The 546025-nt window shown below is 49.7% G+C and overlaps 13 protein-coding genes, 5 long non-coding RNA genes, 1 other non-coding gene and 2 pseudogenes across 42 annotated transcripts; 11 read left to right on the top strand and 10 right to left on the bottom strand.

Annotated features, from left to right (window-relative positions):
* Positions 1 to 7456: 7456 nt before the first annotated feature.
* Positions 7457 to 7807, bottom strand: LOC100688180 (annotated as a pseudogene).
* Positions 7808 to 37197: 29390 nt separating this feature from the next.
* LOC119876398 (uncharacterized protein PF11_0213-like) lies at positions 37198 to 46333 on the top strand. The gene is made up of 9 exons (XM_038541709.1): positions 37198 to 37245; positions 37329 to 37751; positions 37896 to 38825; positions 38922 to 39481; positions 39638 to 39907; positions 40037 to 42185; positions 45093 to 45282; positions 45777 to 45908; positions 46273 to 46333. Exons 1-8 carry the CDS (start codon positions 37198 to 37200, stop codon positions 45833 to 45835), a joined length of 4629 nt encoding a protein of 1542 aa, XP_038397637.1. The 3' UTR covers positions 45836 to 45908; positions 46273 to 46333.
* Positions 46334 to 54740: 8407 nt separating this feature from the next.
* On the top strand, positions 54741 to 57212 carry LOC119876348. The gene is made up of 2 exons (XR_005360563.1): positions 54741 to 55351; positions 56622 to 57212. It is a non-coding gene; the product is annotated as an uncharacterized LOC119876348 (long non-coding RNA).
* Positions 57213 to 94366: 37154 nt separating this feature from the next.
* LOC106558874 lies at positions 94367 to 97626 on the bottom strand. 2 transcript variants are annotated; one of them, XR_005360562.1, is made up of 4 exons: positions 96839 to 97626; positions 95351 to 96100; positions 94995 to 95167; positions 94367 to 94773 (listed from the first exon to the last, which is right to left on the bottom strand). It is a non-coding gene; the product is annotated as an uncharacterized LOC106558874 (long non-coding RNA). The 2 variants fall into 2 exon arrangements; XR_005360561.1 differs by having other exon boundaries at positions 97002 to 97624.
* Positions 96770 to 104892, top strand: TRIM56 (tripartite motif containing 56). Of its 4 annotated transcripts, none has more exons than XM_038539217.1 (4): positions 96770 to 96891; positions 97031 to 97093; positions 97879 to 98011; positions 98105 to 104892. In XM_038539217.1, the coding sequence occupies exon 4, from the start codon at positions 98106 to 98108 to the stop codon at positions 100419 to 100421; it is 2316 nt and encodes a 771-aa protein (XP_038395145.1). In that variant the 5' UTR covers positions 96770 to 96891; positions 97031 to 97093; positions 97879 to 98011; position 98105; the 3' UTR covers positions 100422 to 104892. The 4 variants fall into 4 exon arrangements, with proteins under 4 accessions (XP_038395145.1, XP_038395142.1, XP_038395143.1 ...); XM_038539214.1 differs by having other exon boundaries at positions 97031 to 97108; XM_038539215.1 differs by lacking the exon at positions 96770 to 96891 and adding an exon at positions 96911 to 96929 and having other exon boundaries at positions 97031 to 97108.
* An 18815-nt stretch (positions 104893 to 123707) lies between these two features.
* Positions 123708 to 129060, top strand: SERPINE1 (serpin family E member 1). The gene is given in 8 exon segments (NM_001197095.1): positions 123708 to 123978; positions 124629 to 124862; positions 125418 to 125612; positions 126207 to 126405; positions 127367 to 127467; positions 127585 to 127671; positions 128205 to 128288; positions 128627 to 129060. Coding segments are annotated over 8 exon segments (1209 nt in total). The 3' UTR covers positions 128665 to 129060.
* A 9330-nt stretch (positions 129061 to 138390) lies between these two features.
* AP1S1 (adaptor related protein complex 1 subunit sigma 1) lies at positions 138391 to 144388 on the top strand. The gene is made up of 5 exons (XM_038539213.1): positions 138391 to 138549; positions 140286 to 140464; positions 141116 to 141224; positions 142237 to 142374; positions 143622 to 144388. Exons 1-5 carry the CDS (start codon positions 138547 to 138549, stop codon positions 143667 to 143669), a joined length of 477 nt encoding a protein of 158 aa, XP_038395141.1. The 5' UTR covers positions 138391 to 138546; the 3' UTR covers positions 143670 to 144388.
* Positions 144389 to 145291: 903 nt separating this feature from the next.
* VGF (VGF nerve growth factor inducible) lies at positions 145292 to 148377 on the bottom strand. 2 transcript variants are annotated; one of them, XM_038539211.1, is made up of 2 exons: positions 148185 to 148377; positions 145292 to 147679 (listed from the first exon to the last, which is right to left on the bottom strand). In XM_038539211.1, exon 2 carries the CDS (start codon positions 147657 to 147659, stop codon positions 145806 to 145808), a length of 1854 nt encoding a protein of 617 aa, XP_038395139.1. In that variant the 5' UTR covers positions 147660 to 147679; positions 148185 to 148377; the 3' UTR covers positions 145292 to 145805. The 2 variants fall into 2 exon arrangements, with proteins under 2 accessions (XP_038395139.1, XP_038395140.1); XM_038539212.1 differs by lacking the exon at positions 148185 to 148377 and adding an exon at positions 147806 to 147957.
* A 5124-nt stretch (positions 148378 to 153501) lies between these two features.
* On the bottom strand, positions 153502 to 161031 carry LOC119876330 (annotated as a pseudogene).
* A 9305-nt stretch (positions 161032 to 170336) lies between these two features.
* On the bottom strand, positions 170337 to 174063 carry MOGAT3 (monoacylglycerol O-acyltransferase 3). Of its 2 annotated transcripts, none has more exons than XM_038538853.1 (7): positions 173774 to 174063; positions 173395 to 173502; positions 173238 to 173308; positions 172757 to 172961; positions 172280 to 172340; positions 170689 to 170891; positions 170337 to 170596 (listed from the first exon to the last, which is right to left on the bottom strand). In XM_038538853.1, exons 1-7 carry the CDS (start codon positions 173844 to 173846, stop codon positions 170442 to 170444), a joined length of 876 nt encoding a protein of 291 aa, XP_038394781.1. In that variant the 5' UTR covers positions 173847 to 174063; the 3' UTR covers positions 170337 to 170441. The 2 variants fall into 2 exon arrangements, with proteins under 2 accessions (XP_038394781.1, XP_038394780.1); XM_038538852.1 differs by having other exon boundaries at positions 172280 to 172454; positions 173774 to 174044.
* Positions 174064 to 177860: 3797 nt separating this feature from the next.
* PLOD3 (procollagen-lysine,2-oxoglutarate 5-dioxygenase 3) lies at positions 177861 to 185308 on the bottom strand. Its single transcript, XM_038539208.1, has 19 exons — positions 184965 to 185308; positions 184503 to 184594; positions 184235 to 184371; positions 183959 to 184122; positions 183688 to 183800; positions 183483 to 183546; positions 183073 to 183170; positions 182756 to 182857; positions 182444 to 182569; positions 182133 to 182254; positions 181730 to 181834; positions 181508 to 181633; positions 181052 to 181193; positions 180856 to 180969; positions 180578 to 180646; positions 179704 to 179808; positions 179036 to 179182; positions 178632 to 178757; positions 177861 to 178299 (listed from the first exon to the last, which is right to left on the bottom strand). The coding sequence occupies exons 1-19, from the start codon at positions 185077 to 185079 to the stop codon at positions 178144 to 178146; spliced, it is 2223 nt and encodes a 740-aa protein (XP_038395136.1). The 5' UTR covers positions 185080 to 185308; the 3' UTR covers positions 177861 to 178143.
* A 671-nt stretch (positions 185309 to 185979) lies between these two features.
* ZNHIT1 (zinc finger HIT-type containing 1) lies at positions 185980 to 191200 on the top strand. Its single transcript, XM_038539210.1, has 5 exons — positions 185980 to 186127; positions 189285 to 189455; positions 190460 to 190539; positions 190672 to 190841; positions 190945 to 191200. The coding sequence occupies exons 1-5, from the start codon at positions 186106 to 186108 to the stop codon at positions 190964 to 190966; spliced, it is 465 nt and encodes a 154-aa protein (XP_038395138.1). The 5' UTR covers positions 185980 to 186105; the 3' UTR covers positions 190967 to 191200.
* Positions 191201 to 196363: 5163 nt separating this feature from the next.
* On the bottom strand, positions 196364 to 203448 carry CLDN15 (claudin 15). 4 transcript variants are annotated; one of them, XM_038539203.1, is made up of 7 exons: positions 202035 to 203448; positions 201231 to 201685; positions 199100 to 199205; positions 198393 to 198557; positions 197355 to 197436; positions 197146 to 197262; positions 196364 to 196958 (listed from the first exon to the last, which is right to left on the bottom strand). In XM_038539203.1, the coding sequence occupies exons 2-7, from the start codon at positions 201445 to 201447 to the stop codon at positions 196914 to 196916; spliced, it is 732 nt and encodes a 243-aa protein (XP_038395131.1). In that variant the 5' UTR covers positions 201448 to 201685; positions 202035 to 203448; the 3' UTR covers positions 196364 to 196913. The 4 variants fall into 4 exon arrangements, with proteins under 4 accessions (XP_038395131.1, XP_038395133.1, XP_038395134.1 ...); XM_038539205.1 differs by lacking the exon at positions 202035 to 203448 and having other exon boundaries at positions 198393 to 198488; positions 201231 to 202028; XM_038539206.1 differs by lacking the exons at positions 199100 to 199205; positions 202035 to 203448 and having other exon boundaries at positions 198393 to 198488; positions 201231 to 202026.
* LOC119872142 lies at positions 197109 to 198186 on the top strand. Its single transcript, XR_005360560.1, has 2 exons — positions 197109 to 197237; positions 197638 to 198186. It is a non-coding gene; the product is annotated as an uncharacterized LOC119872142 (long non-coding RNA).
* Positions 203449 to 203603: 155 nt separating the features above from the next.
* Positions 203604 to 207387, bottom strand: FIS1 (fission, mitochondrial 1). The gene is made up of 5 exons (XM_038539207.1): positions 207227 to 207387; positions 206210 to 206342; positions 204761 to 204837; positions 204212 to 204317; positions 203604 to 203909 (listed from the first exon to the last, which is right to left on the bottom strand). The coding sequence occupies exons 1-5, from the start codon at positions 207269 to 207271 to the stop codon at positions 203812 to 203814; spliced, it is 459 nt and encodes a 152-aa protein (XP_038395135.1). The 5' UTR covers positions 207272 to 207387; the 3' UTR covers positions 203604 to 203811.
* A 24467-nt stretch (positions 207388 to 231854) lies between these two features.
* Positions 231855 to 254110, top strand: LOC111096204. Of its 4 annotated transcripts, none has more exons than XR_005360559.1 (5): positions 231855 to 231959; positions 232522 to 232635; positions 235288 to 235384; positions 243120 to 243291; positions 250706 to 254110. It is a non-coding gene; the product is annotated as an uncharacterized LOC111096204 (long non-coding RNA). The 4 variants fall into 4 exon arrangements; XR_005360558.1 differs by having other exon boundaries at positions 231861 to 231978; XR_005360557.1 differs by having other exon boundaries at positions 231868 to 231978; positions 232502 to 232635.
* A 1462-nt stretch (positions 254111 to 255572) lies between these two features.
* On the bottom strand, positions 255573 to 270787 carry IFT22 (intraflagellar transport 22). Of its 4 annotated transcripts, XM_038539202.1 has the most exons (6): positions 270642 to 270787; positions 266185 to 266261; positions 265770 to 265859; positions 265306 to 265508; positions 264362 to 264425; positions 255573 to 255794 (listed from the first exon to the last, which is right to left on the bottom strand). In XM_038539202.1, the coding sequence occupies exons 1-6, from the start codon at positions 270678 to 270680 to the stop codon at positions 255752 to 255754; spliced, it is 516 nt and encodes a 171-aa protein (XP_038395130.1). In that variant the 5' UTR covers positions 270681 to 270787; the 3' UTR covers positions 255573 to 255751. The 4 variants fall into 4 exon arrangements, with proteins under 4 accessions (XP_038395130.1, XP_038395127.1, XP_038395129.1 ...); XM_038539199.1 differs by lacking the exon at positions 255573 to 255794 and having other exon boundaries at positions 263807 to 264425; XM_038539201.1 differs by lacking the exon at positions 255573 to 255794 and having other exon boundaries at positions 263807 to 264425; positions 265809 to 265859.
* Positions 270788 to 305419: 34632 nt separating this feature from the next.
* COL26A1 (collagen type XXVI alpha 1 chain) lies at positions 305420 to 500372 on the top strand. Of its 5 annotated transcripts, none has more exons than XM_038539194.1 (13): positions 305426 to 305842; positions 352434 to 352556; positions 378862 to 378965; positions 447159 to 447220; positions 453808 to 453964; positions 455756 to 455854; positions 456467 to 456619; positions 458332 to 458415; positions 459687 to 459739; positions 463054 to 463089; positions 464574 to 464621; positions 466622 to 466706; positions 467476 to 468953. In XM_038539194.1, exons 1-13 carry the CDS (start codon positions 305685 to 305687, stop codon positions 467634 to 467636), a joined length of 1323 nt encoding a protein of 440 aa, XP_038395122.1. In that variant the 5' UTR covers positions 305426 to 305684; the 3' UTR covers positions 467637 to 468953. The 5 variants fall into 5 exon arrangements, with proteins under 5 accessions (XP_038395126.1, XP_038395122.1, XP_038395123.1 ...); XM_038539195.1 differs by having other exon boundaries at positions 305427 to 305842; positions 378868 to 378965; XM_038539196.1 differs by lacking the exon at positions 305426 to 305842 and adding an exon at positions 346879 to 347370.
* A 261-nt stretch (positions 500373 to 500633) lies between these two features.
* LOC119872141 lies at positions 500634 to 503024 on the top strand. 2 transcript variants are annotated; one of them, XR_005360327.1, is made up of 3 exons: positions 500634 to 500919; positions 501408 to 501531; positions 502092 to 503024. It is a non-coding gene; the product is annotated as an uncharacterized LOC119872141 (transcript). The 2 variants fall into 2 exon arrangements; XR_005360326.1 differs by lacking the exon at positions 500634 to 500919 and having other exon boundaries at positions 500928 to 501531.
* A 12184-nt stretch (positions 503025 to 515208) lies between these two features.
* Positions 515209 to 534832, bottom strand: MYL10 (myosin light chain 10). 4 transcript variants are annotated; one of them, XM_038538848.1, is made up of 8 exons: positions 527437 to 527570; positions 525911 to 526044; positions 523583 to 523675; positions 523002 to 523077; positions 521979 to 522083; positions 518443 to 518521; positions 515744 to 515792; positions 515209 to 515465 (listed from the first exon to the last, which is right to left on the bottom strand). In XM_038538848.1, exons 2-8 carry the CDS (start codon positions 525911 to 525913, stop codon positions 515367 to 515369), a joined length of 504 nt encoding a protein of 167 aa, XP_038394776.1. In that variant the 5' UTR covers positions 525914 to 526044; positions 527437 to 527570; the 3' UTR covers positions 515209 to 515366. The 4 variants fall into 4 exon arrangements, with proteins under 4 accessions (XP_038394776.1, XP_038394779.1, XP_038394777.1 ...); XM_038538851.1 differs by lacking the exon at positions 525911 to 526044 and adding an exon at positions 534726 to 534832 and having other exon boundaries at positions 515216 to 515465; positions 527437 to 527599; XM_038538849.1 differs by lacking the exons at positions 525911 to 526044; positions 527437 to 527570 and adding an exon at positions 534726 to 534831 and having other exon boundaries at positions 515216 to 515465.
* Positions 534833 to 536008: 1176 nt separating this feature from the next.
* LOC111096487 lies at positions 536009 to 544281 on the top strand. Its single transcript, XR_005360325.1, has 3 exons — positions 536009 to 536180; positions 543091 to 543184; positions 543503 to 544281. It is a non-coding gene; the product is annotated as an uncharacterized LOC111096487 (long non-coding RNA).
* Positions 544282 to 546025: the final 1744 nt, after the last annotated feature.

The raw sequence follows: 546025 nt of genomic DNA, 5'->3' as shown, positions 1-546025 counted from the left end.
TGGACACCAATAAAAAATAAATTTATTAAAAAAAAAAAAAGTACAAGGCTTGAACCCTCTAAGGGTTCCATGGCCATGGGGACTGGGGTCAAGTTGGCAGAGGTTGACAAGGGGTTCTGGTCAGACCCTTCAGGACTTTCCTCTGCCACTCCCCTGTCCTTAGAGAAAGAAGGAGGGGAAAAGGCAGAAACCAAACTACAGGCCTCAGGTTCTCACTCTCTTGAGACGCCATCCTGGGATGGCCGGGGTGGGGTTAGCAGTGGACTTGGAGGCAAAAGTAGGGGGCTCATGCTGCGCCCTGTAGATGCCACTCAAACTGCCATGTCTTAGGCTTTGCCTACCCTAAGCTCACTATACCAGGAGCAGAAGGGGCTCCCAGTCACCTGGCCCCAGACCTTGGGCAACTCTTCTCCAAAGAAGGAATGGGGTGAGGGCAGGGAGCCAGTGGCCTCCTTGGCTCAAACCCACTCACAGGAGGCAGGGCTTTCTCTGGAGACCAGCCTGAGGGCTCTTGGGGCAAAAGAAGAGGTATGGGAGGAGGACGGGGGGCAGCAGCCTAGGGCAGGGTGGGGCAGTGAGTGGCTTGGTTTAAAGGGCTGGTTCACTGACCTGAACCCTGCCATCACTTGGCACAGACTCCCAATGTGATGGCACCTGGAGCTGTCACCTTGTTAGTAATAAGAATGACACCCTCTTCCTAGGCACTGACTATGCTGTCCAGATTCTTAGTGCCTTATCTCTAATAAATGCCATTTTAGGCACTGTGATGGCCCTTATTTCGGGAAGATGTTTCCAGCTCTCTCGTTCCTCCACCACCCTGCCCTCCTCTTTTGCTTTCTGTTTCATCTTTCTGGCCCATCTTTCCCCTCCTTCTTCCTCCCCTTTCCTCCTTCTCCCCTCTCTTTGGCCTCTTCCACATTCTGCATGCTGTGGCTCATTGCACTTCTAACCTCGGTCTTCCCCTTGGTAAAATGGAGCCTTACAGATTCTCTGCTCCTGTTCTCTGGTCCCCTTTGTGAGCCTGGCATCAGCTGGTCTGTAGAGCCATGGCCAGCTTTGAGTGGCATCTGAATCTCTTGTGTGCCCTTCCTGGGGACGCAGAGCCACATCCCTTCTCAGGTTACTGGGCTGGGGATGTCTGAGTGGGGCGTGGGCCTCACAGAAGAGCCTAGTGGCCTTCTCCTGGCTCCTCCAGGTAGGCACACCTTCTCATGACCACCTGGCCCTTCCTTCCAGCACACCCTGGTTAAATTGCTTGTCAATGAAACACAACATCTTGGGTCCAGTTTGTCTCTGTCCAGCCGTGGCAAGTCCCTCTCACCTCTCACACCCAGCACAAACAGGTCCGAGGCATGGGTGCTCAGTCATCTCCCTCTGCCCTCTCCTCTCCTCCCCATCCTGAGTGCCTTCACCCACATCCTCACCACCACCCTACTGTCATCCTCCCGAGGGAGTGTAAGAAATATGCACTCCAGTGGTTACCCTCCCCCTCCCCATCAACAAGGTCTATGTCCTCCTCTGAGCCTTCCTGGGGGTCACGACTGACTTCTCTCCCCTGGAACCCACTGCTGTGACCACAGGTGCCTAGAAAGATTCTCTCCCCCTGGACTACCATAACAAATTAGCACAACCTGAGTGGCTTAGAACAACAGAAAAAAATCTTGTCTCATGATTCTGGGGGTCAGAAGTCCAAAATCAAGAAGTCAGCAAGGCCATGATCCATGTGTGATGACTCTAGGAGGGAGATCTTTCCTCCTGTTTTCTATCTTCTGGGCTTGCTGGCCATCCTTGGGGTTCTGTGGCTTGAATATGCATCCCCTAAGCCCCCTGGCCATCTTCGCCCTATGTGTCTTCACGTTGTCTTTCCTGTCTGTGTATGTCTGTTTCTGGGCTCCAAATTTCTGCCGATTTTGTTTTGTTTTGTTTAACCTATTCTATCCATCCCCTCACCCGTTTCTCCTCTGGTAACCATCAGTGTATTCTCTGCAGTTAGAGTCTGTTTCTTACTTTGTCCCTCTCTCTCTGTTTTTCCCTTTATTTGTTTTGTTTTTTAGATTCTACATATGAATGAAATCATATGGTATTTGTCTTTCTCTGGCTTATTTCAAGTTAGCATTACACTCTTTAGCTCCATTCGTGTTTTGCAAATGGCAAGATTTAATTCTTTTTTATGGCTGAATATTTTCTGTCATATATATCCCATCTTCCTTATCCATTCATCTGTCAATAAGATACTTGAGCCGATTCCATCGTTTGGTATTGTAAATAATGCTGCAATAAACACAGGGGGCATGTATCCCTTTGAATTAGTGTTTTTGTAATTTTGGGGTAAGAACCCAACAGTGTGATTGCTGGATCATAGGGTAGCTCTATTTTTAACCTTTAAGATTTTTATTTATTTATTTTATTTTATTTATTCATAGAGACAGAGAGAGAGAGAGACAGACACACAGGCACCATACAGAGAGCCCGACGTAGGACTCGATCCCGGGTCTCCAGGATCACGTCCTGGGCTGCAGGCGGCGCTAAACCGCTGCACCACTGGGGCTGCCCTTATTTTTAACCTTTGAGGAACCTCCATACCGTCTTCCACAGTGGCTGCACCAATTTGCATTCCCACCAACCATGCATAAGGGTTCTTTTTTTCCTCCACATCCTCAACAACACCTGCTGTTTCTTCTGGTTTTGGTTTTAGACATTCTGACAGGTGTGGGGTGGTACCTTATTGTAGTTTTGATTTGCTTTTCCCTGATGATAAATGATATTGAGCATCTTTTCATGTACTGTTGGCCATTTATGTGTCTTCTTTGAAAAATGTCTATTCATATCTTCTGCTCATTTTTAAACTGGATTATTTGTTTTTTGGGTATTGAGTTTATATCAATCCTTATATATTTTAGATACTAACTCTTTATAGGAGATGTTGTTTGCAAACAACTTCTCCCATTCCATAGGTTGTCTTTTAGTTTTGTTGATTATTTTCCTTCACTGTGCAGAAACTTTTTTATTTTGATGTAGTCTCTGAATTTCTCCTCTTTATAAGGACACCAGTCATAATGGATAGGCCCCCCCCCCAATAACCTCATTTTAACTTGATTACCTCTATAAAGGCCTATCTCCCAATGAGGTCACATCCTGAGGTCCTGTGGGTTAGGAATTTAATATAATTTTTAAAAAATATTTTGTTTATTTATTCATGAGAGACACACAGAGAGAGGGAGAGAAAGGCAGAGACACAGGCTGAGGGGGAAGCAGGCTCCATGCAGGGAGCCCAACGTGGGACTCGATCCCGGGACTCCAGGATTATGCCCTGGGCCAAAGGCAGACGCTAAACTGCTGAGCTACCTGGGATCCCTCAAAAGAATTTTTTAAGAGGAGCCAGGGGGAATGCAATTCAACCCATAGCAATTGCCAAGAATCAAAAGGCTAGATAGCCATACTGGTTGTCGAGAGTGTGGAAAACAGGCACTGCCACAGATTGGTACAATTCAATAGAAAGTCTTTGAGAAAGAAATAACACAATATCAAAGATGCATGCTCTTTCACCCAGCAATTTATATTTGTAGGAATTTACCCTATGGATATACTCACATACCCATACAAGTACAAGGATATCCACATTCACCCTAGCAAGTGACAAGACCTGCCTCTGTTGGTCTTCTCTAAGTCCCTTCTGCTCTTGCCCCCTGATTTTAAGGGCTCCTGTGATAGTGTTGGACCTGCCCTGAAAATCCAGGACAATCTTCCTCTTTGACCTGATTAGTCAACTGATTGGTAACATTATACCTACCAAGTTCCTCTTGCCACGTAATGTAAGATAGTCTTGGATTAGCATCAGAGGGCATAGATCATGAGGACCAAACTTCCACCCACAACACATTTAATGATTTAATGATTTAATTAGCACCAGAGGGGATAGCTCATGGGGAACAAACTTCCACTCACCACACATTTAATTATTTCATTATTTATTTATTTAATTAAATAAATTATAGTATATCCATACTATAGAGCTCTGTGTAGTTATTCCAAAGAAGGAGACAGCTTAATATGTGCTGCTATGGGTGTTCAAGATAATAAATGAAAAAAGCAAGACACAGAGCCATGTGTATGGTGTGCAACCATACATTTTTTAATAAAGGTTTTATTTATTTATTCATGAAAGACACACAGAAAGAGAGGCAGAGACATAGGCAGAAGGAGAAGCAGGTTCCCTGTGAGGGGCCCAATGCTGGACTTGATTCCTGGATCCCGGAATCACAACCTTTTTTTTTTTTTTTTTAAGAGTTTATTTATTTATTCATGAGAGACAGAGAGAGAGAGAGAGAGAGAGAGGCACAGACACAGGCAGAGAGTGAAGCAGGCTCCATGCAGGGAGCCCGATGTGGGACTCGATCCTGGGACTCCAGGATCACGCCCTGGCTCGAAGGCAGGCAATAAACCACTGAGCCACCCAGGTGTCCCAACTATACATTTTTTAAGTGCTTGTAGATGTATATAATATCTGAAAGCCTTCACAAGAAACTAGTAATAGTAGCTGATTTAGAGAAGGATAATTTGGATGTAAGGTAGGAGAAAGTCTTATTTTCTAAGTTTTGTATTATGTGCATACATTGATTATTCCAAAACCAAACCCCATCTTCTCCTCCTTTTCCTCTTGCTATTTTTTCTTTTTCTTTCTTCTTCTTTCTTCTTTCTTTCTTTCTTTCTTTCTTTCTTTCTTTCTTCCTTCCTTCCTTCCTTCCTTCCTTCCTTCCTTCCTTTCTTCTTTCTTTCTTTCTTTCTTTCTTTCTTTCTTTCTTCTTTCTTTCTCAGCATAGGAAGATAATCTTTACTATATTTTAAATAAAAATGGAGCAGGGGCACCTGGGTGGCTCAGTTGGTTAAACGTCCAACTCTTGATTTTGGCTCAGGTTATGATTTAACGGTTGTGAGACTGAACCCTGCTTCAGGCTCTGTACTGGGCATGGAGTCAGCTTGAGATTCTCTCTATCCCTCTCTTTCTATCCCTCCTCTTATTTTTCTCTCCGTCTCCCTCTCTAAAAAAAAATTTTTTTTAATTAAAAAGTAAAAGCACAGATAGCAAGTTTCTGAGCCATTTTTTATTATTATTCTTTTAAAATCAACCTTCAATAACAATAATCAAAAGCAAGCATTAACTACACAGATTATTTTGATCACTATGGTAATTGTCAAGGGCACAGAAGCCAGCAGCATGAAGTAAAATATGGGTAATGGCTGTGAGAATTTTAGACATGCCCAAAATGTAGATCACTGCATGAAATTCTATCCTTGTATTTTCTCAATATTCCTCTTAAATATGGAACAATTGTTGTATCTTTTTTTTAAAAAAAGATTTTATTTATTTATTAATGAGAGACACACAGAGAAAGACAGAGACAGGCAGAGAGAGAGGTAGTCCTCCCTGCAGGAAGGCCTGATGTGGATATTGATCCTGGGACCCCAGGATTACACTTTGAGCCAAAGGCATACGCTCAACCACTGAACCATCCAGAAATGCCTACAATTATTGTTTCTTTGCCAAATGTCGAACATGCACATAGCATTCTGACAAGAATATTATGCTAATATTGTCAGTACTAATACTAAGCCCTTCTTTCCCCCCAAAATGCAATGAATCATGGTTCCACTCCCTGTATGTTGTTAGTATTAGTGATAATACATAAAATTAATTTTGTTTTCCAGGTCAAATAAGCAGATTGACTTCATATTTTGTGACCAGCTGTGTACTCTAATTTTTTATCTTTTATTATCTTAATAAATCTAACTATATTTCACAAGCCCTGAGATGTTTGTTAACCTGCTAATGATTGTATATTTTTATTTTATTTACTTATTTATTTTTAAGTAGGCTCCATGCCCAGCATGGAGCTGAATGTGGGTCTTGAACTCATGACCCTGACATCAAGGCCTGAGCTGAGATCAAGAGTCAGATGCTCGGGGGAATCCCTGGGTGGCTCAGTGGTTTAGTGCCTGCCTTCGGCCCAGGGCCTGATCCTGGAGACCTGGGATCAAGTCCCACATCAGGCTCCCTACATGGAGCCTGCTTCTCTCACTGCCGGTGTCTCTGCCTCTCTCTCTCTCTGTCTCTCATGAATAAATAAAATCTTTAAAAAAAAAAAAAAGAGTTAGATGCTCAACTAACTGCGCCACCCAGACCCCCCTGGTTGCATACTTCTAACTTATACTCTACTTATTCTACTCAATTTGAACTTCATGTAATAACTGTTTAAATTATTTACAGATGAGGAGTGCCTGGTAGCTCAGTCGGTTAAGCATCTGACTCTTGATCTTGGCTTAGGTCATGATCTCTGGTTGTGAGATTGGGCTCGAGTCTGGCTCCATACTCAGCAGGGAGTCCGCTTGGGATTCTCTCTCTCCCTCTCCCTCTACCCCTCACCCCTTAAAATAATAAATTAATATTTAAAAATTATTTACAGATGGCTGTAATTAAAACAATGACAAAATTTACTACTTCCTTGGCTAGACTGCTATTAATGCCTTTAATTAAGAGTTACATATTTTATGCATTTTTTTTACTTGCTAGCAGTAACTTTTAAAATGACATCTATAATTCTCTGTGAGCAATAGTGATTTTCATTTTGCTTACTTCTACACAGATACTCAGATTCACTTTTTTCTTACTGTAAGGCAACTCTTCCCCAAACATGTTAGCTGTCCAGCTAAACAAGTGCTAAAAGATACTCAGAATTTGAGCAGTACACTGGTAACTATAGTGCTAAGAGAGAAATATGGTCATAATAGGAACTCAAGAAATGAACTCTACATGAAATGAGTGAATTGTAAGGCAATTATTAGAGCCATGTACTTTTAATCACATAATTTTGTTTAACTAGGGAATTCAGGTTCTCAGATTTATTATTTTTAAAAGACTTTATTATTTATTCATGAGAGATACACAGAGAGAGGCAGACACAGGTAGGAGAAGCAGGCTCCTCAAGAGGAGTCCGATGTGGGACTTGATCCCAACCTGGAATCATGCCCTGAGTCAAAAGCAGATGCTCAACCACTGAGCCACCCAGGTGCCCCAGGTTCCTGGATTTAATTTGCCCTCAAGTGTAAATTCAAGAATTTGAAATTTTAAAAATCTCTAGCTGAAAGGGAATTTTATCATTTGAATGGATTTCCCCATCTCCATAGGTACACGTTAGCAAAAAGCTGGTGAAAATATGACATTGTATTTTTATGCTGTGCCACATTTCTGTATTCATTTTTGACCAACATAAAATTTTTCTTTTTAAAATGATGTCACATAGAATATGAGATAATCTGCCATTTTGCTATGAGATTATTGATAACATTGAAGCGTCTTGCATGTTTGTCATCTAGCACATTAAGTAACCATTATCCTTTTTAGAAAGGATACAGTGACAAATTTTTAAGTTAATGGCTTTGGCTGAACACTGTTAGTCTGTCACAGGACAATAGCAGTGGCGAAAACATTGACTATACAGTTCATGGCTGGGTTCTCCCATTTTACAGTACAGATTCCATCAGATGCGCATGATCAAAACATGAGCTGGCTGTGTGAAAGCCATATGCACTCCTCTGAGCCACTGCACAATGGTCACGATATATTTATAGGCTTTTCCCAACTTAACCAAATGTGTTTAGGATTGCTCCATTATGCCTGCAGTCCATTGGTTGATCTTGTTTTGGTTAGTATCTTCACCACCCAAGACCCTGTCTATATACTCTTCAACGATATAGTTGGCTTTGTCAGCTTTGAAGCCAACCTGTCACAGTGGCAGTGGCACTCCTCCATGTGTGGAGCAGAGCTTTCTCTCTCTCTCTCTCTTTTTAAAGAATTTATGTGGAGGATCCCTGGATGGCTCAGTGGTTTGGTGCCTGCCTTCAGCCCAGGGCGTGGTCCTGGAGCCTGGGATCGAGTCCCGCATCGGGCTCCCTGCATGGAGCCTGCTTCTGCTTCTCTCTCTCTCTCTATCATGAAAAAATAAATAACATCTTTTTTAAAAAATAAAGATTTTATGTATTTAATTGTGATAGAGCACACAAGCACAAGCACCAGCAAAGGGAGAGAGAAGGGGAGAAGCAGATTCTCTGTTGAGCAGGGAGTCTGACATGGGGCTCCATCCCAGGACCCCAGGATCATGATCTGAGCTGAAGGCAGATGCTTAACCAACTGAGCCACTCAGGCGTCCCTTCTCTTTTTTTTTTTTTTTTTTTTTTTTTGAGATTTTATCCATTTATTCATGAGAGACACACAGTGAGAGAGAGAGAGAGAGAGATAGAGAGAGAGGCAGAGACACAGGCAGAGGGAGAAGCAGGCTCCACGCAGGAAGCCCGACCTGGGACTCGATTCCGGGTCTCCAGGATCACGCCCCAGGTGGAAGGCGGCGCCAAACCGCTAAGCCACAGGGGCGGCCGGTTTTTGTTTTTTTAAAGGATAATTCCTTCTGCGAGTTCTAAGATATCTCAGTGTAGAGCTGTATTTCCTAGGACTGAAGCAGGATCTTTCTCCTGAGTTCTCTGTCCCATTCCCTGAGAATTACAAGTTTTCCAATTTGGCTGGTGGGAACAGCATTGTTTCCATCCCTATGTGAGAGCCAGGTCTCATTCCTTCTAATCTTTCCCAGTGGGACTACCTGGATCTTGGGTAGTTGCTTCATAAGCACATTCTGATCAGTACAGCTCTTGATGGATATCCAGGGGCCCCTTTGTGTAAGTCTGCCTCCCCAGTAATCTGTCCTGTGAACTCCAGCTGCCTTAGTCTCTCAAGATGCTGATTGGCATCCCCTCAACCCAATAGAGCTGCTGGGCTCCAGCTGCGTTCTCCCTCCGGGCAATCTGCCTGGAAGTCTTCACAAGTCCATAAGATAGGGCCATCACAGGGCTCACTTTGTTTGTTTCCTTGTTTATCTCTCAGGAACCACTGTCCTTTGTTGTCTGATTTCCAGTGTATTGATGATCATCATTTCATATCTTTGTATGGTGATATGGTTATCGAGGGGCTGGATATTGTTTCAGGTAGGAGGGTGAGTCTGATCTCTGATATTCCATCTTGGCCAGAAGCATAGGTACAATGGTTTGATAAGGGTCTTTGATTAGTGTTTAATCTATTTTATATACTTGGCCAATTAAATCACTTTAAACATTTTAAGTTACATTTATAAAATTAATACACTTCCTATTGAAAGACTTCAGTTATTTGATTAATAAATAAAATCTTTCCAAGGACTAAAGAAATTCCATAAATCTAATACATTAAATGTAGATTTTTTAAAACTTCCCCCAATTTTTAAGTCTAATACATTATAAATACCTATGTGGTGGATCTTAAGTTCTCGTAAGTGTTCTCATACTGTTTACAATCCTAGCATGATTTTATTTTTTTTAAGATTATTTATTTACTTATTTGAGAGAAAGCAAGAGAGAGTGAGAGAGCACAAGCAGGGGGGAGAGGCAGACTCCTCTCCATCCCATGGGGCTCGATCCCAGTACCTTGGGCTCATGACCTGCGCTGAAGGCAGATGCCTAACTGACTGAGCCACCCAGATGGTCCTCAATTATATATTTTAAATTGAAACTACAAAGTTGGCACATTAGGCCAAATTCTCTTGAACATTACAAATATCTTAAATCCCAAGTGCTAAGAGATTATTTGATACAAAGGGTTTAAATTTCTTAAAGATGATTAGAGTAAGTATATCTATTCCTAGCCTTAAATGAAACTCTTTCCCATATTAGTTAGGATATTTTTGTATCTGCTATAACAAGTCTGTTCCAAGGGTATAATTGCTCAACCACAAAAAGTTTTTTTGTTTTTTTTTGTTTTTGGCTCATATAATATTACCAGGCAGACATTCCTGGTAGGCAAGTAGCTTTCCTTCATATGGTTATTTGGGGACCTAGCTTCCTTCTTCCTGAGACTTCTCTATTCATTCTCTTGTTCCTCCTTGTCATCTGCCTCCAGCTGGCAGAACAATGAGGACCACCAGGGGGAGTTTCTGGCCTGGCCTGGAAGAGGCATGTTCAGTTGTGCTCAGGTTCCATTGGAAGGGACTTAGTCTTATGTAAATACTTTCTTGATATCTGACTCCTGACTGGGCAGGAGCTTCCTTTCCTACCTGCACAAATCAACCTCTCAAAATCTTCAAGATTTATCCCTGAAGCCCCGGCTTTCTGCAATCACCTTTGTGTGAACTAGGTCCTGACACTTGATTTCTAAATCCTGAAACAAGCAAGGTGGCCCTTTCCAGAGGAGGTGGGGCTGAGGGTGAGGGGAATCACAGGGGTTTTGAGAGAATGAAGGAGTCCCAAAATGGGAAGAAAAGTTATAGCTCCAGGGGACTACCTTCACTTTATCTCTTTCAGATCTCCGAGAGGACAGGGCTGTATGGGATGGAGGAGGGTGTGTGTCCCAGGAGAACCTGCAGGACCCTCAGTGCCAACAGATACAAGTCTTCTATGATACAGGTGAGGCACAGCAGCTCTGGAGATCTGGGAGGGGCACATTTCTGCTAAAGGAATGGAACAGCCCTCAAAGGCCCAAAAATTCCCTAGATTTTACAGTCTATGACCATATGGCTTCTAGGGCCTTATAAAGATTCTTAAGGGTAGATGGGAAGCAGCCAGAGTCTACGGAAAGGGGATAAAGTATGGCCCAACTCAAACACTCTAGAGGAGAGGAAAAGTGAACAGAATGTATGTAACAGCAACAAATATTTTAAGTTCATTTAAACAATTGATTTTGACACAGAATTTCTCTGAAAAAAGAGGAAAAAAAGGGCCTATTTAAAGGCAAAGACCCACCTGGACACCTAAGGGACTAGAATATTTTCACAATCACTGACTAAGGTGAAAAAATGTGACAACTTTTACAGGACCTGGAGAGAAAGAATCATATTCTACTGAAAGTAAAAAAGCTGTGGCGATCGTTGAAAATACAGGGGAATCTGTAGGAATATTAAATCAAAACATGGCAGTGTGGATGCCTAGAAGACCTGAAAGGACTCAAAAATTTGGGAGACCTCAAACATACCATGTCTCAGGTCACTTGGTGCCTCACTCTATATTAAAAAGAAACAACGAAGATACTACTTACAATGACACACCATCTGAGACAAAGGGAAACAATTGGCAAGAAACGTCCACTGGCTCCATGTCAAACGAAAGAAATACTTCACACAAGAGTACATCAAAAGTGTCTCAAGCAGGAACCACATCAGAGACTTCTCCAGTTGTGACCACATCAACATCATTTCCAGATGGGAACAAATCAACAGAATTTCTAGACACCAGCACATCAACAGGGTCTCTAGACATGAGCACATCAATAGCTTCACCAGACATGAGGACATCACCAGCTTCTCCAGATGTGAGCACATCAACAACATCTCTAGACACGACCACATCAACAGCTATTCCAGACAGCACGACATCCACAGCTTCTCCAGATGCTACCACATCAACAATTTCTCCAGACACAAGCACATCAGCAACTTCTCCAGACTTGACCACATCAATGACCTCTCCAGACACCAGCACTCTAACAGCATCTCCAGATACGACCACATCCACAGCTTCTCCAGATGCCACCACATCGACACCTTTTGCAGTCGTGAGCACATCAATGACGTCTCCATTCATGAGCACAACAGCTTCTCCAGACAGCACGACATCCACAACTTCTCCAGATGCCACCACATCAACAGTTTCTCCAGTCGCGAGCACATCAACAACTTCTCCAGACTTGACCACATCAACAGCCTGGCCGGATGCGAGCACACCAACAGCTTCCTCAGTCCTGACTACATCAACAGGGTCTCCAGACACAGGCAAATCAACAGTTTCTCCAGTCATCACCACATCCATAACTTCTGTAGACATGAGCACATCAGCAACATCTGCAGATGCGACCACATCAGCATCTCCAGACATGACCACATCAACAGCCTGGCCAGATGCGAGCACATCAACAGCTTCACCAGTCATGACCACATCAACTGCATCTCCAGACACGATCTCATCAACAGTTTCTCCAGACAGCACCACATCCACTGCTTCTCCAGATGCCACCACATCAACAGTTTCTCCAGTCGCGAGCACATCAACAACTTCTCCAGACTTGACTACATCAACAGCCTGGCCGGATGCGAGCACACCAACAGCTTCCCCAGTCCTGACCACATCAACAGGGTCTCCAGACACAGGCACATCAACAGTTTCTCCAGTCATCACCACATCCATAACTTCTGTAGACATGCGCACATCAGCTACATCTCCAGATGCCACCACATCAGCATCTCCAGACATGACCACATCAACAGCCTGGCCAGATGCTAGCACATCAACAGCTTCCCCAGTCCTGACCACATCAACAGGGTCTCCAGACACAGGCACATCAACAGTTTCTCCAGTCATCACCACGTCAATCACTTCTGTAGACATGAGCACATCAGCAACATCTACAGATGCGACCACATCAGCATCTCCAGACATGACCACATCAACAGCCTGGCCAGATGCTAGCACATCAACAGTTTCCCCAGTCATGACCACATCAACTGCATCTCCAGACACGAGCTCATCAACAGTTTTTACAGACAGCACCACATCCACTGCTTCTCCAGATGCCACCACATCAACAATTTCTCCAGTCGCGAGCACATCAACAACTTCTCCAGACACAAGCACATCAACAACTTCTCCAGACTTGACCACATCAATGACCTCTCCAGACACCAGCACCCTAACAGCATCTCCAGATACGAGCATATCCACAGCTTCTCCAGATGCCACCACATCGACACCTTTTGCAGTCCTGAGCACATCAATGACGTCTCCATTCACGAGCACAACAGCTTCTCCAGACAGCACGACATCCACAACTTCTCCAGATGCCACCACATCAACAGTTTCTCCAGTCGCAAGCACATCAACAACTTCTCCAGACTTGACTACATCAACAGCCTGGCCGGATGCGAGCACACCAATAGCTTCCCCAGTCCTGACCACATCAACAGGGTCTCCAGACACAGGCACATCAACAGTTTCTCCAGTCATCACCACATCCATAACTTCTGTAGACATGAGCACATCAGCAACATCTCCAGATGCGACCACATCAGCATCTCCAGACATGACCACATCAACAGCCTGGCCAGATGCGAGCACACCAACAGCTTCCCCAGTCCTGACCACATCAACAGGGATTCCAGACACAGGCACATCAACAGTTTCTACAGTCATCACCACATCCATAACTTCTGTAGACATGCGCACATCAGCTACATCTCCAGATGCGACCACATCAGCATCTCCAGACATGACCACATCAACAGCCCGGCCAGATGCGAGCACATCAACAGCTTCCCCAGTCCTGACCACATCAACAGGGTCTCCAGACACAGGCACATCAACAGTTTCTCCAGGCATCACCACGTCAATAACTTCTGTAGACATGAGCACATCAGCAACATCTACAGATGGGACCACATCAGCATCTCCAGACATGACCACATCAACAGCCTGGCCAGATGCTAGCACACCAACAGTTTCCCCAGTCATGACCACATCAACTGCATCTCCAGACACGAGCTCATCAACAGTTTTTACAGACAGCACCATAACCACTGCTTCTCCAGATGCCACCACATCAACAATTTCTCCAGTCGCGAGCACATCAACAACTTCTCCAGACACAAGCACATCAACAACTTCTCCAGACTTGACCACATCAATGACCTCTCCAGACACCAGCAACATAACAGCATCTCCAGATACGAGCACATCCACAGCTTCTCCAGATGCCACCACATCGACATCTTTTGCAGTCGTGAGCACATCAATGACGTCTCCATTCACGAGCACAACAGCTTCTCCAGACAGCACGACATCCACAACTTCTCCAGATGCCACCACATCAACAGTTTCTCCAGTCGCAAGCACATCAACAACTGCTCCAGACTTGACTACATCAAAAGCCTGGCCGGATGCGAGCACACCAACAGCTTCCCCAGTCCTGAACACATCAACAGGGTCTCCAGACACAGGCACATCAACAGTTTCTCCAGTCATCACCACATCCATAACTTCTGTAGACATGCGCACATCAGCTACATCTCCAGATGCGACCACATCAGCATCTCCAGACATGACCACATCAACAGCCCGGCCAGATGCGAGCACATCAACAACTTCCCCAGTCATGACCACATCAACTGCATCTCCAGACACGAGCTTATCAACAGTTTCTCCAGACAGCACCACATCCACTGCTTCTCCAGATGCCACCACATCAACAGTTTCTCCAGTCGCGAGCACATCAACAACTTCTCCAGACACAAGCACATCAACAACTTCTCCAGACTTGACCACATCAATGACCTCTCCAGACACCAGCACTCTAACAGCATCTCCAGATACGAGCACATCCACAGCTTCTCCAGATGCCAACACATCGACACCTTTTGCAGTCCTGAGCACATCAATGACGTCTCCATTCATGAGCACAACAGCTTCTCCAGACAGCACGACATCCACAAATTCTCTAGATGCCACCACATCAACAGTTTCTCCAGTCGCAAGCACATCAACAACTTCTCCAGATATGACTACATCAACAGCCTGGCCGGATGTGAGCACACCAACAGCTTCCCCAGGCCTGACCACATCAAGAGGGTCTCCAGACACAGGCACATCAACAGTTTCTCCAGTCATCACCACATCCATAACTTCTGTAGACATGAGCACATCAGCTACATCTCCAGATGCGACCACATCAGCATCTCCAGACATGACCACATCAACAGCCTGGCCAGATGCGAGCACATCAACAGCTTCACCAGTCATGACCACATCAACTGCATCTCCATACACGAGCTCATCAACAGTTTCTCCAGACAGCACCACATCCACTGCTTCACCAGATGCCACCACATCAACAATTTCTCCAGACGCGAGCACATCAACAACTTCTCCAGACACAAGCACATCAACAACTTCTCCAGACTTGACCACATCAATGACTTCTCCAGACACCAGCACTCTAACAGCATCTCCAGATACGAGCACATCCACAGCTTCTCCAGATGCCACCACATCGACACCTTTTGCAGTCGTGAGCACATCAATGACGTCTCCATTCACGAGCACAACAGCTTCTCCAGACAGCACGACATCCACAACTTCTCCAGATGCCACCACATCAACAGTTTCTCCAGTCGCAAGCACATCAACAACTTCTCCAGACTTGACTACATCAACAGCCTGGCCGGATGCGACCACACCAACAGCTTCCCCAGTCTTGACCACATCAACAGGGTCTCCAGACACAGGCACATCAACAGTTTCTCCAGTCATCACCACATCCATAACTTCTGTAGACATGAGCACATCAGCTACATCTCCAGATGCGACCATATCAGCATCTCCAGACATGACCACATCAACAGCCTGGCCAGAGGCGAGCACATCAACATCTTCCCCAGTCATGACCACATCAACTGCATCTCCAGACAAGAGCTCATCAACAGTTTCCCCAGACAGCCCCACATCCACTGCTTCTCCAGATTCCACCACATCAACAGTTTCTCTAGTCGCGAGCACATCAACAACTTCTCCAGACTTGACTACATCAACAGCCTGGCCGGATGCGAGCACACCAACAGCTTTCCCAGTCCTGCCCACATCAACACGGTCTCCAGACACAGGCACATCAACAGTTTCTCCAGTCATCACCACATCCATAACTTCTGTAGACATGAGCACATCAGCAACATCTCCAGATGCAACCACATCAGCGTCTCCAGACATGACCACATCAACAGCCTGGCCAGATGCGAGCACATCAACAGCTTCACCAGTCATGACCACATCAACTGCATCTCCACACACGAGCTCATCAACAGTTTCTCCAGACAGCACCACATCCACTGCTTCTCCAGATGCAACCACATCAACAATTTCTCCAGTCGCAAGCACATCAACAACTTCTCCAGACACAAGCACATCAACAACTTCTCCAGACTTGACCACATCAATGACTTCTCCAGACACCAGCACACTAACAGCATCTCCAGATACGAGCACATCCACAGCTTCTCCAGATGCCACCACATCGACACCTTTTGCAGTCCTCAGCACATCAATGACGTCTCCATTCACGAGCACAACAGCTTCTCTAGACAGCACCACATCCACAACTTCTCCAGATGCTACCACATCAACAGTTTCTCCAGTGGCAAGCACATCAACAACTTCTCCAGACTTGACTACATCAAGAGCCTGGCCGGATGCGAGCACACCAACAGCTTCCCCAGTCCTGACCACATCAACAGGGTCTCCAGACACAGGCACATCAACAGTTTCTCCAGTCATCACCACATCCATAACTTCTGTAGACATGCGCACATCAGCTACATCTCCAGATGCGACCACATCAGCATCTCCAGACATGACCACATCAACAGCCCGGCCAGATGCGAGCACATCAACAGCTTCCCCAGTCATGACCACATCAACTGCATCTCCAGACACGAGCTCATCAACAGTTTCTCCAGACAGCACCACATCCACTGCTTCTCCAGATGCCACCACATCAACAGTTTCTCCAGTCGCGAGCACATCAACAACTTCTCCAGACTTGACTACATCAACAGCCTGGCCGGATGTGAGCACACCAACAGCTTCCCCAGTCCTGACCACATCAACAGGGTCTCCAGACACAGGCACATCAACTGTTTCTCCAGTCATCAAAACATCAATAACTTCTGTAGACATGAGCACATCAGCAACATCTCCAGATGCGACCACATCAGCATCTCCAGACATGACCACATCGACAGCCTGGCCAGAATGGAGCACATCAACAGCTTCCCCAGTCATGACCACATCAACTGCATCTCCAGACACGAGCTCATCAACAGTTTCTCCAGACAGCACCACATCCACTGCTTCTCCAGACGCCACCACATCAACAGTTTCTCCAGTCGCGAGCACATCAACAACTTCTCCAGACTTGACTACATCAACAGCCTGGCCGGATGCGAGCACACCAACAGCTTCCCCAGTCCTGACCACATCAACAGGGTCTCCAGACACAGGCACATCAACAGTTTCTCCAGTCATCACCACATCCATAACTTCTGTAGACATGAGCACATCAGCAACATCTCCAGATGCGACCACATCAGCATCTCCAGACATGACCACATCGACAGCCTGGCCAGAATGGAGCACATCAACAGCTTCCCCAGTCATGACCACATCAACTGCATCTCCAGAAACGAGCTCATCAACAGTTTCTCCAGACAGCACCACATCCACTGCTTCTCCAGTTGCCACCACATCAACAGTTTCTCCAGTCGCGAGCACATCAATAACTTCTCCAGACTTGACTACATCAACAGCCTGGCCGGATGCGAGCACACCAACAGCTTCCCCAGTCCTGACCACATCAACGGGGTCTCCAGACACAGGCACATCAACAGTTTCTCCAGTCATCACCACATCCATAACTTCTGTAGACATGAGCACATCAGCTACATCTCCAGATGCGACCACATCAGCATCTCCAGACATGACCACATCAACAGCCCGGCCAGATGCGAGCACATCAACAGCTTCCCCAGTCATGACCACATCAACTGCATCTCTAGACACGAGCTCATCAACAGTTTCTCCAGACAGCACCACATCCACTGCTTCTCCAGTTGCCACCACATCAACAGTTTCTCCAGTCGCGAGCACATCAACAACTTCTCCAGACTTGACTACATCAACAGCCTGGCCGGATGCGAGCACACCAACAGCTTCCCCAGTCCTGACCACATCAACAGGGTCTCCAGACACAGGCACATCAACAGTTTCTCCAGTCATCACCACATCCATAACTTCTGTAGACATGAGCACATCAGCTACATCTCCAGATGCGACCATATCAGCATCTCCAGACATGACCACATCAACAGCCTGGCCAGATGCGAGCACATCAACATCTTCCCCAGTCATGACCACATCAACTGCATCTCCAGACAAGAGCTCATCAACAGTTTCCCCAGACAGCCCCACATCCACTGCTTCTCCAGATTCCACCACATCAACAGTTTCTCCAGTCGCGAGCACATCAACAACTTCTCCAGACTTGACTACATCAACAGCCTGGCCGGATGCGAGCACACCAACAGCTTTCCCAGTCCTGCCCACATCAACAGGGTCTCCAGACACAGGCACATCAACAGTTTCTCCAGTCATCACCACATCAATAACTTCTGTAGACATGAGCACATCAGCAACATCTCCAGATGCGACCACATCAGCGTCTCCAGACATGACCACATCAACAGCCTGGCCAGATGCGAGCACATCAACAGCTTCACCAGTCATGACCACATCAACTGCATCTCCACACACGAGCTCATCAACAGTTTCTCCAGACAGCACCACATCCACTGCTTCAGCAGATGCCACCACATCAACAATTTCTCCAGTCGCGAGCACATCAACAACTTCTCCAGACACAAGCACATCAACAACTTCTCCAGACTTGACCACATCAATGACTTCTCCAGACACCAGCACTCTAACAGCATCTCCAGATACGAGCACATCCACAGCTTCTCCAGATGCCACCACATCGACACCTTTTGCAGTCCTGAGCACATCAATGACGTCTCCATTCATGAGGACAACAGCTTCTCCAGACAGCACGACATCCACAACTTCTCCAGATGCCACCACATCAACAGTTTCTCCAGTCGCAAGCACATCAACAACTTCTCCAGACTTGACTACATCAAGAGCCTGGCCGGATGCGAGCACACCAACAGCTTCCCCAGTCCTGACCACATCAACAGGGTCTCCAGACACAGGCACATCAACAGTTTCTCCAGTCATCACCACATCCATAACTTCTGTAGACATGCGCACATCAGCTACATCTCCAGATGCGACCACATCAGCATCTCCAGACATGACCACATCAACAGCCCGGCCAGATGCGAGCACATCAACAGCTTCCCCAGTCATGACCACATCAACTGCATCTCCAGACACGAGCTCATCAACAGTTTCTCCAGACAGCACCACATCCACTGCTTCTCCAGATGCCACCACATCAACAGTTTCTCCAGTCGCGAGCACATCAACAACTTCTCCAGACTTGACTACATCAACAGCCTGGCCGGATGCGAGCACACCAACAGCTTCCCCAGTCCTGACCACATCAACAGGGTCTCCAGACACAGGCACATCAACAGTTTCTCCAGTCATCACCACATCCATAACTTCTGTAGACATGAGCACATCAGCAACTTCTCCAGATGCGACCACATCAGCATCTCCAGACATGACCACATCAACAGCCTGGCCAGATGCGAGCACATCAACAGCTTCCCCAGTCATGACCACATCAACTGCATCTCCAGAAACGAGCTCATCAACAGTTTCTCCAGACAGCACCACATCCACTGCTTCTCCAGATGCCACCACATCAACAGTTTCTCCAGTCACGAGCACATCAACAGTTTCTCCAGACACAAGCACATCAACAACTTCTCCAGACTTGACCACATCAATGACCTCTCCAGACACCAGCACTCTAACAGCATCTCCAGATAGGAGCACATCCACAGCTTCTCCAGATGCCACCACATCGACACCTTTTGCAGTCCTGAGCACATCAATGACGTCTCCATTCATGAGCACAACAGCTTCTCCAGACAGCATGACATCCACAACTTCTCCAGATGCCACCACATCAACAGTTTCTCCAGTCGCAAGCACATCAACAACTTCTCCAGACTTGACTACATCAACAGCCTGGCCGGATGCGAGCACACCAACAGCTTCCCCAGTCCTGACCACATCAACAGGGTCTCCAGACACAGGCACATCAACAGTTTCTCCAGTCATCACCACATCCATAACTTCTGTAGACATGAGCACATCAGCAACTTCTCCAGATGCGACCACATCAGCATCTCCAGACATGACCACATCAACAGCCTGGCCAGATGCGAGCACATCAACAGCTTCCCCAGTCATGACCACATCAACTGCATCTCTAGACACGAGCTCATCAACAGTTTCTCCAGACAGCACCACATCCACTGCTTCTCCAGATGCCACCACATCAACAATTTCTCCAGTCGCGAGCACATCAACAACTTCTCCAGACTTGACTACATCAACAGCCTGGCCGGATGTGAGCACACCAACAGCTTCCCCAGTCCTGACCACATCAACAGGGTCTCCAGACACAGGCACATCAACAGTTTCTCCAGTCATCAAAACATCAATAACTTCTGTAGACATGAGCACATCAGCAACATCTCCAGATGCGACCACATCAGCATCTCCAGACATGACCACATCGACAGGCTGGCCAGAATGGAGCACATCAACAGCTTCCCCAGTCATGACCACATCAACTGCATCTCCAGACACGAGCTCATCAACAGTTTCTCCAGACAGCACCACATCCACTGCTTCTCCAGACGCCACCACATCAACAGTTTCTCCAGTCGCGAGCACATCAACAACTTCTCCAGACTTGAATACATCAACAGCCTGGCCGGATGCGAGCACACCAACAGCTTCCCCAGTCCTGACCACATCAACAGGGTCTCCAGACACAGGCACATCAACAGTTTCTCCAGTCATCACCACATCCATAACTTCTGTAGACATGAGCACATCAGCAACATCTCCAGATGCGACCACATCAGCATCTCCAGACATGACCACATCGACAGCCTGGCCAGAATGGAGCACATCAACAGCTTCCCCAGTCATGACCACATCAACTGCATCTCCAGAAACGAGCTCATCAACAGTTTCTCCAGACAGCACCACATCCACTGCTTCTCCAGTTGCCACCACATCAACAGTTTCTCCAGTCGCGAGCACATCAATAACTTCTCCAGACTTGACTACATCAACAGCCTGGCCGGATGCGAGCACACCAACAGCTTCCCCAGTCCTGACCACATCAACGGGGTCTCCAGACACAGGCACATCAACAGTTTCTCCAGTCATCACCACATCCATAACTTCTGTAGACATGAGCACATCAGCTACATCTCCAGATGCGACCACATCAGCATCTCCAGACATGACCACATCAACAGCCCGGCCAGATGCGAGCACATCAACAGCTTCCCCAGTCATGACCACATCAACTGCATCTCTAGACACGAGCTCATCAACAGTTTCTCCAGACAGCACCACATCCACTGCTTCTCCAGTTGCCACCACATCAACAGTTTCTCCAGTCGCGAGCACATCAACAACTTCTCCAGACTTGACTACATCAACAGCCTGGCCGGATGCGAGCACACCAACAGCTTCCCCAGTCCTGACCACATCAACAGGGTCTCCAGACACAGGCACATCAACAGTTTCTCCAGTCATCACCACATCCATAACTTCTGTAGACATGAGCACATCAGCTACATCTCCAGATGCGACCATATCAGCATCTCCAGACATGACCACATCAACAGCCTGGCCAGATGCGAGCACATCAACATCTTCCCCAGTCATGACCACATCAACTGCATCTCCAGACAAGAGCTCATCAACAGTTTCCCCAGACAGCCCCACATCCACTGCTTCTCCAGATTCCACCACATCAACAGTTTCTCCAGTCGCGAGCACATCAACAACTTCTCCAGACTTGACTACATCAACAGCCTGGCCGGATGCGAGCACACCAACAGCTTTCCCAGTCCTGCCCACATCAACAGGGTCTCCAGACACAGGCACATCAACAGTTTCTCCAGTCATCACCACATCAATAACTTCTGTAGACATGAGCACATCAGCAACATCTCCAGATGCGACCACATCAGCGTCTCCAGACATGACCACATCAACAGCCTGGCCAGATGCGAGCACATCAACAGCTTCACCAGTCATGACCACATCAACTGCATCTCCACACACGAGCTCATCAACAGTTTCTCCAGACAGCACCACATCCACTGCTTCACCAGATGCCACCACATCAACAATTTCTCCAGTCGCGAGCACATCAACAACTTCTCCAGACACAAGCACATCAACAACTTCTCCAGACTTGACCACATCAATGACTTCTCCAGACACCAGCACTCTAACAGCATCTCCAGATACGAGCACATCCACAGCTTCTCCAGATGCCACCACATCGACACCTTTTGCAGTCCTGAGCACATCAATGACGTCTCCATTCATGAGGACAACAGCTTCTCCAGACAGCACGACATCCACAACTTCTCCAGATGCCACCACATCAACAGTTTCTCCAGTCGCAAGCACATCAACAACTTCTCCAGACTTGACTACATCAAGAGCCTGGCCGGATGCGAGCACACCAACAGCTTCCCCAGTCCTGACCACATCAACAGGGTCTCCAGACACAGGCACATCAACAGTTTCTCCAGTCATCACCACATCCATAACTTCTGTAGACATGCGCACATCAGCTACATCTCCAGATGCGACCACATCAGCATCTCCAGACATGACCACATCAACAGCCCGGCCAGATGCGAGCACATCAACAGCTTCCCCAGTCATGACCACATCAACTGCATCTCCAGACACGAGCTCATCAACAGTTTCTCCAGACAGCACCACATCCACTGCTTCTCCAGATGCCACCACATCAACAGTTTCTCCAGTCGCGAGCACATCAACAACTTCTCCAGACTTGACTACATCAACAGCCTGGCCGGATGCGAGCACACCAACAGCTTCCCCAGTCCTGACCACATCAACAGGGTCTCCAGACACAGGCACATCAACAGTTTCTCCAGTCATCACCACATCCATAACTTCTGTAGACATGAGCACATCAGCAACATCTCCAGATGCGACCACATCAGCATCTCCAGACATGACCACATCAACAGCCTGGCCAGATGCGAGCACATCAACAGCTTCCCCAGTCATGACCACATCAACTGCATCTCCAGACACGAGCTCATCAACAGTTTCTCCAGACAGCACCACATCCACTGCTTCTCCAGACGCCACCACATCAACAGTTTCTCCAGTCGCGAGCACATCAACAACTTCTCCAGACTTGACTACATCAACAGCCTGGCCGGATGCGAGCACACCAACAGCTTCCCCAGTCCTGACCACATCAACGGGGTCTCCAGACACAGGCACATCAACAGTTTCTCCAGTCATCACCACATCCATAACTTCTGTAGACATGAGTACATCAGCTACATCTCCAGATGCGACCACATCAGCATCTCCAGACATGACCACATCAACAGCCCGGCCAGATGCGAGCACATCAACAGCTTCCCCAGTCATGACCACATCAACTGCATCTCCAGACACGAGCTCATCAACAGTTTCTCCAGACAGCACCACATCCACTGCTTCTCCAGTTGCCACCACATCAACAGTTTCTCCAGTCGCGAGCACATCAACAACTTCTCCAGACTTGGCTACATCAACAGCCTGGCCGGATGCGAGCACACCAACAGCTTCCCCAGTCCTGACCACATCAACAGGGTCTCCAGACACAGGCACATCAACAGTTTCTCCAGTCATCACCACATCCATAACTTCTGTAGACATGAGCACATCAGCAACATCTCCAGATGCGACCACATCAGCATCTCCAGACATGACCACATCAACAGCCTGGCCAGATGCGAGCACATCAACAGCTTCCCCAGTCATTACCACATCAACTGCATCTCCAGAAACGAGCTCATCAACAGTTTCTCCAGACAGCACCACATCCACTGCTTCTCCAGATGCCACCACATCAACAGTTTCTCCAGTCACGAGCACATCAACAGTTTCTCCAGACACAAGCACATCAACAACTTCTCCAGACTTGACAACATCAATGACCTCTCCAGACACCAGCACTCTAACAGCATCTCCAGATACGAGCACATCCACAGCTTCTCCAGATGCCACCACATCGACACCTTTTGCAGTCCTGAGCACATCAATGACGTCTCCATTCATGAGGACAACAGCTTCTCCAGACAGCACGACATCCACAACTTCTCCAGATGCCACCACATCAACAGTTTCTCCAGTCGCAAGCACATCAACAACTTCTCCAGACTTGACTACATCAAGAGCCTGGCCGGATGCGAGCACACCAACAGCTTCCCCAGTCCTGACCACATCAACAGGGTCTCCAGACACAGGCACATCAACAGTTTCTCCAGTCATCACCACATCCATAACTTCTGTAGACATGCGCACATCAGCTACATCTCCAGATGCGACCACATCAGCATCTCCAGACATGACCACATCAACAGCCCGGCCAGATGCGAGCACATCAACAGCTTCCCCAGTCATGACCACATCAACTGCATCTCCAGACACGAGCTCATCAACAGTTTCTCCAGACAGCACCACATCCACTGCTTCTCCAGATGCCACCACATCAACAGTTTCTCCAGTCGCGAGCACATCAACAACTTCTCCAGACTTGACTACATCAACAGCCTGGCCGGATGCGAGCACACCAACAGCTTCCCCAGTCCTGACCACATCAACAGGGTCTCCAGACACAGGCACATCAACAGTTTCTCCAGTCATCACCACATCCATAACTTCTGTAGACATGAGCACATCAGCAACATCTCCAGATGCGACCACATCAGCATCTCCAGACATGACCACATCGACAGCCTGGCCAGATGCGAGCACATCAACAGCTTCCCCAGTCATGACCACATCAACTGCATCTCCAGACACGAGCTCATCAACAGTTTCTCCAGACAGCACCACATCCACTGCTTCTCCAGACGCCACCACATCAACAGTTTCTCCAGTCGCGAGCACATCAACAACTTCTCCAGACTTGACTACATCAACAGCCTGGCCGGATGCGAGCACACCAACAGCTTCCCCAGTCCTGACCACATCAACGGGGTCTCCAGACACAGGCACATCAACAGTTTCTCCAGTCATCACCACATCCATAACTTCTGTAGACATGAGTACATCAGCTACATCTCCAGATGCGACCACATCAGCATCTCCAGACATGACCACATCAACAGCCCGGCCAGATGCGAGCACATCAACAGCTTCCCCAGTCATGACCACATCAACTGCATCTCCAGACACGAGCTCATCAACAGTTTCTCCAGACAGCACCACATCCACTGCTTCTCCAGTTGCCACCACATCAACAGTTTCTCCAGTCGCGAGCACATCAACAACTTCTCCAGACTTGGCTACATCAACAGCCTGGCCGGATGCGAGCACACCAACAGCTTCCCCAGTCCTGACCACATCAACAGGGTCTCCAGACACAGGCACATCAACAGTTTCTCCAGTCATCACCACATCCATAACTTCTGTAGACATGAGCACATCAGCAACATCTCCAGATGCGACCACATCAGCATCTCCAGACATGACCACATCAACAGCCTGGCCAGATGCGAGCACATCAACAGCTTCCCCAGTCATTACCACATCAACTGCATCTCCAGAAACGAGCTCATCAACAGTTTCTCCAGACAGCACCACATCCACTGCTTCTCCAGATGCCACCACATCAACAGTTTCTCCAGTCACGAGCACATCAACAGTTTCTCCAGACACAAGCACATCAACAACTTCTCCAGACTTGACAACATCAATGACCTCTCCAGACACCAGCACTCTAACAGCATCTCCAGATACGAGCACATCCACAGCTTCTCCAGATGCCACCACATCGACACCTTTTGCAGTCCTGAGCACATCAATGACGTCTCCATTCATGAGCACAACAGGTTTTCCAGACAGCATGACATCCACAACTTCTCCAGATGCCACCACATCAACAGTTTCTCCAGTCGCAAGCACATCAACAACTTCTCCAGACTTGACTACATCAACAGCCTGGCCGGATGCGAGCACACCAACAGCTTCCCCAGTCCTGACCACATCAACAGGGTCTCCAGACACAGGCACATCAACAGTTTCTCCAGTCATCACCACATCCATAACTTCTGTAGACATGAGCACATCAGCTACATCTCCAGATGCGACCACATCAGCATCTCCAGACAACACCACATCAACAGCCCGGCCAGATGCGAGCACATCAACAGCTTCCCCAGTCATGACCACATCAACTGCATCTCCAGACACGAGCTCATCAACAGTTTCTCCAGAAAGCACCACATCCACTGCTTCTCCAGTTGCCACCACATCAACAGTTTCTCCAGTCGCGAGCACATCAACAACTTCTCCAGACTTGACTACATCAACAGCCTGGCCGGATGCGAGCACACCAACAGCTTCCCCAGTCCTGACCACATCAACAGGGTCTCCAGACACAGGCACATCAACAGTTTCTCCAGTCATCACCACATCCATAACTTCTGTAGACATGAGCACATCAGCAACATCTCCAGATGCGACCACATCAGCATCTCCAGACATGACCACATCGACAGCCTGGCCAGATGCGAGCACATCAACAGCTTCCCCAGTCATGACCACATCAACTGCATCTCCAGACACGAGCTCATCAACAGTTTCTCCAGAAAGCACCACATCCACTGCTTCTCCAGTTGCCACCACATCAACAGTTTCTCCAGTCGCGAGCACATCAACAACTTCTCCAGACTTGACTACATCAACAGCCTGGCCGGATGCGAGCACACCAACAGCTTCCCCAGTCCTGACCACATCAACAGGGTCTCCAGACACAGGCACATCAACAGTTTCTCCAGTCATCACCACATCCATAACTTCTGTAGACATGAGCACATCAGCAACATCTCCAGATGCGACCACATCAGCATCTCCAGACATGACCACATCAACAGCCTGGCCAGATGCGAGCACATCAACAGCTTCACCAGTCATGACCACATCAACTGCATCTCCAGAAACGAGCTCATCAACAGTTTCTCCAGACAGCACCACATCCACTGCTTCTCCAGATGCCACCACATCAACAGTTTCTCCAGTCACGAGCACATCAACAACTTCTCCAGACACAAGCACATCAACAATTTCTCCAGACTTGACCACATCAATGACCTCTCCAGACACCAGCACTCTAACAGCATCTCCAGATACGAGCACATCCACAGCTTCTCCAGATGCCACCACATCGACACCTTTTGCAGTCCTGAGCACATCAATGACGTCTCCATTCATGAGCACAACAGCTTCTCCAGACAGCATGACATCCACAACTTCTCCAGATGCCACCACATCAACAGTTTCTCCAGTCGCAAGCACATCAACAACTTCTCCAGACTTGACTACATCAACAGCCTGGCCGGATGCGAGCACACCAACAGCTTCCCCAGTCCTGACCACATCAACAGGGTCTCCAGACACAGGCACATCAACAGTTTCTCCAGTCATCACCACATCCATAACTTCTGTAGACATGAGCACATCAGCTACATCTCCAGATGCGACCACATCAGCATCTCCAGACAACACCACATCAACAGCCCGGCCAGATGCGAGCACATCAACAGCTTCCCCAGTCATGACCACATCAACTGCATCTCCAGACACGAGCTCATCAACAGTTTCTCCAGAAAGCACCACATCCACTGCTTCTCCAGTTGCCACCACATCAACAGTTTCTCCAGTCGCGAGCACATCAACAACTTCTCCAGACTTGACTACATCAACAGCCTGGCCGGATGCGAGCACACCAACAGCTTCCCCAGTCCTGACCACATCAACAGGGTCTCCAGACACAGGCACATCAACAGTTTCTCCAGTCATCACCACATCCATAACTTCTGTAGACATGAGCACATCAGCAACATCTCCAGATGCGACCACATCAGCATCTCCAGACATGACCACATCGACAGCCTGGCCAGATGCGAGCACATCAACAGCTTCCCCAGTCATGACCACATCAACTGCATCTCCAGACACGAGCTCATCAACAGTTTCTCCAGAAAGCACCACATCCACTGCTTCTCCAGTTGCCACCACATCAACAGTTTCTCCAGTCGCGAGCACATCAACAACTTCTCCAGACTTGACTACATCAACAGCCTGGCCGGATGCGAGCACACCAACAGCTTCCCCAGTCCTGACCACATCAACAGGGTCTCCAGACACAGGCACATCAACAGTTTCTCCAGTCATCACCACATCCATAACTTCTGTAGACATGAGCACATCAGCAACATCTCCAGATGCGACCACATCAGCATCTCCAGACATGACCACATCAACAGCCTGGCCAGATGCGAGCACATCAACAGCTTCACCAGTCATGACCACATCAACTGCATCTCCAGAAACGAGCTCATCAACAGTTTCTCCAGACAGCACCACATCCACTGCTTCTCCAGATGCCACCACATCAACAGTTTCTCCAGTCACGAGCACATCAACAACTTCTCCAGACACAAGCACATCAACAATTTCTCCAGACTTGACCACATCAATGACCTCTCCAGACACCAGCACTCTAACAGCATCTCCAGATACGAGCACATCCACAGCTTCTCCAGATGCCACCACATCGACACCTTTTGCAGTCCTGAGCACATCAATGACGTCTCCATTCATGAGCACAACAGCTTCTCCAGACAGCATGACATCCACAACTTCTCCAGATGCCACCACATCAACAGTTTCTCCAGTCGCAAGCACATCAACAACTTCTCCAGACTTGACTACATCAACAGCCTGGCCGGATGCGAGCACACCAACAGCTTCCCCAGTCCTGACCACATCAACAGGGTCTCCAGACACAGGCACATCAACAGTTTCTCCAGTCATCACCACATCCATAACTTCTGTAGACATGAGCACATCAGCAACTTCTCCAGATGCGACCACATCAGCATCTCCAGACATGACCACATCAACAGCCTGGCCAGATGCGAGCACATCAACAGCTTCCCCAGTCATGACCACATCAATTGCATCTCCAGACACGAGCTCATCAACAGTTTCTCCAGACAGCACCACATCCACTGCTTCTCCAGATGCCACCACATCAACAGTTTCTCCAGTCGCGAGCACATCAACAACTTCTCCAGACACAAGCACATCAACAACTTCTCCAGACTTGACCACATCAATGACCTCTCCAGACACCAGCACTCTAACAGCATCTCCAGATACGAGCACATCCACAGCTTCTCCAGATGCCACCACATCGACACCTTTTGCAGTCCTGAGCACATCAATGACGTCTCCATTCACGAGCACAACCGCTTCTCCAGACAGCACGACATCCACAACTTCTCCAGATGCCACCACATCAACAGTTTCTCCAGTCGCAAGCACATCAACAACTTCTCCAGACTTGACCACATCAATGACTTCTCCAGACACCAGCACACTAACAGCATCTCCAGATACGAGCACATCCACAGCTTCTCCAGATGCCACCACATCGACACCTTTTGCAGTCCTCAGCACATCAATGACGTCTCCATTCACGAGCACAACAGCTTCTCTAGACAGCACCACATCCACAACTTCTCCAGATGCTACCACATCAACAGTTTCCCCAGTGGCAAGCACATCAACAACTTCTCCAGACTTGACTACATCAACAGCCTGGCCGGATGCGAGCACACCAACAGCTTCCCCAGTCCTGACCACATCAACAGGGTCTCCAGACACAGGCACATCAACAGTTTCTCCAGTCATCACCACATCCATAACTTCTGTAGACATGCGCACATCAGCTACATCTCCTGATGCGACCACATCAGCATCTCCAGACATGACCACATCAACAGCCCGGCCACATGCGAGCACATCAACAGCTTCCCCAGTCATGACCACATCAACTGCATCTCCGGACACGAGCTCATCAACAGTTTCTCCAGACAGCACCACATCCACTGCTTCTCCAGATGCCACCACATCAACAGTTTCTCCAGTCGCGAGCACATCAACAACTTCTCCAGACTTGACTACATCAACAGCCTGGCCGGATGCGAGCACACCAACAGCTTCCCCAGTCCTGACCACATCAACAGGGTCTCCAGACACAGGCACATCAACAGTTTCTCCAGTCATCACCACATCCATAACTTCTGTAGACATGAGCACATCAGCAACATCTCCAGATGCGACCACATCAGCATCTCCAGACATGACCACATCAACAGCCTGGCCAGATGCGAGCACATCAACAGCTTTCCCAGTCATGACCACATCAACTGCATCTCCAGACACGAGCTCATCAACAGTTTCTCCAGACAGCACCACATCCACTGCTTCTCCAGACGCCACCACATCAACAGTTTCTCCAGTCGCGAGCACATCAACAACTTCTCCAGACTTGACTACATCAACAGCCTGGCCGGATGCGAGCACACCAACAGCTTCCCCAGTCCTGACCACATCAACGGGGTCTCCAGACACAGGCACATCAACAGTTTCTCCAGTCATCACCACATCCATAACTTCTGTAGACATGAGCACATCAGCTACATCTCCAGATGCGACCACATCAGCATCTCCAGACATGACCACATCAACAGCCCAGCCAGATGCGAGCACATCAACAGCTTCCCCAGTCATGACCACATCAACTGCATCTCCAGACACGAGCTCATCAACAGTTTCTCCAGACAGCACCACATCCACTGCTTCTCCAGTTGCCACCACATCAACAATTTCTCCAGTAGCGAGCACATCAACAACTTCTCCAGACTTGACTACATCAACAGCCTGGCCGGATGCGAGCACACCAACAGCTTCCCCAGTCCTGACCACATCAACAGGGTCTCCAGACACAGGCACATCAACAGTTTCTCCAGTCATCACCACATCCATAACTTCTGTAGACATGAGCACATCAGCAACATCTTCAGATGCGACCACATCAGCATCTCCAGACATGACCACATCGACAGCCTGGCCAGAATGGAGCACATCAACAGCTTCCCCAGTCATGACCACATCAACTGCATCTCCAGAAACGAGCTCATCAACAGTTTCTCCAGACAGCACCACATCCACTGCTTCTCCAGTTGCCACCACATCAACAGTTTCTCCAGTCGCGAGCACATCAACAACTTCTCCAGACACAAGCACATCAACAACTTCTCCAGACTTGACCACATCAATGACCTCTCCAGACACCAGCACTCTAACAGCATCTCCAGATACGAGCACATCCACAGCTTCTCCAGATGCCACCACATCGACACCTTTTGCAGTCCTGAGCACATCAATGACGTCTCCATTCATGAGCACAACAGCTTCTCCAGACAGCATGACATCCACAACTTCTCCAGATGCCACCACATCAACAGTTTCTCCAGTCGCAAGCACATCAACAACTTCTCCAGACTTGACTACATCAACAGCCTGGCCGGATGCGAGCACACCAACAGCTTCCCCAATCCTGACCACATCAACAGGGTCTCCAGACACAGGCACATCAACAGTTTCTCCAGTCATCACCACATCCATAACTTCTGTAGACATGAGCACATCAGCTACATCTCCAGATGCGAGCACATCAGCATTTCCAGACATGACCACATCAACAGCCTGGCCAGATGCGAGCACATCAACAGCTTCCCCAGTCATGACCACATCAACTGCATCTCCAGACACGAGCTCATCAACAGTTTCTCCAGACAGCACCACATCCACTGCTTCTCCAGTTGCCACCACATCAACAGTTTCTCCAGTCGCGAGCACATCAACAACTTCTCCAGACTTGACTACATCAACAGCCTGGCCGGATGCGAGCACACCAACAGCTTCCCCAGTCCTGACCACATCAACAGGGTCTCCAGACACAGGCACATCAACAGTTTCTCCAGTCATCACCACATCCATAACTTCTGTAGACATGAGCACATCAGCTACATCTCCAGATGCGAGCACATCAGCATCTCCAGACATCACCACATCAACAGCCTGGCCAGATGCGAGGACATCAACAGCTTCCCCAGTCATGACCACATCAACTGCATCTCCAGACACGAGCTCATCAACAGTTTCTCCAGACAGCACCACATCCACTGCTTCTCCAGATGCCACCACATCAACAATTTCTCCAGTCACGAGCACATCAACAACTTCTCCAGAGACAAGCACATCAACAATTTCACCAGACTTGACCACATCAATGACCTCTCCAGACACCAGCACTCTAACAGCATCTCCAGATACGAGCACATCCACAGCTTCTCTAGATGCCACCACATCGACACCTTTTGCAGTCCTGAGCACATCAATGACGTCTCCATTCATGAGCACAACAGCTTCTCCAGACAGCACGACATCCACAACTTCTCCAGATGCTACCACATCAACAGTTTCTCCAGTCGCAAGCACATCAACAACTTCTCCAGACTTGACTACATCAACAGCCTGGCCGGATGCGAGCACACCAACAGCTTCCCCAGTCCTGACCACATCAACAGGGTCTCCAGACACAGGCACATCAACAGTTTCTCCAGTCATCACCACATCCATAACTTCTGTAGACATGAGCACATCAGCAACTTCTCCAGATGCGACCACATCAGCATCTCCAGACATGACCACATCAACAGCCCGGCCAGATGCGAGCACATCAACAGCTTCCCCAGTCATGACCACATCAACTGCATCTCTCGACCCGAGCTCATCAACAGTTTCTCCAGACAGCCCCACATCCACTGCTTCTCCAGTTGCCACCACATCAACAGTTTCTCCAGTCGCGAGCACATCAACAACTTCTCCAGACTTGACTACATCAACAGCCTGGCCGGATGCGAGCACACCAACAGCTTCCCCAGTCCTGACCACATCAACAGGGTCTCCAGACACAGGCACATCAACAGTTTCTCCAGTCATGACCACATCAATAACTTCTGTAGACATGAGCACATCAGCAACATCTCCAGATGCGACCACATCAGCATCTCCAGACATGACCACATCAACAGCCTGGCCAGATGCAAGCACATCAACAGCTTCCCCAGTCATGACCACATCAACTGCATCTCCAGAAACGAGCTCATCAACAGTTTCTCCAGACAGCACCACATCCACTGCTTCTCCAGATGCCACCACATCAACAATTTCTCCAGTCACGAGCACATCAACAACTTCTCCAGACACAAGCACATCAACAATTTCTCCAGACTTGACCACATCAATGACCTCTCCAGACACCAGCACTCTAACAGCATCTCCAGATACGAGCACATCCACAGCTTCTGCAGATGCCACCACATCGACACCTTTTGCAGTCCTGAGCACATCAATGACGTCTCCATTCATGAGCACAACAGCTTCTCCAGACAGCATGACATCCACAACTTCTCCAGATGCCACCACATCAACAGTTTCTCCAGTCGCAAGCACATCAACAACTTCTCCAGACTTGACTACATCAACAGCCTGGCCGGATGCGAGCACACCAACAGCTTCCCCAGTCCTGACCACATCAACAGGGTCTCCAGACACAGGCACATCAACAGTTTCTCCAGTCATCACCACATCCATAACTTCTGTAGACATGAGCCCATCAGCAACTTCTCCAGATGCGACCACATCAGCATCTCCAGACATGACCACATCAACAGCCTGGCCAGATGCGAGCACATCAACAGCTTCCCCAGTCATGACCACATCTACTGCATCTCCAGACACGAGCTCATCAACAGTTTCTCCAGACAGCACCACATCCACTGCTTCTCTAGATGCCACCACATCAACAGTTTCTCCAGTCGCGAGCACATCAACGACTTCTCCAGACTTGACTACATCAACAGCCTGGCCGGATGCGAGCACTCCAACAGCTTCCCCATTCATGAGCACATCAACAGCATCTGAAGACACAAGCACAGCAACAACATATCCCGATGTGACCACATCAACGATGTCTTCAGTCATGACCATATCAGTAGCTTCTCCAGATGCAACCACATCAAGAGCCTCTCTAGATGGGAGCACATCAACAGCTTCTCCAGACATGAGCACTTCAGCAGTGTCTTCAGATGGGACCATATCAGCAGCTGCTCCAGATGCAACCACATCAACAACTCTTCCAGACATGACCACATCAACAGCGTCTCCTAACGTGACCACATCAGCAGCTTCTCCATATGTGACTACATCACCAGCTTCTGCAGAAGTGACATCAACTGCCTGGCCAGAAGCGAGCACATCAACAGCTTCTCCAGACATCAGCACATCAACAGCTTCTCCAGATGTGACTACATCAGCAGTGTCTCCAGATGGAACCACATCAGCAGCTTTTCCAGATGTGACCACATCAAGAGCCCTTCCCGATGCAGGCACATCAACAGCTTCTCCAGACATGAGTACATCAACAGGGTCTCCAGACATGAGCACATCAATAGCTTCACCAGACATGAGCACATCAACAGCTTACCCAGAGTTGACCACATCAGAAGTGTCTCCAGATGGGACTACATCAGCAGCTGCTACAGATATGAGCACATCACCAGCTTTTCCAGACGTGACCATATCACCTGCCTTGCCAGAAGCGAGCACCTCAATAGCGTCTCCAGATGGGACCACATCAACAGTGTCTCCAGACATGACCACATCAACATCGTCTCCAGATGGGACCATATCAGCAGCTTCTCCAGATGCGACCACATCAACTGCTCCATCAGATGTGATCACTTCAACAGTGTCTCCACATGGGACCACATCAGGAGCCTCTCAAGAGGCGAGCACATCAACAGCTTCACCAGACATGAGCACATCAACAGGGTCTCCAGACGCGAGCACATCAACAGCTTCTCCAGATGGGACCACATCAGCAGCTGCTCCAGAGGTGACTACATCAACTGCCTTGCCAGAAGCGATCACCTCAACAGCTTCTCCAGACGTTACCACATCAACAGTGTCTCCAGATAGGACCACATCATCAGCTTCTCCAGATGAGACCACATCAACAGTGTCTCCAGATGTGACCACATCGACATCATCTCCAGATGGGACCACATCAACAGATTCTCCAGATGAGACCACAGCAACCGCTCCTCCGGACGTGACCACATCAACAACGTCTCCAGACGTGACCACCTCTGCAGCTTCTCCAGACGTGACCACATCAGGAGCCTCTCCAGACATGAGCACATCAACAGCTTCTCCAGACATGAGCACATCAGCAGTATCTCCTGATTGGAGCACATCAGCAGCTGCTCCAGATGTGACCACATCACCAGCCTCTGCAGAAGTGACCACATCAACTGCCTGCCCAGAAGTGAGCACATCAACAGCTTCTCCAGACATGAGCACATCAACAGTGTCTCCAGACATGAGCACATCAACAGCATCTCCCAATGGGACCACATCAGCAGCTTTTCCAGACATGACCACATCAGCGAGCACATCAACAGCTTCTGCAGACATGACCGCCTCAGCAGCTTCTCCAGACATGACCACATCAGGAGCCTCTCCAGACATGAGCACATCAACAGTGTCTCCAGACATGAGCACGTCAACTACTCCTCCATATGTGACCACATCAGCAGTTTCTCCAGATGGGACCACATCAGCAGCTTTTCCAGACGTGACCACGTCAGCAGCTTCTCCTGATGTGACCACATCAACAGCTTCTCCAGACATGAGCACTTCAGCAGTGTCTCCAGATGGGACCACATCAGCAGCTTCTCCAGATGTGACCATATCAACAGCCTCTCCAGACGGGACTATATCAACAGCCTGGCCAGATATGAGCACATCAACAGCCTCTCCAGACTTCACCACATCAACAGTGCCTCCAGACAGGACCACATCATCATCTGCTCAAGATGAGACCACATCAACAACATCTCCAGATGTGACTACATCAACATCGTCTCTAGATGGGACCACATCAGCAGCTTCTGCAGATATAACCACATCAATAGCATCTCCAGACACAAGCACATCAACCGCTTCTCCAGACTTGAACACTTCAACAGCGTCTCCAGAAGGGACCACATCACCACCCTGGCCAGATGCGAACACATCAACTGTTTCTCCGGACATGAGCACGTCAACAATGTCTCCAGACATGAGCACATCAACAGCCTCTCCAGAGGCAACCACATCAACAGTGTCTCCAGATGGAACCACATCAGCAGCTTTTCCAGACATGACCACATCCACAGCTTCTCCAGATGTGACCACTTCAAGAGCCTCTCCAGACATGAGTATATCAACAGCTTCTCCAGAGGCGACCACATCAACAGCCTCTCCAGACGGGACTTTCTCAACAGCCTGGCCAGATGCGAGCACATCAACAGGTTCTCCATACTTCAGTACATCAACAGTGTCTCCAGACAGGACCACATCATCATCTGCTCAAGATGAGACCACATCAACAACATCTCCAGATGTGACTACATCAACATTGTCTCTAGACGGCACCACATCAGCAGCTTCTCCAGATATAACCATATCAATCGCTTCTCCAGATGTGACCACATCAATAGCATCTCCAGACACGAGCACATCAACCGCTTCTCCAGACTTGACCACTACAACGGCGTCTCCAGAAGGGACCTCATCAGTAACCTGGCCAGATGTGAGCACATCAACAGCTTATCTGGACATGAGCACGTCAACAATGTCTCCAGACATGAGCACATCAATAGCTTCTCCAGAGGCGACCACATCAACAGTGTTTCCTGATGGAACCACATCAGCAGCTTTCCAGACATGACCACATCAGCAGCTTCTCCAGACGTGACCACGTCAGCAGCTTCTCCAGATGTGACCACATCAACTGCTCCTCCAGACGTGAGTACGTCAACAACATCTCCAGATGGGACCACATCAGCAGCTTCTCCAGATCTTGCCTCAACCACAGCTTCTCCAGACATGACCACATCAACAGTATCTCCAAACACGAGTACATCAGCAGCTTCTCCAGACGTGACCACATCAACAGTGTCTCCTGACGGGACCACATCAGCAGCTTCTCCAGATGCGACCACAGCAACAGCTTCTCCAGACATGAGCACATCAACAGGGTCTCCAGACATGAGCACATCAATAGCTTCACCTGACATGAGCACATCAACAACTTCTCCAGACTTGACCACTTCAACAGCGTCTGCAGAAGGGACCACATCACCAGCCTGGCCTCATGTGAGCACATCAACAGTTTCTCTGGACATGAGCACGTCAACAATGTCTCCAGACATAAGCACATCAACAGCTTCTCCAGAGGCGACCACATTAACAGTGTCTCCAGATGGAACCACATCAGCAGCTTCTCCAGATGTGACCATGTCAGCAGCGTCTCCAGATGTGACCACATCAAGAGCCTCTCCAGATGTGAGCACATCAACAGCCTCTCCTGATATGAGCACTTCGACAGTGTCTCCGGACATGAGCACATCAACAGTGTTTCCGGACAGGAGCACATCAACAACTTCTCCAGACTTGACCACATTTACAATGTCTCCAGATGGGGCCACATCAGCAGCTTCTCCAGATGTGACCACATCAGCAGCTTCTCCAGATGCGACCACATCAACAATGTCTCCAGACAGGACCACATCAACTGCCTGGCCAGAAGCGAGCACATCAACAGCTTCTCCAGACATCACTACATCAACAGTGTCTCCAGATGGGACCATATCAACAACCTGGCCAGATTCAAGCACATCAACGGTGTCTCCAGATGTGACCACATCAAGAACCTCTCCAGACGCGAGCACATCAGCAGCTTCTCCAGATGGGAGCTCATCAACAATGTCTCCAGACATGACCACATCTATAGCTTCCCCAGATGTGACCACATCAACAGCTTCTCCAGTCGTGACCACCTCAACTGCCTGGCCAGATGCTAGCACATCAACAGCTTCTCCAGATGTGACCACATCAACGGCTTCTCCAGATGTGACCACATCAACAACCTGGCCTGATGCGAGCACATCAACAGCTTCTCCAGACATGACCACATCATCAGCTTTTCCAGACAGGACCACATCTGCAGCTTCTCCAGAAGCAACCACATTAACAGCATCTCCAGAAATGACTACATCAATAGCTTCTCCAGACATGACCACATCATCAGCTTTTCCAGACAGGACCACATCTGCAGCTTCTCCAGAAGCGACCACATTAACAGCATCTCCAGAAATGACTACATCAATAGCTTCTCCAGACGTGACCACGTCAAAAGCATCTCCAGATGTAAGCACATCAACAGCTTCTCCAGACTGGACCACATTAACAGTGTCTCCAGACACCAGCACATCAACAGTGTCTCCAGATGGGACCACATCAGCATCTTCTCCAAATGTGACCACATCAACATCTCCAGACATGACCACATCGACAATCTGGCCAGATTCAAGTACATCAACAGCATCTCCAGATGTGACCACATCAAGAACCTCTCCAGACGTGAGCACATCAGCAGCTTCTCCAGATGGGAGCACATCAACAATGTCTCCAGACATGACCACATCTATAGCTTCTCCAGATGTGACCATATCTACAGCTTCTCCAGACGAGACCACATCAATTGTCTGGCCAGATGTGAGCACATCAACAACTTCTCCAGAGGTGACCTCATCAACAGCCTGGCCAGTTGCGAGCACATCAACAATGTCTCCAGATGCGAGCACATCAACAGTATCTCCAGACACGAGCACATCAACAGTGTCCCCAGACATGACCACATCAATAGTGTCTCTAAATGGGACCACATCAGCAGCTTCTCCAGATGTGAGCACATCAACAACATCTACAGACACGACCACATCAACAGCTATTCCAGACAGCACGACATCCACAGCTTCTCCAGATGCCACCACATCAACAGTTTCTCCAGTTGCAAGCACATTAACAGTGTCTCCAGACACAGGCGCCCCAACAGCTTCTCCAGATACCAGCACGTCAACAACGTCTCCAGATTCGAGCACATCCACAGCCTCTCAGGATGCCACCATATCTACAGCTACTCCAGACACCACTACATCAATAGCCTCTCTTGACATTAGCACATCAACAACATCTCCAGACATGAGCACATCAACAGCCTGGCCGGATGCGAGCACATCAACAGCTTCCCCAGTCATGAGCACATCAACAGGGTCTCCAGACACCAGCACATCAGCAACATCTCCAGATGCGACCACATCAGCATCTCCAGACATGACCACATCAACAGCCTGGCCAGATGCAAGCACATCAACAGCTTCCCCACTCATGACCACATCAATTGCATCTCCAGACACGAGCTCATCAACAGTTTCTCCAGACAGCACCACATCCACTGCTTCTCCCGATGCCACCACATCAACAATTTCTCCAGTCGCAAGCACATCAACAACTTCTCCAGACACAAGCATATCAACAACTTCTCCAGACTTGACCACATCAATGACCTCTCCAGACACCAGCACTCTAACAGCATCTCCAGATATGAGCACATCCACAGCTTCTCCAGATGCCACCACATCGACACCTTTTCCAGTCCTGAGCACATCAATGACGTCTCCATTCACGAGCACAACAGCTTCTCCAGATACCACCACAGCAACAGTTTCTCCAGTCGCAAGCACATCAACAACTTCTCCAGACTTGACTACATCAACAGCCTGGCCGGATGCGAGCACACCAGCAGCTTCCCCAGTCCTGACCACATCAACAGGGTCTCCAGACACAGGCACATCAACAGTTTCTCCAGTCATCACCACATCCATAACTTCTGTAGACATGAGCACATCAGCAACATCTCCAGATGCGACCACATCAGCATCTCCAGACATGACCACATCAACAGCCTGGCCGGATGCAAGCACATCAACAGCTTCCCCAGTCATGACCACATCAACAACAGCTCCAGACACGAGCACAACAATTTCTCCAGACAGCACCACATCCACAGCTTTCCCAGATGCCACCACATCAACAGTTTCTCCAGTCGCGAGCACATCAACACTTTCTGCAGACAGGAGCACATCAACAGTATCGCCAGACACCAGTACATCAACAACTTCTCCAGATGCGTCCACATCAATGACATCTTCAGACTTGACTACGTCAACAGCCTGGCCAGATGCGAGCACACCAACAGCTTCCCCAGTCATGAGCACATCAACAGCATCTGAAGACACAAGCACATCAACAACATATCCCCATGTGACCACATTAACGATGTCTCCAGATGTGACCACATCAGCAGCCTCGCCGGATGCAAGCACCCCAACAGCCTCCACAGTCGTGAACACATCAACAGTGTTTCCAGACACGAGCACATCAACAACATCTCCAGACACCAGCACATCAACAACATATCCCGATGTGACCACATCAACAACATCTCCAGTCATGACCACATCAACAGCCTGGCCAGATGTGAACACACCAACAGCTTCCCCAGTCATGAGCACATCAACAGTGTCTCCAGACATGAGCACATCAACAATATCTCCAGACACCAGCAGCACATCCACATCTCCAGTCGTGACCACATCAACGACGTCTCCAGACATAACCACATCAATAGCCTGGCCAGATGGGAGCACATCAACTACTTCCTCAGTCATGAGCACATCAATAGCTTCCCCAGTCATGAGCACATCAACAGCTTCCCCAGTCATGAGCACATCACCAGTGTCTCCAGACACGACCACATCAACAGCATCTCTAGACACCAGCACATCAACAACTTCTCCAGATGGGACCACATCAACGACGTCTCCAGTCATGAGCACACCAACAGCTTCCCCAGTCATGAGCACATCAACAGCCTGGCCGGAAGGGAGCACGTCAACAGCTTCCCCAGTCACGAACACGTCAACAGCTTCTCCAGTCATGAGCACAATATCAGCATCTCCAGACACGAGCACATCAACAGCATCTCTAGACACCAACACATCAACAACTTCTCCAGACGCAACCACATCAACGACGTATCCAGACATGACCACATCAACAGCATCTCTAGACACCAGCACATCAACAACTTCTCCAGATGGGACCACATCAACGACGTCTCCAGTCATGAGCACACCAACAGCTTCCCCAGTCATGAGCACATCAACAGCCTGGCCGGAAGGGAGCACGTCAACAGCTTCCCCAGTCACGAACACGTCAACAGCTTCTCCAGTCATGAGCACAATACCAGCATCTCCAGACACGAGCACATCAACAGCATCTCTAGACACCAACACATCAACAACTTCTCCAGACGCAACCACATCAACGACGTATCCAGACATGACCACATCAGCAGCCTGGCCGGATGGGAGCATGTCAACAGCTTCCCCAGTCGTGACCACATCAACACCTTCGCCAGATGCGAGCACACCAACAGCCTTCCCAGTTGTGACCACATCAACAGCGTTTCCAGACACGAGCACATCAATAACATCTTCAGACACCAGCATATCAACAACTTCTCCAGATGGGACCACATCAACGATGTCTCCAGTCACGAGCACACCAACAGCTTCCCCAGTCATAAGCACATCAACAGCCTGGCCAGATGGGAGCATGTCAACAGCTTCCCCAGTCACGAACACATCAACAGCTTCCCCAGTCATGAGCACAACACCAGTGTCTCCAGACACGAGCACATCAACAGCATCTCTAGACACCAACACATCAACAACTTCTCCAGACGCAACCACATCAACAGCCTGGCCAGATGCGAGCACATCAACACCTTCCACAGTCATGACCTCATCAACAGCATCCCCAGACACGAGCACATCAACAGTTTCTCCAGACAGCACCACATCCACAGCTTCTCCAGATGCAAGCACATTAACCTCTTCTCCAGATGTGACCACATCAACAGCTTCTCCAGACCTAACCACATCAACAGCTTCTGCAGACACCAGCACGTCAACATCTCCAGTCGCAAGCACATCTCCAGCCTCTTCAATTGGGAGCACATCTACAACTGCTCCAAACACGAGCATATCAACAGCTTCTCCAGTCTCCACCACATCAACTGCTTCTCCAGACTTACAGCACATCCACAGCTTCCTCCGACAGGGTCACATCAACCCCTTCTCCAGACAGAACCACATCTCCTGCTCCTCCAGATACTGCCACCACCACCGCAGCTCCCACAGAGAGTTTCCCATCACCAACACCTTCAGCTCCCTTTACCTCAACAGGGACAGCTTCGCCAAACACGATCACATCTCCAGCTTCTGCTGCCACTGCCACCACCACAGTTGCTCTCACAGACAGTAGCCCATCGCCAACACCTTCAGCTGACTCTACCTCAACCGCAACAGCTTCTCCAGATATGACCACATCCCCAGCTTTTGTTGAGAGTTCCACCACCAGTTCATCTGTCACAGAGAGTATTCCACCCCCAACATTACCAGCTGAGAGCACCTCAGCAGGCTCAGTTTCTCCAGTGACTGACACATCCACCACTTTTACATTGAGTGGTACCACTTTGTCTTCTTATACAGGAGCTGAGACTTCTACAACCTCTGTTGGTAGTGTCACCACCACTCCAGCTTCCACAATAAGTAGCCCACAGACAATACCATCTGCAACAACTTCTGCCTCCTCCCCATCTGTGACTCCTGTGGTTGTCACCACAAGGACTCAGTCCACCTCTACCTCCAGGACAACACTTACCACGCAAAGGTCGACCACTGCTACAATAAAAAGCACCCCTGCCCCTACATCTACTACTCCAGCAACCACACCATGTAAGTAATATTTTGTATTTGCCTTTTGAAGCCTACATATGTTTTCAATCTGTCCCTGTGGGCTTCTTAGACCTTTATCCTAATTCTTCTTTTGTTCTTACTTGTTTCCTTTGGATCAAATGTCCTCAGTGCAGTCACCTTTTCTCTGATCTCTGTCCTTCCCACTATTTCTTGAACTAGGTCCATTTTATCATACAACATACTTCATCTCTCTTTGCCTAGACAGCTTGAGTCCCCAGCAGCAGAGTGTCTGCACACTCCATATCTTCCTTTTATATTCTGTGAAGCTCTGTCCCATCATGTGTTATATCCTATAATCTCATAAACTTCCTATATTTCATTTGGATTACATGTCCTTTTAGTGGTTTATCTCATTTATTTTGCTCATGCTTAAATGCTAAGGTTTTTTGGTTTTTGTTTTTGTTTTTGTTATTGTTGTTGCCTAGTACTCATATATGTCTTTGGCAACTATCTCTCTGCTACCATTCATTTATTTTGTTTTTTCTTATTTTCTGTGCATCCACCATAGAAGCCAAAGAAGTTTTTTTTTTAATTTAAAGATTTTATTTATTTATTTATCAGAGTCACACACAGATTGAGGCAGAGACATAGTCAGAGGGAGAGGGAAAAGCTGGCTCCCTGCAAGGAGGGAGCCCAATGCTGGACTCAATCCCCAGATTCTGGGGTCATGCCCTGAGCCAAAGACAGACACTCAACCACTGAGCCACCCAAGTTTCCCAAGCAGATTTATTTTTATCAGCTCTGAGCTCTGCCTCTATGCCTTTGAATATTTCTGTATCCTTATGCCTCCCTGTCTTTTTTCTGTCTCTGGAACTTCCACCCAGCTCTCTTTGCTCTGAATAAAATGAGACCTGCCCCACTCCATGCCTACCATTATAATATAGTGTCATTATGTAATATATAATATACAATATATATTATACAATATACTATTATACTTGTGAGATTGATTATCAGAGTGAGAGAGGATATTTGGCATTAAGATAAATGTACTAGTTAAAATACTTGAAGACATTTATTGGTTTAGATAAACTATAGATATGCCTAGAGACATATGATCTGTGTTTTCCAGGATAGTGCCCTGCCCTATCCTGTCTTGAATTGAGGAAGATGAAGGGAAGTTCTTCAGCATTTGGCTACCGCATTTCCTCAGTGCTTTGTGAATTCTTCCTCTGGAGGGTTTTTGCCTGGCTTTTATTTTATGTGGCTTTGTTCTTTGGTTTCTCTCCAATCTGGCATTGTCTAGTTGAACTCTGATTCTCAGACAGAGGTGCTGAGCATCTTTAGGAGGAGGTCTGGAACTTGTGTCCCTAGGAAGTCCCACAGGTGTCTTGCAGTAAATGCATGACCACCAGGCCCACAGCCAGGTATTGGTCAGCTTTCTGAAGGCAGATAGTCTCCCTTCATCTTCCTCTTATTCCCTGGAGGTTGGCTTTCCATGTAGACCTTTGGGCAACAGGTGACACATCCCAGTAGGTGCTTTTGCTGCTTCACACAAGCTTGTGCTCATCACTTAGATCAGGTCTGGACATCTTCAGTAACACACAACACAGAGAGAGAGAAAGAGAGAGAGAGAGAGAGAGAGAGAGGCTGATTTAGGATTTATGGATCTTTCTTGTGCCCAGGATGCCACTCTTGACTCAACTCTTTCCACTCTTTCTGAATGTCTTGAACCAAAGGCCTGTAACCAGAGGCTGTGTGATGTGATGGGTGTGGCCTATGCACTCTGAAACTGGTAGGAGAGGAGTAGACTGGGAGGTAGAGGTGGGGCAGGGTTTCCTAGAGTATGTGCATATCTCACGTACCTAGCTAGACAAAACTTACCTGGAATACAAGTCTGTGCATGTACAGCTCTTTTCAAGAAAAGCCAACAGGAACAGAGATCTCACTTTTCCAAATAGATTGGCATAGATATTGAGAGTTGTCTGTAACCATCTTCTATCTAAATGAAGTTTACACTCCTCCCTCAAACTCTACATCTCAGAAAATAAAGAGGAATCATGAATAGTCACCATGACAACAATTTCCAGTATGAGCTCTCCTGAAGCAGGTGTTGCAGAGACAATGACATACTCATTCACAGGCCTGCTGTAACCTAGATTGGTCAAGTTCTTCTGGGTACTCTTAGTTTCTGTTTTTTCTTTTCTCTTCCTCAGCCTTGCCTGTGTTGTTCCTCACCCCTGACAATACTAGATGTTCCATTCCTTGCTTTTCAGGGCTAAAGTAAATCATACTGGAATACTCTAAGACCAGGTTAAGTCTGGCATCCACATGGATCATTGGGCAGGTCTCTTAGCCTCTTTCCACCTCACTTGTCCCATCCATAAAATAGGGATGACACTAACTATCCTGCCTATTCCAGGGTCTCATGAGAGTATCAAATTAGATGGTATCTGTGAAAATGTGTTGCAAGCTGTAAAGTGTTATGCAAATATGTGTGGGTAAGTGGGGCTTTGTCCTTTTCAGTGGACTGCAAAAATGAAGGGACGTGGAATGGGCAGGTCTGTGTTTGCCCCAACGGCTTCCAAGGAGACCAGTGCCAGTACGAGGTCCACGACCTGCAAGAATGGAGGCTACTGGGATGGGATTAAGTGTGTGTGCGTTGGCCTCTTCCAAGGGCCAAAGTGCGAGGATGTGGTCCCGAGCATTGAGATAGGTGAGTAGGACCTCAGGGCCCTGCTCTCCCCAGTCCTGAGCCCCTATTACTGCCCTCTGCATGCCCAGGAATATGGCCTCTTCTGGGGGCAACCATTTAACTCAGTGGCAATAAAGTTGAAACATTAAAAAATGAATAAAGCAGGAAGGTATAGTTTGGAACAAAACATAAATCTGGCACAGAATTTGTATTTTAAAATACACTTAAGATAAATGAGTGTGTACTGGAGGAGAATACAAAAAGTATGTGAAATTCTCTAAGATAATGTAAGGCCAGAGATCCCCTGGGTTCCATCCCAAAGCCATGAAGAATACAGTGTACTCCCCACCCTCCAGAGGCACTCTGGTGAGACCTGAGTGGGAGTGGGGATGGTGGACCTAGCCCACTCCCTTGCTCAGGGCAGAATTGCTGAAGTGTGGGTCTCCTTGGGAAGGAACTTGGGGTGGGAGGGGTCTCTGTTCTCAGTAAGTGGTGCTTCTGTTTGACCCCCTCAGACTCTCCACCAGGAGACCGTCTCTGCCCAAGTAGAAATGACTGTGACAGTGACCAGTAGGGAGTTCACCAAAGAGCTAGAAGACCGGGATTCTGTAGAATTCAAGAACTTCAGTGATACATTCACACAAGAGGTGAGCCTGGGAAAGCAAGTCCCTGTCGGTAACTCAGGGAGGAGTCTCTAGAGGTAAAGAAAGCAGTTGAGGGCTGTTCTCATGTTTGTGAGTTTCTCAGCTCACTCCTTTCCTCAGGGTTTGCCAGAGAGCTTGTGAAAAGACAAAGAAAGTTTCCATGAAAGGGCCAGTGGGAGGGCCCCAGGGATAGGGCTAGTCTCTGAGGAGGGAACACCCCATCTGAACAGTGTGACCCTGCCAGCTTCTCACAGGGAATGGGGGATGCAGCAGGTCCATCCTCTGCCTTCCTGAATTCCTATGGAAAGACCTGGCAGGCTCCACGTTGGGGCGTCTGGGATGACACCGTGACCTCCTTGCTTTTCAGATGGCCCATGTTTATCGTGAAATCCCTGAGTATCAAGGGGTCAACATCACAAGGCTGTCGTGAGTATCTGGGGATCCTGGAAAGAAAGTCTTTGGAGTGGAAACAATAATCATAAAGACAACTGTAACTCTGCCCCTATATGAGTTTGCCAGGACTGTCATAACAAAATACCCCAGACTGGGTGGCTCAAGCAACAGATATTTATTTCTCAGGTTCTGGAGGCTGAAGTCCAAGATCGAGGTGTTCAGTAGATTTGGTTTCTTCTGAGTCTCTCTTTGGCTTGCAGATAATTGCCTCCTTCCTGGGTCCTCACACAGTTTTCCTCTGTTCAAGCACATCCTTGGTGTGTCTTTGTGTGACCAAATTTCCTCCTCTCTGTTTTTTTTTTTTTAAAGTTCTTATTTATTTTTGTAGCAATCTCTACACTCAACATGGGGCTTGAATTCAAAACCCAAGGTCAGGAGTCACATGTTTTTCCAACTGAGCCAGTCAGGTGCCAGCCCAAATTTCCTCTTCTCATAAGGACACCACTCAGATTGGGTTAGGGCCCACCCCAACAGGCTCATTTTAACTTAAGCACATGTGTAGAGGCCCTATCCTCAAATAAAGAGATACTGGGGGTTAGGGCTTCAACATATGAATTTGGGGGGGAATACAGTTTAGCTTATAACACCCTCCCAACAATTATAGTCTTACATATATTTTCCAATTTGGAAGCTCATAACCATCCTGTGAGTGAGGCCGGCAGGATTATTTCCATTGCACAGAAAAAGAAACAGATTCCTAGAGACAGGCATTGAGTTGCCTAAGGGGTCATTTATGGAGTGGTAGATCCAAGACTCAAACAGAAATCCCCTTATGCTGGAGACACCGACACATGAGAGTACCTGGAGGTTACAGTTTGTGTGGTGGACATCCCATTTGTCTTCAGAGATGAAGCCAAATAACTTAGCTTGGGAGGCAACCCCAAGGAAAATGTGTCCAAGTCCTGACCTGGCCGGTATTCACTCCCATTCACCTCTTACAGGACTCTGCTCCCACAGAATCTTGGCCCTGCTATCAACCTCAACTGTTTGAAAACCTTAGAATGGTACTGACCAATGAGGTTTACAGGAGTTGCCCAGCCTCCCCTGGTCCGTGAGGGAGATATCTCTCCCATGGTTTACAGAGTCATAATAATCTTCAAAAGAAATTTGCAACCAGTAGAAAGAAAGTTGAACAAAATCACAGGGGAAAAATGTATCTTTCAGCCTCTGTTTTTCTTTCTCTCCCAGTTATGTCAAACCAAAACCTTCTCTCTTGAACAAGAGAGGCCACCAGCTGGGCTTGCCATGTCCTCTTCCTGTGGTCTGTGAGCAGGTGCCTGGTGTCTGCCCTTCAGCAGTTTAGCTCCCCTGGAAGAGGAAACCATTTTTCTTTCTGGCCCTAAAACTTCCTCTTCAGGTTTAGCATGTGCTGACCCCAGAGAGTTCTCTTCCCCCCTGGGGATGGGGCAGTCTGTAGATGCAAACGTCATCTTTCTTCTCTACCTGTCACTGTTTCTCAGGCAGGAGAAGGAGGACAGGCTCTGTGGACCAAGCATTTTTATATTCCTGCTGGGTTTTCTTTTTTTTTTTAATTTTTATTTATTTATGATAGTCACAGAGAGAGAGAGAGAGGCAGAGACACAGGCAGAGGGAGAAGCAGGCTCCATGCACCGGGAGCCTGACGTGGGATTCGATCCCGGGTCTCCAGGATCGCGCCCTGGGCCAAAGGCAGGCGCTAAACCGCTGCGCCACCCAGGGATCCCGGGTTTTCTTTTTTCAAAATAAGATTTTATTTATGTATTTGAGAAAGAGAGAGAGAGCGTAAGCAGGGAGGAAGGGGAGAAGGAGAAGGAGAAACAGACTCCCCACTGAGCAGGGAGCCCAATGCAGTACTTGATCCCAGTACTCTGGGATAGTGACCTGAACTGAAGGCAAATGCTTAACTGCCCAAGCCACACAGGCATCCCTGCACCCCTGCTGGGTTCTCTATCCATTCTACTACCTTCGGCCAGATATGAAGAGACAGCTGAACTCTGAGGGCTCCAGAGACGTCTGGGAGCGGGCAGATAGGAAGTGAGAATCATTCATCTTGGAAGCATGGAGGGAAGAGTCCCGGGAACCAACTACCCTCATGTTACACATGAGGGAACTGAGGCCCTACGGGGCCAACTGCTGGTCCAAGATCACTTGGCTACTCTGGGCAAGTGTCAGGATTTCCTCCTGAACCTCCTAACTCCCACTATATCTGTGTGGCCTTGATAAAGCCATGTTTCTCTCCATCAGAGTTTTCAAAATGGGGTCTGAGGATAGTGATGGAGTCAGGGAGATGCCTGGGGCCACCACCATCTTGGGTCTCTTTTCTTTCTCTTTTTAAAAGATTTTAGGCATTTATTCATGAGAGACACAGAGAGAGAGGTAGAGACATAGGTAGAGGTAGAAGTAGGCTCCTTGCAGGGAGCCGGATGCAGGACTCGATCCCAGGACCCTGGGATCATGCCCTGAGCCGAAGGCAGATGCTCAACCACTGAGTCACCCAGGCATCCCACCATGTGGGGTTCTTGAGATCAACGTGTCCTTATTTTGAAAGATGACCTTGAGCTACAAGATCCCCTGGTCCCCTCTAACTCATTAATCTACAGGTTATTTGAATTCCACTGTTCTATATTTTACATATTATGAGTATAATTATTATCTCATATAACTCTATTATTCTGTATTATACTATTCTTTATCTTGTTCAGAAATATTGGCCCCCTAATCTTCTATTTATGTTTAAGCCTCTGAATATAGTACTAAGGAGAAAGCAAGGGGAAAAGAGTGCTTTTGGCTTCCTTTATTTAGGAATCCTGAATTGTGAGCATGGGAAGGCTGGACTTGTTGCTGTATTTTTATATCCAGAAAGTACTTGTTCCTGGGATGCAAATGATCCCTACACCTATGTCAGGAGAGAAGTAATTTGCATTCTAGAATAAGAGCTCATTGACTTCCAGGCATTTCTGATTCTGTTTTACATACACAGAAGATGGGCTGCTCTAGGGATTTGGAGCTAGAGAAGAGAAAAGGAAGCAAATGGAAGCTGTGAGCTTGTCTGAAGCCATGTTCTCTTGATGGCTTTGCCCCTGCCTTTTCCTAGGTCCTAAGGAAGCTAGGAAGAGAAGAGATGATTGGCTAGAATTTTAACCTTTTAGGTGTCAAAGACTCATTTGAGAATTGACAACAGTGTATGTGAGTTGAAAATACATACATATGAGCTTCTATGCATACTCTTAGAGGGCTCACAGGCCTTCTGCAGCCCACCACTTAGCAATTCACGAGTCCTGTAAGCCTCTGGTGTCCTCATACCTCTTAAAGACATCTTGCCAGCAGCTATCCAGTCTCCTGCTGATTGCATCTAATGACATCTTGATGATGATCTTCCGTGGTCCCATCCCTCTATCCATCTTTGCCCTTGAGCCTTCCCTAAGACTTCCACACAGGGAAGACAATTATCTTAGGCCTAGAGCCTAAGTTTCGAGACAGTTATCTTAGGCCCAAGTTGTGATATGTGCCCGAAGGGGAAGTGCCTAGCACTGTGCCTGGAATTAGCTTTCATCCAGGGAACACGGGGTCATCATTTCAACCATCCTCCCCCAGCTCTGCCTTCCCATGGGAGCAAAGAGGGCATGTCTTGCCTAGGAAAAAGGGGTTGAAGTGAGCACTTATGACCTAGGAGGATACTCACAGACATCTTTTTCTCTCCTCAGTGCTGGCAGTATTGTGGTAGAACATGAAATTATCCTGAAGACCAAGTTCACCCCAGAATACAAGGATGTTTTGAATAAGGTCACCCAGAAGGTGACGGAAAAAATCCAGAATGTAACCAAACAGCAAATAACCATAAATAGTACCTGCCCAGGTAAATTCCTAGGCTTCTGGGGGGGAGGGTGTTGAAGGGTCCTCAAGGAATCTTTAAGCTTTGTGTCATCCCTGGAGGGGGGAAGGGGAAAAGGCAGGTGTATATGTAGGCTAAATCCTGTGGGACTAGTGGGAAAATGAGAATAAGCATGGCTTGTTATGAGGAGCCTATTCTTCTGAATATAATGAGTAGTGTGGGAATCTTGGCAAAGATGCATATGGGAGAAGAAGACATGGGGAAGGCACAGGGCACTTGGAGGGTCATTGTTCTGGAGAGCTGGGCACAAGGCTGCCATTACCGTCTGCAGGAATGGGGTTCCTTCTACCCCTCATCACATCCCACTCCCCACTCCCCTATCCCTACTAAACAAATTTGTTTTAAGGGGCTCTATGTGTCTCCTTTCACAGCTCTACTGTGTTACAACACGACTGCCACCAAGGTGCAAAACATTACGGTTACCCAATATGACCCTGAAAGTAGGTGACTGGGGGTCCAGGGAGGGCAGAGGGAGGTAGACAATGTACCTGGCTACCTGGTCACTGCAACTCCTCCATGTCCCACAGAGGAATGCAAAGAGAAGGCTGGGAAAGATTATGCTGCCTACTTCTTTGTGGAGTACAAGGATCAGAAACCAAACTGCATCAACCATTGCATGCCAGGCTTCAACAGCACCATGAACTGTAATTTTGGGAAGTGCCAGCTAGACCGCAGTGGTCCTCGGTGCTAGTGAGTGTCCCACCCCAGCCTGGCTGTTCTCCCTCCCCATTGGGAAACCCACACTTCAAGACTCTGTCTAAAGGCAAAGGTCATCAAGTGGGTCCTGGCCTCTCTTGAATACAAAGGACACAAGTAGCCAGAATCCCAAGGCCAGATCCAGAATGGGCCTCAGTAGCTTTCCTCCCCTCCCCTGGGTTTGTGTAGTGACTAAGGACTGGGCCAAGCTCTGAAAAAGCAGAAGGAAAGCCCCAGCTTCTGAAAATTCCCAGAAAGCCTATAAAAGCTGAGTCACAGGCATTGCCTACTGAAACTAAACCAAAGACAGACCAGGGAGAAGGAGTCACACATACTCAAAGACCTGAGTAAATATTCTGGTTCTGGGAAGGTTTCCTGAACAAGGATTTCACAGGCTGGTATGGGGAGGAGAGGAACAGGGCTTAGAAAGGGTTTCTCCAGGGAGGAGAGGGAGCTTCAGAGGCAGAGTGTGTGCTGGGGATCTGGGATGGGGATTTGCTTTTCCTGATGGAAAGGGAGACTGAGAGCGTGATGGTTAGTTGTGGATAAAAAAGGCTGGGGTCTTAAGTTCTTGGGTACAGCCTAGGGCAAAGCCCAAATTGGGCCAACTGCTCTATATCCTGGGCTACAAAACCTAAAAGTACTGGGCTGAGTATTGGGTCTCTCTCTTAGGCCCACGTCATGGAAGCTGGACTTTACCTCTGTCCCCTCAGGGCTCCTTGTTCCACACCCTAGCAATGTTGTCTTTACCCTCTCCTCATTAAGCTCCCATGGAGTCAGGGCCAGATCTGAGGCAGGCAGACTGTGAGTGTTTGCTACCCCTGACTCAGAATGCTCCCTCTCCCCATCTGCTCCTTCTGTCCATCTCAGCTGCCTGAGCACAGACACTGACTGGTACAGCGGGGAAACCTGTGAATTCAGTACCAAGAAGAGCCTGGTGTACGGGCTTGTGGGAGCAGCTGGTGCCACAGTGCTACTCATCCTTGTTGTTCTCTTGATGTTTGCGCTCCGTTCCAAGAAAGAGGTGAAACGGTGAGTCACTGCTGCCACCCCCCCCCCCCAACCCCCCCGCCGTGGGCCTCTAGCTCCTCCTCTTTTTCAAGTGCTTCTGCCTTCAATCATTCATCCTCAGGATGGACAGTGGGAGAACTGAAAGCAGGCATGGAACCAGTCCCCAAATTCTGGTTCCCTGCTCATAATGGAAATCTCTCTGGTGTTTTTGTCAATAGGCAAAAGTCTAGAGTGACGGAGTTGTACAAATGGCATGAAGAAGATGGAGGACCAACACCTGGAACCTTCCGAAACATTGGTTTTGATATGTATGAAGGTACTGGAAGTCCTTAGTGGACTCAAAATGTCTCAAAGGGTGTACATGGGAGGTACATGGAAGGACTTCATGGAGCAAAGAGAACAGTGTTTCCATCTCTAAAACCTTGGGTTCTGTATCTGTACTCCTATTTCTACCACTGGCTCCTGCAAAGCCCTCGATGAGGTGTAAGCATGGGCACAGCATAACTAGACCATTGAAGGGCATGAGTTACTTGATGGTCTACATTTCTGCAGAACACAAACCTGCCTATGTGGCCACAGATAGACATGTAGGGGTGGGTTGAGCTCACTGATAGATGAGTTATAGCCCAGTCAAGTGATTAATTCCATATTTGCCAGGTTAAATGTACATGTTAAAATTTCTACAGATCAAGTCTTTACATTCCAAAGAAGGGAAAAATGGAAGGAGGGAAACATTTTAGTCAATTCATAAAAAAGCAAGAAAGGGGGAACAGATGATGAGGAAAGGGATGACAAATAGGAAGCACTAAATAAGATGGTAGAAAATAATCTACCATCTTATCAACAACAAATATAAGCAGATTAAATACTCCAGCTAAGGATGACTGGGTGACAGGCACTGAGGGGGGGCACTTGACGGGATGAGCATGGGGTGTTATACTATATGTTGGCAAATCAAACTTCAATAGAAAAAAGCATATATATATATATATATATATATATATATATATATCCTATATCTATATATAAAATACTCCAGCTAAAAAAATATAATACTCCACCTAAAATAAAAATAAAAATATATATAATACTCCAGCTAAAAGAGGGAATTAAAAAAAATCTAGCTATTTTTTGTGAATGAAAGGTATCAACATTAAAAGTCATTCCATTTGGGGCGCCTGGCTGGCTCAATCAATAGAGCCCCTGGTTGTAAGTTCAAGCCCTGTGTTGGGTATAAACATTACTTAAAAAGAAAATCTTTATTGATGGGATGTTATACTGGGTGTTATACTATATGTTGGCAAATTGAATATTTATTTATTTATTTTTAAGGTGTTATTTATTTATTCATGAGAGATACAGAGAGAGAGGCAGAGACATAGGCAGAGGAAGAAGCAGGCTCCATGCAGAGAGCCCAATGTGGGACTCGATCCCAGGTCTCCAGGATCATGCCCTGGGCTGAAGACAGATGCTCAACAGCTGAACTACCCAGGCATCCTGGCAAATTGAATTTAAATAAAATATTTTAAAAACAAACAAAAAAATAAATTTTTTAGAAAAAAAATTTTAAATATCATTCCATTTAACCAAGGTTTGGTAAACTTTTTCTACAAAGGGCCAGATAGCATATTTTGGGCTTTTGTGGACAATATGATTTCTATCACAATTACTCAACCCTGTTGATGTAGCATGAAAACAGCCATAGACAATATGTAAATGAATAAGTGTGGTTGTGTCCAATAAAACTTTTTTGACCCTTATAAATGTAAAAAAAAGAAAGAAAGAAAGAAAGAAAGAAAGAAAGAAAGAAAGAAAGAAAGAAAGAAAGAAAGAAAAAATTCTTAGCTTGTGAGGCATATACAAATAGGCATCAGACGCACAGGCCATATTTGTCAACTTCTACATTGAGCCAGAAGTGAGTCACAGATGCCCTCTATTGCCAGTCCTACTAATTATTGTCCTGGGTGTCCTAATCAGTATAATAAAAAAGAAAAAGAGATAAAGGGCTTAAAGATTGGGAAGAAAAATATAAGTCTGTCATTTGCTGATGGTATGGTTGTCTAACCTAGAAAACCCAAGAAAATGTTAACTCCCTAAAAGTAATAGAATTTATCAATTTGCAAGAGATAAGATCATTTGCATGTCTATGCATCAACAGGTCATTTTTTTCCCTCTCATTTCATAATTTTATTTTTTTGTTCTATTACTTTTTTTAATAATAAATTTATTTTTTATTGGTGTTCAATTTGCCAACATACAGAATAACACCCAGTGCTCATCCCTCAGTGCCTGTCACCCAGTCACCCCCACCCCCTGCCCTCCTCCCCTTCCACCACCCCTAGTTCATTTCCCAGAGTTAGGAGTCTCTCATGTTCTGTCTCCTTTTCTGATATTTCCCACCCATTTCTTCTCCCTTCCCCTCTATTCCCTTTCACTATTATTTATATTCCCCAAATGAATGAGACCATATAATGTTTGTCCTTCTCCGATTGACTTATTTCACTCAGCATAATACCCTCCAGTTCCATCCACATCGAAGCACATGGTGGGTATTTGTCGTTTCTAATGGCTGAGTAATATTCCATTGTATACATAAACCACATCTTCTTTATCCATTCATCTTTCAATGGACACCGAGGCTCCTTCCACAGTTTGACTATTGTGGACATTGCTGCTATAAACATCGGGGTGCAGGTGTCTTGGCGTTTCATTGCATCTGAATCTTTGGGGTAAATCCCCAACAGTGCAATTGCTGGGTCGTAGGGCAGGTCTATTTTTAACTCTTTGAGGAACCTCCACAGTTTTCCAAAGTGGCTGCACCAGTTCACATTCCCACCAACAGTGTAAGAGGGTTCTTATACAGCAACAAATATATACAGTACAAATATATATCCAATAAAAGATATTGAAGAGTTTTCAGTGGAAAAATGATAAAACTTTATTTAAAAACATTGTAGAAACCCTAAGCAAAGGAAAAGCCTTATGTCCATGAATTAGAGCATCAATACACCAAATCCATCAAATAGCCCCCCACTCCAAGGGGGGGCTAATCCTAATCCTAATGGACTTTTCACAAATTTGAGACGCTGCCTGCCAAGAGATGGTGGTTTTTCTTTGTTGAACTTTTTAAATGTGATTTTCCACATCTTCCAAGAACCAACCAAACCATTTGCTGAGGTCTGGTAATTTAGGTAGGCTGTCATGTTTGCGATGGCTTTCAGTTTCCTAGGAAGGGAGGGGATACACCCCTCATCTTACAGTGGGTGGGATTAGAGGGATAGATGTGAGCTTTTCTTTCTAACCAGCTGCTTCCATGGGGCTTTCTTCTCATCTAGATCAAGATGATTCCATCCACTTGGACTCCATTTATAATAACTTCCAGCCCTCCCTGGACCACATAGACTCTGAAACAAAGGTAAGAAAGGCATGGATGAAGTGCTCATCTCCTCCTTTCCTAAGACCCTATATCCCCTCCTACCATGGTAAGATCTTCAGGAAAGCAAAGTCATGTTTATTGTTTGTTAGTCTCTGTGACATCTAGGTCTACATTGCTGGGAAATGAACATAATCTGGGGTGGCAGCAGATGGAGAAGGAGCTAAGCAACACGGTGGAATCTACCTTACCCTAGATCCCTGAGGCTCCAGGCTCAGAGATTTCTTTCCACTTTAAGTATGTGCTTGATGGCCAATTTATTTAGTTGTTTTAACTCTCAAACCACATAAAAGTCAAAAATAGTGTCCTAAATACCCTGCCTAGATCAACAATGTTTAACATGTTGCTACTTTTTCATTATATAGCATAGTATGTATGTATATGATATACATACTCATCAAATTTTGCTGAACCATTTGGAAGTCAGTTGCAAACATTATGACATTTAATTCCTAAACATTTCAGTAAACATCCCCAAATACCATTAGCATTCCCAATAAATTTATGATAATTCCATATTATCCAATATCCGTTTTCCAATGAATCCAAGAACACCTCTTTACTAGTTTTTTCAAATATGAAAAAATTGCACTCACTGACCTTTGTTGTGTCTCATTAGTCTTTTTAATCTAGAACTGATTCCTACCTTTAAGATATATTGATTTTTTTAAGAGTCTAGGATAATTGTCTTAAGGAATGTCCCACATTTTGAGTGTATCTAATTATTTTCTCATGGTGTTCTTTAACTTGTCCCTTGACCCTTTGTACTCCTATAAACTGGCAATCAGGCTTAGGGCTTGATTAGACCCAGCTTAGACATTTTTGTTAAGCATATGTCAGGCCTCACCTCAGAAGGTACATAATGTCATGATGTCCCACTGTGACTGAGGCCAAGATTGGTCATGGGCAAGGGGTGACCCTTCATTGATTGGCACCTTGATTTTCTTTCAACTGGATGGATGTTCAAGGGCAGAAGAAATGCTCTCAAAGTATTCACACTTCAGAAGTGTAATTGGCTTCAGGCACTGTACTCCCTAGGGAAAGCCTTGGGGCAAAGATAAACTCCCTAGCTAGAATACCTTTACAACTAACTAAGTTGTGGGTAAGTGGGGGAGATCGTTGGTTTGTACTAGACTCTAGGTTATAGGGTAAATTCTAAGCTGAGCACTTCCCCAGACCCAAGACTCTTATGTTTCCAAATCCCAGTTTCCTTATAAACCTAGCCTTCACCTGGTTCAATCTCTCTTTCCAGATCAAAATTCAGAGGCCCCAGGTGATGATGACATCGATTTAAGGCAAAGGCAGTTTCACGTGGAGCTGTGGGGTCTGGGAATGAAGAGAATTTACTTTGGCTAAGCCTGGTGGAACTTTCCCCATTGAGAGCATTCCATGGAACCTGATGAAAAACAGAACCTATACGAAGAAAGAAGAGAGAGACCACAGTGCTGGGAAACTCAAATAGAAACACCATGGAAACTCTGATGGGCTTGTCATGATCCCAGGCAAGGCGCTCCTGTTCAAACAGGGAAGTTCTTCCTCCCGCCTGCCTTGCTTCAGCACCAAGGAGAGCGTCCAAACCACTCCTCAACAGTGGCTAGCACTACAATTTAAGACTGAACTTTACATTATACAAAGCCTCTTGTAAGATTTCTTGCACTTCACTTTCATGAAAAGCATGTTTTAAACAATTCAGCATTTCCTTTGAATATATAGGATTATTACTATTTTTAATGTTCTAATATTTATCTATAGGTCCTGATTTTTTATTAGTCAATATAATAATATATATTTCTAATGGCTAAAAGCAACAAAAGCACATTCATTAAATTTTTCATGGTTCCTAGTCTTTTCTTCAGCCGATACCCTATACTAGCTCCTGTTTCTCACCTGCCAGTCTCTCTCATCTCCTCTCCCTCAGGATGTAGGGTCTAATGAATTTGGCCTCGAGATGAAAAGAGAAAATTTGCAGCCAATAAGGGTGCCAGCATCACTTGCTGGCCACTGAAGATGCCACAAGGCAGGACTCACATATACTCCCATGATACTGGGACTCCCAACTGAGAAAGAACCAAGTTCCCCTTCTGGAAATGGGCTCATGTTTCTTCCCATAGATTTGCAGAGATAGAGTCTTGGGTTTTATTTCCACCTTTCTCATCAATTCCCTGTGTTAAATCTGGGAAAAGTCATTTTTGACAACTTGGATTCAAGATTTTCCTTCTGCTGAGTAAAGACTAGGTTCTTGCTAAGGCCCCTTTAATTGCTGTCATTTTTAACATATTTAGGATGCTTTATTACAATTCCTGCCATGCAGCTCAGGATTCATTTTGTTCTGGAAGGTGTCACCCACAAGCTACCCTATTTAAAATTTAACCTAAAAACAGAGCCTAGGCTCTGCTGCCCCCTCATGATCACTTGGAGCATCTGCAGGGATCGGTCAGCTCATGGTGGACCCGTCCTGCCTACCCCACCCCTCCATAGGAAAGCCATCAAAATCCCCAGCTCTTAAAACTGAGTTTAGTCCATTCGAGCTGCAATAATAGAATACCATAGACTAGGTGGCTTATAAACAACACACATTTATTTCTTACAATTCTGGAGGCCAGTAAGTCCAAAATCAAGGTGCTGACAGATTCGGTATTCTGATTCACAGCCATCTACAACATCCTCACAGGATAGAAGGGGTGAAGGAGCTCTCTGGGGTCTCTTTTATAAGGGCACTAATCCCACTCAAGAGGGCTCCATCCTCATGACCTAATCATGTCTCAAGAGGTCCCACCTGCTTACATCATCACGTTGGAGATCAGATTTCAACATATGAATTTGGGGGAAGACAAACATTCAGTTTATAGCTTGGGATGAATCTGGGTTTCTTCCTTTTCAAACCCGCTTCCTGTTTTGAATAGGCCAAGGCATCAGTAGCCATAGGAGGGGCCATTTAAAAGAACTGCAGACCCCACATCCAGTCTAGAACCACATTAATCCACCTCAACGTCTTCCTGCTCTCTTCTCACATCTGCTTGGTGGAGAGGCAGGATACAATGATTAGACTGTATCTAGTCAGTCTGGGTCCAACTCTTGACCAGCTATTTACTACCTAGGTGAACTTGGGAAAGTAACTTCTCTCTAGACCTTAGTTCTCTCTCTTTTTTTAATTTATTTATGATAGTCACAGAGAGAGAGAGAGGCAGAGACACAGGCAGAGGGAGAAGCAGGCTCCATGCACCGGGAGCCCGATGTGGGATTTGATCCTGGGTCTCCAGGATTGCGCCCTGGGCCAAAGGCAGACGCCAAACCGCTGCGCCACCCAGAGATCCCCAGGACCTTAGTTCTCTTATCTGAAAAAACTGACCACTCCCTTTGTCCCAATCACCATTTTATATTTTAACTCATTTATTCCTTACAACCCTATCATTATCCCCATTATATAGATGAAGGAGTCAAGGCAAAGACATACCCAGTCACTTGCCCAAGATTGTGCAGCCAGTGGGTGTGAAGCTGGAGTTACAAACTAGAGAGTCTGGCAGTCAAGCCTGTATTCTTGACCATCAATTATGTGCCCTCCCTGTGGGTTCACTCCTGGGGTTAATTGGGTTAATACATGTAGAGTGCTTGGAACAAAGCCTGGCACATAGAAATTTTTAGGAGGGAAGGAAGGAAGGAAGAAAGGAAGGAAGGAAGGGAGGGAGGGAGGGAGGGAGGGAGGGAGGGAAGGGAAGGGAAGGGAAGGAAGGGAAGGGAAGGAAGGAAGGAAGCATTAATTACTGCTCCATTAGCTTCTTCCCTCACAATTCTTTCCCCAGTATCCCTTCTCTCTTCTTCCTTTCCCATTTCAACCATAGAAGAGCTATGGGCTGGATGGGAGGCAAGATGACAGAAGGCCCTATTATTTTGCAGAAACAGGAAAATCCAAAGGCACAGAGATAAACAAAAGATTAGAGGTGGAAACACTAGGTGCAAAGAGGATGGTCTGGTGGGGGGTTAAAGACAAAAAGGGATTTGGGAACTACCTTCCCAGCCTCACCTTTGACGACCTGCATCACTCCCAAAGTTACATGGTTCCATGTATTACTACTACCCTTGGGTGCTTCTCTTGCCCTGACCTGTGGATCTTTATGGCATCACCTCAGGCTCAACCCATTGCCTTGTCAGCCTTGTGGATGCTTTCCCTGTGGCCTGCCCTCCTGCCAATCACCGCTTCCTGTGCAGCCACTGGCTCCTTCCCAATTGTGCTATTCTTCTGCTCAAAAACACTGATGCCCCCACCCTCTTATTAAAGCAAGATCCATGCTCCTTAGTGTCTAGGTCCTTAGAATTGGCTCCATCTCTCCTTTACCTCTCCACCTCAGGCTCCAGGAGCTCTATGACCTCACAGCATGGACTGCTGAAATGCCACGCACTCCCCTCAGCTGCTTCTTCAGACTGCAATGGCCTTTTATACCTTCCTCTTTAGAACCTGACTCATCCTGCAACTACAATTTCACCTCCTCCTGGAAGTATTCTGTGATAGAACCCTTTACGATCTCTCTCATCTATCTCCCTGTCTTAGTCAGTGTAGGTTGCCATAACAAAATACCAACCCCGGGTGGCTTGAATAACAGACATTTATTTTCTCATCGTTCTTGAGGCTGGAAGTCCAAGATTAGGGTACTAGCAAGATCATGTTCGGGTGAGAGCTCTCTTCTTGGCTTGCAGACCTGCTTACTTCTTGCCGTGTGCTCACATGACTGCTTTTTAGTGCATCCACACATGGCAGAGGGTGGGCGGGTGTCACAAAAAGCAAGCTTTCTGGTATCTCTTCTATAAGGGCACTAATCCCATCAGGTCAGTGCCCCATCATCAAGGCCTCATCTAACTCCTACCTCCCAAAGTCCCTGCCTCCAAATTCTATCAGACTGGGGGTCTGGGCTTCAACATTTGAATTTGAGGGGACACACACACAGTCCATAGCACTCCTTAACACTGTTGTGTATACTTCTTATGTCACGTTCGTAATTTTCCCTATATATCTGTCCCCACAGGGTGAAGACATGGCTTTCTTCCCCTCCATACTCCCACAGTGCCTAACACAGTCCCTTGTACATCAAATATGTTAGTAGTGCTTGTTAAACTTAGTTGAATCTAGACTCATTTTCACGAAGCTGTCCTTGGCTTGCGTCAACATGACATAATTGAATTCTTACTTGTTCTCTGATTGCTTCATGCACACTATGTCTGAAGAAGAAAGAAAGAAAAGAAAGAAAGAAAGAAAGAAAGAAAGAAAGAAAGAAAGAAAGAAGCCCCAAACAGAGTCACTTATGCTAATGCCATGTCAGCAAATTAAGAATTAACACCTAACCTAATTGCAGTGTTAGCCTCTCCCAGAACTGTGACCTTTAACCAGCCAATCTGGAATTATCTGATCAGTAAAGTAATATGCCCAATAGACCCCTGCTCTTACCCAGGTGGAGGTGACCTTGCCTGAAACAATCCATTCTTTGTTAGAAATTTTCCCCTTTTTTTACCCTCTTCTGCCTATAAAAGCCTTCCATTTTGAATAGCTCCTTAAAGCACCTTTCTATTTGCTATATGGGATGTCACCCTTTTCATGAATCATTGAATTCACCCAATTAGATCTTCAAATTTACTCAGTTGATTTTTTTTAACATCTCTCATTCTATGGAAAGCACCATCTTTCTTTCTTCTTTCTTTCTTTCTTTCTTTCTTTCTTTCTTTCTTTCTTTCTTTCTTTTCTTTCTTTCTTCTTTCTTCTTTTACAAAGAGAATTTGGTCCCTTTTTTTTAAAAAGGGGGAATCTCTATTCCCAACATGGTGCTCAAACTCACAACTCTAAGATCAAGAGCTGCATATCCCACATACTGAGCCAGCCAGGCACCCTGGAAAGCACCATGTTCTGGAGCCAGAGAATTAGCTCAGACCATGCACACCAGGGCCTCTTATACAACCTGTTTTTTTCCTTTCCTCTCATGGCTAAGCCTTTCTCTCTCTGGAAGAGATCAAGACAGGAAGAATGGCAGCAGAGCTTCTTCATTCATCCCAGAGGGCCCTGGGTTTGAGAATTAACATGGCATCTCGGTCTCCCTCCTTGGCCTTCTCTGGGTCTTTCCAAATCACTTCCAATTACCCAAAGACCCTAAGGGTGGGACAAGTGTGAAATGAGGCAGGAAATTGGAAGGCCATTACCTGATGAGAAACTAAGACTAATGCCACTATCCCATCCTCAAAATGTGTGGAGATATGGGAAATAATTTTCCAAGACACCCTCTAAAACTCAGCTCTCTGGCAGACTGACTATAATATAGACTTTTCGAAAACAGTAAGACATTTAAAACCCCAGAGATTTTCCTGGTTTGGGAAACTGTGACAGTTATGTTTTGCTGCTGAGGATGGTGTGACTCTGTAGATAGCATTTAGATTACACCTACAGGTTGGGCAGGCCTGATTCATCTGTGATGATACAGCAGGCAGGGGAGCTGGCGGCTTCCTAAGTCAGGCTGTCTGACAAGAGGCAGGGCTCACAGGGGAGCCAAGCAGCTGAGGAAATTTACTGCGTGTTGTAGCCAGGGAAAGTGGAATTGGACCTGGGTGATAATCAGCCTGATTAGCTTGGTGCCTCCTGGAGAGAGCCAAGGGCAGGGGAGGCAGTGCAGGGCGGGGGCGGGAAGGATGGGTCAGCCAGCATTAAGGTGGAGGCCCAGAGGCTGGGGTTTGCTGAGGTCAAGAACTGGGATTCAGAGAAGTCTATGGAGCAGCAAACCCAAAGAAAATGGGTCTAACACCTGTCGTCAGTGTTAAATTAAAAAAGAGACAACAGGCCCCAAATGGAGTCACTTGTGCTCACTCCTCATCAACAAACTGAGACTTAATATCTAACCTAATTGCAGTTTCAGCTTCTTCAAGGAATCTAACCTTTAACCAGCTATCTGGAATTAACTAGTCAGCGCTAGTGAGGTAATCTGCCTGATAGACCCTGGCCTTCCCTCAACAGAGGGTGACCTTGCTGAAATAATCCACTCATTGTTAGGAACTTTCTCTTTTTGGCCTCTTCTGCCTATAAAAGTCTTCCATTAAAATTTTTTTTAAATTTATTTGACAGAGAAAGCACAAGCAAGGGGAGTGGGAGAGGGAGAAGCCCTTAGCCCAATGTGGGGCTCCATCCCAGAACTCTGGAATCGTGACCTAAGTCAAAGATAGACACTTTACTGAATGAGCCACCTGGGAGCCCCAAAAGCCTTGTACAGCTAGCTCCTCAGAGCTTCTTTCTGCTTGCTAGATGGAATGCTGCCTGGTTCATGAACTGTTGAATAAATCTATTCCATTGAGTTTTGTTATTTATCAGATTTAGTGGCAGCAATGGGATCTGAAGTGAACTTCACATGGCTTCAAGAGCAATAAGAAACACAGACATGGTACCCATGAACCCTCTGAGTTCTCTCCTTTGCTTGACATTTCTGAGGGCTAGGCCAAGTTCCTCTCAGGTCTGAACCCCACTCTCTTTGCTATGGGCTCCTGATCTAATTGGTTCTCCAGTCAGTTCCATGTTGGGAGCTGCTAGTATTTTAGCTGCAATAGCTAGTATTTTACCTACTTTGAGTGGAAAACCCCAGCCCTTGGTTCTGTCACCAGATTCCACATCGGGAACTACTTGTAGCAGCTGCAGTTGCCTATTTGTTTGGAATCAGTCCTCAGTCTCCCTATTCTTTGGGGTCTTTTGGTTCAGTTTTTTCCTCAAACCCAGGTTTCACATTTAGGAATTGCTGGTGGTACATGCAGAGACTCCTTTTGATCAGGATGCAGTAGCATCTTTTGGTTACTGCCAACACATGTGTGTTTGTCTTGTTTTGTATAGATAAAATCTATTGATAATTGGGCATCTCAGAAGCGGCCACAAAACTGGTGGGCACTGGTCAAGCTTTTTCACCACCTAACTCAAAGATTCCTGTAAGATAAGTTGGTTGTGGAACAGGTTAGATCCACTCTAGGTTACCCACCAACCTCAAAAAAATTTCTGTGCAATGAGGTGCATTATATTTCACAATCCCTAACTGAGTGGAACAACCCTTTTAGGTATTAGTTTGGCTCTGAAAGACCTAAAGCCTTAGCCTAAGTAAGTAGGTAAATAAGTAAGTAATCCCTAAATTCCAAAGATAAGCACACCACCTTTGGCACACCTGCTTACTTTTTGTCTAAGAACTATGGTTCTGGAAGCTATAAATATCTACAAAAATGGCAGAATCTTACAAAAGTTAGCCTAGAATTATAATGACCATTATGGGAAATGTTCCAGTTAGACAAGATCACTTATTTCAGACATGCACTTGAAAGTAGGGATTCCCAAGTCCAACAAATAGAATGGGATACCTATTTTAATTGGTATGCAGAAGCTTCTAAAAGCCTTCAAGATTCCAAAATTGCTTCATTTAAACAATTCATTGCAAATGCTAATGAAAAATTAAAGATACAAAAGATATCTAAAACAATAGATGATAAAACTGACGAAGCTCCTCCATCCTCATTGAACCTGAGTACTTATATTCTACTAATGTTCTATCTGAACTACTTTCCCATTCCTTTTTTTAATAATAAATTTATTTAGATCTTTCATCTATTTTGAGTTTATCTTTGTGTATGGTGAAAGAGAGTGGTCTAGTTTCATTCCTCTGCATGTGGATGTCCAATTTTCCCAGCACCATTTATTGAAGAGACTGTCTTTCTTCCAGTGTATAGTCTTTCCTCCTTTATTGAATATTAGTTGACCATAAAGTTCAGGGTCCACTTCTGGGTTCTCTATTCTGTTCCATTGATCTATGTGTCTGTTTTTGTGCCAGTACTACACTGTCTTAATGACCACAGCTTTGTAGTACAACCTGAAATCTGGCATTGTGATGCCCCCAGATATGGTTTTCTTTTTTTTTAAATTCCCCTGGCTATTCGGGGTCTTTTCTGATTCCACACAAATCTTAAAATAATTTGTTCTAACTCTCTGAAGAAAGTCCATGGTATTTTGATAGGGATTGCGTGTAAATTGCCCTGGGTAACATTGACATTTTCACAATATTAATTCTGCCAATCCATGAGCATGGAATATTTTTCCATCTCTTTGAGTCTTCCTCAATTTCTTTCAGAAGGGTTCTATAGTTTTTAGGGTATAGATCCTTTACCTCTTTGGTTAGGTTTATTCCTAGGTATCTTATGCTTTTGGGTGCAATTGTAAATGGGATTGACTCCTTAATTTCTCTTTCTTCAGTCTCATTGTTAGTGTATGAAAGATCTAAATGTGAGACAAGAGTCCATCAAAATCCTAGAGGAGAACACAGGCAACACCCTTTTGAACTTGGCCACAGTAACTTCTTGCAAGATACATCCACGAAGGCAAAAAGAAACAAAAGCAAAAATGAACTATTGGGACTTCATCAAGATAAGAAGCTTTTGCACAGCAAAGGATACAGTCAACAAAACTAAAAGACAACCTACAGAATGGGAGAAGATATTTGCAAATGACGTATCAGATAAAGGGCTAGTATCCAAGATCTATAAAGAACTTCTTAAACTCAACAGCAAAGAAACAAACAATCCAATCATGAAATGGGCAAAAGACATGAAGAGAAATCTCACAGAGGAAGACATAGACATGGCCAACACGCACATGAGAAAATGCTCCGCATCACTTGCCATCAGGGAAATACAAATCAAAACCACAATGAGATACCACCTCACACCAGTGAGAATGGGGAAAATTAACAAGGCAGGAAACCACAAATGTTGGAGAGGATGCGGAGAAAAGGGAACCCTCTTACACTGTTGGTGGGAATGTGAACTGGTGCAGCCACTCTGGAAAACTGTGTGGAGGTTCCTCAAAGAGTTAAAAATAGACCTGCCCTACGACCCAGCAATTGCACTGTTGGGGATTTACCCCAAAGATTCAGATGCAATGAAACGCTGGGACACCTGCACCCTGATGTTTATAGCAGCAATGGCCACAATAGCCAAACTGTGGAAGGAGCCTCGGTGTCCAACGAAAGATGAATGGATAAAGAAGATGTGGTTTATGTATACAAGGGAATATTCCTCAGCCATTAGAAACGACAAATACCCACCATTTGCTTCAACGTGGATGGAACTGGAGGGTATTATGCTGAGTGAAGTCAATCGGAGAAGGACAAACAGTGTATGTTCTCATTCATTTGGGGAATATAAATAATAGTGAAAGGGAATATAAGGGAAGGGAGAAGAAATGTGTGGGAAATATCAGAAAGGGAGACAGAACATAGAGACTCCTAACTCTGGGAAACGAACTAGGGGTGATGGAAGGGGAGGAGGGCGGGGGGGTGGGGGTGAGTGGGTGACGGGCACTGAGGGGGGCACTTGACGGGATGAGCACTGGGTGTTGTTCTGTATGTTGGCAAATTGAACACCAATAAGAAATAAATTTATTATTATTTTTTTTATTTAATAATAATATTTCCCACACATTTCTTCTCCCTTCCCTTATATTCCCTTTCACTATTATTTATATTCCCCAAATGAATGAGAACATATAATGTTTGTCCTTCTCCGATTGACTTATTTCACTACTTTCTCATTCCAAAAGGACTATTGAACAATTACTTACCTTATAAAATAAAACCACTGAAGTTTCAGGAGACCCTCCTCAGGTATCTTTCCCTTTTCGGTCAAAGACCAAACCAATGGCCAGAGTTAGGGCAGCTTGGGTGGCTTAGCTGTTTAGCACCACCTTCAGCCCAGGGCATGATCCTGGGGACCCGGGATCGAGTCCCACATCGGGCTCCCTGCATGGAGCCTGCTTTCTCCCTCTGCCTGTGTCTCTGCCTCTCTCTGTGTGTCTCTCATGAGTAAATGAATAAAATTTAAAAAAAATAATTGCCAGAGCTAAAGAGTTTCCTAAACCCAGAGAAAATCCCAAAAGTTTTCTAAAAACTTTAGTCATTATTGGGACCTATAACCCCAGGCTGCCAGATCTTTATCAGCTTGTGCACCTGCTGGTGGGACACAGTGAAGCCGAAAAATGGTGCAAGGAATAGGATGGCATAACTCTGAGGAAGCCAAGATTGTTGACCTTCAACATGGTCCCCTCATGAATTTAAAAAAAAAAAGCTGGCAAAATAGCAACTGATCTTTTAAAAGATCAGGCAATGCCCTTGCCTACATTGATTGGTCTATTATCCAAATGTGTAAACATAAGAAAGAAAGATGAATTTGAGACAAACTTTATTTTTTTAAGATTTTATTTATTTATTTATTTTTATTTATTTTTAAAGATTGTATTTATTTATTCATGAGAGACACACAGAGAGAGAGAGAGAGGCAGAGACACAGGCAGAGGGAGAAGCAGGCTCCATGCAGGGAGCCCGATGTGGGACTCAATCGTGGGTCTCCAGGGTCACGCCCTGGGCCAGAGGCAGATGTGCAATCGCTGAGCCACCCCAAGTGTCCCAAGATTTTATTTATTTATTCATGAGAGACACAGAGAGAGGCAGAGACATAGGCAGAGAGAGAAGCAGGCTCCTTGCAGGGAGCCTGATGTGGGACTTGATCCCAGGGCCCTGGGATCACAACCGGAGCCAAAGGCAGATGCTCAACCACTGAGCCACCCAGGCCTCGCATGTGGCAAACTTTAAAGCCCATCTGGAAGCTCTCTTCCTATGGTATTCCAGGTACCATACAATAAATGAGGTCACTGAACCCGCTCTAGCTGTTCTTTTCGTAAATTGATTATCTCCTGAGGATTAGTGGATTGATAAAAAGGCAGAAAATAGAATGAGAAATCACCGGTCTGACTAAACTTGTGACGCTAGTTGAGCACTTTGAAAGGACTTTGGAACAAGATTGCAAACAAATGTCTGCCAAGCTGTTAACTTACAGCCGCAACAGCTCCAAGTCCAGGCACCTAAAATAACTCTTGAGCACTGACACCACTCCTTCTTAGGGGTCCACCACCAAAACAATGACCCAAAGGTTGATATTTCATTTGTAATCAGTTGAGACACTGGAAAAAAAATGAATCCTCAAAGACCTTATGCAAATTTCTCAATGTCAGTCAGCTTGAGTTTACTACCTCTGTGGTCAGAGGCTGATAATCAGAACTTGATAGGAAATTATTTTTAGACCTTCTCACCTAAGCTAAAATAAGACTGTGTGTGTGTGTGTGTGTAAATTTCGAAAGCCATTGTGAGAGATTTGTGGGTGGGTCAGGTTATGATGTCATATAAGTTGCCATCCAGTTTCTTGAGGAATTAAAATAAACTGTGCTAACTTACAAATCCTTACAAAATAAAAAGGGGCTCCACAAACAATTCAAAGTCAACTTATTTTTTTCCAATCCCAAACCTCCTCTATTTATCTCAAAAATTGTGAAAATTTTGCCTTTAAGAAACAAAAGTTCTTTTTAAAGAAACTTGCATTCATTCTCAATGTCTTTGAAACGTAAATGTTCTACTTGATCCTTGCAGGAACTATTACCTAGGCCATCTCTTTAAGATACCAACTTCTGGGGGAAAATTCTTATTTAAAAAGGGGGGGTGGTATTTTAAAATTTAAGCAAATGTGGGGCACTTGGCTGGCTCAGTTGGTAGAGCTTGCAACTCTTGATCTCAGGGTTGTAAATTCAAGCCACATGTTGGGTGTAGAGATTTACTTAAAAATAAAATCTCGGGGCACCTGGGTGGTTCAGTTGGTTAAGTATCCAACCCTTGATTTCTGCTCAAGTCATGATCTCAGAGTCATGAGACCTCCATACTCGGTGTGGAGCCTGCTTGGGATTCTCTCTCTCCTTCTCCCTCTGTCCCTCTCCCTCACCCCCTCTCTCATGCATGCACGTGCCTTCTCCCTCTCAAAATAAAATAAAATAAAATAAAATCTTAAAAAAATAAATGGGCAGCCCTGGTGGCTCAATCGTTTAGCGCCGCCTTCAGCCCAGGGTGGGATCCTGGAGTCCCGGGATCGAGTCCCATGTCGGGCTCCCTGCATGGAGCCTGCTTCTCCCTCTGCCTGTGGCTCTGCCTCTCTCTCTATGTCTCTCATGAATAAATAGGTAAAATCTTTCAAAAATAAAAATAAAATAAATAAATAAATGTCATTTAAAAATGAAATTTAGACAAGTGAAAAATCATGTGTCTTCTCTGTAAACATTAATAAAAACCTTTAGCCATTTGAGAATGTAACCTTAAATTATGCCATCAACCAGTAACATAAGTTAGATCCAACCTCTTTTATGAGTACTCACACTCATGGGTACAGTTTTATTTTTTTTATTTTTATTTTTTTTTAAGATTTTATTTATTTATTCATGAAAGACACAGAGAGAGAGGCAGAGACACAGGCAGAGGAAGAAGCAGGCTCCATGCAGGGAGCCCGATGTGGGACTTGATCCCGGGACTCCTGGATCACATCCTGGGCCAGAAGCAGGTGCTAAACCGCTGAGCCACCCAGGGATCCCCATGGCTACAGTTTTAAATTGGAAGCTGTAAGTCCTCTGGATCTGCCTGCATGTGTGCTTATATATGTGTTGTATATGTGTGCCATTTGCTACCTTTGGATGGTATTACCAAAGTTAATTTGTGCAAGAACTCTATTTAATTGGTCTGAAGAGAATTGACCACTTGTATGAATTAAGGATTTCTAAACCTCTCAGAAATATAACAGAAAATAACTCAAATGTTTTTCAAGTTTATGTGACCTGAGATAATCTTTGATAAATAAAAGGTCGTTCAAGTTTACTGGATTAATTAAAAGAGATATGTCTTCAGAATTATCAACATTAAAAATAATGCAGATGCACAACTTTATTTGACTTGGGCTTATTGGTCAAATAAGTTCACACTATCTCTGCTACAAAATTTGTCAGGAAGAAAAATAGCTTGAGGGATGCCTGGGTGGCTCAGAGTTTGAGCCTCTGCATTTGGCTCAGGTCATGATCCTGGGGTCCTGTAATCTAGTCTTGCATTGGGCTCCCCAGGCTCCCTGCAGGGAGCCTACTTCTCCCTTTGCCTATATCTCTGCCTCTCTCTCATGAACAAATAAAATCTTAAACAAAAAAAAAAAAAGGAAAAATAGCTTGGGATGATGGCTGACTTTGTCTCATGCCTTGTGAACTTTTTTGTAGATAATCTAAATGTAACTACTGAGAACAAGCGAATTAAAGGATAAAAGATTTTAGGTGAACTTTTAAAATAGTTTTCCCAAATATTTTTGATAACCTCAAATTTTAAAATTTTGCCAAGTTAAATTAAATTATGAGTAGTCATTAAATATCTAGATCATTTCTAAATAAGATAAAATACTAAAACATTAATTACTAAACACATATTTATCCACTTTGGGCTTCCTTTACAGAGGAACTCAAGGTTATTTGCATTTATTAGCACACATTTTCCAACACACTGAAAATTTTTACTATGAGAAAGCATGCACTTTTAGGAATTACAAAAAGTGTTTATAAGTCTACCAATCCACAGAATGCTAGTGTAAAATGATGTAGAAAATGCGGGGTTCGGAGCCAACAGCCAAGAAAGAATTCTTGAGACATCTTCAATGCAAAAGGTGGTTTTATTAAAGTATGGGGACAGGATCTGTGGGCAGAAAAAGCTGCTGCTGCAGTTGTGACCAGTGACTGATTATATAATTTCAAGTTGGGAGGGGGTTAAGGAGAGTGTAAGTCTCTAAAGAATTTTGTAAACAGGGAGATCCCTGGGTGGCTCAGTGGTTTGGCGCCTGCCTTTGGCCCAGGACACGATCCTGGAGACCTGGGATCGAGTCCCACGTCTGGCTCCCTGCATGGAGCCTGCTTCTCTCTCTCTGTGTGTGTGTCTATCATAAAAATAAATAAATTAAAAAAAAAAGAATTTTGTAAGCAAGATTTCCAGGACCTTGAGGGGGCTAGCTATTGTTGGGAAAAAGTCATTTATTATTGTCTAATAAAACCTTAGTCATGGGACACCTGGGTGGCTCAGTGGTTGAGCGTCTGCCTTTGGCTTAGGGCACGATCCTGGAGTCCAAGACTGAGTCTCTCATCAGGCTCCCTGCAAGGAGCCTGCTTCTCCCTCTGCCTATGTCTCTGCCTCTCTCTCTGTCTCTCATGCGTAAATAAATAAAATCTTAAAAAAAAAAAAAAAAACCTTAGTCATGAGATTCTTCAGACATATGCCAATATGTATCAGTGACTGCCAACATGTATCTTGTGGGGGTAGAGATAAAGGAAGTTTCCAAAGGATTTTTTAAATTTTATTTAGGGGATCCCTGGGTGGCTCAGCGATTTAGCGCCTGCCTTTGGCCCAGGGCGCCATCCTGGAGTCCTGGGATCAAGTCCCACATCGGGCTCCCTGCATGGAGCCTGCTTCTCCCTCTGCCTGTGTCTCCTCTCTCTCTCTCTCTCTCTCTCTCTGTGTCTATCATAAATAAATAAATAAATAAATAAATAAATAAATAAATAAATAAATCTAGTTCATTTAAAAAAAAAGATTTTATTTATTTATTTGAGAGAGAGAGAGAGAGAGCAGTGGAGGAAGAGCAGAGGGAGAGGACAAGCAAACTCCATGCTGAGTAGGGAGTCACACACAGGGCTGGATCCCAGGACCCTGAGATCATGATCTGAGCCAAAACCAAGAGTTGGACACTTAACTGATCAAGCCAGACACACACCAAAGGAATTTTTGTGTATTAAAGAAGAAGACTTACAGGATTCTAGGGAGGATGAGCTAAGATTGCCATTGCCCTTAGCAAAGTGTAAACATCTACGCAGCTGAGTCCTTAAAGGAATGTCACTCCGCCTGTTTCAAGGACTTGTCAGTGGGCTGTAGGTAGTGGTGTGCCCAAGATTACTAATCCGAGAAACCACCAAGGAGCCGACACCGATGCAAGTACACGAGGGTTTATTTACAAGCTCAAAATTGGGTTCAAGTATACTCCACACAGCAGATCAGGGGCTTGGACCCCGAAGTGGGTTACAGCTGGGTTTTTTATGGGCTGGTCTAGGGGATTTTCAGAAGGGGTGGAGGAATTTTTTCCATTCCAATATGGGGGAAAGGGTGGGGGGAGTTTCTTAAGATCTGATATGGGGGATCCCTGGGTGGCGCAGCGGTTTGGCGCCTGCCTTTGGCCCAGGGCGTGATCCTGGAGACCTGGGATCGAATCCCACGTCGGGCTCCCTGCATGGAGCCTGCTTCTCCCTCTGCCTATGTCTCTGCCTCTCTCTCTCTCTCTCTCTCTCTCTCTGTGACTATCATTAAAATATATATATATATATATATATATATATATATATATCTGATATGGGATTCTCTGCCGAGGGCATTCTGAACTTTATTGTCTTTCCGATATGGGATTCCCTGCCTAGGACATTCTGCAGTTTTTCCTGTAAAGTTCAGTTCTTATTCCTAGGGGCCTAAGATGGCTGTACTTGTGCTAATGCTAAACTTGAGGTGGAATGGCCTTAATTTTTCTTGGCCTCCACAGGTAGGAAGGATATTTCATTTTTTTCTTCTGCCTTTGTTTCCCACATCATAAGAAATGATCCATAATTGTTTACCTCTCTATTCTCACTAGAAATTAAGGTTTTAAAAGTGTTAAGAATTCTCATACAAGTAATTACAGCTACTAGAAATAATAAAGGAAATACCTGCATATGCAGGGAAAGTAGGATAAGTGTTTTCAGTAAAAGAAGGTATGAGGAATGGAAATGCATTTTTGTTGACGGAAAAGGAAGTACTTTAGTCCTAAAGTGAGGTTGGTTGTTTCAGAATGGGAAATAGGAAAAACAGGACAAAATCTGAATGTGAAAAATATTATAGAAGGTTTTTGGAAAACAAATCTTAGAAAAGGAATTTTATATGTGGTCAAGATGGCTAAGATTGGAATAAATTTATTTAAGTTAAAAAAAAATGAGTTTTAGGGCAGGCCTGTAGCTCAGCAGTTTAGCGCAGCCTTCAGCCCAGGGCGTGATCCTAGAGACCCAGGATAGAGTCCCACATCAGGCTCCCTGTGAGGAACCTGCTTCTCCCTATGCCTGTGTCTCTGCCTCTCTCTCTCTCTCTCATAAATAAATAAGATCTTTTAAAGAAATGAGTTTTAATATCAAAAGTACACTAGTGCAAAATTATAATTGATTTTGCAGTGTTGAAAGAAACAGTTTTCTTGGATTCTCAGTCTGCTTTTGGCAACAGATTGTGAAGTTTCTTTACCTTTTAAGCAATCTGCACGGAGAGCAAAAATTTTGTGTCTTACCAAAACAATTTACTGTGCTTCATCTTATCTTTCTCATCACCTCTATGATTACTTAAGGAAATGAAGTCTTCTCTCTGAAAAGAGAAGACTTAAAAAAAAAAAAACTGTTTAATGCTTAAACCTTTAAAAAAAACTGTAACTGTTTAATGCTTAAACCTTTTTTAAAAACTGTTTAATGCTCTGTATTTGATTGTAAAGTTTTCAATTGTCACTATGGTTAAATAGATAAGTATTCACAGTGACCCATGATCCTATTTGACCAAGTGTTTTTGAAACCTTTTGGTATTTTTGATAAACTTCCCCCAAAACAAATTCTAAATGAAGTATTTTTGACTTCAGGTTAAGTCTGGGGTACTGGAATGTCGCAAAAGATTTGTTTTCTCTCCTTATAGAATTAGAGATTAAACTAATAAGATGTATATGTTAAAAAAAAAGATGTATATGTTAAGTTAAATTACATGGGAGGCATTGTCAAATAAGTAATACTAAGCCTTCCTTATGTTGAATTTGTATAGGAATATGGTATAAGTGTTCTAGAAATTATATGAACTTCCTAAAGTCCAATATGTCCTGGTATAATGTTATCATCATAATTCTAGTTCATTTAAAAATGTTGTGTGCCTGTCTCCAAGGGCAAGGGAAACAAAGGCAAAAATGAACTATTGGGATTTCATCAAGATAAACAGCTTTTGCACAGCAAAGGAAATAGTTGATAAAACCAAAAGGCAATCTACAGAATGGGAGAAGATATTTGCAAATGACACATCAGATAAGGGGCTAGTATCCAAACTCTATAAAGAACTTATCAAACTCAACACCAGAGAACAAATAATCCAATCAAGAAATGGGCAGAGGACATGATCAGACATTTCTCCAAAGAAGACATACAAACGGCCAATAGACACATGAAAAAATGTTCAACATCACTTGGCATCAGGGAAATACAAATCAAAACTACAATGAGATACCACTCACACCAATCAGAATGGCTAAAATTAACAAGTCAGGAAACAACAGATGTTGGCAAGGCTGAGGAGAAAAGGGAACCCTTTTACACTGTTAGTGGGAATGCAAACTGGTACAGCCGCTCTGGAAAACAGTATGGAGGTCCCTCAAAAAGTTGAAAATAGAGCTATCCTACAACCCAGGAACTGCAAAGATACAAATGTAGTGATCTTAAGAGGCACCTGCACCCCAATGTTTATAGCAGCAATGTCCACAATAGCCAGACTATGGAAAGAGCCCAGATGTCCACTGACAGATGAATGGGTAAAGATGTGGTATGTGTATACAATGGACTACTACTCAGCCATCAAAACCAGTGAAGTCTTACCATTTGCAATGACATGGATGGAACTACAGGATATTATGCTGAGTGAAATAAGCTAGTCAGAGAAATGTCTTTGATATATGATCTCACTCATATATGGAATTTAAGAAACAAAACAGGGAAGGAGGGCAAGATGGTGGAAAAGTAGAGTCACCTGTCCCCACCAACTTACCTAGATAACTTTCAAATCATCCTGAAAAGCTATGAATTTGGCCTGAGATTTAAAGAGAGAACAGCTGGAATGCTACAGAGAGAAGAGTTTGCGCTTCTAACAAGTACAACTCATTTTTAGCCACTCTGCACTAAGCAAAATGACTATAAAGAAGAACTCACCACAAAAGAAAGAATCAGAAACAGTCCTCTCTCCCACAGAGTTACAGAATTTGGATTACAATTCAATGTCAGAAAGCCAATTCGGAAGCACAATTATAAAGCTACTGGTGGCTCTGGAAAAAAGCATAAAAGATTCAAGAGACTTCATGACTGCAGAATTTAGATCTAATCAGGCCGAAATTAAAAATCAATTAAATGAGATGCAATCCAAACTGGAGGTCCTAAAGATGAGGGTTAATGAGGTAGAAGAAAGAGTGAGTGACATAGAAGACAAGTTGATGGCAATGAAGGAAGCTGAGGAAAAAAGAGAAAAACAATTAAAAGACCATGAGGAAAAAAAAAAAAAAAAGACCATGAGGAAAGGTTAAGGGAAATCAATGACAGCCTCAGAAGGAAAAATCTACATTTAATTGGGGTTCCAGAGGGCACCGAGAGGGACAGAGGACCAGAAAGTGTATTTGAACAAATCATAGCTGAGAACTTCCCTAACTTGGGGAGGGAAACAGGCATTCAGATCCAGGAGATAGAGAGATCCCCCCTAAAATCAATAAAAACCATTCAACACCCCAACATTTAATAGTGAAACTTGCAAATTCCAAAGATAAAGAGAAAATCCTTAAAGCAGCAAGAGACAAGAGATCCCTAACTTATATGGGGAGAAGTATTAGATTAACAGCAGACCTCTCCACAGAGACCTGGGAGGACAGAAAGGGCTGGCAGGATATATTCAGGGTCCTAAATGAGAAGAACATGCAGCCAAGAATACTCTATCCAACAAGGGTCTCATTCCAGAATAGAAGGAGAGATAAAAAGCTTCCAAGATAGGCAGAAACTGAAAGAATATGTGACCTCCAAACCAGCTCTGCAAGAAATATTAAGGGGGACTCTGTAAAAGAAAGAGGAAGTCCAAAGAAATATCCCACAAAAACAGGGACTGAATAGGTACTATGAAGACACTAAATTCATATCTTTCAATAGTAACTCAACATGAATGGGCTTAATGACCCCATCAGAAGGCGCAGGGTTTCAGACTGGGTAAAAAAGCAAGACCCATCTATTTGCCGTCTACAAGAGCCTCCTTTTAGACCTAAGGACACCTACAGGCCTGAAAATTAAAGGTTGGAGAACAATTTACCATTCAAATGGTCCTCAAAAGAAAGCAGGGGTAGCCATCCTCATATCAGATAAATTAAAGTTTATCCCAAAGACTAGTAAGAGATGAAGAGGGACACTATATCATACTTAAAGGGTCTATCCAACAAGAGGACCTAACAATCATGAATATTTATGCCCCTAATGTGGGAGCTGCCAAGTATATCAACCAATTAATAACCAATGTTAAGACATACTTAGATAATAATACATTTATACTGGGAGACTTCAACACAGTGCTTACTGAAAATGACAGATCTTCTAAGCACACTATCTCCAAAGAAACAAGAGCTTTAAATGATACACTGGACCAGATGGATTTCACAGATATTTACAGAACTTTACATCCAAACACAACTGAATACACATTGTTCTCAAGTACACATGGAACTTTCTCCAGAATAGACCACATACTGGGTCACAAATCAGGTCTAGCCGATACCAAAAGATTGGGATTGTCCCCTGCATATTTTCACACCATAATGCTTTGAAATTAGAACTAAATCACAAGAAGAAATTTGGAAGACATTCAAACACTTGGAGGTTAAAGACCATCCTGCTAAAAGACAAAGGGGTCAACCAGGAAATTAGAGAAGAATTAAAAAGATTCATGGAAACTAATGAGAATGAAGATACAACCATTCAAAATCTTTGGGATGCAGCAAAAGCAGTCCCGAGAGGGAAATACATCACAATACAAGCATCCCTCAAAAAACTGGAAAAAATTCAAATACAAAAGCTAACCTTGCACCTAAAGGAACTGGAGAAAGAACAGCAAATAAAACCTACACCAAAGAGAAGAAGAGAGTTAATAAAGATTCAGGCAGAACTCAATGAAATAGAAACCAGAAGAACTGTGGAACAGATCAACAAAACCAGGAGTTGGTTCTTTGAAAGAATTAATATGATAGATAAACCATTAGCCAGCCTTATTAAAAACAAAAGAGAAAAGATTCTAATTAATAAAATTATGAATAAAAAAGGAGAGATCATCAAGGAAATACAAATAATTTAAAAAACATATTATGAGCAGCTATATGCCAATAAATTAGGCAACCTAGAAGAAATGGACGCATTTCTGGAAAACCACAAACTACCAAAACTGGAACAGGAATAGAAAACCTGAACAGGCCAATAACCAGGGAGGAAACTGAAGCAGTCATCAAAAACCTCCCAAGACACAAAAGTCCAGGGCCAGGTGGCTTCCCAGGGGAATTCTATCAAACATTTAAAGAAGAAACAATGCCTATTCTACTAAAGCTGTTCCAAAAGATAGAAAGGGATGGAATACTTCCAAACTTGTGCTATGAGGCCAGCATCACCTTAATTCCCAAACCAGACAAAGATCCCACCAAAAACGAGAATTATAGACCAATATCCCTGATGAACATGGATGCAAAAATTCTCAACAAGATACTAGCCAATAGGATCCAACAGTACATTAAGAAGATTATTCACCATGACTAAGTGGGATTTATCCCTGGGATACAAGGCTGGTTCAACACTCATAAAACAATCAATGTGATAGATCATATCAACAAGAGAAAAAACAAGAACCATATGATCCAGTCAATAGATGCAGAGAAAGCATTTGACAAAATACAGCATCCATTCCTCATCAAAACTCTTTAGAGTGTAGGGATAGAGGGAACGTTCCTCAGCATCTTAAAAGCCATCTACGAAAAGCCCACAGCAAATATCATTCTCAATGGGGAAACACTGGGAGCCTTTCCCCTAAGATCAGGAACACAATAGAGATGCCCACTCTCACCACTGCTATTCAACATAGTACTAGAAGTCCTAGCCTCAGCAATCAGGCAACGAAAAGAAATAAAAGGCATTCAAATTGGGAAAGAAGAAGTCAAACTCTCCCTCTTTGCAGATGACATGATACTGTATGTAGAAAACCCAAAAGACTCCACCCCAAGATTGCTAGAACTCATACAGCAGTTCAGCAGTGTGGCAGGATACAAAATCAATGCCCAGAAATCAGTGGCATTTCTATACAGTAACAATGAGACTGAAAAGAGAAATTAAGGAGTCAATCCCACTGACAATTGCACCCAAAAGCATACGATACCTAGGAATAAACCTAATCAAAAAGGTAAAGGATCTATACCCTAAAAACTACATAACACTTCTGAAAGAAATTGAGGAAGACACAAAGAGATGGAAAAATATTCCATGCTCATAGATTGGAAGAATTAATATTGTGAAAATGTCAATGCCATCCATGGCAATTTACACATTTAATGCAATCCCTATCAAAATACCATGGACTTTCTCCAGAGATTTGGAACAAATAACCTTAAGATTTGTGTGGAATCAGAAAAGACCCCGAATAGCCAGGGGAATTTTAAAGAAGAAAACCATAGCTGGGGGCATCACAATGCCAGATTTCAGGTTGTACTACAAAGCTGTGGTAATCAAGACAGTGTGGTGCTGGCACAAAAACAGACACATAGATCAATGGAACAGAATAGAGAACCCAGAAATGGGCCCTCAACTTTATGATCAACTAATATTCAATAAAGCAGGAAAGACTATCCACTGAAAAAAGGACAGTCTCTTCAATAAGTGGTGCTGGGAAAATTGGACAGCCATGTGCAGAAGAATGAAACTAGACCATTCTCTTATACCATACACAAAGATAAACTCAAAATGGATGAAAGATCTAAATGTGAGACAAGATTCCATCAAAATCCTAGAGAGGAACACAGGCAACACCCTTTTTGAACTTGGCCACAGTAACTTCTTGCAAGATACATCCATGAAGGCAAGGGAAACAAAAGCAAAAATGAATTATTGGGACTTAATCAAGATAAAAAGTTTCTGCACAGCAAAATAAACAGTCAACAAAACTAAAAGACAACCTACAAAATGGGAGAAGATATTTGCAAATGACGTATCAGATAAAGGGCTAGTTTCCAAGATCTATAAAGAACTTATTAAACTCAACAGCAAAGAAATAAACAATCCAATCATGAAATGGGTAAAAGACATGAGCAGAAATCTCACAGAGGAAGACATAGACATGGCCAACACGCACATGAGAAAATGCTCTGCATCACTTGCCATCAGGGAAATACAAATCAAAACCACAATGAGATCCCACCTCACACCAGTGAGAATGGGGAAAATTAACAAGGCAGGAAACCACAAATGTTGGAGAGGATGCGGAGAAAGGGGAACCCTCTTGCACTGTTGGTGGGAATGTGAACTGGTGCAGCCACTCTGGAAAACTGTGTGGAGGTTCCTCAAAGAGTTAGAAATAGACCTGCCCTACGACCCAGCAATTGCACTGCTGGGGATTTACCCCAAAGATACAGATGCAATGAAACGCCGGGACACCTGCACCCCAATGTTTCTAGCAGCAATGGCCACGATAGCCAAACTGTGGAAGGAGCCTCGGTGTCGATCGAGAGATGAATGGATAAAGAAGATGTGGTTTATGTATACAATGGAATATTACTCAGCCATTAGAAACGACAAATACCCACCATTTGCTTCAACGTGGATGGAACTGGAGGGTATTATGCTGAGTGGAGTAAGTCAGTCGGAGAAGGACAAACATTATATGGTTTCATTCATTCGGGGAATATAAAAAATAGTGAAAGGGATTATAGGTGATAGGAGAGAAAATGAGTGGATAAAATCAGAGAGGGAGACAGAACATGAGAGACTCCTAACTCTGGGAAACGAACAAGGGGTAGTGGAAGGGTGGTGGGCGAGGGGATGGGGTAACTGGGTGACAGACACTGAGGAGGGCATGTAATGTTATGAACACTGGGTGTTATATAAGACTAATAAATCACTGACCTTTACCTCTGAAATCAATAATACATTATATGTTCATTAATTGAATTTAAATAAAATTTAGAAAACAAATAAAATGTTGTGTGCCACAAAAATAACCAAATTTCCTTGTCAATTCCACTATAACAAGCTCTCATCAGATCTTTAGTAGTAGGTATTTTTTGTCTTTTGTCATTTAGAGATAGTTATTGTTTTACTCAGGTGCTTTTGCAACAATGTTCCTCCTAAAGTGCGTCATGTACAAGGAGAGTCATAAAAAGGACAAGTTTATGTCCTTAAGTCTATGTCCTTAGTCTTAAGTACAAGTTTATGATAACTTTAAGATAATAAAACTGAACTGGATAAGAATAGCTACTGGAAAAAATTGGATTCAAGCAAAACATTAATCGCATGGAACTGAATGAACTAAGGAGGATAACTGTATGACTTTTTGTTTGAAACGTCTTGTTTTTGGATGTTGTGTAACAAAGATGAAATATTTGCCTTCTTTCCCTGTTCAATTCCTCCAGAATTCAGAATATCTTGAGTATTCTTTTCATAGCAATTTAATTAGTTATTTGCATAAGTTCAATAAAAACTTGTTCTCCTTGAAACAGGACACAACTGGAGACATTGGCTATATTGCCAAGACTTTGACTGGAATGTGTTATTGGAGAGAGATGTGTATAGACTCATATATGACCAGATAGCTTTCAGGAACTGCTTGGAAAGATCAGCCTAGTATCTTGCTTATAGGGTTCCCAGTGACCTTACCAGGTGAGTAAAGAAAGTCACTCCCTAGCAGGTCCACAAATAACTCAGGATATTTGGGGGGACCTCAAGAAGAGTGGAATTCACCCAAACTATAGTATTACAGGTAAAATCTAATAGTGGTCCTTGGCTTAGCTTCCTGTCCTCAGAGGCTTTTAAGAGTTTGATCTGAGATATGACAATTTCCTGCAAAGTATTCTTAAAGAGTTTATATGGTCAATCACTACTCTTGCTACACTTAGGTAAATAAACAATCAGGCCAAGTTTAATGCAAACAAGCTAGCTTTGCTGTGATTATCTGTGGTAAAACAAAGAATGGGGCTAATTATAGAAAGAAAAATTATGCTTGCACTTTTGTAGAGTGTAGATTTTAATCTTGTTGTCTTTGAGGTTTTGTAATATACCTGTAAACTGGACTGGATTCTGAATTCTTCTGGTTCTCAAACATCTTGCTGTGACTCTCCAAACTAATATTTCCAGTTTTTCCTCACCCTTCTGATTTGGGATCAATTAAAAGAAGGGCTGTCCTTGAATCTCCTTGAAAGGGACTAGAGGAGGTCTTCCTCACTGCCCAGATGGCAGCCAGGCTTTAGGGACCCAAGGTTTGGCTACACATCTCACAGCCAAAGAAGGCTCCTCCTGACACCTGGTCCTATACAGATGCTGGAGAGCCTCTGAATCAAATGACTAGGAAGAGAAGTAGCTGACATCAATGTGGAGTTTCCATCAAAGATGCCAGATCAAGACTTGTTACTTTAACTAAACATAAAACCCTTTCATCTTTTCTTTCTTTCCTTTACTCTGCATTGGCCTGATAACTATGTAGTAGTTATCAAACTAGATCCCAGACAAATAAAATTTATCTGTTAGTTAGCTTTTTCTTTTTTTTTTTTTTAAATTTTTATTTATTTATGATAGTCACAGAGAGAGAGAGAGAGAGAGAGAGGCAGAGACATAGGCAGAGGGAGAAGCAGGCTCCATGCACTGCGAGCCCGATGTGGGACTCGATCCCGGGTCTCCAGGATCGCGCCCTGGGCCAAAGGCAGGCGCCAAACCGCTGCGCCACCCAGGGATCCCAGCTTATTCTTTTAAGATTTTATTTATTTATTCATGAGAGACACAGAGGGGGTGCGGGGCAGAGACACAGGCAGAGGGAGAAGCAGGCTCCATGCAGGGAGCCTGATGTGAGACTCAATCCTGGGTCCCAGGATTACGCCCTGGGCCAAAGGCAGGCGCTAAACCGCTGAGACACCCAGGGATCCCCTGTTAGTTAGCTTTTGCTCTTAAAGTTATTCACCATAACCAGAAACCACAGTCACCATCATGCAGAGCCATTGGAATCTGCCAAAATTCCTTTGTAACTTAGTGCACCATCAATGTCTGTGAATGCCCCATATGTGCTCTCAAATATAGATAGTTTCTACTTCTTGGCATAAAGATAATCTCAAATACATTAATATGTATAACAAATTGTCACCGGATCATGTTTAACAATGGTTTATTCAAACATTCCATTTCAGGTTTAGGCTAAAGATAGGTATTTTCTTAGGAGAAAGATATGAAAGAGGAACTGAGAACTCAAAAACCAAAAAGACTTTAAGGCAGAAAGCATTATAATATAAAGTCTTAGTTGATGTTAGCATGTGATATTATCATAACAATGGTAAAAATGATCATTTGACTGGAAATATATAATAATTCTAAATGAGTATAGATTTAATATAGCTTAAAATATAAATCAACTGACAGAAATATGAAAAGGAATGGACAGTTTCATAGCCTTAGTGAGATATTTATAAGAGCATGTGTTGGTGATTAATATCTCAGACAGATAAAAACCATTGCATGAAGAATATAGAGGAGTTGAACAGGACGGTTATAAGCTTGTTGTAATGGACATAAAATAAAGTTCTGGTCCCAGAAATTTAAAGAACATACATACAGTTTTCTCAAGCACACATGAGGCATTTATAAAACCTATGAGACACTAGCACATCCTTGCAAATATCAGAGAGAGGCAAGAATGAAAGCAGGAGGCTAGTGAGGAGGTTATTGCAGCAATTCAGGCAGGAAGTAGGGAGAAGAGGCTGGATTCAGGGTAAACTTTGAAGGTAAAGCTGACAAGTTTGCTAATGGACTGGATGCACAATGCAACAGAAAATGAAGAATCAAGATGGTGACTATAGTTAACAATACTGTGTCATATATTTGAAAGTGGCTAAGAGAATAAATCTGGAAAGTTCTTATCACAAGAAAAAAATTGTAGCTATGTAAAGTGATGGACATTAACTAAGCCTATTGTGATAATCATTTCACAATATATACATGTATCAAATCATTATGTTGTACATTATCAGAAATAAGACCCAGGCCCAAAATGAAGTCTAAGCCCCATGGCACCAAATCAAGACTTAATTATTAAACAGTTTTGGCTGTCACAGAAATGGGACCTTAAACCAGTCATTCAGGAATCACCTGATCAGCACCAAGTAACCTTGAAATAGTCAACCACGTTTTTAAAAAGATTTTATTTATTTATTCATGAAAGTCAGAGAGAGGAACAGAGACATAGGCAGAGGGAGAAGCAGGCTCCCCGTAGGGAGCCCAATGTGGGATTTGATCCCAGGACCCCAGATCACTACCTGAGCCAAATGTAGTTGCTTAACCACTGAGCCACCCAGGTGTCCCAGTCAACCTACTTTTTTGCCCTAATATAACTTCCTTGTTCCCACCCTCTTCTGGCTATAAAAATCCTTCATTTTGTTTTATACGCTAGACTGGATGCTGCCCAATGCATAAGTCATAGAACAAAGTCAATAAAATCCTTGAAATCTACTCAGTTGAATTCTTTTTTTGAGGGGAGGGGCAGAGGGAGAAGGAGAGAGAGAATCTTAATGAGGTTCTAGACCCAGCATGGCGCACTCAGGGGGCTCAAATCACGACTTTATGATTGTGACCTGAACCAAAGTCAGACACTTAACCAATTGAGCCACCCAGGCACCCCTCAATTTTGTTTTTTAGCAACACCTAAAATTAATACAATGTTCTATCTCAATTGTATCTCAATTAAAAAATAAAAAGAATAAGAAAAGGAAAGGAAAAAGGAATCAAAGATGATTGCAAGGTGCTTGGCCTCAACAACTAGAAGACAGAATTCTATTACAGAGATGGAGATGCCTGGGATGGAGGCAGCAGGCTGGGATGGGGGAGCATGTCAAGAACTGAGTCTTTGACTTACAAGTGGAATGTCCAGGGGAGCAATCAGGCATGAGTCTGGAAGTGAGGAGAAAGGGTGGGTCTAGGGATGAGATTTGGAAATCACCATCCTATCAAGGATATAAGATCATTTGGAGCCATGGAACTGGGTGAAATTACCTCGGGAAGGAGTGTGGACAGAGCAGAGGTCTCAATGCACTCTGATGGTTAGGATCCAGAAAGATAGGAGAACCCAGGAAAGACGTAGGCAGGGAGATAGGAAGAGAACCGGGAGAGCTAAGAGACCAAGCTGCCAAGAGGAAAGAGTTCCAGGGAGAGGTTGATCTCCTCTGCCAAATCCTCCTCCAAATGAGAGGAGCACCACTAAGGTGCAGGTCGACTTGGTGACCTTGGCCAGAACAGCTTCCAGGGGGTGTTGGGAACAAAAGCCTGATTGTAGTCAGTTCAAGAGAAAAAGGAAAACAAAGCAGAGAATGATAGGGCATGTGAGGTCAGGCAGAGGACTGTTTTTCTTTTGTTTTAAGACAGGAAATATGCTAAAGAAGGATCTAGGAAAAAAAAATAAAGAAGGATCTAGGGGAGAGAGGAATAGGTGATTTTGCAGGACAGAAGCAAATATAGAAGAAAAGTCCTTGAGTAGGTGGTAGGGAGTGAACCCCAGCAGGGGAGGGCTGAGCCAAAGGAAAAATCAGTAATTCTGATTTAGTCCTTACTTAAAAATTGGATATTGGGATCCCTGGGTGGCTCAGCGGTTTGGCGCCTGCTTTTGGCCCAGGGCCTGATCCTGGAGACCTAGGATTGAGTCCCACTTATGGAGCCTGCTTCTCCCTCTGCCTGTCTCTCTGCCTCTCTCTGTGTCTCTCATGAATAAATAAAATCTTTATTAAAAATTTTTTAGGGATCCCTGGGTGGCGCAGCGGTTTGGCGCCTGCCTTTGGCCCGGGGCTGATCCTGGAGACCCGGGATCGAATCCCACATCGGGCTCCCGGTGCATGGAGCCTGCTTCTCCCTCTGCCTGTGTCTCTGCCTCTCTGTCTCTCTCTGTGTGACTATCATGAATAAATAAATAAAATCTTTAAAAAAAAAAAAAAATTTTTAAAAAATAAAAATTGGATATTTTGCTCATTATGGATTTTTTGCATTGATTTTTTTAAAGATTTTATTTATTCATGAGAGACACAGAGAGAGGCAGATACATAGGCAGAGGGAGAAGCAGGCTCCATGCAGGGACCCCAATGTGGGACTCTATCCCAGAACCCCGGCATCACGACCTGAGCCATAGGCAGATGCTCAACCACTGAGCTACTCAAGTGCCCCTGACTTTTATTTTAAATATTGCATTAAAATATCATTTATGTCTATTACTGTGGAGTTGTTTTGGTGCTCTTTTAGATTTTGCACCTGAAGCCCTGTAGAGGGGAATCTTTGGGAGAGATTCCTAGGGATTCCTCCCTAGTACAAGAGGGAAGTGGAGTGGGGGCGGGTGTATCTGAATAGAGGGCACAGGGCCTCTTATGATTGGCAGGAGCAGCCTGCAGGCTGACAGGCATCCCCCAAATCCCAGAAACAACGATAGGTGGTTTGTGTGGGCTGCTTGGTGATGGATCACAACACAGACTAGACAGCTAGATTCAGCGGGGACGGAGCTCCCTCTGGTGGGCCTGGGTGGCAATGACAGCTCAGAGCAGATGGTGCTGGTGGGTCTGGGGTGTGCAGGGGCAAGGCTAACCGGGAAGCGGGCAGAGAAAGAGAAGCTCTGGAGCAGACCAGAGTGGTCAGAGAAGAAGGCTAGGCCCGTGTTAAAGGAGTGCATTTTGAAAAGGGAGTGATCCATGGTGTCAAATGTCGCGGGGGACACATTTAATGCTGGCCAGGTTATTTGTACAGGTGCTACAAAGGGTGTAAATCAACACACATAAACCTCTTAAGGCATACAATATTTTCCAAACTAAGATGAAAAAATTACCTTCTATGTGGAAATGTTCCAAAGGAGTTAATGCTTGAATTTTTATTTTTATATTTTTAAAAGATTTTATTTATTTAGGGACGCCTGGGTGGCTCAGTGGTTGAGCACTGGCTCCCTCTAGGGAGTGTGATGTGGGACTCAATCCCCGGACCCTGGATCACGCCCTGAGCCACCCAGGCGTCCCAAGGCTTGGATTTTTAAAAGCCTCTATTACTGTTCTTCTATCCTGAGTGTAGAACCAAGGCCAAGAAACGCCTTTCATGAAATTTCACCTGCTGTGCCTATAAGTCAATTGAAATCTTATCTCAGGGATATTCCTGACCTTTTTAAGTTTCTAACTATTAAGAAGTGACCTTCCTTACCACTGTGAGGCTGAGACCTTAAAAAATAATAAACAAAATGTCAGAAAGTTTAGGGGGTGTAAAAGGTAAAAAGAAAAGAAAAAGAAGGGATTGCTGAAGGTACATTTGTGATGACAGTTGCCCCTCAAAAAGATACTTGTCTTTTTGAAGAGGAGGAGGAAGAAGAAGAAGAAGAAGAAGAAGAAGAAGAAGAAGAAGAAGAAGAAGAAGCAGCAGCTAGTGTCAACCCTGAGTTGCAAGGCAGGTTTTTCTGTCACTGGGCATCTGATCATGGGGTCTTTGGCATTGGGCCACAAGGGCTGACCAGGGACAGGATGGATTTTTGAGTGACTTGAAGTGAACCAACTCTGGTTCCTATAACCCTGACTGAATTCCAGCTTCATGCCGACAACAAATATCAGGACTGAGTTTGCCAGCTCTACTATCTAGAAGGTGAGCTGGAAGTCGGACACCAGTCTCATGGTGACAGCCAGAGGAGGGAATGATTTCTTTGCAGCAGGAGCTATGTCTCAGTCATGCTTCTCATCAGATGTGAACACATCCAGCCTGATGGGTTTATGATAGTCACAGGCCTAAGCAGACATCAAACCCACATTGTCTGCTCTGCTGGATGGCAGAAGCACCAAAACCAGGACTGCAGGCAGGGTCTAGCACTATAATTTTGCTTTTAAGTGAATGTTACACAATAATTTCATTTTAAACTGTTTAACGGCATCACTACCTTTAGAATTTAATGTTTCTTTTTTTAAAAAAAAGATTTTATTTATTTATTTGAGAGAGTGAATGCGCCAGAGAGAGCATGAGCAGGGAAGAGAGACAGAGGGGGAGAGAGAAGCAGACTCTCTGCTGAGGAGGGAGCCCAACTCAGGGCTCCATCCGAGGACCCTGGGATCATGACCTGAGCTAAAGGCAGATGCTTAGCTGATTGAACCACCCAGGCACCACTTTAATGGTTCTTTTTAATGATACTTGTCTGGGATCTAAGTATTGCTGAGGATCCCGTGATACCAGCATGTTGGTTTCCTCCAGGAAACTGAGGCAGCCCAGCACAATATAAAAATGGAGGGAGACATAAGGATAGCTGAACCCCAAACATGCTCCCCAGCCTACACTCTGGGAATTTGGCAGAAGGTGGAAGCCTTACGGGGTCTAGGTACGTGAGCACAACCTCTGCCCAAATCACTGACTGACCGGCAACTAAGCTCTGCAGACACCAGGAGATCTCAAAGTTAGACTAGAATAAATGAGAACAGAAGAACCAGAGTAGAGATACCAATGACCACACACATCTGGGAGTCCAGTTTATGTCTTATGTTAAGTTGCTAAGCAACAGCAGCATCAGCAACAACCCTCAGCATCAAATGCTCCAAGATGCACAAAGAAATAGGAAAGTGTGACCCATACTCAGGAGAAAAGAGTAGGCAACAGAAACCAATTCTGCGTGGGCCCAGATGTGGCATTTAGCAGACACTTCAAAGCAGCTATTATGAATATTTGCAAAGAATTCAAGGGATTGCACTGATGAGAGTGAGTCAAAAAATAGAAAATCTCAGCAGGGAAACAGAAACTACTTAAAAAAAAAAAAAGAACCAGATGAAAATTCTATGGTTAAAAAGTAAAATAACTGGAATGAAAATTTCATTAGAAGCATTCAACAGCCAATTTGAGACGGCAGAAGCAAGAATCTGTCAATTCAAAGACAAGGGGATTAAAATTATCCAATCCAAAGAATAGAGAGGAAAAAGATTGAAGAAAAATGTACAGAGCCTCAGAGACTGAGGAACAATGACAAGCGTACTAACATATGTGTAACAAGGAACCCAGGAGGAGAAGAGATCATTTAACTCTCATTATTATATTCCAATAAGTTGTTAGCTCTTGCTGTTTAACAAAAACAATAACAAAAATATTCCCGCATATTTTGGGGGCACCTGACTAGCTCAGTCGGTGGAGCATGTGACTCTTGATCTCCAGGTCATGAGTTAGATCCCATGTTGAGTGTAGAGATTATTTAAAAATAAAATCTTAAAAAAAATCCTGTATATCTTGTTAAGAGAAGTTCAATGGTTTTTGTCCTTGTAAAATCAAAGACAAATTTAAAACTTTTTTTCTATGTAGCTGTATTACACATATGGCAATGTCTTTAAGTAGTGACAAATTAGTTTTATTTTTTTTGATAAAAAATGTCTATTTACAAAAAAATGTCTATTTACTTATTCATTTTTTTTTTTTTAAAGATTTTATTTCTTTATTCATGAGAAAGAGAGAGAGAGAGAGAGGCAGAGACACAGGCAGTCAGGCAGTGAGAAAAGCAGGCCCCATGCAGAGAGCCTGATGTGGGACTTGATCCTGGGTCTCCAGGATCATGCCCTGGGCCAAAGGCAGGTGCTAAACCACTCAGGCACTCAGGGATCCCTACTTATTTATTTTTAAAATTCCAGTATAATTGGGATGCCTGGGTGGCTCAGTCCGTTAAACCTCTGACTTCAGCTCAGGTCATGATTTGGGGGTCCTGGGATCGAGCGCCAAGTTGGGCTCCATGCTCAGCTGGGAGTCTGCTTCTTCCTTTCCATCTGCCTTCCCCCTGTCCATGCTCTTTCTCTCTCAAATAAATAAATTAAAATTAAAAAAAATTTTTCAGTATAATTGACTTAAAAGGTTATACTGGTTTCAGGTGTACAATATAGTGATTCAACAGTTCTATACATTACTCAGTGCTGATCAGGATACATGTACTCTTAATCCCCTTCACTTATTTAACCCATCCCCCAATCCACCTACCCTTTGGTAACCACCAGTTTGTTCTCTATATTTCAGATGCTGAGGTTTTTTGGTGGTTTGTCTCTTTTTCCCTTTGTTCATTTGTTTGTTTCTTAAATTCAACATATGAGAGTGTTTGTCTTTCTCTGACATATCTCACTTAGAATTATACTCTCTACATGCATTCATATTGCAAATGGCAAAATCCCATTCGTTTTTTATAGCTGAGTAATATTCCAGTGTGTGTGTGTGTGTGTGTGTGTGTGTGTGTGTGTATCATAGTACTAAATTACTTTTAAAGGATCTGAGGTAGTTTTCTCTTCAAGTCAATTATATTGTTGTTTAAATCAATTTCTTATTAAGTTTTTTAAACTAAAACAAAAATAAAGACAAAGAAGAACATTTCACAATGATAACGAGAAGACATAAAACTTATAATTGTATAGGTATCTAATAACAGAGCCCCCAAATTCATAAAGCAAAACTGACAGAACTGAATAGACAATTTAACCACTAAAGTTTGAGATTTTGATACTCTGTTATAAATTATCAAAACAACTAAACAGAAAATAAATAAGAATATAGAAGACTTGAACAACACTATCAGCCAATTTGATCTAACAAATATATACACACAACACTCCACCCAGCAACAGAAGAGCATCTGTTCTTTTCAAGCATGAATGAAACATTTTCTGAGATAAACTGCATGCTAGGCCATAAATCAAGTCTGAGTAAATTTAAAAGGGTTAAAATCATACAAAGTATTTTCTCTAACAACAGAATTAAATTAGTAATCTACAAGAGGAAGAAATCTGGGAATTTCCAAATATTTGGAAATTAAACAATGCACTTCTAACTAACGGTGGGTCAAAGAAGATATCACAAGGGAAATGAGAAAATATCTGGAATTGGGTGAAAAGACAAATACAAATATCAAAATTGATAAGATACAGAAAGTGGTGTACTGGAGCCAGCTGGCAGCTCCAGTTGTGCATGTCCCTCCCCAATTGCGTGTTCAGTGGCCTCACACTGATAGCCTGAAATCAATCATGGTGGGAGTATTTTTTTTAAGATTATATTTATTTATTTGAGAGAGACAGAGCATAAGCAAAGGGAGGGGCAGAGGGAGAGGAAAAAGCAGACTCCCAGCAAAGCAGGGAGCCTCACTTGGGGCTTGATCCCAGGACCCTGAAAGCAAGATCTGAGTTAAAGGCAGAGCTTAACCAACTGAGCCTCCCAGGTGCCCCCTCTGGTGAATGCAACAGAAATTGGCAAATGTTGTAAAACAAGGCTCCCCCACCCATCCCCCACCTGGACCTAGTCATTAAACATTTACTAGAATACCCACTAAATGCAGCAGCTAAGGCAATGCTTAAAGGGGAATGTATAGCTTTAAATATGTATGTTAAAAAAAAAAAAAAAAAGACAGAAGCACCTGGGAGGCTCAGTTGGTTAACTGCCTTTGGCTCTGGTCATGATTCCAGGATTCTGGGATTGAGCCCCATGTTGGGCTCCGTGCTCAGTGGGGAATCTGCTTTTCTCTCTGTCTCTCCCTTGGTTTGTGCTCTCTCTCTCTCACTTTCTCTCTCAAATAAATAAATTTTTTAAAATAAAATAAATAATAAATAAAAAAATAAGACAGCTCTAAGAGTAATAATGTAAGTTTCCATCTCAAGAAGCTGGAAAAAGAAGAGCACATCAAACCCAAACTAAGTAGAAGAAAATAAATAATAAAAATCAGAGTGGAATCAATGAAATAGAACATAGAAAAACAATAGAGAAAAATCAATGAGACAAAAATTGGTTCTTTGAGAACATCAACAAATAGCAAGACTGACCAAGAAAAAAAGAAAGAAGACACAGATTCCCCAAATCAGTAATGTCAGAGAAGTTACTACAGACCCTAAATAATAAAAGCATTATAAAGGTCATTATGAAAAGTTGTATGTAAACAAATTAGGCAACGTAGATGAAATGAACAAATTCCTATTAACACACCAATTACCGTAACTGTCTCTATTAAGAAAATCTGAATTGACCAATAGCCTGAAAAAAAAAAATTGAATAATTTTAAAACCTTCCCACACAGAAAAGTCGAGGCCTAACATTCCTTCGCTGAAGAATCTATCAAACTTTTAGGGAAAAAATAATACCAATTCTATACACACCCTTTCAGTAAACAGGAGAAAAGAACACTTCCTAACCTTTTATAAGGTTCATATTACCCTGATATCAAAGCCAGACAAAGACATGACAAGAAAATAAAATAATAAACCAATATGACTCATGAACTCACTTTTTTGTCTTTATTGATTTATTTTTAGTAATCTCTACACACAATATGGGACTTGAACTCATGACCCGAGATCAAGAGTTTCATGTTCTGACTGAGCCAGCCAGGTGTACCTGGACACAAAAATTTTTAACAAAAAAAATTTTTTTTGAAGATTTTATTTATTTATTCACGAGAGACCCAGAGACAGGCAGAGACATAGGCAGAGGGAAACTGTCTGGGACTCAGTGGGACTCAGTCCCAGGACTCCAGGATCACACCCTGAGCCAAAGGCAGCCGCTTAACCACTGAGTCACCCAGGTGTCCCAACAGAATATTGTCCAACTGTACCCAACAACACATAAACAGGATTATACACTATGACTAAATGGAGTTTATTCTAGGAATGCCACGTTGCTTGAACTCTAAAAATAATACATCACATTAATAGAACAAAGGAAAAATGCATGATTTTCTCAACTGATGCAGAAAAAGAATTTGAAAAATTCAATTCTCATTATGATTTTTAAAAGCTTCAAGACTCTCAACAAAGCAGGAATAGAGGGGATTTCCTCAATCTGATAAAAGACATCTGCCAAAAACATACAGCTAACATCATACCTAATGATGAAAGACTGACTGCGTTTCCCCTATGACCAAGAACAAGAAAAGAACACCTGCTCTTACCACTATTATTCAACATTTTTTGTGGATGCCAGCCAGTACAAAAAGGAAAGAAAAATATTAAAGGTATACGGATTACTTTTAAAGAAATGGATCCTTGGAAGAAATTAAACTGTCTTTATTCATAAATTGCATGGCCTTGTACATAGAATGTCCTAAGGAACTGATGAAAAGAAGAAAAAATCTATTAGAACTAATAAGTGAATTTAGCAAGGCCATAGATCCTAGATCAAAATATAAAAATCAGTTATAGTTCCATAAATTAGCAATAAACAAAAACGAGATTTTTCTCTCTCTCTTCCTCTGCCCCTCCTCTCCTCCCCTCTGTCTCTCTCCCTCTCTAATAATAATAATAATAATAAAATTCTAATTAAAAAACTGGCAAAAGATGGGGAATCCCTGGGTGGCTCAGCGGTTTAGCACCTGTCCTTCGGCCCAGGGCGTGACCCTGGAGTCCCGGGATTGAGTCCCATGTCGGGCTCCCTGCATGGAGCTTGCTTCTCCCTCTGCCTGTGTCTCTGCCTCTCTCTCTCTCTCTCTCACTGTGCGTCTCTCAGAAATAAGTAAATAAAATCTTTAAAAAAAATTGGCAAAAGAACAGACATTTCACAGAAGATGATATATGGATGGTTAAATCAGCATGTGAAAAGATAGTCAACGTCATTAGCCATTAGGGAAATGCAAATTAAAACCATGATGAGATGTCACACCTATTAGAACTAAAATAAAGAAATCTGACAAAACTAAATGTTGGTGATGATGTAGAAAAACTGAATCTCTCATACATTCCTGATGAGAAGATAAAATGGTACAATCACTCCGGAAAATCCTGGGGCCGTTTCTTTTAAAATTAAACCGATGCTTATCACACAACTGAGAAGTCATACTTCTAAGCCTCTATCCCAGAGACTTAAAAACTTAAACACAAAACCAGTAGAGAAATTATTACAGTAGCTATATTTGTAGTAGTACAAACTGGAAACAATCTGAATGTGTTCCAAGAGGAGAATGGATACACAAACTGAGTTCCCAAACAATGTAATATTATCCTGTAAGAAAAGGAAATGAACCATTGACATGTATATAATAACTTGGGTAGATCTCCAAAGGTTTCACGCTTTATGACTTTATTTATGTAACATTCCTGAAATGGCAAAATTATAGAGGTGAGCAACAGCTCACTGGCTGGCTGCCAGGAGTTAGGGATGGGGGAAGGGAGTTTCTTTGTGTTGATGGGGTAGTTCTGCATGTTGATTATGGTGGTGATTACATGCATCTGCACTTTTAATAAAGCTGCATAGAACTATACACGACACATACACACAAGGTGAAAAATGAATAAAGTCTACAATCTAGATTAACAATTTGGTCCCAAAGTCAATTTCCTTTTTTTTATATTGTACCATATATGATTGTGTTGATAATGAGTAACGATATGCATTTGTCAAAACTCACAGAACCATATACTTAAATAGGTGATTTTAACTGTGTGTAAATTCTACCTCAGAATGCTAATTTTAAAATATAAAATAATAAATTAAAAAAATAAAATAAAATAAAATAAAATAAAATAAAATAATAAATTGTACATTCACCGGAAAAGAGAGGAAGGAAGGGAGGGAGGGAGGGAGGGAGGGAGGAAAAGGTGAAGGAAGGAAGGGAAGAAGAAACAGCTACTTGGGAGTAAACAGAAACCACCCAAAGTAAAGGAAACACACACACACACACACACCACATTCATGTCCTCAGAAAGGGAGTATTATTTTTGTATTATTACAAAAAAATGATAATAAAAATAGGATACTCATTAATTAAAACTGTGACAGCAAAAAATAAAATAAAATAAATAAAATAAAAATAAAATAAAATAAAATAAAACTGTGACAGCAGATTTGAAAAACACAATAGTTAGAGGCTTAAGTTGAAGAAATCTTCTAGAAAGTAGTACAATAAGACAGAAATAGAAAATGGAAGAAAACACAAAATTGGAGGACCCATCTGGGAGGTCCTGCATCTGAATGGTGGAAGTTCCAGAGAGGGAAATGGAGGAGAAATCGGAGAAACCAAGGGCAGAGAATCCTCAACAACACAGGAGAATTTCCCAGACCTGAAGGAAAATGTGCTTTGAGACCGAAAGAGCCCAATAAATGCTCAGCATGACGCTACTTGCTGCTAAATGCAGAATACTGGGGACAAAGAGAAGATTCTAAAAGCTTCCAAAGATGACTGGCTCCTGAAAGCTCATTGTTAAATTTTAGGAATTTTGCAGCCAGTTGTTAAATGATTGGGAGCATGAAATCAGCCCTACTGGGAATATTTACACCATTATTTACATCATGGAAACTGCTAAGAGGGAAAGCTGGCTTAACAGCATATTGCTAAACAGTTAAGTACATTACAGCATATAATGTATGCAGCTGTTAACAGTAATAATTATGAAGAATGTATAGAAACACCAAAAATGTTGAGGCATCTGAGTGGCTCAGTCGGTTAAGTGTTCGACTCTCAATTTCAGCTCAGGTCATGATCTCACAGTCCTGGGACTGAACCCCGAATTGTAGGTTTCCAAGCTCAGCGGGGAGTCTACTTAAGACTCTCTCTCTCTCTCTCTCTCTCTCCCTCTGCCCTCTCTCCCTCTCTAAAATAAATAAGTAAATAGCAAAAAAAATCCCACAGAAAATGTTGACATAACATTGTTAGGTAAGTAAACAAAAAGTATAAGCATGCTATAAATATAATTACAGTAAAATATATTCATAGGAACAGAGACCAAAGGAAATAAACACAGGAAAAAAGTTCTTTTGTTACAATGATGATAGGAGTGTTTTAAAGTTTACATGATCCCTATTATTGATATAAATTAAGATTAAACATGTTTGCTCAGCTCACCCTCCCCAAGTACCTACATCACAAATCTCACTTTCTTAATGAAAATCCTATAAATGGTGACTCACTGCTTTAAGGCTTTCTAGGATTCTAGACAGGTAATTTTATTTTTTTTTAAGATTTTATTTATTTATTCCTGAGAGACACACAGGGAGAGAGAGAGGTGGGGGTGGGGGGGCAGAGACACAGGCAGAGGGAGAAGCAGGCTCCATGCAGGGAGCCCAATGTGGGACTCAATCCCGGGTCTCCAGGATCACGACCCTGGGCCGAAGGCAGGTACTAAACCGCTGAGCCATCCGGGCTGCCCTAGGCAGGTAATTTTAAATTTTGTTCTGCCTCCCCAGCCCCATCTCCTATCACTTCCCTCCAGACCCTTGCACTCCAGTTCTATCAAACCAACTGAAAAAAACAAAACAAACAAAAAAAAAAAACCAACTGCCACCGTGAAAGGCCTTCCTTCCCCCCTGGGGTTATCTTGAGGAACCCCCAGCATCCAGGGAGAATCTGCACACCCCACTCTCATGTGTGTCTCTGTGGTAATGCTTATCATTTCGCTGGAGGTGAGTTATGCCTTTGCTTAGGAGTCTGTTCTCTGCGGAAGAAACTGTCTTCCTGGAGCCCAGCTGTACACCGTAGGTGCTGTAAGCAATTATTCAGGGTTTGGGGAGGCAGGGTAGGAGGCTGTTGTAATGCCACCTCTTCCACGAAGCCCTCCTGATTCCCACACTACCACCATCCTTCTGGGAGAAACCACTCTCCCTCTCTCATATTGGCATGGCACTTGATGTGACCTTGGGTGATGGACTTATTCTCTCCGTAACTTAGCTTCCTCATCTGTAAAGCAGAGGCAATAACCTTACCTATGTCAGCAGATTATCATGACGATTAAACCAGGTTGTGGGGACCGCTGGCTCAGGGGTTGAGCATCTGCCTCGGGCTCAGGTCATGATCCCGGCGTCCTGGGATTGAGTTCCACATCGGGCTCCCCGCAGGGAGCCTGCTTCTCCCTCTGCTTATGTCTCTGCCTCTTTCTCTGTGTCTCACATGAATAAATAAAGAAAATATTTTAAAAATTAAAAAAGAAATAAATAAACCAGGTTGTGTTTTCAACACCCGTGCCATGCTCACAGTAAATACCCAATAAAAAGAAGCCACTGAGATGATGATTTTGACATTTGCCTTGCTCTCTCATATTGCAATATGTAAAAATTCTCACCTCTCCTATTAGATTGAAAACTCCTCTTGAGTGGGGAACATATCCTGTTTATCTCTGTATGGTCCACAGTGCACGGCAGCTGTCTGGCTACAGTAGACGTCTGACGGATCGCTCCTGGTGTTCATAAAGAATCACACACAGAGGCCATACACACATGCAGGTGTGTGCATATGCTTGTAGACACACATGTACTGATATGTCCATCTGTTGGCTAGACTGGCTGGTCTGCAGCAGTTGACCACCTCCGTCTTCTGGAAGTGGGGCATTCCCTAGCATGGCTCCTGCAATCTTCTCTCTCTTAGGGTTCCCACTGCTTCTCTGGCCACTACTTCTCAGCTTCCTTCACGCCCCCACCCCCACCCTGGTTTGCCCTGAAATGTCTGGTCCCCATGGTGCCATCTCAGCCCTGCTCTTCTCGCTCTGGGCACTATTGTAAGACTTCATCAAAACCACAGAAGAGTATAGAAAGGTCACAAGCCTCAGGTGTCCTCAGCCTTATCCTCCCTTCTGACCTCCAGACCTCAAAGCCTGCCTCCTTCCTTCACCTTCCTTCCCCAGCACCTGTCACCAGCGCCATGGGCTTCGTGGGCTTCGTTGCCTTCAACAATAGCAGCCTTATAAGGATCCCATCCTCCACCCTCTTCTCGGTCCTATGGCCACCATCTCGGCTCCAGATCCTTCCACGTTTTACCTGGACCCTGCTGCCAGAATGAGCTTTCCTTGGGTCAATGTCCTGCTGAAATTCTGCCACTGTGAACAGAGGGAGGCACACTGATAGACAACATAATACATCAATGGTTGTTTCTTAACTGTAGAATCTAAGTGGTACGTATATGAGTGTTTGTGGCAATTCCTTCAACATTTTCTGTGCTTCAAATTCTTCATAAGATATGGGGGAAAATATCCTTCAATGGTTTCTTTTGACTTTTTGGATAAAACACAGACTCCATCACAGAGAATAGAAGATCCTCTACGATCTGGCCACTGCCTCCCTCCATAACCTCACCTGATGTCGCTCACATGTCCCCTTCCCCGTAAACCATCCCAAATTACTTGGAGCCACTGGGAAGGGTTGAGGGTATTTCATTCCTCTGTACCCACGGGCTTGCTGTACTAGATTCCCAGAATGTTCTTCCCTGTGTTCTTCCCAAAATCCTGCGTGCCCTTCAAGCTCAACTCAAGTGATGCTTCTTCTAGGAAGCCTTCGCTGACTTATCAGCTCCAAAGCTCCTCATCTGGTTCCAATGCCTCTGTCCTGGCTCTGCTAAAGTCTGTGGCATGAAGGGCCACACCTAGGACTGGATTTACAGCTATGCTGCCTCACTGGAGACCTGGCCCTAGGACTGGGCTCTAGTTACTGCTTCTGAATCACGGAGGATCTCTAATTTCTCCCCTCAGAGGACTCGTCCTCAGGCAGTTCCTCTGCGTGTGCCACAAATACACTTAGCTGGCTGAGCTGGATCCAGAGGCTAGAGGCGGCAGGCCCACCTGGGGAGGCCCACCCAGCCCCCGGGGCCTGCAGGAGGGGCCTGGCGGCCAGGGTAAAGGCCCCCCTCCTGAGGAAGAGATCCGGGCTGGGGTAGGGAAGAAGGCGGGGCCTGAAGCCGTGCAAGTCGGTGTCCCGGGCTGGGGACGGAAGTTGCAGAAGTACCATTAGTTTCAGTTTTGTTTCTCCCTCAGGCACCCAGCCACAGCAGCGTCCTGGCCTCGGGGGGCTCCCCACTCCCCATCCTGGAGCCCAAGGTCAGCTCAGGCCCGGTAAGGAGGGCCGGGAGGGCAGAGGAAGGAGGAGCTGAGCTGGAGGGAATGGGGGGAAGGGAGCGGGAGGAAGAGGAAGGGGGGAGGGGAGGGGCCCGGAAGGCGGGAGGAGAAGGGAGGGGGTGCGGCACAGATCGCCCCACTCTGGAACCAGAGGCCTGATGCTTACCTGGGAGAGACCCTCTGTCCCTCTGTTGGCCTCGCCTCCCGGCCCCCACTCCCCAGAAGTTTGGGGGACACTCCCTCACCGCAGTCTCTTCCTGGGGGATTATTCCACTGTGCTGGCATCTGGGGAGAGTCACGGACCCACACAGCTCCCCCTTCCAGAGGCTTCTAGGAAAGCAGAAGCCCCTTGCAGGAGGCAGGCAGAAAGGCCTCTAGCAGATGAGGCACAGGCTCTGGTGGCCCCGAGGTTTAGCAGCTAGAAGGACAGCCGGACAGCCCCTTCCCCATAGCCTGCCTTCTTTCTGCTTCAGAACCCCTACCAAGGAAGTCCAGCAGAAGGAGGGCCCCCACCAGGTGCTGCTTCCAGGGTCTAGTGTATGTGGGATGCAGGAACTGGGCCCCCGTATCCTGCTCCAGCTTCCCGCTGGACCCTCCCCTGTGTCCTCTCTACCTGCCCCCACCCCAGCACCTGCCCCTAGCAGGACCTCAGGACCACTCACACAGGGCTAGCATCACACTAGCTATAGGCCTGTCACCCTGGGGTGCTAATCATTTCACTCTTAACTCCCTAAGGCTGGACTTCTTGGTCTTATCATTTCTCACAGCCCTAGGCACAAGGCAAGCAGTGTTTGCTTTTGCACTTTTGTTGAATGTATGTACGGAGCGGGGGAGCTCCCTAGCTCAAGAGCAAGTGGCCACAAGCTCTGCAAGATCAGAAGAAGATTCCTGGCCATTCAGGTGAGACCCCAGAACCTGGTGGGGCTTGAGGATGGGGGGAGAGGCAGGCTGGCAGGTACCCTCTGCCCTCTGACCCTGACCCCTCGCTTGCAGCATGGTTTCCCAGGGATCCTCGCCCTCCCTACTGGAAGCCCTGAGCAGCGATTTCCTGGCCTGTAAAATATGTCTGGAGCAGCTTCGGGCACCCAAAACGTTGCCCTGCCTGCACACCTACTGCCAGGACTGCCTGGCCCAGCTGGCCGAGGGCGGCCACCTCCGATGCCCCGAGTGCCGGGAGACGGTGCCTGTGCCACCGGCAGGCGTGGCCGCCTTCAAGACCAACTTCTTTGTCAACGGGCTGCTGGATTTGGTGAGGGCCCGGGCTGGTGGAGACTTGCGCGCGGGGAAGCCAGCCTGTGCGCTGTGTCCCCTGATGGGGGGGGCCGGCACAGGGGGGCCAGCCACGGCCCGGTGCCTGGACTGTGCGGATGACCTGTGCCAGGCCTGTGCTGATGGGCACCGCTGCACCCGGCAGACCCACACCCACCGGGTGGTGGACCTGGTGGGCTACCGGGCAGGCTGGTACGACGAGGAGGCCCGGGAGCGCCAGGCGGCCCAGTGCCCCCAGCACCCCGGGGAGGCTCTGCGCTTCCTGTGCCAGCCCTGCTCTCAGCTGCTGTGCCGCGAGTGCCGCCTGGACCCCCACTTGGACCACCCCTGCCTCCCACTGGCTGAGGCTGTGCGCGCCCGGAGGCCAGGCCTGGAGGAGCTGCTGGCAGGTGTGGACAACAACCTGGCTGAGCTCGAGTCCGCCCGGATGGTGGAAAAGGAAGCCTTGGCCCGTCTGCGGGAGCAAGCTGCTAAGGTGGGGACACAGGTGGAGGAGGTGGCTGAGGGGGTCCTCCGGGCCCTCCTGGCCCAGAAGCAGGAGGTGCTGGGGCAGCTACGGGCCCATGTGGAGGCTGCCGAGGAGGCTGCTCGGGAGAGACTGGGGGAGCTGGAGAGCCGGGAGCAAGTGGCCAGGGCTGCGGCTGCCTTTGCCCGTCGGGTGCTCAGCCTGGGCCGCGAGGCTGAGATACTCTCACTGGAAGGGGCGATTGCCCAGAGGCTCCGGCAGCTGCAGGGTTGTCCCTGGATGCCTGGGCCAGCCCCCTGCCTGCTGCCCCAGCTGGAGCTCCATCCTGGGCTCCTGGACAAGAACTGCCGCCTGCTACGGCTCTCCTTTGAGGAGCAGCAGCCCCAGAAAGACAGTGGGAAGGATGAAGCTGGAAGCCAGGGAGGGGATGAAACTCAGAGCCGGAGAGAGGATGGAGCCAAGTCAGAGAGACAAGGTGCAATCCAGCCCCAGAGCAGGGATGGAGCTTATGCCCCAAAGGAGAACAGAGCCCAGACACCCCAGGAAGATGGAGCCCAGACCCCAAAGGAGGACAGAGCCAAGACACCCCAGGAAGATGGAGCCCAGACCCCAAAAGAGGGCAGAGCCCAGACACCCCTAGAAGATGAAGGAGCCCAGACCCCAAGGGGTGGCAGATCCAACAAAAAGAGGAAGTTCAAAGGCAGGCTCAAGTCAATTTCCCGGGAGCCCAGCCCAGCACCCGGGCTGAACTTGGAGGGCTCTGGCCTCCTCCCCAGGCCCATTTTTTCCTGCAGCTTCCCCACACGGATGCCTGGAGACAAGCGGTCTCCTCGGATCACAGGGCTCTGTCCCTTTGGCCCCCGGGAGATCCTGGTGGCCGACGAGCAGAACAGGGCACTGAAGCGCTTCTCCCTCAGCGGTGACTACAGGGGCGCGGTACCCGTCCCTGAGGGCTGCTCCCCGTGCAGCGTGGCCGCCCTGCAGGGGGCAGTGGCCTTCTCGGCTGGTGCAAGGCTCTACCTCATCAGCCCTGATGGCGAAGTGCAGTGGCGCCGGGCCCTGAGCCTCTCCCAGGCCAGCCACGCTGTGGCTGCGATGCCAAGTGGGGACCGGGTGGCCGTCAGCGTGTCAGGCCACGTGGAGGTGTACAACATGGAAGGCAGCCTGGCCACCCGGTTTATCCCGGGGGGCAAGGCTAACAGGGGCCTGCGGGCACTGGTGTTCCTGACCACCAGCCCCCAGGGCAACTTTGTTGGCTCCGACTGGCAGCAGAATAGTGTGGTGGTCTGTGATGGGCTGGGCCAGGTGATTGGGGAGTACCGGGGGCCAGGCCTGCACGGCTGCCAGCCAGGCTCTGTGTCTGTAGATAAGAAAGGCTACATCTTTCTGACCCTTCGCGAGGTCAACAAGGTGGTGATCCTAGATCCGAAGGGGTCACTGCTGGGCGACTTCCTGACAGCTTATCACGGCCTGGAAAAGCCCAGAGTGACCACCATGGTGGACGGCAGGCATCTGGTAGTGTCTCTCAGTAACGGGACCATCCATGTCTTTCGGGTCCGCTCTCCTGATAGTTAAAGGGCTAGGACTGGGGAGGGTCTGGGGGAGGGGTGGGGGGGCTGTAGGGAGGGACGATGGAGGCAAGGCTGCCATGGGATGTGGTGGCTGAGGGCATTTCCCGGAGGGCAGGGGCTGGCAACCTTTCAATGTGAAGTGCCAAACTGCCAACCCCTCTTCGGTGTGCAGGGATGGGACCAAGGGCGGTGGTATGACCACGGCTCTCAGAAACAGGGGAGGAGGGTGCCGGGGGCTACCTAGGCCTCCTGCTTTTTGTGGGTGACTGTCTGCCTCTGCTGATGCCCTTATAAATTAGGTTTCTGAAATTCGTAACCCTGTGCCAATTTGCGTTCTTCGAAACCATTCCCCAATGCAGTGGCTCAGGGAGGGTTGGTAGAAGGAATCCTCCAAGCCAAGCAGGGCTCAGGGTATGTCAGGTGTGTGCCTTCTGGAAGAGAGTTGAGAACCCAGCTTCCCCTCAGGGGGACGCCAGGTCATAAGAGGCGTAGGATTTTGAAATGGCCGCAGCCAGGAAGTAGAGGCTCCTCTGGTCATGGTGTCCCCCAGTGAAGGACAGAAAATCTGGCCTTCGTTTGGCTGAACTGAAGGGTGACGGGATTTGCCCTCAGGTAGGCTGTTATTGCTGAGGGAAATAACCTAGTTCTAGCCCTGAGGGCTAGGTGTGGGGCCATGGGGCCAAACCAGCTGGAAAACCTGAGAAGTCAGTAGTGGGTCTGGGCCGGGAGGAGGAATGAAATCTACAGGGAAGGATTCCGTTGGAGGTGAGCTGTGACCACTGGTCTCTTGCATGGGCAGTGGCAGAGCCAGAACCGAGGTGGACATGTTGAGCCAGGGGCTGTCTTGAGACGACCAAAGGGAATTTAATGTAGGGATTGTGAACGATGGAATGTTCATGGGAACCAGAGGGATTTTGGACAAGTCCAGAGGGAAAGCGCAGGGCATTAGGAGTGGGGAGAAGAAGCCCCTTTTCTGGAGAGGTCATTGCTCATTCATTGAAGCAATAGGGAAAATCATCAATGTCAAGCAGATAAATTCAATTATATAAGAACTTCAGACATTTGCACAGCAAAGAATACTGAAAGATGAAAGGAAAACCAGTTAAGGGGAGGAAGCTATGTAGAATTGGTCCGAATAAGGACCATGAGCCTCTAGTAGAAGCAGTGACCAAGAGATCTACTTGGTTCAGAAGACCAAACAGGCTGGCCCCCAGGAGGTAACTCACACAGACCAGCGTTAGGAAACAATCAAATAAAGTCAACCCCTTGCATCCATCAGAAATACATTTTAAAAATATGTCGTGGAGAAATAGACTCCCGGCACCAGGGAGTCATGCTTTTTTGGAGAGCAGTTTGGCAATACTTGACAAAGGTAGAAAGAAATGACTGTAAGACTAAGTTATCTCACTTTGGGGAATACATTCTGGGAAAATAATTCAAAAGAAAGAAAGTATTTGCACAGAGATATTTGTGGCCACCTCTATATCACAGTCATCAATTGGAAACTGCTTGGCTGTGGGGGACAGGCGAGAAGATTGTGGTCTATTAAGACGATGAGCTATTGCCTTCACATATGACAACTATGAGAACTATTTTGAAAAATATGATGCTATGTGATGCAATCACAGCAAAAAAAAAAAAAAAGAGAGAGAAAGGGAGAGAGAGAATTTGGAATGATGATCACATAATGATAGCAACAAGGTAAAAGTATTTCTGAATAGTTATCGAGTGGAAATAGGTTCAACATTTGTAAATAGTGATTTGGGAGACTGGGTTCTGGTCCTTTCGTGCTGTTACTCATATATACACATTCCTACTTCAGTTATTATTGACCATTACATAACATATATGCTTGAATATTTGCATCAAAAAAATAAACCTCTATAAATGATATTCGAGAATAGCTATTGGATTTGCAAATGAATGTGTCAGTTAGCACAAATGAGACTGTCCGGTTGAAGGAGAGGCAGGAGTTGGGGGAGAATCCCAACTGGCCAGGGCCCCACAGGGAAGAAGAGCCTGTCTGGTGAATGACCATGAAACCTGCCCTGGGGACGTATGCAGAGGTCACAGAGTCCTCTGGGGTGATCAGATCATTGTGGGGTGTCCCCAAGGCAGGGGAAGTTCTTGCTGAGCTCACCAACTAATTCAGACCAATTGGAAGCCAAGTGGTGTTTCTACGGAACCAATTGTGTAGGGTGAGTTGTATGGGGATGGGGATGGGGACAATGTTTTCTCTTCTTTGCAGCTCTACTTGCAGAGAGCACAGCAATGGCTCATAGTAGGTGCTCAATGAACATTTGTGAAATGAATTAATGCCTAGAAAAAGGACACTTCAGATGTCTCAGCCCCAGCCAACCAAGTTGTCTAAAATCTTGGCTGGTGGGAAATCTCTGGTAGGGGGCACTGTGGACACAGTCCACCTAAACCTCCCAGGGGGTGGCCCAGCTCTGGGTCACACAAGAGATGAGATTGGGGTGCCTTGCTTGTGTGTGAAGGGGGACCTGGTGGGTCATAGGCTCTGGGGGATCATATACCTTCTAGAGCTGCAGGGACCACATGACTTTCCTGGAAGCTGTAGGAATCCTGGGAAGGTGGGCATTGGAAGAATGATGAAAGTACTAACTTTTCCTCATTAAGGGACAGGGGTAGGAAGGCACAACACACTGACAAAATGTGAGAGGGAAGGGAAATGCAGCATTGAGCATAATTTGGGAGCAAAACTGTAACCATGACCTAGGACCACTCAGCACCACGAGAAAGTTCTTGGTTAAACTACAGATGTTACGAAACCAGGAACATCCTGAAAGATACAACACCTCCCCCATACATACACACACACACACACACACACACACACACACACCCTGCATTGGACTATGACCATTAACTTGATCAATCATCCCATTTTGTGTCTGGGACTTTCGAGGTTGTGGATATACTGGTGAAAGAAGCATGTGGTTTGGGTAGAGAGAGAGGGAGTAGAAAACTTCTCCCATAGTCTTTGTGTCTCATAAAGGGGAGGGAATGAGACAGCAGAGACCTGGGTTGAGTGCCGGCTCCTCTATGAAATAGCTGTGTGATCTGGGCTAGCTTCCTAACTTCTCTGAGCCTCAGTTGGTATAGCAGTAACATGAGGATCACATTAGGCACCACACCCACCTCACAGGGTTGTTTGTGAGTCCTGGGTGAGGAGCACGGGGAAGTGCTTTGTGTACCATACGGCTTAAATCTGAGGTATGGGTCAGGAGCAAGCTCAGCCGACCCATACTGACCTAACTTAGACTCTTCTAACATGGAAGCCTGCGTGGGGATGTTATATGAACGTATCGTGAGGTCAAAGCTCAAGAAGGTCCAGGTAGAGTTATGACCTGTTTTTCCTTTGGAGGAGGTGTTTTGTTTTGCTTTGTAGCAGCTATTTGAAAAAGCCATATGTAAGACACAGCAGTAACTATAGGAGCAGAGGGGACCAATGGCTCGCTTGCTAAGAGTGCTGTTCCTAAAATCCAGCAGAGAACCAGACTGCCAACAAAGGACTGATAACCATAGGCTCTTAGGAAAAGTTCAAGATGGCAGGCGTGGCCCGATCTTTTGATAGTTTAGAGGTAATATAATTTGGGTGGGGCTAGCTCTCCCGCCATCGTAATCTTCTTATTTCTGTATCTATAAAGCCCTGTCATTCTTATACATGCTATAGAGATAGAATTCCAGAGGGGCGGAGGTCTGAGAGGGAAGGCAGAAATCTTCCGAGGACATTGGTGCGGCCAGTGATCTGGGCTGGGCAGGATTCAACGGGTGGGGGCCAAGAGCAGGTGTTGGACCATCTCTCCGTGGCAGGGCAGCTGAGGAGCGCAGATACCCTGCAAATGAAGTGGAGATTGAACAGGTCTGCCTCGGGGGTGGGCTGGGGAGGGTAGCGGTTTGGGACTAGCTGGGGCAGAGGGCTGCCGGAGCACACTCGAGAAGACGATCGAGCCGTAGAAAGATCAAGTTCAGTGGCAGGCTTAGGAAAATAGGTGATTTGACTCAAACTAGCAGAACCAGCCTGCCCACTGGTTCACAAATATAGTTTAATTAAATGAATCAGGATAGGAGCAAAAATAGGTTTTTCTGGGGACCATGGATGCCTTTTACAGGAGTGGAGTAGGTACAGTGGGGTCGGGCAGGACCTCACCTGAAGCCCCAGGTGAGGAACCTTCAGGACCAGGTAGAGAAGGGCCTATATATAGGGAGGTGATTAGGAAGGAGTTTTGGGAACATAACCTGACTTGTCTTGGGAGAAAGTTTGAACTGGTTGGCTTGGCAGCCAAGAGAGAGATGAGGCTGAAAACAGAATCGGGACCTCAGTACCCATGGTGTCAGCCCAGTGAATTTTTCTTAGTTGCTGTGGGCCGAAGGATCTGCGCGGTAAGCTTTCCTTCCTTTGTATACTTCATATCATTCTTCTGTTTCTTAATAAATTGGAAAATCATGAACCTTTTCTTAGATGGATTCATGACTATGGGGAACTGTCAACACCAAAGCTCAGAGAGCAAAGGGCACCAGATGTCATGACCACCCCTGCTGTAGCTCCAAAGATGCCAACACACAGCCCTTGGAGGACACTGTAGGAGCGGAGTGACTGGTACAGACACCGCATGTGCCCTCCCCAGTCCCTCCACTCCCACTTATAGACAGAGGGGGCCCCTGGGCAGAGATGTGAATCTTCCAGGATAAGCCTTGGCGGGAGCCAGCAGGTGACCTGGTTCTGTAAGACTGCATGTGGGCACAGTCATGTGGAGTACAATTGCATGAAGGTGTTGGGGGTTGGGGAAGGCAGGCCAGGGGCCCCAGTCAGGGTGCCTGTGCCCACCACTGGTCTCCGCTTGTTTTCTGGTTTGAAGGAACCAAACAAGGATCTGTGGGCACCTTCCAGCATGCACAGTGGGCCCTGCAGGGCTGGGAGGTATCAGGGTTCTAGGAAGATCTGCCTGCTAACCAACCCTGCCCGCTCTGACTAGTCTCCAGAACCCCTCAAGGAGCTCCTGCAAACACACACATACCACCACCACCACCACCACCACCACCACCACCACCCCACCCCCGCCACTGGCTGTGCTGAGCCAGAGGGGAAGGAGCTCAGGTGTTGTTTCTAACTCACACAACCTCTGGCTTCCTTGTCCAACATAGAATCGCAGTTACTGAGAGCCTGCCTACCTGTGCTTCCTACCCCTCGGCTTCCAGAAACCTCCACCTACAAAGTAGGAATCATTAACATGATTTGACAGAGAGGGACACCAAAGGTGGTGAGGCTTGCTCGTGATGAGTAGATTTAAATTCTGACCCCAGCCAACTCTGAATCCCGAGACTGAGTCGCTCTCCCTCTGTTCATCAGTGACAGCTGAATGGAAAGAGATCAGAGGTTCTTTCCTAAGCTCACAGACCAGGCCCTTGTCCCTATAATAAGTCTGGAATCTAGACACAGGAAGGGAAACTCAGAGATACTTCTGAGCATCCCACTGTCTAGCGCTCACTGGCGGGGGCGGGGTGGGAGGCGGGTGGGGGCTTGGTGAGCAAAATGGAGAAGGAAAGACAGCGGAGGAGAGAATGTTTTGAGTGGCTTGGTGGGGAAGCAGGGGGTGGGGGGTCGGGGCCCACCACTGCTGCGGTGACAGCCTGAATAAGAATTCCACAATTCATCATCGAATGACTCAGCCGGGCTTTGGACCGGCGCCTCTGTGAGCCCTGGGGAGCATGACTCAGCAGCGGAGGGGGCCGGGCGCAGGAGACACAGCCAGCCGTGGTCCATGTGAGCCGTAACTGCGGGCAGAACGGCCTGTTCCCAGCTCCAGACCCCAAGGCGGAGCATTTGCCTCTGTGGTCAGACGCACACGGCCTGGGGTTCCTGGCCATGTGGCCAAACCTCCTCCCTCAGATCTGGGTCTCTCCTCCTCTGTGGTTGAGAAGGCAGCCCCAGAGACAGTGGGGCTGCTCCTTTCCCTCTCAGCCCTGGGGTCTGCAGCAGGGTGCCATGGCCACAGACTCTAGGGACCTCTCTCCCCTTCACTGCGTGGCCAGGGTGAGGCCAGCCTCCTTATAAGGGCCTCACTGTAGGGGCGGGGAGGTGGGCACATGTCATGGGCTGGGCACACCACTGGGCAGATGGTCACAGCATCCCTCCTCTACTGCTGAGGGCAAAGGAATGGGGCTCTCTGGTTGATTTTGTTCAAAGGTCTCAGAAAATGTCTCTTCCCCCTCAGACATAAAGAATTGTCTCCCCTTAACACTAAGGTAGGGACAGTCCATCAACTTACCAGCAGAAAACAGCCCCCGAATCCGGGGGAGGGAGAGACACAGAGGTTGTAGGTCATCATGCAGGGCACACAGATCTGCTTGTCCCCGCCAGCGACCCCAGTCATTTTCTCACCTAGATTATTCACACACAGTCCCCTCCTCCCCAGAACAAGAACTTCTCATTCACATGGAGCATCCCACAATCAGGTGTTCTGTAAATATTTGTTGGCTGAAAGAACAAATGAGTGAATTTGTGCTAAAACCTAGTCAGCAGAGGGAGGAACAGGCTACTCCATGGCCTGGGCAGGCCCTGGGGCAAAAGGGGTTTATCCCTCCTCCTTAGAAAGGAGGCATGAATAAGAGTGAAGTTATCCAAAAACTGTAATCCCACTCTGCTGTCCCTCCCACCCCAGTCCTTCAAACTTCCACTTCTACTATTTTATTTAATTATTTGTCCTGTTTATGTATTGTTTACCTTTTTTTTTTTCTTCTCCAGTTGCCACCCTGGGAAGGACAGGGCTTTTGCCTGTTTTTTGCACTGATCTATTCTACACCCATAGAATAATGCCTGGGATATAGTAGATAATGAATGAATGAATGAATGAATGAATGAATGAATGAATGATATCCATTGAACATTTCCTCTGAGCCAGGCCCCTTCCTACCTGCTTTGCACTTTACATGTATTATCTCATTTAGGGCCCTCAACTGCTCTAGAAGGTAACTATTACTATCATCCCTGGTTTAAAGATGAGGAAGGTGAAGTTGGAGATTATGCACCGAGAACAAGATCTCCGGGATCTGGGCAAGGGGCTGGGCAGAGGCCAAGGCCAGCTGTGGTCTGTCTGGGGCCAGCTCTCCATCACTCCCCCAGGAGGCGCTGTTCACGAGGCCTTCCAGGGAAGCCACATCCTGCTCATCCAACCCTTCTGGTCGATGTTGTTCTTTATCACTCTTCCTACCGACTTCCCACATCAACCTATTCCACCCCCAAAAGATATTTCTGCCCTGAAATGCAGCTCTCCAGCTTCCAGACTTTTCCTGGTAGAACCACAGAGACTTTGAGGGCAGAGAAGGGGACTAGGGAGCCTAGGCCCGGCTCTTGTCCCCAGGGCCCTGCACAGCTGGGGCAGGGCTGTTCTGTGGCCCACTCCCTAACACCTCCTTTCCTGCTGTGCCCCAGACTATGTGCGGGACTGAGCCCCAAGCTGAAGGAAGGCAGAACTGCCCCCCTCCCAGATCACTTTTCTATGGGTTTCCTACTTCTGGGAACTCAGCTAGAACACAGGGACGCCCTGCCTATGCCAGGGCGCCAGCACTCCCAGACACCGTCTCCTCATCCGGGCGGCTCTGCAGAGTGCCAGGCAGGGGGAACTGAGTCCGTCATCCCCTGCTTTACCCCCCAGTCCCCTTCTCTGCCTCCAAGGCTCTGTGGTTCTCCCGCCAGGAAGACTCTGGAAGCTGAGGAGATGCTGTGCTTCAAGGAAGAGATATCTTTTGGGGGTAGGACTGAGTCATGTGGGAAGTTGGTAGGAAGAGTGATAAAGAAAACCATCAACCAAAAGGAATGGAGGAACTGGGGTGGGCTTCCCTGGAAGGCCTCCTGGGCAGTACCTCCCCGGGGGAGGGATGGAGAGCTGGCTGCATGCAGGCCACAGCTGGTGCTGGCCTCCGCCCAGCCCCTTGCTCCCAAGTGATCTCTGGAGAAAAGAATGGAGGCCCAGGAACTTCAGGAATGGAGAGAAGCCTGCAGAGCCCTGAGGGCACACACATCCCTGCTCAGGGAGACATAGCACCTCTGTCTCTATCTAAGGGCTCAGGGAGGCAGCCAGAGAGGAAAGGAAGGAGGCTGGGATGTCTAAGCAACATCTGGAAGTGGGTCGTCAGAGGAGGCGGAAGCCGGATAGGAGGTTGTCAGGGAGAATCTGAGTCCACATGTTGGAGAAGCTGTACCACACCTCCCATATGGGTTTCTGCATGTGGCTGGACCCAAGCATCCTCGCTGGTGTTTGTATGAGAGAGGGGGTGTATCTCTGTGGTCTTGTAAACATGTGGGGGGAGGCATGTTGGTAGGGTGTTCCCGGGCAGGGCGCCATGCGCCTCATCAAAGAATGAAGACTGGAATTTCCCTGAAGCTCATTTCCTATCATTTAATCCTCAGTCGAGGACCACAGCTGCCAAGTCTGCCCACCACTCCAGGACAAGTGCTGGGGAGCAGGGCAAGGAGCAGAGCCCCCCAGGAGTGCCTCCGTGCCCTGCCCACCTCTCTATCCAGCAGCCCCCTCTCCTACCACAGAAGGTTATATGCCTTCCCTCTGGGGTTCCTCTTCCTTTCCTCCAGGAAAGGGATTCAGGATGAGGAGAGCCACATTTTTTTTCCAGCTCCATCATTCATTAATGAGTGACCCCTGCATAGGTTTCCTTCCTTTCTTTCTTTCTTTCTTTCTTTCTTTCTTTCTTTCTTTCTTTCTTTCTTCTTTCTTTCTTTCTTATCCCATTCATTCATTTGAGAGAGTGTGTGTGAAAGCGAGCAAACATGGGGGTGGGTAAGGAGGGACAGAGGGGAAGGGAGAAGCAGACTCCCCATTGAGCAGGGAGCCCAGCTACAACTTGACTTAGGGCTCAATCCCAGGACTGGGAGATCATGACCTGAGCCGAAGGCAGATGCTTAATCAGCTGAGCCATCAGCATCCCCCCACCCCGCATAGGTTTCTTAACCTCTCTGGACCCTGTTTCCTTGTCTGTATAATGGAGGGAGTGAGATATCCTGTGGGGCCCCCAAATGAAGAAATCAAAACCACAATGAGATACCACCTCACACCAGTGAGAATGGTGAAAATTAACAAGACAGGAAACAACAAATGTTGGAGAGGATGTGGAGAAAGGGAACCTTCCTCTTGCACTGTTGGTGGGAATATGAACTGGTGCAGCCACTCTGGAAAACTGTGTGGAGGTTCCTCAAAGAGTTAAAAATAGACCTGCCCTACGACACAGCAATTGCCCTGCTGGGGATTTACCCCAAAGATACAGGTGCAGTGAAACGGCAGGACACATGCACCCCAATGTTTCTAGCAGCAATGTCCACAATAGCCAAAGTGTGGAAGGAGCCTCAGTGCCCATCGAAAGATGAATGGATAAAGAAGATGTGGTCTATATATACAAGGGAATATTACTCAGCCACTAGAAATGACAAACACCTACCATTTGCTTCGACGTGGATGGAACCGGAGGGTATTATGCTGAGTGAAGTAAGTCAGTTGGAGAAGGACAAACATATGGTCTCATTCATTTGGGGAATATAAAAAATAGCGAAAGGGAATAAAGGGGAAAGGAGAGAAAATGAGTGGGAAATATCAGTGATGGAGACAGAACATGAGAGACTCCTAACTCTGGGAAACAAACAAGGGGTGGTGGAAGGGGAGGTTGGTGGGGGGTTGGGGTGACTGGGTGACAGGCACTGAGGGGGGCACTTGACGGGATGAGCACTGGGTGTTATGTTGGCAAATTGAACTCCAATAAAAAAATATACAAAAGAAAGAAAAGAAGAAAGAAAGAAAGAAAGAAAGAAAGAAAGAAAGAAAGAAAGAAAGAAAGAAAGAAGAAGAAAGAAAGGAAGGAAGAAAGAGGGGGAACCCTGGGTGGCGCAGCGGTTTAACGCCTGCCTTTGGCCCAGGGCGCGATCCTGGAGACCCGGGATCGAATCCCACGTCGGGCTCCCAGTGCATGGAGCCTGCTTCTCCCTCTGCCTGTGTCTCTGCCTCTCTCTCTCTCTGTGTGACTATCATAAATAAATAAAAATTAAAAAAAAAACATTATTAGAAAGAAAGAAAGAAGAATGTAGATGCACCAGCCAGTGCCTGGCACACAGGTGATGTCCAGTCAGAAGTCATCATTGCAAAAAAAAAAAAAAAGAAGTCATCATTGCTTCCTCCTCTCACCCCTTGGGACCATGTGCCTTTTCCCCACACCTTCTGGGGACAGAGACCCGGGCTGAGCTGTTTACCTCCCACTCCATGCACAAATCAGTCAGTCCACCATACAGAAGGCATTTCCTGGGCCCTGCCTCTAAGGGACTGATGCAAATAGCAAGTGCAAACATGTCAAGGGAAGATATGGCCAGTTGTGGAAAGCGGCAGGTCACCCAAATGAAGTGACTTTACTGTGCACTTTCATCACAGCCCCACCTAGCTCCCTACTAACGTTTTGCACACCATGGACAAACCTATCTCAGGGTCAACTGACAGCAACTGGACCCACAAAGACTAGGGCTGGCAACCAAATGCCAACTTATTAATTTGTTGACAGAGCCACGATCCCCAGGCACCTGGACACACCTCTTCGGGTGGCTTCAGAATCGAATGGCTGAGTATGGGATTGGAACGAGGCCAGGGCATTGGATGGTTTCAATGGTTGGATGATATAGGCCGAGGCATCCATACCACCTCAGGACAACCCAGTCCCACGACCTGACCCCTGAGGTTTTCAGGACAGGGCACTCACTGTCTGGCACAGCCTAAAACCCAGACCCCAGGTGGGTCTCCTGGAAGCTCCATTCATAATGAGGCGGGGGACTCTCCCCTCTCTGTTGGCATCTTTCCCCAGGCAGAAGACAACATGGTTAGGTCCCTAAAATGCATTTGCAATCTTATCTGTCCTTCTGAGATTTCACCCAGGTCTCCTTAATTGAATTTGGGATATTTACAGACAGACAGTCTCCTAGGTAATTTCTACAGAGGGCTAATATCCTCTCCTAAACCGTGTTTCTTCCTAATTGAATTTTCAGAAGGCAATGTTAACTTCAAGGTACTTGGCTGTCAGGCCTGAGGTCCTGCCCACGTGGGGTGGTATGAAGGCACAGAGGAAAGCGAACACCCAGACAGTTCCTACCTCTAAATGGCACGCAGCCCGGCATAGAAAACAAATCAGCACGTGTGGTACACTTGAACAACCATCCAGTGCTGAGTGGTGTGGCTGACCACGTGGGTCTGATCGCAAGAGTGCTCAAGTTCACAGGAGAGATAGCTTAGGGTGGCCTGGAGGAAGCTAGAAGGGCTTTGGAGAAAAGGTAGGATCCAAGGCCCCTTGGGAGGCTCTGGGATGGGCTGATTTACATAAGAACAGCAGGGGAGATGGGTGGGAAAACCGGAAGTCAGGTGGCAGAGAAGAGGAGACACTTAAGGAAGAACATTCTGTCCCCATCAGGAATGCCTTCCTACTTTCCCTCTTTCACCCATTGTTCCTGCTGATCTTCTCCATACAGGAGTTGGGTTTGTGGAGAAGCCCAGGAAGCTTAGGGAGGCCCTGCGATGAACACAGACCTAGCAGGTGCCCAGCACTCCAGCCCCACTGCCACCCCAGCCACACACACCACACCACACACACACACACACACACACACACACACACACACACACACACACGTGCCGGCTCAGGCTCAGCCGCAGAGCTAGTGTCCACCAGCAGGAAAGCCCTGTCACAGAGAGAGGCAGGGCAGGGAGCCTCTGCCCCAGACCAGCCTTGCGCCTTCCACCTGCTGCACTGACTCTGTGCCTGATTCAGCCTGGAAACCAGCCCAGAGTACCAGACACAACAGCACCTCTTCCCCTTACCTACAGTCCCTTGGGGTTTGCAGAAGTGACAACAGGAAGTTCCCGAGTTGGGGGCTTTCCATCTGGGATCAGTGGCTGCCTCCCACCTCAGCACATTTCCCTGAGTGAGCCACTGCTACAGAGTGCGTGGGATGCCACTTCCTGAAAGGATAAACCCTTGAGGATGTAGGTCCCCCAAGCTTGTCCTAAGGGTGTAGGTCTACTTGATACATCCAGAGCAGAATGGGCCTGTCAGCAGCAGTCAGCTCAGAATAAAAGCACCCCCACACTCAATTTCCTCGACCCCAAAGCTCTCCTGTTGGTCTCTCTATAATTTCACTGTTGTCCCCTCTGAAGGGAACCTTGGAAATAAGACAATTGCCCTTCTGCTTCTCTAGACCACTTGATCCTTTGACAGAGCCAGCCAGGGCAGGGCAGAAGGCTCAGGAGGAGGGTGAGGTCCCACCTGCAGGGTACCCACACCCACCCCCAGCTCCTACCGACCCTGGCATGACCCACACAAGCCGTCTGGGTCTGGGGCCAGCCCTATTGGGTGGTGAGTTGGCAGGCTGGGCTGCACTCTGGGAAAGAGGGAGTGTGCCTGAGGGAGCCAGTTGTCGGTCCAGGCTGTGAATAACGGGGGCCTCATCACCACCTGGAGCTGCAGGGGCAGGAGTACCAGCACCAGGGCTGACTAAGAAGAAAGCAGGTCAGGGCGGGTGCATGACGGGCAGGGAGCAGGGAGGCTCCACCAGGCACCTACACCCAGGGCAAATCCCCTGACCTGCTCTTGGTGCTCTTCCTTCCCGTACTCTTCTCCCCACTCGACTCTGCTTCCACAGACTGACACGTCCTCCCCATCCTCTCCACCATGCCCCTCTGTCTTGTCCCAAAGGTCGGGTCTCCAGACCCTTTGTTGCCTGCCCCAGGCCACAGACATCCCTTGGCTGGATGCCTGGGCTCATGTGTCACTCAAGAGGCATTTGGCACACTCTTCCTTGGAACTCCTTGTCTTTATAATTGCCTTTTTCTCCAGAACTGGGCCCTCAGTCCTTCCAGGGCCAGAGCCCTGTCTCCAGCCCCAGACCCTTTACATGTTCCACGGGCAGAAAGGGCAATAAAAGCAGCTCTCCGCCAAAGCTTGCAGATGGCAGTTATGATAGTGACCATCTTGCAGATCCAGTTCATGGGCTGGCTCTCACAGGGGCTTTCCTGAGCATTCTGTGTGTCACTCTTCTAAGGCACTCGAGGCCCATCCTGGCTTCTCTGGCTCTGAAGGTTAAGACAGTCCCTCCATGCCCTGGACCAGCTTTTCATCTCCTCTCTGCCTGCTCCACCCATCTCAAAGTCGGGCGCGAAGTCCGAGGTCAACAGAGTAAACAGCCCACAAACGTGATTGGGACCGGGAAAGTTCTGAGTAGATGGGTCAAAGGGCAGGGTGGCATGTCTCCCTCCACAGCCCCTTCCAGAGGCTACGGCTCCCTGTCACCATGCAACGCAGGTCAAGGCCTCGGGGAAGACTGTCAGGTAGATTCTTTCTAGTGTGTTGAGGTCCCCACCTCCCAAAGCCACTGGGGGCCCCAAAGGTCTGAAATTGCACACCACTTGCTGGGGTGGTCTTAGATTTTACTCAGTCTCTGGGTGGAGCCAGTAAAGCCGAAACCAAACCAAACCAGCACCCCCAGGATTCTGATTCAAGATTCAAATCATCAGAGGTGGGCCTGGCTCTCAGAACTTTCAAATGTTCCTGGGTAAGCCTCGGGTAAAGCTGGGACAGAGAGCCACTGGACTGAGGCACAGAATGTCACAATTTCCAAGCAAGTGTGGCCAGGTAGAGTGGGAAATCATTGTGGCTTGAATTGGAACCAGTTCCTTGCTCAGCAACTGCTCTGGGGGGCAGGAAGAAGTCAGGGGTGGGAAGGGGAACCCTGGGGCATAGTGAGGGAGGAACCTGGGCCTATCCTGGGTCAGGGGTTGGGGGTGAGGGCAACAGGTATGCAGGGGTAGCCAAGGCAATGAAAAAAAGAAGGGAGGCTAGTTAAGAGCTGGGGGTGCTGGAGCCAGTTCTTCTCATTAGCTGAGTGATCTTGAGTAAGAGATCCAACTCTCCTGTGAGTCTCCTCTGTCCCTGAAACTCTAAAGAAAAGGCATGCAGACCCCAGCATCCTCGGAATGAATGGAACTGCAGATCAGAAACTACCTGAATAGATCAAAAGGGACAGCCACAAATCCACCTGTCTGAGTTTTCAGACACTCAGCCTCACCAGCATGGGAAGTTGGGATGCATCTCGGGGGCTCTGTGGCCCTCTTGGGTTGTCTCTTTCTGGCTCTTCCAGATAGAAGCTTCTTCTAGGCTCTGAAAGAGGAAGGAACCTCGCCCTCTGGCCCTGCACACAGTGGGGGACCTGGCCTGGCCTCCTGTATCCCAAATGGAGCTCTCACAGGCTCTGACCTCCGCAAATCCTGCTCTAGAACCTAGAGTTATCTTACTTGGTTTCCAGCTGACTGGCCATTTGGGGCTGGGGCTATCCCAGCCTTCACATAGCTGGGCTTCTCTGCCAAGTGCCCCTTCAGTTCTGCCTTTGGCCTCCCTTTGATCCTCCTAACCTTGGCAGGAGATCCTGTCCCCTCCACCCATCCTGCCACAGATGACTGCCTTAGAAGGCCAGAAAGGGTACAGGGGACCATTTCTCCCAGTTGTCCCAAAGCAGGTCCCAGATCTCTAGCTTTCTACGCCAGCATCCATACCTGGAAGACAGTTCATGTTGGGGCTTCCCCAGACTGGAAGTTGTTTACCTGCTCAGGGCAGGAAGGCCCTGTCCCTTTCCTTGCCCCCTTGTTCTCTGGAGTGTGACTCTGTCTCCCATGTATTGTTTTCTTTCCGGTGGAATTTTGCTCTTGAGGACTCAGTGTTCTGTGTTACTACTCCTGCTGCCACCACCGCCAGTCCTCACATCCTGGTTTCCTCCTGTCCAGACAGTGCTGGCCACTGGCCAGGACCTCAATCATTCATGGCGAGGACAGGGGTCGAGAACAGCAAAGGGGTTAGCAGGAAGTGGGAAGTTGACATTCCTCCTTGGTCAGGGTCTTGGGCCTCTACTGTGGGGCCTGCGGTATGTCCACTGTGGGTGGCGTGTCCACTGTGGGTGGGCGAGCCCTCCCTTGCGGTGGGCAGTGTGAACCCAAGGAGCATGGGGTGGATACATGAGGAGGTTTCACACAGATGCCCCCCCTCCGCTCCCCAACAATGTGGGACTTTGAAATCCCCAATCGGTTTCTCCTTACATTGGTGCAAGACCTCCCGGCTCTAAGGAAGTCAAGGGGACCGAATCAACAGGCCAAGGCTAAGGCCACAGGGCAGGGGGTGGAAGGTGGAGGTGATAGGCAAGACTGCCCAACCTGTGCCAACTCCCCTGCCCACAGCACTTCCTGTGGGGTTGCACAAGGTCAGGAGAAGGGGCAGATATGGGTAGGGGTAACTCATGCCTCCTCTTTCCTGCCCTAGACTCTGGCCCATAAGGCGGCTCCAGGGAAGAGCCCAGGTCCGATTCCTGGGGTGTTAAATGCACCCCAGGTCAGTCTCTCTGCCAGCCCCGGAGCCCTTGTCAAGCCCGAACCACTTCACCTTGCCACCTTGGCCCCCCTCACCCCCACAGCCATGGCTCCTTCCCCCAGCACCCCCAACCCCAAGACAGAGCTACAATGTGAATAGGTTACTCATTCTGCCTGCATTGGCCTTTACCCCCAGTCCTGCTACTTCCTGACACACTTGGGAGGGGGGATGCACAGCAAGGCTCCCCAGATAAAGGACCCAGGAGGAGGGCATATTCTAATTCTGGGTCCTGGATGAGGAGGGACAGCAGGCGCTGCCAACCTTGAGCACCTGCTTCAGATCCACGTTCTTAACATGGTGACAGTGCTTTCATCAGACACTCATAGGAAACCTGGTCCTCTCCTGCCAGAGCCAAACATGGGCCTGACCCCTTGGTGGACCCTCCTTGCCCAGTGGTGGGCTTGTCCAGTCACACTTGCTGAGCTGCTGGGGTTCCTTACCTGAGGGCCTGATTAGCTGACCCCCTGTAACACAGGAGTCCCAGTCTCCCCTTGGGAATCAAAGGGCCCAAGAGAGGACACAAGAGAGAAAGAGAAAGAAAAATTAAGAATACACATTTTTTCTGTTTGTTTTTTGAGCCCAATGCAGGGCTCAAACTCATGACCCTGAGATCAAGACCTGAGCTGAGATCAAGAGTCGATACCTTCTGTAGAGAGAGACAGCATCTCTTTCCGAGCCTCGGTGTCCATCTTAGGGAGATGGAGGCCCTAGGAGGAAGAGTGATAACCAGAGCCAGGACTGTCTGGTTGCCCTGATGACCATCAGGGAATCCTGTGTTGGAAGTGAGCACACTGCACTCATCCTCCCTGACCCTGTTGCAAATCCTGGGAAGGTTATGGGAAGGCTTCTGGGCCCTTGTATATCCAAGCATGCCAGAAGCCCTAATGCATTATTGCTCAGGGAGCCAGCTGCTCACCAAGTAGCCCAGGGTGACTCAGATGGAAAGACATGCCGAGAGAGCCTGCTTCCATATGGCAAGGAAGTGAGGGAGAAGGAATGATCAGTGACTCGAGAGGCCCCTGACTCTCCAGTGGCAAATTCCATCTGTGCTACGTCACCCAGGCTGCTCCATCCCCGGCACCTCTGCCACCCACAGATCCCCCACTGACCCAGGGTCACTGTCTCTCTGGGCATTTGTTCAGTAAAATAGTGGTGTCCAGAGCCAGGAACCAGACTAGAATGAGAACATCTATTTCAAGGAGCTAGAAGGCGGGTACAGAAAGAGCAGAGGCCTGCAACAGTAGGGAGCCTCCTAGAGAGAGCAGGAGACAAGAAGCCTCAGGCAGAAGAGAAAAAATTGCTCCCTGGAGATGAAGGCGTGGAGAGAGGAGGATGGACACATTTTCTTCCCTTTCCCAAAGCGGCTCTGTGCCTCCTGGGCCCACCCCATCCATACAGACCTCCCTGCTTCTCTTCCAAGACCACACTGCCTTTCCCTCATAACCCAGCACCAGTCCCTCTGCCTCTAGGGAGCCTTCCCCCCACATTCGAGCCTGCGCCCTGACAGCCTGGCTCACAACCTGGCACACAGATGGTTTTATGCTTTAATCTAATTATCACGAGAATATTAGTCTTCTGCCCCAGGAAGTGTGTACGTTTCTTCGGGGAGGGAAAGGTGTGTGTATATTCCTCTAAATCACACCAACAGGCCACCTGGGTGGCTCCATTTGTTAAGCATCTGCCTTCAGCTCAGGTCATGATCCCAGGGTCCTGGGATGGAGCCCCACATCGGGCTCCCTGCTCATCAGGAAACCTGCTTCGCCCTTTCCCTCTGCTGCTCCCCTCGCTCATGCTCTCTCTCATTCTCGCTCACTCTTTCTTTCTCAAATAAATAAATAGGGACGCCTGGATGGCTCAGTGGCTAAGCTCTGCTTTCAGCCTAGGGCATGATCCTGGAGTTCAGGGATCGAGTCCCACATCGGGCTCCCTGCATGTAGCCTGCTTCTCCCTCTATGTCTCTGCCTCTCTCTCTCTCTCTCTCTCTCTCTCTCTCTCTCTCTCTCTCTGTCTCTCATGAATAAATAAATAAAATCTTAAATAAATAAAATCTTTAAAAAAATAAATCACACCAGCAAGCATTCACCATCAATAAATATTGGGCTGTCTTAGAGAAGCCAAGATTCACACAACAGCCACAGTAAAATAAAACAGGATGTGTCTAGAGAAAGTTACAAAGGGAGTTTCAGGAATTTAGAGAACGAGGAACAAGTTCTGGTAAAGATGAAAGAAGTGAATCAGAGTTGGACAATCCACATACGTGAGTAAAGAGAAATGGAAGGGGGCCCTGGGGTATCCCTGGGGTGCCCCACAGGCTTGTGCTGCCTTGTTCTGGCTGACACCAGCAGACTGTGGTCACAGCTACTCCAAAAATTGCACACCCCACCGTTCCCTGATCATCAGACTTCCCCTTGTGGCCCCACTGAGCCCCATTCATTCCCTCTGCCTCTTTTCCCCTACCTGGGGGCGTGGGGGTCTTGGTGCTCATTGAATAGTGACATTAGGAGAGAGCCCCCAAGGGGATACTGCCCCTCATGCTCCCCAGGACATAAACACACATGAGACATGGCAACAGCTCAGCAAATGTGATAAGTTCAGACGTGACTGTGAGACAGGGGAAGTGTGTGCAACGGGTGAAGCATAGGGGGACTCCACAAGAGATAGGGGACGTGGGTGGCAGAGAAGGGGTCAAGAGGGCCAGGACTAGAAGAGTAGATCAAGCTCAGTTTGGTTTTTATGTTACTAAAACAAACTCCCTTCCTACAGGGCACGCTCGAGTGATCAGGACAAGTGTCAAATGTCAGGAATGTCAGTGAGGTCCACACGTGATTCCACAGTCGAGAGAGCAATCTGTTCCTAAGATCTAAACTCTGTAAAATCAGCCAGGGGGAGTCCATCAGGCCTAGGGGTGCAGAAGTGTAAAGATCTGGCCCGGAGTGGACGAGACGGGCTGGCAGCCATTCTCAGGTAACCAGTGCCCCAGGCTCCGGGCATTTGATGCCAACAACCGCCCTTGGGTCAGAGGAAGTGAACAAGAACATCTACGTGTATCAAAATTAACAGCTCGAGCCCTCTGGGTTCCTGTGCTGGCCAGCCAAGAGTGGCTGCCACTTAGTGAGAGCCTAGAACATGCCATGCACTCGCAGACAGGATTTCATTGGATCCCAACAACCTCGAAAGGTGGGCATCATTGTCAACCTCTCTGTAAGTTGTCATCTACAGACCTGTCTACAGACAAGAAAACTAAGGTACCGACGGTTAAGTTTTGCCTCAAGACACATAACCAGCAAAGATGTCAGATCTGTGGCCACATGGGTCTGCCTGCTGCAGTGACTGCTCTTCTCCCCCTTGGAACTAAATGGTTCTCAGGTGCTCCCCTGCTCTGAAATGCTAGGCTACAATTGTAGGGGGGAAAAAGCAGCCTTGGACAAGCAGGGCTGGGGTAGGAAATGAACTGGGGGCTGCCCCTCTGCCTTCTTCAGGCCGCAGGTTGGTAGGAGTTTAAGGAAAGACGGCTAGCAGTGGCCAGAGAAGGGAGAGGGGGTCATGGAGGCAGAGGAGAGAACGTCCAGCATGGCACCAGTGTGAGGAGGGACCCTGGACAAGCCAAGGTGGCCTGTGTCCATCGGGGTCCCAGGGTCATGATCTTAAATGACGGGAGCCAAGGAGACAGGGCACTCACTCCAGCTCATTCTTGAGAGAGGGACAGAGCCAGGCAGCCCAAACACAGGCTATTTTTAGTATTGTGTTGTTTGGAGGACAACCAGGCCAGAAATAGTGCTGTGAGTTAGTAGGACCCTGTCCTGCTCCCACCCCCGGCTCTCCCAGTGAAATCACCAGGAATGAGGAGATAGGCTCCAACATTCCAGGGAGCCTGTGTAAGGGATAGGGGGCAGCGCTTTCCTCCCCACAGGGAGACTTGGAGCAGAGCGTTTGACTGTAAAAGGGCTTCTGCAAGAGGAGAAGCCCGAGAGGGGGACTGAGTCAGAGAGCGGAAGGGAGAGAGGGAAAGTGGGAGAGATCTCCCATGGATGAGACCGAGGCTAGGGGTGTACACCCGTTGACCAAGGGTTGGACAGGAAAGTCACTAAGAGGGAGTCCCCGAGAGAGAGAGAAAGGGAAAGTGAAAAAGCCAGTGGGCGGTGGTGTTGGGAGAGCAAAGCACAAGCAAAGGGGAAGAGAGGAGAGCTGGCCAGAGGGCAGCCAGAAGGCAGGAGGTGAAGGGTTTGCTGGGGAAGACCCGCTGCCCTGAGGCCTGAAGCGAACCAGGGCTGCTGGGGCCTGTGGGCGTGGGGTAGGGGCCAGTCATGGAAAGTGTGAGTCTGGTCTAATCATGAACCACCTGCTGGTGGACAGACAGCTGGCAACATCTTTCCCAATTGGCTGGAACTGAAACTTCCCCAGAAAATCCATACTCTTGTAATTCACCCTCTTATCTCTGACCCTCTGGGAATCAGAGATGGAGCAGTTTCAAAAGCAGGGACTTTTCTCTTTCTGTTTGTCCCCTTACAAAGGAGCCACAGCTTGAGCTAGGTGATGCGGCTTGGGCTTCAGGAAAAGGAGGGAAACAGATGGCCCCTTGAGTCAGGATGGATTCTGAGAAGTGGGTTGTGTGGAAGTCCTCCGGGGGGCAGCGGGCGATCGGGCTGCACCGTGATGTGTGGACGATCTCCAGAGGCCAGACAGGGTGGAAGCAAGGCCTTCCTGCCCAGAGGAGTGACGGGGACCGCGGTCAAGTATGGGTTTAGATCATCTAGCGGCCGTAGCTCTTCGGAGAGTCAAAGGAAGAGTCAGAAACTCCAGCATGGGACCCAGTTACATTGGGCCTTGCCTCTGTTTCTAATTCACACCCACCAGGTACCCATGAGTTCCCTCCAGTTTGGGAAAAACTCTTTATCAAGTCAGCCCTTTGTGTTTCCAACGTAAATCATGTTGCTGCTTGGCCCAGCAGGACATAGAGTTGCTCCCTTCCATGCCTGGGAACAGAGTGTCTTTTCTGGAATGGCATCAGGATCATCCATCAGGTCCAGGAGTAGGGATGGTACTGGTCACTGCCCTGGCAGGACCCAGACTCTGCACAGCAGGGGCTTTAACAGCTAAGGTTGGCAGGACGAGGGACAACAGCCCCTGCTATGGCCATTGGAAGAAAGGAAGGATGCTCCGCTGAAGTGGCTGGAGAGGATGGGCAGTGGGGTGCCTCCAGGGACCCCCTTCCAGCCACCTCTCCACCCATTGCTCTTCTAGCTTGGGGCTTCACACTTCTGACCCTGACAACCACATCCCCGTCCCACTCAAGCCCCCAGGTGGAGGGCAGGGCACTGGGAGCATTTCCGAGGGTAGGGGATGGGTTGAGGGCTGCACTTCTGTCTTCTCCCCTTGAGAGAGGTCAGGGGTAACCACCTCCTCATGCTTAACCACTCTCTCAGGGACTCCAAGCCAGACCAGCACAGGAAAAGGACATAAACAAGAAGTTACATGGGAACGGTCCTGTACTGGTGGGTGATCCTAACTTTCCAACCGAGGTTTGTCCTGCTTTCCCTGCCACCCCATCCCCACCTGACTCCCAGGGGCAACGGAGAAAACAAACGGAGGTGGAGGCAGAGTAAAAGTGGGAAAAGCTGTCCAGCTGTGGTTGCCCTTGGCATCTGCTTACTGAAAAAATCCAAAACAAATATCCCGATGCTTCCACCCACTTAAACTTCCTGTGATTCTGCTATCGGCTGTCTCTGTGGATACTCCCAACTGAACCCCACCACCTGCACAAAGCAAGACAGTGTGTGGACCGGCAGGTCAAAGGCATCATCTCCCCACCCAGCCACCCCTCTGCCCCTGACAGCCTGGGCATGTGGCCTGACTCCGCCAAGGCCCCAGTCCCACACACCAGCCTCTGGCCAATTCCCACTCTCTTTAGAATCATTCAGTCACTCCTCCACCTCCAAGCCCCATGTCCTAGAGGCACACCCCACAAACCCGCCACAGATCCACTCTCTCACCCGCTGTTCCAGCCCTAGGGGTGTCTGCGTCTCGAGGGAAGGATAAAAGGTGTAATTCTCTCCCCAGGAGCTGCTCACAGCTACTAGAAATGAAGCACATTCCTTGCCAGGGCTTCACCCCGTTAACCCCTGGTCCCTTTCATCCCCCATCACCCCACCCAGCACACTCAAAACCCCTCCAAACACAGCTGTTGGCACAAAAGAGAGCCCTGGGGGCGCCACGAGAGTCTGGACACGTGGGAGAGTCAGCTGTGTATCATCGACGGGCTGGCGGCACTCAGCAGGGAAGAGGGAAAAAACGGAAAGGAGTCCTCTGTGTGCTCATGTCCTAGACAGTCAAAACCCAGACAATCACATGGCACGCTCCATGCCCTCTGGCTGCTGGGATGAGGCCAGGAGGAGGGAGGGGTGTTTCTTCTAGGCTGGCCGGCTCATACAGACTGGATAAAAATTCACAGCTTCTTTGGTCACTATGTGGCAACCCATTTCTCCCAAAGAAAAGGAAGAGGTGTACACTGTTTCTCCTCAGCTGAGCACTGGGGAAGGTAATCCCCAGCACGGGGTGTTGGGGGCCATCTGGCACTGCCAGGGCTCAAGTTGGGAGATCATCCAAAAAGAGAGGGTAGCAAGTCCAGGGAGGCCCTTGGACCAAGGCAAGCAGGGTTTGCTCAATTGTTCCTGACCCCTCTCACACATGTACACACACAGAGCAGCACGCACACATGTCTCAGCAAGTTTGGCAGAGGGAGGTGCAGAGGGGGCCTGGCCAGGCTTCCAGAGCCAGAAAGTGGGTGGAGCTGAACCATGAGTTCATCTATTTCCTGCTCACTTTTGTATAAAGGGAGGTAGCAGGCTCCCTAGGAACACAGCTGCGGCTGGCTTTGGGGCTGAGAGGACTGTCAAGAGAGCCACACCCCCTCTGGGAAACAGAACTGCCACAGTCAGCAGCAGCAGGACAGACCACCAGTCACAAGGCACCTTTGAGAACTTCAGGTAAGAAAAAAAGAAAACCCTCTGTGGCCCTCCCTCGGGTTAAGGCAAAAGAACACCCCTCCGTGAAATGTCCTCCGTCCATGATCCCCATTTTAACTTCTCTCTCCCTGCTGGAGACCTGCAGCCCTGAGTTCATGGAAGGGGGCCAGGCCCCACAACAATCCCACCACCCAGAAACAAGGGCCTGGGGCCTCCATCCTTGTCCATCAGGACACTCCATCCACCTCTGGAAAGGGGCTTTTCATGCCTGCCAACTTGAATGAGTTCATGGTTGTGAAAGCATTAGAAGGGAATTAACAGCACTGGGGCACCTGGGTGGCTCAGTCAGTTAAGCTTCTACCTTTGGCTCAGGTCCTGATCTCAAGGTCCTGGGATTGAGCGCCCCTCATCGGGTTCCCTGCTCAGTGGGGAGTCTGCTTCTCCCTCTGCCCCTCCCCCTGCTTGTGCTCTCTCTCTCTCTCTCTCTCTGTCAAATAAATAAATAAAATATTTATTAAAAAAAAGAGAGAGAATTAACAGCATTATGCAAGTCAACGGTCTTGTTATAATTTAGCCTTTTGGGCCCCCTAGGAGAGAAGGGAGAGACACTGCAGGGAACTGCCAGGGGTTTGGGAGAGTTCTGCAGGTAGAACCGCACCTAAGACTCCCTGGGGCTGAGACGGAGGGGAAAGGCTCAGAATCAGCGCTCTTCGATGTTTATTAAGGACTCTTGCCCTCCTGTTCACTTATCACCTGCCCATGGCAAACAGCCATGGCTGAGGGGCCATCTCCCCTCCCCATTCTTCGGTCTTCCAGAACTTTCCCCCACTGGATCCTTTCCTGCTTGCTCTAGGATGCAGATGTCTCCAGTCTTTGCCTGCCTTGCCCTGGGCCTGGCCCTTGTCTTTGGTGAAGCATCAGCCTCCTATTCCTACCAAACTCGGGCAGCGGGACTGGCCACAGACTTCGGAGTGAAGGTGTTTCAGGAGGTGGCACGGGCCTCCAAGGACCGCAACATGGTTTTCTCTCCCTATGGGGTGGCCTCAGTCCTGGCCATGTTGCAGCTGACAACAGCAGGAGAGACTTGTCGGCAGATCCAAGAGGCCATGCAATTCCAGATTGATGGTGAGAAATAAGTCAGAGTGGGGAGGGAGGGCAGGCACTCATCCCATCTTCTCGGGACAGGGGCATAACCAACCAGAAGCAGAGGGAAGGCCAACTGAACTGAGCCAGCTCCTGTGGTGGCATGTCATAGGGACCGCCCACCTTTCCAGCATACCCTGCATGTCATACTGTCGTCAGTCATGAAGTGTACAGGCCTGGGGATGTGATGTAAAGCAGATCTGTCTTTATTGTCCACTTATTAACTGCGGGACCTTAATGCACCTGGACCCGTTTTGTCATCTGCAAAATGGGGACAATAAAATTACCTACCACACACAGGTGCTGTAATGCTTAAATAGAATTATGCATGTGAAGTACTTCTCATTGCTATTATTCTGATAAGAAAAAATTTAGGGCTCATAACTTAAAAGCAGAGAAAAAATATTCTAACCCATCAAAGGGTTAGGACCTGAGATTTTGGAGGAAAAGAGGGAGATGCAGAAAAGATTAAGGTTTGGAAGGAAATCTCTCTCTAGGGACCCCCTCAGGGGAGGGGAACAGATGAGCCCCATCCCATAGGGGCAGGATTGGGCCTCTCATAGGGGAAGTTGGCCCAACTGGGGGCCCTGAGCTCAACATAAGCTAATGTGTCCTTTCTGCCCTGGGCACAGAGAAGGGCATGGCCCCTGCCCTCCGCCAACTATATAAGGAGCTCATGGGGCCGTGGAACAAGGATGAGATCAGCACTGCCGATGCCATCTTCGTCCAGCGGGATCTGAAGCTGGTTCACGGCTTCATGCCCCACTTCTTCAGGCTGTTCCGGACCACAGTCAAACAGGTGGACTTTTCAGAGGTGGAGAGAGCCAGGTTCATCGTCAACGACTGGGTGAAGAGACACACAAAAGGTGAGCAGGCAGGGAGAAGAAGCCAGTCCCAGGGGCCTACTGAGGAAGGATCTGGAAACAAATCCCTGGTATGCCAATCTCTCCCTGTCAGCATGCTCTCCTCTGTAGATAGGTCAGGTGCTTTAAGAATCAGAGCATCTTTGTGTTCATAAGTAGGCCCTCTCGCAAACTATCTCTAAGGGCAGCCCTAGAAAGTGCTGTGAGATGTCATATGAATGGTACAGCTGTGAGAAACGTACACAGCTCTTCCAGACTGCAGCTTAGGGAGCAAAGGCAGGGAAAACTCAAAGTAAGGGAAGATTTAAGTCTCTGTGTCTGATCCCAGTCAGGATCCCAGGGCCAGAGCATGTGCTGAGTGGGAATCTTCCCGAGACTCCTCCTAGAAAGATTTAACGAGTTGAACACAGCTAGACTGGCTCACTTATACCCCCAGTCTGCCTCCTGACTGGATCCCCTCAAAGACACACATCCAATCTGAGGACTGAAGGGAACCATCTAAAAGGATTAAAAAATATCTAGCCCCTTTACCCCCCAGCTCACCTGGCTTTCTCATAGGCATGATTGGCAACTTACTGGGCAGAGGGGCCGTGGACCAGCTGACGCGTCTGATGCTGGTAAATGCCCTCTACTTCAACGGCCAGTGGAAGACGCCCTTCCCGGAGTCAGGCACCCACCACCGCCTCTTCCACAAATCTGACGGTAGCACTGTCTCTGTGCCCATGATGGCTCAGACCAACAAGTTCAACTACAGTAAGTTCAAGACTTCTTCCAAAAGTCCCACAACTACTGCACCCCATCCCCTCGGGTATTCCCCTCTCAGGGAGGAGAAACCTTTGAATGTAGCCCAGCTTTGCCAGAGCCTCCCCAGGCAGGAGCTACTGGGATGACAGGAGCAGCAGAAAGTAGCTTCATCTCATGCAAGCCAAAGCTGACATCCAGAAAGTCCCTCCAGCCTACATATGGCCAGATGACCTCTGTCTCTGGTCCCCAAGTGTTTCTAGTGTAAATATGGGGGCCTCACAAGTGCAGCTGGGGGGCGGGGGAAGGCTAGTGTGGAAATTGAGATGAAGAGAAAAGAATCAGAATGAATTCCTGGCTGCGTATGAGGGCGGGGAAATAAAGGCAGAGAAGGCCAAGAGGAGACAGAGTAACCAGGAGACACTGAATTGGCAGAAGAGAAGGGAAATAGGGATAAAACCACTGACTAGGGGAGCCTGCAAACCAGGGTACAAAGTTGGCTTCCAGAAAGAGTGGAGGAGACAGAATTAGTTGGAAACTCATTGGTGGGTGCAAACTAAAGAGAGCTGAAGCCATTTTCAGGATGCCAATCTGGTGTCTTCGCAGCCGAGTTTTCTACCCCCAGCGGCCATTACTATGACATCCTGGAATTGCCCTACCATGGGGACACTCTCAGCATGTTCATCGCCGCTCCCTATGAAAAAGAGGTGCCTCTCTCTGCCCTCACCAACATCCTGGATGCCCAGCTCATCAGCCAGTGGAAAGGGAATATGACCAGGCAGCTCCGCCTCCTGGTTCTGCCTAAGTAAGCCACCCCTTGCTCTTGCCACACCTGCCAATGCCCTAATTGCCTCTATCCATCTCCTCCCCTCTCCCAGGCTTCCCTGAAAGGACCACCCCTAGGTTGAGTTTCCCAAATGTGACATTTGCAGAACAGGAACATGTGTGGGAAGCTGATGGGAAACACTCCAGCCTGGGTTTGATTAAGATTCCTCTCATCATCCCTCCTCCTGCTTCCACTGGAGGGCAGCGGGGAGTTTCGCTAGACCATGCCCCAACACTCACCACCCTCAGACTACCTGGCAAGAGCCAGCCAAAGGAAGAGCCAGAGAAATGATGGAGGTGGGGGGATAGATAGCCCTTGGAAAGACCCCCTCCCACCCCCATCTGCTCAAGTCAACATCCAAACAATGAAGACAAAAGGAGCCCGAGCAGTTTCTAGCTGGCTTCCAACAAAGTAGATTTTAAAAATCCTTCTGCAGAAGCACAGAGGGTGGAGAAGGCTGAGGCTGGGGCATTCCAGAATTATAGGGAAGCCTCCCACCACACTTACCCCAAATTTCCCGATGCTGTAATGCCAGGCTTGGGGAAAGAGAATTTAGTTGGTGAGCCTGTACTCTTGCACTCCCCTCCCCCCCAACACCCATCCTTAGATCCCTAGAAAGCGAAACCCGAGGTCATAAGAGCCCAGATGATGGGAAGCAGAGGGAGCCCAAAGCTTCTCTGCTGGAGTCATTTTCAGATTCAGCTCCCAGAAACATGATCTAGAGACCAGGTTCCAGGGGGCAGGGAGATGACAGAGAATGTTCATTTATATTAGACCTTACACAGATTTGAAACAACTAACCCCCCTCCTCCACTTTCACATCAGTCCTCACCCTGTGGGCTACCAGCCAGCTGGGAGGGGGATATGTGGTCAGGGACTGGGGGAGGCGAGGCGGCTGGGCGATGGCCTGAGCTAGAGCCTTTCCTGCTCCTGTTCACAGGTTCTCCCTGGAGACCGAAGTCAACCTGCGGAGGCCGCTGGAGAATTTGGGCATGACCGACATGTTTAGGCCAAACCTGGCGGACTTCTCAAGTCTTTCAAGTAAGAGATTTTTCTTTCACTTTCCTACACTGGTGGACTGTGGGGCCCCTGAGAAACCAAAGGAGTGTGTCTCCGAGAACCCCAGCTGATCTACCCTCGGATCCACTCCTGTTTCAGATCAAGAGGTGCTGTATGTGTCGCGGGCGCTGCAAAAAGTAAAGATTGAAGTGAATGAGAGTGGCACAGTGGCGTCCTCCTCTACTGGTGAGTCTGGCTCAGGTGTTCTCAGTCTCAGTCCAGGACTTCCAGGAGGGGCCCACATCTGGGATGACTCCCGCGGCTCTGCTTTACCGGCCTCTCCCCTCTGTGCCGAGGGCAGCACCCTGACCCCACCAGTGTCTCTTAGCCTAGAAGGTGGGCCCACTAGGCCTGGGAGCCCGGCCCCTCACTCGATGGCTCCTGAGGTCCCCTCAAGGTGAAAAGGCCCCTCCAAAGGAAGCCTGACTCCTCACAGTGGCTAGTCAGCTTAAGAAGCTTACTTACCCTGAGACGCTCTAGAAGGGTTTACATAAATGGCTATTTGTGAAGAGCGGGTAGGTCTGTACAAAATTCCTGGAGGAAGGCAGGCCTCAGAGGACTTCCCTCAACTGTTCAGGTGCTTGGTCAGGAGAACCACCAAGCTTCCTAGCGACCTCCAGAGCTGCCATCGGAAAGCTGATGTCAGTAGATCTCTCATGATCGACCCAGGCACCAGGGCCCGGTCCCTCTGTTCTAGATCATTGTTCCTTCTCTCTTAGCCATTATCGTCTCAGCCCGAATGGCCCCGGAGGAGATCATCATGGACAGACCCTTCCTTTTTGTGGTGCGGCACAACCCCACAGGTGAGCCGGGGCTGCAATGCTCCACTGTCCCCTCCTTGGCCCTGTCTTCTCGCCTCAGGCACCAGTCTAGACACCAGTGTAGACACTACCTCCCCTGACCCCAAGAGAACTCCAGACAGAGAATCCTTAACTCTGCTCCACCTCTTCCATTCAAGGATGATGCTCTGTCACAAACAGAGCACCGTGCCAGGACCCCAGCCCTAGCTTAATCACTACAGCAGCTGTGACTCCCAACAGCCCACTCAAGCTCTCACATCTCAGCTCATCCATAAACATGGGGCTGGGTGAGCCGTGCTATTTCTTCCCACTCTCATCTCTCATGATTCTTCCATCCTCAGGAACAGTCCTTTTCATGGGCCAAGTGATGGAACCCTGACCATGAGAAGAGCAGCCTTCATCTGGGACAACACTGGAGATGTATCCGAGAAGAAGGAGCAACAAAGAGAACATTTTTTATTTTAATTAATTTTTCTGGAGAAAAAGAAGGCATTTGCCTTTTAAAGGAAAAAAAAAAAAAGGTAAATCTTCTGAATCTGCCTCCCAGACCTCAGCCTCTCCCAGGAGCAGGGAAGAGGACTTTGCCATAAACCTCCCTGTGGAGCCCCCAGGAGAGACCTCCGGAGCTCAGCTGGGTCTCCACGCCAGACCATAAAACTCATACAACCACTTGTGCAGCTGCTTCTGCCTATTGCTCTGCCCATTCGGGTCTTCAGACTTGGACCCCACTGAGACCCTGGCAGGATGGCACCACAAGGCTTCTGGGAGCTTTTGTGTGCTTGGTAGAAACTATTTGCGTTCCGGTCACGTTGCTGCCACTTTTGCACTGTCTGCCACTGCTGAGGAGGCTGGCGGCAAGCCAAAGAAGGCCAGTGGAAGAGGCACCCTTTCCTTTCGAGGTCTGCACTGCCCCGGCTCAAGAGGTCCTGCAGACTGGCAACGCACCTGCCCCCGCTGGTGCAGAGATGCACCCTGACCTGGTCGTCTCCCTCCCCAGAAACAGTGTGCATATATTATTTTGGAGTGTAGGTGACTTGTTTACTCATAGGAGCAGGTTTCTGCTTCCCACTAACTTTATTTTGTAGGAATGGAGGAAGAAAAGTAAGGTGTGTTCCTGGTTCTTGGCTCTAATCTCCTGATGGGGAAGGTGGGATGCCAAGGGTGTGCTTGAGTATTTATCACATCCTTGTCCTTGTGTGCTTGTTAGAGAGAAAGAGGGCTACCAAGAAAAACGTATTATATGAATTTGCTTGTACTGTTCCTTGGTGGTCTGCATCTTGCATCTCAGGGTCTGGCCACTAGACTGGCTACCCCTCTGGGCCGCCAGCGTAGTGGGGCCCACACTGCCACCTTGTGGCTTCCCGAGCCCCATGGCTCCTGTCTCTTCCTTGCTCTTCCACTGGATGGCTAAGACCCCCACCAAGATTATTTAACTTTAGGGACCAAAAGGATGTGGTGGGTCAGGGAGATTACAGCGAGGACACAGTGGTTTCAAAATTTTCCAATATATTTAGGAACAGGAGAGCAAGGGGCTGCGCGACCTAGCAGGACAGAACTTTCCCCAATTACAGGGTGATTCACAGCCGCATTGGTGACTCACTTGGATGTGTCATTTCCGGCTGCTGTGTGCGAGCAGTGGACACGTGAGAGAGGGGGAGAGAGACTGAGAAAGAGAGGAAAATGAGAGAGACCATGAGTTCCGACTTAACTACCCTAGCTAGATAATCCTTCTGAACGCCAACAAGCTAGGGGGCATGGCATAAAGACCGATTTATTGAAGAATTACACATAGATGTCGAATGAATGAATGTAATCCAAATAGGACCCTAATAATGCCCCCCTGCCCATGCTTTTCAGTGAAAAAAATATTTGTTCGTTTGTTTCTCATAATGCACTGGACAGTAACAGCCACACATAGTACCCATAGGGATACCCAAAATGTGGGGTCCAACATTCTTGAAGTTGTGTTGAATCATATGCTTTTTCACTTTTGATATATAAACAAGTAAAATATTATTTAAAAATAATAAAATAAATAAAAATATCTTCCAGAGAGTCCCTTGTCTTTACTGTCCACATTTCGCACAGTACAAAATCAGAACCCCATCAGCTCATAGACGTCTCCAGTAAAGGGGAATCTTTGTGAAACATGTACCCACAAACCCAAGGCATGAAGACCCGCCACGGGCAAGTTCACAGGGCTGGCCACTGGGCCTCTGCAAGAAGGTCCAGGGGACATGTTGTGTAGGGTGTAGTTCTCCCCTTGGGTCCCCCAAACACCTTCCACCTGCCCTGACGCCTGTTTGTGCACACTGTCCCTGTGGGGTCCATCTCTGCTCCTGCCATTTGTTTCCCAACCAAATACCACCCACCCTGTTCCCCACTTCTCAAAGCCCAAACCAAGTCGGTTTCTTCAACCTCGCGTTCCCCATGGGTCCATTCCACACCATCATTCTCTAGTTGGCATTTACCAAGATTTCTTCTTCCTGGTATATAACAGTGCTCGTATTCATGTGTGCTCTTTGAGTGTGGGTTACCCTCACCATCCCCGTGTACAGATCATGTTCCTTTGAAAACAAGGCTCTTTTGTTATATAGACTCTTAATATCCTCCTTAAAAACGACATCCTGAAAAGTCTTTTATTCTCTTCCTCTAGTCTCCTGAAGGCTCTTGCCAGAGGACATACCTTCCCCAATTATTTTCCATTCTATCTTCAAAAAAGTCACCTTTTAAACTGGAAAGAAAAAAAACCCAAGAACTAGCTGTCAAAATTGTATGCTGTCCAGCTCCAGAATCCTAAAGATAGGATTGATAGATCCAGCCTCCTGGAAAGCTAGGTCATCTCTTTTTTAAAAAAAAAAATTTCTTTATTTATTTTAAGGAATCTCTATGCCTAACATGGGGCTCAAACTCATGAACTCACGATCAAGAGTTGGATGCTCTTCCGACTGACCCAGCCAGGTGTCCCTAAGTCTTGTCTTAATAGGAACTAATTACCATCTGGGAGCTCTTGGTCAAAATGCTGTCTGAGTGTTAATAGGTAGTGAGCTCTCCATCACCGGAAGTGTTCTTGGTGGCGTTGCTTCCACAGTCAGGCTATACTTTTTAAAGTATCTATTTTAGCCCGTATTGATTGATTGATTGATTGATTGATTTTTACTTATTTATTCATAAGAGACACAGAGAGAGAGCCAGAGACAGGCAGAGGGAGAAGCAGGCTCCCTGTGGGGAACCTGGTGCAGGACTCGATCCCAGGTCTCCAGGATCACGAACTGAGCCAAAGGCAGACGCTCAACCACTGAGCCACCCAAGTGTCCCTTTAATTCAAATTTAATTTTAAATATGAGGTGACTTGTTTAAGTGATAACCAAACACATGCTTATAATAAGTTATTCAGTTTGAAAGGTAAAAGTGGTCACTTAATTGGTCCACAGTTTCTTCAGTGTTTAGAACTTCAATAAGCGGGATCAAGCCCCACGTCAGGCTCCCTGCATGGAGCTGCTTCTCCCTCTGCCTGTGTCTCTGCCTCTCTCTCTCTCTCTCTGTGACTATCATAAAAAATAAATAAATAAAATAAAAAAAATATTCTGCACTTTCACACAAATTAGGCCATTATATATATATATATATATATATACATACACATATATATAAAATGCATACACACACACACAGTGCTCTGTAGCTTGCTTTTTTTTACCTAATGATGCATCCTACACACCTGCCCCTCGTTCTCTGTACCAGTTGCATCTATAGATGCACTCTAATTCCTTAACCACCACTGATGGATTTTGGTGGTTTCATGGCTTTTTTATTGTTGTTACCAACAATGCTGAGACGGACATTCTTGCATGTTTATCCCAGTGCACGTGGGCTCCTGTATCCATGGGGTAACTTCTAGCAGCAGGGCTAAGGAGCTATCAAGAATCTCTCAATCCTGCAGTCATGTGACTCTAATAATATAGACATTTTCAAAAGGCACAAAACAGTCAAAAGTGATCATTCTGCCTGGTTAGAATCATACCTCTTCCCAAGCTTAAATAAGGCTTCACAACTTTTCTAAATAAGCCCTCTGCTATGAATAAAGATAGATTTTAGGCCTCTAACTAAAAGAACCTTCACATTATAATTTTCTCTAATTGTGTTAAGCTTCCTTGGAGCAAGTTTAAATTATGATGTAAATCCAGAAAGGGTGTTCATTCACCTACTCGCTCCCCAGTCATTCAACATTTGCTAAAGGCAATCTCCCTGACTCTGTCATTCCTGTTTCATTCCCTGGGGACAGCTAGGGACCCTTTGGGGTACCTCCAACATGGTGCACTAAGTTGTTCAAAAGGGATGCAGTTGTTTGGCATCTTCTCCTCATGGATTCCTCTCTTTGGATTCATCAGGCTTTCTCTTCTCCCATGAGGGTCCATATAGTTAGAAGGCCCTTAAAACCCAATAAAATCTGGAAGGAAGGTCTTCCTTTTTCCTTAGAAAGCCAATGGATTAACTATGCTGGAATTAAAATGTAAACTCGGAAGGAAGGAAGGAAGGAAGGAAGGAAGGAAGGAAGGAAGGAAGGAAGGAAGGAAGGAAGGAAGGAAGGAAGGAAGGGAGGAAGGGAGGAAGGGAGGAAGGGAGGAAGGAAGGAAATAAATGTGGGAAGGATAGGGGTAGGGAGAAGGATGGAGGAAGTGGGTAAGGATGGGGGTAAGTGGTAGAAGGATAAGGGGAAGGGCAGAGAAGGATAAGGGACCAGAATGCATAGCCCACTGAAGCTACTCTGAGCTTTAGAAAGGTGCTCTCAACTTCAGTGAGTGTGTCCTCTTTCGTTTTCAATTCTCTGGCAAGCTCTGTGGGACCAAGATAGAATTAGAACTCACCACAAAACCAGAGAAAAGGGCCCCTAGAAGCCACTTGGTCTGCTTCTAGCTGACTCAGAGCAGAAATGCCCACACCAGACACGGCCTGATCCAGTTCACAAGATCACTGAGATTTGTAGCCAAAGCTTCAGCTGGTGCTAAAGTATTCCTCTTCCTGTGCAATCATTCCTTCTTCTTGTACAGATCTCCCTTTGGGCTCATAGTGGATAGCTGGAGTCATGAGAGCAACGGCTTAAGAATTCAGGGGTACAGGGACCCAGACAGATCTTCTGTTCTCCTTACACCCTGAAAATATGACCAATTCCAGGCACTGGGCTAGTTGGTGAGAATATATCCATCTGTAACAGATTCGCTTAGAAACTGAAAGAGTCTCAAAAAGCAGAACAGGTTAGCCCAATTCAACAGTGTATAGTTCAAAAGACCATCCATACATGCTGAGAAGTCTCAGAAGAGAAGGGTTCATCAGAAGGCCTCACCCCCGCAGAGAAAGAGTTTGTTCTGGGAAGTGCCCTATTTAACTGTGCCCTCTGCTTTTCTCAGATATTTTGGGGACAGAGATGATGATACAACTTCACAGGACAAAGCCTGCCCTGCCTGGCTTCACCCGGTGCCCCCCCTCCTCACCCTTCCAGATCTCTCCTCCTCCAACTCTTTAGAAATGAAAAACCAACAAGATCTACTTCCAGCCATCATTACTGCACATTTCTTATAAACCTCACACAGTGGAATTATTTATCTGCCCACGCGTGGGCAATGAGTATGACTCATTCTGTAAATCCCTCCATGGTAAAAATATTCCATCAGAATGAAGCTTGTCAAGGAGACACCATCTGTTTTCCAAGCCACTTTTTTTTTTAGGTGGCTCCTCATGTAAGTTTCGTTGTAATAGTAGCAAATACTTATGTAGAGATGAGGAACCAGGCAGAGAGGGGTTGAGAAACTTGTTACTGTTGTTGTTGTTGTTATTATTACTATTATTACCAAACAGCCCAGGTGCCCCTGTGCTCCTTGTTACACTGTGCTTCCCCTCTGTGTGACATTTGTGAACACAGGTGTCCCTGCCCCCACGTGCCAGCCACCAGCCCATCCTTATACCTCTGCCTTCAGCCTGCACGCCTGGCATCCTACCACCACATAGCCTTTTCCTTTATTCCCTAGCCACCAGATGTCGCTTTGATTCCAGTGGAAAGCTTTTCTTGAAGCAAAGCAGCTGTACCCTCAGCCAAAATCTTGCCAAGTTTGAACCCCATACAATTTAACAAGTATTTATTTAAAAGCTTAACTTGATCCCAGATGCTCCGAAGCCCTCTTAAAAGGCACAAGTGATCTTTCTCACTATCAAGTACCTAGGGAGACTAGATGCCAAAAAGCTGAAATGTTATGTGAGTCACTGCAAAAGATGGTGGAGGGGAGCATGGTCAAAATGATCGCCAAGGTCTACACTAGAGTGTCAGGCTCATCAGGAGTGGGTGCTTGCTGGAAACTTCCAGGTTGGATAAGGTGGATTTGGGTCTGTAGGGCAGGAATGGTAGGGCATTTCAGAAAACAGTGTGAACAAAATGACAAAGGAACAATATTGGCAAGTCATGTTCAAGGCACACACCTGAGAAGGAAGTCCCAAGTCACCAGGTTGGCCTTCAGAGCCAGTCAACTCTCCCCCTCTTCCAAACACCCTCTCCTGATCTAGTCAGTCACGTCTGGCCTATGTCTCTTGAGTCAGCCTTGCTTTCTTGTTTATCCTTCATGTCCCAGGATTATAGTCTGCAAGCCTAGGAAAAGGCGGTGACACTGACCACAATGGGAAACCAAGAGAGGGGATGGTTTCAGGGGAAGGTGAAGGAAACAACTCAATGAAGTTTAAGAGGACAATGGAATTTTCAAATGGGGGACCCAGTGTACACTTGTTGAACCAATGTTGGATATCTCCGGCTGTATGTTAGGCACGTGCCAGGCACAGCACAAACAGCAAAAGAAGACAGTTGATCCTCTGGTAGAAATAATAGATGCTGAACATGCTACCACTATTTGCAATATTAGAAAATAGCATATTCTGGATTAGAAGATTTAAATACCTAGATTTGATAATCATGGCTACCAATCATATCCATGATAATCCATGGATTATTAGTCATGGATCCATGACTAATCAACAAGCACTCTACTGAAGGATGCTGTGAAGAAATAAAAGATGAACAAGATACCATCCCTGGAAGGAGCTTCCAATCCAGTGGAAGAAACAAGGCGACTTACACGCACAGCCGGCAGACAAGATGGCATGCTTACGGAGTTTACCAGACAAGGCTTTTGAAAAGAGAAACCGACTCTAGCTAAGGGAAGCACCAAAGGAAACTGAGGAGCTTGGGGAATTGCCAGGAGGGCCAGAGAACCAGAGGGAGGTCTTGGCCTAGATACCACACCCCAAAATCACATCAGTGCCCCCACCCTAACCTTCAGTGGCCACAGGACATTGCCATTGGTACTGCTGCATCGGTACCCTAAATTTTGATCCTCTGGCCCTCTGCCAGAGTCTTACCTCCCCCTCATCACCTCATTCATTCCCAGACCAAAGTCTGGGCAGATGCACGGACTGGCAGACATGCCAATGTCGTGGACACAACGAAGGCTGCAAAAGTGAATGTCAGGAAACTTCACATGCTTCCCTGGGAGGTTGTCCTATCTCCCCTTAGACTCTTTTGTTGTTGTTGTTTGTTTGTTTGTTTGTTTTGTTGTTGTTGTTTTTCCCCCTTAGACTCTTAAGGTGGGATTCCTGAACCCTAGAAGGAGGGGTTAAAGCCTGGGAGGTGAAAGAGAATAGCAAATACCTACCACAGAAAGTATTCTAACTGTCCAGACTATTAGGAACAGCACATGGTAAGGTCTCAATTGTTCAGTTAAAAAACAAAACAAAACAAACATGGCTACTAATGACATAATCGGGGAACTATGGACTACTTAAAAAATGTGCAAAAAGTAGGTGCAGGGGCGTGTGGGTGGCTCAGGTGGTTAAGTGTCTGGCTCTTGATTTTGGCTCTGGTCATGATCTCGGGGTCTTGGGATAGGACCCTTTTTTAAAAATGGATGCAGAGAGCATCACAAGAGGGAGAAACACAGACCGTAAAATCATAGGGATGAAAGGTTTCAGGCCATCCCTCCAACCTTACTGCAGGAACCACTGCTACAACCAGATAAGAAATGGCCCGGGGAAGTTTCAGCATGGTTTGTAGGGTGACAATACAGGTGCCATCTGCACCTATAAAAGTGAATCTCCCCTCCAGACTTATCTTTGACTCTTCCTTCTCATTTACTTAGATGAGCTATCAACGTCAGTTGATTGGCCCATTACAGGCATCTCTCCAACTTGTCCCCCTCCATTTCATCTTTGTGCCTAGATTCCCAAAGATGATCTTCCTGCCTTCCATTTATCCTTTCAAATTGTCCCCCTCATTGCTATAAAATTAACTTTCTTAAAACTGCTCTCACCAAGTTATTCACCAGCTCCCGCAACCGTAATGACTCCCAACTGCCCTGTGCATGAACTCTGAACTCCTCCTCTGCAGACACAAGCCAAGTGGGATCCACTAACTCAGAGATTCGCTACATTCATCAGTTGCTAACAGTGAAGAGATCTAGTCCACCGACTTCAAACTAGTATGAACCACTTGAAGTCTAGGACTCCACATGAGCAAAACCTGCATTTCTAACAATTCTCTCATGAATCTTCTCTTTTCTGCAGCGAGGCATACCACGTTGAGACAAGGAATTCTAGAAAGTATCAGCTTTCCAAGGAGTGTAGGAGTTCACATCTCTAGAGCTTCCAAATTTCCATGCGCTGTTGCTCAGCTCTCTGCTTTAGGTTTCTGCCTCACGGCTCATTACTTCCTTACCTACAACCTCCTCTCCCGTCCAGTAGCACATCTCTTTTCATCCCTTTTGCCTTCTGCCCCTTCTACAACACCTCCTTTCCTTCTTTTCACTCAGTAATGATTTATCCTTCCTAACTCCAACAGCGGGCTCTATCCATCTTATTCTTGACCTAAAAAAAGAAAAATACCAAGATAGTTCAGCCAACCTCTAAGTCACCGGCAAGCTGAAGGTATAGACAGAGGAGAAAGGAGACTGATGAAGAAAAAGAAAAAGTAGAAGTAAGAAGCTGAGAAAGGGAGAAAGTGAACAGCGATATCATCGAGTGTTGACTATCCAGGATACTTTCTATACATCCTCAAAACAGCCCTGCAAGGCAGATATGGCCATCCTCAGTTTTCTAATAAGGAAACTGAGAGCTAAATGACTCACCTGAGGCCAAGCATCTATTAAGGGTCAGAGGCCACACTGCATCCCAGGCAAATTAGGCCCCCTGTCTTGCAAGGATAGCATATTACTTCAATACTTAAGAAAGAAAAAAATACTATAAAATGGAGACAAGGTGAGGCCTTACCAACAATTGCTTCAAGTGCTACTCAAAAGCAATACCGTCATTTTCAACATGAAAAAATGGAAGATTTTCTCTTATCCCGACGTGCCAACCACTTTACTTGACCGCGAGGAAACACACACGCGCACAGGCGTGCGTGCTCACATGTGCACGAAAAGTCCATGTTGCAATTCACAGCCTCATTTTTACACTTGTGTCCAGGTGACACCTGTCTCTTTTCAGTTTCGACCGGTGCTACCACCGGAACATCTCAAAGAGACTCTTTTCGGCTCATGCGTGCTCCTCCCCACCTTTTCCTCGCATCACTTTCATGTCAGCCCCTCCTTTTCTTTTCTTTCCCATCTCCTTCATTACCTACACATTTCTCTGACTTCAGGCGAGTGCCGCATCTAGCAGGTTCTCGGTGCGTATCTATTTTGGACTCCATACTTAGGTCACGTCAGCCCCCCCCACCCCCCCATCACCACCACGCTTTGTCTAGTCTTCCTCAAGTCAGGGCTCCCTCCCCACATCCAGTTCCCACTCTGAGCCCTTTCCATCGCCCCCGCCCTCCATCAGTCCTCCCTACTGCCTCATAAACTCCAATGGTCGTCCCCTCCACCTCTCATTCCTTTTCCCGCCTTTTTCCCCCCAAGGTTCCGAAGCGCGAGGACCTCATTGTCCTCCTCCCCCATCCTCCAACCTGCCCACCAGACGGCCTTGTTACCATGACGACAGAGCTACTCAAAGCTGAAGTCGAGGACCTGGTTGCCATGGCTTCCGCTTCTCCGCCTCCAGCCCCGCCCGCGCGCCCCGCAGCGCTGGCGCCTGCGCAGTCCGCCCCTCCAAGGGCCTCCGAGCCGGGGCGGGATGGGGCGGGGCTTCAGGCAAGAGGGAGGGAAGGAGGAGAAAGGGTAAGAAAGGGAGTGGAGCTGGCGCGTACGGTGGCCGAAGAGGGTCGCGCCGAGCCGGAGGCTGCAGGATGGTAGGCTGTGCGGAGAGGGAGGGGAGGGGGAACCGAGGGGCGTGGGCTGCACCTGCGGGGGTCCTCGGGGGCCGCCCTCTCTTCCTACGGTCCTCGGAGGCCCCACGTACCCGGGCGGGGGGGCCAGCCGGCCTCGGAAGGAACAGCAGCTGGAAATGGCTTTAGGGAGAAGGGGCGGGGAGGAGGCGCGTTTGTGGGGCGAGAGGGGGCTGACTAGGGGCGGCGGGACCGTCCCGAGCCTGGCTGGGGGAGCGCGCGGGTGGCGGTCCGAGGGGTCCCGACCACTCACTCCCGCAGGGAGGTCCGCCCGAGGAAGAGGGGCGCCGGGGCCTGCCGGCGGCGGGGGGCGGCGGGTCACAAGACCCTCTGTTCGGGTGCAGCCCAGAGCAGAGGCTGTGTGGGAGGGGAGAGTTTCCGGGTCCGAGGAGTGGACGTCCTGCCTCGGTTTATCGCAGGTGGGAAAGCCAAATGGACGCGAGGTCTTGCTCTCCAGGACCCAGGCTTCGGATCCCCAGACCCCGTGCTCTTGGCTCTCCGTCCCCCACCCCATTCTCTTTCCGGAGCCCAGGCCTTCCGTCTTCCTGCTGGCTTCCCGCTTCCCCGCCCCCCAGTCTCAGACACGCAGGGCTCCCAAGCGCCCCTCTGCTGCCCTCCCGTCACGCTAGCAGCGTGTCCCCTTCCCCACCACCCCAAACCCTTGATTTCTGATCTAGCCTCCTAAGCAAGTACTGTGTCAAACACCCACGGATTCCAGCCGTGGTAATGTCCAGGGAGGAGCTAACTCCAGGATGTAGCCTGGACCCCCTGGAACTGAAAGCTGCGGGTGCACGGGGTAGTGACGGCTCCTCACTCCTCCCCACTCTACTCAGCGTGCACTTTGTTTCACAAAGCTTCGGGAACCACCCTGGGTGATGGTGTCCTTAACCAAGGAACTGAAAGGGAAATTGGTCACCTGGTATCTGAAGAGGAGTGGGGGCATAGCAAGAGGCACCCGAGAAGGAAAAAAAGAGAGGACTGTCAGTGGCCAGAGGCCTGGATGGTTGAGGAGAGGAGAGGGTGGAATCTACCCCTGGGCATATGACTAGCACTGGAGGGCAGTGTATTGGGGATATCCACAAGGGTGTATGGCCAGGATGGGGTGGAGAATTGAAGTAGCTTCTGGAGAGACAAAATCCTTCATTTCGGGATGGTGGTGGATAGAAGGACCACAGAAGAAAGCAGACATCTCTTTGACTTCATCTATGAGCTGCTTGTCACTGTGCTGGGCATTTGACTGACCTTTGGAAGGCAGAGGTAGGAAACAAGAGATGAAGGCATGATAATAGTGACACCTATTGTGTTCCAATGCTTACCATGTGACAGGCACAATTGCATATATCAACTCATTTAATCCCTCCAAACAGGTAGGTACTTATATTACATCCATTATACAGACCAGGAAACTGAGGCCCTGAGAGGTAAAATAATTGCCCAAGGCAAATTTCTCAACTCCTGGAGCCAGGAGGATTTGAACCCAAATGACAGACTCCAAAGCTCAGACATGCCCCCAGAAGTAAAGGCACCTGCTGGTGGGGATACTCAGAGTTGACCAGCAAGGGCTGATTTTTGAAGCCAGTGGGAGCTGTGAATGGACAGGGGTTAGCTGCACTTGTAGGACGCATGTATGACTGTGTTTATGGAGTAAACAAAACCAGGGAACAGAATCTCTGACCCTCAGCTCTGCCCCTGCCCCCTAGATGCGATTCATGCTGCTGTTCAGCCGGCAGGGAAAGCTGCGGCTGCAGAAATGGTACCTGGCCACATCAGACAAGGAGCGAAAGAAAATGGTCCGGGAGCTTATGCAGGTTGTTCTGGCTCGCAAGCCCAAGATGTGCAGCTTCCTGGAGTGGAGGGATCTCAAAGTCGTCTATAAGAGGTGATTTGCCGCCTACTTTCACAGCTATCTGGATCCTGCTTGGTGGGGGTCTGGCGGTGGTTCAAATGGCTGAGAAATAAGGTCAGGGAGAACAGGGAGCTAAGGACATCTGGAGGTCAGTGATGGACTCCAGCTTCCTTCAATTTCCAAACTTACCTTGAAGAAATTCTTTGTTTTGCTCCCCGTTTGTTTTGCTCATGCCTGACACCTACTTTACGCACATACCTCTGTCACCAAGGCCCTATCCTGTTCATCGTACGTGTCCCTTGCAGCCTCCCTCATTCGACAGTGATAGATCCTGCACCACCTTTCCCCAAACACACACACACGCACACGCACGCGCACACAGACACACCCTGTCCAGTTCCTTCTCTGAGCAGGTGGATTACTTGGCTCAGGTTTTTGCTGAGTCAAACTGAACAGGTCAGAGGGCAAAGGGAAAGAGCTTGTGTTAGCCTCCGTTTGTGAGAGTCACCAAGAGACGGAGTGAGTTGTTACTATTTGCATACCCTGGGGCCACCCCGCCTATGTCCAATGGACACCAGACCCTGCGCTGGGAATGAGGAATGGGAGGTTTGGGTGCAAGAAGCCTGGATCCTGAAGCAGATGCAGCAGCGCCTCCAGCTACCCCACGTGTGCCCCTGTCCTCAGATATGCCAGCCTCTACTTCTGCTGTGCCATTGAGGGCCAAGACAATGAGCTCATCACGCTGGAGCTGATCCACCGGTATGTGGAGCTCCTGGACAAATACTTCGGCAGTGTAAGTTTCCCCACCCACGCTGTTCGTACCCAGCAGTCCCCTCTTCCTACCAAACCCCGGGACCCTTCTAGTCTCTGCCTGGAAGATTTAGAAGAGGCAGAGTTGGAGTAGTGAGAACAGTAATTAATTCCCTTCTTTAAACCATAAGCCTATTAGCCATATCCCTTAATCAGCCCAGGGGAGGGGTGTGCACCAGAATCAGTCCATCTAGAGCTCAGCTCAGAAGTCTCAAAAGGACGAAGACCACATTCAGATTTTATCACTGGCTCCTGACTTGACTTTGCATTGGATTATTCTGGAGTGTTGGGGGGTTTTCTTGGTTTTTGTTTTTTAATCAGTGATGCCTGGGTCCCATGCCCAGCAATTCTGGGTTAACTGAACTGGGGTATAGCCTGGGCATTGATAGTCAGCTCAGATCTTAGATGGGGAAGAGTAATAACTCCATCACATATACCCCACTTAACAGTTTACAAAGTGCTTTCAGGTTCTTGTGTCTGCTCCTCGTTTAATACTGTGAGTAGGTGTTGTTATCTCAATTTTCAGATGAGAAAACAAACTCAGAAAAATGAAACGACATGTCCATCTAGCTGCGTAGTGGCAGAGCCCTGCTTGGAACTCAAGTCTTTCTGCCCAGGATCTAGAATCTCTTCCTTCCCTGCCCTGTAGTGCCCAGGGAGAGAGGCTAGCCTGGCCCCTATGGGAACAGTGTCACAGATTTTGGGGGGAAAAGCAGCAGGAACCACAGTCAAGGGTAGATTAGGGCAAGTAATATTCCATGTTCACAGAGAAAAAGGCAAGAGGAGAGAAGGAAAAGTCAAGGTACTAAGGCCTAGGGATTGGTGGTGGTGGCGGAGGGAGGGAGTTGATCATAGACCTGGGGCAAGAGCAGGAGGTGGGAGAAGTTGTCAAGAAGAACGTGGAGCCATGATAAGGAAAGAGGCAGGCGGCTAGGGTGCAGGTGGGATGCAAATGCCCCTTGACACTCAACTCTGCCTTCTCTCTGTCCTCCCAGGTGTGCGAACTGGACATCATCTTCAACTTTGAGAAGGCCTACTTCATCCTGGATGAGTTTCTGATGGGGGGTGATGTCCAGGACACCTCCAAGAAGAGTGTGCTGAAGGCCATCGAGCAGGCTGACCTGCTGCAGGAGGTACGGGCCCAGGACAGTGAGGAGGAGGAAGCATACCCTCCCTTCCCTGGACACCTTGCCTGCCACCCATGGCTGCCCCCTTCCAGCCGCCAAGGGGGCCCCCCTCCCTGTGGTGTCCCGCCCCCACGGCGCCCAGTTGGCCAGCTTGCCCTCAAGCACTGACTGCTCAGCATGGGAGGTCCTGGTGGCAGGTAGCCTGCCTGTGCCAGCTCTCCCTCCTTCCCCCAAGACCCAGGGTGTTCATCCCAGCCAAATCCTCTGTGTCCCATCCTTCTCTGGGCATTTAGGACTGCTCAGGGAATTGGAGAGGGGCACTTGAGAGATAATTCTTTTTTCCCTGGTGTCTCCCCCACCCCCTTTTTAAACACACAAGGACACGTACACTCAAAAGCCTCTGCTCCACAGAAGCAAAGGGCTGCGGGGGTTTGGGGGTTGCGGTTGAGGGTGCCTGGCTGTTGGTTCTCCTGCTATCCAACACCCCCGCCCTCACCCCATTACTGCCTGCCCCCTCTCTGCTGTGCCACTGCTGAGACTTGGTGCAGGGAGATGAGTCACCGGAATCTGCAATGACAAGCAAGCTGGCCTGAGCTGGCTCTGAGGAGGGGGAGAGATGGGGGCTCATCTCTGCAGAAGGAGAAAGGGCAGAATTGAACTTGCCACTTCACTGGTCCAACTTCCCCTTCACACACACACACACATACACATGCACACACACACAGTGCCTGGCACATACACCTACCCCTGTTACTAGAGCTCTGCTCAGACCCTAATGACTCATTTCTCTGCAGTATGGTTCACTTTCCCTCAGGGATTTGATGCCAATTTATTACTCCCTGCCCCCACTCTGAATACAAGGACCCGGCCATCTGGCACCTGGTACCCCCAATCTCCAGAAAGCAGGCTTCCCACCCCTCAGCCCCAGCTTCATTCCCTTTCCCCCTCAGAGACCAAGAATGAGCCCCCTGCTCCCCAAGCTTCTGGTTTTAGGTTTTCTGGGTGGTGGTGGACTCAACCAGAACCCCCTCCTTACCACAGTTGGCTCTAGAGGGTAGTCCCTGGAGACTGGGCAGCTCCCCTGAAGGGTCCCTAGCTGTTCTAACCTTGAGCTCACTTTGGCTTTTCTCTCCCCTCCCTGTGTCTCTCTGTACTACCCCCCCCCCCCCCCCTCGTGTGACTGTCGTTGTCTTGCCCACATTCCTTGTCTGCCTGTCCTGGTGTCTCTGCGTCACTCTCTGTCCCTGCCTCAGGAGGATGAGTCGCCTCGCAGTGTGCTGGAGGAGATGGGTCTGGCATAGCCCCCCCCCCTCCCGCCTGGGCCTCGTGGAGCTGTGGGGAGCTGGTGGAGAGGCAGGGCATGAGTGCCCCTTTTCTTGGTGGGACCCAGCTGCCCCTCCTCTGCTGCCTCACCTTCTTTCGGAGTGAGCTGTGGGCTTGGGACCCTCAAACATTCCTTCCCTCCACCTGTATCTCCTCTTTCCCCTCTCCCCAATGAAGGTTTTAGGAGGTAGGAAAATGTGACCAAAATGGGGGTGCTATTTGGCTTTCATTCCCTGCCTTTGAAGAACTAATGTTACCTAAAACTTGTTCCCCTCCCTTCTAACTGTAAATATATAAATACGTCAGGTTAAAGGGAAAAGGTTTTCAGGGCTCTTCTCTTCTCCCTTGCCCCATAACCTACCTCCACCCTGCCCCAGTAGCCAGCCAGGGCAGCTTCTCTGCCTGGGGTGCAGGTGGGGGGGATTTCTGAGTACTGAGAGTCCTCATCTACCCTCTTCGTCCTCGGTCCTCGGCCGCAGTGGGGACTCTGTCCAGTGCCAGGGGAGGAACAACATGGTTAATTTTTTTCTAACCTTACCACTTGAGGGAAGTGAGGGTTGGGGGAAGGGCAGGCTTTATGGGAGACTGTCCCTCCTTCACTCCATGTTCTGGGTGAGGCAGGAGCTAAGGGGTGGGGTGTGGGAAGCATCTGACTTTATTTCCTTTCTTCTGAAATAAAAGGAAAAGCATTTCTGGACTTTGCCTGCTTAGGTTCTGTGAAGGAATGAAAGGACCCTGGGATCAGCACTCATGGGAACACTGCCCATTTACCTCCTCCGAAATAGGATTGCCAGAGTTAGAGAAACACACACAACACACACATGCACACACACATATAGAGGACACCTCATTCAATTAGAATAATAATATTTTTAGGATAAGGGTATCCTATACAAATAGATTCCTTGTTTATCAAAAGTGAAAATTTAACTGAGCTTCCTGTAATTTATTTGGCACCCCTATTCCAAAAGGATTTGTCAGTTCATTGCCTCTCTTGAACATGGTGCCTCCAGCTACCCAGCTGCCTTTGGCCAGGGTGAAACAGCTCCTGGGGACATGGTTTCACTCCTGGGAGGTTTCTTTGTGGAAGATTTCATTCAGCTGGTTTAGTTGTATTTGGAGAGAGAAACCAGGGGTTCAAGGGCATATCCAACCCTGTATGTTCACCAAAGTGTTTAGAAGTGGTGAAAAGCAGGGCGTCTCTGTAGCTGGAGGTTCCTCCTCCCTGTTGTAAAGTGCCCAGGACCAGGGAGTATAGGGGGCAGTTAAGGGAGGTGACAGGATGAGGTGGAACAGGGACTGTGAGGAGCCACCAGTACTAAGTGGCTGGAGGATCATGGATAGAACAGCTTTCTAAGTGTCCTGGAGCTGCCCCTCTCTGGGAACCAATGACTACCTCCACCACCTCCAAGCTAGAAGTGGAATTTAGGCTTTCTTAACAGGTACAGGCCATACTCTGCTCTTAAATACGGTTGAAAGTGGTTCCACCACCCTCGCTTTTGAACAGAAGGAGTTGGTTGTTGTGGCTGGCGCTTCCCTCACCGCCCCTTGGGAAGGACCACGGAGGCCCAAGGGGACGGGTGAATAACGGAGAACAAAGTCCTAATAAAATAGTCACTTTTATTTCTTAGCAAAACTATTTCCTCCGTGAGGGGTATTTACAACAGAGAAGGGAAAGAATAGGTAAATTCACAGCGATCTGGAGAGGGCGGAGAGGCTCCTGGGAGGCCCAAAGGGCGGGAGACAAACACTTCTTCACACAATTAACTGGAACAGCTTTTTCCGGTTTTGGACGGGGACGTCCCTAGAGGGACTAGGTAGGGACAGAGGCCCGTAGGGGGGGAGGGAATTCGCTCAAACCACCCGCCCGTCTGGGGTGGCCCCGGGGGCCTCCTCGAGGGAGTTTGGGGAGTTCGGGCTTCGAATCCAGGAAGCGGTCTGACAGGTCCCAGAGCAGCCCGGGGGCGGGGCGACCCAAGGGCGGGGGCGGGGCCGGGAGGCGGCCGGGGGCGGGGCAGGGGGAAGCATGCAAACATCGAGAGGGGAGGGGTGTAACACGGAGGGGGGGTGGCAGCTCGCGCTGCTGCGGCGCGCGGGGGCGGGACCCGGGCAGGTCACGGGCGCCGGAGCAGCACGTGCTCGATATAATTCTCCAGCTCCTCCTGCTCCTGCATCCGGCGCTCCTCCGCCTCCGCCTCCTCCTGCGCGCGCCGCGCCTGGGCCTCCCGGCCTGGATAGTGATGCGAAGGCGGCAGGGCGTGGTGGTAGTGGCGGCGGCGCGAGGTGGCGGGCGGCTGCAGTGTCCGCGGCCGGATGTAGTTGGGAAAAGGGTGGTAGGGCCCGGGGGGAAACAGCTCGTCCTCCTGGCGATCCCAGGGTGGGAGCACCTCGTTCCAGTCGGGCAGCTCCTCCCGGCCGGGGGCGGGGGCAGGGGGCGGGGGCTGCGGGGAACGGACGTGGGTGGGGGCGGGGGCGGCCCGGGGGTGCGGCACGGGCTCGGGAGGGGCGTTCTTCTTCCGCTTCCGCTTCTCCTCCACCTCCTCGATGATGCTGACCACGTCGTCTGCGGGCAGGTGGAGTTTGGTGGACAGCTCGATGAGGCTGTCGATGGTCTGAGGGTCCATCTCTTCGTCGTCGTCCTCCTCCTCCCCGCCCTCCTCTGCCCCCTCAGCCTCCTTACGACGGTGGCCGGGCATCTCTTCCTGGGAGCGCTTGTCCTCGGCTCCGGCTTCTCCGTCCTCCTCCTCTGCGAACAGCAGCGCGTTCTGCCGCGCCCTCTCCGCCTCCTCCGCCTCTGCCTCCGCCTCCGCCGCCTCCTCATCCTCTTCCCCCACCCTCTCCGCCCCGCCGCGTCGCTCCTGCTCCGCCTCCGCATCCTCCCTCACGCTCTCTCGCTCCTCCTCCTTCTCCTGCAGCCCCCGACCCCCAAGGCCGCGCTGCCGGGCCCCGCCCTGCAGCAAATACTGGAGCAGCAGGTCGGAGGCGAGGTCCGCCAGCCGCTCTTCCTGCGCCGCGGCCTGCCGTGTGGCCTCCGCCTGCCGCCGCCCGGCCTCTACCTGCGCCAGCCCTTGCTGTAGAAGGCGTTCCCCCGCTTCAGAGCCGCCCAGGAGTGAGCTCTCCGGACGGCGCGCCTTGGGGAAAGGGGCACCCAGGCTTTGGTACGCCTTGGAGAGGGGTGCCAATGCCTCACCTAGATGTGTTTTGGGGGAAGACACTCCTTCCCCGAACTGGTGGGCTTCAGGAAGGGGCCCACTCTCGGGCATACGCGCCTGGAACTGCGGGGGAGCTGGGGGTGGCAGGGGCGCGCGCTCCGGGACGCGCGCCTGGAACTCTCCCCAGGAAGCGCGCCACACACGCTCCGGCCCGGGGCTCTCCAGGTTGACTCGGGTCAGCGTGTGCGTGCGAGTTTCCGTCTCTGCTGCCGCTGTCTCTTGCTGGCGCTTGGCGCTGCTCGGACTGAAATCTCGCAGTTCCTGGAGCAGGGAAGCTAGCGCCTCGAGCTCCTCGGAAGGGTCGCCAGCCTCGGGACCATTCTCCTGAGTCTGAGGGCGAGGCGGGGCCACAGGTGCCTGGGTCTCTGGCGCCGGGAGGCTGTGGGTCTGGCTGCGCACCGTCTCAGTCAGCAGAGCTTCTGCTGCTTCTTCCTTTGGCCCCTGCTGGGAGCCACCGGGCGCCGGAGGCGAGGCGGGGCGGTCAAGTGCCTGCAGCAGCACCGCGGCCAGCGCCCGGGGATCCACGCCCTGGAAAAGCTCTCCCTCATCCTGAGGCTCAGAATTTCGAGCCGTTCGGACCTCTGGGGCGCTAACATCCTTCGGCCCGGGCACTGAGTCCCCAGCTACCGGCTCTTTATGTTCAGAGCTGAGGGGAGGTGGCTGCGCCTCAGGGTGCCCTGGGGGCGCTGCTCCCAACCCCTTGATCAGTAGAAGGAAGCAGAAGAGGGTGGCAGCCGGCAACCTGAGCGATTTCATGACCAAAGGACTGCCGGAGACTGAAAAATAGAAGGGACCAAAGAAAGAGAGGGTTTCTGTAAGAATTTTCCGCTCTCTGTATCTATACCCCCTTCCCCCACCTTTAATCAGGAAATCCAGGGCTTCCCTCATCCCCCTAACCTTACCCAGAAGAGGGACGTTTAGGAGCAAAGGAGGAAGATGTTGTGCCGATCTCTGGAGTCGTGTAAACGGGAAAACGTCCGCAACCCGCGCTCCCCCCCCAGTGCCTCCTCGCCCCCTTGCCTAAGCCATCTCACTGCCAGCGCCCACGTACTAAGCAGCTAAGATAAGGGGGGGAAATCTCTGCTCCCTCCCCACAGGACTCCCCGGATGGTGCGTGGGCGACTTCAGCAGCAAGAGAAAAGCGGCGACTCCCCCATTTACCAGGGACCCTTACCGGGGGCTCCCCGCTGTGTTTTTAACACCCCCATCCGGGAGGAGAGAGAACCCTCCCTCACGCCCACGGCTGCCGAGGGTTTGAGGGATGGACAGCGGAGTATTTACCAGCTGGTGTCACGAAGCGGGAGGTGGAGAAGAGGGTCGGGGCAGGGTGGGGACAGGGGAAGATCGGGACGCGTCCGCCTCGGCTCCGAGCAGTGGCTGGGATAGGAGCGACGGTCGAGTTCTGGCGTCCAGTGGGTTGGGCTCAGCTGGGTCCGCGCGGCTCTGGGCGACTCGCTCGCTCCGGCTTCAGCACGCTGGACAGCGCCCGCGCCGCTGCCGCCTTATAAAGGGGAGAGCGCAGGGTCACGTGGGCTTGCCCCGCCCCATTGACGTCAATGTTCATTCATGGGGAAGCGGGCGGGCGCCTCGAGGTGGGGGGCAGCCCGGTGATTGGAGAATGTGTTCCTCTCCCGGCCCGCGCCTGCGCGCCGGGAGCCTCGGCTGGAGGGGCGTGCGCTAGCCGAGCACCGGGGAAATGAATGAATGAATGAATGAATGAAATCGCTGAGGCGGGCGGGGCAGGGGGCTATGAATGAATGAAGGAGGGACGAGGAGAAACGGATGAATGAATGAATGGGAGAGTGAATGGAAGGGTGGATGCAGAGACGTTGCAAGGCGGGAGGGTGGGTTACAGAGCAACTTGCAGCTGCGGGAGCCCGCGTCGCTGAGCCGAATATGATGGGGGCACTCCCAGAGTCTGACTGGGCATCAGTAGGAGATCCATACTGGGGAGGGGGAGGATAAGGATTCCAAAGCCGAGGAAGGGGCTGGACTCCCCATTCCCCGACCGCACGCACGGTCCTGGGGAACACACCCAAGGACGGCGTGAACCCCAGAGAGGAGGGACTGATCTGCGCGCCTGCGGGCGCTGTTCGCGGACCTGCGGTGCGGGGTTCCGGCCCTGGGCCGGGGCAGATGGGTGAATCTTGCGGTTTTGGTAATCCCGTTGGAAAGGGTCCGAGTCGGAAGAAAGGGGAAAGGCTGAGGATGTGTATGCCTCTATGTCGTGTCTGTTCACAGTCGGTGCGTGTTTGGAGAAAAAGGTGTGTCTGTCCTTCTGTCCAGCTCACTGTAGCGTATGTTGGTGCCCCGGCTTGCTCCTTGTCAGCCCACCTCTCTGCACCTTCCTCCTGCTTCTTTCCCTCCCTCTGCTTCCCCCCAAAGGACGTTTGGAGGGCGAGAGCAGACCAGGTGGGGAGGGGGTTGCGCAGGTTGGGGGGGTGACTCAACTCCAGCTCTCTCCACTGCTTAAAGGGAAGGTTTGAACGCGTTGCGGAGGGGTGGGGGTGGGTGTGCAACGTCAGAGATAGCCCCTCTCTACCACCAGACCCCTTGTCCGTATCTCCTGCCAGAGGCGTTGGGGTTGGGGGCTTGGACAGCTGGGGGGGGGCGATGACGCACAGATTGCGCAAAGAGAATCCATCAGCGAGCCGGGTCCAGTGAAGGGAGACCAGCCCGTGGGCGGGGGTTGGGGGGAGGACGGAAATGGGGAGGGGGCAGGGGAGCAGCCACTGCAGGAATGAAGGGGAGGAGGGAGGCTGGAGGGGGCTGCGGTGCAGGCAGAGAGCTGTGCGGGGGCGTGGGCAGGGAAAGGGGGGAGTGACAATGACACATGCCAGACACACAAGAACTGCGGACACAGGGGTGCCTGTGGGCACACGCAGGGCACCCGCACCCTAAGATTCTGGAAACCGAGATAAGGGCTGTCTGTCAGGGGCGCAGGGACTCTTTCAGAGCCAGTCCTCAACCCCCTCCTCATCACTTCCTAGCACTGACCCTCCTTTGCTCTCTTTCTCTCTCTCTCTCTCTCTCTCTCTCACTGTCACACACACACACACACACACACACACACACACACTCACTCACTCACGTGCTTTCCCTCTATAGCCAGCAGTGGCTTCTCGGTTCCATCAGTGGCTCGACTTTCCCAGAAGAAAGCCCATCAGCTCTGCAGGGAAAGAGGTGGGGAGGAGTAGAGAGAGAGGAAAGAGAAGAGATGGGAACAGGAGAGGGAGGGAGGAAGGAAGAAATCTGGAACAGGTAGAAGGAACAGGCTAAAGGAGGAGGAAAAAAAAAAAAAAACACAGCACTGAGAACCAAGGTGACTGTGGAAATAGCAAAGAAAGCAGAGAGAGGAGGGGGCAGCCAACCCCAAGGCTGTGCCTCTCCTGCCACCTTCAACACACACACAACTATCTAGGACCACTCCTTAACCTGGGGGTTCTTCTTATTCCTCTTTCCCCCTCCTCTTCTTTTCCCCTTTATCTTCCCAGCCTGGTTACAGTGAGCAGTAGGATGGGGAGGGGGTCACGTTACCTTCCCGAGGAGGATGAATCAGAGAGATGGCTCAGACATCTGGAGGGGGGAAGGGAAGCCATACAAGAGAGAAGGAAGAGAGGAGGGAAAGAGCCAAGGGGGGCAGACTGAGAGGCTGATGAGGTTCACAACTAAGTGTGAGATGAAGGGAGACAGGCACCTAGAAAAACGGTTTGTGTTCCTGTAGGCTTTTGTACATGCACGAGCACCTATGTGTGTATGTACATATATATGCATGTGCGTGTGTGCACATGTGCAGAGTTCAATGAAACATATGGAGGGGAGAAAGGGAACAGGAAGACCAAGTGTGTATTTAATCAGATAGTGGATGGGCATGATAGTGTTCCACTTTAAATATGAAATATTCTCTTGCAATCTGTGTGGCCATGTTTTTGCCTATTTCCAGATATCTTTGTATGAGTGTCTGGGGTTTCCGGTACTTCTGAGTGTCTATATACCTGTGTGGTTGGTAGACTTTGAGTGCATCCAGTCTGGGGATCTGCTGATGTCTGAAAAGTGAGCCTGGCTTGATGTGTCAATAGTGTGTGTGTGGGTGGGGGGGGGGTTTTGTACACACATGTGTCTTTGTGCATTTCTCTGGATCCTTCCATGCTTTTTGATTTCTGTTAGAAGTTATGTGCATGTCTCCATGTCTTTGATCTTGGCTGCCCCTCCCCCACATTCACTATCTCTAGATTGCTGTGCAGTAAAGCCACTCATCTGCAGCCCCCAAGTTCCAGTCCTTGCCCCCCTGTTTTCAGAGTGTTCCTCCTTCCATTCTTCCCGAACTCTTCACCCCTTGCTTCCTCCTCTCAGCCCAGAAGCTCAGGGGAGCTTCTCAGATGCTGACATCCCAAGAATCTCAGTCAGCATGGAGTGGGGGACAGGGGCACCAAGGTGGATCCCGAGGCACTCAGGGCAATAGGCTTGGTGATTCCACAATCTGGGTCATGTCCGCATGGACTCTGAATCTCTGAGTCTGTTTCTGCCTCACTTTATCTCAGTTCCCTACCTGGGTCTGCTCATTCACACACACCCCACCTCCCAGAGATGTGCTGTGCCCTTCATACCCTGCTGCCTCTAGGGGTTTCTGGAACTGGGGACAGTTGCCTGAAATTGGTAGAGGAGGAAGATGGCAGGAAAGATAAAGAATGGAGAGCCAGAGCTGGAAAAGGCAATCCTGAGATGGAGACCTGGAGGGGATGCCTGATGTTTGCTCTGAGTTATTTGTATAAATCTTTCTCTCTGTCTTTGTTTCTGAATCTCTCATACTCTCCAAGAGGGCAGCAGGAAAAGATGGGGTCCAGTGGAGTAGTGATCCAAACTGAAGATTTGGAAAGCCAGGGGAGGGGGGAGAAAGAGCATTGTCTTTTCCCTGAGAAGCTTTGGAAGAGAAAAAGAGGGCAGGGACTTGGGGACCCCGCAGCTCACCGTCCCCCCATCTTTCCCTTCCCCCCACCGGTGACTCACCTCTGCAGCCTTTCATTGCGTCAGCCATTGGGGGACAGGCAGGGAGGGGGGCACTTTATGAGAGGGGCAGGGGTCTCCACTTTGACCTGAAAGAAGGTACTGATGGTCCCCCTGAAAATGGCCCAATTAAAAAGCATCATTGCCCTATCGCCTGCCCAGCCCAATTCAGTAGAGTGGGGAGGGGACTGAGGGGGGCTGGGGGCCACTGATGGGTCTGGGAATGATAAGTAATAATAAGAGGGCACTCACCCTGATTTTCAGTTCCGGGGTCCCATTCTCTCATGCCCCCACCCACTCCTGAGTGGGGGATGGGAGACCCAGCAAGCCGGGGGAGGGCAAAGCCGCAGAGATGAGTCACCAAGAGAATGAGAGAGAGAGAAAGAGACAGAGATGAGATGAGGGGAGACACAGAGATAGCTTCTGGAGAGATTGAGAAGGAAAACACACACGCCATGAAGGTGATAGCCACAAACTAACCAGAGAAAGCAAATTATGTACTTTCATAATCCTGAACCAGCCTCCTCCAGACCCACCTGTCACACACAAACATACTATTATTCAGAGTTACACTGATATTCTGAGACACACCCACTTACACAAACACAATATCACACCTAGCCTGGCAGTGTCATTCGGACACATGCTGAAGATGTGACCAGGGTAATGGAGATTTGCATTGAGAGCCCTCGTTCCTTTCACATGGGATGGTGGGAGGGGGTAAAAACCCTGAGGGAATGTGACTTCAAAAATCCAAGATGCGGTTTCAGGGACTCAAAGGCTACGCCTTGCACACACGACGATACACAGTTGTCCTACCTCCCCATCCACACAGAGTAACGTATCAAGCATCATCTTCATCAAAAAGCCCCTTGGAGTACCTGATTCTGGGGTACACCAGGCACGTTGTCCCGAATACATCCCACCCGGACACCCTGGGACTCGTACACACATGTACAGAAACGCAGACACACAAAGACGCCCATGGACACACTCACACGGACGGTAACCACCTTGCGCTGCCTCGCCTGCGTCCGTGCGTCCTGGCGCCCCCGCGTGTTACTTTTCGGAATCGCAGTCTCCGGCGCTCCGGAGCTTGGCTCCGGGGGCGGGGGGGGGGGGGGGGCGGTGCCCATGCTCCCTCCACCTCCTCCCCCTTCTGCGCGGTGCCCACCCAGGAATCCGGAAAGCGGGCGCGCTGGCTGAGAAAGCCCGAGAGTTGGGAGTTAGACGCCTGGATTGTGGGGCTGGGGGAGGCCGGTCCTGGATGCCAAGGGGAACTTGGGAGAGAAGCCCATAGAATTTGGGTAGCCCCAGACTCCCAGTTCCAGTGGAAAGCGAGACCCAGGCTTGTCAGGGCGCCGCGCAGCTGCCCGCCTCGCTTCTGAGCAACTGCTTCTTTCTGCCGCTTGGCTGGGGTGGGGGTGGGGGCGCGCAGCGGCCAGCAGCCCTCTCCAGCTCCAGGAAGTCATTAGCCCCATTGCCACAGGGCTTAGAGATCCTCTCTAATACAGGCTGCTGGGGAAGGGGGGGAGGATAATGCGTCTCATCCCTCCCCCACTGAGAAGTGAAACAGACACAGAGGGTGGGCTAAGGGTCCGTTTTATTGCAATACAGCCTCGGTTGAAGTGACAGGGAGGGTGGCAGCATGGCCAGGCGCCGAAGGCAGCCAAGCAAGGCAGTGCAGCACAGCAGCAAAACCGGAACTGGAGGAAGTGATGAAGCAGCCGCGGGCCTCCTTGCCCACCTTCTTTCACCTCCAGATGCCCTGCTCTGCCCATGTCTTCAATTCCATCCCCAGCGCCCCCTGTGCTTGCTGTCAACAAATCCCTACCAATTGTGCATCACCCAACAAGAAGTCCAAGCACTCATGGTCACAGAGTGGGTGCCTGGGGCTTGGGACACCTGAATTCTAGTCCCTGCCAGGCTCCCAGCTACTTTGAATGACTTGGGAGTCACTTTGATCTTTGCGAGCCTCTGTGTCCTCCCTCGGTGGTAAATGTGAGGATCCAGTGTAGGAGACAGCGCTGTGCAATTGCAGCTGTTACTACTTGCATTCAAATAGAAAACTGCCAAAGTCCAAGAAGCATAAAGGAACCAGAGAAAGGGAGGCACGTCCAAAAATATCTGGAGGTGGGGGTTCCAGTGGCGCTAGAAGGCAGCCTGGTTAGAACCGGAAGACAGCCCCATACTGGGCTGTGGGACCTGCCCACCCCACACCAAACTCTCCAGCCCGACCCCCCTGGTCCATGGCCTGGTTCAGGCCACTGGTCGGGGGCATGGGAAGGGGGCTTTAAAATAGCAACAGGGAACAAAGTTGGAGGAAACCCGTCCGAGGGAGCAGGCTTGGAAAAATGCGTTAGGGGAAGGTCAACAGGACATTATAATTCTAGTTCATTTACAGGTGCTCTCTCTCCCTATTGCACACAGGGCGGATGATGAAGGGGTCATGGGGAAGAGGAATGGAGAAGCAGACAAATGGGCCGTGAGGAGCTAAGTGTCTGGGAGGTCCAGGGAGGAGGATAGGAGCACAGAAAGGAGGGAGAGGATGCAGAGGCACGGGAGTCTGAGAGGGAGGCAAGGAGCGGAATGCAGAGCAAGCTCTGAGAGCTTGAGAAGGGAGGGAGGAAGAAAAGTAATACGTGTTGGGCAGCTGGGTGTAGCACATCCCTCTGCCCCCTTTCGCCCCTGAAGGGGCAGAAGGGAGAAGTCAGGAAGGCAGAGTTCACTGTTAGGCGAGGGTGGACCGACCAGGAAAGGCTCATGAGCCTGGGAAGGAACCCATTCTTTGCCCGGTTAGGGGGGGAAAGGTGGACAATAGCAACGCAAGGGCCTCCCCCAAACACAGCGGTTCGGATCAAGGCGTGGGCAGAAACACAGACGCAGGGTTTGGACGCGCTGGAGTCCAGATGGCAGACAGAAAGGTAGAGTAAACGTTTAGGGAGGGCGCTCCTCCGGGTCAGGGTAGGCTTCAGAGCCAGCAGCCAGCGCCGGGTGGAGGGGGCGGAGCTTGCAAACGGTGGAGGGCAGGGCTTGCTGGAGATCAGTCCAAGAGGGCAGATCTAAAGTGCTTCTTCTCTCCCCTCGGATAGGAGCGGCCCTAGTTGTCGGCCTGCAGAAGTCAGCCAGCTGCGACCATAACTGGGGCACTAGGAAAACCTGGCACATGACGTTGAGGCCGGCGAGACGCGGGGCCTAGCGGTGCAGGTGTCAGAAAGCTGGCTCTGCACCTGCGCGCCATCGCTGCCAAAGGCGTCGATGTGGAGGTAGCGCCACGTGCCGTCATCGCCCTGAGGATGGAGAAGGGCCGCGTGCACAGCGTGAGCACTTGCGGGTATGCGCGGCTGTCCACGTGCCACTCCAGGCCCTCAGCCGCCAGCAGGCGCAGGTTGCTCGGCCAGTCCTGGGTGATAGCCCCGTCCGGAAGCACGTCGCGCTGCGGGAAAGGAAGGCGAGAGCAGGAGGTGTGCCACGTCTCCACCAGCCTCCAACATGGCCTCAGGTGGGCAGCGTCGAGAAGGTGCCTGAGGCCCACACGTCACCAGCCGTACGCCCAGCCCAGCCAGTGGGGTTGAGATCTAAGGATGTCCTGCGGGGGTCAAGGGTGAGCACGGGGTGGACAGCAGGAGGCCTGGAGAGCCCAGTGCCTCTTGGCATCTTCACTCCCACATTAGCATCCACGGGATCTCGGTAGGGCCCCCTCAGGAGGACCGATAGTGCCAGGCCAGGTGGTATGGGGTATGTGAAAGCCTGTGCCCACCCTCACCCCCACCACACCCCGAGGGTAGCATGGAGGAACCAGGTGCAAAGCCTCAGAATATGTACCTGTTCCCCAAGGAGGGATGGGGTCAGAGCCAGGGAGCCAGAGACGGGGGTGGGGATGGGATGTGTGCTGGGTCTCCGAGGGGAGTGGAAGGGAAGGGAAGAGATTAGTCGGTAGGATAGGGGAGACGCAGAGGAAGGAAAAAGGCTCAGGTTAGGATCTTTGGGTCCCTGGGGGAAGGCAGGATCCATAGAGGGGAGGCAGGGTAACGGTCCAGCCATCTGGAGTAAGGACTGAGGGTTTGACACCTCGGAGTCTGGGAGCTTTTTTTTATTTTATTTTATTTTATTTTTTTCTGGGAGCTTTTTGACACCCCCTGGACAGAAGGGCCTGGATAAGGACTGGGAGTGCGGGGGCAGGGCTCACGGGCGCCCCCACTCGGCAGAGCCAGCAGAGATAGCAAGCCGGCGACTGGGTGAGGAGGGGAGGACGCCTGGCTCTCTGAGCTCCCCAGTCCTTCTCACCTGTTTGGGGATAAGGCGGTATTTCTCCAGCTCCCGGGGGCCCAGCTGGTCATCCTGGATGAGCTGTGCCACCTCGACCCCCGGGTGCTGTGGCTGGACTAGCTGGGAGCAGAAGCGCTGCAGCAGCTGCGCCACGCCCTTGCCATCGCGATCTGCGGACCCTGGCGGTTAGGGGCCCTCCGCCCCTGCCAGGGCTCTCGGCTCACAGGGCTTTCCTCTTCCCCCACGTTGAGCGCTCCGTCGTCACCACCCCGGGCGCCAGGCCAGACCCGGGCCTGCCCAGGGAGATATCCTCAGCACTCACGTCTCGAATTCCAGAGCCGGCAGAAAGACCATTCGTCATCTCGAGATGATCGAGATGATCGGGTTCGCCTGGCACCCGGTCCCGGAGCATCGCCACGCCCCCTTTCCTAGGCTCCACCCCAGGAGCTTGCTACTAGTCCCTAGTCCCTGCTACTAGTCTCCTTAACTCCGTCTAGACCCTGTCACCTGCTCACCGTGTCCGGGTGTTCTCCATGCTCAGCCTACTCAGAGGTCCTGACCCCACTCTTGCTCTCACCTCCGGTCTACCTTCTCTTGACTGCTCTCTTCTTTTTGCGCTCCTGCCCCCAGAAACTCCTCAAAGGAATCCTCAAATACAGAAGCTCTCACCAGCCCCTCCCTCCGCTCCTCGGTGTTCCGTGTGTCCTCCATCCTACTCAGTTGCCCAGGCCCCTGGATCCGCACGCCGGACTCTGGTTCTAAAGTGGACTGGCTCCTCTTTAGAGCCCTCTAGATGAGGAGGGCCTCTTCTCCTTCCTAAGATCTATACTCACCCAAACGTGGTTCCCCCTCTTTTCCCCTGGGCCCTGCCGGTTCACCACTCCTCCGTTGTGTGTGGCCAGCACCATGCTGGGATTGGGATCCGGAGCCAGCTGTGGTAGCGACTGGGAAGGTAGTTGAGGCCACCGTAGATGTTCCCTGAGATGGCCAGCACCTCCTCAAACTTCTGTTCTGTTTCTACCATGAAGTCCAACGGCTCAGCCTTAGCCTCAGGCCATGATCTGGACCTGGGGTTGGCCCTCCAGGACTTGGCCTTGGCCTCAGACCCTGACTTAACCCCCAAGGTCTCAGTCTCAACCTCAATCCCAGATTCGGATCTGGACTTGGCGGGATGTCTGAGTGTGACTCCACATCTGGATCAGCCTCTTTCTGGCTTAGGGACCTCTGAGCTGGCTGTGCCATAACTGGTTTCCAGCTTCATTACTCTGCAGAAAAGAGACAACCCGGTATTGTGGTTAGAGTCCCTGTTTCCACATGTGGCCCCTAAACACTCAGTCCCCCACAGCCCTTTCCTACACAAATACTCCTTCTCTTCTGCTCTCCACAGGGACCCTGGGAATACAGGGCCTCCAGCTCTGATCAGCTCCCAGAGCTCCCAATCCTACCCTGCTCTACCCAGAATACTCCTCAACAGTCACAACTCATGAACCCCATGAGCTCCTCAGAGACTTGCCTGAGATCTTTACCTCCAGTTGCCCCCAGGGACTCAGACAAGGGGCAGAAGGCCCTTGGAAGAGTTAAAAATTGAAAGACATCCCTTCAGGGGATGTCTTAGGTGTCACTTTTCTAAGACCTCTGCAGGAACATGAGAAACCATCATCTCCACTCTCCTACAAAACATGAGAAACCATCATCTCCACTCTCCTACAAAAGAGTTCCCTGGGAAAAACGGAGGGTTCAGTCCTTCCCCTTCCTACCACTACCAGTCACAATCCCAGGGCAAAGGGAGGGGGAGTAGACTCCAGATTCCCCTCATTGCCCCCCCCCCCAGTACCCTCTGACACATACATTCAAACATAAGCCAGAAGAGTAAACAGATGGACAGCTCCATTAGAAAATTTAAAGTCCTTCCTCCCAGGCTAATCAAACCTGCCTTTCTCTTACTCCTGCTGGATTTTGTTCCCTCCTTCTCCATAGGGAGACCCAGCTCCACCTGAGGGCTAGATGATCATTTGGGAAAGGTCTCTGTGGGAGCTCTTGCAAACAAAATGTTCCACAAAGATCACCCATGCCCCTCTCTCCTATTTACCTTCCCTCCAGAGAGTCTCTCTGTTCTGTCTCTCCATCTATTCTTCTTTCTAATTTCTTCCTATAATTCTTGCCCTATCTTCTACTCAAGACTTTCTGTGTCCTTCCTATTCACATTTTTTGGGTCAACTCCTATGGATCTGGCACCCTTTGACCTCCAGCCCTTCTGTTTTCCCTGCCAGAGGCAGGGTCAAGAGAAAACCCCCTCCTCATGTCCTAATGACTCCTCATTTCCAGACGTCTCTCCTCCAGACCAACCAAATCCACCAATTAAACCACTCTCTTCTTATTCAGCCAGTTATAATTTTCCCTTCACATAACCTACCTTAAGCCTCATTAACCAACATCCCAGGAAATAAATATACCAGCTACTATCTGGGGGATGATATTGGTTTGGTTGGATTTTTGTTTTTGTTTTGTTAACAAGAACATCAGCTAGGTTTGGGAGAGGGGACGATCAATGACACCAATGAATTTAGGGATGGTTTTAGCTTCCATGCCACAAACACAGCCCACATAAACACGGTGTGCTTGCTATACAGACATGGCTTCAAAACAGGACTCCCATCTCCCTCTTTCTTTTCCACCTGATGCTGATGTCTAAGGCTCTCCCAGGTAATCCTTACCTGGACGAGGTAAGACAGCACCAGACCATCAGAGAGCAGGGAAGGACAGGCCCAGAGGATCTTAGAGATCACTAGAGACCATCAGATTCAAACCACTTCTTTCATGATGAGGAAACAGGCACCGAAGGAGGCTAAGATCTTGCCTAAGGTGACTCAGCTTGGACAGAGCCAGGCTAAAAGTTAAGTTATCCTGGCTCCAGATTCCTTGTGGCAGGGTCTGGGAATGATGGGTCTCAGAGATGAGCAAGTTGGCTTGTGGCTCCTATCTACATTTCTAGGCAATCTCACCAACTGATCACAGGACCCCCAAAAATACTAGCTGGTAGTTCTGTATAGACCCCAGCAATTCCCTGATGCCGCAAAAGGGGACAGAACATAAGCAACTTGTAGACAAGGACACATCCAACTAATTCAAGACGTTAGGCTTCAGTTACTGTCCTTTGCTTTCCAGATAGGGGAGACTGTTTCCAAAGGGTGTGTCTACATCTTAGATAAGATTGTAAGGGGGTCATAGGAAAGAAAGAAGAGCTTGCAAATTCATCTCTCCCATTTTCTTCCTGGGCACTCCTCCACACCTCTTCCATTTGTGGGTGGTGGGGGGTGGGTGCAGCTAGACAAAAGTTCTAAGTTCCTCAAATCCTGGGGATGGTGGGTGCTGGGAACAAAGCAGACTAGGGGTTCCAGGCCAAGCCAAAGCTGCTGGCTGGCCCTACAACCCTGGTTCCTCACTCCAACCTCTTCCTAACCTTCAGAACAGCGTCCTCCAACCTGGCTCCTTGAACTATCATTCCCATAAGGTGTCTAGGCAGAGGCAGCCCTGTGCCTCCAGGGCACTGTGGGAGATGTAGTTCAGGCATCTCCTGGACCCAGCTCCAAGAAGAGGGGCAGCGTTTCCCTTACCCTCCACATTCTCGCATCCTTGGTTCCATTCTTTCAATCTTATAAATATGAATGACCACTCTTGGGAGGGGATGATTATTGTCCTCGCTGGGCATGCTGGGAGCCCCCCACTCCACCTCCACCGCACCCCACACACCTGAAATATTGATGCCCTTGAGGTCGACAGCTTCTCGGAGCTGGAAGAGGGAGGAGAGGGAGCAGAGGGAGCATTGAGCGGAGAGGCGGAGACAAAGAGACAGCAGCTACACAAAGCGCCCAAAGAAGAGAGCCGAAAAGACAGGAAGGAGACAAAGGCGGACAGGGTGATGCTGGGCAGGAGAGGATGGGAGAGGGGAGTGGGAGGAGGCACGGACAGAAACACAGACATGACACCTCGTGACTCAGGACACAGCGGATGCCAAAAAAAAGTCCTAGCGCTGCACCCCTTCCCCAGGGAGACCAGAAATAGAAAGCAGCGACACATCCCCTTCTCCCCCGGTGTGCGATGGGGGGAAGGGGTCAAGGGGAGGAGAGAGCCAGAAAAAGAGTCTGGAAGAGAACAGAGACCTTGGAAACAGAGACAGGGGAAACAAGATGAAATGGGGCAGAGCCAGGGGATGCGAAAGATAGACGAAGGAGAGGTGGGGGAGTGCCCCAGAGCCACAGCCATGGATTAGGGGGCTGCACTGGAGAGTCTTCCCTCTTCACCTTTCCAGGAGTGGGGAGTGGGGGCGGCAAGCGGGAGGGAGATTCTGAAGGAAGCTGTCTACTTGGCAGGGGCCCCCCTGGGCGCCAGGCTCTGGGGACAGGTGGGAGCTCAATGGCGACGGGGTGGGGGAAGGATGACGGACGGGAAAGTGCCTCCGAACATCTAGGCAAAGTCCCTGTCCCCGTTATCTAGGTCACCGGACCGGAGGGGTTGGGCTCTAGGGGGCGCAGCGGCTGTCTTCCCCTGGGGGGGCGGTGGCCTTCTGCTGCCCCCATTCCGCAGAGGAGGAGCACGCCAGCCCCCAGCCCCCAGGCCCGCGGCCCCCTACCTCGCCGGAGCCGGAGCCTGGGGCGGGCCACGCGGACAGCGAACTGGGCCCGGAGAGGGGTCACTTCGGAGCCCCGAGGGTCGAGTTCGGGTGACGCGCGGGGACCGGAGCAGCCCCGACTCGGAGTCCGAGTGCGGCTGTGGGGTCTGCCGCGGCTCAGTCCCGCAAGCGAGCGCCCGCGGGGAGCTTCGGGGTCCCGGCGCTGCGGGCGCCTCCCGCTGCGTTGCTCTGCCTGGGCCGGGGCGGCGGCTCCGAGGGGCGGAGACCCCAGCGACGCGGGGGAAACCCGGCCCGGATCTGGAGTGGACTCGGGGCGGCCTGGGGGCGGGCGGGGAGAGCGGGGGGGGGGGGGCATAGGGGCCCGGGGGCCTGCGCAGCTGAGTGGCCTCAAGTGGGGCCGACGAGACTCCGCCCCTTGTCCCGTCCGGGGAGCAGGACCGAGGGTGGGAGGTGCCTTGGGTTTTGGCGGAGGGGGTACTGCTGGCTAAGTTATCGCCCCCCGCCCCCCGCATCTCTAGCTCTGTCCCGGAACCTCCTCTCCTCCCCTTGCCGCACGGCTCCCCCTCCTCCAGAGGTCACCCTCTTGACCTAATCGCGTTCCCCCCGACCTCCCGCTGCTAGATAAATCCGAGCGACTGGAAAGGGCACGCAAAGCCCCAGGGACCTGGTCGGAGAAACTGATGAGGAAATTGGAAACCCTTGCAGAAGAGGGTGCGAGGAGACCCCGGGAGACAGAAGCAGAGAGGCTAAAGGGAGCAGAGCAAGGCCCAGACCGCTCAGAAGGGCCACCACTCCTCGGGGGCGCAGAGTAGCCTCTTTCCGCGGGTGCACGGGCCGGGGAGGTGGGGGGCTCAGCTCACACTCAGCCTCTGGCCGCCAGGCAACAAGGCACCCCGCAGGGCAGCACGCAGAAAGACTCCAGGTACACCCACGAACCCATCTCCCGCCCCCAGCGCACGAACACAGACCTCTGCACGCACTCACGTCCTGGGGATCTGCGCACACGGCTCAGCATCCAGTGTTACACCGGGTGGGTGGAGGAAGGGTGGGAGGAACAAGTGTGGACTCGGAGCACTACCCCCACCCCAATGAGCTGGTGGCCCAGGCTCTTAACTCCTGAGCACTAACAACCCCCACCCCCCACCCCAAGTGAGATAAAAACCACTTGCAGTTCTACCCTGTAAGGAACCAGGTTAGTGATGGATGTGAAAGTCCTATAGTAACCGTAAAGTGCTACAGGGAGTATTAAGGTCTGTTGGGGATGAGAGCCCATCCCCCTGCCCCTCCCTCCAGGGTCTGCCCGGCTCCCTTTCCCACCAAAGTTGATTTCCTACCTCTTATTCCACTTTTTTTTTTTTTTAAATCCTTTCCAAGGTGATAGCTCCATTACCTGGTAAACTGATCCAGCGGGCTGTGCTAATGTGATCAGGTGAAGGTTCATGTCAAGTTCCTGGGCTCCCACCCACACGGCCACACCAAGGGTGAACTGATGAGAGTCCTCCCTAGAATTCTAGGCCCAGGTAGACCAATAAGTAACTGACAAGTCACTTAACCTTCTCTTCCTCTTTCTATTTTTTTTTAAGTTTTTATTTATGTAATCTCCACACCCAACATGGGGCTTGAACTCAGGACCCCGAGATCAAAGCCCGCAAGGTGCCCCTCTTCCTTTTTTTTTTTTTTCTTAAAAGGACTTCCTCCCATTTCTGATTTTTTTTATTTTTTTTTATTTATTTATGATAGGCACACAGTGAGAGAGAGAGAGGCAGAGACACAGGCAGAGGGAGAAGCAGCCTCCACGCACCGGGAGCCCGATGTGGGATTCGATGCCGGGTCTCCAGGATCGCGCCCTGGGCCAAAGGCAGGCGCCAAACCGCTGCGCCACCCAGGGATCCCCTCATTTCTGATTTTTAAAACTAATACACTGCACCTCTCACAAAGCCTCAGTTAAGGTGGAATATGCTCAATTGTGGGATAGCACCTCAAGAAGCTACATGTGTTGGAGGAAAAAGTCACTAGTGTCAGGAGAGAGATGCAATGCTCTAACCCCTCCCTTTGCTCCAGAAGCCCCGCCCTCCGCCACCAGAAACTCTTGGATTGGTCCAATGTTCACCACTTCCAGTTCCCTCAGCCAATGAGAATATAAAGCTTCCCGAAGTTGAAGTTGCTAACGCTTTGTGTCTGAGCCACTCAACAGGAAGAAGTCACTGCTCATTGGTCCAGTCAAAAATCATGTGGTTCCAAAATTACCAGACTCAGACTTCTGTCCTGACTCTCCTGGGAGGTTAGGGGGGCGGTGGTGGTAAGAGGTGGGAGGATGACTCATCTCCTGGCTGCCCCTCCCAGCAAGAGAGAACAAGAAGCTTTCAGCATCCTTAAGTGCTTTGAGGATGCGGGGAGGTGGGCCATCACTTTGTGCTAGTGTGCTTTAACATAGGCCAAGGTTAAGATGGTTGAGGATGGAAGAGTGACCTGCTTGCTGGTAGAGAGGTGAGAGTCCTGGCTTCACAGGTCTGGGTTCCAGGGCCACCCTGTACCCCTCCTGGTGGTGAGCCACAGAACCACCCAGAATGTTTGCACAGCCCTTTGGTTTAATTCTTACAACGCTGTAGGATGGGTGAGGCTTGTTTAGTCACCTTACAAATGAAGAAAGCGAATTCTGAGAAGTCCCATGATGTGAGCTAGGTCCCATAGCTGGCAAGGGATGCTATGAGGGGCTTTGGCTTCAAACTCCGACCCCACCACCCACTCACCCCTCAGAGGTCAGATGCATTTTGTGAAAGTGCTTTGCAAACTGTAAAGTGTGAGGCAAGTGTCAGTTCTGTTAAGGATGGAGATTTCCCTAAGTTGCTCTGAATTTTGTAAACACTGTCTCATACCTTAGGATCCATATGGGTTTTGACCCTCACGCTGGGCTTGTTTATTTGAAGTCTATTTGTCTTCTCTCTGGGAGGGTGTGCCTTACTGTCAGGAGGGTAGTACTGTTGCTTCTTGTCATTTCTCCAGGGCCCGACCTCTGCTGCAGGGCCCTCCCTATCATCATCCTCTCTCACCCCTCCCTTTCAACAGACCACCTTGGGTCTTCTTTCCTGGCTTCTGAACACCTCCCATCCTGGGATTCTGAGGACCAGGACTTCTTCCTCCAGATTTTTGGTTTTTGAGTGTTCTCCTCACTGACTCCTTTTTTCACTCTGACTCTCTAGCTGAGACCCTCTGACTCACCAAGGCTAAGACCCCTGCCCTCTCCCTGATCCAGTGACCCCTCTATCTGGGCAATTCCCCAATCTATGAGTCAAGTCTATCTGCGGGACATCTGCATTTTGCTGATAGCAGAGAAATAAAAGATGCTTTACAGGTATGGAGCCAGGCACCTCATGTCATTTTTGTTGTATAGGCAGATGACCAGGTTATTTGTAGATAAGGAAGGAGACCAAAGATCAAAGGGTTAAGTAATTCACCTTAAGTCACAGAGCCGGGGAATGCATAACAGTCTTACTCAGGATTATGGCACTGAAGAGAATCTTCTAGATCGCCTCAGAAGGCAAGGTATCACAGATGCCACATACTCACTGGTGACTCACGGTTTCCTCATCTGTAAGGAGGGCAGAGCACCTAACTTCCAGTAAGGATCAACTAAGATAACTTAAGAAAAGTGCCTGGCATAGCACAGAGATGTGATTAAAGGTAGGTATTACGATCTAGCCAACTGGAACAGCAGTTCTCCCATGCAATGCATTGCAGCTTGTGCACTGAAATTCAGACATAAGCAGAAGGCTGCCATGTTCATTTTTCCTTTGGGACGCTCAGATTCTAGGAACTTCATGAATCATGAGATAGAAAGCTGGGAAGCCATTGAGCTTGACTCTGAATTCTTAGAACAGGATTGATGTTACAGCTATCTTTTTTTTTTTTAAGATTTTATTTATTTGAGAGGGAGAAAGAGAACATGAGTGGCGGTGGGCAGAGAGAGAAGCAGACTCTCCACTGAGCAGAGAGCCTGATTCAGGGCTTGATCCCTAGACCCCGGATCATGAACTGAGCCGAAGGCAGATACTTAACCAACTCAGCCACCCAGGCACCCTGATGTTAAAGATATCTCTATAGTTCTGGTGCTTCATTCAGGTGTTGGTGCATAGTAAGTGCTTAATAAGTATATTGTGAAAAAATGGATGACTTCAACCTAGTTTTAGGTTGGGGTATCAAAGGAGACCACCTTTGATCATTTATCAAAAGTCACCCACCGGGTAGAGATAAAACCAGACTCCTGGTGTTCTAACCCCAAGCCAATGTACAACCAGGCCTCACAGGATTTTCTAAAGGTTCTTGTTCTGAAATTCCATCATCTTCTCTCCCCACCAAGCACCAGATTCCCCTCTCTGGTCCACATGAATCAACATTCGCTATAATGTCTTGTGAGGAGGCAGAGATAAGGTGGCTGTCTACAGGCCAGAAGAGAGCCCTCACCAGAAAGTGAATCTGCCAGCACCTTGATCATGGACTTATAAGCTTCCAGACCCATGAGAAATAAATTTCTGGGGGAACCTGGGTGGATCAGTGGGTTAAGTGTCTGCCTTCAGCTCAGGTCATGATCCCGGGGTCCTGGTACTGAGAGCAGTGTGGCGGGTTCCCTGCTCAGAGGGGAGCCTGCTTTTCCCTCTCCCCACCCCCAACTCATGTTCTCTCTCACTATCTCTCTCTCTCAGATAAATAAATGAAATCTTAAAAAACAAAAAAGAAATAAATGCCTGAAAAAAAAAAAGAAATAAATATCTGCTGCTTATGCCTAGTCTGTGGTGTTTTGTTATGGTAGCCCAAAGTGACTAAACACACACCTAAAATATTTCCTCTCTCCTCCTCTCTCCTTCTCTCTCCCTCTCTCTCTCTTTCTCTCTCTCTCTCTCTCTCTCTCCCTTTCTGCACTCACTCTAGGGGAAGCCAGCTGTCTTGTCTTGAGAAACTCAGATAGGCCTATGAGGAGCTCAGTAGCCTCAATCCCACCACCAGGAACTGAGGCCTGTCAACAACCATGTGAGTGAACTTGGAAGTAGATCCCTCACCCCCAGGGGAGCCTTGAGATGTTGCAGTGTTGCAGTCCTGGTGGACAGCTTGACTGCAGCCTGAGGATTCTAGGCCAGAATATCCCAGCCAAGCCCCGCCCTCTGAAACAATGTGATAATAAATGCTTGTTCTTTTAAGCTACTTCTAGGCTGGAAGTAAGGCTTGGTCTGAGGCTTAAGTTTGGGGGTAATTTGCCCTACAGGAACAGAGAACTGATAAAGTTGATATATCTTCTAAATGTGTTTTAATCTATAGATTTCCCCCTCCATCTCTCTCTTTTTGCAACTATTTGTTGAAGAAACAAGGTTGGCTGCTTCCTGTAAATGTCCTCACCATCTGGATTCTGCTGATTACACCTCCATGGTGGTGTTTACCATATTCCTCTCTCCTGTTTGTCCTGTAGACTGAGAATTAAATCTCCGTGCCCTGGGCAATAAGGTAGCCATTAACCATGTGTTGCTATTGGGCACCTGAAATGTGGTTGGCACCACTGAGGGACTGAACTTTTTATTTCATTTAACTTGAATTAAATTTTAAAATAGATCATTGATCTAGTTATTGGAAAACTTTTTTAGAAAAAGATTTTATTTTGAAGTAACCTTTATGCCCAACATGAGGCTCAAACACAAAACCCCAAGATCAAGAGTCTGATGCTCTACCCACTGAGCCAGGCAGGCATCTCTGAAAAGCTTTCAAGTATGTTCAGAACTACTTTTTCACTCATGAACCTACCTTTGCACTTGAGAATTTTGTAAACTCTAAATATGGATCATATATTTCCTATGGATGTTTAGCATCTAAATTGAAATATGTTCAAAGTAGAAGTAGAAGCCAGATTTCAAGGACTTAGTCCAAAAAGAAAGCATGTAAAATATCTCATACTGTTTTTTTTTTTAAGATTTTGTTTATTTATTCATAAGAGACACAGAGACATAGGCAGAGGGAGAAACAGGCTCCCTGTGGGGAGCCAGATGCAGGACTCAATCCACGATCCCAGGATCACGACCTGAGCCAAAGGCACACCCCAGGTGTCCCTCTCATTACTATTTTTATATAGATTACATATTGAAAGAATATTTTAGATATATTGGGCCAAATAAAAATATTATTAAAACTAATCCCACCATTTTCTCTTTATCTTTTTGAAGTGCTTACCAGTAGAAAAGCTTAAATCATATATGTGGCTCCCATTAAATTTCTTCCTAAGGGTCAGGTTGTACTTTTTTGGGAAGGACTGTGTTCTTCCATCAAAACCTCAGATGTAGTTGTCTTGTTGGAATCTTACCGGGCACTGATGCTCAAGACTGAAATCCTACCAAGGGCACCTGGGTGGTTCAGTTGGTTAAAATTCCCTCCAGAGGATAAAGAAGGGCCAGGTCCTACCAGCAGCAGTGGACAGCCTGAGCAAAGCCCAAAGCAACAGCCAGCTTCACAAGAACAAGCAGTTCTGGGTTGTACTCATCTTGTAGGCAGGGGCTGGCCAGCTGGGAAGGGGTTTAAGCCCCAGTGACATATCTGCCTTGTGAGTAGAGACAGCCCTCTGGTGGCCACAGGGAGAATGAAAGGGGAGGAAAAAGCTAGAAGAGGCAGTAATCTGAATTCCCAAGGCTTCTTCAGTTCATATATTCATAAGGTAGACTCATCCAGATCAGGAGGAGAAATCACAGTGTTGGGGCTTATCATTAAGCTACATGGAGGAGGAATGGCATGGTGATGTTCATTAATGGTTCTGGGGCCCAGGCCTCTTGAAAATACAATAGACCCTTCCGGACCGTCTAGAGATCTCTGTTATTCTATTTGTGCACCTGCCACGTGTGCTCCCCCAAGAAAATATACCATGGCAAATGCTCACCACCACCCAATATGATTTGCACAGAAGACCATCTCTGGGTGGGTGCAGAGAGGACTCTTTGTGAATTTTTAAAAGGCACCTGTTGAGGGCTGAATTGTGCCCCCCGCCCCTGCCTCAGAAAGATGGGACGCTGACAGGTGACAGTTTTGCTCAACCTCAACACAAAGACATCTGTGCAGCTGTCCTGTGAGTTTGGATGCATCTCATTCGCTTCCCAGAAAAGCCCTGTGTCTGTTCAGTTGGTGAAAATTTGAGCTATGCCCTTATGATTTGTGTGCTTGTCTGTGTGGTATTTCAATAGAAAGTTTTAAAACCCCACAACTCTGAAGTAGGTAGTCCAATGTTACCAGGAGGAACTGAGGCTTGGAAAGATTCAGCAGGCTTGACCAAGGTCATGATCGGTAGCTGGCAGAGCTGGACTCAAAGCCAAGTATGTGGCTCAGTGTTGGGTGCCAATCAGCAGACTCATCCCTGCTGCTCCCGTACAGTTCAGAAATGCCTCTTGGACCCACTTTGGGGCCTCAAATTCAGGTTCTGTGTCAAGCTTCTCCTTGAAATATTTGCCTTCCAACTCTGTCCTATTCCTGTTTCCAATAAATGGCCATCATCACCCTGTCAGCAGTGTGGCATATTTCTCTGCGAGGACCTAGGACCTGGAGTCTAGAACTGGAAGGGACCGGCCCCTTGGTCTGAGGCTTAAGCACAATCCCAAGAAAATAATCTAGAGAAAAACACATGTGCCCTGCCCCCCCCCCACCGCCCCAAGTTTGGGCTGAGGCATGAAGTTCCAACAAGCAGGTCCTGCATTCCAAAAGGGGCCTGACCAGACCACATGCAACAAGCAAAACCACATTTTCCAAGCAAATGATTAAGAAGTGACTCTCAGGTCCCTGACTCTCAACAAGGATCACAGTTTGTACACATAGGAGAGTGGTGGGGGCGGGCGTAGGCCTTCAGGTCTCTGCGAGTCCTACCCCCGGAGGGCAAGGCTTATTACCTCCACAAGATCAGTGACAAAGGTTGCAAGACTCAAAGAGTTTGGTATGCTCCAGCATTTGGGGGATGTACCCGCCAGAGAAGTCTCATTAGACCAGACAGTAGCTGACTAGAAGCTCCCATCCAGGAAAGAAGGAAGGACAAGTAGCTGCATTGAGCCCCGGCTATACTCTGGTGGTATCCAAGCTAAGAATGTTCCAGGCTGGGGCTGGGTGTTTCAATCCCTCTCTCTACTTCCAGCCTAGAAAAGCAATGGGAATTCCTAAGGAGAAATCCTATGTCAAGTGCATGGGCAGAAAACCAGGGATAGATGGTGAGACAGAAGAACTTAAAAGGGAATCCAGGAGAGCCCCCATGAAAAAAAGGAATCAGCTTGGGAGGTCTGGAGGTGCAGGGAACACGAAGCTATCTTACCGATATCATCAAGAACATTTGGGATCATTTTTCCCCTCCTTTGCCCCACACTCCAATCCTGAGGGGTTCAGTCACAGCAGCTAGTAAGGGAGGGGGAGGAAATAGGTCAACCCTACCCCCTTTATGCTCCACCCCCCCTTCCCCCCTCCCCCACCTCCCACCTCTTCTGGTCAAGCGGGCAGCTCACTTGCTGCCCTGGCTGGAGATGGAAGATTCCTACCCTTGGATGAAGACCAGAGTGTGGATTACTACCCAAGCTACAAGTCTATGTACCAACCTGGGTGAATGAATAACATGCCACCTAAGCAGTCACAGGACTGCTCAGATTTTCATCCAGGAACAAGAAAGAAATTCTTCCATGGAATATATTTGAGAAGACAGTGGGAGACTAGTATAGTTGCATTCCAATTACATTTCAACAAGTTGTTCTGAAGTCCTGGATACAGATGGAAATCCAGTCAGTAAATAGGACTGATGTAGTCAGGGGGACGATATGACCCATGAGGGTCATATGACCCGATGAGGACCCTTAGACTGTCCAGTTTTACCCTCTCGTTGGACAGACACCATGTCTGTGATGAGGATGACAATATTTTGCCAAACTGTGTTCTAAGCCCTTAAATATTAATTCCGCAATCATCACAAGAGTCCCATGCTTACTGAGCAGATAGATTAATGTTGACCTGATGCTGGGTTTGCAGTAGGGCTTACTGCTGTTCCAGGGCACAGTGTGGGCTCTGGGGACATAGGTCCCTGTTTCATTCATCTTCCAGCCACAAGGGGACATAAAGGATGGAGATGGGGTGCAGTAGTAAGCTATGGACTAATACTATCTTTTCTACTATCAAAGATCATTCCACTCCCCATACAGCCAGGGATCCTTGAGCAAGCTCAGCTATCTTCTCCAGCTTACCCTGCAGACCTACCCCTCTGCAGAGCCGACCTCCTCAACTCAATCCTGAGGCCCTACAGCGCTTAGGGAAGCAGATGCCTTCGTTCACAGAGGGAGAAAGGGCTCAGCAAGGAAAAGAGACTTATGCAAGGTAATGCAGCAGAATTAAGGCTTGCTGGGAGGAGGTTGTTGGAATCAGGGTTCTGATCCCCAGTCCAAAGCAGCAGCTTTGCAGTGCAGGAAGATGAGGGCAGAGTATGCCTGGGCCTGCTTACCCCCAGAGCAGGAGCTGGAGCTCCACAGGCATCTGACTCTACAAAGTAGTGGGGAGAGAGAAGGAGCTTTTATTGGAGCACTGACGCCTGGCAGTGGGTGCTCTGACAGCCTCCTCAGGGCCTCAGGGCTGGGGGAATGGCAAAGCCAGGGCTATTTAAAGATGAGGTGAGTAGAGGCTGGGACACCACAGCTTTCCTTGTGTTCCTCAAACAGTTGCTCTAGAGCCTCCATGTAGAGCATGTGATAGTGGTCAACTTCCTCCTCAGTGGGGTTGAGGCGCTGTGGCACAGGGATGGGGCGGCCCACTGCAGGGAGAAGGGAGACAGAGATGAGAGGGGTGGGGAGGGTTGTGCTGCCCGCACAGCTGACAGCAGCTTTCTTCCTTGGAGGTACTCACCCACAGTGGTGATAGGCTTGGCGAAGGGCAGTAAACCCCAGGAGTCAGCTGAGAAGAGTCCGCGGCCCCAGAAGATGCAAGGAGAAAATTTCATGATCTTCTTGATGGTGATCTGGCACAGATACTGCCAGGAGTTTGTGGGAAAAGCCTTAAAATTGAAGATATCATTCTCCCCAAAGGAGTACACAGGTACCAGGGAAGCTCTGGGAACAGACAACGAGAGAGAAGGATGGTCAGGTCAGTGGCTTGTGCAGCGCCCCAAGACGGACTGAAAATCCCTCCCCACACCTACAGATAGATTCCTCTTCCCAAGGCCTTGTTTTCAAGCAAATGACAAAGAAAGATGAAAAGACTCACAATGCTTCTTCTTCTTCTTTTTTTTTTTTAAGATTTTTTTTTTTTTTTTTTTTTAGATTTTATTTATTTATTTGAGAGAGAGAGAGCACGGAGCAGTGGGGAAGGGGCAGAACGAGAGGGAGAAACAGACTCCCCACTGAGCAGGGAGCCTGATGTGGGGCTTGATCCCAGGACCCCAGGATCATGACCTGAGCCAAAACAAAGGCAGATGCCAAACCAACTGAGACACAGGTGCCCCTGGACTCACAATTTTTTTTTTTAAAGATTTTATTTATGAGAGACACACACAGAGAGAGAGAAAGAGAGGCAAAGACACAGGCTCCATGCAGGGAGCCTGATGTGGGATTCAATCCTGGGCCTCTAGGATCATGCCCTGAGCCATAGACAGATGGTCAACCGCTGAGCCACCCAGGCGTCCCAAATTATTTTAATTAAATTAAAATCTTAAAAAGAAGGAAGAAAGAAAGAAAGAAATAAAAGAAGGAAGAAAGGAAAAAAGAAAGAAAATCATCAGGGGGCACCAGGGTGGCTTGGTTGACCAAGAACCCAACTGTTGATTTTGGCTCAGGTCATGATCTCAGGTTTGAGGAACTGAGCCCCACGCTGGACTCTGTGCTCAGTGCAGAGTCGACCTGAGATTCTTTGCCCCTCCCCCTGCTCACACATGCACTCTCTCTCTCTAAAATAAATAAATCAATAAAATATTTTTTAAAAAGTAGAAAGGAAATCATCAGGAAGAGAAAATACATTTAAAGTCTATACTGTAAAAAAAAAAAAAAAAATCCCTGTATAAAGGACCTGTATAGTTCAAACCGGTGTTGCTCAAGGGACAACTGTATATATTTTCTCATCTGGTCTTTGCAACTGCAACATCATAGCATAGTATTAGTCTTGTCTCACAGGCAAAAAAACATGTCCAAGGTCTTGCCTTTGAGGTGGCATCAGAAATCCCCAGGGCTTCTGAGCATAAGGTCCTGCTACTTGCACTATGCTCCTGCCTCTTTCAGAGAGGGAAGAAGCCTGGCAAAAGTGGGCCCAGTGCTTGGTGCAGAGAAAGCACTCAAGTGTTGACATGAGGGCCCTGTGGATACAGGGCACAGTGTGGGCTCTGGGGACATAGGGGCCCAGCTACAGGAACCTGCGTGTGCAGGGACAAAGAATGTGGACCCCTAGACACAATGTGAAGTTCTGATCATCCGCAGCAGCCCCAGGCTGGGCACCACACCCCACTCACCCGTGCCTCAGTGCCAGGCGCACGAAGCCTTTGCGGTTCCGGAGAACGAGGCAGTGCATCCCTGGGATCGCAAACAGGGACTCGTGGGCACCCCCAACTACGATGGCTACCGCCTGCCCGGGCTGGGGCTTGGACAAAATAAAGTCCAGGCTCCGGCGGTTCACAGAACACAGTCCTGCGTACATGAGGAGGTAGGGAGCAGTCACCACCCCCTCCTGGGCTGCCTAGTCCCTCACCTGCCATTCAGGGGGATCCACACCCCATTCCTCCCACACCTGCTCCCCATGCCACTGGCAGTGTGACCTCTAATGCCTTTCCCAACAAGGATGCAGGACACTCGCTCCAAAGCCATGCACTGATGCCCACTGTGAGCCAGGCCAATGTTCAGGCCAGGTCCCTGTGTTGGGTGGGTGGGAGGCAGTCTGGTGTGGGGGGAGGGTAGCAACGGGCCCTCCTCCCACTCAGCTTGAGGCTTACCAAGGTACATGAGGTAGTCACGATAGACTGGGAGGTGCAAGAGAAAGGCCAGTGTTACGGGTGATGTCTGAATCCCCGGGAACTGCTTGGAGAAGTTGTTGGCCTCCGTGAAGAAATTGCAGAAGGTTCCCATGCACATGATCCCATGTGGGTGACAACCCACAACATAGTTCCGGTCAGGGGGAAGCTCTGCTGTCTTCACCAGCTTCAGGGTGTTGGGCAGGTTGAAGGGAAAGAGGCACGGAAGGCAGGACACCAGCTGAAAAGAGTTGCCCTCCACCCCAACCAACTTCAGAGTTCAAGGTCCTCAAATAGGGTCAACAGCACAGAGGGCCTACTCTGGAACACCACTCCACCCCTGTCCCATGTGTATTCTTGTCGGAGTTTAGCCCCCCGCCCCCGCCAAGGGCAGGGGTGAGCAGGGGTGGGGGGCTGGGGAGAGAGAGGGGACAGAGAGTCTCTGTGGAGGGTGACCTGTCACCTTAATAGGAAAATAATCCTTCAAGTGTTTCCAAATGGTACAGCTCCTGTTGCACTCAAAGCACCTCCCACCTTGGGGCAGAGAGATGGGTGGAAGAATCTCTGGAGGCACTGGCCCCCCATCTCTGCTCCCTGGGTGCATGTCCAGCCACACTCACCTTGGTTGGGTGTGTCCCAGTCCAGGAAGAGCCACACCAAGTAGAGAACAGAGATGGACCAGAATGAAGTGAAGAGGAGGAAGAGGACAAGAAGGGAGAAGAAAAGGCCTGGGTGAAAGTTGAGAAAGCAAAACGCATGAGTTTTTGAAGCTGGGTCATTCCAACCGGCACCACCTTGTGCCACCCCCACCCCCACTCCCCTCCCCCCGCCCCTCCCATTGCTGGTGTGCATCCTGCCGGCTCCAGCCTGACCTCTGGCCCTCTGCTGCTCTCCAGCTCCCTTAGCCCTCCCCTATACAGGCAAGTGGGGCCCCAGCCCAGCCTGCGTCCCCGCAGTCCCTGCTCCCCAGGCGGACCCTCGGCGCACCAGGCGTCTCACCCATGAAGAGGAAAGTGAACACGTAATAGGAGACGCTTAAGGCTTCTAGCCACTGTTTCTGCGTGGTTTTCATGGTGGGGCGCTCCCCTCCGCCAGTGGGGTTCCAGGGCCTGGAGCGCAAACGACGAAGGTTTGGGCACGGAGTGAAGGCTTTCTTGCTGGAGCGACCAAACGCTCCACGCCTCCGGGGCCTGCAGGTGTGTTGCCGAGTGTGGATAGGGAGGTGTAGGGAGGTCCTTGGATCTGGGGCCCCAGAAGGATCTTTGAACTGCCTGCGTCAGTTTGGGCTGGTCGCTGGGCGGAGCTGGGTTGCGGCAGGGTGTGTGTGAGGGGTGTGGGGCATCGGTGGCCCAGAAACCGATGTGGAGGGGGGCTCAGAAGAAGCAGGAGCTCCCGCCAACCGGGTCCCAGCTGAGACCACGGCATACCCAGCGTGGCCGGGCAGGCCCCTGGTGCGCGCCCCGGCTCCGTGTGCAGGTCCCCGGGAGTGTCGGCACCTCAGGGACACGGCTGCGCACAAACACGCACACGCTGCCAGCTCTGGTCCCACGTTTAATTTCCCTGCCCGCCCCCAGTCGCCGCGGGGGCGGGAGGATCGGGGCTGTGCCCCGCGTACGGGGGAGGTGCGGGTGGCCCGGGAGGCCGGCGCGCGCCTTGCGCTCCCGGAACAGCCGCGTGAGCCGCGCCACTTAGAGCGCGCGCAGAGCGGTCACCTCCGCTCGGCCGGGCCGCGGGCTTCGCGGGGTGGGGGCCTCACTGCGCGCAGAACGGGATCCCCGGCCCCGCCCGGCCCCTTCCTGCCCAACGGCGCGACCGTCTCGGACAGAGTTCAGGGCCTGGGAGGTTGTCAAAGAGGGTGAGGCCGGTGTGGCCAGGCGTGGCCAGCAGCCGCCGGTTCCCCGCCCGGCGCGGGGAGCGCGCTGGCCCGAGCGCTGCGGAGCTGGTGCGCGCAGGGGAGCCGAGGGGGCAGAGGCTGGGACTCCCGGACCGGGTGGATGGGCGCGCCCGGAAGGGCAGAAGGAGGCCCAAGGGTCCGGAGGGTTCGCGAACGGCTGGAAGAGCTCGCTCTTCCCGAAAGAGAAGACAGGCACCGGGGAGGCCCTGGGGAAGCAGGGGCGCGCCTGATTCCAGGTTCCTGGGGCGGGCCGCGCTCCTCCCCAAGTTAGGCCGAGCCGGTGCTACCCGGACACGGCGGCTTCCTCACCCGTGTCCCGGTGCCAGCTGGACAAATCTCTTCTGATTCCGGATCCGCAAAACAGCGCGCCGGGTTTTGCTTCCAGCGCTTCCAGGGGCCCTCCCAGGGCCAGCAGGGCCACCCGGCCGCCCCCAGGCCCGGACAGGACCGGAGAGAGGCAGCACTGTCCCTGTCAGAGGACAATAAACCTGGGGGAGTGCAGAGGGGGCCTGATGCCTGGGCTTTTGAGAAAAGGGGGAGGAGGGCACCAGGAAGGTAGAGCTGGGACCAGGAGCCTCCACCTGCCCCCTAGGGAGGTAGGGGCAACACAGCAGGGACTGAGGGTCCTGAGGCAGTTCTCCCCACCCCTCCCCCTCACACAGGATGTAGTCCCGGAAGAGAGGGAGGTGGAACCAACAAGGCCGGTGAGACCAGAGGCCAGGGAAGAGGCTGGAGAAGCCTGTGGCCTCAGTGCAGAAGTTGCCAAAGATGACCAGGACCCTGTGAGGGTGGAAGCCAAAGAGGTAGTTGCAGGAAGTATCCAGTTCTGCGATTTTAACCAGCTGGGGGCACAGGGAACCTCCCCCACTCTGGCGGTGAGATTAGACTTTTGAGGGTGACCAGAGAAGTCTCTTCCAAAGCCTTGCCCCCACTCAGCACACCATTCCCGGTGCCCTCACCGAGACAGAGAAGTAATCTCAGAAACATCTCCAGATGGCCTAGCTGTGGCCCCAGGCAGAGTGGCAGCCTCCTGCCCTCCGCGTGTCCTTGTCTCTGTAGAGCCAGACCAAGTAGAGGACCGCAAGGAGCAAGCTCGCCTGGCTTAGAAGTGCCAGCACACCTGGGCTGGAGGTGGACAGGAGAAGACTCGGGACCCAGGCATTCCATCCCCAGTTATCCCCCTCTGCTGCTCCCTCTTCCCTGTTCCATGGCTTCAGGCCCTCCTGTCCCAGCTAATTCCTTCTTATTTCCTCAGGAGCCTCCAGAGATCCCTGTCCTGCCTCCCTCCTGGCAGTTGGGAAGCAGAGCGCCATGTGCTGGGCCTTACCTAGCCTCAAGAAGAAGACCCATTGCAGGACAGCAACCACTTGAAGACCCCAGTGGAGGCAGCTGGAGGAGGCCAGCATACTGTGGAGGGGTCCACAGGGGTCACCCACAGAGGTCACCATGGGCTCTTGAGTACACTCATTGTGGTCCAATCTGCTGGCCCTGACTCTTGGCCCTGGTTCTGCTCCTGTGTCCTCCCTCTTTGCTGATCTGAACACCCTGTACCCTTGTGAGCCCCAGCAAGGAAGGGTTAACCACTGCTGGAACTCAAGGGGCTGTGACACACAGGACCAAACAGAAATGCCCAGGGGTGTGGCCAGGAGCCTGGGAGTGAGGCAGGTGGTTGCACCATGTGGAAGTCAGGACCTCCAAGTAGCCAAGTAGCCAGCTGGCAGAGGTCTGGGAAGGTGGGGTGTTGCCAGCATGGTGTGTACCATGAATGGCAGGGCTCCCCCCCCCCCATGAGTGAGAACAGCTAGAAAACTCTTTAGCTGCTCTGGTCTGGCCCCTAAGGAGTAGCTTAGGCCTCTGTGGGGACACAGTCCAGAAGGAGGGGCTTTTGGAGAATGGTCAGGGATTGGTGAGCCCAAGAGGATACCCTTCAAGTAAACTGGGGTTGGTCCTCCCATCACCACGGCCCTCCTGACACTGGCCAGAGCTGTGAAGCCAGTACCGTCTTGGGGTCAGGGAACGTCATTTCTCTAGGTAAGACTGACACACACCCCATTAGGTGCCTCTGTCACATGCTCTCCTGGCATAAAATACTTTCCCTCCTTCATGGCAATTTTCTGGCCCAGCTGTGAGCAATGAGAAGACAGCTGTTGCTCTCATAAGCAGAGCCCTTGTGACAGATGCCCAGCAGCTGGGAGCACTCAGTAAATGAATGGTGGGTCGTAGGAGACAGGAGGAGCCAGCGTCCAGTGCTGCTCAGGCTGGCACCCCCTTTCTATCCCTGTCTCCCGCTTCACTCTCATGTGGGTTGCCACCCGCCAAGGAGGTATTTTCTCCTGTCCCTGATCAGCCCACTTCCACCTGCAGGGAGACCCAGGTGAGACACACAGGCCAGAGAGATGCTCAGTCTACAGTCTATGAAGGAAGGCTTCATAGAGGAGGTTCTCCTGGGAGTCCAGGCAGTAGGGAGGAAGGCGTGGATGGCAAGTTAGGTGTCGGAGGTGAGAAGTGCCCTGGGATCCAAGAACAGGCCATTTGGTTTTCAAAAGGCTTCTGCAAGGGACCAGTTGGGAGAGAAACCCAGCAAGGTAGGCTGGAAAAGGAACTGGAAAGGACCAAGCTAAAGGAACATGGCCTGCAGTCCCCAGGGCACCTGTTTGCAGAGGCTGGAGGCCACATCAGCTCTCAGGAGGTCTCGCCTCTTTTTCAAGGCTGCTTCACATTCTCCTCTTCCAGGAAGCTTTCTTGGGATGACTCTCTAGGGCTTTCCTGATCCTCCCTAACCAAAAGCTGGAGTCCTAGAAGCCTCCTGTGTCCCCTTAGAACACATGCTTCCAGGGGGCCTTCCTTCCCTTTGCACTGGCCCCAGAGCCCCGCACAGGGCTCTGACATCCCACAGATGCCCTCAAGTGACAAGAGAGTCAGGGAGAAGAGGCTGGGTCTGGCGGGAGAGTGGGGGTAGGCTTCCACCTAAATCTAAGTGAAGTCCTTGGGGCCTGGCCCTTCTCAGGCTCCCCATGCTACCCCTACCTCCAGAAATGGGACCCAGGGAAGCTTCCAGGTTCCCACACTGCTCTACCATCCGCTTCTGCCTTCTCCCCTCTGTTCTTTTTCTGTGGGGTAACTCCTTCCGCTCTGGTGGCAGGAGGGATTCAGGCTCAGTAGGGAGGTGAAAGACATACACAGACTCAAGAGTTACAAATCCTCCTTTATGGGAGGGAGGCTGAGAAACAATAATTTATTGTATGGGGAGCCCCCAGAAGCCTTCTCCCCAGGAACCTTTGGGGACCATGGGGAGGGGCATGGGGGCTCCAGGAGCTTCCTGAGAGGGCCGTGTGTTGGGGTGGGGAGGCGACACATTCAGTCCCAGGCACACTGAACATCCGCTCAGGAAAGGAGGCGCCAGACAGACCCCCTTCCAAGGAGGGGGGTGCAGGAAGGCACAGCGGCAGCGAAGGTTTGGCAGAGTGGTTGAGTGTCAGGGATCGACAAAGGACACCATGATGTAGCGAGTGCCCCGAGTAGTGGGCAGCCCCTCGTGGTAGTGGGTGAGACGGCCGGGGTGCAGGAGCCCCCAGCCCTTCCGTGGGGATGAGACTATGCAGTCATAGCGCAAGAAGCGACAGCCACCTCCCTGGAAGAAACGGAGGAATGGAAGTGGGCAAATCAGTAGATGGGGGGCGGGGGGCACAGGAGGGTGAGAGGCTGGATGGGGGGCTTGGGGTGTCAGCATACAAGAGAGGCACTGGGGTGGGCTGGGGTGGGGGGGTGGTGGCAAGGCACACAGCCTGAAAGAGGTCCGGGAGGTGGTGCAGGCGAAGTAACTGGAACCAAGAAGAGGACAGGCCAGGGACAGGTGCCTGAGGGTGTGTAGGGGTTGTCAGGAGGCCCAGGGCTCAAGTGTGTATGTGCGTGTGTGGAGAGGCCCTGCTGGTGCCCTGACGGGGGAGGGCACTCGGGGCTCACCTCATAATCCAGGCCCTTGTGGTTGAGGGCCACGTTGAGAGTGAAGGTGGATGAGTCGTGATGGGGCCGCAAAGAGGGCTGCTCATCTGGCCGGTAACGGACCACAAAGTTCATCACTGCCCGGGTCTGTGGGGGGCACGAGAGAAGAGGTGGGAGGGATGGCCGTGAGGTCACAGGGTGGGCGGGGGCGCTTCTGAGGAGGTGAAGCCTCAACCCAGTGGGAGGAGGGGAGGAGGGCTGCAGGGATCTTGGCCCTTGGGGGTATCCTGCGAACTCCCCGGGGGGCTGCCATCCAGTGGTATCCCTTCCCTCAGGACTCCAGATGCTACAGGAGCTGAAGGAGCACCATGTGCAGACTTCCAGCCAGAACTGGGGTGTGGGAGGAGGCAGGGGTGGCAGCTCACCTTGGTGTGGTAGCCTGGGAACAGGCTCTCTGTCATGGGGCCCACGTACGTCCTCAATAGCTGCAGCCACTGGTCTTCATAGCCCACCTGCTTCATATGGATGTCCACAGTGGGCACATTCTCGTAGCCTCCAGCCAGCCTTGAGTCCTGTGGGCAGTGGGCACTGAGCCCAAATAGGGCCATGCCAGCCGCTCCCCCCTGCTCTGAGGCCCGAAAGCTTGTGTGACGTGCATTTAGGAGCCTCGACCACTCTACCTGACTCCCTCTAACTCACCCTGAAGATGGTACCTCTTCTGGGAAGCCCCTTGGTCACCCCCCACGTCCAGGCCAAGGGCCCCTCCTGTGACTCCTACAGCATCTGGGCTGCCCATCACAACCTTCAGGAGCAGGGCTCCTGCTATTGCCTATAGCAGGTGAGGTGCAGGAGGGCAGGGCTCAAGCAAGTGCTCTACACCAGAGCGCCCAGTTCAGTGGTGGGTGTCGCAGACCTGCCTGCCTGGTAAGGAGTTTCTGAATGAATGCATGCATGCAGTTGTGCCCCCCCTGGGTCCCCAGCACTCTGGGGGCCCCACCCTGCTCCGACTCTCATGATTCCATTTCCCTTCATCACAGCTGCACCTTCCCTGCCCCAGGGGGTGGGGAGTCCTCCCTGCCCCAGCCCCTCTCACCTCATGCCGGCCTCCTGACCACTGGCCATAGTGCTCCATTTCCTCCACCAGTTCGTCACACATCTGGTCGGACAGCAGGGGGAACCAGTACACATCTGGGCACGGCTGAGGACAGACAGGGCAAGAACAGGGCGGGGAGATGCTTGCAGACCTCTTGGGGAGCAAAGCAGCCAACCGAGGGGAGTAAAGGCAGGGAGCAGGGATGCCTGGGTGGCTCAGCAGTTGAGCGTCTGCCTTCAGCTCAGGTCGTGATCCCGGGGTTCCGGGATTGAGTCCCACATCGGGCTCCCCACAGAAATCCTGCTTCTTTCTCTGCCTATTTGCTTCTCTCTCTTTCTGTGTCTCTCATAAATAAAATAAAATAAGATAAAATAAATAAAATAATAAAATAAATAAAATAAAATAAATAAAATAAAATAAAATAAAAAATAAATAAAATAATAAATAAATAAATAGATAAATATAAAATAAAATAAAATAAAATAAAATAAAATAAAATAAAATAAATAAAAAAGCAGGGAACAGAAAAGGAAGCCAGGAGATGGGAGAAGCTTGGGGATTGGGACTCTGAACATGGGGGCTAGCCAGGAAAGGCTGGGCCATGGAAGGCAGGTGTGGCACCGGAAAAAGTACAAATGGCATATGGCTGCCGGGGCTTTACAAAACTGTCATGCCACCCATAATACCAATAAGCCCGACAACAAGAGAGGATTGCTCTGATCAGTGGCAGGGTGGGGAGCCGAAGGCCTATCTGCTGGGCCTCCACCTTTATCTGCCTAAGCAGAAAACCCTCAGACACCCAAGAGAAGTCGGTTTGAAAATGACTAATCCAGGCAGGCGACTCAGGGGGTCAGGGGTCCTACATGGGGCTCACCTGTTCCACGAGCCCCTCCCCTTCAAGGGCCCGGCTGTAGTTCTCATGAATGTACTGCTCCTTCCAATCCTGAGGGAGAGGGAGGGGTACACACCTCCATGGGTGCCCTCTTCACTCCCTCAGCTCCCACTCAGGAAGCCCCAGTACCACAACCACCACCACCTCTCCCCACACAGTTGCTGAACTTGGGAGCAAGCGCTTGCACATGTGTCCAGGTGCCTGCATCCTCCCAGAGTGGAGGGCATGTCCCATTCTCTGAGCAAGCAGTTGGCTCTCACCAGGGGGTTGTCGAAGATCTGCCAGAGGTCCGGGTGCAGATGGTCTGTGTCATACCGGGAAGTGGCCAGGAGGCGGCCAAACTCGTGCTGATTACTAAGGTGGAGGAAGATGCCCTGGAGTGGGGGGGGAGGGTGTGAGGAGACATGGGTGGCTGCTTCTCTGCACCTCAGCTTTGGGCGCCCAGGCCCCACTCACCTTATCCCGCAGGCTCTTACAGAAGGCCATGTCTGGGTCGGTGTCACTGCCTGAGAACACCTCCCTCTGGGGCAGCTCTGTCCTCAGGGTCTCACCACGGATCACGTATGCCTGGGATATATAGGGCACATTCCACACGCCCCTGGAGGCACCCACGCTGGGGTCAGATCAGTGGGTGGCCCTCTCCCCCAAATTCTGCCCGGTTCAACCCAGGAACCCCTTCCTTCAGGGCACCCCACCCTCCAGGCCAAAAGGTCCCATCGCTTCCCTGCTAAGCACTGCTAGTCACAACACCTCAGTCTGCTCCATAGTCAGCCCCAACTCTGCAGGGGTGGCACTTCTGACTGGTGGCCACTCTGGACCCCCGAGAGCAGGGAAACGGGGGAGCATGCAGGTGTTTATGGTCTCCTCCCCAAGGCCAGACAAGAGGGTTTGCAGCCCTCCGGCAGGACTCACACTCGCTTCCGCTGTACCAGCTCCACATAGTCCTCCGAGCGAGCGTAGTACTCATCGGGGCTCAGGGCTCCCCAGAAGTTGGACCACAGCTTCCCGTGGCGGGACAGCATGGGTGCTATCACCTTCCTGTGGACAGGCAGAGGTGAGCCCTGGGCCCCAGGAAGGAGGTGGGGGCTCCCAGGAGACTATTTGGGGGCCCTCTGGCTGAGTGGGGCAAGTGACCTGTTCTCTTCAATGAGGATGCGCAGTGTCTGAGGGTTGGTGATGACGGCATCAGCGTCCAGGCTGAAGTAGAATTCACACTCTGGGTCCTGCCGACAACTGTCCCTGGAGGTGATAGATCAACGAACACTTGAGCTGAAACAGGAGCAGGTGGGGGAAGGAAGGGACTGTGTGGTAAGTGGAAGAACTCCCCCACCTGTCGAGGAGAGCAAGAAAGTGGGTAGAAGCACCAGCAAGAGGAGAAGAGGAAGGCTGGGGGTGCTGGGGGGTGCTGTGCTTGCTTCCCCAGGACCCCAGGTTCTCCTGGCTGGGAGGGTGCCCCTGTGGAGGCTGAGCATAGGCTCCATGCTACATGGAGCACCCCTTCACCCTTGACCATCCTCCCCACCCAGTGCTCACTCACATGGCCATGTCCCTGGCCTCGCCTGGTGTCAGGGCCTCCTCTGGTCCCACCAGCTTCACAGCTGAGAAGTGGTCCTGGAGCTGGGGCCAGGAGTCTGCGATGTGGGGCTCATGGTACACCTCCTGGAGATGGGAGAGAGGGGTTAGAGAGGGTAGGAAAAATGGTGCCTGAGGGACAGGAGGGGCAAGGAGGTGGATGGAAAGGATGTAAGGAAGGAGTCCGGGTGGGGGTGGGGGGTGGGAGTTCCAGACCAGGTAGGGGCAGAGTTCCTTGGGAGGGTGCACAAGGGAGAGGCTGTCAGAGTGTCTCACGTTGTTATGCAGGAACAGGGTGACCCTGTCAGGGGGGTAGTCCAGGAGCAGCAGCCGCTGCAGGAAGCGGGGCAGGAATGGGGTAGGTTGTTCTACAAACACAGCCAGAAGCACCCGGGGGGGAGGCTGGAAGATACAACATGACGACATGACGGGGCTCAGAGGAGTCCAGGCCCCCAGACCAGTGTGTCCTCTACCACCCTGGCAGGTTGGGAATCCCCAGGAGCTCCCCATGCACTGCTGCCCAGCAGGCTCTCCCTGTGCCCTCTGCCTTGATGCCTGGTCCTGCAGCACCCTAGCACCCCTCCTCACCTGCCCCCCCGGGAGTGTCCTCCGGTCCCGGCCACAGAACCCACAGCCTCCCTGAGGAGTCCAGCCATTAGGAACATAGTTTCCCAGGTAATTCAGCTGGAGCTGTTGGGAGAGGCAGTAAGAGGTAGAAGCCAAGGAGTCCAGCAGCAGAGGTGAGGGAGGTCAGGTGGACAGGCAGGGGACAGGGCAGGAAGGGGAGAGATGGACACTTAGCACCTCTCCCAGCACCTCTGCTGCTGGTGGGGTTAGGGAGGACAGGCTTGGAAGGGCTAGAGGTAGGTAGGGGCAGGGGTGGAGGGTATAAGCCATTGGAGCACCTTAGTAGGACCATTCCCGTGGACCACAACAGGAAGTGTGTCGTAGGCCACATTCCGGATCCGCACACGATTCCGATCAAACTTTAAAACCACCTCATCTGGGGAAGAAAGGCTCTGCTTTACACTCCTTTCCTCTCAAAGCTGCCAAGCAATGATGCTTCTAAGTATGGGATGCGGTTGGGTGGGGGAACCTGGGGGGGCTTCTCTAGAGGATGAAGGACTGTGGCTCTAGGGTAGGGTTCTTTCTCTCTCCCGAGGGTTCTGACCAGGCTCTGGCCACCCTGGGGGAGTTCCTAGGTAAGTCACCAGTCCCTCAGAGAGGCACTTTCCTCCCTGTAACAGGGGGTAAGCCCAGACCTTCCCTTTGAAGGGCTAAATAAAATGACAGAAGTAGAGCCCTTTGTTCTCACCTAAAGCCCCATTGAGGTTCTGAAAGATCCGAGATTTATGATCCAGATTGAGGCTGAGTTTTTCCTAGATGGGATGAGATGGGGCAGGTCACTATGCAGGGAGGTAGGCCAGCACTTCCCACTCCTTTTACATCCTCCCAAAAGTCCTACCCTCTCCTCTCCCCTTCAGCTGGAGGCTGGACAGCCCCCCTCCAGCCTTCCCTACCCTCAGCCCTGGGTCCAGGTAGAGCCGAGTATAGAACAGCTGGTCGTCATCGTCATCCTTGTACTTCCACTGGCGGACCACTTTGTGGATGGTGGGGGCAAAGCCAATGAATCCTGCAGGGGATGGGTGAGCAGGTGCTGACTCCAGGACTCTCAAGGCCCCAGGGCCCAGTCCCACTCCCTCTCTGGCCCTCAGCACCTGGAACACTCCATATGCCCCTCCATATGTCCCACCACTCTTTTCCCTCTGCCTCAGGTGCTCTGCCACTCACCACCAGAGTTGAGGAAGCGCTTCCCTGTGCCCACCTCAGGGTACTGCTCGGCCAGCCCCCACTCGGGCCAGCAGAAGCCCTCAGCGGAGAAGAGCAGGCGACTGCCACTCTGAACGAACTTCTTCAGCAGCTCTGCGGGGCTGCCAGCCAGAATCACATCGTAGCTGGGAGAGGAAGAGGGCACGACAGGACAGCAGGAACCTCAGTATCCTGACCCCCGCCCTCTGCCTCCTGCCTGCCCCTTCTTCTCCTCCCCTTCAGCAGCCCCTTCTTCACCTGTCCACGAACATGATGACCATATCCTCCCGGTCTGCATATTTCTCCATCTCCTTCTTTAGCCACCTGACCTTCTGTCCTCCACCAACCGTTCGGGCCACATCACCCCCTCGCCACTCCTCTCCCAGGCCCAGGGTCTGTGGGGAAGACCCGCCATGCCAGGAGGGGCTCAGTCGGCCAGCTGGGCCCTCCCGACCAGGCTCACCGTGGGGCCCCGGACAGCCCTCTGCCCACCCCTGGGGTGGGCGAAGGAGGGCATTCCTCTCACCCGCACAGTGTAGTTGAAGAACTCCGCCGACCACAGGAAACGCCGGTATCCTTCCGTCTCGGCTGTGGCCACCGTGATCACCAGCAGCTTCTCTGTCACCAGCCGGAATTGGTGCTCAGGACCCACTCGCCCCGCTCACCGCCCACCCCCTTCGCCTCCCTACGACTCTGCTCCAGTCCTTCGCTTTTTTCCAATTCCTTCTTAAACTCGGCCCAACCAGGGGAACCTGGGCCCCAGTTGAGAGCGGATGGGAGTGACCCAGGAATTCGGGGTCCGTTCACGTGGGGAGGCTGGAAATCCCGGCTCAGGGTGGGGAGTGGGCGAGGGGCCGCGGGATTGGCCGAGTGGAGGGCGCGGGGCGTGGAAGAGGCCGGCACCCCCTCCAGACCTCGTCCCCCACCCCGGCCCCCGGGCGGGCACGCAGACTTGGCACCACCCACCCGGCGTTCCCGGGGCTCTCACCTGGGTTGACCGGGTCGCCGCCCCGGGGACGGTCGGAGGCCGAGGTAGCAGGCGGCGGCGGCAGCAGCAGTAGGAGCCCCAGGAGGAGCCGGAGTCCCGGGCCGGAGGAGGCCATGGCGGGGAGCCGGCGCAGACGGCACACAGGCCCGCGGGGCGCTGGGGCTGTGCGCCCGGATCCCAGCTCTGGGGAGGGGTTCTGGGCAGCGCGGCCGGGGCCGCAGGGCGGCCGGCCCCGAGGAGGAGCGGGGTGTGGGCGCCGCCCTGGAAAAAAAGGCGTAGCCCGAGGCTGCTGAAAACTCGAGAGCCGGCGCCGCAGACAAGGCTCGGATTGTCCCCGGGCGTGAGCGCGCCGGCTGCGCGGAGCCCGCGGAGGGGGCGCCCGGCGGGAGGCGGGGGAGGGGCGGCGGCTCGGGCCGGCTCTCCCGAGCCGAGGACTCTGGCCAGAGCCAGCCGGGCCCAGCGCCGCCTGACACGCGAGGAAGCTGAAACCCGGAGAGGGGAAGTGACCCCCTGCAGGCCGGGCGGGATGCGGAGGCGGGTCTTTGCCACAGCCCTGCCCGGAGCGGCGGGACGGAAGGCGGGGAGAGCACGGCGGCGGGTGGGGGGGCGCGGGGAGCCGGGACGAGTGCAGGAGCGGGCGGCCAGAGGGGCGAAGGCCGAGGAGTCTGCGGCCCCAGCGGCGCTGGGGGGCGAGGTTTCCGCAGACGGTCCCCGGGGCCTCTCGGCTTGCCCACTCGAGCCTGCCCACTTTCTTTGGAAGTCCAGCCCCTCGCCTCAGCCGCCCCGGAGAGAAGCTCCAGGGGCAGCCTTTGTGATGATGGCATCTTCAGAAGGACGAAAGGAAAATGACATTTCTCAAAGGACCACCGGCACCACCTCTTTAAGGTGATCCATTTCAAGGGGTCCCACAAAATACACAACCACACTCAGGCCGGAAGTGGTTTTGCCCCTATAAAATATGGCGGAAAGCTTTCTCGTCTCCTAGGCAACACCACGTAACGCGTGGACGCAGTGGTATGCCCTCTGGGATCGTTCTGCGCACGCGCAAACAGCACGCGCTACCGGAAGTGATGTCATCCCCATCCACGGGATGGTTTAGCGCGCGTGCGCAGTAAGCTCTTCCGTCAGGTGTGTTGTGGAAATGGTGGAGAAGAAAACTTCGGGTATGTGAGCCCCCGGCGGTTGGCCTCCTACCTCTTCCCAGACCCTGGCCTCTGATGTTCGCACTCAGTTATTAGTCTCAAAGCCCTTCCCCGGTCCTCGGGTCCTGGCGTCGGGGTAGCCCCTCAGACCTGGCATGCTCCGTGCCAGTGCCGGGGATGGAAAGAGAAAAAGTTCTCTATCACCGTCGAGAAGCGGGCTCTCGGGGACGGGGACAGACGTGCAGGCCCACCGCTGCATTTCAGGGCGATATGTGCGGCGGCAGAGGGGTGCACAGCTCCTGGGCGCGGGGAGGAGTGGCACCTAACCCTGCTCCTGGGACGGAGGGGACCGGGAAGGCTTGGAGGGAGAAAAAAGTTTGAGCTGCTGAATCCTAAAAGTCGAGTCACGGTTTCGCTCAGTACGGGCGCGCTGAGCCTCATTCCCGGCAGCGTGAACCTCGAGTGCAAAGGCAGGAAAGCGAGAAAAAGCAAGTCGCTCAGGAAGCCAAGTGCACATTTGGGGGCTTGCGGGGGAATAGTGAGCGTCTGGAGGCTGCGGAAAGGTGCACTTGAAAGGCATTCCGTACATCGCTGGAGAGTTTGAATTCTATGGAGAGGGCAGTGGAGAACCATCAACAGGCCCTTTTAAGGCAGGGGCGTGACCGAAACAGATTTATCTTTTGTTTATTTATTCATGAGAGACACAGAGAGAAGCAGAGACACAGGCAGAGGGAGAAGCAGGCTCCATGCACCGAGAGCCCGATGTGGGATTCGATCCCTGGTCTCCAGGATCGCGCCCTGGGCCAAAGGCAGGCGCTAAACCGCTGCGCCACCCAGGGATCCCGTGGCTACCTTATTGTACCGGGCAGGTGTAGAGGCTGGAAGGCCAGTTAGGGAGCGATGGCGTTGTAGACATAAAGAGATATGTGGGTGGAACACCCTGCCAGATTGACTGCAGTCAATCCAATCATGTCAGTCCTTTCTTAAAACTCTTTGCCAGATTTCCATTATTCACACGGTAAATCCCCAAATCCGGGGATCCTTGGGTGGCTCAGCGGTTTGGTGCTTGCCTTCGGCACAGTGCATGACCTTGGAGCCCGTGAATTGAGTCCCACCTTGGGCTCCCTGCATGGAGCCTGCTTCTCCCTCTGCCTGTGTCTCTGCCTCTCTCTCTCTCTCTCTCTCTGTGTGTCTCATGAATAAATAAATAAAATATTTTTTAAAAATGTAAATCCCCAAATCAAAATTCCTTTAGATACTTAAAGGTAAGACTTAATGGTCAGCCTGACTTTATATCCGCACAGTATATACTTTAGATAGCAGCCCTACTTGAACTTTTTACAATTTATTGAAGGCACCTCCGTCTCCCATCCAGGCTTTCTCTCGTGCTGGTATGAAGACCTGACATACCTTTCCACCAACCTCAACCAAGCTAACTTCTATTCTTCTATTCTTCTAACTTCTATTCTTCTTCTAGGTCAGATCTCAACCTAATCTTTACTCTGGAGAATCTTGACTACCCCAAGGCCAAGTTAGGTGTTTCTGACATGTGCTCTGTCATACTTTGTACTTCCTTGCATAGCATATTCTATGCTGTACTCTGCTTGTTTGTTTGATCATTGGCATTCCCCACCTGACTGTAAGCTCATGTGTTCCCAGAGCCTAGGGCACTGCTGGGCACTTGGAAGAGAGGCAATATGCAGAGATCCAGAGCTGAGCAGTTCTGGGTTTGAATTCTGACCAAGCTATGTGAGCTTTGGACATGCTTCTTAGCCTTTGAACTTCAGTGATCTGGGGATGATAATGATATCTCTCTCTTAAGGTTGATAAAGGGTTAAAGCTCTTACACAAAGTGCTTAGCGTAGGGCCTGTCTTGTAGTATATGCCCAGTAAGCGTTAGCCACTGGTGCTGATGCTATTATTATGGTTACAGGCACTCAATAAATATTTGTTGAGTGAATAAAGAGATATTTAATGTAGAATGATCAGACCCTGATAAAGAGAGAGAGAGAGGTCTGAAATAACTCCTAGGTTTCTTGTTTAGGATGTCTGTGTCAGTGGTTCCACTTACTTAAACAGTGCACAGCGGGAGAAGCAGACTTGGATGGGAAGATTCTATTTTGAGCTACAGCATCAGCAGAGCCATCTCTGGCTACTCTTCTAAGCCTCTCACGTGGCCTGCTGTCACCCCCTTAAGGAGAGGGCTGTCCCCATCTCTGTCTCAATCTTTTCACTCTTCCTGGGATTTCAAACCCAAACACAGGGCTCTCTCACCCAGATGCAAATGACTCCAAAAGTGGTTCTCTTAATCCTGAACTTTCTCCTTAGCTCCACAACTGTTGGCTGTTTAGTCGACTGCAGGAAGTCACTTGCTGACCTCACCATTTTAAACCCCTCCAGCCGTTCACTGGGGTCTATTAATTCTACACAAAATATCTCTTTCTTTATTAAACACATATTCACTGAGAGCCTATAACCATAAGGAAAACCTGAAGCCATGTCAAGGAAGCAAATGAGGGGATTCTTTCCACCTGAGGGAAACAGTCGACAGAGTCTCAGGGTGTCATAAAAGGCAGATTGCAGAAATACACAGTGAATTTGGCACCAATTGTGAGTGGTTTGCACTGAATGGGAGTCAGTTTGCTGGAGGTTGAGGAGTAAATGGGAGGGGAAGAAATGAAACATCCCATGGACCATTCTCTCAAAGATGAGTCACAGGGACATAAGGTCAACGTGAGAGTTTGGCAGGTTTTCCAGTGAAGGGAAAGTACCTGTGGGGTTGCAGATGCAGGAGGGAGGAAAGAACTCCAGTGGAGTCGGGGAGGAGTTGGGGGGGAGGTGTTGTATCCATTTGGAATGGAGGGAAGGCAGGTGCCCATATAATTATGTTTGAGGGTGGGCTGAAAGATGAGCGTCTTTCTCTACATGTGGGTGGCCAGTGTCCTTTCTGCAGGAAATGGGATTGCTGAGTATGAAGGTGGGGGCGTTAAGGTCCACTGAAGACTGGAAGCCCAGAGTGTACAATGGTCCCCATCTGCACGGTTGTGTGACTTCTGCCAGCAGTGAGAGGTCTCCAGGAGGCATTTCATTGGTTGGGTCTGGGAATTGGGAAGAAAGGCTGGGGACGCCCCAGCTTCTCTCCTGTGCCCCCACAACTCTCTGGCTCTGCTCCATCCAGTTCGCTCCCAGGATCCTGGACAGCGGCGGGTTCTGGACCGGGCTGCCCGACAGCGCCGCATCAACCGGCAGCTCGAGGCCTTGGAGAATGACAACTTCCAGGACGACCCCCACGCAGGACTCCCCCAGCTTGGCAAAAGGCTGCCTCAGTTTGATGATGATGCAGACACGGGTGAGGCGGGTGGAGGAGGAGGCGGGAGGGGGGAAGGGCGGGGCCGGGCCTGGGGACGCAGGGCAGAGGAAGGGGGAGGAGCCTGCCCCGGGGCTTCGGGCTGGGGGTTGGGCAGATGACCCAGGAGCCCGACTGGCTCTGCCAGGGACTGGCTCCTGTGACTGTGAGCCAGCCTCCCTCCCCTCTCTGCCTCCACTGCCTCTAGCAGATTGAGAATACAGAACATGGAGGTGCTGAGCTCCCAGAGCCCCTCCAGCTGGGACACAAAGCCTTAGGGGAGCTTGCAATGCATGTAGGTGCAGGCTGGAGAAGTGAAGGGAGGGACACACTGGGTAGAGAGAGGCCAGCTCGGAACCCAGGGGAGCAGGTGGGCAGGGAGTGGACATGTGGGTGTTGGGAACAATGGCACAGAGAAAGATGGTGTCTTTCTTGGCATGTGCCAAGTAGCTGCAGTTCACCTTTGAACAATACAGGTTTGAACTGCATGGGTCCCCTTGTTTGTGGGTTTTTTACAGTCCTGTCCTGTAAAGGTGTTTTCTGTCCCTTATGGTTTTCTTTCTTTTTTTTTTTTTATTTTTATTTATTTATGATAGTCACACAAAGAGAGAGAGAAAGAGAGGCAGAGACATAGGCGGAGGGAGAAGCAGGCTCCATGCACCGGGAGCCCGACGTGGGATTCGATCCCGGGTCTCCAGGATCGCGCCCTGGGCCAAAGGCAGGCGCCAAACCGCTGCGCCACCCAGGGATCCCCTCCTTATGGTTTTCTTAATCGTTGGTTTTCTCTAGCCTTGTTGGAAGAATACAGCGTGTAATACATACAATGTGTAAAATCTGTGTTAACCACCCTTGTGCTATCAGTAGGCTTCTGGTCAACAGTAGACTATCTGAAGTTGTTTTGTAGGGAGTTGAAAGTTATACACAGATTTTTTGACTGCGTGGAGGAGGTCGGTGCCCCTAACGCCCTTGGCATTCAAGGGTAAACTGGAATTGCCCTTCCTCCGTAGGAAAGAAGAAGAAGAAAACTCGAGGTGATCATTTTAAACTTCGCTTCCGAAAGAACTTTCAGGCCTTGCTGGAGGAGCAGGTGAGGGGGGCTGGCCCAGGGCCTGGGAGGGCCCCACAAGGAGGGAATGAGCCCACAGTGGTCCTTGTCCTGAGCAGGTGCCTGTTATGTGGGTGGCTGAGGAGTTCTGGAGCCCTCCTCTTGTCTCTGCAGAACCTGAGTGTGGCCGAGGGCCCCAACTACCTGACAGCCTGTGCGGGACCCCCCTCCCGGCCCCAGCGCCCCTTCTGTGCTGTCTGCGGCTTCCCCTCCCCGTATACGTGCGTCAGCTGTGGTGCTCGGTACTGCACTGTGCGCTGTCTGGGCACCCACCAGGAGACCAGGTGAACTCAGAACCTTCCCCCGGCCCCCGGGAGACATCGTCTCCCTTACATCCCCTCAGGCCTCCCAGAACCTTGCCTCATCCTGGGCTTCCTCTACCTGCAGGTGCCTGAAGTGGACTGTGTGAGCCTGAGGGTCCCCAGAGGAGAAGGCCTTCGGTGCAACAATCACCCCAGCCTCAGAGAGGGCTTGGCCAAAGGGAGAGGTACTCCCATGGACCAAGAGAGGAGCCGTTCCCGCGCCCAACGAAGCTGTGTCCTACGTACCGAGGAAGACCAGTCTTACTCCCAGGGACTGTTTGCAGGGAAGTGGGCTGGGCCCTCAGTGTGCTGTTGTAATAAAAGGTTTCATGCGAGGAGGAGCCTGCCTGTTTGGTCACATGTGTTTTGGGGCTGAGGGTCATAGGTCTCCTGTCCTCACTGCCCTGTGGCTTTTCCTTCTATATGTCAGTCACCCCTCCCACTGTCTGCCTGTCTGAGTTCCCTGACCAAGGAAGATTTTGGTCCCATTCACCTACCACACCCATGTCTCTGCATTTCTTGGCTGCTGCTTGATGTCATTTTTTGGTGATTGATTGATTGAGTGCATTTAATTTTGTTTTTTGTTTCTCTAGTTCTTCTGAGTTGATATCATCTGAGGATAGCCAGGACTGGGTGACAGAGAAGTGGAGTGAGCTTTGGGGACAAGGTGCAGAATGCTATTGTGGAAGGAGCCACCCCTGCCTTCGTCCTCTGGAGCTTAACCCAAGGGAGAGGTCATCCCTTGTCCTTGGTGCTGCCAGGCTAAGGAGCAGCTGTTCCAATGAGGCTGTAATGGGCTGTGGTGTGTGAAATTATTAGTAGCAGAGAAAACCCAGAAATTTCTGGGAAGCATGAGGGAATTCATGATATAGAGGCCTCTGTTCTAGGTGGTTCTGGGTGCTGTAATTCTTTTTTTTTTTTTTTTAAGATTTTATTTATCTGAGAGAGAGCAAGCACAAGTGGGGGTGGGGGACAGAGGGAGAGGGAGAAGCAGGCTTCCCGCTGAGCAGGGGACCTGATGTGGGACTCAATGCCAGGACCCTGAGATCATGACCCGTGCAAAAGACGCTTAACCGACTGAGCCACCCAGGGGCCCCCAGATGCTGTAATTCTCATGTGGTGGTAAAGCTTCTTAGACCCATGTCTGCTCTAAATTGATTGGAAGCTATGAGCTCATAAGCTCCTTGGAGTTGTTGTCTTAAGAGCCTTGCCCCCTTGGAATATAGCAAAGCAGATGCTGAGGAAGTATTTGTTGAACAAAATGACCTCAGTAAGATATTAATGGGATCCAGCAAATTTGGTGGTAGGCACCTTCATAGGCTCTTCTCCCCCTTTTGGTACTTTACAACAGTTGGCCCAAATGTTCCCAGTGTCTTCTTAGCCTTTCTCTGGAGACTTGAGGCTGGGTCAGTGGTGTTGGGGATAGCTCCAAGTTGGATGGTGGTGAGGACACAGTTTGGGGACAGTCCCAAGTATGGTGGTTTCAAAAGATGGTGTACATTTTCTGACTATCCTTTCATCGAAAAAGGGTGTCTTTGCCCCCTTCCCCTGGGGTCAGGGCAGAGGCATGCCTGCTTCAACCAGCAGAGAGTAGCAGAAGTGAGATCATGTGACATCCAAGGATAGGTAGTAAAAGGCCAAGAAGCTTCTGTCTTGTCACCTGGGACACTTGTTATTTTGGGTCCCTCCATCACCATGTGAGGAATCCAACCATCCTGAAGCTGCCGTGCTATGAGGAACCAGGCCCCACGGGGAGGCCACACGTGATGCCGCCACTGGCGGACCCTGCTGAGTCCAAACTCCAGGCCACCCCAGCGGCTTCTGTCATGGGACTGAACACCTCCAGATGATTCTGGCCGCCAGGCATCAAATCGCCCTTCGCCATCTGAGGCTTCCCGGCTGTGTCCGCAACATCACGGAGCAGACACAAGCCGTCCCTGCTATGCCCCAGATTGCTGACCTACAGAAGCCATGTGTATAATCAAAGCTTTGTGCCGCTGAGTCTCAGGATGGTTGTTACCGCAGCGGTAGTAACTGGGACACCAAGAGTCTGGCGTGCTGGCTTCTGACTTCTGGCCTAAATTTATTGTGTCTCCCATGAAGGGAAATTTTGTGGGTCCTAACCTTTCCATCTTCTGCTCTATCATGAAATACATTTGAGAAAGAAAAAGAGAAAAAAAAAAAAAGAAGGAAGAAGAAAAGAAGGGATGGAAGGGAGGAAATGAAGGAAAAAGAATAAAAGACTATGTCCCCTGGCTGAGAAATGCCATCAGCGCTCCGCTGTGATCTGCATTGGACTTCCTGTCAGATTTGCACCGAGTCAACACAGTCTCCTTGATTTATTTCCTAAATTCTCTGGCTTTGTTTCATATTTTGCTATTACAAAAAGAACCATGAAGGTACTGCCTGGTGTGAGATTTGTCTATTCAGTGACACACAGCCTTCCCAGCTGACCTTGATCAGACGGAGCCAAGCCCAAGGGCTCCGCATGGCTCTCATGCTCGGTGGCTCCAGGAGTCCGGTCACATTCTCTAGGAAGGAGCTATGGACAGCCCACCCCCTGAAACCACACTCCCTAAGGAAAACTTTGAGCATTTTTGCCGGCTTCCTGTGTGCTGAGGAGATTGGTCTCTACTTTGGGAGACCCGGGTCTTTGGGAAATCTATACTGTGCCAAAAACTTGTGGAAGCTGCGAGGCAGCAGCACAGCCTCCTCCTGGGCACAAAGAGACTGGAAGGCTAGAGCCTGGGGGCTCACTCCTACAGCCCTCAATGAGAATTAAATGTAGTTGACATGAATTAGTTTGGAAAGCCAAGAATCCTGGGAAGCAGGCCCGTTGTGTTTTCAGTCTTGGACAAATCCTGGTCCTACTGTCTACTAACTGCATAGCTTGGACAGGTCACTTACAGGTCACTCTGACTCCCTTATAACCACCGCCCCGACAGTGGGAAGATGAAATGAGATGGCATGCCCAGCCCAGTACCTGGCATCTGGAAAGTTCTCAGTCAGTGATAGCTGTTGACATGATTGCCCAAGGCCTCCAGCAGTTCGTTGTTGAGCTTTGTCACAGCTGGTTCCTCCAAAGACTGGACATTCCTCGCAGTAGCCTTAGCACCTTGCCCACTGCACAGCAACCAGCTGCTTACATTTCTCTTTGCTCCTGGTTTGTGAGTTCTTTGAGGCCAGAGTACATGTCTTGGTGCCACACTAACTTATGGCAAAGAAGAAAATCAGTATTGTTTAAAAGGGTAAGCGTGTCGATAGCTCTTAATAGCCACGTGACTATGCATGCATAAGGAAGAAGAAATCAAAACTTAACCTAGTGCACATGTTAAGGTACCTACTTAGATGCTCAGGTGTGAAGTCTGCCTTGTATTAGTTTTCCTGAAAGTGGGAAGGGGTGAGAAGAGGCAGGCTGGGGTCTGAGAAAGGAGGTAGAAGCTGTGGGGCAGGGGGCAGAGTGGAAGTTTGTGTCTGACATGTCCAGGTGGCGTCAGGAGATGTAGTTTTTTTTTTTTTTTAAGATTTTATTTATTTATTCATGAGAGACACAGAGAGAGATGCAGAGACACAGGCAGAGGGAAAAGCAGGTCCCATGCAGGGAGCCTGATGTGGGACCTGATCCCGGGACTCCAGGATCACACCCTGGGCCAAAGGCAGGCGCTGAACCGCTGAGCCACCCAGGGATCCCAGCTTTTTTTTTTTTTTTTTTTTTTTTTTAAGATTTTATTTATTCATGAGAGACACAGAGAGGCAGAGACATAGGCGGAGGGAGAAGCAGGCTCCCTGCGGGGAGCCCCATCTGGAACTCAATCCCAGGACCCCGGGGATCACGACCTGAGCCAAAGGCAGGCACTCAACCATTGAGCCACCCAGGTGTCCCTAGAATTAGCTTTTGTCCTTCATTGGGTGTGTGTAGGGGGGTAGGTACAGGCATCCTGAGGAACTCTGATGGCTTCTCAGAACTGTGAGATCCTTCTTAAGGTGTTGGTCACATGTTTGAGAGAGAAACGCACTATGGGTTTGCTAACAAAGCGAACCCCACAGGGCCAATGCTTGGCACAGTAGATGGGTAGTTGTGACACTAGGGGCCACTGTAAAACAAGTTTTTCAGCACCCACTGTCTTGTGCAGTCCCTTCCATGATGACTCTTGACTTGGCCACGTAACTGGCTTGGCCAACAGGACATCCCCAAACTATGGAAGCAAAGTGTGAGGCATAGGATATAGACTTCAGCAAATTTCTTACCAGGAAACCTCTTCACAGCTGAAAAAGCACCGGTGCTTCTGGGTAGACCCTTAGGAAACCCCAAGCCAGTGTGTGTCCAAGGCCAGTGAGCAAACAGGTTTGCTAGGAGAGCAGGATTGTATGGAGGAAGAGTAGGGACTGGGGACAGCAGGTGGGCTAGGACCAGGCAGTGTGTTAATGGTCTTGGGATTTTTTCCTGAGGCACCAGGGAGCTGCCAAGGCAGCACAAAGCATGGTGCTCTGTGACAGGAATGTGGACAGGATTAGAAAGAGGAGAAGCTCAGTTAGGGAAATCCTTTCCTGAGCAAGGGAGAATGAGGGCCTGACCCAGTGAAGGGAGCAAAGTAAGTGGATATGAAAAACACTGAGGCAGGGGGGAATCCATAGACTCTGGGGGACATGGCGGAGGGGAAGTGAAGGGAAAGCCTGAGATGACTGAGGTCAAGTTGTGCGACTCAGGAGTCAACTATGCTGGTCACAGGAATGACAGGAAGTGGCAGTGATGAATTTGATGACTTTGCCCAGCCTGGGGAAAACACACGGGGCGGGGGGAGGGGGCAGGGAGTGTATGCACTTCTGAGGCTCAGGAGGGCCCAGTTAGAATGCAGATGTGGGGGTCTCTACATCCTGGGGGACAGTCCGTGCAGGTGAGTGGATGGGATGAAAGAGAAAGAAGGGGCGGGATCGGAACCCAGGCCACCCCCAGTGACTGGTCACCAGGTCAGCGCTGCTGGGCCTAGGGTACAGTCCTAGCCCCCCTCCTTCCAGCAGGCGCCAGGCTTCTTTTTTTTTTTTTTTTTTTTCCAGGCCTTTCTCTTGTGGCCTCGTTCTCCTGTCTCCAAGCCAGTCCGTGACCCAGTGCGGAGTCCGAGTTGGACACCACGGAGTCACCATGCACACAGCACCGATACGCAAGCCTCCGTGGAGAGACATTCAGAGCCTTTCTGGAAGTCCTCATTGAATTTTCCCCAGGAAAATCTGCCTGCACCAGACCTGGCTGATTTAACACACAATTTCAAAGGGTTTGTCAATTTGTGATGTCCACTCTTAGACACAGCTAAAGGGACTCTGCTCAGGGTCAGCTGTCTCCTTGAGGAAGGTCGAGAGAAGAGAATGACTTGTTATCTGAGGCTGGCCAGGGGAAATCTCTGCCGCTTCCAGCTTCCTAGAGCTGTGTCTTCCTCGGTCTGCTCCTTGGGGACTCTCGTCGGTAATTCGGAGTGCCACACTCTTGAAATCACTTGCAACCGCTTCTCTCTTTTTCAGATGAGACAGTCCAGAGGTGACAGAGGGACAGGTGCAGCCTGGGGTCCAGAGACTGAGACGACCCTGGGGGCCACCCCAGTCACCCATTGCTTGGCCAGCCACTTCCTGTCACACTCCATCCCTGGACAGTTCATAGTACAAATTTATTTAAGCATGTGTTTATACAGAATACAAACCGTCGGGGACGCCTCCGCCCCCTCAGCCAACCAGCGCCCAGACCCAGAAGGTCCCGCCCCAGGAGTCTGAGCTGAGTTCTCAGGAGGCGGGATCTTGGCCAGGCGGAGGGGGCGTGGCCGCGGCGGGAGGCGGAGGGGGCGTGGCCGCGGCGGGAGGCGGAGGGGGCGTGGCCGGAGCTGGGCGTGGCTTCCGGGCGCGGGGCGGAGTCGGGGCGTGGCCCGCAGCCGCGGTCAGCGCGGCCTCGCTCGGCTCCCGGCAAGGCGAAGGGAAAGGGGTCCACCGGCGTCCTACACGTAAGCGTTCTTCCCGTATTTGCCAAAGGTGCTGTCGCCTTCTTCGTCCGAGGCCGCGGGGCGCAGGCGGTCAACGAGGCCGGGGGACCGCGCCGCGGAGGCATCGTAGGGGAGCCTGGGTCAGCGGGGCCTGGGTCAGCGGAGGCGCGCCCCCCATCCCGGCCGCCCCCCACCTCGGCCGCCCCCGCCCCCGCCGCCCCCCACCCCGGCCGCCCCCGCCCCCCACCCCGGCTGCCGCCCCCCATCCCGGCCGCCGCCCCTGCCGTCCCCAATCCTGGCCGCCCCCGCCGCCCCGCCCTTACCTGGGGGCCGGGGTCGCGTCGGGAGCGCGGCAGCAGCCGGAGCCGAGGCAGACGCCGCCCAGGATGGCGAGAAGGGAGGCGCTCCAGCCCAGGTAGAGGGCGGGGCCCAGCTCGTACCTGGGGACAGGGACGGTGCGCGGCGGCGCTGGCTCGGGCCCGGCCGCGTCCCACCCACCCAAGGACCCCCAGGGCGGGGCTCCCATACTCACTTGGTCCCCGGATACAAAGGGTCGAAGAATTCCCGGGTGATGTTGAAGGCGTACCAGGAGATGGCCACCATCCCGCAGAATCCTGGGGAAGGAGAGGAGGGCCACGCTCCAGCCCCAGGCCCGGCGGGGGGGTGGGGGTGGGGTGGCGCAAGTCCAAGAGCAAGTTGCCGCCCCTCCCTAGGTCCTGGCCCTTCTGTCTCCTAGGGTCCCGAGGGCAGCCCCTCTTTCATGTCTAGTCTCCCAGGCTCTCCCCTGGTCCGTTCTTTATCCCCGACCTGCCTAGCGTCTTGATCAGAGCTGACTCACGTGGAATCTGCCCCATCCAAATCCTGCCCATCCTGGAAAGTCCAGCTGCCCCAGCAATTGTCTGCGAAGCTTGCCCTGATGCCTGTTGCTTCGGCCTCCCCAACCCCCACACCCTCCAGCCTGGGACAGGCCTTTGCCACTCAGGGCAGTGAAGGCGTGAGGCCAGTGAGACCCCTGGACTACTGTGAGACCTCCAGCCTTGGCCCTCTCCGGGGGCTCCTCCAGTAAGTCACCTGAGCTTTCTGAGCCTGTTTCCACAGCTGGGAGGAGGCCGTGCCCACCCTACTTCGCGGGCTTGTGGTGAGGCGATGGATGCGGGTGTTTTACAGACTGAAAAGATGGCCAGTCCTACAGTATCGTTCCTCTTTGCTGTGGGTTTGCACGTACACCCCTGACTCTGACCTTCCCAGGCTGGCTGTAAGCTCTGGGGGCAGATGCTCACTCACCTTTGGGGTCCCTCTCACACCTCATTCATACCTGGCTCCTAGTTGGTGCTCAATAAACGTTGCTGATGGATTGATTTGTAGTCAAGAGAGTTGGTGAGCATGAGTGAGGCTGGTGTGAGCAGGGGAAGAGGGAAGACTGGGCAGGGAGGGCAGGTGTCTATGTCACGGGGAAGGTGAGACACGCACTGGGAGTGGCAAGCTGGAGAGGACAGGGAATCCCAGGAAGCCCCCCCCCCCACACACACACACACAACGCAGGGCACACCCACCACCTTCCCCCAGTTACCAGCCAGTATGTGTAGGACCCCTGCGGTGGCCGCCAGCTTGGCCTTCCTGGAGAGCTCCATGCCCCCAATGTTTATGCAGCGCAGCCCCACCATGCCTAGGAAGAGGCCCAGGAAGCCCAGGAAGATGGCGGTGATCATGAGCGCCCGGCAGGCCTGGAGGTACCCTGGGGAGGTGGGGCGCAGCCATGGGTCCCTAAGCTGGCCCCTTCCCGCTCCACCACTAAACCAGCCCCTTACATACAACCAGCCCCTGTTTGGGTCTTAGCCCATAAAGGCCCTCAAGTCCTCTCCTTCCCCTTCAGGCCCTATTTGGCTGATGGGGTCTCCTTCCCAGGACCTCACCTCAGCGTCAAGGAATCTCAACCCTTGCTCCCCCTGCACCTGGCTTTGGGGCGCTTCATGATGGGTTTTCTCCCTGACACTGCTGACACTTTGGCCAGATGATGCTCTGTTCTGGGGGGTCATCTGTGCATTGTGGGACGTTCAGCAGCATCCCTGGCTTCTATTCATGAGGTGTCAGCAACAATCTGCCCCAAGAGGGACAATCAAAATGCTTAGACACTATCAAATGATCCCTGAGGGACAAAATCACCCCCAGCTGATAACACTGCTCTGTTAGGTCGCCACCACGCTCTGTTGTGAATTACAGAAATTGCACTCAAGCGCCCCAGCCCCTTGCCCACATCTGCTTCTCTCTGGGTCCCACCTGGTGCCTGGCACAGCCCTGGGCAGCCTGAACTGAGCTTTCTCCCGAAGCAACCAGCAGGGGGCAGCACTGGCCCATGAGTCACAGGATGAAGGCCATTTCTGATCTGCAAAGTGGGATACCTGGGCGCAGGAACAATCCAAGCCCGTCTAGTTCATGTTATGTTTGGTGCCTCAGATTCCCCTTTGTCAAAGCTGAAGGAAACAGCCAGCTTCGTTCCTGGTCCCCTTCCCCCTTCTCTGTCTTTGATAGTTGCCAAGCACTCCAAGGACCTTGCTCCCCTTCCCGGGTGGGGCCGCGCCACGGTGCTAAAGGAGAGGCTGGGTCCCTGCCAGGAAGATGTGAAGTGGCCCGGGGCTGGCGGTTGGGAGGAGGGACAAAGTTCCCTGGAGCGCGTTCTCACTCCCAGCCACTCCCTCTGGAGTTCCCGCCCTCTCCCCTGCCTCCTCTACACACACATTCATCCACGCCACTCTACCCACGACTCTACCCGGGGCTGACCAGCTCTGGGTCCCCAGGCAGCCAGGGTAGACAAGGGAGAGATTATTGATGGGCCCCCAGGGAGCAAGGGCTGGGCATGATTAAAAAATGAGAGTCAGGACCCCCTTCAGGACCAGAATCACCCTGGAAGTGTCGGCTACCTGGGTTCCAGCCCCCCTACCACCTGTGGGACTCTGGGCGGGTTAACGCTCGTCCTTGCGGCTTTCCAGTAAGACGAGGCCGCTAACCCTGGCACAACCAGGCTATCGTAGACAGCACTGAGGGAGGAACCCAGCACCATGGCTGGGACCCGGATGACCCCCCATACGGGGCAGCGTCCCCCCCCCCCCCCTTCGCCTCAAGAATGCTCCTACCGCTCCGTCAGCAGTTCCAAGCGGGGCCCTTCTCTGGCGGACAGGCTCACAGCAAAGGCCCCTCCTCAAACCACGGGGTAGGTGAGGGTGGGTGAGGGTGGGTGAGGGTGGGTGAGGAGGGAAGGGCTGTGGCTGCTGGGCTGGCTGCCTCCCAGGCCCCCTCTGGCCACCCAGCCTTCTGTGCTTCTGGCCTAGACGGTACTCAGCTTTATAGGGAGCTTTGGGGGGCACCTGCCTTAAGGCCTGGGAAGAGGGATGAAGGCATGACGCCCCCACTGCTGTCTCAGGAGATTCTGGGAACAGTGGGGGCCTAGAGACCCACACAGATCCCCTAACTTCTTAGAGCATCTCTGGCATTCCTGGGGGATTTCCAAACCCAGTGTTGGCGTTAGTTCTGTCCATACCCTGCACCTGCAGTACGGGACGAGAGCAAGATGGCTCTGATCTTCCCCTCTCGCTGTGGGGCTTGGGGCGGAAGGGGGACCCCCCTGGGGCATGCTGGTGGCTACTCCTAGGGTGAGCGGGAAGCAGGAAGATGCTACCACCACCAGGGGGAACCTTTCTGGGTCAAAAGAGCTGTAGGCTCCAGCCGCTTCAAAATACTACAAAAATACACTGCCTGAGAACACCAAACACACGCACAGCACACACCCCTACCTGCTTCCAGTGGATGCTGAGCTGCAGGGAGACTCCCTTTAAAAGGGCCCTTTAGAACTCACCATGGCAGTGGGACGGGTGCCCCCGCCAGAGCCTGAGGCTCTTAAGTGTCTCAACCCCAAGAACCCAAGACAGGGCACCCTCTGCATCCCACAAACCCCTGCATTCCCACCCCAGCGCTAAGATGCTGAAATCAGTCGTGTTTGTACTAGGCTAACACAACATGCTAACGTTCCGTATGTTTTATCCCAACACATAACCGTCCCCTGAGCCAGTGGTTACTCGGATTCTACAGGTGGGAAAAATGAAGCTCATTTTATCACCTGCCTGGGGCACAGAGCTAGCAAAGTGCACCCATCAGGCTGACCCTGGTGCCTGCACTTGTAACCACTAGGTGTGTCACATTAGGGCAGGGGGACACGTGGGATGAGGTCCCTACTGCAGTTCCAGAAAGGGGGCTGCCCCCAGCACTCCCAAGCACCTCCCAGCTTGATCTAGGCCTCCCTTACTAGTACAGTGCCCAAAGCCCGACCATGGGCAGCACCCACCCTCCCCAGGGGTCTCTCCCTCCCCCAGCCTCCTGCCACCCTCTACCCCCTGGAGCTCTCCCCATCCCATACCAGAGAGAGCCAGCAAGGACGGAAACTCCCGGCAGCTGTAGACTCCTAGGGAGTCGGTGGCACAGCTAAACCAGAGGTTCTCGAAGATGGTGTTGGTGGTGATGACGCTCCCGTGCACGGTGGACACTCGCCAGTAGCTGTTTGGCAGGGTCACCCCCAGCATCAGCAACCCCAGGGCTGCCATGAAGAAGCCGAAGGTCTCCACAGCCACCGACATGGTGGGATGCAGGGCCCTGGGGGGGCGCCTGGGGCCCCAGAGAAGGGGAGGGGCTGAGCCCCAGGGGAACTTGAGAAGCTTCGGCTAAGCTGGACTGCTCAGGCAAGCTGAAGAGAAAGGGGGGCCAGCGGCAGTCTGGGCTTCAGGTCTATCTCTTGGTTTCTGGCCCCGGCCCTCTCTCTGGCTCTTTGCTTCCCGGAAGGTCCGGGCAGAGGAATGAGCCTAGAGCACCAGGCAGCTGTTGACGAAGAGATGGAGGGAATAAACGAAACGGGCCAAAAGTCCACCCCCTCCCCCAGCCTCTGGGCTGCTCTGGGCTCCCCGCCCCAGGAGGGGGGCGGAGAGGACTTCTGGGAGTGACTAACGGATATGGCCAAGGAGGGGCCCCCATGGGAGGCGGTGGGAGCCAAGGGGAAGCATGTCTGACTCAGCTTTCATCGGGGGCCAGAACATGGGAGAAGAGGGTGACGGAGAGGCAGAGACAGAGTGCCCACAGACAGACCTCTGGTAGGGCAGCAGCTGAGGAGCAGAGCCACCCTCCCAGATGTTGGTGAGAAGAGTTTAAGAAATGCAAAAGATGGGGACACCTGGGTGGCTCAGCGATTGAGCGTCTGTCTGCCTTCGGCTCAGGGCATGATCCTGGGGTCCCACATCGGGCTCCCTGCATGGAGCCAGCTTCTCCCTCTGCCTATGTCTCTGCCTCTCTCTTTCATGAATAAATAAAATCTAAAAAGAAAAAAGAAACACAAAAGACCCAGGGTTTCCTTCCTCCAAGGAAGATGATGGTTGGATAAGGGAACAGGGTATCTGGGAGAAACCCACTGCCCTGGAGTCCAACCAACCCAGAATCAAACCAGACCCACCATTTACCAGGGACCCAGGCGTGCAGTCAGCCCTGTGCTGAGATTGTTTCTGCTTCTGTGAGCTAGAACCAGCTTCCTCGCCTGTGACCCCAGATCAAAAGCTCCTGCAAGTTGAAACGCTCCCTCCTCGGTGACCACCCCGGGTCCGGGTACTGCAGGCCTGGGCTGAGGCCACCAGTGGGTTGCTTCCCCCCTTGTTGTGCTGATCTTTGACTCTCGGCACCGAGCTTGATCTTACTGCCAAGGGCCACTGAGGAGGATAAACCACAAGCCCAGAATGTGATCCTATGGGTAATCTAAGCTGCTCGGTTATCAGAACTGTCATCAGCTCTATTAATTACGATGGATTCAAAACCTTCGGGTCCCCACCCCAAGCCAAGGCTAAGCACCTGTCCCGGTGTGGACAGTATCATTTCCTACCCCTAGGCCAAGCCAGGGCAGCTCTGCTCTCCTGCAAGCACAGCAGGGGCTCAGTCTCCAGGGACAGGGGACGGAGGCTACCCCCAGGCAGCACCACATCACTTGGCCAAGTGTATTCCCCCACCCCATGGCCCCCCTCTCGGTGTCAGGCTCCCCTGAGCTCCCCTCAGGTGCCTCCTCAATCCCTCCAGGCTAGGCTGGCTTGGCTGTGGAACGAGAGGTATGCAGTGAAGCAAGACAGGCCCACGCTGAGCCTGGCACGAGGCGGGTGTGGGGCCAAGCAGGCTGGGTGGGGACTGGGTCCCGACCTTCCATCTCTGAGCCTACAGCTGGGATGTCCTAAGTTCGTAAACTTTTCTCCAGAACTCTGATGACCCCATGCCAAATGCCTATTCCTGCCTCTGGGCAGCAGCCCCTCCCCTAAGGGGACAGGGGTGGGAGTTGGGTGGTGGGGAGGATAGAGGGGGGGACAGGGAGGGGGCCACAGGAAGACAAAAGGAGGGAAGGGCGGAGGTTTTGGCGGAAATGGAGTGGGGGCCCCCCTGGTGTGGAAAAGTCCACGTGCTGAGATGCAGCTGTGTGGGTCAAAGGAGACGGACACATAAATCCTGGCCTGTTCCCTCCACTCTGCCCTCCCGCCTCCACTCACTGCTCTTTCCTGGGATTCAAGCACCATTCGAGGCCTCATCCCTGTCTCGGTGCTGCCAGCTTTGGAGGTGGGGGGTGGGAAGAGGAAGGAAGGGTGTGGGGTCTGGGCAGCTTGGCAGACAAAGACGAAGCCCACACCAGCCACAGCAGGCAAGAAAGGACCCCGGGGCACCCCCACCCTTAGGCCTAGTGGAGCCCGCCCCTTCCTCAACACGGAAACAGCAGTTCCCAACCCAAGGCCCAGTTTTATTTACACTCATTCCGGAGCACATGGTTTGGGGCTGTTGGACAATTCTCTGGGGAAAGAAGAATGAAGGCCGGTGGGCAGTGACAGGGTATGGAAAGGACAGCAAGGATGGATGGGTCCCCCCTCTTCGACTGTCCTCTACAGTCTCCAACATATCCCTGGGCAGAGGTGGAGGTGTGGTCTCATTCAGGATTTGGACTTGGATACAGCAAGTCCGATGAGTCCAGCCAGGCCCGCCACGCCCAGGGCCATGCCTCCGACAATGGCCATGCCCACTAGTCCATCTAGGAAGGGAAACGGGAGACTGTCAGGAGCCCAGCACCCCCAGGAACCCTACCTGATGCTCCTCAACAGATGTCATGAGGTGAGGGGATCCAAGGCTTGGAGGGACCAAGAGGGAAGTGCTTGGTGGGGGGTGGGGGCGTGGGGTAGGGGGCTCATCTCAAGGGAAACCAGAGAGCCCAGGCCTGGGGGAAGGACTTGGACTTAACCAAGAGCCCAGCGGCACCCGGGGGTGATGACGGGGCCCGGCAGACAGGAGAGTAGGAAGTGTAGGAAGTGGAGGGGGCAGAGAGGAAGGGTTCACCTTTCTTCATGGCCTTGTCAATGAGCCGTTCCAGTTCCTTGGCCTGGTTGTTCTGGGGCTCTGTCTGTAGCAGCCCCCGCACATACTTTAGTGCCTTCTCATATTCCTGCACTCAGGGAAAACACACAGACACACACACCCTCAGTATTCTAGCACTCCTCCTGCCCATCCGAGTGGCCTTCCTTTTGCTGGCCCTGGGGGCTCCTCCCTCTCTACCTCCTCCTGTAGTCCAGCCCCACCCAACGGAGTAGAGTCCACAAACAATCCCAACTGTGTGGGGGTGATAAGATGGGGGAGATAACAACCCAAGGCTTGGGGTTGCACCCCAACCTGAGGTCACCTTGCTCCCCACACCCTTGGCAGTTGGATCCTTCGGCTCTCACTTTCCCTCAGTGACCTGGCCTGCCATCACCCTGCACCTCTGTACCCCCTGCCCATGGCCCTCTTCGGCCTTCCCAATGGCCAGGGCTCTCCCCTGGTGGAGAAATGAGAGGATGCCGGTGGCCCACCCAAGTAGGGAGGGGTAGGAAAAGGGGCAATCTGCCTTACCTTGAGCCGGTAATTCCCCACAGCCAGGTAGAAGACATAATCCCGCTGCTCCTCCTTACTCCCCTTGGGCAGCAGTTCTAGGGAAGGTGGGAAGGGAAGAGGGTGAAAACTACTTCTCACCTTTCCTAGTGCTTGTGTGTCAGGGACCCCTTCCACTCTCTGACTCCCTGTATGATCCGGGGAGAAAGTCACTGTCCTGAGCTTCCGTTTCAGTTCCAGTGACTCTCGACTTCCCAGTCGGACCTCTCAGGCAGTGTGGACCCAGGCTGCTGGACACCGGGGTGATCAACACCCTGATCTCAATACTGCCGTCAGCTCTGGTTCATCTCAGTAAACTGAGAGGAAATCAAGGCACTGGAGAAGCCAAAGGCATCTCGACTCACTTTGGCACCTGCTGTGCATTCTCACTGCCCTTGTTTGCTGCCCAGATTAGTGTTCAAGTAAGTCTGCACTCCCTCCCCCTTTAAAAAAAGCAACTTGAAACTCATCTTCAAAAAAAAAAAAAAAAGAAAGAAAGAAACTCATCTTCAATTAGCATTCCCTGAATGATGCAACCTGACTCTCTCCTAATTCAGGGACTTCTCATAGGCTTATGTGCTCAGTTGTATGCTGTGCAATGGGATCTGTGTGGCTAAGTAGTTTGGCAAGTGTTGACAAATCTTCCCAAGTGTCTGTCCTGTCTCCTCAACAGGACTGGCGATGCTTAGGAGACCACACCTACAGCTGTGCACTGCTCTGCAGGAAACCTGAAAAATCTGAATGAGCGAAAGGGGCAAACATAGGTGGAAGTGATTTGCATCAGAAAAGATTCTTGTTTTCATAGATTTACCATGGCCACCTTTTGGCTGTACACCATTTTAGTACATGATTACTGACCAAGAGAAAGGGGATGCAGGGCACAGAGAAATTTAAAGCTCATGTGCTGCGTACCTCTGACAAATGGTGACCCATCCCAAACCAAGGGGAAGTAGGATTCCAATAAAAAAAAGGACCATCTGCTCACAGGTTTTGGAGACTGTCTTCTGCACTTCTTCCACGCCACCCTCGTGAAAAATTTTCAACAGCTGCTGAATAAGCAACATGGTGGGGACAAGGAGCAAGGGACTGGGACACACAAGACAGGCGCTTCTAGTCCTAATTCAGCCACTAATTCATTAGCTGTGTGACCTCTAACAAGTTCCTTATGGTCAACTACCAGATCGCCTAAGTCCTGCTGGGACTGTCCTGCGCTGACTGGCAAAACAGGGATGAGGTGGTAATTAGCCAAAAGCACACTGGGAGAAGCCAGGCTAAGGGGCAGCCCTTTGTTGCAGGTGTTTATGGGAAACTAACTGTGAGGTGACTCCTCTAGGGTCCCATGTTGAAAAGGGATCCCAGCACTTTAGATGGAGGGAGTGAACGAGGCCATGGCGGCAGAGAAGGGGAGAGCCGCGTAGCCTAGCACCTCACCCTCCAGCAATGCGATGCCTTTACGGATGTCGTCGTTGTACTTGCTGCGCACCAGGCACCAGGCATACTCAAACTGCGTGCTCTTGGACACGGAGCCTGCTGCCTTCTCAGATTGAAATTTCTTTTCAAACTTCTGCCATAGGAGAGGAGAGGAGTCATTTAGAAATGAAGAGGCACGCCATTCTCTACCAGGCCCTGCGTGTCCATTTCCCAGTCACACCCCATCTTCCACAGTCTCTGCCACATTTCCCTCGCGGATCTTGACATCTGGCCTCCCAGGTTCTGCTACCTTCATCCCTTGGACCCAGACCCAGGCATCCTGCTTCTTAGCGGCGGGCTGTCTCCTTGGACAGTACCCCGGTCCGTGTCCCTCCCCCTAGTGGTACCGAGCGGAAGGGCCACCTGGTGGCGGCTCCAGGCACCGCTCCGGAACCAGCTGACCGGGAGCGGCTAAACAGTAAACATGCTGTCAGAACTGCTCAACAACAGCCCACGCGATCCCTCGTCGGTGGCTGCTTCCCCCAACCAGCCCCCTGGTCGGGTCTGGACCTTTTCTTATCTGCAAAATGGGAATTAAAACAGTGCCCACCTCCTAGAGCTACAAAAATTGAGATACGACCTGCAATGCATTTAGCACCGTGCCGCATTATATGAAACTTCAAGGTAGTCTCTATACTCTCCCGACACTAAAGGAATAGTGGGGTGGGGAGGGGGGAAGAAGGTGTCCGCACTCTGACCTAACTCCTGCACGAGCCCAGAACCTGTCAGCCTTTCCACGCCAGACAAGCAGGCCCTGAGTCTGGGGCGTGGTGGCCCGGGAAACTACAACTCCCATTAGGGTACGCGACAAAGTAGAACCACCGGGCAGGGGCAGGGCGCTGCAGAGGATGCCGGGAGCCGTAGTTCGGCTTCTCTAGGCTAAACTGATGCTGGGTAGAGGGTCTGGCCCCAACCGGACTCTCCTCGGGACCCGCCCGTCCGAAGGTTCCCTTTCCCTCCCTCGGGGCCAGGCCTCACCAGCAGGTCGTCCACAGACACCAGCTCGTTCAGTACGGCCTCCATGGCCGCCGCCCCTGCAATCCTCACACCTAAGTCGCTACTGTGCCACCGTCTCCATGGCCTACTGGCAGGGCTGGAGAGCCACTTCCGTCGTCCGGCGGAAGTAGGCCCCCTCCCCAGCGCAGAGCCAATCACCTCACGCAGCTGATGCCAAGCCCGCCCACTGCCGGTGGCGCCCCGCCCCTTCCTCCCAGCGCCGTCAGCGCACACCTTGGGGCACTAATGCGCACGCTCCGACCGGACCACCTTGTTCCCCCACCTGCCGACAGCTCTAAGTCCCACGTTTGTCCTCGCGGGTGCCGCGCGTGTGCCCTCCTCCACCGAGGCTGCCTTAATAGAGTTTGGGCCTATGTCTTGGTGGTTAGCCCTTGGGCTGGAAAAACAGAAAAAGGATGGTGGAGAACCTGGCATGATCTTGAAGTTTGGGGGATCACTTCCCCTCCGGCCTCACCCCCTCTAAGTCTAGGAAATTGGAGGCTACGTTACATTTGGGTGCCTGTCACAAAACCATAACCTGGTACCAAGGTTTTTAGGGCCTCTGCTGACTTACGAGAGGATTGACAACTGGACCTGTTAACCATACACCCAGAGACTGGAATACATATGAATAGGGGATACTATGGAAATCTTAAAATGTAAAATAAATAAATAAATAAATAAATAAATAAATAAATAAATAAAAATCTTAAAATGTGAATTTAAAGAAAAGCTGTTACCCCATTACTTGTAGAGATGGTCCAATCTTTTAATACTTAGAGCATCCTTTGGGTGTGCCTGAGGGGGAAGATGTGCTGTGGGTCATGGGCAGGAACATCAAAACATGGGAAAGGTAAATGTTCACTCCTCTGGCACCTGTGCTGTGCAGTGAGGGGACTGGGTAGGTAGTGACTTTCATTCTTTTCACCTTCACCCACAGTGCTCCAGGGCACAGTGTAAGTTCCATGAGGACAGAGCCTGGATCTTATTTATCTTTGCATCCCTAGCACCTGGCACAAGATTGAGGTCCAATAAATATTTGTCAAATAGACATGAAATAAAGTGAACATAGTAAAGAGGGGGATGCAAATGCAGGGAATTGTGATCCAAACACCTTTCATGTTTGCAAAGCCCCTTTATTTATTTATCTATTTTAATTCTCTTAATAGCCTTGTGAGTTAGGTCAGCAAGGGATATTCTCTACTTAGCTCCAAATGAAATGACTTTGATATGGGGAGTCTGTTAAAGAATGAAGAGGAGAGGATAGGACAAGTTCCTAAGTACACTCTGCTATTCATCTTGAAGAAATTCAGGTGTAAATTTGTAAAATTTTGGTGATATACAGTAGAGGACTTCCCTTAAGCACCAGGGTAAACTAGGAACAACTCAGGTTAATTTGAAACCTAGAAGGAAAAGCAATCCTGAGAAACCATTTGTTTCAAGTACAGTAGGAAGATTAAAAATGAAACCCCACAAACTACCACCAATGCTGCTGATATTGTAATACTGGTTTCACAGTCTTGGGTAGTGGCCAGTATTTTAAATTCACACTATTTGTCAGTTTGTAATTATACATTTGTGTGATAACTTGATGGATGACACCCTCTCATTTGAGACTAGAAGCTACATGAGAAGTAGGGTCTATGTCTCTGTTGCTCCTATGATGCACTTAGGGCCCAACTCAGGGCTCACCACCAGTAGATACTCAATTTGTAAATGTTGCATAAGTAAATATTTCTGTTGCCATCATTAACTCTTTGGAAAGCAATAAAGGAATATGTAGTAAGAGCTAAAAGATGTAATATTATCTGACTAGTAATCTATTCCTGTAGAAATATTCAACAAAAGCAAAAACAAAAACATAAACAAAAAGAAAGGAAGGAAGGAAGGAAGGAAGGAAGGAAGGAAGGAAGGAAGAGCAAAACATGAAGACATTCATTCCTGCATTATCTCTGGAAGTAAACAAACAACAAACAACACCAGGGAATGGTTTTATTAAATGAGGATACATCAATATAATGAAATAACAAACAGTCTTAAAGGCACAGTCATTTGGATTCTTTGCATGTGGATGATAATATTCAAAACAAAACAAAAGCATCCACTTCTCAAATTTGGTCCTCTAAGTGGGCAGAAGGGAAACTGACATTTTTTGTTGCTGGGACTAAAAGTTAGAACTGGTACTTGTTAGCACATTCTGGGCCCTGGGCCCCTTCCTTGACTACACTGGTTGCAGGCCTGCTCTGGTCTTTTTGGCCTATAGCATCTTGGTGGGCAGCCCAAACACCCACTAAACAGGGCTCCACTATTTGTGTTCTTCTAGTCTTCGGTGATTGCTTACCTCTACTTCCCACTCTCATTTGCTATCTAATCACTTAAGTCCTATCCACCCTGCACCCATTCATTCATTCATTCATTCATCCACCCAACAAACTAATATTCAGGGCCTACTGTGTGTCACGTACTCTTCTGAATGCTGGGCAAGAGAAATGAACTAAACAGACACAGTCCTTCTCTTATGCAAGTTACATCAACAGAAGAGACAAGATTGCTAACGGATAAATGAATGTCGGGCCACTACCACCTCCATTCTGTCACCATGCTTTTTTTTCCTCCTCTAACCCAGCCTGGCTGTGTTGTATTTTAAGGGTGCGAATCAGAGCTTGTATGTCCTGCTTAAAAATACTGTCTGGGCTACGCGGAACATTGTTTAAATGTCTTACCACGCACACGAAGCCCTTCGGGGTCGCCCCTGCTTACCTTCCCAGCTTCAACTCCAGGCACCCTCACGTCCTGCACGGCAAGACCTTTTCCTGGCAGCCACCGTTCTTCCACCCGGAACGCTCTCCATTCACCAAGCACCGGGGCCGTTACCCTCCAGGACAGCCTTCCTCGATCCGGCGCCGCGCCTCGAGCTCCTCGGAGGTACAGAGTTCATCACCCAGGCCTGCAGTCCTTGGTGTGGACAGGGACCGGGTTTACTCATCTCTCTGCCAAAGGCCCGGCGTCCAAGCATCGTTTGAGGCGTGAATGAGAGTAACCACAGGAGATCTCAGCATGACCCTAAGAACTGCGGAGAGTGTGCCCTTCCGGATAGCGGTTAAGTTGGCACCCGAGGAAGCGAGGAGTCGGTGTCTCCCCCCGGGGCTGCCCCAGGGAGACGGCTCGGTGGGCCGAAGGACCCCGGGAGCCGCCGGCGGGGGCCGGGGGGCGGCGGCGGGTAGGAGCGCGCCGCGAGGGCTTCTGCGCAGCCGCCTCCCGGGGAGGCAGGGGCCGAGCGGAGCCCGGGGCGGGGCTCGGGGGAGGGGCGGCCGGGGCGGGGGACTCCGATGGCCAATTAACCGGTGGGGCTCCCGGTGAGGGGCGGGGCGGGCGGCGGCGAGGCCCGGGAGTCTCGAACCTACCCCCGGCGCCCCTGTGACCCCGGGGTGACCGAGATGCTTGCTCCCTGCTCACCCAGAGACGCCCTCTGTAAATTAAAAGTTACGTGTTGTCCCCTTTAGGGTCTGTCTCGGTACAGAAGTGTGTGATGGGTGCGCAGGAATCACCTGGAATCGTTAAACATAGAGGGTGATAGAGCTAGGGTGAAGCTGGAGATGTTTCATTTCTAAGAAGCTCCCAGGGGATGCTGCAGCTGTGCTTTCAGAAGCAAAGGTGTGAAACAGTGGTTCTCAAAGTGCAGTCCCAGGATCAGGGGAATAGACATCACCTGGGAATTGTTTAGAAATGCAGATTATTGGGGCCGCTTGGGGGGGCTCAGTGATTGTGCCTGTGCCTTTGGCTCAGGTCGTGATCCTAGGATCCTGGATCCATTCCCATATGGGGTTCCCCAGCGGGGAGCCTGCCTATTGCCTATGTCTCTGCCTGTGTCTCTCATGAATAAATAAAATTTTAAAATCATAAAAAAAAGAAATTCAGATTATTGGAGCCCTCTCCTACACCTGCTGAATCAGGAAATCTGCTGGTGGGGTGGCAGTCGGTGTTCTTGCCAACCCCTGTGGGTAATTTTGATGCACGCTGGAATTTGGGGACCAGTGGATAGTGGAAAAATAAAACAGCCTCCACTGTCTATAGAGTTGTGACCATGGTCAGTTTGTCTTAATCTAGTGAAACTTCAGTTTCTTCAACTGAAAAATCAGGGTAAAAATATGCCTTCCTAGTGAATCTATTATAATGAGGGAATGTGAGATGATGAAAGTAAAGAAGCAGGCAACCTAATAACGACCATCCTATGAAAAGGTAAACTGTCATTACCATTCAAACAGACTGCCAAAGGCCAATTTGAAAAGGGATTACCCATCTGGCCTGAGGTGCTAGGAAAGTCTTCAGGGAAGAAATGTGAGTTGACATTCGAACCAGGATTCTAAAGTATAGAAATGCAAGTGGAGAAGGTGAGAAAAGGAATTCTAGGAACACAGAACATCCTAGGTAGTCTTGAGAAAGGGCCAGGTGGGGGAGGGACAGTGTTGTGGGAGGACTAGAGGACAGGGGCTGCAGAAATCAGAGACCTTGTGTGCCACACAGTGATGCTTACACTTCAGTTTTTTAGGCAGAGAAAATCCTTTTATGAGAAGGACATCTGCCATATTTATTAGAATGGCAGATCTTGCAACAGTAGTGGGGAGGCTGTTCTGGGGAGCAGAGAGATGAGTTTGAAAGAGATGGTGATAGGTCAGGCTAGAATCAACAAAGACTTAGGCTAATGCACTGTCAGTGAAAGTAATGAGAAGACACAAGAGGGAGGAAATATTTCTCTGATAAAATGGACAGAACTTGGCAGTCAAAACGGAAATGGAAGACAAGAGAATGAGAGGACTCCGTGACTACTTACTAGGTTTCTAGCTTGCTGAACCGTTAGAGAAGGGTGAACTGTTCTCTAAATATGTAGAAGGAAGAATACCTAGATAGAGATTGTACAAATAGAAGCCAGAACTCCAGGAACCAGAAAACCTTTCAGAAGTAGGTAGAAGAGGGGGGCTGCATTGCTCAGTCAGTTGAGTGTCTGCCTTTGGCTCAATCCTGGGAGTGAGTCCCACACTGGGCTCCTTGCTCAGTGGGGAGCCTGCTTCTTCCTCTCCCTCTGTCTGCTGCTCCCCCTCCTTGTGCTCTCTCTATAGATCAATAAATAAAACTTGGAAGAAGAAGAAGAAGAAGAAGAAGAAGAAGAAGAAGAAGAAGAAGAAGAAGAAGAAGAAGAAGAAGGAGAAAAGGGAAGAAAAGAAAAGAAAAGAAAAGAAAGAAAGAAAGAAAGAAAGAAAGAAAGAAAGAAAGAGAGAAAGAAAGAGAGAAAGAAGAAAAGAGAGACAAGGAGTATAAGAAGTGGATACAGGAGCTGCCAAAAGCAAGTCCAGGAAAGTTGGTGTCCTGAGAGCCAAGACAAGATTTCAGTTGATGCCAGTGGACAAGTTATTTTAAAAGTTACAAAGATGTTAAATAGAACAAGGACCAAAAATAGGCCACTAGATTTAACACCAGTTGGTCATTTGTGGTGAGCTTAGAGAGAGTAATTTCACTAGTGTGATAAGGATACCAAGAGATTTTTTAAAAAGATTTATTTATTTATTTTATGATAGAGAGAGAGAGAGAGAGAGAGAGAGGCAGAGACACAGGAGGAGGGAGAAGCAGGCTCCATGCTGGGAGCCCAACTCGGGACTCCATCCCGGGACTCCAGGATCGTGCCCTGGGCCAAAGGCAGGTGCCAAAACGCTGAGCCACCCAGGGATCCCCCCAAGAGATTTTTTTAAAGCAGGAGGCATAGGCAGGGGCAGAGGGAGTAAGCATAACGAAAAATAACTTTAAACTATTCTTTTGGTCCACTACAGTGGAAAAGACAAGGCTCCAATGGTAGTGATCCCAACAATTTTACCTCTCAATGATGGTGATTATCTACAAAGTCATTTATTTGGGAGGGTGAATAGTTTCAATTATTTTAGGTAACTCTTTCAAATAACTGAATTTTAGAGAGAGATGGAATAGTTATAAAGAGGGATTTTTTTTTTTCAAACAACAGATGTACCTTAAACTACTTAGGTGTGATTTTTCTACTTGTCTATTCTGAGAATAACATCACCTTTGCAGTTTGCCACTTTGGTTGTAGGATTTGGGAAAGAGAAGAAGAAGGACAAATCAGAAAAAGGTAAGATAATTTTCTGGGTCAGTCAGTTTTCATTCATTTCATTCAGCAATGAATTCAAGCTGCCAAAAGAAGAACCAGAGCATCTTTCAACCCAACCTTGTACACTGCCCTTGTCTGGCTCTGAGCTACTGGATTACTGACTCTATGAGTTCTTTCAGGACTCAATGACCTTCCAGAATATGGCTGTATACATCACCAAATATGAATGGAGTTGCTTGGACCAGGGTCAGAGGGCCCTTTTTCCAGAATATCATGCTGAAGAATTACAGGAAAATGGGTTTACTGGGTAAAGATTCCGCCACATAGACAGGAAGCTTTTGAGTTTTGTTTAGTTTTGTTTTGTTTGCTTTTTGGGTTTTTTGAAAGAGAGAGCATGTGTGCACAAGCAGGTGGAGGAGCAGAAAGAGAGGATCATGGGTGTGGAGCCCTACGTGGGGCTTGATCCCGTGAGCCTGAGAGCAAGACATGAGCTGAAATCAAGAGTTGGAGGCTTAACCAACTGAGCCACTCTGGCACCCCAGCTTTCAAGATTCTCTTGTAATTAACATTTCATTGCTTTAACAACCACAACTCTTAATTTAGCCATGATTTGCATGTAAGTTCCATTTTGTTGCTATCAGTTGGGGAGATAATGGAGCATGTACGGGGATGCAAAGGAAAGGGAGAGGTTGTGAGTGACTTTCCATGCCCCATGCCTTTCAACCAAAAAAAATTGCCCCAACAAGTAATGTTTTCATTAATTGAGTAGATTTGGAGAGGAGCAGGTCAGTTTGCCTACAGATCTCCAGACTAATAAGCCAAACACTAACATATTGGCCTTTTAATTTTAGTCCAGTATAAAATATTTTGTGATAGATTTTGTAAATGAGTTTTTGTTATTGTCGTTATGACTTTTTGGCTTTGCTGTGTTTTAGATGTCTTTGTATTTTGGCAGTTGCTGTTTGTTTTTAATTTGTTAAAGATTTCAAGCATAGAACTAGAAAAAAAAAGATTATTGGATATTCAAATGTAGGCAAAACTAAAAAATATTCCTAAAAGCATAATTAATTCCATATATCCTATATGAAATACGTTTTGTCTACTAAGTGCCTCCTTAAAATATATAAGGTGTAAAAACACTTAATGAATTGACCAAAACCCCAGGAAATACTCAAAACCAGGTGAAAGAGAAAAAAAATGCATGTAAAAACATAAATATTCTCAAATGAGGAGGAATCATTTTATTTAATAAATGTTGGGGGAAAGCTTCTTGACATTGGCATTGGCAATGATTTTTTTTTTTTGATATGACACCAAAAGCACAAGCAACAAAAGCAAAAATAAACAAGTGGGCTGATATTGAATCAAAAGGCTTCTGAGAAGCAAAAGAAACCATCAACAAAATGAAAAGACAACCTACGGAATAGGAAAAACTATTTGCAAATCACATATCTGAGAAGGGGTTAATCATCAGGGAAATGAAAATCAATACCACAATGAGATATCACCTTGCACCTGTTAAAATGGCTATAATTCAAAAGACAAGAGATAACAAATGCCAGCTGGGATGTGGAGGAAAGGAAGCCCTTGTGCACTGTTGATGGGAATGTAACTCGGTGCAGCGGCTATGGAAAACAGTATGACAGTTCCTCAAAATATTAAACACAGAACTACCAGATTACTGGAAATTCCATTTCTAGGTGTATAACCAAAGGAAATGAAATCACTACCTTGAAGAGATATCTGTAGCCCCATGTTCTTATAGCATTATTAACAGCCAAGACATGGAAATTACCTAACTGTCTCTGGGTGGATGAATAGATAAAGAAAATATGATACACACACACAATGGAATATTTATTATTCAGCCTTAAAAAGAAAGAAATCTTGCCATCTGGGACAACATGGATGGAATCTGAAGGCATTATGCTGAATGAAATAAGTACATTAAAAAATGCTATATGATCTCACTTATACATGGAATCCAAAAATGCAGAACTCCTAGAAACAGAGCAGAATGGTGGTTGCCAGGGGCAGGAGGTCAGGAGACATGGGGAAATGTTGGCCAAAGGGTACAAACTTCCAGTTATAAGATGAATAAATTCTGGGAATCTATGGTAAAGCATGCTGAGTATAATTCACAACACTGTATTATATAATTACAGTTACTCAAAGAGTAAACCTGAAATGTTCTCAGACACACACACAAGTGGGTAATTATGTGAGGGGATGGACATATTAACTTTATTGTGATCATTTCACAATATATATGTGTACTGAATCATCATGCTGTACCTTAAGCTTACACAATGGTATATGTCAATTACAGCTCCATAAAGCTGGGGAAAATAAGCGTTTAGGTGATTGATTATAAGTAAATGTATTAATAGATTGATGAAACCATTGGCTCTAAATGGCTGTTAAGTGAATTATCTTAGGCAATTGATTTCAAGCTAATTGGCCTAGAATTACTTAGGTTGTGGTGCATGTCAGTAGATTTAATTACTTAAATAGTTGGTAGATTAAGAGAGATCAAATCATTGACTATGTAAGTTGATCAGAAGTCCCAAACAACACATTTAGAGTCTATTGGTAGTAAGACTGCGTTGAGGGGCACCTGGGTGGCTCAGTTGGCTAAGCATCTGCCTTTGGCTCAGGTCATGATCTCAGGGTCCTGGGATAGAGCCATGAGTTGGGCTCCCTGCTCAGCGAGGAACTTGCTTCTCCCTCTCCTTCTGTCTTGCCCCCTGCTCGTGCTCACACTCTCTCCCAAATAGATATCATAAAAAAAAAAAATTCTTATAGGCTAACTTTCTAGGCCCAAGATGGAACCCTTCCCGCCCTAGGTACTTTGTCAGCGCACCGAAACTTAGATAGCTTCTATGTCCCTATAAATGCTCAGAAACAGTCTATGCAGTCAGCCAATCCCCAAATGCCAGGCCAACTTTGGGCCTTCTCATCCCAAGCCATGTTGACTAGATGGCCCCAGCCAATCAAATATTTTCTATCTTTCTCTTCCGTGTTCTTTACTCTTTATCTTATCAAAGCTTTTTGCCTTCTGCTCCATTTTGCAGTTGTCTTCAAGTGTTAAAGTTTATATCACCTCAATTATCTACCTTAATTAATCGATGGATTAATTTTTATTTATTCATTTGAGAGAGCACAAGCAGAGGGAGAGGCAGAGGGACAGGGAGAAGCAGACACTCTGCTAAGCTGGGAACCTGCTGTAGGGCTCGCAGGGCACCATTCCAGGACTTGGAGATATTGACCTGGGCTGCAGGCAGACACTTAATCATCTGAGCCACCCAGGAGCCTTTCCTTTCATTATTTTTTAAATAATTGTTCATCCATAGCATCATGGTTAAGATGTGAAGAGTAGGGCAGCTTATGGGGTTCTGGAGGGCACGTGTGTAGCCTCTGCGTTTGCAACTCAAATTTTATCTTAAAGATTTTATTTTTATTCATTCATGAGAGACACAGAGAGAGAGGCAGAGACACAGGCAGAGGGAGAAGCAGGCTCCCTGCGGGGAGCCTGATGCTGGACTCAATCCCGAGACCCCAGGATCACACCCTGAGTGGAAGGCAGAAGCTCAATCATTGAGCCACCCAGGTGTCCCAGTAATTATTTTAAATAAGAAATCTATCTGGGGTGGCCGAATTAGACAATGGCAGGTGGGCAGAAGGAACCCTTTGTTTAGAAGCCATTCTCTTTCCCGACTGTCTGAAATATAAGGACAGTTACTTTTTACAAGCATCTGTGTGTATGATGTGTGCAATTCATTACTGCTCTCTCTTCATTTGGGAGATGATTTCTGAAGCAGACTCTTTTTTGGACCATCCTCCCAGTTCATCATTATGTCATTTCTTTGAAGAATGGCATCGTACCACCTGGATAGCACACAGTTTTGGGGTGAGGAGGGGTCAGCCACACTCTGTCTTGGGATTTAGCTGTAGTTAATTTTGGGACAGGCCTCTGTCTGTGGCTGGCCGTGAGGTATAAATAAATTCAGCCCTGTGGGAAGCCCTTGTCCTGCTCTGTGGACAAAGCAACAGAAAGCGGATAGAGACCATCTATATACAAAAAGACAAGAATGAAGTGAATATGGAAAGAAAAGCAGGGACAAGAGAACCTGAGAACCCAAAAAGAAACATCCTGAGCCATCCTGGTGGGCTGGTGTCTTTTCAGGATTCTGAAATGCCTCCTGAGACATTCTGGGTAGATTCTGGGTAAAGGTTCATACTCTTCTTTTCTTAGGCTAACTCAAGTTGGTTTCTATTATTTGCTACAAATATATAATATAGTGAGGTAGTGGAGGTTCTCTCTCATCCTCACAGTTGAAAATTACCAAATAAAGGCTAGCACTGAGCCTGCCAGGTGGCTCAGATTGCTCTCAGATGGACCCTAGCTGGTACCGATCACCAGTTTTCACATTTTTTGGCAATTAAATGAATTCCCAGGGTAACCAAGCTATATTATAGTCCTACCACTTAGCTAAGCAGTTTTAAGACCTTTTTGTTTTGAAGTATAATGCACACTTATGCAAAAGTGCACACAGAAAAATGTACAGTTCAGTGATTTTAGAGAATGAACCATTATGTAACCACCACTCAATTTAGAAATAGGACGTTGCCAATCTTCCAAAAGCCTCCCTCCCCAACCTGGACCTACTACCAAAATTACAGTCCCCTACTTTTCTAATAGTGACCAATATCCTGATTTTTATGGCCACATCCCCTACCCCCCAAACTAAGCATGCATATGTAATGCTATAGTTTACTTTTGTTGGGATTTTTTTTGAAACTTCTACTTTTTGGTGTCTGGCTTTCCTTGCCAAATGTCCTGTTTGTGAGGTTTGTTGATATTGTTGTATATAACTTCAGTCTGTCACATTTTTCACTGCTGCAGATTTTTCCATTGTGCGCATGTACCAGAGCAACTATATGTTGCACAACTGCATTTAAATAGAATGCAAAACCAGACAAATGGCATCTTTATTTTAGAAATTGTGTTAGTGGTCCTTCTTTGTGGGGGCAGGTAGAGATTGGAAAGGATAGTGAAGGGACTTCTGGGATGCTGTTCTAGTTTCTCTAGTGGGTGCCTATGCTCAATTGAGCTTTGATAAATTAATTCAGTAAAGTCACAGGATACAAAATTAATATACAGAAATCTGTTGCATTTCCATACACTAATAATGAAGTAGCAGAAAGCCAAATTAAGGAAGCAATCCCACCAAAAATAATAAAATACCTAAAATAACTTAACCAAGGAGGTAAAAGACCTGTACTCCAAAAACTATAAATCATGGATGAAAGAAATTGAAGAGGTCATAAACAAATGGAAAGATATCCCATACTCATAGATCAGAAGAACCATCATTGTTAAAATGTCCATATTATCCAAAGCAACCTAGAGATTTAATGCAATCCATTATCAAAATACAACCACATTTTTTCACAGAACTGAACTCTGGATGGAACCACAAAACACCCTGAATATCTAAAACAATCTTGAGAAAAAAGAACAAAGCTGGAGGTATCACAATCCCAGAATTCAAGATATATCTCAAAGCTGCAGTAACCAAAACAGTATAGTAGAGGCACAACAACAGAAAAGTAGGCGAATGAAACAGAACAGGGAGGCCCAAAAGAAACCCACACTTATCTGGTCAATTAATCTTTGACAAAGAAGGCAAGAATATGCAATGGGGAAAAGACCATTTCTTTAACAAACAGTGCTGGGAAAACTGGACAACTACCTGCAGAAGAACAAAACTGGACCACTTTCTTACACCACACACAAAAATAAACTCAAAATGGATTAGAAGGACACCTGGGTGGCTCAGTGGTTGAGCATCTGCCTTCGGCTCAGGGCGTGATCCTGGGATCCGGGATTGAGTCCCACATTGGGCTCCCTGCATGGAGCTTGCTTCTCCCTCTGCCTATGTCTCTGCTTCTCTCTGTGTGTGTCTATCGTGAATAAATCTTTATAAAAAAATGGATTAGAGACCTACACCTGAGACCTGAAACTATAAAATTCCTAGAAGAAAACATAAACAGTAATTTGACATCACTGTAGAAATATTTTTCTAGGTATGTCTCCTCAGGCAAGGGAAGCAAAAGCAAAAATAAACTATTGAGACTATACCAAAACACAAAGCTTTTACACAGTGAAGGAAATCACCAACAGAAGGGCAAAGTAACCTGCTGAATGGGAGAAGATATTTGCAAATGATATAGCCAATAAGGGGTTAATACCCAAAATACATAAAGAACTCATACAACTCAACACCAAGGAAATGATCCAATTAAAATGGACAGAGATATCACCTTACACCTGTCAGAACGGCTAAAATACAAAATATTCTAGTGTCAGGGAGGATATGGAGAAAAGGAACCCTCAGTACTGTTGGTGGGAATGCTCGCTGGTGCAACCACTGTAGAAAACAGTATGGAGGGACACCTGGGTGGCTCAGTCAGTTGAACGTCTGACTTCAGCTCAGGTCATGATCCTGGGGTCCTGGGATTGAGTTCTGCATCAGGCTTCCTGCTCAGTGGGGAGTCTGCTTTTCCCTCTCCCTCTGCTGCTCCCCCTGCTTCTGTTCTCTCTCTCACATATATAAAGAAAACAATATGGAGTTTCCTAAAAAAATTAAAAATAGAGATACCATATGATCCAGTAACTCCACGACTGAGTATTTACCCAAAGAAACATTAAATCAAAAAGATATATGCATCCCTATGTTTGTTGCAGCATTATTTACAATAGCCAAGATATGAAAACAGCCCAAGTATCCATCAGTAGATGAATGGATAAAGAAGATGTCTTATATATACACAATGGAATGTTAATCATAAAAAAGAATGAAATCGGGCAGCCTGGGTGGCTCAGCGGTTTAGCACCGCCTTCAGCCCAGGGTGTGATCCTGGAGACCCGGGATCGAGTCCCATGTCGGGCTCCCTGTGTGGAGCCTGCTTCTCCCTCTGCCTGTGTCTCTGCCTCTCTCTCGTCTCTCATGAATAAATAAATAAAATCTTAAAAAAAAAAAAAAAAAGAATGAGATCTTGCCATTTGCAACAACATGGATGGATCTAGAGGGTATTATGCTAAGTGAAATAAGTCAGAGAAAGACAAATACCATATGATTTCACTCATATGTGGAATTTAAGAAACAAAACTAACATGGACTTTTAAATACAGAGAACAGTCTCGTGGTTGCTAGAGGGGAGGTGGGTGGGAGGATGGCTGAAATAGATAAAGAGGATTAAGAAATACAAAGTTCCAGTTACAGGGGCGCCTGGGGGGCTCAGCGGTGGAACATCTGCCTTTGGCTGCCAGGGTGGGGGGCGGATCCCGGGATCCTGGGATTGAGTCACACATCAGGCTCCCTGCAGGGACCCTGCTTCTCCCTCTGCCTATGTCTCTGCCTCTCTCTGTCTCTCATGAATAAATAAATACTTAAAAAATAAAAAACCACACACACACAAACTTCCAGTTATAAAAATAAATAAGTCATGGAGCCAAAAAGTCCACCAAAAAGTGCATAAAGAAATGTGGTTTAAAAAAAAAAAAAAGAAATATGGTCTATAAGACGGTAATAACGTTGTTTTGGGACAGATGGTAACTATTCTTAATGCAATGAGCACTGAATAATTTATAGGATTGTTGAATCACTATATTGTACGTCTGAAACTAATGTAACACTGCATGTTAATTATACTTCAATTTAAAAAATCAATTGAGCTGTAAAGTTATGATCTGTGCACCTTGCAGGATGTATAATTCACTTCAATATTATGTTAAAAAAAAAAAGCCGATGGACATTCCAGCCAACAACGGTCTGGAATTGGGGGATGTCCCCAAGGAGAAAGGCAGCCAGCCCTCTTGGCCAGGCTCTCATTGCAGAACCTCTGTCCTTTCTGGGACTTGGGGCTGGTAATTTTTCACTTTTTTTGTTAGCTCTCTGGTGCCTTCAAGTGGATGTTTGTTATATTCCACCTGTTTTTTTATTTTAGTCTCCTCAGGAGAAGAGATGGGCTGAATCACCCAGCCTACTTTTATCAGAAGCAGATGTTATCATAATAGTTATCTCTGGGTTCCAAATTAAACTGAAATCCTGGATAGAGGTATAGTCACATCTGTTCAATTTTTTGGGGGAAATCTTCATGTTACCAGTGATTGTTACCCAATGTTATTTCTGAGAAGAAAATGTATCTTATTGATTGCTCAAACATTTCTGTTGTTAAAGTCAGATTTTGTTTTATGAATTTACTTAATTATATTAATAGGGGGAGACCTATTTTTCTACTGAAGTACAAAACTTCCAGAATTTTCCATTTGAACATTTTCCTATTCTGGTCAATCTTACTAAAAGCAGCAAGACTTATTCTATAAATACATCAGTACAAACCAATAATAAAATACACCTAGGGGTGCCTGGATGGCTCAGTGGTTGAGTGTCTGCCTTTGGCTCAGGCCATCATCCCGAGGTCCTGAGACAGAATTCCACATCGAGCTCCCTGCAGAAAGCCTGCTTCTCCCCCTGCCTATGTCTCTGCCTCTGTGTGTGTGTCTCTCACGAATAAATAAAATCTTAAAACAAAAACAAAAACAAAAAAATGCCAATCTGGGCTATTGCAACAATAGGAGCTTCCTTAAGCTTTATTTTTTTTTTAAAGATTTTAAAAGAAATGAAAGACACAGAGAGAAGGCAGAAACAGGCAGAGGGAGAACCAGGCTCCTCACAGGGAGCCTGATGTGGGACTCAATCCTGGAATCCCGGGATCACTCCCTGAGCTGAAGGCAGACGCTCAACCGCTTAGCCACCCAGCCATCCTGCCTTAAGCTTTACATGACATTTTAAGCTTTAAAAATTCCCATGGAAAGTGCTTTTCCTTTTTCTCAGCATTTTAATTTGGATATACTTACTTGATAACCAATGGATTAATTATTATCCTTGTCGTTGAGATTATTTTATCTACCTTCTTTTTGTAAGTTTTAAAAAAGATTTTATTTATTCATTTGAGTGAGACAGAGAGAACATGAGTGGGGAGGAGAGACAGAGGGAGAGAGAGAGAAGCAGACTCCCTGCTGAGCAGGAACCCAAGTGGGGGAAGTTTTATCCCAGGACCCTGGGATCATGAGCCAAAGGCTGTTGACCTAACTGAGCCACGTAGGCACCCCTATTTTATCTACATTCTTTTTTTTTTTTAACTTTTATTTATTTATGATAGTCACACACACACACAGAGAGAGAGAGAGAGGCAGAGACATAGGCAGAGGGAGAAGCAGGCTCCATGCACCGGGAGCCCGACGTGGGATTTGATCCTGGGTCTCCAGGATCGCACCCTGGGCCAAAGGCAGGCGCCAAACCGCTGCACCACCCAGAGATCCCTTTATCTACCTTCTTAAAGGAACTTCTTGAGAAGTGTCATCTCTGAGTCCTTTTTGGCCAACTCATGGCCACTTTTCTGGTCATTTCCTTTTTCTGCTCCAAAGACTTCAAGAGCTAAAACTGATCTTGGATAGCCCCAGGTTCATTTTTCCATCACAAATAGAGCAAGAACAAGAGCACAGAGGGGACATGAGAGGGTGGCCATATAACTTATTATCCAAACAGGGGCACTTTTAAGGGTGAGACAGTGATGATACCAATCATTGCATAAGAACAATAGGAGTAAATTGGTACATCTTGGCAAACCAGCTATTTATTCACCCTAGTCAAATAGGACTAGCTTGGGAAGGGCGCCTTATGTCATGCTCCCTTTTCTGAACCCTACATCACTGCTTCACACAGATGTTCCTGTTAGCTTCACTATTTAGACTTGCCTTTAGTTGACACCAAAACTCAGGTTTTTACTTGAGTTCTAGAACAGTGGTTTTCAAATTTGAGATGCACCTGAATCACCTGGAGAATGCTAGATCATATCCCCGGTTTCTGTGTCTGGTGTAGGTCTGGTGTAGGGCCCAAGAGTCTGTATTTCTTTTTTTTTTTTTTTTTTTTAAGAATCTGTATTTCTAAACAAGTTCCAAGTGGTGCTGATGTATCTAGGGACCATTTTATTTATTTGTTGGTTTTTTTTTTTTTTAAAGATTTATTTATTTATTTATTCATGATAGTCACAGAGAGAGAGAGAGAGAGAGAGAGAGGCAGAGACACAGGCAGAGGGAGAAGCAGGCTCCATGCAGGGAGCCCGACGTGGGATTTGATCCCGAGTCTCCAGGATCGCGTCCTGGGCCAAAGGCAGGCGCCAAACCGCTGCGCCACCCAGGGATCCCATATTTGTTGGTTTTTATTTGTTATCAAGACTCTAGGGGATTTACCATGCAACTCAGTGTTGCTCCTTGCTCTGACTGAACCTGAACTGATGTATACTAATCTAATTTGAAGGAGACTCTTACTTCAGAATCCTGATTTATAGCAGATAATTGTGATCATTGCTGGACTTTTTTATTCCCTGCAAATGAGCCCTTCCAGGTCTTGCAGGATGTTGATGTGGAGATACTTCACACCATGTGAAACACCGTAAGGTACACTATCCATTGAATCTCATCAATAGGGCCCTTTATGGTCATCCCAAGACTTTATTGCCCTATTTCCAAGCTCACTGCTGTTGAAATGCCTTTTCTTTTTTTCTTTCAAGATTTGATTGATTGATTGATGGGGTAGGGGGAGCAGGGAGATTGAGATTGAGAGAGAGAACAAGAGTGGGAGATGCGGCAGAGGGAGAAGGGGAAAGAATCTTAAGCAGACCCTGCAATCAGTGTGGAGCCTGACACAGGGCTCCATCTCACAACCCTGAAATCATGACCTGAGCCAAAATCAAGAGTCAGATGTTTAACCAACTGAGCCACTCAGGTGCCCCTGAAATGCCTTTTCTGTATAGTTTGCCAGGATTATCTGAACAGTAGGGAGTGCAACACATTGTGGCGTATCATGGGACTTGAAATGTTTTCAACATTTGAATCATTAAACCTGTAGCTCTATTCTCTTGAGCTTGACCAGCAACAGGCCACTGGGCTATGGGGCTGTAGGGGAAAGAAAAGGAGCTGCATGCACCTTTCCAAAAACAGGAAACCCTGATCTGGATAGAAACTGCTCATTTTCAACGAAATCAAATCAATTTTCAAAGGGTCTATCTTATTAGCATGGAATTTATCTTAAAATAACAATGCTTTCATGAAGCATCTACCACCTTTCATGAAGGTGGTAGAAAATAATATTGTCATCAAACTTTTGAATCACTCTCCACCTACTGAAAACATATAGTGTAACTTCCAAATATATTATGTTTTCATTTCCTCTGTAATCCCAGCCCTAGCCTCAGCCCATGTAAAACTCACTCTTCCCCTTGTGTCTCTCGTTTACTGTCTCACTATCATCACACGCTCAGCACCAGATGTGTGCTTGTTCTCCCCCCCAGACCAGGCAATTCTCTTGTAACCTGTACCACCTGGGTACCTCACAAGTCAATTCAATTCAACCACCCTTCCTTGGATTTGATTATTTACTAGAACAGCTCACAGAATTCATGGAAACAATTACCTATATTTACCACTTTATTATATAATAAAGGATACAGATGGACAGTCAGAGGAGATACACAGGATGAGGTCCAGAAGGATCCTGAGCTCTGGAGCTTCTGTCCCCCTGGAGTTGGGGTGTGCCACCCTCCTGGCATATAGATGTGTCCACTAACCCAGAAGCTTTCTCAACCCCATACTTTTGGGATTTTTATGAAGAAGGTAAAGTAGGTCACACATATTTTAAGACAATGATTAAGACAAAACACGATGCAAAATATGTTTTTAAATGTGCATCCATTTAGTTAATATCACACATATTTACACACTCGTTCTGTAGCGATTACTCAAAAGTACAAGGCAGCTTTATTATTTTTTTTATAAGTATTTTTTTTTAAATTTATTTATTCAGAGAGAGAGAGAGAGACTGAGAGGCAGAGACACAGGCAGAGGGAGAAGCGGGCTCCATGCAGGGAGCCTGACGTGGGACTCGATCCTGGGTCTCCTGGATCAGACCCCGGGCTGCAGGCGGCGCTAAACCGCTGCACCACCGGGGGTGCCCCAAGGCAGCTTTAAAAACACAAATACAATAGTTTAAAAACCAAAAAATTAAAAACCCCACAAATCACTCGACAAAAAATAGCCAAGCTTTTGCAGATTAAAAAGTTTGTTATAATCTGTTTTTAAATGAGCTCTATTTTCCTAAGAGTAGGATGAAGTTAGTCACTCAACACACCACCCACTTTGCTACCCCACCAGTCCCAGCAGACATCAAGGGTCCTTGACCTGGGAGGGGAGGGTGACAGTGTCTATGGGTAGGCTTGAAAAGATTCTTGAACTCTATAAAACTGTAATATATAAACACATACACATTTATATTTGGGGGGGAAGAAGGAAGCCATAGCTTTCATCAGATCCTTCAAGTCATAAATACAGGAAAGCAAGGACCTTTCTAAGTCATGGGGGTGGAACTCCATGAGGTGTTGAGGGCCGATCTGAAGAATCTGGGGGCACCTGGGTGGCTCAGTCAGTTGGGCGTCGGCCTTTGGTCATGATCTCATGGGTCATAGGTGTGAGTCCCATGTAGGGCTTCCTGCTCAGCGGGGACTCTGCTTCTCCCTCTCCCTCTGTGTGCTTTCTCACTCTGTTTCTCTCTCAAATAAATAAAAAATTTTAAAAAGAAATGAAGAATCCAGGGCACCTGGGTGGCTCAGTAGTTGAGCATCTGCCTTTGGCTCAGGTCACCATCCCGGAGTCCCGGGATCAAGTCCCACATTGGGCTCCCTGCAGGAAGCCTGTTTCTCCTTCTGCCTATATCTCTGCCTCTCTCTCTGTGTCTCTCATGAATAAATAAAATCTTTAAAAAAAAAAATGAAGAATCTTTTTGAATGAGATGGGGGAGTCCAGGGGCAGAATTGTGGCTGCGGGCTAATATCACTACCATATGTTCAGGGTTGAGTCCCCCAGACTGATCACCCCCATGAGTTCCATCTTTGCATTGCTATGGGGTATCTAAGATTGGTAATAATTGGGTAACTAGGCATAAGGTCTAAAAATAATGGGATAAACTGTATTTTAAGCATGAATTAGGAGAATGCCAATATGGCAAAAGCTGTATGTTTGTCTTATATTGAACTTTTAGAATTTTATAGCGGGAAGGACATGAAGGTGTCTAATTCACCCACTCATGTTTCATGTGAAAGAACAGGATTAGGGAGGTGAAGTGACTTTCTCAAAATCCCTAGGTCTTCCTGGTTCTCAGTCCACAGCAGTTTTTCTATGCACTATTGTTTCTTCCTATATGTGGTAGGGCAACTTTTTAAAAAAAGGAATTATGATGCAAAATCATCTGTTTCTGGTAAAAAGGTAGGTAGCTCAGTCATTCAAGAACGTTTGCGTGAGTTGGATTACTTAAAATGTTCCAGTCTAAAAAACATCTCCTCCCACCACTTGGATGTGTTCAGATGCTGAGGATGTTCCAGAAGGCCAGCTGTGACTAAGTGCTGAACAGAGGCAGCTTCCTTTGAAACATGAGGTCATATCAAGCTGGGCAAATCTAAGAGCTTGAGAAGGCACCAAACCTTCCTGAATGTCAAAATGGTTCAGCTATTTTTAAAACCTTGAGACTTTTATTGATTTGACAACCAAAATGGGATGAAAGTGGTAAAAAAAAAAAAAAAAAAAGCCTGAAAAAATTTGTAACTTAGCTAACTTTTTATATACTCGGAAGATTTTTGTTCCATGTTGAAGCATCTGAAACTTGCATGTGTTGCGCGGCTGAGTTGTGGCTCCTGTCCCACTTTGTATGTCAAAAACCTAATCTCCAGTATCTCAGGATGGCTGTCCTTGGAGGTAGGGTCTTTACAGAGATAATTAAGTTAAAATGAGGTAAGATAGCCCATAATCCAATATGACTGGTGCCCTTAGAAGAAGAAATTAGGACACACATACACACATACAGAGGGAAGACTCTGTGGGGACATAGGGAGGAGACCATCTCTATAAGCCAAAGAGAGGCCTCAGCAGGAAAAACCCTGTCGACTAGATCTTGGACTTCCAGCCTTCCAAACTATGAGAAAATAAATTTCTGATTTTGAAGCTGCCCAGTCTGCCGTGTTTGGTTACGAGAGCCCTAGCAGACCAATATAACACGCAAATGTCATTTTGCATGAGAGGGCTCGTTTCTTTTTATAATTCTATGGAAACGTTCTTTACAAAGTCTTGGTGAGTGCACAACATGCTTCTCCCTTGGTTCTGTTTCTCCTTTCCAGAGCTTTTGGGATCTGATCCCCACACAAACCGTGTGTATTCTGGGCCTTTCTGCTTCTGCCATTTACCCTGAGTGTGGAGTGCAGAGACAGTTTTTCAGATACTGGCGCTTAATTCCAAAAGGCGCTAAGACAAAGATCCTTGTCTATCTCCTGTGATCACTGAGGTTCTGAACAGCTCTCTGGCCCCTTCCCATTCCGAAAATCCTATGGGGTATTCTGTAGGGAGTTGTGCAGCTAGAGGGGCTGGAGGGAGGGGCAGAGAGCTGGCCTTCAAAGTGTGTGGGGTGGCAGGTCTTGTGCTAAGTGAGGGGCAAGACTGGACACCTGTGAGCCCTTATCACACCTTCCTCCCTGCTCTGGCCAGACTGGGGTGTATATTGTTGAGCACTTACTGTATGCCAGCCTGGAGGTAAATTTTCCCTTCATCCTCACAGTGACATTCCATAGTGGCTATTATTACACTTATTTTACAGATAAGGATGTGAGTTCAGATGAGAACACTGAGGCATGAAGAGGCTACATAACTTCCCCAAGTTTACATGCTCTAGCAAGTAACAGAGGCAGAAATTTCATATAGTAAGTCTACTCAAGACCCACCGCATGCCTGCCACTATGTGAAGTGTGGCAACAATAAAGAAAAACCCAGACCTTTCTCAACACTAACTGGCTTTCTGTTAAGGGGAAATGGTGCAGAAGAGCAATTATTGCAGTATGATGGGCACAAGTGTTCTTATTCAGTTATGCCTGTGATCAGGGCATGGGGGCGGATGGTTTCAAATGCAAGACTTTGAAGTTCCTTAAAGTTTTCAAAGGTGATCGCAGAGCTGAGTTTTGAAAATGGAACAGTAGCTGGCCAGGCACAGAAAGGAAGCAAACACAGTTTATTGCAAAGACTAAGAATGACACCTTAGAGATGTATTCTTGGATAGGATCCAGGTCCAGTACCTAAGAGATGAACAACCTTGAGTAAATGTCTCAACCTCTGTCAGCCTAAGTTTTATTTTCATCTATACAATGGAAATAGCCACCTCATATTATTTTGAGGATCAAATGAAATAACGCACATTTTTTTATCATCTATACAATGGAAATAGCCACCTCATATTATTTTGAGGATCAAATGAAATAACGCACATTGCCTGAAAAAATAAGTAGGTGTTCAATAAGTCATAAAGGATTTCCAAAGAAATGAAACTGAAGGACTCTTTATATAAATAGGGGAATGGCAGGGATGAGGCTAAAGAGGCAGCAGGGTTGAGATGATGCGGGCCTGTGTGCTAAGCTAAAGAAGCTAGGACTTCATGCTTTAGGCCATGGGGAGCCATTGAAAGTTGTAAGGAGGAGGATAGCATGATTGGATTTACATCTTAGTAATATCACTGGGGCAGCAGGGGGGAGGATGGCAGGAGGGAAGGAGGGAGCTGCATTGGTCCTACTGAGGGCTGATTTAGGAAGAGTCTGGATTAAGAGGGGGTTGGAGGGATGGAGACCGAGATATCTGATGGTAGGATGGCCAGGCCACTGTAACGGATACAGAGAGCCAGGGAGAAGGATGTGCCTCAGAAGATTAGAAACTCGCATGCTGGGGACAGACCAGCTTCAGAGTCAGGAGCATTTCCTGTGCAGGAATGTGAGAATTTGAGAGGCATCAGAGACAGGAAAGGCAAGAAAGCAGTTGCCCTCTTAGACTGCAGGGTTAGAAGGAGGTGAGCTCAGGGAAATGCTAGCAAACCAATTTATTTTATTTTTTATTTATTTATGATAGTCACACAGAGAGAGAGAGAGAGGCAGAGACACAGGCAGAGGGAGAAGCAGGCTCCATGCACCGGGAGCCCGACATGGGATTCGATCCCGGGTCTCCAGGATCGTGCCCTGGGCCAAAGGCAGGCGCCAAACCGCTGCGCCACCCAGGGATCCCCAAACCAATTTAAACGAAGGTTGAAGAATAGCCTAAGTAGGAGGAAAACCAGGAGACTGGAGGCTTATGCCAAGGGAAGAGCGCTTTTTAATTTTTTTTACAGATTTATTTATTTGAGAGAGAGACAAAGAGAGAGAGTGTGCATACCCAAGTGGGGAGAGAGGCAGAAAGAGGAAGAAAATCCCCAGCAGACTCCCCACTAGCAAGGAGTCCGACTCAGGGCTCCATCCCCAGGACCCAGAAGATCATGACCTGAGCCACTGAGGGGCCCCTCCTCAGCCTCTTCTACCTCCAGCTTCCAAAGCTCACATCACACTCACTCATAAACAGCTGACTTCCTTGAGGTGTCATGGACTAGAGTTCACATTCGTAAGCCTAGTGCATGATGATCCACGTAGGCACTCCAAAAAAGTTTGTTTCATGAAAGACCCAGTCAGTGCTTCTAGACACTCATACCAACAACACAGAATGACAAAGGCTGTGACAGTACAAAGCGCACTGTCACAGTGTTTGGGGAAGCCTGCTTAGAAGATACGGGGGTGGGGGTTGGGGATGCCTGGGTGGCTCAGTGGTTGGGCACCTGCCTTTGGCTCCGGTCTGATCCTGGGGTCCGGGATTGAGTCCTGCATTGGGCTCCTTGTGAGGGTCCTGCTTCTCCCTCTGCCTATGTCTCTGCCCCTCTCAGTTTGTGTCTCTCATGAATAAATAAATAAAATAAATCTTAAAAAAAAAAAAAGATACGGGGAACTTTTCGTAGAGGTCCTGCTTGGGCTGAGTCTTCAAGGAAAAGCAAGTCAAGTGGAGAAGGGAGTTTTGAGCAGAGTGAACAGGATGTTTTTTGTACATTGTGGACATTTCTACTTTCTAGGTAATCTGGGTCCACTTTCCTGGAAGGACAATTGACAATGCTGGATAAAGTCTAATAAGAGGCGCGCCTGGGTGGCTCAGTGGTGAGCATCTGCCTTTGGCTCAGCGCATGATCCTGGGTCCTGGGATGAAGTCCCACTCCCCACAGGGAGCCTGTTTCTCCCTCTGCCTATGTCTCTGCCTCTCTCATGAATAAATAAATAAAAGTTTTCAAAAAGAAGTCCAATAAGACATCTTAAAAGCGCTTACAGACCTAACAAGACAGCAAAGAATTACCAGGCTATAATTTAGGAGACCAAAGGACTCAGAGGTGGCAAACACACACACACACAAAACATAAAAAACTCTTTTTGAAAAATTGAGGCATGGGATCTCTGGATGGCTTAGCGGTTTAGTGCCTGCCTTTGGTCCAGAGGCATGATTCTGGAGTACCGGGATCGAGTCCCTTCTCCCTCTGCCTGTGTCTCTGCCTCTGTCTCTCATGAATAAGTCAATAAAATCTTTTTTTAAAAAATTGAGGCATAACTGACATGTAACATATTTGTTTCAAATGTACAACATAATGATCTATGTATATATTGTGAAATAATCACCACAGCAAGTCTAGTTAACACCCATTATCACGTATAGTTATAACTTCTTGTGATGTGAAATTTTAAGATTTACTCTCTTAACAACTTTCAAACGTGCAGTACAGCATTATTAAATGTAGTCTCCTGCTGTACATTGCATCCCCAGGACTCATTTATAATTTGAAGTTTGTACCTCTTGACCCCCTTCACCCATTTCGTCTACCCCTTTGCCTTTGCCTTTGATAGCCACAGACCAACCTATTTTTGGTATCTCTGAGTTCATTTTTAAAAAAGATTTCATATATAGGGGTCAGTAGAGCATGTGACTCTCCATCCTGGGTCTGGAAGTTCAAGCCCCACACTGGATATAGAGATTACTTAAAAGTAATAAAACATCTTTCTAAAAAAGACTTCACATCTACATGAGACCAAATGGTATATGTCTTTATCTGACTTATTTCACTTTATGGTTGAATAATATTTCTGTGTGTGTGTGCATGTTCTTTATGTTCTGTATGTGTGGCATATTCTTTATCCATTTATCCATCAGTGGACACTTGGGCTGTTTCTATGCCTTGGCTATTGTATATAATGCTGCAGTGAACATGTGGGTGCAAGTATCTTTTCGAATTAATGTTTTCATTTCTTTCAGATAAATACCCAGAAGTGGAATTGCTGGATCATATTTTTAATTTTTTGAGGAACTGCCATACTGCTTTCCATAGTGGCTGCACCAGTTTGCAATCCCACCAATAGAGTAGGATGGTTCCCTTTCTCCACATCCTTGCTAAGCTTGTTATCTGTTGTCTTTTTTATAATCGCTATTCTCCTCCTCCTTTTGAGGAGGGGAGGGGCAGAAGGAGAATCAATCCTCGGCAGGCTCAACACCCAGCGCTTGAGATCATGCCCTGAGATGAAATCAAGAGTTGGACGCATAACCTGGGCACCCTGGTAATAGCCATTCTAACAGGTGTGAGGTGATGTCTTACTGTGGTTTGGGTTTTCATTTCCCTGATTGATTAGTAATGTTGAGCACCTTTTTATAGCATGTCCTGTTGGAAAAAATGTCTATTCAGGTCCTTTGCCATTTTTCATTGGATTATTTGTTGTGGAGTTTGAGAGAGAGAGAAGGAGCAGGAGGAGCAGCAGAGGGAGAGGGAGAAGCAGACTCCCACTGAGCAGGGAGTACGACAACGAGGACGAGGGGCTCCATCCCAGGACCATGGAATCATGACCTGGGCCACTCCACAATTATTGGAGTTTTTTGCTATTGAGTGTTAGGAGTTTCCTATATATTTTGGAGATGAACCCGTTACCAGGATTATGATTTGCAAATCTTTTCTCCCATTCCATAGGTTGCCTTTTTATTTTGTTGATGGGTTTCCTCGGTGGTGCAGAAGCTTTTTAGATGCATATCGCCCCACTCGCTTCAGTGCTTGCTTTTGTGGTGTTTGGTGTGTAAATGAACTCTTAGGACTGCTTTTGCCCTGAAGGCCTCTGCCAAACTCTGCAGGGAGCTGCTGTGAAACTGAGCCGCATTTCTGCTCACTGGCCTCGAAGCTGGAGAAGGACAGCAGTGTGAAGTCCGAGGGACACCCCCGCAACCCCCGCACCACACATGCTCAGGGTAAGGTGACACCAGACATATATCTATGTTCTTTTGGCACAAGGGGCAAGATTCCTGTGAGACAGTAAACCAAGCCCAGGCGTCCGGACGAATAGGAGACCCAATTTACACCTTGAGGGGGTACAAGACCGCTCAAGGGGGAATTTCACTGAAAGCGGTTCTGTTTTTGACGGTGCCCCAGGCATTTAGCAAAAGCAGATAGAAAACGTAGCAGAGATCCAGTTTTCATTTTAGCCACTTAATAGATGATTAAGTGCTATCTTCATTTGCATTTTCCTAATGGCTAAGGATGTTGAACATTTTATAACCTCTGGTGAAGCGTCTGTTCATATATTTTGTTCATTTTCTCACTGGATTATCTGGGGTGGGGGGGGGTTTGTTTACTACTGAGTTCTTCGCATTTTCTAGATAAATCCTTCGTCAGATATGTGGTTTACAAATATTTCATCCCAATCTGTAACTAGTTTTTTCATCCTCTTAATGGGGTCTTTTGCAAAGCAAAAATTTTAATTTTGATAGAAATTAAATTTAGCGATTTTTCCCCCTTTACGGAGCCTGCTTTCCATGTCACATCTGAGAACTGTTTGTCCAGATCAGGGTTTCTCAAAACTCAATTTTCTCAATTTTGAGAATGCGAGCTAAAAGCGAACACGGCAGCTCTGTGTCACCCGTTTCTCACTTATCTATGTATCCATGGTGATGACCCTTTGGGCAGACTGTCAGAACTCCTGGAACATTTGCACAGCTGTGGGGGCGGCGGGTAGATGTTATTCTACATGCCTAGAGCAGTGGGTTGAGAAGAGCCAGGGTGTCAGTGTGTTTAAAACATAAAGAGGGGCGCCTGGCTGGCTCGGCCGTAAGACCATGAGGCTCTTGATCTCAGGGTTGTGAGTTCCAGCTCCATATGGGGGGGGGGTAGCGATTACTTAAATTTAAAAGGGGGGTGAGCTTGGGTGGCTCAGAAGGTTAAGCAGATCCCATGGTCCTGGGATCATATCCCACATTGGGGCTCCCTGCTGGGGCGGGGGAGGGGAGTCTGTTTCTCCTCCTCCCTCTCCCCCTTCCCTCTGTGCAATGCTCTCTTGCACGCTCTCCTTCAAATAAATAAATGAATAATCTTTAAAAAAAAGAAAAGGTAAACATAAGGATTCATGATGGTTCCCTGGTGCCTGCTGGCTCGCATGGCAGGTATGCAACCAGCTCGGTTTGAGATCTTTAGACCCTAAGGCTCAAGCAGTATTTCCTGGCCCAGGACATCTCACATTGCTCCCACTGTTGGCACACAGGGAAGGTGTGTCTGTGTTATCCCCGTAGAGAGATAAGAAAGCATGCCTGCATTTGACCTCTCCAGCCTTTGCTTATATCTTTTTCCTGCTGTTCCTGCATTCTGTTGTTTGCTCTAATAAATCCGAACCTTGAGTATAACTTTACATGGGGTTCTGTGAGTCCTTCCAGTGCATCATCAAATCAGTTATATGACCATTGAGACAGGGGGCTGTATTTTTAAAACTAAGAGTTCAGTTTTTTAAATTGTTAAAAGACTTCTAAACTCATCTGTGTCACATTGAGGGAGTTTGGGTAGTTTGTAGCTTTCATGGAATTGGTCCATTTCATCCAAGTTGTCGCATTTATACCTGTAGAGTTATTTACAATGTTCCTTTCTTTTCCTTTTAAGGTCTTCTGAGTCTGTAGGAATGGCCAGTATTTTATTCCTTGCGGCTTCTTTTGTTTTCAAAGCATCTTAATGGAAATCATCTGATGTGATTTCTAACTACCGGCCGCTGTGTATGGCAGGCAGGGCAGGCATTGTTCTGTGGATTCAGCTAACAAAGAAACATTCCTGCTCACAAGTGCCTGTTTCGGGGCGACGTGGACAGAAAATTGCAGAGCTGATATCAGAGCCCAGGGCTCCTAACTCCAAGCTTCTCTGTTGGTAATAAGATTCCAACTATCACTCCCATGTAGTCCTGTTGCCTTTCATACCTACCTCTTGGCCCTTTCTTAACTGGCTCTTGTACACTCTAACCTCCCCGTGTCATGCTTTTCCTTGAGTGAAGCCTTTTCTTTTTTTGGTTAAGATTTTATTTATTCATGAGAGACACAGAAAGAGGCAGAGACCCAGGCAGAGGGAGAAGCAGGCTCCCCGTGGGGAATCTGACACGAGACTCAATTCCAGGACCCCAGGATCACAACCTGAGCCAAAGGCAGATGCTCAACCACTTAGCCACCCAGGAGCCCCAAGTGAATCCTTTCTTAAGATTTTCCCCTTAGCGTACTCCCAGCCTTCTTACACCTGGCTTCTCTCCTCGCCCTAGGCCTTGACTTTGTCAGATTGTACTTGCTTTTCTTGGAGACCTCCAACATACCATGTCTAACCCAGTGGTTCTCTACAGGGAGCAATTTTGTCCCTCAGGGGACATTTGCCAAGGTCTAGAGATACTTTTGTCGCAATTGGTGAGGTGCTACTGGCATCTAGGGGGAAGGGGCCAGGGATGCTACTAACTATCCTACCAATGTCAAGATAGCCCCATCCAGAACAAAGAATTACCTGGTCCAAATGTCAGTAGTGCCAAGGTTGAGAAACCCCTGCTCTCATCATATGCCTGGGGAGGCCTCTTCTGACTCCTGACTGGCTTTTTCTATGTGTGCCAGGACACCAAGGTTGTCATGCTTTGAATTTGTGGTGGATGACGTGCCAATCCGTGGCTCTGTGGGCCATGAGAGCTGCTTCCTGCTACATAGCCACAAGGTAGGACTCTAAACCCCTTTATTAGTCTTCCACATTGAATCTATGGAGATGGAGTTATTTTACCAATGTCTCAGTGTTGGGTGCTAAGCCCCATAGCCCGATTAGGTTATGGCCTCATCCACATAGTGTGTTAGTCACACTAACAGTGGAATGTTGGGAGCGGCAGGTGTCATGGGGATGATGGTGGGACTTCTTTCCCTAAGCACTGGAAATTTACGGTTGCCCATCATCAACTCTATGTTCTCAATGGTGGGTATTGTGCTTGTCTTTCACATGTGTTTGCTTTGGAATGACCTGGCTGGGTACAACCTGAATGAGGAGGTGACCGCTGGAGGTTCTGGTGATTGTTTTGACCGGGGTTGACAGTGGCTAGAAAATCATCCATATAGATGTCCTCTGCTTCCCTCCATACCATTCTCTCTATGGTTTGCTCTGTGCTGTGCTCAGCACAGGTGCCCAGTTTTTGAGCCCTGGCACTGGTGAGGTGATAAGAATTAATCAGGGATTTCTCTCAAGGGGTAGAACTAAGTAGATTGTTTAAAAAAGTTTTGCAGATCTTCTCTTCAAGGTGAGGGGCAGATCTAAGGGGTGGGGTGGCTTTAGTGAGGAGTATATATTTTATTGTAGGTTTTCTGGATAACAGAATCAGGGGAGATTGCTCTGCTACAGGCCCTGCGTCTGGGAGAAAGGGGACTGATTCTCCTAAAACATACTACAAGAGGGATATTTCCACTGCTACTCTACAGGCATTATTATCATGGCACTGCTGGGCATGTTCAGTGGCTATCATCCGGGGACCGATCATTAACCTAGTACTATCTTGTTGTATGCCCTGATCTGCTGAATCTTGGACACATGTTCAGCCACTTTTGTTGGCAGATCAGAGTTGAATGGTGGATATGGAATGTCATTCTCACCACTAGCCTCTTCTCTGGAGACTTCCTTTTCCCTGGTGGGCCAGCCTAGATTTAGGAATTTACAGCACATCATGGAACCTGGAATAGAGTCAGTGTGAGGCTTCTGGCCCGGATCCTCACATGCCTGCTCTTCCTTGTCCTAGATCTGCCAGTTCTTGGCCACCCAAAGATTTCTTCTTGATATTGGTAATTTGTGTCTTCATTGTCTTTTCTTTATTAGCCCTGCTAGAGGCTTACCTATTTCACTTATCTTTCACAGAACAGCTTTTTGTTTGCCCTTCTGTTGTTCTTAGGTCTTTCATTTATGATTTTGGCTTTTATTTCTTCCCTTCTGTTTTATTTGGACTTATTTTGCTTTTCCTTTTCTGGTTTCTCATGGTAGTACCATAACTTATTGATTTGAGCCCCTTCTGTGAACATTTAGTGCTATGAATTTTCCTCTCAGACTGTTTTGGCTGTGTCCCACAAATTTTGATATGCTGCATTTTCACCTAGTTAAATATGATCCATTCCTTTGAGACTTCCTTTTTGACGCATGGATTATTATGTGTGTGTCCACGTGTTTGGAGAATTTCCTGCTATCTTTCCATTACTGATTTCTAGTTTGATTCCACTGCAGTCAAAGTTCACACTTGATATGATTTCAATTCTTTTGAATTTGCTGAAGTTTGTTTTATGATCCAGGAAACAGTCTATCTTGGTGAATGTTCTCTGGGTTGTCTGAACATTTTTTATAATTCCATTTTCATTTTTACTTGTTTTGAGTGCTTCTCTTGACATTAAACTTTTCATTGCTGTGGCATCCATTTCAAAGACATGAATCTTGAATTAAGTGGATGTCTGAGTGGATGGATGGCATAGATGCCAGTTGTTTTCAACTAGTAAGGAACCAGTTTACCCCCACCAGTTCTCCTTATAGAGAGCCCCAAGTAACCTAGATTAACTGACCACTTGATCTCATTTCTTTCTTTCTGTGCCCTAATTCCTGATTTTATGCCATAAATTTGCTAATAGTGTACTGTGAAACTGTAGGTACCCCACCCTCAATAAAGGCAGAGCCCTAAGTCCTTTCTCTCTCTCTCCACCCAGGACCTCAAGTGCACCATGTACCCTCTGGGACTTGTAAAAAACTGTGTTCTTCAAAGTTCTCCAATGGTTTTGCTGAGGTGCATCCTGAAATCATAGTAAGAACCACAAGGGCTGGGGAAATCTACGTGGCTCAATGACTAAGCATCTGCCTTTGGCTTAGGTCAGGGTCCCGGGGTCCTGAGATAGAGTCCTGCATCAGGCTCCCCACAGGGAGCCTGCTTCTCCCCCTATCTGTGTCTCTGCCTCTCTGTGTCTCTCATGAATAAATAAAATCTTTAAAAAAAATTCTTGATGTTCTCTCCACCCTCCAGAATCATCTTCTATTTGCATTAGACATTATGTCCAGGGTTTGAGCTGTAGGAAGAAGAAAAGAGAACTGCATCCATGTCATCTTATCTGTAACCACCATCAACCTCTTCTAATAGTTTGATGATTTTAGCTTATTTTTAAATAAAATTTTTATTTTAGAATAGTTTAGTTTTAAGAAAAGTTTGGAAGATATTAGAGTTCCCATATGCCCAGTTTCCTCCACTGACATGTCTTATGGTACTTTTGTTATTACTAATGAACCAATATTAATATATTATTAAATAAAGTTACCATTGATCTAGATTTCCTTAGTTTTTACCTAATGTCCTTTTCAAAGTGTTCTAAGATCCCATCCAGGATTCAGCATTCCATTTAGCTGTCATTTCTTCTCAGGCTCCTTTCAGATGTGACAGCTTTTTTCTGACTTTCCTTATTTTTGATTACCTTGACGGTTTGGAGGAGTCAGATATTTTGCACAAGGTCCTCAATTGGGATTCTCTGATGTTTTCTCTTCATTAGACTGGAATTGTAAGTTTTGGGGACAAAGACCACAATAGTGGTAAAGGGCCATTGCCATCACATTTTATTGAGGGTATATACCATCAACAAGCCTGATCACTGTTGGTGTGGACCTTCATCGTCTGGCTGGGATGGGGATTATCAGGGTTCTCCTGTAAAAAGCAGTGACTTTTCACCCCCACCTCATGCTGTGCTCTTTGAAAGAAGTCACTATGTGCAGCTGATATAGTTTCTTTTCTTTTCTTTTTTTTATCTTACACTTACATCATATCATTTTTCACAAATTCTGACTTACTGGAGGAATTAATCTATCCTGGACCCATATTTTTCCAAACATTTCATTTTGCTCATTACACCAATATGAAGCATTTATGTGGCAAAGAAAAGATCAAAGGCATGATTTGAGAGACTATTTCTCTTAATACTTCCACACACTCAAAACTGATGTCCTAATGCAGCCTTTAAATACTATAATAGGGATCCCTGGGTGGCGCAGCGGTTTGGCGCCTGCCTTTGGCCCAGGGCGTGATCCTGGAGACCCAGGATCGAATCCCACATCGGGCTCCCGGTGCATGGAGCCTGCTTCTCCCTCTGCCTGTGTCTCTGCCTCTCTTTCTCTCTGTAACTATCATAAATAAATAAAAATTAAAAAAAAATTAAAAAAATAAATACTATAATAGCCATTTTTAGGAAAAATCTAAAGATCCTATGCAGCTGTAAGAGCAATGGAGTTCTTCTGAATCCTTCTGTTTGCTTCTGGGAAATTTATCAGAAGAAACAAATCACTTTCACTTTCTCTGGAAAGTTTATCTTAATTTTATTTACTTATTCATGAGAGACAGAGAGAGAAAAAGGGAGAGACACAGGCAGAGGGAGAAGCAGGCTCCGTGCAGAAGCCCGACGTGGGATTCAATCCCGGGTCTCCAGGATCACGTCCTGGACCGAAGGCAGATGCTAAACTGCTGAGCCACCCAGGGATCCCCTGGAAAGTTTATCTTAAAAAGAAACCTGGATCTTATACATCGTTTCCTCATGAATCTCCTAAATTCCCAAAAGGGAAACACATTTGTTAATGCAATATTTGTTCTTTTGACACAGATAGGGCTCTTTTTAGACCAGACAATGTTTTGTGCTTTGTGTAGCCTTCACAGCACACGGAGGCCTGTGATATTATCATCTTGAGTCCCCATAGGACTTGAAGCAAAAGGTTGCCCTTTTATATTACTAAAGACCATCCTCAGTTTTATGGTTTTGCTTTTATGACATATTTGTCAGAATTGGAACTTGTTTGATGCTACGTTTCTGGATATGAGTAATTATTTTTTTAAAGATTTATTTATTTGAGAGAGTGAGCAAGCGAGAGAGAACATGAGCAAGGGTGGGGGGTGGTGCAGAGGGAGAAGCTGACTACCCTCTGAGCAGGGAACCTGACTTGGGGCTCAATCCTGGGACTCCAGGATCATGACCTGAGCCAAAGGCAGGTGCTTAATAGACTAAGCCACCCAGGTGCCCCTGGATATGAATAATTCTTACGAGAAAATCTGTCTTGCTTACCAAATGGCTCCAAGAAAACATTGCAGAGGAATAGAGGAGGTTGCTTTGAATAAGAATATTGTTAGAATATTATCTGTATCCAGAAGGCTCTGTTCAGTTTCTGACATCACAGCAATCTCTGAGTGACTATCACCAACCCCCAGTTACCCACCTTAGCGTCATGTGAGTTTTAGAAAAGAGCAATTAGGTGGGAGCCTCATCAGACACAGAAACAACTTATAGAGAAAATTAGTTAAAATAATTAAGTATTGGAAAAGGTACAGACATGAAATAGAAATTCAAAGACCCACAATCCAATGGGAACTGAACCCATAATCGCAGAGGCATTTCACTAGCTGACAAGGTAGCTGTTTCTCAGATGGTGCTGAGAGAGGGTGGGAGGGTAGGGAAGAACCAGACCTTCACCACTCCCACTCCCCCACCCCGGCCTTATCTCAAGGTAAATTCCACTTGGATCCAAGATTTTAACATACAACAAGGAAACTACCAAATATACTGAACCAGCAAAAAAAGATTAATGTTTTAACAGCTCTATAGAGTGGGAAAAGTATAAATGTGCAACATTCAGAAGCCATAAAATAAAAATGTAGTAATTTGTTTGGCCTAAAAACCCCCACAAACTCGAGCCACAAACAACAAATTTGGAAGGATGGCTGCAACGCAGCTGACACACAAAGGGACAATACAATTCAATGAACAGAACTTTTGCAAAAGGTGAACAAAATTAAAATGTAAGAGGCAATGAACACAGGGAAAGATGCCTAACCTAAACGTGTATCACTTCTCATTGCCTAGATTAAACCAAGTAAGAGTTCCAGAGGTGAGAAGTTCAAGGCCACAGGCAAGGGACACCTTCCTTAGGCTCCCTGTGCCAGCTTTTGCATGTGGCTCTCCTCCACATGCTCCCAGGATGGCTGCTGCGCCTTCAGGCATCACCTCCAGGATGCCAGGATGCACGAGAAGAAGGGGGCCAAAGGGGGCCGGCAGGGAAAAGGCAAAAAGTTTCTGCTCTGGAAGTCCCCCACTTTAATGACTTCTCATGGAGGCCTAGTTTTGCTTACATCTCATTTGCTGGCTGCTCAGCAGTAGGAAGTTACTCACTTTTAACTTTGTCTCATAGAAAGCGCGTTAAGTCCTATGCACACTACTTAGGAATCTTCACAAAGTGAACACATCCATTTGACCAGCATCCAGATCAAAGAACAGAGGGGGAACAGCCGCCTTGCAAGTCCCTATGTGCTCCCTCGCAGTCACTGGAGAAGGTATTTTTAATGGGTACATTCTCAGTGTGACCAAAAGAGGGTACATTAAAGAAAACGAGAATATAAGTAACCAGCCATCTATCACACTCATCATATTCTAGATTGACCTAAAGACACTCTGACCCTTAAACCTTCTCCCCAAATCTTAAATTCTCCATCCAGGACATGTTCTGGTTCTTTGAGACAAAATGGCTGGGATTTACATTTGCTGGGATTTTATATGGTGAGACTGGGACACAGAGCAGGCTGGCCCAGAGCAGGAACTTTCTGCAGCAATAGACTCATAGGTGAAAGCAGTAAGGAGATCCTTATGGGAGGACGACTTGGTCTCCCACTGTGGAGAGATCTGTGACTAGGGAGACATCCCAGAGAACCATGAGGGACTCCATCCCGTGAATGGGATGAAGATGGGGGATAATTTGCACTTCTGTCTGTACCTTTGAGAAGTGAGAAATCCCCAAAATAAATGTGGCCAAATCTTAGAACTCAGGACTTATTATTACAGTGCTCATCCTGGAGAGAAACCCCATCATCAGTACAGGCACCTTTCACCAGGGCTTCCATCCTACTGAACACTGAAACATTCATCTTAGAGAGAAGCCTTATCTGTGGCAGAGAAGCCCCTGCCAGCACTCTAGCACCGCACGGCATCAACTCCTTCGCAAGCGACAGGAACTCTACAAATGCAATGAATGTGAGGGCTTTTGGGAAGGTAGAGCTCATTCAACGTCAGAGAATTCACACTGGAGAAAAACCGCATGCACGTAATGGATGCGAAACTGCTTTCAGGCAGTGCGCACAACTAATTAGACATCTGGGATTTCAGAACAGAGAGAGGCTCTGCAAGCATAATGGGTAAGAAGAACCTACAATCCAGGTTCCAGCCTCAGATAATGGCAGCTAATTTCGTTGCGACTTGAGCCAGTCTTAGGTAATGAATATGGAGAACTATCTAGGGGAAGCAGGGAGTAGATTGAATGTGACGTCATTCACCCTCAAGAGAAGCCTGTGAACATAATCAACATGGAAAATCATCTGGGGACAGTGTTGCTGTTGAAGAGGTCACGGGAAAGACACTCTCATGTTGTATAGACTATGAAAGGACATTTAATCTGTAATCAGGCCAATTCATACTGGAGGAAAAAAAAAACAAAAACAAACCCTTGATTACCAAGGGAGGAGGAAAAGCCTTCAGTTCTCCTTCTTGGATTCCAGAGAAACCTTCTTGGTATACTGGCCAACTGTGGGGGTAGGGGGAACTCAGGGTGTATTAAGCATCACGGTAAAGCATTAGTCACATAAAGTAGGCGGTTACCCCCTTTCTGCTTCTTCCACCCCAAAGTTCTCATTCTTTCGTTTGATTAGATAAGAAACTGGGTGTGTGCCTTTAACGACTTATCTTCCTAATAGTATTGTTCTTTGTAAGCTTAGCTTGTAATTCTACTAGGTGTTCAGTACACTTCTGCTGAATGAATGAAGGAACACAGTGGGCAAGCGTCGGGGTTAGCCTGGTTTTAGCTTTGGGGCAGGACTCCTAAGATATGCAGGGTGCACAGGGGCTGCACCGAGGGGAGAGGCTTAGCTGTGGAGTTTGCTGGTTACAAACTCCAGGGTCACTATATCACATCGTGTTTAGATCCCATTTATCTGATGAACTTCTATGGGACACATGCCTCTACTACTGATGATGTGGGGATGGGAAGTAGGTGGCTGAGACTTTTCTCAAATTCTAGATGCAATGAAATATTGGCAGGATGCATTAGGAGGATGCCAGTTTATCTGTGCCATGTGTGTGAAACTAGAAATCAAAAGAGAAGATCTAGAGTTTCCGAGTTCAACATCTCATTGCACAAGGGAAGGGAAGACTGCACACTTTGTGTAATGCTGAGGAAGCACCCCCATCCCCCTTGCTTGATCAAGGTTGGGGCAGAAGACAGCTTAATCTATGCCTTTTCCACCTCCCAAGCCAACTAGGATTATCCCCAGACTCGCATTCGAAGTCCATAAGACACCCTTGTCTCCCACTATCTTTCCTCTCCAATTGAGGGAGAAGAGATTCAGATCTTGTGCATTTCTGGCTCCTAGCTTTGCTGAGAAGACAGGAAGAAATGGTGGAGAAAAAGGGAGAGGTGGAGAAGAGACAAAGAATGAAGAACATGAAGAACATGGGAGTGTCCCCACACAGGGAATGGCCTCGATTTGGTCCCTGTTAGGAATCTAATAAGGATCTAAAATGTCACGAAGCCTGACTAGAGAGGTAAGTAGAAGGCCCAGTTTTCCACCAGTTTAGTTCCAGTTGCCATAAACTCCTTCCAGCCAGTACTCAGCAATTCTAAAATCTTGCTGTGGACCTTGGCCTCCTGTAGAAGTGTTGCCCACCCACCTGCCAGCTGTCCATTCCAGCTTGCTGCTCCTTCCATGTGCTTTCCATGGCTTTCTGGCCCATGCTTAGGCTCTTCCCTTCTGCCCCTATGGCACTTGTGTGTCCCAAAATTCATCACTGAGCCCCATTTTAGAAGGCTCATGCTCACATACCTAGAACGTTCCTGAGGCTACCTCTTCTTGTGTGCAACAGGCTCTGGGAGTTGGGACTAAGTGTTGAACTTGCTCTGTAGGCTGTTAGAAATCTTGACTTGTATTTCCTACCACGCAAGTAAGATTCCACTGTCTAAATTTGGGGTGATTTCCCATTTGGATCTAAACCAAGAGCCATGGGGCTCTAAGAAAATGATGACCAAAAGGTTCAGAGGAGGGCTACACTGGCTAAGAACATCTTCGACTTCAAATAGCAGAAATCTGCTTAGAAAATAAGACATTTAATTAAGGTATCAATAAAACTGGAAGTAGCTGGTTCCAGGATAGGTATAGTGGCTCAACGATGTCATCTAGGACCCAGGCTCTTTTTGTCCGTCTGCTTGGCCAACCTTGGTATGTTGGCTTCTTCCCTTGGTCTTGTTGCCTCATGGTCCCAATATGGCTGCTACTGCTCTAAAGTATCACATCCTCAAACATCCATGTTCAAAGCAGAAAGAAGAAGGGCCAGGCCATCCTTCCTTTAATCAAAAAGCAAAATTCTTCCCAGAAGGTCCTCCAACCCATTTCCTTCTAGTTTTTATTGGCAGAATGAACTCGCATGGCCACCTCTAAGCCAAATGACGGCCAGGGAAATAAGGAAGGAGCTGGCCACAGTGACTCACAGGGGCCAGGTGGGCCCTGGAGCTATGGGACCTGAGGGCACCTCTGGGATAGGCTCTACCCTTGGCCTTCCATGGGGCCCAGTTCTGCTCGGCCGTCCTTTTTCCCTTCGCCCACAACAGGCTCATGGTTCCCTCCACTCTGAGTTCTTTCCATGTCATGGCTTTCCTTCTCTAAGTTCCTTCTTTAGTCTCATTCTGGCCAGCACCTCGGTCCATGCAGGCCCTAGGTGCCCTAACACTATCCTGTCACACATGCACTGTGACGATATGGTCTGAGTTTTTGGTTCACATTTCCCCAAAGGGGAATCCGACTGGTCTGACCGGCTTTCCTTCTATTTTTGAGCCAGTCAAGTGACTTCAGAAGCCACTGGCCAGCCTATAGTGGATCTTGGTCCAGTGACCCGTGGTGGGGAGGGACCAAGGGGCAGGGTCACGTGACACAACACAGCCCCCTGGTAGCAGAGGCCAAAGGTGGCAGCTCACCACAGAAGGGGCTCGGGGCAGGACAGGTACTGTGGCATGAGGAAGAGCGTGGGCAGGGGCTTTGTAGAGCCCAGAGCAACAATGTAAGGAGATGAAGTTACTTCATGAACAGAGAGGCCGTAAGGGAGAACATGGAGGCACCAGACACACAAGTGAAAAAGCCATTTTGGACATTTCCACCCCATTTCAGTGGATGCCATGTGAAGAAGAGGGGAGGGATCCAGTTGGCAGACAGAACCAAGGCCCCTGTGCCATGGCCACAGTCCCTTAGCTGAATCCAGCCATTGGGGCCTCTCAGGTTGAGCCCCAGATGCGGCGGAGCAGAAAGAAATCGTCCCCACCTTGCTCTGTCAGATTACCTGACTCACAGAATTGAGAGCAGACATCACAGCTTCTTGCATCTGCCATGACTCAAGACCCTCCCCAAATTCCCGCAGCAGACACTCCAGTGAGTGCTGGGAGACAGGGTGATGTCTCTCATGATCATGGCTGCCCTGGGGATCGGGACCTTCAGCGCCTACTTGACTTGGTCTCTTAGAAACCATAGCATGGCTCCAACAGGCTGCAGAAGGGATTGTGGAAGGAGAACCATTTCAATGTGGCCATACAACCGAGACACAGAGTGGACTGGGGATTCCGGCGATGCTAGGAAAAATCCTGCAAGGGGAGAAGTAGCATCTTAAAGCCCGAGTGATGGGCAAATCTGGATTAGCAACCCTGCTCCTCCACTTATTCGTTGTATGCCCTTGGGCCAGTTATTTAACCTCTCTAAGTCTTATTTTCTTAAAATGAACATGAGGATAGGAAGATCCTACTTCCCGGGGCTGTGGTGGGGGAGACAAAGGGGTGCTGCATGTGAAGCCCTTGGCCACACAGGCACCAGATGCAGGGTGGTAGGCTGTTCTGGTCAGAGCCTCACACATGTGCTGAGTGGGCTCAGAGGCCCAGTGAGGCCCGGCTGCTCAGCGAGCATCAAAGGGCATGTCATGGCTGTTCTGGATGGGGAGCTCTACTGGTGTCCTCCACGAGGGACTAGTGGGGACAGGGGGTACACCTTTACATATCACAAAGCCCTTTACAGCTTCCCTTCTACACCGAGTTTCTTAAGCAATTTTCTAGAAGCCTTTGGAGTCGCTTCTTACGAAGAGCCTTCACCAGTTCCCTGGGAGAGCCAAGCTTAGAGCCACCTGCCCCTCTAGCACCCTGCTCCCCCGACACCTTCACTTGATTATCTCGATCTCCTCTCCCTGTTTGCATTAATTCCCATTCAGTCAGGTCTCCGGATGGTCATTAGGGGAGTCATCTGAGAGAGCATTCTGGAGACCCGCTGTAAATGACACTCCAGCTACAAACTTCCAAGCCCAGAGCACAGACACCTGGTGGTCAGCTGTGCTTCTGCCCAAAGACAATTGCGTGAGCTCCTGGTAAGCAGACAAACAGGCCACTGGCAAGGGTCCTGCCCTTCTTTCTCTCCTTAACCCTCGATGACCTAATCACATCTCCACCACTGGAAAGCAGCCCCCAGCTCCTAGGAGATGTGCTTCTACGGGCAGCACCAGCCCTCGGGACCGGCTCCTACTATCTGGCCAAGAACATTTTTAACTTGCTTTAAAAGAAAGCAGCAGAGAGCTTTCCAAGGCTATATAAAACCCTGGGCGCCCCCTCTTCGCGGTGAGGGGGAGGGGGAGAAGACAGGGATTCTGCAGCTTACAAAACACAAGAGGGCGTCGTGTGCATTTGGACTGGACTTGGCCACATACCAAGGGGAGGATGCACTCACTGGGGAGTGTAGGGCTCAGGGGGACACTTGAGGACAGTCACTAACATCTGTTCTCCCAATCCCGCCATGAACTCCCTGGCTGCTGGTAACTACAGAGGCACCCCCCTACTGCACGCCAGGTGTATACTTCATTGCTCTTTGCCAGACACTAAGCCAGTCACTGTGAACACAGAGATGCTTCAGACACAGGCCTTGCCCTCAAAGAGTTGTTAAGTTCATGCCGAGGGGAGTCCCTACGCCAGCCAGACTTAATCAGGACACTGCACGGACAGCTGTGCAATACCACCAGCTGCTTGCCTGCCACTCCCAGGATTAGCCCCATGCTCACTGCTGCTGCTGCTGCTGGGGCTGCAGCTGGCAGCAGGGAGAATCTGGGTGGCCAGGCTGGCATTGGCAGGGGGTTGGGGGTGGGGACAAGGGGTGGCAACAAGGACGAGATCACCTTCTTCCTGTGTGACCTGGAAGGGCACGGCAACCATCCCCGAGAAGGCAGGCCACATCTTCAGTCACGGGCACATCTCCGCCCACAGCCTTGCTGAACCACAAGTCTGGCGGCTGCTTCCACTGCAGTGGCCACAGCCACAGCCCCATCTCCGACCCGAATCCTGTGGTGCTCAGAGGGGTCATGGAGAATACCGAGGACAGGATGTGAGTCTTCCTCAAAGAGCTGCCTTTAAGTCTGTTTGAGAAGAAGGCACAGAAATGTCATGAAAGCCTAGAATGTCGCGTGAGCACTAAGGGGTTTCGTGGGCTGTGAACTCTCATAGAAGCACCGAGTGGGGGACACCTGGGTGGCTCAGGATTGAGCGTCTGCCTTTGGCTCAGGGCATGATCCCGGGGTCCTGGGATTGAGTCCCACATCGCACTCCCTACAGGGAGCCTGCTTCTCCCTCTGTCTGCTTCTCTGCCTCTCTCTCTGTGTCTCTCATGAAGAAATAAAATCTTAAAAAAAAAAAAAAAAAAAAAAAAAAGATGAAGCACAGAGTGGAGAGTCCACCCTCAGGCCTACAAAGTCCCAGGAAGGCTTTAGGGAAGAGGTAGGCTTCAGGCCAGGCTGGGGGGCGGGGGGGGGGGGGCAAATTCGGAGCAGGGATGGGGGGCCTGCATTCCAGAGGGGGCCTGTGACATTGGCAATGACCACGGGCGCTGGGAAATAGCTCACTCCTCACAGCCTTGTAAAAGTAATACCTTCTTCTCCTCTGTGCCATCACAGGAGGAGACAGCCAGGGGCTGGGAGGTCAGGTGTATTTTAAAACTGTTAAAGCAGTCACACAGCTTTGCTGCTTGGAATTGGGGACTTGTGATACTCCTTGTTTCATATGAGGTCATCACACTGTGAGGCCAGGACCAAGAACAGCCCATAAGTGCCCAGCCTTCCAGCCCCCAGGAGAACCATGGGGGCCACCCCAGGAGGACGGCTGCTCCATGGACGCTGGGATCAAGACTTTCTGCTGACTCTAAGGCCAAACCTCACTCCACTGGCACGGTACATGTGGCCACAAGTGTGGACAGAATTCTGGCAAGATATCAAAGAGTTCATACAGAGGAAATCTTTGAATATTATGAATGAGGAAAAGTTTCCCTTCATTTCCTGCTGCATCCTAGAGAGATTCCCTGTGAATGGCACAGACATTGGAAAATCTTTAGGAGGAGACAAGCAGCATTCAGAGATGAGAAGGTCATGGGGAGGGGTGTGGGCCGCATAAAGAACACAAGCCACGTCAGCCGGACCACGTGGATGAAGGTGACATCCTCAGTGAGGCACCAGACCTCGCCCAACAGCAGATAAGCCATTCAATGCAGGAGCTCAACCTTGTAAACAGAATGAATTGAGGGCGGTGATCATTTGAGAAGAAATCAGCCCTCATTCATCTTCCCAAGATCCTGATGGGGGAGAGGGCTGAGGCTCCGATGAATGAGGGAGCTCATGGGGGGGTGTGTGTGTGTGCCACATGGGCCTGAGTACACGGGATAGAAGATGGTCCTACCGCAGAAAAACGAACAGATTCTAGGGAAGGATTTTGCCAAACTTGAACAGACTGGCTGTGAGGAAAGCAGATGCCCTGTAGGACCTTCTGCTCAGGTGACAGCCAAGTTAGTGTGGTTCCTGGGGTCCCTGGGTCCATAGTGACTGAGCAGAAGAACAGAATGGGAACATCATCCCTCCTCCTTCTTTGTCAGTCTTCAGTAAAGTCTGGGGTCACCCTTCTTGTTCCTGCCTTGGCCTCCTGAGGGTGAGCTGGCACCCGTGCCTTCACATAGGCCCTGCCTGTCTCCTGTCTGAAAGGCCGGTGACTGCCATGACATGTTCCACGCTGGTGAACACGGCCCAGGGGAGGCTGCTCTGACTGGCTCAGTCATTTGTTCAACTGTTCCACAAGTGCCCTTTCAGCATCTCTTCAGCTCTGTCCCTGGCACTGTTATGTGGTGGGGGCAAAGGACAGGGGAGGAGGAGGTACAGGCAACAAGTGGCCCGGGGGACCATGGGGAGAAGAGAAGGGAACCAGGAAAATGGCAGCGCCTCTGAGATGGCAGGGGAGCGAGTCTGTGTCCCACAGTCTGGGGAGGAGGCTCTTTCAGGGGAGAGCACTGGGGAACGAGAGAAGAAGTCTGATCTCCTGACCTGCTGCCATGTGTCAGGCAAGCGTATCATTCCTGGAGGGACCCCACAAGCCTGGTGCCCGTTAGTGCCACCTTGTAAATCAAGAGCATAAGGCATGGGCACAGCTAGTCAGTGGCAGAGCCAGAGCCTGAGGCTTGGTCATCTCACTCCTCGTGCAGTGGCCTTCCCACCACCACAGGGAGGCAATTGGCCCTTCAGCAGTGCTCATGCTCAGGCTGTTTCCAGAGAAGCAAGGGAAAAATGGAAGGCATCTGGTGATCTGGGGGAGCAGGGGATAGAAGGAAGATGAAAGGCGGATGGAAGGAAGGATGGAAGGGGGGGATGGAAGGGGATGGGAGGGAGGATGGAAGGGAATGGGAGGGGAAAGGGGATGGGAGGGAGATGGAAGGAGGATGGAGGGGGATGGAAGGAGGGATGGAAGGAAGATTAGAGGGAAGGAAGGAAGGAAGGCAGGAAGGAAGGAAGGGAGGGAGGGAGGGAGATGGAAGGGGGAATGGAAGGAGGGAAGTAGACTGGCTTCTACACTCTACCTCAGGCAATGCGGAAGGGCTCAGACTCTCCCTCCTTCATCGGCTCAACTCAACAAGTCTATATTGAGCCCTGCAGAGCACCAGGCACTGTACTTCACTGCTGGGGATGTGAGTAAGACTGATATGGTCTGTGCTCTCATGGAACTTCCATTCTAGAAGGAGGCAGACAGTATCAGGCTATGTGATTTGAAAGGGGAAGTACTGGGCCCTGTGAAAGCACAGAGGAGAATCTCATAACCCAGATTCACAGGGTTGAGAGTGACTTTCGGGAAGAAGTAACCTGTTGGCTAAGACTCGAAAGAGGAAGGCTCTGCCTGTTGCACAGAGAACGTGCAGGAAGGTCTGCTGGTGATGGAGCAGAGGGAGAGGGGCCGCCTGACAGCCTAGCGTCTGCGAGGGAACAGCGCAGATGGGGAGGCACAGAGCCCAGAATGCACCCTGAGAACAATGGAAAGCCGTGAGGAGAGTTAAGTCTGGGGATGACCCAAGCAGGTTTGTGGCTTATCCCTTCCCTAGGAAGCCCAAGGCTGCCACAGTGAGGAGAGGAGAGATCTGTCCAAGGGCTCCTCAGTTCAGGCAGGCATGGTCTTTTTTCCCCTTGTGCACCAAGAAGGTTTCCAAGAGAGGGAGTGAGCAGAAGGAGCAATGAAGCAAGGGCTCATTTCGGGCCTTGGATGGAGCTGCCAATCCCGGACTAGAGCAGAAAACAGGCAGCTTGGGTACAGGTGTGTGTGAGCAAACACCCCCCTCTTGTGGCCGAGAACGGTATTGCCACTGTGTTCACTGCTTCCCGCCCTGAGAGCCAGGGTGGCTGCGGACCCCAGGAGGGACCCCAGGAGGGTCCCCACTCGGCTTGCTGCTGCTGCTTTTAGAGAAATCTGAATAACGGAGAAAATGTGCATACATGCTTAGAAACAGATATGAGAAAGACAATGTTACCAGTGATTCTGAACAGATGACTAATTTTTTTCATTTTGTTTAGGTGTATTTTAAAACTGTTAACGACATGAATTACTTTTGTTGCTAAAAGAATAAATGCATTGTTTTTGTCTTTAAAGGCAGATGCGACACAAAAGTGGCCAAAGAGGGGACTCAAAGTGGAGGCTGAGCAGCTCAGCTGATAGTGGTGTGGCTGGGTGATGAGCCAGCTCCCTGTGGCTTTGCACTCCGGGGGAGCACAACTCCAACCAGCTGCAAGGCCACACCAGGGCCCTTGTCTCGGATGAGGCCTCCTGAAGGAGCCCTCCCTGCTGTGTCTCTAGCTATGTCCCTCCTGCCCCTCTGCCTGTCTCACCAGACTGCTGCCCCTCTGACCTGGTCTTGCAGGTGGGCCTGACCGCCAGGTTCTTGGTGATCAGGAGGGTCCTCTCCTGGCAGGCTGATGCTGAATGAGAGTTGGGTCTGCCCAGAAGCTGTGACCACATACGCTACATGTATGGGGTCTCTGCTGTACAACTTTTCTAACTTGGAACAAGACACTCACCTGGCCTGGAGTTTTGGTCACTTCCATCATATCACTGTCGTGGCTGCTTCTTCCCTCTCCAGCTTGAGAACTCTTCTCTTGGGCAGGGAAGCTGCTTGGCCTCCCGTCTGGAGGTTCCCTAACGCTGGTCTAAGGTTCTGGAACATTCTGAGGTATATCCCAGCTCTGGTACCTGTGAAGCGTCACCCGTGGATCTTCTTTCAGCAAGTTCCTGATCTGAACAAGGTTGAACGCCCTGTCCTTACACCTTCACCATCTGGAATCCCTATGTTGAAAATTCAAATGTTACCTGTTTGCTCTGCAAAGAAAAGCCATGGAAATAAAATGCACACTCACTGCTGGGGATAGATTGAATAAACTATGACATACAATACAGCAGGGAAAGGTGAAGTATAGAAAAGTAATTAATGATCATACCTTTTCTAAAAAAAAAAAAAAAAAAAAGCCAAGGTTATGAGGGTCGTCTGGGTGTTGCAGTTGGTTAGGGAGCTGACCCTTGATTTTGGCTCAGGGTATGATCTCAGTGTCCTGGGATTGAGCCTGACTGGGGCTCCAGGCTCTCTGGGGAGTCTGCTGGAGATTTTTCTCCCTCTCTGTCTGCCCTTCCCCCTGCACATATGCTCTCTTTCTCGCTTTCTCTAAAATAAACAAGTCTTTAACAAAAAAAGCACATTATGAAATATTATGTGTACGGTAAGATTATGAAGTATGTTCTATTTGTTATTAAATTCAATTTGTAGTTTTTCAAATGTTCCATCATGAGCATATGGTACTTTTATAAGGAGAACACCCCCAAGTTATTTTACAAACCTGGATAGAAGATGAAAAAAACAGGAGCTTTAAAATATTTTTAAAAAATACCCTAATATTCAAGCGGTGGGGATGGAGGCAGGGCAAGAAGGAAATTCTGAGAAGTTTGGATAGACCTTGGGCTCTCCCGGCCACGCAGCTATATGTGCAGGAGGCGGGCAGCTGAGGAAGCTGCCCCAAAGGGCCAAGGCTAGTGACCCCTAAGAAGGGGTGTCCTGGCGTCGAAGCTTGAGGTAACTGTAGAAAGGGTTACCTGCAGGGGGAGCAGAGCTGGATTTGAGGGTGTGGCCCTGTGTTGGTCAAAGGACTCCTGATACATCATCATAATAAAAAAAATAACTTGCACATGTAGGCACTTTATGGTTTACAAAGCACTTTCTCCTCCTTGAAGCTTATAGAGGAGGAAACAGAGGCACAGCACAGCCAGTATGCAGCAGAACCAGGACCTGAATCCAGCTGTTTCCAGCTCTCGCTGTACTGAGCTACGCTGCCCAGCTGCCCTTTAAGAGCTCAGGCACTGAGAGAGTATAAAAGTAAGGAGGATATTACACTTTACAATTGGAACCTAAACACTGACCCATTAGGACAGATGCTGGTCTCATCTGGAGATCCAGAAGCCTCCTGTAGGGCCAGGCGATGGCAATTGGATGCTGGACTCTAGGAAGCACCTGAGAGTCAGAAGGGAGTCGCTGGGGTGGCCCAGGAGGCTGGCAGGGCACTCTGGGACACGGAACAGCAGCTGCTCACCAACCAGTCCAGAAGTATTTCACTACTTTAACCACTCATCCACCCATCCATTCTGGTGGCACCAGGTAAACGTCATGCCAGCCTATGGCCTCCCCGATTGTGTCCCACAGATCCCGGTGGTGACAGATAACTCTAGAAGTTGTCCTATGTGTCAGTTATTTCAGCAGGGGAGCTCTGCAGTCAAACCACATTTCCACAGAAAGGGATGTGGTGGTCACCTAATGTAAGTGACCATGGACGTGTCTGAATCTGTGAAGTCCATTATTGGCCGCTTGGGCTCCTGCCAAGATCAGGGGCACTGTGGATCTAAAGCAGCAGCCCCCTAGCGGTGTCGTTTGGCTTTGCAATGAGCACTTACAGTCTGAGTACAAAAAATTGTACTGACTTCTGAGAATTTATAGCAGACGAACAATGAGGTTAACAACCTCTTCTCTGAAGTAAGAGACAGGAGCGTGCCCAGGCCACCCCCCGCCCCCCGCCGCCGCCTGCTTCTCCCTTGGGCTGGGATGGATGCTTTGTTGGGTCTGTTCTCTTGATTCCCAACTGAGAAGGCTCCCCTCCATATACCCAAGGTGGCTGGATCTCCCGGGTTCCCTTCAAATGCTCAGTACAGGCTACACGAAGGAAAGAAGAAAGGTGCTATTATTGTCAACAAAGGTCTTCATGAGCCACACCATGGAGTGTGCTTTAGCTAAAAAGCTAGCACACCAGAATTCAAAACAGCCTAGTACACTCAGCTGTGGCTGGGACACCAGTGGATGATGGAAATTCCCTGCTGTGCTCCAACTGGAGTTCAGTACCTCTTTGAAATTAAGGTCTCCTGCTAGTCAGATGATCACACTCCACTCCCAGCACAGGTCTGTAGGCTGTCATATCAGCCCTGCTTTCAACACAGGACCGACCACCCAAGAAAAAGATCGAAGACCCTGGTCTCCTCCCCAGAGGACGCTGCCTCTTACCACTGGTGTGGAAAGGGGTGGAGTTCTCAAGATCCATGTGTGAACTGGGGCCCACTGTGGCTAAAGCTGGTGATGTGTGGGGATTCTTGTGCTGGGGGTGGGGCTGCTATCTTCCTCCAGAGAACTTCCTGTCATGGAGATGGTTAAGAAAATAGAGGGCAGCCCCGATGGCCCAGCGGTTTGGCGCCACCTTCAGCCGGGGTATGATCCTGGAGACCCAGGATTGAGTCCCACATCGGGCTCCCTGCAAGGGCGCCTGCTCCCTCTGCCTGTGTCTCTGCCTCTCTCTCTGTGTGTCTGTCAAAATAGGGAGCTCTAAAGGAAATAAAGGTAATTACTTGCTTTTTTTTTTTTTTTTCTAAGAAAATGTCTTGTTAGACCTTTTCTTCCATTGTATTTCTTTTAAAATGATTCTTTTTTGGTCACAAAGCATTATTTGTTCATTGCAAAAAATAATTAAATGTTACATACTTAAAACATTCAAAGAGAATGTTCTTCGTAATCTTTTCTCCCAGAGATAATGTAAATTTTTAAAATTTAATTTTATTAAAAAGTTCCCCAGCTGAACCGAGGTAGAGTTGGGAACTGAAACGTAACTGTGTATATGTAAGGTGTACAACTTGGTGATTTTAAATTAAATTTTGATTCAAGTTTCAATAAAATAGTTATCTTAAAAACTAAGTAACTGGGAAGCCTGGGTGGCTCAGCGGTTTAGCACCATCTTCAGCCGAGGGCGTGATCCTGGAGTCCTGGGATCGAGTCCCACGTTGGGCTCCCTGCATGGAGCCTGCTTCTCCCTCTGCCTGTGTCTCTGCCTCTCTCTCTCTCTCTCAATCTCTTTCTCTCTGTCTCTGTGTCTCTCATGAGTAAGTAAATAAAATCTTTAAAAAATAAAATAAAAACTAAATAACTGATTTACGTTAAATATAACTAGGACCTACTAATAGGACCATATTTCTGGAACTTTCCCCTAAATGTCCTAGTTTCTCATAGTCTGTCTAGTTGCCCCCAAAGCCATCAGAACAGTCCAGAAGTTAGAAGTTCCAGTTTCTCTGAATCCAACCCACCTCTCCCCACTGCTTCAAGCTGAGTTGGGTGGTTCTAGCTCAGGGCCTCTTACGAGGGTGAGCCTAAGGCATCTACTGAGACGGAGAATTTTTTCAGACTTTGGATTTGTCATCCCCAGACATAGCAAGTCCGCTAAGAACAGTCTTTCCTAGTCTTTCTGCAAGACAGTATCCAGAAAGGATATGGGGAAGCCCTTACTTCAAAGTTTCAAGAACACAGTGGATAAGGAACTCCAGGAGCCAGAAGTTTGGTCAGAAAGGTGAAACCTGCACATGATGTGTTGTGACAGAAAAATATGTATTATAGTTTCTGCAGAGAATGATTTAGATTTGAGTGGGTTAAATCAGGACTTAACTAAATGAAGCACCTCCCCATAGGAATGAGAATCATTATGTCAGGGAAGAAAAAATAAAAACTCTAGGAAATTATCCAAAATCTAATGGGATCCCCAAAGGCACCAGGGAAGAGCAAAGAGGAACATGGGCACAGTGTTGGACCAAAACAGATGTGGCCTCTGTTCTCCTTGGATAACCTACCCCTCCCTATCTTCACACGTTAGTCCCCTTTTCTACTCATGGGCCTGGTTCATTTTCTTACTCCCACTGTCCAGCATGACTCCCACCATAGCTCAGGGGTGCACTTGCAGCCTGTCTTACTGCCTCTGGGCAGAATGGCCAGGAGCTACTCCAGCTCCAGTAACTCCAGGATGGGCAACTCGCAGGCTGTCGCTGTGCCCTCTGCCACTGGCAGCAGAGCTCCCAGGGGCATCTCAGAACCTTGAAGGGTGGTCCCGAGCCTCCTGGTCCTAGAACTCCCTGAAGTGCAGACCAGCCTGCTCTCGGTTGGGAGGCTGATTACCTGGCAGCATGGTCTCTTTGCCCCACAAGTGGTCCTCTGCCTCCACCTTCACGGTTGGAATTCTGTCCTGCTTCTGATGGCCCTGGGAGCACTGGGACACAGCTCCCCTGACTGCTGTGCTCATTCTTGATGGGAGATGGCCCCAGGGAGGCTCACTTGTGTCGTGTGGGGGTTACATTTCAGAGAAACTCTTCCTGAGCTGCTTCAAATTTCAGAAACTTTCTGAAACACAATAAAGTGAAATAAAACTCCTTGATTAGGGGGTCCATTTCAACACCACTATAGACCGTGAAATGGTACAACGCACTCTCAGGTATTCCTCACCATTCCCGTCTCCCCTTGCCCGCCAGGCCAGTTTTCAAGCAGATGTCATAAAATTTTGGCCATAAGACCTGCAGTTGTCTCTAAGACCCTTTTCTTTTATATAGCATAACCCCAACAGCCTTTTCACAACTAGAAGGTTGAAACACTATCATATCGCCAATTAACCTGATTTTTAAAAACTGCACAATTAATTGGTCATTACTCATGATCCGAGTAAAGCTTACAGCAGGTTGCATTTGGCTGATAAGTCTCATCTATAGGTCCACTTCTTTAAAAAAAAAAATTCTTTTTTAAAATCTTGTAATCTGTTAAAAGTATGTCAGCTGGCTGTCATTAGAACGACATGACACCTGACAGATGTCTGGGCGCCGGCTCTGCGAGGCCCGGCTCTGCGCTGGAAAGTGAGGCGTGAGCAGACAGACAAGGGCCCGGCCTAGCTCTGGGCTTCGGTTCCTCCTCCTCCAGCAGAAAAGGCGGGGCCTAGGCTCCCATCACTGGGACCCACCGGGAGAGCCGCCGCAGAACGCCCGCCGGATACCTTCCCCGGAGCCAGGGCCCACACTCCGCCGTTCCCGGCGGCCGCTCGCCTGCCTGGGCTCCCGGAGGCCGAGGCAAGGCGGAGGGAGCGCCCCTCGACGCCGCCAGGCTCGACCACAGCGGTGGCTGAGCGGTAACGGCCACCGCTCGGACCCCGGCACGGGCCCGGCACCCGCCCAACTACAATTCCCAGAGGCCTCTGCGGCGAGCCGGTCACCATGGAAACGAGTCGGACTCGTCGGCTCTGCAACCGTTGGTGGCCTGGTCCTGTGCGCGGAACAGTCCGCAGAGCTTCCAGACGGGACGGTCACGTGTCTCCGCCGCCCAGGCCTTGGTTCTGGGGCCAGAGGACACAGAGCCCCTACGCCTAACCGAAGCCATGGGAAGACGGAACTACATTTCCCAGAAGGCGCCGAGGGCACGCCAGCTTCCGGTCGCTCGGCACCAAAACGGTAACACCGAGCTGTTGCCAAAGGAGTCAAGTCCTGGGTATCTGGGCTTCTGAAGCCCGTGAACAGAGGAGCAGGAGACAGAGATGAGGAATAGAGGAGGAAAGGAGAATGGGAAATTTGGTTATAAAGCAACATTAAAGAGTACATCCCCGCCTGTTTACCTCTTTCACGGACGCTCAGGGCTAGCGCGAGCATCGCACAGCCCCCTGGGAGAGGCTGGCGACGCTGCCCTAAGGCCTATGGGAAATGTAGTAATTGATTAACACTCCACTGAGCACCTGCGATAAACCTGGCACGCTAGATAGATTAAACGCCTTCTTGGCTCCGCTCAAACACACATTTTACCTCCTAAATGCTTAGGAACCTGTCCCTTTTCTTCATGCCAATCCTCAGTGCTGTATTTCAGACACTGCATTTCCTTGTCAACCTGCCCTCAGTCATGTTCCCCTTAAGTCATCTCTGCACAGGGCCACCAAAGTAATCGCTCCTGCTCTGCTTAGGGCTTTCCAGCGATTAATAGAATCAAGTCGACGCTCCTTGCTGGTAGATATTTGAACTAACTTACTGTTTTGGGCTGCTCTCCTCATACGTAAGAACCACATTTTAAAAAATTGTTCATCCTGTTTGCCACTGATACCTTAAAACCATTGTCACCATTTTTTTTTTAAGTGAAAAGCACAACTTTTTGCTTTGACCAGTTGCATCGCCAAAAAGGGTGATAAATTCCAAGTGTATTTGGATTTGCAAAATATCCTTGAAAAGTACTTGAAGTAGGTTCCTATAATAAGAAACCAAGTCACTCCTAAGAAAAGCAAAGCAAAACAAAACAAAACAAAATTTCATTGCATGCTATGGGCAACACACCTAGGTATTTCCAGGCCTTGTAAAGTCACACAAAAGAGAAAAGAAGGATGGTTCTTGTATAAAGTACTTATCTCTCTCTCTCTCTCTCTCTCACACACACACACACAAACTACAGCTAGAAAATAATGTAAAATAGAAGAGCTATTTTTATTTTACATAGCATTTTGAACGTCAAAGGTCTGAAACTATGTCCTATCCAAAGAGCTGCTTAAGTGTGGGGTAGATCTGCACTGAGGCTTTTGAGAATGGTGGCATACTTTTAAAACCAATCAGAAAGCCTAGATAGGAATGAACTGCAGGAAGATAGATGAGGTGTTGCTCACATCAAAGCACCACGAGCTTTCCTTTTGAAGTGGGAATACTTGGCAGACACAACATTTCCATTGGCTTTTAACTTTGGTAGGAATAATGGCCAGTATCATAAATGTAGAGAATTATTTAAGATAAAGCAGTTTCAAAGTCACATCAAAAATCAGTAATCTTAACATTCAAAAGCAGAGAATTTCCTCCCTCCTCACTAATTTTATTTTTTTGGGTTTGGCTTTTTAAATAGGGATCCTTCATTTGTTGCTTAAGGAAAGAACACGTTTGTTGAGAAAATATCAGCCAAGGCCAGGATATTCTCAACCAAGAAGGTGGGGTAGGATGAAGTCAAGATCTGAAAGAGTCATAGTTCAGAGTAATTTTCTTAAGCAGTACAGTTACTCTTTTAATCGGTATATATATATTTTTTAATTTTTAAAGATTTATTTATTTATTTTGATAGACATATATATAGAGAGAGGCAGAGACACAGGAGGAGGGAGAAGCAGGCTCCATGCCGGGAGCCCGACGTGGGACTCGATCCCGGGACTCCAGGATCATGCCCTGGGCCTAGGGCAGGTGCTAAACTGCTGAGCCACCCAGGGATCCCCCTAATCGGTATATATTTTTTAACTCCTATATGTCTTCAGTTTCCAGCAAGTCTCTGCTCTTTGTTAAAACAAGTTAGCCTACTCCTGTGGCATAAGGTTCTTCTAGTGTTCCACAAAAAGTGTAACAATCTTCAGGAGCTTCCCTGAGCAATTCGGAGATGTGAATGTTCAAATTGTGATGTTAGGTGACTAACTCATGGTTTTCTTTACCAAGTTGGAGCTTCGATACTCTCTAATTTGATTGGTTTCAGGGAATATGATAATATGATGCTAGTTCTACCCAGCAAGTTAGTAACAGGGACAGAACTTGGCCCCCACACCCCTAACTTGCTGGGTTATCTTGAACTAGTTATTTGTCATCTCCTCTTACCTCCCCCAAGCCTGCTCCTCTTTCATTAGTGCCTCAGTGAATGGCATCTATGGTAGGCTGAGTTACGGACCCCAAAGATCTCAGGACCCGATCTCTGGAATGTGTAAGTGTTGTTTCATTACTCGGAAAAATCGTCTTTGCAAATGTGATTAATTTTTCTGTTGAACTCTTGGCTTATCATCAACAATCAGATAAAAATAATTCCTTTTTGTTCTGGAGCAGTGTTCTTCAGACCAATTATTCTTACTGCCCCTATTACATAAAGATGATTTGCTATAGTTGGCTTTAAGGTTATTCTGTGTTCCTTACACATGTTCCCCCCAAAGAGCAGGTCAGAAGGAAATTAACCTGACTTAAAATGTGCTCCCAGGTAACGAGGCAGTTTGCTAAGAGGTGACTGTAGTTCAATCTAAATTTACCAGGAAAGTGGCATTATTAGCAAATACCATTCTCTCTCACAGACTGCCCACACAGCTCCATTTCAACCTCCTGTTGTCAAAGTGAAGAGCACCCACGCCTATTGATTCATGTCTTAAGTGTCTCTATTTTTCTCTCACTCTCACTGGAAAAGACCTACATTTAACTTTAGATCTCCTTAATGTGTTTTCAGGTTGGCTATATTGAAAAAAATTCCAAATATAGGGGCACCTGGCTGGCTCAGTCAGTACAGCATGTGGCTCTTGATCTTGGGGTCATGAGTTCAAGTGCCATGCTGGGCCTAGAGCTAACTTAAAAAAAAAAAGAATCCAAATAGAAAAATCATGGATGAACAACAATTCCTAAGATTAAAGCAAACAGTTTTACGATAAGCTATGAACTCACCGTATTTGCTTACTCTGAGCATTAACACTTTTGCCTTTTTTACAAATTAGGTGTTAGGACAATATAAACATTGTTTTTACATGTATTACTTGAAGGAATATTTACAAATTAAGTTCCCCTGAGGATCTTAAAAAACCTTTTACAAGATATATGTGTATTCTACCTTCTAAGCTGATAATGATGTCCAGATTACCAAGGATATTTAAATGAAAATAAAATATTGGAGAGTTTAAATGCTAATCTTTAAAAATATCCTAGGTGGGGGGTGCTGGGGGCGGGGCTCAGGCAGTTAAGCGTCCAACTCTTGATTTCAGCTCTGGTCATGATCTCAGGGTCGTGAGATCAAGCCCTGTGGTGGGCTCCGTGCTCAGCAAGAAGTCTGCTTGTGGATCCCCCCCTCTGCCTCTCCTCCATTCTCTCTCTGTCTCTCTCAAATAAATACATAAATCTTAAAAAAATATCCTAGGTGGGGTGCCTGGCCAGCTCAGTTGGTGGAGCATGCAACTCTTGATCTTGAGGTTGTGAGTTCAAGCGCCATGAGATTACTTAAAAAAGAAATCTTTGAAAAAAAAATCCTAGGTGAATTGTACACTAACGTTCTTAGCAAATTATTTACAATAACCAACAGATAAATGGATAAATAAGATGTAATCTATCCATGCAATGGAATATTATTCACCCCTAAAAAAGAACGACATTCTGACACCTGCTACAACATGGATGAACTTTGAGGACATTCTGCTCAGTGAAATAAGCCAGTCACAAAACTTAAAATACTATATGATCCTACTTTTATGAAGTCCCTAGAGACAGAAATTAGAGAAAGTAGAATGGTGGGTGCCCAGGGGAGGGAGGAGGGGGAATGAGGAGTTTGTGTTTAATGGGTACAGAGTTTGAGTTTGGGATGATAAAAACATTCTGGAGATGGATGGTGGTGATGGGTGCCCAAATGCTGTGAATGCACGGAACGCCATAGAACTGTACACTTAAAAATGGTTAAAATGGTAAATTTTATGTTATGTATATTTTACACCAAGTTTAAAAAGAGTAACAGGATTGTTAAATTCAAAACTTGTCCTGGGAACCCTCTTGCACTGTTGGTGGGAATGTGAACCGGTGCAGCCATTCTGGAAAACTGTGTGGAGGTTCCTCAAAGAGTTAAAAATAGATCTGCCCTACGACCCAGCAATTGCACTGCTGGGGATTTACCCCAAAGATACAGATGCAATGAAACGCCGGGACACCTGCACCCTGATGTTTATAGCAGCAATGTCCACAATAGCCAAACTGTGGAAGGAGCCTCGGTGTCCATCGAAAGATGAATGGATAAAGAAGATGTGGTTTATGTATACAATGGAATATTCCTCAGCCATTAGAAATGACAGATACCCACCATTTGCTTCAACGTGGATGGAACTGGAGGGTATTATGCTGAGTGAAATAAGTCAATTGGAGAAGGACAAACATTATATGGTCTCATTCATTTGGGGAATATAAAAAATAGTGAAAGGGAATAAAGGGGAAAGGAGAAAAAAATAAGTGGGAAATATCAGAAAGGGAGACAGAACATGAAAGACTCCTAACTCTGGGAAACGAATTAGGGGTGGTGGAAGGGGAGGTGGGCAGGCGGTGGGGGTGACTGGGTGGTGGGTACTGAGGTGGGCACTTGATGGGATGAGCACTGGGTATTACTCTGTATGTTGACAAATTGAACACCAATAAAAAATAAAATTATAAAAAAACAAAAACAAAAACAAAAACAAAAAAAAAACAAAACTTGTCCTGGGCACCTGGTGGCTCAGTGGTTGAGCATCTGCCTTCGACTCAGGTCATGATCTTGGGGTCCTGGGATCGAGCCCTGCATAGGGCTCCCCACAGGGAGGCTACTTCTCCTGTCTATGTCTTTGCCTCTCTTTGTGTTCTCTCATGAATAAAATAAAATCTTTAAAAAAACCAATAAACTTGTCCTAAGTGATCAAGTAAACCTTATAGGTTTTTTTTTTTTTTAAGATTTTATTTATTCATAAGAGACACACAGAGAGAGAGAGAGAGAGAGAGAGAGGCAGAGACACAGGCAGAGGGAGAAGCAGGCTCCATGCAGGGAGCCCAATGTGGGACTTGATCCCAGGTCTCCAGGATCACACCCTGGACTGAAGGTGGCGCTACACTGCTGAGCCACCCGGGCTGCCCACCTTGTAGGTTTATAATGAGAATATTGTATCTCTTACTATTTTAACAGGGGTAATATTTGAGAATATTCACCTATTGCTATATTCTCGATTCTCCTGAAAATCCTATTTTTCTCCCAGGAAGCTGAGGGTTGAGAATGGATCAGATAGGCCAACTGTGGCAAGGAGTACAGTGATCCTGCCATATAGATCCACAAAAATCTGGCCTGTTTGGAGAACACAGCTGGCTCTCAGAGATGTGCAGGGCCAGGCCCAGCCAGGATGGGGCCAAGCCAGCCTGGGACCCCTGGTTCCATGCCAGGGGCTGTACCAAGCTTGGATTTGAAGGAGGTGGCCAGTAGGGTGGCCACTGACAACTTGACAGAAGTTAAAAGGGAACCAGAGGACCTGCCCTTGGAACAGCTGCCCCAATCATAGCACAAACTCTGTCCAGGCACCCTGACACCATCTTGGGGAAAAGGAAGGTGAGGAAGTAGACTGTAACCTTATCCCAGAGACTGAACTAACTTGGAAACTTTTAAATTTGCAAGAGATGGAAAAAGAGTTGATTCTCACTACTCACAGTCCTTATATTCTGTAAAGTTGTCATGCGCACTGGATGAGAGAATGCCAAACCATGGCTTCTGGGGAAACGCAGGGTTAAGTTCCTGTGCGCCTCTGATCACATTTTCATCAACCATCAATATGCAACCTTGTTTTATGGAAGCTTATTTAAAGACACCTTGTTTAATATACTATGTTGATTCATTGACATTGAACTCCCAGCCAACCACACTAGAATTCATGCTGAAATGAGGCTTATCGAAAGCACTAATTTTCTCCATAGGGCACATCCCAGCCTTTTTGCACTTAGGAATACTAGCCAGAGCTTCAGCACCATGTTTGGGGGTCATTGTAAACAGCGAAACCACTAACAAAAGCACAGAAATGTGAAAATATGTCACTAGACTGTGACAGGGACACTTATGTATAGTATGAGAGCTGAGACAAGAAGGCAGAGTGTGGTCTTGTTCAGCCTTGGCTGAAAACATTCATGACCAGTGATTCACATTTTTTGCCACTCTGAGTAACTGTGGAAGTGCTGTGAGTATTGATCTGGGGGTTGCAAATCAGTTTTAGCCAGGCAAATCTGCAAACACAGAACCATGAAGGAGGATCAATTATAGTTTTATTTGGCATCAGATGTGGTCTAGGTTCCCTCACTATCTAGCATCACTATGCTTAAATGTATGAGATTTAAGCCAATTATAGAAAATGGACGAATCTAGGGGTGCCTGACTGGCTCAGTTGGTTAAGTGTCTGCCTTTGGCTCAGGTCATAATCCAGGGGTCCTGGGACTGAGCCCCACATCAGGCTCCCTGCTCAGGCTCCCTGCTTCTGCTAAGCCTGCTTCTTAGTCTCCTTGAGCCTGCCGCTCCCCCTGTTTGTGCTCTCTCCCTCTGTCAAATAAATAAACAAAATCTTAAAAAAAAAAAAGGAAGAATCTATCATTTTTTCCCCATATCTAAAGTGTAGGGGGCAGCCCCGGTGGCACAGCGGTTTAGCGCCACCTGCAGCCCAGGGCATGATCTTGGAGACCCTGGATGGAGTCCCACATCAGGCTCTCTGTATGGTGCCTGCTTCTGTCCCTACCTCTCTCTCTCTCTCTGCGTCTCTATAAATAAATAAAATCTTTAAAAAATATATAAATAAAAATAAAGTGTAGGGCTTAAGTTTTTGACTGTACCTCACTGTTATTTAGAGAAACAGAATGGCAGCTCTGTGAGGGTGAAGATTTTTATCTGTTTTGTCCATGCTGTATATCACCAATAGCCAGAGCAGTGTAGCACAAGTCAATATTTGTTGAGTGAACCAAGGAATGAAAATCACATTCAAACCAATACACATGAATTAAACTGCTGTATCATTTGGTTCTGACAGTTACAATTCCACAATTTTTATCACTTGACATATATGAAGAGGAAAGAAAAATAGCTCAGTTTTCCAGCTCGTGGAGAGGTTTGAGGCAAAGGAATCAGAATTCAATAATAGGATTTTCTCAACTGAACTTAGGACAGAGGACAAATGGTATGAGTCAACTCCCTGGCTGACTGGTACCTTAAAGCAGATAAGGAAAATCTCTTCTATGGCCACAGGGAGAAGAAAATATCAGTAGCTGGGTAAGATTCCAGGTCTGCCCTGGGAAAACAGCTGACCTTATTTGTGAGGTGAAAGAATCAGAATGAAGGCTGCTTAGGTGATAATTGACATCTCCTCCCGGTCTCTGCTTTCAGACACTGAATTGATTATGCTTTTTAAATACTTTATGAACTCCAACCTGATGTCTTCAGGGTCATCCTCAAGATTCGAGTGCACCAGCTTCAGCTTGTTCAAGGGGGTTGCTTAAAAAGGAAAATAATGTAATTAGGCGTGAACTTTTAACGAGGGGCCGTTTCTAGCTCCCAGTGACCTGAATCTTACTGAAGCCCATTTGCTTAACTTTCTAAAGGCCAAAAATAAAGTTGTGTCTTGCTTGACATGATTTAACAGATAAAGGTTTTATCACATGCCACTGCCGATGCACTTAGCATAGTGGTTGGCATTCAGTAGGTGCTCAATAAAGAGTGCTACCACACTGCCACCTGTTGATGGAATAACAACTCTACAAGCTATTTCCAGGTCCTCTTATGCCAGAAAGGAAGAGATTTCTGCATATCATGAGCTGTTTTCCATGAGCACCTTGAACCCTCTGTAAGGGTGTGTGTCACGTGCTAGTTGGGAATTTTTCTTGAGATAAGACCAGTCAGGAAAGAATGTCCCTAAAAGGACTGATGAGCAGCTAAAACCAGGTTTTTTCCATCTTGGTGTCTGCCTGCTTTTTTTTTTTTTTTTTTTTTAAAGATTTTATTTATTCATGACAGAGAGAGAGAGGCAGAGACACAGGCAGAGGGAGAAGCAGGCTCCACACAAAGAGCCTGATGTGGGAGTTGATCCTGGGACTCCGGGATCACACCCTGAGCCAAAGCAGACGCTCAACCACTGAGCCACCCAGGTGTCCTATGTGTCTGCCTGCTTTTAAAGTCTCTCTGTCCTGGCCTGGATGCTATGCCAGACCTTCCAACCCGGTGATTCCCAATTTACATAGCAGGAAGAACAAATGTCAAGGACACAGTAGGTGCTCAATAACTGCACATCACCGCTGGTTTCAAAGACACAGAACAATATACAAATGCCCAGGCCACTCAAGACAAGAGCAGAAGGGAGAAATGGTGGTCTCCTTACGCAAAGACGGGTTTCCTTTATCACTTCCAGAGCCTGGTTTGTGGTGTGCAATCAACAGACACTGAGTGTCCTGTAAAAACTGCTGCTGGACGAAGCAGGAATACCACATCTCGATCTCCTTCAGGTGGCTTGGGATGTCAGCATTGAAGACGATCACTACTCCGTGTGAGTCCTTCATCAGAGCTGGCCAGCAAGACTCAAACCTACAAGGCAGAAAAGGAGACCTGGTGAATGTCAGGTGGTAGCTCTGGTTTAAAAATAATGTCTTTGTGTTAACTGATGGATGGCTTGTTATTGTGTCATGACCCAATCATTAAAGTTCCAAGGGCAATGCATGTCACCAAATAATTGATCATGCCCCTAATACATGCTAGGAAGTGTGCTGGGCCAGAGTCCAAGGTGGTTGGTGGGCAGCTGAGTCTTGAATCACTTGATGAAGCCAACCCTCTTTAAAGGAAACGTACTTTGGGTCACCGCCACAATCCCATAGCTCAAATTCGCACCCCGTGCCTTTGGTGTTGCTGGTAATGTGTGGGTTCTCAAATTCCAAGATCCTAGAAAGAAAAACAACAGTAGCATCTCCACTTTGTTTTTTTTTTTTGTTTTTTGTTTTTAATTTTTTTTTATGATAGTCACAGAGAGAGAGAGAGAGGCAGAGACACAGGCAGAGGGAGAAGCAGGCTCCATGCACCGGGAGCCCGACGTGGGATTCGATCCCGGGTCTCCAGGATCGCGCCCTGGGCCAAAGGCAGGCGCCAAACCGCTGCGCCACCCAGGGATCCCAGCATCTCCACTTTGGACACATTATACTTTGGGAACGCCATCACCACCAAAAGTTGGGGTTGGGCCTCTCTGGGAAACCAATTTGTTGGGGCTCACCTCACTCCTTGGGTTGGGTTGTATTCAGTGATGTCAGAAGATTCTGTCAGGAAGTTGGCCAAAACGGTTTTTCCACTCTGTGGGAATGAAGATAATAAAGGGTCTTTGCTGAAGAGCAGAAAAGTAAACCATAAGCGAGCCCTCCAATCGCTGGCTTGGAACTGGGTGTGATGGAGTGTGGGCTGTGGCCACCCTGAGATCACCAAGGCAGAAGGTTCTCTGTGGCTGGGTGGACTTTGCTGCCTTATTATATGTGGTGGGCACAGCCTGGCCTGGGACCTGGCGTGCATGGGGTTCTGATGCTGGCTCTGTCGCTGTTTGACCTTACAACCTACACTGATTTCTTTGGCTACCTCTCAGTCGACTTACCTGAGAACAGAAAAGAATTGTTAGTGTGAGTCTCTCTCCTGTCATGTTCCTTTCCACATCAAGAAACCAGTATGTCACAGATATAAAGCCACTGAGGCCCAGAAAGGGGAAGGGAGTTCCTCAAGGTCACACAGAAGTTCAAGGTCAGAGCTAGGTCCCACAGTGACTGGCCATGCCACACTCTCATACAGGGCTGTTTCTCCTCGATAATACAAGTCATACACAGTCCTCTTAAAAAAATAGCCCTCCTGGGGATCCCTGGGTGGCGCAGTGGTTTGGTGCCTGCCTTTGGCCCAGGGCACGATCCTGGAGACCCGGGATCGAGTCCCACATCAGGCTCCCGGTGCATGGAGCCTGCGTCTCCCTCTGCCTGTGTGTCTCTGCCTCTCTCTCTCTCTCTGTGACTATCATAAATAAATAAATAAATTTGTTAAAAAATTAAAAAAAAAAAACTTAAAAAAAAAAATAGCCCTCCTGGTCCTCCACCTAAAGTAGCCATCTGTCCATCCAGTCCAGTCTCTTCCCAAAAGTGGTAACTTGTATCTGTTTTCAGATATTTTCTGTACATTCGCATCATTCATTTAGCAAATATTGTACAAGCTTGGATATAAGGCATTTTTTCTTTGCAAATTATTCCTCAGAAGAAAGGGAATCTCTTACACTTGAATTCTTAAGAATCTCTGAAATTATGCCCTGCTCTCTTGAGTACTTTATTTTGAACAACTGTTTGACTAGAGTCATTTCAATTAATGCCAGTTTTGGAGGCTTGTAGAATCAGAAAGAGTGGAGTGGGGGGTAATTAATATGGCTTTAGTAATTTTTGCTGAGCATGTGGCCTCACAAATTAAATGTCACTTAAAAACAACACAGCTGGGACGCCTGGGTGGCTCAGTGGTTGGGCATCTGCCTTTGGCTCAGGGCATGATCCTGGGTTCCCGGGATTGGGCTCCCTGCATGGAGCCTGCTTCTCCTTCTGCCTGTGTCCCTGCCTCTCTCTCTCTCTCTCTCTCTCTCTCTGTGTCTCTCATGAATAAATAAAATCTCTAAAAAAATAACAAAATAAAAACAACACAGATGAGCGGCACCTGGGTGGTTCAGTGGTTGAGCATCTGCCTTTGGCTCAGGTTGTGATCCCGGGGTCTTGGGATTGAGTCCCACTCCAGACTCCCTGTAGGGAGCCTGCTTCTTCTTCTGCTTATGGCTCTGCCCCTCTCTCTCTGTGTCTCTCATAAATAAATAAAGTCTTAAAAAACCCAAAAAACAAAACACAGTTGAGGGGCATCTGGGTGGCTCAGTCAGTTAAGCCTCTGCCTTCAGTTTGGGTCAAGATCCCAGGGTCCTGGAATTGAGCCCTGCATTGGGCTCCCTCCTAAGCTGTTAAGTGGGGAGCCTGCTTCTCCCTCTCCCTCTGCCCCTGCTCCTGTGCTCTCTCTCGAATTCTTATTCTCTCGAATAAAATCTTATAAAAAAATAAAACACAGCTGAGTGGTTGTTTGTGGAGATCATGAATATTTATCTATAGGATTAACAAATAAAGCAAATGGCCTGATATTATAGGAATGGCTCTTTGGGCTGGAATACATTTCTAGGAACAGGGTCATACACAGCTTCAAAAGGACTTATATCCTAAACTGCTCAGAATGGTGTGCTTTGTTGTGTGTGGGTTTTTTTTTTTTAAGTTTATTTATTTAAGTACTCTCTACACACAATGTGGGGCTCAAACTCATGACCCTGAGATCAAGAGTCACACACTCTTCTGACTGAGCCAGCCAGGCACCCCGTCATGTGGTTGAAAAGTGGCTTTGGTCATAAGATCCACTCGGGTGTCAAAGGTCCAGGTAAGGAGCTTGCATTGTAAAGCTGTGTCATGAAATGCAAATATGGAATAAAACAGTATTTCCAAATTAATATATATCTTTAACATACCTTTAAATGTATATGTCACTCCAGGAATACATAAAACCTTGTAAAAGTATATTTATGTTATTTCATGTAGGCCCTTAAAGTCTCTACATACGTGTTGGTCAAAACCAATTGATTGAGGAGAAGGGTTCTTCCAGGAAAATGAAGAAAGTATTAGGCACATAAGGTATTTTTAAGTGCCTAGCTTGCCAGGTACTGCTGAACCCAAGATGTAGTGCTAAGCACGGGGATAAAATCAAGCAGGATAATGCCTGCTTTGAGCTGAGTGATCAAGTGATGAAGGCTGAAAGGGTGAAGTTTAAACCAAGATTTGGGATGACAAGGAGTCACCTGAGCCTTCCAAGCAGAGAGGATAACTAGTTGGATGGCACCAGGCCAGGAAGGGGCATATGTTAAAAGGAATGGAAAGGCTGGCCAATCTGCAGAGCACTGAGGTAGAGAGAGAGTGTATGTGGAAATATATCCTGGTTGTTGAAGCTAGTTGATGAGTACTAGGAGTTCCTGATTTTTTTTCTCTCTTTGTATGTTTGAGAATTTCCATTAAAAAAAACAAAAGAAAATATCTATGGTTTACTTTTCATAATTCTGTGCATACTGTTATTACTTGTCTATTTCACTTACTAGTTTATGTCTCAGCGAGTTCTCCACGTCATCACTTCACACAGATGTGCCTCCTTTTGGGTAACTGCTGGAGTCTTCCCCAGTAAACCACGTCCCTTAGTTTACTTAGATGTTCTCTTACTGATGGGCACCTAGTGTGTTTCCAACTGTTTCATATCATACATGGCCTCTGGGGAACATAGGTAAGTGTCCAGCTACTAAAGATTTTGAGAAATGTAAGTGCTGCACTAAAAGCTATGCATGTTTTATTTTTATTTTTCATTTTTTAAAATATCACTAAAGTCAGATGCATTTTATTTATTTTCTTGACACAGAGAGAGAGAGAGAGAGAGAGACTGAGAGAGAGCATAGGTGAGAGGGAGAAGCAGGGTCCCCCATGAGAAGGGTGTCTGATGTGAGGTTCGATTCTATGACCCTGAGATCATGACCTGAGCTGAAGGCAGACGCTTAAACCACTGAACTACCCTGCCCCGCTATGTATGTTTTAAAGTTTAATATTTGGATTGCCGATAAAGCTGTTAGCAATTTATAGTCCCATTGACAGAATCCTGAAGTACTCATTTCCCTAGAAGCATCCTCATGCTTCATGTTATCTGTGTTCTAACCCCTTTTTATCCAATCTGATGGGCAAATAAAGCATCATCCTCTTGTTTTAATTCGTGTTCCTGTTGACTCTGAGGCTGAACATCGTCTCATACTTCTTGGCCAGTTGTGCTTGTGTGCAGGGACTTCCCCTGTGCATTCTACCTGTTAATCCTTTCTTTGTAATGTTATTTTGCAGATACTTTCCCCAGGCTTACTTTCGCTGTCATTTTTTTCAAGGCTTCTTCATTTTTGTGTTGTGCTTGGAGACGACATTCCGTATCTCAAGCTGAATAACAATCTCTCTCCATATATGCATCTGATTACAGTGGTCCTTAACACGTGGTCCCTAGACGAACAGCATCAGTAAAAGGCAGATTCTCGGATCCCTCTCAGACCTACTGAATCAAAACCCTGGGGGCAGGACTGGCATATAGTGTTTTGAACAAGCCCTCCAGGCAATTGGGATGAGTGCTGAAGATGGAGAAGATTCACTATTTCCACGGTAGTTGTTTTATACATTTAGCTTTGGTCCCTGGGAATCTTATTCCTGTGTACGGTGTGAAGTCCACACGTAGATCTAATACCCCCATTCCCATCCCCACCCCCACCCCCGACACTATGAGCCAACCATTCAAAGACCTTGTCATGGTCGGTCTTTTCCTGTCTGCTTTTCTTGTCCGACGGGCATGATCATTAGGGCCAACCTCAGGGGCAAAGGAGAGTCGTGGGACCTAGACTCGGGTTCCAAAACGCCACTCACGACTCTCAGGACTTAAGAAAACGGGGTCAAGATCTGGGGGCGCCGAGTGGAGTGCACGCGGAGGCCAGCGGCGCACCCCGGGGTGGGCGCGGTGGGACAGGTTTCCCGCCTCCTCGGGAGCTCCCGGCGCAAGGCACGGTCCCGGGTCGCCCCGCAGCAGCCCAGGCCCCGCCCGCCGCCCCCGCCGGCCGGGCCTCACCTCGCAGGGCCCCACGAAGAGGATCTTGGCCTTCAGCATCGCGGTCAGACCACCGCAGGCCCGCGGGAACCCACCGCGGCGCGGAGGAGCGGAAGCCGCCCAGCCGATTGGCTGTCTTCGTTTCCAGGGCAACGGGAGCGGCCCGCGGGGGCCGACGGGAGTGGGCGGGGCCGCGGCGCGCAGGACTAAGAGCGGGGGAGTTCGTGCGCTGGCTCTCATGCGCAGGCGCCCCTGGCCGGGCTGCTTGGGCTTGCGGCCGGAGTGGGCGTGCAAGGCCTAGGGGGTCGGCGGGAGGGAAGCCAAAAACTCGGGTCTAGACTCGCTTCTGAGCCGAGAGTACCCCAGAGCTCACACGTGCCGCCCCTCCCTCTGTGTGTTGAGGGGCTGATTGCAGGTTCCTGACCTGTGTTCTTCCCTGTAACCCGGAGAACTCAGACTGGCCATGCAGCTGGTGAGCTGGGTTTGGGAGCAGGCCTTCTGACGCCCTCATCACTCCGGCATGATACCGTCCACCTTGTGATCGGGCTTGTCATGGCCCCGCTCTAACCTAGAAAAAAGGCCAGAGGAAAAAAAAAACAAAAACGCGTCTCTGGTCTCTGAATGGGTTCACCCCTGATTGTGCTTTGGGTGATCCGGGAGCAGCCAAAAGGACAATGCCCGGGCATAGTTAGGTCAGTATCCTTGCAGATGTCTGGACGCTTTGCTGCAAAATTCAGTCAGTAGTTCAGCCTTCAATTGTGGAGTTGGCCCGGAATTTCGGGAGAGGCCATGAAATTAAATGTCCAGACAAAATTTGCTAGGCCCCTGAAGTGCTAGTATGACAAAAAATACCAAAATAGGGATCCCTGGGTGAAGCAGCGGTTAAGCGCCTGCCTTTGGCCCAGGGCGCGATCCTGGAGACCCAGGATCGAATCCCACGTCGGGCTTCCGGTGCATGGAGCCTGCTTCTCCCTCTGCCTGTGTCTCTGCCTCTCTCTCTCTCTCTGTGACTATCATAAATAAATAAATAAAAATTAAAAAAAAACAAAACAAAAACCCAAAGCCGTGTCTTTAACTTTTAGTGGTATAGTTATATAGTCTTCATATTATAAAGAACTGCTGAATGAAGTGTAAGGAAGAGTCTACCTCAATTTCAAGATGTCATGAATTGACTGATTGATTGACTGAATGCCTACTTTATACCAGGCACTCTTCCAGGTACGGGGCATGTGTCTGTACCTCTGGAAGCTTTCATTTCAGTGGTGCGAATGGACATGAACTAGGCAAGAAAATAAAATACCTACTCTCAAGCAGAGATTATTTTTGTTAGTGGTAAGTGCTACTAATAAAGATAAATTACTAAAGAGTTAAGGAATGTGAAGGAACCGATTTTGGAATAGTCAAAGCACGACCTTGGCACAGAGGTGACATTAAAGCAAAAAGCTGAGTGAAGAGAGGGCTCAGGCAAACTGTGTGAAAGATCTTGGGGAAGAGCATGCCAACAGAACAGCAAGGGCAAAGATACTGAGGCAGAAATAAACTTGGCATGTACCAAGAACAGCCCAGAGAGTCCATGAGGCTGGTGCAGGAAGAATAAAGGAACATGGTAGGGTATGCTGTTGGAGAGTTCATGTAAGACTTTGGGAATTTATTCTGGTGGTGATGGGAAGCATGTGCCAGGAATTGTATCTGGCTATAGAAACTCTTTTACAGCAATTTAATCAAGTAATGAATTTATCTTTTTTCGTGTAACCAGAAATCTAGGGATAGCTATCCAAAGATTGATGCAGCTGCTCAAGAAGCGATATCCCGTCTCCCTTCCTGTCGGGGCATCTTTGGCATGGCTGCTCTATCTTTGGGTATTTGCTTTCCAGGTAGGAATAAAGGAGAACAGAATCAAAGGATACATATAGGCATCACACTCTTCCCTTTTCTCAAGAAAACAGTGACTTTCTTAGAATCCCTAGCCTGCTATTTCTCCTTATGTCTCATTGGTTAGAACTGGATCACATGACCTCCCTAACTGCAAAGGGGTCTGGCAAATGTAGTTTGTAGCTTTGTACATTAGTTTCCCCAAGGAGCCAGAGTGGGAGTGGGGGAAAGGAGGGTTGACTTTGGCTAGAAAGGAGCTGGTTGAAAAATCAGGAAGGTTTTGAGCAGGGGATTGGCATGATATGACTGATGATGTAAAAGTGATCAGTGGCTGGGGTGCCTGGATGACTCATCAGTTAAGCATCCAACTCTTGATTTCAGCTCATGATCTCAGGGTTGTGAGATCAAGCCCCAGGTGGAGCCTGCATAAGATTCTCTCTTTCCCGGGGTGCCTGGTGGCTCAGTGGTTGAGCATCTTCTGCCTTTGGCTCAGGTCATGATCCCAGAACCCTGGGGTTCTGGGATCAGTCCTCACATTGGGCTCCCTGCAGGGAGCCTGCTTCTCCCTCTGCCTATGTCTCCCCCTTTCTCTGTCTCACATGAATAAATACATAAAATCTTAAAAAAAAAAAAAAAAAAAAGGATTCTCTCCCTCCTGCCACAGCCCCCTCCACAGCTTGCTCGCATGTATGCACACACACTCTCTCTCTTAAAAAAAAAAAAAAAAAAAAGGTGATCAGTGGCTGCTATGTGGAGCAAAGGGGACAGAAGTGACCTACAGATGCCAACTCAGTAACAGGTAACTTGAGAGAGGGATGCTGATGGCGGCAGTGGAAGCTTGATTAGGACACATTCTGAAAGTGGAGACAGCAGGAGTAGCTGATGGATTACATGCCCCATGTGAGGGAAAGAGGAGTTAAGGATGACCGTCAGGACCTTGACTTATGGGGTTTTGTGAATGTTTTGCTATTTCCAGACTTGAGAAGGCTGGGGGAGAAGCAGGGTTAGGGATGGGAGATTAAGAATTCTGTTTTGGGGTGCAGCCTGGGTGACTCAGCGGTTTAGTGCTGCCTTCAATCCAGGGCCTGATCCTGGAGACCTGGGATTGAGTCCCATGTCAGGCTCCCTGCATGGAGCCTGCTTCTCCCTCTGCCTGTGTCTCTGCCTCTCTCTCTCTATTTCTCATGAATAAATAAATAAAATATATAAAAAAAAGAATTCTGTTTTGGTGTGCCTGGATGGCTCAGTAAGCAGGGAGAGTCTGCTTGTCTCCCTCTCTCTCTGCTCCTCCTCCTGCTCACCCGCACTCTCACACGCGCGCACACACACTCTCTCTCTCCCTCTCTCAAATAAATAAATAAATCTTAAAAAAAAAAAAGAGTTCTGTTTTGGCTATGTTAGTTTTGAGATGCCTATTTGATATTAAGGAAGAAATAGGATAAGATTCTGTACCTGATGGGAGAGATCAGGACTAGAGATATAAATCTGGAGGAGAGATTAATCTGCACGTGAAGTACCATTAAAGCCATGGACTAGATGAGAATGAGTAAGGATAAGTATAGGCACAGAAGATAAGTGTAGACAAAAAGTGCTCTGGGACACTGCTATTTAGAGAAGAATCTAGCAAAGAAGTCTGAAAAGGAATGTCCAGAGGGCTTTGAGGCAAACTAGCCAAGTATAGCCTCATTTAAGCCAAATGAGGACAGTGTTGTAAGAGAGGGAGTCATCCTTTGGTCAAATGCATCTGTGGATTCAGTAAGGTCAAGGAAGGTGAAGACAGAGTCGACCATCAGATATGATAAGGTGGAGGTCATTGATCGCTTTTAAAAAATACTTTTAACTTTAAACATAAATAGTTATGTCTGCACATAATATGTAGTTTTGTAAAAATGGCTAAATATGATCATGTGCTTGCTTTCTTTTGGTGCAGTTTCTGTTTTTCCTTTTTGCTTGGCTCCCTGACCTCACCCTTGACCTCTCCGCTTCCCTCCCTATCACTTGAAGTTTTTGTTCCAGTGAAGAGTAAACTCCCAGCAAGGAGTCTATGATAACAACCTGGGGAGTGTCCTTCAATATTTTTCACCACACATTTAAAAGATCTCATTCCCCATAGCTCTATATGCACATAGGTCTGTAACAGGTTACTAAAACATGACTATCCCAATTTCGGCTAAAGCTTGAAAGGTTGACAATAGATGTTAAGCAAGTTCCAGATTTTAGTCCTTTTCTATAGGACTTAGCATATAACCTGGAAATTATCCATGGAGAGTGTGCTGTTTGCTCAGCTTGGTCAAGTGAGAACTGGGGCTTCAGAGAATGTGTTCCTTGGTATTGGGGTGTTAGAAACTATGGGCAGATATGCTCCAAGGCAAGAAGGTAGGGAAAAAAAGAGGATATATCAGGAGTTGCCCAGAATACAGGAGATTTTCCTAGGGACCTAAGTAGGGAGGGAGTTGACCTTGAGTCATTTTGGATTTTGCCTGTGAGAACCCCTGGAAGAGGTGAACCTTCCGGAGAAGTTGGACTATTGGATGTCTCGGCTGAGGGAGGACATTGCAAGCTTTAATCTGGAGGGAAGTCACTATAAGGAAGAAGCAAATTAGAGCCCTCATGTGCCAGGGTCCCCCAGAAGATCTCCAGTGGGATGCAAGGTAGCATGGGGTGTCTGCTACTTCCAGAGGGCACCAGCACTGGATTATATCTTACTGTTACCAGTGATTGATTAAAAAGTTATTATGGGAAGTGCTTGAGATTTCATCTAAGGGATTGGAAGAATTAATTAGTCTAAGGAGAGGGTTTAAAAGAGATAGCTATGAAAAGGAATAAAGTTGTTTGAATAAATAACCCTATCAAATTCAGTTCATTTGATGCACTAGTTGAACACATGCATGCGCACACACACACACACACAGAATATTCTGGAGGGTATTGTTTTACAAAAATGGGATCGAGTCCTAAGTATTATTCTTTTTTTAAAAAAGATTTTATTTATTTATTCATGAGAGACACAGAGAGAGAGAGGCAGAGACACAGGCAGAGGGAGAAGCAGGCTCCATGCAGGGAGCCAGACATGGGACTCGATCCTGGGTCTCCAGGATCAGGCCCTGGGCTGAAAGGGGCGCTAAACTGCTGAGCCAGCCCGGCTGCCACCTAAGTATTATTCTATATTTTGTTTTCTTTTTTGTGCTCGCTTTGGCAGCACATATACTAAAATTCTTTTCTTTTTCTTATTTTTTTTTGAAATTTTAACTTGCTTTTTAAAAATTATTTTATTTTATATTAACATTTTGTTTGTTTGAGATAGAGTGAGAAAGAGAGTATGAGCAGGGGCAGAGAGAGAGGGAGAAGCAGGCTCCCCACTGAGCAGGGAGCCCAACATGGGACTCCATTCCAGGACCCTGGGATCATGACCTGAGCCGAAGGCAGACTCTTAACCGACTGGGCCACCCAAATGCCCCTATATATATATATTTTTTTTCTTAATTTGACAATACCCTAGGAATTGCTAAGAATCATTTTTTGTGGTTCTGTTACATTTTTCAAAGCTTGTATGCTTCCTCATAGGCTGAATTTACCACAGTTATTCAGATTTTTTTAAAGGTTTATTCATTTATTTGAGGGAGAGTACAGCTGGGGAAGGGGCAGAGGGAGAAGCAGACTCCCTGCTGAGCATGGAGCCAGATGCAGGGATTGATCCCAGGACTGGAGATCAGAACCTGAGCTAAAGTCAGCCACTTAATGGACTGAGCCACCCAGGCACCCCTTGGATGTTTTCTTAATGATAGACATTGAACATGCTTCCAGTTAAGGACTCTAAAAACAATGCTGCAATAATGCTTTTGAATGTATACCTTTATAGACTGGTGCTTTTATGTCTATAGAACCCATGGAACAGAAAGAATTGCAGAGTCAAAGTATATGTGTATTTTAGATTTCAACAGCTATTGCCAGACTACCTTGCCACTTGGTTGTTTTAATACTTAACATTCTAGCAGCATTCATTTTTGTCAATAGTATATATTTTCTTTTCTTTCTTTTTCTTTTTAGATTTTATTTATTTATTCATGAGTGACGCAGAGAGAGAGGCAGAGACATAGGCAGAGGGAGAAGCAGGCTTCCCGTGGGGAGCCCAATGTGGGACTGGATCCCAGGCCCCGGGATCACTCCCTGAGTCAAAAGCAGACGCTAAACCACTGAGCTACCCAGGTACCCCTATATTTTCATGACAGTTGGTAATCTTGACAAATGGTTTCGGTGGAATGATGAGGAAGAAAATATGACTAGAGTAGGTTAAAAAGAGAATTTGATATCTACTACTTATCTATTGTGATGTAACAATTTGCTCCAAAACATAGTGGCTTAAAACAATAAACATTTATATCTCATAGTTCCTGTGGGTCCAAAGCTGGGCATGACCTAGTGATGCCTGTGTCTTGGGGTTTTTCATTAGACTTCAATCAAGATGTTGGCTAGGGGGCTGGGGCCGGGGGCTGGGTGGCCCAGGCAATTAAGCATCTGACTTCTGCTTGGGGTCCTGGAATGGTGCCGCGCAGCAGGCTCCTTGCTCAGCAGGGAGTTTGCTTCCCTTTTATTCTCCCTCTGCCCCTTCCCCTGCTCATGCTCTTTCTCTCTCTCAAACAAATAAATAAATAGAATCTTTGAGGGAAAAAAAAAGATGTTGGCTGGTGCTGCAGCCCCCTCAAGGTTTGATGGGGGCGGGGGGAAGATTCGCTTCTAAGATCACTCATTTGGCTGTTGATAGGATCCAGTTTCCATAGACTATTGGTCTGAGGGCCTCAGTTCCTTGTTGACTGTTGGTCAGGGACCTCCCTCCCTTACTTGTTATATGAGCCTCTACAGAGGGTGACTTATAATATGGCAGCTGGGTTCTCTGAGAGTGAGCAGGTAACAGAATGAGAGGATGAGCAAGAGGGAAGCCATAGTCTCTTATAACCTAAGCCTATAACTGACATCTAATCACATTTGCCATATTATATTTCTTAGAAGCAAATCACTAGGTCCAGTCCACACTCAAATGGAAGGAATTACATAAGGGCATGAATATCAAGATGTATGTATCATTTAGGGCCATCTTAGAAGCTGCCTATGATGGGAGGTAATTGTAAGATGCTGATTTCCCAACCCCATCAATTTAACAATAGCTTTCACAAAGGAAAGAAATCCTGGCACGCTTGGGTGGCTCAGTTGGCTGAGCATCCAATTCTTGGTTTTGGTTCACATTGTGATCTCATGGGTCAGGTTTCCAAGCTCTGCAGGGAGTCTGCTTGGAGATTCTCTCCCTCTACCCATCCCCCTGCACACCTGCGCTTGCTCTCTCTCTCTCAAATGGATAAACAAATCTTTAGAAAAAAAATAAAAATCTCTGCCACCTTAAATGTATTTATTGATTAAGATGAGTTTGTGCTGCCTATAAGGGCAGTCTAGATAATCTGGACCAGCTCTTCTACTGTGGAATAAATTAAAAGCTAAAAAAATAAAAAATTATTTGCCTGGAGGTACCAGGGAAAGAAGAGAATAGTGAAGAATTACCTGGCCAGGATCAGAGGAGGATGAAGGCCCAGGGAGGTGAGTCCCATGTTTGAGATTAGACTTCCCTGGATGTTTTTGCCTGTTTCATAGGGAACAGCCAAGCAGCTGTTAGACTGAGCAGTAGAACTTCTTGAGACTTGAGGCCATGGAATGAAAGCTCAGTTCTGCCAAGTGAAAAGGGCACTGATGAACCTCTCTTCATTTGGGGGTCACCTTAGGATTAAGATAAAGTGGAAGTAGACAAGTCCTGACAGGGATGTTGGCTCAGCTTCAGCTTTTCATAATTCTTGTTTTGTTGTTGTTTTAAGATTTTACTTATTTTTGCAAGAAAGAGAGCATGAGCATGAGTGGAGGGGTGGGGCAGAGAGAGAAGCAGACTCCCTGCTGAGCAGGGAGCCCATTGTGGGACTCAATCCCAAGACCCTAGGATCATGACCTGAGCCAAAGGCACATGTTTAACCAACTGAGCCACTCAGGCACCCATAATTCTTGTATTTGTGTAAAGGCCATCAAAAATTGCTAGTGCCCCAGGTACTTGGGAGAAGGAAACATAGATCCTTTCTGGAGGAAGGTATATATCATCCTGGGCCATAAATTATTTATACAGTGTTGGATTAACCATATCTAGCATGTAATAAAAATAATCAAACACATGAAAGACAAAGCAACATGGAAAGAAAAACCATAAAGAGGGGCACCAGGCTCTGGTGGCTCAGTGGTTGAGCATCTGCCTTCAGCTTAGGTCATGATCCTGGGGTCCTGGGATCGAGTGCCGCATCAGTCTCCCTGCAGGGCATATGCTTCCCTCTCTGCCTGTGTCTCTGCCTCTCTCTGTGTGTCTCTCATGAATAAATAAATAAAATCTTTAAAAAAAATTGTAAAGAACAAGGATCTTAGATTATTGAATTAATCAGAAACAGATTTTCTATGTTTAGTATAGTATACTTAAAAAAATAGGATTTTTAAAGTAAAAGATAGGGAGGTTAAATGAGATAAAAACAAGATTGAACATTTTAGCAGAAAACTGAAAACTATGCAATTATATATGTATATTTATATATATATTCATATAGAACTTCCCATCCACATCTGCTGTGGGTACTTCCCCCTCATCCTCTCATGTCTCTTAAGATTTCTGTGCTGTTTCTCAGCCTGTTTTCCCAATTCCTCTTGGTCCTTTTGAATGCTCCATGATGCCTCTGGTCATAATTAACTTCACATAGTGGCCATTTCCAAAGTGTACCTTTGAAGATTATGTGCTTGAATTCTTGGTTTGGGGTTCTGAAAGAGAAGGAGGAGGGATGCATTCTCAGTTGATGAAAAATGAAGGTGGAGTGGAAATAATTTGGATGAGAGAGACTTTGTATTTTGCCTGGGGATTAATTTGACTGAAAGAACAAAACCCTTACAGTGACAAGGTCTGGAGGTTGACAGTCTAGGGAGGGCTTGGCAGCTCAAAATTGGCCTCAAGCATCAGCTTCTTTCTGCCTTTTTTCTCTGCTGTCTTTAGGTTTAATTTAGTCTTTGTTCTCATGCTTGTTACCTCATAGTCACAAGGTAGCTGCTGTGCCACCAGGCGTCATGCCTGCAATTAAGGAAAGACTGCCGAACAACAAATGCTTTGCCATAGAGTCAGTCCTTTTTTGAAGCAATCAACGTTATTTAGTTATGAATAACTACATTTAAACATAAACATATATTAAAGTGTACCTATTTTAACGTTCTTTGAGTCTTGAAAAATGTGTAGACTATCATCTTACTTAAGACCCAGAATATTTCCATCACCCAAAAAGCTCCCTTATGTTCCTTTGTGGTCAATTCCTTCCCACCCCTGGCCCCAGGAAACCTCCGTTGTACTTTCTGGCACTAGAGATTAGTTTTGCCTGTTCTGGAATTTCATATAAATAGAATAACACAACGTTTACTCTTTTGTGTCTGGCTTCCTTCACTCAGCATAATATATTGGCATTTATACATATTGTGTCTATCAATAGTTCATTCCTTTTTATTGTTGAGTCATATTCCATGTATAAATATACCATCATTTGTTTGCCTGTTCACCTGTTGATGGTTATGTGGGTTGGGCTGTCTATAGTTTGGGGACTATTATGAACACGGTGTGTGGACATATTTACACTTGGTAAATACTTAGGAGTGGAATTGCTGGGTCATGTCATTATCTATCTATATCAGTGTCTATACCTGCCCCTGTATTTCTCTCTCTCTCTTTTTTAAGGAGTGTGTATGCACGATAGCTGGGGAAGGAGAAGCAGTGAGGGGCCAAGGGAGAGAGAATGCTAGGCAGTCTCAGTGCAGTGCCTGACCCAAGGCTCAATCTCACAACCTTGAGATCATGACCTGAGCCAAAGCAAGAGTTGGATGCTTAACTGACTGGGCCACCCAGTTGCCCCTGTATTTCTATATCATACACACACACACTCCTGGTTCTTGATTTCCTATTTTATTCACTTGGTTATGCTCTATCATCAATTGTTTATTTGATGCTCAAATATCCTTGATTTGGCCATTGAGAGCTCCCTCAGGCTGGTGTCTGTGTCCTTTTGAAATTTTTCTTTCTGTGAGCACTTCTTTACTTTTTGGTACTGTTACATGTTCCCAGCTGGTTGTTTTATTAGTATCCCATCATAACCACCAAGTGATCTACAGGTCCTTCTGTATTTATTTTAAAAATTAAAAGTTTCAAAAGTCTAAGGAGCCTCAAAAACATTGTTCCTTTCACGCCTGAAAAAACTGGGGGGAAATCTCACCTTCCCCCTGTCTTCTGCTTTTTTTAGGGCATGAAACATATACTTAGATCTCTAGCTGGGGCTTTAGAAGGCCTGGTGCCAGACACTTGGATAAACACTGGATTCCAGAGATGGATCTGCCTAGTTCCTGCCCCCAGGCAGTTCCTAGTCTAGATGGCAAGACCAAATCTGTACAGTGCTTTTCACATCATCATGCGTGTTCCCCTATATAATCTCATTTTAAATCACAGTTGTAGTTACTACTAAAAAGGAAGTGACTTTGGGGAGACCGGAAGCACGGGACTTCATAACCGCTCCAGTCCTCCTTTCTGTGTGAAAAGATGCCACACCCCCTTGTGCACAGAAATGGTACTGCCTCTCCTAGCCGGCCCCAGCTGTGTCAGTCCAGAGCCTGGGCTCCCTCAGCTCTTGACTTTACTTTATGTCACTGGTAGGTGCTATATCCCTTAACAACGCATGGCTTCTTTGAAAGGCATAATTCAAAAAGAAAAGAAAAAAGAAAAGAGAAAAGAAAAGAAAAAAAAGAAATGAAAAGAAGAAAAGAAAAGAAAGAAAAAAGAAAAGAAACAAAAGAAAGAAAAGAAAAGAGAAAAGAAAAGAAAGCTGTCATTCATGCTTGGGTCCACTGGACCTAATTCAAAGCTTGGTACACAGTAGGTGCTCTCTAAATGTCAATTCCTCCTCCCTTTCTCCCAGCACACACACAGGCAGGTTCATTTATTCTATAAATATTTAAGTTAATGAATGTTCCCTTACACTTGCCTTGGGGTTTTAGTTTTTGTTTCCAGGTGAGAAAAAGAAAAAATGTGAACTGCTTTACATTTCTTGGATATGTGCACCATATAAATTTAGGATTATTATTATTGTGGATTATTGGAATACTTTGCTTTATGACTTTCATTTTAATTAGAAGAGGTTGACCTCAGATGGCTTAATACCCAGTCTTTGGTTCTGAGGGGAGCAATATGACATTGGCAGGACCAATACTGGATGATCTAAGAGTAATTTTTCTCTCAATTCTGTGACTGATGCAATAAAACCTTTCACTTGAAAAAACTTAAAGAAATACGTTTGACATATTTCAAATCCTTTCTATAAATTGTTGAAAAGATTTAATATAACCGCTAGTCATAAAATCTTTAATTTGATTTGACCTTCCACGGTCACAATTCTTACACATGCAGTTTTTATTACTAAAGAATAAATGGTGGATTTCCTGTTATTCAAGGGAATAAAAATGTCCTTCAATCACCTCCTTCTACAGCACAGAGATCTGAATGTATTTAGGCCAACTCTCAAAGACAGGAATGATCGCAAAATGGTTTGTAACCTGCAAGTGTTCTGCTCTTTATAATTGCAAGCATCCCTTATTATTACCATTACTATTTTATTTTACTTTTTATTTTCAAATTTTTAAAACACAGGGCTCAGACCTATGACCCTAAGATCAAGACCTGAGTCAAGATCAAGAATTGGATGCTTCACCAGCTGAGCCACCTAGGTGCCCCACTATTATTATTATTTTAAAGCTCTAGCTGGGGATGAGGTTCAGCAAGTTTGGCTTAGGGCAAAATCAATAAGGTAAAGATTATTTTTCATCAATTCTCAATAGAAAGCCTGAGTTATGTCCTAACAAACAGGGATGTGGTTTAACCTGGCCCCTCTGTCTTCATTAGGTGATATCTTGTACTCGGGCTTTGGACAGGTAGTCGTGTGGTAGAAAGAGTGCTGATTTTGGAGTAAGGTCGAATTTGAAGTTAGTTAGGTGATCTTAAGAAAATTACTTACACTCTTGGATCCAGTGGAAGCCAGTATCCAAAATGGCTCCTGTGATCCTCATCTTCTGGTTTATAAGCTTTTCTGTGGTCCTCTCTTACCCTGAATAGGGCTGACCTATGTTACCAATAAGATGTTGAGGGATATGTGACTTCTGAAGATAAGTCCTGCAAAGACATTGTAGCATTCTCTTTGGTCAGTCACTCTGCAGAAAAACAGTTGCTATGTCTCCAGGACATAAGCAGCCCCGTGGAGAGCTCCGTGTGGTGAAAACTGCCTACACACTGGCATCCATGGACAGCCATGCGAGTGAGCCATCTTGGAAGCAGGGGATGACCCTTGGCTCCAGCCAACATCTTGACTTGACTACAACCTTGTGAGACATCCTGAGCCAGAACCACCCAGCTCTACCCATATTCCTGAACTATTGAAACCGAGCATCAGAAAACAATTGTTGGTTGTTGTAATTTGCCATGTTTGGGAGGAATTTCTTATGGTAATAATAGATAACTAACTAACTAGCCTTAGTTTTCCACCCACTGAAATGGGGCTTAGCCCAGTCCCGGATAGTCGGTAAGAGGATTGAATGAGATGAGATGTACAAGCGATCTAGTGCAAGCCTTAGTGCACAGCAGGTGGTTGATATCTGGTGCCTACCACCCCTATAGCACTCTTGGGTCTTTGTAACACTTCCATGATGCTTTGGACTGATCCTCTCTTCATGCTCCTGATCATAAAGGTTTTCCCACTATGCCAAGTGTACCTTTTGAGCACTAAAACTTTGTGGTCTTCCTTTGCATTTTTGTTTGTTTTGGTAAGGAAGGAGCACTTAGATGTTTAATCTCTCACCAATGAATTAATGCTTCTAACTAACACACCATGTCTTCCTGCTGTAACTTCTTTATTGATAGTTATTTCGCTCCTGCTCATTTCCTGCTTTTTTGACTTAGTCCACTCGAAATCCTGTACAGTATATTATATTTTCTTAAAATGGAGGCTATTGTATGTGTAAAAAGCAGCTGTGAATTCCAACTGCTTTTACTACCTAGAGAGGTCTTTGTTTACAGACTTTCTGCACTGTATTTATGTTCAAGAGTAAATCAGATCATGGAGGTGCGTGACACTGTAGGGGACAATGTTTGGGGATGATTGTGACTCACCTGTGGACCACTTTGTTCTGCATGTGGCCCCTGCAGACTTTATGCACTCATGGAAAGACTCACTTTCTGAATGCAGTTTCAAACTAGATGCATTCTCTCCTCTTGGGCCAGGTTTGTTTTATTTGTTTGTTTATTTATTTGTTTATTTATTTATTTAAAATATTTTATTTATTTATAAGAGAGAGACACAAAGAGAGTGAGAGAGAGAGAGAGAGAGCACAAGAGGGGCAGCTAGGGGCAGAGAGAGAGGGAGAAGCAGACTTCTGCTGGGCAGGAAGCCCAACATGGGGTTCGATCCCAGGGCCCCAAGATCATGACCAGAGCCAAAGGCAGATGCTTCACTGACTGAGCCACCGAGGCACCCCTTGGGCCAGGCTTTAATCTGAAATTTAATTAAGGTTGGGGGGCTTGGATGGCTCAGGTCAGTTAGGCATCTGCCTTTGGCTCAGCTCAGGATCCTGGGGTCCTGGGATTGAGCCCTGCATTGGGCTCCTTGCTCTACAAGGAGTCTGCTTCTCTCTCTCCCTCTGCCTGCTGCTTCCCCTGCTTGTGTTCTCTCTCTCTCTGTCAAATAAAAAAATCTTGAAAAAAAAAAAAGAAATTTAATTAAAGTGATTCTAGAGTCTTCCTTTCGGAATAAATGCCACCCTCATATAATGTAGGCTTTATTATTATTCACGTATGGTGAGGCCAACAGATCAGGAGAGGACTGTCATTGAAAAAGATGGTTTGAGGGATTCCTGGGTGGCTCAGTGGTTTAGCTCCTGCCTTTGGCCCGGGGTGTGGTCCTGGAGTCCCGGGATTGAGTCCCACATCAGGCTTCCTGCATGGAGCCTGCTTCTCCCTCTGCCTATGTCTCTGCCTTTGTCTCTCTGTCTCTCATGAATAAATAAATAAAATCTTAAAAAAGAAAAGAAAAGAAAAGATGGTTTGTTACAGCTCCCCAAAGAGGGTATACATTCCACCATGCCTCCCCCATGATGGGGGGCAGACAGGGAAGCACCAGCTTGCCCACAAGGCAGAGGAAGTGAGGCGAACATGTGTAAAAGAAACTTTATTGTGGTTTCGGAACAGAATGAGTACAACAGGAAAAAGATTAGGCTGGCTAGTTTGAATAACTTCAGCAGGCTCTGGGGTCTAGGGGGGCTGTCTCTAGTGCTTCTGGCACTTAACCCTGGAGTGATTAGGACAGAAGGACAGTGGTCCAGCGTGTGTCTAATAAAGGAGGTGGCTGGGATACAGGCTCTGGATTGGCTGGTTTGCATATGAAAGGCACACTCAGCAGGCTAGTGGTTTCCTGTCTCTGAGAATTAGCTAGCCCTAGGAGGGCAGTCACTCCAGGGTCAACAAGGCTCTAGGTGTCAAAACACCAGAAACACATGCTTAATAATAATAATAATAAGTCACTTAATACTAGTTAACATATTATAAAATACACCCTTTGATTTTTAAGTAAGATAATTATTTGTATAGGCTTTCATTTTTACCACTAAGTATGGATTGAAGGTTTTGTTGTTGTTTTAATACCATATGTTTAAGTCATAGGTTATAGTTGGAGAAGGAATTATTATGTAGTAGAGTGCAGGAGAACTCAGCCCTTTTCACAGGTTGGAGAGCTGGATCAGGAAGACCCTGATTGGAGGGTGTTGCCTGGCACCCAGCTTGGGGAAGAGGAGCCGCAAACTATGAGACTAGATTGTGTTGTCTTCTGAAACAATTCCTATTGACTTGGAGAGATGTGTTTGCTTCCTAAGTCATGAGGAAGGAAACCAGTCACGAGGTCGGCTGGTAGGGAGATGGGGTGGGACCCCCATCGCCTTCCTTGCCCAAAGACAAGAGCTCAGCCCTCCCCTCACATTTGTTGATGCCTCAGTAGCCTGTGGGCCAAGCCTGAGGCTCTGGAGACAGCAAGACCCAAGAAAGGAGAAAAAGGCAAGATCTCCTCTCCCTATGGGAGGGATGGAGAGTTCTATGAGAGAGGTGGATCACTGAGCTGGAAGGCTGGATGGTGCTGGGAGGCAGGGAGGAGTGGTTTGGAGAAGAGAAAGTGCAGGAGGCCTTGGATTACATGGGTACTTTCTTTTTTTTTTTTTTTTTTTAAACATGGGTACTTTCATATCTGCTCACTAACTTTCTTCCATAAAGCTCAAGACTAAATGTTGTTTTGTTTGTGTTTGTGTGTGTGTTTAAATAGGAAATAAATTTTCGTGGTTCAAAATAAGAATGTTAGAAAAAGAACTGTTCCAGTCCATCCCATTCCGCACCTCCTTCCTCAGAAAGAGGGCCATTTTAAAAAAAAGATTTATTTATTTATTTGAAAGAGCGAGCATGAGTGAGCTAGAGCAATGGAGAGGTGGGTGGGCCAGAAGGAGTGGGAGAGAGAGAACCCTTAAGCAGACTCCTCGCTGAGCACAGAGCTTGATTCCAGGACCCCAAGATCATGACCTGAGCTGAAATCAAGAGCCAACCACTTAACTGACTGAGCCACCCAGATGCCCTAATAGATGACCATTTTTATTAGTTTTTCATGTGTCTTGCATTGTTTCCTTATATCAACAAATGTTAATATGTGAGCTTATTTCTCTATAGCACAAAGCCATCATACTCTACACAAGCCTGCCCAACACCTTTCTCTCCTTCACTTAGCAGCAGAACCCAGAAATCTTTTCATATCAGCACAGGGAGAGTGGCCTGTTCCTTTTGTACTGCTGCATAGTATTCCACTGTGTGGATGTACCACACTTTTAATTAACCAGATCCGTTTTGATGTACCCTTGGTGGTGCACATTCTGTTGTAAGCCATGCTGCCATGAATAGCACTGTGTGTATTTCATTTCTGACTTGTGTTGGTGAATATGTAGGGTAAGTTCCCGGAAATGGGACTGCTGAGTCAAAGAATATAAGCACTTTGGATTTGAATGAGTTGAGCTAATCTACCCTCTGTCTAGGCCGTGCCATTTTGGGCTTCCACCACTAAAGCATGACAGCCCCTGTTTCCCTGCAGTGTGTCATCAACAGTGTATATCATAAAATTAACTCTCAAAGTTCCAGACTGATGCCTATGGCTTGGGATAGGGAGATTTATGATAAAAACATTGGCTAACTGCCATGATATGTGTTTCTTCTCCTATTTGTCAGCTGGCAATTCATGTAGAACCTGCCTGGCGGGCACAGGTATTCAGACATGGGCTGGTGACCAGTTGGCCTTATCAGGAAAGTAGTCTGGGAGGGGAGGAATAGACTTGACCATGGATGAGGCTGGACAAAATGCCCTGGGATGTTCCTTTCATTCCAATTGTCTGGTTTGATGATACTTTTCATCTATTAATCTGATTTTCTTCTTCCCTCCCACTATAGTTTACATATTAGAGTCATGTTCTAAAACATTCTGTAATTGTGTTTGCCCAAAGGCACACTTTCATGTCTAAGTACATGTCAACATTTCATGCACCAATCTGATTGACCTGACCGCCTAAATTCCCTTTTCCTTGTTTGACGGCCAGACTGAAGGAAGACATGCTTGGGTGTGGAGCATAGCTGAGTGGTTTTGGCAGCCCCTCCAGCAGACATGTTTTGGGAAACAATTCCCTTCTCATGTAAAACAGCCCAGCGGCCTGAGCAGACCCATTCATTGGCCCTAATCTCATCCAAAGTCTCCTGGGAATTAACCCAATTACAAACACAGGGTGTTTCCCCACATCACTGCCCTTCAAAGCCCTTTACCATGATAGTCTAATCAAACTTCGAAGCTTGTTTCGGAAGGGAAGATGGTTTTCTTCATGTCACAGTGCCTGCAAGGCAGGACAGCACAAGGCAATGAAATAAGGAGCAGAAGACAGGTTGCCTATGGGCTTTCTTCCCACTGGCGCCCCTGGGAGAACACTGCTGGGTTTGGTCCCCATCTTTTCTCTTTGAATCTCTTGGCTGGTAGTCATGTTCCTTAGACTATGAGCTAGAGGCATTACCTGTAGCCATTGGCAATTTAGGCTTTCTGGAGTCTCTCTAAACCCTAGCAATGTGACTTCGGGTCAGCCTAAATCTTGGTTGAGTCTTTATAAAATAGGGATAGTATCTGTTGTCATGGGATTCCTGGAGCAATAAAATGAGATAATGAAGATGCTTGGCATTAATTCATAGCCAGACATCAAAGTCAGACGTGAATTCGTTCAAGCAGAACAACCAACCAACGAACAAACCAACCAACCTGAAAACAAAGCCAACAGCATCATCATTGTCAACAACAGAGTGATTTGATCCCCTCGGCTCAAGGACCATCAGAAAAACATCACGGCCAATCAGACTGGAGCATTGCTGTCCCTGGCTCTCGTTGGGTGGGGAGCTGTGCCAGGCAGTGCTGGGTGTGTGGGGACTTTGTGCTCTGCAGCCAGACAGCCTGAGTTCAGAGCTCAGCTTCACCACTTCCCAGATGGGTGATCTTGAGCCAGTTACGTAACCATTTTGTGTCTCAGTTTTCCTGCCTGCAAAATGGCCAAAATAGTAGCACCTGCTTTGTAGAAGTATTGCAAAGATAGACGTGCTAACTCACCCAAGGAACTCTGCTCGGTTTCTGCTACCTGGGCAGGGCTCCATCACCGTGAGATTTTATAACTGTGCAAACCTGGCCCAACTCCAGTGTCGTACTATTCCATGGACCAGTCTTTCTCCATAGGCATGAAAAATTGCAGAAAAAGGGTATTGAGATCACTACAAATTAGAACCATGGGGGAGCCAGAAAGTGGCTTGATTGTGTTGTGTGGTGCTGTCAAATATAAACCGACTAGCTAATTAATTCTGCTCTGCAAAAACCAAGTGTACTTGTGTGAAGATTAATAAATCAGGAAATGATTCCTTTAAACTCCCCTCCCAAGCTTTGGGCCATGGCAGGGCTGGACAGGGAGCTGGGCTGCAGGACAGCAGAGCAGATCATAATCAAAGGTGTGCTCTCTCTTACATGGAGGGCAGGAGAAACCCAGGGCCACAGGACAGTCAGATGTGAGGCCCCCAGGGAAACAAGGCATGGAAGGTCGACTCCACAGCTCTCCTGTTATCAGCCAGTTATTTGGAAAGGTCAGAGATGTTTGGCAAATTCTTTTTTTTTTTTTTTTTTTTTGGCAAATTCTTATCTGAGAAGAGATCTTTTGACTCAACTGAAGGCTCTCAAAATGGTGGAGAGGATCATGACCTGAGATGAAGGCAGAACTCACGACCCCGAGATTAAGAGTGGGACATTTTAACCATTGAGCTGCCCAGGCACTCTTGCCAGTGACTCTTGATCAGGTAACAAAGCAAGTTGGTGACCAGCCTGTTCCATCTCAGAGGGAAGCTTCTAGATTCTTCAACAGGGAAGGGAGGGCACAGACCTCCTCCTCTGCCTCCCCCTTCTTCTTCTTAACTTGTTAATAGGGACAATTTAAAATATGTACCTATAATCTGCTACAACAATTATCAGCCGTTTTCAATTTCATTTTATCTACCATCATTTTCTTCTTCTGGAGTATTTTAACGCAAATTCCAGACATCATGCCATCTTACTAGTATACACATATGTTTAACAGATTGGGGATTTAAAGAAAACCATAACCACTATGGCATTATCATACCCAATAAAAAAAGCAATGGGTCTTTAATATCATCCAATATCCAGTCCGTATTCAAGTTTCCCTGATTGACTTAAAAATGTTTTCACAGGGCACCTGGGTGGCTTAGTGGTTGAGTGTCTACCTTCAGCTCAGGTCGTGATCCTGGGGTCCTGGGATTGAGTCTGGCATGGGGCTCCCTGCAGGGAGCCTGCTTCTCCTTCTGTCTGTGTCTCTGCCTCTCTCTGTGTCTGTCATAAATAAATAAGTAAATAAAGTCTTTAAAAAAGAATTTAAAAAATGTTTTTTACAATGGATTTGTTCAAACCAGAATCCAAACAAGGGCCACCCATTGTATTTGGCTGTTAGAGTTTTTAAGTTTCTCTCTTTTTCTCTCTCTTTAAGAGCAAAACAAAGGGGGATACCTGGGTGGCTCAGTGGTTTAGCGCTTGCCTTTGGCTCAGGGCGTGATCCTGGAGTCCCGGGATCGAGTACCATGTCAGGCTCCCTGCATGGAGCCTGCTTCTTCCTCTGCCTGTGTCTCTGCCTCTCTCTCTCTGATGAATAAATAAAATCTTAAAAAAAAAAAAAAAAGAGCAAAACAAGGGGTGCCTGGGTGGCTCAGTCAGTAAAGTGTCTTACTCTTGATCTCGGGGTCATGAGTTCAAGCCCCATATTGAGCTCTGTCCTGAGCATGGAACCTACTTAAAAAAAAAAAAAAAAAAAGTAGCAAGACAGAAAAAACCCTAACCTTTTAATTTTGAAGCAACTTCAAGGAAAATTACAAAGCCAGTACAGAGTTCCGCTGTATCTCTCATCCAGTTTTTCCTTAATGTTAATATCTTACACGACCATGGCACATTTCAAAAGGAGGGGATTAACATCGATATGTTACTATTAACTAAACTTTAGTTTATTAGAATTTCATCAGTTTTTCCCCCAATGTCCTTTTTCTGTCCTACGATCCAATCCATATTGCATTTGGTGTCTCTTGTAATCTGTAATGGTCTACCTTCTTTTTTTCCTCATGCTATTCATGTTTGGATAAGTTGTTTGGGTCAACTAGCCCATAGAATGCCTTGCATCTGGACTTTGCCAAGTGCTTCCTTTTGGCATTTGACTTGTCCTTGTCTCTTGTATTTACTAAAAATAATGGTTACACGTAGAGGCTTGATTAAATTGAGGCTCCATTTTTTTCTTAAAAGGGAGAAATTCCTTGTTGATGGTGCTTGGTACTTCCTGCTGTATCACATTACATGGCACACAATGTCTGAAGATCACACTTTCAGTGAGTTCTGGAGGATCTTTTTATTTTTATTTTTTTTAAAAAAGACTTTATTTATTTGAATGAGAGAGGGAGAGAGAGAGAGAGAGGGAGTATAAGCAGGGGGAGGGGCAGTGGGAGAGGGAGAAGCAGATTCCTTGGTTAGCAGAGAGCCCCATGTGGGGCTTGATCCCAGGACCCTGGGATTATGACCTGAGCTGAAGGCAGATGCTTAACCGACTGAGCCACCCGGCCCTAGAAGAGCTTTTTAAACCCTTATTACATGTTTGTTCTATCTACCATCACACTTTTGAAAAAAAAAAACAAGTTTTTTCTCTTTGGCTGATTAGGTTTTTGTTTTTTGTTTTTGAGATGTCTGGTTTTTTAATCAACTCTTACCAGGGCCAAATTATTGATGCTAGTCATTCTACCCTTAAAATAAACACACTCAAAGGTTTTCATCATTATCAATGATAAGAAGTTTGCGAAACAAGCCAAGACGGCCTTTGTCCTTTTCTTCAGAGAGACTCTGCAAATGTGCAAGTGCCAGGGGTTGAGCTATCCCCGGACTGCAAGAGGTGAAATGCGATTTGCAGCCCCATATAACTCCTCTCACAGGAGGTATGGCAGAGTGGAGAGCCACCCTGAGTGATGTAATAGCCATAGGGCATGGATCAGGACCCCACCACGAGTGCCAGGAGCTGGTTGACCTTAGCCAAGTTCAGGGCCATCAGGTTCAGGTTCACATTTATGCAGAATGTGTTCTGCATAAACCTGGGGCAAACCATTCTCATGCATTGCAATGTGAATTGCAATGTGAATGGCAGCTCCTGAAATTGTGCAGTCTGCAACCTACACAAACATATGTGGCCACCCAGAAAAGTTACACAGCTCTCTGTGGGTCCCAGTTTTATCTTTTATGGACTGGCTGCACCAGGGTCCTGGCAGGAAACAGAATGGATCTTGGAAGGTTCAAATGAAGAGGCTTCAGTGAAGGAGGCCTTATAGACAAACGGACAGAGTTAAGGGAGCAAACCAGAAATGGGGAAGCATGTTGGGAATTATGCTGTTGTGGTCTCCTGGGAGCTGGAGCCTGGAAGGGGCCTCTGGCAGCAGCTGGAGTCCTGGAAGGACAGGTTATTGTCACAAACTTGGGTCTGAAGCTGGGAGGGAGCAGGGAAGATGTACCCCTAGCTCTCACTGCTCCCCCACCCCACCCCACCCCACCCCACCCCCCAGGCTCCTCTCTTTTTCTGATTCTTCCCACTGGCTGGACTAAAAGCAGCCAGGTGATCCAGTCTGAGGTTCAGACTCTCAGGCTCAGAGTGCAGCAGAGAGGGGTGGCAAACAGAGAAAAGCCAGCGCTTCAGGGCACCTGCACCTGGGATTGGATATCAGATCTAAGACCCCTTACAATTCATAATTCTTTCACTCCAGGTATAACATTTAAAAAATATTGGGACCCCTCTTCCCCCTGAACCATGTTCGACCCTGATGAGGGAAGTAAATAGGGATGGGTAGATGTATGAGAGATGTGGACTAGCCAACAGTGATGGGACATGGGTCCCAGATACCCACTCAGAATGGAACACCTGTCTTGGCCCTGTGGACCCAGAGAGCACACTGAAGTCCAAATCCACACCTATCCTCTCTTATCCAAGGGCAGTACTTGCCCCTACCTTCCACACTGCTTTCCAGATTCTACTCTCGTCCCTCCTCTGGTTTCCCCTGATCCGAACCCCCACCCTCCCAATCCCCCCTCCCATTTATTCCATTCCAGCCACACCATTCTCTTTGTTTCTCCTTGAACATGTGACATTTCAGCATTTGCTGTTCCCTCCCCTTGGAGCATCCCATGCTTCTCCTTCCCATCTTAAAGTCTCTGCTCCAGTATCACTGGCTCAGAGAGGCCAGCACCCACATCTCGATCTAAAGCAGTGTCCTCCAACACCTAAAGTTTAGAAATGGAATCCCTGTGTTGCTTTCTTGTTTATTGCCGGAACCCCTGAGCGGAGTATCTTGATATCAAGGCTTTGTTCATCTTGTTCACTATAGACACAGGGTGGATTCCTTTCCACTGGTTTCCTAGGATGTAGACAATTCTTTCTTCCTTCCCTTAAGTTATTCTATTGGTTTTGTTATGGCTTTCTTTCAAACGATTTCCCTGTTGCAAAGAAAAAAAATTCTTATGGTTAAGTGCCTGGCATGTTCTATGCCCTCAATAAATATCTGTCAAATGAAGCGATGAATTGGTGATTCCGTATATGTAGGGGGTGGCCTCAGAGGGTGGAAGGGGTGCAGGGCAGGCTGAGTGGAGATGGGTCCTGGCTCACTTCTCTCCTGGGCTCCTTATGATCTGCCCCATGACTTTACTGTCTCTGCCTCCATGGATTTGCCTCCTGAGTTCTAGGTCTGTCCCTCCTTGGATACCCTAGAGCACATCCACATTCAGTGCATCCCCAGGGGGCCTCCTTTCTTCTCTAACTCTCTGTAGGCCTGCTCCCCCATTCCCAGGCTCACTTCACGGCACTTCTAGAAGGGGGCAGTATACATGGTGACCAAGAGCCTAGACCCTGGGGTCAGACTGCCTGGTCTGAATCCCAGGTCTCCGTGCCTTAGTTTTTCAATCTGTAAAATGGAGATTATAATGGTACCTCATTAGCTTGTTGGGAAAAATAAAAAAGCATAGGATTTAAGGTGCTTGGGACAGTACCTGCATCTAGTAAGCTGGGGCTGTGGGTGTGACCCATTATCACCATGATCATCACTCTGTCTCCTGGGCAGAGACCCAGAGTCATCGTAGATACCCCCCCACCATGCTTTCTCTAATCTAGTGCTTCCTGGTAAAAATATAACAGAGGTGGGTGTTATACTATATGTTGGCAAATTGAACTTCAATAAATAAAACAAATTAAAAAATAAAATTAAATAAAAAGGAAATATACTAGAAGTTCTATATGTGACGTTGAATTTTCTAATGGCCACGTTCAAAACATTTAAGAGAAATAAGGAAAATCAATTTTAACAATTTTATTTAGCCCACTATATAAAAAATATCATTTCAACATAGAACTAATGTAAAAGTTAGTGAGATATTTTACATTCTCTTATTTCTTTATTTATTAAAGATTTAAAAATTGTTTTTAAATCATCTCTACACCCAGTGTGGGGTTCGAACCCACAACCCCTGAGATCAAGAGTCACATGCTCTGCCGACTAAGCCAGCCAGGCTCCCCTTTCCCATTCTTTTTAGAATTTGGAACGAATTCTTTAAACCCAGGTGTGTATGCTCTACCTGCAGCTCACCTTGCTGTGGACCAGCCACCTCTCAAGAGTTCGATAGCCGCATGTGCTGGTGGCTAGGGCAAGTGGTCAGCAGGTTTTGGGGGAATTCTTTCTATCTGCTCTCTCATCACCACCTCTGCCCATCTTGCAGCTGCACTGTGAACACTTCTCTGCAAGAGCCTCTGCAAGGATTTTCCCAGCTCCAAACTCCTTGCTCCTGTTTGCTCTACCTTCTGTAGTCAGAGAGAGCTTCCTAATCACAAACTGGATCATTTCTGGCCTCTGTTTAAACTCTGTGAGGGTTGCTTCAGACCCTGGGAGTGGAGCTACTTTGGCCTTCAATGATGTGTCCCTGCTGGCACAGCCCAGCTGGCCTCACCTCTAGCTCTTGCTCATAGCTTCTCTGATTGGCTGCCTTGGGTGCCATTCTCTGTGGGTTCACTTATCTATCTCCAGGGACTGTGACCCTCGCCTCTAGGTTCTGGACACCGAGCCCCAAACAATCTCCCCTTAGCTGTTACAATTTCCCAAGCATGTGTATGTGCTCTGGGATTTATGTATACAAACTTTGTGTATGTGGCTTGCTCTGAGATTTATGTATGTAAAAGGAAACGGTGACAGATGATTTTAGAAAGATAGTTTGGGGCTAGATTATGAAGCACTTTGAATGCCAGGTGAAGAAGAGTTCGGACTTTATTTTGTAGGCAATGGGGAGCCATTGTGAGTGTTTGAGGGAGAGCAGCCAGGGACAGAGGATGAATCTAAGAGGGACTTTTGGTATCAGGCTTAAAATGAGATCAAATCCAAATCCTTGGCACCCCCTCCAAAGGCCTGGAAGGGAATGACATGATCTGCTTTCTAGAACCTCCTTTTCTGAAGGTCACTTAGGGATGGGTTGGAGAGAGGAAGTGAGGCAGAGGACAGGACATGTTGAGCTTCTGTAGGCAAGTCCCTTTTCTAATATTGTATGTAAGAATGAATATAGGCATGACCTGAATGTAGGTCCTAGTGACCCGAGGTGAGAATACCCTTTCCATCTTATAGAGACAAGGAATCTGAAGTTCAAGGAGGTTAAGACAGTTGTCCACTGCACTCCATAGTAAGTGTCTGAGCTGGGGTCCAGTTGGACCTGGATGCTTGCGGGAGGACCTGCAGGTGGCAGGGCAGCCTCTGTGTAGTATCAGCAGGTGCACCCCAGACTACGAGGCTGCTTCCCCATGGCATAATCTCTCGGGGTGGCTCTGTGTGAGCATACAGACCAGATGGGAAAGTGCCTCCAAGTAGAGCAAGACGGCAGCACAGGGCTTTGAAACAAATGGGTTATTTACTTTGACTCCCTGCTCCCCTGTAAGATTAAAAAAAATCCTTGTTTTACTTGGAGTTTAGTTAATATACAATATTACATTGATTTCAGGTGTACAACAGTGACTCGAAGATTATATATGTTACAAAATAGTTACCCTCTGTCACCATGCTAACTTATTACGGTATTATTGACTACATTCCCTATGCTGTACTTTTCATCCCCGTGACTTATTTATTTTATAGCTGGAAGTCTGTGGCTCTTAATCCCCTCCACCTCTGTTGCCAGCCCCCCACCCACTCCCCTCTGGCAACCACAAGTTGCTCTCTCTCTCTCCCCCACCATAAGACTGATTAAATTGACATGGTCTTCTGGTTATAACCAACGCCTTAGCTTTGATAATGCCTTAATTTTAAAATCCTAGAATTAATTTTTGGCTCTCTTTAGCATGAAAAGATTTCCCCCAAAGCCTTTAATTCTGCAGCCACCTATTTTTCCAATCAAAGGAAACACCGCGGGACTTTCATGGTCTTAATTAATGACTCTCTAATCAGAGTTCCACTCTGCCTGCTTTTATCTCCCCCTCCCCCCACTTTTTTTTTCTGGTTTCTCAATGAAGGGCTTATCTAGAACTTGTTTTGACTTCAAACAGACACTTCATGATAGTAAATGGCAATATGGTTTTATCAAGTGGAGCAACCTTTTCATTCTCTTTCTTCTGGGTCTTAGTATCAAAGCCACACTTAGAGAATGTGGTCTTCCTTCCTGTCTGGTTTTCCAGCAAAACATGCCTTCCCAGAAGCCGGGGGAAGGTGTTTTAGATTACAAGCCACAAAGACTTCCTGGTAAATCTTTCTCAGTGATGGCAGGCTGATATTCCAGAGGCTACCTGGAGGCTTTTCATTTGATGATTATGTCTGACAATCCTTGCTTAAGTAGTAAATGCAATAATTTTGGGTAGAGACGTGAGTGGGGCAGGTACAAGTCCTTGGAATGAATGGCAGGTTCCTTCTTTGATCTGGTCATCTACAGGACCCATCTGCCATTTTCATCTGTGACTCTCTTTCTCTTTGTTACACACAGAGAAAGTACACACAGTAAATAGTCATGGTTACCCAGGACACAAAACTTGCATGAATGTCTGCCAGAAGCCATCGCTGGGAGGGCAGCTTGGCCCCCAGCTCTCCTCTTCCTGGGGGCGTGGGGGAAGTCAGCAAATGATTCACTAATGTGCTCAGATAGCCTGCTGATACCGACTAAGCTTTGCCTGAGTGGGAGTCTGTTAGGCCCAGGGATACAGAGATGAACGGGAAATGATCCTTGGTTTTGGTGTGGTGTGTTGTAGGGGAGATGACAGATGTGTTTAGAGGTAAGCATGGGGGCACCTGGGTGGCTCAGCGGTTGAGTGTCTGCCTTCAGCTCAGGTCGTGATCCCAGGGTCCTGGGATCGAGTCTCACATTGGGCTCCCTGCAGGGAGCCTGCTTCTCCCTCTGCCTGTGTCTCTGCCTCTCTCTGTATGTCTCTCATGAATAAACAAATAAAATCTAAAAAAAAAAAAAAAGAAAAGAAAAGAAAAAGAAGAAGTAAGCATGGCATAAGAAGATGGGTGTGGGCATAGAGGGTTGTGGAAAGATCTCTAGAAGCACCAAACAGGTTCAACCCTAGCTGGAGAGATTGGTGAAGCATTGGAGCCTGGCAGAGACTCATGGAGGAGGTGGGGAAACAGACTGAGGATCTTAGTCTGCTCAAGCTGCTGTAACAGAACACTGCAGACTGGGGGCTTATGGACAACAGACATTTATTTTCCATGATTCTGGAGGCCGGGAGGGTGCCAGCAGATTCAGGGTCTGGTGAGAACCTACTTCCTGGTTCATAGATGTCGGTCTCCTCATGTGGCAGAAGGGGGAGGAGAGCTTTCTGGGGTCTCTCTCTCTCTTTTTAAAGATTTTATCTCAGAGAGAGAGAAAGAGCACAAGCATGAGTGGGGGGAGCGTGGCAGAGTGAGAAACAGACTCCCGCTGAGCAGGGAGCCTGAAGTGGGGCTCAATCCCAGGACCCAGGAAGCATGACCTGAGCCAAGGCAGCCACTTAACCCACTGAGCCACCCAGGGGCCCCTGGGGTCTCTCATATTAGGGCACTAATTCCCATTCAGGGCACTCCACCTTCAGGACCCAATCACAGCCCAAAGGCCCCACCTTCTAACACCATTGCCTTGGGATTAGGGTTTTAACACGTGAATTTGGGGGGAGACAGAAACATTTAGTCTGTTGCAAAAGGCATTCCAGACAAAGGGGAGCAGTCATGGTGATGGGAAAGATCTCACCCCAAGGAGGGAATATCGCTGTGGGGCTGGAGCAGGGAGAAAGGGTGTGTGGAAGTGGGGGAGGATAGGCAGGGAATGGATCATTTGGAGACCCCATCAGATACGGGGCAGGGGGAGTGGTGTGTGCTTGGTAGAGGAGATCCAGGGGTGGGGTTGGCCCATAGGGCTGTAGAGGGGCAACGGGGTGCTGACATCCATCTTGGGCTCTGCAGGCTGAGCCTGAGTGGGGTTATATCCACCCAGAAAATAGCAGGCACCTTTCCCTAATTCACACAAATGTGGATAGGCAGTGACTCTAGAGAGTGGAGTGTAGCTTTTAACCTGCTGAGTTTGAGGGCTGCTGGCAGATGAGGACACAGATGTCCGAGGGGTGGTCCATGGCCACCAAGGGGACTGAGCATTCAGAGAAACAGGACCAAGTGGTGGCAGCACCACCCTGTCGATGGTCACTTGGGTCCAGGGCTTGCCCTCTGTCATGCTAGACTTTTGTACACACCTTTCTTTGACTTGTTCCCCCATCTTGAATCCCCACCCCCACTCTGCCCTCTGACTTCAGACCTCCTTCTAAGAAGAACTTGGCTCCCTACATCACCCTAGCCCTGAGTCTGGTCTTCAGATTCCCACAAACAAGTCCTCCTCATGGATTTCCTCTTGAACCCCGGGCTTCCAGGGCAGCCCTGGGGTGAGGATGGAACCCTCAACCCTAGAGTTGGGGTGGGTGTTTGAGGGGGATAGGCATCAGGGGATAGACCACAGAGAAATGTAAAGCCCTCACTCACCTGGACAACTGCCTTTGGGAGCAAGGATAGCTTCCTTCTGGCTCCTGAGAGGTTTGTGCATGTACACAGGTGTGGTACCCAGAGTGTGCACAGGTGTATGGAGCTAGGAGGCACCTTTCGCTCCATCCCAGCTCCTCTAACCCGAGCCCTTCTGCACCGCACATAATCCTGCCCTTCCCCCTTGCCATGTTCCTGCTCTTCATGCCCTCCCTTGCCTCTCACCTTTGTCCAAATCTCTTCTTGCTTTGAGGCCTCTCGTGAGTTCACTTGGATTTCCCTGTCACCAGAACCACCCCTCCCCCAACCCCCGCCTCCTCTGAGCTACTAACTTTGGATCACAGGGCATCAGGGACAATGTTTCTCATTCACATCCTTCCTAAGGGTCCTGTAAGTCTGGCTGAGGGTGAAACTGATGTCTAACCTGGCAGGGCACCTCTAGGGCCTAGCACAGAGCCTCCCCTGTGCCCCTCGGTGTGTCATGCATTAGAATCTGCTCAGTGAGAGTGGCAGACACAGCTGGTAAAGCGAGAGAGAGGGACATGATCCAGATCCTGCAAAGATGTAGATGGACAGGCGCCAAAAGGTACAATCTCGCCCATAGGAGAAGATTTTCTAACCACCTCTGCAGGGCCAAGGGTCCCTTCACACCAAGCCACTAAGGCAGAGACATACGGTCTAGTCAGGAAAATCCAGGTGATGCTACAGTAATAAGCTACCCCTGGCATCTCAGTGACTGACCAAAGCTAGGCTGTCCAATGCCCGTTAGAGGATGGGTTGGGCGGGGGAAAGTTTTCAGCACTCTGGGGTCCAGGCTGACCCAGGCCTTACCCAGGGAACATTTGCTGTGGCAGGGACAGAGAGAAGACTTCGAGAAGCCACATCCCCCATCTCTCTTTGCCCACAAGTGACATGGTCTCTTCAGCTCATGCCCAGTGCCCAGAGCTAGTCACACGGCCCTGTCCACCTGCAAGGGGGACTGTGTGCCTGGAGAGGACAGCAGATCTGGATGTTGGTGAGCTCCTAGTGACATCTACCAGACTTGCTCAGGCCTGTTTGGGGCAAATTCCTCCACCCATTAGTTGCTTTTCCTGCCCCCAAGGGCCTGGAATCAGGCTCCACTTACTTACCTGACTCATGAATGAAGCTCTTCCTCATGTTCAGCTGACGCTGTCCATTTGTTGGCCCTCAACTCATCATCGAGGCTCAAAGAACAAGTCTGATTCCTTTCTTCTGCACGACTTGAGAGATCTGGATCATGTCCTGCTAGTCTTCTGTCATCCAAGGCCAACATCCCTCCTGTGGCCCCTCCTGCCTGCCCCGGCCACTCTTCCCAGCCACTCAAGGTCGATGTGCCTTTCTATACTCTCATGGTGGTAGCTCCAAGTGCTGAGCCACAGCACCGGGCAGGGCATGGGGTGAGGAGCCCCGGGCAGAGCTCCCCATCAGCTTGGGCACTTGTGGGAGGGACATCGTTATGTGGCGTCATTGTGTCTCAACACCCTACCGTCTTCATCTCTGCACCAAGGTAAAGCCAACACTCTCCTGGGTGTTGCCTCTTCATCATTTTATAATTTCAGTCCCCTGCAGTGGACTGTGTATTGGTGTCCCCCACTCCACCCCAATTCACACGGTGAGATCCTAATCCCTAGTGCCATGGAATCAGGAGGTGGGGCCTTTAGGAGGGTGGAGCCCTCCTGAACAGGACTGGTGTCCTCATAAAAGAGGCCCCAGCGAGCTCCCTTGTTGTCCCTTCTGCTATGTGAGGACACAGTGAGAAGACGGCCATGCATGAACCAGGCAGCGTCCCTCAACTAACACCGAATCTATCAGCCCCTTGATCTTGGACTTCCAGCTCCTAGAACTGTAAGAAAGAAATTTCTGTTGTTTATAAGCCCCCTCGTCTGTGGTATTCCGTTACAGCAGCGGACGGAGCCCAGTAACTCATCCTATCCTCTTTCTTTATCACAGAGCCTCCTCGTTAAGCTCTTTGGGAAAGCACTGTCTTAGCTGCGGCTACATCTGGGAGCAAACTTATCACCGTATGAGTTGGGCTTTTGGCATTGGCAATTAGGCAGACTCCCTATTTTTGGGTGTTTTTTAGGTTTTGTTTTTGACACTTTTTTGATGGGGGGTTCGTTTTCCTTTCAAAATTCTGTTTGAGATCATGGGCTCTTGTGATAGGCAACCAATCTGCTGTCTTCTGAACATCTATTCCTTTTTATTTTATTTTTTAAGATTTTATTTATTTATTCATGAGAGACACACAGAGAGAGGCAGAGACACAGGCAGAGGGAGAAGCAGGCTCCCTGTGGGAAGCCCACTGCGGGACTTGATTCCAGGACCCCAGGATCACACCCTGAGCCAAAGGCAGACGCTCAACCACTGAGCCACCAGGTGCCCCTGAACATCTATTTCAAGACCAATGTCTGGGGAAACAGGTAGGCTTATACCCGCAGTTCTGCTGAGCAAAGAAGTGACCCCTTTTCTAGGGCCTGGCTGGATGCCTGTGGAGGTGTGTAGGGATAGAATAAAAATTGAGGGTTCACATCTTCCAGAATATCCATGTTTTGCTCGCATCCTGTCCTGGCCAAGGATAGAAAGTTTGGAGCAGAACAAAGAAGCCCTTCAATTGCGACTGTCCTACTACCTTGAATCAACCCAGCCCATTTGCTGTGCTGTCCTGGGATCCGGAACAGCTGGGATTAGGGGCTGTTGGAGAAATGAGAGGAAACCTGCTCTGTGCCTGCATTGCCTCCCTGAACTTCTGGGGGAAACTGCAGAATCCACGACCAATAGGGCATTTGAGGGGGAGGGGGAGATTTCTGTTTTAGATTAACAGAAGGATTTATCATGCCAGAAGGTCAATATTTACCTTGGCTTCGGCTTGATGAGTATTTACTTCTCTGTTCAGTGGTTCATTCTGCTGACTTCAGCAGAACAGAAGATCTGCTTTTTGTCTGAGGAAGAGGATGCTTACTGATATTTTTCTTATCAGAAAGTCCTCACAATAGAGTTGTGGAGGAGCCCACTATTTGAGTGTGTGTGCGTGTGTGTTGGGGGGGTTGTCTCCTTTTACCAAGAAATCTGATCCCTCTTTGTACAAACAAGTCATTTTTTAAGGCACTTTTCAACTTACAAAACGAGGAAGGGTATAGGGTCCTAGACAAATCCCTTCTCTCAACTTCTTGTCTGAAAAATGGTAATTCTGAGAACCCCTGCCTGTCCATGTAGAGTTGTGGCAAACAGTTGAGGCACTCAGTAAAGCCCTGCCAATCCTCGTTTTTGTTGGGATTTTATTATATTGAGGTTGGGAGGGACAGGTTATGCGATCCCCCAAGGTCACCAAGGAAGAGAGGAGGAAAGACCCAGCACTGTAGATAGGGTTCCAGCTCTGAGTACCCCCATTTTTCTTAAAAAATATCTTATTTATTCATGAGAGACAGAGAGAGAGAGGCAGAGACATAGGCAGAGGGAGAAGCAGGTTCTTTGCGGAGAGTCAGATGCGGGACTCAACCCCAGGACCTGGGATCACACCCTGAGCCAAAGGCAGACGCTCAACCACTGAGCCACCCAGGTGCCCCTAGCTCTGAGCCCGTATGGCTCAATTTCTGGGGCTCTTGGGAATGGTGGTATCTGCCTCCCCAAAAGTGTTAATGTGTATTTGGGGGTGCCACAGGCATAGTTGTGTAATATTGAGACAAGTGTTGTGTGCCACGGTGACAAGACCAGCTAATCAATTCTAATGATTGAGGACCATTCAGTTACAAGGGTATTGCCTAGCCCTTTAGTTCAGGGTGCTCAAACTTTCCCACGGTTGCCACCCACCACAAGTATGTTCTATCTAAAAATATAACACAAATTGCACGTAATACACAATAATATCCCCATATTTGATTTACTTTTTATTTTAAAATTTTTTATCTTTCTTTTTTTTAGAGTCGGTTCCAGGCCCCATGTAGGACTTGAACCGACAACCTTGAGATCAAGTGTTGGATGATCTATCAATGGAGCTATCCAGGTGGCCTTCCCTTTTTTGTTTTAAAATAAATTTTTGTTTTAATTTGTTGAAGATGGAAGAAGACATACTCCGAGCCGCCTGAGAAAGCTCTGCACACTCTGGTCAGTTCCACCATTGGGGTTTGAGAAGGGTGGTGTTCTTCAATTTAATCCCTCACCAAAGCCAAGCAAATTATTTTTTTTTTAATTTTTTAAAAATTTATTTATGATAGTCACACAGAGAGAGAGAGAGAGAGGCAGAGACACAGGCAGAGGGAGAAGCAGGCTCCATGCACCGGGAGCCCGACGTGGGATTCGATCCCGGGTCTCCAGGATCACGCCCTGGGCCAAAGGCAGGCGCCAAGCCGCTGCGCCACCCAGGGATCCCAAGCCAAGCAAATTATAATTAACAGTTATCGACCATTATAAAGTGTTACCTGCAGCATTCAGGCACTTTGTGTGAATCATTCATTAAATTCTTTTAGCAAACCCAAACAAACATACGTGCTGTTATCATTACTCTGATTTTACAGTGAGGACGCTCCGAGAGGTTAGGTAACTTGTCCAAGGTCACACAGCTGGGACTTGGAGTTGGATTCTACTCACTGGCTTCTCTGACGGGAGTTTAGTGTGATGCCGCTGAACTGTTCTCCATTCTTCTTGGCTTCCATGGCCCTGCTGGTGGGGAGGGGGTTGCAGCAGCTGAAAATCTTGCCTAGAGGAGTGACAGCTTAATCAGCTTGGGTATATCCATAGCTGCCTTGGAGAGGAGAGGAGTGGAGGATGAAGGGAAAAGTGAGTTTCTGAAGACCAGAACTGGAAAGATCTTCAGAGACAAGCCAGTCCGGTTTTCACTTTACAAATAAAGACACTGGGGAGGACCAGAGAGGGGAGTTTACTCCAGGTTATCAGCAAGTTTGAGGGCATGAGGATGGGGGGCAGGAGTAGACATGGGGCTTCTGGGGTCTGGGCTGTGTGGGAGATATCATATTTCTTTTCTTGATTTTATGCATCTTTGTATTTTTATCTCTTACCATCTAAATGGAACTTCCTCTTGTTTGCAGAACATTTGTCCAAACTGCTGGCTGACTTTTGCCATTTTAGAGCCTTCCTGGTGGGTGGGGGGGAAGCCTTCCTGAAGAATGGCACAAGCACCCCGAGGGTGACAACCATGTTACTTGCTTTTCTACTAGCCTTCACTGCACGCAGCACAGCGCGGGACACACAGAAGTTGCCTGGTACGCGGTCATGGGGCCAGAATGAACTTATTGTCCTAGCTGTGAAGGGGAGGACCAAACTCAGACAACTGCTTCAGTCCGGAAGTTGCTGGGATGAATGAATTCTTTTCCTACAGCTTATCATTCTAAAAGAATCCAGCAGTGTACGGAGTAGTGTTATTCTGTCCTCTCTGAGGTTGTTCTAGCTGGGGTACAGCCTGTGGCCCTGGAAAAAGTGACTTTAAGATAAAAAGGAAATTCTTTTTTGATTTACTTTTTATTTTTAAGATTTTATCTGTTTATTTGAGAGACAGAGATAGTGAGAGAGAGCACGAGCGGGGGCAGGCAGAGGGAGAAGCAGACTCCCTGTTGAGCAGAGAGCCTGATATGGGGCTCGATCATGGGTCCTAGGATCATGACCTGAGCCGAAGGCAGACGCTTCACCGCCTGAGCCACCCAAGGCGCCCCAAAAAGGAAATTCTTAAAATACTAATCTTGTTCTCTTTACTGTCATGCCTGCAGCATAAAGATTATTTACAGTAACATGGAAATTCTCTTGTCTCATGATGAAAGTAAAGGAGAGGAAGAAGAAAGAATGTTTACAAATTCCTGGGAGATGAGGAATGACCTCATCACTTACTGGGTGTTGGCCAACTGTCCAGGGAGCATGGATCAGTTTTGGGGGAGGCTGTGAAAATACCCCGATACCTCAAATTCTCCAAATCTTTTAGATATCAAGAGGTGGATGGAGAGCAAGATGAAAAGGAAGTCATTCTAGGTCCAAGTGATGCTTCCCATAATGTGTTGCCCACTCAGAGATGGACTCATGCATCCTGAGTCCTACTCAGACTGGGGACCTGGGAAGTGTGGGGGTGCCACTGAAAAGGCTTCGGCAAGATTTGCACAAACTGAGTGGAGAAAGAGGGGTAGTTTGGGGAGAGGGTGAAGCAGTGTCGGATATATTTTGGGCTATACACTCAAGAGGGTACCGGTGGGATATGTAAAAAAAGAGGGCAAAAGCCATGGGAGTGGGCCTTTCCGACTACGTTCCCAAGGCCATCTTCCTGTCTTCCTCTAAAACCAATCCCACAGTTCTCTTACCAAATGTATTGCAGCCCATTAAGCACTTCCACATTGGATGACTTTTCTCCAGATGTACAGACATTTTACAGACTAGGAGCTCCCCACTGTTAACAGAGCCAGAGGTGGCCTCAGGGCCTCTGCCAGCCCCTAGGATCCTCTGGGAGAGAATTAGAAAGACCCCCAACCTGGGGAGTCCCGCACAGGCTGGATTTCAGGTCCCACCTGCGTCTCGCATGAGGTACACTGCTGTGGGGGTCCTGCAGTCCAGAAAAGACCAACTTGGGGCCAGGTTGGTGATGGGCTCAGCATGGGGTCTGGGACTCCGCTGAACCATCTCTAAAAGGCGGGATTGTATTAGATCTCCCCCCACTCCCCCCATCAGTTACTTTTCAGATCCGATGCCTCATGAACCCGGTGACTCCAGGGACAACTTCTCACGCCAAATCCAGCCCTTTCCTCCTTCTGGGCTCACCTTGGAGAGACAGCTATCCAGGTAGAGGGTGGAGGTGAACAGGAAGAGGATTCGAGGCAAGCCTGGGTGGTCAATAGTTTGGTCCAAAGGGCCTTGGGCCAGGATCGTGTTATTTTTCGGCCGACTTCTCGTGAGCCTCGGTTTCCACCTCTGATAAATGGGAACGGTGCCCCCTAATACAGAGGGCAGTGTTGTGGGGAGTAAAAAGCTTTGGGCAGGTGAAACTGCCCGGCGTGCAGTGGACGCCCCACGAGCGTCCGCGGACCCGAACGGGGCTTGGCTGGGAAGCTCCTACAGGGCGTGTGCGCGCGGCCGCAGGGGCCCGGGCAGGTTCCCGGGCGCGCGGCTCCCCGGACCCCAGCGCCAGCCGCCGGCGCCTCCTCGGCCGCGGACCGCCGAGGGTTAATGAAAAAGCCCCACGCCCCCTTTGACGGCGCAGAGCCCACCTCGCCGAATTTGAAACGGCGGCCCTGGAGAGGCGTGGGCGCCCCCAGAAACTTCCAAGTCGTCGCCGGGCTCCGCTCGCTCGCCGGCTCCCCCGCTCTGCTGCCGGCGGGGCCGCGGGTCCGGTCCGGCCGCGGCTGCGCTCCCGCCTGTCCTCGCGCCCGGGCTCCGGCTCCCCCGGGCGGCTGCGCAAGATGAAGCTGGCTCTCCTCCTGCCCTGGGCGTGCTGCTGCCTCTGCGGGTCGGCGCTGGCCACCGGCTTCCTGTACCCCTTCCCGGCCGCAGCCCTGCAGCAGCACGGCTACCCCGAGCCGGGCGCCGGCTCCCCCGGCAGCGGCTACGGGAGCCGCCGGTGAGTGGCGCGGGCCTGGGGGCTGGGGGCTGGGGGCTGGGCGCTGGGGGCTGCGCGCTGGGCGCTGGGCGCTGGGCGCTGGCGGTGCGGGCCGGTGGGGGCTGCGCGGCCCCGCGGATCCGGGTGGTCGGGCCCGGGCGGCGGGGCTCGGGCTGCGGCGGTCTCCGGCCGCGCCCACCCCGTCTCTTCCTTTCTTTGCGCTCCCAACCTTCGCCCCTCCGGCTCCCGGCGCCGGGAGGAGGTGGCGGGAACCTGCGGCGGGCGCGCGCGGCGGGGGCGACCGTGGCTCGGTCCCCGCGTGTTTCCCGGCTCACGTGGCTCCGCCGGGCTCACCTGCGCGGCCGCGGCTTTGTGTTGGGGAGCAGGTTCCCGGGTTGCCGAGGCCGAGCGTCCGGGTCTCCCGCCTCTCCTGCCGGCTGCGCGGGGACACCCGAGGGACGACTCTGTCCCGTCTGGGGGGCTGCGGACGCGGAGGAGCCTCGGCTGCGCCTCCCCCAGCCACCCGGGGACCCGGACCCCGGCTCGGCTCGGATGGATCCGCGGCGGGGCGGGAGGAGGCGCGGGGTCGCGGCGCCCGAGGTGCCGGGACGCACCGGCGCTTCCTCCTCTGCCGGCAGGTGGCGCCCTGGCCATCCCCGGGACGGTGGGGCCGGCGCCTCCCCACCGCGCGGTTGAACCCCCCTCCCCCGCAAAACGCGAAAACGATGCTTAAGCACGCGAGCAAAAGTTGCCAAACGCCCGGTTTGCGCAGCCCCCTCGAATCTAGCTTTTCCTCATTTAATAATTACAACTCACGCGGCTGTACGAGCTCCCTGCAGCACACAACGTGCATTCACCGGGACTCCCCACGCCTTTTGATCCTAAAACCACTCCAGGGGGATCGGTTACAGCATTATCTTTCCTTGAAGTGCGGACGTTGAGCCCCAGAGGGAGGTCCCCAAGTTTGTGGCAACTCAGGACTGACCTTCTTCTGCCTGCTTTCTCCAAAACCTATGCTTTCTGCCGCGCCCCTCTGCTGATTATTAGGGAGGAAGGCAAGAGACAGGTCCCAGTTCTTTCTCCTCCCTGGTATTTATTTACCAAACCCGAGTGAGCTACCAAGATGAATCCTGGCAATGTCTTAGGGCCCCGGGGAAACTGGGATGTTTTGTGCTGGGCGGGCTGTACACTTAATGGCTGGGTAAGGCGAGACTCAGAAAAGCAAAAAAAAAAAAAAAAAAAAAAAAAGTGCTTCTGGAAAACTTTGCATACAATTTTACTTCCCTGATTTTGTTTGGAAATACTTACCCATGGCTTCTATTAGTAGTATTCTCCAAACACCCACAGTAGTGTGGCCTCTGCACACTTCCATATGAGAATAGTCTGAAAAAATAAACTTTTCAAGTTGTAGAATGATATGTATAACATGATCTCATTCATGAAAAAACACTCGGATTTATGGGTATTTCAATGCCCAGGAAAAAAAGCTCGTGGGCAAACATTTCTTGCAGTGATCTATATGGAGAGACCCGAGGCTGGAGGGCAGAGGGCGGTGAGGTGGGTGGACTTCCATTTTTTCCCTCCCTCTACTGGTGTCTTGTTAGCATCTCTTACAAGGAGCACATATTCATGTACTATATTTGTAATTAAAAGGTGTGGGAAGGAAAACTAAAAAAGGCTCCTGCAGGGTGGAACAGGCATCCTGAGAACAGCCAGAGGTGAAGTCGATGGGGAAACTGAGTGAATGGGGACTGGTGTTCTAGTGTTTGGTGGGCTGGAGCTTGGGGACCGCCACAGAAACTTGGAAGGGATTGTTTTAGCATAAATAAAAAGAGGTCCAAACAATTGTGGTCATCTTCCAGAACTCTTGCCAAGGATGGGAGCCGGGAGAAGGTAAATTAGGGAGGATCTGGATAAATCTGGGAAAATGGATTCCCAAATAGGATACTAGGAGATGTTAAGGAGGCTTGGGGCAGGTTCCAGATGCTTGAGATTGACGCTCCGGAGCATAACTGAACGTTGCTAGGCACAGTCCCAGCATGGGCATTGCAGGCTTGAGCTGGCCTGATGTCACCCGCTTCTGTGTCTCATGGACGGTCAGTCACAGGTGCCCTGCATCCTCGAAGTTCAAAAGCCCCAGAAGCAGAGGACTTGGAGACAGCGTTTGGCGCAGTGCCCTTCACAGCCCTGGCCTCTGCTTTGGCTCCGTATGTGTGTTTACAGTGGCTTGGTCTCCGTCGATGGGCCAAACGACAGAGCTGTTTCTTGACAAATCTTGAAAGACTTCTTGAAAGTCTTCCTTTATTTCATGGTATTGCTCCTGTTGGCATCTGATTTTTGGATGTGGTTTGTGTTCTCTTTCCTCTGCGTGCACCAGTGTGCACACATGTGTGTGTGAGTGCGCGTGTGTACTTGCTTATGTCCATGCCTCTGGGCAGGGCAACTGGGTCTGACATGTGCTTGTGGACATCTTGCCTAACCCAGGATGTTCTGATCTGATCACCTCTGTCCGAAGCCCAGGGTGGATCCGTCTATTTAAGTAATTTTGGTTAAAAAAAAAAAAAAAAAAAAAAAGGACCCCACTTCCTCAGAGGTCTGGTCTAGCAGCCCTGCATGTGAGCCACTAATGATTTTTGCCAGCCATAGAGCTGTTCAGATGCCAAATCAAACCTGAAGGGAAATGCAGCATTAATCTACCTGCAGGCCTGCACTGAAAACAGAGCCCCTAATCCCCTGCCCCAGTTTTTCCATTCTACCCTAGTAAGCCTAATACATTTGTGAAACTCTTTAAAGTATGCAAATTTCACCCACTTCCCTTTCTCCTTGCCTCCTTGTCTCCCTCCCTTCTCTGCCACAGATATTTACTGGGGGTTGGGGGTTGGGGGGGCGGGGATCTTGTCTGTTGTCTCCTCCTCACCTCTGTTCTTTATCCAACCCTAAAGGGGCCAGAGAAGCAGCGAGTGATCAAGGCATAAGGAGTGAGACCAGACAAGGGGTTCTAGCCTTATCCGTGTTACACGTCTGGAGGAAGAAGTTTTAATTTAGATAAAAGAGAAAGCTTTATTTATTTATTTAAAAGATTTTATTTATTATTCATGAGAGACTCTGAGAGAGAGAGAGGCAGAGACACAGGCAGAGGGAGAAGCAGGCTGCACGCAGGGAGCCGGATGTGGGACTCGATCCTGGATCCCGGGATCATGACCTGAGCGGAAGGCAGACACTCAACCACTGAGCCACCCAGGCATCCCAAAAGATAAAGCTTTAATATTAATTTTTGGAGTGGATGTGGTCTTCTGAGTAGGAGAAACCAGAAGATATGTGGGACCTGCCCAGATTTCAGCAGAGAAAGGAATGAGTATGTCCAGAGAGTGGTTTTGTGGGGCAGGGGACATAGGACAAAGCTGGTTTTTGCTTCTCCCCTGAAGGAGAGTGCTCATTCCAGAAAGCACGTACCCTTATATAGTGCCGAGGCATGAGAACACATGGAGCTCACACACTGTAGGGCTAAATGTCTACCTGCTATGACTCAGTCTAGCGGATGGTTAGGTGAGTGGGTTCTGTCCACCAGCCTTGGTGAGTGTACCTTCTCAGTGACCTGGAAAGCCGGGTCAACGAGGAATTCATAGATGCCTTAGATCTCTGTTCTGGAAAATGGTGGTGGGGGAGGGCTGGCTTTGGCCCACCCTCTATGGTGGATTCCTCCCACACTGTGAGGAGCTTTACGCACAGGCTTATGGACTCCTCAAGCTGCATGTCCAAGTTCATTCCAAGTTCACTCCAAGCTCCTTGACCTAGAAGGGGGCATGTTGGCTGCCGGGTCTGCCTGGAAGGATGGCCCGGATGGGCAAATTCTCTTGGCCCCACAGCCTCGTCATCTGGTGGGAGGGGCATGGCTAGAAGAGGCTAGAGCAGGACCCCCGGCCTGGGGCAGGGCCAGTCTAAGGGCCACTGCTCCTCCCACCTCGGCGTGGTGGGGGCTTTGGGCTCTGCCCATAATTCACGACATAGGCTTGCACATGTAACCTAACCTCCCTGAGTCTGTGTCCTGGTCTGCACGATGAGGATAACATGGAGACCAGGATGCTGGGCATGAGGCTTGCTGGGAGCCCCCATGTGCAAGACACCAAGAGCTGGAGGAGTGCACAGAAATGCTGGGTTTGCAAAAAACGGATCGACGTCATTCGATTGTTCTCACTGTGGTCAGGACAGATTCTGAGCTGCTTAACCACATGCGCAGGCCTGCTCCCACGGCCATCCTCTGGCCCTCTGGTCTTCTGTGCCATAGGCTGCCCCTCACCCTGCAGCCCCACTGACCAGCTCTTCCTGCAGATCATCTGGGTGTGCTAGCTGCTTTCTTTTCGGGTCACACCTTGGACAATGCTGATTCTACTGTGTGAGTAATAGTTCCTCCTACACCCTACCGGCTGGTGGCCTGTTCCATCCTTGTGGCTGTACCTGCGTGGTCTTGTCAACCTTACCACGCTCTCTCAAGGCTGCCCACTCCCTTTGCACCCCTTCCCCCATTCTGCCATTATTCTGGGCACCTGGATGTCCAGGTGTGTTGATCACCACTACCCCATGTTACTCTAGTCGCCCTCTGCCCTGCCCCGCTCTTGCACCTTAGCCACTGTCCTTGGCCTTGTGCCTTGCCAGGCTTTCACTTCCCAGGAGGAACCTCCTCACACCTCAATATGTCAGTGCCATAAATTCTGGACTCAGGCTCTTCCATCCCACCCCTCGCTCACCTGGCTGACCCTTCCTTTGCTCACTCTGTCTTCTCTTAGCCTTCTGCTTGTCCCATCTTGGTGGCCTTCCTACCTTCAACTTCCTGTCCCCTTGACCTTGTCTCTCAGATGCCCAGAAAGGCCCCTGGGGGACCCTCCAGCCTTCTATGGAGGGTCAGGAGAGTTGTTGATCTGCTTTAGCAAAGCTGTTGCTCATTGGTAGTGGTGATGGGGTCTGGCATCGGGGCTTCCTGCCTCTCTGCCCGGGTACCTGGTGATGGGGCATTGTACATGCCAGCCCTATGATGCTGAGGCTGTGTAGCCTGGTCCATGACCAACTTAGCCCCTGTCTGGGGGGGGGGGGCAGTTTTAGTTCTATAAGGATCCGTCTTTCTCCTCTGCACCACTGCCCAGTGGACCTCTGTCAGCTGCAGTAGAGGCCACTCTCCTCTGATTCCCTATGGTGGCTCACCATCGCCTGCATCAGCTTGGCACACAGGTTTCAATTCTTAGGTCAACTCTTAGTCACTGGTAGGAGCTGCCCAGGCCAGTGGGTTAAGAAGGATTCTGAGGTAGAGTCTGGGCTCTGTGAGGAGTACCAAGAGCATTGAGTGATGTCTCTGTGCCTGAGGGACAGGGGAAATGGAGGCACGTGTGATATATTTGCATCCTTGGCCTTTATGATAAAATCCACTCTCTCCAGCATCTCATACAAAGGCTGCCTTTTTAAAGCCCAACTTTTGTCTTCTATGCCAGCTATACTGTGTTAGTTATTTCTGTTTCTTTGCATCTGCTGTTTAATTTGTTTGGAATGCTCTCCCATGAGCACCTAGAACACTCTGCTCACCTCTGTCTCAAGGTTTCTCATCCTCGGTACCCTTGACACCGAGGACTGGGTAACCCTTTGTCATGCAGCTGTCCTGGGCATTGCAGGGTGTCCAGCAACATCCCTGGTCTCTCCCGACTGAATACCAGGAGCACACCCTTGCCCCCAACTGAAACAACCATAAGTGTCTCCAGACACTGCCAAATGTCCCCTGGGGGCCAAATCACACCCATTTGGAACCACTGTTCTCTCTGGACTTGAAAAATCTTGATTTGGGAGACATTTAAAAATGCAGCATATAAAACTTTTTTTCTGGGACGCGTGGGTGGCTCAGTGGTTGAGCGTCTGCCTTTAGCTCAGGGTGTAATCCCAGATTCCCGGGATCAAGTCCCACATTGGGCTCCTTGCATGGAGCCTACTTCTCCTCCCTCTGCCTGTGTCTCTGCCTCTCTTTCTTTGTCTCTCATAAATAAATAAAAATCTTAAAAAAATATTTTTTTTCTGCAGATGTTGTAAACCTATACCCAAGTAGAGAGCAAAATAAACCCCCTTGTACTCTGAGTGGGCTTTGTTAACTATGCACTTTGCCACACTTATCCTACTCCCCTCTGTCCTCCAACACACACATTCTGTTTGTGTGTGTAGAGCATTTTGTTTTATTTATTTATTTCTTAAGTAGGCTTCATGCCCAACATGGGGCTCGAATTCACAACCCTGAGATGAAGAGTCTCATGTTCTACCAACTGAGCAAGCTGAGCACCCCCATATGGAGCATTTTAAACTATATCCCAGGGGTACTTGGGTGGCTTTTGGTTAAGCATCTGCCTTTGGCTCAGGTTGTGATCCTGGGGTCCTTTAACCGAGTCCCACATTGGGGTATGTCAAAGTCCTACCCCCAATATGATGACATTTGGAGGTAGACCTTGGGGCGGTAATTAGGTTTAGATGAGGTTGTGAGGTTGGGGTCCTCATAATGGCATTGCTGTCCTTGTAAGAAAGGGAAGAGAAACCCAGGCACGAGCTCTCTCTCTTTGTCTGCTACGTGAAGACACAGAGAGCAGGTGGCCATTGGCAAGCCAGAAAGAGGGTTCTCACCAGGCACTAAATCTGCTGGCACTCTGATCTTGGACTTGCCCATCTCCATATCTGTGAAAAATAAGTATCTTTTAAGCCACCAGTCTATGGTATTTTATAGGTGGTGGCCTGAGCTAATTTGGGAAGACATGACTTTTTTTTTCCTGGAAAGCTGGCTGTTTCACCAAAACACCACTGTCTACTGGTTTCCTCTTCTCTTCTCTTTGCAATTTCTTTGCCTGGTAGAGTTTTCCTTCTTCAAGGGTAGTGTTGATTATGGTGCCTGTTAACATGTTCCTCTGTCCTCAATATTTCCAAAATACTGGAAATTAAATAGAGGTTTAAGTGGGTTTTGGTTCCTTCTCCTCCTCCTCCCCCTTATGATTATTTTAGCAAAAGTCCCTTTTTGGTTGTGTAGTATTCTTTTTTTTTTTTTTTGGTTGTGTAGTGTTCTGCCAACAATCATATCAAGAGTCACACTACATCTGGTAGTTTCTCTTTCTCTTGTGACATCAGCAGGTTTTGATGATCATTGTCTTCATTGCTCATTCATTAAGGGCTGCGAACTTGTCCTAATCGAATCCTGACATTTCTTTTTTGAATAATTAATTAATTAATTAATTAGGGAGAGAGAGAGCTGGGAGGAGCAGAGGGGGAGGGAGAGGGAGCATGGAGTCCAATGCAGGGCTCAATTCCCGGACCCAGAGATCATGACCTGAGCTGAAACCAAGAGTTAGGTGTTTAACCAACTGAGCTGCCCAGGTGTCCCCTGACATTTTTTTTTTTTTCATTTAATTATTGGAATACTTGTCTGATTTCTCCCTTACTTTTGTAGATAGTCATATTTTGAATTGGTTTATCTTTCCATTGTTCCTTTTTGCAAATGTAAGCATTTGTGTGTGCATGCGCATGCATATGTATAACTTCCTCTCCCTCATGCAAGGGTGGTGTACCAGTTGCATTGTTCTGCACTTGGCTTTTTGCTACTACTTTGGTGGGCTCTGGTGATTGCTCTACAGCATAGATATTTTCCATGTGGAGATATCTTCTGTGTTCATTTTTCACTCAGTTTAAAAAACTGTGGTAAAGGAACACATTACATAAAATTTACCATCTTAACCATCTTGAAGTGTACAGTTTAGTGGTATGAACTACAATTACAGTGTGTGAGCATCACCACCATCCCTCTTAGAATGCCCGATTTCTCCTGTGTTCCTTTTTATGGCTCCGTAGTTGTGCATGGTGTGAATGACATAGTTTATTCAGCCCTTCACTGATTGACATTGTGTTGTTTTAACCATTTGTGTCATGTATAATGCCCCCATGATATGTCATTGTGCACTATTCATTTTGTAGTTTTGCAAATTGATCTTTAGGGTCCATTGTTACGAGTGGGTTTCCTGGGTTAAACAGCAAATGTGTGCATAATTCTGATAGTGTAGAACTTCCTGGCATAGGAGTTATAGCATTTGGCATCCTTATCAACAATTTTTTCTTGGGGTACATTTAAAAAAATATATTATTTATTTATTTTAGAGAGAGGGGGGCACCTGGGTGGCTTAGTGGTTGAGTGTCTGCCTTTGGCTCAAGTCGTGATCCCGGGGTCCTGGGATTGAATCCCTCATCAGGCTCCCTGTAGGGATTCTGTTTCTCCCTCTGCCTATGTCTCTGCCTCTCTCTGTGTGTCTCTCTTGAATAAATAAATAAAATCTTTATTTTATATAGATATTATATATTTTTTATATATTATATATATTTATGTATGTAAAAAAAAATATATATATAGAGAGAGAGAGAGTGCATGAGCAGGAGAGGAGCAGAGAGAGAGGGAGAGGGAGACAATCTCTTGCAGACTCCCTGGTAAGTGCAGAGCCCGATGGTGGGCTTGATCCCAGGACCCTGAGATCATGATCTGAGCTGAAACCAAGAATTGGACACTTAACAGACTGAGCCACCCAGGCACCCCCTTGGGGTACATTTTGAATAGCCAGTTTAGTAATTCTGGGCAAAGTGGCCTTGTGGGAATGAGAGTAGACTTCCACAGCCTATACCACCTACAAGTTTGGCCCATCCCTCACTTTTGCAGAGTCTGTGGCAAGGGTACAGATGGAGCCCATACATCATATGTCCAAATATTGTCTAAATATTAAATAAAATCTGTTCCATCATTGACCTTGACAAACCTACCCTCCTAATGACTGGGTCGGGGAGTCAGGCTCACGTTTAGAACTCAGACTTCTAGAGTTTTAGGCTGGAATTCGGCAGCGCAGGGAGCGCTATTGTTGACTTCCCTTCTTGTTCCATCTGACACCTTGCCCCTCGTGGGGCCTCATGCACACGCTGTGGACACTGTAGTCTAGCCTGGTACCTCCCATCCTGCCCTAACAACTGCAACAAGTATAGTCCTACCTCATGCCTGAGTGTGTCCAGCTGTTGGGGAGGAAATTCCAGGCCCCAAGGTACCTGCACTTGGTCTACAAGGGTGGCTGTGGTCTTGAGGATCATGTGCCCTCTACCCCACAGCCTCCTTGCCTGTGGGGAAGGGTGTGGCCAGCGGGAGGCTGGATGCAAGCCCTGGAAAGCACAGAGCTGAGAGTGGGGCTCCTCTTGCTTAGATTTAAGACAGTTCTGGGATACTTAGGTGGTTCAATGGTTGAGTGTCTGCCTTTGGCACAGGGCGTGATCCTGGGAGTCCTGGGATAGAGTCCCGCAATGGGCTTCCCCTGGGGAGTCTGCTTCTCCCTCTGCTTATGTCTCTGCCTCGCTCTCTCTCTGTGTCTCTCATGAATAAATAAATAAAATATTTTTAAAAAGAAGGAAAAAGAAAAAGAAAAGACTGTTCTGTGTACACGTTTCCTCTGGGGAGAAGCGGAGTGAGTTTCCACATGTATACCCCCATCTTTGAGAGTTAGATGGCCCTTCCCCAAATGTCCCTGATCAAAAAGACTCCATCACAATGACCACATTAGGCTGTGTCTGAATGTTCCCTTCCAGTTTCCTCCCTGCTACACCTGCATTTTATCCCCCATGAGGCTTGGGGACCTCCATCACCCACCTGTGAGGGAGGTCTCAGAAGAAGGGGGGAAAGCTTTGTAACTTAGTACCTTTTCCAGAACATTTCCCCAGCTTCTGGAATGAGGGGCCCCACATTTTCCTCTTCCACTGTGCCCCACAAATTACATAGCCTGTTTTGCTCCAGTGCTTAAGGTGTGGTGTCCCCAGAGCTGCAGGCTGCTGTCTGGCTCATCAAGATGAACCTGGGAGATGAAAGAATCAAGGCCCATCTGGACCTATCCATGATTCAGGAAGTCTGGGGCCCAAGGTCTGTGTTTTAGTGGCCTCCCCAGGTGGTTTATCATGCAGCCAGGTTTAAGAAGCACTGCGTAGGGAACAGTCTTTTCAGATTCTTTCATCAAGACCCAGAAGAAGAAATACCTTTTATATGGTGACTGAGAATGCCTGCGCATGCACACTTGTGCATCTGAAACAAGTTTCACAGAGTAATACTTACTGTTACCATATGTGATACTCTCTTTTTTATTGTATTCTATCGAGTTCATAAAAAAAGTGCTTGCCAAGACTCAGAAAATTGATTCCACAGCCCCTCTGGGTTAAGACCTGCCTGGGAGACCCTGTGCCCTGGGGGAATGTGGGGGGCTCCTTGCCCCCTCCACCCCCTACCCATCCCCCTTCGAGACTTGGCTCTCCTGCCTCTGCTCTGATTCTGAACTCTCTTTCTTATTGTTTCAGCCTAGCTGAGTCCTTGATGTGTCTCCTCTTAACCCAGAACACCACCCCCAGACTTTACTCCACTGTCTTATAGGGTAGCCACAAAGCCGCTTCCTTCAGGAAGCTTTCCAGGACTGAACTCCCTGCTCTGCAGGCAGCTCCCTGGGCCTCTTGGATCTGTGATTGTGGTTTTCGCCCTGAGAACTCACTTCCTATTTTCTTTCCCTGCAGATGGAATCATTTTTCCTGCCTGTTTGCTCCCTATTGTGGCCCTGAGCAGCCTACCTGGGACAAGGGTGCCTAAGCCAGCCCTGCCCGCACCCCCACCCCCTCTGGCCCCCACATGAGGGCCAGAGCAGGCTGCCCGAAGGCATGCACAAAAGGCCCTCTGCAAGCTCTGGGAGGGAATGATCACATCTGGGAGGCCTTGTCTCTGTGACTGGATCACAGGATTCCTGGCGCCTTACCTCCAAGGAGCTACTATTGAGCACCTATTGTATGAATGGTGATCAGTGGGGCCTTAGAGACTGGTTAGAGCTGACTGACCCCTGAGCGAGCGTGATGTGTGCTGAGTGGGGTAGGCAGGCAAGGGATGTTGGCAGTTTTCTAAGGGAGTTTGGGTGTCTTGTGCCTCAGTTTTATCCTCTGTAAAATGAGGATTACAGTGTATACTTCGTAAGGTTGTTCCAAAGTTTAAATGAGTCCATACAGTGCTTAGATAAACGTGTTAGGAAACACTCTGTTTTGTCTGGTGACTAGGTACTGTGCTCACGTACCTTGCAGAGGTTGTGAGGATGGGGTGTTTCACAAACACACGAGGTCATGGCACCCTTTTCTGGGGAGCACTATGTCAGGCTGGTGTCCCGGACTCCATACTGTGGGAAGCATTGGCCTGGTGGATGGATCGGGGCTGCATGCTGAACACTTCCCAGGGAGTCACTTGTGACGTGGGTCTTGTAGGATAAACGGGAGTGTTCTCGGCAGTGACGGGAGGGTGTTCTGGGTGGACAGAACGGCGTGTCAGGGCTGGGAGGCATGACAGTGGTTATGTAGGTGTTAGTGTGGGTGAGTTCAGAATGGCTGGATCCAGGGCATCAGGCAGGCGCTGAGCAGGCTGGGCCCTTTCAGCCTGAGTGCAAAGCCTCTTTCTGCCACCCTGAGGAGTTTGGGGTTTATGTCTAGACATGGTCACAGTGGGTCTCATGCTAGCTTTGCTGGTGGGAGGAGAGCCAGCTAACAGACAGTGTCAGCAACTCCGGGCCACTTGGTGGACCGCTGATGGGCAGGGGAAGGTTGATGACCAGGGCTTCTGACCCTGCCCAGGGTTTGGGGGGTGCTGGGAGCCGGCGGCTTTGCTCCTTGGAACTTTGCAAAGACCACAGCATTTTCTCAGCTTTGAGAAGTCAGCAATGCATGGCGTTCAATGCACCTTGCATTTTTATAAAATACTTGTATTTTTCCTCCATGGGGCTTTTGTGGCATGCAGCCATGGGCCTGCACACGTCGGGATTCCGTGGCTGCTTGTTGAGTGAATGAATGAACAAAGACCTTGACCTCTCTCCTCTGGGAAATGGAGGCTGCAGCCTCTGCCCTCATGCAGTTCTATCCTTCTGAGGGGTCCAGGAGGGAGGTCCTTGTCTGCCCCTTGTCCTCACCAGGTCAGCTCTGGAAGCCGCCTATAAAGAAGCCATGGAGGCAACCTGCTTGATGCAGTCCTGCTTCCTCCTCTGAAATAGAAATGGGTGCACAAGTGGGCCTTGGCCTGAAAAACCACACGGAATGACCTCGATGTAAATATCTGGTGAGACTTTTTCCCAAGGCCCCAGGGTTTTCTGAATCTCCTGTCCTCCCCACCCCCGCCCCCAGCTTGTCTGTTATTTTAAAATCCATTCCCAGAGAAACAATTCCTATGGCAATAAGAACACTACTCCAGGCTTCTCTTGGCTTGAACGGGTCCGACACTTCATTGCCGCTTCGAGAGTGTATGAGCTGGACCCTGACCAACTCTGCCTGGGGCAGGGAATAGAGTAACAATAACTAACTGTTAGAGGATTTTCGGGAATCCTGTAGCCGATCCTAAGGAAGTAGACACACGGCACGCTGTTCTCCTCCCCGAGGAGTCAAAGGTCCCCGGCCTTTCCTGCCTGGTCTTCCTTTCCTTACCTCCCAGAAACCAGGGTGTAGATGGTTCTTTGGTGGCCCATTACAAGACCACCTTGAGAGGAGCTGGACTCCATCCAGGTTAATTCTGTAACTCTCCGGGGGTGGGGGGGGGGGGGCGGGTGGAGAGGTGGGGCTCCCACCTCCTTTAAAAAATTTTTTTAAAAAAGATTTTATTTATTTATTTATTCATGAGAGAGAGGCAGAGACACAGGCAGAGGGAGAAGCAGGCTCCATGCAGGGAGCCCGATGTGGGACTCGATCCTGGGAGACCAGGATCACGCCCTGGGCGGAAGGCAGGCCGCGAGACCGCTGAGGCACCCAGGGATTCCCTGCTCCCGAGCCTCTCCTCCACTTCCCCTGCAGCTGGCTCCAGAGTGTTCTGCATAAAGGTCAGAGGTGGCTACAGACTGCTGACCTTCGCTGGCCTGCTGACCTTTGCCAGCTCCCCAAGGCCCGTAGTGAGGTTTCTGGAGCTTGTCCTGCCAGCGGTTAATGGCAGTTAGGAGAACCAGTTTGGGAAGTGAGTTTCCCTGATAAGGAAGGAGGGTGTGAATCCGGGGTCTGGGTGGCCCTGGCTGAGTCATCTGACCTTTCCTCATCTGCAAAATGGGGATGATGGTTGTATTTTCTTCATCCGATTGTTTTTCATCTGATCGTTCTTCATCCGATTGATCGTTTAGGTCCTTTAAGCTTCATCTGATCAGCTTCCAGGAGCTGATGTTCACAAGGTGCTTAGAACAAAACCTAGGAAGCACTTTCCATGGCTCGTTTCAATGATGAAGGCTTTCCCAGAATGAACCGGGTGCCGGGGGGCCTTGCAAAGCCTGGGAAACGTGGTTTCACAGACATTGAGGCCACTCACCTCTTTTTCTGAGGAGCGTTTGGTTTGGATGGTGTTCCAGAAGATACGCTCTGGAAAACGCTGGCCTAGTGGGTCAGAGTTACTGTGTCAGTGGTTTATAGCACCCTTCGCCCTTCAGGAGCTGGTCTTGAGAAATCTCACCGGGGGCATTTCTTCCAGACTCCCCCTGCAGTGGCCCACCCTGGTGCTGCCGGGGACCAGGGAAATACGGGAGTAAGGGTCCTATTGTCTCTTGAATCCCTGAGGACCCTGCTGGGGTTTTCAAGGCCACACTCCAGGCTGAACCTCAGCTGGGGTCGGAGAGGGGGGTCTGAGATGCCCATGGTGAAATCAGAGGGCCCAGGAGTTTTTTTCTGTAAGAATTTATTTATTTATTCATGAGAGATGTACACACACACAGAGAGGCAGAGACACAGGCAGAGGGAGAAGCAGGCTCCATGCAGGGAGCCCGATGCCGAACTCGATCCCCGGACTCCAGGATCACGCCCTTGGCTGAAGGCAGGTGCTAAACCGCTGAGCCACCCAGGGATCCCCAAGGCCCCAGGAGTTCTGATGAACTTCCCATCCCAGAGAGTGAGACCCTGTGAATGTGGATTTGGGGACAGGCTTTTTCTTTTCTTTTCTTTTCTTTTCTTTTCTTTTCTTTTCTTTTCTTTTCTTTTCTTTTCTTTTCTTTTCTTTTTTCTTTTTTTTTCTTTTCTCTTTTCTTTTCTTTTTTCTTTTCTCTTTTCTTTTCTTTTCTTTTTTTAAGATTCTATTTTATTTATTTATTCATGAGAGACACACAGAGAGAGGCAGAGACACAGGCAGAGGGAGAAGCAGGCTCCATGTGGGGAGCCCGATGTGGGACTTGAACTCAGGACCTCAGGATCACGCCCCGAGCAGACGCGCAACTACTGAGCCACCCAGGTGGGGAGACAGGGCTTCTTTGAGCCTATCGTGCCTGATTGGAGGACTCACAGCCCAGCCGGCCCTTCCTCTCATTGACTCTATGCCTCCGGGGTAACATGAACCTAATAGGATTGGGTGGGATTGAATGAGGAAGTGGGTTTGTTAGATGCAGACTGGTTATTACTCCCGCACGTTCCTGCCCATTGACAAGGGCTCCACCTGACAACATCCACCTCTCTGAGCAACACTACGGGAGGGGGGTGGAGGGGGAGGTCCAACGCTTGCAGGAGGATGGGGGTTTACTCCGCGTGTGTGTGTGTGTGTGTGTGTGTTGCTCGCACCCATGATTGGCTGCAGCTGCCAGCCCAAGCATTTTGTCTCTGAAAGTATCTGGTCCTCCTACCCCCTTCCTCATTTTGGAAGGGCAGGGAGTGTGCAGCATTTGCTGAGAAGTCCCCCAGTCCCTGCCTCTCGGGAGGCCCTGCAGAGGGTCTTTCCTGCTTGGAGCCCCTGCACAAGGCTTAAGCTTCTGGCTTCCCTAGGGAGCAGGCTCTGGAGCCGGGCCACCCGGGCTGTCCTGTCCGCTGACCCCGCTGGCCCTGTGGGGCCCCGGAGGCGCCAGGGCCTGCGAGCACCGTCTCAATGGGGAAGCCTCTGCTCAGAAAGTGGCAGTTTCCTTCTGATTTGGCTCCAGCTGTCTTCGCCCTGGCCAGTTGCCTCTGGCATCTGACATTTTTGTCATTCCTGCTGCCCTGGAAGGGCTTATTTGGGGGAATCAGCACTTTCCTCTTCCTGAGCCTCTGTGATTGACTTGGCCACACGGCTGACTCTCTGGATTTGAGAGGGCTCAGCCTGTCCGGGCACCCAGCGTTTCTGCAGCGATGGCATCCCGAGGCTGCACAGGGTTTGCTAGGCTCTTTTCTCTCTTGTGTCGCATGGCTGATGATGACAGCTCAGACTCTGGCTCTCTGTATGCAAGAGCCCTGAACATGTATGTGCACCTTCCTGGAAAGGTAGCTGAGCTTGCTGGGGAGACCCCCTAATCTGCTCTTTGCCTCTCTGGGTCCTCTGCTCACCCAGCTCCCTGTAACCTCAGTCTGCTTCCTGCTTTCGGCGTTCTGCTTCTCTTGGCCTAGCTAACTAACTCCTGAGCTCAGCCTAAGTATCACATCCTCAGGGTAACTTTGCTATCCCCCAAAGTGAGGCCAGGCCTTTTACTTAAAGGCCCTTAGAGCTTGCTCTCAGACCTAGGAGCTCATTATAACTCTAAGTCAATCCTATAATTAATCGCTTGATAATTACTTAAGAGATGGTGTGCCTGGGTGGTGCAGTGGTTGAACGTGTGCCTTCAGCTCAGGGTGTGATCCTGGGGTCCTGGGATCAAATCCCACATCGGGCTCCCCACATGGAGCCTGCTTCTCCCTCTGCCTGTGTCTCTGCCTCTCTCTGTGTGCCTCTCATGTATAAATAAATAAAATCTTTTTTTTTAAAAAGCTAAGATAATTACTTAAGAGTTGTCTCTATTGAAACTGAGTTTTCTGAGAGCAGGGGTCCTATCTGTCATGTTTGGTGCCATATCCAGGTTCTGGGAGAGTCCCTGGGTTACACAGAGTATCCAGCAAAGGACTAACTGCTTTGGAAACTGTATTAGCTCTCTACTGCTGCTGTAACAAATGACTACAGACTTCGTGGCTTAAAGCAACACAGGTTTATTACCTTATTGTTCTTGAGGTCAGAAGTCCAAAATGGGTCTCACTGGGCTGAAAGGGATTTGTAGAACTGGTCCTTCTGGAGGCTAGAAGGAAGAATCCATTTCCTCGCTTTTTCCAGCATCTGAGGGTTGCCTGCATTCCTTGACAGATAGCTTCTTTGTCCATCTTCAAAGGACACTCTCCAGCCTCTCTTTGTAGCATCTCTCTCTTTGACTCTGATCTTCTTGCACTCCATCTCATAAGGACTCTGGTGATGAGGTTGGGCCCACACGGATCGTCCAGGATCATATCTCCACCTCAAGACCCTTAATTTAATCACACCCACAAAGTCCCTTTAACCATGTAAAATAACAGATTTACAGGTTCCAGGGATTAGGATGAGGACATCTTTGTGTGTGTGTGTCATTATTATTATTTTATTTTTTAAAATATTATTTATTTATTCATGAGAGAGAGAGAGAGAGAGGCAGAGACATAGGAAGGGGGAGAAGCAGGCTCCATGTGGGGAGCCCGACTTGGGACTCGATTCTGGGACTCCAGGATCATTCCCCTGGCCGAAGGGAGGTGCTTAACCGCGGAGCCATGCAGGGAGTTTGATGCGGGACTTGATCCCAGGACTTTAGGATCACACCCTGAGCTGAAGGCAGATGCTCAACTGCTGAGCCACCCAGGCATCCCAAGTGTGGGTCAGTATTTAGCCCATTATACAAACAGAAATGGAAAAGGAAAAGCAGATCAGACATTTGAGTCCTTGGAGAGTTGGGTTAATCCTGCATTTCAAACAGTGTTAATACTGAAAGTGGCTTGGAGCCTCAAAAGCCTGGTAAGACCCAGCCTTACATGAAGAGCCATACATAGTAAGAGCATGGCCTTCCCACCCAAGTTTTTATGTAGCTGTGAGGCAGGGACTTAATTTTAGTTTTCCCCCCAAACCTCCCCTCATGCTTCTATTGTATAATCCACCTTTTCTTAATAGTTTGAAATACCAATTTTATCATATACTAAATTTCCCTGAATACACAGCACAGCCCTTTTTCTGAACTCTTAATCTGATCTGGTGCCAAAACCACACTATTTTAACTACTGTATCCTTATTGTATGTCTTGTTAGCTGATAGAGCAGTTCCTCCTTCCTTGTTCATCTTTATCAAAATAGTCTTAGCTGTTCTTGTACATTTTTTCTTTGGGGTGAATTTTATAGCTATCCTTTCTGGTACTGTAAAACATGCTGTTGGGATTTTAATCTAGGCTGTGTTGACTTAATGGATTCATAGAATTCGATGTTTATAAGTACTGTGTGTTTTTTCAGGAATGAGGTATATCGCTCCATTTATCTAGATCTTGTTATATTTCTTCTCAGGCGTTTTATAGTTTTTACTGCTATCGTGAATGAGTTCTTTTTGTTCCCTGACATTTGTAAATGTTTATGTCTGGCAAATAGGAAAGCTGTTGATTCGGGGCATGTTGGTTTTATATCCAATTACCTTCATGCATTAAAAACATATATTTTAATGGCTTTTCAGGTGGTTCTCTGAGGTTTTGAGGTAGAGTCCTAGAGTCTCAGTGTGTGTGTTTCCTTCCACACAAATGTCGCAGGTAGATGATGTTCCCCTCAAAACCCAAGTGGCCCAGAGCATTCCGAAGGAAGAGAGGGCAGCGTTTCAGACTGGTGTGGCACTCTTAGAGAGTCACACCCACTAATTCAAGTGTTAGCTGTCCAGTTGCCTCATATGGCTGGGGGCTGGCTGTGTAGACAGATTCTGATCCTTCTGCACCTGTCAATGTTCTTGTAGAGGAATCACAGAGACAGATAGGATTGAGTTATACCTGTGTCCCAGAGAATACAGAGGGTCAAAATTGCGAGTGTCTGGGATCTTGAGACACCCAGCAGGGAAACTTTGGGAGATTCTGGTATTGTCTGCCTTGGTTATCACCATGTCCCTGGCATCTGCCAATGTAGAGCCAGAAATAGGTGATCCAGCCAGGTGGGTTCCTACTGGGTGGACATCTGCCAGGTGTGATTAGGTGGGTAGGCTCAGCCAAGGTGGACTATGGTGGGTGGGCCCCAATCTCAGAACTTTGAAGTCAGCAGATTGGCATCAGAAACCTGGCTCCCCACTCTGGCCACAATCAAGTTTGCTGTTAACTTGCATCAGTCTACATATCCGCGAATCTTTATGTGGCCGGTTCCTGTGGAGGCATTAAATGAGCCATTAGAATCAGGGCTGTGTCGCACTTGCAATCCAGCATGGAGTGGTCCCTAGGGTTGGTCATGCTGCATTCTGGATTGTGTGTCAAACGTGAGCAGCTCTCCTCTGCTCCTGTCTCAACTTGCTTTATTCTTGTGTCACATATTTGTTCTGCAGCTGGGCTCAGGGTCAAGAGTCCCCTCCTAGATGGCTTTGTTTGCCGGGGCAAGTCACCCAGGAGTGAGCGTGGACCGTGAGGTAAAACAATCTCTTCTTGATTCAGCAGCAACAGGACCAATTGGGACATCACTGTGTTTACTTCTTAGGCTAAGAAGTCCAACTCACTCAGAAGCTCATGATCTCAGGGCTGTATTCTAACCTGGGACAAACCAAGGAGTGAACAGGGAGCCCGGTGAATCCTGATCGGGTATGAGGGTCCAGGCAGTTGCACAAACAAGGGGTTGGGCAGAAAACCCGATTTTCAGCCTGGCCATTGACGAGGAGGCAGTAGTGCTGGAAATTGTCTGCCTGCTGGCCTGGGGCAACTGCACGTGGGGACAGCTGTCTCAGCTTTGGACATAGGATCTGCCCTGAGATTAATAACAGAGCCTGGCCGTGCCCAGGGGGAGTGGAGAGGGGCTTGGGTTACAGTGCACCAGGAAATTCACCTGCCCTGCTGACAGTGGGTGGGTAGCCTGCAGGACGGATGGGCTCTGGGGGCTGGGGGTGTCTGGGCAAGACAGCTTACCACTGGCCAAGCCAAATCCACCCCCATGAGATGCAAGCTGATTCTCCCAAGAGCCGCTTTCTTTCCGCTGGACCCGAAACCAGCAGGAGCTGATCTCCAAGAATTATGTGAAGAGCCGGGAATGGAAACCAAATGTTGGTGTCAGGTAGAGAAAGCTGATGGAAGCCCTCGGCCCAGCAGGCCTGGGAGCGGTGGGGGCCTGGACTCCGGTGGCCAGCACAGATGTTTAGGTGAAAGGAGCCTGATACATTTGCTTTTAAACAAAAGTTTATATTTTCCTGATTATATTTATTGCAGATCATTTGGAAAATATGGAAACCGTGGAAAGGAAGAAATCATTTGTAATTCTGTTTTTTTTAAGTTTTAAGTTTTTTTATTCCTTTTATTGTGGTGAAACACACATAACATAAAATTTACCATCTTAACCACTTTTAAGTGTACAGTTCGGTGGCATTAAACACATCCACATGGTTGTACAACAATCACCACCACCCATCTGCAAAACAGAGACTCTATGCCTAGTAGACAGTAACTCCCCAAACCCCTTACCCCCAGCCCTGGATGACCAGTATTCTGTCTGTGTGAATTTGACTCCTCTAGGGACTTCATATAAGTGGAATCATACAGAATTTGCCTTTTTGTGGCTGGATTATTTCATTTAGCATCATGTTCTCCATGTTGTCCCAGGCATCAGCTGAATAATATTCCATTGTATGTATGGACCACATTTCGTTCATCCTTCCATCTGTTGATGGGTTATTTATGTTTCCTCAACCTTCTGGCTATTGTAAATAATGCTGCTAAGAACATGGCTGTACAAATATCTCTTTGAGTCCCTGCTTTTGATTCTTTTGCGTAGATACCCAGCTGTGCAATTGCTGGGTTGTATAGTAACCTATTTTAATTTTTTTAGGAACTGCCATACTGTTTTCCACAGCGGCTGCTCTGTTTTACATTTCCACCAACAGTGTAAAAGAGTTCCGATTTCTCCACATCCTTGCCAACACTTGTTATTTTCTGATTTTTTTTTTTTTTTTTTGAGAGAGACGGTGTTTGCATGCGGGGTGGTGGAGGGACAGAGGGAGAGAAAGAGAGAGAGAGAGAGAGAAAGAGAGAGAGAATCTTAAGCAGGCATCAGTCTGCAGAGAGGTAAGAACAGCCTGACCAGCAGTGAAATGGCAAATAGTAACGCTCCCTGAGAATGTCTTAATGATCACTGTTTACCACCACCCTCTCTCATGGTCTGTGGAGGCTGAGCCATCATTTAGCACATGGGAGGAGATCTTGCCTAGGGCTTTGTTTCTGAGAGGGGGGGGTGTAGTGTGATGACCAAGAGTCTGACCCACAGTTTAAGTCCTGCCTTTACCACCTGCCCACTGCATGACTGGCAAAAGCTGTTTCTTCTCCATTTCCTCATCTGTAAAGTAGAGGTAGGCATTATCTCTACCTCGAAATTGGAGGTGACAAGTAAACAACAGACGTCTTTCAAGCACCTGACTTTATGTCTATTGGGTCATATATTTTAATTTTTTAAAATATATTTTAATTTTTAATTTCAATTTTGAATACTTATGAAAGTTGCCCATGTATGATTTATTTTTTAAAGATTTTATTTATTCATGAGAGACAAAAAAACAAACAAACAGAGAGAGAGACAGAGACATAGGCAGAGGGAGAGCAGGTTCCCTGCAGGGACTCTATGTGGGACTCGATCCTAGGACCCCGGGATCATGCCCTGAGCCAAAGGCAGACACTCAACCACTGAGCCACCCAGTTGGCCTTATTTTTATTTTTTTAAAAAAGATTTTTCATTTATCATTTGAGAGAGAGCATGAGTGAGAGCATGAGCAGGGGAGAGGGTCAGCAGACTCCCTCCTGAGCAGGGAACCCAATGTGGGACTTGATCCTAAGACCCCAGCGATCATGACCCGAGCCTTAACCGGCTGAGCCACCCAGGCATCCCTTGCTATGAGGCTATTAACTCATCTGTAAACTCTCCCCTAGTTGAGCAGATTTCCTTCTGGTAATTCGTTAGGTATTCCGATACTTTCATCTCTTTGGAGTGGTTACTGCCCAGACCTCTGACCTGCTGAGATCTGGGCAGGTAGAAACTGAAACCTACAATCTTGGGTTTACTCTTCATCAACATCTGAGTGATTTCTTTTGCCCCAAGCTTTCTTTGCCACAGGGTCTCCTGTGTTGGACCCCCTTCTTTCCTGCATTTTATATCCACAATTTTTGGTTTACTCCCTCACCGTAACGGAATGCATCCTTTAGTAGCTTTCTGAGAAAAGGCAGAGGATGCAGGAGGCTTGGTGTCAGGAATTCTGCCCAGGGCCAAGGCTGAGACATCTATGTACCTTTCCTGTCTACCTCTACCGTGGGGCTAATTTACACTAGGGTCTCCCACCTGAATTCCCACCCTCCTCAGGCTATACTGCCAGGGATCAATAAGCTTGGCAACGTGAGCTTATTGCTATGAATTCATACTTTCTATTAGGGTCTGGCTTCTTAGAAATTCCTTTCCTTTCTCTCCAGCGTAACCATGACTTCAATAATATGGACTTTCGACTTGATATTTTAACCAACATCATGAATTGAGCTGAACTGGGAAGGGTTTTGCGAGCAAGACAAGACAAGGATCTCGTGTGGGGGAGGGGGGGAGGGATAACCTGGGGAAGATGAAAACCAGAGCCTTTCTCCAAAGGCCCCAGGATAGGGGAAGCTGCTGTTTTGTGTAGGGAATTCAGTCTCAAATGATCTAGGTGGGCCTCCTACATGCTAGGAATTGTGGGGTTAACTGAGATAGATGCCACATGGTCCAGGGGCTCATATAGGTTGGACACCCACTGGAAGCAAAGACCCAAAGTGTCTGGGATGACAAACTTCAGCCCAGTCACAGATGCAAACAGCTGGGGATGAAAGCCAGGGACAAATAAGTGATGCATGAGTGAGTGCCTGACCCACTCAGGAAACTGAGGCACCCGCCTCGTCCCTCCTCCAGAGCAGGTCTCTAATTTCTCAGACAGGGTCCCAGAGTGAGGTCCTTGTCTTTGCTTTGTTCCTGCCAGACCCGCTTTCCAGAAGCCACTTTAAAGAAGCCACAGAGGCCACCAGCGTTAGGGGTCTTGCTTCTCCCTTTGAAGTGAGAGTGGGTGGAGAAGGGGGAGAGCTTTCCAGAACATTCCTTGAGACAGCCTCAATGTAAATATCTTGTGCTGTCTCCGGGATTGGGAACCCCTTCTGTGAAGTTGGGAAGCTGAGGGTCGGTCCACTCCAGGGGCTGTGCTGCCAGCTGGGCTGTGTGGAGGGGGCCTCTCACAGCCCCTGGAGCTCTGTGCCCCTCTCTTCCCCATGTGGCCTCAGGCCTCCTTCAGGAGCGTGTTCTGTCTCTCAGGTCTCCTCTGTGGCTGGTGCCCACGCCCTGGCCGGCCCCTCTGGCCTGCCCTGCTAACCAGAGCCTTCTGTGCGGAGGTCAGCGGGGCCTGGCTCTGGTCACGGGAGCCGAGTGGGGGACGGGACGGCGGAAGGAAAGGGGGCTTGGGGAGGGGCCTACCCCACAGAGCTGGAGCAGATGGTGAAGAAAAACATGGGCTTGTTTGCCTCTCTGGGGGTTCGAGCTCAAGACAGGAGTTTCTCTGGTTTGAGAAGTTTGCTCACACACAAGAGCCATGTGAGAATGTGTATGTTGGGGGAGGGGATGGGAGTCACCCGTTTGTGCTGCGAGGGCCCGGGCCTGGTGGGGATTCTGGTTGGTGTTTATCTTCCTGAGGGACTGACTTTGTCTGGGCTGTGCATTCATCCTGGGCAGGGGCTGTGACCTCCACCCCCTGAGCCCTGCACCCCTGCGCCCCTGCACCTCAGCTAGGAGTATTTTGGATGTGTGTCGGTTCAGGTCCTGTTGAGTGAGAGCTGGACTCAGGAGATTTTCTTTCTTTTCTTTTGAGCGCGAGTGTGAGTGTGTAAGGGAGAAGATGGAGGGAGGTCTGGAGCGGAGGAGGAGGTGTGAGGAGGGAGGGGGAGAGGGAGCGGAGGGAGGGAGGGCAGGGAGGGAGGGGAGGAGGAGGGAGGGTGGAGGGAGGGAGTGGGGAGAGTAGAGATAGAGAGAGGGAAGGAAGGCAAGGAAGGAGGGAAGGAAGGCAAAGGGAGGAATTACTTCCCCCCTCCCTCCATCACTCCCTCCCTCCCCTCCTTTCTTTCTTTCTTCTTCTTCTTTTCTTCTTTCTTTCTTTCTTTCTTTCTTTCTTTCTTGATTTTATTTATTCACGAGAGACACACAGAGAGAGGCAGAGACATAGGCAGAGGGAGTAGCAGGCTCCCTGTGGGGAGCCTGATACAGAACTCAATCCTGGGACCCTGGGATCACAACCTGAGCTGAAGGCAGATGCCCAACTACTGAGCCACCCATGGACACTGGTGCCCTGTGGACTTAGAAAGTTTCAAGAGGAAAGGAGACTCTTTATCTTCCTGGATGCTCTGCACCTAGGTCTTCCCTATGACTCTCTGGGGGATGGAGCGGATCTCTGCGTTTGGACCCAATTTTAGAGGACTTTCAAACTCTGTGGGCTTCAGTTTGGAACTAAACATGACCTTTTGCAGCGTTAGGCTGACTGTGCCTGCCTGTGTTTATTTTTCACTGCAAGTACAGGTCCTGTTACCCCCCGGCCCCTGAATGGGCTGGGAGATGAAGAGGGATTGGTCCAGGGTCACACAGCTGGGGAGTGGCTGCACCAGGGCTGGAATCGAGGTTTGCTGGCTCCATATCCTGTGCCATCTCTATATCATGCAGCCTAGGGTCTGTATTTAGATTGACAGAGTGATAGAGTATTCTAAAGCATACTGTATTAATAGAAAATGTAAGGTCTAGATATTTATTACTTATTACTTATTCCCAAGAATAGAAGGCAGGCCAGGCCACACAGGGCTGCATGAAGAAACATCAGAGTTCTCCAGGGGTGGTGTGGGGTGGAACGGGAAGCCTTGCTGTGGCTTTTGCTGGAAGGGACAGGTGAGAATAGGTAAGCAGGCTTAGGCTGGCTAGTTTGAACAATTGCAGGGGGCTCTGTGGTGTAGAGGCTGTCCTTGGTTGTGGGTGGCACCTGGCCCTGGGGTGAATAGGGCAGGTGGGTAGTGGCCCTAAATGTGAGAATCTCAAAAAAGGAGGCAGTTGGGTGTGGACTCTGGATTCCTTGGTTTGTATTTGAAAGCCATGCCCTGGGAGCAGGACTTTTGCAAGGTGACTCAGGCGTATCCCCGGCTTGTCCAGAGCAAGGCATGTCTGGCATATGCATGTAGGCAAATGTTAAAGCATCAAGTTAATAGAAGTGAGAAACACAGCTGATACACAGGTCCTGTGTGAGCTCATACTTGAGTGTTGTCAACTCACAAGTGAGTGCTGATCTGGCAGTTGGGGTTTTCAGGAGCCACTGCTTTTAGCTGCTGTGAACCCATGTGGGTCTCAGACAGGCAGGGGCATGTGTTACTGCTGTACACTGCTTAACTCGGTAATTATTTAACTGATGGTTTGTTTCATATCTTTGCGCTCTGTTAGACTACAGGCTTCCTGAGCACAGAGACCGGGTCTGTCCTGTGCACTACAACACTAAATCCATGCTTTTTATGTGTCACGTGTTTGGTACATTAACTCATTTATTCCTCACAATGATCCATGGGTTAGGAACTATTATTACTGTTTTTTAAAGATTATTTGAGAGAGAGAGAGAGAGAGAGAATGCAAATGGGGGAGGGGTAGAAGGTGACAGTATCCAAGGAGACACCTGCTGAGTGTGGAGCCTGATGCAAGGATTGATCTCCTGACTCATAAGAAGATCAGGATCTGAGTTGAAATCAAGAGTTGCATGCTTAACTGCCTGAGCCCCCAGGTGCCCCTAGGTGCTATTATTTTATAGGTAGGGGAACTGAGGGGGAGATTAAACAGTTTGTCCCCGTCACATAGCTACTAAGGACAGAGCCAGGATTGAACCCAGGCTGTCCTAGTTCATGCCCCTAACCACTTAGCTGCCTGACCATCTGGGGCTTGAGGCTGGAGGATGAGCCTTTGAGTACACATGAGGTGATATGAGTGGCCTGGTATGGACAGAGCCACGTATGTATGTGTCTGTATTGTGGGTGTGCAGGTGCATTATAGGAGCACAGGAGAGTAGTGTGGGAGCACAGGGGCAGGGAGCGGGGTGAGCCTGGGAGCAGGAGGATGGAAGTAGCTGGGGAGGAGGTCCTTCTGGGCAGAAGAGCGAGAAGTTGCTGTGAGTTCCCTGGCAGAGCTGGGATTCTGGAGGTGGGTGCAGAAGTGGGAGGGTTCCCAGGTTGATGGAAAAAGTAGGAGCAGAGGTGTCCTGAGGGTGGTGGGTCTGCATTCTTGAGCCATGTGCACCCATCTTCTGTATCCTGTCTACAGGACGTCTACTCTGTTCCTTTGACCTGTGCACCCTTTGTATTAACTAGGAACCAAGTGTCCAAGAACCAGATGTATGGTGATGTCTGGGAACCCTGAAAGCGTGCTGAAGGTTTGTGACCTAGTTCTCACTGGTCAGAACTGTGCCTCCCTCCATGAGCACAGTGTGGCCAGCTCCTGGCTGTGTGGCCTGGGGACCAGCCATGTGTGGGAGGCAGAATAATGGCCCCCAAAAATGTCCACGTCCCAATCCCCAGAGCCTGTGAATAAGTGACCTGATATGGTAGTGGGGACTTGGCAGATGTTGAGATGGGAGAAGGTCCTGGGCTATCCGGGTGCACACAACCCAATCCCCAAGGATCCCATTAGGAGGGAGGCAAGAGGGTCTGAGGGACTGGGGGACACAGCAACAGAACCTAGGGGTGTGATGTGAGGAAGGGACTGAGGAACACAGACCCTTTAGGGGGAACCAGGCCACTGATACCCTGACTCTAGCCCAGCAAGACTGAGTTAAGACTTCCAACCTCCAGAACTGTAAGATAATAAATACATGCCCTATTATACCACTCAGTTGGAGGTAATTTGTTATAGCAGCAACAGCAAGGCCATACATCACATCCCTACTCGGAACCCCAGTCTTTTCATCTGCAGAATGGTCACAACACTGTTGTTCTCTTTTGATTCCGAGTTTCTGAGGGTCAGACACCAGGAGACCTTCTGGTCTTCTGAGCTGCTGGAAATTTCTGTCACCCCAAAGCAGGTTTCTATCTATCGATGGATGAATGGGTGAAGAAAATGTGGTATTTATGTACAATAGAATTTTATTCAGCCTTAAGAAGAAGACACTCCAGCCATTTGGGATAACAGGGATGAACTTAGAGGATAGTATACTAAGTGAAATAAGCCAGAGGCAGAAGGACAAATGCTACATGATTCTATTTATATGAGTGATCAGAAATAATAAAACTGAACCTTTTAAAAAAGATTTTATTTATTCATTGGAGAGAAAGAGTGAGAATGAGAGAGAGAGAGAGAGAGAGCAAGCAAGAGGGAGAGGGAGGAGCAGACTTCCCACTGAGCAGAGAGCCCGATGCGGGGCTCGATCATAGGACCCCGAGATTATGCCCTGAGCCAAAGGTAGACACTTCACCAACTGAACCACCCAGGTGCCCCTAAAATAGTCAAACTTAAAAATGTAAAAGAAAATTGTCGAGTTTGTAGAAGCCAAGAGCTAGAGGGGTGGTGCCAGGGGCTGGAGGAGGGAGGAATCCGGGAGGTGCTTGTCAAGAGTACAGAGATTCAGTTATGCAAGAGGAGTGTCTGGGAGATCTGTGCAGCCAGGTGCCTGTTGTTAATAGTGTACACTCGACTTAAGTATTTGCTAAGAGGATAGCCCTGACCTAAGGGTTCTTATCACAAAATAACCATAATAATAAATAAAAAAGAGGGGATGGGTATGTTTATGGTACAGATGGATGGTGGTGCTGGTTTGTGGAGTTTATGTTTATTTCTGAATTCATCGTGTTGTATCCATTAATTACACATAGGAATTTTCATATGTTAGCCGTATCTCGATAAAGTGGTTTATTTTAATTAATTAATTAATTTATTCATGAGAGACACAGAGAGAGACGCAGAGACACAGGCAAAGGGAGAAGTGGGCTCCCTGTGGGGAGCCTGATGCGGGACTTGATCCTGGGACCCCGGGACCACAACCTGAGCCAAAGGCAGATGCTCAACCACTGAGCCACCCAGGTGCCCCAGGAAAGTGGTTTAGAGAGAAGAAAAAAAGTAGATTTCCAGGCCTCACTGTCACATGTTTCCAAATGTCCCGCTGTGAGGTCTCTCCTGGAGGGGAGAAAACCTTATCCCCAGGAGTTCTAACCAAAAAGCTCAGCAATCCCACCACAGGACTGATTAAAAGAACCCTTTCCAGCAGCAAAACTGCAAGTCATTAGTTTGCAGCTTTCTCGTGTGTGACCGTTGGGTGGCCTGGTTTAGAACATTCTGTGGCTCGCGATGGATTTAATTTTGTGTTTTGATCCCACGGTGGGAGCCACAGACAAACAGAAGTGCATTTGCTGGGCCCTGCGGTGGTGGTGGTGTCTGGGCTCCTGGGACCAGGAGAGGTGCGGAGGCCCGTCCTTCCCGGTGGCCCTGTGGGACCCGTCTGTCTGTAGGGGTTTCGGGGAGGGAAGCCCTTTCATCAGTGGGGCCCGAGGGGGAATGGCTCTGCAGAAACAAACCAAGAGCCAGATGCCAAGAGAGAGTTGTGATTCCTGCCTGGTGGTTTTGTGCCTTTCTTGCGGCCAGACGGCGGTGCCCGGAGGCCTTGGGAGAAGCAGCTGGAGGAGAGGGGAAAGGTGAAGGGAAGGTGGGCTGCCCGACTGCAGGGACGTTTGCCTTCCATCAATCTCCGTCCTGGGGCCATCCACATTGGGGCTGCTAGGGGGAATCTTCTGGAACTCAGCTATGTTCCCATTGTCATTACCTTGCTTAAAAACTGCTCTGATGGCTCCTCTGGCCTCAGGCGAAGGCTGGACACCACCCTCCCCGTCTCCCCTGGGACCGCTCCAGCCCCACAGGGTTGCCCCGCTGGCAGTTCCAGAACTTTCGGGCCTCCACAGATGCCCGTCCTCCAGATGAAAGTCTATTCTTCAGTGCTGCCTGGAGTCAGATTGATGCTGGATGGTGGGGGGGACGTGGAGTCTGCACGGTCTGGTGCTTTCCATCCCTGCCCTGCACCAGCAGTGAGAGTCTGGAGGAAATCCGATTTCGTGTGTCCTGGGAGGGACCCGTGAGCCCTGGATGGACCATGCACAGGAGTGAGAGGGGAAGCAGTGACCGGGTAGGCCCCGGTCTGGTGGGGGGAGGCGTGAAGCTGTGCAGTGGGCGAGGGGTTCAGGGAGAGAGGGTGTCTGGAAGAGAGTCCTTGGAAAGGAAACTGTTTTGAGGTGCCAAGTGCTGAGCTTGCATTTGAACCTGGGGACCCGGCCATGCTGGGATGTCCTGGTGAAAATGGGCAGGGCCTCCTGGGGGAAGTCCTAGAGTGGATGAGCTCCCTCAGGGTGGGCACAGAGCCTCAAGGGACCTGGCAACCTTAACATCTAAATGAGGCTCAGAGAGGGAGGAGAAAAGCTGGAGCTGCTGGAGCTCAGAGTATAGGAGGCAGGGGTTGGGAAATATTCCTTCACCAAGAGCCAGGGACGAGGAGGATGGAGAACAGCCCTTAGGCCAGACAGTGGAGGTGTAGCTAAGTAGCAAGGAGGGGACAGGAGGCCAGCAGGCTGAGGGGTGACTCTGGGCAGAGGATGCTGAGCCTGGGAGTGTGGCCTCCTCTTCTGAGAACTGTGGCCCCGAAGAAGAGGAGAGGACTGTAATCCCCAGGAGTGGGGACCAGGATTTGATATGAGAGCCTGTAGCATGCAGATCTTGGGAGAAAGATTTAGTGCAGAATAGACGTGAAAGCATAGAAAACATGAGAGTTGGGAGGTGGCGGCGGGGGGTGGGGGTGGGGGGGAGGTTGGTCCCAAGCATGGCTTCCTGATCCCTGGTGAGTTGAGGGGTGGAGAGGGTCCCTGCTTCCCTGAGCCGGTAAGCGGGAAGCTTGGGGGCCTGGGGAGGAAGCCAGGTGCTCACCCACCTGTGGGCTCAGGGCTCCAGTGGATCAGGAGGTGGCGTGGCTTGTAGGAGGGGAGGAGGGGGAAGGGAGAGGAGGCCCGCAGAGGTGGGGGCGGAGCTGTGCCAGGCTATGTGGTTGGGGGATGGATGTCCCATCAACAGACCCAGCCTTGGTGTTGCTGGGCAGACAGGGCTGCAAGACCAGGAGGTGGGGGAGCCAGGGTGAAGACGGATGGACAGGAGCCCATGGATGGGAGGGAATGGCAGGGGCTGGGCTGAGGCGTGGCGGGTCAGAGTGCCTGTGGGAGTGTAGAGTTGACCTTCCGCAGCAAAGCCAGGCACCTCCCTTTCAGGGCTGCACCAGCACCCAGGTCCTTGTCTGTTCTCGTTACCTGCCTCCTATTTCTGTGGTTCTTTGCATGGTTGCAGACCCAGAGACCTCAAGCCTCCCTTGCAGCTCTGTCAGCTAGTGACTGCATCAGGGGCTGGGGCTTCACAAATGTTAATTGACCAAATGGCTTAGAATTGCCCTATCCTGGTTTATTTTTTATTTTTATTTTTCAGAGCATAACTACTTTTTTTTTTTTTTTTTTAGATTGGGGAGGGGAAGGGTGAGATAGAGAGAGAGATAGAGAGAGAGAGAGAGAGGGAATCTTAAGCAGGTTCAGGTTCCACGTCCAGAGCAGAGCTGGACACGGGGCTTGATCTCATGACCCTGAGATCATGACCTGGGCTGAAATCAAGAGTTGGATGCTTAGCCCACTGAGCCACCCAGGTGCCCCTCAAAGCATCACTTAAATCACTTAAATACAATGAAGTGCAATTGGTAGGACTGTCCAATAAAATACAATCTTAAAGATGCCTGGGTGGCTCAGTGGTTGAGTGTCTGCCTTTGGCTCAGGTCATGATCCTGGGGTCTTGGGATTGAGTCCCGCATCAGGCGTCCCTGCAGGGAGCCTGCTTCTCCCTCTCCCTATGTCTCTGCCTCTCTCTGTGTCTCTCATGAATAAATAAAATCTTAAAAAAAATACAATCTTAAGCATACAGCTTGATGAGTTTCTCCATAGGTGCATAATTACCTGACCTGATCACATTTTTGATCCAGAGCGAGCATTCCCAGCACCTGCGAGGCTCCTGTGTGTCCCGGTAGTGCCCCAAGAGGTGGCCACTGTTGTGGTTTCCCCACCATAGGACAGCTCCACCTGTTTTTGAGCTCCCTGTACACAGAATCACAGTGTAGACGCTGCTGTCTTGTCTGTTTTCATCCATCCCTCTCCACCCTTCAACTCACCAGGGATCAGGAGGCCATGCCTGGGACCACCCCCCCCCCCCCACCCCCCGCCAACTCCCATGTTTTCTATGCTTTCATAGATCTTTCTCCCAAGAGCCACATGCTCCAGGCTCTCATGCCAAATCCTTTTATTCTCTTCATGCTGGACATTTGGGTTGTTTCCTCCCTCATCCATTTTACAGCCTATTGGTGACTATCAGCTGGAAAGTCTCAGCCTGAGGCTGCTGCTTTCAAACGACGAGACTGAGGCACGGAGATTAGGGGTTGCCCAAGGTCACCTGGGGAGTTACAGGCAAGGCCAGCATGAGAACCCTATTTCTTGACTCACAGGCTAGGGATTTGTCCCCAGAGAATTTCTCAGCAGCTAAGTCCTGCTGGTGGCCCTTCCTGGGTTCAGGGTAGCCAGATCCACATGTCGCCTGGTGCTTGACTGTCCATGGCCCTATAGTCAGCAGGTTACTGAGCCCTGAATGGTCTGAGCTCTCACCTCCTGACCCCTAAACACGGCAATCGTTAGCAGAGGCGGCAGTTGACTTCGTGGCCCCACTGTGAGCCAGGCTCAGCACTGAGGGCTTCTGTGCCTTACAGACCTTCCCATTCCTGCTTCCCTGTCTATGCCTTGGGAAATGGATTTCCAGATCCTTCCCTAATATTTTGGCACTCTGTAAAGCTCTCTGAGGGGCTCCTTAGGGGAGGGGTGTGGACTCGGCTGACCTGAGGCCTTCATCATTGTGAGACCATGAATGGGTGGCAATCTGATTAAATCAGTTGCCTGGCTGGACTGGATGCAGGAAGCCAAGGAAGACTGGCAGGGCTGCTCACTCAGGGGTGGAACTGACCCCTGGGGTGTGGGAAGGGCTCTAAGGTGTTCATTAGGGGTTGGAATCTTCTAGATTACAGATGACAGTGTGTGTGTAGAGCTGTGGAATATGGTGGACGTGCTGGTGCATCCTCCATGCGATGCCTAAGTACCATCCCGGGAAGTATATGAATGAATGTGAGGCTGCTCAGGGTACCTCCTGGTGACAGCACAGTTGCAGGACAGCCAGGAGAGTGCCGGGCCCCTCTTGATGCACCTGGCTGGTCAGAGCTGTGATTCTTTCTCAAACACATCTGCCTGTGGTGATTTGCAGCTTCCTTTCCCTCATGCATCATATGTAGTCTCTAAGTGTGAGGATAGCAGATATTTGGATAAGGAATCCTATTTCTCTGGGCCTTGATTCTAATTTCAAAGATGCTTTCCCATGGGAAAGAATCTGGTGGTAAGGTATGTTAGCATTTGCAAGTCAGGATCCTAAACTTGTTTCTTCCAACATGTAGGTTATGTACATTTAATTCTCCCACGAACTCGCTTGTTCGCAGACATTTTACTTATCCCCCACTCGGTGCCCGCTGCGGCCATGGAGATACAAGTTGGATGCGTTTCTGCTGTCAGGGACCAGAGACAGAAAGAGACGGTGGTGTACCCCCCCTCTGAGGGGGTGCACAGAGGCTGTGAGTGGGTGGGCAGAGTTGAGGGGGTACCAGAGTCCAGTTTGTCCAAAGGGGATAGCAAAGATTTAAGAGAGGAGGGGCTGGGTGGGGAGGAAGGGGCCTTTATAAATGTCGCTGCTGTGGGCTTGGGCCCAGCAGTGGGGAGGGGCACAGCTCAGGCTGGGGAGAAGGACCACCGGAGGGCCAGACCTCAGGGGAGGGTAGCAGGAGTGGAACCTGCATCCACACCGCCACTGCCCCTTCTTTGTTCATTCATTTAGTCAGCACCTGTTCATGGATGGGCACCCTGTGCTGTAATGGGACCAGGGGCTGGGAAGGCGGGAGCTCAGTTGGGTCATCTGTCCTCCAGAAGCCAGCAGGCAGACTGGGCTGGTGGACCTCAGCATGTACCTGCCCACCATGTGCCCCACATAATGGCTTTATTTTGCTGGAAGTTCTCATCCAGCCCCTGGTTTGGGGACAATTTTGCAGGTGTTTGCAGAACTACCTGCCTGGAGAGGGCATAGGCACCTCCAGCCCCGTGAATAGTAGAAACCTAGCCCTGGCTGGCTGGAGGACATGAAGAAGCCATTCACGCAGCCAGTCTGGTTTCCCAACAGTCTGACTTCTGGGTGAGAGACATTGTCACTCTGGCCCTTCTGTCTGGGTGAGTGTGATGGCCTCTAAAAACCACCCGCTTCCTGTCCTGGCCCCTGCCGTCCCTCCCACCCCCCCACCATTCTCAGCTCCAATGCTGCCAGTAGGGAGTGGAAGCCCAGAGAGGAATGGGGCCAGTCCATGGTCACACAGTGAACCCAGGGCTCCAGATTCCTCTTCCAGGAAGACCTCTAGAACCCACTGGCTTGTCTCAGGTGGAAAGTGTAGGGTTCATGGTGTCTAAGCCATGTTTCCACGCTCCCCATTGGGGGCATTTACTGAGCTGCCAGCCTTCAGTGCTTTTGGCAAGCTGCCTCGAAGAGCTAGGGGAGAAAAAGGGCTCTAGGAGAAGCGGGGATCCCAAGGAAGAGGCAAACTCCATAAACAGCAGGATTTAATTCGGAATGCCGTGTTCATTCCCCGCCGGAATCGGAGTTGCTTCAAGTTCCCGGGCCCACCCTTTGCGGGGGGATGGAGGGGCTCCTTAGAGACTCAGAGCCAGCTGCAGGGCTGCAGGGGGGCCACCCAGCTGGGCCCGGCATGTGGACGTGCAGCCCTGCTCTTTTGGAAATGGACACAGGTCTAGAAGGTGTTCTACTCACCAGAGACTTGCTGGGCTGTAATTTGTGTGATCTTCGGGGTATCGAATGCCAAATTCCACCCTCGTCCCTTTTGGCAGCCACATTCTTCAGATTCTTATCAGTTTTTTTTTTCCCCCAAGTGAACACTGGGAACCAGTCTCCCTGCCGATTGTGGGAGGATGGGAGAAAATTAAAACCAGGAGTCCTGGCTTTTGTCCTGACTCTGCCACCAGCTTGCTGTGCCACCTTGGGTCCTTCCCTTCTGGGGGCCTCATTGTCTCACCTGCAAAGAGGGGGTTGGGACAAGGCGATCTTTGCAGGACCTCCTGCAGAGCAGACCTTTCATAATTCTCCATCTGAGTCCATTGCAAGATGCTTTCTGGAAAATATTCCTAAACCAAATTCTGTCTGCTTCACAGAGCAGGAGACTCTTGGAGCAGTGCACAGGCAGCAGCAGGAGTTTAAGAGCGGTGGCCTTTGCACGTGTCTCCTCCCTCATGGGGCAGCCTCCCTCCTCCTGACAGTGCTGCAGTGAGACTCTCATAGACTGGCATTCTGAGTTCAAAAGGGCCAGGCCCTCAGGGGAATGTTCTAGTGACTTTGCACCTCATGCAGGCAGTCTGCTGGATGGCCTTTGGCTGCAGTATTAACCACCGATGTGGTAGCCTAGAGGTGTGCTGTCCATACGTCTGTATTCATCCATAGAGTTATTATTGCTCTTGAGACTTCTGGCAGCCCTGGAAAGTGGCCTCCTATTTTTACAGATGAGACACCAAAGCTCCCAACTTGAGACCTGCCCAAAGCCATGCAAGTTATAAGTGGTGCAAGTAGGACACAAGCTAGGCCTCCTGGCCTCACATTTTTACATACTCTTTGACAGCAGGTTGTTTTGTCTGGGATGCTTTTATTTTATTTTATTTTATTTTTGGGATGCTTTTAAATGTGGGTCATAAAAACTCTGCTGATGTAGGCTGAAACCACAAAGTCATTTAATATTTCACATACTAAGAAATGGGTGGCTCAAGGGTTCGTTAATTTGGCAGCATCGAATGCTCAAGGACTCTGCCTTTTTTTTTTTTTTGGCTCTGCTCTCCCTAGGCTGTCTTCCCTCATAGCTCTAAGATGGCTGCCACAGCTCCAGGCATCACATCCTCATACAACTGTGTACGGAAATAGGGCTGAGCTTCTCTTCTTGAATCCTCCCTTCCCCACGGGTGATGGTATTTTCCAAGTCTCTTAACTAACTTCCTCTTGTCATTGACTAGAAATGAATGACTATCTCCACACCTCAGCCAATGAGATTATGATATTAGCCACCTTTCTTGAACTTACTGATGCCCAGAGTCTGAAGAAAACTGGGGTCTGTTAGCAAAGAAGGAGGAGGAAGAGGAGATGACTACTGGGGACACACATGTCATACACAAGAGGTCAGTTAGGCGCTCATTTCCCTCACTGTTTGTTCTAAAGCACACAGTCCTCCAGAGTGCCAGCTTCAGAGGGCCATAGGTCCCCTGTTCTGTGCCATGTGAGCTCCCACACCTAAATGGACCTGGGGTATGGACATCTGACCCAAGGCCATAGGCCTTCTGGGGCCTGGCATGGACAGAGGAGTTGGGCCCACCAGAGTCTATGTCTCAGGGGACAGAACTGGGAGATAATGAGGCCTCCAGAACTGCTCAAAGTGTGGTCTGCAGGGAGAGAAGCCCGTACCAGCACGTTAACCAAGTGCATCACTAAGCATACATTTTTCTTTGTTGGAGGCAGGGCAGCTTCTTAGCCTGGCTGGCTGCTTCTGTGACACAGGCATGGTGGCAGCTCTCCCCACTGGATTACAGGGGGAGATGTGTCAGAGGCTTGCCACAGTGCCTGGCACATCCAAGTGCTCAGTAAATGTCAGCTACTCTTTTTCCTGTGTTTGATTCCAACCTCTATTGGTGGGTAGGGTCATTTTCCTTACATAGCATCACTGGGAAGCCTGTTGCAAGTGCATATTCCTGGGGCGCTTGTGTGGCTCCATCAGTGAAGCGTCTGCCTTTGGCTCAGGTTATGATATCACGGTCCTGGGATGGAGCCCTGCACTGGGCTCCCGGCTCAGCGGGGAGCCTGCTTCTCCCTCTCCCCCTGCTCTTGCTGTCTCTCACTTGCTCGCTTGCTTACTCTTTCTCCCAAATAAATAAAATGTTAAAAAAAAACCCAACTCCTACGAATGCATATTCCTGGGCCCATCCCTGTAGGACCTGAGTTAGCAGGTGGTTTTGAGAGATGGTCCACTTGAGAAGGAGCCACTGAGGACATATTACTGGGTCCTGTCCTGATCTTGGACACAAAGAGAGCTCTTGCAGGCCCAATGCCTCATGGTCCAAGGTGGACAGTGAAGAACATCGGTCTGTCCAGAACAAATGTGTGGCGCCTCACTACACAAAAGTTCTGGTGAGTTCCAGTTCTCGTAGTGAGATCTGTGTCGCCAGAGCATTTCTCAGCAGGTGGCCTCCCGAACCGTGTGCAGGAATGCTGATCCCACGGAAGACATTTGGCACCAAAGTCTGGTTGCCTCTGGCACTCCTATTAATGGGAGTCATCGCGGATCATGATTGAGATGCTCCAGACCACGCTGTCTGTTCGGCCAAATTGTATACTCCCTCAGCTGCCCCCCATGCGAATGAGAAATTCAATCCGTAAGTGGCTAATGTTCCATATGAGGTTCTTTCCAGCCTTGTCTTGGGTGAGGGAGGCCTCAGGAATTCCCCACCATGGAAAGTGCTAGAGAATGAATGTGGACAGGTATGAAGTGGCACAGCTGTGCGGTCCAGGGGTGCGCTGGCTCCCTGTTGCCCACGAATGTGCATCGGAACCCACACACCCCATGTTAGAGCCTGAAGTCCACGTCATCGCCCTCCTGTTTTTCTAGAAAGATTGGGTCCTTTGCTATGGGGTTTTTGGATTAGCAGCCTTTCCCTGTGAAAGTCAGTGACCTTAAGATGACTTACATTCCTCCCTGGTCCTGCCTCAGAATGGACAGTTCCAATAAAATGTGTTGGGGGACACAGGCCAATCCATCTGCATATGCGGACGCTCCTACTGGTTCCTGTGTCCTGAAAACCCGTGAGGACCGAAGGGAACATACATTCAGTTATTCTCACATAAAACCGTCACCTGGTTGGGAGATGGAACCACAGGGACACTCACCTTGCTGGGAGAGGCTGTGTGGCAGTCCACGGGGGGCTGCATTGGACCTCGTTTGTCCGAATGGGGGACAGATAATGGAGAGATCTCTGTGAGCACCTTCACGGACTGTGTCCGTGTATCTGGGCCTGGCCGCTGGCCTCTGCCCCTCCACACTGCCACCTGAGAGCCCTCCTTGAACCCCACTGACTGGGTGTCCGTCTTTTTTCTTTTTCTTTTTCTTTTTCTTTTTCTTTTTCTTTTTCTTTTTCTTTTTCTTCTCTTTCTTCATGAGAGACACAGAGAGAGAAAGGCAGAGACATAGGCAGAGGGAGAAGCAGGCTCCCTCTGAGGGAGCCCAATGCAGGACGCTATCCCAGGACCCTGGGATCACTCCCTGAGCCGAAAGCAGACGCTCAACTACTGAACCACCCAGGCATCCCCACAGAAGGTTTTTTTTTAACAAGAGGGGCACCCAGAGATGCCTGCCTGGTTCAGTGGTTGAGCATCTGCCTTCGGCTCAGGGCGTGATCCTGGGGACCTGGGATAGCGTCCTGCATTGGGTTCCCCACAGGGAGCCTGCTTCTCCCTTTGTCTATGTCTCTGCCTCTCTCTGTATTTCACATGCATAAATAAATAAATCTTAAAAAACCCCACAACAACTGTGTTTTCGCCTCTTCTTTTCCAGTAGGATGGGTCTCCAAACCCCTCGTGGGCTGATCATGTGTCCTTTACCCTCCACACACTGAGTGGGTATCCTGTGTCTGCCCACCGCCCCCTTGCAGGATGGGGCACCCACTGCGACCGTTGTAGGGGGGCTGCTCATCACAGCTGTGGTGGTGGCCTTCTGAGCTGTCCTCTTTCCAGGGGTGCTCACTGCTCTACGGGTCTGCCTCTCTGTCCCCCCCAGCCTGTGGAACATCGGCCACTTTGTTCTTGGTGCCCTGGGTGTCAGTTTGTTTCTTTCCTAGTTAGGGCTCATGGCAGATGTCAGGTGGAGTCCCTGGGAAGCAGATTCTGAGACGGGGTCCGGCATGGAGGATGTGTCCTGGGATTGATGACCATAGAAAGGAGGGAACAGAGGCAGGGGTCAGGAGACATTGGGCTGGGATGCAGGCCCAGTGACATCTACCACCGCCTCCCCAGGGAGCCCTGCAGCTATAGCGGACCTTCCGGCTTGTCCTGACGTCCATATGGCTGGGCTCTTCAACTCAAGCATGGACCAGGCCCTGGGCAGGGGCCGCCCTAGAGAAAACTGGACCTTGGGTGAGGCAGCTCCAGGTGGCTGAGGAGGTAGTGGGAGGGTCTGACTGCTAAGACCCTTGTCGAGGGGGATCTGGTGGCACAGCCCAGTGTCCACCCGCCCTGGGCTGGTGCAGAGGGGAGTGGGGTGTTCTCGACATTACTTACTCTGCACTAAGACAGCCTGAGATTGCCTTGGCTTTCGGAGTCCAGCGCACACGGCTGACACGCTGAACTTGTTGGCGAGAACCTCTACACCCCATCTGGGGCTCGTCTGGTGGATTTTGGGGCTGCACTGCCAGACTCCATGTTCGCCTGGTCATGTTTCATCTTGTTAGATTTGGCTCCTCACTCCAGGCTGGGGAGATCTAGCTTGGATCCCTCTTCCCTCCTCAGACCCAGGCCCCTTTGCCTACCAGCTCCTGGTCTTCTGCAGTTCCTGTCAGCAGCGCGCTGCCTCCAGCACCCACTCCAGGCAGCGTGGCGCCAAGTGGAGAGACCACCCTACTAGCTCTGCTGGGGCCTGAACTGCCCACCACTGTTGTCCCAGTGGCCTCACATGTGGGATTGGCCTGTCCCTCCGGCTTCCTGGTTTGCAGGTGGGATGGCTCCCAAAGGGACTTGGCTGATAAGAACTTTCTAGGCTATACTGTACTAGTTCCCTAACCGTCTGCTATCCTCCTGGGCAAGGTAGGTGCAGCATAGAGCTTAGAATTGAAGACTGAGCTTCCAGGTCTAAAATGACCACTTGCTCGGTGTGTGACCTTGTCTCCTCTGGAGGCTCAGCCTCCTTCTCTATAGAGCTCCTACCTGAGAATTGTTGCAAAGATTACATGAGATCACGTACGTGCTAGTTTCCTGGGGCTGCCGCATGTCCCACACACAGTCAGCTTCAACAACAGAAATGAATTTCCTCCTGGTGCTGGAGGTTGGAAGTACAAGATGGAGGTGTTGACAAGGGGGGTTTCTCCGGAGGCCCCTCTGCCTGGCTTGCGGATGGTCACCTTCTCCCTGCACCTTTACACTGTCTTTTCTTTGTACATATTTGTGTTCATATTTGCAAATTTCTTCTTTTTATAAGGACGTCAGTCACACTGGATCACAGTGCACCGTAATGACATCATTTTAACTTAATTCTCTCTTTAAAGACTCTACCTTTTTTTGTTTTAAGATTTTATTTATTTTATAGGGATAGTGCGAAAGAGCACGAGCTGAGGGAGGGAGAGAGGGAGAGATTTCCAAGCAGACTCTGTGCTGAGTGTGGAGCCCCAACACAGAGCTTGATCTCATGACCCCAGATCACAGCCTGAGCCGAAACCAAGAGTCAGAAGCTTAACGAACCGAAACCACCCTGGTGCTCCAAGACTCCATCTTCAAATAACATCACGTTTTGGGTTACTGAGGGTTAGGGTTTCAACATAGGAATTTGGGGGTAGGGACACAACTCTGCCTACACCAGTACATGGGACTGCTTTGCCAATTGTAAAACAGGTTGTCCTGGGCTGGACTCTGCCCGCAGGAGAGGGTCTCTGCATGGTCAGGAGCCAGGCGGGCTGACTGTGCCAGAGTTGTTGAAGGGGTGAGGACCTGGCTCCTCTGCCTGCATCTCTCTGGGGGACCAGCTAAGCTCCAGGGCCTTTGCTCCAAGGGTATGTTTTCAGCATCATCTAGATGGCTCATCCCCGCAGCCATTGCCTTCAGGCCGCATACCTGAGTCCCCATCCCCATCCCTCCCCCCCCCCCCCCCCCGAGCTCCTGTGTGCCCAGCTGGCAGGCAGAAGGCCTGGAACTGGTCCTGGGTGTTGGGGTAGGGTATGGCCAGATAATTAGAATTATCAGGCCCAGGTGGAGAGGGGCCTAAACTCAACACCCTTAACCTTGAGATGGGTGGCCACAACCTCTTGCTAGGGCTCAGGACCCAGCACACAGCAGAGCCCGAGAAACAGTGAGTGCAATTGCATGAGACAAGGTCTTGCGGGGACATCGGGGTTAGATCTGCATACCTTTACGAGGCCTGCCCTGGGTCCACCGTCCTTGGGAGCCTATAGGCTTCTAGTACGATTAGGGCTGAGATAGGGCATGCACGAGACCCTGTAAAGCATGAGGCAGGAGTCCTTTCCTGGCCAGGGGATCAGGGAGGGCTTCCAGGAGGGGATGGAACTGAATGAAGACTGGTAGGGTAACAGTTGGTCAAATTGAAGAAGGTGGGGTGGCATGCCAGGGAGGACAGTGTGACAGTTGAGTGACAAGATTGAGGGTGGTAGGAGGTGGTACCAGGGAGGTGGGTGGGAGCTGTGAGGGATGGGGCCCTAAGAGAGGGTTTGGAGGGGGGAAGTGACAGGGACAGGACAGATTTGTGGTTTAGGGGGTGCCCTCTGGTGGCAAGTAGAGGACACTGCAGGGAGATGGGGCTGGAGGCTGGGAGACCAGGTACCAAGACTGTCCAGGTGCAATATCAGAGGGAGCAGGAGAGGGGCAGAGGAGGGGGACTTGCCTGGTGTGGGGGCTAATTGGCCATGGGGAGTGAGGGAGGGAGAAGGTGGAGTCTGTGGCAATTTGCTTCTGGGAGTTCTGGGCAAAAGGACCAGTTTAGTGGTGCTGGTCACCAACATGGATCCAGTTGAGTCTGGAGAGTGATGTGCTCAGGATTGAAGTGTCCCATGGGCTATAAAGATGTGTGACTACTGCCCAGACAAGTAGGGCCTATATGTTGGGGTTCAAGGGGAAGCATGTTGAAGTGACTCAACATGAAGGTTGGAGCAGAGCATGGGACAGGAGCAAAGGGGCAGACTGGATGATCCTCCCGGGAAGGGAGGGCACTGTCAGAGCCCTGGGGCTTGGTTCAGGCTCTGAGCTTAGGGTCCTGGGGATGGAGGGGAAGTGTGAGTGAGATCAAGTCCCAAAGCAAAGGTCAGATGGGAGAACTGGGGAGGTTTGGGGCTCGGTGTTTGGGGTGAGACCAGGGCTATGGGGAGGAAAAGCTGCCATATTGGCATCTCCCTGGGTAGCAGGCAGCACTGGAGACTGGTTGGTTAGTTATATTCAGAGGTAGGCATGGGCCAAGGGAGTGTCCTGAAGGCGCTCCATTCCATTGTGCCATGATTTCCTGAAGCCACTTAGTACTTGTTGTCCTAAAAGACCCTAAACTAAGAATTTCATAACTTGGCCAAGCCATGGAGCCAAACACCATGGCGAAGACTGCTGTAAGAATAGCCTCTGGGTCTCGTGGAGCAGGGTCAAGTTGCTCTACCCCATCAGGGAGCAGACCTCATCTCCTAAGGAAAGGGACCTGGACAGGAGGCCATCTATCTCCAAGGCTGAAAGCGAGTTTCCCATCCAGGACCCTCCATGAGAAGGCAGCTGGGGAGGGGGAGGGGAGGTGCAAAAGAGACATTTGCTGCCCAAAGATAATGCCAGCCCTTTCCCATCCTGATGAAGGCTGCTGAGGACATCCTCACTGCCAGGCAGTTCGAGGACCAGCCCTCCCACTCTCAGATTCTGTGCTCTTGGGCCAGTTCTTCTAGAAGGCTCTTAAAAGGGATGTATGTCTCCTGCCCAGCCATTCTGTGGGTGAAATTATTCTCTAGTCCATACAGCTCTGTTTACTTCCCAGTATGCACCCATCATGGGCAGGGGTGGGAGTGGGTGGTACTGTGATGTCACTCACAAACAGGAGACATAGAATGTTCAGGTCATAGGGATCCTAAGAGGGACCCCACACGGGAGCCGAGTGCCTGACACCAAGATTCCCTGGAACTGTGAGGCCTGGAGATGAACAGGGTTTTGAATTCCATTTGAGCAGGCCTGGATCCCTCTTCCCTTGTCTCTGACTGCCTTCTTCGTTGTTTTTGGCCAGGTTTTGATTTTGGGAAGCCATTTACAGCCCATTAAAAGATCAAATGTCTGGATATGATGAATCGAGGCATTTGAAAATGTTTTGCAATTCACAGCTCATTTCCCTATAGAAAACCCCGACCCGGCGTGATTTCGAGATGGCTGGACTGCCTGTCTGTTCCAGGCCGACAGGGGCGGATGTTGGGATGGAGCACTGTCCTTGGTTTGGTGCATCCCCAAGAGAGTCAGGCTGGATGCCTGAGATGGCACTGATGCTCCCTGGTAGAGATGAAGGAAGGGCCCAGACTACTGACATCTTGCATAATTTCCAGACCAATCTGGCAGAGGCAGGAGTGGAGGTTTGTGCTGGGGAGGTGGGACCCTGCTGATCCTCTGGGCTAAAAGACTGGATTCCCTTCCCAGCTCAGCCTCAAGTTTGAGCTACAGACAGTGAGGTTTAACTGCCCACTACTTCTCGCAGCTGCAAAATGGGAAGGTCAGTCCCTATGCTTTTATGGACACTGTGGGGTTTTGATAGCCAGCCAATCAGTGATACCTCGGCTTAGGTAGTGCTGCATGATTTATGCACCACGAACCTGAATCTATCCCTATAGTCCCCACAATAACCATGAGAGGTAGAATTTTTTATATTTCACTGGGGCTCAGAGAGAGAGGACATCACTTTGCTCAAGTCACAGAGAATGTTGGTGGCAGAACCAGGTTTTGAACTAGGTCTCCTGGTGCCTTTGGGGAGAGGGATGGACTTAATCACTTCTATGCTTTTTGACTGCAAATTTTGGTAATATAGATTTGCCTAGAAAATTGTCAAGATTTTAGTTTTGATGCAAGATTACACATAATATTTAGGAATGATTTTAAATCTCTGAAATTCTCCTCTGTGTCTTTTGCTCATTAAGAATTGTTATAAGCTTTGTCTATTTGAATTTTTTAAACCTGTTTTGTTGGCTCACTTTTTAAAGTAAATCTACTTCATTCATTTCTGCTTGAATCTTTGTTGATTCTTTTCTTCTTTCTCTTTTCAGAGTTTTCTAATTATTTTGTTTTCTGTTGTTACCTTTTTGCTTTTCTGGCATTTTGTTGGATAAATTAAATTTTCCTTTGTTTTATTTTTTTCATTGTTTGTCAGTTTTGTGTCCTCTTTCTATCCTTGCTAGTATTCGTTTTCAAATTGAAAGATATATTTGTGTCTTTTTCTGCTATACCTGAAGTTGCATAGCACCTGTGTCCTTTCCTTAAACAAGACAAAAACTCCAGCAACTTTCACTTCTGTCCCTCTTACAGATCTCTTCCATACTGAGATCACTTTGAATTGTAGAGCTAGGCTGTTATTAAATCTTTTTTTTTTTAAAAAAGGTTTTATTTATTTATTCATGAAAGACAGAGAGAGAGAGAGAGGCAGAGAGAGAGGCAGAGACATAGGCAGAGGGAGAAACATGCCCCACGCAGGGAGCCCGGTGTGGGACTTGATCCTGGGACTCCAGGATTATGCCCTGGGCCAAAGGCAGGCACTAAACCACTAAGCCACTCAGGGATCCCCTGTTATTAAATCTTATTACTATTTATTTGCTCATAATTGCTTCTCATATTTAATATATTTCTTCTGTATCCTCCATTTACTTTGCTGGAGTACATCCTGCAGTGATTCTTTCAGAAAAGGTGACTCGTAAGCTTTCTAAGTTCCTGTGTATATGAAAATGTCTCTTTTTTTTTAAAAATAGATTTATTTATTTATTTGGGAGGAGGGCGAGAATCCTCAAGCAGGCTCCCCACTGAGCCCAGAGCCCAACTTGGGGCTCAGTCCCACAACCCATGAATCATGACCTGAGCTGAAACCAAGAGTCAGATGCTTAACCGACTAAACCATCCAGGCACCCCTGAAAATGTCTTTATCTTGGCTTTGCCTTTGAAAGAGAGCTTGCCTGGGCATGGAATTCTGGGTAGTTGATATTTCCCCTCAGAAATTTGAAAACACTGTGTTTCTTGATGATTCTGGTGCTGCTGCTAAGAACTCTAATTTCAGTTTATTGTAGGTAATCTGTGTTACTTTCCTTTCTATGGCTTTTGGTGTTTTGTCTCCATCCTGAGGGTTCTGACATTTCATCACCATATGTCTGTCTGTGTTCACCTTGCTTAGCACTTGGTGGGCTCTTTTGGATTAAGAAATCACGTCTTTCTTGAACTTTCTTTTTACTATTTCTTCAAGTATGTACTTTCCTTGGCTCTCTCCGATCCCCTATTCCAGAGCTACTAATGGACAGACCTGTCAGCACGTGGTCTGTCCTCTGGGTCTCTCACCTTTCCCCCCAACACTTCCCACCTCCTTTTCCCCTGTAGTGCATCCTTGAAAAGTTCATGGCTCGGATTTCCCGCTCATCTGCTCACTCTCTAGTGTCCATTCAGATTTTTCAGCCCATCTGTTGTGCTTTTGGTTTTTATAGTCATACATTTCATTTCCAATAGATCTCATTTTTTCCATTTCATAATGTTTTTTTACAAGTGCACAATTCTCTTATCTCTTTGGGGACATTAATTATGTTTTAAGAAACTGTCTTCATCAGTTTGCTTTATTGTCTCTTCCTGAGGTGTGATTTATTGTCTGTTGAGTTGGTGCCTTTTGTTCATGGTGTTGGCCTTTTTTTCTCGAATAATTTGAACTTCTTGGTATTTGGGGGTTTCCACTAGCTCGTCTTTGCTTTACTATTTATGGCTGCTTTGACTCTTGGACGGTTGGTACTATAGATGAAGGGTAGAGAAGGAGTGTGCAAGAATTCAGTTGTATAGGGGTGCCTGGGTGGCACAGTTGGTTGAGCTTCCAACTTTTGGTTTTGACTCAGGTCATGATCTCAGGATCCTGAGTTTGAGCCCCTTGTTGAGCTCCATGCTCAGCCTCAGCGGGAAGTCTGCTTCTCTGCCTCTCTCTTCCGCTTCTTCTGATCCTCCCCCTGCGTGCTCTCTCTCTCTCTCTCTCTCTCTGAAGTAAATACATAAGTCTTTAAAAAAAAAAAAAAGAATTTGGCTGTATAAACTTGAGAGAGTCCCAGTTTCTCCTGGAGGTCATCAGCTTTTGAGGCACTCTCTCCAACCACACCTGTCTCAAGGCAGGTGAATCCAATGCCTGATTCTTGACACAGCAGGAGTAGGAATACAGGTCCTATCTGTCTGACTCCATGTACTATGGTCCTCTGACAGTCACTCTGGGTCCCTCCCCTAACCCAGTAGCCATATCACTTTCTCCCTAGTTGCACCCACATTTAGCACCAATCTGGAATCTTCCCCGTGTGTTTTGGGTTGGGCTTTCCTCTTTCAACTTAGTTCTGCCTACTTCCAGTCTCTCAAGCACTCCTCAAAATTTCTGGTCCACTGCTTCTTGTTTTCCAGTGCTGTAAGGATCTGATTTTTATTTTTATATACTTACATTTTCTGCTTTACTGAGTTGTGATCAACAAATTTAAGTGCATATTTACGTTGTACATTATGCTTTTTTCCCCAAAAGTATACAATGTGATGACTTAATATACATTGTGAAATGATTACTACAGATTGTTAATACATTTATCACCTCACATAGTTACCATTGTTTCTTTGTTTGTTTTGTTGTAAGAACACTTAAGAGCTACTCTCTTAGCAAATTTCAAGAATGCAATATGATATTATTAACTATAATCACCACATGATTATACATATGATATACATATAATAATATACATACATATAGCTCTAATCTGTATGTTAGATCCCCACTACTTATTCGTTTTATAACTGGACATTTGTATTCTTGGCAACCCCTCTTCTACTCTCTAGTTCTATGAGTTGGATGGCTTTGGATTCCACACACAAATGAGATCATATGGTATTTGTCTCTCTGTGTCTGGCTTATCTACTTAGCAGAATGTCCTTCAGGTTCATCCATGTTGTTGCAAATGGTAGGATTTCCTTCTTTTTTGTTGCTGAATAATATTCCATCATGTGTGTGTGTCTCTCTCTGTGTATGTATTTTCTATATTTTCTTTGTCCATCCATTCATGGGTGGGCACTTTTGTTGTTGTTACAACATCTTGACTGTTGTAATTCTGCAATGAATATGGGAGTGCAGACATCTTTTCTAGATTTTGATATTATTTCTTCGGATATATACCCAGAAGTGAGATTCCTGGATCATACAGTAGCTCCATTTTTAATTTCTTCAGGAACCTACCATTATGGCTGTATCTGTGTACATTGGGACCAAGAATGTACCAGAGTTCCTTTTTTTCCACACCTTCACCAACACTTATTGTCTCATGTCCTTTTGATAATAGCTATCCTAACAAGTGTGAGGTGGTATCTCATTTTGATTTGCATTTTCCTGATGACGAAGTGATGTTGAGTACCTTTTCATATACTTTTGGCTGTCTGTATGTCTTCTTTAGAAAAACGTCAATTCAGCTCCTTTGGCCATTTTAAAATCAGATTATTTGTCTTTTGGCTATTGACTTTAGAGTTTCTTGTATGTTTCAGATATTAACCCCTTATAAGATGTATGGTTTACAGAAATCCCACAGCTCCTACAAAGGCATTTTCATCCATGGATGGCTGCCAAATCATTGTTACTGAGGGGAGATATGAGTGGGGGACCTCTGTCTCGCCATCTTGCTGATGTCACAACAGGGACTTATCTTTAGTTTTTAAATTTCTAGGATTGGGGGGATGGGGGCAGTGGGAGCCTGTGCTTGTCTGCCATCTGGATTCAATCACCATATTGTTTGCATATGTCCTCTGCCCCCCACTGCCATGCCCCAGTTCAGGCTTCCACACTTCTCACACTGCATCAGAGAAATTCTAAACTCGGACCCATTGGGTCATTACCCTTGGTCAGAGTCCTTCAGTGGCTTTCCACTGACTTGATGATAAGACCCACATCTAGCCTGGCAGGTACCATGCCACTTCCTTTCTCCTGGCTCCCCTTCCTCCAGCCTTTGGGTCGCATGTGATTGCACTTGCCTTGGGCTGACTCCTATCTTTCAGTATCCAGGTGGTTGGCCTTTCTTGGGACTCAGGTTGGGTGCCTTGCTCTGTTTGCATAGTTCCCTGTGTGCATCCTTTGGTTGCACCTATGGCCTGGTGTTCCTGTGGGTTGTAATCACTTCCTTTTTAGGCTTCTTCACCAGAGTGGGATTTCCCAATGGGCAGGGGTTCATTACGAGGGTTTGGTGGCTGAAATGATGGATTCCTGGACTTGGTGGTCAAGAGGTGTGGGTACTCTCTGTTCCTCTTATGCCTGGACTGATGATGTTAATGGACCCCTTACCCAGGAGAATGAGCTCTCCCCTCCCACCCTGCACCTTGTGGAGGGACCCCTCCTTGACTTGCAGCAGCACCTCAAGAATAGGCAGGGCTGACATGACTGTTGCTTTCCCCACAGGCACTGGTGCCATCACACCGTGACGCGGACAGTGTCCTGCCAGGTGCAGAACGGCTCAGAGACAGTGGTCCAGCGTGTGTACCAGAGCTGCCGGTGGCCCGGGCCCTGTGCGAACCTCGTGAGGTAAAGGCTGTGGGGCTAGCCAGCTCTGCCCTTCCTTTCTGGCCCGTTGGGTGAATCCAACCTCAACACATGCTGCTCGGGAGGCGGGTTGACGCTTGGAAACAAGCGGAGCTTGCATTTATGGAGCACCTTCTGTGTACAGAGCATGGGGATATGTGTGGGCAAGATGAAAGGCACATGCTCCCCACCCTGAAAGAACCTCACAATCGAGTGGGCGTTTGATGAGGAGAAGAGCACCATAGACAGCAAGTGGGGAGAAGGGACTCCCCATCACGGCCCCACCTCGTAGCCCCGCCCCTGGCCCCGCCTCCCTAGCCCCACCCCTCTCACCCTGTCCTCACAGCTCCGCCCCTCTCGGCCCCGCCCCTCTCACCAGCCCCCACCCACATCCCTCAGGCAGCTACTCAGCATTCACTGGGAGAAATCTGAATTCAGGGTCTCTGACACCCCACCTCACCTGCTCCCTAGTCCTCTTTCCTTCCAGTCTGTGCTCCAGCTCCAGCCTCGTTTACTCTCTCTCCACACCTGACCAACCCTGAGTTTCTGCCTCCAAGACCCTTACCCCTCTCTTCCTGGGACCACCTTTCTCAAACTCCAAATCCCTTCCCAAATACAGAAACAGACCCATAAATACAGAGAACAAATTGGTGGTTGACAGAGAGGAGTGGGGGCAGGCCAGATAGGTGAAGGGAGAGTAAGAGGTAGACTTCCAGCGACACAACAGCCACACGGGGTGAAAAGTACCGCAGAGGGAATATAGTCAATAATATTTAACTTTGTATGATGCCAGATGGTAACTACACGTGCCACAGTGAGCATTTTGTCATGGATATAATTGTCAAATCACTATGCTGTACACCTGGAGCTAATATAATATGTCAATGATATCAATTAAAAAAACTCTCAGCAACATCCATTTATGTTTGACCAAGTATCTGGGTATGCTGGCCTAGCCAAGTAGACACAAAATTAACCATCACAGGAGTCATGATGAATTGGGTATGTTTTCATTACCAAGGATGGAGAGAACTGAGTCCAGGAGTCTTGTGCGGACACAGTGCTGTCCCCCTGCAGGGCTCACATGCAGCCAACTCAGAATCAGCTTGCATGTGGAGCTGGGATCCATGATTCCGGTCCTGGGCGGCAGGCTGCAGAGCCAGTCAGGGGAAGGAGTGGCCTGTTTGTTTTCTAAATTTTCATTCTATCTTTCATTATTATTATGAAGAAAGTGGTATATACTCGCTGTCCACCCCCCCCCCCCCGCCCCAGTCCAAATGTTACAGAACTGAATAGGGTGGAAGATGAGCATTCTCCCTTCTTCTACTTGCACCTACATAATCTCATTATTAATATTAACAGTGTGTTATTCCAGACCCTTTTCTCCTCTTATACATCCTCTTATATATGTATCTTCTTTTCTTTTTTTAAGATTTTACTTCTTTATTTGACAGAGAGAATGAGAGAGAGAGAGAGCACAAGCTGGGGGAGAGGCAGAGGGAGAGGGAGAAGCAGATCCTCCACTGAGCAGGGAGCCCCATGTGGGACTCGATCCCAGGACCCCGAGATCATGACCTGAGCCAAGGGTGGACGCTTAACCAACTCAGGCACCCAGGAGCCATATATATATTTTTTTGTAAACAAAGACCGGATGATGTTCTTTTGTTCTGCAACTTGCTTCCCTCCACAAAAATATTTTGCAATCATTTCTGAAGAGCCACCTCATTTTTAATGGCTATGCAGCATTCCATTGAAGGAGAGGATCATCGTTGATTCCTCATGTCCTCAATTGATGGATATTTAAGTGGTTTCCTAGTTTGTTTGTTTTTTTTAATATTTTATTTATTTATTTGAGAAAGAAAGAGCAAGAGAGAGAGAGAGAGAAAGAGAGAGAGAGAATGCACTAGAGCAGGGGAAGGGCAGAGGGAGAGGGAGAGAGAATCCCAAGCAGATTCTACGCAAAGCGTAGAGCCCGACTCAGGGCTTGATCTCATAACTCTGAGATCATGATCTGAGCCAAAATCAAGAGGCTTAACTGACTCAGCCCCCGAGGTGCCCCAGTGGTTTCCTAGTTTTAACTATTATAGGCTATGTATGCTTCAATCAGCATCATTTTATATATGTGTATATATATATATATATACATACACACACATTATATATATACATTATATATATTATATATATAAAATATATATACATGTATATATAATATATACACATTATATATAACATTATATATATCATTATTATATCATTATATATATCATTTTATATATATTTTTTAACATTTTTACAGTTTTTTTAAAAAAACATTATTTTGGAATAATTTTCAGTTTTCAGAAATGTTGCAAAAAATAATAAGCAGAATTTCTATAGATCTTTTATTTCAGTCAGCTTCCCTGTCTTGGTCAACTGGGGCTGCCATAACACACTACCACAGAGTGGGTGGCTTAAACAACAATTTATTTCTTAAATTTCTGGAGGCTGGGAATTCCAGGATCGAGGTGCTGGCAGATTTGGTGTCCAGTGAGGACCACATGGCAGAGGGTAGAGGGAGCTCTGTGGGGTCTCTTTTATGAGACCAACTCCATTCACGAGGGCTCCACCCTTAGGCTCATGACTTAAGCACCTCCCAAACGCCCGCCTCCTAATGCTGCCCATCGATTAGGCTTCAACATACAAATTTAGGGGGAAATAGAAACATTTAGTTCATAGCAATCTTTTTTTTTTTTAAAGATTTTATTTATTTATTCATGAGAGACACAGAAGGAGAGAGGCAGAGACACAGGCAGAGGGAGAAGCAGGCTCCATGCAGGGAGCCTGATGTGGGACTTGATCCTGGGTCTCCAGGATCATACCCTGGGCTGAAGGCGGCGCTAAACTGCTGAGCCACCCATGCTGCCCAATCCGTAATCTTTTATAACCATAGTATAATTCTCTAAGCCAGAAAATTAATGATGATATAATACTATAAATTAAGTGTAGATCTTATTCAGATTTTGCCATCTGTCCCATAATACCCTCCTTCTATCCACCTCCCCCCCATTTTGCATTTAAATTGTCCCGTCTCTGTAGTTTCCCCAAAATCTGGGGCAGTTTCTCAGTCTTTGTCTTTCATGACCTTGATACTTTTCAACAGACCTGCCAGTTACTTTGCAGATGTTCCTTAGTTTGGGTTGGCCTAATGTTTCCTTAATTTGACTGAGATAGTGCATTTTCAGGAGGGAGACTGTCAAAGTGATGCTGTGCCTTTCTCAGGGCATCCTGTTAAGGGGTCCATCATATCAGTGGACCTCCTTCCTGGTGACGTTAAGATCAATCACTTGGTTACGGGCGGTGGGGGGGTGTTTGGCAGATTTCCTCACTGTTGAGTAATTACATTTCCCTTTGTCATCTACAGGTATCTTGTGGAGAGGTATTCTGAGTCTGTACAAATATCTTGTTTCTCATCCTCTTTCCATCCCCTAATCTTAGCCTCTCCATGGATGATTCTGCCTGCAATAATTACTATGGTGGTGCTTGGCAAATGATGATATTCTAGTTTCCTAATTCTTTAAAATTTTCATAATTTTTAAAAGATATATTTATTTATTTTAGAGAGAGAGAAAGCAAGTGAGAGCATGAGGAGGGGGGACAGAAGGAGAGGGAGTGAGAACTTCAAGCAGATTCTGCTGAGCCTGGAACCCAATTTGGGGCTCGATCTCATGACCTGAGATCATGATCTGAGCTGAAAGCAAGAGCCAGACGCTGTGCCTCTAAATTTTCATAATGTTTTAATAATACAGTGTCCACACTGTATACAAGTGTATTGACAGTGATTCCTTCTGTAAGGGGAATGGCTAAGGAAATGGATATGTCCATTTTTTAAATTTTAAGAGAGAGATCTGCTCTTCACTCCTGTGCTGGAGGGATGGCCAGTGGATCTGTAAATGAAGACAAAGATGCTGACCCCCCCTTCCTTTTCAGCAGAAGGCAGAGAGATCCCACTCTCTCTTTCCTTCCCCTGTGCCCCCAGGAGCTGAGTTCCCAGGCCTTCCTGCCTTACTCATCAGCAGGAAGCCTCTGATGACCAGGTCGCCACCTCCTGATCCTAGAAGCATCTTCTGAGAGAAGGGTCTTAGGAGTCTGGTCTGTAGGTGGCCCCGACAGGGTAGACTGTGAGGAGTGGCTGTCCCGCTCTTCAAACATGGCAGCCGTCCCTTGAATGTAGGCCATTGAGAAGCAAGGCTACACCTGCCTCAGTGTGAATGCTACCATCTTGCTTTTTGCATGGGGAAGTCAAACTTGGAAATGGCTCTTTTCAAGACAGGGTATTTTGATGTCAGCAAGCAAATACTTGTCTTCAGAGTTGAGAAAGAAACGTGAAGAGTCGTGTGTTTCTATTTTTTCCCTACAGATTGCAGCCAAATTGAACTTGAGCCACAATCCTATGTATTGGGTACATCCCCCCAGGCAGCTACCAGGGTGGAAGCAAGACAGTGTGCAGACCCCTCCCCCAACACACATGCACACACACACACACACACACACATGCGTGCGCGCGCACCATTATATTGCTTTTGGGTTTAGCAAATGAACTGTCAGGATTCCTATAGCTAAAAAATCCTTGGGAAGAGGGCTGGCTTTCCTAATGTCAAAGTTACAAGTTGAGCCTTTTATATTTTCTAAACACAGTAAGGCACGTTTAAGAAAAGCCGAACAAGCTAACTACTGAACCGCTGACCTCAACTGAACGAGTTTCAGATGATCACCGCTTCTCACAACTGCGCTTTGCTTTGGGACTGCGGCAATGAGCTGAACACTGTTTCAGAAGCATCAGAGTCTTGTCCTCAGTGTGGGTGTTTACAGGCCTTCAGAGAGTTCTTTCCCTCTCCTTGGCCTTAGGCGCTCAGAACAGAATGTTCTGTCACAGTGGACATGCATTTGTCATGAGCCTTCCCTTTATTGAGAAAGACTTAATGCTCATTCTTTAGAGGAATTCCATATTTCTGTTCTCAATTATCATTGCTGCTTAAATTGCTATTATTTGTTCAGGAATGAGGGTTTAATGTACTTTCTCTCTCTCTCTCCAGGAATTCCTATCTGAGTTATGGTTGGGGTGTAGCCCCTCTGTCTATGGCCTGAGAGGAAGGACAGTGGGGCTTAGCACTGTCACCAGCTCCCCAGTGACGGGGGGCACCATGTGTACGCTCATCCTGGGTCCTAGTTTTGCTGGCTTCGCATATAAAAGGCCCTGTATTTGTAGTAGCTGCTTGCTGGTCTCTCCATCCCGCCCCTCCCCACCATTCCCTCCATTTCCTCTATCAAATGATGGCACTGCCCTGCTCCCAACCTTCCAGGAGCTTCCATTTCTCTTGCAGTAAAAGTCTATACCCCTCTCCAAGCTGATCAGAGTCTCATGTGACATGGACCCTGTTCCCCTCCTGACCCTGTGGCCCTCCACAAGTTGCCCTGCTCTTTGGGCTCTGGCCATGTGGCCTTTGCTGGCTTGGAGACTCTGTCTTTCCTCCCTGACACCCTGTCACTTTCCAGCCCCTTCCTTATCCTGCTTCATCTTCACACTGGTCACTGTGTGCAACACCATGTCTGTTCTGTGGTCAGCATGCTCACGGGCTTCTCTGCCTGCCAGCCCGGGGGCTAAAGGAGGGCAGGAACTGTCTCCCTCCCTTCCGTGGCCTCTGTGCCTGGCCTTCAGAGCTCAAGAGATACTATTGAATTGATGGTTCAGTATCAGGAGGAAGAAACGAGACCAAAGAGGTCAGAACCCTTTGGATTCATGCACAGCATGTGCATGACCATGAACCATGAATAATGAATGCCCTTCATTGTGGAGGAAAGTCCTTGGCTTATAAATTGACCCACAAACTTGCCACCAGGAGACTGAAGCTCAGAGAGCAAAGTGACTTGCCCAAGGTCATAAGGATAGTTATAGGGATCGGGTTGGGTTTAACTCTGGCCCATCAAACAGGCCCTATAGGGATGCTCCTGAGGTTTCACGGCCCAGCTCTCTTACTCCCCCAAATAAATACATGTTGACCTCCTCCTGTATACATGCTCTGTGGAGGCCTCCTGCCCTCTGCAAGAACCCAGACCAGGCCCCAACTCAGATTGCTGATGATCCGGTGGTGGTGGTGATGGTGGTGGCAGCAGGGGCATTATTAATCAAACCACGATGGAAGCAGGCACAGAGGGACGCCTTGGTGGTTCAGTGGTTGAGCGTCTGCCTTTGGCTCAGGACGTGATCGCAGGGTCCTGGGATCAAGTCTTGCATTGGGCCTCCCTCAGGGAGCCTGCTTCTCCCTCTGCCTATGTCTCTGCCTCTATGTGTTTCTCACGAGTAAATAAATAAAATCTTAAAAAAAAAAAAAAGAAGCAGGCACATATTCATATGTGTCATCACTGCCGTGCAGGAGCAAGGTGCCCTGAGGTGAAGATGGGGTGGGGACCTCACCCCTGGACCTGTGGGCTTCCCTGAGCAGGGGTGCTCTGTGAGGGGCATTTAGTAAGGTATGAAAAAGCTCAAGATTGTGTAACCCTGTCCCACTGCAGTTATTATGTTTTGTAGTGTGTGTGTGTGTCTCTGTGTGTGTGTTTTAGTATAATTTAAAATTTTACAGACTTCTAAAGAGTCTGTCTGCTGCAAGTCTGTGAGCTGGGCTTTTTCTGAGAAGACCCTCTGGGTAGGAAGAGCTTGGGAGGTGCCTGGGAGCACTGTGCCTCAAGTGCCTCTTCCCCAAGTGTCCCAATTCTGTGGGCTGAAAGCGGTGGATGACATTACCAAGAGAGGCTTCAGTATGGGAACACAGTTTGGGAGAAATGCTTCCGAGCTGAACCAGCAGCTCAAGATCTTGGGCTCCTTTGACTTCACTCTCAGCCAGCTCCCGTGTGTCTGCCCTGTTGTCCTTCAAGGTCACAGAAGGGCGGCAGCAGCTCCGGACATTAACAACAGTGTCCCAAACAAACAGGAAAGAGGAGGTGGCATCATGTTCTCCTCTCAGAGGGTGCTGCCTTTTCTAGAACCCTCCTGAAGCTTCCCTGGATGTCTCACTGGTCAGGATTTGTCCTCTGCGTCTGGATGTCCCTGACTCTAAAGTGGCAGTGGTAAAAGGCTTCTCTGGGGGGGCTGTTGGAGGATGATGTGAGGCAGGCTTGTAAGAAGTGTTCTGGGAATGAAGGCTGAGGCTGGGCCATGGCTGACCTGCTTCTCTGAAGCAGATCCTGGGTATCTTGCCGTCCCCACCCCCACGGCCACCGCCACCTTGGAGGCAGCCCCTAGTGGGCGATGCAAGCCTGGGCACCCTCCGAACTTGGCGTTTTTCTGCTCTGAGGTTAGGGTGGCAAACTCTAGCTGAGCTCCCCTAGCTGCCTTGTGCCTGGGTTTGCTTATAGTCCTGGCTGCCCAGTATGTCTTGCCACATTTCAACCCCCACATTTATTCTTTTTTATTTTTATTTTAAAAATTTAAAAAAGATTTTATTTATTTATTCATGAGAGACACTGAGAGACAGAGAGAGAGAGAGAGGCAGAGACACAGGCAGAGGGAGGAGTAGGCTCCATGCAGGGAGCCCGACATGGGACTCAATCCCAGGTCTCCAGGGTCAGGCCCTGGGCTGAAGGCGGCGCCAAACTGCTGAGCCACCTGGGCTGCCCCAACCCCCGCATTTATACAGAAGCTTCCAGGTTTCATTTTTTTTTTTTTTTTTTTTGCCTTTGCAGCCTGTGGAGCAGGATGGGGCATGAGGAGGAGCCTGCCTGCCCCCACCCCCTGGGCCACAGAGCATAGTTCCTGGGATACCTGGCCTTCTACCCTGGAGAGAGGAACCCTTGCCCTGGCCCTTCCTCCAGCCATACTCTTCCTCGCAGGGCAGGGAGTCTGTGTGGCCAGGGTAATGTGTCCTTCTGGAGCCTAAGCTCCTCTTCTGGACCATTCTTTGGGTACCTGGCTAAATAGCCCTGAGGGCTTCTGGGTCTGCACTAGCCTCACTCCTGAATCTGGGGGACTGTGCATGGTGGGCACACCCCGAACCTCACAGGGCTGGCCAGGGTGGCTCTTTGTGGGAGTTGCTGGTGTGGCCAGAGCTGGGTGGTGTGGGGTGCATCTGCACACAGTGTGTGTGGTGAGAGCAGGGTAGGAAGAGAAGGGGTGGTGGTTGGGGTCTCCCTTGTTTCGTTTATAAAAATGATGACAGGGCCTGCCACCTGGGATTGCTTCCAGCATTCAGGGCCAGTGCTAAGGTGTGTCTAGCCAGTGCCTGACTGTGATAAACCCCAGTGCCTTGGTACGGCTCTGAGAAGACACAGATGTCAGGCGGATGAGGAGTGGCTGGCTAGAGAGTGCAGGAGCGGGTTTGCTTCCCGAGGGTGGGGGCACCTGCGCCAGCATCCTCCTGCTGCCTACCCCAGGCCAGATCTGGGGAGAAGGGAATTTCAGAATTGCAGAATTTCTGCATTTCTGCATAGTTAGATTTGGGGATCGGCATGGATATAATCCTTGGTGAGGCCTCTCTTGGCAGAAGGCTCTGAAGTCAGCACATTATCTCATTACATCCTGATGACATTTTTATGACAAAAGTGTGCAGGTGAGGGAAGGGAGAGCGTGGTTGTGAAAACTTTGAGGCTTATTCAGAATGCACTTGGGGTCTGGCATGTGCCCCTGCCCTCTCCCCCAGGAGCCCCACCTCTGTGCTTGTGTTTATTTGCTAATGCCACCCTTTCTGTAAATATTCATGGAGAACCCTACCACTATGTAGAGGAATATGATGGAGAGTAAGACCAAGTCCTCTTCCTCATGGAGTTTATATTCATGTACATATGAAAATGAGAAAAAAATATCGCCCCATAATGAGTGCAGGAAATTAAGATGGGGTGATATAATTGGGGATGACTTTGGGCCACTTTAGAGCAGGCATGAGAGGGACCCTGAAAGGACGATGTTGATGCTGAGCAAGAGTGAGGAGATAGAGCCTCCCTGTGTTGATCAGGTGAGGAAAGTTGGTGCAAAGGCCCTGAGGCAGGGAAGTCCTAGATGAAGGAACAGAGAGGCAGTCAGTGTCCAGAAGCAGAGCAGGTGAGGAGGAGAGTGTAGGCAGAGACTCCATGGCCAAAGTTTGGATTTCATGTCAGTGTATTGGGAAGTTTTAAGTAGAGATGAGAGTTTTAAGTAGAGATGAGAAATGATCTGATTTACGTTTCTGTTTGCTTAGCTTTTTTGAGAGCATTGTCGATTCACACACAGTTGTAAGAAATAATACAGAAAGATTCCATGTGTTCTCTTTTTTGGATCCCATATCCTGGTCACTCTGTTCCTTCTGAGGCTGACATCTGGCCAAACTATACAATATGTCACAACTGGAGTATCGAGATTTTGACAACAATACAGTGAGGATAGAGAGTATTTTCTGTACCCCAGGACCCCATATACTGGCTTTCCGAAGCTACACCCACTTTCCTCCTGCCACCAAGCCCTCCCAAAACCCTGGGAACCACTCATTTGTTCTATACTTTTAAAGTTTTGTCATTTCAAGAATGGAATCACACAGTAGGTAGCCTTTCGGGAGTGGTTCTTCTTCATTATGATTATCTGGAGAGTCATCCCGGCTGTACGAACAATTCATTCTTTTTATAGCTGAGTAGTATTCCACGGGGCGGATGTCCTACAGTCTAACCATTTAGCTGTTAAAAGACATCTGGATGGTTTCCGGTTTGGGGCTATTTTGAATAAAACTGTCACCAACATTCGGGTACCTTTAGGTCTTTGCATGAATATGGATTTTCATTTCTCTGGGTAAAAGTTGGGAGTGCAGCTGAAGATTTTCTCCTGTGTTTTACAGTTTTGTGTTTGACATTTAAGTCTATGATCCCTTTTGAGTTAATGTTTGCCCAAGGTGTGGTGTTTAAGGTAAGGTTCTCTTTTTTGTTGGTCTGTGGCTATCCGATTGCTCCAGCATCATTGCTGAAAAGCCCATCCTTGCTTTCTTGAACTGCTTTTGCATGTGTGTCATGAGCCATTTGAGCATATTTGTGTTGGTCTGATAGGTACTTTATTCTGTTCCATTGATACATGAATCTATGGTTCTGCCAATACCACTTGGTTTTGCTTGCTGAAACCATAAGTCTTGAAATTGGATAGACTGATTTTTTCCCCTACTTTATTCTTGCTCTTCAAAATTAGTTTAGCTGCTTTAGTTCCTTTGTGTTTTCATAGAAATTTTAGTATAATCTTATCTATAGCCACCAAAAATCTCGATGAGATTTTTGCAGGAATTACATTAAACCTTCAAATCCACTTTGAGAGAATTGATCTTTACTATGTGTGGAGTCTTCCAATTGAGGAATATCATGTATTTCTCCATTTGTTTGGATCTTTTTTAAAAAAGATTTTTTAAATTTATTTATGAGAGACACAGAGAAAGAGAGAGAGAGGCAGAGACATCGGCAGAGGGAGAAGCAGGCTCTCTGAGGGGAGCCCCGTGCAGGACTCAATCCCAGGACCCTGAGATCATGACGTGAGCCAAAGGCAGATGCTCAACCACTGAGCCACCCAGGTGCCCCTATTTGGATCTTTTTTGATTTATTTCATCTTTTATTGATTTCTTATAGCTTTTAGCATATATACCCTGTTCTCTCCCCTCCCCCTTTTGGAGTGATTATAAGTAATACTTTTTGGTAAAATTGGTAAATTTGACTTTCCAGTTCCAATGTCCCTGTGTTCGTTGCTAGTATATAGAAGTGCAGATTTTTTGGTGTGTGTCTATGTTGTATCCTCTGATTTTGTTGAACTCATGTGTTAGTTCTGGGCATTTTTCTCTAGATACCTTGACGTTGTTGTTGTTTTTTTTTTTTTCCCCCAAGGACAATCATGTCATCTGTAGAGATGGTCTTGCCTCATTTCTGATCTGTATGTGTCATATCCTCACCTTACCTTTTCTCTAGCCAGAACTACTAGCGCTCATTGAGTAAGAGCGGAGAAAAGCAGAAAGAACGCTTTGTTCTGGTCATGGGGGCGGGGGTGAGGGGGTGGATGGGGGCATTTCACCAGTAAGTATAATGTTAACTGTAAGGATTTCTTGGATGTTTCTGATCAAGCCGACTGAGTTCCCTCTATTACTATTTTTCTGAGGGTTTTATCATGGGCCCGATGTTTGTCAATATTTTTTTTCCACCCTGGTTGACATGATTTTGTGATGTTCTTTCTTTAGCCTGTTAATATAGTGATTGCATTGATTGATTTTGGAATATTGAGCCGACATGGCATCCTTGGAATAAAATTCAGTTGGCCATGGTATATAATTTTTAGAAATATCCTGCTGGATTCTACTTGCTAATATTTTGTTTAAGGATTTTTACGTCTATATTCATCATGGATATCGGTCTGTGGTTTTCTCATTTTCTACTGTCTTTGTCTGACTTTGGTATCAAGGTGTCATAAAATGAGTTAGGATATGCTCCTTCTTCTTGCATTTTTCTGGAAGAGATTGTGTAGAATTGGTATTAATTCTTCTTAAACGCTTGGTAAAAATTCTCCAGTAAAAACATCTGGGGTTGGAGAATTCTTTTGAAGGAGTTTTTAAGCTACAAATTCAATTTCCTTAATAGTTATGGGGCTATTCAAATGATCTATTTCAGATTGAGTGAGTTGGGGTGATTTGTGTTTTTCGATGACTTGGTCCATTTCCTCTCAGTTGTTAAATTTATGTGCATAGTCCTACTATCTATTTCATTCCTGATATCAATAATTCGTGCCTTTTCTTCTTTTCCCTTTGTCAGTCTTGCTAAAGTTTTGTCATATAACTGGCCTTTTCTGAGACCCAGCTTTTGGTTTCACTCATTTTTCTCTGTTGTTTTTTCAATTTCATAGATTTCTGCTCCCACCTGCTCTTTTTTTTTTTTTTAAGATTTTATTTATTTATTTATGAAGCACAGAGAGAGGCAGAGACATAGGTAGAGGGAGAAGCAGGCTCCCCATGGGGAGCCCGATGTGGGACTTGGTCCCAGATCCTGGGTTCACGCCCTAAGCTGAAGGCAGGTGCTCAGCCACTGAGACACCCAGGTGCCCCCGCTCTCACCTGCTCTTATCTCTTACTCTGTCCTCCTTCTGCTGCCTTTGAATACTTTTTCTCTCCTTTTTGGAGGTTCCTGAGATGGACTGGTTTAGGTTTTGCAAAACAGTGGGAACAGTGGGCACAGGCAGGTGCAAGGTATTGGTGGCTCACATGGGGATGGATGCTAGCTGGGAAGTGGGGAGACACTTCCCAGGTGAATTCAGCAAGTGTCTGGAAGCTGGAATGACAAGAGTCTAATCACAGAAAGGCAAGGGAACAATCATGGATAATCCTAAATGTTTGGTTTGAGCGGCTGGCTAAGTGGGCATGTCCTTTATTAACCTGGGGATGCCCAGTGGTGTCAGCCCTCGGAGGTGGAAACCAGCAGCTCTGTTTTGGCCAAGTGAAGTTGGAGATGCCTATGGCGGCATTCATGGGAGGAGGGGCGAGAGTAAGAGGTTAGTGAAAAAGTCTGGAGTACCAGGAAGATTTCAGGGCTCCGGGCATGTTGCATTTCATGGACTCTTAAGATACCATTGGCAGGAAGAAGTACATTATCTTACAATCCCTAAGAATCAAACCAATTAAATCATGGCGCACCATCAACTGGAAGAGAAACCCCATTTTTTCCCACATTTGAAACTGCGAGACTGGACGTGGCCTTAGGGATGACTAGATGGAGAAGGGGTGCTGAACCCCACACAGTCTGGGCACCCCAACCTCAGAGGCTAAGGAGGAGGGGGCTGGCTAGGGAGATGGGAAGAGAGCAGCCAGGGCAGAAGGAGCATCGGGAGAACTGGGTGTCCCAGGAAGTGAGTTTTGGAGGGAGGGGATGAGGGAGAGCCTGAGTCTCCCAAATGCTCTGGGAAACCTGGTAGGATGAGGGCTCAGTGCCCATTAGAATTGGCAAGGCAGGGTGGCTGGGAACCCGGCAAGTGCAGTTTTGGGGAGTGGTGGGGACAAAGGCCAAGACAGACAGCAGGGGCAGAGTGAGGAAAATAAGAGATGAGAAGTTTCAAGAAGTTCTTGTCACGCAGGGAGCATAAGTGGGGCTGGGAGGAGCATGGGGTCAAGGGAGGGATTTTGTTTGTTGCTTTGAAGATGGAGGATACAGGAGCATATTTGTAAGCTGTCTGTAAGCTGTCAGGAATGGTCGTGGAGAGAGAGGAGGGCAGAGGGCTGCTGAGGAGCCCGGAGCCCAGGAGCCCAGGAACCGCAGCAAGAGGGGAGGGGACCGGAGGGCCCTGACTGAGCTGCAGCCGCGGGGACGGCTGCGAGCCGGGGCCCCCGCCACCCATGTGGGTTCACCCCGGTGATGCCGGCATGGTCTGATTTAGAGGACCTACCAACTCACGAGGGCCTCAGCGTCAGGCCTGCCACATCCTCCTCCCGTTATTCCCAGGACTCAGTCCGAGGCCCTGCACACCGAGGTTCCTTGAAGGATGCCTCCCTCGTCTTGCTGCAGAACAGAACTGTAATACAGCTGTGTCCTGTGTGGATTTTCCCATTCTGTGGTGGGTTTTTTCTTTTTTTTCTACATTGGATTTCTGTAGTGTGTGTGTGTGTGTGTGTGTGTGCGCGCGCGCGTGTGTGTGTTGGAGGTACACATCTGTAATGTTTACAAACACGAGGCCTGGAGGACCCTGCGAGGAGCCCGGGCAGCAGGCAGCGGGCATGGAGAGAGCGCCAGCAGGTCCCACCCCGGGGCCTGGTCTCACTTCTAGAAGTCCCTGCCTCAGCTTTCTCAGATCCCATGTTTGGTCTGTTTGGCTGTTTGTGTGGAGCTGCCTGAGCACCTAAGAGCAGGCACTGGTGTGCAAGAACATGGCCCCTCCCTTCCAGAACTTGTGTGTGATGGGGCTGGGGACCTGCTGGGGGTAGGGAATGTCAAAGAGTCACAGCCATCGTGTCCCTGATATGAAACCTGGTCCTGGGTTTCCCTGGGGTAGTGACCTTGGCACAGAGATCTGGGGGATGAGGGGGTTTCACTAAGGGAGGGGTGCGGTGGGAGGGGAGGGATGTGGGGGGAGGAGACAGTCTGGGAGGGCCAGGCAGGGGCCTTCTGCAGCCAGCTCCACAGTGAGAAGCCTGAGAACCAGCTCTGCACCCCTAGGAAGGCAGAGAGGACCAGCTGGGCCTCTGCAATCTGTGCCTCGGTTTCCTTTTCTGGAGAATGAGACTACACCTCCTCTGGCTTTGGGGTGGAAATCACACCCCTGGCTGTGCCTTGATCAGGGCAGCAAGCAGTCTGGCATTATGGATGCTGTCCTCCTGGCCTCCTGAGCCCCCCGGCTGCTGAGGGAGGAGGTAGGCCAGGTCCCCCCTACCTGCCCGACGGATTGGATCGGATCGGGAAGACCAAGCCCCAGGGAGTCGGGGGTTAAGTTTTCCTAGGCCTGGCTTCCCTGCCCCGCTGTCTCCCTGGCCCCTCTCTGAGCTCTTTGATGGCATTAGAGCCAACCTTTTCCAGATGTGCCGAGCAGAGGGGTTTGCTGGAACTCTCGGGGGCTTCATCGGCCTCCTTCATTCCCCTCCGCCAGACGGCCCCCTGCCAGCCAGCCTCCCCCCTCTGGTTGGGTCGCCTGCTGCCTGCAAGGCCAGGCGAAGCCCTGGACTCAGTACTTTCTTCAAACGCGGCCTTTCTTCCTGCCCCTCCTCCTCAGCCAGCCCTGTGTGGGTTGAGCAGCTCACCAAGGCGGACCCCCGCAGGGTGGGGGGGCTGGTCTGCGCTGCAGGCCCCTCCGCCACAGGACTCCCCCCTGCACCGTGGTCCTGGGCTCCAGTGCGTGGGAGACACTGCCTGCTGGGCCCACGGTCCCTTGTGTCTGGCACTGAGGGATGTCCGGCTGGGATGCGGAGGAGGCCAGAGCCTGAAAACCCCCTCCTCCTGCCTCTGAGCAGCAGTGGGACAGCCCCTTCCCTCCCACTGGCCCGCTGCTATTAATCAAGAGATTAATAATCTACTGCCTCCCTTTCTGAAACCCCCACTCCCATTTCCTGTTGAGTCTCCAGCCTGTCTCGGTACCTCCCAGTCTGGTCCTCCTCACGGTGGTCCCTGGTAAGGAAGTGGGGCCAGGGCAGGAGCCTGCAAGCTCAAGTGCCCAGCGAGGGAGGGGCACCGGTACCCCCAGCTGAAGTCTGTGGGCTGACCATGCCCAGACCATAACCCCCTGCTGGCATCCACTGAGAGACCTCCTCCTGATGCTTTGGACACCAAAGAGCCATGGCCTCCAAATACGCACCTCCAGAGATGGGCACCTCATCCCTCCTGGAACCCCGTTTCTCAAATGCCCTCTCATGTGACCTTGTGCTCCCAGGGCCACATTGGGGGAAACACAAAACACCTCTGCGCCCTTTCCAGGGCAACCGTTGAGTGGCTATAGGAATTTGGGGGGCCTAGAGGACTCCATGTCTTCAGCCCTCTGGCCTTTCCCCTAGGACCAACTGCTCACAAAGGTGGGTCAGCTTCCATACAATGGAGAAGATAAGAACACACCAGCCCCACCAGGAGGCCGGGTTCAGTCAAACCTCTGCCACTTGAGAAGCTGCAGTCTAACCCCATGCCATCCCCAGCCTCAATTTCCCCTTCTGTAAAATGAGGTCATTCATCCTGGCCCTGCCCCTCTTTCTTGCCCAGCGGCTGCCTGATTCCATTCCCCACCTTCCACCTCTCCCTTCCTGTCTGACGCTACCCAGCCACATGGGTAGTACCCAGTACCCGTGTCTGACCACGACAGTCCTCAGCGCCGCAGTCCCTGGGTGGCCTCCCCATGGTGGGGAGGGGTGTTCTCATGCATACACAAGGCCGTCTGTTGAGAAGCTGGAAAACCATATCAAGTCTTCCGTTTATTTTTTAATCTATAAAATAAGAGAGAAATTAAGCTCTACTGATTTTTAATATATGCAAAGACAGTAAATAATGCATGTAGATATAGGTGGGTAGGTTAATACATGTATATTGCAGGCTCGAACGAATTTTGCTGATCAGGAGCATGCTCTGGAAGGCCTGGTGAGCATCAGCCAGGGTGCTCTCCACAAATCTAGGCCAGACTCCTTGCCTGCTTTGGGGACTTTCACAGCTGCCTTGTCTGTGCCTTTCTCTGCTCCCCAAATACACCAAATCTTACTCCAAACCAACTTCTGGTCCTGGCTGCCTCCTTGCCTTCTCAGCTCAGCAGACCTTCCCCAAGCATCCCATGATGTAGGAAGCCTTTTCTGGTCCCTACTGGTGGAAGTGGCTGTGCCCTGTCTCCCTGTCCCTGCTGGCCATCAGTTTCCAGGGAGGTCCCCCAGCCCAACACCCTGAGCTCCTCCAGAGACCCATGGTGTCTTGCCTAGCATTGCAATTCCCAGCCTGGGTCTCCATCTGGTACACCATTTCATTGATTGTTTCCTTCATTCCACCAATTTTTATTGAGTGCACGTGATGTGCTATACACTGAGCTAGGCCTGGGGCGCAGCCAGCAGCTTCAGTGGGGGGGGGGGGGGACAGTTATCAGATAAATAACTGCACAGGTGGTGGTGAGTGTTTGGAAGACAAGCCAGGGTTCTATGACGGTATAAACCCAGGGGATCCAGCCTGCGGTGGGGGTGGGTGAGACTGAGGGCGGCTGGTCAAGGAGGTTCTCTCGGAGGAGGTGGCACTTTTGCCCAGACTTGGGGGCACCAGACTTTGTGGGCATCTCAGGCAGAGGGAACAACAGATGACAAGTCCTGACATTGGGGAGGAGCTCCGTGGGTTCATAAACTCAAAGGCTGATGCTGCTGGGGTCCTGAAGGAGTTCAAAGAGGGGTAAGTGGGGAGGCAGCCAAGGTGGATAGTGGCCAGATCTGAGAAGTCCTCATGGTCATACTAAGGGTTTGTCCTAAGATTAAAGAGAAGTGAGGTAGGGTTATGGAGGAAATTTCTGCTTTGAAAACTGGAGTTAGTGTGGAAGGCAGGGTGCAGTAGGGTGGGGGTGGAAGCCAGGCACCAGTCAGAGGCCATTGCCACTGGTGAGAGGTTGGTGATGGAGACAGAACCACGACAGGTGGGAGGTGAGTAGTGGGCAGATAGGATCTACTTGGTGGAAGTAGAGTTCCCAGCACCCCAGGATGGGAGAGGCCCAGAGGAGGAGAGTCAAAGTTTCAGTGGATATTAATTGAGTGAGTCACAACCCCTAGGAGAATATATATGTCTTTGAGTTTGCCAGGCGACGGTGAGGGAAGTCCCAGGATCCAACTATCAGAGGGAGCAAATACAGAGAGGTCAGAACTCTCTAGATTTGGGTTATCTTGGGGAGGAAAAATACCAAACTAGTGAGGTGTGAGATGCCACATGGAGACTCCAAATTGTGTTTGGAGAATTTCAAGGTAGGAGGGGATCTTTGAGTCTGGTGCATCTCAGGCCCGACTTTATAAAGGGCTCAGCGAGGCGGGGACCCACTCCAGGCACACAGATGGACAGAAATGCATTGGAACAAACCAGAAACAAAGCAGCCAGAAAGCCCTGTGTTTATCTTGCTGACTGCATGTTTGCTTCCCTCGGGCCAAGTCGGTCTGGGCTGTCCTTGTGTGTGTGTGGGGGGTGTCACCCTAACACAGGCCCCAGTGTCTCGCTCACCATGTTGGGATCTTAGCATGGCCAGTGAAACCAAAGGAGCCTCATCTGACCTTTTAGACGCATCTGGGGGGTGGGGTGGGGCAGACGATGGAAAGACTGGAAAGATGGGCTCTGGGGGGTATGCGGGGTGGGGACGGCCCTGTCCACTTCCTGGTGCTGCAAACCGACTGGGGGCTCCGCTGTTCACCAGCTGTACGGTTCAGGCAAGGACTCTGTCCTTATCCCACGAGATGGGACAGCGATACTCACAGTGTCCGTGGGCTGAGCACCCTGGGCTTCAGCAGATATCACTCCCTCCCATTCCTCTTCCTTGCCTGTGCCAATTTTGGTACCTGTAAAGTGGACGTGTATAACACTTTCTGTGGACCAGCCAGGGGCTCCTCCTCCAGCCTGTCCCTGTGGTTCTGTAGTCTTGGATGTGCGTGTGACCAGCAGGCTCCAGGAGAACCACTGTGTCATGTCATGGGAGTCAGTCAGTGGGTGCACAGTGTTGCCCACTTACTGCATGCTAGGTACAGACAAGGTCCTTGCCCTCCTGGAGCCCATGGTGTGGCAAACACAAACATCAATTACTAGTCAGGCGTGGGAACACAGTTTGCAACCTGGGGTAGTTGCTATGATGGCAGGGCACAGGGAGCCAGCTAGGAACGCTGAGCTGGTCAGAGGCCTCCTGAGGGCTTCCTGGAGGAGAGGGCTTTTGAGGTGAGGGTGGAGATGGCTGGGCCTTAACTGGGTAACAGAGTGAGAGAGAGAGAGAGCAAGAGAGAGAGCAAAAAAATAAATAAATAAAATAAAATAAAATAAAATAATAAAATAAAAAAGAGAGAGAGCAGCCCTTAAGTTATCAGGGATGTAGTACACCGGAGATTTGCAAGGCCAGTACAGCTAGAAAGCGGGAATGAGGGGCTCAAGAGTCAAAGGGGGAAGGCTGCTGGACGCCAGGCCACAGTACTCAGGGCTTGTGGGCCGTGGTGTGGAGTTTGCTGTCCACTCCACATGGACACTGCAGTAGCACAGAGGCAAGAGAAAGACAGGATAGAGGATCATCTCCACCTTGGGGAGAATTGGGCCTCAGAGGCCAATCTCATTGCTTTTCCTCCAATAGCCATCCAGAGTCATTAAAGCCTTGGTGGTGGGGATCGCTCATGGACCTCATCCTTGGCCCTTCATGGTGCTGCCAAGGAACAAGGCTGCTGCCACCACCCGGATCTGCAGAGGTGCAGCCTCTGCTGGGGAGCCCTGGGGACTATGCTGGTTTGAAATCGATTGCTTCCTGGAGTGAGGGATGGGAGTAGGCTGGGAGGTCTCTCAGCTCCTTGGGAACAGTCTTGACACAGCAATGGAGGGTACGGTTGCCCTCTTACCTCATGGAGGCACTCAAGACTGTGTGTGTGTGTGTATGTGTGTGTGTGTATTTGTACTTCTGTTGATTGATTGATATTTTGTTTTTTAAAAGATTTATTTGTTTGTTTATTTATTTGAGAGAGAGAGAGAGAGAGCGTGCGCACGAGTGAGAGGAGCAGAGGGAGAGGGAGAGAGAATCTCAAACAGACTCTGAGCTGAGCATGGGGCCTGACGTGGGGCTCCATCTTGTGAACCTGAGATCATGACCTGAGCAGAAATCAAGAGTTGGATGTTTAACCAACGGAGCTACCCAGGTGCCCTGCTTTGATTCTTGACGAACAAAAATTATGTGACATTATTCATTAGGTTTCTAGGACCTATTTGTCTTATAACTTAAAGTTTTTACCCTTTTATTAATATCTGTGTCTTTCCCCCACCTCGTAGCCTCTGGTAACCACCATTCTACTCTGTGTTACTTTGAATTCTACTCTTTTGTTGTTGTTGTTAGAGAGATGAGATCATGCGATCGTTGTATTTCTGTGTCTGGCTTATTTCACTCAGCATAATGTCCTCCGGGTTTATCCATGGTGTCACAAATGGCAGGATTTCCTTCCTTTTTGTAGCAGAATAATATTCCATTGTGATGTATGTGTGAATGTGTATAATTTCTTTATCCATTTATCTGTCAATGGACACTTGGGTTGTTTCCATGTCGGCTGTCCATTTGCAGTCAACATGGGGGTGCAGGTATTTTTTTGAGATACTGATCTGATTTCCTTTGGATAAAGACCCAGAAGTAGGGCTGCTGGATTATGTGATAATTCTATTTTTAATAATTTGAGGAGCCTCCAAACTGTTTACAGTGGCTGCACCAATTTACGTTCCCACCAGCTGCGCACGAGGGCTCCCTCTTCCCCACGTCCACATGAGCACTTAATATCTTTTGTCTTCTTGATACTAGCCATTCTCACAGGTGTGAGCTGGTATCTCTTTGTGGCTTTGATTTGCATTTCCCTTCCTAGTTATTTATTGATGTGGCCATAGCAGATGAGGCAGATGAGCTTGTGCTTGAGAGGACTTCATAGTCTGGAGAGGCAATTGATGAGGAGTAGCTTCATTACCATTATTATAATTGAAAACAGTAGCTGTATTAGGATTCCCCGGAGGAGCTGGTCCAGTAGGATACATGAAGGTACGTAGAAAAAGATTTGTTATAGGAATTGACTTATGCAATTATGGAAGCTCGGTGGTCCCATAATCTGCCACCTGCAAGCTGGAGACCCAGGAAAGCCCATGGTGTGCTTCCAGGGGGCTGATGGTGTAATTCCTAGTTCAAGTCCCGAGATCCAAAAACCAGGAGTGCTGATGTCCAAGGGCAGGAGAAGATGGATGTCTCTACTCCAGAAGAGAGTAAACCTGTCCTCCCTCTGTCTTTTTGTTCTCTTTTGGCTCTCAGTGGATTGGATGATGCCCATCTGCACTGGTGAGGGCAGATTTTCCTGATTCAGCTTACCAGTTCAGTGCTGGTCTCTTCTGGAAACCCTCACAGACGTATTACTAGTTATGCAGGCACCTGTTAGTCCAGTCTGGTTGACCCACAAAAGTACCCATCACAGTAGCCAACATGTATTGCATCTCCTACCTGGAAATTCTGTTAAGAACTTAATGTAAATCTCTCTGAGTCACCTTGAGCTGCTGTAACAAAACGCCACAGACTGGTGGTGGCTTATGGGATAAATGTTTTATTCAATAGATAGCCCTTGAGTTCGGGCAGTCCAAGATCAGGGTTACGGAGCAATAGGACCCCAGGTACTGCTGCTCGGCATGTGAACTCATTTGTTCAAATAGCTTTGGGGCACCTGTTTGCAGCATCTACTAAAATGAAACATATCCATCCTGTGGGTGAGCAGCTCTGCTCCTGGGAATCTACTCCAGCAAAATAAAAACGTGTTCACAAAGACTTGTATGGGAATGCTCATAGCATCTTTTTCTGTCATAGTTCAAGACTAGACTCAACCCAAATGGTCATCAACAAGAGAATGGACAGATTATGGCATATTTATGTAATGGAATATTATTTAGTGATAGAACAGAACAAAATGCCCTTGCACTTAACAACACAGTTGAACCTCACAGGCTAAGGATGAGTAAAGGAAGACGGGCTCAGACTAGTGCGTGCTGCGAGGTTCCATTTCTATCAGATTCTAGAACAGGCTGAACTAATCCCAGGGCAGAGAAGTCAGAACGGATATGCCTGGGGCCATGGGTGACTTTTGAGTTCGAAATGTTGCTTTACACATGGGTAAGAGTTTATTAAGCTAAACAGTAGACTTACCTATTTTACTTAATTAAATTATATTTTAAGAAAAATGAAAAAAACCATTAATTTTATTTTTTAAAAAGATTTTATTTATTCATGAGAGACTGAGGCAGAGACATAGGCAGAAGGAAAAGAAGGCTCCATGCAGGGATGTGGGACTCAATCCCGGGACTCCAGGATCACACCCTGAGCTGACGGCAGACGCTCAACCACTGAACCACCCAGATGTCCCCAAAATCCCATTTTAATGTGAGGCATAACCTCGGTACTACCCTTCCTAGCACTTCCTGTGGTCGTCCATCCTCGTGTGGTTATGTGGCAGAGCGGAGCCATGCCTGCCTTGTTCATACTTAGGTTTCCATTGTCTGGGACACAGCAGGCTCTCTGTGTGTACCTGCCGAGTGCACAGATAAGTGTTGGGTTCAAACCAAGCTCTGTACAAGGTGCTGTGGGAGGGCTTAGCAGAGAGCCTGGGGACCCTGGACAAGAGGGCGGGTGCTTCATGGAGGAGGACAGGACAGGTGAATCACACCCTGAAGGCTCTTGGGAATATTTCTCAGGCAGAGTAAAGGAGGAAGGGCAGGTAGGCAGAGGAGCCTGCATGTGCAAAGGCCCAGCGGCAGGAAGAGTAAGTTGTGCTGTGGTGGTAGGAGCCTTGGCTGGTGGTGACAGGAGGAAGGGAGCCTAGAAAGATAGGCAGGACCTTCTGAACTGACTTAAAGAGCTTAGTCCTTAGTCCATGGGAGCCATGGAAGGTTTTGAGAGAGAGTAGTCGTAAAATCGGATCTGCATTTTAGGAAGATCACTGGGTTTTTGGACCGGACCCAGTGGAAGAGCTGGGAGTTCTTCACAAAACGTAGGAGGAAAAAAAACAACAACAAAACAAAACAAAAAAAACAAAGGTAGGAGGGTGAAACCCAGCCTGGGGGGCCAGGCTGCTGCCTAGGGCACTCAGGGGAGACCTGAGGGGTCTGCTAGTCTGAGCCCTGGCCCTCAGGGCTGGTGAAGCAGCGCCACCTACTGGTGTGCCCTGCTGCTGGGTGTCACAGGTCATCTGGTTCCTCCTGGTCCCAGAGTGAGACAGATCATCAGCCTATGACCCTCAGAATGAGGAGCAGAGAGGAACCTTCCATGGGGGACAGGCTTTCCCTCTGGTTCAGAGCCGGAGATCAGGATGTTGTGCAGATGTAGGGAGGACAAGTGTTCCCTTGTACCGGACGAACACTAATTAGTATTGGTAGGTTCGGCAGATTTTGTCTGCGTTTGGATCCTAGTCCTTCTGGCAGTGTGGCCTTGAAAAAGTTGCTTAACACCTCTGCCCTCAGTTTTTCATCTGTAAATTAGGATTAGTAATAGTATCCACCTGTCAGGGCTGTTAGGTGTCAGCAGATGCGCAACACTCAGAACAGTGCCTGGTCCATGGTGAATGCTCAGCTCTTAGGTGACCTATTCTGATGTCTATCAGCATTGGATGCCCGGGCTGAGGGCTCATGGGCTGGAGGGGGAGGGGCAGCCTATGGCCCTGGGGGGCCGGAGAGGCTGTGTGAGCCAGACGGACGAGGGCCTACACTCACGGCTAAGCAGTCAGACCCCCCCCCCCCCATCGCAGGGGTGACGGCCGGCCGAAGGGCGTGGGCCGAGAGGAATGAGGTCAGAATGAGGTCAGATCTGCATTTTGCAGACCCAGCATCTGTGCGTGCTTCCTGCTCTGGGTGCCTGGCACACGCACCCTCCCAGTGAGCCTCACGCCCTGCATCCTGGGCTCCATGGTGTCCTCATAAGTAAAGTGTGCAAGTCTATATCGCGAGTTAGGGGCAGAGCTCAAAGCCTGGCGAAGGCCAAGACTTCCATTCCCACAGTCCAGGTCTCCATCCACCCCGTGATGCTGAGGTTTAGGAGGCACCCCCGCCATGGCATCTGCTCACTTGGCAGAATGCAAGCTGCCAGTGACTCGATCCTTTCTTTGCCCTGCACGCTGCCCCGGGTGGGGGTTCCATAGCTTTTCTGCTCCTCTCAGCTGGAGCGACATCTTATACTAGGAATTAATTAAAAAAAAAAAAAAACTAGTGTCTTTTATCTAAATTAAAACTTCCTTCCTCTCCTATCTGGGCCTGCTTCGGGCTGGGTGATCTGCTGCAGGAAGGTGGTGTGAGAGTGTGAGTGTGTGAATGAGTGCCTGTGAGTGTTGAGTGTGTGAAAGCATGTGAGTGCATGTGCATGTGAGCATGAAAGCATAGGAGCATGTGTGTGCATGTGGGAGGGTGTGCGTATGTGACACTGTGTGTGTGTGTGTGTGTGTGTGTGATTACCTATTCATTATCTATTTGTGCTCCTTAGACCTCGGCTCATCAACCCACCGATAGCTCATCAGGCCACTTGCCATAGGGAGTGGCAATGATGACACTGCTCCTCTACCAGCCCCATCCCTCTGGCCCTGTTGTAGCGCTTCCTGGGGCAGTTGAGAGTCTAGCTCAACTAGACTCTGGTCTAGTTGTCCTGGTCCTAGCGTGGGCATCTCTCCTGGCTTCTCACTGGAAGTTTCCTGCTCCTGGCTGCACACAGCCTCAGCCCCTCAGACCTCCAGGAGGAAGCTGGTTTGCCAGAATGTTCATGAAACATGAGTGAGAAGACTTTTTTAAAAAAAGAGAAATTAGTGTAACAGGATTGTTCGGATTTAGCACAGTATTTCTGAAATCTGAGAAGTGACTCGTGTGTTTTCCTGTCAACAGGGGCAACTCGAAATGTCACGCCTGCTGCTACCAATTAATTCATAATTTTTCCATTTGCCGATTAAGTTGCTTGGTGTCAGCAGATTTGGATTTTGTGAAGTCATGTAGCTTTGCTCTCAAGAGGAAGATGTGCGAACGTGATCAAGCAGCGAAGTTTTAATGGTGCACACAAATCAAATAATAAAGCCAAATCTACCCCCTTGTGAGATTGGGTCGTGTGTGTGTGTGTGTGTGTGTGTGTGTGTATTGAAGTATGATTAACATTCCACCTTATGTCAGTTTCAGCTGTATAGTATTTGATATGATATTTGTATGTATTGCAATATGATCACCACAGTAAGTCTAGTTAACATCTGTCAGCACACACAGTTACAGAAATTGTTTTTCTTGTGATGAGATCTTTAAGATCTGCTCTCTTGGCAATTTTCATATATGCCACTCAGTATTATGAACTATAGTCACCATGTGGTACATTGCATCCCAGGACCTTTACATTTTATTTTACATCTGGAAGTTTCTACCTTTTGATCCCGCCTTCATCCATTTTGCCCACCCCTACCCACCAACTCTGGCAACCACCAGTCTGTCTCTATCTATGATCTTGGTTGCTTTTTTCTTAGATTCCATATAAAAGTAAGATCATCCAGTATTTATTTTTCTCTCTCAGACTTACTTCTCTTAGCATAAGTTCAACCCGGGTTCATCCATGGTGTCACAAATGGCAATATTTCCTTCTTTTTCGTAGCTCAGTAATGTTCCACCATGTATATAGACATCACCTTTTCTTATCCGTTTCCCCATCGATGGACACTTAGGTTGTTTCCATGTGTCGGCTCTTGTACATAAGGCAACAGTGAAATGGGGTACAGGTATCTTTTCAAATTAGTGTTTTTATTTTCTTTGGATAAATCCCCAGGAGTGGATCAAATGGAAGTTCTATTTTTAATTTTTTGAGGAAATGCCATACCATTTTCCATAGCGGCTGCACCTGTTTGCATCCCCACCAACACTGCATGAGGGTTCCCCTTTGTCCACTCCTCGCCAACATCGGTCCTTTCTAGTGTTGATGGTAGTAATTCTGACAGGAGTGAGGGGATAGCTCATTGTCGGTTTGGTCACTTTTATGTCTCAAGGTTTAGCAAAACAGCCCCAAGCTTTTTTGCGAGAAAAATCTCAAAACTGCAGGAGTGTGAAATTTTGCCCTGGAATTCACAGTGGTTTGCCAGGGGCAAGGGTCCTATGACTGGACTGTAAGTTTTCATTGACATGTCCCTCTCATCCACTAGGCTAATGATTCTCTCGAGGATGGGACTCAGTTCTATTAGTCCATGTATTAGTCTACTAGTATTGCATGTAGTTGGCACTCAATAAGTGTTCATTGGATGAATCAACCAAAAGAAATGATTGGGACAAATCATTGGAATATTGGAATTCAGTAACTTGTGAGTGATTGGAAGTTGTACAGGTTCTAAGGATGGTTTTCTTTTCCTTCTTGGTCATCTTGGTTAATGTCTTAGCTCAGGATGCCATAGCAAAATATCACAGGCCAGAGGATTTCAACAACAGAAATGTGTTTTCTCAGTCACTTTCCTAGAAATCCCTGCCTCCCTGGCCCCTTGCAGAATCCAGACAGCACGTCTGCTCTGTTCAGTGGGAGGAAGCATGTGGCTCTCCCCGTGGCTATGGCATTGACTGGAAAGAGAGATCCAAATCCTGGCTCTTGGGGCCTCGGACCCAACAAGGCACCTGGTATGAATGGTGGGTGTAAGGTCCAGCCACCCGCCTTCTCGCTGGGTACTCACACAGCCTTTGCTCAGGTGTGTGCATGAGCTCAGAGAAATCTCTCACTTTCTCTGTCCTCTTCTCCTTGCAAGGCCACCAGTTCTGATGGATTAGGGCCCCACCCTTATAATAACCTCCTATATACAAACACAGTCACATGGTGGGGTGGGTAGGGCTTCAACATATGAATTCTGGGGACACAGTTCAGTCCACGGCAGATATTTTCCCATTGTAGGTGGCCACGCTTGGAGACTTGCAGGAAGGCAGAGCTGGGAGGGACTTTATAATGTGTTGGGTAACACAGAGAGGGGTGGTCACTTGTCCAGGGCTACACAGCCAGCAGGGCCAGGGCCAGGATGATGGGCTCCACTCCCCAGGAGGCTCCCAGAGGCCTGGGCTGGGTGCTCTCTGCAGAAGGGGGATGGCAGGGGGTGGGGGGAGCAAGTGGATGGGTGCTCACACTATCCTGATGCTGCCCTTGTGTTAGTTACAGGACTCTGATCAGACCCACATACAGAGTGTCCTACCGCACGGTGACAGCACTGGAGTGGAGATGCTGCCCTGGCTTCACCGGGAGCAACTGTGAGGAGGGTGAGTCTCCTGGGTTGTGGGGGGCCTGGGGAGTCCGGGACCAAGGGCTGGGCACCGGGTGCAGGGGGACGGGCTTCAGAGTCTCTGGGTGTTTCTACCACCCTGCCAGTGGGCACTGCGGTGAGGTCCCTGTGTGCATCGATTGAGTGGAGGAGCATCATGAGTCCTGGCCTAAGGGAGGACTGCTCTGCTCTGGATCCCACTCAGCCTGGAATGGAGGCAGGTGGAGCTGGCTACCGAGTCTCTGTTCAGCCGGCAGCCACGTCCGTTGTAGAATGAGGCAAACGGACCTGGTGGGCAGTGGGCTGGTTGTCCGGCCCTTCTGCCTGGCTGGAGCCCAGAGGAAGGAAGGGGGACAGGGGACAGGGCCCAGGGCTGGGGTCTTCCTTCTGGGCCCCTGGACCTGGTCTCAACCTGCCTCTGCAGCCCGATGGGGCCAGACACCAGCACTCAGGTGGGTCAGGGGTGGCCGGCAGCGAATCCTAGCTGTGCTCATGGCCAGGGAAAGCAGGTCCTGCCCGACCGACAGAGTCACAAAGCGTCTTGTTCCCCGTGTTAGCTGGCCAGCCTGGAGGCCCATGGGTCAGTTTTGTATTTGGAAACGATGGTTTTCCATGGTGTTGACTTTCTGATTAAGAAAATTATCTTCCCTCATCTTTTTTGTGACCTAACACACTGACTTTTGGCTTATGTATCTGCTTTTATTTTTTTTTTAAGATTTTATTTATTTATTCATGAGATACACACACACACACACACACACACAGAGAGAGAGAGAGAGAGAGGCAGAGACACAGGCAGAAGGAGAAGCAGGCTCCATGCAGGGAGCCCGATGCGGGACTTGATTCCAGGACTCCAGAACCATAACCTGAGCCGAATGCAGGAGCTAAACCGCTGAGCCACCCAGGGATCCCCCCATATCTGCTTTTATAAGTTAAGTAATTATAAAGTTCTAATAAGTTATAATATTTTGGGTACATGCTTCTGTTGTAAATGACCTAAGATTTTTGGGTTATAAATAAGAACATAACGGAATAATGACAGAATGGTAATTATAATGATGATGATGCCTCGCGGGGCCTGTGGCCCAATGTGGAGTTGAAGAAAGGCTCCAACGGTGCCACCTCTCCTGACTCAGAAGGTGCCTACTTCTCGGAGGGGAGCTGATGCACACTTGAGGGTGTAGAGCCTCCATGGGTCTCTCCTAGGAGAGGGGCAGGTGGGAGTGCAGGAGTGAGGGGAGGACTGGCTCCCCTCAGGTGAGCAAGTGGGTGGCTGGATCCCATACTTGATGTGAGAGACCATTGTTCACACCCAGTGCCTTGGGTCTGAGGCCCTGAGGGCCTAGATTTGGATCTACCTTTGTGGTCAAAGCTATGGCCATGGGGAGGGGAGAGCCACTTTTTCCCTCCCACTGAACTAAGCAGACATGCTGTCCAGATTCTACAAGGGGCCAGGCAGGCAGGGGTTTCTAGGGAATTGATGGATTTACCCTGAAGTAACTGGTGGAATAACTGAGTGAATTTTCAATGATCAATAAAATGAACCACATTGGGCTCTACCCAGTGATGTCCTGGGTAGGCTCCTCTCTATTTTTTATTTAAAAATTTTTTTTGAGATTTTTATTTATTTATTCATGAGAGACACACAGAGAGAGGCAGAGACACAGGCAGAAGGAGAAGCAGGCTCCCCATGGCGAGCCCAATGCAGGATTCGATCCTAGGACCCTGTGATCATGCCCTGAGCTGAAGGCAGACGCTCAACCGCTGAGCCACCCAGCTGTCCCTCTGCTCATCTTTAGAGGCCTTTGCTCAGCACTGGGAAGGCTTTGGGGGCCCCTCTCTCACCTGCCAGAGAGACTCTAAGCTGCCCCCTGATCCCATCCTGGCCTCAGCTGGCTGTAATCAAGTGTTTTCAGGTCTGCTCCCCACCCCCTCCCAACTGTCGCTCGCCACCCTGCAGCCTGTCTGTTTCTTCTAAGGGTAACTGAGCCCGGCCCGAGTAGGTCTCCTTCCTCCCTCCCCTGGAAACCACTGCAGTGCTGAAGCATGTACAATTTTAAATCTCTCTTCATGTTCTCTTTATTAAAGGACTGATCCAGTAAATGAAGTGTAAGTCTCAGATGTCTGAGTCATAAACCTCAGGCAAATAGATAAAGAGCACATGTTTGATTAAACTCAGTGATTTAACCAGCAGCCTGGCAAAAGTGATTCAAAACGGGGATTCGAGACACTGATACAGATGCAGACCACAGGGCTCTAGACCACCCTTAGGTCAGATAATTCACTGGGAGAACTCAAAGAGCCAAAAAGCAATTGCACTCAGGCTTATGGTTTATTACAGCGAAAGGTGTGATTCAAATCCTCCAGGAGAAGAAACCCATGGGACAGAGACCAGGATGGTTCAACACACAGCTGCCAGTTGTCCGCTCCCAGTGGAGGCACGGACAGTGATGAACTCCTCCCAGCTAGTGTTAAACAAGTTGACAAAAATGCTGTGACCAGATGCTGGCAGGAGCCTAACCCTGTATCTCCCTAGGAATAGTGGTTCATATTTGTTAATTCAGGACCACAGTGACTTTATAGATCACGGCTACCATGAATAGGGAAAATTAACTGTGTCTAAGTATCTAGAACTATAGGTATATTTCTATATTTTTTCTTATTACAAAACTTAAATATGTGTTCAGTGTGGAAAAGGCGAAGACACCCAGAATCACACCTGTCAAGGCAACCTGGAGTGTCACTTTGGTGAAAAGCCTACAGATCTTTTTTCTGTGCCTTTGGTTGTACTATTTTGATAACTTTCTTTTTCATATGATTTACCATGAATGTGTTTCTCCTTGTCAATAGATAGTTTTCTATAGCATTATTTTTCATGGCTGTAAAATTTGAATATACCCTTTATTATTTTTTTTTAATATTTTATTTATTTATTCATGAGAGACAGAGTGAGAGAGAGAGAGAGACTGAGAGAGGGAGGCAGAGACATAGGCAGAGGGAGAAGCAGGCCCCATGCAGGGAGTCTGATGTGGGACTCGATCCCGGGACTCCAGGATCACGCCCTGGGCAGAAGGCAGACACTTAACCTCTGAGCCACTCGGGCGTCCCAGGTATACCCTTTATTAACTAAAACCGTACTGCAAGGTGTTTAAGTTGCTCCCAAGTTTTAAATTATTGATGATATTACTGTAAGCATCTTTTTTCTTTTTCTTTCTTTTTTATTTTTCTGACATAAAGTTTACATACTCTGATAGGCACCAATCTTAATTGAGTGTACACTTTGAGGAGTTTTTTTTTTTTAAGATATTATTTGTTTATTCATGAGAGGCAGAGAGAGAAAGAGAGAGGCAGAGACATAGGCAGAGGGAGAAGCTCCCTGCGGGGAGCCCGATGCAGGACTTGATCCCAGGACCTGAATCAAAAGGGAGATGCTCAACCACTAAGCTATCCAGGTGCCCCTAGGAGTTTTGATACATGTATGAATTAACATCACCTCCTGGAAAGTCCTCATCGCTTAGCAGCCACTGTCCTGATTTCTATCATCAGAAATCAGTTTGGTCTATTCTCTGAACTTCATATAAATGAAACCATATAATCTATACTCTTGTGCATGGTTTCTTTCAATTACTATGTTGTTGAGATTTATTCATACTGTGATGTGTATATCAGTAGTTTACTAATTTTTATTACTCGATATTATTCCATTGTGTAAATAAGCACAATATTATTTATGCGTTGTCCTGTGGATAGATCTTTGGATTGTCTCTAGTTTTTGGCTTTAAGAATACAACTTCTGCAAACATCCTTGTCTTTCTGTGAACATATGTTTTTATTTCCCCTGGGTTAATCCTACAAGTGGAATTGCTAGGTCAGGTTGTAAGTCTAGCTTTATAGGAAAGACCCAAACTGTTTCCTGAAGTGGTTTTACCAGGTTGCACTCCCACCAGCAAAGTGTGTCCCAGTTGCTCCTCATCATTGCCAACATTTGGTGTTGTTAGTCTTTTTCATTTCAGCTATTCTTGAGGGTGTGAAATGCTCTGTCATTGTGATTTTATTTTGTACTTCTCTGTTGAGTAATGATATTGAGCATCTTTTTTTTTTTTAAAGATTTTATTTATATATTCATGAGAGACATAGAGTTCCTGCAGGGAGCCCAATGCAGGACTCAATCCGAGGACCCTGGGATCACGACCTGAGCCAAAGGCAGATGCTCAACCACTGAGCCACCCAGGTGCCCCTTGAGCATCTTCTTGTATGTCTATCTGACATACTTACCAGCCATTCTTGCATCTTTCCTTGTGAAGTATCTGTTCAAGACTTTTGTTCATTTTTAACTGGGTTGTTTAACTTGATAAGAAATAGCCAAATTATTTTCCAAAGAGGTTTTAACATTTGTTAGTCCCACAAGCAAAGTGTGTTTCAGTTGCTCCACATTCTAGCCAATATTTGGTGTGTTAGTCTTTTTAACATTAGCTGTGCTAGTGGGAATGAAATAAAATGAAATGCAGTTTCTTCTTTTTCAAGACTACTTTTACACTTTAGTCCTTTTGCATCTCCATAAAAACTTTATATAATTTAACAATGTCTGCAAAAAACAAAAACAAAAACAAAACTGTGATGGGGAGTAGGACTGTGATGAATTTATAGACCAATTTGGGGTGAATAGATATCTTAATGAGTCTCCTGATTCATGAACATAGTATAACTCTCCATTTATTTAGGTACTTAATTTTTAGCTTCCAGAGTAGTAGAGGTATTGCTTGTCTCTTATTAAATTTATTTCTAACTGTTTTGTGGTTTTGGTATTTTTTGAAAAATGAGATTGCTTTCAAAATTTTCATTTCATACTTATTTTTCTCTTAGTATATAGAAATATATTTGATTTTTAACATTAACTTCATATGTAAAAACCATGCTAAATTCATTTATTAGTTCTAGTAGCTTATTTATAGGTTTCTTTGGATTTTCTACATAAACTATTATGTCCTCTGTGAATAAAGATGTTTGCTTTCTTCCTTTCAATTATGAATGCATTTTATTTTATTTTTCTTGCTTTACTGGAGTGGCTACAACTTCTGGTAAGATGTTAAACAGAAGTGGGAGAATAGGTATAGTTGCCTTGTTTCTGATCATGGGTGGGGAGAAGTTCTCCATTTCAGTATCAAGTATGGTTTTAGTAGTATATTTTTTTCATATATGCTGTGTATCAGATGAGGATAGTCACTTTTAGTCTGAGTTGAGACTCCTTATCAAGAGTGGTGCTGAATCTTGTCAAATGCTTTTTTCTGCTTCTGTCCTGAGGTGATCATTTTTTAATCCTTTATTTTGTTAATATGACAAATTACATTGATTTGGAATACTAAACCAACGCTTTGTTCTTGGGAATAACATTATTATTACTGAGATCAACCACATTTGGATGTATTATTCATTTTTCTATTTATTTTCTTTTTTAAAGATTTTTTAATTTATTCATGAGAGAGAGAGAGAGAGAGAGAGAGAACACAAGCAGGGGGAGAGGCACAGGGAGAGGGAGAAGCAGATTCCCTGTAGAGAAGGGAGCCTGATGTGGGGCTTGATCCCAGCACCTGGAGGTTATGACCTGAGCCGGAGGCAGATGCTTGACCATCTGAGCCATCCAGATGCCCCATTTTTCTATTTCTGTATTTGATATTTATCTGTAAATTTCTTTCCTTGTAACATCTACCAGTTTTTGGTGATGAGGGAGGGTTATGCTGTTCTCATAAAAAGAATTGGGACAATTTCCCTCCTCCTCTATTTTATAAAATCACTTTTTTGTAAAGTAGTTGGTATTACTTTTTCCTTAAATATTTAATAGAATTCACAGTAAAACCATGAGGACCTATAGTTTCTTGTGGGCAAGTTTTCTTTCTTTTCTTTTTCTTTTTCTCTCTTTTTTTTTTTTTTTTGAGAGAGAGAGAGTCTGAGTGCTCAAGCAGGAGGGAAGGGCAGAGAGAGAAAGAGAGAGAATCCCAAGTCAGGTTTGATCTCAAAACCCTGAGATTACACGTGACCTGAGCCAAAATCAAGAGTCTGTGCTTAACCAACTGAGCCACCTAGGGACCCCTGTGGGGAAGATTTTGATAACAAATTTGTTTCCTTTAACAGACATATGGCTATCCATGTGTTCTATTTGTTTATTTTTTTTATGATTTATTTATTTTAGGGGGGGAGGCAGAAGGAGAGGGAGAGAGATTCTCCAGCAGACTCCCTGCTGAGTACAGAGCCCAACACTGAGCCCTGAGATGACAACCTCAGCCAAAATCAAAAGTCGGATGCTTAACTGACTGAGCCACCCAGGAGCCTTGATGTGCTCTATTCCTTAATTTAATAATTATCTGTGCATTTTAAAAATCAAATTTACTGAGGTGTAACTGATGTACAACTTATTACATATATATAATTTACACACACCAGGAGTGTACAGATCAGTAAGTTTTGACCCAATGAATAATTTTTTCCATAATTCTCTTCTCTCTGGTATTTTGTCCACCAACGTTGCCACAGCCTCCCTGAGCTCAGAGAGATTGCCATGTTGCACCTTGTTTTCTTCCTTCCATGAGCTCTGGTCGGGAAGGTGCCTCTAGGAATTGCCTCATTTGTTTTCTTCCCTCAGGAAATACTGTTCTGAATTGCCTCCTATTCAATGTCTACAAACATTTGTTTCATAAATTTTGTCCAATTTTCTAGTTTATGGTGGGGGAGCAAGTTCAGGATGAACTGATCTGCCATGACTGGAAGCAGAAATTGCATCTTTTCTTTTATTGAGTTTGTATTTATAGTTCTCTGTATTATTTCTTAGTAGTTTTAAAAAACAATATGCTTCCATTTATCTGCCCCACTGACCTTTGTGCTATTGATGCTGTATGTTTACAATCTAAATATGTGAAAAGCTTCCCAGTTCAATAGTATAATTTTTGCATTAAACAGATTATCTTTTTAAAAAGGGAGGGAATGGGCACATGGGTGACTCAGTAGTTGAGTGTCTGCCTTTGGCTCAGGTAGTGATCCTGGGGTCCTGGGATTGAATCCCACATCAGGCTCCCTCTGGGACCCTGCTTCTACCTCTATGTCTCTGCCACTTCTCTCATGAACAAATATATAAAATATTTTTTAAAAAAAGAGGAGGGAAGAGTCATTTCCAGTGATCTTTATTCCGCCTAGAGCTCTGAGCCTCCACTCAGTATCCCTTCTCTTTGAGCATGTCTTGTAGTGAGGTCTTCTTGTAGTGAATTCTCTCTACTTAAAAAAATTTATTATCTATTTTGCCTTAATTTATTTTTAATAGTCAATTAACTGATTAATTTGTGGCAAAATATACATAAGATTTACCATTTTAAACATTCTGGAGTATACAATTCAGTGGTATTAAGTACATTCATAATGTTTTGCAAACATGACCACTGTCTAGTTCCAGAACTTTTTTCTGCCCCCTAAGGGAAACCCTATACCCATTAAGCAGTCATTTCTCATTCCCTCCTTCCTTTAGCCCCTGGCAACCACAAATCTGTTTTGTCTCTATTGATTTGCCTATTCTGGATATTTCATATAAATAGAATCATGCAATATGTGGCCTTTTGTGTCTGACTTCTTTTACTTAGCATAATGCTTTGAAGCTTCATCCAAATTGTGGCATATATCTGAATAATGAATAATATTCCATTATATGGATATACCACATTTTGTTTATTCATTCATCAGTTGATGGACATTTGGGTTGTTTCCACCTTTTGGCTGTTGTGAATAGTGCTGCTGTGAACATTCATGTACAAGTTTTGTTTGAACACCTGTTTTCGATTCTTTCTGATTTTTACTTAGGATTGGTATTTCTGAGTCATACCATAATTCTGTGTTTAACTGGCAGAGGAGCTGCAAAACTTTTTTTCACAGTGGCTATACCATTTTACATTCTCACCAGCAATGTCCAAGGGTTACAATTTCTTCACATCACCTCCAATACTCCAATTTTGGAATAATATTTTCATTGAATTCATAATTCTGGGTTGATTCTTTTTTCTTTCAGTACTTTAAACAGATTGTTTATTCCACTGTCTTTGGGCATCCATTGTTCCTGGTGAGAGGTCTGCTGTATTCATTTTGTTGTTTACCTTCTAGAATGTGTCTTGTTTCCCCACCCTGGCTGTTTTCAAGATGTTTCATTATCCTTGTCTTTCAGCTGTTTGACTATGATGCTATCAGGTGAGATTTTCTTAATTCTGCTTGGGCTCCTTTGAGCATCTTGGGTATATAAGCCAGTGTGCTTTGTTGTTGTTATTGTTGTTTGTGTGTTTGTTTTGTTAGGGAAATTTTGTTCATTATTTTGTCAATATTTTTTCTTCCCTATTCTCTCTTCTCTTCCTGAGGGTCCATTTGCTTATGTGTTAGATTGCTTGATAGTATCGTCAAGGTTCTGCATTTTCCCCCTCTGTTCTTCAGTCTGGATAATTCTATTGATCTATCCTCCAGTTCATTGACACTTCTGACATCTACAATCTTCTGTTAAGCCCATTTCAGATAATGTTTTTTCAGTTCTAGAATTTTCATTTCTGTGTGTGTTTGGTTTATAGTTCCCTAATAAGATTTCTCCATTTATTCATTTACTATGATCATAATTTATTTTATATACTAGAGCTTATATATCATAGCTATTTTTTAAATCCCTGTCTTCTATTTCCAAATCTGGGTCATCTTAAGGTTTATTTGTGTTGATATTTTCTCTTGACTTAGGTCACAACTGCCCCATTTTTCTTTCTTTCCATGTTAATAACTTTTGCTTATATATTGGACACTTTGTTTTTAAGATTTTTATTTATTTGTTTTTGAGAGAGAGAGAGCATGCGGTTGGAGAGAGGCATGGGAGAAACAGACTCCCTGCTGAGGAGGCAGCCAGATGTGGAACCTTGGGTTCTGGGATCATGACCTGAGCCAAAGGCAGACGCTTAATCAGCTGAGCCACCCAGGCATCCCTCTATTGGACACTTTGAATGATAAATTGTAGAGATGCTGGTTTCCTCGAAGAATGTTGATTTTTGTTCTAGCAAGCAGTTAAATTACTGTTTGTGAAGGCTTGGTTTTTATGCTTTACTGGGTGGGTAATGAAAATCCCTTAGGCCTGAGATATAGTTTTTACTCCTAAGGCTTGGTCTTTCTGTGGTTGCAAAGGCAGGCCCTACGTGGAGAGACTTAAGCTCCAGACTCAGAGATGCTCAAGCTCTAAATCTTCCTCTTCCCATTGGGTGGCAGCTGATATCTCTGCTCAGCTTTTAGAGCCTCCTCTCTGTTGTTTTCTGCTGAGCTCATTGGAGTCTTCCCTACACGTGCACAATTCAGAGGTCAGCCAAGGACTTCAGGGGAGTTTGTACACACAGTTTGGGGCTCTGTGCTCTATATAGTTTGTTCTTTATTAGATTTCTTCCTTCAGTTTCCAGATCCTCTGGCAGCCTAAACAACTGCAGTTTTTGACTTATGTTCTGGCCACCTTGTGCTGCCTGAACTAAATTTGGCCCTCAGAGGAAAAGCCATGAGTGTAGCAAGTTTTTTTAAATTAATTAATTTATTTTTAAAGATTTTATTTATTTATGAGAGATAGAGAGAGAGGGAGGCAGAGGGAGAGGCAGGCTTGATGTGGGACTCAATCCCAGGATTCTGGGGTCATGACCTGAGCTGAATGCAGATGCTCAACTGACTGAGCCACCCAGGCACCCCAATGTAGCAAGTTCTATTCTCTTTTTGCAAAAGTTGAATCCCTTCACTGTCTGCTGGATTTTTGTTGCTCTCGAGGGTCTTCATATAATTGTTTTAAAAATTATCTAGAGCTTGTAACTTTTGCCTCAAGTAGAGTTAGTCTGATACAAGCTACTCCATCATTTTGGAACGGAAACTTTGTGAACATCTTTTCAGCTAAATTTTGTCAACACCTTTAATCACTTCCTTAGGATAAATTCCTATGGAGAATTATTGGGTATCCACAAGGGGTATACATTGGGCCAAGGCTTTTGAATCCTATTTCCAAATTAGGCTCTAGAAAGGTTGCTGATTACACTGCTGTGGACGGATTCAGAGATTCTGGAGGGCAGAGGGTGTTGTCATTATCTGTGTGCTCTTGTGTGCCCAGCACAGGGCCTGGCACTTAGTTGGGGTTCTGGCAAGGTTGTGGACTGACTCTACATCTGGGACATGACCTGGGACATGATCAAAGGAGTCAGCATCAAGTGCAGGATATAATACCATTACTTCACCTCTAGATTTAATTTAAAAAGTAGTTTCCTTGGGGTGCGTGGGTGGCTCAGTTGGCTGAGTGTCTGACTCTTGGTTTTGGCTTAGGTCATGGCTTCAGGGCTTGTGAGATCGAGCCCCATATGGGGCTCCACGATCAGAGGGGAAGACTGCTTGAGACTCTATCCCTCTGCCCCTCTCCCTGCTCTCTCTCTCTCTCTCTCAAATAAATAAATGAATCTTAAAAAAAAGACAAAAACAAAAACAAAAAACTAGTTCCTGAAGCTACATTCCAGCAGGAGATGTCCCTCCAGTTAGCTCACTTGGCAGATAGCTGAGGTGACATCATCATCTTTATCAACATCATATCATTATGCCATTATTTCTTACCTATGGAATGGCACTTTACTCTTTAGCAAGGGCTTTTGGTTATGCTGTTCCGTATTTCCATGGTGTAGATGCTGCTGTAGACTGAATATTTGTGTCCTCCCTTCCAAACGTGTACACTGAAACCTATTCTCCAATGTGGTGGTGTTAGAAGGAGGGGACCTTTGGGGGTTGATTAGGTCATGATGGTGGAGCCTTTATGAATGAGATTAGTGCCCTCTTAAAAGAGGTCCCAGAGCGCATTCCTTTCCCTTCTGCCATGTGAGGACACAGTGAACCAGGAAGCTGGCCCTCGCTAAACACCAGACCTGCCGGAGCTCTGATATTGGACTTACCAGCCTCTAGAAGAGTGAGAAGTAAATGCTTGTCGTTTCTTTTTTTTTTTTTTTTTAATTTTTATTTATTTATGATAGTCACAGAGAGAGAAAGAGAGAGAGGCAGAGACATAGGCAGAGGGAGAAGCAGGCTCCATGCACCGGGAGCCCGATGTGGGATTCGATCCCGGGTCTCCAGGATCGCGCCCTGGGCCAAAGGCAGGCCGCCAAACCGCTGCGCCACCCAGGGATCCCATGCTTGTCGTTTCTAAGCCCTGAGTACCTGGGAGGTTCCGGACACCATGTTGTTATAGCAGCCCAAATGGACCAACTCACATGCAGAGACTGAGGCTCAGAGATGTGGGAAGACTTGGCCAAGGTCATCAGCTGAGCAGTGGCTGATGCAGAGCTGGAAACCTGGGTCTTTTGCTCCTAAGGGAGTGCTCTTTCCCGTAAGCCACCGGGGGGCCTTCGAGGTCTCAGGAAATCCTACTCAGAGTTGTCCCAACACAAGGCACAGGCCAGCTGGACGTTGGCTGGCTTCCTTTTGGAATATCTAGGGTGGTTGGTCCCTGGTGACCAGAGGCCAGATCTTTATGTGGTGTTGTGGAAGAGATTTGCCACGAAGTTGATAGGCTCAACCGTCAGAAGATAAGTTTAACTCAAGTAGGAGATTTTTTCCTTTTGTTTTGTTTTGTTTTGTTTGCTTCAGCTGGAGTTGTAGCCAGGACAGGAAATGAATCCCCTGCGCTTCCATATGGGCAACGGCAGGCCCAAGGCGAGGTGGCTTAGCTAGTGCGGCCAAGCATTGAGCTGATTGATTTGAGTCCAGAATGGTGCTGACATTTCACCCCTGGCTCCAGCTCTGTGTATGAGTGTGTTTGTGTTTTGAATGGCTGAGGGTTCAAAGCTGGGAGGTGTTCTCTTGGGAAGAGGCTGCAGCCTCCCGGCCAGTCTGCAAAGCTCAGCACTTCAGGGAAACGATTCTTGATTCTCGATTCTCGAGGAGTCCGACAGCATTTCTGAAACTTGCCTACCAGGGGAGGGACGAGCATGTAGGGTCATTTATTCAAATTAGCTGAGTACCTGGGAGTTCCAGGCACTGGCTTGGGTCACACTGATGAAGGGGAGACCTCAGGAGCTCCCAGGCGTTGTGGGGCCAGGAGAGTACACAGATCATCCCAATGCTGAGAAATAAGGGTTTTGCTTTATTTGCTTTGCTGTGGAACCCACAGAAGGTAAGCCTTGGGGAGGTGTCTTACTCTCAGGGCTGACCTTCTGGATCCAACCTGACTCCCTCTCTCAGGATTCCGCTCTGCTGGGATCCCCTGTCTCTTGTATGTTCCACCTTTTTCATGTGTTGGCTCCTTCCCATCAGTACGTCAAATCTGCGTCATCCTTTAGCCACCACCCCATCTTGAGTTTCTTTTCTTTTTTTCTTTTTAAGGTTTATTTACTTATTTGAGAAAGAAAGTGCATGTGAGCACGGTGGGGGGTTGCAGGTGGCAAGCTAGAGAGAGCATCTTTAGTAGACTCTGCACTGAGCCCGGAGCCTGACGTGGGGCTCAATCTCACAACCTTGAGATCATGACCTGAGCCAACAGCAAGAGTAGGAAGCTTAACCTACTCACCTACCCAGGGGCCCCTTGAGCTTCCCTTCTTGGCCGGGCTTTTTGGAAGAGCTGCCTACTTTCCCTGACTCATGCTTCCTTGCTTCTAGGGCCTTCTGCAACCTGCGAGGTCAGGCCTCTGCCTCAGTTACACTTAGAAAGTCTTCAGGTCATGTTCTCATCACATTTATTTCTACTTCCCCAACCACTGGCAAAAAGCTGGAACCTGATTCATTCCTTGAATGAATGAATGATCACAAAGGCAATTTTCACGTGTGTGAGACATGAGGTTCAGCTGATGGATGTACAGTTATCCCCATTGTATAGATGAGAAATTGAGGCTTAGGGAAATGTTGATTTTTATGCGAGGCTCTGCCAGAGCCAGTGGGAAAAGTGGAGGCCAAGTGACAGGAAGAGGAAGATGCCACGGCCACTACTGGCTGAGCTAGAGAGAATATTCCTTGGGGCCTGACCACTCGGTCACTTCTGACATCTGCCTCTTCCTGGCATCCTTGGTAAACTTTGGCCTGGTGGGATGGCCGAGCTGAGGGCCTGCTATGTTGAGCATCTGCTCTTGTTTTTAGCTTCAACAGACAGCATGGCCTTGCTGATGAGATGCTAGGCTCTTTGATACTCCATCCCACCCTGGAGAGGTTCCAGCTGTTGGGATGGGTTTTGTTGTCAGACAGGCGTCTTTCGACACCTCCCATCATGCTGTGTGGGGCTGTAAATATCCACAGATGTCACCTGCCTTTTCTTTTTCTGGGAAGCGCTTGCACAGGGGCTGGCCCAGGTCACAGGCTCATCTTCCGGCTGCTGGGCTGTCTGCACATGAGGAGAGCTCTCAGCACTTCCCCTGGAGGCTTCTCCTTCACCCATGGGCATTTCACAGGGAGTGACAGGGGCCAGGGTGATGCCACGGGAGACGATTGCCAAGCTTGTGAATTTTCTGAGACTCTTCTGGGACCCACAATCTTTTGGATGATGCAACAGGGAATCTCCTTTCCCAGAAGAGGGATCCAAACCTCTTGGAGGTCAAGGGAAGGCCACCATCAACAAGCCAGCAGTGGGTTCATTGGATGAGGCATTTCTCTGCTAAAGCCTGTTCCTATTCTGACCTTCAGCTGAGTCTTTTCTAGAAAGAGGAGGGATCCTATAGGGAAAGGGCCCCACTTCTACCCATTGTGGCCTGAGAAGACCAAGTCGGGTCATGGGGCCAAAGACAAATGAATCGAGAAAGTCAGGAGGCCAGAGAGCTGTTGCAGATTGGGTTCCCCAGGATGGAGGTTCTGGGAGGGAGATGTGTGAGGGAGGTCTACTGGTGGTATCCTGAAGATCAAGACCTGTTATGGAAAGGGAAGCAGGGTAGTTGGAGCAGCATGAGAATCTGGGCTGCTGTGCAGCCTCGGTGAAGGCCTCAGCCCATTCTCTGGAAGCTCTGACCCTTCTGGATGGCCCTGAATTGGAGGCCAAATGGTTGGGCCTTCATACCCTCTAGATGGCTGATGATTGGATGTGGCTGCCCAGAGAGGGCCATGACTTTGGGTGAGGACACTCCTCTGAGGCAATTCTCAAAAGGGCTCATATGGAGGCGAGCTGCCAAGCCCACAGCTTCCCAGCAGCTGAGGGTGAACCCTGCATCCTGAAGGGGGGCCTGACCATTGGACCTATGCAGCCTGCACAGGGAGGGACTCAGCTGCTGCCTGGCAGTCCGAGTGCCCCAGTTCTCAAACAGGAGACATGTAATCTGTACCTTTTATTGTCCTCCATACAGAAGGTCACAGAATTTGTGATCATGGAGATGTCCTCTTCCCTATGGGGCTTTCTGAGGACCAGACACACACACAGGAGCATTTCTACCTGCAGATGCCTGGCCTGCAGAGCTGATATAGTGCAGATTCTGAGGGTGTGGGTATTCCAGAGGGGGGTTCAGTCCCAGGAGCCCCTTGCTTTATGGCTCCTGGTGCTTTTCCAGCCCCAAACTCCCTGGCAGGTGGCAGAGGGTTAGCTGGGTCCCTGCCTCCAGCCCTTGATCACTGAGGTGATATTTAAAGGCTGATAGTGGAAATTGAGCAGGGACTGGATGGCCTGGAGGGTCTACCTAGGCCCTTCTGCCTCCAGAGAGGCTTTAGCTGCAGCCCTCACCTAGGAGTCCTTACATTTGGATGAGTGCTTCAGTTTTTTCAGAATGCTGCTTATTATTTTTTTCTTTTCTTTTCTTTTCTTTCTTTTTTCTTTTTTTCTTTCTTTTCTTTCTATTTATTTATTTATTTATTTATTTATTTATTTATTTATTTATTTATTTATTTATTTTTAGAGAGGGAAAGAAAGGGACAGAGGGAGAGAGAATCTTAAGCAGACTCTGCACTAAACATGGAGCCTGACATGGGGCTTGAGCTCACAACCCTGAGATCATGAATTGAGCCAAAATCAAGAATCAGATGCTTAACCAGCTGAGCCGCCCAGGGCACCCTGGCTGCTCCTTTCATGTCTCATTGGACTCCACCCCGGGCCTCGTGGCTGTGCATAAGTCCTGCTGAGTATTTGCAGTCTCCCGTCATGCATCCTCTCTGCGCTCTCTCCCTGAGTGCACTCAGTTTCCCTGATCCTTTACCAGACCAGAGACACCACTGTGGCCTCCAGCCGTCCTGGTTCTGCTGCCCTGGGGAGCTGGTGCATGAACTATGCAGGGACTGGCACAGGGCTTCTCTCTGCAGCTGATGGGCCTTCAGGGCTCCATTCTAACATTTTTCTTCCAAGGCCACACGACTGACCAAAACCAGCTTAGGGGCCACTGGGAGCCCAGAACATTCTCTCTGCCCCATTTTAACAGAGTTGCAGTCCCTGGGCCCGGCCGTGTAGAAGGGGAGGGGACAACTCCAGCCCTCCTGCTCCTGTGCAGAACATCGGAAAGTACACGGTGGTGACATAAGGCATCAGGCCCCTTCCCATGTAACCAGAAACCCATGGGCAGAGTGTGGCGGTTTTATACTCAGGACAAGCAGAACAGAGACTAGAACCTCACCTCCCTGAGGACCTACACAAGGCCTCCCAAATACGAGAAGGAGCCAGGCCAGCTGCATCAGGGCAGGGGCACCGTGTAGCACCATGAGGGCAGTGGTCTTCCACCCAGCCAACCACCCTCTTCCCCCTTGTGGTCCTGCTTTGCCCGAAGTGGTTCAGTTTTCCAGCTAGAGCTCCCAGCACGGGCATCCAGGTGAGGCTGGGATCCTTCCTGCCTGCCACAGTGCGTCTATCTCAGCCAAGGGGTTCTGCACCCCTCAGCTGCTAGGACGGTGGAAAGAACATGGACTTCAACCCAGGCCAAGGGTCGACATCCTGGTTCCACGTGCCAATGCTGTGGGCAAGTCACTTGCTCTGTCTCAAACTGTTTCCTCATTTGCAAAGTGGGCACAATGACAAATGTCTCATATTGTGTATCAAATGAGGTGAATAAAAAGTACACAAGGGGACATAGTCCGTGGCACACAGCAGGCCCTTTATACGTGGTTCTTATTATGATTATTATGCTCCTCACTTGCTCAGTGATGATAGGCACAGTGGTGTTAGAAATACACGTTGACTGATTTGGGGGGTGGATCTTCCTCTTTAGATTATGGATGCTTGGGACCAAATGAACTGTAAAACTGAGGTTGTGTTCTGGTGTGTGTGTGTGTGTGTGTGAGAGAGAGAGAGAGAGAGAGAGAGAGAGAGAGAGAGAGAGAGATTCCACCTTTGTTGTTGTTGTTTTGGGGATTATGACCAGGATGTGAGCACAATACAGGACCTACACCTACAGATTCCCTGGGGACATGGGACCACAGAAGTAGGATTGACTCAGCTTCCAGTGAGCCTGAGCCATCCTCACCAGCAGAGGGTAGGTTGGTCTGGGGGGGTTCAGCCAAATTCCTCTGGGAGGCAGCCCATTATCACCAGAGACCCCGTGAATGGAATTTGGAAGGTGGCAGGTGGTAGGGACAGAGCTCGTGGTGTTGAGGCCCCAAATCATGACTGTTCCTGCCCATGTGACCTTTGTAAGGCCCTTGCCTATTGGTTCCTTCTCTGGAAATGAGGTTCTAGCAATCATTCTGCTGGGGGGGGTGCCTTTGAGGTCTGCAAGCCCATGGCTCTGCGCTCCCCTCAGCGGGGCTCCCGGCGGCCTCGGAGCAAGGCCTTCTAACGACACCGAGCTCTGGTTACTGTAAACTTCCCGCAGAAGGAGGCATACCTTACCATGATGTCATGTCTAGACACCCAGATCAGGTATAAATTATGAAGACAAAGTAGCATGTTCAGTGGTTAACTGTAAAACTTTAACGAGAGATTTCTGTGGCTTGAACACGTGTGGGGAAGGGCTGTTCTGGGAGGAGGAGAGGTGCTCACTTCCCTTTCCACTTCCGCTCAGGCTGTCTGCAGGCCGGGAGGCAAGGCCCTTAGGACTCGGCCCAGTCTCTGGTCTCAGGTGGCCGCTTCCTCCGGAGTGGGGAAGTGCCTGATGCTGGCGGCTGGGGCTCCGCCCGGCTGAGCTGAGTGGACCTTGGGCAGGTCACAGCCCCACAGCAGCGGGGGAGGAGGGCTCAGTCTCTTTATCTGTAAAATGGGGGCAGGGGATAGAATCTTCCAGCACAAATATTTCCATGTCCTGATCCTCTACGACCTGGCAGAGCAAATCGGTAGACACGCATGTCAAGCAGAAGGAATGCCTTTTTGGTTTAAGACCTACCTCCTGGGGGCTGTGGTGAGGAGGAATGTGGCAAGGCAGAGGAAAGGCTTCCAGGCTGTGAGGTGCCGTGCTGACGTGAGGGGCCTGCCCTGGAAATCCTGGAGTCTCCTCTGGAAAGGGCTGAATGCTTCGCCAGCAGCAATTTAGGGAATGTATTTATGGAAACGGAGATGGACCCTTTTTAGTTTTTTTTTTTGGTCTGTTTGTTTGCTTTTCCGACACCAAATACATTTTTCTGACACGATTCTCCAATTCCCTGACGCCACCTGGGTGCCCAGCCCTTTGGGTCGGTTCTGACGCTGGTATCAGCACAGCCCCCACAAAGTAAAGGGCCTCAAGACTGCCCCCCACTTCTGAGGCCAGCTACAAGGTCCCCAAGTGTACCTGAACTTCTGCCACCCTGCTGACCATAAAGTTGTGGGTTTGTACCACACCCCATCAAAGCTGATAATTCATCAGGCTGACTCCGTGAACTTAAGAGACCTCTGCAATGATGACTATGGCTTTATTAGAGAGGATGCATTCAGGAACAGCCAAATGGAATAGGGCAGAGTAGGGGGGAAGGGGTGCGGGCTTACCATGTCCTCTCTGGGTGCACCACCCTCCTTCCATCACGCCCTTGTTCCACCAGCCTGAAAGCTCCCTGAGCCCCATTTTATGGCGTTCCATTACATAGGCATGATGGAGGAAATCATTGGCCATTAGGGAACGAGCTCAATCTTCAGCCCTTCTGCCCTCCCCAGAGGTTGGGGGTGGGGGAACTGAAAGTTCCAACCCCCTAATCACATGATTGGTTCTTCTGAGGACCAGCCCTCATCCTGAAGCCACTCGGGGGTGGCCCCACCAAGAGTCACCTCATTAGCATGAACCCAGGTGTGGGCTTGTTATGAGTAACAAAAGATGCTCGGATCTCTCAGGAAATTCCAAGGGTTTTAGGGGTTTTGTACTAGGAACTGGAGATCAAATATAGGTATTTTATTATACCATAGACATGAAGGCCTTCCGAGCTGGGGTTGGATAGACCACGAAGCATGCTGAGGACGCCCACCTTGGGGCCCTAGATTTGAGGCAGGGGATACTCTGGCATGTGGCAATGACTTTTCATGGTACCTGCAACCGGGAACATAATACAGGAGCCTGTCCCCTGACAGCACATACATCACAGCACAAGGACTTTGCTCCAATGATGTGTGGCTGAGAGATGACAGAGCTTTGGAACAGGGTGGCTGGCATTGCGTGACACTAATGTCTTTACTGGGGGGGTCGATCCGTTGGATCCCGGGTGGCACTGCTGCCACAAGAGAGTGGGCCATGCATGCTGAGGATACAGAACTCTGTGATCTCGGTACCTGTGGGTCAGTGTTGTGTTCATCATGCCACAGGCAAATGATCCCCAGAAGACCACAGAGCAGCTGGGATGAGGACATCCCTTTCCTCAGCCAAATGTTCCACCACCAAATTGCAGTTATGAAGTGCCCACATGCTCTAAGGAGCCCATAAACACTGGAATCCATGGCGCAAAGCTTTACTCCTTCCAGCTGGAGCGTTGTGGGGCCCCACTGGACCCTCAGGCGGTGGAGGTAGTACATTTGGCCCCAGGTCCCCTGTTCCCCCAAGAACCTCCTGAATGTTCTTTATGACTGAACATGGCCCAGAGTTTTCCTCCAGAGGGTCTGAATTTCTTGACGTGGACTTGGAATGTTCCAGAATCCCTGTGCCTTGCTCTGCTTTGAACAGTTATTTACTGCCTGGGCCTTGCATTCAATGCTTCTCTTGCTAATTTGGGACTTTCCTCTTTTTCTCTTAATTGCCTATATGTGTATCTTCTCAACTAGTCTATGAGCTGCCTGAGAGTTGGAACTTCCTCTGTGGCTTTTTGGTCTGCAAGGACTACCACCCCCCAGAGAAGGGGAAAAAATGGGGTTTGGAGCTTCCAGACCTACAGTCAAACCTGGCCTCATCACTGGCTTTGACATTTGGGATAAGCAAGTGATTTCCCTGAGCCTCCTTTTCTCCATCAATGAAAGGAGAAAACTAAGGCTTACCCTGAAGGGGTGTTAGGAGGAACAGGGTTTCCTGGAAAGTACCTGACTCTGTGCCTAGCACCTGGTGAGCATTCAGGGAATTAGATGATTAGGTGAAGATCAATTGCATGGATAGTAAGTGATTGATCCTGGATGAGAAATCAGGTATCACCCTATCATACTCATTAAGGAGGAAACAATGAATAATTGATCAAAATACGGAGTCACTGCAGCCAACTCTGGAATCCAGCCTGGACATGATGAGAAGCAGGTGGGCATCTGGTTGGCTTGGCAGCAGAAGAGTCCTCATTCAAAGACCAAGGGCAAGGGGGGGATTTCGGGGCCACTTGGTCACAGGGTGGACTCACGGAGCAGAGGCATGTCAGCAAGCAATGTGTGTGTATGTGTATTGTCTGCACTGTGAGTATCTGTGTTGCGTTTATGATGTGTGCAGGCACTGAGTGGGTATAGGATGTGTGTGGTGGTTGTGTATATTGTTCATGTATGTGTAACATGAAAGACATACTGCTTCCACTTTTTCACAATTACAAGCAGGACCACAGACAATACCCTAGGATCCTTGTGTACCTGAACAAAGACTTTCCCAGACTGAGAATATTTAACTTTTCTAGAATTTGTCAAATTGCTCTTCAAACCTATTGTCCTAATTTCTACTCTACCAGCTGTATACAAAATTTCCCCATTGCTCCATATCCTAGCCAATTTTTGATGTTACCAGACCTGATTTTTTGTACCTAATGGATGAGAAATTATATTTTGTTGTAAAGATGTACATTCCCCTAGTATATCTGAATTTTAGCTTCTTTCAGTTTTTGTTTGTCCAAAAATCACTCTATCTAGTCATTATTCTTTTTTTTAATTTTTAAAAAAATTTTATTTATTTATGATAGTCACAGAGAGAGAGAGAGAGAGTGAGAGAGGCAGAGACATAGGCAGAAGGAGAAGCAGGCTCCATGCACCGGGAGCCCGATGTGGGATTTGATCCTGGGTCCCCAGGATCGCATCCTGGGCCAAAGGCAGGCGCCAAACCGCTGCGCCACCCAGGGATCCCATTATTCTTTTTTTAAAAAGATTTATTTATTTATTTATTTATTTATTTATTTATTTATTTATTACCCAGAGAAAGGCAGAGACATAGAAGGAGAAGGGAGAAGCAGGCTCCTCACAGGGAGCGCAATGTGGGATTTGATCCCCAGACCCAGGATCATGCAAGCTGAAGGTAGATGCTCAACTGCTGAGCCACCCAGGCATCTCTAGTCCTTACTCTTGAACGATAGTTTAGCTGGGTATAAAACTCTAGGTTGACAGTGATTTTCCCTCTGCACTTTGGGGATGTTATTTCATCTTCTGGCCACTGTTGTTGCTGTGGAGACATCTCCTGAAGATGTTCTGGAAATAAGTCAACTTTTTTCTTTGGCTAATTGTAAGATTTTGTCTGTCTTTAGTGTTCCACCGATTATTGTGACTTGTTTAGATATGAAGAGGTTTACTTCTCTGTTTAGGACTCACTGTGATGCTTGAATTGATATATGAAGATCTGTATATATTTTTAAAAGATTTTATTTATTTATTCATGAGAGACAGAGAGAGAGAGAGGCAAAGACACAGGCAAAGGGAGAAGCAGGCTCTATGCAGGGAGCCTGACGTGGGACTCCAGGATCATACCCTGGGCCGAAGGCAGGTATTAAACTGCTGGGCCACTGGGGCTGCCTGAAGATTTGTATATTTTTAAACACATTCCAGAAAACCCTAAACCATTATTTCTTCAAATGTTGCCTCTTTAAAAAAAAAAATGTTGCCGCTTTACCATTTTCTTTATTCTTTGCTCTGGAACTCCTTATATATAGACAGAAGAAATCCTCATTCTCCATGTCTCTGAATCACTTGAATTGAAAGTTATATGCCTAGCTGACTGAGCCACCCAGGTGATTCTGTTTTGCAATTTTTCATGCTGCACTCACCTCTGTCACAGCTCATTTTCCTGAGAATCCCTTGTAGCCTGAATTGCGGAACCGTTCTTCCCCAAAGTTTTACAAGACTGAACAGGGTATCACTAGGCAGGAATAGACTTTTATTTCTTGGTTTGTGGGTTCCTAAAATTAATTCAGACCTTAGACCTATACAACACATGGGTCTGAGATTTGGGCACATAAGGGGAAATTTTCTGATTAAATCCAGGTAATGGGGGAGACTTTATTATTCTTTTTCTATGCTGACTGGCAAGTAATCTTCTAGCAAAGGAGGTTGCTACCCTTCCTTATTTTGTGGACCCTTAGAACACTTGGGTGTGAAAGCCCCACACGGAAACAGCCAGATTACTGAAGTGATAACCAGTCTCCAACCCAAAGTCAGCCTCAGTGGCTGCTCATATGGTGGCTACTCAGTTTTAGTTTCCTCTTTATTTTTATAAGCATCTTCTTTCTTTCTTGGGAACTCAACCATGCATTTAAAATAATTGATGGGATCCCTGGGTGGCGCAGCGGTTTGGCGCCTGCCTTTGGCCCAGGGCACGATCCTGGAGACCCGGATCGAATCCCACATCAGGCTCCCGGTGCATGGAGCCTGCTTCTCCCTCTGCCTGTGTCTCTGCCTCTCTCTCTCTCTCTCTCTCTGTGACTATCATAAATAAATAAAAATTAATAAAATAAAATAAAATAAAATAATTGTTGTCATATTTTATTCAGCATTTCCACGTGTTTGTAGCAAGAGGTTTTTCTGATTTTCCTATACCCCAGGATCTCTACTTAATCTCCTGAAGCCTTAATTTCTCCCTTGCTGAAGTGGGAATAATGGTGCCTTCTACCAAGGGCTATCAGGACTAGGTAAGGATTTATGGGAGTAAATGGTACATATTCAGTAAATGCTAGCTGTGATGGTTACATTGATAGCATATATATTTCCTTTCTTTATTGATATTTTTGTGTGGCCTAGCTGGAGACCTTTGAAAATAAAACAGCTCATTTTTTTTCATGCAAGTTATGATCTTTAATTGTGCCAAATTTATCCTGAGAAGGAGGCGGTGGAAAAAGCGATGAAACTAAAAGTTAGTGTTCATGGGTTGTGCTAGTCATGCTAATATATATTATCTTGTACCATTCCTATAATAAGCCCGTGTTGTAGGATGTTGTAATGGTCAGGATGGGCCAGGTTACATTTTGGTAACAAAGAGCCACCAAGATTTCAGGTGGTTGATGCAACAAAAGTTTATTTCTTACTCGAGCATGTGTCCTGTGTGGGTCAGTAGAGGGTCTGGCATCATAGAGCTCCTAGGGCTCCAGGTTGACAAAAGTTCCGGCTCCCCAGGGACATATGCTTGGGAGTTAATGGACCAGAAAGAACATGGTTCTCATGGCTACTTCCTTTTCTGTGCTGCTCTATAGTCTGTCCCGAAGTCTGTCCACTGACCTGTGGCTGCCTTCAATTGCATGGTTGCTTTGGCCAGGATGCAGGGGTCTTCAGTTTCAGTTCTTTATCCCCAGGGTCCAGGACAAGGCCTAGCCCCAAAGAGGCCTCAGGAAAGGCTCTTGGGTGGGACAGAACTGCCTGTTCCTGCATCCCGAGAGCACATTGCTACAAACCTGGGGCTGCTGGGGCTGTGGGGGAGTGGATGGAGGAGCCTTGGACTGGGACCAGGCCTGGCTGCTGTATTCGTGTGACTTTGGGAGGTTACATCCTCTTTCCCAGCCTTCGACTCCCATCCCAGATGGTGGTGTACAGGGCCAAGTGATCTCAGCGGGTCTGAGACTCTGGGATTCTGGGATCCGTCTTCACCCTCCAGGCACGGCTGAACCTTGGGGAAGGGATGGTTGGGGATTGTTAGTCCTGTGGAGGAACCAGCCCAGTTCTCATCCCCTGCAGAGCCCAGGGCTGTCTGTGTCCTGCCCCATGAAGCTGGGTCTTGGGGTCCACAGGCCAGACCCAATGGAGACCTTGTGGAGGGAGCCAGTGGGGCTGTGCCTGAGCTGGGAGTTCCCCGCCCCCATCCCCCCCCCCCCCCGGGCTGCTTTGCAGGGGGCGGGGGAGGGGCTGGAGCCGGTCCCCACCAGCCAGCCACTGCCCCTGCCACCGGCAGCTGTGGGGAACAGGACCCGGGCTGCATTTATAGAATTCCTGTCTGCAAAGGCCATGCAGTTGTTTTAGATTAGCATACAAATCGACATTAGTGTAGTACATCTGTTGTTAATCCACATCCCGGTGGAAGGGAGATGCCAACACGTCCTTTATTAGGCACGTCGATCCCATAATGTCCTTTTTTGCTGCCTTTGTCTTCTATCAGCGTCCATAATGGGTTCCAGGATGTCTTTTATTTTGCTACAGACCACGTTTCCTCCTGCCTAACAGATCAGAACGTAATGGATTCCAGGATGTAATTTATGCTATGTTGGAATCAGACTCTGTACTATTCATTCTGAAGCCTTTGGGGCAATCTCCAGGGAGGCCGGAGTCCTGTGTTTGCCCCCGTGGTCATCAGACACAGGCACTGCGACCCCAAGCACAGTCCTGGGGACAGAGGGGGGCAAGGGAGCCCAGGCCAATTAAGGGAATTCCAGGCAGGCTTGGGAGAGGAGCCCAAGGGTGCTGGGGGGAGCAGAGGACACTGAGTAGTGAGGGGCTGGGAGGTGGGACACAGATGTTCGAAAAATGGTCAAAGCCTACGGGACTGGTTGTGGCCACTTGGGCCACAGATGATGAGCCCCTGGAAGAGAGAACCTGGACCCTGGCATCCAGGGGGGATGAAGCCCCAGGGAGGTACCTCCCAGAGGAGGACAAAGCGATGTGAGCAAGGCCATTTCGGAGCCACCAGGCCAAGCTAGGTGACCCGAGTCCTCACTCACTGCTGACCCTGCGATGGCCTCTCCCCTCCTCTGAGGCTGACATTCTCTGCGCAGAGTCATCCCTCAGCTCTGGAGACACAGTCAGTGTTGTGGAGATGTACAAGGTCTGGAGAAACCCACAAATTTTGTTCCTGAGGGCGGTGTGGGGGTCCATGTGCGGGCAGGCCTGTCCCCCGCTTGGGAGGGGTCCCCTCCTCCTGTTTGTTGGGCTGTGAACAGGGCTGCAGCAAGCACATACATAAGGTGCCTTCGTATGATTTAGAGAAAGACGCCCAGGCCTGGGGTTGGGGGGGAAGGGTCTCTGGGGTGTTCTCTGTCATCAGGCCCCGCTGGTGTGGCAGGCACAAGGGTCTCTTCTGTGCACTGTGCCTTGGGCCACAGGCCTGGCACACACTCCTCAGGCTCTGAGCCCAGGGGTACACTGTTTAAGCAGATCTCAGGGGGATTCCTGCCCCTAGGGTGGTCGATACCCAGGAAGCTGAGGAGGAATTGTGAGCTTCTGGGCCCCTTCCACTCTGCTTGTGTCCCCTCCGGCAATGGTCATTTATTGCTGTCCTGCTGGGAGATCCTCTCCCTCCCTGGTGAGGCAGCCCCTTCCTCACCAGACAGCCTGGATTGCTGTCTGAGCCCCCTCACTCTGTTGGTCCTGAGAGCTCCCCAGCCATGCCTGCCCCCCGCCTGCTGCCTGCCAGGCCTCTGGAGCTGGGAGCCCACATAGCCTCTGGGCTGGGGTCTTCTCCCATCATTCTGGACACCATCTGGGGCACACTTCAGGGGGCCTACCCCACTCAGGGGAGGGGCTCAGGACCAGCCCCCCAGGCCACCCCTCCCTCATCTGAGATGTCACCCTCATATGCAGACCTGGGTCCACCACCCCACGGCCAGGGCCTCCAGCCAGCATGTCAGCCCTTTAGTTGGCCACCCTCCTGTGTGTGAGGGAAGCCCAATCTTGGAAGCTGGGTCTGGAGGGGTTCTGGGCAGAAAAGAGCGCCTCCCGGGGCGTCAGAGCCCTCTGCCACACTGGCCTTTGAGGCCGTGAGGCAAACCCAGAGTGTCCTTGCTGAGACCATTGCAGTACTTTGACACTGCAGAGTCTTTTTTTTTTTTAATTGTGGTAAGATATACCACATAAGTTTCACCATTTTAACCAGTTTCCAGTACACAACGCAGCAATATGAAGTCCATTCTCATTGCAATCACGTGGCCATCACCACCTTCCTCATCCAGAACATTCCAGTCATCCCAATTACTGCAGACTTTTAAAGGGGGAGAGAAGTTTACTGTGTTGTCCTGCCCAGCGCCCCCTCCTGGGCTCTTTCCACCTTTCCTTGTCTTTGAGCTGTCTGACGGCTCCATAAAGTTGTACACAGCGAGAAATGATGCGAACAGTTCTCGTCCATATTAATGTCAATGAATTGAGTGAGTCCAGAAGAATGCAGTTGGCTGTTACCCCAGGGATGGGCCCGGTTTGCATTTATTTGTAAACCCAGTGCAGAGTGCCTTGCTTGCCTACATCTTCTTATGATTCCACGAGCTTTCTTTGAACTGCTTGTAGCATCTTTGTTCCCTCTTCATTTAATGCGTTCAATAAAATCTTTGACACGTGTTCATTTTATATTGGTACGAGAGCCATGGTTTTTCCCTTTTGTTAGGATCTGCCATGTAGGCGACAGAGTTTCAGTCTGCGGGGTTGAGGAGCTTGGTTTAACCCCTGAAATTCTTCAGCCAAGGTCATATCCCCACATGGGGCCGGAATATGGGGACCCTCAGCAGGCCTGGGGATGCCCCGGTCACTCACGGAAACCTGGGAGGTGCTTTGCATCCCACAGATGAGAAAGTCACACGGGCCCCCTCAGGGAGACTGGGCCAGGGTAGGGGGCTGGCTGTAGGGCCAGGCCTGGGGCCTTCTCAGCCCTTAGAGCCCAGCTGGGAGGAGAGGTGCCAGATATGATCCATCCTCTGTCACTCCTGGGAGCAAATGACAGTAGTTACCCGGCCAGCTAGTCAGCGCTGGAAGAGACTATCTCACCCGCTCTCTCCCGTTGCTGCTGAGGCCCCACAGTCAGGTTTGGACTGGCAGGCGCCCAGCACTTTCTGTGTACCAGCGCCCACGCTGAGCAGGTCACATCCACTCCTGATGACTCTTGGGACATCCGTGTGAGATGTGGGTATGAGCACTGCCTCCCAGTTCAAAGATGAACCTGCCAAGCCCGAGGAAGGTCAAATGACTGGCCCAAGGTCACAAGGCGGCCAGATGGGTGGCAGTTAAGAGTTCTAGGTCTCCAGCCCTAGGATCCTTCCACCGACACAGGGTGTCCAGAGGCAGAGAGACATCCCGGTGCTCCCAGTGGAACATTCCGGGGCCCCTGGAACTGCCAGGACAATGGGCTTTTGTTTGCTTCAGAAGAAAGGGAGTCGTTAATGAAAAAACCAAAACAATAAAAAGCATTTGCAGGGGGAATGTAAATACAGCCTGCTGGGTGACTATTAGTTTGTCCGAAAAATGCATCTGTCCCTGGGGGGTGGGGGTGGGTGGGGGATGTGGGCTTAGCTTCCTCCCCGGCTCCCTCCAGCAGGCAGGTCACCTTGGGCCCAGGCCCGGGGACACCATCTGGGGCACACTTGAGGGGGCCTGCCCCACTCAAGGGAGGGGCTCAGGACCTGCCCCAGGGGCAGTGGGTGGCGGAGCGCCCCCTGCAGCTGGCTCCGATAACCAGCATGCCCCACGGTCTCTGTCCATGTGTCCTGCCAGCTCTCCAAGACCATATGCTTGCGTGGAGTCCTCGTGGTAAAGCAGAGGCAGATCAGAGTCTCAGCTATGTGAACTTGGGCCCCCTGAGCCTCAGTGTCTTCACGTGTAAATGGGGACTATCATGCTTTCCCCCGGGGTGCTGTCAGCCACGCCAGAGCCACCTCCCACTCGCTTGATTTTATGGGTCACCTCCCACCTCTGTGGCGTCCTGCTGGTAGCTCTAAGTAAGCCATGGTGGGGGCAGTTACCCCACAGAAGGCTGCAGACACTGCAAATGAAGATTGTCCCCACAGAGCCAGTTGTTAACCATCTGCCAGCACACCACTGGTAGTTGTGTGGCAGGTGCTTGTCCTTGAGGGTGTGGGGACTCGGGTGTAATGGGAGGCGAGACTACTGCGTTTTGGACGGGCTGCTAAGGGTGGGGTCCTTGCCTGGAGCCCGAGACATTGGATGCCTGAACCCCGCCCCCTCCATGCCTCCCCACCCCTCCCCCCAGTCAGCACAGATGTTGAATTTAAGAGGGTAAGATTTGAACTCTTGAGGAAGTGATGTTTCTTGCTCATTTCCTTTTGCCCAGACAGCGGGATCTTTCAGGGAAAAGGCTTCTTTGTTTCTTCTTAAGGAAAAAACCTGTAGACAGAAATAGTGGTAAAAATAATATGGTTAATGATGGGGCACCTGGGTGGCTCCGTTAAGTGTCCGACTCTTGGTTTCTGCCCAGGTTGTGATCTCAGGGTCATGAGATCGAGCCCCAGGTGAGTTTCCAAGCTCAGCACGGAGACTGCTCGAGATTCTCTCTCTCTCTCTCTGCTCCTGCTGCTCTTGCTCTTAATCTCTCTCTAAAATAAATACTCTTTTAAAGAAATAATATGGATAATAATGGTGATGCTCTGTCACCGTTGCTTGGACAGCCACCAGGTGCCAGGTGTTCGAAAACTATGGCATTTATCCTCCATCAAGGCAGGCTTTGTCATCCCCCTTTTATGGGGGAGAAGATTATGACACAGGGAGGAGCAGTCACTTTGATCAGAGGCATGGGGGGCGGGGTGCAGAGCTAGGGTCGCACAGGATCCGTCTGAGCCTGGAGCATCCTTTTCCCTCCTCACCGCACTAGGGAGTGAGAAGCCGGGGCAGACCAAACTGCCCTCACCCTCACCCTGGCTGCTCCCAGATCAGCCTGCCTCCCCTCTTCTTTCCTCCTCACCCTCTTCTCCCCCCACCCTGTTTCTTCCTGCCCCACCAAACTGACTGTTCCTCTTCTCTCCCTCGTCCAAAGTTAGGCTGAAGTGCTCCCACCCTGTCCCCTCTGTTTGCCCAGCAGGCTCTACTTGTCTGCAGAGGCCCCGCTCAGAAGTCACATCCTCTGGGAAGCCTCGCTGACTCCCTGGGGTCCGGGATAGGGCTGCAGTGGAGGCTTGGCCCATCAGCCAGAGTCCTCTCCACATGACACGAAGACTGGGGTGCCATGTGGTCTGCCTTGACACCCTTTGGCTGTCTGTTGGAGCCCGTGCATCTCTTCTCAGAATACTGATTCATTCTACCTTCTTATGTATGATATTTATGATGTTCTATTATTTATTTCCCAGAATCACACATAAAATACTCTAGCAGGGCTACAAATGGCTGCAGAATACAGTTATCAAAAAAACTTTTTGGGGTGCCTGGGTGGCTCAGTTGGTGAAGTGTCTGCCTGCGGCTCAGGTCATGATCCCAGGGTCCTGGGATGGAGCCCTGCGTCGGGCTCTCTGCTCAGTGGGGGCTCTGCTTCTCTCTCTCTTTCTCTGCTCCTTCCTCTGCTTGTGCTCTCTCTCTTAAATAAGTAAATAAATAAAAATCTTAAAAAACAAACGAAAACTTTAAAAAAATATAAACGACATATAGAATAAGGCATGTCCTCCTTGGCCAACGCACACATAGCAAGATCTAACAGTGGGCCTGATGCCTTCCTGAATTTCAAAGTAGTGATGAGCGTAAGCGATATTTCTAGCTAGCTGCAACAATTTTAACATGAAGTCTGCGAATTCCATAGGGAAACAAGATACAGACGTGCTTCCTCTGCTTTGTTGCTGCTGTTGTGACCACTTTCCAATGGAAGGAAATGCTACCTTTTAGTTCGAGGTTGGTGCAAATAAAGACCTGATTGTCTTTCCCGGCACTGTTTGCAAATTCCTGATTTCTATCCCTGCGTCAGGGATAGAAGGGGTTCCTTCAGGCCAGGATTGGGTTTTGTCTGCTTTTCCAGGACATTAAGGCACACCCGGTTTGGACCACGCAGACACACTGAATATAGTGACCAGCAGGTGTGTTGAATGAGCAAGTGAGTGAATTAAGTAAAGGAAGACGAGGCAGGGGGCTGGGCCGAGCTCCTCTCCAGGCACAGATCCTGCAACTGTGCAGGTTTTAATAGGATGAACATGACTTGGCTTGGCCTGGCCCCGTATTAGAGAGTACACGTTCCTTATCTGCTGAAGGCAAGACGCCCCTGTCTGAATCAGTCCTTGTCAGGTGCTGCCTGGCTTTCCCCTCTGCTTCCAAACCTTCCTCCCAGCAAATGCAGCCCAAAGGAGCAGCCCCGGTTTTAGAAATTAATTGACCGTGATGCTCTTCTGGCCTGGAGACAAAAAGATAGTGAGTGTTGTCTTAAAAAGATGTTACACTATCCACCAAGACTGTCAGGCTATCAGGGAGCCACTTTGGAAGAGGAGCCATCAACCCCAGCTGGCACCCCTGCTCTGCACTCCCCATGGAGCCCCATGACCTGTGGCTCTGGGAGGGGAGGGTTCACCTCATTTTGTATTCATCTTGTTTTGCCTAACCTGTGGTGGGCAGCTCATGCACCAGACACTGGGTTGAGGGCTTTATAAGCATTTAATCTTCACTTAATCCCTGAGACTATCATGAGAGGAGATCATTCTGTAGAGGAGAAAATTCACCTCTCGAAGTGGAGAGAAGTTGGAGAGTGTGTCTGAGCTCACCAGCTTGTAAGTGCCGGAGTTGGGACTTGAACCTATAGCCAGTGCCCTGAGCCACTAAGCTGTGTAGCTAAGATCTCTGTGTCAGACCTGTGAATGCTGAATGCTTGAAGATTGTAAAGGGAGCAGCAAATGCAAAGGCCCGGGGGCTGCTTCAGGGAGAAGCTAATGGTAGTTTGCATGCACTGGAGCTTGGATGCTTGGGTGGGGTGTGATCTAGGCTGGGCACGGTGATGCTGCCTGCCCAGCCTGACTTGAACTCGGTCCTGTTGGCAATGGGGAGCCATTCAAGGTTAGTGAACAGCGAAGCAAGCAGAGCTCAGTCTTGTTTCAGAAAGACCTCTCTGGTGTTTTAGGAGGAAGATTTCAGAGGGGGAAGGGGGCCCAGAGACAGTGGGGGTCACTGCTCTGCTCTTTCCCTCATTTCCCAGCATCCATCTGAGAAGAGCCATGTGGACTGGTGGAAGGGGGATCCTGGGGCTTCTGGTCCAGGAATTTTCCCCAAACTAAGGCGCTTTGTTTGCCTTTTAGGAAAACTAAACCTGGGGCTGCCTCCCTTGCTGGGTTTCATTGGTGCCTCCCTGGACAGCCTGTCCTGGAGGCCATCAGAGTGGCACGGTTGAGATGAGATCCACGCATGGGCACGGCAGCCCCTGGGGAGTTGGTGCGAGCACCAGGCTTGGGCTTGGCGAGCCTTGGACAAGCATCCCAGGCCTCAAGGCCCCATTTCCTTATCTGCAGCATGTGTGGCCTGCTTGAGACACTGCATATCCCTGAGTTTTTCATGATGTTGGTTTGAGTTTGCAGCGAACTCTCACAAACCAGCATGTAGGAGTGTGTTCCTTGACATGTTTGTCACTGGCTTCGGTGAAATCCGAGTGGACGTTCCCACGACAAAGTCTATTGTGGTTTTTTATTTGTTTTTTTTTGAGACACGGACTGGAGACAGATTCTTTGGGGTTTGCAAACTTGAGGGAGCCAGAGGGGCCTGGGCTGGCTCCCCGTGCGCAGCACCCCCAAGAATCTGGTCTCCATGGAGCGCTCGCAGGCACGGGTGTAAGCCGATCCCCGCACAGCAACTGTGCATTAATGAAAGTTTTGACAGAGAGATTTCATTTTGGAACTCACATTCCCTGAAGGGTTTGTAATAATTGCACTTGAAATGGAGCCATTCAGCCTCAATGCTTTCCAGATTGGGGGAGCAGAGGTATGCTCCTTCCTGGGAAGGCCGGGCTGAGGAGGGGGAGGCCGCGGGAGAGGCAGCCCCTCTCTCTGTGGATGCCAGGCCAGTGGCTGGCCCGGGACCTTGTGTCCACAGCTGTGATCTCCATGTCCTTATAACCATCCAGGGAGGAATGATGGTGACGGGCTAGCTGGAGTCTGAGTCACAGACTCAGTGGGGGTGGACTGGGGGCTCCCGGACCCTCCCCAGACTCTTTCTTTCATGCCCTAGAAATGCACTGGGGAATGTCTGCCTCTCAGAACCCTGATCTGTTCTCAGGTATGTGGGACCTTTCCTCAACTTGGCTTCTGCCTACAGGGGGTTGGGGGAGAGGGGGGTTGGGGGAGAGGAAGCAACCACGGAACAGTGTAACTTCAGGCCTCCCACTGCCTCTCTGGCTGACTCTGCCGCCAGCCCCCTTCTCTCTCCACCGCAGGGCCTTTGCATTTACTATTTCCTCCAGCTGAGACACTCTCCTATTGGGCTTTCTAATGGGGTGACCCCTGTACCTTGCCTCCCACCTTATCTATTCTTTTCCTCTGCTTTATTTCTCTCCATGGCACCTATCACCCCCAACATACTAGCCCATACTACATAATTGGCTTAACTATTATGCTAATTGCTTTTCTCAGCTGGAATGTAGATCCTTCTAGGGCTTCTATTGTGTTCCCTGCTGTATCCTGTTACTACAAAAATACCTGGAGAATGAATGAATGAATGAATGAACAAAATAGGACCAGACATTGTGCAAGGTGACCTTGTGCCATTTGTGGCTGAAAGGTTAGTAGACCATCAAGGAGGCCCCAGCCAGATTCAAGGAAGCTTGTTTCACATGTCATTCGGGATCAGTTTTGCTTGAAGTCTGTTCTTCCTTGGAGCCAACACACATGAGCTTGCATGTCTGTCATCTCGCCCCTAAGGTCACAGGGAGTGAGGCAGGGCTCCACGGCTCCCCATACCCTTGTTTGTGTTCCCCTTGGTCTGGGAGGAGGCAAGGCTGGATAATCACCCCACTTTGCAGATGAGGTTCAGAGGTTAAGGAAGATCTGGTCCATTAGGATTGGCACTCTGGGGACCATGGTTATAAGGACATGGAGATCACAGCTGTGGACACAAGGTCCCGGGCCAGCCACTGGCCTGGCATCCACAGGACTGACCACATCCACATGACCACAGGACTGGTGAATGGGTACCCTCTGAGACACCTTTGGGCGAGGAGGAAGCCAGGGATGCAGGCAGACCTGGGTTCAAGTCCAAAGGATGACAATTCCCGGCAGTAAGACATGTGGGCAAATCACTTCACCTTCTAATTTGTAAGATGGACATCATGCTTTGCTCATAGGGTCATCAGAAGGACAAAATGACATCATATTTATGAAGCAGCTGTACAAGCCCATGAGCCCTATGCCAAACAGAATTGTGATGAGGGTCTTCGGCACTGGTATGTTAGACCTTGGCTCCCGCCAGCGGGAAAGGTTCTACTGACCACCAGGTCCCTGTAGGAGGGAGGCCACCTCCCTGTTTTCCTGGATTTCTCTATATGCCTTTAGCTCTAAGAGATAGGAGCCTAAGGCACACCAGGAAAGTCCCACCACCAAACTACAAAAAGGTTGCCTAGAGCCAGCCTTGGGATGGACAAGAACCAAAGAGCCATCCCTCCTGCCCCCCACCCTGTCCTCCTCTCAGATCTCTCTGTTCCTCATGTTTAGGTCTTTCTCTGGAGTTTGCCCCATTCATTCCCTTTGATCAAAGGAGCCTCTCCCCCAACACAGAGCACAGAGTGAGTGAGACAGACTCAGGGCCTTACTGATTGAGGCCCCAGAGGAAAAAGGGGTTCCTCCTGAGGCTGAGAAGGATAAACTCACAGGGAAGGATTGTGATTGGCCCACTTGGGTCACATATCCATCTGGTCTCTTGGCTGAGCCAGGGGGCAGGGATTTGTAAGGGGACAGCACCTCCCATTGCCAGAGTCAGGAGGCTGAAGGCCTGTCCCTGAAATAAAGGGGTGCTGTTGCCTGGAGATGGGGATGGGGTGCCGGAAAGCAAGCAATTAACATGCCCTTCTCTGGTACAATGAATGCCATTAGCCATCATGTGGTGGTCAGATTACTGTCACCTCAGTTCCCTTTAAAGATTATTTATTTATTCATGAGAGGCATAGAGAGACAGAGACACAGGCAGAGGGAGAAGTAGGCTCCCTTTGAGGCGGGGAGTCTGATGCGGTACTTGATCCCAGGACCCTGGGATCATGACCTGAGCCGAAGGCAGATGCTCAACTGCTGAGCCACCCAGACATTCCCCCCTTTAAAACATGATCAAGCAAGGGGACTTAACCCTGCTTTTGAGCAGAACCTGGGCACCTCTGTGACTCATCTGGCCCTTCAATAGGTAAGAGAAAGTCTGACAGTCACAGTCACAAACTTAGTCTCTTTCATTAACCAGAAATGACTATTTCCATGTCATAATCAAAACTCCCAAACTGGTTCAAAACAAAATCCACCACCTTCCCCACTCAGGGCCTGCTACAAGGCTGGCTATTCAGATGGGGTTTTCGCCTTATCTGCCCCTTCGTACTCCAGCCCCCCATCTCTGCAAGGTTGAAATGGGAGTCTGAGGTGGAGAGAATGCCAGAAGAGCAGGAGGGTGGCTGCTTGTCCTACATACATTACCAGATTCTGCTCTCAGGACAGAAGAGCTGCCCGTTTCTTTGGAGAGACGCTTCCCCCACCCCAAGCACCTGGGCACACCTTCTGGCAGTTGCTTATGCCTCTTTCTACCTCCGGGAATTTGGAGGCCACCTCTGATTCTGCTAAGGCCTGTTCCTCTGTGAGAGGCTGCCCTGGCCAGCTCACTGCGGGCACCGCCTGTATCTGGTCCGGGGGAATCAACCACATATTCACTGCTCTGACAAGCTCTGAAAATGCAGATCGAGCCTTCCATTCTTGGTTTTACCACCAAAATAGCCAGCCAACCAACCTCCCACCTTCAGGATTTCCAGGGCAAGAGGCCCCTGACAGTCTCCTGTGTCGTGTCTTTGCAGGGGGCTCCCCTTAGGCTCTACAAGTGGCCCAACAGCCATCCCTTGAAGCCCACTCTCCAGGACTTCAGAAGCAGACACCCCAGTCCCACAGCATGCCCCTTGCTCTTTGAATAAACCTTCGAAAAGCCTCTAAATCCTTTTATTATCTTTGATGGAGCAAATGGTTCACTAGGTTCTGGGATCACCTGCTTTGATCTTTCTGCACGATGGCTTGTTTCTAAATTCATTTTGGTATTTGGCAGCTCAGTGCTTTGGTGGAAACTCCTAGCTGAACATCCATGAAATGATACGTGGGTTAGTGAACGCTGTCTCTCTTCTGGGCATCATGTGAACGCTGTGCAGATTCTCTTACTGAATCCTTCCAGCAACATCATGAAATAGGGTTTGTTATGTTACACGACATGACATTCTATTATATTTCATATTAATATGTAATATGTAATCATATACAATGTCATAATGATACGCATAATATTATGATTGCAATCCCCACTTACAGATAATATAACGGAAGCTCTGAGATATTGAGTGGATTGCCAGAGGCTACACAGCTAGTGAGTGGCCAGCTGAAACCAGGCCTTTGACTTGCCTGGCAAGCTTTTCTGCCTTGATCCTAGTTGTGGAAGAGTGAGCACAAGACCTCCTGTTTCCGAAGTTCATTTGGTAGGAAATGTTCCTGCCCATGGGGGTGGAGGCAGCCTAGAGGCCCTGGCACAGTCAGAACTGCTGAATTACACCTTGCTAGAAGTAGCAAATCACTCCCTTCCCTCCTGAGTCTCAGAAGATCTTCCCCAGGTCACAGTGAGGCCCAACAAGCCTAGCCTTATGCAGAGACCCCTGATCTGGGGAGGAAGGGGTTTTTTTGACAGCAAACCCTATGATCACAGACTTGTAGGGAGCTCCTTTTGGGTGTTTGGTCCCTCTCTGAGCCACAGTTGTCTTTAATATCTCTGGTGTAAATCAACCACCTGCAGACATGGGTCCAGCAGCCTGAGCTCCAGACCCCTGGGGTGGGGCCCTCAGCTTCATTCAAATCAGATTCTAACTGCAGGGCCCAGGAGTTGGACCTCATATCCGGAAGTGTTTTATTTTTATTCTTATTATAAAGAAAATTTCCCTGCTCATCTGAATGAAGCTGTTAAATATTGCTTAGGAATCTGTCAGCTGAAATAAGCCTGCAGGATTAGGGAGAAAATGAGGTGGTGGCCATGAGGGCTGTTGTTCTGGAGACCTGCACATGTCCCCATGCCTGCCTTGTTCCAGCTCCCACTGTCACCCAGCTGGGTCTGAAGGGGCTCCCTGCCTCTGCAGGGGTGGAGTCAGGAGGGGGGTGCCTTGGAGGAGCTGTGAGCTTAGAGATGATGCCCCCTGGAGGTGGCCCATCTCAAGCCCACAGTCTTCTACCCTTTTTTTCTCGATTCACCAGGCAGCTCCTCCAGAGCACCGACCCTGTCTGTCCAGATGGAAGCCTGGCTCTTTGGAGGAGCTGTCTCTCTTCTTGACCCTTGTCACTCCGTCTGCTGATTCCGCCCCAGGCCCAGATCTCCAGTTCTGCCGTGTGCTCCATTTTGTCAGGATGGTCACTGGGGTCATCCCCACAGTGTTCACGACAGAGCCTTTTCCCGGTGGTGCTCAGACTCTTGGTGGTGTATTTGTGTGCGTGAGTGTGTGCACATGGGCCTGAGCCTTGTGAGCAAGCATGGGCTCTGTGTACATAGTATGTGTATTCTTGGGGTGTATGTACACATAGGATATGTCTGTGTGCACTGTGTGGACACGTGGGCCACGTGTGTACATGAGCTGCGCAAACATGGGCTGTGTGTGTGCATGAGTAGTGAGTATACATAGGGTATGTGTGTGTATGAGCTGTGTGTATATGTGGATTTTGAGTACACACATGGACTATGTGTATGTGGGTTAGGCTTGGGCACCAGATTCTGTTTAGTTCAAAGCAGCTCTCTAGAAAAATACATATAGGATGTAATATATATATATATATATATATATATATATAATCTTTAAAAACAAAGGCAAACTTAAAAAAAAAAGCCTCTGGCAGGGTATATATACCCAGAGTCTTTTTTTTTTTTAAGTTTGCCTTTGTTTTTAAAGATTTTTTATTTATTTATTCATGAGAGAGAGATAGAGAGAGGCAGAGACAGGCAGAGGGAGAAACAGGCTCCATGCAGGGAGCCCGATGTGGGACTCAATCCTGGGTCTCCAGGATCACACCCTGGACTGAAGGCAGTGCTAAACCGCTGAGCCACCCAGGCTGCCCCACCCTGCCAGAGTCTTAGAGGTCATTTGGCCCAATCCCCCTCTTTGTTCAAATGGGGAGACTGAGGGATCTCTGGGTGGCTTAGTGGTTTAGCGCCTGCCTTTGGCCCAGGGTGTGATCCTGGAGTCCTGGGATCGAGTCCCACATTGGGCTTCCGGAGCCTGATTCTCCCTCTGCCTGTGTCTCTGCCTCTGTGTGTGTGTGTGTGTGTGTGTGTGTGTCTCATGAGTAAATAAATAAAATATTTTTTTAAAAAATGGGGATACTGAGTCTCAGAGGGATTATCAAGCATTCCATCCCAGCAGGCTTCTGACTCAGAAATTCCATCAAAGCTGGAGCCTGAGCCTACAAAGGGACTGGGGGCTGCCAGGGAGGAGACAGGGCTTGGGCAGGGGTTGGGCCGGAGCTGTCATCCCCGGGGACCCATGAACGGCATATTGCAGCTGCAGCCTGGGAAGCCGGCTTGACTGGGAGCCTCCTTTCCAGGCCCCATGTGCGTGGGCAACTCAGCCCACGAGTTCTTGGGGAATCAGCCCTCCCCTTGGCATGCCCACCAAGTCTACCCTCCTCTTGGGTACTTCCGGGGATGGACACTCCCTCCCTCTCAGGGCAGCCCTCCCCAGAAGGACCCATCTCCTTGCTCTGCCCTGGGGCAAACTCGCCTCTCCCTCCTCCTCCTCTCCAGGGTGAACCAGTGCCTTCCAGGGCTCCCCAGGGCCCTGCCTGCCTGTTCCCCACAGAACTGCCTTAGTTTGCTCACCCTACTTAGGGACAAGGCCAGGACCATGCAGTCTCTCCCTGATACAGCTCTTTTCATTATTTCTTCTCGCATCTATGAGGAGGATTCATCCTAGGGCCCTAGAATTGGATCTGTGGGACTCCCCCACTTGGAGTAGCAAAGGCACTCATAAAACAGAGGACCCTAAGAACTTGGGAGCCTCAAAGCCAGCAGTAGGGACGGGACTTTTGTCCTTTAGCCTGAAATCAGGGGGCACCGGTCAGGGCTGAGGGCAGTGAGGTGGCCCCCGTTCAAGGAGCTGGGGCAGTGTGGGGGTGGCGCGGTGTGTCTCCTTTTCCTGTGACAGGTGGGTGCTGCAGCCCTCTTTTTTTTTTTTTTTTTTTAAAGATTTTATTTATTTATTCATGAGAGACACAGGCAGAGGGAGAACCAGGCTCCATGTAGGGAGCCTGATGCAGGACTCAATCCCAGGACCCCGGGATCACGCCCTGAGCCGAAGGCAGATGCTCAACCATTGAGCCACCCAGGCGTGCCTACAGTTGTTTGACATTGATGGTGCTTTGTGGGAAGGGGATTGTGGGCAAGGTGCCCGCTGCCCCTTTCTCTCCACAGTCAGCCCAGGAAGTGGGGAGGCAGCTCTGGGCAGAGCCATGGCCTCTGTCCCCTGTGGACCCCAGCCTCCTGGTCCCCCTGGGCTCACTGTTCTGTGTGAGCCAGTGCTCCCTGTTTGCCACAAGCTGACTCTTCCTCACACTTCAGGATTTAGGGATCAAAGCCCCACACCCTCCCCATCTATGCTCTTCCCGACTTGGAGTGGTGGAGAGGTCTCTGCCACATTCACGCCAGAGGCTTCGGCATTTCTGTCTGTCGGGGTGACGCCCATGCTGCTGTGAGAAGCAACATGTGTGCTGGGCTCTGTGATTCACCAGACATCTCTCCACTGCTCCTCTGGTCCTTCTCCAGGGCTCCAAGTGACTGGCAGCACACAGAGGGTTTTACGATTGTTTTTACTTACTCATTACACATGTGAGGCCCCAGAGCCCAGAGGAATTCAGTGACTTGCCCACAGTCCCCAGCCACCAAGCACTGGAGCCCAGGTTCTTGACTATTGTCCGGAATCTCTGGCTCCAGCTCGGGCTTGGACCACTGTTGTCCCTGCCTGCGGTGTGTGTGTGTGTGTGTGTGTGTGTGTGTGTGTGTGTGAGAGAGAGAGAGAGAGAGAGAGAGAGACACACACACACACACATGCATACAGAGGCCTGTGTGTCCATTCATGTGTGTGGATGGGCCTGAGTGGGGGTCCGGGGAAGCCTTTGCATGTGAACACCATGTGTGTACAAGTGTGCGCAGCCACGCATGCACACTTGTGCACAACATGTGCGTGATGGTCCTTCCACTGCCATTCAGGAACAGCCTAGAGTCTGGGATGACAGTGGGCAGCCACAACCTGCAATTTACTTTTCATGGTCTGTGTCCATCCGAAGCCTGTCTGGTGTTTATGGCAGCCTGTAGAAAGAAAGGGTGAACAGGCAGGAAGGGCAGGATCTGTGTCTGGGACTTCCTCTCCCAGGTCTGAGCCTCATAGGCTGGGTGTGGGGGGTGAGGCTACCAGGTCCCTGCACCACAGGCTGGGACCTTGGTCCTTGGAGAGTCTTCCAGAGTCTCTGAGGTTTTGTGGTCTCCTAAAAAAGCAAATGGGACACCTGGGTGGCTCAGTGGTTGAGTGTCTGCCTTTGGCTCAGGGCGTGATCCCGGGGTCCTGGGATCGAGTCCTGCATCAGGCTTCCCACAGAGACCCTGCTTCTCCCTCTGCCTGTGTCTCTGCCTCTCATGAAAAAATAAATGAAATCTAGAAAGAAAGAAAGAAAGAAAGAAAGAAAGAAAGAAAGAAAGAAAGAAAGAAAGAAAGAAAGAAAGAAAAGGAAAAGAAAGAAAGAAAGAAAGAAAAGAAAGAAAAGAAAAGAAAAGAAAAGAAAAGAAAAGAAAAGAAAAGAAAAGAAAGAAAAGAAAAGCGCATCCTTTGGCCTCCCTTCTGAGAGGTGTCTTTGTGAGGGCCTGCTGGTCCCCTGGCCCTCTGTGGGGATCCGTGGTGCCCCAGAACTGACTGTGACACCATGTCCGGTGCAGGGCAGGGGGCCGGGTGCCAGGTGAGCTGGCTCCCCCCGCAGTCCCAGGAAGCAGGCCCTGTTATTCCCATATTTTGCATGGGAAGAAAGGCAGACCGGGAGAAGAGTAAGTGACCTGCCAGTCAGGTGACTTTGGTCAAGTCACAGGATCGTAGAACAGGGAGTGTACTCAAGGAGGGAATGAGAGTGTGTCTGGTACATCATAGGTGCTCAAGTAACAGCGTTCCCTCCTCTATTAGGGGGCCGGTCAGCAGAACATGGTCTTGGCCACACTAGCCAGCCTGAGATGGCCAGGCCTGGACCTCAGGCCCCGCAGGTGGTGTTAGGCCAAGGGCGAGGACTCAGGGGGGCTTATCCATGCTCTGCAGATATCTAAAGGGCTGTCACGGGTGGGGAAGGAGCCAGGGTCTCTAGGAGAGGACTAGTGAGCACACCTGGGACCAAGGACAAAGAAGGAGAGGTGCCCCCAGGCAATTTCCCCAAGAGGCTGTGAGCTTCTCATTGGTGGGGGATGTTGAGACAGAGTTGGACAGCACATCGGGGTGGCCTGATGACATTTCAAGCAGGCTCTGACTCCACATAATTGCAAGGACCCCACAAGATCCAGTCAGGCCTTGGGCCGTTCTACCTGGTCTGCTCCACCGTCCCCACCCAGAGAAAGCAGAGAATGTCGGAGTTGGGAGTCATCTTTTGGCACCCAGGCCAAACGCTTTCTCATAGGGACACTGAGACCCGGCAGCCCAGCTGGGCTGGAGCTGGCATACGCTGAAGGTGACACAGTGTAGTTACAGGCTAGAGTCTCCGTCTCCTGCTCGCCTCCCCACCTTGTCCCACTTCTGAAAACCCTGAAACAGGAGAAGCCATATCCTGGGCTGTCTCCCCACCCCCACCTCCCACACTGCTCGAATTTTCCAGCCCTGGCCCTCCCTTGCCCCGCTGCCTTAATGAACACAGGGTAAAAGCAGACCCCTTCAGAGTCTGTAGGACAAATGTTTGAGACTCACTGATGACCTGATCCTCAAAGACCTGCCTTTGACTCCCTTCCTGTGGGACTTGATGGTTGTGGCCCGGCCACCTCCTGGAATCCCGTCCCGACTGTGACAGGCATATTGCAAGCACATGTTTGCTGTCCGCAGGGCTGCTTGCAATAAACCAATGCTGAAAACCACATTAAAATGAGCTGGAGGAGAGGGAATCACTTTGTAACATGCTTTATTTTATTTTATTTTTGACTTGGAAAGAAGCATGTCTTGGCTGCTAATCAAAGAGTTGGTGGGGGCCTCTTAGCAGAAACCAAGCCGGTCCTGGTCCAGACGCGCACGTCGGGCCCCCTCGGACAGCAGTTCTGGCTCGAGGGAGCTGAGGAGGGGCCCCCAGACCCTGGGTGGCCCGCGTGGCTGGCCTAGAAGCTGGAGGTGGCTCCTTAGTACCAGTCCTGTGCCCACTGTCTCCAGCCTGTGGGATCCCATATCTCTTTCTTGTCTGGGCCAGCTGCAGTGTTCCCGGGGCGTCAGGTCTCCATTTGTTCTCAAAAACAAGAACTCCTTTTCATCACTAAGCGGGCTCTGTCGCCCCCATGGAGAATATATTTAAGGATCATTTTCGCACAAGAAGGGGACAGTGACTCAGATGGAAGAGCATCGTGGCTTTCCCCGACTTGCTCCAAGACCACAGGAAGATCCCACTCCCTCCTAGGTTTCTCTCCATAGCTCTGTAGGATGGTCTGGACCCTCATAGGGTTCCCAGTGAGAGTGCTGGCATCCCCGATTGATGGGTCATGCGCCGAGATTCATCCCTGTATGACCAAACACCCTCTGGCCATCCCTCTTAGATCCTCGAGCTCCCCTTACCCCTGCAAATCCAAGCTAACTCATCACCATTCACTAGAACCACTGCTGACTCCCCTTGCTCCATGATGGGCCACATTCTAGCAGCCCTTGAATCCAGAAACCTCAAAGCCCCAGTGCTCTCCTCTCCCTGGCTGTCCCAGTTCTGGGAATCCCCAAGTCCTGTGGGTACTTCTGTTTGCACAGCCTTGAACCCATCCCCTCCTCTCTGGCCCATGCCCATTTCTTAGTTTAGACCTCACTCACCAAGCACCTGGACCACCCCAGCCCTGTCCCATCCAAAATGGAAAGGAAACATTCCCTTCCCTGTTTCTGACCCTTCTGGATATAAGCCAAACAGCATCGCCACTAGTGTGTGCTCAGTGTCTTTGTAGGGATTAGGAAGAGGTGCCCCTTCCTCAAGGCTCTTGACTGCCATCTGCTGGAAAGTGGGTGTAATAAGCCTACCAATCTATAATGTGTGGGCAGTGATGGTGCCCCCTGGGGTTGTGCATGTGCGGTGTCCTGAGTCCAAATGTCTTGTGGCACGTGAGATCCTGGGATCCCTCATGTCTTGCACTCCTTATACCCACTCAGATCTTACCCTCTAATGATGCCGAGCTGTTTGAGGCATGGCAGTAAAGAATGTGAACTTGAGGAGATGCACCCAATCAGTTTTCTCATCTGTAAAATGGACATAATAGTAAGTCCCTCCCTAGAAATAACATATTAGTATTTTTCTTTTAGTAAAATTCTTTCTCACTTCTGTCCTTTGGCATACATTCTCCCTGCTGAGAAATGTGTCTCTCGCACCCTGTTCTGCCTCTTTGATTGGTCAGCATCTCATCGTACCTCCAGGCTCCCCAGTCCCTGGGTGACCTTCAGACATGGCTCTAACAAAAGTTGTCTAGTCCCTTGGATGCCCCTGGGCTCCCTGCCAGCAGAAAAGAGGTTGCGTTTGGATCTGAATCTTTAGGCCCTCAAACTTTCCAAAGCTTGTCCTGAAATTCACCTCGACTCGTTTTGAGCATTTTGCTATTTAATACTGATTTTAAGCCAAGTAGCCATTAAATGGGATCTCAGTTCAAAATGCTAAAATAAATTAAATATCCCTTAGTAAATGTCATTTATTTGGTAGGTTAGCCTTCTTTACAAAAGGAGGTAAAGGGGGGATGTGAATATTAACAACTAACATGAACTGACTGCTACAGTGAGCTCCTCATGAAGCTCTCCTGTTAAACTCTCACAAAAATATCAATTTTATTCATATTCCCATTTTATGGAAGAGGACACTGGGGACTCAGGGTTAAAAAGCTTGTTCAGGGTCCCTAGGCCTGTAAGGGATGGATCCATGATTCTAGCTGTGCCTGATTGCAAGAAGAGGTTGAGAAGCGAGCTGGTCTGAGGACTGCTGGTTCCTGCCCTGAAGTCTTAGGACTGAGAATGTGATGGGGAGGACAGGGCTGGAAGCCCCAGAGCCACAAAGCAGATGCAGTGGGGAGAGTTGTTCTTGGGGCTTTGCCCTCTGAGTTTTTGCTTGCTGTCATGGCCATTCCCCTGGGAGCTATGAGATTGTACTCTGGGAGGAAAGAGGTAAAATGGGCATCGGTCATCACACCATCTCGAGGATCAGAAGCCTGCATTCAAGTCCCAGCTCTGTAGCCCACTGGAGGAGTCACTAAGCTCTCGGGGCCTCTGCTTCATCATGCTAATATCTCATCTGCCTCAGGCTTAAGTGCCCACAGCTGGTGAGAAAGGCTATCTATCAGCCTCAAAGAGAAGCAGCGCCTGTAGGGCATGAATTCCCTAGTGAGATCGGCAGTTACCTTTCTTGAAGGGAGATGGGAGCACCTGGGTGGCTCGGTTGGTTAGGCATCTGACTCTTGATTTCAGGTCAGGTCCTGATCTCAGGGTCGTGGGATTCAGCCCCATGTTGGGCTCCACACTCATCGGGGAGTCTACTTGTCCTTCTCCCTCTGTTCCTCCCTCTACTCACTCTCTCTCAAATAAATAAATAAAATCTTAAAAAAAAGGAAGGGAGGAAGGAAGGAAACAGGAGCCTGGGACTAAGGGATTTATATATCATACCAGAAGTGGCACCATTTTCAGACCAAGATGCTTTCCTATTAGGGCATGACTTTGTCTGTCATTCCTAGGGTGGAGCTTACTCGGCAGAGCAAAGCCCAAGAGGCCAGGGTGGACATGTCCTTTTGGGGCTTAGCCTGGAGAAGGGCTGGTGTGACCTCTTCATGAGGTGGTTAGAGAGATCTTACTGGCTGAGGGGCCTAAGAAGAGATGGGGGATCAGGGCATCCAGACTAGAGAAGCATATCCTGTGATTTGTAATAGATTTTCTGGTTTGTTTTTGAGAGCGGGCAAAGGGAGAGGGAGAGAGAATCTTAAGCAGATTCCCCACTGAGTGCAGAGCCCAGTGCAGGTCTTGATCCAGCAACTCTGAGATCATGATCTGAGCCAAACCCAAAAGTCGGATGTTTAACCAACTGAACCACCCAGGAGTCCCTTATTTATTTTTAAAAACAACCTCTTGAGGTAAAATTCATGTAACGTGAAATTAAGCATTTTAAAGTGGCATTTAGTACGTTCACCGTGCTGTACAACTACCACTTCTCTGTGATTCCAAAATATTTCCATTACTTGAAAGTAAAACCCCGGAAGACATTAAGCTGGTCCTTCCCGTTTTCCTGCCACCCCACCCTCAGGCTCTGGCAACCACCAGTCTACATTCTGTCTCTGTGGATTTATCTATTTTGATATGTCATATATTGAGAATGGCACAACATAGGACTTTTTACATCTGGCCTCTTTCACTCAGCATGTTTTGGAGGTTCATCCATACTATCTCATGTGTGAGTACTTTATTCCTTATTATGGCTGAATAATATTCCAGTTTGCTGATCCACTCATCTGTTTATGGGTATTTGGGCTGTTTCCACCTTTTGGCTCTTGTAAATAGTGGTACTGTGAGTAGAGAGCATTGTGTACACCTTGCTGTCTGAGTACTTGTTTTCAATTCTTTTTTTTTTTTAAGTTGGCTCCATGCCGAGGGGCGAGCCCAGCGCGGGGCTTGAACTCATGACCCTGAACTCAAGACCTAAGCTGAGATCAAGGCCCTGACACCTAACTGACTGAGCCGCCTAGACCCCCTTCTGTTTTCAGTTTTTAGGGGTATATACACAAGAGTAGAATTGCTAGGTCGTATGCTGCTCAGATGCTTAACTTTTCCAGGAACCACCAAACTGTGTTCCTTAGCAACAGAGCCTTCTCATCAGCAATATATGAGGGTTCTTAGTTTCTCCACACCTTTGTTGATACTTGTGAGTTTCTGTTTAAAATTTTTTTTTCATTAGTAACCACCCCAGTGGGTGTGATATGGTAACTCATTATGGTTTTGACTTACATTTCCCGAATAACTGGTAGCGTTGAGCGTCTAGGTCATTTGTGTATCTTCTTAGGAGGAACTTTCTATTCATCTCCTTTGCTCTTTTTAGAATTGGGTTGTTCATCTTTTTTTTTTTTTGCTGAATTGTAAACTAGAGTCTGGATACCAGATCTTTTTCGGATGTATTAATTGCAAATATTTTTTCCCATTCTATAGGTTGTTGACAGTATCTTTTGATGGACAGACATTTTTAATTTTTATGAAGTTTGATTTACCTATTTTTTTCTTTTGTTCTGTGGTGTCATATCTAAGAATTTATTGCCAAAGCCAAGGTCATGAAGCCTTATTCTGTGGTTTCATCTAAGAGTTTTATGGTTTTCACTCTTATATTTAGTTCATTGATCCATTCTGTGTTAAGTTTTGTATATGGTGTGAGGTAAGGGGTCTAAGTTCATTCTCTGCATGTAGATATCCAGTGTTTTCAGCACCATTGGTTGAAGAGCTATTATTTCCCCCATTGGATGATCTGGGCACTTTTCTTGAAAATCAGTTGGGGAGCACGTGGGTGGCTCAGTGGTTGATCATCTGCCTTAAGCCAAGTCGTGATCCTGGGGTCCTGGGATTGAGTCCTGCATTGGGATTGCTGCATGGAGCCTGCTTCTCCCTCTGCCTATGTCTCTGCCTCTCTCTCTTTGTGTCTTTCATGAATAAATAAATAAAATCTTTAAAAAAAAATCAGTTGGCCAAAATACATGTTCTACTTTTTTGCTTCTTTCAGCTGGGTGTTTTCCTGACTCTGCCACTTTCCAGCGTGTGCTGGGGCGGGGGGTGGGGGGTGATGGCATTCTGTCTGAGCCTTCATGTCCTTGTTTGTAAAACCTCAGCTTTACTCACTACTCAGGTTGTATGGCAGTCTCAGAGGCTCTATGTTCTGAGTTGTAATTGCCATGAATGGGCCAGTTCTGGGTTGGCTTTGCCAGCTGGGGACTGTCTCTTCCCTGCCACAACTTCCTGCTCTTCCCCCTTTGGTTACTGCAGGGGCCACATTGCCCTTTCTCTGTGTTTTAGCTCCTGAAAACTTGGAGGGGCCACACAATCTCTTAGCTCATTCTCCCCATAGCCATGTGTGAGAGTTGGACTTTCCACCTGCAGTTCCCTGGGGGTGGGGGGTTGGGGGGGATGCTAGTCTTCCTGTACATCTTCTTGTTGATTTATTCTGCAATTCTAAAAGAGTTTGCCCAATAAGTTGGAAAGGAAGTCCCCAAATTGGGCCTAAGTCTCTGCTGTGTTGCCAGGATTACAATTCTGTTAGGTGTGTGTGTGTGCATGTGCGTTTGTGCACAGGCACGCACTGTGATTACTGCTGTCCAGAAGATGCCAGAATGTTCCAGCTCTAACAGATGCCCACCCTGCACCTCCCTTCCTCTCAACAGTGCTTAGTGATAACCTGTCCCTTTCCTTTCTTCTTCTTCTTTTTTTCTTTTTTTTTTTTTTAAGATTTTATTTATTCATTCATGAGAAACAGAGAGAGAGAGAGGCAGAGACATAGGCAGAGGGAGAAGCAGGCTCTCGATCCCAGGTCTCCAGGATCAGGCCCTGGGCCAAAGGCAGGCGCTAAACCGCTGAGCCATTGGGGCTGCCCTCCTTTTCCTTTCTTAACACGGAAGAAAACCCCCATCTGTGTAGAGCCCCTGCTAACTCTGGGCTGGGCCTAGTGTGGGAGTGGTGGGGCTTCTGCTATCCTACTCCTGTAATTTTTACCATAGCCAGGTGAGGGCGGTAGAATGGCCCACAGGACAGGTAAGGGCACAACTTGGCCCAGGCTCTCGCTGGGAAGCCCTGGGGACAGGTTCCTTAAGTGCTGATGTAGATCTCTGCTGAGAAGGGCTGGGACATCACCACATCCCCACTCACCCTCCTTTTGGGGAAGCCCCTGTTGGAACTCCTCACATCTTTGCCAAGTTCAGCAGCTGGCAGTTTCGATCCTAGAGATGATCCTAGAGAGACTCTTGGTTTCATCTTCTAGAAAACCTCAAGCCCTGTTTGTATCTGGTGGTTGACAATCATAGTGGTTTGCCCATTTCCTTTTTTTTTTTAACCTACACTTACCCCTGGCTTCCCTTGGGTTTTCTGCCCTGCTCTTTCTCTCCCCTCCCCTCTGCTTTTGATCCATTGCACTGCGTGTGTGTCAGCGTCTCCACGCAGTCCTCCCCCAGTTCCTCGTCTGTAAAAGGAGGAACTGAACTGGACAGCAGCCAGTGGTGTTGACATAGAGGGGGGTCGTGCATCTCCTACTCAGATTTGGCCAGAGCTTTAGACGGTTTCTCCTAGAACTTGCCCAGGCCTGGATAACCATGCCCTGCAGCTTCCAAGGGTTCAAAGACTGTGAAAACCTTTTGGGGGTTCCCTGAGCTCTCATGAAGAAGCCTGCATCTAGAGTCTTTCAGATCAGGTGATAGAATGGAGAGGGACCCCCTAATCCTCACCGGGCCCCATTTCACATGGGGGTGGTTGCTTTTTAAATTCTTGGGCATTTGCCTACCCACCAGAGTGGCCTGGAGCTTTTCTCAGCTGGGCCTTAGGGATACACCACATTTAATTCAGGCAGAGCAGCAGACCCCTGGGGACCCCCCTCAGACCTCATAAATGGGGAAGAAACCAAATGCTGTTGGGGAGCAGCGCAGCATGCTGAGGATATGGGCTCTGAGTGGAGCTTGGCCAGCTTCCGACTGACCTTGGACAAGGCCTGGCATCTCTATGGTCCGGGGGTGAAATGGGGTAACCTGGGAACCCCCCCCCACCGGGAGGAGTGTGCTAGCACAGAGAGCTCGTGTCCCCCTTTACAAGGAAGGGGTAAAAGATTCTTTTGCCTCTTCCCATCAGTAGAGCTCATGTCTGTTTCCCCTAGCTAGGACTGAGTCACAAAAATTCTTCTATGATCCGTTTTCTGGCCCTCACCCCTGTTTTTTTTGGAAATCTGAAGCCACATCCTAAATTTCCTCTGCCTAATTTTAGTCTCTGGGAACCACAGCCCAGATGATGTCAGACTGAATATGAGATGCCATTGGTCTTCCTGGGCCCGACTGTCACCGGCTGCCCGCAGCACTGCCATCCCACGGGGACAGGTGGGAGGGGTCATGGTCATCAGCCACAGTAGGAAACTTCTCTATAGGAAATGGTCCTTGGCATTTGGGATCCACCTAAATGGTGGTGGGCTGGGAAAGGTTTTCCCAAGGGGAAGAGGCAGTGCTTCCTTCATTGGCAAGCTTTTTCAGGACACCCTGTGCATGCCAGGAGCCAATTTGTGTCCAGAGGAATGGGCGAGATCCTCCTCTATGAAAATGGACCTAGTCCACCCCCCACACTCACCCAGCAGTGCAATTATTTTTTAAGACTTTTTTTTTTTTTTGAGATTTTACTTATTTATTCATGAGAGACACAGAGAGAGAGGCAGAGACACAGGCAGAGGGAGGAGCAGGCTCCATGCTGGGAGCCCAATGTGGGACCCCGGGATTATGACCTGAGCTGAAGGCAGATGCTTAACCACTGAGCCACCCAGGCACCTGTAGAAAACTTTTCATTTATAAAATCCCTTGAAAATGTGAACACTTGATTCCAAGTTTCTTTCACGTCTTTAAAGGAGCCCTTATGAGGGAAGGTTCTAGAATCATAAGCTTTGGGGTGAAGACTCTTTTGCTTCTCATTCCTTTTTTAAGATTGTTCATCAGCTTCTGCCTCTCTGAGGATAAATACCAGGCACCTAAGCAGACTCTCAGGGCCCCACATGATGGAGACCTGTGTTCTGTGTGCTGGGCTCTCTCCACACGCAGGGCCTTTGCACACACAGGCTGGCCCCTGCACCTGGCCAGCTCTCCTGCCATCTCCTGGCTCCTGCTCTGGGAGCCTCCACCGACAAACCACATCTGCATTTGAAGCTCCTCTCTCCATTTCCCAAATGGCATGTCACTACCCCACCAGCACACAGGATACCACGGTAGCTGTCTGGTGACCCTGGGTCTCCACCAGTGGACTCGAAACTCCCTAGGGCAAGGAACATATTGTAGCCGCAATACACAGCAGGGCATGGTGAAGGTCTGCTGAATAAATGCACGATGGAGAGGTGGATGAGGAAAGGATAGAAGGAACATCCTGAGCTTTATTCCTGCCCTGCCTCTATGTGTCCACTGGCCTTAGCACAGCTGCTGAGCCCTGCACCCCCCAGTCAAGCCTCTGTGGCTGGGTGATACGTTTAGAATTCTCTCCTGCCTTTCCAATGAGATGAGACGTATTATCCTGAGCGCTCCTCTGTCCCTGGCCTCCATGTGGTCCTTACCCCCCCCAGCCTCCCATTGCTTTAGTGACCCAGTGCCCTATGGCTTTGCAGAGGGAGGGGTGTGGGATGCGGGCTCCCCATCCAGCCCTCCCCTCCTCTCCTCTTCCCCACCAGCCTCAGATGTTCCACATTCAAGACAGCGGAGGCTGAGATGCTGGCCTGCCGCAGGCCTCATGCACCTCCCAGGTTGGGCCAAACTCGCGCTCCCTCCCTTTAGGTCTCCAAGGGCCCCAGCCAGTGAGCATCTGTATCTCTTGGAGGCCTGGTCCCCAGAGCCCAAGTGGGGCTCCAGGCAGCTCCGAGAAGTCATAGAGGCAGCCATTCCAAGGAGGATGCTGAAGATGGAAGCCTCATGCTTGGAGATGCTTCCTGGGACCTCCCCCCATCATCAGGTCATCATGCTTGCAGGTGCCAAGCCCCTGAGGGGCTGCAGCCTGCACTGAGATGGCTGGTCCAGGGCAGCAGTGCTGACTGTCCGGCTGAGGGCTACAGCCCAACCCCCCTGGCCTTGGGGGAGGTAAGGTGGGTGGAGGAAGGAGCACTGGCTGGGATCACACAGAGCGGGTCCAGGGTACCCAAGCTTCTCTTGGATAATTCTGGCTAACTGCCATCTCTCTGAGTCTATTTCTTTGTCTTCAGTCAAGGTAAACAGCTTCTCCTCTCTTTTCACATAGAAAGTGAAGATGCTTTGGTCCCTCCTTGAGTTTGCACTCAGGCTGGGCTCTGCAGCCTTTGAGCAAAGCCCACAGGTCCCACGTCTTGTCCGGGCTGGGAGCTGCAGTGTCCCTGTAAACAAGTGGTGCTAAATACAGGCAGAGCATCAGGGGCCGATGGCTTCCCCGTTGTCCCCCACCGGGATCCTGGACTAGCGGCACGGACCCCTGGCCCTTCCACGTTCGCTGCTCAACCCTGACTGAGGTGTAGGAGCAGGAGTGGGGGGCGCAGCCCACACAACACAGCCCACACTCCCACATATGAGACAGACATGAACAAAACACACATGAAGACAAGCCTGTGTGAACACGTGCTCGTTGAGGCTGGTGAACTTGCCAATGGGGTGGCTGACCCAGCCAGGGCCAGCATCATGGGGGATAAAATGAATTAGTATAAGCAATGTGCCTAGAGCAGGGTCTGGCACCTAGTAAGCCCCCAAGGGGGTCAGTTGTAATTATTGCGATTATCAGCCCCAACAGAAGAAATCATGAAACAGTGGAACTGACTGATGGGCCGACCCCACTTCAGCAGACGTCACTCCTGTAGGAGCTGCATCCCAGGCGGCGGCAGGAGCCAGCAGGAGCCCCTCCTGGGCTCATATGGTGGCGCTGCCACTTATCCTGGCTGGGAGGGGGGCTTGGGGAGCCTGTTTCCCTGTCTGTCAATGGAGACGAGAGGGTCCACATTACAGGGATGGTGTGCAAAGACGAGGAGCCAGGGAAGAGTGAGAGCTACCTCGGGAACCACAGGGCACCCAGTGCAGTATGCAGGGAGAATGTGGGAAGGGGGGGGACGGGGAGCCAGGCTGAGGGTGCAGAGGCCATACTGTTCAGGGCTTTGAAGGGCGAGCCTAGGAGTTTGGACTTTATACCCCAGGTGATGGGGGCCTGTGGTCCAGAGAATGAGAGACTTGCCTTAAGGGAGCTGGCCATGGGCTGAGGAGCCCTGAGCTGGCCTGAGACAGCTGCAGGGTGGAGAACTTTTGGGAACTCACATCGTCCCGGGCTCTGGGCCAGCTTTGTCTCTGACTGGCTGGGTGTTCTCGGGCAGATCTCTACCCTCTCTGGACCACCGACCATAACCAGATAAGATGGGGTTTGGGCTCTGTGTTCAGTGAAGGACCACCTGTAGGTACAGCCTTCACGGGCCTCCTGGGAATGCAGACCAGCCCCCGTTGTCGGGAAGGGGATTCCGTGGTCAGTCAGGGATGGGTCCTGCTTCTACAGATCACTCTACCTCTGGCAGAGCCTGGATGGCCCTGAGTTGGAGCCCCGGGCTCCCAGCATCATCTTGGAAATTATTAATTGAATCAGACTTGAAAACTGCCTAAGTGCTACTTCTAGTAGCATTAGTACTAGTAATTCTGATTTACTGATTTTTAAAAAAGATTTTATTTATTTATTTATTTGAGAGTGAGAGTTGGGAGAGGGACAGAGAGAGAAGGAGAGAATCTCGAGCAGACTCCCTGCTGAGCTCAGAGCCCAATGCAGGGTTCGATCCCACAACCCTGAGGTTGTAACCTGAGCCCAAATCAAGAGTCACATGGTTAACTAACTGAGGCACCCGGGTGCCCCTTGACTTATTCTTTATATACTGGTTCTGCCACCCTCAGGAAGCCCTCCTGGATTTGCCTGCTCCCTGGCTCCCTTGGCTTGCTTTAATAATGGTCTCGTGGGTGGTCTCTCCAGGCCCGCGGAGCTCTCAAGGGCTGAGTGTGTGTTCTCACTCCCTGAATCTCGAATGCCCAGGACAGTGCTTCCTGGCCAGGGTGCTCAGCAGTGTTTGTCGAATGAAACTCTGTGAGGTAATTTACTAACTACTGCTCCAAATACTGGGCAGAGGTGAGTGCTTCACTTTCCTTAGGAAGGAGTCTATGTTCCAGAACCTTCCAGGGTCATTTCCATTTGGGGAATTGCCATCAGGATCTGATGCTGAAAGCCTGTCTTCCCCCTTCAGGTAGAGCCTCAAGCCTGCCTTCCAGAGCTGGCTACTGTTGCTGCTCCAGATCCTCGCATGCCACTGAGCCCTGGGGCCTCAGGGAGGGCATTCCACCTCTTGGTTTTTGAGTCAAGCATTAGCCTGGAATGTCCTATATTGAAGCCTTAAGAGACTACCATGATGGGGACGGTGGTACCCGGGTGGCTCAGTTGGTTAAGTGTCTGCCTTCGGCTCAGGTCATGATCCCAGGGTCCTGGGATTGAGCGCTGCATCAGTTTCCCTGCTCAGTGGGGAGCCTGCTTCTTCCTCTCCCTCTGCCCCTCCTCCTGCTCATTCTTTCTCTTTCTCTCTCTCTCTCTGTCAAATAAATCTTTAAAAAAAGAGAGAGGAGGGGCACCTGGGTGGGTCAGTGGATGAGCATCTGCCTTTGGTTCAGGTTGTGATCCCAGGGTCCTGGGATCGAGTCCCACATTGGGCTCCCCACAGGGAGCCTGCTTCTCCCTCTGCCTGTGTCTCTGTCTCTCTCTCTCAGTCTGTATCTCTCATGAATAAATAAATAAATAAATAAATAAATAAATAAATAATCTTTAAAAAAAAAAAAAGAGAGAGAGAGAGAGGGATGCCTGGGTGGCTCAGCGGTAGGGTGCCTGCCTCTGGCTCAGGTTATGATCCCGGGATCCAGGATTGAGTCTCACATTGGGTTCCCTGCAAGGAGCCTGCTTCTCCCTCTGCCTGTGTCTCTGCCTCTCTCTTTCAGTCTGTACCTCTCATGAATAAATAAATAAATCTTTAAAAAAAAGAGAGAGAAAGAGGACGACCATGATGGGTGTGTGTGTTTGTGCACAAGCACATGTGTTGTGGGTACACATATGTGTGTGTGCCTGTGCATGTATGCATATGCATGCATGTTCATGTTTGTGCATGTGTATGCACACACATGTGTTTGTATATGTGTGTGATCCCAGTGTCAGACTCCTCATGCCCATGCAGAGCTTGGACGTAAGAGCTAAAAAGGTCTTTGGGACTCACACACACACACACACACACACACACCATACTTTGTGAACATGTGTATATACATAAGTATTATACATACGTATGAATATTATACATACATATAAATATTATACATATGTGTGTTATGTAAAAAACTTTGGGCCCAAGGGATTTGACTATGGCCAAGGATCAGGGGCCCCTGTTCATGCTCCATAAAGGTGTGGACCCACAATGGAACATCATGCACTGGGCATCTCTTCATAATCTAGTTGCACATGACCTCTCCATCTAGATCACTGTGAAAGTACCAGCATGTACATACTGTATTCTATCCTGTATTTGGATCGGCTGGCTGGCTGACTAGCAGGAAGAGAACAGGGCATGAGGCTGCCAGCCCCTTCTCTGCCTCCTCTCCAGGGCAGGGGTCGAAAGTGGGGGCCTGCAGGACCCATCCAGGCACTGTGGTCCCCTCAAGCTCCAGGAGCTCAGGTCACCTAAGGAAGTGGACAGTTCTGTTCTGCTGATGCTGACTCACCCATGGCAGGTGTCAGGGAGTGGGGATCCATATTCTCAGGAATCTGGGACCAAGGTTTATATCTGAGTCAGAATGGGGGTGGGACTGGGGGCTCCCTGTACTGCAGATGCTTAGATCTGCAGCTCAGTGAAAGAGGAGACAGGAAAAGTCCACCCCTGGCTCCCCGAGGCAGCAAGGAAGCTTGTCTGTCTAGACTCTAGATGAGGAGAAGTAAGCCCGAGAAATCAAAAGTCTCGGGCCTCTGCTCCCACAGGGAGCCTGGGCCGCAGAGCTGGTTCTGAGGTTGGAGCTCTAAGTGACTCAAGTGGAAACATCCAAAATAAAAGATTAACTATTCAAATCCAGCAGCGCAGAAAAAACGTAACAGATCACGATCAAGCAGAGTTTAGCAAATCTACTCATGTAATTCGGCTCATTAATCGTTTAAAAAGTACAGGTCAGCACCTATTCATGAGAAAAAGCGCTGGCGAGCCAGGCAGGAAAAGGACCTCCGGGTCACGCAGATGCTGGCTACCGATGGCACAAGCCAGCATCATACCAGCCTGAGTCCCAAGAAGTGTCCCTTCAAAGTCGTGAATGGGATTTAGAGGCAGCCCCCGGACTTCTCTGCAATACCGTGAGTTAGAAGAATAAAAGGCACGGAGAGTACTGAACGTCGGTGTGACAAAAGGCAGTGTAACCAAAGCAAAAACCACAGGCCGTGGACAGGGGGCACGTCTCTGCCATGTGTAAAATGAGACACTGGGTTGGGATCAGAAATATAGGAAGAACTCCCGTGAATCCGTGTGAAAAAGACAGAAAGATCCCATAGAAAAATGGGTCAAGGACATGAACAGGCATTTCAGGGTCTGGAGGAGAAGTGGCTTAGAACTCTAGGAAAAGATGTTCAGCCTCATTAGCAATGTGGAAAATGCAAATTCAAACCGCAGTGAGATAGCATTTCACACCCACCAGCTTGGCATCCTTTTTTCATCTTGGACAGCTGCCTCTCGGGGCTCCAGGGGGCTCCAGCGCACAGGGCTGAGGGGGTGTTGGAGGAAGCAGAGGACCGGATGCCCCCACATACATTAGGGACGCTCACTCCTGACTCCTCATTGTTCTTCAGGACTCAGCTGTGGCTGGACAGTGAGCAGTTTGGGAGCCTTCCCCAGGGCCTCTCCACCTCACCCCACACCCCCCAACCCAAGGCCCCGGGGGCTGCCAGGACCGCTTCCTTGGAATGTGCTGGTGTCAGGCCCCCACCTCCCAGGCAGCCAGCTGTGTCCCTGGCTGCCGTGCCTGGGTGTGATCTGCAGAGCTAGGAGAAGGGAGCTCAGAGGGTAACTGGATCAGACTGCCCTTCCCTTGTGCGTGGACAGACCCCTCTCCCAAGAGAATCTGCACCCCCAGCTCCCTAGCACCATATCCCTAAAGCTTAGAGAAACTGAAGGGAGGTTGTTGTGGCTCTCTACCCTTCCCACACTGCAGGCCAGCTGTGAGAACAGAGGGCAGGCACCAGACACCGAGGCCAGCCTTTGGCTGTCTCCCTACCTGCAACGGCTTTGCTTCTGGCCTGAGCCTTCTCCCATCTAACACCCCTGGTGAGTCCCAGAAGCCTGGGATGGGACCGGTGTGGACACCAGCCCTGTTGTTGGGGCTGCAGACCAGCGTCTGAGTGCTGGAAAATGTAGCCCCAAACCAGTAGCTGTACTCTGTCTTCTTCCTTGACTCTGTACCCAGATGGAGCTGCTGACTGAGGAGGATGGGCATTTCTGGATCCCAGACCGCTTTTTGTCTTCCTGGGCTGGGCAGTCTCTTCCCCCTCTCAATTATGGGGACAGTATTTTATTATTTTCTTCTTAGGCTCTGTTGGCAGGAGAGAGCAATGGGAGAGTGCTTCGTAAACTGTTGTGCTTCCAGTGGTAATGTATGGCCTCATTCTTACTATGGTGTAAATGACTAAGAAGGATTAATGATGTGCCCACCCTGGGAAAGTCAAAGCTCATTGGATGCATAATCAGGACTGGGTTTTAGCTCTAGGATGACCACTGCCCTAAAAGTGTGACCATGGCCATGAGCCACTTTACTATCCCAGAGCTGTGTTCTAATCTGTCTAAAGGGCCGGGTGAGATAGATCTAAGATCCTTCAGTCTGTTCAGTTGTATGGGAGATTTACTTTCTTTTTTTTTTTTAATTTTATTTATTTATGATAGTCACACAGAGAGAGAGAGAGAGGCAGAGACACAGGCAGAGGGAGAAGCAGGCTCCATGCACTGGGAGCCTGACGTGGGATTCGATCCCGGGTCTCCAGGATCGCACCCTGGGCCAAAGGCAGGCGCCACCCAGGGATCCCGAGATTTACTTTCTAATACGAGTACAAAAAACATTGCCCTTTCTCAGACCTGCACTCTGTGCTAATTCTGCATTCCCTCGAACGGACCGGTTCAGGGCCCCATGAGGTGACCTTGGTTTTCTCTTCTGAGCAAAGCAGCTGAAGTTCAGAGGGTTAAGGAACTTCCCCAAGGTCACACAGCTTGGTGGGGGCAGGGTCCAGAGATGACTAAGCCTCAAGCTACAAGGCAGCCCCTGTAAATTCTGCACAAATGCCCGTGTATTCTTCAGATGTGTTTTAAACTACTGGGGCAGTCGTGAGGGAGGGAAACGACTCTAAGAAAGAACCAGATCATATCTGAGTGATCCTCCAGGCTGAAGAATACAGCCAATTGATCCGTCCTCAGTGAAAGTCTCTGCTTGGTGAGGGGAGGGGCCTTACCCAGTGGTCCCCTAGTTGCCATGGAAACCGCCTCCTGCTAGGACAGGCCCTCCAGATTTGACCCCCTCAAGAGAGAGCCAGGAGTCTTGTCACCTACCAGCTCCTCTTTCCTGGCCTCCTCCCCATGTCGTGACCGGAGAGCAGGTGGCCCAGGGCTCCAGCCAGACCTATTCCTGGCCAGGAGCGGTGAAGGTGGCAGCTGACCAGTGGATGGTGGCCCCTGAGAGCTGGGTGTGTGGGGAAGGGGGCAGAAGTATGTTAGCCCCAGACGCTGCGGGATGGGCCTCCTCACGTGAGCCCCCCCTTGGATGTCTGAGCACCAGAAGTCAGAACACCAATTCCCGTCCACCTCTTGCCGTGAGCCCAGGGGCCGGAGGTAGCTGCTTCTGTGCCCCCCCGCCCCCGGCAGGCAGAGCAGCTTCTCTGTCTCTAAGGTCCCAGAAACAATTGTGTGTGTTGGAAAAAGACCTCTTCCTTTCAAAAAGCATCTGAAAACTGCTTCAAGCACTTCTCCAACATGAGGGCAGGCCTGGGGTCCCTCCAGCCTGGGATCTGGCCTCAGGAAGCCGCAGGAAGAGCCCCATGTTCACCTCCTGGCTCCCCTAAACAGCACCATGAGGCAGATAGAGAAGACCGAGGCCACAGCTGGAGCCCACTGAACCCTGATTTAAAGCCGAGCCGTCTTGGGCCTCCACCTTGCCTTTGGAAGAGGAGGCACCCCGAAGTGGGGGAGGGATCTGTTCAGTTCTTGCTCTCCTGTGTCTCCTTCCGCTCTGCTGGGGCTCCTCCCCCAGTTCACTGCCCCATCCAATCCCGCCACCTGGGGACAGACCAGTGACAACTGTCAGCTCATAGAACTCTGCTGTCATTTCCCTCCGAGAGCCCTGACGACCAAAGAAGCTCCACCCCCTTCTTGCTGTCTTGCTGTCTTTTGGACACCTTATCTGTTTCATCCTGAGCCCTGACCAGTGCCCAGTAGGGAAGGCCCCACTCCAGCTCCAGGCTGTGGGTGCTGCTCACCACCCGCAGGAGTTCAGAAGCCCCTGGGCAGAGTCAGACGACAGTCCCCACCCCCTACAACCCCTACAACCCCCCCATCCCCACCCCCACTCCATGGTCCGGAAGCCCCTTGGTCAGCCAGCTTCACTTTATGGCCCTTGACCCTTGACCTAGGGCTTGGCATCTCCTTAAAAAGGATTCTTTCCCAGTGACACACAACAATGGCAGTACTGACTCTAGGTGTCACATGGACCAGCAGTCACAGAGCTCGTCTCCCTCGGCTGTGCTTGCTATCATCTTTCAGGCCCAGGCGATGCCATCTGCCAGCTGCGTGAGACCCCACAGATATTTACAGTCTGTTTCTGGAGGAGGGAAAAAGAGTCAACACTTCAAACAATAACGTCGGATTAACGATACGAAGCTCAGAGTGCGCTCAAGAGAAGCCACCAAATCCCTGACCCCAGACGACAGAACAGGGCGAGGGAAGACTGGACCACTTCTTTTTGTGGTCATGAAATCCCTTTGTGTCCCGAGGGACATCCCTGGACGACCTGAAGTCCCTCCACTGAGCAAACGGTGGCACAACTGCCTTCATCCAAGTACCCCCTGCTTCAGGGACCTCACCCCACCAGCTGAGAGCCCACAGGTACCTGACCTTGCAGGTTTTGGAGTGTCTCTGATCTGGTTCCTGCTCCTGCCTGCAGGGCCTGGGGCAGCTTTGTCACCTCTGTCTCTGGAGGCCACTGTCCAAAGGGCAGGGACAAAAGCCTGGCCTGGCCTCACAGGGCAGGAACTATTGTCTCAGTTTTTCAAGGGTCCCCCTGATGGGGAGCGGCTGAGCTGAGATGGAACGGGGCCCCCCACTCCTCACCTGGAGTTTGGGATGCCCGAGACCCAGCCAGCAGTCAAGCAGCCTCTCCAGCACATGGGATGCTTCACATGGGATCACGTATCTCCAGAGCAGCCTGAGAAGGAGCCCTGATGGGGTCCGTCAGCTCGCAGGAAGCAAAGCCTGGCTCCTTTGCCCACGAGAGAGAGAAAGAGAGAGGGGGTGGCCAGCTGATGGCCTTCTGGCTGCGGTTACAGACAACATCCCTGCGTCTGACCCACGGGCAGGGGAGGCCCAGAGAGGGCTGTGCCCTGCCCGAGGACGCAGAGCAGACCCCACTTCTGGCCCGTCAGGGGCACATGCTCACACAGCGGGGACTGGCCTCTGGCCTTGGTAGCTGGTGGGCTGCTAGCAGGGGCCCTGCAGCCCCTTGTCCTGTAACCTCTTGTTGCTCCTTTGGGTTCCTTTTCCTGGAGTTGCCATGAGGGAGGTAGGTGGGGCGGGAGGGCCCCTGGCCTCCTATCGGTGACACTGGGTTTTTTTGTTTTGAGACAGAGAGAGTGGGAGGAAGGGGCAGAGAGAGAGAGAGGGAGAATGAATCTTAAGCAGGCTCCACGCCCAGCACAGAGCCCAACAGGGGGCTCGATCTCATGACCCTGAGATCATGACCTGAGCTAAATCAAGTGTCGGCCACTTAACTAACTGAGCCCCCCAGGCGCCCTGATAGTAGGGTTTTGTCACAGCTCTGTGTGACCTGGGAAAGCCTCCTCTGCTCTCTGAGCTGCCCTTTGTACAGGTGTAGGTTGGGACCATGGATTGTGGGTACTCTCCTGCCACATAGGTACCAGGTGAGACCAAAGGTGTAAAAGAGCTTTGCAGACCACCAGGCTCTGTATAGATGGGGAATGTTTCCAGGCTTCCACCCGTGCCTCAGAAATGGACCAGACAGACAGATACATGTGCAACGTGCCCATAAGCAACATGCACAGACACTCCCCTGTAGACCCCCTGGGTGTACAAACACGTGCGCACACACACGTGCACACACACATACTCACGTGCAGATTCTTACATGTCTGCATTTATGGGCTGCATTACTGGGTGAGGAACATGTGGGTTGGCCTCCCGCCTCACCCCTTCCTGCCCTGACCCTCTTGGAGCCACTGATGCTACCCCGAGCCAGCCACGCAGGCACCAGCCCCTCTGGCTCAGCAGCCCCCAACCTAAGCCACTGCCAGCTTGGTTATCTTGTTAGTTGGGGCCTCTGGGGGAGAACAAAGAGAATATGTCAGCCCCTATATAGCAAAGGGACATAAGGTACTTGTAGGAGGGATCTCATTTCTTAAAGAAATGCATTTATTTAATTCCTGCTGTTTCCCCACAGAAGTCGAAGGCCCTAATGTTTCAGAAAGGAAATGGCATGGTGGTCTCAGCCAGGATGAGGGGCTAGGGTGGCGTCTGGAGGAATTTCAGAGCACTGCAGTGTGGGATCCAGGAGAAAGCCCCCTGGGACCTCAGACCTCTCTCAGGCCAGGGCCTGAGGCAGGCCAGGGTACAGCTTAGGAGCCAGGAGCCACTCCCTGACTGCCTCGATGGGAATCTGGGCTCTGCCACTTACTAGCTGTGTGACTCTGGGCAAGCTACCCAACCTCTCTGTGCCTTGGTTTCCTCATCTACAAAATGGAGATAATGGTGGTTCCTATCTCATCAGCTTTGTAGGAATCAGACGAACTTAGGTGACAAGGAATTCCTCAGCACAACGTCTGCCCTTTGAAGGGCGTCTGGCACACAGTAAATGCTCCGTGAACATGAGTTGCCAGTTTTTTTTATCGTTACTATGGCCTGCATTGCACCACATGGGCCAGACCCTCTGCAAGCCAGAATGAAATGAACTTCAGCATCAAAATGTCTTCCTCACCTATACCTTAAATCCCTTTCTGTTTTCTTGGGACTTGAAATGGAAAGCAGCACTTGCCACGTACAGTGAGGAAGCTCCCAGAACAGACCTGTCAAGTGTGCCTGGGAGAGCCAGCCACAGAGCGGCCCCCTCCCCTCCCACCTGGTCCCACTGAGATCCTCCAGGGCAGGCGCCCTGGATGGTGAGCTGGGGGTCCCCTTCTAGTTCTGCTTACCTCCTGAGAGGATAGTCCCCTGTGACAGGGCTATAGGCCTGCCTCCTATTCCTAGAATACAAGAATGGATGAGACGTGGCTCCTGCCCTCAAGGGGTGTACAACCCACAGGGTAGGAGGGGTACACAAAAGGCCATCTCCACCCAAGGGGAGCTGAGTGCCACAAGCAAGATGTGTACAGGGCCCATGGATATTTGTGGAAAGCAGGAGCCAGAATTTGCCTGGAGTGGTCATGGAAGGCTTCCTGGAGGAGGAGGTGCTTAAGTAGGAATTAGCTGATCAAAGGAGTAGAATGGGAGCCATTTCTAGATGTAATAATAAGACAAACAAAGACCAAAGGCCTAGAAGGGTTTGCGTACTCAGAGCGTGGCAAGTAGCCCACACTGGCAGGGTTTGTCCTCAGGGCAATGGGAAGCATTGAAGGGTGACATGTCAGATTGGCGGTTTAGGACGAGCGGAACAGCATGACATGTTTTTCACAAGTGGACTGCATCTGTGCCCCAGCACCCACCTCAAGAAAGAGAACAGTTCCATCACCTTTGAGGCCCTCCACCTGCCTCTTCCCATAAGTGTCCTCCCCAAGGTAACGGCTGACCTGCATGCTAGTGCTCAGAGCTGGTTGCCTGTGTTGGAAGTTCAAGAAAAATGGAATCACACAATGTGTGCTCGTTGGGGTTGTCATCTTTCACCCAGCATTATCTTTGTGAGGCTCACCCCCACGGCTGCATGTGGCTTGCACACACTTATTATAGTGGACTGCTCCACTTTGTGAATATTCAGTTGATCCAGGCATCCACTGATGGAATTTGGGTTATTTATAATTTGGGGTTATTAGGAACAATGCTGCAGGGAACATTCCGGCACATGTTTTTTGGTGAAAGTATTTATTCATTTTGTTGGATACGTACCTAGGGATGGATTTGCTTCCACTCAGCCTTATTAGAAACTGCCAAATGGTCTTTTCAAGTGATTATATCATGGACACACCGGGGACACTGTCTGAGAATTCCCGTGGTTTCCATGCTCGGTAACTTCGGCATCATTAGTCTTTTTAATTTTAGCCATTCCAGTGGGGGTGTGGGAGTGCCACACTGTGGTTTAATTTGCATTTTCTGATATGGCTAATGAGTTGAGCTCCTCTGCATATGATTATTGCCCTTTTGGATATCTTACTTTGTGGAGATATGTATTCCGAGAATCCTCTTCTACTTGGTGGTAGGCCTGTTCGTTCTCTTGTGATGAAAATAAATTCTTAATTTTTTGAAAAGACTTTATTTATTCATGAGAGACACGGAGAGAGAGAGAGAGGCAGAGACATAGGCAGAGGGAGAAGCAGGCTCCCTGCAAGGAGCTTGATGCCGGACTTGAGCCCCAGACCCCAGGATCACGCCCTGAGCCAAAGGCAGATGCTCAATCGCTGAGCCACCCAGACATCCCTAAATTCTTAATTTTAATGCTGTGTGCTCTGGCAAAGTCTTCTTTAACATTAGTGCTTTTTGTGTCCTGTTGAAGAAATCTGTATTCCCTCGTCATGAAGGTAGTTGCCCATGGCTTCTTTTAAAAGCTATATTTTACCTTTTTTTCTTTGTGTTTTACCTTTTGCATTTGGATTGACAGTATATCTGGAAACAACTTTCACGTGTGGTGTGGCATTTTTTTCTTTAAAGATTTATTTATTTATTATTTTAGAGAAAGAGAGCACACGTGCATGGGGAGGAGGGGCAGATGGAGGAAGAGAGAGAGAATCTTAAGCAGGCTCCATGGTCAAGGGGAGCCCAATGCAAGGCTCAATCTCATGACCCTGAGATCATGACCTGAGTCGAAATCAAGAGTCGACACTTAACTGACTGAGCCACCCAGGTGTCCCAGGGGTAGAGGGCAGGGTCCAATTCTTTTATTTTTCTTTTCCATTTGGATAGCCACTTGACCCAGCACTGTTTATTGAAAAGTCTGCCCTTTCTCTATGGTACTGCTTTCATTTTTTTTCATAAATGAAGTGACTATAAACATGAGTCTATCTTTGCACTAATACTACAGTTTTTCAGTTACTATAGTTTTAAAGTAGGTCTCAATTTTAAAGTTCTCAATTTAAAGAAGTATACGTCTTCCCCTTTTGTTCTATTCCAGATTGCCCTGGATATTCTTGGACCTTTGTGTTTTCATATACATTTCAGAACTCATCTGCCACTTTACACATACACACACACACACACACACACACACGCAACCTTCTGACGTTTTGTATGGGATTGCATTGACTCTATAGGTCAACTGGAGAGAATGAACATATTTATGATATCAGGTCTTCCAATCCATGAGCATAGTATGTTTTTCCATTTCTTTAGTTCTTAATTCCTCTCAGTGATGTTCTATAGTTTTCAGTAGATTTTTTCCTCAGTAATTTGATAACTTTATGATGCTTTTGTGAAAGATGTCATTATAAAATTTCATTTTCTATTTGTCTATTGCCAGTACATAGAAGTGCGGTTGATTTTTGTAAACCATATTCAAGCAATCTTGCTAAAGTAACTTAATAATTCTAATTATTCCTCTTTAGATTTTGTTGGGGGAAAGGTGCAGCCTTTCCACACCAAAGGTTGGGGGCGTGGTCCAGCCATGGTCCACATGGTTCAAGGTCAAGACTCGTTGACCTTGAACTCTGGGCTAGACATGGAAGTAGAGAGGGTGGAAGACAGATTTGGTCAGCCTGGTCAGCAGTGATGAGGTGCAGAAGTCACAGACTTTGCCCAAGCTTAACCATGGTCCTGACACTGTGTGCATATCCATTGAAAGTTGCTGCTCCAGCCAGGGTACCATAGCCCAGGCCACCATGGCTTCATGGGAAGGGAAGTCCTGGGTTCTAATTCTGGCCTTTGATTGACAAGCTGTGCACATTGCTGAACCTCTCTGAATCTCATCCTTCTCACTCACAGAAGGAGGGCAATATGCCCAGGTATTTCTTTCTCTAAGCCAGTAGGTGCCTGGTAAACACTGGTGAATCGATTTCACTCACCAGCATTGTCCCTTTTGCCCATGGGGTAATTCTGTACATCACCAGGAAGTACTGCAGTGCAGGGGCTGCGAATGTGGATGCCCACAGGGGATGAGATGGCTGGCTGCGATTGTGTTCTGAGAAGCTTCAGTGCTGTCGGCTCCTTGGGGATTTCTGTTTCCACCGTGAGGACACCCATGTGAGGCTCCCCCTCTCTAAGAAGGAACTCAATTATTCTTCAATAAAAGTCTTGGCAGAAGTTCCTGAAAAATCTTGCCTTCTCTGTGATCCCTGATCTACAAAAGGATGGAATTTAATTATTCTGTCCTGCCCATGAGCCCCAGGGCTGGGCCTGGCATGCAGCCACAGCTTGATCCAACCCGTAGGCTCCCTGGCCCCCGATGGGGTTCTTTGCTCCGGCATGCACTGGCAAGTATAAGGGAAGCACAGGGTAGGTTCCCCCTTTGGCCTGGCCTTGCCCTCTCCGTCTTTCCTTTTAGGGTAAGTGGCTTAGGAAATCCAATGTGTCTATGATTACCTGGATATGCAGCTCCCTAGAAGTTAACTGGAAAGGTGATATCCTAGGTCCAGGTGCTACCAGAGCCTCTCTGTTCTCCATGGGGCTGGCCCACAGCCCAGTGGAGACCTTCGATAGATTCTGGAGCTCCAGCCTGCAGCTAGCTTGCTCCCTCCACCCCGGACCCCCATCTTCCTCCTGGCAAATTAGACCCCTACCTGTCATAGGAGCTTAAGCCAGGGATCTGTACGAGGTCTGTTTAGGCAGATTGCCTGTGTGAGGCCAGGCAGAAAGAATCTTGTAAAGGTGAGGGGTTGGGGGCTGAGAGCAGACACTCCAACATCCATCCCTGCTCAACCCCTTACTCACTGCATGTCCACTTCCTCCTCTGTAGGTGGGAGGGAAGACAGGGTCCCTCATGGGCTGACACAAAGATTTCAGGATGTGGTATCATCTCCTGTCTCTAAGGACTTTGGAGTTTTGGTTTGTTTTTTGAAGTCTTTTTCTGTCTGCTTATTATCTCTATTTTCTGAGTTTGCTTTTTTCCTGTTTGTTGTTTTGGACTTTGTCTTTTGCATTAGAGGCTCTTGATGCATATTTAACAGTCAGACACCGGATGCTGAACGGGCTCGGGCTGCAGGAGTTTGCAGCCCTCCCAAAGTCACCACACATCCTGATCTTGTCTCTTTGGCTGGAGGGGCTGTGACCTAGCTGAGGGGCATGGCCTGACTGGAGGGGTGTGGCCTAGCTGGCAGCGGGGTGTGAGTGAGAAAGCAAAAGAAACCAGGGCCTACTGAAGACAAGGACTCCCCCTCACCCTACAGCAGTTTCCAGCTGAGTGGGGTGACCAAAGTCTCACCAGTAGAGGAGGGTCCTACATGGCCCCCGTGGGAAAGGAGGGAGGCACCAAAAGAATGTGTGACCTAAGACTGGACTCTTGGGTAGAACAGGGCTGACCTCAAGGATAGTAAGATAGAAGGGTACCAGTCATATCTGTGCTAGGCCCAGCCCAGCTCTTGTCAAGGGAAACTGAGGCCACTTAGGACCTCCTCATTCCTGTGGTCCCTTGTGAACACACCTGGCCAGCCCTGCCCCCATCCCCATAGCATCTGACCCCACGGACCTCCCTGGAGCTTTCTTATAACAGGGGGATTTTAGGGCTCTCTTCCAACTGCACTCTGCTGGGGTTGGCCTTCTGGTGACATCCACCTTGCACGTGTCCCCTCTTGTGGATCCATCTCTCAGACCTCTCACAGAAGGGGCCAGGTGTCTGGGGACAGGGCCACCTGTGTGCCCTGGCTCTCCCTATCAGGGTCTTATGACCCCAGCTCACAGTGGTCTCATTTGGCCTCTCGATTTCTCTGCAATTGGCAAGGTCCCCCTTTGGGCCCAGGCCTGGAGAGTCAGCCTCACTTGGGAGCTGGGTCCTGAATTCTAGACACAGAGCCATCACCAGGAGCCGTACTGGCTGAAGGAAAACGGCAAGGGGATTAGCAGATGTTCTGTCCTACAGTGGGTGGACAGAGCCCAGCAGGAGAGTCGGGGGGCAGGGGCACAGATGGCAGAAGCAAAGAGACCAGGAACTTCAGGCCCTTGGCGCTGATCCAGTATAGACCCTTTTTACAGATGAGAAAACAGAGGGGCAGAGAGGACAGATGAGGCCCTCTCTAGGCTCACAGTGGGTTAGTGGCCTTATAGTTCTCTTTCCACTGACCACACCAAGCAGTGAGTCCTCCCTCCTCTCGCTCACACACACACACACTGGTTTGCCTGGCACATTCACACTTCAATACACACATATTGGCAAAGAGTCATAGGCACACTCTCCTGCATCACCAGGAATGTGCTGCAGCCCTGGGCACTTATGGGCCTGTGTGTGCTGGGGAGGGCGCTGGGATCATGGGAATCCCTCCGGATCTTGGGAAGCTGGAGCATTCATCTTAGCCAGAGGAAACCAAGAACCAGAGCCAGTGGGCAGGGCCCGATCTGCTCACTGAGCCATTCAGCACCCTCAGTGCCATTTCTAGGTCCCCACTGCTCCCCTGAATCATTAGAAAAATTTAAACAAACATAATATAATTGCTTGTCGATGACAGAATGCCAGGGGAACCATAAAACCCGCCTGGTCTCAGCGCCTGCCCAGGCAGGTGGCACGGGGAGGCCAAGCTGGCAGCCTCAACCCTGCCTGCTGGCTGGGCCTCCTGGGCCTCTCTGTGGCTGGGAAACTGGACCCCCCCACCCCGTGCCCGCTGCCAGCCAAGCCGCACCTCACCGGCCAAGAGGGGTGCCCGGTGCCAGAGCAAACTGGGCCCAGGCCCAACATACTTTCCAGAAATAGGTTCCTGCGAGAGCCTGAGGCTCACCTCTCCCTCCGCAGACCTTCTCCCCTGCAGAGTCCTGTTTGTTGCCTCAGACCCTGGAAATGCTCTGTTCACAGCCCCTAAACGCCTCTGGAATGTTCACTGGGCCAGGCTGGGGTTCTAGTTCACAGCTCCCCCACATCTGTCCTGCCTCCTGCTCTTGCTGCCGGTCCCCAGGGTGGAGTGGTGCCCTCTGGTCCTGGATGGGGCCTGGGACTCAGGCAGTAAAGTCACTTTTCACAGTCCTTCAGGCCCGTACTCCTGCAGAGCCAACGCCTGCTCCCCCGTAAGACCGAAAGACACGGCTGCTAGGGGAAGGTTCCTGGGCCTTTGCTCGAAGGGCAGGCATCCTCATTCATTATGCCCTGCCCTCCACCTCATCAGTGTCAGCACAGGGTCACCAAGGGATCCCTGAGCAGCAATGGCGCCTCCAGGTGGATGAGAGGGTGGTTGGGGAGGCACAGGGGTGGAGGGAGGGAGTGGGGACGAGGGTAAGTAGGTGGGGGATGAGTGGTGGGTGGCTAGATGAATGGGGTCGGGGCAGTGGGTGGGTGAGTGGGACCTGATTTGTTTTGGTCTCTGTCTTTCCATTAAAGGCTTATTTTAAGGCCTGAGAATCCTGAGCTGTCTGGTTTTTGTTTTTGTTTTCCTAAAGATTTTATTTATTCATGAGAGAGGCAGAGACACAGGCAGAGGGAGAAGCAGGCTCCATGCAGGGAGCCTGATGTGGGACTGGATCCCAGGACCCCGGGATCACGCCCTGAGCCAAAGGCAGACACTCAACCACTGAGCCACCCACGCGCCCTGCTTTGTGGATTTTTATCGCTTTTCCTTTCTTCACCACCCTTTCTTGGGTGAAATGAGGGGGAACCATGTGGGTTCAGCACCACCCCCCTCTCTTGCTGGTCCTTGGTGAAGTCCTGCCCTGTATACATTCTTCGAGTTGTTTGGAAGCTTCAGTGTTTATGCCTCAGTCTCTGATCTGTTTTATGTATCGGAGTTACAGACAAGGTTTTATTGAGGGGGGAAAAGAGTTCTGTTCTTAAAATATGCTTATAAACCACTGACTGGGCCCAGCCCAGGGGAGCCGGGGAGGGACATGAGGGTGAACGGGGCCTGTGCCAGCCCGCATAGCATGTCTTGTGAACCCAGCGAGGGCTGGCGAACAGACGGGCCCCCTGCCCTGAGGCCCGGCACCCCTGTGGAGGATGCAGCCTGAACCACGGTCCTAAGACCCCTAGCCCTCCGTCCCCCCATGTCTCAATCGCCACTGCAGCCCACAAACATTAATGAGGGGATTTACTTTCGGGGATGCAGTTGGGGAGCTCTCCAAGGATGGGGGTGCTGATGGGGGGCAGCTGTGGACACTGCTGGTGAGCTTCAGGCCTCCATGCAGTCCCAGGGCCTCTGATGGTCAGCCCCCAGGACACCAAGTGGGACCTACTGAGTTACCCTGATACCTCCGTGTCCATTTGGCCCAGAATGAGGTTCCTGGAAGGTCAGGCTTTGAACAGAGGGAGGGATTTAGGCATCCCTTGACTTCTGGAGCGAATGAAAGCTCTTTAGAACAGCTTTGAACCGTCTATTTACTCTTTAAACAGCTCCGGTCCCCAGGGCAGACAGACATAAATAGATAATTGTAGCCCAGGGAGATGTATGCCTGGGGAGTTAACCGTCCCTAGGCTCCCAATTGGCCTTCCGGTTTCCAGTCCCTCCCACGCCTGCCCACGGCACCTGCTGCTGCCACAGTGAGCTTTTAAAAATGCAAATCTGACCTTGACGTTCAGCCCCTGCAACAGCTGCCCACTGGCCTTGGGACACTGCCCAGAGCTCCCCCGCCAGGCCTCTGGTGTTAGGGCCCAGCCCACCGCTTGTGGGGGCTGCGGGGGATCCCCGGTTTGCTCTGATTCTGACAGGCTGCTGCCAGACCCTCCCCTGGTCTCGCTTGTCTCCAGACCTCAGCCTCTTTCCTCACCCAGCCAGTCATGTGCATCCCTCAGGCCTCGCCTTGGATACCCCTGCCTCCAGGATGTCCTCCCTGACTACTGCCTCCCCTGACCCCAAATTAGCATTGCTGCTGCCCCATGATACTCTTTTGCACATTCTGTTCTTACAGCCCTAGCGCAGCCCTTGCCAGCCTGTACCTCTTTGCCCTTCCCCCTCCCCAGACAAGTTCTCAAAGAGAGCACATCCCCTTTACCACCTATTTATCAGTTACTGGATTTTTTTTTTTTTTTTTTGAGCTCCTACTTTGTGCCAGGCCCTGGGATTTGTAGGCAAATAAAATTGACAAAGACCCCACCCTCATGGCACTCCAAGGCCAAGGAGGCATCTGGTGCTGGCTCAGGGCTGGCTCGGACGCTTTGCTGAATAAACGGACAGTAGAGTGTGCTGTGCTCAGAAAAGAGGCAGCTCAGAGGTCAGGCAGGCTGCCTGGAGGAAGAGGCACTGAAGATAAGGCTCTAAAGGCTGGGCAGTGGTCTTCCAGGAAAGCTGATCCAGGAGCTCCTGGCCTGCCGGCCTGCGGAGAGGCTACTCTGGTGGCTGCTGCCCTCACCTGCTCTCACTCCATTCTCACCCTTCTCTTTCAGAATGCATGAACTGTACCCGGCTCAGCGACATGAGTGAGCGGCTAACCACGCTGGAGGCCAAGGTCAGATGGCCTGGGGCGCCCGGCCTAGGGAGCTGGCGGGTGTGTGTGAGGGTCCCGCATCAGGTACCTGCTGGCCGTGGCTGGGGAGAGAGCCCAGCCCTAGGGAGCCCAGTGGGCCTGAGTAGCCTGGTCTTGAGCTTGGGTGCTGCTGGGGTCTCAGTGGCTCTGGGTAGCCTTCTCTGGGCTGCGCCAACCTCGTGGGGTCGGGAAGGGGTGTGGGGAGAGCCAGAAATCTGGAAGTCTCAGACAGCAGGCCGGTCTGGGTGTGAGTCCCAGTGACTGGGGGGCTGGATGCCCAGAGGTTGACCCCTCAGTGGAAAGAGGAGGATCCCCTGTACCCCCACAGCTGCTGCCCCCAAACCTGGCTCCTCCTCTTCCTCCCTGTCTGGCACACAAGGCTGAGCACCAACAAGCCTATGGAGGAGGAGCTGCCGGGTACCTGTTAGCTTTCTCCCTGTCTACATCAGGCGGCGGCCTGGGTCACCTCAAAGGCAGAAGAACTGAATAAAGGACAAGTAATTTATTGGAGTAGCCTGGGTGGCTCAGTCAGTTCCTTCCACTAGGGTCATGATCCCGGGGTCCTGGGATCGAGGCCCACATCTGGCTCCCTCCTAGCAGAGAGCCTACTTCTCCCTCTCCTCCTCTCTCGTGCTCTCTCTCACTGTCTCTGTCTTTCTCTTTCAAATAAATAAATGAAATCTTGAAAAAAAAAAAAAAAGGTAGTAAGTCCAAGAAGGGAAGGATATGCGAGGTGCAGGTGTGGTAGCAGCCAGGTCACCCTCCTGGACGCCGGGGCTCTGTGCCATCTGACCCCTCCGAGAGACAGTGCAGAGCATGCTTGGGACAGAGCTGCCAGGGCGAGGAAGCTGGCAGTCTCTACCATCCATCAGCAGGAGACACTTCTGGGCTGTGCCCCCGTGTCACATCATGTCCGTTGTCTCACGTACCTGCTGAAATAGCTCCTGTGGCCAGAGAAAGCCCTGGTGGAGAGTCTCAGGTGCCTGCAGGAAGAAGCCAACGCTGTGGGGTCCGCGGGCCAGACCCTGACTGGGGACTGAGCCCTATTCTCCTTTCACGTCCCAGGGAGCCTGGTGAAGGACAGGCCCGGGCCCGGGGTTTCTGTACCCTTTCATATCTGAGGAGCCTCTTGGGGCAAGGGACCACTGGAGTCGCCTGGCCCAGGAGGAGCGTCTGAGCGTAGGAGCATATGAGCATGGCCTGCTGGCAGGGAGGCCAGGGAGAGGACAGAGCACTGAGGTCACCTGAGAGACACCCCCCCAACCCAGCAAGACCACTGAGCAGGTCCAGAAGTTGAAGTCCCTGCTCAGAAAAACCCGACGGGCAGGTCTTCCCAGTAGACACATACTCATACACACATAGAGACACACACGTAAGACACATATGGACACACACACAGACATACAGACACACACAGATACACATACATAAGACACATATACACGAGCACACAGGAAAACACACAAACATAGACACACCAAGACATACGTACGTGCACATACAGACACACACACATATGGATATACATGTAGACACACACACACTCACAGCCCCCTCCAACCTGACATTCCCTTTGGCCCTGCCTCTTGCCTTGAAAGCCTGACCATGAGGGTATCTGCCCAGTGGGATGGGGGCTGCCGGTGACTGTCACTTGGAGTCAGAAAGAAGTGGGACTGCCACCCACCAACTAGGTGGCTCTCGCCCGAGCTCCCACCTCCACCTCCTTGTTTGTGCAACGTACCTGCTGGAGTAAAGGGCAGCCGAGGCCTCGGATGATGTGGCTGTGGGACCCGGCTTGGGAAAACGATCCAGCACTGGACAGAGGAGAGGCTCTGTGTTATCACCTATGCCACATTGGGGTCCCCATCTTCCCGATGGAGGCACAGGTGTGTGGGAGATGCCCGTGCAGAGCACACGGCATGAGAAGTTCTGGGGTATGAATGGCCTCCCAAGCCCATCTGCGGGGGGGGGGCGGGCAGCAGCCCACACTCCTGGGCACAGGCTGGGGATGGGGGGCCCCGTCCTCTGCTTGGGGTCAGTGGCTCTGCGGGGCATGGGGGTGGAAGCCTTCAGGAAACAGACACTCCCACATGAGAAAGCTGGGGCTGGGGAAGCCCTGGGAGGGCTGGGGGGTGCTGTGGAAGATTCTGGGGCACCCGAGATTTGAAAAAAAGGAGGGGTCCCCAAGCCAGCTGTCCCGAAGGACATTTTCCAGACACCTGAGGCTCCGAGTGGTTTGGCAGTGTCAAGCGACAGCCTGCCCTGGCCCCGGCCCAGCATGTCGGGGTGTTAAAAGTCGCAGCTCTGTGGGAGGACTGGCACTGTGCTAACTGTCCTCCGCCCACCTGGCCCCCGCCCTCCTGCCTGGTGCAGCTCCTCCCTGTCCTCCCACCCTGACACCTCGCTCTGCCCCGACAGCAGGCCGGGCGTGAGGCTTGCCCCTGACCCTGCGGTGAGGGTCGTGACCCCTCTGCAGACCCCGGGGGTGGGGGGTAGGGGCAGCGGGATGTGTTGGAGGAGCCCGCGGTAGGGTTCCTGCCCAGGAATGGCTCTGCCTCACCAGGTCCCTGCTCAGTTCTGGGCTTCAGTCTGCTGCCCCGTGGAATGGAAACAGGAGTCACTTTGCTGCCCCTCACCAGGCTGTGTCGGGGTGGGTCTACAGGGGTAAGCTTCGGTGCAGAGGTGGGGGGAAGGTAGTCTGAGTCTGGGGTGTGCAGAGAGGTGGCTGCCACCACCCTCCTTCCAGATTCCCAGGTCAGGGATGGGTGATTCCTGTCTCAGTTTCTGTCTCTTCTCTGGATCACCTTCCAGCTGTGTACCTACCTGTTAGCATGCCTGAGTGTCCCCTGGGAGCTTCGTCAGCCCAGGTCAGAGGGCCCTGAGAGGCAGTGGCCTGGAGAGGGAAGGGGACGGAATCTGGCCTAGCTGCCCAGACAGCCTCTGCTGAGGCCAGGCACGCGCCTGCCAGGCTCAGGACAGCATGGAGCGGGGCCAGTGGCTGTGGTCAGGCCAGTGAGAGCCAGGCAGGCAAACTCCAGATGGGGAGTCAGAAACCAGAGGGCTGGCAAAAGAAAGCAGTAGCTCAGAAGCCTGGAAACCGAGGCTTCTGCCCTTTCAGACAAAAGGCCTGCTTTGGTGTATCAGGAGGGACGTGTTCAGCTATAAGGAACAGACACCCAGCCTATTCGTTAAGGACATTTATTGTTTGCTCAACAAGAAGTCTACCAGAAGGTGGTCTTGGGATTGTTTGGGTGGCTTAAGAACTGAGGCTCTTCACAGTCTCCGCCTCCACCTCCTTTGTGAGTTGGCTTTTGTCCTCATGGTTAGTGCCTCATGGTTATAAAGTGGCTGCTGCAGCTCAAGACATCACATCCTCATACCTGTTCAAAGGCAGGAAGTACAGGCTCTGGCAAAGCAGCCTGACAGGCTCGTGTGTCTGATCATCCAGCACTGGGCTATATGCCTCCTCCTCGTTGCAGGCGAGCTGGGAAAGTAGGTACCGGGCCAATCATGATTCCTCCTCTGGGGCACACCCACAGGTACACAATAAGGGGTTCATGAGCCAGGCAGCCATCAAGGTGTGCTCCATCTTCCCTTACCCCATGAGTGCCTGAGTTCCCAAAGGACCCAGACCTGGGAGCTGATCTGGGATTCCTGTCACCTTCTTTTCCTGGGACAGCGTAGAATGGCTGTAGGGGGATTGCGGGGTGGAAGGCCAGTAGGCAAAAGTTTCCTGATTTCCTCTTTCCCCTCCCCCTCGGTTTACACTCTGACTTCACGGACCACATGGCCACATGGGGTGGAAGGGAGCCCAAGGGGGTTTCTCTGTGTGAGGGCCACAGAAGCCTCGACTTAGCTGGTCTCTTGTGCAGGATGGCGGCCTCTCGGCCAGTCATCCAGGCCGCGGTGATGTCATCAAGGCCACTGGCCTCCGAGGCTGGCTGCAGTACAGTTTTCTTGTGTTGAGTCCCTACGCCCGCTGCTGCCCGCCCTGGTGAGGTCATGTCAGCGGGAGTGGGATCAGTTTCTCCAGGAAGTTGGCCATGGTCAGGCCAGGAGGGCTTGGACTCTGGCCAGAGCTGATGCTAACTTGGCTGTGGCTGGGGCTCCTCTGCCTGGGTCCGTGGGCTCTGTGGGCCTTCGAGTGTGCATGGGAGGTGCCCCACAAAGAAGTGAGCCAAGGGGGAGGGGCAAAGCTGCAGGTGTCAGGTCCCCTGGGGGTGGGTCTGGAGCCCTGCCAGGGAAGGGGAACACCTGGGCCTGATCCCAGGAGCCCATAGTGGGCGCCCCTCCCCTGAGCCCTCAAAGCTGCTCCCACCCCTCTACTGCCTGGTAAATATGTCCATCTGGAGGCCCCCCTGAGACACTGCAGTTCAACCCAGTGCCCCGTATTGATCACCTTCACCCCTAAATCTGCCCTCTTCCGTGTCCTGACTGGCTGATGGCAATCCCACCGTCCTGGGAGCCAGACCAGAACCAGGGGACCCACTCCTGCCTTCACCCATTGTCCTGTCCCCAGGCCCGGGGCACCTGGCCCTGGTAGTTCGTACCCTCATCCTCACTGAGCCCACCGGCCTGAGACCCCCATTCTGTGTCATCGACAGCCAAGTCTCCTTGCCCCGCGCCCCCCACTCCTTCACTGCCCCATAGCCCCTAACCTCGGATGGACGTGGCCAGTGAACTTCCCAGTGGACATTCAGTGGCCGGGGCAGGATCATCACCCTCCCCTCCCCGAGGGGATGCCAGGGTCAGGCGATAAAGTTCCACCCCCAAGCTGCTGTGTGATGGCAGCCGGCTGCTTACCTTCTGTGTGCCTCCGTGAGGCTCCACCAGAGCCAAGGCTGTGGCCCAGCTGTGGGGAGGTGGCCCAGGTACCTCATGGGACCCTGGTCCCCACACCTACTTGCTGGGCTACCTTGGGCAAGTCACTTGTAGTCTCTGGGCCTCTATTTCCACCTCACCTGTGATGTAGCTGCCTCAGGGGCCCTTATAAGGACTAGAGGGGGGAGGGGCTCAGAGAAGTAGCCTGGTAGTGGGGTCTCTAGAGCCTCAAGGGGCAGGAGTCCACCCATCCAACACAGATGGAGATCCTAAGAGCTGGTGCAGGGTGCCACTTTGTTCCCAAGGATCCTCAGGGACGGTTGATCACCCAGGTCCAGGGACAGGGCAGGACTGGTGGGAGGGAGTGCTCAGGGGGCCCCTTGGCTGCACACTCATGAAACCTCAGCCCAGCCCAGGTCTGGGCGCCGTGAAGGCAGCTCTTTGACCCTGTGACCAGCCAGCATCGCAGGAGGCACGGAGGGCACAGTGTGCTGCACGCCCCCACTCTCTCATGGATATATAGGGTCAGTCCCATTTTGCTGATGGGAAAACTGAGGTCCAGAGGTCCCAATACTCATACGAGGATGCACAGCGGCCACCTAGTGGTGGCCTCCTAGTGGGAGAGCCAGGATTCAAACCAGCTCATATGGCAGCAGGGCCCACGCCTCCCCCATTAGGTGGCACATAACGGGCGCGGGGCTCTGGGGGACCGTGCCCGCTCCCCAGGTGGTCTCTCCTGAGGCAGGGCTGCCGGCACACGCAGGAGGGGATGGCCGTCAATCCGCAGGGTCAGACAGGTCGCCAGGAGGTGGGGAGGGGGCCCTGGAGTCTCAAGACCTTCCCGGGGCTCAGGAGCGAGGGAAGGGGCAGGGGGCGGAGAGGCCAAGGGGCACCCGGAGAGGCCTGGGGAAGGCCAAGTGCACAGGCCTGGCCCAGGCGAGTCGGGGAATCTAACAGGATGCGGGGTTCTGGCTCCCAAGAGCTGGAGGGAACCTGAGACACCAGACTTCCTCCCCGGGCAGATCAGGGTGGAAAGACTGGGGGCACGCGCTGGGCGGAGCAGGAAGCCAGGCTGTGTCCGCAGGCCGTGGGGAGGGTGGGGTCTCCCTCTCTGCCTGGGGGGGCCTACCCAGGGTCTCAGCACCTGCCCGCTGCCTTGCTCAGATCCCTGGTGCACAGTGCCCCCTGCTGACCTCGTGGGGGGACTGCAGGGACTCGCAGGGGCCTCTAGGGCCTGGATCCAGGTTCACCTGAATTAGGGAGATGGTGTCCCCGCCCAGGCCCTGGGTCTTCCCAGGCTGTGACCCCCCTGCCACCTCTGTCAAGGGGAGAGAACAGGGCAGCTTTCCATGCTGGTCCAGGTGGCCACCTTTTGGTTTCCTAGAGCTCGTCCTAAAAACCACACCCCAAGCCGGGCCCACTGTATGTTTTCAGTAACTCCTGTGGGAGGAGCCAGGGAAGAGGGGTGACCACAGATCTCCCCCCACGGTGATGGGCTCTCTAGAGAGTACGGGGAGCCTGAAGATGTCCCGATGGTGACCTGCTTGAGCCCTCCGGTCCAGGAGGGCTCTCCTGAAGTGGCAAGAGGCAGGCACCGGTAGCAGAACCTTCCCGCAAGGGGAGCAGTGGTGTGTATGATCACCCGCACCTGGCCCTGGGCAGCTGCAGGTCTCAGGGGGCGCGTGTCCCTGCGCACGCGTGTCTCTAGCCTGGCCAGGGGTCCTGACCCTCTGCTTTGTCCTGCTCAGGTTCTCCTGCTGGAAGCAGCAGAGCAGCCCGCAGGCCCGGGCAATGACCTGCCGGTCCCCCAGAGCACCCTGCCGCCCTGGAACGAGGACTTCCTCCCCGATGCCATCCCCCTCGCCCACCCGGGGCCCCGAAGGAGAAGGCCCACGGGCCCAGCTGGTGAGTGAGGCCTGCAGGGGAGGACTCCAGCCAGCCTCTCCGGGGACGGCGTCCCAGCACATGGTCTCCCAGGGCCTGTACCCATAGGTCACACGGCAGGCCCTTTGGATAGAACGTCCCTCCCCCCCCAGATGGTATTTTGAAAAACTGAGCTAACAGCTCAAAAACTGGGGGGTTTCACACAAAAATCAGGATTTGAAGCTTCTCTTAGAAAAATAGAAGCTCTGGCCATTGGGGCTGCAGCCCCTCGTGGAAGCAGTTGGCTGTAGCCAGATCGCTGCTGGCCCCACAGACCCACCCCATCCAAACTGCTATAGGCCTCACCCTCTTACCCCGCCGCAGGGTGCATGTCCTCATGGCCTGCCCCGCTGCCTCTTAGCACCTGCCCTCAGGCCCCCAGCCTTGCCATCCCCTCCTCGCTCAGCTTTCCTGGGAGCTTATGGCCTCCCACCCCTTCCTGGGGGGATCCTCGCTGAACTCCCCGGCTAGAATGGGGGCACAGAAGCCACCCTGCGGTCTGCTCCTTTCCTGGCAGATTCTGAAGTCGGGACTATTTTCTCTCTGCAGCTTCTATGCATTGGGCTGTGCCCTGGGAGATGGTGGCAGTGTTAGGACAGTAGTGGTTAGGGTTGCTGAATGCCGGTATCTGTGCTGTGCCGGTTAATAAATATTTTTCTATATCACCCTCAGCTGTACAGGTATCATTTCTAATATCATTCCAGTAAGTTTATAATGCTTGGGGGTTACAGAGGAGAAAACCAAGGCTCAGATAAATGACCCCAGGGGTCACCCTGTGATCCGGGGGCATTTTGTCTTGATTATTCTCGGGCCCACTAGAGCCCTGGGCAGGTGGTGCTCCCTCCCTCATCTCTCTCCCTGTTGAACCCACAGCTTCTTAACACCCCTGCCCAGACTCAGCTCTGAGCTCACACTCTGTGCTCTGCCTGTCCTCTGCCTGGTTTCCCGTGTGTGCCTGTCTAGTTGGGAGAGGGAGCAGAGCCGGGAGGGCACAACCCCCAGCAGTGGGAACATCTGTCACCCAGTCCTGGGAGGAGCAGATACTGTGATCTTCTGATGGGGCTGGAGGCTGTGGGAGGAGGGGTGAGCTCAAGGGAGTGGGGAGCATCTCAATCTGGGTCCCCTGGTTCACCTCCCAAGGATTCACACCCAGGCAGCTGCCCCTGCCCACTTCTTCCAAGTCCTTCTGGGACTGGAGAAAAGGGGGACTTCCTAACCTTCAGAGGACCCAGGTCCCAAACCCCCAGCCAGGGAGGCTGGGAGGGGCACTGGGTGGGTCTCCTGGGCCACTTTCTCCTCACCAGGCACAGTGCAGTTCCAAGAAATGGCCACCAGGTGGGGCACAACCCCTACAAATGGTGACACCGAGGTGAGCCCGGGAATCCCTGAGAGCCGGTGAGTTGGGCACCAGGGTGCTTCGGGGCTGCCTGGGGGTCTCCAAGGAGGCCTCATTGGGGCGCTCTTTGCCACAAGCGCAGTTCCTGACCCCCAGCGCGCAGAGACAGCAGGACTCCTGAGGGAGGGTCCCAACTCCTCTGCAGCCTGGCTCTGGGCCCTTGAGCAGGGGACCATACCTTTTTGAGCCTCAGTTTCTTCACCTGTGAAATGGGGACAAGTAGCTCTGGAGATTGTAGGAATCAATAGGTACAGAAACAGTTGGTGAACTGTAATGAGGTCTCTGCTCCTACCAGATGGCCCGGGTGGGCAGGCCCAGGGTCTCCTGTGGCTGCCCGGCCCACAGTGTTCTCAGGGCTCCTCTCATTCTCTCCTCAGGGCCCCCGGGGCAGACGGGACCGCCAGGGCCTGCAGGTCCACCAGGCTCCAAAGGTGACCGGGGCCAGGCGGGAGAGAAGGGCCCAGCAGGACCTCCTGGTAAGGACACCCCAGATCCGACTTTATCCACTAGGGGAAGGGGCTGAGGGTTCTCTCCTATCTGACCAGGTGAGGCATCTCATAACCCCTGATCTTGCTGGGGTGAATGATAGGCATTGTGGGGGACTCCAGGCTTGCTTCCTCCCACCAGCACCCCCACTGCCACCCCATCCCAAAGACTTTAGGGCCTGGTCTGACCCTGGGCTGCAGGAGGAACAGAAGGCTCCAGGAGCTGGGGGTGCAGGCGTAGGGGTGGGGCGGCTGGGGCCTGGGGGCTGTTCTCAGCTGTTTAAACACCATCTGTAGAGAGCTCCCCAATCCCCCCTGGGTCCCGCAGGGAGGTCCTGGGAAGGCAGGTGTATGGCCAGCCTGGGCTGGCTGCCACCCTCGGCGCCCTGACAGAGCTAAGGCTCTTCTAGGGGGAAGGCCTTGCCTCCCTTGCCTCCCACCCAGCTGTACCCGAGTTCCCCAGGCCAGAAGGGAAAGCCATTTCACTCACATCCCAGGACAGGCCTCTGGGGAGCCTGGTCCACAGGCCACCACCAACCTGTCTCCCATCTGCGGGGTCAGCCACCAGGCCCAGCCCTCACGTGACTCCTTCTCCCACTGCAGGGCTCTTGGGGCCGCCAGGGCCCCGCGGGCTTCCTGGAGAGATGGGGCGCCCTGGCCCCCCCGGCCCCCCTGGCCCAGCAGGCAGCCCGGCCTTCCCTCCAAACAGCCCCCAGGGCGTCCTCTACTCCCTGCAGCCTCCGACGGACAAGGGCGGTGAGTGCCCCCCCAAGGGACGGACCCTGGGGAAGCAGACCCGCAGGGAGCCAGGCAGCGGCCTGGGAGCCAGGTTCCGCCAGGTGGCACAGAAGGATCCCAGGGAGGCTGATACTAGGCCCCCAACCCAGCTCTTGGTCCCAGCCTGGCCCATCCCTGCCCCGGTGCTCAGCCTCTGCTCCTGGGGTCCTGATCCCCCACAGGTTGCTCTGGTGTCTGGCCGGCCTCAGTTTCCCCACTTGGTGACAGGAGCAGGAGCACATCTCCTTGCAAATCCCCTGAACTGAGGCCACTTAAGTGTTGGTTGAGCACCTACTATGTGTCATGCATGGTTTTTGTCACTGGGGCTACATTAGTAAGCAAAACAGCCTTCTGCCCTCAGGGGCCACAGTCTGGAGTTTCTGAACCAGAAACATCCACCTGCCTGTGGGGATGGCAGGAACAGAGAGACCCTGAGAGTTGGGTGGGGGCACCAGTGTCATTCAATTAAGTGCCCTAGGAAATGGGGCAGGGAGGTTTAAGAAGCGGGTGACATCCCAAGCACTATGGGGGATGGGGACCCCTTTATCTTGGTCAGAAAAACCCCAGTCCCCTCCTGCTGGTGCTTCTGTCCCGCCAGGCGCACAGCCTTTACCACTGACCCCTCTGGGCCTCTGTTTTCCTACCTGTAGAGTGGGGGCAGCTAATACTCCCTGATGGAGTTGCTCTGGTGGGAGGCACTCATTTGTGAGTAGAACGGAGGCCCTGGGCTGCCCTTGGCGGGTGCAGGGACCCAACTGGGTGAGAGCAGAGCCTTCTGGAGGCAGTGGAATGCACAGGACTCAGGGAGAGAGCAGGGCTCAGCCGCACACTCCCGGGCCACAGGGAGCTGGCCCAGGGCTCCAGCCGGCCCGACTCTGGGCACAGCTCAGCACTGCCTGCCGGCCACCTGCAGCACCCTGAGCCCTCCTCAGATGGGACTCTCCTTACCCCCGGCCCTGGGGTCCCCAGGGGAGGGCCGGCTGTGAGCTTTGGGAAGAGTGGGGACACCCCAGGGGGGCCCACCTGTTGTGCGCCCGTGGAAGAGTGGTCCAGGCTTCTGGGTGCAGAGGGAAGGCCCAGGGTAGCCACTCCCATCCCTGGCATTTCCTGGACCTGGCTTCTCTGGGTCTGGCTCTGGGGACCCGGCAGGACAAAGTCACACTGGGAAACTGGGAAACAGCCTGGCTCTTTGAGGCCCTGAGGGAACTTTGCCCCAGAGAGACCCAAATCTTAGGAACTGGGCTGTTAACACACCCCACCCCTACCCCAGGCTGAGTGATGGGCCCTGTAGCGGCAGCCCAGGGACCTGTAGCTCAAAGAGGTAGGCAGGGAGGGCTTCCTGGAGGAGACGCCTCAGGAGTGAGCCAATTAGGTGTATCAAGAAAGGACCGGTAGAGTGAGTGTTGGGAGGAGATTTCTGGCCTGGGGCACTGGGGAGGTGGGTAGGGCAGGGCCAGTCTCTAAAGGGCCTGGAATGCTCTGGAAGGAGATTGTGCATTATAAGAAGCCCTCCGGGCTTTCCCTGCTGTTTGCTTTGGCCTCCAAGGGAGCAATAGTCTCTGATTGGCGGGCTGCTGTGAGGCCCAGTGGAGTCAGGTGTGCCCGTCCTGGCTCTGGGGGAGCTCAGGTCCAGCACCCCAGCCCTGCTGGCCCTGCCCCACCAGTCACAGGCGGCTTTACTCTGCCCACAGACGGAGACTCACAGCTGGCTTCTGCTGCTGTGGACACAGTGCTGGCCGGCGTCCCAGGGCCCCGGGGCCCCCCCGGCCCTCCAGGTAAGTGCACAGGGCAGCCACACAGCCTGGCCGGGACTGGGTACCCCCTTGGAGCTTGGCCTGGGCCGCAGAGCCTCGTGGGGCCAGTTAGGGGCCCATGGCCTTGGCAGGGAACTGGGGATTGGGTCTGTCCCAACCCACATGTGTGGCTGGAGGTGAGTTCCCTGGCTTCTGGGTGGCAGCTCCCTTGTGGGACTGGACACAGGAACTGCAAATATTTCTGCTCAGGGCTGCCCCCCTGTGGGCCCAGGGTATATGGAGTGGGGAGGCAGGGGGTCAGCACAGGGGTGGCTCTAGGGGCTGGTAGGCCAGGTGCCTATGAGAGGCAGGAAACCCTGGGCCTTTTGGCAGAAACCAGGGGCACTGGGGCAGGGGATGGCCCTGGGGCCCCTGGGGGCTGGATCTTGGGCCTGGCCTGACCTCTACTCTCCAGGGACCTTCACTGGAGGGGAGGGAAGGGGAGTGTGGGCCCCTGGCCTGCTCACCAGGTGTGTGGGTGCCTCGTCTCCCCTCATTCATATTTCATGCATTCACTGAGCACTCCCTACATGGGGCCAGGGTCTAGTTTCCAGGCTTCTCTTAAAAGGTAGCATTTGAGTGAATACCCCAGGGAGGGGAGGGAAGGTGCTGGGGGTGGTATCTGAGGGAGGCGGTACTTGCTCTGACTGGAGGAAGGGTGCTAGCCTGACCCTATGAGCGCTCCCTGGCCTACAGAGACAGACCTGTAAATCCACCTTGGCCATGGGTGGTAGCAGGTCCCTGTCAGGGACTGGCCTAGAGAAGGGGTCCGGGTAGGTGCTAGAAGGCTTCCTGGAGGAGGTGATGCTCAGCCTGAGACTAGAGGAAAGACCAGTAGGAAAGAATTTGTTGGGCTTTGGAGGGAATGGAGAAGCTCCAGGAGGAAGAAATAACATCTGCAAAGACGCAGAAAGGAGCTTTCCAGAAGAGTATCGAGGTGTGAGGTAGAGGGGGCTGGGCTAAGGACTTCAGGAGCCCCAGGAGGGACCTAACTGAAAAGTGGCTCTGGGAAGCCATGTGGAGAGTGGATGGTCAGGACGCTGATATAGTAACTAGGCAAGAAGGGTGGCATTAGAGGGGAAGATCCTGGGTCCCCAGGAGGGGCAGACCTAAGAAAGATTTGCTGGGAGACTTGCCAGCTGGGGTGGAGGTGCGGGGTGGTCTCATAGATGAGGCCCTGAGGGAAGAGCAGGTTGTGGTATAGGGTGGGCAGGGGACTGGCCCCAGGTGACCATCTGTGACTCTGCCGACAGGTCCCCCTGGGCCACATGGTCCCCCAGGACCCCCAGGTGTACCCGGATCTCAGGTAAGGACTTCCCCACTTCTGACAGGGGAGGGGGCATTGTCTTCCCAGGAAAGAAGAGCCAGGCTGTTTCCCAGCATGATTTGCTTAGGAAGGGGCAGCCCAGCTGGCCCGTCTGCAGCTCAGCTCAAGCGGGACCCAGGGAAGGACCTGGGGAAGGTGGGTGTGACCCCGATGTCATCAGCAGCCTCTGCTCTTTGCTGCCCACTCCCCATGCCAGGGAGGTGTTGGCACCATTCCCATCTCGGGAGATGAGCTAGCTGGGACCAGGAGAGGCCAGGTGCCTCCTGAGGACAGACAGATCACAGAACGTCCACCCCAGCTTGTCACCGTCCTCCCCAAGAGTCAACTGTGTGGGAGAGGGCACCCCAAGGCCTGGTGAGGTGGCCCCAAGCCCCGGCTTGCTCTGCCTCTCCAGCTGTGTGACCTTGGGTGCAGAGGCAGCCTCTCTAGGCACTGCCTGCCTTGGCTGCTGAGAGGGGTATGCAGTGCTTCCCTTGTGGGTTGTTAGGAGGACCCAAAGGAGAAAAAAAGTGCTACAGAAGCCCAGGGCCTGGGAAAAAATCACACCAAGGCGGGGCCACCTAGATGCAGAAAGGGAGCATGTCCTGCTTCTGGAGCTCCCAGCCGCCCCCACCCTCAGGCCTGCCCACCTACTGCCCCAAGGTCCCTGATATCAGGCTGTGCTGGGGTGGCAGGGGGTGGCCCCCATGCTGCCAGGGGTGGGAGTCTGGGCCTTGGCTCTGGGAGTCCACACACCCCTTCACCCCTTTAGACAATTGGTGAATGTCCCCCAGACACCCAGGGCACCAGCACCCCAAGCTGAGGGTTACGGCCAGGCCTGGGGGCCTTGGAGAGTTGATGTTCTAGATATCCAAGAACCGGTGTCCCATGACCCTGACCTGCTGCCTGTTATCCCCTGTGTTTCTTCTACCCGGGAGGACGCAGCCTGGAGGGGCGGGCGGGCGCACCTGCCGTGGGGTGGCAGGAGCCCTGGCCCGGGGCCCGGGGCACGGAGCACAGGGCGGCCGCGGAGCAGAGCCGGCTGCGGGCAGGGCCTGGGGGGCTGCAGAGGCGGCAGGAGGCCCCTGGGCCTGATCTGCGCAGAGTCCAGGCCCTCCAGAGCCGGGCGCCCCAGGCGGGGGGGGGGGGGGGGGCCTCAGGGAGGAGGCTTATGAGGGGGCAAGAGAGAATGCCAGGGCCTGGGGCAGGAGTGTGGGGAGCAGCCCCAGGAGCTGTAGGAGGCGGTGGCGGGGGTGGGGGTGCCTGGGCCGCTGCCCCCCCACCCCCCCCCAGAAACAGGCAAAGTCAGGAACCACGGGACACAGCCCGCCCGCCCGCTTGTGCCCCTGCTCTTGGAGATACGCTGTCCTGTAACCCCAGCAGTGCTGGGTAGGGGAGGCTCAGAGGGGTTCAGTCACCTGCCCGGAGCTGCACAGCAGGGGTGGGGCCCCTCTCGGGCTTTCTTCTGCTGCCTCCAAAGCTTGCCAAGACTGCAGTGGGTGCTTTGGGATAGCCTTATCCTGCCAGGCGGTCTCTTATGAGGGTCTTGGGGCCCTTGCGGGGAGTACCACTAGGGTGGCTGTGCAGACCATATCCTTGTGGGGACCTAGGCTCATGAGGTTCCAAGGAGGTTCAAGGGGGCCCAGTCAGGGGCCCCTGGGTGGCTCAGTGAAGCATCTGCCTTTGGTTCCGGTCATGATCTCAGGATCTTGGGATCAAGCCCCACATCAAGCTCCCTGCTCAGCAGGGGGCCTGCTTCTCCCTCTCCCGCTCCCCTTGCTTGTGCTCTCCCTCTCTCTCTCTCAAATAAATAAATAAATAAAATATTTAAAGCAAAAACAAAATACAAAGAGACACAGTCAGAGCTGTTCCTCCAGTGCCCCTTAAGAGGGCGTGAGCAGGCGTCCTCATGGAGGGCGTGGTGTCCTTGGGCTGCTGGCATCTTGACCCCTTCCCGCTTTGCTGTGGTCTTTCTGTGAGGCTGAGGGCCTGTGGCCAGGACTAGGAGGCCTGAGGGCACAAGGCAGTGCCCAGCTCATCTCTGGCTCCCCAGGCTCCAGTCCCTTTCCAGGCTCCAGTTCCAGGGCCTGCCCAGGCCCCCGCACTACAGGGACGGAGAGACATTCCAAGGTTTGCCCAAATATTGACCATGTTGGAATAGTCACCAGCCTCCTGTGCTCCCCATGGAAGAGCCAGGCTGTGGCTTCACTGTGGACAGTAGGACCAGTCTGGTGACCCAGCCACTGCCTGTCTCCTTCCCTCATCACAGAGTCAAGGCCTCTGGGATGGAGCGGAGGTGGGGGGTCTCCCAGGGCTCAAATAAGAGTGAGAAGGGACAGTGGTGGGGAACCAGGTGGCCCCTACTTTCTCCTCTGAGCAGGACAGACTTGCGCTTGAAGCCCAGCTCTCCTACTTTCCAGCTGGGTGACTCTGAGCAAATCATTGAACCCTGGGTCTGTTTCCCACCTGTGAGATGAAGGATCGCTTTGGGTGGGCTTGTAGTAAAGGGGTTAGTAGATGCGAAGTACCAGGCCCCGAGAAGACCCTTAATAAATGTTCTTCGTTAACCAGATATCTCTTGGGGCCTTATGGCATCAGACACTGTGCTGGGCACAAGGACAAGGACCCCGGGAGCCCTGCAGTAGCTGACAGAATGGGGGAAGCAGGCAGTGAGGAGGAAGGAAGCGTCAGGAAAGAAGGGAATGAGGCTGTGTGATGGAGTGAAGGGGCCAGGCAAGTGGGGTGTGACAGACGTGCAGAGGTGACACTTCCCCTGAGACCTGAGGAACCAGAAGGAGCAGCCATGCAAAGATACCAAGAAAGGCCAGTCCAGTAGCCAAAGAGCAAGTGCAAAGGCCGTGGGGCAGGGTCTGACCAGAGGGGCAGAGTGTGGGTTTCTGTTACAGGGAAAGGGGACTCTGGCTGTGGCTATGGTGGGTTTGGGCTCTGGGGAGCCTTCTGTGGGGAGCCTTCTGGCTGGACCTGGACATGGATGAGAGTCGTTGAGTGGGACCGTCGCCATTGGCGTCGCTGTCACACGTTCTCTGGAGGTCCCTCCCAGAGGGGTGGGGGCGGGGAAAGGCAGTGCGGGCTTTGCCATCTTTGTGTGACAACCATAAGGGCCCATTTCTCAGCTGAGAATACCAAGGTCTCTGCCAAGGCTCACTGAGCAGCCAATGGAGGGTGGCCCAGGTGGGGCCCTCCCGTCTCCACCATGCCGTCCTCCTCCCGTCCTGGTGCAGGGAGGCTGAGGGGAGGACAGAGGTATTAAGGGCGCAGGCAAGGCCTCATCTGTGTTGTCTGACTTTCTGCAGGGCCTGGCTGGAGAGCGGGGCATGACGGGACCAGCTGTAAGTGTGTGCGGCTGTGTTGATGGGCCATTCCCAGGGCGGTGGGCTCTGGCGCAGGCCCAGGGTCCCGGGTGGGTGGGGGTCTGTCCCAGCCTGAGCTCAGCTCCACAGCCACCCCAAATATGGCCTGATTCTACCCTGCCCAGAGAAGGGGCAGCCTGCATAGGGAAGGGGTGCCCTTGGAAACTGGGGAGCCCCTCACTGGCCTTGTGAGCAGGGACCGAAGTAGCCTCCTGGTGGGGGGTTGGACGAGAGTCCTCAGGTCTCTTCCGGGGAGCCCAGACCCCTGAGTTAGCCTGCTGTGTGGCCTGCAGAGCCCCTTCCCTCCTCTGAGCCTTCCAGGGGTAGAGGCGCAGACAGCTGGCCTCTAATTTCCCCTTGGAAAGCAAGGGGTGCAGCAAAGTGCAGAGGTGACACTTCCCCTGAGACCTGAGGAACCAGAAGGAGCAGCCATGCAAAGATACCAAGAAAGGCCAGTCCAGTAGCCGAAGAGCAAGTGCAAAGGCCCTGGGGCAGGGTCTGACCAGAGGGGCAGAGTGTGGGTTTCTGTTACAGGGAAAGGGGACTCTGGCTGAATGTATGAGTATGAGTATGTATGAGTCTCAACTCCTGCCTGCAGGGCCAAGGAGGCAGGCACCTCCTTGTGGCCAAGTCTGAAGTTAGGGGTAGAGCCAGGGAGGAGGGATGGAGCTTTGCTGAGCACCTACTGTATGCTGGACACGGGGGAGGCACTCTTCATCCATAGTGAGTTTAAGCTTTGTTATGACCTAGCAAAGCAGGACTTTACTGTTCCCGTTTTTCAGAACTGGCAGCTAAGGCTCAGAGAGGTTAAGTAGCTTGCCCAAGGTCACATGGCTAGGCAAAGATGGAGCCAAGATTTCAACCCAGGAGCATTAACCTCCAGAGCCATGCCTCCTCCTGGCTTCTGTCTGATAACGATGGTGAGCCCCGTCACGGAACTTCTGGCACCAGGCTCCAGTCAAAGCTCATAAATACTGATTTATTTCATCCGAATACTCCTATGAAGTAGGCAGCATGAGTACCCCATTTTAGAGACAGGAGCACTGTGGTGCAGAGAGGTCAAGTAACTTGCTCAAGGTCACCCAGGATTCCACGTGGGTGTTATAGTGAGGCTGGTACTACTGGCGGTGGTTTAGAGGTGGAAGCAGAGAGAAGCAAGGACTTGATCCCTGGCAGAGCTCAGAGCTGAGCTTGTGGGGTTTCAAACCTGGCTCCTCCGCACCCCAGAAGCACAGTAAAGGCCCTAAAGCCAACCCATGCTGGGCGCGCAGGGGTGCCTAGGGCCTTCAGTGCTCCTCTGCTCTGCTCACCCCAGGACAGGAGTTCCCACAGGCCCAGCTGTCAGGGTCTGGGACCCAGCACCCCTGTCCTTCGGTTCTGCCTCCCCAATCTGCCCTGACTCCCTGCCAGCCCCCACAGTCTGCCCGAGAAGACATTGTTGACTGCATGGTTTTTTTTCCTAGGGTGATCCTGGCGGGAAGGGGCAAGAGGAGGACAAAGCTGCTGCCGAGGTAACTGGTCCTGGGGGCCATGCTTCCCACCTGCCCCCTCGGCTGCGTCCCGGCAGGAGGCGGGTGCCCAGCACATCTGTATCAACACCTAGGGCACTGGGTGAATGGGTCCCTGCCCGGGGAGGCCAGTGGGTGAAGTAATGATTGCAGCATAGCCGCAGATGGGGGACTGGCCTGGGGGCAGAGGACAGGGAGGACCCTGCCGGGGAGAAGCTTCGGGCTGCAGGCTGCAGAGTCCCTCTCCAGGGACAGGAAACCCCCTGGGGCATGGAGTTGGTGGCCTAGAGGATCGGTGGGCAGGTAGACAGATGGCTGGTGGATGTGGAGAAGACGGTGGGGGAGTAAGGATGGGAGCAGGGGGCGGCCAGGGCTAGATGGGGTGGGGAGGGGACGCAGATGGATCACGGGCATGACCCTGGGGACCCATTGTCTTCTAGGAAGAGGAGGGACGCCTGAAGACCGGGGTGATGGATAGAGGGGATGAAGGCAATGGGACCAGCAGGGGAGACCTTGCAAGCTGAGAGCAAGAATCCCCTGGGTGTGTCAGAGCTCAGGGAGCAGGGGGCATCTAGCGTTCTCTAATGAGCCAGCCTGGGGTGACTGGGGAGGTGGGCTGGGCTGGAGGGCGGAGGCTGGGGGGCCAGGGGCCCTTTGGGAGGCCCTTGGGAGACTGGAGACAGGAGGAGAGGCTGGAGCCAGAGCAGCTGCGGTGGGTTACAGGAGGCAGGGGGGAGGAAGATATGGGTGCCAAGGCATGGGCATAGATCCATAACCTATGGTCGCCCCACTTGCAGGGGCGGGGTATGGAGACGTACGGTACTTACGACTTCATTAGCTCTTCGCATGCATTCCATGAGAGTGCATCCCCATGGCTCAGGGGCATGGGACTTAGCTGGGGACCTGGACCTTCTGCTCCTCACTGGGGCACCCCCATCCTAGACACGCCCACAGTATGGCTTTTGATGGCCTTTGGATCCCTGGAGGGAGGACCTCTCTCCTTAACCTATAGGATACTTTTTGGTTTCCTTTCAGTTTTTGGTTTTGTTTTGTTTTATTTTGTTTTAAGCTGGCTCCATGCTAGGCTAGAACTCACGACCCTGAGATCTAGAACTCACGACCCTGAGATCTAGACCCTGACCTGAGATCAAGAGTCAGATGCTCCACCGACAGAGCTCCCCAAGCACCCCACCCTTTTGTATTGTTTTAAACTAGATTGATCTGAACGTCGTGACACAGCTGTCACATTATGCCAGCCGAAGGCTGAAGTCATTCTGGGGCTGACTTCAGAGCGGGGCCTGATCCCCTCACCATCACTTTTTTTTTTTAAGATTGATTGATTGATTGATTGGGGACACACAGAGAGAGGCAGAGACACAGGCAGAGGGAGAAGCAGGCTCTGCTTCTGCAGAGGGTTTCTGCAGGGGGTTTCCTGTCCCTGGAGAGGACCTGATGCAGGATTTGATTCCGGGACTCCAGGATTACGCCCCGGGCGGAAGGCAGACACTCAACCACTGAGCCACCCCGGCGTCCCCACCATCACATTCCTTTTCAGAGTGGCCTGGTCACCTGTCTTCTCAATAAACCAGCTCATTCATGTGTCTTGGTGCATAGGGTCTGCCCAGGTGTAGACCGGCTCCCCAGCAACGGGGACCTGTCATTGTCAAGCACTCTCGCTGAAGCAGTGGCTATTCCTTCTCTTTTTCTTGCTGGGGTGGCCACTCTCAGCAACTCTCGAGGTGGAGGCAGCAGAGGGGGGTTGGTGCAGAGCCAGCAAGGAGGTCAGCCACACTCTCCCACCCATGCTAGGTGCTCTGCCCTTGGCAGGATATCTTCTGGAAAGAAGGGCACATGGGGGAAGAAGCCAGGCAGCCACGGAAGCAGGAAAAACCGAGGCATGAGGGGGACAGGTCTGGGTGTGAAGCCTGGGCTGGCCGCTTCCAGGCTGGCCCTGGCGCCGTCCCTGCAGCCAGCCCTGACCCTGGCTGCTTCCTCCCCGCCAGGGTGAGGGGGTGCAGCAGCTGCGGGAGGCCCTGAAGATCCTGGCAGAGAGAGTCCTCATCCTGGAGCACATGATTGGGATCCATGGTGAGCTGTGACCAGAGCCTGAGGCCAGCTGGACCCACAGCTGTCCGTAGAGTTAGGGATCGCTTCTGCCCCTGCCTCCCTACTCCCTGCCACCCTCATGGCAGCTGCCGTTGCCTCTGCTTTGCCTGCCTCGATGACACCTCCATTTGGCTGTCAGATGGTCTTCCCCAAATCCCAGTCAGACCCTGCCCTGTGCCTCCCCTGCTCAAGGACCCTCAGTGGCTCCCTATTGCCCATGACTGATGTCCAGGCACATCAAGTCCCAAGCCCCTCCCCAGCATGGCCTGGTGCCCAGTTACACGAAGCCACTACCTAGTCATCCTGTAACCTCTCCCCGCCCCACCTCTGTGCCTTTGCACAGGCCAGTCCCTCTGCCGGCTGACCACCACTCCCACTTCGGGTAGGACCTTCTCTAGGGTCTCTTCCTCTGTGAAGGCGCCCTCCTGCCCCACAGTGTTCTGAAGAGCCTTCTGTTCTCTTATGGCGTGAGCTTTGCATGTCTTTCCCTGGCATGCTGGGAGGCCCTGGTGGCAGGGTGGTGACTGGCAGCCCTGCAGGGCCTGGAGCCCACCCCCGGTCAGCATTTGTTGCAGGGTGAGTGGGAGAAAGCATGAGTGAGTGGGTGCCCGTGTGACAAGGTAGCCCGCTGCTGCCTTGCCCTGTCCTCGCTGGGCCTGTGGTCTCCCCCGTGGGCTGGGCACCAGAAGCAAAGGGGCCTTTGAGGGCTCTCAAGGCCTTCCATGAGCCCACCCGCCTCCTGTCCTTCCAGATCCCTTGGCCTCCCCCGAGGGGGGCTCTGGCCAAGACGCTGCCCTGAGAGCCAACCTGAAGATGAAGCGTGGTGGCTCCGCGCCCGACGGCCCCCTCGCGGCCCTGCTTGGCCCCGACTCTGGGCAGAGGAGCGCTGGCCGGGCCGGCGGCGGGCAGTAAGAGGCCGGCTCTCCAGGACAAGGCCCGGCTCTGCCAGAGACCCAACCCTGAGGCCTGTGTTGGCGTGCTGGCTCCTGAAGACACCCCAAGCGGGACTGGGCTCCAGGCACCGACGATTGTGCGGGACACTGGCTCCCAGGGGGGACTTGGGGACAGATGGCAAGTCCAGAGGCAGAGTCCAGAGGGCCCTAGCACCCTTGGCGGGCCCCTTCCTGGTCCCTGCCCTCCCCACCCTCACTTCTGCAGGAGACGGGATCTGGGTGGGCTGGGTGGGGCGTGAGAATAATCCTAATACTCATCATTTACTGAGTCCAGGCCTGTCCAAGGAGCTTTCCCTGCATTGTCTCATTTAACCCTTAGGAGGTAGGCTTGTTATCCCCACTTTTCACGGGGGGGACGGAGGCACGGTGAGTCTAAATCACCTGCCGAGGCCCCCTGGTTCCTTAACCCTCGACCCTGCCAGCTTCCTGTCTTCACAGGGGAGCTGAGTGGGCGCAGGGCCATGGGGAGGCTGGACCGGTCCACAGGGAAGAAAGGCAGGGTCCTGGGCCTCCTTCCTCGACCCCCTCCCCAGGGCTCAGGGTCTGCTCAGGGTCTGGCAGTGTGTGGCCTGCAGCTGCTCTCAGAGGCCTGGGAGACCCTGAATAAACACATGACAGTCCCACGGACTTGGGGACAGTGAGAGAGGAGCACCGGGGTGCAGAGGCCTTCGTACTAAATGGGCATCGCCCACCAGTGCCTCCCAGTTTCAGAACCCACCCAGGCCTGCCCCTGAGCCAAGAGCAGGGAGGGTTTACTGGGAAGGCCATCCCTTGCAGCCTTGCCCTCTCTGGAAATCTATAGGGTTGGCCATTTCTGGCATCGTACAGCAAGTCCCATGTCCCCTTGACAAACTAGAGATAGGACAGCCACCCGAGTCCCAGGCCCTGCTGGGGGAGATGCTGTGGGCCCAGGCCAGGGACCCCAGAGCAGCTTAAACCACAGGCCTCAGGGTCCCTCAGGCCACAGGTCCCCTGTGAGCCGGGCCAGCCCTGGTGCTCCTCTCTTGTTGGGCCAGGGCCTGGTCTCCACAGCAAACTCAGAGATTTTGGTGCTACCCTGGCTCATGTCTCCCCTCAGGGCAGGAGCCGTCTGTCCCCAGTGTCCATGGTGTTCTCTGGAGCGGGTGGCCTGGTCCTGCCAGGCCCTGGTGACCTCCCCCTGCCGTCCAGGCCCCGGTGCCCCGTGAGAGGCAGGACTGGCCTGGGGCCCGAGGTGTGGTGGTCAGAGGCGGGCGGGAAGTCTATAATGCTCTGACAATAAAGGTGCTCTCCCCACTGGGGGTCTGGTGTCCTGTGACGCAGGTGCTGAGGGAGGCCGGCCCCCGAAGTTCACATCTAGTGACCACGTGGCTGGATGTGGGGACAGGCACGTCCTGGGTGGTGCCACACACACGGCACGGGACATGTCAACACAGCAACACAACGGAGGGGACAGCTAACCCACCAGGGGCCAGGGGAGGAGCCTTGAGGTTCAGAAGGGCTTCAGGGGTCAGCGGGAATCGGCTAGACAGGAAAGGGTGCTGCGGCAGGAGAATGGCATCGGGGAAGGCTCGGAGGGGCCGAGGAGGACAGCTCATCGGTGACCCCCGTGCACAGAGCATACACCCAGGGGCGGGAGGCCGGCCAGGCAGCGGCGGGAGTGCGTTCCCCTGGAAGACTGAGCCCCCGTTTTTTCTCCAGGCCACCCCTTTGGCTCACTGGAGCCCCCACCCCTTCACCTGAGCACCCCACTTCTGTTGAGGGAATCCTCACCCCCTGGGGCCACCACAGGACTGAACCCCATCTGACAAGCTGAGCCATCCACCCCTTCTCATTCTCCCAGCCCCATGGAGGAGATGAGACTGGAAGGGAGATGATCCGCTTTGCCCAGGACCCTGAAGTGTGCTGCCCCCATGGCCGTCAGCGCAGGCTCCGTGTAGGCCTCTCCCTCTGGATGTCTCGAGGGCAGGCCACTTCCCCACTGACATCTGTATTCTTTTTTTCCCCTAAGATTTTATTCATTCATTCATGAGAGAGAGGCAGAGACATAGGCAGAGGGAGAAGCAGGTTCCCTGTGGGGAGCCTGATGTGGGACTCGACACCCAGGTGCCCCTGACGTCTGCGTTCTTAAACCAGGGGGCTGCCACTTTTGGAGGGTGAGGACTGAGCATGGGCAGGGCTAGGTGTCCACAGGGGCACCTAAGGCCCCTCGGGGCAGGACAGCGGCGAGCAGGGAGGTGCGAATTCCAAGGACCAGGGCCTGGCTCTCCCTGGATCATCACGTTCTAGTGCTGAGCCCTGAGAGGTCAGGATTCTGAAGTCAGCCTGGCCTTCCCAGTCCTTGTAAAGGATGTTTGTCAAAGTCGGGCATAGAGCATATTTTGTATCAGCTGGTTAACTCAACACGTAGCTTTTCAGTATGTAGATACCTGGGATGCCTTCACTGGTACCCTGGCCCTGGATTGCACAACTGTCTGGGGCCAGCCTTGGGGGGCTAGCAGAGTCTGGAGAGAGTGTCTCCAGCATGGAGGCAGGACTGGGTGCCCAGGTGCCCCCAGGCTCCCGGGTGTGGAAGGGAGTAGAGGGAACCAGCTTCCTGTGGGAGGTCCCCCACCAGCAGGGTGGACAGGCCAAGGACGTGGGAGGCCCCAGGCCCCAAGGGCCAGGGCTGTGGGACAGGGTCTCCCTGGGGGAAGGTGGTCTCAAGCTAATCCTTCATAAGGATGAGGCGAGGCACTGTGCCAAACACGCGGCATATGTCACCTCCCTTCTGTTTCAGAGCTTTCTTTCCCATTTTGTGGAGGGTCTGCTAAGTCCCAGAGAAGTTGAGTGACTTGCTCAAGGTCGCACAGCCAGTGGTGGTGAAGCCGGGCTTCTGAACAGGTGGGAGACTGGAGGCCGTGCCCCTGGCTGCTGTGCTTCTGGAAGGCAGAGTGGGGTGCACGTAAACCAGGAGACAGAAACAGCACTGCCAGGAGGGGCAAGTGTGAGCAAAGGCTGGCGGCGGAGGAGGAGCAGAACCGATTCGGGGTGGGGGGGGCAGCAGAGTAAAGGAACCCTCACAGGGGAACTGAAGCAGCTGCCAGGTGCCAGATCTTGGAGGATCTCGAATGCTGGAGCGGGAGGAAGCTGACCTCTAGGGGACCGGCTCCCCAGCAGGCTCTCATGGCCAGTCTGGCCCCTTCCCTCCTTCTGGCCTGTAGAGCCTCTTACTGAGATGCAAGCCAGCCTGCGCTGCCCCCTGCTCAGAAATCAGCTGTGGCTGCCCTGGTGCCGGCCCTGAGCCAAGGCTCCGCAAATGGGCCGGTCACCAGGGTCCCGCCCTCCGTGCTGCAGGCTGCATGTGCCTCGGCACCAGCCCAGGAACAGGGCCTGAGCCTCTCTCCTTGGCTGGCCTCGTCTCTGTCTGGCCTGCGGGTGCTGGCTGCCCAGCCACGTGGGGGCCCTTGGTGCTTGCAGGATGAGGGGGAGAGCAGGTCGGAGGGGGTGTGGTCTCACACTTCCAGCCCTGGGGGACAACCGGCTCCTGGCTTTGGACAAAATCCTCAGAGCATCACCTCCTCTGACCTCTGCAGTCCAACGGGACCAGTTGGGCCTCTCTGGTCCTCTCTTCTGTCTCAGAATGGAGAAGCAAGCCACCCAGAGCCCCCAGCCAGGATGCTGTTACTGGGCCTCCAGGACCTGCGACCGCCCCCTCTTCCCCCACCCTGGGGGAGGGGCTTGTGAGCATCAGCCCAGTGCAGGAGGAGAGGGAGGGAAAGGAGCTCCCACCCCTGCCAGCCACCCAGGGGGTTAATGAGGGAGAATTAGCACTGGCCCACGCCCTCACCTCACCTCACCTCACCTCACCCCAAACCCCAGGCTCCCTATGTCTGCTCTTGCTCTCTGCCCTCCAGGCACCGCTTGCTGCATGCACCTCTCTCCTGCGTCTAGATCAAACCCGACATTTCTTCTCAAACACTGACAGGCTCCAGCCCCTGGTATGTGTGTGTGTGCACACGTACAAATGTACTCAGGGGCACACACGTGTGCATGTGCTTGAGTATGCACACACATGTGTGCATGTGTTTGTGAGCATGCATATGTTCTAGTGGGTATATAGATTTTTGGGGGTAGCACAGGGGACAACAGCATCTTAGTAACACCTTCCCTTCCAGGCCTCCTCCCCTTGGGTCCTGAATAGCCATGGTCCCTCTTGTCCTGGGGGACCTGGCCTGGGACTGCCCTATCTGGCTTGTGGGATCCTTGGCCCAGCTGGGCAGGAGCAAGGCAACTGAAAAGGTGAACGCTGAGGCAGCCCCCTCACTCAGTTCTCCTCTCTTTGGGTGGGGAGAGTCCCCCAATGGCCTCCTGGGCAAGGCAGGTGTGGGGCCCACAGCCAGGGACCCCTGCTTGCTCTACCCTCAGTCAGCCACCTGCCAGAACAGAAATTTAGGACCCCCTTGGTCAGTGGGTAACTTCTGGCAAGTGCCCCAACATGGTGAGGGTCTTGGGCTGGTCAGCCAAAGCTACTGGTAAACACCCCTGCGCTGACCCCCGGGCCCCCCGTCATCCTGGCCCCTCTTGTAGACCCCTTGGAATCCAGGACCCCGATCCAGCATGAAGAGCCAGATCTGGTTGTTAAGTATCATTGCTATGTGGTTGTAAAATATTTTTAATGTGCCTCTTGACACAAGCGGCGAGAAGCCACTGGCACAGCTGGGGGTAAGGGGGTGTGCTTTGCCTCTGCCTGGGGACACATGACGGTCTCAGGCAGTAATTCGCAGCTGCCATGAAGCCTTGAGATGTGGGAGCTCCCACAGGAAGGGCTGGATGGCCTTGGTCAAAATCTTGGAAGTAGGTCAGAAACCTGTTTCCGTCCAGGCTGGGGTTCCTCCAGGGCATTCCAATAGGACCCCACATTCCCTGCCGCACATGCTAGGGATTAGAACCCAAAACAACATGGTACAACTTGGGGATCCCTGGGTGGCTCAGCAGTTTAGTGTCTGCCTTCGGCCCAGGGCGTGATCCTAGAGCCCCGGGATCGAGTCCCACATCGGGCTCCCTGCATGGAGCCTGCTTCTCCCTTTGCCTGTGTCTCTGCCTCTCTCTCTCTCTCTCTCTCTGTCTCTCATGAATAAATAAATAAAATCTTAAAAAAAAATAATCCTTTAAAAAAAAAAAACATGGTACAACTTGTTTCCTGGGACTGAGAGGGAACCAGGGTGTGGCTGGAAGTCAACCAGACACTAGCTTGACCCCTGGGGGCTCTGGGGTCACCTCTGAGCCTCTCCCTTCCCAAGATGCACTGGGAAGCCTGCTGCTGGCCAGGCGGGAAGGGTATTTGGGGGGCACATTCTTCTCACTCTGCACTTGGCAAGTCTAAAGACCCTCAAGGGGCTATTCTCCTGCCAGATGGGCAGGAACTGCCTGACTCTGGCCCTGGGCCCCAGCCCCAGCCCTCACGGCTCTGTTGACCCCGCCAGGCTGTGACCTTCTTGTGGGCAGGGTCACATCTGCGTCCCCAGTGCCCCACTCTGATCACTGCAGTGAGTCACAGGACATTCCCAAAAGGAGACTGATTGCTTTCTCGACCCTAGGAGGCTCTAGGCACTAGGAGACCCTAGTGACTGAGGTGGTGCACAGGGAGGCAGGCAGGCATCTGACATGGGCTCAGGTCAGAGCAGAAGTCCCCTCTCACCCAATTATCCCACACCTGCAGTCCCAGCCACCCCCTGAAGTTTCTGGAACACCTCTCTCCCAGACCCGTTTTATGGATGATAAAAAAGAGAATTTCATAAGATTTTCAATTACTTGAATTCCAGGGAGATTTATTTCCAATGTTATTAATAAATTCTAATGTCACCTATAACTTTCAATTGCCAGTTAATTAACTTGCAATTGGTGCATTGTAAAAGGCAAATTAAATACTTTTTCAGGCAGTGGCTGGTAAATCTAATGAGCCGGTGTGCCCGAAGCAGACAGCGGGGCTCACATGTTCCAGCCTCACCTCCCTCCTTGTCGATGGGTGTGTGGCATGGGCAAGTAGACAGCGGGGCCTCCGTGTCCTCATCAGGAGGATGGATCACAGAAGCTGCTTCCAGAACCTTCATGGTGTCTGGGATTGAAGCTGTTTTTTTTTTTTATCTGCAGGTAAATGCAACAAAGGGGGTCCCAAGTGGTAAGTGGAGTTGAAAGTTCTTGCTCTGACACTACAGGCTGGGTCACTGTACCAGCTCCTGGGGCTGCCATAACAGATTGCCAGAAATGCTTGCTGTCACAGTTGTGGAGTCCAAAATCCGGGTGTCGGCAGGGCTGTGCTCCCAAGGCGGTCTCTCGGTCTCTCGGGGAGAATCCGTTCCTTCCCCTTTCCAGCTTGCAGTGGCTCTGGGCATCCCTCTGGCTGGGGGCTGGCCGTCACACATGGCCTCCTCCCCTCTATCTGTCTCGTCCTCTGTATCTCTTACAAGGACTTGTCATTGGATTTGGGGCCCATCTGGGTGATCTGGCAAGCTGGGAGTCTTAAGATCCTTAACTCAATCGTATCCTCAAAGACCCTTTGTCCAAATAAGGTCACATGCAGAGGTTCCAGGGATGAGGACTTGGACTTGTAGTGTGGAGGCTGTTACGACAGTGACCTAGGGCACGACTGTTCACGTCTTGGGGCTTACAACTTCCACCACATCAAAGGGCTGAACTATTTGGAGCAGATGCCTTACCATGTGTCTGGCACAGCCCTGATGGTCACATGTATTGACTCACGCCACCCTGACAAAACAGGTACGTTGTCACCTTCATTTTGCAGGTGAGCGAATTCAGGCAGGAGGTTAAGTGACTGGCCCAAGGTTGCCCAGTTCGGAAGTGGTGGGGCCAGGATTTGAACCCAGGCCATCTGACCCTGCAGCCTACATTCCCTTTTTCATAACTGAGCTTTTGAAATTGTTATTATTGAGCTATAATTCACATACCATCAACTCACCTATTTCAAGTGTATAATTCAGTGGCTTTTGGTGTATTCAGAGTTGTGCAATCAATTTTAGGACACTTTCATCACCCCCAAAAGAAAGCCGGTACACTCGAGCACTACCCCAATGCCCCCATTCCTCCCACCCCTAGGCAATCACTAATGTGCTACCTATGAATTTGCCTATTCTGGACATTTCACATACCAGAATCCTACTGGTATGTAAGCCTTTTTCTTCTGGCTTCTTTGAGCATAATGATTTCAAGGTTCATCCATGTTGTGGATGTGTCTGAGCTTCATTTCTCTTTATGGCTAAACAAGAGCCTGCACTCTTCACTACTGTGTTGACCTGTAAGGTCCGTCCCTGGCAGCTCTGAAAACCTTTCTGTAGGATTGGCACATTCCAGAAATTTCTACCAAACCCTGAGGCTTGATCTTCAAGGATTCTGCTGGAGTTGGGGGATAGAACCTTTCACCCTCTCCCCACAGCACTGTTCTCTCTTTACAAGATTCCTGACACAGCAAGACCCCAGGGATACCAGGCACCAGTGAGTGTGCTAGAATGCCAGCCGTCGGGCCTGGCTGCCCCCGAAGTGGAGCTGTTCTGCCCTCACCTGAGGCAGAGCTCCTGACCTTTCTCACATCATGGCTCACAGAGAATGGGATGATGTTGGTACAACACTAGGGATAAATGATCGGGGCTGCACCTGGTGGCCACGCCTAACCTGGGGTCTCTGGCTATCCCAGCATTCCTCTGCTAGCCTCCCAAGGCCATCACCTGAGCCCACCTGATACACACATCCGTAGCAAAGGTGGGAAGCTCTGGTCTCAGGTGTCAGGATGCTCCCCGATTTGGCTTGAAGTATTTTTCTGCAGGGAGCCATTCTAGGAAAGCCTTGTCTGAGCTGCTGAGGACTCTGGGGCAGGGGGAGATTGCTGCCAAGAGACCCCCCTTCACCAGAGCTTGCCTGTGTGGCTCAGAATAGCAGAAGGGACCCTGGAATCTTAAGTTCCAGTTCTAACATGGCACCTAGCTCCTTGTATGCTGTTGAGGGGCCCATACCCTCCCTGGCCTCACTGGGGACACTATGGGGATTGGGCTCTATTGCTCAAGGGTTTCTGCCGAACACTGCTCCCTCCCCAGAATTCCTGGCAGGAGTTGGCATGGCTGTACCTTCTCCAAGATTTTTCCATCCAAGGGGTCAGCTGCAGCCTGTCCATACCTCCCCCGCCCCGATTTACTAACTTGCACTTGTGAACATTCCTGGCCTCTGTCCAGGGCCAGTCTCTGGGGTGCTGGGAGTGCAGCAGCCCCTAGCGTTAGAAGTAGGAAGCCCATCTTGATCCATCCCTGGGGATAAACATGGCCTCATTAGAAGCCAGGTTGCCAGGAAAAGCCCTGCCTCAGCTGCCAGTACCACTACTCAGCAGCATACCCTGGGTAGGGGTGGAGGATGCCCCCAGCCTGCCCCAGCCTTCCCCTCCGCCGACAGGCCCATCGATAGGTCAGTCCCTAGGTTGGAGTAAGCCAGTCCTTGCCTTCTAGAGTGTGGAAAGTAAGGAGAGCAGTGAGGGGACCCCAGGAAGGAGCCTGGAGCTCCCCTGGGGGGAGGAGCATCCTCTCAAGGAGGTGACACAGCTAAGGCACCTGAAAGATTGAGTAGAGTTAGCCAGGTGGTGGAGGGGGCAGGGCAAGCCCAGCATGTGCAAAGGCCCATCAGTGTGGGAAGGAGAAAGGAAGTGTTAGAAGCACAGGGAAGTTGCCAGAAAGGGGCTGGGAGCCGATGGGAGAGGAGGGAAAATGAGATCAGATTAAGAAAGGTGAAGATTTGTCCTCATGGTAGTGGGCTGCCATGGAAGTTTCCAGCAGGGGAGAGACACAGTTGGACACTTGTATGGAAGGAGCCCTCCAGCCAAAGGGCATGAGACCTGAATGGTGGCAACAGAGAGGAGAGGACAGTTGCAAAGAGTTGGGGAATGGGTGGGCAGACTCGGTTCTTCACCAACCAACCCCCCAGACCACTCTGCCACTGGTTCAGGTGGGCCGGCAGGACCAGTGAGGAAAGACCCCTGCACCGGGGCTCTAGGAGTCCTTGAACCTGGGGCAGCAGGGAGGAGGGGTGGTGAGTGCTTGAGGCTGGAGGCCCAGGGCCAGCAGGGCAGCCTACAGACGTGCCCAGTGGAAGGCCAGGGGTACCACACCCAGGTCCAAGTGCTTCAAGTAACAGGGGCTTATTGCAAGGCTACAGGGACCTCGGGGGACACTAGGGTGGGGGTGGGGGGAGTTGTGCCGGATCTAAGCTGGGGTTCAGTGGAGGAAGGAGGCTGCTGACTCCCATGGCTCTGTCCTGTGCCCATCCCTGTTCTCAGAGATGGGTTGTCCCATCTCTGCTCACCGCTTCCATCTGCTCGTGACTTCTGCATCTTACCACAGCTGCCATGGCCACTTGCTCTCCCCATGTAGCTGGTGGCTTTGCAGTCACCCAGCACTCAAAGTGGGTGTCAAGTACCTCCTTGTTCCGCCCACCCCCTCACCCTGCCAGTGCTCAGGCTCCACAGGGCCTTCCCAGAGGTAGGACTCCTCCTCTTTGTTGGCAAATGAGCCCAGGCTGAGGTCTCATCCCTCCAGGCTGGACACAAATACCTGATCAGGAAGGAGGATGCTCAGGGCACCTGGGTGGCTCATGGTTGAGCATCTGCCTTCAGCTCTGGGTGTGATCCTGGGGTCCTGGGTTCGAGTCCCACATTGGGCTCCCCCCAGGGAGCCTGCTTCTCCCTCTGCCTATGTCTCTGCCTCTCTCTCTCTCTTTTATGAATAAATAAATAAAATCTTTAAAAAAAAAAAAAGAGAAGGAGAACCCTTGGGACCTAAGGCTGGAAGCCTCAGAGAGCACAGAAGTGTGGCTTTGCTGTCTGTCAGTGGCAGCAGCTCTCTCTGGGTCAACAGAGAAGGCTCAGCTTTGTGTTACATGAGTGCTGCGTTCTCGAACGTGGCCGTGCTGTCCCCACCCTCCAGCTACTTAAGGATCATGATGACGTTCCTCCAGGTGCTTGGGACATAACTGGACCAAATCATTGACTACTCTCTCCCCTCACTGCCTACCTCCTCAGCTCCAAGCCTTCTGGCAGGTCTGGCTCTTAACAGATGGGACACCAAGGGCCTTGGCCTTAATTTTCCTTCTGTATGGTGGTTGATAAAAGGAGAATTTTTTGAAAAGTCAAAACCAAAAAGGTGCATCTTAATTAGGGAGGACATGCAGGGAGGCTAGCCTGAGCCCTACTGGGCACCAGCTCTCCACTTTGTGAGAACAAATGCTTTGAACGCAGCCCCGTTGCCATGGTGATCACCGCATCTCAGCTTACGAGGTGGCATTGAAAATCTGTGGGGGAAGAACAGATTATTCAATAAATGATGCCGGGACATTTGCTAAGCCATTCAGAAAGAAATAAAATTAGCTCCTTCCTTCACACCATATTCCAATATGAATTCAAGAGGATTCAAAGATTTAAAACAAAGAAGGAAATCATCAAACACTCAAAGAAACTATAGCCAAATATTTGATCTCTGGGTGAGTAAATACCTTCAAAACATAAAAGCAGCAGGAAAAAATAACAAAGAATTAGATAAAATTTAATACATAAAAATTTAAATATGTTTTTAAAAAGCCATTTAATTAGATTTATTGGGGAACTATAAATAAGGATAAAAGTCACAAAAAAATCTGACAAATGGTTAACACTTCTAATATATAAAAAGCAATGACAAATCAATAAAATGAACATTCCAGGAGAAAAAGAGTCAATGGGAAATGTACAAAAGAAAACACAAATATTTTAAAATATTGAGCTTCACTAGTAATCAAAGAAATGCTCATTAAAACACCAACTTTCTGGCAGCCTGGATGGCTCAGCAGTTTAGCACCTGCCTTCAGCCCGGGGCATGATCCTGGAGACCCGGGATCGAGTCCCATGTCGGGCTCCCTGCATGGAGCCTGCTTCTCCCTCTGCCTGTGTCTCTGCCTCTTTCTCTCTGTGTCTCCCATAAATAAATAAAATCTTTTTAAAAAATAAAACACCAAAACTTTTCCCGTTGGATTGTCAAAAATTGTTTAAAATTGTAATACTCAATCTTATGGAATAGAGTGAAAGTGAGCTTTTTAAACCACGAGGGTACAAATGTGAGGGTACAAATTGGTATAAAATTTCTAGGGAAAAACTGGCTTTATGCTACAGAGCTTTAAAATGTTCATACCATTAACCTGGAACCCCACTTCCAATACATTTTAAGAAGATAGTCAAGATTGAAACTAAAATGCGAATACAATAATATTTATTGTAAATACTATAAATTTGTAATTCACTCAAACTCTAGGGTATGGCTAAATAAATTACAGTGTATAATTATGAAATATTGGGCACTTATTAATTAAACTAATATTTTGAAAAATATTTAATGGCATGAAAATATGTCTAAGATAGAAGATAGTATATCTGGCTGGCTTTGAGCATGTGACTCTTGATCTTGGGTGATGGGTTTGAGTCCCATGATGGGTGTAGAGATTACTTAAAAATAAAATCTTAAAAAAGGGGGGGATCCCTGTGTGGCTCAGTGGTTTGGTGCCCGCCTTCAGCCCAGGGCATTATCCTGGAGTCCCAGGATCAAGTCCTACATTGGGCTCCCTGCATGGAGCCTGCTTCTCCTTCTGCCTGTGTCTCTGCCTCTGTGTGTGTGTGTGTGTGTCTTTCATGAATAAATAAAATAAAAAATAATAATAATTTAAAAAGAAAGAAAGAAAATAGTATATCAGTTGGGGTTCTTAACTGCTGGCATTCAAAACCCAGTCTGGCTGGCTGGCTAAAGCAGAGAAAGAATTCACTGGGAGAATGTTGAAGAGCTCCGAATCATCAGGAACATGGGAGAGTTGGACAGAGAAAATAAACAGGCAGCAAGACATCCACAAATGCAGCTGGAATCAGGAAGCTTCTGGTGAGGAAACTGCTCAGAGTCTGAACAGAATGTCCCTGCGGCCTCACCAGCAATGTGCCCAGGATGTCGTTGTGTGTTCTATCAATGTCTATTTGGTTACTAGTGTTGTTCCTTTAATTTCTTTTGCACACATTTATAGTGTATTTAAAGTTTTTCAATAAGTCTGGTGTTTAGGCTCCCTTGGGGACTGTAACTGGGTCATACTTTCTTGTTTCTTTGCATGGCTCATGAATTTTTGTTGAAAATTGGGCACTTAAAATAATATAATGTCATAAATCTGGGATCAGATCTCCACTTCCCAAGGGTTTGTTGTTACTGCAATTTGCTCTTGTAGGTGCTGCTGATGGTTTCATTAGTAACTTTCCTGAAATAATCTTGTGGTCTGTGTTCTTTGCTGTGTTTAGCCACTGAAATTTCTGTGCAGTTAGCTTAGTGGTCAGCTACTGATTGGCTAGAGATTTCCTTAAATCCCTTAAATCAGTAAGTCTCCCAGTCCTTGTTGAGGGGCTCTGTCTGTGTGTTGGGGCATGCCTTCAGTGCTCTAGCAAGCAACTGACAACTCTGTCCTAGCCTTCCCTTCCTGCTTTTACAGAGCCTCAAGGTCAGCCGGAGGTGAGACATTCAAGCTTTCACAGGTCTTTCCTGGGCGTGTGCACAGCTACACACATATGTGCATCCCAGGGACATGTTGGAGTATTTCAAAGCCCCCTAAGGACATCTCATTCTCCAGTTATTATTTAGCCTCTCTTTAACCCCAACTGATATCACTTTTTCAGGCAGCTACAGTGTTAAACAGTTGCACCTAATTATTTTTGACAAATGATCTGGAGTTAGAGATGTTCACACAAAGCAATCTTTAAGGCAGGTCAAAAAAAGCAACCCTGGGAATGGAGCTTTTCAGAGAGTTGCCAGACAGATCAAATAGTGACAATTCCCTGGATATGGGGCTTTTTTGGAAGCTCCAAATCCGTTCTTTACCTTCTAGTGGCTGCAGGGCTGCTGGTTGTTGTGACCACCATAGTTGTGAGACTATCATTTTTCAATGAAACTGGGGAGAAGGAAATGGGAATAGGGTAGGTTAAAACTTCACAAAGCTTGCTGTTCTTACTGTGATTCAGCCATATTTTTTTAAAAAATAAATACTCCTGGGCGATTGGGTGACACAGTTGGTTAAGCCACTAACTCTTGGTTTCAGCTTGGGTAATGATCTCATTGGATTGAGCCCTTGTGTAGGGCTCTGCACTCAGTGCGAAGTCTGCTTGGGACTCTCTTCTCTCTCTGCCACTCCCCCCTGTACATGCTCGCTCTCTCTCTCTCTAAAAAACAAATAAATATTTTTTAAAAACAAAAATAAATATTGTTGCAAGCTTTTGGTTAATTTCCAAAGTCATGAAAAAGTTGCTTCTGATGATTTTTGCCAACATGCTCATTGCTTTTACAAAGGAACATATTTTTGGAAGTCCTTACTCTGTCATTCCAGAAGTGTTTCACCCCACCTGTTTGTGTACAGAAAATTTTATTGGAAAGCAGCCATGCCCATTCATTTATATATTGTCTATAGCTGCTTTCACACTACAATTGAAGAGCTCAGTAGTTGCAACAGAAACCATATGGTCTGCAAAGTCTAAAATAAGTACTATCTGGCCTTTACAGAAAAAGTTTGCCAACCTCTAGTTAGGCAAGAAAATGATACAGAGATTGGAGGAAGTAAATTGTCATTATTCACAGATGAAATTATTTTGCATTTAGAAGTTTTTAAAATTTGTAAACAAATTGTTAGAATTAATGCATGCTTAGCAAGATCGCTATACAGAACTCAACTGCAGGACTTCTGGATCCTCCAAAGATAGTGTAAGCACATTCCATCCTACCTCTCCCACTGATTACAACTAAAACGCCAGGACATAATTCACAGAGCAACTATCTGAAGACTTTCTTACTTACTCTGAAAAGTAAGTCAGAGTAAGTGGATTGGGGAGGGAAATCAAAGATTGAAATATCTGAGTTCCCTGGTTGGTTGGTTTCTCTCTTCACCTTTCCATGTTAAACTCTAGTATAGCTCAAATCCTGGAACTGCAAAGAAGGTGGAAACAGAAGAAACTCTAAGAAAAAAAAAAACTGTCTTTCTGACCAGAGAATCAGGAACGGGGTATTTTGCAGGACAGAGAGCATGACAGGAAAGTCCTTTCTTTTTTTAAACCAGCCCTGTCCTGAGGCAAGCTCCGGTCATGAGTACATTCCTGGGGGTACCAGCCATCCCACAGGCACCTAAAACATTTCTCTCTGGTCAGAGAGTGGTTCCTATCATTTGAAGAGGGTGAGGAATCTCCATGTTCTCTTTTTTCTGTTGCCCCTTCTTGCTGAGATAGACTCGTTTATAGGGAATGATTAATAGCACACAGCCAACTTTCTAGTGGGAGAACCAGGAAAGTGGGTCTTGGAGATTTGGACAGTGTGGGGGAAGTCATGGAGAGGACAGAGCTGGGGAAAAGGATTCTTCAAACGCATGCACACAAAGTCCCAAGACTTAGTTTTGTGTGCGTGGAACTAACCTGAAACAGCCTAGCAAAGGCTTTGAGAACAGAGATCAGAAAACTTCCTCTGTGAAGGGCCAGATAGTAAATATTTTAGGCTTTGTGAGTAACATATGTTCTCTGTCACATATTCCATCTTTTTCCTTCCTTTCTTCTTTCCTCCCTTCTCTCTCTCTCTCTCTTTTTCTCATACAAATATAAAACCAGTTTTATTTCATAAGCCATTATAAAAACAATCCATGGGCTGGATTGAGCTTGTGGGCTGTAGTTTGCCAACTGCTAGTGTAGACCACTACCAAGATCCCAAACTGGCCTCTGGGTAGTGCACACATGGGACTTATCAAAATAGCACTGCAAAGGTTTTTAAAATGGAACTTGCTTTAGAATCACAGTTCAGAGGAAGAGAATCACAACTTGGCATCTGAAACTACCCACATGACGTCCTTATTTTTTTTTTGTCCTTATTTTTTAAAAAATCAACATTTATCAGAAGATTTTAATAGGACCTAGAATTTCACAGTACTCAGAATTCCAGGATAAAATCAAAACATACGAAGAACCAGGAACTTTTCAATAATTCTTAAGGGAAATGATAAACAATGGATGCTGTATTAGGGTTCTCCAGGGGAAAGAGGCAGTAGGATATATAGCTATAGAGCAGATACAGACATTTAGATAGGTACAGAGAAAGATGAAGAGGACATTCATTATAGGAATTGGCTCATGCAGCCATGAAGGCCCAAGTCCCACAGTCTGCCATCTGCAAGCTGGACACCAGGAAAGCTGGCCATACAATTCAGTCCAATGATCAATTGAGATGGCCGTGTGTTTTGTTTTGTTTTTCATTTTGCTAATGTGAGATATTACATAGGTTGATTTTGCTATGTTGCATCCTTGCATCCCAGGAATAAATCCCACTTGGTCATGGCTTATAATTCTTTTAACAGGCTGCTAAATTTTGTTGGCTAGTGCTTTGAGGAAGATTTTTGCACTAATGCCCATAAGAGATATCGGTGTATGGTTTTCCTGTAGTGTCTTTGTCTGGCTTTACTATGGCGTAATTAATGCTGACCTCAGAGAATGAGTTAGGTAGTGAGCCTCTCTCTTTAATTCTTAGGAAAACTTTAAGAATGATTGGTATTAGTTCTTTAAATGTTTGGTAGAATTGGCTGGTGATGCTACTAGGTCTAGACTTTTTTTGTTGGGAGATTTTTAATTACTGATTCAATCTCCTTACTAGTTATGGGTCTATTGAAATTTTCTATTTCTTCACAATTTAGCACTGTTAGATTTTGTGTTTCCAAGGATTTGTCCATTTTATCATTTTATCTAGGTTATTGTTGGGGGAAGGTCATCCAGAAGACATGACGACTGTTGGCCCGTGGGACCACACGGGTCCCCACCAATCAAAGACTCCTCACCCCCTCCCCTGTACTTGGATTATGGGTTCCACTTGCCTTCCCTGCTCCCAATGGCTGCTTCAAGGACAGAGCCTTGAGATAATGATGTGGCTTTCAGACTGATATATATGACCAAATGCAGTAAAGGCGTCTATATAAGCTTTTAAAATGTGGCAGGTGGGTGTGGAGATCTACTCATCTCTCAGTTGCCCAAGACGGGCCTTACATGTAAGCTCCCTGGCTTATTACACCTGCCACCTCCCAGTCTGGAGTGGCCTGTCTCTTTCTTGGCTTTCTCCCTGCCCTCTGCAAATGAAGCCAGTTTCAGATCACACCCGGGAAGCTCCCTAAGAGCCTGCAAACCAACAGTTACTCAATTTGTTGGCATGTGGTTGTTCATAGTGTTCCTCTTATAATCTTTCTGTAGAATCAGTAGAAATATCTCAACTTTCATTTCTGATTTTAGTAATTTGCATCTTCTCTTTTTTTCTTAGTCACTCTAGCTAAAAATCTGTCGATTTAGGTGAACTTTTCAAAGAACTGACTTTTAGTTTCATTGATTTTCTTCTATTGTTTTTCTATTCTCTTATTGATCTCTGCTCTTTCTTAGATCTTAGGTCTTCTTTTTATAATTCTTTTTTTTTTAAGATTTTATTTATTTGAGAGAGAGCATGGAGCGAGAGTGAGAGCGAGAGAACATAAGCAGGAGGAGGGGTAGAGGGAGAGGGAGAAGCAGATGCCCCCCCCCTCCCCGAGCAGGGAGCCCGATGCCAGGCTCTATTCCAGGATCCTGGGATCATGACCCATGAGCTGAAGGCAGACACTTAACTGAGCCACCCAGGCACACTGTCTTCTTTTTATAATTCTTTACGTTGAGTTGTTGGTTTGAGATCTTTCTTTTCTTTTTTTTAATGCAAATGTCTATGTTGATAAATATCCCCCTAGGTCCTGCTTTTGCTGCCTCCTGTAACTTTGGGTATGTTGTGGTTTTGTTTTTGTTGTCTCTAAGTATTTTCGCATTTCCCTTGTGATTTCTTCTTTGATCTACAGGTTGGTTAAAAGTCTGTTGTATAATTCCCACAATTTTGTGAATGTTCCAATTCTCCTTCCATTATAGATTTCTAACTTCATCCCTTTGCAGTCAGAGAAGATACTTTGTATGATATCTACCCCCTCAAATTCCTTGAGACTTACTTTGTGGCCTAACCTAGTCTTCCTGGAAAATGTCTCCTGTGCACTTGAGAGGAATGCGTATTCTGGTTTGGGGTTGATTGTTCTGTATATGGCTGTTAGATCTAGTCTGTTTGCTGTGTCATTTCCTTACTTATATCTGTGTGGCTGTTCTATCCACTGATGCAATTGGGATATGGAAATCTACAGCTAATGTTCTAGAGCTGTCTGTTTCCCCCTGCAATCCGGCCAGTTGTTTCTTCACATATTTTGATGGGCTGCCATTAGGTGCATAAATGTTTATACCATATATTCTTGCTGTATCAAACCTTTTATTTTTTATTATTTTTTAAAGACTTTATTCATTTATTCATGAGAGACACAGAGACGTAGGCAGAGGGAGAGGCAGGCTCCCTGTGGGGAGCCCGATGTGGGACTTGATCCCGGGACTCTGGATCATGCCCTGGGCTGAAGGCAGATGCTCAACTGCCACCCAGGCATCCCCAAACCTTTTATTAATATATCATGTCCTTCTCTTCCATAAACTCTTGAAAAAGTTTTTTTATGGTGGCTATAATCAAAAAGACTTTTTAAATTATAATAAACATCTCTTTTTCTATTTAAAATCTATTTTGTCTAGTATCAATATAGCTACTCCTGCTTGGTCCTCTTTCAGTTGCTATTTACATGGAATGCATTTTTCCATCCTTTCACTTTCAAGCTACTTGTATCTTTGGATTTAAAATGAGTCTCTCACAAACTGATGGCTCCCAGAAGGGAGAGGGGGGTGATGGGTGAAACAGGTGATGGGTATGAAGGAGTGCACCTGTTGTGATGAGCACTGAATGATGTACAGAATTGTTGAATCACTATATTGTACATCTAAAATTAATATTACACTGTATGTTACCTGGAATTTAAATAAAGACTTCAAAAAAAGAAAGTGAGTCTCTTGTAGACAGTATATAGTTGGATCATGTGTTTTTTTCCATTATGCTCATCTCTGTCTTTTGGAGAGTTTAATTCCTTTATGTTTAACATAATTACCAATGAGGAGAGACTTCTGTCGTTTTGCTATTTGTTTTCTATATGCTTTATAGCTTTTTTGTGTTTCTAGTTTCCGGCATCACTGTCTTCTTATGCATTTAGTTGAATTTTGTAGTGAAATATTGAAATTTCTTTCTCATTTCCTTTTGTGTAAATTCTATAGCTATGTTCTTTGTGGTTACTGTGAGGATTATGTGTAACATCCTAAAGTTATAACACTCGAATCTGAATTTATGCCAGTTTAACATCAATAAAATGCAAAAACTCTACTTTATAGCTCTGTCCCCACCCTTTTCACGTGTTGGTGTCAGAAGATTACATCTTTATACTTTGCGTTGCAAAAAACATAAACTTGTGGTTCCTTTAAATGCATTAGTCTCCTGCATTATGTAGAAAACAAGATTAGAGTTGCAAACCAGTTATAGTAATACTAGTTTTTACACTAATGTCTTTTGGTAAATATATTAGTCTTTCTCTATGTCATTTTTTTTTTTTAATTCCAGTGTAGTGAACATAGAGTGTCATATTAGTTTTAGGTACAATCTAGTGATTCAACAATTCTATACTCACTATTCATCATGGTAAATATATTCTTTTTTTAAAAAAAGATTTTATTTATTTATTCATGAGAGACACACAGAGAGAGGCAGAGACAGAGGCAGAGGGAGAAACAAGCTCCCTGTGGAGAGCCCAATGTGGGACTCAATTCCAGGACCTCAGGATCACACCCTGAGCCAAGGGCAGATGCTCAACCACTGAGCCACCCAGATGACCCTCTTTTTTTTTTTAATATTTATTTATTTATTTGAGAGAGAGAGAACAAGCAGCGGGAGGAGCAGAAGGAGAGGGAGAGAGAATCTCAAGCAGACTCCCTGCCGTGCATGGAACCAGATGTGGAGCTTGATCCCACAATTCTGAGATCATGACCCAAGCTGAAATCAAAAGTCAGACACTGAACTGACCAAGGTACTCAGGTGCCCCACAATAAGTGTACTCTTACTCCCCTTCACCTCTTCCACCCATCACTCAACACTAAAAATGTATGTCTCCTAAATTCTGTAGAAAACAAAGAAAAAAAGTAAAGTTACAAACCATTGCTACAGTAATACTAGGTTTTATCATCACCAGTGTATCTACCTTTAATTACTAAGACTTTTATTTCTCCATCTATCTTCAAGTTACTGTTTAGTGATCTTTGATTTCACCTTGGACTCTCTTGAGCATTTTTTGCAGAGTGGGTTTTATGGTCCTGAAATCTCTCGGCTTCTGTTTATCTGGGAACATCTTCATTTCTCCCTCACTATTGAAGGACAGTTTAGCCAGACATAGGGCTCCTGGTTGATAGTTTTATTCTTTGACTCTTTGAATACATTGGCCCAAGTTCTGGCCTCAAAGTTTCTGATGAGAAATCTGATAATCTTATCACTGATCCTTCATGGGTGAAGATTCACTTTTTTTTTTAAAGATTTTATTTATTTATTCATGAGAGACACAGAGAGAGAAGCAGAGACATAGGCAGAGGGAGAAGCAGGCTCCTTGCAGGGAGCCCAATACAGCAGCACTTGATCCCAGGACCCCAGGATCATGCCCTGAGCCAAAGGCAGACACTCAACTGCTGAGCCACCCTGGCATCCTGATCACTTCTTTCAGGATTCTCTCTTTGCCTTTGCCTTTTGAAATTTTGATTATGATGTGTCTCGGTGTGGGTATCTTTGAGTTCATTCTACTTTAAGTTCATAGAACTTCTTGGAAATTTATATTCATGTATTTCGTGAAATTGGAGAGGTTTCCAGCTATGATTTTTTCAAATATTCTCTGCCCCTTTCACTCTCTTCTCCTTCTGGGATTCCCACAGTGCATATGTTGGTCCTTTTGATGGTGTCCCATAGGTCTCTTGGGCTCTGGTTACTTTTGTTCAACCTTTTTTGTTTCTGTTCCTTGGCTTCAATAATTTCCATGGTCCTATCTTCAGGTTCACTAATTCTTTTCTCTTGCCTGTTCAAATCTGCCTTTGAATCCCTCTAGTGAATTTTTCATTTCAATTGTTGGACTTTTGGGCAGCCCTGGTGGCCCAGCGGTTTAGCACCTGCCTTCAGCCCAGGGTGTGATCCTAGAGTCCCGGGATCGAGTTCCGTGTCGGGCTCCCTGCGTGGAGCCTGCTTCTCCCTCTGCCTGTGTCTCTGCCTCTGTGTGTGTGTGTCTCTTGTGAATAAATAAATAAAATCTTTTTAAAAAATTGTTGGACTTTTTAGCTCCAGAATCTTTCTGGTTTTGATCTCCTTACAGTACTTCCATTTTGTTCACATGTCATTTTCTTGACATCCTCCATATCATCCTTTAGTTCTTTGTGCATCATTGATAGATGTTTTGAAGTCTTTGTCTGTCTATCTGCCATTGGGTGACTTTCAGGGAGAGTTTCTGGTGAATTATTTTTTCCCTTTGATTGGGCTGTACTTTCCTGTTTCTTTGGTATGCCTTGAGATATGTTGTTGTTGTTGAGAACTGGACATTTGAATCTAATTGTGTGGTAACTCTGGAAATCTACTTTCACTCTCCCTCCAGGTTTGCGGTTTTTATTGTTGTTGTTGTTGTTGTTGTTGTTTGTTGTTTCAATGGTAAAGGCTGTCTCTGTGCTAAAGATCAAGCTGAGGCGGGTGTAAACGTAAAGCCTTCTCAGATCTTTTCTGAGCCTTTCTCTGAGCATGCTGATCACTTTCTAAATTTCCCCAAATGGGCAGTTGTTTTGAATGTCTTAGAGATTTTCCCCCCACCCTAGCTCCTGCAAGTTACGCTGCCCCAGGCACATGGGTATAGCTGCCTGCTGTGGGGATAGGGGTGCGGATGGGTAGCTGCTACTGTGCTATGAGCTTAAAGTGACTAAAATCAACTGCAGTCAAAAAAATTCTTTTAAAACAGCTTTATTGAGATATAATTCCTATGCCTACAATTCACCCACCTACAGTGAACAGTTCACTGGCTTTTAATCTATTCATGGTTTTGTGCAACTATCAGGACAATCAACTTTAGAACATTCTTATAGCCTACCCCCCCCCAAAAAAAAAACAACCATATCCTTTAGCCATCACTCCCAATCCCTTCATGCTCTCTGGCCCCCCCGACTACTCATCTGGTTTCTGGCTCTGGATTTGCCTGTTCTGGATGCTTCATACAAATGGAATCACACAGTCTGTGGGCTTTGAGTCTGGCTTCTCTGACTGAGCATCATGTTCTCAAAGCTCATGCATGTTGTGGCAGGTGTAAGTGCTTCCTCCACCTTATGGTTGAATCATATATGGTCCACTTTTTTTTATTTGCTTTATCACTCATCTCCAAATCAACTGCAATTTACCATCTAAGGCTTCCCTTGGAAGGTGAAGCCTTCAATAGACTCCAGAGCCCCAAAATATTTATATCAGACAGATTCTATCCAGTGCAATTGCTGTCTAGGTGGAGGGACAGATTCCTGGTGCCTCCTACTCCATATCCTCCCAGAATCCCATGTTAAAGTTTTTAGAGATTATGGCTGTCTGCCACCTGAAGACCCAATGTCATAGAGGACTTTTTTTTTTTAATTTTTATTTATTTATGATAGTCACAGAGAGAGCGAGAGAGAGAGGCAGAGACACAGGCAGAGGGAGAAGCAGGCTCCATGCACCGGGAGCCCGATGTGGGATTCGATCCCGGGTCTCCAGGATCATGCCCTGGGCCAAAGGCAGGCTCCAAACCGCTGCGCCACCCAGGGATCCCTGTCATAGAGGACTTAATGTGGGCACAGATGTATCTGAATGTTGTAAGGGGTGAACTATAGCAGGTGCTTTTGGGTGTCCCCGTGTGACACCCCCTCAGCTTCCCTCTGTTTGGACAGCAGCTGGGTGGCCAGTTTTAGGTGAGCTCGGGCACACTGACAGTATCACATGTAAGCCTGTGACATGTGTCCTTACCCCCTCTGGCTCACGGTCCTCTCCAACAACAAGGGCCTGTTGAGTCTTTGAGCAAACACTGCAGGCCGAACTGGGGGGAGAGTTAATACTCCCAAGGGAAACACTTAGCCACTGGGGCACAGGAGGCAATGGATGAATGTTCCATCCTCCTTCTTCCAGAAAAGTCAGCTCTGGAAGACTTTCTGTACTCTTCTCAGGGGTCCCTACAGAATCAAGCCCCCAAAGCTTAGAGTAGTTATCTGCTGCTTTTCATCTTTCTCCCAACACTCCCCTTGCTCCTTATACATATTTCCTGAGATACCTCTCAAATAAATTCCCAAGACCTTGTCTTAGGCTCTAATCTGTGGGCAATACAAATTAAGACACCTCCTAATCAAGGGGTCCTGGTGGAGGGGTTCGGTGGCCAGGGCAGCAGGCGAGGCACTTCCAGCGTTTAGAGTGGCTGCCACTTACTGACACATAAGGAAGCGACATTCTGGGATGCCTGGGTGGCTCAGGGATTGAGCATCTGGCTTCAGCCCAGGGTGTGATCCTGGAGTCCCGGGATTGGGTCCCACATCGGGCTCCCTGGAGGGAGCCTGCTTCTCCCTCTGCCTGTGTCTCTGCCTCTCTCTCTGTGTCTCTCACGAATAAATAAATAAAATCTTAAAAAAAAAATAAAATAAAAGGAAGCAACATTCCAGCTGTGACAAAGTTCAGAGCTTAGTTAAGTCATCTACAGGCCTGACACCCAAGCAAGTCAAGCCGTTGACAATCGGTTCTTTCATGCATTCATAAAGTTCCAAGAGAAGGAAAAAAACCTTTTAGGTGGTGATCTGATTGGCTGGGCCTACCTCTCTGGTGTCCGATGTGTGCAAAGCAGGTAAATGGTCGTTCTTTTACTGAATGGGGCTTCAGCCAGAAATTTGTCTTATTTTGTTTGGTCTGATGGTCAGGTTGTGCCAAACACTGCGTATGATGCTTAGAGTGTTAACCATGATATTAGCAGAAAAATAATGTTCGTGGGCACTTAACGAATGCCAGGACCACGCTCAACACTTCACATGCAGTATCCTGTATGACTAATTACTCTCTGGGGTTACCATAAGTATTACTTCCTTTTTCTGGATGAGGAAACCGAGGCTCAGAGAGGTTAAGTGGCTTGCCCACAGTCACTTAGCAGTCAAGTGACAGAATTAGCATTCTCACCCTCCTTCTCTGCTCCTTAGTGGAACTGTGGGTTCTAGCACCTCGCTCAGTGCCTGGCAGGAGGGTGGGGAGGAGGATGCCAGCAGGGGCCTTAGGAGATGGGTTCAATTCTGCACACTGGCTCCAGTGCAAGGCCCAGCTCAGAGCGTCCACCGGCTGGTGTCCGCTTCTTGAACCTGTGCACACACAAGTGAGACCAACCCCCAGCCTCCCTGGGTGACTAGCAGCAGCCTTGAACTCCAGTCTGGATCAGGCTTTCTCAATGCAGATGAACTGCTGTGGATGTTCTTTGGACATAATTTTCAGTGAGACAGGATCATTTGGAAAGTCATAAATACACATTCAGATGCACGTGATGGATAATAAACTCGGCTCCAACGAGTCACTTGAGTCTCCATAAATCTTGGCTGCATTTTCTTCCCTGGTGCCTGTAAATCAGGCCTCTCTCCTCCTCCTTCTCTGTCTTCCTGGCCGCCCCTACCTGCCATCCGTTATGCTGCAGGTGGAGCATCTGACAGCCGGCCCCACATGCTGCCCTTGTGCCCCTGTGCACATCCTGCCGCAATCTTGGGGGGCCTACCCGTCTCTCCCACTTTAGGCCTCCTTTGTGCTTTGCCGAACAGCAGCCTTGCCACATATCATGGTTTACACCGGCCTGATGGGGTTTTAACAACATGCAATTTTTAAAAGCAGGCTGTCCTGTTCCTCGCCTCCCCCCTCCCATGGGCCTGGGGCCCTGTGGGTGGTTTGCAACTTGCCAACAATGCAAGATGCCAGGAAAACCCGATGGGGTCTGGAGTCAGACTCCCGATTGAAGCGGTTCTGTAACTGGAGACTGCGGCCCAGTCCCTTCTCTCGGCCTCAGTGCATCCGTCTGCAGGATGGGCACAATAACCCCTAGTTCCCACGACTTTCTGACCCTGGAGGATGATTCTCAGGTAATCGACGTCAGTGGAAGCCTCACAGCTCTGTTGCTTAACCCAAGACAAATCTTTAATTTTTCTCCTGCAAAGTTCCGCACGGGGTGTCTCCTTTACCCCTTAGAGCTTCATTATCTGGAGTGTGTGTGTCCCTCCAAGACCCCTGCAGCCAGAGGACAGGCACGCGGGGAGACCACGTGGCTAGTCGGTGAGCATTTGCACTTTTGCCTTTGCACTGTTGCACATGGCTAGTTGGTGCGCGTTTGTTGACTGCTTAACGAAGTGCGAGTCACCAGAGAGGGCTGGGGTGGGCTCTGGCTGAGCCTCAAGGTGGCAGAGGTGCGCGTGGACCAGGATGGGCTGATTTATGCCCAGCCCTCTTCCAAAGTGGCACATGGTGGCCCCGGCCCCATGGGACCTGCCTGGGGTGGCACGAGGCTATGCACCAGAGATGCCTTTTGGGGCCAGTTTAGCAGCCTCTCCTCCAAACTTAGCAACCTCCCTGATGGGGAGGGCCCTGGGGTGCTCCCGCCACTCTAAGTAGCCATTCCCCTGGGTCAGGGTGCAGGCTCTGAGGTCAAAGAGATGGGTCAGAGACGTTTAAGATCCCCTGTCGACCCCTCCAAACCTCGTCGAGGCAGCCCTTGGATCTTTCCCAAGCTTCTTAGTTTTCTTCTATGTAAAATGGGGCAAGTGAGGTCACACTCAGAATTCTGTGGTGGTTCTAGAAGGGTACAGAGCTGGGTTAGGAATAGGTGCTCAGGAAGTGGGGTTCATAGAGGTTGCACCATTTTCTGTGATATAATGTATGCTCTCTTAGGGCCACGCGGTCTCCTACATGCTCCCACCACCCAGCCCTCCCTGGGGCTGACACTGAACAGCACCCATGGCCTTTCCAGTCCCTGGATCCTCCCAGCCTCTGTTGTGGGCTTCATTAGTCGAGAGAATGAGAGGAAGGCTCCCATCCACAGCTGGGTGCTGCTTGCAGGAAGCCCTCTGTGATTTCCCTGGTTCTTGTGAGTTGTGGGGACAGAGTAGGCTACTGGTGGTCCTCTGCACTGTGGCTGGAGAAGGAGGAGGCAGACTGGCATATGAGGGTCTCCTTTGTTTCTGGGGCCCACCCACCCACTGAACAACCTCCCACTCCCATAGCTGGGCCATGTGGTTTCCTGACTGGAAGTCCTCATGTGTGGTCTGCCCTCCTTGTCAAGCATAGAAGCAGTGGGGCATGGTAAGGCTGGGAAGCAGGATATCCAAGAGGGCAGGGCCTGGTGTGGCTGGAGGAAACAGACTGCTGTGGTACCCTCTGCTACCAGCGCGAGGGGTCGGAGACCCCCGGGGCCATCCCTCCATGGCTGAAGACAGCTGGGCTAGAATGAAACCAGTCTAAACTGTAGGGACAGACGCCCTGAGTTCTAGTCTTTGCCTGGCTGCTAATTTAGCATGTGGCCTTAAGCCAACCCTTTCATGCCTGGGTCTCAACTTGCACATCTGTAAAATGGGGATCATATTCATCCCGCCCCACCCTACAAGGTTAGCTACAAAGCACTCGAGAAGGGGTTCTACGTGGGGGTGGGGAGGAGAGATGTGGTAGAGCCAGAGGGAACCCTCTGTTGGGGTCTAAAATCCTCCCGGTGACCAGCTCTGGGCTGGGGCAGCAACTTTGCCTCCTCTGGAATCCAGGCAGGACCCAGAGTTCAGCACTGGACAAATGAGGGGCTGTTGTTTCTCCTTCCTCCCACCCCAAGGGTGAAATCTGTTGCTTGTCCCTAGTGGAACTCTCTTTTTCCATCTCCCATTCTCAAAAGCACCCCATAAAATACCAAAAATAAACACTGTGCATGGCTTTCATTTGAGGAGGGTTTGTCTTTCCCCTTTTATTACTTCTTACCACGACATACCAGCCTTTCATCTTTGCACACCCAGGTCAGTGACCCTGGGAGGCAAGCCAGAGGCAGTGTGTCTGTGCCTCTTTGGTCAAATGAGGACTCACTTCTTGGAATGCTGGGGTAACCACAAGGGGCTGCCTGGGTGAGGCAGCAAATGCTGAACAGATGAGGGAACACTGGGCCTGGGTTTTGAAGGGTGAGTAGAAGGTTGTCAGGTAGAGAAAGTGGGATGCAAAGAGCAGTCCCAGCAGAGGGAGCAGTATGTGCAAAAGAATAGGGAAAGAAATAGACTGGCTTGTTTTGGGAGCAAGTGGAAGGTCAGTGAGGCTGGGTATCAGGGTGCCTGGGGGAGGAGAGGGGGCCCAGAGAGGCCAGGAGGGCCAGGTGTAGAGGCCTTGAATGCCAGGATAAGGAGCCAGACTTCATCTTGACGGCCATGGGGAGCCAAGCAGGAAAGTAAGCGAGGTGAGGACGACCGGGGACACCTGCCCACCGGGGCCAGCTTTGTGACAGGGCTGCTTCTTCAAATGTTGATGGGAGGTTGGAGGTGGCAGGGTGATGCTTCTCCTCCCCAAACTCAAAGGAAGGCTTGAAAGAATCTAAAGGGAGCCTCCATATAAAATGACTTTTAAAAAGTCAACATTAAAAAAAGAATTAAAAAAAAAAGTCAACATTTCCGTGATTTTGTAGAAATTAATCAGGAACACATGTGTTCTATTTTTCATAAATTGCAAGAGATCAAAAGGGAAGGAAAAATCTCTTAGGGTAAAAGACAATGTGAGTTCCATCACCAGCTGAAAGGCCCCACACCACTGCCTTCCATCCGGCACTTCCTTCCACCCAGCATCCCTGTACCCCTGGTGGATGTGAACCCCAGGCTGGACATGGGCCACAGAGGGGGCTCAGACACAGCCCATACCTGAGGTGCTCACAGGCAGGCAGAAGCACCAGCTATGAGGGGCGGTGGCAGTCGCTGTGACCAATGCTGGGAGGGAATGCCCAGGGTTGGGGAAACCCAAGGGAGCCAAGCCAAGTGAGGGAAATAGGACAAGGGACAATTGGAAAAGAGAGAAGATGTGAGCTGGGCACAGATCGGGATTGCCTTGAATGTACTGCTAACGAATGTGGATTTTCCCGTGTGCTTTCCTCTGGTGCTATTTGAGGACTGGGACTTGGGGACAGAAGCGCCAGTCAGCCTCTTACTGTGAGACTTTGCTCCAACCTCGAACCTCAGCTGGTCATCTGTAAAATGGGATGATGATGAGGCCTACTTCCTTCCATCCATCCACCCAGGGGAGCTGTGAGGGGCTGTGGACAGGTGGGCCCTCGCTTGGGCCTCTCTCACCACAGCCTCATCTCTGCTGGCCTCGCCTGGCTTTGTCCTCTGTGGGGGCTGCAGCCAGGGGCAGGGAAGGCATGAAAGACAGCAGTCCCTCAGGCTTCCACCCTGCTCTTGCCTAGCATGTCCAACGGCCCGGGAGTTCTGCAGCAAAGAAGAGGGGCCCGGGCCTCCCAGGATCCTGACGCTCCTGCCTCCAACGGGGGTGGCGTGAGGTCAGGGGGCCTGGCCCGAGACTCGGAGCTCCCAGGGCCCCTTATGCTTGGACCTCGGCGTCCAGGTCTAGGGCTCCCTCTCTCCCCCGCACCCTGAGCTGAGCGGCACCCAGCCTGCCACCCCGCCCGCCCCCGAGGTGGGCACCGCGCCAGCCCTGCGGGCGGGCGGTGAAATAATCCGGCTAGACGGGCTGCCATCTTGGCACGTCCTGAGGCGCCCGGGGCCGCGGGGAGCTTCAAAAGGAAAATTAATGTCTCTTACCAGCAATTAGAGGAAATTATTTAGATAGAAATCTTGTTTTATATCTCCCCATTCTTGTTTTTCAATCCCCAGACTTTGATTTGTTTCTTCTTCAGGGATTCTCAGAAACACACCGAAGCCTGGGCCGCGCACCGAGGCCTAATGAGCGCTGGGGCGCACCTGGCGTCGCGGCCTCGCCCGTTGAGGCAGCTTCTGAGGCGCTGTGCCTCCTAAACCCAGCCCTGGGGTCTTCCAGCGTGCCTGGCGGCCCTTTGGCAGCAAGGGCCATGCTCCTGGGGTGGGCAGTCGTGGGTGGGCCTCTGCTCTGGCTGCCTTTCACCCTGCCCCCGGGGGGAAGGGAGGGCGACACCAGGGGCCTAGGCCCAGCCCAGGTCGTGGAGTCTGGGGGTGGCCTGGTGCCAAGGGCAGGCCTGAGGGGCAGGGGACCAAGAGGCAGCCTGGGTGAGGGCCAACAGCCTTCTTCTGTCAGCAGGGGCCCCCCCAGACCTCCACCCTTCAGCATCTCCCTGCTGCCTCAGGTGAGGTTCCAGCTCCACGGCTCGGTGCTCAGAGCCCTGCAGATCCATCCCCACCAGCTTCCCTGGCAATGCCCCTGCCAGTCAGCCACCCTTCAGCTGCCCACAATGCCCGGATTGTCTCAGACCAGAGCTGCCTCTGTGATCCTGGGTCCCCACACAGCCTGGGCCCGAAATCAATGGCCTTATCTTTCTCTACCTGGCCAATCCCGGCACCTCCTTCCATGTCTTGTCCTGCCTCATCTCCTCAGAGACACAGAGTCACATTCCTCCTCCCAGAAGAGTTGGTGCTCCCTGCCTCTGCCCTAATCCCATCAAGCTCTTTATGGGCCTAGGAGCTCCACAAAGCCAGGGAGCAGATCTGCTGCATCTCCGGGTCCCCAGTACCGAGTGGCCCCAAACAGCCTTCAGCCTTCAGCAAGTGACAGTGATTGCCCGAATACATGAATGAATCAGGGGGCAGATGGAGCTTATTGGAAAAGGCAGCAGGAACAGTGTCAAGAGACTAATCGTGACATGTGTCTCAGTCACTTCCTCCCTGTGTGACACAGAGCAAGTCACTTTGCTTTTCTGAGCCTCAATGTTCAATTCTGTAGAATGAGATTAATGGTTCTAGCCCTGCCTGCAAAACAGAGTTAGGAGGATAAAGCAAAATAAAGAAGTTGAGATGATTTGGAATTATATTAAAGCCATTACCATCCATCTGCCTTCTTCCTTCCATCCACCCATCTGTCCAGTGACCCATCCATTATCAACTCATCCTTCCATCCATCCATCCATCCATCCATCATCCATCCATCCATCCATCTAACCTTTTGTCCATTCTCTTAAGAAGCACTCACTGAGGCCTCCTATGTGCCAAACCTATGTTAGGATCTGAGGGACCAAGAGGAGGCTCAGAAGCAAGACCTGCCTCTGGGACCCATTCCCAGGGAGAAGTCGGCAGCAGCAGCAGAGAGACATAGGCAGGAGCTGAGGGAGCAAGGAGGAGCTCAAGTCTTGGGATTGCAGCCCCAAAGGGCTGCTGTTTCTTACCACCACTGATGCACCTTCTGCCCTCAAACTCAGCTTGCTTTGGGAATCCTAGGAGACCAGGAACATTTCCACCAGGAGTCCACCCACAGGGCATGGACATGGAGGTGGAGGTGAGGAGGCAGGAAACCTAGGCACAGAGAGGTTAAATCATGACTCCATGACTAGGAAGCTGCTGAACTGGGATGTGGGACCAAAGACACATTCCTAACCTCTACCTTGTACTGACCAGTCAACAGCCTGTACTCAGGGCCCCCAAGTCATCCCAGCAAAGTGCCAGTCAGTGGCTATTCAGCACCTGCTTACACCCTTCCCCTGTCCAGGCAGTGAGGGTCCTCCATGGATAGCACTGACTATGAGCTACTCTTCCATGGATGGAGGTCCATGTTGGCTGTAGTCCTGCCCCTGGACTTTGTTTATTCCTGCTGTCGTAGAATGTCTCCATCGAAAACCCGAAGATGGCAGTGGTAGCACTGAGCTTTCTCTTCCCCAGCCTGGGTCCCCCTCTAGGCTTCCCCAGACTGTCACCTCCCAGCTGTTAGTCTGGCACAGAAGGCTGAGTGCATCACAGAGGCCACAAGAGAGGGGAGGCAGCCCCAGAGAGCGGAGGGAGGAAAGTACATTGTGGCAATAATTTGGGCCTTAACCTTGTTCTTAGCCTTATTCTAGTCCTTCCAAGCATTAACATTTATCAGCCCCAAATCCTATTTAATCACTCAGCCTTCATTGCTGTAAAATGCCTTGATTTTATTTTGGGGAGAGGGTAGCGATGAATCAGTAAAGCCACCAGCCAGCCCTCCTGAGTTTCAGGGCATGTCTACATCTGGGTCCTTTCTCCCCCATGGTCGCCAGCCCACTGCTTTGTTATGCATACCTGCTGGATGTGCATGTGTGCCCACCTGCCCCAGCCTGCTCCAGAGAGTGGGAGGACAGGGTGAAGGCTCACCCAGTGGTGCTGGGACCTGCTCATGCCAGATCCAAGAGCTGTGCTCATCTCTCAGTAAACCAACGTCATGATGACATCTTGGAATCAGCCACAGTGAGAGCATTTATACCTGGGGATTGACAGATGCTACACATTGCCCCCCCCCCCATTTGCCAGCACAATACTGAATCTGCCCCTCATCATTCTCCTTCACAGGGATTCTAGGACATGTTCATTCACTAACGCATTCGATATTTGTTGGGCGCTGCTGTGGGGCACAATAGGATGGAGCACGATGGGCTGGGACTTTGGGACACTCTCCGTACCAGCTCAGAGGATGGCAGGGCTGCCCTGGGCTATGTGCACAACCCACATTATCTCACAACACCGCGGCCCATTTTATAGATGAGAAAATTGCTGGACTCCACATACTAAGGGAGCAGTTCTTGTCCATCCAGCTCCAGACACTCCAAAATAATAGCGGTGGTGATTTTTGTCTTGTTTGACCTTTGCCACAGCTCCAAGAGGAAGCCATTGATTTGATCTGTTGGCCACTGAGGAACCCGAAGCTCAGAGAAGCTGACCGGTCCACCTTGCAAGTCTGAGTGAGAATGCAGAACTGTCTGTCCAAGCCCCAGGATGGAGATAAAGTGAGCCCTCTGGGGTGAGGGGCCTTCAGTTCTTGTCCACTCGAGACTCCAAGGTTGATCCTGGATAAGTTACTTCCCACCACTAAGCCATTCTGCCCTAGCTCTAATCTCCCTCTGAGTCCCAGACTCTGGCAACACTACAACCTGGGCTTTATTCTGTGTACCACGGACCTGGACCTCATTCTGGAGTGTCCTATGGACCCTGGGACTTAGCCCATCTCAGGTGGAGACTCTGTTTTCTTGTCTGTGAAATTAGACCAACAACAGTTTCTACTTGACATAGTAGGGTATTAATGGGATACAGTATTGTACTTCTAATGAGCCCATCGTAGGTGCTCAAAAAATGTTACCTGGCTAGAAGCGTGTCCATGGGCTGCTGGCTGTGGTGTTCATTAGTGTGTCCCCTGAACATTCGAGCATCTGACAATCACTTGAAATCCATAGCCATTCAGCCCATCCACCTGTTGACCTTGACAGGTGTCTGGTGGATTAAAGATGTCCACAGAATACTGGTCCCTTCCTTCAAGAGGTCTACCTCTTCTCCCTTAGAGTCTAGGCTGGTATTGTGACTGCTTAGCCCACAGAACACCATGGAAGAGACACTCTGCTGGGCCCATTCCCAGCCTTTAAGAAGACCAGCAGCTTTTGCTTCCTCTCTCTGAGATATGCTGTCTTGGAATCTAGCCATCTTGTTCTAGAACATGCAGAAAGCCACATGCAGGCACTCTAGATGACAATCCCCACTAAGGTTCAGACCGACATCCAGCTTTGGCTGCCAGTTACATCTGGGATGTTCCAGCCCTGTCCAGCCCCAGGTGGCTGCAGTCCCAACCAAACATTGAGCAGGAGTGAAAAAGGAGACCCTCCCAGCTGAGCATGGTTAACTCATAGGATCACAGGATTTAGTAAGATCGTTATTGCTTTATATCACCTAGTTTTGGGGCAGTTTGATGTAGCAAAGGTTTGTACTCAAACCTTATGGTATACCTATTTACAAGACACATATGCATTTCTAATTATTTACTAATTTTTAAAAAGATTTTATTTATTCATGAGAGACAGAGAAAGGCAGAGACACAGGCAGAGGGAGAAGCAGGCTCCATGCAGGGAGCCCGACGTGGGACTCGATCCTGGGTCTCCAGGATCATGCCCTGGGTTGAAGGCAGCACTAAACCACTGAGCCACCCAGACTGCCCTTATTTACTAATTTTTAAAAAAGCAACCACCCTAGGGGCACCTGGCTGGCTCAGTCGACAGCGCACGACTGCAGAGTGCAGCTCTTGATCTCAGGGTTGTGAGTTTGAGCCTCATGCTGGGGGTGGAGATTACTTAAAAATAAAATATTTTAAAAAAAGTAACCACTCTCTCTTTTGAACAAGCATCAGAAAACTATGGAAAACAGTCAGCTGCCTGTTTCTGTCTGGCCTGCAAGTTAAGAATGGTTTGGTGACTGGTGCGTGAAGATTACATGAAATTTGAAATTCAGTCTCCATCAGTGAAGTGCAGTTGGAACATGCACATCTTCTCTACACACCAGCCACATTGCTTTGGCACAGGGGAAGACCTGCGTGTCACAGCCAAGGCCTGACAGCTGCAGAAGCTAAGATTAACTACCTGGCCCTTTGCAGGAAGTTTACCGATCCCTACTACAGAACATTAAATATGTATCGCCATTCTGAACCTAAATCCCTGAGTAAAAGGATTTGTATGTGTTTCTGGGCATTTATTCACTTAGTCCACTGAGTAAAAACAGCAACAGCAAGAACTCACTGTGGACTTTTTTGTTTATTTATTTATTCATTTGTTTCTTTAAAAGTTTGCAAGTTTTAAGAAGTCTAAAAATGGGCTAATGGTGCAGAACATGTAACAAATTATGGGACGATTGGTAAGATAGCAACCCAAAAGAGATCAAATTGAAACTTTTTGAAAACAGTTTTTTTTTTTTAAATTTAATTTTATTTATTTATGATAGGCACACAGTGAAAGAGAGAGAGAGAGAGGCAGAGACATAGGCAGAGGGAGAAGCAGGCTCCATGCACCGGGAGCCCGATGTGGGATTCGATCCCGGGTCTCCAGGATCGCGCCCTGGGCCAAAGGCAGGCGCCAAACCGCTGCGCCACCCTGATGGAGGAGGAGAACAAAGATTGGACAGGGAGCCCAGCTGGCCAGGGCAGTCCCTAAAGCCTGCACCCTGCAGCCCACCTCGCCCTACCCCTATCTCCACCGCCCTGCCCCGGGGGGTTACAACAGCTGTGCCTGTCTTTGTCCCCAGCCAGCTTCCCACCAGTGGCCTTCTAGGCCTTTAGGTAAGTCAGCCCTTCCCCTGGCCCCTTCTTGCAGACATCCTCGCCCGCCCCTTTGCCCTCCCATACTTTTTTTTCTGCCAGAAGTCCAGGTGGAGCTTAGAGTCCCCACTCCGTGAGGTCTACCCCCACAGCAAGCCCTCATTCGTTCCCTCTGTTCCCGAGGATCTGTGGAGTCCCTCTAAGAGCCCACCTGAGTGTGGTGTTGCTGAGACCCACTTACTTGTCCTGCTCCCTGGGCTGGAAGCATCTGAGGGCAGTGATGGGGCCCCAGGGGAGGCATCAGAGCCCTGCAGCCCTTGCTGATATCTAGAAACCCAAGAGTACAGAGCAGGCAATCATTGCATGCCTCTGTGATAAGGCTCCTCCGTTCCCATACGCTGCTCCCCACTCCCCGGGACCAGGGATACAGAGAGATCAGGGCTCTTCGCCTGGTGGACACATTCAGGACCAAGCCTGAGCTGCCCCCACCCTCCCCTGGCCTCTGGCAGAGCTTCCGGCCAGGCCGAGTGGCCAAAAGAACCAGCTCCCGTTAACAAGCCGGGTGCTGACAGCTGGGTCCTGGAGAACAAGGAGCCCTTTGAAGGTACAGCGCCGGGCGGGCCGCACATTCAGGTACATGATCTCACCTCATGGAAACCCAGTGGGCCTGCCAGAGGGCCTCGTAAAGCCTAAAGCCTTCGGTGACCCAGTGTGGAGGACACAAATCATAGGTCCCTAGGCCTCCCAGGTCTGGCCAACACCCCACTCCATGGACAAACGGCCGAGTCCCGATAGGGGCACAGATGGGTGGGACCACAGGGTGCTGGGGCAGATGCAGGGCATCTACCCTGGATGGCAAGCCCAGGCCCAACTGGAGCCCAGCCCCCTCAGCTCCCACTCCCCGGGACACAGCAGCCTGTCTGCTCTGGTCAGTCGGCTTTGGCAGAGTTAGCTGGTATCAGGCACACACACACACACACACACACACACACACCACCCCAGCCTGGTGGCCCTGACACGCTGGGTGTAGCTGGGGGCTGGGGCTGAAGGGATCTGGGTGTTGTCCCCCGTTGGCCTCCTGGTACCTGAGGGGAAGGCAGCGATCAGGGGAGCAGTGGCTTCATCTTGGATGGAATCTTCCAGAACTCCTTAACCTGTAGCTCACGGGAGGCCTACTTTCTGTGAGTTCACAGGACATGGCCTGGGAGCCCAAACTGACCCCGACGAATTCTCAGATGACCGAAGAAGCACTGCCCTCTGCGCTCCTGGCATGGCTTCTTGGCTCTACTTCGAAGATGAGCAGCAGCTCTGGCTTCTCCAAGTACCTCTCCAAGTACTCCCGTGGCAGGAGGCCAGGACTGGGTGCGCACACCTCTCACTGCGTCCGGCCTCGTGACGTGTCCAGCAGTGGCCTCGGTCATCACTCTGTGGACAACAGCGTGGGCCTTCCATCCATCCCCCATCGGGAGGCTCTACCACAGGGCCCACGTGGGTCTCCCAGCCCTTGAGGATGGCTCCTCCACGCCCTCGGGATGACCGCCCAGCTCTGGCTGGAGGCCCAAGGCCCTGCTGCCTGAGCCCGAGGTCTCCTCCCAGCCTCAGGGCCCGTCTCCTGACCACCTGCATAGCTTGGCCTCTCTGCTGCCTCCCAAACCTCCTCCTGCTCTGGCTCACTGGTGTCTACCCCTGGCAGTGAGAGCTGTTCTCTCCTCCAGACCCCCCAGGACTGTACAGCCCATGCCAGGGACTTTTATGGATGCGCCCACTGCTCTCTGGACACGGCTGCTGAGGAACAGAAGCTGGGGGTGAGTCGGCTCTGACTCCCAGGGCCCCGCATGGCCTGGCCGAAGGCAGTGTCCACTAGAGGTTGGCAGAGAGCATGCATTCAAGAAGTCTGCTTCTTGGAAGGCAGCCTGACCACACCCCAGGAGCAGAGAGACGGCCGACTTTGAGGGCAGATGACCCTGCACAGCCTTGGCCTCAGTGTCCTCATCTGTGGAATGGGGATCCTAGCACCCATTTTCCCCCCCATTTTAGCCATGCTTCTAGGTATGTATCTTACTGACATTTTAACTTGCATTTTTCTCGTAAGGAATGAAGTTTGGAGATCCTTTTTGTCACCTTGAGACCTTTGTGGTGGTTATTGTCTTTCTATGAGTGATATGTAGGGTTTTTAAAAAGTGTACTCTCGATATGGTGTCTGTGTCAAGATCTCTTGTTGCTAATCACAGGTTTCAGGGACATCAACCGTGTGAAACCACAGCATCGGGCCCAGCAGGAGGGTGCTCAAGAAACATCGGCTTCCCTGCAGCCCTAGATGCCTCCCACCACCTGCCTTTCCGCGTGCACCTCTTTGCCCTATCCTGGTTCATCTGAGATGCCCCTTCCTCCTGGGCCTTTCCCTTACACCCTGAGTCTGCCTCAGGACCCAGGACCAACCCATCCCCAAGCTGAGCAACCCCAACTTGAACACTCTTTGGGGACCTGTGTCTTCCATGCCCAGTCACAGGAAACAGACCAGAGCTAGGGGCTGGACTCCAAGGCAGGCAATAGGGAGAGCATGGATCCTGGGGTCCTCAGCCCTTCTGCGATCCTCTCTGCCACTTCCTTCCTTTGTGTCCAAAGGCAAGCTGCCATTCTTCTCTGGACCTTGGATTCCTCATCTGTAAAATGGGCTCTCCTGCCTGCCTGGCCCACTTCCCAGGTGGTGACAGGCCTAAACCCCAGGGTGGAGGTCCAGGTCCTACCTAGCATGTGACCCAGGCCCCTCAGTACTTGGTGACAGGGAGCTCACCCCATCACTGACAGGTTTGCGTAGAGACAGCCTCCATCCAAGAGTGCCTCCCTGGATGGTAGTCCAGTGAGTGTCCTCAGCTCCCCAACCAGGACCACTCTGGGACCAGCTTGATCTGTCCCCCAAGTCTCCTGAGCTGGACAGATTTCTGGGATGCCCGCTCACCCTTTCTATTTTATCTGGATGTGCTCAAGCTGGCCCGGGCTTCCCAACTTTTACAGCAGACTCCTGTCTGCCGGCAAAAATTTGATGAATCTTGGGGGTGGGGCAGGAAGGAGAACCAGTAATTACAGAGCTGTTGAGGGCGTTTCTGGGATGGGCACTGCGCTGAGCGGGAGGCCCACATGGAAAGAGGGCAGGCTGGATCGGAATGGTTGCCCCTGGGAACCTGAGCCTCGTGGCCCCATCCTTGGCCCTTCCATCCCCCACCAGGGCAGCTGGGAAGCTTGTTGCTCTCACTGGGCGGCCAGACTGCATAGAAAAGGACCTCCGCAGGGGAGGAGGTTTGGAGGCCTAGAACTGTGTCCTTGGCTAATACAACACTCTGATGGCACTGCGAGGAAGGCAGGAAAGGGTGAGAGAGTTCTAGAGCTGAAAGTGGTTGGAAGGTACAGAGTAACCCCATCTGCAGACCAGGAAACCCAGGATCACAGAGCGGATCACATGACATATGGTGGCAGGCATTTCCTCTCGCCACCATCTTGTCCTGGGAGACAACCCCCTCCCTCCAGCAGGTTTCCAAACGGGCAGAAGGGTTAGGATGAGAGCCCTCTGAGGCTGCTTCTCCCTCCACTTGGGTCCCTAGGGCTCAGGCAGTCTCAGTTCACATTCCTGGACACAGGAACCTTGACAAAGGCTGCTTCCCCCTGAACACGGAGCAGACCTTCTGGCCCTGCAGGGACACAGGAGTGTGCAGTGTAAGCATTGTTTCATGGACTGTCTCTGGGTACACAGGAACCATCATGGGCCACCTGCTTGGAACAAGGACATCACTGGTAAGTGCAAACGATGAAGAGCTCCCTGTTGCTGGGCCCTGGGATCCCTTCCATGATTCATCTCTGACCCTTGCACCAAGCCATTGGTGAGGATGGTGAGCACCAAGCATGGGGTGGTACACGCAGATCTCTCTCTCTTTTTTAAGATTTTATTTATTTATTCATGAAAGCTAGAGGGAGAGAGAGAGAGAGAGAGAGGCAGAGACACAGGCAGAGGGAGAAGCAGGCTCCATACAGGGAACCCGACGTGGGACTCGATCCAGGGTCTCCAGGATCATGCCCTGGGCTGAAGGCAGGCGCTAAACTGCTGAACCACCAGGGCTGCCCAAGTACACGCAGATCTCACAGTTATTAAGTAGCGGAGCTAGGACGTGAACCCAGAGCAACAGCAAAGTCTGGGCTGAAGTCACTGGAGCATACCTCCTTGAGCCAAGGGTTTCAGCCCCATTACCAGGAGTGACTCTAACAGCTATACCTGCTGCCTTGCTTGGCCTAGTGGTAAGAAGCCAGGACTGATGGAGCCGGACTGCCTGATTCAAATCCCAGCTCTGCCACTTATTGGCTGTGCATCCTGGGGCCAATGTCTTACCCTCTCTGGCCCCAGTTTTTTCATCTGCGAAGTAGGAATGGTGACAGGCTCTCCTTCCCATGGTTGTTGGGAGAGTGATATGTGTGAGTGCCTATAAAGCATAGTGTGAAGAGGCGCTAACTGTATGCTGCTGTCTGTAACAGGATATCGAGATTTGAAGAACTTAAGAAACCTGTCACTCATCCAGAAATCCAGCAGCCAGGACTCACGTTCAGTCTTGTCTGCCCCCAAATTACATGTTTAGCCTTGTGCCCATGGCTGCCCAGAAGACGCCCAGGCCTTGGGGAAGCTGGAACCCGGCACGGCGGCTCGTCCGTCAGTAGATGGCGCTGTGGTGCCACAAGGGCCACCCTGGCGCCAAGAGCTTGTGTTCGCTCATCAGGTCTTGCACAGACTGGGGTCCTCCCAAGCCCCGGCCATACCGTACACGAGGAGCTGCCCTAGGAGGGAGGTACCACTCACCCTGTTTCTCTGAGGAGGAATACTAAGACCCAGAGATACTCAGTCACTGGCCTGAGGACACAGCTGCTATAAGGGGTTGGGGCTCCCCGACCCCAGATGTGCCCACTGAGATCCCCAGCCCTGCATCCATGACATCTACCCTACCCTCATGGGCCCCAAGAGGCCACAGTTATTCTCCGGAGCTTGATGGGAACCAGGCATCCCCCTTCTGCCCCCACCATGGCTGGACATTCCAACAAAGCTGAAGCCGCCAGCTTTGAAGTCAGAGCTAAGCCCCAGATTAGGGTGGCTCCAGGCTGGCCTGTCCCTCCCAGCTCCGTCGCCAGGCCCACGCCCACGGTTCCCCCCCAGTCCACTGTCCTCTTGGCACAGAAAGATCTGGGGCCCAGAGAGGGAAAGGCTTGCTTCACAAGACACAGCCCCTCTCCTGAAAACCATCTCCCTGCTAAGGGGCCCCAGGTCCCCCCATGACTTGCCAGAGGCCTGAAATACCATCTCACAGCCCCCTATCACCAGCTAAGAAGTCTCATGTTAATGTGTTGTCCCCCTTCCCAGCCCCACTGACACACGCGCATTAGTACCTATCACCCCAGGAACGCGACTCGGACAGGAATGTGATCTGAATACATTCGGGGTGTGGGGCGGATGGAAGGGAGACAACTGTGGAAGTTGGGAGAGGAGAGCCCCCTCTCGCTGTCAGCTTTGTCATCTGTTCATGGCACCTCCATGACCCTGGAGGGTCCTTCCAGCTCAGCCTGCCTCAGGCTCTGTGATCTTGGTTGGGTCACACCCACATGGAAGCCAGGCAGGTGTGGGAGGGGAGAGACATCCCTGCATACCAGGCAACAGGCTAGGGGCTTTATGTACCCCTATCTTTCTGTCCTGATGAGTGACTCGGGTTCTAAAATTCAGCCAGCAAGCTGGGAGAGCTGGGGCAGAGGGGGCAGGTGGAGTGAGGGCAGTGGGTGCCACCCTGGGTGGGCTTTAGGAGAACAAACATGCAGAGTGCCCCCGGAGACAACGAATCAGTGGGACTGAGCTGGCGCCTGACTCATCCAGGGAGTTTGGCTCCAAGACCATGAACTCCGAGCCTACGCGAGGGCCCGGCAACAACCTCTCGTGGCTGAGAGCCCGTCTGTCGGTCTGTCTGTCAGCAAGCAGCCACACTCCCTTGGCCCTGCCCTACTGGAAGGAGCCTTTTTGTTCAAGCTAACACTTTCAGCATAGGGGTTCCAGAATTCGTGTTCCAGAGAGTTCTAGAACATCTGCTTTCCGAATAGCCTCTCACAATCTCTTCTCCAGAATTCACCTCTTCCTAAACTTCAGGGTTTCCCACCCCCACATTTATTATTTTTGTCCTTAAATATTGTCTATTGTCCTTAAATCGACTCACGTACATAGATTTCTTCTGAAGAAAGCTTTTCCTAAAAACCTCACTACCAAAAATGAGAAGCTAGTTCCACACACCATAAATAGGAGGTGACCATAAAAATACAGAAGGTGAACAAAACCATATTGCTCAAGTCTGGCTGGCTGCTGTGGCTGAAGAATCCTCTTGGCCTGGAGTCTGCGTCCTGATGGTTAAGAAGGGCAGTGGGCTGGTCGGAGCCCCACCAACATCAAACTAAGCCGCTCCACTTGATATAATCAAGAGTGGACTTCTCTGGAAGAAGACTCCCTTTTTCCATCTTCCACCTGGAGGCCTGTCATCATCTTTGTCTGCATTTCCCCTACCCATTCTTCAGGTTATCACCTCCTCCGGGAAGCCTTCCAGGCTGGATTGGTGCTTTCTCAGTTGCACAGGCCTTCCCTGACTTTGCACTTGTCACCCTGGGTTATTAAATTGCATTTGTGTTCATGTCACTCCCAATGACACAGAAGTGTCCCTGCTTCTAGGACACAACTTTACCCTGGCCTATAGCGGTGGCCTACTGCCTCCTCACCTGCCCCTTGCCCATCCATCCCTCCACCACCTTGAGTCCTTCTCGCCTTATGATGTCATTATCGTCCTTGGTGTCTGTCTCTCTTTCCCTGGACGTGGGCTCAACGGGGGCCTGGGTGATATCTGCTGGTCTATCCACTGGATCCCTAAGCCTGGCCTGCATGAAGCAAGGAGCTATCCTGTGAGGATAGCACTGCCATGATCTTCATTTTCCAGATAGGGAAACTGAGTCACAGCAAGGTAAATGACTTGCTCAGGGTCACCCACGCAGAAGTGGCAAAGTCGGATACAAACTCAGGCATCCGGGCTGTGGAGTCAGCCAAGGTTACCACAACCTGCGTCCTGTGCAGGGCTTTTCTTTACCTTTGTCAGGTGAGACTTGAAGGCTTTATGTGTGAGACACACAGACAGGACACTTGGGGTCCCCAGAGGCCCAGACTGACCCACAGCCAGACTAAAATCTTGGTCCAGCCCGAGGCTCAGCTCGCAGCGGGAATGGGGCAGGTTTTCCCACCAAGCAGACTCCGGCTGCTGGGGCAGCCTCGAGAACCTCACCGCCTGCCTTCACCGCGGCCTCCGAGGCCTGAAATGCCAGCGGGATGTTTCATTCGGCTGAGGGCTAGTGTCCCTGGACTGAGGCCTCCGTGGGCCCCCCCACCTCCACCCCAGCCACTTGCTGGCTGTGAAAAAGGTGCAGAGTCACCCCCAGGGTTGCCACAGAGACGGCCAGCGGAGGCAGAGCCGGCAGGGCCCCCCAGCAGCCGTGGGCCGGCCGGAGGGGCTCCCCCTCTCCCGCGGTCAGCAGAGGCTCCCCGGGAGAGTCCCCGCCCAGCCGGCTCCAAGCCCCTGGGGTCCGTCCTGGAAAGACCTTCAAAGGACTTGGCCATTCCTGAGTGAGCGCCAGGAGGGAATCTGCTCTCAGAGTCAATTTAGCCAGCCGCACGGGTGGAAGGAATTTGCCGTTTCTCTTAACAGCGACCCCCTCGTGATTTATACGGGGGCCACTGTCCGAAGGCTCCGGCTGACGGATCACAGTGGAAAATCAGATGCCAAGACCCAGGCGGCTCCCTGGGCTAATTACCTTCAATGAGACCCAGCTGGCTGGGGGAGCTGGCGGGGCCAGGGCAGGGCCAGATCCCTGCACCCAGCTCCCTGGGGATTGGAGGCCTGCCGTGGCTGTGCCTGGGCTTGCTGCCCGTCACCTACCGGGCCCGGGCTGGGGCCACCAAGAATTCCAGGAGAGCCAGTCTGACCAGCTCTCAGGTGAGAACGGGTCACCTTTCGTACAGCACAGCTAGCAGGCCCAGGGAAGCCCACGGCCTCAGGGTTTCCTGCTGCCCAGGGGGCTGGAGATCCCTGAGCCTCCAGGGCCCATGGGATACCATTCTGTTTGTGGGTGACTGAGACCCAAATGGATGGGGCAGGCCCCCATGGAGCAGTGGGCTCTGGACTGGCTGTGGGCCCTGCCCATAAGCTCTGGCCCATAGTAATGCCTTCTTGGAGGCCCGGAGCCCACAGCACTGGCCCCAGAAGCTACCTCCAGAGGCCTCATGCAGTTCAGGTCCACTCTCCAGGCCTGCTGGAGTTGATTAAATGTTTCTCAAGAGACTACTAAGTGCCAGGCCCTGTGCAGGGTGCTAGGGGTACGGTGGAGGACAGAATCCAACCTGATCCCAGGCTTAAAGACCTACGGGAAGGCAAACGCCACTTGGTGCCATGAAAATGCCCTGGAGTGGGGGGGTGACCCATTCCAGGCAGCAGAAACTGGGGATGCAAGGCGGAGCGGAGAACAGAAAGCTGAGTGGGGTGGGTGGGCCAAGGAGGGGGTGGTACCAGGCGGGAGAGTGTTCCAGGCAGAGGGGAGAGCATATGCAAAGATCCTGTGGCAGGAGGAAATGTGCACACTCAAGGAGCCAAAGAGCCAAGAGGATGGTGGTGCAGGGGGAGGTTAGGAAGGTCACAAGGAGGTTCTTGTACCTTTAAAAAGCAATTCCAGATATGACTCAGGAGACATAGTGAGTCTATTAACTCACTAACATAGTTAGTCTATTAATGCTGCTCCCAATTTCTCTCGGACTTTCAGGACACTCAACTCCCACCCCAGCTTCCTGGAGTAGAGGAGGATCCAGTGGGGACCTATCTGGGAGGCCTGTGGGGCCAACCCAAGTGTACCTCGAGAACTGGATGGAAAGTCAGAGAGATTAAAGGCCCCTGGTTGTGGGCTCAGGTCAGGGACAGCCGAGATCACCGATGAACCACAGTAGAAGGAGAGGGTCCATGAGCAAGCCATGCTGTGGAGTCGCCAAGAGGGGCAGAGGCCAGTGCCGTGGAGCCACTACCAGCCTCACAACTGACCCAGCGCTCTGCTCCTGCCTTCTTCTCCCTGGGCCACGGGAGTCAGCTCACTCCCATGCCTGTGAGGCCAGAGCCCATGGAGGACAGAAGTGGGCGTTATTGCCATTACAGATCATCTCTGGGCCCTGGACCAGAGGGGTGTAAGTGGATGGATGTCTGAAGGATGGAGAAATGAATGAGCAAAGGAATGGCCCCCAGTCTCCTCTCCTGAGCCACACAGAGCCCCTCTGGCCTTCCCCGCTGGCAGCCCGGTGTCCTTGTGGAGCTGGGTCACTGCAGGAGCTGGGTGTCAGGTGGGCCAGCAGGTGCCCAGGGCATCTGTGCCCTCTAGCTTGGCTCTGGCCTGGTTCCTCAGGGCACAAACAGGTCTGACGGGTTCGGCAGCTGACATTCTGACTTCCAGGAAAGCCAAACTCTTAGAGAGCAGAAGGAACAAGGCCTGGGCAGAGAGAGGGCTCTTCTCAAATACTGCTCCCCTCTGCCATGGGCCTTCCCCAGCCCCGGCCCGCAGACCTTGCCCTTGAGCCAGGGAGCTCCAGGCTGATGGGCACACCTCTCTCCCCACCTCCCCCACAGGCAACAAGGAACTCAGGAGGGTGAGGGACAAGGAAAGGAACATTCTCCTTGTGGCCCCAAACTCTGTCCCTACCCCCACATCCCACTGCACTGGGTAGTAAAGGGTAGAGCTTACAGGGGCAGGCTCAGAGCTGGGCAGCCTGGTTTCCACTCTCTGCCCCACCAATGACCGTGGGCAAGCTCTCTGCCTCCCTTTCCTGTCCTGCACTCACAGGGCTGAGATGCATCAGGGTGCATGCAGACCTCAGCCTGGAGCCTGGAACTTGGGATCCCGCGTTGTTGGCATTCCTCCATCTGATCATCTCCGGCAGGTCTCACCCCCCAGCCTGCTGACCACCGCTCTCTGCCTGGTCCTCCTCCTGCTCTAAGGGCTCAGGGTTACTTCCTGGCCTCTTCTTGTCCCACTGCCAGCTGTCTCTTCACAGGCCAGCACAGGCTCTGGCTCTGCATCCCATGCTGGCCATTGCCTCCTAGAGCCATAGGCATAGCATCCAGCTGCTCCTTGCACCTCGCCACTCACATTCAGCCCCAAACTGAACTCAGCCTCTCTCTGCAGGGCCAATTTTCCTCTGAGTCCTCCCATCCAGGGCATGGTGCCATCAATCACCAAAGCCATGTCCCCACGGGTCCCCCAATGCCCATCGTCTCCACCCTGTATCCTGACTATAGTGTCTTTTCTCTTTCCCTCCTTCCCTCCCCATCAACTTTCTCTCTTTCCTCTTTCTTTCTCTTGCCTTCTTTTTCTTTTTCTTGCTCCCTTCTTTCCTGTTGGGATATAACATAAATACAGTGAAGTGCATTAATTGCTCAAATCTTAATGGTACCATTTGATCATCTTTCATGTCTATGCCTGAGTACCTGCCACCAGATCAAGACATAGAGCATTTTCAACTCCCATGGGTTTCTCTCATGGCCCTTTCCTACTCCAAAAATAACCATTATTCTGCCTTCTGCCTCCATAAATTAGTTTCACCTGATTTCGAACTCCACATAAGTGGAATCAAAAAGTATGCACTCTTAGACATCGAGATAGATGGATTGGAAATGAGAGTCCAGATATAAACCCATACAATTCTGATCAGTTCATCTTTGACAGGAGTGCCAAAACTTCTCAAAGGGGGAACATAGTCTCACCAACAAATGGTGCTGGAAGAACTGCATATCTATAGGTAAGGAATGAAGCTGGACCCCTACCTCACACCATAGACAACAATAACAAAGCCCTCAAGATGTCTTGATGTCCTAAATGCGGAAGCTGAAACTATAAAACTCTTAGAAGAAAGAATAAGCATTAAAGAACACTATTAAGAAAGTGAAAAGACAACCCACAGAATGGGAGAACATTTTTGCAAATCGTGTATTTAAAGAGCCTAGTATCTAAAATATATAAAGAATTCTTACAGCTCAGCAACAAAAAAGATAAATAACCCAATTTAAAAATGGGCCAAGAAGCTGAACAGACATTTCTCCAAAAAAAGATAGAAAAATGGTCAATAAGAACGTGATAAAATGCTCAGCATCATCAATCGTTTAAGGAAATGCAAATCAAAACCAAAATGAGATGTCACTTCACATCCACTAGGAGGGCTATTTAAAAAGAAACAAAAAACAGTGGGGGCACCTGGCTGGCTCTGTTGGTAGAGCATACAACTCTTGATCTTGGGTTGTGAGTTCAAGCCCCACACTGGGCATAGAGCTTACTTAAAAAAAATTAAAAGTTTGAAAAAGAAAAAAAACTCCAGAAAATAACAGTGCTGGTGAGGATGTGAAGAAAGTAGATTCTGGAGCATTGCCGGCAGGCATGTAACATGGTGCAGTCACTTTGAAAAGATGCTCTGAAGAGCAGTTTAGCAATTCCTGGAAAATTTAAATATAGAGTTACTATATGACCCATCAATTTCACTCCTAGAAGAGAATAAAAAACATGCTCGCACAAAAACTTGCACATGAATGTTCACGACCCTGTTACTCATGATAGCCCCAAAGTAGGAACATCCCTAACGTCCATGAAGAGATGAGTGGATAAACAAAATGTGGTCTAGCCATACAATAGAATGTTATTCAGTATAAAGAGGAAAAATACCACAACACAGACGAACCATGGAAACATTACGCTGAGAAGCCAGACGCAAAAGGCCATATGCTGCATGACTCCATTTATATGACATGTCTGGAATAGGCAGGTCCATAGAAAAGGAAAGTAGATTGGTGGTTGCTGGGGACTTGGCACAGAAAGGGATGAGGAGTGACTGTTAACGGGTTTCTTTTGGGGGGTGATGAAAATGTCCCGGATGTAGATAGTGGTGATAGATGCACAGCCCTGTGGGTATACTAAAAACCACTGAATTATATACTCTAAAATGATGGATTTTATGGTACATGAATTTTATCTTAATGAAAAAGGTATCTTTCTTTTTTTTTTTTAAAGATTTTATTTATTTATGCATGAGAGACATAGAGAGAAAGAGAGGCAGAGACACAGGCAGAGGGAGAAGCAGGTTCCATGCAGGGAGCTCGACGTGGGACTCGATCCTGAATCTCCAAGATCACACCCTGGGCTGAAGGCAGAGTTAAACTGCTGAGCCACTGGGGCTGCCCCCAAAAAGTTATTTTTCTTAAAGATTTTATTTATTTATTCATGAGAGACACAGAGAGAGAGAGAGGCAGAGACACAGGCAGAGGGAGAAGCAGGGTCCTTGCAGGGAGCCCGATGGGGGACTCGATCTGGGACTCCGGGATCACGCCCTGAGCTGAAGGCAGACGCCCAACCGCTGAGCCCCATAGGTGTCCTTTAAAAAGTTATTTTAAAGTATGCCATCATTTTAAAAGTTAAGGGTGCTTTCTTTTGTGTTTGTCTTTTTTTTTTTTTAAGAGCTTATTTTTACATAATCTCTACCTCCAGCATGGGGCTCGAACTCACAACCCTCGATTGAGAGTTGCACACTCTACCAAGGGAGCCAGGCAGGTGCACATTGTGTGTATGTGTCTTCTTCCAAGTCATATAATAGATCACAGCGTCACCGTGCTGTGGTGTGTGTCAGCTTATTCTTACTGCTGTGTAGCGTTCCAGTGTGTGGACATCTTACATTCATTTCGGTAAATGTCTCTCTTTTTTTTTGAGAGACAGCGAGAGCAGGAGAGCGCTTGGGCACCAATGCTTGAGCGGAGAAGGAGGAGGGGCAGAAGGAGGGGGAGAGAGAAAATCAGAGAATGTCAATCAGGCTCCACGCCCGCATGGAGCCCGACTCAGGACTCGATCTCATGACCTGAGCTGAAACCAAGAGTTATCACAGTTAACCCACTAAGCCACCCAGGCACCCTGTCATTTCTCTTGATGGATATTTCTTTTGCTTCCAATTTGGGACTCTTATAGATCCGTGAGTTCTCACACTTGTCTTTTGAAGGATATGTGTGGACATTTCTGGCGGTATCTGTGTAGAAGTGGGCGTGCTAGGTCAGGATCTGCACCCATTTTAACTTCAGGAGGAAGGACTGCTGCAGGCTGCCAAAGTGGTTGACACTTCATAATCCTGCCAGCAAACTCTGAGACTTCTATTTGTTCCACATCCTCATCAATACTTGGTGTTGTCGATCTTTTTTAATTTTAGCCATTCCGGTGAGTGTGTTCTATAAGGAGGTTTTCATTTGCGTTTTCCTTATAAGCACTGAAGCTGAGCATCTCATGAAGTCTTTCTTGGCCATTTGGAGACTATTATTTTTTTTTGTTGGCACATGTGTGGTTGTTAGCTTTCCATTATTGATGTGTAGGAATCTTTTTAATGTTTCTCCATAAAGTTTTGGGTTTTTTTTTTTTTTAAGATTTGTTTTTGAGAAAGAGAGAGAGAGAGACAGTGTGAGCACCGGCAGAGGGAGAGGCAGAGAGAGCAGGGAGCCTGATGTGGGGCTTAATACCAGGACCCCCAGGATCATGACCTGAGCTGAAGGCAGATGCTTAACCAACCGAGCCACCCAGGTGCCCCGATGTAGGATTTTTTAAAAGTATGTTCCGAATACAAGGTCTTTGTCAAAACCTATTCTCAATGCTGGGCTTTGCCTTTTCACACTCTGCAGTGTCTTTTGCTCAGTGGAAGTGTTTAATTTTGATGAAGTCTAATTTATGCACTTTCATTTATTTTATAGTTGATGCTACATGTGTCCTGTTTAAGGAATCCTTGCCTACCCCTTGAAAGTCACTTGGATCCATCCAAACCCTGGCCTCCACCTTCTTGGCCTCTGCCCAGCTCCTAGCTGCAAGATCTGCCCTGCACGGCCCCTCCCCCTCCCCTTGTGTCCCCACCCCACTTCTTGTCCTCCTCACTGCATGACCTTCTGGCCCAGGGACAGGGCTGGCTCATCTGTGTGTCCCCCAGAGCAGCATCAGGTCTGGCACGCCCAAGGTGCTCAATAAAAGCTTCCTAAATGAAGGCAATGTCCTGTGGCCCAGCTGGGGATCATTAAAACTGTCAATTAGTTCTAAACACCAGCTCATCAGGAACAGTTGAGCAAAGCCGGGGGAAGTAAAAAGTTTTGGAAAAACCACCAACACAGGAATGTTTTGCTTTCTCACCAACAGGAGCATTAATCACGACAACTCAGGCCTCGTTAGTGTTATTTATTCTCCCTTTGCCCCCGAGCCATGGGGCCAGGGGAGCCTCTTCTTTGCACACGTGGGCTGTAGGGGCTCCCCGGTGGTCACCCCAAAACACCGCCGGTGTTTGCTGCCTCTGAATGGTGGGGGCGGGGATCCCTGGCCTCCTAGTCCTTCTCCTCACCGTGTGTGATGACGTAGCACAGGTTCTGGTAGTCCAGGTTACCACACACATCTGGCGGGAAAGCCGCAAACATCTGCTTGACCTGGAGAAGGAGCAGGGTGTCAGCTTGGACATGGGTGGAGTGGGGGCCAGAGCCGGGACGTCACCCGGGGGCGACAGGCAGAACATTGGTCCCCTCTCTGCAGACAGAGCCAGGGATTGAGGGCCCAGAGGCCAGGGTCCCGCAGCCACCCCCACTCCTCCTTGTCCCCCTCCAAGGAGTCAGCGTCTAAAGAAGAGCGATCTCACGGGGCTGGGGCTGGGCTGGGCAGGACCTCCCCCAGAAGATTCTAGGCAGTGCCCTGGAAAGCCCGCACTCACCTCCTCCTCACTGAACCGGTCTGCCTGGGTCATGAGCTTCTCTTTGATGCTGCTCAGGGGAGAGGAAGGGTCAGGTTCAGGGGAAGCACCACCCTGGGGTGTGCACATGCAGATCCCCAGTGGGGAGGGGGGGTTGTGAGAGATGACAGGCGGCGGGGAGGCGTTGTATGCCAGGAGGACACCAGCCAGGTGTCTGTGTGGCCTCAGATGGACTCCTCAATCACTGAGACTCAGTTTCCTCCTTTGTAACCCAGACTCTCCTCCAAGGTGGGGGACCAAATGAAGTGAAACTTGGGACCCTGCCATGACCTTAGGGCCCACTCTGATGGCCCACTGTGTGCTAATAATCAACCTCCAGGTTCCTGAGTGGAGCCTCTCGGCCTCGGTTCTAGATGCACCACAAGGTCAGTGGGTGGCTTGAGCTGACATCTGCATTGTGCCTTCGAGAGTACAAGGTGCTTGCGCTCCGCCAAGGCATGGGAAGGTCCTGCCTGGGTCTCCTTTGCTCCTCATAGCCGTGGGAAGCAAGTGCTATGAGCCCCCTTTCACAGGGAAAAACTGAGGTTCGAGAAACATCAGGATTTGCAGTGATGGTGGGGCCCGTGTCCCTGGGATGTCCAGGGGAACAGCTGCCTGCAGAGGTCAGAGCTGCCTGGGCCTGGAGGGGCGGCGAGAGGTGAAGCCCCAAAGAACTCCTGCCCCAGGAGCTCGGAGGGCCCCTAGGCCTCTCAGGGGGTACAGCAGGCAGGGAAGGACCAGAGGCCTGAGCCGGGCCCTGAGCACTGGCAGTGGCGAGCCCGCTAAGGACCAACGCACATTTTCCATTATTTATGTTACTGTGGGACAGTCACAGTTTCCAACTCTCCAAGCTGGGGACTGTTCTCAGACTCCATTTCAGCCAGAGCCTCTCTGTGGCCTGCCTGGCAGGTCGCCACAGCTTCCAGGTCCCGTATCCCCGGGTGGGGGTGGAGGGGACTTCAGTTCCCAAACTGGGTCCCTGAGACAGGCCTGGCCTTGCACTGGTGGGAGTAAAGGTGAGTCCCAGTAGAGGGGTTGGTCCAGGCCACTCCGGGGGTTGCCCTCATTGCCTCCTGGGGGCCCCCAAGAGGAGTGTTGGGAAGCACAGACCGAGGGAGGGGTGAAGGAGAGGGCCCCAGCCTGCAGGAACCCTGAACAAACCCCTCGCCTACCCTGGGGAGCATGTGACTCACAACTTTGGAGGGGTGGGGGTGGTGAGAAGGTGTGAGAGACAAGATGGACCTTCTCTGTTTCCCCTCTGCCCAGCCCCTGCCCTCTCCTGTCCCCCAACACCCCCATTATGTGATGATTCCAGCGGGCAGCAAATCTAGTCTCAAAGCCTTGGGGCACCTGGGTGGCTCAGTGGTTAAGCATCTGCCTTTGGCTCAGATTGCGATCCCAGGGTCCTGGGATCGAGTACCACATCAGGCTTCCCACAGGGAGCCTGCTTCTGCCTATGTCTCTGCCTCTCTCTGTGTGTCTCTCGTGAATAAATAAATAAAATCTTAAAAAAAAAAAAAGAAAAGAAAAGGGATGCCTGTGTGGCTCAGCGGTTGAGCGTCTGCCTTCAGCTCAGGGTGTGATGCCAGATCCAGGGATCGAGTCCCCCATCAGCCTCCCTGCGTGGAGCCTGCTTCTCCTCTGCCTGTGTCTCTGTATCTCTCTCTGTGTGTCTCTCATGAATAAATAAAATCTTTAAAAAAAAAAAAAAAAGCCAAGGCCTCAAGCATCATAATAGTCAGTAAGCCTGTGCCTGGGGAGGAAATCTTACCTGCCCCAGGCCACCCACAGGCCCAACGAGACCTCAGAAGCTCTGGAACGACTGCCCAGGGAGTTTGGTGTCCTAGCCTCTTGGCAGGCTGGCCCTGCCCACCGCCCTTGGCTCTGCTCGGGACTCTCACTGGGCTGAGGCACAGCAGGATGAGTGCCCCCACCTCCACAATGCCAGCCCAGTGGTCCCCAGGGCAGACACAGCATCCAGGGCCTGTTGCATGCAGGAGCTACCCCACTTAGACCCTGCCCACCTTTCCTTCCCTGCTCTCCCCCTACCTGTCATCCCCCATAGCCTCCGGCCACCCTCTCACCAACCCCACAGACCCCATGCCCTGTCCCTTCACTGCTGTGTTCCTGCATCTAGAACATTCCCTGCCCCAGCCTAGGCAGCACGTTGTTGCCCTTGAAGGCCCACTTCCACCCGCACTCCACCTCACCACTGGGAAATCTGCCCCTGGTGACCCCACACTCCTTATACACTTCCGTGTAAAAACGGGAACACTGAGTCCCAGAAAGGGGAAGAGACACCGAGCAATGACTGAGCTGGGCAGGGCAGTGCCCTCCTGGTTCCTGGCCAGACACTGCCCGAGCTGGCTAAGCATTGGGTGCCAGAGGAGAGTGGGGCACAGCCCACCCCGTCCTCACCCCAGCTCGCTTATCACCTGAGCATCTGGGGAAGGAAAGCCAAAAGGAAGGGCAGAGTGGGGACACCTGGGTGGCTCAGCAGTAGAGCATCTGCCTTTGGCTCAGGTGGTGATTCTGGGGTCCGGGGAACGAGTCCCACATCAGGCTCCTGGCAGGGAGGGAGCCTATGTCTCCCTCTGCCTATGTCTCTGCCTCTCTCTGTCTCACATGAATAAATAAATAAAATCTTAAAAAAAAAAAAAGGAAGGGCAGAGTGGACTTACAAATCAGCCTTGACGAAACCTTTTCCTTCGGTGTCAAAGACTTTGAAGGCGTGGAGAATGGTCTCCTCAGGGTCTGTACCTAGAAGCAGCACACACAAGGCAGGGAGAGAGCCAGGGTGAGGAGTACAGGCTGGGGCTGGGCAGGAGCTGGGCTGGGGGGGCGGGGGGGGGGGCTTCGTCCCCAGTGTCCACTCCACAGTGGGAGCAAGAGAAGGGAGATTTTTGAGAAACAAGGAGTAGGAGTAACAACCGAGGGCATTACATTTAGTTATGAGCAGCCTGCACAGCTGTACAGGGAGACCCCAACTGACCCCACCTTTTTTTTAAAAATAGATTCTATTTATTTATTAATCGGGGGGCGGGGGGAAGAGAGAGAGAGAGGCAGAGGGAGGAGCAGGCTCCATGCAGGGAGCCTGACATGGGACTCGATCCCAGGTCTCCAGGATCAGGCCTGGACTGAGGCGGCACTGCATGCTTAACTCTCCTACCAATGGACCTGATCTTATAAATGGAGAAACTTGAAGCTCAGAGGTCATGATTAGTGAGGGTGGGGGTTGGGGTGGGGTCACCTCTGGGCCTCTCTTGCTACCCACGACATGCACAGGTTGGAAAGACAGTGCTGTACTTGGGGCTTGAAGGCTGGGCTTGGGCAGGGGCACTGGTAGGTCTGCAAGATGGTCCAGGCCAGAGGTAGGGGTGGGTGGAGGGTGGTGGGCTGCGGGGGCACAGCCAGAGAAGTTCTGTTTTGTCACCTCCACTGTGTGGGCTTGGGGGGGAAGATGTCCTTAGAAGGAGTTGTCTATTACCACAATGGGACCCCCCTGGTTGTACAGCTGGGGAAACTGAGGCCCAGAGAGAGGCAGGGTCTCAACTGAGGCCTCATAGCTATGAATGACAGGAGACCTGGTGCTTTTTTCCCTCTGTCACACTGCCCCTCTATTCACTGCAGACCAGGCATGTCCTTGTCCTTTCTCAAGGCTCAGCTATGTCACCAGGGACGTGGAGGCAAAGGTGGTGTTTGTTACCCACCTCCCAGGATCAGTTCACAAAATGGGTCGCTAGTGATAAAGATCTGGTCAAATGTTGATCAGTGATGGTTACAAACCCCTCTGAGTGCTGTGTGCCATTTTAGTTCCTGGAAGCCCCAGGACACCCCATGTGGTGGGTACTGATGTCCTCAGTTTGTCAAAGAAGAAACCGAGACAGAGGACCTTGCCTGAGGTCCCCGCTGATAAGGGGAGGGAAGGTCTGAAACTGAGTCTCTGGACTCCAGAGCCCCCAGCTTGTCCTGCTGCTCTGTGTTCCCATCTGTCAGACTGGAGACACATACCGGGCAGGATGCTATCTGAATCACTCGGCGTCCCTGAATGACCGAGCCTGGCACAGTGCTGGCCACAGCTGTGGGCTTCCTCCAAGGAGGGCAGTAGGGACCTGGGGGGATTACCCAGTCCAGAGCCTCAGCCCAGGGTTCCTCTGGGGCAGAGCCCCAGGCACTCCAGATTCTGGTCTCAGAAGCAGAGGGGGTGCCCAAGGGATTATGGTGGGGAGCTGGTGGGAAGTCTTGGCCTCCCAGGGTTTGAGAGAGTCCTCCCTGCTGGGGCAAGCTGGCTCCAGCCCACCTTCCTAAGGACCAGTGGTCCCGGGCTCAGGCCCAGTGGCCAGAGCAGTGACCTCCTGGGCAATGACCCTGGCCCGACCCTCCCCTCTCTCCTGCCACAGAAGATCTCTGCTCTGTGGACTGCAAACCACAACAAATGAATGGGCTGCAGAGTGGCCATTGGGAATCATATGGCCAAGTGTCCTCATCCCAGTGAGAGGGATGAGAGGGTGCCTGCCCCAGCCCCCCTGACCCCTCTCCTGTCCTCACTGCGGCCAAGTGTGCAGGCTCAGCCAAGTTCATATGACAAGCTCAGATGGAGCCTGGTACCCCTGCAAAGATGAGAAAAAAGCTGCAGTCTCTTGGCCCCACCTGGCCTTGGATCATAGCTCTTAGCTCAGCCGTCACCAACATGAGCTTCGGGCCTCTGCCGCCTGCATAGAATCATTGGCTAGAGTCATGTATGTCTTTCCTGCAAGTATACCCCTACCCCAGCCCCAGGGGGTTCTGAGCTCTTCAAGGAGATGGTCACAGTCCCGGGAATAACCCCTAACAGCTTCCCGGAGGAGGGCCAGCTCCAGCTCCCCACTCACTCCATGTCTGGCCCTCAGTTTCCATGGAGGGTGGGGCCATTAGGTCACAGGTTGGCTTTCTAGCTCCAGGAACAGCCAGGACAGTGTGTGTGGAGGCTGTCGTACTTTCCAGCAGGCCACAACCCATGAGATTATTATGATTTGCTGCCAAACATCATCCGTGACGTTGCTAGGGTCACCCCTGTCGTGGGTTGAGGGTGACCCCCAGAACATATGCCTGTGTCCTTATCTCCAGAACCTGGAAATGTCACCTTACTTGGAAAAAGGGTCTTTGCAGATGTAAGGAAATGATGTTGAGATGGGGGGACCATTCTGCATTATCCCAATAGGCCCTAAATCCAGTGACAATTGTCTTTCTAAGAGTGAGGGACGGGGAGATGGCCAAGCAGAAGAAGAGGGGGCCGTGTGACCACAGAGATAGGGATGGGAGGAGGCAGCTACCAGGAGCCAGAAGAGGTAAATAAGTGGGGCTCTCCCCTTGAGCCCCTGATGGAAACTCTTGTCCAGATTTCAGACTTCTAGATGCCAGAAATGAGAGAGAACATTGCGGCTTTTTTGAGCTGTCAAATTTGTGGTTCTTTGAGCAGCCTCAGGAAACCAATACAATTCCCATTATACAGACAGAAAACTGTGGTGCAAAGCCTGGCCCAAGGTCACCCTGGGGATCAGTGGGCGGCCACCAAGCAAGGGCAGCCCGAGTGTGGGTGGTGATGTGTGTGGGGAGGAGTCTCACCTCCCAGGGAGTCACAGCCCAGGAAGCCTTGAGCCCAGGAAAATGCTGCTAAGGAGCAAAGGGTAGCTCCCTGGGGCCCAGAGAGAAAGGGGCCGGGATTGTCCTGACCACTGCCCTGACCCCACACCCTAGGCCTGAGGCTGCATCTCAGGAGGGGCAATGGTTAGAGCGAGGAGTCATGGTTGGGGTTCTATCCCAGCCACTTTGATGCTGGGGCACCTGGCACAGGGATGGTGACCTCTGAGCCTCTAGATCCATTCCCTGGAAGCTGTGTGAATGACCCTCCTGGTACTGGGGTCAGTCACGGTAGCTTCCAGAACCCCCTTCCCAGTATCCTTCCTCCCGTTGGCCATGAGGCAGAGCAGGTAAGATGAGCCCGGGGATAGGGAAGTGAGGCTGGGGCCCCGTCCTGATGTTGGGCGGAGGGTTTTCACACAAACTGTCCCCTCCCATCCCGCAAGGCAGGCATCATTACAGTCACTCCTACTCTGAGTAGAGGTAGAAACTGGGGCGGGGCCCAGGAGGCATCCGGGGCTATACCATGCCCCCAGCTGTCTGCACACAGGGCCAGGCTGCCCATGCCCTCCCCAGGGCCACCTGGAGCCCCACTCACCCTTCAGTTTCTCCCCAAACATGGTCAGGAAGACGGTGAAGTTGATGGGCCCAGGGGCCTCCTTCACCATGGCCTCCAGCTCCTCATTTTTCACATTGATGCGGCCTGGGGGAGGAAGGGGGGACACCCAGGATCACCATGAGGCACAGAGGGCATCCTGCCCGCCAGCAGCCCAGGACAGCAGAGCTCAGAACCAGGGAGCGTCCTGCAGGGTCTCCCAACTCTACTCTCCCACTTCCCCCACCCCGACTCAGCCCTCAGGCCCTGCCCACCTCCTGGGGGACCTTAGAAGGGGGACACATTCAGCCACAGTTAGCCTGGGGCTGCCCCCAGCCTCACCACCCCCACTGCTGCCACCTGGGCCTCCCTGGAAAGGAGAGCAAGTGGGTGATTATCTCCATTTCACAGATGAAGGAACAGGCCCAAAGAAGCCGAAACAGAGGTGCAGAGCTCAGAGCGCATATGCTCCAGGAGGAGGTCACCTGGGGTCGGGTGGGGGGACTCGGGAGTTCCTCATGGTCCCAGTGGAAAACCGTACCTCCAGGAGCTCAAAGCTTAGTTCAGACATGACTTGGTTATGCCCCCTTCCTGCGACCTGAACCCCCACCCCGTTCATGCCTTAAGGCGTCTCTGTGGGCCCTTAGAAAGGGCAAAAGCCTCCCTTGGCAGCCGAAGCCCAGTAGCCTTGAGTCCTGTGGACATGTCCAGCCTCCTCCCCGAGCATCTCCCCCTGCTCTCTTGCCCTCTTACCCCACCCCAGCCTCCTAGGCCAGGCCTTTGCATGGGCCATTCATGCACCTGGTGCCCGCCCTGCATCCCTGGCCCAGACTGCCTCGAACCCCCAGGAACCTCCCCTGACCTTCCAGGCACCGGCCACCCCTCCCCTGTATCCCCATGGCACCCAAGCCCCTCACACCCATTACAACTGCTGCCCTGGCCTGTCCCCAGGCACCCACTCTTTCCAGAAGGCCTGGGCTCAGTTCTGCCCCAAGCGCTGAGCTTCCCCAACTACTGGTCACCCACCCAAGGCAGCAAAGGTGTCCCTCAGGTCCTCCTTGTCGATGAAGCCATCCCGGTTCTGGTCCATGATGGTGAAGGCCTGGTGGAGACATGGGTACTGAGCAGCCACCTACCCACTCGTCCAAGCCTGAGCCCCTCCCCAGACCCCCCCCACACACACCCGGGGCTGTTGTCTTGCACACTGCTGTCTGGATAACCTCAGTACAGACCCCTCTGGCCGGCTGGCGTCCTGGCTCAGCATGGCACGAGCACAAGAGTGTTGGCTAACCCACTCAGCTCCCCCTGCACACCTGGGGCGCTATGGCCCTCCCTCACTTCATGCTGCAGCAACCCCATTTCACAGAAAGGGAAACTGAGGCTCAGAGAGCAGAAGGACTCGCCTGAGGTCATGCAGCAAGCAAAGGCTTAGGCAGAGAGGGGCAGGGGTTTGCCCAAACACAGCAAGTCACACCCCTAGGCGTGGAGGTGCACCCCGGCAGCCTCTAAGGGGAGTGACATCATCACCCCCACAGACTGAGGGTGACCCGGGCCTTGCCGCCCCCCCTCCCAAGTGCTTTTTCCATGCATCGCACTGACCAACCAACCTCTTTAAACTCCTGGATCTGGGATTGATCAAACATGGAGAAGACGTTAGAGCTGGCTCCGCCTTCTGCTCTCTTGCGGGCTCTCCGCGGTGCCTGTGAGGTGCCAGGTGGGGTGCTGCAGGAGCCCTTCCTCCAGAGGTCACCATGCATCCTGTCCGCCCCCCACGCCTCACCCCCCAGAGTGCCACCCACGGTCCCAAACGACACGGCCGCCCCGGGCGGCAGGGTGCAGCAGGCGGACAGGGAGACTTGTGGGTAAGCAGAGGCTGGAGGCTGGGGACCCCCCACCTTCCTGACCCAGTATGGGGAACCCGAGCAGTATACTAGAGAGGACCACATCTCCCTGTGTTGGGCCACATCTCCCTGTGTCGGTCCCTCCTCGGGGCTCCTCTGCGCCCACCCAGGGCCCAGCAGCCAGAGCTCAGGACCCATCTCTACAGCAGGCAGAGCAGGTGACCATCCACGTGGAGGGTCTCTGGCCAGCCGTCCTGCCTCCACATGCCTCTCTCAGGATATTAGGGGCCTGAGAGCCCGCCATTGAGCATTCCCCGAAAGCTCTGGGTCCCCAGGACCTTCCCCACCAAGGGGACCTCACCCACAGCAGTATTCACCAGGAGTTGGCCACAAGGGGAAGGACAGCCCGGGCTTCACGGGGCAGGAGGGGGCAGGGGTGGTCCCAAGCCCCTGTCCTCCCCCCCCTCCCCAGGACCTGGGCTTCCCCTGCCCACCCCGAGCCCCTGTGTGGTCTCCCCTCCCCGAGCTCACGCCTGTCCCCCCCCCCCCACCCTGCACTCACCCCCACTTCCCCTCCGGCTCCCAGGCTCAGGAGCAGCAGCGCCGGCTGACTTATAATTAGCTTTTACTGGGTGCTTTGTCTCCACTAATCCTTTGAAAGGGGGCTGGCAGGGCAGCCAGGACGTTATGGTGCTGTAAAACCTCTGTAATATTTATAAATCCCTTCAGACATCATAAAGAAAGGAACCTCCCTGCGGGGCTCATCTCACATAATTACATACACATTTCCCTCTGATTAATAAAAAACAATCACTTCCGCCTGTGGGCTAGTCTACCCTCTCTCTCCTAGGACCTGCCCTCGGCCTGGGTGTCCCCCATCCTGCCTCAGCCAGCCTATTACGTCCCTCTTGTGGCACGTCACCCCGCTGTGTGCCAGGCCCTCCTCCAGGACACCCAGGAGAGGACGGGATTGTTCGCTCGGACTCCCCAGGAGCACCCTGAGCCTCAGGGCCCTGACCAGCCAACCTCCTGCTCTCCCAGCTGGGACCCTTCCGAAAGGAACACCTCACGGCGGAAGGGCATCCCCCAGACCCGAGTTCAAATCCTCTCTTTGCCGCTCACAGCCCTGCGATGTTGAGAAAATCAGTTGCCTGCTCTGGAGCCTCCGTGTCCCCATTTATTAAACCAAGATGATGCCCACCACAGAGCATCAGGACATTTATTAGGTGCCTGCTGACCTCTAGCCAGGCCCTGTGCCCGGTCCCAGGGACCTCGTGCCAAATCAGGCCCTGCTTTGTCCCCAAGGATACCCCCCACCTCCCTGTCCAGCTGGGAGACAGATGATCAGTAGAGAGTGATGGAGGGAGTGACAGACACTGAGAACACAGGGAGGCCCCTCTTCTGCTGGGGTATTCAGAGCAGACCTCTCAGAGGAGGTGGCTTCTGAGCTGAGGTTGACAGCCAGGTCAGAGTTCTCAGGCCAGGAGGGAGAGTGAAGGTGTGAGAGCCAGAGACTTGGAAGTGCCGTGCCATTGAGAGCCTGCAGGGCCACCCCAAGGGCTGGAGACTGGGGCAAGGGGCGGGCAGCAGGGCAGGCCCCATGGCAGTCTGCATAGGACCTGGGCCATCCCAGAATATCAACCCCGATCCCCCAGGAGCCATGTCCTCTCAACAGGAGCAGTCCTGCCTCTGCCATGAAACCTCCAAGCCTAGCCCACCCTGCCTCCCTCTAGCCTCCTCTTCCTCGTTCCTACCCACCCTCCACCACCACTTCACCTCGGCAGCCCCCCCACCAAGTCCAGGAGACAGAGGCCCAAATTGGGACCTACATGGATAGACTGGCCATCCTTTAAGGACAGTCCAGGGCAGGCCAGGTGCAGGGATAACATCAAGGGTGAAGAAAAAGGTCAGGACCAGGGACAACACAAGGTCAAGGTCAAGGATGTCAGTGAGAGGAGCAAGGTCAAGGTCAGGGTGAGTTCAGGCATGAGGTGAAGGCCAGAATCACAAATGAAGTCAAGGTCCCAGGATGAGGTCAGAGTCGAGGGATGAGGTCAGGGTCAGGAGGCAGGGCAGCCCCAGCCTTCCCCCTACCATGGTCTGAAGTGCTCCCTCTCGATGCAGCAGGGCAGGCAGTTCTCAAAGATGGCTCTTTAAATAGTGCTCCAGGTCCGGACAATAGTTTGGAAGGTGACAGAGGACAGGATGGAGGCCTCCCTGCCAGGCACCTGTCAGGGGCCATTTGGAGTGGGTGGGGACCAGGCACTGTCCAAACCGCAGGATCTCCGCCTGTTCTGGGCCAAGCGGATCTCTGCACCCAAGAGACCATGGCCCAGGAAGGGGCACTGGGCTGAGAACGCACAGTATGTTGAGGCCTGGGACCAGCTGGGAGGACTTGGCCTTGGGCCATTTGAGGTCAACAATGCTTCCAAGGCAGGGCCGCCCTCACCAGCTGGGAAAATTCACGGCTGCAACATGGCCCAACCCCTTGGGCTGTGTGACTTGGAGTGGGTCACCATCCTTCACCGGTGCAAAGGGGCAAGCACGTATCAGCCCCAGTCAGCTCAGGGAGAGGCCCCTCAAGCAGTGCGACTACTGCCTAGTGGTTGGTTACCAGTGCTACCATTACCCCCTCCAGCCCTCAGGCCACTGAAAACATCTGGGGAGCTGAAAAAGCAGAGACAGCCAAAAGAAAAGTGGAACCCCAAGTGGAGCCAAAAGAAAAGGTGACCCCAATGAGAGAGAATTGGAAAATGAGATCGCCATTCCACGCTGGCCACACGTACCCCCAGACGTGGACCATCCCCACCAGGCCTGATCCAGCCCAAGAATTCTCCAGCAGATGTGCCAAGCCAAGCCCGCACCTGTCCCTGGCAGGACCCCATGTGTCCAGCACAGCCCAGCAGCCCCCATCCGTCCAGCCAAGTTGGCTCTCATGTGGGACCCACCACCTCTGATCTGCTGCCAGGGCCGGCAGTGCTGGGCTCAGGCAGCGAGCCCACCCGGCTCCAGGCACTGCACAGCTTAACTGTCCCTGGAGCTGGTCTCCAGGCCTCCAGGCCCCAGGATGGCTGATCCCTGCCTTGGGGGAGGAAACGTGATGATGACAATAAGAGCAGCAGCTCACGTTTATAAAAGGGTCAGGGCATGTTCTAAAACATGCGTCCTCACCCCCATTTTCCAGGTGACAAAACTGAGGCTCTCACAGGTGAAGTCACTCATCTAAGGCTGAAAGCAGTGGTTCCAGTGGTTCTGGAAAGTTCTGCCCATCCCGATGCTCACCTCCCTGACCTCCCTGGGACGTAGGATGGAAACTTCCACACTGAGCTGGGGCCAGGACTGCCATCCTGACCCCTGGCAGGGACCAACCACATGCTCCACAGGCGCCCAGCAGGCTGGGGTGAACGCAGGAGATGGGCTGTGTAAATGCGGCAGGTCCACAAGGAGGGGCAGGGGGCTGCTGCCCGCACCAGCTATGGGGAGCTGCCCTTCGTTGCCCAGTCCGCGAGCCTGGCCCTGCGTGGGGAGAGATTTGCCATCTGGGGCTTTACCACCTGCTTCCTGCTGGCCAGAGGCCTCCTAAGCTCCTGCCTCTGGGGATCACCACCCAGGACTCTCACCCACGGAGGGGCTCCGGAGGTCAGGCCAGTCCCGCGTGAGTGAGCCACCCAGCTGTCAGGAGGAGGGAAATGCAAGAGGGGATGGCAGTGACAACAGGGGTTCCATACGCTTAGCAAACTAGTCCTGATGTCCTGATGTTTTCCTTGCCCGGCCTCCTTCTCCCTGTAACAAAAGTGGGGAGCCCTGATCAAAAACCTGGTCGGGACTGTGATAACTGACAGGAGAGATGGGGGGAGAACTTTTGTCCCTGGGGCGAGCAGGGCTGTGGCGAGGGGGTGGGCCTGCAGGGCCCCGAGCCAGGAAGCTGTGAGCTCTGCCTACGTCGTCGGCCCTCACTTGGCCAGTGAGCTGGCGGCGATGGCGAGTCTGTTGCCATTGCCGTCCGGGCCACACTGTTTGGCCCAATGGACCATGGGGTGGTCCCCAAGGGGCCTGTGCTTTCAGCCAGGGGCCTCCTGGGAGTAAGTAGCTTCAGAACTGGAATTCCAGGTCAGACTGGGGAAGTCAGAGGAGTACTTAGCCCCTTGTGAAGAGCACCCCACTTTCCAGAGGGCAACTCAAGGTCCCAGGGGTCACCAGACCTGGAAGGGAGCTTGAAAGGCATCAACTGCCTTTCAACATGGCCTGTCCCCTGCGAAGTGACAGCTGTCACCCACATCACGAGGGAGCAAAGTGGGCCAGGTGACCTCGCCTATTACATCTCTCCTAACTGTCCCTTCTAATTCTTCATGGTCAGCAGGCTGTCCTCTGCCCCCCAGGCCTCCCTCCTGGCCGGCCACCCTCTTGACCTTCACCATTTTCCCGATGATTTGCGAAATCTCCTTCCTCCAAGCCTTTGACCATGGAGAGTATTCCCTCACCCCAACCACACCTCCATCCTCCTACTTTCTTTTCTATCATCTCTCACTTCCTCCTGGAAGCTTTCCTTGGTTTCCCTTCCCTTCCCTCCTCCACTACAATCACTGCTTCTCTCTGACCTCTGCTCTGTAGATCTGTGACTACCTGCCTTTCCCTTGGCCTAGGACCTTACTGTCATTGCTCCTTGGCCTCCAGCCACCTGGCCTCTAGGAGCACAGAGGCCTCAGTAATTCTGGCCTCCAGGAGTTGCTCATACATAACCTTCCACATGGGGAACCATTGTTAGAGACTTTCTGGCTAGAGTGATCTCAGAGATCCAGTGGAATCCACTGGCCCTCTGAGCCCTGCTAGATGCTGAGTGTCCTTTGCAGACTCTCTCAAGTGACTCTTGCTTTGCACATCATCTGTGATGGGGAACTTACCACTTCCCCAAGCAGAGGCAACTCAGAATTGGCAAATGCTCATTGATTATCTGCTGTGGCCCTACCCGGGTGTTCTGGGAGACTAAAAACTCATCCTTGACAAATTCCTGGGTTTGAATCATTTTAGTAACACAGTCAGACAATGTATGCTGCGTGTATTCATTCATTCATCAAATATTTATGGGTACTTTTGAGTGCTGAGCATTGCAGACACAGACATGAAAAAAACAGGTATGGTTTCAAGCGTGAGGGGACAGAGCACCATGACCTGTCAGAGGAGGCTTTATGGGCTGCGGTCCATCTGACTGTGACTCGAAGAATGAGGACAAAAACGGGAGTTGTCATTGCTCTGCGGAAGAGCAGGGGGATGTGTAGGACATCCCAGAGCACTCACAGAGCTGCCCAGATATGAAGGCATATAAAGTGAGGGGCCAGGGTCAGGCAGGATTGGGGAGCAGAGGGGCCAGGGGAGCTCAGGGGCGGCAGCCGAACCCTCCAGAGGTGACCCAGGCAGGGACTGGCCAAGAGTCCCCAAACCTGGCTCGGAAGCTCCCTCTTCTGGTTTGGGAGTGACTCCTGACCCCTTCTCCCCCTTCAACCGTCAAACCCAGTCAAACCCATAGCTCTTTTTACAGCAGGATGCCATAGCCACAGGCCCCTTGAACAGGATGCATCATCCGTGCTTCTGCAGAGTGAGTGAGTTTGCCAGCCTGCCCAGCTACAGCCATAAAACAGGCGGAGGCATTCCGGGAGACATTCTTCTTAGCTTTAAAGGCTTCTCTGTCTTTTCTAAGTGGTTCCAAATTAGAGGAAGGCTCCAGACAGGGGCGGGCCTGGGGAGGAGGGGACACGAGGGAGTTTGGGAAAAGACAGACCCTCCCCCTAATTGTCTTCAAAACCTTGGTCCTCCCGTCTGGTAATTAGGGAGTTGACAGTGCAAAAGGCAATTTCCTTTGGGGTAAGAGGGAGAAAACAGCTAATTGGCTCTAAGTCTGGGTTCTGGCTGAAATATTAACTACAGGGTGGTGGGCTGCTCTGGCCTGACCCAGGCTCTGGCCCTGGTCACTAGGAAGTAGGGAGGGAAAGGCCAAGGAGCCATGCTGCCTTGGGCAGGCCAGTAAGGCATGTGGTGCTCCCTCTCCCCAGCCCCCGCACCCCTGCCCCTTGCGAGCTCCGGCCCACTGTGCCGGTAGCGCATGTTGGATATCCCTCGGCTCCATGCCGGGTTTATTGTTCTGGATTCTGAGTGGGGAGCATCGTCCTCAAGGAGCATGCACTCCCCGGTATTGGGGGCCTAGCCTCCTAGAGCTTATTTGGAGAGCCTCTGGGGTGGGGAGGAAACCGCTCCTCTGCCCAATCTCTGATTTCATTACTGAGGATGTCAGAGGGAGGTGGGGGTGGTGACAAGTCAGTATCAGAACCCAGACTTCCGGACCCCGGGCTTGCAGGAGGTCCTTCCCACGTGCTCACCTCTCCTTTCTCAGACCCACGTGGCTGCAGAGGTAGACAGGGCTGGCCTGCTGACCAGGTTACAACTGAGAGAATTCAAATGTCCAGTAATGGGAGCATGGGGCTCTCGGTGCAGCATTACCCACCCCAGAAAGTGAGGGTGACATGTCTTGCCAGCCACAGTAGCCACAAGGCAGGTGAGACCCAGCACCAGCTGTGAGTTATTGCAGGGATTCAGCAGCACAGAAGCAACCTAGTGATTATAGTTCAGAGTCAGCTCAACTCAGACATGCGATTATAAAAGTGAACCTGTCCTTGGGCTGCATGAATAGAGGTCTAAATCCTCAATCCAGGGAGGTGACAGTACTACCTTCCACTGACTTACACAAACAATAAGAGACCTATGCATGGATTGTGGCTGAGAAGCGAGGGGCTCTCAACTGGAGAGAAACAGCTTTAGTGGAGAGCATCACTGTGGCAGCTTTGTCAGTTTATCAGCTGGGCCATCGCCTGTATACCCACCTGGTTGGGACCAGCACTCTACAGTCGCCATCTTCCCTCCCCCTGGTGTTTGTAGCTAGGCTCACCACCTGTCTCCCAGCTTGGCCCCTTGGGAAGAACTTTCCCTAGGTTACCCCCACTTAAATCCAATCATTTGGGTTATTAGTTATTGCCATGTGGAGAATCACACCCAAATTACAGGGGTGCATTCACGGTTCTATGAGTCAGAAATCCAGGAAAGGCATAGTGAGGGTAGCTTATGTCTGCTTCATAACATCTAAAGAATGTTCCCACAGCTGGGAAGACATCAAGGCTGGGGACAGCTGGACGGCTAGTGCTAGAACCATTCAAGGCTTGACGACTCACATGTTTGGCGTCTGGGCCCAGAAGACTTGAAGCCACGGCTGTCAGACTTCTATGTGGTGGCTCAAGACACCAGCACTGCTATCCCAGCAAATGAGGTGGAAGCCTGTGGCGTCCTGTGACCTGAGCTCAGAAGTCACAGAGTGACACTCCTATCCTACTGTCTTGGTCAAAGCGGGTCACCAGGCCTGCCTGGTGGCAAGGAGAGGCCGTCTAGACCCTGCCTCTTGAAGGAATGCACCAAAGTATTTGCAGGCATTCTGCAACTGCCACTCCCAGCCAGCCTGGGCTCGGGGGAGCTCAGAAAGTGGCCTAAGCTCACAGACCTGGTCGGTAGAGGAGTCAGCATCCAGAGACAGTCTGGGGGGACTCTGTCCTACCGCAAGTATGTGAGCCCAGAGAGGCTTTCCAGAAAGCTCACCTGGGGCCAGAAAGTGTGGTAGGTGGTCACTCTCTCTCCACAGCCAGAAGGCCTGAGTTTAGACAGGGGCCAGAGCAGGGATGAGAGGCCGGGGCCCCTGGTTCACAAAGAGGCGGACACCCCTTATCCCACTGGACAGCTCAGGAAACTGAGGCCCGGAGCACGGAAGGGCTGGGTCAAGGTGCCACTGTGAGACTCACACCCCATCCCCCAAGGGCTACCTAGAGCAGAGCCAGGAGATGCGAATGGGCCCTCCCTTGAGACGCAGGGTGTCCCAGTGGCAGATGGTAGCTCAGGCAGGGCTTGGGCTTGGGGCCCTCCCAGGGGCCCGGAGGCTGCCAAACAGGCCCAATTTGCTGTACTAATATGTGCTTTCTGCTGCTTGGAGCCTCCTCACACCCTCTCCTGTGAGCCGGGCCAGCGGCAACAGAACAAACTATAATTATGTCAGCCACACCCTGCTGCCCTAGTTTAGCAATTAGCCAAGTTGCCCAGCATCCAGCAGCTTCCACCCCAGCCTGGCTCGGGGTGGAGTCAATCAGAAGCCGGGGGTGGGGGGCGAGGGGCCGCTTTTTAAAGTCCCCACCTATCCTCACCCAGAAATGAATCTGCAAATGGGGCTTCCTTCCCCAGCTGGCCACCTATGGCTCTAGCCAGGCCTCAATCACCGAGCCGGGGCCCCCCACCCCACCCCACAGGCTGGGGCCCCCACGGTGGAGCGGACAGTGAAGAGCAGAGCCTTCCCCGGAAGACATCCCTCCCTGGTGCCCAGGCTTATGGGCTGATCTGTAGGGGGACTGGCAGTACAGCCACAGGCTGAGCATCAGGTAGACCTGGGGCAAGTCCTGCTAGGCGCAGCTGCTCCGTGGCCTCCCACATCGCTCAAATTCCCCAAGATCACCTCATCTTCACCCGTAACACAGAGTGGCTCATTAGCACATTGTTTCAGCCAGGCTTTGGCTTTTTGTCTCTCTCCTGTCTTTACCCAAGCCCTGGGTTTCCTCCTTGGCCTCTGATTCCATGCCTCAACCTGACCAGTCCTTTTGATCTAGAATCCCAGGTGTCCAGCAATTCTGAATGCTGCCTCTGCTGCAGGAGGCCAAGGCTCCTTGGATATGGTACATAGTGACCTTCAGGTTTGTCTTTAATCTCAGACATCCAGAGCCAGTCACCGAGGCAGGAACACCGTGCGCAGCTCCAGGTGTACTGCCACCACCTAGAACCTAGACTACAAGGGAAATGGTAACATCTACAGTGAGCAGTGCACAACCCCAATGGCTGCACGTGGCAACCCTTCTCCAAGGTGCATAGTCTCAACTCTTTCTCTCAACCAAGTATGATATGTGTCCTGGGGGCACAGGTTCAGCCACCCACCTAACCTCTCCTGCGGGACTGCTAGCCCAGAAGGATGATGTTCTCTAGGAAGTAGAGGAAAGACTTCTTCCCCACTCTCTTCTGGGTTGGTGCTATCCTAGAGTTCTGAATACAGTTCTGGTCTACTCTGTGGGAGAAACAGATAACACTGAAGGAGATATTGCTGGAACTTGGGAGATGGTAACAACCCAGACCCACATTGTCCGGGTCTAGCTGGGGCTGTGAGTCAGCAGATAGCCCAGCAGAACTTCTCAGACCTCAGGCTTACAGAACTGGATTGATCATGATCATTGTTCACGGGACACCCTCATCACTGGATCATGCGTGGCTTTTGCTTTTTCTTCATTTAACTGATTGATTGATTGATATCATGAACACCCATGAGCCCTTCATCTGACCCAATAACTAGAATATCACCAATAACTTGTATCCCATCCAGCAAAAGCCACCTGAATTTTATCCACTCTCTTGCTTATTTTTGTTTTATTACATATTCATGTATGCAAAAAAACATATTCATGTATGCTTACAAAATACATTGTTTAGCCTTGTTCATTTTTATTATTTATTATTTTTTAAAGTAGGCTCCATACCCATCATGAGGCTTGAATTCACAACCCTTAGATACAGAGTTGATCACTCTATTGACTGACCCTGCCACGTGCCCTTAGCCTTTCTTATTTTTAAACTTTAATTTAAAAGTACAGCAAAAGTCTTCTGGGACTTGTTTTTTCACTCAACATTATATTGCTAGGTATAGAAAATTGAATGACTGGCTCCAATCTTTCTCACCTCCCAGGTCAGCACCTTTGCCCTGGCCTTACTGTGGGCAGACTATTTTCCTGCCCCAAGACTTTGGGCTTAGCCATGTTGTGGTGCAAGGTCAAAAATTCAAGCACTGTCTTGATATCTTGGAGCAGAGTAGCACTCGTCAATCCACAGACCTTTGACTGAGGCAGGGCTGCCAGCCAAGCTCAGTCTAGATTAGCTGAGATCAAGCTACCCCCGGCCAAACTGTAGATTCATGAGAAGGAAGGACTATTGCTTTCACTGTTGAAGGGAGACTTGGGGTATTTGTTATGCGGCATTATTGTGTCAATAGCTGACCGTTACACTGAAATTCATCTGTCTTGTCATGTGAAGCTGTATGTGGTTTATTCTCATAAAGGTCACTGCCTGGGTGGCTCAGTGGTTGAGCATCTGATTTTGGACTAGGTTGTGATATGGGTTCCTGAGATCAAGTCCCATATCAGGCTCCCCATGGGGAGCCTGCTCCATCTGCTATGTCTCTGCCTCTCTCTCTGCATCTCTCATGAATAAATAAATAAGATCTTTAAATATATATATATATAATTAAAAAATAGAATCTTTAAAAAAAAGAAAAAGAAAAATATTTTAAAAGAAAAAGAAGTTCTCTGTTTTAATGTAGCTAAATGTCTCCATCTTTTCTCTGAGGACTGGTGTTTCTTGAACCTTCTTTATTAGCAGCAAACAATACCAACCACAGCTAGTACTATATTTTCTATAACAGGGATAAGTGAGATTATGTCAAATTCACATGATAAAATACTGTGTTGCAGTTAAAAATCATATATCAGGTGAATATTATGATATAAAAAGACAATCACATTATAATAAGTAAAAATAGCAAGTGACAAAATATCACAGAGGATTCTATTTCAGTGTGTGCTGGATGAACTGGAGGCTGCCCACCTTGCAATAGGCCCAGACTTGGAATAAAAAGCAAATAATTCGAGTCGGGTACATCCCTGCAGGGAAGAGAAGAGAGCCCTTTACTGCTGGGGCAGGTTTATTGTGATCAAGCCGGGCTCCCGCCGGCAGACCTACCCTTCCAAAGGGAGTCAGGCCAAAGCTGCACTGCTAAGGGAAGTATATTCACCTTGATTTGAAATTGGCCTGTGTTCTTCTGAGAAAGAAATCATGAAAACAGTGCTGGCTTTGGGGACATGTGCGTAGCTCTTGTCCTCCTGAGGGTGACCATGTAGCTCTCTCTGGCAAGGTCCTGAGCTGGGCCGGGCCACCCACCTGCATCACAAGTGAGGTGTCAGAATGGGGTGGGGGTGGGGAGCAGATGGGGAGGGTCTGGGGATTTTTCTATCAGAGAAGCTTAGGAGCCACATTCTATTGGAAGGAAGGACTTGAATTAAAGTTGAAATTCATACAGGGGTGCCTGGCTGGCTCAGTTGGTAGAGCTTGTGACTCTTGATCTCGGGGTCCTGAGTTCAAGCCCCATGCTGAGCATGGAGCCTACTTAAAAAAAAAAAAAAGTTAAATTCATATAACAAGTGCCCTGATTATCCATACTGTCTGTTTCAGGTGGCTGGAGCCGGGGACAGGGGCGGGGGCACCTGTAGAGAGACTGGTGGGAGAGCTAAGACCCCTAAGCCGGACCCCTAAGCCGGGGCACCTGGGGTGGCTCAGTGGTCGAGTGTCTACCTTCAGCCCAGGGCGTAGTCCAGGAGACCTGGGATTGAGTCCCACATTGGGCTCCCTGCCTGGAGCCTGCTTCTCCCTCTGCCTGTGTCTCTGCCTCTCTGTGTCTCTGTGTCTCTCATGAATAAATAAATAAAATCTTAAAACAAACAAAACCCCTAAGCCATCCCTCGTGCCATGTCTGGTCTAGAGTCAGAGGGTGGGAATTTCTTTCTCCAGAGGGGAGGGGAGGAGCATCCAGGATAGGAAGGCAAAGCCCAGGATGCATCAGACAGAGGGATTGTGTGGGGAGAGGGGCACAGGAAGAGAGAGAGCAGGAGGAGGGCCCTTCCCCTCCCTACTGAGAATGAACTCCACAGAGTTTCATGTGTCCCAAGTTTTCTCCTTCCACACTGTCCTGCCATCCAGAGTCCCAACCTTGGGGGGAATGCAGGTGGCTCCTCTGACCCACATGTCCCACCTTACCATCCACGTGCTTGGGAAACTGTGATAGTTAATTTTATGTGTCATCTTGACTAAGCCATGGTGCCCAGATACCTGGTGACATATTATTCTGGATGTTTCTGTGAATGTGTATTTTAGATGAGATCAGATCAGTGGACTTTGGGTAAAGACCCTCCACATGTGGGTGGGTCTCATCCAATCAGTTGAAGGTCTTCATAGAACAAAAACTTACCTCTCCTCGGCAAGAAAGAATGCCATCATAATGCCTTTGGAATCAGACTGTAACTTTTCTCTGAGTCTCCAGCTACCAGCCGACCCTGCAGATTCGGAACTTACAACATCCACAATTACATGAGCCTATTCCTTAAAACAAATCTCAGCCCCTCCGTCCCTCCCTCCTTCCCTCCCTCTCTCTCAGCTAACCATGCCCTGCAGGAGGAACAGCTGCAGGAATCAGGTGAGACTGGGCTGGCTTGGGGCAGAGGGAGAAGTCAGGCTTCCATTCCACCCAGGGAGGGATACAAGGTAGTGAGCTCCCCCGTGCTTCCATGAGTGGCCATGGGTGTTGAACTCCGCACATAGTAAGTGCTCAGTTAATATCATCACATGAATGGTGAGTGAATGAAGGTTGTGGAGGGGTCCCCAGCCCTGGGGAACCAGAGTGGGAGTGGGGGTGCGGTACGTACAAGGACTGAACTCTTGGGGATCCCTGGGTGGCTCAGCGGTTTGGTGCATGCCTTCAGCCCAGGGCATGATCCTGGAGTCCCGGGATCGAGTCCCATGTCGGGCTCCCTGCATGGAGCCTGCTTCTCCCTCTGCCTGTGTCTCTGCCTCTCCCTCTCTCTCTCCCTCTCTCTCTCTCTCTCTGTCTCTCATGACTAAATGAATAAAATCTTAAAAAAAAAAAAAAAAGAAAAGACTGAACTCTCAAAGACAGAGAAGGGCCTTGCTCCCTCCCCGCCCCACCTCAGAGCCCCCCCACCCACAGGGCTAGGACACATGGGGGGGGTTTGTAGTGAAGCCGCCCAAGGTCATGATCCTGCCTCCCCGGGGCACAGAGGTGCAACAGAAGCCTTACGTTGACCTCGTTGACCTCGGAGTGCTCACACTGTGGGGAGCCTTTGAGGCGCCCCAAAGAACCAGGGACACTGTTTGAAGTCCCGGCACCTTCTAAGGATTCCGTTTAACAAGCTGGGTGCTACGGGCACCTGGATGAAAGACGCTATATAAAAACAGGAGATAATTACCAAGTAAAGCCATTTTCTTAGAAACAGGAAGGTGCCATTTGCCAAGAGTAAACAGTGGGGGCAGGCCCTGCCCGGGCGGAGGACCCGGCGGCTGGGAGAGTCACTCTGGGTGGGCTCAGAAGCCAGGGTGAGTCAGAGCCGGGGGCACGCGGGCCGCAGCTGCCTCCCCTGACCCCCCCACTGCCCTTTCCCTGCCCGGCAAGAGTGGAGGAGGAAGGACCGCGCCGCGCCCGGACGGTGCGCTCAGGGGCACCCCGACACCCTCTGCAGGACGCGACCTCGATGAAGAGCCAGGCAGGCCCCGTTCCATTCATGCCACAAATGTCTACTGAGCGCCCCCCGCGTGGTGCCGCAGGAGGCAGGAGGCCAGCGCGCTGCGCCCCAGCGCTAACCTGCAGCAGCCGGGCCTCCCTGGTGCTTCTGTGGCCCAGGTACTGTGTCCCGGCTCCACCCGGGCCGGCCATCGAAGCTTCACCCCAACCAGAGAAAATCAGGGTCCCGATTCACAAAGGAGGCTCAGTGACTTCCCCAGCTAGTAAATGAGACGCTGCAGGCCCTGAGCTAGTAACCAGGGCACCGTAGGGCCTGCCCCAGCTCCTGCCTTGCCCGCAGCCTCCCTGGCACCTCTCCCTTAATGGGCAGCCGCATCCTGCAGATCCCCAGCCTCCAGCTGGACCCGGACCTCTCCCCAGCCCACACCTCTCTCCCGGGGGCCCCTCAAATCCAGCTGGGGAGCCAGGCTGGGGAGTCAGGCTCCTCCTCCACAAGCCCACACTGGCCATACCCCCGTTACTGAGAACCAGCCTTCCAGCCTTCCCAGCCAGCGAGCCGGGACCAGCTCCCACCCCTCCTCTCCCTGCTCTCTGCGTTCCATCCACACGCAGAGGGTACAGGCTGCATCTCTCTCTCTCTTTTCTTTTCGATTTTTAAAAAGATTTTATTTATTTATTCATGAGAGACACACAGAGAGAGAGAGGCAGAGACACAGGCAGAGGGAGAAGCAGGCTCCACACAGGGAGCCCGACATGGGACTCGATCCCGGGTCTCCAGGATCACACCCTGGGCTGAAGGCAGCGCTAAACCGCTGAGCCACCCGGGCTGCCCTTCTTTTCAATTTTTTATTTAAACTCCGGTTAGTTATCACACAGTGCAATAATGATTTCAGGAGTAGAATTCAGTGATTCGTCACTTCCGTACAACCCCCAGTGTGCATCACTAGTGCCCTCCTTAATACCCATCCCCCATCTGGCTCATCCCCCAGCCCCGTCCCTCCATCAACCCTCAGCTTGTTCTCTATTATTAAGAGTCTTTTGGGGATCCCTGGGTGGCGTAGCGGTTTGGCGCCTGCCTTTGGCCCAGGGCGCGATCCTGGAGACCCGGGATCGAATCCCACATCAGGCTCCCGGTGCATGGAGCCTGCTTCTCCCTCTGCCTATGTCTCTGCCTCTCTCTCTCTCTGTGACTATCATAAATAAATGAAAATTAAAAAAAAAATTAAAAAAAAAAAGAGTCTTTTATGGTTTCCCTCTCTCTCTTTGTCCCCCTCTTCCCATATGTTCATCTGTTTTGTTTCTTAAATTCCACATATGAGTGAAATCATCGTTATTTATCTTCCTCTAACTTACTTTGCTTAGCATACTCTTCCTTCCATGTCACTGCTGATAGCAAGATTTCATTCTTTTTGATGCATAAGTAATATTCCATTTTATATATATCACTTCTTCTTTATTTTTTTTTAAGATTTTATTTATTTATTCATGAGAGACACACACTGAGAGAGAGAGAGAGAGAGAGAGAGAGAGAGGCAGAAACACAAGCAGAGGGAGAAGCAGGCTCCATGCAGGGAGCCCGATGTGGGACTCGATCTCAGACCTCCAGGATCACACCCTGGGCCGAAGGCAGATGCTCAACTGCTGAGCCACCCAGGTGTCCCTCACTTCTTCTTTAGAGGCTGCACATCTCTGAAGGGACAGTTGGAACCTATAACCAAGACCTGCTACTCAGAGCAGATCCAAGAAGAGACTCGGCTCTGTTTACCACCTGCCCTGGTGACCTGGTTACCATTAGCCGCTAGTTAATTCCTGCTTCCCTGCTCAAGGGGAAAGTTCTTTGTAAACAATAAAGTTCCTAACAATGGAAGCAAATTTTAAAACCCTCGAGTCCAGGGGCACCTGGGTGGCTCAGCTGGCTAAGCATTTGCCTCCGGCTCAGGTCATGATCCCAGGGTCCTGGGATTGAGCCCTGAGTCAGGTTCCTGCTCAGTGAGGAGTCTGCTTCTCTCTCTCTCCTTCTGCTCCCTCCTCCCCTTACTCCTGCGCTCTCTCTCTCTCTTTCCCCCCAAATAAATAAATAAAATCTTAAAAAACAAAACAAAACTACACACTCGACTCAAATGTACAGGCATAGTCCAGTTTTCCAAAATCACATGGCATGTGGAGATGTTTGGATCCAACATTTCACAAGGGAAGCAACCTACTGCATCTGGCACCTATTGTGTGCCATGGTGAGTGGATCTCAGATAGTAGCTACTCCAAGGAAGCTATGATCACTCCCACCTTGTAGATAAGGAGCTTGATCCTCAAGCAATGGGAGTGCCGCATTGGCGAGAGACAGCTACATCAGAGATCAGCTCTTTCTCTGACACCTCCTGAACTAGCTTTCTATTGCTGCATAAAACATAACCACAGATTTAGGGACTTAACACACACGTTTCCATAGGACAGGAGTCTGGACAGCTGAGTTACCTGTAGTCAAGCTGACAGCTGGCTGTGCTCTCACTTGAAGGTTTGACAGGGGAAGAATCAGCTCCCAAGCACATTCATGTGGCAGCAGAATCCATCCCATTTCTTTGTGACTGTATGACTGAGGGCTTCATACCAGTTGACCACTGGCAGCTGCCTCAGGTTCTAGAGATCCCTATGGTTCCCTGCCCTGTGGCCTTCCCCAAAATAGCCATTGACCGCATCGAGAGTCTCTCCAGCCTGCTAAGACGCAGTCTTCTATAATGTGACAATCAGGGGAGTGGCATCCATCACTTTGGCCATATTTTCTCGATTAGAAGCCAGCCACAGGTCCACTCACACTCAAACAATAGGGATTATGCAAAAGCACAAACAAACAGGAGGCAGAAATCATTGGACGTCATCTTAGGGTCTATGACTGACGTGCCCCAGGAGGGACAAGGGGCACACCCAAGCCCACTAGGGTAGTCCCAGGTCAGGCTTCCAGAAGCAAGCACTGATACGGAGTTTGTGATGTAAGAGGCTTATTAAGAGTCACTCATGTGAAGGGAGGAGGAAAAGCAGGATTGGACGGGTCTGACAAACCTTCAGCCATGCCAGTAGGAAGTGCCACAGCAAGGAGGGCCCCGCTGAAGCCTCCCATGTGAAGACGAGGTGGCCAGACCTTAGACTCTCTCCTTGCCAAGAGACCATGAGCTGAGGCGGGCAGACCCTGAAGGCAGCACATCCTCCCTTGTGCAGGATTGGGAGGCCCTCCTCCAGCTCGGCCCCAGGAACCTTCCAGAGAGACTAACTATCCAATCAAGGCAGCTGCTTTTGTTTTTGGAGGTTATCTGCTGCTAAGAAAAGCTGCTCTTCCTGGAAGAGCACTAGGTAATGCCCAGGTTCCTGGCCCCCACCCCGATATACACACCATCACCACCACCATGGCAACTTCCCCCAGTGTGACTACTTTCAGAGCTGGAGTTTTTATTTATGTATTTATTTTAAATTTTTTATTTATTCATGAGAGACACACACAGAGAGAGGCAAAGACATAGGCAAAGAGAGAAGCAGGCTCCCTGTGAGGATCCCCATGTGGGACTCGATCCCAGAACCCCAGGATCAAGCCCTGAGCCAAAAGCAGATGCTCAACCACTGAGCCACCCAGGTGCCCCAGAGTTGAAGCTTTTAAAGAGGTAATGAAGGTTAAATGGGGTGGTAAGGGTGGAGCCCCAATCCAGTAGGACTGGTGTCCTCTGTAGAGGGAAAGGCCATGTCAGGACACAGGCAGAAGGCAGCTATCTGCAAGCCAAGGGCAGGTCTCAGGACAAGCAAACCCTGCCCACACCTTGACTTACACTGCCAGAATCGTGAGCAATAAAATCCTGTGGCCTAAGCCTCCTGGCTCAGTGGGACTTTGTTATGATGACCTGAGCAGATGAGCACAGGACCCAAGGGAAGCAAAACGTCTGGTGAGGAGCAGACCCTCAGCCCCATCACTGGGAGCCTGATTGGAAAGTGGCTGATAGGTCCCGGGAACAGCTGGTCCTGAGACGCCCCAGGTGAGGCCGCTGGGAGGTGAGAGGGGGTCCAAGGCCAGGTCGCCCCTGGTTGTGGCAGGGAGAAAGGCACCCCTCCTCTCCTTCTCTTCCTCGGGCCTCGGTTCCCTACCACAGGACCAGGGGATGGACCAAAGGGTCACAGAAGCCCTTCGAGCTCTTATTGTAGTAGCAGAATCTAGCCTGAAGTTCAGCCAGGGGCTCAGAAGAAGCTCCTCAGATGAGAATCCGAGAAAGTGAGAGCCTGATATCAGGCCTTTGACATACACTCTGGCGAGAAGTTCCCAGGGTGTGTGTGTATTGAGGTAGGGGGCTGGGATTTGGGGCGTTATCAAGTGTTCTACCAAGAAAAGCACATCACATGTCCTGATTTCAAACTATATTACAAAGATATAGCAATCAACACAGGATGGTACTGGCATAAAAACAGGCACAGTAGGTGTGGAGGCCCAATGGACCAGAATTGAGAGCCCCAAAACAAATAATCAACAAAATAAAAAGACAACCTAGGGAATAGAAAAAAAAATTTGCAAATCACAGATCTGACAAGGTGTTAATATCCACAATATATAAAGAACTCCTACAACTCAATAACAAAAAGAAAACAAGCAATGTGATTCTTAAAAATGCGCAAAGGACCCAAATAGACATTTTTCCTAAGAAGATCCATAAAAGGCCAATAGGTCCATGAAAAGAGGCTCGGCAGCACTCAGCATCAGGAAACGCAAATCAAAACCACAATGAGATCTTGCTTCATACTTGCTAAAATGGATATCCTCAATAAGATAAAGAATAACAAGTACCAGCCAAGAGGTGGAAGTGGAGGGGGGGGCTGCGTGCTGCTGGTGGGAGTGTAAATTGCTGCAGCCACTGAGGAAAACAGTATGGCAGTTCCTCTGAAAATTAAACATAGAAATACCATATGATCCAGCAATCCCACTTCTGGGGATATATCCGAAGGCAATGAAAACACGATGTCTGAGAGATATCTGTACCCATATGTTCATAGCAGCATTATTTACAATAGCCAAGACATGGCAACAACCTAAATGTCCACCGACGGATGAGTTAAGAAAATATGGTGTATATAAATATTTCTGCAATGGAATATTATTCAGCAATTTGAAAAAAAAAAGGAAATCCTGCTGTTTGTGTCCACATGGATGGACCTTAAGGGCATCGTGCTAAGTGAAGTAAGTCAGACAGAGAAAGACAAATACCATATGATCTCTCATATATGTGGAATCTAAAATAAAAACAAAACCCAAAAAAACCAAACTCATAGAAAAAGAGATCAGAAAAAAAAAGAAGAAAGAAAAAAGACATCAGATTTGTGGTTACCAGAGGCACTTGATTATAAATCAGTTATATTTCAATAAAGCTGGTTTGGGGGAAAAAGAAGGGAGGGGTCAGGGCCCCGCCTCCTCCTGCCCACCCCTCCCCCCCAGAGCCTGGGCCTAGAAGGTTTCTCCAGCATTTGGCTTTGTCCCTTCCATTCCCTTGCTGGCATTCCTGCTTCAGGTAAAGTGCCGTGGCTTCCCAGAGCTGCAGAGAAGCCAGCAGAAGGAAGCATGAGGGAGGGAGACCAACCATCCCAGCTCCCCCAGACCAAGGGATTTCCCAGGACAGGCTTTACAAGTCAGTGGCCCATTGTGGCCACGTGGGCTGGCCTGGGGGGTTGCCACGGAGGTCTGCAGGGTGGGCCCAAGGAGGTCACAGGAGTCCTGCTGCAGCTGGAGGTGGGGAGGGTTCAGGGAGTGGCCTCCCCCGGGGAGCCCCCTAGGCACCTCTCTCCTCCCTTTGCCCGAGCACCTCTTCTTCCTCCCACTCCCCAACAGGACCAGAGCCGTGAGAACACTGAAATCACCAGCTGGGAAGTGGCAGGATTGGGATTCCAGCCCAAAGAGCCTGGCTCTCTCTGCAGCCACACTGGTAGGCCCTGCACTCCCCGCCTCTCTGTCCTACTGTGACCAAAACCAGGAGAAAGGCAGCTTCATCACCCACCCAGTCACCTGCCACTCCTCCCAGGGACTAGGTTTTGCCCTCCCAGCTGGGGTCCCTGCAGGAATCCCACCCCCCTGTTGCCTGAGGAGGCCCCCATTCCAATGGGCAAGAGTCTACCACCCACCCACCCCGCAGTTGTGAGAGGGACCATCCAGGGGGCCTTGCACCAACCTAGGCTTAGGGAGGGTGGGCCACGCCCTGCTGTTGCCCCCACAATGTGCATTCTGCTCTCCTTCCTTCCTGCAGAATCCTGACTCCATGCCTAGCTGAGATGCCACTTTTCTGCTTTCTTGAAGATAGAGATAATCATGTTTCAAAAATCTTGCCCAAGATACATGACAGGCATTGAGTACTATTCCTAGGAAAGTGCCTTTGGAGGGAGGCACGGACCTGGATGCCCTCCCCCGCTTCCCTCTCTGTGTCACCAAGGATGTAGACGTGATGGCTGGAGCAGTAGCAGCTATCTCAAGGCCAGGAGGGGACTCTGAGGATGGATGGCATTCAGTAAGGATAGTGAAGAGGACAGAGGGAACCAGGGACATTAAGAACATCACGGAGTTCCAGCACAGCCACGAACCTCCTATCCAGCCACCTTGGAGGACAGGCTATATTACTCTGTTACTGCAAACACAGTACCTAACTGATACAAAATACTTTTAGGAGGAGGTAATGCTGGAACTTCATCTTACAGGAAGTAGGTCTGGGGCAGGCTGACCTCAGGTAATACCAGTACCTTTCCTGCCACAAAACAGTTTTGGGGCCAATGCCCCTGGACATGCTCCCGAGGTCCTCTGAGAGGGAAGCAGGGCAGGGGTTCCCACCCCTTCGTGGCCCTGAGGAACCCAGGACTCCTGCCTCCACCCAGCTCTCCCACCACTCAGCTGCTCCAGGCCCAGCCTCACCCCTGTGCCACCTGTCCCTGTCCTACGGAGGCCAATGTGCAGCCTCGAGCCTGCGCCCGCTCGGAGCCCTGGAGGAGTCAGGCCCTGCTTCCCAGCAAGTGTGTTTCCACTGCCTTGTTTACAGTTGTTGAACTACTTTCGTCAAATTAATTAAATACATGCTAAATCCTCTCCAATTTGTTGTGCGATAAATTAAAGATGCTGAGATTGTGAAATGCACAACAAAACCTGTTTATTCTGATAAAAGCCCACATGACAGCCCGAGTCAAACGTCAGACAGGCCGAGGAATCCGCTTCTACAAAGGCTTCGTCAGAGCGGGGCTTCCAGCTGCCAAGCCTCCTTGGTGGCCAGGGTCTCCTCAGCCCCTTGTGGCTACCCGAAATGACGACTCAAGGTAAAGAGGGAGGGGACAGGTCCCAGGTCACCGGAGAAGATGCACGAAAGCCAGGACTGCAGAATATAGTCTTTCCTCAGCATCTCCTGCAGGGCTTTCTCCCTGCTCCCTGGGGGCTGGCACATGTGGGAATAGTCACAGCTCACACAGGTCCACTATGCACACAGGATCATCTTCTAGCTCTGGCTTCCAGTCCCAGGGACAGCTTTGACAGAAGCAGTCACCAGAGGCTAGAACCATGCCCAGAAATCCTCTGGGGTCCAGGAACACCCCACCACCTTACAGCTAGAGTCCTAGAACCTGCCTCACCCTATCCCCGCTCTGGGCAAAGTGTGCCCCATTGGTCCAGGTGAGCACGGCAGATCAACTTTGAGAGTCCCCTTCACTCATCCCCCTCCCCTGCAGCTGCCCGGTAGAAAGAGGGCATGGGCCTTCCAGCCAGAGAAACTGAGGCACAGAGAGCTTGCATCCATCAACTGGTGGCCCAAACCCTCACTTTCCTGAGCATGTGGATATACAGATTCAAAGCAACTCTACAGCACTGCCCACGTGGATCACTCAGCACATCCCCAGGTGTATTTTGTTATTCCCATTTTGCAGATGAGGAAACAGGCCCAGAGAAGAGAAGGGGCTTGCTTGGCTCCCATAGAGGAGGGACGGAGAGCTAAGTTCATGAGAGCCTGAGCTGCTGGTGCCCAAAGCCCATCTCCCCACACCACCATACCCTGGTTGCCACCCCCTTCGCTCAGCACAACCATGTACTCTGGGCATCTTGGGGCCCAGAGCACAGGTAGCAGAGATCTAGGTGTGGGCCTCATCTTTGCTCCACCCCCATGAGCGAGGCGCTGCAGGATTCCACTCACTGAGTCCCTGAGAACCGCAAAGCAACATGGATTGACACCATCTTATAAACCCCAGATCCCTAAAGGAATGGAAATTGTTCCAGATGGGGCAACCCTTAGCAGGGAGGGTATTGACCGAGAATCAGTAATGGGGTAGAGCCAACAGGATGTAGCCTGTGAGAGAGCAGAGGAGGGAGGCAGGCATCGGGCCTCCCCTCACTTGCCCTGATGTGGGTAACAGGGTGCATATCGTTTGTGTTCAATCAGAGAAGCAGAACCACTGTGAATTTTATAGCATAGGAATTGGCCTTCAAACCACTGGGGAGGGTCTGGGAAGTAAAGATCCAAAGAAAGAAGTTTTACAGGGACTGGAGGAAAGTCCCCAGGCAGCCCCCTTGAGGCAGAGGTACAAGTGGAGCTTGGGGAGAAATCTGGAAGTCGAGCAGATTGGGCTGCTGGAGTGGGAGGCCGAGGCCAGTGTAGACACTGACAGACGGCTAGGGAAGGCCTCGACTTCCCAGCCTCCCCGCTGTGAGATCACAGCCGAGGAAGTACTGGGTCGCTGTGAGTCAGCAGGGCCTGCAGTCTGGAGGAAGAGCTGGCCGTGGATCAGGAAGAGGAAGGAGTGAG

Source organism: Canis lupus, chromosome 6 (genome assembly GCF_011100685.1).
Source record: "Canis lupus familiaris isolate Mischka breed German Shepherd chromosome 6, alternate assembly UU_Cfam_GSD_1.0, whole genome shotgun sequence".
NCBI classification, from domain to species: Eukaryota; Metazoa; Chordata; class Mammalia; order Carnivora; family Canidae; genus Canis; species Canis lupus.
Note: the sequence above shows the minus strand (reverse complement) of the source record. Positions and strands in the feature narration are given on the sequence as shown.

Coding starts and splice junctions, on each gene's coding strand:
- LOC119876398 (XM_038541709.1), top strand. CDS start 37,198: ATGTCAGCAGCGTCTCCAGATGTGACCACATCAAGAGCCTCTCCAGAT. Junction 37,246..37,328: donor CATCAAGAGCCTCTCCAGAT/GTGAGCACATCA, acceptor GTTTCCGGACAG/GAGCACATCAACAACTTCTC. Junction 37,752..37,895: donor GTGACCACCTCAACTGCCTG/GCCAGATGCTAG, acceptor TTTTCCAGACAG/GACCACATCTGCAGCTTCTC.
- TRIM56 (XM_038539217.1), top strand. CDS start 98,106: ATGGTTTCCCAGGGATCCTCGCCCTCCCTACTGGAAGCCCTGAGCAGC.
- AP1S1 (XM_038539213.1), top strand. Junction 141,225..142,236: donor TGGACAAATACTTCGGCAGT/GTAAGTTTCCCC, acceptor CTGTCCTCCCAG/GTGTGCGAACTGGACATCAT. Junction 142,375..143,621: donor AGGCTGACCTGCTGCAGGAG/GTACGGGCCCAG, acceptor TCCCTGCCTCAG/GAGGATGAGTCGCCTCGCAG.
- VGF (XM_038539211.1), bottom strand. CDS start 147,659: ATGAAATCGCTCAGGTTGCCGGCTGCCACCCTCTTCTGCTTCCTTCTA.
- MOGAT3 (XM_038538852.1), bottom strand. CDS start 173,846: ATGAAAACCACGCAGAAACAGTGGCTAGAAGCCTTAAGCGTCTCCTAT. Junction 172,962..173,237: donor AGGATTATTTTCCTATTAAG/GTGACAGGTCAC, acceptor AACACCCTGAAG/CTGGTGAAGACAGCAGAGCT. Junction 170,892..172,279: donor CGCCTGGCACTGAGGCACGG/GTGAGTGGGGTG, acceptor GTCTGTTCCCAG/AGCTTCCCTGGTACCTGTGT.
- PLOD3 (XM_038539208.1), bottom strand. CDS start 185,079: ATGGCCTCCTCCGGCCCGGGACTCCGGCTCCTCCTGGGGCTCCTACTG. Junction 184,123..184,234: donor GTCATCATGTTCGTGGACAG/GTGAAGAAGGGG, acceptor TTCCTCTCCCAG/CTACGATGTGATTCTGGCTG. Junction 183,801..183,958: donor GCGCTTCCTCAACTCTGGTG/GTGAGTGGCAGA, acceptor CATCCCCTGCAG/GATTCATTGGCTTTGCCCCC.
- ZNHIT1 (XM_038539210.1), top strand. CDS start 186,106: ATGGTGGAGAAGAAAACTTCGG. Junction 186,128..189,284: donor GGTGGAGAAGAAAACTTCGG/GTATGTGAGCCC, acceptor TGCTCCATCCAG/TTCGCTCCCAGGATCCTGGA. Junction 190,842..190,944: donor GGCACCCACCAGGAGACCAG/GTGAACTCAGAA, acceptor CTCTACCTGCAG/GTGCCTGAAGTGGACTGTGT.
- CLDN15 (XM_038539203.1), bottom strand. CDS start 201,447: ATGTCGGTGGCTGTGGAGACCTTCGGCTTCTTCATGGCAGCCCTGGGG. Junction 199,206..201,230: donor GTCCTTGCTGGCTCTCTCTG/GTATGGGATGGG, acceptor CCCACTTTGCAG/ATCAGAAATGGCCTTCATCC. Junction 198,558..199,099: donor AGGGCTGTGCCAGGCACCAG/GTGGGACCCAGA, acceptor CCACCTCCCCAG/GGTACCTCCAGGCCTGCCGG.
- FIS1 (XM_038539207.1), bottom strand. CDS start 207,271: ATGGAGGCCGTACTGAACGAGCTGGTGTCTGTGGACGACCTGCTG. Junction 204,838..206,209: donor AGGCATCGCATTGCTGGAGG/GTGAGGTGCTAG, acceptor CACCTTCCCTAG/AACTGCTGCCCAAGGGGAGT. Junction 204,318..204,760: donor TGGGGAATTACCGGCTCAAG/GTAAGGCAGATT, acceptor CCCTGAGTGCAG/GAATATGAGAAGGCACTAAA.
- IFT22 (XM_038539199.1), bottom strand. CDS start 270,680: ATGCTGAAGGCCAAGATCCTCTTCGTGGGGCCCTGCGAG. Junction 265,509..265,769: donor GATTGTGGCGGTGACCCAAA/GTACGTTTCCTT, acceptor TCTGCCTTGTAG/GTTTGAGTCTTGCTGGCCAG. Junction 264,426..265,305: donor TAAAGGAAACCCGTCTTTGC/GTAAGGAGACCA, acceptor TTCCTTTTTAAG/CAACCCCCTTGAACAAGCTG.
- COL26A1 (XM_038539194.1), top strand. CDS start 305,685: ATGAAGCTGGCTCTCCTCCTGCCCTGGGCGTGCTGCTGCCTCTGCGGG. Junction 464,622..466,621: donor AGGACAAAGCTGCTGCCGAG/GTAACTGGTCCT, acceptor CCTCCCCGCCAG/GGTGAGGGGGTGCAGCAGCT. Junction 466,707..467,475: donor GCACATGATTGGGATCCATG/GTGAGCTGTGAC, acceptor CTGTCCTTCCAG/ATCCCTTGGCCTCCCCCGAG.
- MYL10 (XM_038538848.1), bottom strand. Junction 515,793..518,442: donor GGTTTCGTCAAGGCTGATTT/GTAAGTCCACTC, acceptor TCCCCTGAGCAG/CATCAAAGAGAAGCTCATGA. Junction 515,466..515,743: donor ACCGGTTCAGTGAGGAGGAG/GTGAGTGCGGGC, acceptor CTCCTTCTCCAG/GTCAAGCAGATGTTTGCGGC.